A 576,716-nucleotide genomic window follows, 5' to 3' on the forward strand; every position below is an offset into this window, starting at 1 on the left:
AAGTGCCCTTATTGAGAGTCCAAGTTCTTTGCAGAACTTTTCCAGGACTGCACGATGGGTAGTAATATGATTTTCCTCATTAAAGGAATTGCATGATTCTAGAAAAGTCTGAAACAATACTGCCACACTCTGTGTTACAGAAGTTCACCTGCTTAAGGTTTAAGAAATGTATATAACATGTATAAGGGACAGTAAAGTGAAAATCAAACACCCGCTACAACGTGACCATGGAATGGTTTAATTCAAAAATAATTACCAAGAGCGTTAATACATTTATCCCATTGGGAGATGAAACAATGAATTCCAGTTTCACAAAAAGAGGTAAGTCACTGACAGACCCACAACCGCACCCATTCTTGCACTTCCTCATCCAAATGAAACCGACGTCCATGAAAGTCTTTCTTCAGGTTGCCAAATATGTAAAAATCACAAAGTGAAAGATCCAGGATATAAAGTGGATGTTGAAATGTTTCCCAACCAAATCACTGAAGCGTAGCCTTTACCAGATTGGAAGTATGGGGGCGGGCATTATCATGCAACAGGATGACTCCGTACATCAGTATTCCAGGGCATTTTGACTTTATGGTGCGTCATAGTTTCTGCAAAGTGTCTTCATATTGCTGTGCATTGATTGTGGTTCCACGCTCAAGGAAGTAGACAAACAGGGAGTCCCTGTGGTCAAAGAAGAAGATTTACCAGAACTATGTGTGAACAGCTTTGGATTTCTTTGGCGGGGCTGAATTGCGATGTTTTCATTGTTGCCTCAAAGTAGTGGCACCGCTTTTCATCCCCTGTGATGATGTGGGAGAGAAACGCATACTCTTCCTCGTGGTACCATTGCAGATGACTCAGACATGATGTCATTCTGTCAATCTTTTGCCCCTCAGTCAATAGATGCAGAACCCACTGCACACAAATATTGCAGAAATGCAAGTGATCTTTGATAATGGCATGCACGGAGCCATGGCTAATGCTGGCCTGAAGATGAATTTCTCCCTCTGTGATTTGTCGGTTTTCCAATCCACCCTATCACATCAGGAGTAATGGTTTGATGGACCTGTCCTGAGTGCGCATTGTCTTGCAGTGATGCGTGCCCTTCTCGGAATCTCCTATGCCACTCGTGCACACTCGTAATGGACATGCAGTCTTCTTCTTCTTCTTCTTCTTCTTCTTCTTCTTCTTCTTCTTCTTCTTCTTCTTCTTCTTCTTCTTCTTCTTCTTCTTCTTCTTCTTCTTCTTCTTCTTCTTCTTCTTCTTCATGGGGCCTCTAAATATTAGTTCCTAATTAGCATTGACCTCTAAGATCTTTTGCTACCATGTTTTTTCTTCATTCCTACCTAGATGTAACTGCTCCCTTCACAAAGCTGCAGGTTGTTCTTATTGGGTCTTCTTGGATTTTTGCTCTCTCTTCACCTGGTAGCCATAGAGTAGAGAGTCTGATTCTACCCAGCGCCTCACATTCGAAAAGTATGTGTTCATCTGATTCCTCTGCTTCATTGCATTTCCTATATATGTTGTCTCTTATTACTCCAATTCTATGTACGCGTTTTTTCAGATGGCAGTGTCATGTCAACAGTCCTACTACCCATCTTATATTTTCTCTGCTAAGTTTCAACAGTTCTTTAGTATGCTTCTTGTTTGGTCCTTTTATCAGTTCCTTTGCAAGCCTGCATCCTGGAGTATTTCTCCAATTTTCCATTTGTTTCTTTTGTACCCATTTTCCTACGAAGTGTCGGGCTTGTTCATAGGAAATCCCGCATACCAGTTCTGGGCCTAAAAAAATGTGTTTCTGCCCCTTTCATGACCAGTTTATCTGCCTTTTCATTTCCTTCTATACCTGCATGCCCTGGTACCCATATTATTTTGACAATGTTGTACTTTGAGAGCTTCAGGAGAAGTGAGTGGCAATACCAGACAATTCCGGATATTATCCGCACTGCCTCTAGTGCCTTAATGGCTGCCTGGCTCTCCGTATAAATGAAAATGTTCTTATTCCTTTAGTTCATTTTCAGATTTTCTTCAAGACATGTTGTGATAGCTATCACTTCCACTTGAAAGACTGTAGTGTGTTTGCCCAGGCTCATCTGGATTGATCTCTCAGGTTTTCCCCCCATTGATCCCTCCTCCTGTGCCATCCCCAGTCTTTGAGCTGTCAGTCCATCACACTGTATCTTCTTTTTCAGTATTCCATTTATTGATATCCCAGTCTTCTTTTTTATTATCTGGGCCTCAAACAGTTTTTCAAAGTTGTACTTTGGTATCATATGATCAGAAGGCATGTGTAGAACTTCCTCTGTTATTACTCTGTTAATTTTATGTGTCCTAGATTGGGTCTTTGTGCATTCCAGCACTCTGATTGTGCCAGTCTATATGAACTCATTCTAGCCTGTCCTTTTATGAAATTGCGTTGTGATGGGAGGTCTAGTAAAGTATTCAAGGTTTCTGTCGGCGTAGTTCTCATAGCCCCAGTTATAGCTATGCATGCCATTCTCTGTAGGCTATCCAATCTACTGCCGACTTTTCCTTGGCTTACTTTCTGCCACCAGATGATTGCAGCATAGGCCATCAACGGTCTAATGATCATTGTGTATATCCACATTACCATTGATGGTCTTAGGCCCCATGTCCAACGGCTCTTTTACATGCATACAGCAAGTTCTTGGCCCAGGTTATGTTCCTTTCTATATGTGGATTCCAGGTTAGATTTTTACCTAACACTACACCTAGGTGCATTGCCTGTTCTTCCATATATATATATATATATATATATCTTGCCCAAAAAGCTTCAGTGATCTCTGTCCCTCTAATTTTCTCCTTCTTGGAAAAAGGACTACAGTTATTTTGTTCAGGTTGACTGATAGTTGTTCTTCCCGACACCAGTTCTCCACAAGGCTGAGTGATCTTTGTGTGAGGTCCTGGATAACACTCATCACCTTATCTCTTACCACAATCAGTGTTCACCATACAATGCAGACATGAGATGATGGGTTTCCATTTACTCCAGCAGCCTCAGCCACCAAAAAATGAACCACACTTCTTTGTTCTTCTTTGCTTGCTTCGATTTCTACAGCTGGATGAACACACTAGACCAGTCCATGCACCAACAGAGATGTAACCCAACAAATGCGTGCACCGGTGAGTATCAATACATAACAACAGTGTTGCCACCTTTTGCATGGAATGTATGTTATGATGGATGTTCGGTTTTCATATGACTGCCTCTTATACATACCAGATACAACTTTTTTCTTTATACATCATCTACATTTCTGGTATGTTCCCTGACACTGTAGAAGCTCCATCAAAGCAGACTGCCAGCACATTTTCCAGTCAATATCTAATTCTGATAAACCGGAATTACACTTACCAAGTACTGGGCTGAGACAGTGCATTCGGCTAAGTGCTCGGCTAATGTGATAGGTACAGTCAGTACTCGGCCTAGTAGCGAGCGGGTGGTTAGGACAAGATGTTGGATAGAAATATGTCCCAACCACTCGGCTGAATAACTACCCCACCACCTGGCCACTCATGTAGGTGCTTCGCTTGCTCTTCTCTTGGTCAGTGAAATCAGTCAAGTCAATTGTATAGGAGTGTTCTTGTGTTGTCTGGCACATTTTGATTTGATTTCTTCAATAACTATGGCTAAATGTAGTAGTAAAACAACATTGAAATACATTCAAGAGTACAAAACACATGATTTTTAGGGGACTTCAAATCTCCTACGCACAAAGACAGAAAAATGTGTGATGCTGTTTATCACAAGTTGATAGAAGCTATGAATTTACCTGACTTTGGTGTACCAGATGTAAAAAATAAAATTGCCATTCCTCCTTTATCATCTCTTATTATTATCCAGGGTATTGTCTATTATCATTTTCTATTATTGCTAATTTCACCTTCACTCTATTATGGCAGGTGTGATCAAGTTGCAAGTGTTTTAAAACTCTCTTAATTTTTCTCATTTTCCTCCTTTGCAGAACCAAGTTACCATACCCTTTTAACATTTCAGTGCACTGACTCATCCACTGTCTCTTCCTCATGTGATCACATCTATTCTTCAATAAGTTATTCAGCCGAGTACCAAAGCAAGTGACTCTGCCCAGTACTTGATAGGTATAATTCCGGCTATAGTATCTGTTCCATTTTGTTGTAAACATATTGTGCATCAGTTGATAATAATCTATGGAGTGCTACACAATGCTCTGCTGGTGCTTTTGTATTATCATCAAAGACCCTTTTAACAAAAGACATTTGTTCGTGATGCCCACAGTCACTTGTAAAATCTGCAATAACTGATACAACTCTTCACTTAATTGCTCTTTCTATTTCTCAGAAGGTCACTGTTCATACCTCAGAATAACATCATTTTGGATGAAATGGCTTGTATAGGTTGAATTTTTTCCTCCACTGATTAGGTGCTTCTTTAAATGTGGTTCAATCAGTCATTACTGACCTGCATTTACGATAGTCACCCAGGTGGCAGATTCCCTACCTGTTGTTTTCCTAGGCATTCCTTAAATGATTGCAAAGAAATTGAAAATTTATTGAACATCTCCCTTGGTAAGTTATTCCAATCCCTAACTCTCCTTCCTATAAATGAGTATTTGTCCCAATTTGTCTTCTTGAATTCCAACTTTATCTTTATATCGTGATCTTTCCTACTTTTAAAGACACCACTCAAAATTATTTGTCTACTGATGTCATTCCACGCCATCTCTCCACTGACAGCTTGGAACATACCACTTAGTCAAGCAGCTCATCTCCTTTCTCCCAAGTCTTCCCAGCCCAAACTTTGCAACATTCCATAATGCTACTCTTTTTTTGGAAATCACCTAGAACAAATCGAGCTGCTTTTCTTAGGATATTTTCCAGTTCTTGAATCAAGTAATCCTGGTGAGGGTCCCATGCATTGGAACCATACTCTAGTTGGGGTCTTAGCAATGACTTATATGCCCTCTCCTTTACATCGTTACTGTCAGGTAAACAGTGATACTCAAAGCATATGTAAAACCACTATTATTACTCTTTCACTTTTAGACCTTACGCATTAATCCACCATTGTTGTGATTATCTATGTACTGTTCCTCTTGACAGAGCTCTTGCTCTCTGGAACCCTATTTATCAATAAAATAAAAAATAAAACATACCTTCAGTGATGTCACGTGGAAAGTATTTTTGAATTTACAGTTAAAAGAATTAACTATATCTGACAGTTTTGAAAGGACAAAATCCATTGTATTTAAAGTTCTGTAGTGCATTGTCGCCACCTTTGCTCCTAATAAATGCCCACATTTCCTTGGGATTGAAGCTTAATTTGTCCCTATGTAAGTAGTGTCAGATTTAGTATTGCTTCTTGCCATCGTATATTTTTCCCATCTGCTGTTGCTTGGGCTCTGTTTCCACATAATATATATATTTTTTTTATACATCGAGTTGAGCCTCTATGGACTGCGTGGTAACAACCAACTTCATTTCAGTGTCTAGGTCTTGTTCTTGTTCTGGCTTTGACTTCCTGCCAGTATCTTCTGAGCCCAGCGAAGAGTGCCTGTTTATGCTCATCAGACAAAGGTCCTTTCCGTCTTCTGGAAGTTGATGCCATTTGGAAACCTTGATAGTTGTTTACCAATCTTCTGAATGTGCTCCTGTCATGAATTTCTTGGTCTGAAATACCAATCTGCATCAGATCTTTTTCGCATTCCTGGAACCATCTCGGCCTTGTTGCCTTAGATTGAATAAAATGCCATATTCTTTTTGTTAGCCGACCATCAGTCATCCTCAAGAGATGACCGTAAAATAATAGCCGTCTCTTCTTAATTGACGCTGTGAGAGGTTCTGTCTTGCTGTACAAATCCTCATTTGGTCTCATTCGCCACTGTCCATCAACCCACCTATTACCTAGGATTTTTCTTAGTATCCTGCGCTCTCTTTTTTCCAGCCGATCAGCTTGACCTTTACAACTTAAGGTCAAAGTTTCAGATGCATATAATCCCTCAGGTTTTACAACTGTGTTATAGTGTCGGAACTTGGCCCCTATACTCATAGACTTTTTATTATAGATATTCTTTGTCATTTGGTATGCCTGGTCTAACTTCCTCATCCTGACATTGATTGCTTCCTCTTCTAATCCATTCTGCTGGATGACTTCACCAAGATATAAAAAATATAGAAAATACAGAATATAGAAAAATGCAATGAAGTCCGAAAATTAGCGGCACCTAGGGACGTTCCGATATACTAAAATATCAATATTTCATTTGATATCAATTTTCCAAAATACAAGTATTCGAAATTATATTGAATTAAGTTGAATTTGGGAACAAGACAGTTACCAGAGAACAAAATAATTAATAGAATACATTATTATTATTATTTAATCAGTTTAACGTCCAGGGTTGGTTTTCCCTCGGCCTCAGCCGGGAATCACACCTCTACCGTCTCAAGGGCAGTGTCCTGAAGCGTGAGACATTTTGTCAGGGGAATCAACTGGGATGGAGGACCAGTACCTCGCCCAGGCGACCTCACCTGCTGTGCTGAACAGGGGCCTTGTGGGGGATGGGAAGATTCTAAGGGATAGGCAACGAAGTGGCAGAGACCTCAAGTTAGGTACCATCCCGTCGCTTGCTTGGAGGAGAAGTGGGAAACCATGGAAAACCACTTCGAGGATGGCTGTGGTGGAAATCGAACCCCCTCTACTCAGTTGACCTTCCGTGGCTGAGTGTACCCCGTTCCAGCCCTCGTACCACTTTTCAAATTTCGTGGCAGAGCCGGGAATCGAACCCGGGGTGGCTGCTAATCACACTAACAACTACGCCACAGAGGCGGACCAGGAATCAAGTATAATGATCATATAATTGTGTGTAGAATTATGAACGGAAGTTTGTTATATTTCCATTGAACTTGACAAGTTTTGAACATTGTTTACACACTGTGACATTTCACTTTCTCTTTGTCAGGTACATCTACACTCTAGTCTACTATGCAGTTTCGCAACTGAAAGTAACTTTCACGGGAAAACACCAATTCAGAAACATTTATGGGATGGATAATTCAGAATTCCCCGCAAGGCAAAAATATCAACAACATCCTTCTTATCGTACACTACCCTCCTTCTTTATTAAAATACTTCGTGCCTTCATTTTGCGGTAATAGACTACTCATGAAGATTACTTTTAATTATAATCTTGTACGCATTGTTCTATAAATACCACTATTTCATCGTTTTTTTCTATCGATCTATTCGATATTGGTAATGCCATTACATAGTATCGATACAAAAAATACGAAATATGATACTGAAATGTCGAATATCGATAGAAAAGTATGAATATTTACTCATATCTATAACATCGCAACATGCGTAGCGGCATTCACTATAGCGTGATGCGTTCTTGCTAGTGGCTTTACGTCGCACCGACACAGACAGGTCTTATGGCGACGATGGGGTAGGAAAGGGCTAGGAGTGGAAATGAAGCTGCAGCGGCCTTATTTAAGGTACAGTCTCAGCATTTGCCTGGCGTAAAATTGGGAAACCACGGAAAACCATCTTCATGGCTGGCGACAGTGGGATTCGAACCCACTATTTCCCGGATGCTCGTGGTGCGTGATCAGCGCCATGAATCCTCTCGGCCGTTACTCTTTGCTTTGTAGACTGGAGGTGCCATCTCAGGGCCAGACAGCTCGTCAACTGTTCTTACGTAGGCTGGAAAGACCTCGAACAAGCCCTTAGATCCACGTAAAAATCCTTGATTCTGGCCGGGAATCGAACCCGGGATCTAAGGGTAAAAGGCAGGATCGTTATCCTTACACCGCGGGGTCACCTGCGACTCAACCCCCCCACCCCTCCCACCCCCAACCGAATAACAGGGACGACGACAACTCTTACGTTGGTCTTGTTTAGAAGGAAGTCTTTGACCTCTCGTAATGCGGGTTGCCCATCCGGCAGGTGCTTTCTCAGTCTTTCTCCCCCAATTTTGGAATCCACTTTTATGTTTCGGTCCACTTGCCTATCTCATCTCACCCACGACCTCTGATCATTTCGTTTTTCTCTTTCCTTAGTCGGATATCATCATCATCTTCTTCCTCTTTCGCCATGCCTTTTTAACCAATGACAGTACTTCGGATCGGTACTGTGTGTGGATTTTATTTTTCATTTATTAATTATTTTAATTATTCATAAAGTTAACGGTATTTATTTTGACTTTCCCCGACAGGAGATTGCCTCTCAGGTCAAAGGACACAGTAAATCAAGATAGATTTTAAAATTAATAGCGAGTTGACTATACGAGTACAAAGGTTGGTTAGCACGTTTGACATCTTATATTGTTGCATTAAGAAGTTTTAGAGATATGGTTCTTCAGGATTTGGATCGTATATTTCAAGGCAGTCGCTGCAACTTCTCTTATTAATGCTTGATCGAGGTTAAAAGATTTGCAGAACTTGACGAAAAAGTGAAGGAACGTTTCCTTTAGCGCCAACCATTAATCCGATGACTTCGATGCCATCCAGCTGGTATTCTTGTTGATGGAACAGGGTGGTTGGTTCATACATTGTTTTATTTTCCTCATGTACCTCATTGGGTTGTATTTCAGATGTTTTGAATCTGATTGTCGGGTCTATTATAAAGTCCTTTTGGTGGTCTTTGAAGGCTATCATGTCAATTCGACGGGTGTTACCTGTAACAGAGACCGCGAGCTTCCTCGAAGATTGTAAAGCCTGAGTCCCTTAACATTTGAGCAATGACAGATCGTATTTTATGAAGCCTTGTATTTCGTAGCGGAAGCCTTTCCTGACACCAATCATATTAGGAGGAATGTATTCACTATTAAGTGTTTCTATGGTGCGTGGAAGTGTGGTATGGTGTACTGTGTGCGAATGAATATGTGCATAAAGACGTATACAAACATCCTGTCCCCGAGCTAGAGGAATTAACGAGACACGGCTAAAATTCCCCGCCTGGGCGGGAATTGAACCCCAAACCTACTTCGCTGACCATTCAGCTGAGGAGCCGGACTTCCTCAATATGATAGCCATAAAATATTCGGTTGGCAGCACCTCGTTCGCTTCTGCTACTGAAAATGAATGAATGAAGCCCCTATCTAGCGGCGAGGATAGGAGTTTTACTGGCTGCAGAAGCCTGTCGCACTCCTCTGGGGCAGATAAAATGAAATGAATTTGGAGAGTGTCGCTGGAATGAAAGATGACAGGGAAAACTGGAGTACCTGGAGAAAAACCTGACCCGCCTCCGCTTTGTCCAGCACAAATCTCACATAGAGTGACAGGAATTTGAACCACGGAACCCAGTAGTGAGAGCCGATAGGCTGCCACCTGAGCCACGGAGGCTCTCTCACTTCTTCTTCTTCTTCTTCTTATTCTTCTTTTAGAAAAAAGAAAGAAACATATTATTCCGTATCCTGAAGGGACACGGTGGGCCTCCTAGAAGGTTACGCCCACTTTCAGGCCAAAGAGATTTGAAGCGATGATATGAGGTGCGGAGAAATTGAGAGTGTGGTGACCGTGTCCTATAAAAGGATCTGTCCTGGTATTTGATTTAGTGCCGGAGAATGCAAAACCGCGAAAAATCCATTCTCAGGACAAGCGACGGTGGAGGGGGTGGGGGTACCCCACACTTTGAAAAAACATGCATTTTTATTCCATTTTAGCCACCTAAAAGTAGGAATTAGAATATATATACACTTTGGGACAAAACATGACAACCTCGCCTCACACCACTACTCTCAGCGATAGCCTGGTGTCTGTTTGCGGCTTATAGGATTTACTAGTCTACTGTAGCGGGAGTTGCCAAATCGTCTACTGCACTCGACACGAAGACTGAAGAGAATGAGGAAGAAAGTGGTTTGACAACATCTCCACACCAAACAAGGATCACTTAAAACTCGTTAACTCAGCAGGGCGCAGAGTGTGATTGTCTGCTGGCTTCCAGCATGCTTCCAGGAAATGAGGCCGTCATGTTTTGTCCCCGGGAATAAAAACTCTGTTGTCTTATCACCTAATTCTTTCCTTTAATAACTTTCTTTAAGTATTAAAATGAAAGCGGAAATACGCATAAAATGCCATTGGACGCAGTTAACCGCCACAGCAAGTAGTGGAGACTCGCGCAGCAAACTTTAGTTGCGCACTAAATGAGTTTTGTATACGGACAAGTCTACGTGTTGCTGCATGACAGAGGGGAGGATCGTTCACTTCGCAGTTGCTACGGAGTGTTCACATCGGCTCCTGGCGACTACCTTAAGGTTTCATTTCGCTCCAAATAGCTCAGCACCGGGCGAGTTGGCCGTGCGGTTAGGAGCGCTCAGCTGTGAGCTCGCTTCCGGGAGATGGTGAGTTCGAACCCTACTGTCGGCAGCCCTGAAGATGGTTTTCCGTGGTTTCCCATTTTCACACCAGGCAAATGCTGGGACTTACCTTAATTAAGGCCACGGCCGCTTCCTTTCCATTTCTAGGCCTTTCCTGTCCCATCGTCGCCATAAGACCTATCTGTGTCGATGCGACGTAAAGCAAAATACCATAAAAAAGAAAAGCTCAGCATTAGTTAACTCCTCCACTACCTTCCTTCCCCTCCTTTCCCCTCGAAGCTCTGAGCTTCGCTCAGGTTTCTGCCATCAGATAGTAATCGCACTTCAAAGGGAAGAAAATAGGGGTATATTTTTGCCAAGGTCATGGACAATGAGATATGATTCAACCGATTGCCGCGCGCATTCGACAGTCCGGCGAGGTCGTCATGTTTTGCCTCCAGGGTTGTCTTTTCCCTCGGACTCAGCGAGGGATCCCACCTCTACCGCCTCAAGGGCAGTATCCTGGAGCTTCAGACTCTGGGTCGGGGGACACAACAGGGGAGAATGACCAGTACCTAGCCCAGGCGGCCTCACGTGCTATGCTGGGGGAAGGGATGGGAAGATTAGAAGGGATAGACAAGGAAGAGGGAAGGAAACGGCCGTGGCATTAAGTTAGGTACCATCCTGGCATTTTCCTGGAGGAGAAGTGGGAAAACACGTAAAATCACTTCCAGGATGGCTGAGGTGACCTCCCGAGACTGAGTGGACCCCGTTCCAGCCCTCGTACCACTTTTCAAATTTCGTGGCAGAGCCGGGAATCGAACCCGGATTTCCGGGGGTGGCAGCTAATCACATTAACCACTACACCACCCGACAGCCTCACTCAGTTAATATCTCTAAGTAGTTCTACCTAGTGTCTGTTACTTTCTTAGTGCGTAACGAAATACTAAAAGCTTTTTACTGTATAATCATGCCGTACTTCTGTTTAATTGTCATAAGTGTCTAAATATTCCTTTGGTGAAATTTATTGTACCGGGCGAGATGGCCGTGCGCGTAGAGGCGCGCGGCTGTGAGCTTGCATCCGGGAGATAGTAGGTTCGAATCCCACTATCGGCAGCCCTGAAGATGGTTTTCCGTGGTTTCCCATTTTCACACCAGGCAAATGCTGGGGCTGTACCTTAATTAAAGCCACGGCCGCTTCCTTCCAACTCCTAGGCCTTTCCTATCCCATCGTCGCCATAAAACCTATCTGTGTCGGTGCGACGTAAAGCCCCTAGCAAAAAAAAATATTGTACAGTATTGAATCAAAATCTCAAAAAACTATTATTACCGCAGTTAAGTTGGTAAACTTTTTGCTGTCTATAAATTCCCCCCCCCCCAATTCTAATTCCTAATCGCCGCTACTGCCTTTCGCTTTTAACTCCACTGTTATTTAGATACTTATATTCCATGTAGGGGCTGTCTGGCCGAGGCGGTAAAGGCGTGCTCGGTTCACACGGAAGGACGTGGGTTCGAATCCCCGTCAGGAAGTCGTAAAATTTAAGAAACGAGATTTCCACTTCCGGAGGTGCATATGGCCCTTAGGTTCACTCAGCCTACACCAAAAATGAGTACCAGGTTAATTTCTGGGGGCAAAGGCGGCCGGGCGTAGAGCTAACCACTCTACCCTATCACGTGCCGAGATTAACAATGGTGGAAGCCTTTACCTTCCAGTCCTCCAAGGGCCTTCGTGGCCTGTACGGAGGTAACTTTGCTTTGCTTTTTATATTCCATGTACGCAGGCCCCATGGTGTAGGGTAGCGTGCCTGCCTCTTACCGAAAGGCCCCTGGTTCGGTTCCCGGCCAGGTCAGGGATTTTTACCTGGATCTGAAGGCTGGTTCGAGGTCCACTCCGCCTACGTGATTAGAATTGAGGAGCTATCTGACGGTGATATAGCGGCCCCGGTGTAGAAAGCCAAGAATAACGGCCGAGAGGATTCGTCGTGCCCACCACACGACACCTCGTAATCTGCAGACCTTCGGGCTGAGCAGCGGTCGTTTGGTAGGCCAAGGCCCTTGAGGGCTGTAGTGCCATGGGGTTAGTTTTTAATATTCTATGCACTACTATTGATTAATAACCCTTTACGTCACGGAGATTCGAACTCCTGTCTAATAAACATCGCAGGCTCTGGCATTTTATCTGCTATACCACTGATCAATGCTGGCAGCAGGGTCTAACCATTTTGGCTACTATGTTTGACGTGCTGAATTTGTACAATTCAAACTAACTTAATACCTCGGTGTGCCGGGCTGAGTAGCTCACATGGTAGAGCACTCGTTTTCTTTTACTTCTCGACATCATTCGATATGCAGTGCGGAATGTCTTTTCTTCCGCTCTTTAAATATCCGACCACCTCTTTTGGGTTTGGACTCGGTATCTTGGGATTCGCAGGCAGACCCCACCACTGAAACAAAGAACGAGCTAACTATAAGTAGTTTTGCAAGTAATGAAAATATTTTATATTATTATAAGTAGTTTCCTTAGAAAAACTGTCGGGCTCCATGGCTAATTGGTTAGTATGGTGGCCTTTGGTCCAAGGGGTCTCGAGTTCGATTCCCGACCGGGTCGGGGATTTCTATGGCTCGGGAGCTGAGTATTTGTGCCGTTTTCATTCTTGGTATTCATCTTAGGTTGGCCCCATCCTCACAGATGCGCAGGTCACCTACAGGGTGTCAACTCGAAATATCTGCGCCAGACCTTTCCGGAGGCCATACGCCATTATTATTATTATTATTATTATTATTATTATTATTATTATTATTATTACGGGGATACCCGTGGGGAAGAAAGAAGTTAAAGAAGGTGCCGGGATGAATGGGTCTATCTACAATATCAAAATTAATTTAAAACTTGAACTGAATGTTATATTTTTTCAGAAAACAACAACTTAACAATTTTCACTTGGTGCACATAAAAACATATCAGGTACAATGCCAATCTTGAAACCAGATTAGGAAAATTCCAAGATTCAGAACCTTAACAATTTTGGGGTTCAAGCCCCTAGATTTACAATTTTCAAAATGGAAGTGGTATTACTTAGTTAAGGGCAGAAATCCCCTAATTCAAGAGCACTTGCTCCCTAAATCACAAACTCAAGCCTCCCAGAGGCATTCATTAATCTTACAAAAACTTTGAGAAAGAGCGAACAGGCTCTCACTATCTTCTAGCCTTTTCAAAGCAATATCAGAAAATTACAATCACTAGCCCCTCAAGGAGCAACTTACAAATTGAAAGATAATGTAATACAGGGGTATCTGGTACCCAACCTACAGGGCCTTTGTGAAAGGAAAAGGTTAAGTAAACAGCCCGAAACACAAACTGAATGGAGGCGAACACTGCGCTTCAAATAATGAAATACCTATAGGGCTCTCGGCCGATGAAGCGGGGGCTATTCCCAAACTACTGAGGTGGCTCGCATGGAAATCACTTTAATACATTACAGGAAGAAAACCATTACAAAAGGAAGTCACCTCAAACCAAGATGAAGGGGAGCTCGAGAGGGTACTTCACTCTCTACCACGGTTTATAATTAAAGATTTGATGAAGCCAAAAGAAAAGTTACATTTTAGAAAAGTAGGTTACATGGTTAAAGATTCGGACCTTCCCCTTGGAATAATTTGCGGCTACAGCAAGAAAGATGGAATTATGTGGCCATTACCTTATAGATGTTCTGCTGCCGACGAAAGAGGCCGCCCGCCTCCTGCTTAAGCACACACACTCAGATAGACGACGATCAGTTGGCCAAGAAACGTGAAAAGCCGCAGTTTATAAACCCTCAGGGAAGGTTCGAGATCATTCAAGACTAAACTAGCCACAACCTCTCAATTTTATTGGTTGAGTTCAAAAGTAACACTCCAAACCGAACAAGAAGCCTGTGATAGGTTGAAAATTAATTACAGAAATTTTTCATTGGCCAGATTCAAAACTGGCGGAAATAAAAAGGAAGTATTGCCAATCCAGAAATAAATGAACATCAATCAGTTACAAAAACCTGGAAATACAAAACTTCTTTAAATTATAAGTTCTTTCACTTTGCACCGGAGGGCATAACATTTTTTTAGTGGTGTCATCTGTAGACAAATGTCAAACTTCTTGATGAATGGCAAACAAAACAAGGAGAAAATTCACTCAGGTTAGGAAACTGCACAATAAAAAAATGACATAATATTTCGGTGGTGGCATCTTCTGATTAAAGTTCTAACTTCCTGTTGTAGTAGTTTCCACGTTAGTTTGATAGAGGAGTTCTTTTAGGCGCTAATTTTGAATGCGCGGCGTTGAGGTGTTCCTCCCGGTACAATTATTATTATTATTATTATTATTATTATTATTATTATTATTATTATTATTAGAAAAACTACTCGCCTACCAGGTACGACTTAGCCTAACGAACCGGATTTCATTGTCTCACTAGAAGTTTATAACTAGGGCTAGGATTTTGATGACATGTCATAGTTTAATTGGTTCACAATGGACATTGCTAACTTGTACAGAAATCCTGACCATAGTTCCCAAACTGTAGAAATGCTAATTCATTAGGCCATTTCTTTTAGTCATTTTTTGCTACTTTTGTATTTTAGGTCATTTTCGGAAATTTGGTGTTTTTACGGAATTTGTTAAGACTAATTTATACTTTTGAGTCATTTTCTTACATGTTTGAGGATTTTCAAGCATTTACGCGTGTGGTATTGGATATTATTGCAACTTTAAGTATCTTTTTGTTTTGTTCTTCAGATGTTCCCGACCTACCGGAACACAACAGAAAAGACATTCTTGCAAAAAAAAAAAAAAAAAAAAAAAAAAAAAACTAACTTTGTAGTATTAAACTATGGTGTGAAATGTTAACCAGTATTTATGTGCATCTTCATCGAAGTATGAAATTAGATGAGATATCCACTTCATTCATTTTAGCGTAGAAAGACGCAGTCTGTTTTATTTGTTTGTGTGTTAAAATGATGATGATGATGAGGATGATTATTATTATTATTATTAGAAAAACTACTCGCCTACCAGGTACGACTTAGCCTAACGAACCGGATTTCATTGTCTCACTAGAAGTTTATAAATATGGGCTGTACCAACTCGATTAGTAAATTGATTGTAACATTTTTTTGTCATTTTAAGAAGTTTTTGGATCATTTTACTGGAATTTTTATTGAAATCAGAAGATCTGAATTTAAAAAAAATTTAGTCATCAAAATCTTGGCCTTGTTTATATTTTTTTAAACTAATGTGAAAATGCACTCTATTCATGTGTTTAAAGAGATATTCCAACAGAGTTCGCTATTAGATTATCCTATTGTGAAGAAGACTTCGTCTCCTTTCAAAACGTTCCGCATGCCCTACTCACCCCGTCTTTACCCGCAAAGTCCTCGTGCTATTTTATACCCTAGATTAGAGACACAACCCCTGCTGTATTATAACCCTCCAAAGAGGGCCGATTTCCTCTTGATGTTTGTTTTATAAGTTGTCTCACATCGCGTGACAGCAATTCTTTCGCTAAAGTACATAATGCTGTATACTCAGGGATTTCCATATCTCTTATCACTGGAAATAATCATCCCCGTGTAATTTTCTGGGGCTCCCTTCAACCACGGGAAAGTACACCAACAAGCCTTCTTTGTGCTTTGTGAGGGTATTATTCTAGAGCAGCGATGCACAACTTGAAGCTCGGAGGTATCAGATATAATTTTCTTTTTGTAGTTTAACGCCGCGCCGCGCTGACTTATTTTAATATGTTTCTGGCCACAATGAGAAACGTAAGGGATACGAAAGAGAAGGTAGTGGGCATGGCCTTAAACAAGGTACAACCTAGATAATGCCTAGTATGAAAATGAGAAACTAAACCAAACCAAACCCCATGGCACTACAGCCCTTGAAGGGCCTTGGCCTACCAAGCGACCGCTGCTCAGCCCCAAGGCCTGCAGATTACGAGGTGTCGTGTGGTCAGCACGACGAATCCTCTCGGCCGTTATTCTTGGCTTTCTAGACCGGGGCCGCCATCTCACCGTCAGATGGCTCCTCAATTCTAATCACGTAGGCTGAGTGCACCTCGAACCAGCCCTCAGGTCTAGGTAAAAATCCCTGACCTGGCCGGGAATCGAACCCGGGGCCTCCGGGTAAGAGGCAGGGACGCTACCCCTACACCACGGGGCCGGCGAAAATGAGAAACTATGCAAGACCAACTTCAGGGCCGCGGACTGTGAGGTTCGAATCCATCGTTTCTCGATGACAGTCTTATGGCTACATCGTACAATGTCTCCAACTTTCTCGGTCATATTAAAAATACATTGGAATCAAAATATACTTAAAATATTTCTTGTTGTTGTTGTTTGAGTCATCAGTCCATAGACTGGTTGGATGCAGCCCTCCATGCCACCCTATCCTGTGCTAACCTTTTCATTTCTACGTTACTGCTGCATCCTACATCTGCTTGTCATATTCATAACCCTACCGTTCTTACCGCGTACACTTTCCTCAAAAACCAACTGCACAAGTCCTGGGTGGCTTAAAATGTGTCCTATCATTCTATCTCTTCTTCTAGTCATATTTAGTCAAATCGATCTCCTCTCCCCATTTCGATTCAGTATCTCTTCATTCGTGATTCCATCTATCCATCTCACCTTCAGCATTCTTCTGGAACACCACATTTCGAAAGCTTCTATTCTCTTCCTTTCTGAGCTAGTTATCGTCAATGTTTTACTTCCTCCAGACGAAAGTCTTCAAAAACATTTTTCTGATTCCTGAATCAATGTTCGAAGTGAGCAAATTTCTTTTCTTAAGAAAGGCCTTCTTTGCTTGTGCTAGTCTGCATTTTATGTCCTCCTTAACTAAAGTTGGCGTCAAGAAGAGCATCCGGCCGTAAAACATATGCCATGTAATTTCATCTCACCTCATGCCCGATTCCGTATCAGGAGACGGGATTAGTCTAAGGGGTAGTCATACAAGAAGACATTTTTCTATTGTTTATCTTCCTTTCTTTCTTAATCCGTTTACCCTCCATGGCTGGTTTTTCTCTCGGATTCAGCGAGGGATCCCACCTCTACCGCCTCAAGGGCAGTATCCTGGAGCGTACGACTTTGGTTTGGGAGGATACACCCGGGGAGGAGGACCAGTACCTCGCCCAGGCTGCCTCACCTGCTATACTGAACAGAGACCTTGTGGGAGAATGGGAAGATTTACATTCTTACTACAACCCCTAAATACCCTCATGACCATGTGCAGAAATCTGTACCCTTTATTTACAATCATATTTACTGTATGTGATCACCCCAATGAAGATCTTTCCTTACATTAACACCTAGGTACTTACAATGATCCCCGAAAGGAACTTTTACCCCATCAAGGCAGTTATTAAAACTGAGAGGACATTTCCTATTTGTGAAACTCACAACCTGACCTTTAACCCCGTTTATCATCATACCGTTGCCTACTGTCCATCTCACAACATTATCGAGGTCATTTTTCAGTTGCTCACAATCTTTTAACTTATTTATTACTCTGTACAGAATAACATCATCTGCAAAAAGCCTTAACTCTGAATCCACTTCTTTACTCATATCATTTACAGTAGACTATATAATAAAACAAAGGTCCAATAATACTGCCTTGAGGAATTCCCCTCTTAATTATTACAACGTCAGGTAAAGATTCGCCTACTCTAATTCTCTGAGTTCTGTTTTCTAGAAATATAGCAACCCATTCAGTCACTCTTTTGTCTAGTCCAATTGCACTCATTTTTACCAGTAGTCTCCCATGATCTACCCTATCAAATGACTTAGATAGTTCGATCGCGATACAGTCCATTTGACTTCCTGAATCCAAGATATCCGCTATATCTTGCTGGAGTCCTACAACTGAGCTTCAGTGGAATAAACTTTCCTAAACCCTAAGTGCCTTCTATTCAACGAGTTATTAATTTCGCAAACATGTTTAATACAATCTTATTAATATTCTGAATATTGTTAATAAAAGTGGCATCACTAAGAAAAATTAGTTTATCTTATGTGTAGTACATTTTCTGAGATTGTTTTAGATGTGGGCATTATTGTCCTGTAAATGAATTATTGGCAGTGAATTTTCACAGCTGCTTCTGTTAAAGATAACTGTTTTATCTTACTAGCTAAAATACACAAATGTTACTTGGTTTTTATTGGTCTACATAAGAAAATAATGCCCGGTCAATTTGGGACAAGGCAGTTTCATTCACGATCCAAAGCAAATACTTCATTCACTTTTTGAATTAACCTTTTCATTGCCGAATTCTTTGAGATATAGGTGTGACCCCATTGCTGGATTATTTCAGTCAACAACCTCATCAAATATTATCACCAATTTGAACATAAAATACAAGCACTAAGTACAGAATAATATTTTAACTCACCAGTTTGTTCATACAATGATGGAGACAGTTCATATTAGGGATCCAGGATTCGATTCCACACGAGGTGGAGAAAACTTCGTCCATTAGAAAGATGGTTAGAAACTTTCATTAGGATTATGAGCTGTGTCTATGCATAATACCAATCAATACACACGATTAAAAGCAGAAATATTAAATTAAACACACAATATTGATAAAAATAGAGTAGAACTTATCATGAACTTACGATCAACTGTCTGCTTATAATTTTATTTCGTTCGCTACCTTTGCTAATTCCTCTCCATTCACATATACCTCGTAAACAATCAATTTCAGGCCATTCATGGGTCAAATTATTATTTTACATACCGGTACCTAGGTTTGGCGCTAGAAATGCACGTGCGTTCGGCGCATACTGGTCGTCCGACCACACGAGCAGGCCTAGGTTAGTGTCATTTCGTCCTTCCTCTGGCAGCAAATCATCACCACTATCAACATCACTGTCACTTCACTAATATCCTCAATATCACTATCATCAATATCGAAATGAAATGAAATGGCGTATGGCTTTTAGTGCCGGAAGTGTCCGAAGACATGTTCGGCTCGCCAGGTGCAGGTCTTTCGAGTTGACTCCCGTAGGCGACCTGCGCGTCGTGATGAGGGTGAAATGATGATGAAGACAACACATACACCCAGCCCCCGTGCCATTGGAGTTAACCAATTAAGTTTAAAATCCCCGACCCGGCCGGGAATCGAACCCGGGACCCTCTGAACCGAAGGCCAGTACGCTGACCGTTCAGCCAACGAGTCGGACATCAATCCACATCGGACTCAATCTTCTCCAAAAGTGTAAGAATTCCTCCGGTTTATGGTCGTACGCGGTAGCCGTCATTCCAACACGATGTTTGTCTTGTCTTGTCTTGATCGTATAATTTAATGGGCTTCGCTTGGGAGCGGTATACCCAGCCACGCATCCTCTAAACAAACCCAAAAGATGGAGAAGATGAAAAGGAATATGTAGAATGAAAAAAAAAAAAAAAAAAAAAAAAAAAAAAAAAAAAAAAAAAAGGGGAATAAGGAATTCAACTACATATCTACCACACAGGAAAAGCACAAGGACACAAGGTACTAGACTTCACGCCAGAGTGACCGATACTTGGCGACTTCTACCAATCACAAACAAGACCAGGTCGACACATAAGGGGAAAAGGAAAAACAACAACACCGAACCTACAGTAAACAATTAGTGTCATGAAGGAAATTCGAGAGGGCAATTACCGTAGTAGGCGTGGGATCGAGTATCCAACACGTCAATTGAGTGGGTAACGCGAAGTGTGTACTAAAAAAAAGGTTGTAACCATTTACGCCTACTAATTTCGAGTAACGGACATTGAAAAAGTAGATGATTAATGGTAGCAATCGACGTTCGACACTGACAGAGGTTAGACGCGACCAACTTCATCCGAAATAATTGATCCGGCGTGCACATGTGGTTAAGCCGCAAACGGACAAGATTCGTAATATGACGTCGAGTATAAGGATGTTTTGTAAACCACGGAGAACGTGGGACATTCGGGAGAATTGTGAATAAGTTCCGTCCTTTTCGACACGCGGGGTTACTCCACTCAGTCTGCCAAATCTGTCGTAGGGTCTCGCAACAGCCGCTCCAAAATTCCATGTAGGGCAACATCAAATAAAACGCCACACCCTGACCATGCGCAGCAGCCTGGGCTAAGCGATCAGCCTGTTCATTACCATTGATATGGGAATGACCCGGAACCCAGAGAAATTTAATCTGTTTACCTCGTTGATGAAGATCGAAACAAATTTTTCTGAGATTCTGAATGTACCAATGAGAGCGGTGAGTGGGATTGTGTAAGGCCTGAAGTACACTCAAGGAATCAGAAGCAATAGTAGCAGTTTCGAGGCGGGAGTACTTAACGTATAAGAGGGCTTGACGGATGGCGAAAGCTTCAGCCGTAAAGATAGAAGTCTCCGACGGGAGGGAGAATTGTTTACCTAGGACAAGATAACACGATGTTTACAACTGTGTGACAAAAGCAAACCGTTTTCCTACAGAACTAAACGCGGAAATAATATAAACTAATTGGTTTAAAGTGTGGCTAATAGATGGCAGAAGCATATTACACAGTTATAAGATAAGGCAGATCGAGTATATTCGACCGCAGCAGTCAAAATGTTAAACGAAATCTAACCAAAACCATTGTTTAACCCTCCAAGCAGGACCCGATTTCAAGTAGTTAGCGCCCTGGGCAAACAATCTTTACCCGCCCCCACCCCTCCGCTCGTTTTTCTGTTGTTCTAAAAAATAATTGTTTACAAATTCAAGATTATAGTTTTCAAGATTATGAGTTTTTAAAGAATATCAAAGGGAACGCTATGTAACTAACACTACTTGAGTTAGAATCATGAAACTTAGCACACTGATTTAAAATACATTGTTCTTAGCTATAAACATTACTCAGTTAATTTACATAAAATGTTTTTGAAAAAAATTCCATACAGTATACTTTCCCAGTTGACTGTGAATACAATAACCAATCTCTTAAAACAACGTCTCCATTAGGAAGAGTAAACTAAAACATGTTTTGAGACAATGTTCTTTTACCATCATTGTAAGTTCGCAGAGATTTCGAAAAATCCACCATTACGTTTTTGTTTTGGACAATGTTTAATTATATTCGCAACTACTGAATTTAACTTGACATTCCAAATAGCAGGATCATCTATAGAAGATTAATTAGGTAAGGTAACCTCAGGTTGTGATTTTGAAATAATTCCAAACGGCTGCTGAACAACTTCAAGCTCATCGTTCAATTTAATACAAACACAGGGCTGATCAGTCTGTATATCTAGGCCTTGTAAGACTTCTTGTGTAAAGTTAAATGGGAACGATAACGAAGTCGAAGGTTTTGTTAAGCCATCTTGGCATTCCGATTCCGAAGTTGGAGTTCAACGAGTCAAAGTAAGGAACTTTCCCATTTTAGGCATTTTCTCAAGTAGTTCAAGTTCGTCACTCTGCTTTTTACCAGGACGTTTTTTGTTGTTTTTTGTTTGTTTTTGTATTCAGCACCACTTAACATTTTACTCTTACTTATATACTGAAAAACATGTAAGAATTACACGAGACAATGAGTTGGCTAGGTGAGGTTATAAGGTTGATGGTGAGTGGATGTAAACAACAATACGCACACGAACCGTTACGAGCCAATGACAGACAGGGGGCTGTCTAGGCTAACACGGTTGCCAAGCCACCAACTACAATTGCCCACCCAGCACCCGCACGAGTTAAATAATACCTTTCTTATTGTCTGCGGTTATTAAATTTTCTTCGTAAAATTTAAATATATATATTAAGTTCAGGTTTTGAAGTTAGAATAGTTTAAATTGTTTTGTATAGGCTAATAAAATAATTGGAATAATTTGTGGAAAGTAAAAGTAATTTGAATGTAATGAATTTAAGACGTAATTCACTCAGGCCATAATTATTCGATCCGTCGGTCGCCGCCCCTCAAAAACTGGCGCCCTGGGCAAATGCCCAGTCCGCCCATTTGTAAATCGGGGCCTGCCTCCAAGTGATACGTAAAAACCTCTTAAGTGATAAGCGACTGTAACGTCTTCGTACGAGTTTTTTTTAATTCATAAGAAATACAAAATGACAGTAAAATATATCATATTCCATACCTTTTTGTTCAGTATAAACTATTAAAAAAATACCGAGCTCGATAGCTGCAGTCGCTTAATTACGGCCAGTATCCAGTAATCGGGAGATAGTGGGTTCGAGCCCCATTGTCGGCAGCCCTGAAGATGGTTTTAAGTGGTTTCCCATTTTCACACCAGGCAAATGCCGGGGCTGTACCTTAATTAAGGCCAGGGCCGCTTTCTTCCAATTCCCAGGCCCTTCCTATCCGATCGTCGCCGTAAGACATATCTGTGTCGGTGCGACGTAAAGCAAATTGCAAAAAATAAACCCCAAAAATGTGATTTTGTAATAATATTGGGCACAGACCTTCATTCCATTTTATTGGGGGTGGTGAATTACAAATTTTCACTTTTGGAAACAATGTTTCAAATTTCACTGTACGTAGCTTCAAAACTATAAAGACCGAAAGAAAAGGCAAATGTATAAAATGTTCTCCATTTTGTTAGCAACAAGAAACTTAGAGTACATATTTACTGTAAAACTAAAGAGCAGATAGTTATGTACAAAAATCCGAAACTATGTACATCTCCTCTTCGGGCATAATTCTTTACTTCGAGTCACTTGCAAGAGTTTTTCTTTTCCTCCCCTTTACTAAGGGCCTGTAGAAGTGTTTCAACTTATAGTAGCAAGTAGGATGAATGCCACAATTACACTTAGAGCACCAGAAGTTGCTTCGCTGTCTTTATATGGCAGGATCTTTCTGACGAATCACCACTCAAAGAAACTGCTTCTGGTATTTCGTCACCTGGCAAGTCACTGTCATCACTGAAAACATAATCTTCATAATATTCTTCTAACATATCCCGAATATCGTCAAAACAACATGGATCGCACATTTTAGTTTATTGAAACACTAACCAATCAAGTAGAACAACAATAGAACACTGCCATAAGGTGTGGCGCTTCGAGCGACTGACGCTAAGATTTGTTTTAGACAGTACATAAGCAAAGAAACCTATTCGGTAATTCATCTAGATGAATCGAAATAGCCAATGAACTGAACTATCGATTAGTGCAAAGTTTGACTATATTCATTAAATGGTTGCCCAGCAACACGGCTCTAAAAATGAGGCGTTAATAACGACTTTATCATTTCACAGAGGCATAATGAAAATGAAAACCTACAACCTGTTTTCCAGTCATTGACCGGGTCAGGGATGTAATGAATGAAGCATATATAGGCTGTTAGTACGATGGGGTCGCCACTCCCAAAGTGATTTATTAATGAATGATAGATGCAATGAAATGAGAATGGAGAGTGTTGCTGGAATGAAAGATGACAGGGAAAACCGGAGTACCCGGAGAAAAACCTGTCCCGCCTCCGCTTTGTCCAGCACAAATCTCACATGGAGTGACCGGGATTTGAACCACGGTATCCAGCGTTGAGAGGCCGACGCGCTGCCGTCTGACCCACGGAGGCTCCCACAGAGGCATAAATGAGTCGTTAATAACGACTCATATCACTTGGAGGATTAAAAAGTTGTTTCCTATAAAGCAGAATGGGTTGACAACATTTGGTGAATCGGTAATTTTGTATTGTTTAAAAAAAAATTAAAAAAAATAAAATGCTTCCCCTGAGAACTTTAATTTTTTGACTCTTCTTTTTAAGTCTCTGGGATGAGTGATATATAGTTAGAATTAAAGAGTACGTTGGGACAAATGTTCGTTTATAGGAAGGGGAATTAGGGGTTGGAATAATTAATCAGCAGAGATTTTCGATAAATTTCCAACTTCTTTAAAATCATCTGAGAAAAGACTAGGTAAACAATTGATAGGGATTGTGCCACCTGCGGGGGGGGGGGGGGGAGGGGCAGCCCTAAATGTAAATCAGTGGTAAATAAAAAGATGCACACTAGAACGGAGCGACCTTGTCGCTCGTTGACACGTATTTACCCTGTTTGGCTACTGCACCCCTGTAACCCGCACAAACATTCAGCTCCGTTGAGCCGTAGGGGAGACTACGCTCTCGAGATATATCGACATCTCTTGAGTGCGACAGGTCATTGTGCTAGTGTCGGGAAATCTCGAGATTCCGTCTTGAACTGTCCATCACTACCACAGCCTCTCGTACAAGACAGCTCCACACAGTTTGTTTCATGATACTATCCCTCCGAAATCCCTCTGTGGCTGGGGGCGGTAGAATAATATCGACGGTATCCCCTGCCTGCCGTAATAGGCAACTAAAAGGGGCCCCAGTGGCTATCAACTTGGGAGCGTGGGTAGGTGACTATTGGGCCCTTAGCTGATTCCTGGCATTGCTTACACTTACTTCTGTCAGACTCCTCCCTTACATCTATCCTATCCGGCCTACCTTGGTCACTATTGTTCATTTCCAACCCTGATGGTATTAGAGCACTCGAAGCCTAGGGAGTATTTCATTTTCACGCCCTTCGTGGCCGTTGTCTTTCTTTGGCAGATACCTTCATTTTCGAAGTGTAGGATCCCTTCCAGTTTTTCTCTCTGGTTAGTGTTATATAGAGGATAGCTGCCTAGTTGAACTTCGTCTTAAAACAATAATCACCACCACTACCACCTCTCATCCCCCTGTTGCTGGAGGCGGTAGAATAACACCCAAGGTATCCCCTGCCTGTCATAAAAGGCGACTAATAGGGGCTCCAGGGGCTCTGAACTTTGGAGTGTGGATTGGCGACTACGGGGCCCATAGCTGAGACTTGGCATTGCTTACACTTACTTGTGCCAGGCTTCTCACTTTCATGTATCCTATCAGACCTTCCTTGCTCACATCTAGTTCTTTTCCGACCCCGATGGTATTAGAGCACTCTAAGCCTAGGGAGTATTTCATTTTCACGCCCTTCGTGGCCCTTGTCTCCCTTTGGCCGATACCTTCATTTTTCGAAGTGTCGGACCCTTCCATTTTTTCTCTCTGATTAGTGTTGTTGTAGAGGATGGTTGCCCAGTTGCACTTCCTCTTAAAACAATAGTCACCACCACCACTATTCCTCCGAACGTCATTTCACAGTTTAGAACTTAGAAATATTACTATAGTAATCTGAACAATTTTCTCCGCTCCTGTGGTGTAGTGGTAGTATGATCAGCTGCTACCCCCGGAGGCCCAGGTTCGATTCCCGGCTCTCCCAAAACATTGGAAACGTGATACGAGGACTGGAACCAGTCCACTCAGCCTTGAGAGCCCAATTGAGTAGAGCGGGTTTGATTCCCACCTCAGCCATTCTCGAAATGGTTTTCCGTGGTTTCCCACTTCTTCTCCGGGCAAATACCGCGATGGTACCTAATTTAAGGTGATGGGCGCTTCCTTCCAATCTTCCCATCCCCGCCCCCACACAAGGCCCCTTGTCCAGCATAGCAGGTGAGATCTCCTGGGCGAGGTACTGGTCCTTCTTTCCAGTTGTATCCCCGACCCATTGTTTCACGCTCAAGGATACTGCCCTTGAGTTAGTAGAGGTGGGATCCCTCGCCGAGTCCGAGGGAAAAGCTAACCCTGAACGGTAAACGGATTGAGAAAGAAAGAAAATGTAGACTTTTTCGTATATGTGTGATTCTTTTAGACATTGAGAGATAATTTTTGCTTGGTGACGAATTTTCATGAACTTGGTTGTTTGATTAACATACTTTCTAAAAACAGAATGTTTGACGAGTAATTGCACAATTTCTAGAGAGCTAGAAATCTACTGTTAAACTTCTTTTAAGTAAAAACATTCTATTTTTTTAAATGAAGGAATTATCTATATTCAGAAATAGTCCTAAAATGTATACATCTAATAGAAACATTTTATAACAATCTACTTCCGTTTGTACTTCACCTATGCCGTTCCTGAGGTCACACTTAATATGCTCTTGTTTCCCATGCAAGGCTTCGAAGTGACGTACAGTATATCGTTGTTGCGCCTGCTAAAACAGCTATGTATTCAAGATATACTGACCCGCAGCACATATCTCATAAACGAGAGTTCTTTGAGAATCGTCGCACAATATAGGACCTTACATGACAGAGCCTCACCAGTCAAACATCTAAGCAGAAATAAGTTCACATAGCAGTTTTCACATTCGCAACGACGATATACAGTAGTTACATAAAGCTAAAGTGTATACATTGAGGTTCTCATCCTTGACACAGTATGTGGACACTGGTAATATCAGCATTAGGGATGGTAGGTACAATACCAAGAAAATTAGAGCCGTGCTCGGGGATTAGGAATTTGGCAATTGGTGTCAACTACGAAGTATAGGGCTGGGAATTCACTCCTTGTAACCATTGGATAAGAAGGCATGAAGATCTCTGCGGAGCTTTACGCCATCCTAGAAGCTCCGCACTTTGGACTCGGTGACGAAAGAAACCATTTTCTCATGTGTACCGACTCGTTTTCTCTTCAGTCTGTTGAAACCTGTTTCTCGCAACACCCATTGGTGCAGCAGATTCACGACCTTCTAGCTAGGTTAAGTGATGTTGACAGCAGAATCACTTTGGCGTGGCTTCCAAGCCACGTTGGGAGTGCGGGAAATGAACTTGCGGATGAAGCTGCAAAGGAAGCGGTACTTTTATCTCAAAGTCCTATGAAGGTACCTGCTAAAGATATTTGTTCTCAGCTACGTCGAACCATCTTGGCATCCTGGGAATCGGAGTGGCTAGCTATCCGAACTCCCAACAAGCTGAGAGTAATTAAGAAGACAACTACCGTGTGGCGGTCCTCTTTCCGGCCTTCACGGAGAGAGGCCGTAGTATTGTGTAGGCTGAGGATATGTCTTATCTATTAAAGAGGGAAGACCCCTCAGTGTGGTCTTGTAGTGCCGACTTCACCGTGGCCCACATTCTCACAGAGTGCGCTGATCTCTCTGGCCTAAGACGGAGCCTTGGCTAGATTAATCAAGGTTATGTAAATTGCAGGTGTTCTATCCTTCTGATTCGTTAGTGATTTTTCGGCTTAATTCAATCTCTTTTGTTTTATTTTAAATTTGTTTTCCACTTAATTTATTCAGAGAGGAAGATTGCCTAGTTGTGCTTCCTCTTGAAACAAAAAGTCACCACAATCTCTAGTTCGGAGTGGAGGGATAGTCTGAAAACGACATGCAACGTGGTGCCCGTAAGAGCTATACCAGGAAGAACCCATCACGATACCTGCTACAGAAGATGTGGTGATATCGAAACATTAACTCACGTCTTGGGTTTCAGTTCTTTTGGTGAAACTCTTCGAAATACCCGCCACCACAGGTCATCTATTGCGCAGTCCCTCCGTGGCAAGGGCTTTTATTGTCTTGCAACAAATGACATCAAAAGGAGAAATGATATGATCGCCGTTAAAGAAAAAGCAAGCTATAATCTGGACCCCACGATAAGATACGAGTCGCATGTAACTCAACCAGCCGAAGGTGACGACGAAAAGAAACATAGGCATATATACGTAGGTGGATCAAAAGTTAGTTGCACTAACGCGCCGCAGCAGTGCGCTGTGAGTCGCAAATGTGGGCACAGCGGAGAAAGGGACAGACACTGCCCACACGTCTGTTAGGCAGGTCGCTGTGGTGTCTCGTCTAGTATTGTGGGAATAGCGGCCAAATGCAATGGCGCGTCAACTGAACGTTCACTCCAAATATGAAGTGCGTGCGACAATCCGATTCCTATGGGCCAAAAGGAAGAATTGCACGGACATTCGTCGTGAAATTAGTACTGTGTATGGGGAGCGGGCCATTTCCCGGCGAGGTATCGTAAAGTGGTGTCAGCAATTCGAAGCCGGACGCACGGATATCACGGAGAACCATCGCGAAGGCAGGCCCGCAACGTCCAGGACCCGTGCAAAGGTCAATAGTGTGAATGCGATCATTAGACAGAACCGGCGCATTAAACTGAGAGAAATTGCGACGCAGCTGAACATGTCATATGGCAGTGTGTTCGTCATTGTTCACGGGACCTTGGATATCGTAAGCTGTGTCAAAGATGGCTCCCACGTCTTCTCACCGATGAGCACAAGGGACAACGTTTCCAATCCTCCCTGGCATTTTTGCAACGCTATGCCGCAGACGGCAACGGGTTTCTGCGGCGAATCGTCACAGGCGACGAAACGTGGGTCCACCAATTCACCCCCGAAACGAAGCGAACATCAATGGAATGGGTGCACCCCTCATCACCACAACGAAAAAAGGCCAAGGTTCAACCTTCAGCCGGTAAGGTTGTGGCGACAGTGTTCTTTGAGATGGAGGGTTTTCTGCACGTGGAATTAATGCCGATAGGAACGACGATCAACGTGGCGTCGTATTGTCAAACGTTGCACCGGTTGCTTAAAGCGATTAAAGAGAAGCGCCGGGGGAAATTGAGCGCCGGTGTGATTTTGTTGCACGATAACGTAACACCTCACAAGGCCCGCCAAACGAGAGAACTGCTGCAGCGTTTCAAGTGGGAGGTCTGGCAACATCCATCCTACAGTCCCGACCTAGCGTCATATGACTTTCATCTGTTCGGTAAGCTCAAAACGGAGCTCGATGGTTGACGTTTCCAGACCGATGAGGAGGTGAAGTCCGCTGTCTCCGAGTGGTTGCAGAACGCTGGTGGAAATTTCTATGCATCCGGCATCGACAAGTTGGTTGTGCGTTCGCAGAAATGTTTGGAGTCTCTTGGAAACTATGCGGAAAAGTGACGTTACAGTGTATGTCGTTATAGTCGTGTTGCTGTTGTATAGGTGGTGTAATAAATGGCCATAACTGGGAAGTGCAACTTATTTTCTGTTCTGCCCTCGTATTTGCCTACAGTGCCACATTACACAGACAAATTCCAGCTAGAGGATATTCAGGTGATGGGTCTTATGATTGGTGCTAGGGTAACGATCCCCAAAAAGGTTAGGAAATCATGAGAAACCGCACTGAGGAACTGGTGGACTGGGGGGCTAAAAGCTCTCAGGGGGTCTATCCTCATTTTGAGACATCATCTGTATTCATCAGAATAAGATCAATCGTCTTCAAGTCCGAATCATACTTATATTGTAAGTTTTATATGAATTTTTGTAGGACAGTCTGGACTCTGAAAAAAGAGATCAGACGCCGTATTGAATTTTCCAGATCATCTTTCCAAAGGATGAGGTCATTCTTTTGTGATGATAATTTAAACCACAAACTCAGGTAAAAGCTGTTGAGATGTTACATTTGCTCAACACTGCTTTATGAGTAGAGACCTGGACTGTGAAAGCTTCATCCATGAACAGATTAGAGGCCTCTGAAATGTGTTTACATAGGAGGATGCTCAGAATAGTCTGGACAGATTTTGTAACCAATAATGAAGTGTTAAGGAGAGATAGAGATGAACGTGAGCTGGAAAACATCATCAAAGCCAGGAAAACAGCTCATTTAGGCCATGTTCTACGAGGTATAAAGTACGGGCTTCTACACCTCATATTGCAATGTAAGATAGTAGGCAAGCGAGGAGCTGGTAGAACACCGATATCATGGCTCTAAAACATCAAAGACTGGACTTGCATCAACGACACCGAGCAACTCAAGTTAGCTAAAGAAAAGGGGTACTTTCTGCAGGGTGATCGCCAACGTCTGGGGGGGCCAGATATGGAGAGGAAAGAATTATTTCTCATGTTGTTCTTGTAACTTATTCATTTTTTAAAATGTTTTTGTAGCCTTTAATTTCACTAATTGTTTTTAGAATTGTTTACATTTTTAGATCTAACTTCACAATTGTTTTTAATTTTTTGAGTTCTTTACAAACTAAGTTATTTCTTTTTTAATCAATATTCACTGTATTGCGCATTCTTTGCCTTCGGGCAGCCCCTTGAGGGATGAAGAATTTATAATAATACAAATAGCCTTGTTTTAGTTGCCTTGGTTGTCTGATAAACATACACCCCGGAAACCAAATATCAGACAAATATTTATAACATCTCTTGGAAGTAGAAATCTGTCGTTAAAATCCTTTAACATTCGAACATTTTAACCCTTTATTACTCGCGTCGGGTCACAGAGACCCCGGTGAATTTTCTTTTATACATTTCCTTTGGTATATGGTACTATTAAATATCGCCAGTGCACTGTAATTTCATATGCTGTTATTTGTCATATAGCAGTACGGGTCGTTCTTAACAATAATTTCTTCCTCATCTGCTATTGTTATGAGATTCGAACTGGCGTGAGTGTATGTGTTCCGTTTAAAGTATACGTAGAGATGACTAGAAAATTAGTGAGCGGCTAAACAAGCTTCTTATTTAATTATTTATTTAATAGCGCACAAATGTGCATTAAAAATATATTAATCTTTCGCATATTCTAGTAAAGATTTTGTTCTCTTGTTGCACTTGCTGAAATGATAGCGATCGCAATGTTTGTCACACAACATACACACACAATGTAGAGACGGTTCATGGAAACCTGATCGCCGGCATAGACGATGGTGAAACCCATGTACCGCCAGCCTATTCAAAGCACTTCTCATGCCATTATTTGGACCGGTCCAGCTGCGGTCAATCATAGCATCAGTTGAGTAAAAGTCCAGGCTGATTTCTGCTTGTTTCCTCTTTCTCTCTTGCAGAACTTCCTCTTCTTGTTGCGTATGTGGAAGCTGCATTCTCATTTTCAAATCTTCCAGTAAAAAAAAATTCTTTGGATATTTCATACGGAAGTCGTGATGGTGACATTTTGGACATGCCCAGTGTTCGCTTCAGAAATCTGGCCTTTACATTTTCAATAGTCCGAAGGTCGGACACCGTTAGTCTTTCCCAAATAAGTTCCATACCATATGTGAGAACTGGGAGGACCTTGGCGTAAAATAAGGCCATGGCTGTGTCTAGCGATAGTCTACTCGGGTTTGTAATGTCATATATGCTTCTGATGGCTGCTAAAGATCTTTCTCTTACGTGAATTCTAAATGAGGTGACCGTAGGTTGTAAAGTGACACCCAGATATGAGAACGAGTTCACTATATCTAGGTCCACCCCTCCACATTGTATTCTGTCACTAGATGCGATTCTCCCCCCTTTCCGGAAAACCATCTGAACTGTTTTGTTCTTATTTACCACAAGGCTGTTTTTGACTGCGTACTCTTCAAGTTTGTCCATTGATCTTTGTAGCTCTTCCCTGCTACTCGAACCCATAACAATATCGTCTGCGTATTGATGAAGTACAACTGAACTATTGTCAATGACCTGCATGATATCTGCTAAGGTTATGTTGAAGAGGAGGGGGTTTAAAGGGTCGCCCTGCAATACTCCGTTTCCCTGAGTTATGTTGTTCGATGATGATTTCCCATCTTGCACTGTGATGTGATTGAAGGCTAGGATATTGTTGACTGCTATGGTTAGTGGATTATCTTGTCCAATCATATTGGCCAGTTTTGTAATTATAATTTTTCTGTCAAGTAGATCCAAAGACTGCAAAGAATTTACCATTTTGATGTCTGATTGTGTCATGTATGCTATCGATGAGGTTTGCTACTGCATGTAGTGTTCCTCTTCCTTTCATAAAGCCGAACTGCTGTTCTGGAATATTTGTGTAGGTCTCTGCGACGAGCCTGTTCTCTAAAATTCTTGAATACACTTTGTAGATGTTATCTTATGTAATATGTAAGTGTTACGTTATGGCGCGGCTTCATTGTTTAACTGATTAGCATGCTGGCTTTAGGGTTTCTAGGTTCGGTTACCGGCTGGGTCGGGAATTTTGAGCTTCATTGGTTAATTCCGATGGCTCCAGGGATGGGTGTGCGTGACGTCTCCTCATTAGAATTCATTATGTATAGGGCCCCATCCTCATAGACGCGCAGGTCGCCTATACGGCGTCTACTCGAAATACCTGTACCAGACCTCTTCTTCTGCTTCTTTTACTACAGCTTTTTCCCACAACTGTGGGGTCGCGGGTGCGAACTGTATCGCACATGTGGATTTGGCCCTGTTTTACGGCCGGATACCCTTCCTGACACAAACACTATATGGAGGAATGTAATCACTATTGCGTGTTTCTGTGGAGGTTGGTAGTGTGGTATGTTGTCTGAAGATGATGAGGAGAGTGTTGGGACGGACAAAAAAACACCGTCCTCGAGCTAGAAGAATTAATCAGAAGCGATTAAAATCCCCGATTCGGCCGGGAAAAGAACCCGGGACCCTCTGAACCGAAGGCCAGTACGCTGACCATTCAGCGGAGTCGGACACCAAACGCCATTATTATTATTATTATTATTATTATTATTATTTGCAAATTTGTGTCAGAAAGATCCGAAGCGAGTGTTTATGTACCTTTCTTCTACGCGACTACTTAAGGGTTAATAAAGGAAATAAGTTTTAACTTGTAATTATTCAGAAATAACTATGGAAATTTGTACACTGTTTCCAATATATTTCTGTACGTCGGAGAAATAGACAGTTGACGATTATACGGTGTTAAATGAAGCCGGTCTTTGTTCATCTCCCTATTGTCTGCAAGAACGCTGCAGGCTGTATTAATGAACACTTAGCTAATAAGCGATACACCCTTGTTTTAGTTGTTCTCCCGGCTATAAGCACCTTGTTGTTAAAATTGGTGATGAGGGGGATGCATCCCCATGATAGTGCGTTTAGTTTCCTCTTCTCCCCTTCAGCCCGGCTGCATCTGGCAAACTTCCCAAGAGATTGGGTTGCCGAGTGGGTAGGTGAGTCATTCCATTGTTTGACCACCGCTTGACTGCCAAAATATCGACCTCTTTTCCTCCCTTCTCTTTACTGCCAATAACGTAACGCTTTTCAGCTTGGGCTTGGGATGGGGAGAGGCATCCTGCTGCACTGTTGAAGCAATATTGTTTCCTTCGATGCTAGCAGGGCAGACACATGCGTCGGTCGTTACTTTTTAATATACTCTTATCATTTATGAATACACGTGAATCATGCGGGAGAATAAAAGGATCCAGCTATTTTATTGTTGTTTTGTTCAGGGTTCAGGCTTATCCACACTCAAATTCACAGATGCTTTTCGGAATAACTTACCATTCAGCTTCAGGGGAGAATAACTAAAAACAAACACACAAACAGATCTATCCATGAGAGAGATAAAGGTCAGAGTATTATACAAAATAAAAATGATCTAATAATAATAATAATAATAATAATAATAATAATAATAATAATAATAATGTCCGCCTCTGTGGTGTAGTGGTTAGTGTGATTAGCTGCCACCCCCGGAGGCCCGGGTTCGATTCCCGGCTCTGCCACGAAATTTGAAAAGTGGTACGAGGGCTGGAACGGGGTCCACTCAGCCTCGGGAGGTCAACTGAGTAGAGGTGGGTTCGATTCTCACCTCAGCCATCCTGGAAGTGGTTTTCCGTGGTTTCCCACTTCTCCTCCAGGCGAATGCCGGGATGGTACCTAACTTAAGGCCACGGCCGCTTCCTTCCCTCTTCCTTGCCTATCCCTTCCAATCTTCCCATCCCTCCACAAGGCCCCTGTTCAGCATAGCAGGTGAGGCCGCCTGGGCGAGGTACTGGTCATACTCCCCAGTTGTATCCCCGACCAAGAGTCTGAAGCTCCAGGACACTGCCCTTGAGGCGGTAGAGGTGGGATCCCTCGCTCTGTCCGAGGGAAAAGCCAACCCTGGAGGGTAAACAGATGATGATGATGATGATAATAATAATAATAATAATAATAATAATAATAATAATAATAATAATAATAATAATAATAATAATAATAATAATAATTTGTTTGAGTCATCAGTCCACAGACTGGTTTGACGCAGCTCTCCATGTCACCCTATCCTGTGCGAACCTTTTAATTTGTAACTGCTGCATCCTACATCTGCTTGTACCGGGCGAGTTGGCCGTGCGTGTAGAGGCGCGCGGCTGTGAGCTTGCATCCGGGAGATAGTAGGTTCGAATCCCACTATCGGCAGCCCTGAAAATGGTTTTCCGTGGTTTCCCATTTTCACACCAGGCAAGTGCTGGGGCTGTACCTTAATTAAGGCCACGGCCGCTTCCTTCCAACTCCTAGGCCTTTCCTATCCCATCGTCGCCATAAGACCTCTCTGTGTCGGTGCGACGTAAAGCCCCTAGCAAAAAAAAAAACATCTGCTTGTCATATTCATATCTTGGTCTACCCCTACCGTTATTACCGCCTAATAATAATAATAATAATAATAATAATTGTTTCTTATCTATCGCGTACTAAACATGATCCAAGTATCCAATCAAATATAATCAAATATAAATTATCATTAACCTGAATATTGATTTTATCTTTGATGATATGATCCAATAAACTTACTGTATATAAAAGTAATGTTTTTATTAAAGTTAACTAGCATATGTACCCGTTCTTCGCACGGGAACTGTTAATCAATTTCACAATTCCTTCATGAATATATGCGAAGTTACATGCCTGTATTGAAACGTTTAATACGGCAACTTAAACTGATATTCTTCTATGAAAGCACGTGGCACTAACGTGAAGTACGATGAAGTTGAAGAAAGTGGAGACAGAATGAGGACGATCACAGAGTGCGAAGTTGTGCGTAGTTCTCCCTATTTCTCGGTTACATATTGTTGCTCATCTGAAACCGGGAGAGGCACTGTGCTGAAGAGTCATGAAACCAGTCGTTGACGATAACCTCTCTTATTATCTGTTCTATCGAAAGGAGTAAAATGGCTCTTTAGTTAAACCATTTAACCCGCCTTGAAATGACACGACAGCCTGTAAAACAGTCCATTAATTATAACTCTCATGTTATCCTCCTGTCGAAAAGGTGCACATGAGAAAAATGTTTTTAGAAATTGATTTCCTTTAAGGCTGGTAGTTTTCCATTAAGGTTAGTCATGTATATTTTATAGGGGCTGCCTGGCCGAGGCGGTAAAGGCGTACTCAGTTCCCCCGTAAGGACGTGGGTTCGAATCCCCGCCAGGAAGTCGTAAAATTTAAGAAACGAGATTTCCACTTCCGGAGGTGCATATGGCCCTGAGGTTCACTCAGCCTACACCAAAAATGAGTAGCAGGTTAATTCCTGGGGGCAAAGGCGGCCGGGCATAGAGCTAACCACTCTACCCCATCACGTGCCGAGGTTAACAATGGTGGAAGCGTTTACCTTCCACTCCTCCAAGGGCCTTCATGGCCTGTACGGAGATGACTTTGCTTTGCTATGTATATTTTGTGGGAGGGTAAAATCTCTGTTTCGACTTCGTATGAACCCCCAAACCAGTCCGGGATTTAGAAATAATATTGACTCCAATACCTACCCAAGGACAGATATAAAGTTTGGTAGAAATATATAGAGTAGTTTCCCAGTTATAAGAACTCAACATGCGTTTGCTGGCAGGACCTAGTGTTTACACTGCACTATGTCTTCTGGTATAGGCTAGAGCAATTTTTGTTACTTTCATTGATCTGTCGCTGTCTTATCCTTGGCTTTGACAATATGAAAGTGAATGAGGTATGAGCGATGCTAGTAATGCCATTCCTTCTGCAGCCAGTCCCTGCTATGAATGGTGTGAAAATGTTGCTCATAGGGCTGGTTGGTGCATGCATTTCAGTGGGCTTGGCAGACTGATATGTAATAGCAACTTCTGGCTCGGTGAGGAAAGTAACGGGAAACTACCTCACTCCTCATTTCCCTAGTACGCCTCTTCAGTGATGCCTAGGCCATCTATGACAGCTGATGGCGGAGCTGTTGAGGATCCAACCAGCCTTAGGGCTGAAGACTGAACATACATACAAGAACTCAACAAACGGACGAACAAGACAAATCGACAGAAAAGCTATAAAGAACTCCGCTCGAACTTGGAGAGAAAAACTTTAATGGTATCTCCCTTATTAATCTTCGTAACGAAATAATGCACATGAGAAAAAATAGAAATTGTTTTCCATTAAGTTTGGTTGTGTATATTTTGTAGGAGTGCGAAATCACGGTTTTGGTTTCGTATAAACCTCCAATCAATTCAGGGATTTAAAAACAATATTGGCCCTAAAATCTACCCAAGGATAGGTGGATTCCAAATATGAAGTTTGGTAGAAATATATCCAGTAGTTTTTAAGTTATACGAACTCAAACAAACAAACAAACAAACAAACAAACAAACAAACAAACAAACAAACAAACAAACAAACAAACAAACAAACAAACAAACAAACACCAAAACTTAAAAAAATAATGCAGATGGTCATTATTACAACTGAAACGGATAAATGAATGAAAATTTCGCCAAAATAGTCAATGTGCAGTCACACGGTCGTTTTTCTTTATATAGATTATCTTTACCGCGCCCGGCTCCATGGCTAAATGGTTAGCGTACTGGCCTTTGGTCACAGGGGTTCCGGATTCGATTGCAGACAGGGTCGGGAATTTTAACCACTATTAGTTAATTTCACTGGCATGGAGACTGGGTGTATGTGTCATCTTCATTATAGTTTCATCCTCATTACGACTCGCAGGTCGCCTACGGGCGTTAATTTAAAAGATCTGCACCTGGCGAACCGATTATGTCGTCGGGCACTTTTGACACTAAAAGCCATACTACATTGCATTGTTTTCTTTACCACGTGTCCGGAAAGTCACTTGACCAAGTATAATTTTTTTTTTTTTTTGCTAGTTGTTTTACGTCGCACCGACACAGATAGGTCTTACGGCGACGATGGGACAGGAAAGGGCTCGGAGTGGGAAGGAAGCGGCCGTGGCCTTAATTAAGGTACAGCCCCAGCATTTGCCTGGTGTGAAAATGGGAAACCACGGAAAACCATTTTCAGGGCTGCCGACAGTGGGGTTCGAACCTACTATCTCCCGAATACTGGAATTTGGCCGCACTTAAGCGACTGCAGCTATCGAGCTCGTTCCAAGTACAATTAGCATGTGCTGTAATATGATGCTAATGTTGCAGATGTTTGTGGGAATTGTTACCACCTGATTGCATTGTTGTTTGTCTTGAGCATTAGCCATTAATCGTAAAGTTACAAGGAAACAACACGTTTTTGCCTCACAATCACAATGTTGGTTGAAGACTAACAAGAATAGTGATACGGAATGTCTCGACATGCACTTTGATGATGAGTGGATCGGAAGACGAGGTATAACTATTACTGATCGGTTCACAGGTCATGTGATCTAGTATCATTACACTTTGCAGCGCCGGAATTTTTAACTTTCTCGCTTGAATTTGCTTTACGTCGCACCGACACAGACAGGTCTTATGACGACGATGGGATATGAAAGAGCTAGGTGTGAGAAGGAATCGACAGTGGCCTTAATTAATGCACAGCCCCATTTGCCTCGTGTGAAAATGGGAAACCACAGAAAACCATATTCAGGGTTGCCGACAGTGGGGTTCGAACCTACTATCTCCCGAATGCAAGCTGACAGCTACGTGACTCAAACTGCGTGGCCACTTGCTCGTTTTTTTCCTGCAAATGCCTACGTATAGCACCTCCGAAAATATACACAACTCAAAAATGATCGTTTCCGAGAAAACAAGCGTTGAATGTTTAGAAAATTATAAGAAATCAAGGATTATATTTCATCAGACTATTTCCACATGCCGGTATGCCTGCCGGCCCCGTGGTGTAGGGGTAGCGTGCCTGCCTCTTGCCCGGAGGCTCCGGGTACGATTCCCGGCCAGGTCAGGGATTTTTATCTGGACCTGAGGGCTGGTTTGAGGTCCACTTTGCCTACGTGATTACAATTGAGGAGCTATCTGACGGCGAGATGGCGCCCCCGGCCTAGAGAGCCAAGAATAACGGCCGAGAGGATTCGTCGTGCTGACCACACGACACCTCGTAATCTGCAGACCTTCGCGCTGAGCAGCGGTCGCTTGGTAGGCCAAGGCCCTTCGGGGCTGTTGCACCCTGGGGTTTGGTTTTTATTTCTACATGATAACATCATGATAACATCATCAATCATATCACATTTTCACAGAGTTTCAATGAAATAAATCACAACTAAGAAGTGTCAATATCCTTGACTGACGATGTTCACTGGGCTGGTCGGCCTGAGTGGTTCAAACGGTTGAAGCACTGGCCTTCTGACCCCAACTTGGCAGATTCGATCCTGGCTCCGATGGTATTGGAAACTGCCCAAATAACGTCAGCCTCGTGTCGGTAGATTTACTGGCACGTAAAAGAACTCCTGCGGGACCAAATTCCGGCACCTCGGCGTCTCCGGAAACCGTTAAAGTAGTTAGTGGGTCGTAAAGCAATTATTATTATTATTATTATTATTATTATTATTATTATTATTATTATTATTATCATTCAGTGTGCTGGAGCGGTAAAATGGAATTTGTGATATTCTGCGAGAAAGAAAGGATTATCACTTACGAGAGTTTTCTAGACCGAAAGAGTGATTAGTTTTGAATATGGTCCATATCGTAACTACAAAAATGACTGAGTTGTGCCATTATTCCTGCGGGGATGCGATATTTGGACCATCTGAGAGCAATCATCGAAGAAGAATGTAAAGCACTAAATATAACACAGATTTGTGTATATATTTGGTTAATAATGTAAAACTACATTGAAGAATGTATTGAAGTAAATGAGAATCATTTTGAGTAACCCTTGTAAGTTCAATTTAAATAATAGTGAAATTAATTTCAAAAGTGCTTTTTCCATTGTAGTGTGTCTTTTTCGATTTCTTACCCCTGTGGGTGACACCAGTAAAACAACACTCACGGTATCCTCTGCCTTTTGTAAGAGGTGACTAAAGGAGCTCTTAACTTGGGATCGTGGGTTGGCAACCACGGGACCCTTAACTGAGTCCTAGCATTGCTTCCACTTACTTGTGCCAGGCTTCTCACTTTCATCTATCCTATGCGACCTCCCTTGGTCAGTTCTTGTTCTTTCCCGACCCGGGCGGTATTAGATTTCCGAGGCCTACGGAGTGGATGTTATTCTACCGCCTGCACCCAACGGGAGAGCTAGAATGGATGAAGCTGTACGCATAAACCGGCTTCGGTGGTGGGTCATATGAGGTGAATGAGGGAGCATAGGTTACTTAAGGTAATAATAGACTCCGCCATGGAGGGTAAGAGAAGTAGAGGGAGATCACAGCGACGACGGTTATACTCAAGCCACAGAGCTAGTCGGAAATAGTGGATTCTGGAGGCACTTAGTTAATTCATAGAGGCTTGCAGACTGAACGGCGTTTATTATAATTGGATGTCCAACCCTTGTCCTATTTCTCTACAGGGTCGGTTATGGAGCGATATGAATCTTCGCAGCGAGTTTCTACGACCGGATGGCCTTCCTAACGTCAACCTCATCAGATGAGTTAATGAGATGATAGGTGTTGTAAACAAGGTTGGGTTTACAAAAAGCACAACTTCTTTATTTGCTTCACATGTAAAATTACAATATTTACACTAACAAAACTGAAAGTTATCTCGAAGCAAATTGAACTATGAATTTGGAGAAAGAGTCTGTCTTTGTACACTATATACAAGTTGGAGTATTCACGTTCCTACTATTTCGGAAAGATAGTCTTTGTGACATGAAAAGTTCTTGATAGTCGAAAACTATCAGAAGCACTGACGTAAATATCTCAGAGAGTCCTTCCTTGTTGAAGTGTCTGAGTTCATTAACGTAAGTTCAATGACTGAAGAGTTCCTACTTAGCGAAACTAAGTCGATAATGGGAGCTTGCATTAGCTAGGGAATGATAGTGGCATATAATGGTAAGACTGGGCATGGACAGCGGAATAGGCAAGAGGAGCGGTGACCCGAGGTGAGACCTCTTACTGCCAGAAATTCAGTCCACCTGGCCGAAGCACATTTTCAAGAGGAGTAGCCTCCGTGCTCGACGTAGGGTGTATTCTGGAGCTGGACACCGGGGTCAGTGGGCGTCTGGACAGGCTAGGAGCTCCTTTATATAGCACACACGACGTTCCAGGCACGCGCACTGAGGGCTGCGCGTCGAGGCTCGAAGAATAACACACTGGCACGCGTGTAGCTGGCTGGCGGATCGAGAAGGGAGCGACGGACATACAACAATAGGAAAGACGTGATATATGATAGTAGAAAGGGAGACGATGAAACACAGTGCCGGCACATAGCCTACTCCTGTCGAATAGCACCAATGGATCTACTCAAGGCTTAACGTTGCCACCCGACGGACGAATCACCATCAGCAGCGTCGTATGCCCTCACTCCATATGAACACTTCGGAGAGCTTCGGAATTTAATCCAGGCTTTTGACACGCAATTTACTAATACGAAATAGTTTACCACCACCTCTCCTATCCTGACGGCCAACATTATGTTGGTGTTTTTTTTTCGATCACTGGGACTCGAACCGGCTAAGCACGGTGTCACACCGTATAGACTTGACACTTAACGATCATGACCACCAGGCGGGCGAACGGCCTCAATAATAATAATAATAATAATAATAAAGCCAATATTATTATTATTATTATTATTATTATTAAGTCCCACTAACTACGTTTACGGTTTTTGGAGACGCCGAAGTGCCGGAATCTAGTTCCACAGAAGTTCTTTTACGTGCCGTAAATCTACCGACACGAGTCTGATGTATTTGAGCACCTTCAAATACCACCGGGCTGAGCCAGGATCGAATCTGCCCAGCTGCGGCCAGAAGGCCAGCGCTTCAACCGTCTGAGCCACTCAGCCCGGCCCTCGAAGGTATCTTGGACCGTGTGAGGAAGGAAACTGTTCACCAATGATTTAAGGTTTACTCCATTATTATTATTATTATTATTATTATGACAATTGTATCATTTCTTGCCGTGGTCCCTGTCTGTTGGTGAGTGCGGTTAGACTACCCCTGCACCCCGGGTGATTTGTTCCTGTCCAAGGCACGTGGCTTCACCACATCGAAGGGATAGGGGGCGAAAGGAACAATGGTCGTGACATGCGACAAGAAGCGGCAAGGGGGCCACATATGTCATCGACACCTCGTCTACTTCCACTGTATTGTACCATGTGGAACGGTGTTAATGGACTGCAGCGGAGTGGTGCAAGACCCACTGATCAGCTTCAGTATTCTAGTGGATGATTATACAATATTACTGTGAGGAAGTCTGCTTCAAACATAGCGTATTTTCTCCTGTATCATCACCAGCTGCATGTGATAGCTATATGTATATATTTGTGTCGGAAGCAACATTATACAATAGTAATATTTTTAAGAGGAACAAGAGGAGAAAAGCTGTTACATACTGGCACTTAATATAATGACGAACGCCTCTATAGTGTAGTGGTTAGTATGATTAGCTGCCACCCCCCAGGAGGCCCGTGTTCGATTCTCGGCTTGAAAATAGGTGCGAAGACTGAATCGAGATCCACTCAGCCTCGGGAGGTTAAGTGAGTAGAGGGGGGTTCGATTCGCATCTCACCCTGCCGGGAATCGAACCCGGGACCCCTGTGACCAAAGGCCAGCACGCTAACCATTTAGCCATGGAGCCGGACATAAATACTCAGTGAAGTATCAATATAATCCTGTAATACTTAACAATGTTTGAAAAAAAATATCGTTGTAGGTTAATTTCGCTCGCACGGGGGCTGGGTGTATGTGTCGTCTTCATCATCATTTCATCCTCATCACGACGCGCAGGTCACCTACGGGTGTCAAATCAAAAGACCTGCATCTAGCGAGCCGAACTGGTCCTCGAACACTCCCGGCACTAAAAGCCATACGCCATTTCATTTCATTTCACTGAGTATTTATAACATTTACACTTGTGTATATTGCTTATCACCCGAACAAAACAAGTTTTTAAACATTTTTGATAGAAAAATGTAAGTCACTCCAGAATTACTACTAAAATGTTTTCATTCGTCCCTTGAAAGGGAAGGCGGGCCTCTTAGACGGGCCGGAAGATTTGTTACGGTGAAGATGATGCTCGGAGAAGGTGAAGGGTTTGGCGGCCGGCATTTGCCATAGTGCAGGAGAATGGAAAACCACCGAAAACCATTCTCAGGACAGCCGACGGTTGGGGCAGCCGTGAGGTCCAGCCCTGTGCCATCCCCCCTCTGCTCGGTTGGCCGGCCAGAGAGCAGAGCTGTTGGACCATGGACCAACCGTGGCCAATTATGGGCAGAGACCCACTCTGCATCTACCGACTCACTCCAGAAGAAAAGTGTTGTAAGGCAAAGGAACGTGAATGCTGTCCATATTTGCTGGTTAATCCCTTATGGTAGTTACATTGTAGTTCATGAACAATAATAATAATAATAATAATAATAATAATAATAATAATAATAATAATAATAATAATAATAATAATAATAATAATAATAATAATAATAATAATAATAAGGACTTTAAAGGGAAGAAGACTTGCGTTGCAATGTGAATTCAAGTCCACTGTAGGCATGCCACACAGCTGCTTAACGAGCATTTCCGTAAGTGACCGATCGCCTAACAGCTACGCATGCCACCTTAGGTTTCAGCCCGTGTCACCGGAGTGTACTTACTTGTCAGCTCGGAGGTCCGTGTTCAAATCCCTGCACTGGCAAAGATTTTTCTTTCTCAACCAGTCTTGAGCAACGTGCAGATTTAGCAACACTGCCTCGCAAAGCTCATTTGAATTCGCCCATGAAGAGATCTGATCGCATATTTTCAACAGCTGATAAAATGACAACTCCTGACAAACTATAGAAACGAACGTAGAACGTTATTCTAGACAGCCATACAAACAGGAGCGTAGCCAATTGGGGTGAGTGTTACTGGGACCCCCCCCACCCCATGGAACTTTTATAAAATAAAATAAACAGAGACTGACAATAGACAAGTGAAAATCGTCTCAGTGTGTTGGCTCTTTTGAACCTTCACAGACACATAACTGTAACACCAACAGATCTGTTGAATGTATTTTCTAAGAAGCCTCAGAAGTTGGATTTTAGATCGTAATCTGAGCATAACATTCGCCGTAAAAACTATTCATTTTGATCACATTTTTCTTGTTTTGTATTTGAATGTAAGAATTTTTTTTGTATCGTACCGGTACTGCAAACTGAATATCAACATAATTTACTTGTATCAGTGTCTTTACAATGACACTCATGCATGTGCTCACCACATTATGTTGTATCATTTTGTAATTGTAACCCCCGATCCTGGCTACGCTACTGCATACAATGACAAGAACTAACAAAGGGTACACACCAGCTGGTAATAAAATAAAAGAATCAGTCTTATAAGTTTTAATGGTCCTCTGAAGAGAAGAATGTGGACAGTTTGTGTTACAAATTAAGTAACATTTTTGTGTTACTCTTAGATATGTTGGCAATTTATTTTTAAAACATTTTCCTGTTATTTGCCTAGTCCATGATGAGTTGCTTTGTGGGGGTTTCTTTGTTTTCTTCTATTCATCGTTGGAAGCCAGCAGCCGCCGTAACCGTTTCAGGTTGGCCATGGTCACCTTGTCTCCAGGAAGAAGTTCCAAAGCCCGCTGATAGTAAGCCTCAGCTTCACGAAATCTTCCTGTTATGTGATACAGTGCTCCGAGGTTTGCCACGCCTGCAGGTTCCTGGGGAAAGAAAATTTCTTAAATTAATAATAATAATAATAATGTTATTTGCTTTACGTCCCACTAACTACTTCTTAAGGTCTTCGGAGACGCCGAGGTGCCGGAATTTAGTCCCGCAGGAGTTCTTTTGCGTGCCAGTAAATCTACCGACACGGGGCTGTCGTATTTGAGCACCTTCAAATACCACCGGACTGAGCCAGGATCGAACCTGCCAAGTTGGGGTTAGAAGGCCAGCGCCTTAACCGTCTGAGCCACTCAGCCCGGCTCTTAAATTAATAAACAGAATGTTATAAAAACTAACTATGAACACCTACAACAAGATGATGATCTCGATCAATTCAAAACTCAGACATTACCAGACAGTGATCTGTCCGGAAGAGTTATATATGCAGCTAAATGTTTGAACCTGACAGAAAGAGGATTGGTCAAGAAGTTGGAACTGGTGAAGAGAAACATTCTGACGAAGATACTGAGACTCCGAAGTACAGAGGATGGATTATACAGAAAGGAAACCAATAATTGTACCCTAAGACTGAAAAGATCTTTGACACCATGTTCCTCGGACACATCTACAGATGATGCTGAAGACGACGATGCTCGTTGTTTAAATGGGTCTAACATCGATATCATCGGCCCCCAATGGCACGAGATGAAATGGACTACTACTACTAATAATAATAATTTAACTTTTACCGAGCTCGATAGCTGCAGTCGCTTAAGTGCGGCCAGTATCCAGTATTCGGGAGATAGTAGGTTCGAATCCCACTGTCGGCAGCCCTGAAAATGGTTTTCCGTGGTTTCCCATTTTCACACCAGCAAATGCTGGGGCTGTACCTTAATTAAGGCCACGACCGCTTCCTTCCCACTCCTAACCCTTTCCTGTCCCCATCGTCGCCATAAGACCTATCTGTGTCGGTGCGACGTAAAGCAACTAGCAAAAAAAAAAAAAAAAAAAAAAATTTTACCCACTGAATAAGATTTTAAAAAATGCTAAAGAAAATGATTATGAATTTAAAATAATCAGTGGATCTAATCCACATTCCTTTAGTTTCTTATAGCCGGCCCCGTGGTTTAGGGGTAGCGTGCCTGTCTCTTACCCGGAGGCCCCGGGTTCGATTCTCGGCCAGGTCAGGGATTTTTACCTGTACCTGAGGGCTGGTTCAAGGTCCATTCAGCTTTCAAGATCAGAATTGAGGAGCTATCTGACGGTGAGATAGCGGCCTCGGTCTAGAAAGCCAAGAATAACGGCCGAGAGGATTCGTCGTGCTGACCACACGACACCTCGTAATCTGCAGGCCTTCGGGCTGAGCAGCGGTCGCTTGGTAGGCCAAGGCCCTTCAAGGGCTGTAGTGCCATAGGGTTTGGTTTGGTTTTTATTTTCTTATAAAATTATTTTTAAATAGGTTAAATTGTACTAAAATGGAATAAGGCATTGTCTTAGAAATGAAATGATAATATTTCAATCAAATTGAAAGCAAAAGCAAAGAAAAACCAACAGACTAAAACAGCGTTATTAGAATAAAACTGAGTTAACAACAGAATAAAAATTAAAAACAAAAAAAGAAGAAGATTGTTTTTATACACGATCAAATAGATCACTATCCCTCATAAAACGGAGGACGAGGTCTGCTGACTGCTCGCCATCTCGTGGAATGAGGGAGATGGTACTCGGAAGTTTTAGATCACGACACAGATCGGCCAGGTCCACGGACTCTGTAAGCATGTGTACTACGGTCAGATGACAACCACAAGTACACACCGGGCTAGAGGGGGGGGGGATTCTTCCTTCTGTAAGTAGGAGTGCTTTGCTATACCACGGCCGATCCGAAGACGGCTTAATATCACTGCTTCTCTTTGACTACTCGAAGGGAAATCGTCCGTACCTTCGTAGTTCCTTTAATAGTTCTCAGCTTATTTGAAATAGGGGTGGCCTGCCACTCCTTCTCCCAACGTGATATTACCAAATATCTCAGGTGAGAACGAATATCACTGGCTGGAACCTTGCAAGGGAACGGGGACAATATGACCACCCTCTTGCCAGCTCTAGACATCTACAGAATAGATCCGGGAAGACTAACCAAGCAGATAGTACGGTTTTTTTGAGACCAAGAAAAGTACGGTTCACTAGGATCAAGGGATGTATAAGACCCGAAAGAAGTGGGAATACAAAGAACGAAAGTCAACAACAGGGAAGCTTATAAGTCGTGATTCAGGATGGTTTATTATAATATAGTCTGAGCATGTGCGAACCGTACTACTCCGTATCATTCCGTACCGTTCTGTGTGTGTGAGCTTATGCAAGTGGGATGTCCCATGCGGTTATCATCTGTGAAATTTAAGTCCATTTTATATTTTATATTCTTCTTACAACATTTTTCTGCAGGCCTTCGGGCTGACCAGTGGTCGCTTGGTAGGCCAAGGTCCTTCAGGGATGTAGTGCCACGGGGTTAGGTTAGTTACAACATTTTCATGCCGTCACAATGACAAGAGAACCATGCACATATTGGCTAGGCATGAGCATATACATTTTAGAAATAGAATAGTTGAATTAAAGAAAACGGTGATGATGATGACGATGCTTGTTTAAAGGGACCTAAAATCTAGGTCATCGGCCGCTTATGGCACGAAATGAGTCGAAATGCAAGAACAATTAAAAATCTATAATCCTCCACTGACCAGAATGAAAAATTTGAGGACGAAGAATGAATGGATGAATATGAATTTAAAACAATCAGTGGACCCGACCCGCAATGCCCCACATTCACAGAAACTAGCGTTAAACAATATCATTACTGACCAAGGGATTGCTTCTAAAGCACAGTCTTGAATTGATGATGCTTGTAGTCTAAAGGGGTCCAAAATCCAGGTCATCGGCCCCTCATAATAGTACTTATCGCTAGGAAAGTAGAACCATGGTATTTGTCATGTTGCGGTACTAATCAAAAATAGCGTAGACTCGTGGTATTCCACACATTATGGTACTACTCACAGGTAATGTAATTTTCACATGTAACACAGACCTATGGTGTTCTTCTCATAAGTGGACTAACCACAGGGCTCGCACTATACCCTGGTGTTCCTCACATCGTGGGTACTAATCAAAGGCAAGGCAGAACCATGGTGTCGCTGATATAGTGGTACGAATCACAGGTACTGTACAATGCATCCTAAATGCTACTAATCACAAACCTATTATGTACCTAACATAGTGGTACTACGCGCGAGTAAAAACGACCAATGATGTTTCCTGCGTGGTGGTACTAATTACAAGTAGTATCATGGGGATACCGTGGGTGAATTCTTCGTCTGCGTTCCCCACCCACAGGGGGTTGTGAGTTTGGTCCTCGAGAGTTATTTTCTTTCCCTCAAGTCCGCCGGTAAGCCGGTTAGGACCCCACTATCTGCCACCTGGGACGCGCCACGTGGGAGTATCACCTCTCCCCTGCTACGCCAGCGTAGTAAGTTCGTGGTAAAGGAAAAGATAATAATAATAATAATAATAATAATAATAATAATAATAATAATAATAATAATAATATTTGCTTTACGTCCCACTAACTACTTTTTAAGGTCTTCGGAGACGCCGAGGTGCCGGAATTTAGTCCCGCAGGAGTTCTTTTACGTGTCAGTAAATCTACCGACACGGGGCTGTCGTATTTGAGCACCTTCAAATACCACCGGACTGAGCCAGGATCGAATCTGCCAAGTTGGGGTTAGAAGGCCAGCGCCTTAACCGTCTGAGCCACTCAGCCCGGCTAAAGGAAAAGAAACAAGAAGTTTTAAGGTCTATGAGCGTAGTTGCTAAAAATGGAGACAGGCTTTTAGTGTAGGCCTACTAATTGCTATGGTAGTGATGAAGGTTTTGGGAAATTCGAATTGCTTAGTCTGCAAAACGTTTCGGGACGGTGCCTCTCGTTCCAGTCATCAAATCAGTCACTTATCTGTAAGGTGATATTTTTCTTTGACCTGTTCAGCAAACCTTATTGTAGGGTCTATTATGATCCTTGTGAAGAATTTGGGTTGCAGGCGATGAAACCTATTTGGCGATTACTGCTATTACAAGATACGGTGAATACCTTACCCTAGAAAATCAGCGATTGCTGAACTGGCAGCGTGACGATGTTGCAACGCCGAGACCTGCCGGCTATACTTCGTACAGCTGATTCATTCGCAGTCATATGGATACCCTGCACGATAAGAAAAGTTATGTTGGCACAGTTAAATCCCATTCGAATTTCTCTATCCAATTATATCAAACATGGCAGTGTTTGAAAACATTATTGAATTCGGTTCTTGAAATTTCTTACGCCATGCAACTCATGCCCTGATTAAGTCTAACGCTCTGGTACCGTTATGTCGGACGTAATATTCTCTATTAAGTGGGACAATTAAACAAACAAAACCGAATTTGACCCGAACTCAGTAGCCAACTCGCTCAGTTGATTCGGAATATTGCCTGCAGCAAGAGTTCGCATTAAGTGTGCGTAATGAGATCAGAAACTCCGTTTCCGAGATCATACACCTCTTAGACTTATGCAGCCTCATTATATTTGACCATGAGTCCTCAACAGTCCATATTTTTTTAACTTCTTGAGTGAACATGTACAGTCGTTAAGAAAAAAGAATGAGCGCATGGTGTATGTAAGTTGATCGCAGGTACACTTTTCTAATAATAATAATAATAATAATAATAATAATAATAATAATAATAATAATAATAATAATTGCTTTACGTCCCACTAACTACTTTTTCAGTCTTCGGAGAAGCCTAGGTGCCAGAATTTAGTCCCGCGGGAGTTCTTTTACGTGCCAGTAAATCTACCGGCACGAGGCCGACGTATTTGAGCACCTTCAAATACCACCGGACTGAGCCAGGATCGAACCTCCCACGTTGGGGTCAGAAGGCCAGTGCCTTAACCGTCTGAGCCAATCAGCCCGGCGGTACACTTTTCTCAGAAACAATTGAACCTATAGATATATTGCTTCTTATACAGTACTTCAGTCAACCCCCCCCCCCAGAGGTTTTCGTTAGATCAGTCCTAATTATTTCTTTTCAAAAAAAAAAAAAAACTAAACATAAGAAGACCCTGAGAATTTATCATGGTTTAAAATTAACTTTGAAATGAAAGAACACATTTTAAAAATTATAACAATATATTAATATGCTCGTAATCAGTATAATAGGGAAACAAAAATGTTTATTTACAGCTACACTGTAGCATAACGTAGTTCTACTACCGTAGTGTATAATTTAGTGAAAACAATTTTATTAAGCATTTTCAGTAAATAGTAAACACATTACAAAGCGGGGCGTTAGAAAGTGATCATCATTTAAGTAGCTTTCAGATCAGAAGTTTTAAAGAGATATTCATAGCCACATCAATAGTATTCGTAACTTTCCTAGTTTGGCAAGAATTCGATTCTAAAGTTTCCCCAAAACAATATAATCGAGTTCTTTTTATTGCACCTGTCACATATAAATATTTAAGGAAAAAAGTAATCCCATTTTCTGAATTGGAATTTTTTGATGAAGAAGTTGGAGACAAGTTGTGTATCTCATCAGCGACTGACTGCTGGTGATTTATGTGCACCAAAGAACACAGACTTTAAAGCTTGCATTTCTCCAAATCGGACATGCGAGTTCTCTTAAGGATCGATATATTCTAAAACGATCAGATATATGGTCTCCACCTTTCTTTAAGTTTTCAGGGTGAGGCAAAAGTTAACTTCTCTAATGTTTTGTAGGTGAACAGGTAAAGAGAGCTCAAGATAAAGAACAATGCTTCATTTAGACATCACTCATGTATCGTTCAAACATTTGTCGTAAGTCATAACGTAAAATGAGTCTCTTTTTCCTTGACGATAGGAAGTTCGTTGAACACCTCCAACTGATTCAAAGTTACACATCTTTTCTCCCGCACCATTTCATCGATGGCGGTAATGACAGTCTGATGATGTTCGATAGTCATTCCACTCGTCGTTATTCACAATTGACCCTCAAGAAAGCCACAGCACCACTTTCTTACCTGTTAGAAAGTCGCTTCTTTTTTCCGATATGCACGCGCAATCCTCCGGTGAACGTTGACAGGTTCTGTGTTTTTGCCTGCAGCTAATTGACCTCTGTGTGGAACTTCTTCCATACCACTCACTTATAACGTCGCTGTTTTTCAACTGTCAGCGTATCAAGGTTCTCGTATACGACCTCTGTGGGGATGGGGGCGGAAGAATAACACCCACGGTATCCCCTGCCTGTCGTAAGAGGAGACTAAAAGAGGTTGAAATATCTAATCTAATTTTGGGATTTGGATTTAGCAAGTTTCATAACAGAAAATAATTATTCGCACACACAATTCTATAGTTAAACGTTCGTGGACTGGCGGCTACAATTTAGACAACACACTATATACTTACGCACTGCAGTCAAGTTGGTGGACTAGCGCCTGCAGTGTAGGCAACACAGCGTACAATTGCGTACTACTGCCTATTAGTTCTTGGACAGGCGCCTACAGGACAAGCAACACCTAGTCCTTTGACGTGACTTTTCGCGACTCTTTCCCGCCGTGGCGATACTGCCGATTTTGCCTTCATCATCTCAAACGTTTCGCTAGTGGATTTGACTAATTTTGGTGGAACTTGAAAAATGCCCATTGCTCAAACTATGACATTCTCAAGTTCAGCCGCTCACACTGAACTACTCTTCATAACAGAGACCACAGTTCCGCTTAAACTGTGTGCATGAAAGTACCTCCTGCTGCGACTAGCGAAGAGTTCTCACGGCAGTATCTTTTAGTGCAACAAGTTCGCTGTAGTGCACCACAGGGACACGAGGTAGCCACTCCATGAATTTAATGACTATACTACGTATGTCGAACCGAACATAAATAATAAACGTGCACTAAATGCATGCAACCTTGGAAATTTGGTTTGAGGGACATTCTTGTAAACAATCAGCCAAATCCTTTATGGCCCGGTTTCATCAACACATGTTAGTACTTAACACGGTGTTAAATAATTTTAACATACGATTTAAGAAAATTTGCGTTTCATCAACAACTGTTAACATTTGTTAATGTTAAACTGCGTATTAAATTTAACATCAGCCATTTCCAATGTTAAATGGCTAACATTAGCATTTAGCAACCTGTTCCAAAATGGCTGCTGTGAATCTCGCTTTCGATGCGGAATTGCCTTATTTAGATCTTTTACAAAACAATCCTGATCGAAGAAGAGTTCAGCGACGTAATGACTTCGAAAATTTGACGGATGTGGAATTTCTTCATAGATACAGGTTATCGAAAATAGCCGTTGCTGAGGTTGTTGGCGAAATTCAAGTGAGGCTGGAATATCCTACGAAGAGAAACCTCTTTCTCCAATGATGCAGGTACTGATAATATTACGATTTTTGCTACTGGTTATTTTTCACATAATGGTCGGAGACAATGCTGGAATTTCTGAAGCCACTGTTAGTAGAGTTGTTTGTCGAGTGTCTGCAGCAATAGCATCCATGAGAAGGAGGTATATACCATTCCCTTCAGTAGAAGAGCGTCAGCAAATTATCCGCGACTTCTATGAAATAAGCCGTTTTCCTGATGTTTGTTCTAGGTGCAATAGATTGCACACATGTAAGAATCCAATCACCTGGAGGCAATTGGGCCGAAATATATCGTAATCGGAAGGGATATTTCTCTGTTAATGTTTATGTTCAGTGATTATTGAGCCTAACCTCCAAATCAGGGATATACTTGCTAGGTGGTCTGGTTCTGCACACGACAATACAATATTTAATAACTGCTATATCGGAGCACAGTTTGAAGTGGGACAATAACGAAGTGATTTTGTTAGGTGACAGCGGATACCCGCTAGAAAAGTATCTTTTAACCCCATTGAAACCCTCGCGGACTTTCTCCCACGCCTTGCCCTTTTCTTTTATCGTCAAGCCATCTGTGCGCTTGCACTCAATAACTTATATACTGTATATTTACTAACTAATTCAATTAACAACTCTTTTTCGAAGGAGGAAAAATTAGAACTACGATTCCGTTTCACTTCAAGCGCCATATTTTACAGCTGTACTCAAACAAAAGCGCATCGGAGCGCGCTGTAAAACAGCATGTTCGTACCACTGCCTCCTTGATTCGCACCAGTTCGCAATATTGGGAGAGTTAACAGTCGATTAGTTAACATTTCACAAGAAAAGTTTGATGAAACGCAAGAAACCTAACAAGATGTTAAATTTTTAACTCCGTATTAACTAACTACTTGTTAGTATATATTTAACATGTGTTGACGAAACCGGGCCTATGTGTTTATATGTCCTTCAACGTCACATTGTAAATTTAACAGTTCCATTTGGTACCTGCTAGGAACATTGTCGACATCCATTAAATACGGGTTGCAAAGAAAAGATATGAAACGTAGTAGATGTTTCTGCATTTTGAAACCTGGACTCAAACTTCGTTAGATCTAAAAGTGTTGCACATCGAAAATAAAAATAAATCTTTGAATATTAAAGCAGCAATCTAAATTCACATCGCAAGAAAAGGTAACGAATCCAACCTGAACGATCATGCATATTTAAAAAATTCTCCTATTCGCCCTACTTAATATCTGGACAAAATTTACACTTCATGAATCCCACTTAAATCTTCGTACAGTTTTGTTTCCGTATTCAACGAGCGAATTGTTCCAAATTGCGACATGTTTCTCTACTTCAGTGCCAACGGCCGTAGCCGTGTTGGAACACCGGATCCCGTGAGATCTCCGAAGTTAAGCAACATTGGGCGTGGTCACGAGTTGGATGGGTTGCCAGTTAAAGGTCTGGAATGTGTGATTTTTAAAATTCAGTATTGCGTGGTTGGCGGTGTTGTATGTAATTGAAGGTCATCTGTGGTTCAGTGGTAGAATGTTTGTCGACGTACTGCAAGATCACGACTTCAAACCTGGTGGAGGTATTCTGATTTTTGAAGGGTGGAGAGAAATCCACTCGACACTCCATGTTGTACGATGCCGGCATGTAAAATATATATGGTGATACTATTGGTGTCTAATCGACAGGGTTAATTGAAACTCATAGATCACACAAGAGATATCCGACTCACTCTCCCATCTAGTAGAGTAGAACTAGACGCACAGGCAGCCTGAAGGACATTTACTGTTGTGATAAGTGTAGGAGGAGAATCAAATGGTAAACAAGCCAGGAATAATAATAATAATAATAATAATAATAATAATAATAATAATAATAATAATAATAATAACACCTTAACGTTGCAATTGCTTTTGAGTTTAGGAGATGTTGGTGTGTCGGAATTTGCCCTAGGAAGGAGCTCTGTAACGGCTGACCGTGGCGACACAGTGTTTGCGGTATTTATTCACTTCTCCGGGCAGACAATCGATTGTGGTAAACAGTTGGCTCGTGTTAAAGCGGTCTAAGATAACATCCGTGTTCTAGGTACGCTAATTATTTAGACTACAGGGGTTTTGATTTTGCGGAAAGCAAAACAAGCCGATTTCAAACCTTCATTCACGTGTAAGACATTACTTAGGACTGCACATTGTACTCTGTTGATCTCGACAAGGAGCATTGGTTTGAACAAGGTGTCCAATTTAGGCTTCTATTTGGCTTGCGTGACACAAGTAATCTGATTAAGTCATGTGCTGGAACCAGGCATGTAATTCATTTATCACTTTCCCTATACAATATTCCCAGGGCACTCCTCATCTCTGCATAACTTATCAAAGAAAGACAAAAAGAACAGCGCTGTCGCTTATACATAAATGTATAAAAAACTTGACCTATCTCACCATATATCGATCAGTAAGCACGCAACCAACCAACAAATCGAACTCTAATTTGCTTAAGTAGAACACTACATTCAGTCAGGCCCGGATCTATGGACCATCGCGTTCCGGGGGAGGGACAGATGTACACGGTTTTCATAGGGGGTTAATATCGACGGATGTTTCGTTAGCTTCGAATTGTTTCTGTTTGCTCCGAACGAGTTGGCCGTGCGGAGCTGTGAGTTTGCATTCGGAAGATAGTGGGTTCGAAATCCCACTGTCGCCAACCCTGAAAATGGCTTTCCGTGGTTTCTCATTTCAACACCAGACAAATTCTGGGGCAGTACCTTAATAAAGGCCACGGCCAATTCCTTCCCACTCCTAGCCACAAGACCTACCTGCGTCACTGTTACGTAATAACAATAATTTTTTTTTAAGTTTCTGTTTGCTGACTTTTAGCAACTGTTTCTCCAGTCATTAGGTGGTAGGTTGGCCATTCAGTAGTTCATATCGATTGTTTTGCTATAGTTTCGATTTTTTATGGACAAAAGGCTAGTCTATATATGTTGACCATTCCGGTTGAAAAGTTGGGGTCAGAAGGCCAAAGCTCTACAGTAGGATCTACTTACTGCGGAGTAAAGAAGTCATCCAGCCGTAAAACTGGGCTGCATACAAAACGTGTCGAACCAAGGTAAATGAGAAAATGTCACGAAGAAGAACATTCAGTACTGGTACTGTTCTGGCCCACTGAATACACGAATTTATTGCTTTGTGCTGGCCATACGTCCCAGAGCCAACGGAATTAACTAAATAAGCCTTCTCGTCCATTGAAGCGGAAACATGTGAACTGCGAGTTCGGACGAATCTGTGCGAAGTCAGTTCGTCCAAAATCGTGCGTAAGCTATGGTTTTTTGGCAGGGTAATTAGAGTAATCCCCTATTACAGTTTATTTTTTTATCAATCGCCAGGCTCCTTCCAGCAGTTCTCACTACAGGAGGGGGCTATTGTCTTTATTATTACAAATTCTTATTATTATCATCGTGAGTAGCCTCGCGATTCTATGGCAATCGCCGAATACAACAGGCTCCACCGGGCAGTGATCACTGCGTGGAGGGCCCACTGTACCTATCATAGCTTGTTTATTACTTATAACTGTAGATTAGATTTATTCCCAGGGCTAACGGCTCACCGGAAGTGAGTTGACCGTGGGCCATTTGTTTCCAAATACTATATTGTTTTGTTTAATACAAATATTATTTTGTCATTGTTCTTAAGCAGGGGAGTTTATACATTCTGTATTTGCTTAGGCTATTATTTATTTGAACATTGTATTGGGCGAAGGCCTATAAGGTTCAATAAATCCTACTAATACTAGTTAGAGTATTCTACGTACCTTGGTTCTTTGGCTGCGTATTCGGCCGAGTTGTTAGCAGGTATGTGCGTGAATTAATGGCGCTTCCTGAAGATTTGTGTGATCTTTACGCACTAGGTACACCTTTGCTTGTGCGAAGAGCACATAAGAGGAGACGGGAGTAGTTAAGTCATATTTTTATCGAAAATACAAATGTTTGGTGAATTTTCACGTATGTGGGCTGACCGAGAAAAGGACCAGAGACAGTACTTCCTTTATTTTCGCATGAAATGTTAAACATTTCGATACATATTACAAAAAGTATGATATTAGTTAAAGAAGTACAGTAACTTTCGAGAAACTGTTTCACCTGAAAAAACGTCTAGCCGTAATTTTGAGGTAATCAATTTTCATGTTGAAATGGGAAGCTGGAGAATTTCCCCCACTTCTACTTAATTTTTTCCAATTTTAACATTAATTTCCTAATTCCCAACCGGGCAAAGGAAATCTTCTCTTATCCCAGAGTATGTTTTGTAACAGCGAGAGGTAATAGAAACAACGGAAATGATTCTCTCTCTCATAAGTGCGATAAAGCTATTTTCGAGCGGCCACAGCATTCGGGAGTATGTGTGGAGTTTCGTTGTCAAGTCACAGAATGATAACATTTATCTCAAATGAGAAATTTCATCTTTATTTTCTATAATTCGAACGCTGGAGACAATGACACTTTTAGAACATATTTTAAAAAATAATCAGGCGTAAGTAGGAAGTGATCGGATGGGAAAATATAAATATTGCTAAAGTTTTTAAAATGAAAATTACACTTCGAATTCGTGTTAGAAAAAATCTTCAGCTATGAAAATCAAGAGCAGTGGTATGAAATAAATAAACTCTATAAAATTAAAATTACCTGCCTGACCCATTTCTCTCGCCACCTCACTCCATAACACCTGCACATCCCGCGTGTGGTAATTAGACTCTCGCAGGTCCCACAAATACTTCCCATATTTTACCAGAAGTATCAGCTTTTCAGCATTGATGATAAAACCCAGCTCTTCGGCTGAAAAATCCAAACCAATCTGGGTAGTTCGTAGCTCGCATGTATTCGTACGTTCAGTGACTAAAAACGTCGGTTCCAATATACAAAGGGCACTAGGAAAGTTTTGCAATGTGAGTGAACGCTTTAGACTTCTTCAAAATAATTTCCACCACACTCAATACACTTCTCCATACGTCGAAACCAGTCACTGAACCAACTCTGCCACATTTCTTCGGTTACATTTTCACACTCTTGATCCCATGCTGCCAAAGGCTCCTCGTTGGATGCAAAACGTCGCCCTTTGAGCTTTATCTTCACATCTGGGAAGAGTGCGAAGTAACATGGGGCAAGATTAGGACTGCATGGAGGGTGATCAAGCACAGTCAATCCCGATCTGGCAAAAAAATCCATTGTTACATTAGCACGATGTGCTGGAGCATTGTCGTGATGCAAGAACCAAGTGTAGAGCCGTGACCTTAGACGGAGCTGCTTGAGAACCTGGATGACCTGAGGCAGACAAGTCTCACTGTACTACTTCGCAGTAACTGTCCTTTGTGTTTCTAGCACAACCCGAGTCAGGATGCCCCGTTTAATGAAGAATACTGCAATCATCCTTTTCTTCACTGACCTTGACTTTCGCACAGTCACAGGAGTACCTTCATCTTCTTCAAACAGCCACACCTTGTTCTGGGATTTTGTTGCGACATCGTAATAATAAAGCCGAGTTTCGTCACCTATTGACGTTACGCGAAGTCTCATTTTAAAACTGTTTTAGCAATTTTCGGCACCATTTCACTCGATGTGCCCTTTGTTCCTCTGAAAGTGAATGGGGCACCCAAAGGGAACAAACCTTTCTAACATGAAGATGGTCGTGTAGAACTGAATGAATGGCTAGTGCAGGGATGTGGAGGGTCTCTTCTACCTGCCGATATGTCAACTACCTCTCTTGCTGCAACATTTTCCTCACAGCTTCAATGTTATCCTCAGTCACTTATTCAGACGGTCGCCCAGAAAGAGGATCGTCTTCAACCCCAAAATTCCCCCTCTGGAACTCTTTGTACCAGCGCAAAATTGTTGTCCGATGTGGATAGTCTTTCCCCAGCACAGGAGTCATTTCCTCCAGGCACTGGTCAACAGTTAATCCACGAGCAAAATTGTAGCGGATTGCGCGATATTCACCTTTATACCATGCACGGTGTGTGTTTGATGCTGATTTCTCAGCATTGGGAGCTGCTATAGCTCATTCCACGTTAAGAAAGCAGTTTTGCTCTTATGGATCTATAAGGGATGAACACACTTCCTCTGAGACACCCATAATTCCTCGAGATTAATGGATATTATACTGTACTTTGTAATGTATTACAAAAGAGATAAAAAGGATGAGGCATTTTTACCCGTGAGTTATTAAAATAACTACATAACATTTTCTTTTTCATAAATACATTTGTAGGGAGGAAGAAAATTACGGTAAGAACCATCGCTTCGTTGCTCTTCATTTTCGTTCTTGTGTGTTGCTCTGGTACAAGCCTAGTGTAGTATTTATTTGTTGCGTGTGTGTTTTAGGCTTTAAATCAGTGCTTAATAGTCTTGTGTTGAGTACGAGTTATGCGATAAGTCTACGTGTGCAATTTCTTTCTTAACATTACTATTGTCATCTTTTGTAGAGTCGTTTATAGTATTTATTTGTTGCGTCGGTTTTTCTGGCCTTTATTGCCTGGAGAAATTTGTTCAACAGAGTGTTGCAAATTGGACAGACAGAAGACTACATCACTGACCTGCAATATGCGATCTCAATACAGTGTCGCAAATTAGACAGACATATGGCCTCTCATCACTGTGCGTTACAATATGTGTCTGAGGCAGAGATCAGCCTAAATGTCCTCTCACAGATGAACACCACTGAACGGACCTGCTTACAAACTGAAAGCTAGAATAGCCGCCTCCCAGTATGATCAGCAAACGCACTTACGCCATCTATCTATCTCGCGAGACATTGGAACAGCCTTAAATCATTATGAATATCAATATGTCCCTAAAAAAAAGACCGCTTAAACGCACTCCCACAAATAGAACAACCAATGGGCCTACCCCCGCTATGTGTAACGCTAAGCGACCCAAGAGAGGATTTAACCTAAAGGAGCTCCGAAGGAATTTTATAAGAGGCCCCACAAACGGAACGGAAGTCAATCCCCACTATGACTGCTAGTGAGTACCTGACAATGACTATCTGACTGTGTACATTGTTACCTATGGAATTTAATTTCCTATGTAACCTAATCATTGTGTATTATTTTGTGTATGGCTGCAATACATTATTATACATTAAATGCATCCCTCACCCCGCGAGCCTTTAACAGTTATATGTCTATTTTCTCCCTCAATTTGCCTTACACTTCAATGCTGAGGTTTTTTCATGTGCCGTAGTACCTCTGAGTCTGTACAAACCAAAATTAACCCCTGTAAACCCCCGTCCTCTTTAGTTCATAAACATAATTTGAGCTTAGTTTTTTCTGCTTTTCGTCTTCAAATTAAATACTGAATTTCACAAATGTATGTGCCACAGTTTTCCCGTGATGGTGTTGAGCAGAGCCGTTCGATATGGCAACCCTGTTGTCATAAGGGCAATACTGTTTTCTTAACATGGAATGAGCTAGGTTACACGCAGGGCGGGGATTCCCCGCTGTTAAAATTTTGAATTTCATTGAGATGCGTGAAGAGTTGTTCTCCAGACATCGTCCGCGCAGAGTGGAGTCATTGTTAGTCACTGCCGAGGCGTGTACACGAATAGACGTTTGTAATTCTTCTCCCGGGCGGAGAGTTCCCACCTATGCGTGTGACAGTGTGACTATTGTAAGTTATATTCTTGACTTTCGTTGCTGTTGCTCTTGTTATACCTTCACCTATTACAGTAGAAGTCCGATAGTCCGGCACGATCGGGACCGGCCCGGTGCCGGATTACTGAAAATGCCGGACTATCGGGCGGTACCTCTTACTTCGATGTAGGTTAAGGCGTACAGTGAAAACATCTCTAACACCGCGTTTTGCAGTAAAATGTTGATCAGCAGAATCATTAGTTTAATAATACACTCCTCTTTTCAATCGCGTTGTTTCTTATTGTCATTCCATAATAATGCCGAAGTTCATCGATATTTGTATCTGTAAGTCTCCCTTTACCATTTAGAGACTTTCCATTTACAACTTCTTTTTTCCTTCTTTCCGCTTCAATTTTTGAAGGCATGTTCCCATCCGTTTTTGAACGTGGCCCATACATTCAATTTTTTATCATATGGTTGGCTTTCCAGTACTCAGCGTAGCACACAGCCTTCCGGACTGAATATTTCCAGAAATAAAGATATTTAAGTAAGTCAATGCATAACAACTGGATTGTATCAGATACATTTGCACTATTTACTTTGAAATAATAAAAAAATACACCTCCAATGGTTTCGACAAATGCATCAAATTGTTCAGGAGAGATAATATTAAAAATCCTGGAATGGTGCCGGACCATCGGGCGTTCCGGACTATTGGATGCCGGACTTATGGAATTCTACTGTACTCATTGTTCTTTTTATATTCGTTTTTACGAATGGTACACTTTAGAGCATTTGATAGATTTTAGTGCTCTCAACGAATATGTGAATAAATTACAGTGTATATACTTTTAGTTCTTTTAACTTTGTGCATTTTACTTTTACTATTTTTTACTATTGTTACTATTTTACTTGTTCCTCATTGATGTGAATTTTACTGTAGTGTTCATTGTACATTAAAAAACTAGAAAAATACAAACATGTTGTAAAATGTACACTGTGGGGGAACCTCCACCTATGCGCGTTAGGACGTATACAAAATCAGGAATGAACGAGGGAATATTACTTCCCTTTTTCGTTTATTTTAATTCAGGTCATTAAAACAATTAACTTTAAGTAAACAACGGTACTGTGAAGAAGATTTTTAGGCCTTTTCTCCTTCAATAGAACAACAGAGATGAGTTATTCACTTATTTGTGCATGATGAGGGAATCCCCGCCCCGCGTGTAACCGCGATACAATTATTACAGAGTGTTAAGCAGGCATGTGACATACGCTTAGTGAACTTTGACTCAATTGCAGTGCAAGACTACTGTCTGCGTGTCGCGAGAAGTCACCCCCCTTCCCTACTTTATGCAAGGGGTTTTACGTCGCACCGACACAGATAGGTCTTATGGCAACGATGGGATAGGAATGGCCTAGGAGTTGGAAGGAAGCGGCCGTGGCCTTAATTAAGGTACAGCCCCAGCATTTGCCTGGTGTGAAAATGGCCTACTTTATGGAAAATTTTATTTTCATTTTATCCGGCTGAATCTAGGAATTATAAAAACAAGCAATTTTTACGAGCCCTTTTGTCTTATTAGCTAATTATTTTCTTTAATTATGAACAAAATTATTAGCGAAAATACGCAAGAAATGAAGCCTCCGTGGCTCAGGCGGCAGCACGTCGCCCTCTCACCGCTGAGTTCCGTGGTTCAAATCCTGGTCACTCCATGTGAGATTTGTACTGGACAAAGCGGAGGTGGGATAGGTTTTTCACCGGACACTCCGGTTTTCTCTGTCATCTTTCATTCCAGCAACACTCTCCACTATCATTTAATTTCATCTGTCAGCCATTAATCATTGCCCCACAGGAGTGCTACAGGCCTCGGTAGCAGGCACAATTCCTATCCTCGCCGCAAGCTGGGGACTTCATTCATTCCATCCCTGACCCGGTCAATGACTGGAAGACAGGTTGTAGGTTTTCATTTTCACGCAAAAAATGTCGTTCGTCGCGACTAACCGATTTGTGCAGCGCTACAGCAAGTAGTAAAGACTTTGCATGTGCTGTGAGGAAGGGTAGCAGGGGTATATATTTTTTTTTGCCAAGATTTGATTCACCCGCTTGCCGCGCGCATTCGTCTGTTTGGCAGTCTCTTTAGTTTCTGTTAGTTTGTAGTCAAATACTAAATGATTTTTTAAATTGTATAATCATGCTGTACTTCTATTTAATTGTAATAAATGTGTAATATTGTTCCTTTGATGAAAGTTTTATTGTATAGTATTGAATCAAAATCTCAAGAAACTATTATTACCTGTCAACCTTTACCTCTCTGTCGAAATTCGCTCCGGGGACATAAGACTTACTACTTTGTAGCATTTTTTCGGTTTTGATGTGTATACATCGCGGCTGTTATATTCTATAAACCGGGTAGCTTTTGTGTCCGTACATTTTATTTGTCCCTCCACTTCTAATTCCCAATCGCCGCTACTGGCTATCAATTTAAAACTTCACAGCAGCACCGTAGTTCACAAGAATCACCGCGGACGGAACCGATGTTTATTGTCAGGCCTTGAGACTTGGAGATTGGCGCATGCGCAGTAGCCATGCTCACCCTCCACACTCCTTGCAACGCATGCACACGACTTCTCGTCACACGACCATAGCAGTCAGTAGCGATGGGGATATCGAATGTTTTAAACTATCGTTAAGACTACCGATTGTGAAGCGTAGTTTTCACTCGGTTTGAAATTGGTTAGAAAGTAGTACAATACGTTTTGTACTGCAGTGCTCGACTGCTAGTAACTACAAAGATCAAATGTTGAAATGTGGATCGTTGTATTAAACTACCGTTTTTATAGCATGTTTGTTTTGTTGGTAGTGATATAAGCGGAAATATAGAGGCTAGTAGCAAATGTTACACAATGCTCGAGTGAAGTGATTGGAAACTGAAATACGTTGGTCTGTAAAATAAGATAAACATTTTCGATTAAAGTAATTGTGGTCATTATGATTTATTTTATTTTCTCTGTTCATAAAATAACAAATGTTAGGTAATCTCAGATGAAGGTTAGGTTTACACCTTATTATAATGACACCACACATTGAAGTAATGCGAATACTGTAAACTAACCTAAATGAAAAGACAACATATTTTCCTAGGATCAAGTAATACATCATATATTAATTTAAAAATCATTCCATTTAGTTAACGTTAATGTTCATCATTAGAAGTTCATGGTTAGTACATGGAAAGTATTTATAAAAACCAAAACATGATTATCTATTGATAAAGTGCACAATAATAAAATTTCAATGATAACTATACACATTTGAGTCAGCATCTGCGAGGGGGAAATAAATACGAACATATTAATCACTTTATGAGTTCATGTTTTACATCATAATTATCGCCAGTCAAAGAGTATATAGTCTACTATCAATGTGACTTTACGCCATGACGAAAGAGGAGGCCGATTTCAGCGCCGATAACTGGAAACAACAGGAATTTGAGATCCGAATGAAAAAAACCGAATGCCAATGGACACAATCGGTTGTAACGGTAGCTGATGACTATCGAATGATTCGGTAGTTTTCATTCGATAGTTCCATCACTAGTAGTCAGTGTAGACATCGCCGTCCAGAGTCGGCACCGATTCGTCGAATTGTACACCCACGGCGATCTTAAATCACGTGCAGATTTGGCAACACTGCCTTGCAAAGCTCATACGAATTCACCCGTAAAGCGATCTGATTGGCTATCTCCAGCAGCTGATTAAATGACAACGGCGCGAAATATCTAATTATTTTTAAAAATTATTTGTCAGTATGGCCAACCCTCTAACGCTCATATATCCGGTTCACGATGTTTCCGACCATCCAGTTTAATATGATTGTCAACCACCAGAGAGGACTAATGATAGAGAAGTTCATTTCAGGTTTCAATGCCATTACGTCATCTGTAAAGCATTAACCTGTATCTTCAGCTGGTAGAAAGGGAAGGCCAAAACATGCATAATGAAAAATTCCCAATTTCTGAAGACTGTGTGGAATATCCGTTACGTGTTATTTTGAACAGGTCCACCCACGTGGTGTAGTGGTTAGCATGATTATCTGCCGCCCCCGGAGGATCGCGTTTGATTCCCGGCTCTGCCACGAAATTTGAAAAGTCGTACGAGGGCTGGAACGGAGTCCACTTAGCCTCGGGAGGTCAACCGAGTATAAGAGCGTTCGATTCCCACCTCAGCCATCCTCGAAGTTGTCTTCCGTGGTTTCCCACTTCTTCACCAGGCAAATGCCGGGACAGTACCTAACTTAAGGCCACGGCCGCTTCCTTCCCTCTTTCTTGTCTATCCCTTCCAATCTTTCCATACCATCACAACGCTCCAGTTCAGCATAGCAGGTGAGGCTGCCTGGGCGAGGTATTTGTCCTCCGTCCAAGTTGTATCCCCAGACCCAATGTCTCACGCTCCAGGACACTGCCCTTCCGGTGGTAGAGAAGGGATCTCTCGCTGAGTCCGAGGGAAAAACCAACCCTGTGAAGTAAATGGATTAAGAAAGAAAGAAAGAAAGAAAGAAAGAAAGGAAGAAAGAAAGAGTAGGAACATCATGTGCTCATTATATTTTTCAGTGACTATACAACGGAAGCCAATGTGCAATATGTACGTACTTATTTCTGACTTTGCTGTTGTTTCTAACAGCAACGTTCTGTTGACTGCTCCTCATTTTAATATAAATATGTATTTAAAACTCCAAGAGTGTGTTTGTGAAAACAAAGATGTCAGCATGGCTGCGACAGAACGACTAATTTGAATCCCTGCAGTTGGAGGAGAACAAGAGTTGACCAAGGGAGCTCGGACTGGGAAGTTCCAAGTAAGTGGAAGGAGTGCCAGACTCAGCTAGTAGAACCGTGATCGCCAACCCTCGCTTCCAAGTTGAAAGTCCCTGGTCCCCACCTTTCAGTCACCTCATACGATAGGCAGAGGATACAGAGAGAGAGAGAGAGAGAGAGAGAGATTTTTTACAATTATTTGTTTTACGTCGCACCGGCACAGATAGGTCTTATGGCGACGATGGGATAGGAAAGGGCTAGGAATGGGAAGGAAGCAGCCGTGGCCTTAATTAACGCATAGCCTGAGCATTTGCGTGATGTGAAAATGGGGAACTACAGAAAACCATCTTCAGGGCTGCCGACAGTGGGGTTCGAACCCACTATCTCCCGAATGCGAGTTTACAGCTGCACGATCCAAACCGCACGGCCGACTCAACTCGGCTAGAGAGAGAGAGAGACAGAGAGAGAACACACATGGAGCCAGCTGATGACAGTCCTGTATAGACGGAAGATGCAGCCTATTTGACACTGCACTATCTTTAGCTCGGATTCCAGAACAAAGTATACAATAACGGCGAGCTTACAGCATCAGAATTAAAGCGCAACCAGCAAGAAAACCGCCCCGGTTAAGCCGGAAGATGGGACTAAAATGAGGAATTATATATCCAAGTCTTATAACTCCCTTCACTAAATTGACTCCCTTCTCTTCTGCTAAATTATTATTGGCTAAATAAATGAAAAGGATGCTCAATAGAATAGGTATGGCAGACGGCTGGGGTAAAGAGATTCAGAACAAAGACACAAAATTCAGTAAGAATGTAACGATTACAATGAAGGATGTTGAGACAAAATGATTATGACAGAATGTAATACTAAAAGAACATCATCGCAATTCTGTGAAGTTATCCAAAATATGTCCGTAAGGAAAGAAAGGCTTTCAAATAGAGAGGTAAGAGGTATGGTGTGTTGGCTAATGGGGATGTATAAAAATACTGGTCGAAAAGAGTAACAGAACAAAGATCATTTTTTTTTGGTGGAGAAATAATGGAAGAGGCACATCTATTGAGAGCATGTAGGGAAGTGACGCATTTAAAGTTAAATATTTGGGTGGTGAATACAAAACAAAAATAGAAAGCGAGAAAGAATTGCATACAATTGTTAAATTATTGAACAAAGACTGAATTACACTGGGAAGAATAGCACTCTTTAAAAAAAAGGATATGTGGCTAAAGGAAATGAAAAAGAAAAGGCAATAACTAAAAGAATGAAGGGTAAGATACCGTTCATATTTGTCCTAGAAAGAGGAAGGCATGCTCGTAAGAAGATGGGGTAGGACGGACCTACCCCAAAAAATGATGGAGATTAATGTGGGATGAGGAGTGAGAGAGGAGAGGAACAGAACGAGAGCGGTTTCAGCCCCAAGTGGCCGGCCGTAAATGGAATGGTGAGAGAACTGTACTGTCAACTGGTAGAGGTAGAGGGGGTCCTCTTTTGGGCCCCACGGGTAGGGCCGGTCGTGTCATCGCAGGGAGGGTGGCCTTTTTCTCACCAGGAGTGATGGCGCGGCCGGACAGTAGTAGTAAGTAGTTAGCTTGTATTATTGATATTATTATATTTTATTATTTTTTAAAATATTTTGTTTCTTAATATTAAATGGAGACGATGGACGTGGCATGAGGGACTGAGGATGACTGCCGTGGTGACCCTCCCTTGGGAGTGTCACGTTTCCTGAGTATCTGACGGGCCTCATGGCATGTCCAAGGAGTCTCGTGTTTCTTTTCTTTTGTTGTTAGTTGTCTGTGCATGGAAAGGGGCTGTGTAAACATGTACCGGAGCTAATCGTCTGTTATGTTTAAATAAATACTTTACTATACTATTTGTTCTAGAATATGTAGCATTTTACTACATCTAGGGCAAAAAGAAAGCTAAATGGAAAATGTAGGTGTAATACATTATGGAATGAATATAAGTATTACTGGCTTTAAGTAGGCCTATAATATTTAAGGTAGTAATACTCACATAATAGTAAGAAAGTTAATTTAATGCATGCATTAAATAAGTTAATTTCCATAAATTATTATTCTCTCCCCATTTACACTGACTGACAGAGCAAATGCAACACCAAGAAGGAGTGGTCAGAACTTTATGCCAATTGCAGGGTAGACTGACGTCACTGAGATATGCTCATGATGTGAAATGCGCCGCTGTGCTGCGCACGTAGCGAACGATAAATGGGACACGGCGTTGGCGAATGGCCCACTTCGTACCGTGATTTCTCAGCCGACAGTCATTGTAGAACGTGTTGTCGTGTGCCACAGGACACGTGTATAGCTAGGAATGCCAGGCCGCCGTCAACGGAGGCATTTCCAGCAGACAGACGACTTTACGAGGGGTATGGTGATCGGGCTGAGAAGGACAGGTTGGTCGCTTAGTCAAATCGCAGCCGATACCCATAGAGATGTGTCCACGGTGCAGCGCCTGTGGCGAAGATGGTTGGCGCAGGGACATGTGGCACGTGCGAGGGGTCCAGGCGCAGCCCGAGTGACGTCAGCACGCGAGGATCGGCGCATCCGCCGCCAAGCGGTGGCAGCCCCGCACGCCAAGTCAACCGCCATTCTTCAGCATGTGCAAGACACCTTGGCTGTTCCAATATCGACCAGAACAATTTCCCGTAGATTGGTTGAAGGAGGCCTGCACTCCCGGCGTCCGCTCAGAAGACTACCATTGACTCCACAGCATAGACGTGCACGCCTGGCATGGTGCCGGGCTAGAGCGACTTGGATGAGGGAATGGCGGAACGTCGTGTTCTCCGATGAGTCACGCTTCTGTTCTGTCAGTGATAGTCACCGCAGACGAGTGTGGCGTCGGCGTGGAGAAAGGTCAAATCCGGCAGTAACTGTGGAGCGCCCTACCGCTAGACAACGCGGCATCATGGTTTGGGGCGCTATTGCGTATGATTCCACGTCACCTCTAGTGCGTATTCAAGGCACGTTAAATGCCCACCGCTACGTGCAGCATGTGCTGCGGCCGGTGGCACTCCCGTACCTTCAGGGGCTGCCCAATGCTCTGTTTCAGCAGGATAATGCCCGCCCACACACTGCTCGCATCTCCCAACAGGCTCTACGAGGTGTACAGATGCTTCCGTGGCCAGCGTACTTTCCGGATCTCTCACTAATCGAACACGTGTGGGATCTCATTGGACGCCGTTTGCAAACTCTGCCCCAGCCTCGTACGGACGACCAACTGTGGCAAATGGTTGACAGAGAATGGAGAACCATCCCTCAGGACACCATCCGCACTCTTATTGACTCTGTACCTCGACGTGTTTCTGCGTGCATCGCCGCTCGCGGTGGTCCTACATCCTACTGAGTCGATGCCGTGCGCATTGTGTAACCTGCATATCGGTTTGAAATAAACATCAATTATTCGTCCGTGCCGTCTCTGTTTTTTCCCCAACTTTCATCCCTTTCGAACCACTCCTTCTTGGTGTTGCATTTGCTCTGTCAGTCAGTGTAATAAATACTACTACTACTACTACTACTACTACTAATAATAATAATAATAATGGTCACTCCATGTGAGATTTGTGCTGGACAAAGCGGAGGCGGGACAGTTTTCTCTCCGGGTACTCCGGTTTTCCCTGTCACCTTTCATTCCAGCAACACTCTTCACTATCATTTCATTTCATCTCTCATTCATTAATCATTGCCCCAGAGGAGTGCGACAGTCTTCGGCAGCCGGCACAATTCCTATCCTCGCCGCTAGATGGGGGCTTCATTCATTCCATTCCTGATCCAGTTGAATGACTTGAAACAGGCTGTGGATTTTCGATAATGATAATAATAATAATAATAATAATAATAATAATAATAATAATAATAATAATAATAATAATAATTTTGTGTCGCTATTACTAGCCTGGTATAGCCTTTGTAAGGCAGACCCTGCATCGAGGTTGTGTGGCATCTGTCGTGTATGGGGAAAAGTGCGTGTTGTTGCGGAGGAGGATTGAAGGGATGTTGAAGATAGCAAAAATGCTCAGTCCCTGAGTCAAGGAAATTAATAATTTATGAGTAAAATTCCTGAGCCAGCCGGGAATCGAACTCGGGGCCCTCTGTACCGCAGTCCAACAAGCTGATCATTCAACCAAGGAGATGAACTCCCTCCTGCTTGAGGCGGTAGAGGTGGGATTCCGCGCTGAGTCTGAGAGAAAAACCAGGAGCTGCTAGGGTAAACAGATTAAGAAAGAAAGAGAAAGAAGACTAGGGCCCGGTTTCTCCAACTTTATGTTACATTTTACTTAACACATGTTAACTAACCAATATTATTAATTTAACACTACGGTTACAAGTCCCCTGTTTCACGAACACATTTCCAACATTTCTTATGAAACAATGGTTAAAGACAAATTAACACATTTTCATGAGATTTCTGAACGCGTTTAACAGTGAGCGTCTTTTGTTTATTTACATAAAGTGCTCCTGGCGGTATGTTGGAATAGTATTTTTCACACATGGTTGACATTGTTATAGGTTATGGTTAGCAGAGACTGCTAAGACGTAAACATGTGTAGTAAGAGGCAACAAAAGCGTTACTATGATGAATACGGAACACATGTTGTTATAAAGTTTAATTTGAAAGTATGCGAGTGTGCTTGAAAAATGAAAGAGTGGGCTGTTACATCATAACATTCAATATTATTCTTATATGACTGCAATATTTTTTTTTTTTGCTACTTGTTTTACGTCGCTCCGACACAGATAGGTCTTATGGCGACGATGAGACAGGAAAGGCCTAGGAATGGGCAGGAAGCGGCCGTGGCCTTAATTAAGGTACAGCCACAGCATTTGCCTGGGGTGAAAATGGGAAACCACGGAAAACCATCTTCAGGGCTGCCAACAGTTGGACTGCAATCTAAGGCTCCTACATCACCGGGTAAATGTGATAACTGATATGTTTTGAATGATTTTCGGGCATTCCTTTACTGCGATGAAAATAATGTAGTCTCTTGTTAATGCTGCAATGGCAGCAGGAATTCTTTGCAGAATTCTACACTCTCTTATCTTGCATTCGTGAACATAGTCGCCTACAATAACATGAAACGAGTCTCAAACATAATATCTAACAATGAGAGGCCAGACACTGCGGTCAACCGATTTCTACGAGCTTCAATGTACCTTTGGGGGGACACTAACAGTAACTCGTGTATAAGGGTTTAGGTCAATACGCTTTCGTTTTCAAAAAATATGAGGTCATATGTCATGACACAGGATCCACTTCGGACAAAGTGGAGGTGATAGTACACATTTTACTTAAACATGTCAGGTAAGCAACCTAATAATTTCTGGACAATTGATGAATCCCCGATTTCAATGCAACGCATATATACTTGGAGTTACATCACAGTCAAACCGAGTGGTGGCCTAGTGGTCACTGCACTTGTCTGCGAATCAAGTAGACGTGAGTTCGAGTCTAGTCGCACCTATAATTATTGTAGAGAATAAATTAAAATTTGAGGGAACGTGAAGATAAAAATGGGAACGCAAATATTACGCAAATTGCAGTACACTTAATTTTCCACCTGTAATTAATGTAGGCCTAAACGTGCTCATAGTTACAGCTGTATCTCTCTCTCTCTCTCTCTCTCTCTCTCTCTCTCTCTCTTTGTATATATATATATATATATATATATATATATATATATATATATTAATTTGAGGTAGAAAATAAAGTTCACTGTAGTTTGCCTAATATTTTTATTCGCACTTTTATCTTCACGTTCCCTCAAATAATAATTTAATGACAGAGCTCGATAGCTGCAGTCGCTTAAGTGCGGCCAGTATCCAGTATTCGGGAGATAGTAGGTTCGAACCACACTGTCGGCAGCCCTGCAGATTGTTTTCCGTGGTTTCCCATTTTCACACCAGGCAAATGCTTGGGCTGTACCTTAATTAAGGCCACGACCGCTTCCTTCCCACTCCCAGCCCTTCCCTGTTCCATCGTCGCCATAAGACCTATCTGTGTCGGTGCGACGTAAAGCAACTAGCAAAAAATAATTTAATGAGTATAAAAAATACAACTATCGCAGGACTCGAACTCACATCGTCGCAGTTCGTAAACAAGTACGGTACCCACTCTGCCGCCACTCCGCTAGTCTTGCTGCAACTCTAAGCATATACGTGTTGCATTGGAATCTGTGGAGTCATCGATTTTTTGGAAGTTATTAGGTTGTGGACCTGACATGTTTAAGTAAAATGTGTCCGCCTTTTAGTGTTCGATCACCTCTGGTCCGAAGCGGATCCTGCCTCCATGACATTTGTCCTCAATATTTTTGAAAACGAAAGAGTATTGACCTAAACCCTTATACGCGTGTTACTGTTGAGTGCCCCCAACACGTACATTAATTAGCTCGTTGAAATCGATTGGACGCAGGGTCTGACCTCTCCTTATCATCATCATCATCATCATCATCTGTTTACCCTCCAGGTTCGGTTTTTCCCTCGGACTTAGCGAGGGATCCCACCTCTACCGCCTCAAGGGCAGTGTCCTGGAGCTTCAGACTCTTGGTCGGGGGATACAACTGGGGAGTATGACCAGTACCTCGCCCAGGCGGCCTCACCTGCAATGCTGAACAGGGGCCTTGTGGAGGGATGGAAAGATTGGCAAGGATAGGCAAGGAAGAGGGAAGGAAGCGGCCGTGGCCTTAAGTTAGGTACCATCCCGGCATTCGCCTGGAGGAGAAGTGGGAAACCACGGAAAACCACTTCCAGGATGGCTGAGGTGGGAATCGAACCCACCTCTACTCAGTTGATCTCCCGAGGCTGAGTGGACCCCGTTCCAGCCTTCGTACCACTTTTCAAATTTCGTGGCAGAGCCGGTAATCGAACCCGGGCCTCCGGGGGTGGCAGCTAATCACGCTAACCACTACACCACAGAGGCGGACGACCTCTCCTTATAAAAAGCATAAGCTACTGCTTCACTGGAGACACTGATAAGTTTCAATTCGTTGGGAACTCTAATCTATTTTCAATTTCTTCTAGTACCTTGTTCATTATGGCTTTGGTTATTAGATATCTATGTAGAAATCTCTCTTCTAACAACTCTAGAAGTAGCTTTTTCTCAGCGTGGGTCGTACTTTGCCTTCTTCAGTACATAAAGTAGTTTTCATAAAGCATTGAAGCTTCAAACTTACGTCTTCTACATATCTCCATTTTGAAAATTTAGCAGTTGTTAAGAGGCTTAACACAGGGCTGCTGCCATGTTAATTTAACACACGTATTAACAACTTCGAAACCGACTTTCAACCTATTAGGTCGTGTTACGTACATTTAGTACGTGTTGAAGAGATATTAAGTACAGGACAAAAATGGCCAACCGGGCACCAGTGGGATCCGAACCCACAACCTCCCGATTTCGCGTCGGTTGCTCTGTACTTAACATCTCTTCAACACGTACTAAATGTACGTAACACGGCCTAATAGGTTGAAAGTCGGTTTCGATTACAATGCGGCCGTGAAAATTCAATATTTATTAACAATTTGTTAGAGTTAACAAATCTTGATGAGACGACCATTTTGTTAAATTATGTGTTAAGTCTCCTTAACAGCAGTGTTAACACTTAACATTCGTTGAAAAAAACTGGGCCAAGCTATGTTTGAACTTCTTCTTCCTTCTTCTTCTTCTTCTTCTTCTTCTTCTTCGTTTACCCTCCATGGTTTTACCCTCGGACTCAGCGAGGGATCCCACCTCTACCGCCTCAAGGCCAGTGTCTTGGAGCTTCAGACTCTTGGTCAGGGATAAACTGGGGAGAATGACCAGTACCTCGCCCAGGTGGCCTCACCTGCTATGCTGAACAGGGGCCTTGCGGGGGGATGGAAGATTGGAAGGGATAGGCAAGGAATCGGGAAGGAAGCGGCCGTGGCCTTAAGTTGGGTACCGTCCCGGCATTTTCCTGGAGGAGAAGTGGGAAACCACGGAAAACCACTTCCAGGATGGTTGAGGTGGGAATCGAACCCACCTCTACTCATTTGACCTCCCGAGGCTCAGTGTACCCCGTTCCAGCCCTCGTACTACTTTTCAAATTTCGTGGCAGAGCCGGGCCTTCGGGGGTGGTAGCTAATCACACTAACCACTACACCACAGAGGCGGACATGTTTGAACTTACGTAAGTATATTGCAGTATTTTGAAGCGATTAGAAAACTGTTTTACTGGGCGAGTTGGCCGTGCGCGTAGAGGCGCGCGGCTGTGAGCTTGCATCCGGGAGATAGTAGGTTCGAATCCCACTATCGGCAGCCCTGAAGATGGTTTTCCGTGGTTTCCCATTTTCACACCAGGCAAATGCTGGGGCTGTACCTTAATTAAGGCCACGGCCGCTTCCTTCCAACTCCTAGGCCTTTCCATTCCCATCGTCGCCATAAGACCTATCTGTGTCGGTGCGACGTAAAGCCCCTAGCAAAAAAAAGAAAAAGAAAAAAAAGAAAACTGTTTTTGAGTCCGTCGGGTTCTGTCATGCGCGGATGACACATTATTGAGTCGGAACATAAATCCTTGGATTCAATTGGAATTATAGAGGTGGTGCTGGATAGTAGCGTAGCCAGAATGTGCCGATGGGGGGGGGGGGGGGGGAGGTCGGTTATAGTTACTGAGTGGTGAGAGAACGCAATGAAGGTGCTTGTGCATATGTGGTGCGCGCATGCATGAGTGTCATTGTAAGGACACTGATACATGTGAATTATGTTGGTATTCAGATTGCAGTACTTTACAAAATCTTACATTAAAATACAGAACAAGAACAATGCGATCAAGGTCAGCAGTTTTACAGCGAATGGTATGTTCAGTTTACAATCTAAAATCCAACTTTCAAAGCTTAGAAAATATATTCTTTTTTTTTTTCGCTAGGGGCTTTACGTCGCACCGACACAGATAGGTCTTATGGCGACGATGGGTTAGGAAAGGCCTAGGAGTTGGAAGGAAGCGGCCGTGGCCTTAAGGTACAGCCCCAGCATTTGCCTGGTGTGAAAATGGGAAACCACGGAAAGAAAATATATTCAACAGATCTGTTGGTCCTACAATTGTGTCTCTGAACGTTTATTTAGTTTATTGTTGGTTTATGTTTATTTTCGAAAAATGTCCATGAGGTGGGCGGGGGGTTCTAACCCTCAGTACTTCCCCCCTTGGCTACGCCCCTGGTGGTGGAGACGTTCAGAACGAATAAGATACGTGAAAAGGACGTGAAATATGCTGATGTTCTGGACTGAGTGTTCGAGAAGCGACAGCTTATGAATCTTCTCCCAGAAAAAGCGATTGACATGGTTTGGGCACAGAATTCACCATGGTAAACTTGTTGAGGGAAAGGATACTTGGAAAGCGTCCTCCTGGTAGGCCACTACTACACAGTTCAAGAAAGTAAGGGGAACATGTTTTGTAACGTCTGGTATATGAACGTTAATTTGGTAGTGGGGTTCCAATGGTCGTACAGACCTTAGCTACTCAGTGTATGTCAAATCGAAGTTATACTCCATCTGTAGGCGTAGCCATGCATTTAAACTGTCAGGTGACCCCCTCAAAGCAAAGTGAAAAGCGGTGTGTCCGTGTGTTGTTGCGAAGTATTAAGACTACTGCGGTCATTTCAGCACGTTGTACGTAAACCAGCACACCCTGCGAGGCATCTTAGCGAGGTTCAAGTCGCAAGGGCCGTCACTTTGATCCAGGAAGGGTGGACTTTTCGTCGTGTTCCTTTGGATCTCAATGTCTCTCCGTCAGTTACTCAACGCTTGTGGAATGAGACAGGCCAGTTCACAAGGAGGGTTGGACAAGGTCGTGCACGCATGACAACACCACACGATGACCGATATCTGACCATCTGTGCGTTGCGGCGTCGTTGAGCAACTGCCATAGAACTGTAACAAGACCTCAGGAGGGTCATTGGAGACACGGTGTCCGACCAGACAGTAAGGAACAGGTTAAGAGAAGTGTCCTTACGACCCAGACGTCCTGTTCGAGAGCCCCGTTTAACGCAGCAACATCGCGCAGCTCGCCTTCCGTTTGCCCGTACCCACGTCAACTGGCAACTTCGCCAATGGAGACCTGTGTTGTTAACACACGAGTCCAGATTTCCCTGACAAAGCGTGATGCACGTCAACGTGTATGGAGACGCCGTGGTGAGCAGTACATGCCAAATATTGTCCAGGAAGGCGACCGATTCGGACAAGGTTCGGTGATGCTGTAGGGTGGCATCAGTATTGATGGCCGTACGGATATTGTCGTCGTCCGTGGTAATCTTACCGCTGCGGTGTACATCTAGTAGATATTGCTACAGCATGTGTCAGTTGGTCCTAAATTCGTATTCATGCACGACACTGCCAGGACTCATGCAGCGCGCGTCACCAGAGTTGTCTTGCGAGAATTGGACATTCAAGAGATGGAATGGCTAGCAGTGAGTCCCGACCTTAATCCCATCGAGCATATGTGGGATAGGCTTGACAGAAGTGTTCGTGGGCGCCTGTTCCACCACAGACTCTCCAAGACCTCGAACAGGCTCTCATTGAAGAATGGGATCTGACACCGCAATGTGACCTCCGTCGACTTATACGGAGCATGCCACGTAGGTGCCAAGCTGTGATAAATGCCTGTGGAGGACATACACCATACTGAAGCTCTCCAACTGTGATAAAAATCCACCCTGAAGGACTTATCACTTCGTTTTCGCCCCCATTTGGACATTTCAGTTTGTGTTCTGAAAATGAACGCGAATCCTTCGATTTTCTTTTGTATACTTCACTGGTAAAGGATAAAGGTTTAGTTGGTAATATATCTGGGTGTGAGGTATTGTTTTGTGGAGCATGGCATTCGTTCAAAAACATATTCCCGAATTTTTTTCGAACTCTGTGTTTACAATGTTATCTAAATATATAAAATAAGTGTTTTGTCTGTACGTTGCACAGAGTTAATTAAAAGGGGGTATTTATGTATCTGTCGTGTCCATAGTGACAAGGAAATGCACTATTTTAATTTTCCGTCATGTCTATCTGTATGTATGTATCTATGTATGTATGTATGTATGTATGTACGCGAATCACGAAAAACTGTCTGAAGGGAATATAATGAAAATCGGTATAAAGTTGTAGTTTATCACACTGAGTGAAATAGTAGTTTAGGAAAGGCCTAAAACTCCATTCTCACAAATATATTGTTAGTGGTCCAATCGATAAATACTACATAACTAAAGTTATAAAACCTGTGACAAAGTTCGGTGAATAGTCCTGTGCTATCAACATAGATGAACAATGCACGACAGTGATCTTACTGTCCTTCGAAATAGTCCCCTCTCATAACTATCCACTGCTGAGATTGGCGATACATGTCCTGGAAACTTTGCAAGAAGGCTTCTTTTGGGATGGTGTTCAAAAGCCTCGTCACGTTTCGCTGGATGTCACGAACATCGTCAAATCTCTTTCCTTTAAAAGCGAGTTTGATGCGTGACTTTTCAGCTCTGACCTTTTTCCGACGAGGGGATCCCGGAGAACGCCATTCCATGCTTTGCCGTTTCGTTTCAGGGCCGTCCCTGAGACACCAGGTTTCATCCTCATTGACAATACAGTTCAGGAAATTTGGTGTCGCATCCGCCGTTTCGACAAAATCCTGTGAAGCCTCTAAACGTGCCTGCTTCTGATCGTCAGTCAAGTGATGTGGCACAAGACGACAGCACGTTTTCCTCTTCCCCAACTTCTGGGTAACGATTTGTCTCACGGGTTCACGGTTAATCTGCAGTTCATCCGCTATCATGCGCACTGTTAATCACCGATCGTTCGTGATTAATGTCCTCACCTTCTCAATGTTTTCGTCACTGACGGTGGACGCCGGTCTTCCGCTTGTCAGAAACACTTTCCCGACCTCCTCGAAAACGGGCGAACCACTCATACACACACCTCAAGGACAGTGCTTGATCTTCATAAACACGTACCAGCATCGCATGCGCTTCTTTCGGTGTCGTGCCAAGCTTAAAACAAAACTGTACATTGATCTTTTGGTCGTTCATGTTCCTGTTCGCAGTTCAGAACCAACGCACTAAACACGCACCATGTCAAACAGGTCTTACACGACACACACCCGATACTCAACTGAATAACGTTTGGGGCAGGTGGTCAAAACCTGTTGCTACGCAGGTGCAGCGTTGTGTGTCGCCATTGTTGCTGGATCGACTGTTCTGACTTCATTCACCGAACTTTATTGTCACAGGTTGTATATAATTAAATTTCCGATAATTTACATCTTACACATTTTTACCGTACCAGCTTTGATAACAGAGCTATTCATGCATTTCGGTACGGTACATGTTACGCGTAGTCCGTTACGTTGTGAATCACAGAGAGCATATTACGGTCGAAGAGAAGACATCTATTCATTTATGTGTGTGTTCTAATATTCTTGTACTGTACAGCAGTTGTTAGTGAAGATTTTGATGCTGTTGTCTGCAGAGATACATGACGGCATGACTTATACTGGTAGCATGACGAATAGAAGAACCAAGTGTGATGACTCATCGAGTTCAGGCGCGCCCCGCCAGGCAGCGCTAGAGTGTGGTAGGTCCACAATACCGATCAGCTGGTCTTAGGAATGGTGACACAGAAAATGTATTATTCCATAACTGATAAGTATATACACTGTCTTTTATAAAAAAATGAGAGATTACAATTAAAATACTACGGCAGAGAACAATGGAAAAATATCATACACGGAAATAAGAGCTACGACCTTCATCACATGTTGCGAAAAGCACAAGTTACACATAACTCCCAGCATATTAAAATAAACACCAACTCAATTTGTCGATTACTGGGCTTTCCAAAGCTTGCGTGAAGATTTGGCGGATGTTCGAGATTGTAAATCTCGCCGGATTTCTTTCATTCTGAAGAAAAATCGGCACTTCAGATAATGACAAACAAGTCTGGGGACTATATCCATAACATTTTGAGGACAACAGCCAGGTCCTAAAGGATCAACTGAAATTTTGTCTATAGAATCGATACAATCAAAAAATATTTCTCCACACATCGATTTTGAGTTCAGTTTTTCACGAATTACTTTATCGGCCTGAAAATGAATGCCACATATACTTTTCGAAGGGCGTGTTAAAAACACTTCATTATTGCTTGAACCGTAGTCTGTTATTTAGGAGAGAACTGAGAATGTACTTTAATTATTGTCACGTAGAGAATGGGCACAGAGCGAACACTTAATGAACTTAGAAGGAAGTAGGTGAATATTGTTACTTGGGTAGTAAAATAATAACTAATGATGGCAGAAGTAAGGACAAAATAACATGCGGACTAGCACGAGCAAGGAAGAGCTTTCTTCCGAAAAGAAATTTACTCACTTCGAATACCGATATAGGTATTAGAAAGAAGATGATTGTTGTTTAAAGGGGCCTAACACCTAGGTCGTCGGTCCCTAATGGCACGAGGTGCAAAGAAATGCAAATTAAAATTAAAACTTCAAAATGTATCGACTAGAATCAAAACGAATGGTGATTAAAAGGTATTTTCTGCATCAGAAAGCACACTAAAATAATAACCCAAGTTTTGATCAACATTAGACTGACCTTTTAGTTCTCCATTCGCTGATGTACTCCCGTCTTCAATCTTGTTTCTTATTTTCCTAGTGGTGTCTAGATTATTTTTCCTGTTTGGAGTTTCACGGGACTTAATCTCACTTGAAAGGTATTTCGACAAATTAGGAAAAATGTGAGACACTGCTCCTGGACATAATTTCCATCTCACACGAGACATAACCACTTTTTCACCATTCACTATAAAATTATCTGCATTTACTATTAAATCATCAGAGAAATGAACTTGACAAATTCTATTACTACGCCTTAACAAAGTATCCTTTCGTGAAATAGCTCTGGCCCATTTTCAAATTTATTTATTTCCTTCGGTGGTGAAAAGAATCTTAATACCATTAACTACTCTACCATAGCCTGACTTACAGCCAGGCACAAAACAGTACGGCATGTTGAACTATTAATTTAATCAAGCCACATAACATATGTGCTTTAAGTGCACAACACACAATGAACTGAGTTTAGGAACTGAAAGCAAAGGAAATTAAACTTATTGACTTGAAATATCTCGCACAATAACATCTCCCGCCGGTCTGCTGAAGCACGTGTTGGAGACCGTCGTTTGCAGTGCTCCCAGTGGCGGGTCCACAAATCACCACGCTATAACGGTTGAGTCATCACACTTGTTATTCTATTCGTCATGCTGGTAGAGAAACTCGCTATGATGTTTATCTGTGCTTGGTTTTGTTAATTAGCTTTCGTTTGTTAAGCACATTTTATTTTTGCCATATTTTTACCATTTTTTCACAAGCGCATTTAATTGTTACCATTCTTTTTGTGGAGCGATATGACGGCACATTACTAACCGGCGTTGCCTGGCCAAATCTATATATATAAAGTAGCTTGTCCTGACTGACTGACTGATTCATCATCGCCGAGCCAAAACTACTGGACGTAAAGAAATGAAATTTTGGGCATAGATTCATATTAAGATGTAGGTGCTCGCTAAGAGAGGATTTTTGGATATTCCGTCGCTAAGGGGGTGAAAATGGGGGTGAAATTTTAAAATGAGTGTGTCTATATCTCAAAACTTTAAAAGTTTACAGATGTGAAAATTGGTATTTAGAATCTTCTTTAAAAATAAGGAAACACGTATTTTTTTGTTTTGAGACAATCCCAATAGGAGGGGCGAAAAAGGGTGAAAAAGGGGTTGAATGCCTTTAATCGGGATACCGGTACTTATATCTCAGAAACTGAAGATATTACAGACCTCAAAATTGGTACTTTTGATCGCTGTGAAAAATAAAGAAACACATATTTTTTTGTTTTTGGAAAATCCAATTAATGCGAGGGTGAAAAGGGGGGTGAATTTTTAAAATGAGTTCATCTATATCTCAAAAGTTTTAAAGTTTAGAGATGTAAAAATTGGTATTTAGAATCTTCATTAAAAATAAAGGAACACGTATTTTTTTGTTTTCGGAAAATCCCAATAGGAGGGGTGAAAAGGGGTGAAAATGGGTTGAATGCCTTTAAAGAGAATACATATATCTCAGAAACTGAAGATATTACAGACCTGAAAATTGGTACCTTTGATCTCTTTTAAAAATAAAGAAACACGTATTGTTTTGTTTTTGGAAAATCCAACTAATGGGGGTGAAAAGGGGGGTGAATTTTTAAAATTAGTGTATCTCTATCTCAAAACGTTTAAAGTTTATAGATGTAAAATATGGTATTTAGAATCTCCTTTAAAAATAAAGAAACACGTTTTTTTGTTTTCGGAAAATCCCGATAGGAAGGGTGGAAAAGGGTGAAAAAGAGGTTGAATGCCTTTAACGAGGTTACTTATATTTCAGAACCTGAAGATATTACAGACCTGAAAATTGGTATTGGGGATCCACTTTAAAAATAAGGAAACACGTATATTTTCGTTTTTGAAAAATCCGGATAATGGGGGGTGAAAAGGGGGGTGAATTTTTAAAAAGAATGTGTCTATATCTTAAAACTTTAGAAGTTTACAGATGTAAAAATTGGTATTTAGAATCTCCTTTAAAAGTAAAGGAATAAGTATTTTTTCGTTTTCTGTAAATCCCAATAGGAGGGGTGTAAAAGGGCTAATAGTGGGTTGAATGCCTTTAATGTGGATACATATATCTCAGAAACTGAATATATTACAGAACTAAAAATTTGTATATGGGATCTCCTTTAAAAATAAAGAAACGCGTATTCTCGGAAAATCCAATGAAAGGGGGTGGGGGAAAAAATTCTAAAATTAATTGACTTAATTGTACGAGAATACATACATCTAATAAAAACTAAAGTTGTTACGGACGTGAAAATTGGTATTTTGATCTCCTTTAAAAACAAAGAAATACGCGTTTTATGGGGGAAACCATCTTGGGGGGCGGGAGTGGAAAGGAGTTGAATTCCTTTCATGAGGACACATAAATAAAAAACTGAAGAAGTTAGAGTCGTGATAATTGCTATTTAGAAGATCCTTTACTATTAAAGAAACAAGTATTTTTTGCCGGAAAATTCACTTAAGGGGGGGGGGGGAAGTGTGAAAGGAAGTAAAAAGAGCGAATTATTTTTATGGGGATACTTATATCTCAAAACTCAAGGTAATAGACGTGAACATTGGGGTTTGGAATCTCCTTTAAACATAAAGAAACACTCCTTCTTTTAATTTGTTTTTTGGGGGGGGGGGTAAATAAACTTAACGGCGGTGGGGTGTAAAAGGAGGTGAGACCAATTGATTTTGCTGTTCATAATGTACTTATAAGGAGCCTCCGTTGCTCAGGCGGCAGCGCGCCGGCCTCTCACAGCTGGGTCCCGTGGTTCAAATCCCGGTCACTCCATCTGACATTCGTGCTGGACAAAACGGAGGCGGGACAGGTTTTTCTCGGGATACTTCGCTTTTCCCTGTCATCATTCATTCCAGCAACACTGTCCAATATCATTTCATTTGTCATTCATCGATCATTGCCCCAGAGGAGTGCTTCGGCAGCCGGCACAATTCCTACTGTCGCCGCTAGATGGGGCTTTATTCATTCCATTCCTGACCCTGTCGAATGACTGGAAACAGGCTGTATATTTTCGATGTACTTATTCTGATCATAAACCGATCTTTTTAATCTTTCCTGGGTTCGTTTTCAACAGCCAACTTTTCCTTCGGAGAACGTTCTTATATTACAGTAGATTCTCCTGGCATATGAATAAAAATTTGAACACATTTGAAATAAACGATAGGAATGAGATTGACCGTCCAATTGTTCACCTCTATAATAAGGTCAATAATGCACGGAAGTATGTCATTCGTATCGCCAGAAATCCCGCACACTTGCCTACGCGCGACATTGGTGCTGGTCACATTCTCAACAATAACAATGGCAGCAGATGTAATTTACCGCCAAGTAGCGGTCTTGCATCTTGCTGTGGGGTCCAGAACATCTATAATAATAATAATAATAATAATAATAATAATAATAATAATAATAATAATAATAATAATAATAATAATAATAATAATAATGTTCTGGACCGTCGTCAAATGTGCGGACCGTGGTGGAAACGGGTCCTGGACGGGTAATGACTAAGAATGCAGTCGGGCCGCGGGTTCAGTACCGCCAAGGCACCCAAGACGACACCACGCCGGATCTCCTGAAGGATTTGTTCCATATTAAAAATGCTTATAAGAAAAGATGGCAAAGATTTAGGGACCCAACTGACAGGGTGGAATACCTGGACCTAGCCTGGGAAGTACGAAATCGATTGCTGGAAATAAAGATTGAAAAATGGGAGGAAACTTGCCATAATCTATTAGAAAACGAGTCAGATCGCGAATTTTGGCGGATTCTCGCAGAAAACGATTCAGATCGCGAATTTCGGCTGATTATATATCTAAAACAACATTCAATTATAAATTTCAGTATAATACCGTAGCGAAGCACGGGTATCTTGCTAGTTAAATACAATTAACTGCAATCCCCACCCCGAGCCTATAAAAATATCTGTTTTCTATTTTCTCCCAGTTTGCGTTGAACTTCGATACTGAGGTTTTGTATGTGCATGTTTATCCATGTTGCTGTAAACACCTAAATAAGCCCTCCTCCCGCTCTACAACTCCTGTACCTTATATTACAAAATAGTAATTTGCAGCTGACTTTCTTCCTTCTTTTGAATTTAAGTACTGAGTTTCACCAACTGTTTTCCCGTGATGCTGTTCAGCATAGCCGTTCGATATGGCAACCTCGTTGTCGTTTAGAGCAATACCGTTTTCTTAACATGAAATGAGCTATAGATGGTATACAGAGCAAGCCGAATCTCTCTATGGCTGAGTTTTAACGAATTTAGTTGGGTAAACACCAAATGTGTCACCAGAGATCTTTTACATGCCGACATCGTACGACATGGAGTGTAGAATGGACTTTTTTCCGCCCTTCAAGAATCAGATTACCTCTGCCGGGTTTGAACCCGCTATCTTGGGACGCGGAGGCCGACACTGTACCACTAATCAGTCGGCTATCATCAATTTGAAGTCGTATGACGCCACGTTAATAAGTAGTTGGGGTTTATGGCCTGACCCTGGGTTCCCGTTTTCACAACAGGCAAATGCCGGGGATTTATTATCGGCACACTTTTTCTGGATAGATTTACACCCTAGTGCTGAATCGGTCGACCTCGGCAATCTTCGAGATTCGTACTGGCAACCTTTGGAACACAAACTATGAATCACTTATGTATCGCTGTGCGACATCTGGCATACACCTTACGTACTAGTACTGTTGTTTACACAGCAAAGCCAAACTATAGAATTCATGCTAGGTACAACATTCGCATCGAGAAATGTTATATAATGTGTGTGTGACACAGTTGTTGGCTTAAAATAATAACGGTTCAGAAACTTCATATCCATCGATCATATTCTCGATTCAATTCAGATTTCAATTTCATTCAGTTGGCAGCACTACCGGAACCGGGAGAGCTCCCTCTTTACTCCTCACTCCCTTCCACAAATCTATCCAGAAAAAGTGTGCCGATAATACTGCAATTGAAAATAAATCCTTATATTAACACCTAGGTACTTACACTGTTCCCCATGAGGTACTGTCACTCCATCAATACAGTACTTAAAACTGGGAGAATGTTTCCTCTTGGTATAACTTACAACCTGACTTTTCACCCCATTTATTCTTTTTTTCTTCTATTTCTACCGCTTTTCCCACACATGTGGGGTCGCGGGTGCGAACTGTGTCGCACAAATGGATTTTACGGCCTTTCTGACTACAACCCTATATGGAGGGATGTGATCACTATTGCGTGTTTCTGTGGTGGTTGGTAGTGTATTGTTTGAATGTGAATATGAAAGTGTTGGGACAAACACAAACCCTCAGTCCCCGGGCCAGAAGAATCGGGGATCGAACCCGGAACCCTCTGAACCGAAGGCCTCAACACTGACCATTCAGCCAATGAGTCGGACGACTTTTCACCCCATTTACCGCTATACAGTTTTCTACTGTCCATCTCAACATTGACAAGGTCTTTTTGCATTCGCCCACAATCTTGTAACTTATTCAATACTCCATACAGTATAATATCATCTAGCCCACCTAGTGGCCACAACAGTTAAGGCGCCAAGTCTATATGGTTCGACACCTTGGTTAGTCGGTTCGAGTCCTTTTGTTCAAGAAGAATGTCACCATCACAATGTTGGCCGGCAAATTAGGATAGGTGGTGCTACACCATTTCTAATCATTAAATTGCGTCCCAAACGCCTCTTTTCAATTCCTAACCTCTCCGCAGTGTTCATGGTGTTGATGATGATTCGTCCATCGGATGGGGACTTTAGGCCTTGAGCAAAATCCTTGGTGCTATTTGAAAGAAGTTGACTATGTGCCGGCTTCTCCATCTCCCTTACACAACCTATGATAAAGTTTGGTGAATAGCCCTGTACTATCAACATATATGAACAATGCACGACAGTGACCTTACTGTCCTTCGAAATAGTCCCCTCTCATAACTATGCACTGCTGAGATTGGCGACATATGTCCTGGAAACTTTGCAAGAAGGCTTCCTTAGGGATGGTGTTCAAAACGTCGCGTCGTTCCCTCGGGTTGAAATTCCTTGTGGATAATGCCTTGACTATCGAAAAATGTGATGAACATCGTTTTGATGCGTGACTTTTCGGCTCTGACCTTTTTCCGACGGGGGGGATCCCGGAGAACGCCATTCCATGCTTTGCCGTTTCGTTTCAGGCTCGTACCTGAGACACAAGGTTTCATATCCTCAGTGATGATACAGTTCAAGAACTTTGGTGTCGCATCCGCCGTTTCGACAAAATCCTGTGAAGCCTCTAAACGTGCCTGCTTCTGATCGTCAGTCAAGTGATGTGGCACAAAGCGAGAACACGTTTTTCTCTTCTCTAACTTCTGGTTAACTATTTGTCTCACGGATTCACGGTTAATCTGCAGTTCATCCGCCATCATGCGCACAGTTAATCACCGATCGTTCGTGATTAATGTCCTCACCTTCTCAATGTTTTCGTCACTGACGGCGAAAGCCGGTCTTCCGCTACGGGGGTTGTCAGAAACACTTTCCTGGCCTCCTCGAAAACGGGCGATCCACTCGTACACAGACTTCAAGGACAGTGCTTGATCTTCATAAATACGCACCAGCATCGCATGTGTTTCTTTCGGTGTCTTGCCAATCTTAAAACAAAACTGTACATTGATCTTTTGGTCGTTCCTGTTCCTGTTCGCAGTTCAGAACCAACGCACTAAACACGCACTGTGTGAACAAGTTCTTACACGGCAGCCACATGATGCTCAACGGAACAACGTTGGAAGCAGGTGGTCGAAACCTGCTGCTACGCATGTGCAGCGTTGCGTGTTGCCAGTGTTGTCGGATGGACCGTTCAATCTTCATTCACCGAAGTTTGTCAGAGGTTGTATATCGCGCTATTCATTTCATGGTTGACGTCAGGAAGGGCATCCTGGTCATACAAACGACAATATTCATTTCACTTCATACCCGACCCGGTAGATAAACTGACTAAGGGTTGGCCATACATACAGAGCAGAACATTGTCCACAAAAAGCCTTATCTGTGATTGCAGTTATTTACTCAAATCATTTAAATACATGAGAAAATACTGCCTTCTGGCACCCCCCGTATTTCATCATTACTGGATCACACAATGCTTCATGTATTATAGTCTCAACCTGCTCCACTTTTTTCTTTTCTTTTACAATTTGCTCTACGCCGCACCGACACAGGCAAGGTCTTATGACGACGATGGGATAGGAAAGGGTTAGGTGTGGGAAGGAAGCAACCGTGGCCTTGATTAAGGTACAGCCCTTGATGTGAAAATGGGAAAACACGAAAAACCATGTTAAGGGGTGCTGACAGTGAGGTTTGAACCCATTACCTCCCGAATGCAAACTGACATCCTTTTTTCTCTCCACTGGCGTGGCATCACAGAGGATACCCTGCCTACATCCGCATCATGTCCAGGAACAGAGAAAAAAATACCCTACAATTGTAAGCAGTTCCGAATCGTGTTCCTCAGAAATACTATCATTGCATCAGTGATATCATACATACATACATACATTATCATTATAGACTGTTATGCCTTTCAGCGTTCAGTCTGCAAGCCTCTGAGAATTTACTAAACGTCGCCACAATCCTCGATTTGCAACTAGTGTTGTGGCCTCATTTAGTTCTATACCTCTTATCTTTAAATCGTTAGAAACCGAGTCTAACCATCGTCGTCTTGGTCTCCCTCTAGTTCTCTTACCCTCCATAACAGAGTCCATTATTCTCCTAGGTAACGTATCCTCCTCCATTCGCCTCACATGACCCCACCACCGAAGCCGGTTTATGCGTACAGCTTCATCCATCGAGTTCATTCCTAAATTAGCCTTTATCTCCTCATTCCGAGTACCCTCCTGCCATTGTTTCCACCTGTTTGTACCAACAATCATTCTTGCTACTTTCATGTCTGTTACTTCTAACTTATGAATAAGATATCCTGAGTCCACCCAGCATTCGCTCCCGTAAAGCAAAGTTGGTCTGAAAACAGACCGATGTAAAGATAGTTTCGTGTGGGAGCTGACTTCCTTCTAACAGAATACTGCTGATCGCAACTGCGAGCTCACTGCATTAGCTTTACTACACCTTGATTCAATCTCACTTACTATATTACCATCCTGGGAGAACACACAACCTAAATACTTAAAATTATTGACCTGTTCTAGCTTTGTATCACCAATCTGACATTCAATTCTGTTGAATTTCTTACCTACTAACATCAATTTAGTCTTCGAGAGGCTAATTTTCATATCATACTCATTGCACCTATTTTCAAGTTCCAAGATATTAGACTGCAGGTTTTCGGCACAGTCTGCCATTAAGACCAAGTCGTCAGCATAAGCCAAACTGCTTACTACATTTCCACCTAACTGAATCCCTCCCTGCCATTTTATACCTTTCAGCAGATGATCCATGTAAACTACGAACAACAAAGGTGAAATATTACAGCCTTGTCTAACTCCTGTAAGTACCCTGAACCAAGAACTCATTCTACCATCAATTCTCACTGAAGCCCAATTGTCAACATAAATGCCTTCGATTGATTTTAATAATCTACCTTTAATTCCATAGTCTCCCAGTATGGCGAACATCTTTTCCCTCGGTACCCTGTCATATGCTTTCTCTAGATCTACGAAACATAAACACAACTGCCTATTCCTCTCGTAGCATTTTTTAATTACCTGGCGCATACTGAAAATCTGATCCTGACAGCCTCTCTGTGGTCTGAAACCACACTGGTTTTCATCCAACTTCCTCTCAACGACTGATCGCACCCTCCCTTCCAAGATGCCAGTGAATACTTTGCCTGGTATACTAATCAATGAGATACCTCGATAGTTGTTGCAATCCTTCCTGTTCCCTTGCTTAGAGATAGGTGCAATTACTGCTTTTGTCCAATCTGAAGGTACCTTACCAACACTCCACGCTAATTTTACTACTCTATGAAGCCATTTCATCCCTGCCTTCCCACTATACTTCACCATTTCAGGTCTAATTTCATCTATTCCTGCTGCTTTATGGCAATGGAGTTTATTTACTATCCTTTCCACTTCCTCAAGCATAATTTCACCAACATCATTTTCCTCCTCCCCATGAGCTTGGCTGTTTGCAACACCACCATGATGATTTCCTTTTACATTGAGAAGATGTTCAAAATATTCCCTCCACCTCTCCAGTGATTCCCTGGGATCTATTATGAGTTCACCTGAATTACTCAAAACACTGTTCATTTCCTTTTTCCCTCCCTTCCTAAGTTTCTTTATTACTGTCTAGAAAGGTTTCCCCTGCTGCTTGACGTAGTCTTTCCAGGTTATTACCAAAATCTTCCCATGACTTCGTTTTGGATTCAACAACTATTTGTTTCGCCCTGTTTCTTTCATCTACATACAATTCCCTGTCAGCCTCGGCCCTTGTTTGGAGCCATTTCTGATAAGCCTTCTTTTTACGTTTACAGGCTGCTCTCACTTCATCATTCCACCAAGATGTTCGCCTTTTCCCATCTTTACACACAGTTGTTCCTAGGCATTCCCTTGCTGTTTCTACTACAGCATCCCTGTATGCCACCCATTCACTTTCTATATCCTGAACCTGCTTACTGTCTACTTTTCGAAACTTCTCACTAATCATATCCATGTACTTCTGTCAAATTTCCTCGTCCTGGAGATTTTCTACCCTTATTCGTTTGCAGACAGATTTCACTTTCTCTACCCTAGGCCTAGAGATACTTAGTTCACTACAGATCAGATAGTGGTCTGTATCATCGAAAAATCTGCGAAAAACTTGTACATTCCTAACAGATGTCCTGAATTCAAAGTCGGTTCTTGATATAGTCTATTATGGACCTGGTACCCCTAGCCTCCCATGTGTAGCAGTGAATAGCCTTATGCTTGAAGAATGTATTCGTAACTGCTAAACTCATACTAGCACACCTTTCACCCTTTCATATCCTTCAGTTCTATTCCCAACTCTCGCACTGAAATCGCCCATTAGCACTATTCTATCCTTGCTGTTGACCCTGACCACGATGTCACTCAATGCTTCATAAAACTTATCAACTTCATCCTCATCTGCACCCTCACGTGGTGAATACACGGACACAATTCTTGTCCTAATTCCTCCCACTGACAAATCTACCCACATCATTCGCTCATTTACATGCCTAACAGAAACTATGTTGCGTGCAATGGTATTCCTGATAAAGAGCCCTACCCCAGACTCTGCCCTTCCCTTTCTAACACCCGTCAAGTACACTTTATAATCTCCTATCTCTTCCTCATTATCTCCCCTTACCCGAATATCACTTACTCCTAGCACATCCAGATGCATCCTCTTTGCTGACTCAGCCAGTTCTACCTTCTTTCTTTCATAAGCCCCATTAATATTGATAGCTCCCCATTGAATTCCATTTCATTCGACAAGTTGTTTCCAAGGAGTCCCTCGCCTGTCAAATGGTAGAGGGACTCCATTACTCCCATAGGTCCGAGGCTTGCATAAAGTGTTCTGAGCTCGGTAAATTCATGAAGCAGGATGCTGCCCTACTTGCACGGGTTATGGACCACCGGTGAATTGTATAGTCCTAGCCGCCTGAGCAGAAGGAGGGCCACGACTCAGAATATGTCCGAGATGCCCACTCCCATTCCATAGCAACCGGTATCCCGACTATCAGGACCACTTACTAGGCCACTCAGCCGTTGCCCATGGTTCATGAACTAGGACGTGACTACAGTAACCCACAAACAGTGATATCAAATATAAAAAATTTACCTCCTTTTTCTTACAAGTTCTTTACGTCGCACTGACACAGATAGGCCTTATGGCGACGGGAGCGTGGTGAGTTGGAACGGGAGTGAGCGCGTGGTGAGATTTCCTCTCACCCATGATATGAATGAAGAAAATTATCTTATAGTACATATTTAGATTTAATTGTTGATTTAAAGCTTTATGTATTTATTTTCATAAGAATTATTGTATTTTACAATATTTAGCTAGAAATGTAGGATATTCTAGCTTGCTTAATCCGCGATCACTCGCGCTATTATGTTCAATCTAACATTTTTACAAATTTTGCTGCAATTCGTTTGTCCTTAGCTTTGAATCGATGTCCATTTGAAAACGCCACATTCGGTTCTTTGAGAACGCCATGATGTATTTGTGTTGTAGCTGTGATATTTTGGTGGGAGGAAAGAGTGGGGGAACGAGCGCGTCACGAGTTGTGTTAGTTGCTATATAACAGCGCGAGCAGTCATGTTCGTGTATGTGTAACCAGAGAGTAGCGTTAGGGGAGACCTAACAGCGCGAGTGATCACGCGTGTGTGATATTATACAAATTGATTGATTTTTATTATTATAACCGGCAATATGAGTGTAAGTCAAAGACAGCAAATTATTAACTGGTTGTTAGATGAAAATTACGTTGATCACATGAGTTTTCCTGGGTATAATTATGTCTTGCTTGTGTGAAGATGCTGAAAATAACATTAATACCATAGGATACAGTAACTTATCTTTTAGACCGTAAATCAATATAGTGTAGACTTAGTATTCCAAATTGTATTTGTGATTTAGTAAGTAAGCTGATAAGTTTATAGGCTACTTTTATCAGTTGGCGCTATTTAATTTGAAATAAATATAATGTTTAAGTTTAACTGTGTGTCATATTCAATAAAAATCATAAAACATGTTAAACTTATGCAATAAAAACTAAAAGAAACATACGGAATTAATGATTTTATTAGGAAATACAGATGTTAGGTTCCACTTAACAACGCGAGTGATCGCGTGACTTGCCGATGCGCGAGTGATCGCGGGTTAACAATGCCAGAAATACAAACGTAAAAAGGCGCAAGGTGAGGGAAAATCTCACTGAACTGTAAGGATTACAACAATGCACCGCAAACGAAAACAACGAACCTTCACCAAAAATCAACAGTTGCAGACTTACGCGCAAAACAATGAACTTGGAATACCTAGAAAACCATTGCGCAGTGGGACATGACGAAAACAAGGAGTGAGAGATTCCCTCACCAAGAGCCCGTTGCCGGGCTAGGCGTGGGAAAAAAGCGGCTGTGGCCTTAATTGAGGTACAGCCCCAGCATTTGCCTGATGTGAAAGTTTTAAAAGGAAGTACAACTAGGCAACCATCCTCTATATAAAACTAATCAGAGAGAAAAAATGGAAGGGACCCGACTCTTCGATAAATGAACACATCGGCAGAAGAAAGACAAATACCACAAAGGGCGTGAAAATAAAAGACACCCTAGTGGTTAATACCGTCGGTGAAACTGAGAAGCCTGACACAAGTAAATGGAAGCAATGTCAGGAGCCAGCTGAGGGCCCCGTGGTCATCAATTCACGCTCCCAAGTTAAGAGCCCCTCAGACCCAGTTTGGTCGCCTCTTTGTGAATGTGGTAAACCACGGAATACCATCTTCAGAAGTGTCGATAGTGGGGTTCGACCCCACTATCTGCTGACTGAAAACTGCGCGCCCCTAACCGCACGGCCAACTCGCTCGGTAAGGAATTTTCATTTGTAAGGCAAGGTCAGGTAGGAAAAATAAAAGTGTGCAACCGGACATAATCCAGAAATTTTATTTATTGTAGGTTTTCTTTTTGTCGGGAGTGTCCGAAGACATACAGTATTCGGCTCGAACACTACCAACCCACGCTCGCTAGCTGGGAGCCCCTTGTCCCCATCCCCTTTCAGTTGTTTCTTATGACAGGTAGGGGATACTCTGAATGTATTATACGCCCCCAGTCACTGGGGGATAACCATCAGAGTGAAGGGAACTATGCGTAAGAATAACACATTGCCTTTCAGAAATTTACAGAGCATACTCGTTTTAGCAAGCTTCGTATCTATGAAAGTGACGAATGCCATTTGACGGGCCAGATACGCTTTGAAAAATAACTTCCCGAGTCAAAACTAATTTGATGGGGCGCTATCAATATCAGTGAGGCTGAGAGAAGGAAGACAAATCTCTTAGTTAAAAAACAGCGTGCATGGATGTGGAGTGAAAAAACGAAAGATGATCTGGGAGACATTTTCTTTACAGGCCCCCCTAAAGACGTCGAAGAGATGCGAAATGGAATGGTTCATCGGGAAGATAATAGTTTGTTAGGCCCGTAAACAAAAGTGACGGCATATAGAAGTAATAATAATAATAATAATAATAATAATAATAATAATAATAATAATAATAATGCGCAGCTGTGAGCTTGCATCTGGAAGATAGCGGGTTCGAGCCCCACTGTCGGCAGCCCTGAAGATGGTTTTCCGTGGTTTCCGATTTTCAGGCCAGACAAATGGTGGGGCTGTAACATAAGGCCACGGCCGCTTTCTTGCCACTCGTAGGCCTTTCTTATCCCATCGTTGCGACGTAAAGCCAGTTATAAATAATAATAATAATAATAATAATAATAATAATAATAATAATAATAATAATAATACTAATGTCATCAGTTCATAGACTGGTTTGATGCATTCCTCCATACCACCCTATCCTTTTCATATGTACGCAACTGCTACCTCCTACATCTACTCTAATCTGTTATTATATTCATACCTTGCCCTAACCCTGCTGTTATTGCCGACTACCCTTCCCTCAGAAACCAATTGAACAAGTCCTGGATGGTTTAAGATGTATGCTATCTTTTTATCTTCTTCTGGTCAAATTTCACGAAATCGTACTCCTCTCACCAATTCGATTCGATATCTCTTCATTCGTGATTCGATCTACCCATTTCACCTTCAGCGCTATTCTGTAACACCACATTTCAAATACTTCTATTCTCTCCAGGGTGTTGGTGATTTTTCGTTTACTGATTACCATGAATAAAGCTTTTTTTATTTTATTTTTATTTTTACAATTTGCTTTACGTTACATCGACACAGGTCTTATAGCGACGATGGGATATGCGAAGGCTAGGAGTGGGAAGGAAGCAGCCTTAATTAAGGTACAGCCCCAGCATTTTCCTGGTGTGAAAATGGGAAGCCACGGAAATCCATCTTCAGGGTTGCCGACAGTGGGGTGCCCCTCTGGGTGGGGGCGGTAGAATAACACCCACGATATCCCCTGCCTGTCGTAAGAGGCGACTGAAAGGGGCCCCAGGGGCTCTAAACTTGGGAGTGTGGGTTGGCGATCACGGGGCCCTTAGCTGAGTCCTGGCATTGCTCCCACTTACTTGTGCCAGGCTCCTCAGTTTCATATATCCTATCCGACCTTCTTTGGTCAACTCTTATTCTTTTCCGACCCCGACGCTATTAAGTTTGCGAGGGCTAGGGAGTGTATCATTTTCACGCCCTTCGTGGCCCTTGTCTTTCTTTGACCGATATTTTTCGAAGTGTCGGATCCCTTCCATTTTTTCTCTCCGATTACAGTAGTGTTATATAGAGGATGGTTGCCTAGTTGTACTTCTTAAAACAATCACCACCTCCACCGACAGTGGGATTCAAACCCACCATCTCCCGGATGCAAGCTCACAGCTGGGTGCCCCTAACGGCACGGCGAACTCGCCCAGTGAATGTCGTTTTCTGAATGTTTATTTTAAAGTTGAATTCCTTGCTTACTTTGTTGACGTATGTCTTACCTCAGCTAAATTCATTGCTCCACTGACACTCCAGCATAAAACCTTGCTGTTAAACTTCTGTACGCGGATTGGGCACGTCCAATGTTCCAAGTATTTCAATTTAATTTTTTTCAAGATCCAGATAGCGTGCGTTATTAATGCAAATGTGATGATATCGCATTGCTCCCTCTAAGTGCACGTATACAAATGATAGCTTCACATGAAAGTGTTTCGGGGAGAGAAATGCATTCGTGTCAACCGCTCGGTTAATTGGTGTGGCAATTAGTCCGTACGCACGACACTGGTTCCGACTCTCATCAGATAGCAGGTTATGTTTCTACGATCATTATCTTCTTTCCGTTCAGGAACAATGGATTCCTAGAACTTATTTACTTCATTTAATTCCCCTGCACTAGCCTTTCCTCACTGCCATTCAAGTGTGTGAGTAACGTGAGGGGGTGGGGGGTGATATATAAAAATAATAGAAAATAGTGTTGAATCCATCGATTTCGGGGTCGCGGAGATGAATAATGACACTCTGGAATTTTTTAAAGTCCAACTTCAGCCTCCTTTGGGGTGGGAGTGAGGGGTGAGTGATATATAAAAATAATCGAAAGTAGTGTCGAATCCATACTTTTGGGGGTTGCTGAGATGAATAGTGACACTCCGGATATTTTTAAAGTACAAGTTCGGCCTCCTCTAGAGTGGGGCATACAAATATTACCTACTATCTGGAGAAAATACGCTGGGTGCAAGACGCCCCTAGAACCCCTAGGAAAGGGGGTGAAATATAATCAATATTCATAAATTGAAATCGGTTTGGAACGATCTATATACTGCACTGTATATATAAATTAAGGTATAAAAATGAAAATAGACGTGAATTAATGAGGCACTTCCAGGCATCTTAGGAACTTAAAACTTGGTATCAGAGAAGCCCATAACTTTAGGATCCGTGAAAAAAACGAAAATTCTCAAAATACCCTGAGGGGGCCTCGCTGGGAGTCTCAAATTTGTGGCTCATCATAAGAACGAAGTCGGCTATATTTATATGAATTTCATAGTTTTAAAGGTTTCCTGAAAGTCCTAATTTTAAGCCCCTCCCCAATCAAGATGGCGACACAATCTGCCAGACGAGCTAGAAAATTGAAATTTGGCAAAATTATACCTTTTAGCCTGTAACGGACGGAAAAATTACGGAATGTTAAATTTTTTCAATTTTACTCCCGAAAAATATCGAAATATGGAGGCAATTTTAATGACGGTTCAGACCTTCCTTTCGAGGTATTCGGTGGCTAAACGGTAAGTCGTTTCATAAAACGGATGGCACAATCTTAGTTCAATTTGGAGTGATCTACAACTTTGGTCCTATGACTGTATCGTGTCTCTATCCCTTATACGTTAAAGTTGGCTCTAATTCTTGATTGTACGCAAATTTTGCACTTTTTATACGTATAATTGATGGTTTGAATCACTTATAGGGAATTTAGGATCATAAAAATCTACACGAATATTGGCCCACCCATTAGCTATATATGATCCAAATTCAATATTTGTAGCTGTCACATAAGTATCCGAGAAGTAATGTACTGTGAAAAAACCTTACCCATATTTCACCCTATTCAACGTTTCTAACTCATTCTTACCCATAAATAGGTGAGATACGAGAAAATATCATAGTACCAGTAATTTAGACGCTAAATGTGGCGTCTTGTCGTACAATACGGTTGTCGATGTGATGTACCGTTTAGCAGCAGTTAAATTGTAAATGGAGGTAAACATGCATATACTTTCTTATGCCGATCTATATTTATTCAATGAAGCCCATTTGTAGCGATCTAGAAAGGGTGTTTGTGCCATTGCCATTAATACTTTACAAATACATAATGACTGTCAGCAGGAGGGCGTCTGCTATTGTAATCAGTATTCCCCACATCGACTTTGACTGGCAGTAGGAATGGGGTCCTTCTCCAACTCCTGTGTACCATTGTAACGAATAATTTCCTTCTCAATTTGACTGTCAGAAGGCTAGGGAGCATGGAAGTTTTTCAAAACTCCTTTACCCGATTGTCTTTGGCAGTAGTTAAAGGTGCCCGCCATTATAAACAAATTTACCCATCTAAAATGTAACCGACGTTAGGCATAGTGGCTTACTATTATAATGGAAACTCACCAACTCTGTGTGGCTGGCAGAAAGTTGACTGGCATTAGGAAAAGGAGCCTGTAATTATAATAACAACAAGTCAATTCTGACTGGTAGTAGGGCAGGTGTCTTCCATTATAATAATTCCTCACCGAGCTCGATAGCTGCAGTCGCTTAAGTGCGGCCAGTATCCAGTAATCGGGAGATAGTGGGTTCGAGCCCCACTGTCGGCAGCCCTGAAGATGGTTTTCCGTGGTTTCCCATTTTCACACCAGGTAAATGCTGGGGCTGTACCTTAATTAAGGCCACGGCCGTTTCCTTACAATTCCTAGGCCTTTCCTATCCCAACGGTGCGACTTAAAGCAAATAGCAAAAAAAAAAAAGAATTAAAAAAATTCTCAACTGTTATCTGTCTGGATGTAGGAAATGGGGCCTGTCATTGCAACTAAAACTCTCCAAATCGACTGTGACCGCGCAGTAGGCAATGGGGCCTGCCATTATAATGAAAATTCCCAACTCAATTGAGAATGGCAATAGGAAAGTGGACCTGCCGTTATCATCACAACTCGCACTTTACATTGAAAACAACGTATGTGGACCTCCCTATACTGTTTCTCGGATAACGCCAAGAGACATGGAGTTTACAAAAAAATATTCACTGAATGTACTGTAATTTACTTCGATATCCATATACAATGTAGAATACCGGTAGCGAAGCACAGATCCATTTGCTAGTATTTAATAAAACGAGTAGGCCTAATGCAGTAATGCAGTTCAATAATCTTTGACCCGTTGGGTCGTGCTAATAATTCCAGCATTTAAGACAGAGTGCGTCATTGCCGATAAATATGAGATTTCATAATCACCAAAATCATCAGTTTCTGACAATAACCGCAACAAATGCACATGTTCTATACAGAATAGAACTGTACAACTAGCCACTGATTAACTTAAAAAAAAAAAACTAACAACGAAAATAATGTTCAGAAAACGAACACGTAAATACATAAGAAGCACCAACTAACACTGTGAGACTCCGAATAATATGAAAAAAGCGACTGAGAGTAAGCCAACCCACGTGGCGATACCTTCTTTAAATGTGGCATTGCTGTTATCGTTTCCATAGCAACAGAACCTTTTCGATCAGCGTTAGTCAATTTTTTTCTCGCCGGTGGCGCTAAACTCCCATGCGCCTTAGTACACGTCCACTGTAGTTGGAGCTGCCAAATCGCCTACTGCTCTCGACACGAAGAAAGGGTAAAGACTGAAGGGAGTGTGGAAGAAAGTGAGTTGGCAACCTCGCCACACCATACAACGATCACTTAGAACTCGTTAACTCAGCAGGGTGTAGGGTGTGATCGACAGCTGGTTTCTAGACGCTTCCAAGAACTAAGACCGTCAAGTTTTGTCCCCAAGTATAAAGTAGTTTCTGATGCTCTTTGTTTGTTCTGAGCGTTTTGCCTGGTGTGAAAAAGGGAAACCACGGAAAACTATCCTGAGGGCTGCCGACAGTGGGGTTCGAACTCACTATCTCCCGGATGCAATCTCCCAGCTGCGCGCCCCTAACTGCACGGCCAACTCGCCCGGTGAAAAATACTCGGCCCGCTAAAAACGACAGAACTCTGGAAATCAAGAAGTAATGTGAAATATACCGGAACACAGAAAACATAACAGATACAATGCGGAAGAGGCGATTGATATAATATATATATTTTCGACATTTATACAGAATCTATGACAACAGGTTAACCAAACAGATCTTCAAATATCTTTGGAACAAGAAGTCAACAACCACCTGGATTCATGAAGTCAAGAAATGTTTGGAAAGAAACAATATAAGGGAAGAAAAAGTAGTAACAGAGAGAGATACATATATTTTTAAAAAAGTGTTAGGAATGGAAGGATTTCAAGATCTCGAGGGAAAGAAAACAGGCTCAAAATGGTCTGAGGGGAGGAAAAGGAGGCATAGTGAGCAGATTAAGGAGTATTTGAGGAGGAAGAAGGAACAACGAAGGATGAAGCATTGAAATTGTCTCGTGGTCCCTAGACCTAGGACGTAGGGGAGGGGCGGGACAACTAGGAGGTAACGCCTTCTCTCTGGTCAGGGTGATCCCTAGAAGTTGAGTTGACGCTGTATAGGGGATCTGCGCGACTATGAGGATGAAACTCTATCTATGATTAATTCTAATGATGAAGACGACACACACACCCGAGCCACTGAATTTTTTGATTGCTGTTTAAAGGCGTCCAACAGGTGCTCATCGGCCCCTTATGGTAGAGATGTAACGACATGCAAATTAAAAATGCTACACACAATGGCACCACTCGCAGTTAACACAAACCCATGGTGTTTCGCACATAGGTGTACATCTCACAAGCAACGCAGACCCATGGTGATCCTCATATAATGGGACTAATTACGGGCGCCGGCATTCCCATGGTATTCCTCACTTGGTGAAACTAAATCACAGGCCACGCATACTCATGGCGTCGCTCACATAGTGGTACTAATCATAGGCAATGCAGACCCACGGTGTATCGCACATTATGGTAACGCCCAGAGGAAACACAAGCCCGTGGTGTTCCTCACATAGTAGTACTAACTACAAGCAACGTAAACCCATGGTGTTTCTCGGATTACAGTAATGTGTTTTGCTGTGGAGAAACACAGGTATCTATAGAATATTTAAAATTGTAATAGAGAAACAGAATATGTATCCATTCTAAAACATCCTTCATTTTATAGCTCGCAACATAACCACAGAAAGTGGTAAAAAAACAAACATTTCTTGATCGAAACCGACTTTCAACCTATTAGGTCGTATTACGTACATTTAGTACGTGTTGAAGAGATGTTAAGTACAGAACAAAAATGGCCAACAGAACAAAGATGGCTTGGGCCACCATAGCTCAATTGGTAGAGCAACCGACGCGAAATCGGGAGGTTGTGGGTTCGGATCCCACTGGTGTCTGGTTGGCCATTTTTGTTCTGTACTTAACATCTCTTCAACACGTACTAAATGTACGTAACACGACCTAATAGGTTGAAAGTCGGTTTCGATTACAATGCGGTCGTGAAAATTCAATATTCATAAACATTCCTTGACCTTGGATGGACAGGAGACCTCTCAACCTACCGAGATCATTTGCGTGTTACATTGTAGCGGGATATCTATAGTACGACGTAACACAAAAACGATCTCTGTAGCTTCAGGGGCCTCCTGTCCAGCCAAGGTCAAGGAATGTTTATTCCTTTACAACTTTCTTTTTTCTATTGCGAGCTATTAAACGGGGGATATTTTTAAATGGAAACACATTCAGTTATTCTATTACAATTATAAATATTATTCAGGTATCTGTGTTTCTCCAGAACAAAGGTGATTAATGTAATCCCCATATTGCACTCTCCAGAGCTCCTCAAGTATTAAAAAATAGCTATTTTCTTTCCGACTATTAGTATATTTAAAAATAGTAACTTCGAAACAAAGGACGTTTTAATGAAAATTTCAGCAAATGTTCCTCTAAATATGTTCTAGTTCCCTGTAAACAATCGTATACCTTAGCCTAAAAGTTTAAGGACAGAAATCATGTTCATGAAATATGTAGGTGTCCTTAAACTTTTGGTAGGGCTGTACTGTAATCACCATTATTCTCATGTTATTTTCATCATCCCTTGGTCACCCCGTTTAGTCGCCTGTTACGACATGCAGGGGATGCCGTAGGTGTAGTCTTCGCCTGTGTCCCCCACCCGCAGGGGGTAGAGAGAGAGAGAGAGAGAGAGAGAGAGAGAGGAGTAATCTGACACTTCGAAAAATGAAGTACCGGACTAAGAAAGACAAGGGCTACGAAGGGCGTGAAAATGAAAGATTCCCTAGGCTTCGACTGCTCTAATACCGTCGGGGTCGGAAAAGAACAAGAATTGACCAAGGGAGGTCGGACAGAATAGATCAAAGTGAGGAGCCTGGCACAAGTATGTGAAAGCAATGCCAGGACTCAACTAAGGGTCCCGCTGTCGCCAACCCACGCTCTCAAGTTGAAATACCCTGGAGCTCCTTAAAGTCGCCTCTTACGTCAAACATGGGATACTATGGGTGTATTCTCCATCTGCGTCCCCACTCACAGGGGGTCGAGCCTTTGGAATTAACCAATGAAGGTTAAAATCCCCGACCCAGCCGGGAATCTAACCCGACACCCCCTGGACCAAAGGCCAGCACGCTAACCATTTAGCCATGGAGCCGGACGATGAAATGAATGATGAGAATGGAGGAGATGGGAGGAACTGGCTGTGGCCTGTGAATGGGGACTGTCTCGGAATTTGCCTGGAAGTGAAATCGGGGAACTATAGAACAGGACTGGGTTCCAACCCTCGTCTCCCGAATGTAGAGCTTGGCTCCATAGCTGTGGCGCATTAACACGCGTGGCCACTGCACTCTGTGATAATGCTAGTTCGGGAAACACTGATTTAGAAGGAATTTTAAACTGCAGCTGGTAACATGCTTTGGATGTAAAGGGAGACATTTTTCATATTTTCGTAATAATAAGTCCCACTGCTGTGAAACTTCGGACACAATAATAATGGCGTGTTCAGGTCTTTTTCTAGTGTTTTATTTTACTATTTGCTTTACGACGCATCGACACATATGTATTATGGCGACGATGGGATAGGAAAGGCCTAGGAGGGGGAAGGAAGCGGCCTTGGCCTTAAGGTACAGCCCCAGCATTTGCCTGGTGAGAAAATAGGAAAAAACAGAAAACCATCTTCAGGGCTGCCGACAGTGGGGTTCGAACCCACTATCTTCCGGATGCAAGGTCACAGCTGCGCGACCCTAACCGCACGGTCAACTCGCTCGGCTCTTTTTCTAATAGAATGCCTATATGCATGTCTTATTCTTCTTCTTCTTCTTATTATTATTATTATTATACTCGAGTTCGACTCCTTGGCTGAATGGTCAGCGTTGAGGCCTTTGGTTAAGAGGGTTCCGGGTTCGATTCACGACCGGACCGGGGATTTTAATCACGTCTGATTAATTCTTCTGGCTCGGGGACTAGGAGTTTGCGTTTGTCCTAACACTTTCCTCTTCATATTCAAACAACATATTACACTACCAACTACCACAGAAACACGCAATAGTAATTACATCCGTTCGTATGGGGTTGGCATCAGGAAGGGCATCCGGTCATAAAACAGGGCCAAATCCAATGTGTGACGCAGTTCGCACGCGCGACCCCACAAATGTGGGAAAAGTGGAAGCAGAAGAAGAATATTATTATACTCGAGTTGAAAACGTACAAATTTACAGTTAATGTACAAGTCAGTTTAACGCACACAAAACTCAACATATGAAATCATATTGCACATCCCAGTATTTTGCGACGTCGGAGTAGCTTGTTGGAGATCTGTGTAATATGTCGGGCGCAGAGGAGCACTGAAGCATGTGGCTCGTGGTTTGTTCTTGACCACATTCCCATCTTGTATCATTCGTTCTAAAATGAAATGTCGTATGGCGTTTAGTCCGAGGACTCCGGCTCGCCAGGTGCAGGTCTTTCGATTTGACTCCCGTAGGCGATCTGCGCGTCGTGATGAGGATGAAATGAGGATGAAGACGACACATACACCCAGTCCCCGTGCCAGGGGAATTAATCAATTATGGTTAAAATTCCCGACCCTGCCGGGAATCGAACCTGGGACCCCTGTGACCAAAGGCCAGCACGCTAACCATTTAGCCATGGAGCCGGACATACTGAACCCCCATTTCTTTAAGTTATCCCTGGATCTTCCTACTCCTGATCGTAGCCTGTTCAGGGACTTTCACACCAGCAACTGGCCAGGTGGCATCCATCCGCGGACGTTAGGGGCACTCTTCTTCCACAGCTCCAGCCTAGTCTTCTCCGGTGAGACAGTAACCACCTCAGATGTCCTCAGGAAGCTGTTCCGGGATCTGAGCCGTTGCTTAGGAGGACTATGTCCATGCAGAGGGTGGGCGCTGTTCCTTTCCACTTTAACTCTCTCCCTGTTTGCAGATACTTCTGTACCTAAGATAATTTCTAATCTTTAAGACCATCCAAACCCTGAGCAAGACGAATTAACCAATTAAGGTTAAAATCCCCGACCTGGTCGGGAATCGAACCCGGGACCATTTATCCATGAGTTGGCTTCAGGACACTTATTTCGCACTGGTTCCGTCAATTTTTCTTGTGGCCGATAGTCCAAGAATATCCTATATATTTCGTTCATATAATTACAATGAAGAATTTACCTTTGGTTTGAGCCTCACTGCCATCTTGTAGTATTCTTCAGCCCGACTGAAGTCTCCTAAGAGCCTGAGGCTCGTGGCGGCGTTCATGGCGTCCTCGTACTGACCTGCTGCCATCTGCATGATGCGCTCGAACTTGGCTATTGCCTCTCGAGGGCGGTTCTGGCTCAGTAGGAACTGACCTGGGGAGAAACAACAGAACACTGCATTTAATATATACTGCTGGAAGAAGACAATGCAACACGTTGACGTATGCTGTTAATTGACAATACGACTGTACTGGCCAAGGATACTGCTGAACTTCAGAACATGCTCCAGCTGATCACTACTGAAAGTGGTAATTTTGGACTGATGTTTGGATCATCAGTCCATAGACTGGTTTGATGCAGCCCTCCATGTCACCGTATTACTACTACATCCTACATCTCCTCTAATCTGTATTATTCATACATTGGTCTACCCCTGTCGTTTTTACAGCCTACACTTCCCTCAAGCCAACGGCCGTAACCGTGTTGAAGCACCGAATTCCGTGAGATCTCGGAAGTTAAGCAACATTGGGCGTGGTCAAGATTTGGATGGGTTGCCACGCGCTGTTAGTGAGGGTTAAGGGAATGGAGGAGCGAAAAGGAAATGGCCACCCTACCGTACGTAAACTCCGGCTTAGACATACCCCTGCGGAGGTTCGGACCTGCCTTCGGGCAGAATACACCCTTACCTTACCTTTACCTTCCCCCAAAAACTAATTGAACAAGATCTGGGTGTCCTAAGATGTGACCTATCATTCTATCTCTTCTTCTGGTCAACATTTTTTAAATCTTTCTTTTCACACAAATTCGATTCAGTATCTCTATTTGTGATTGGATTCACCAGTCTCACCTTCAGCACTCTTCTGTAACATCACATTTCAAAAGCTTCCATTCTCTTTCTTTCTGAGCTAGTTATCCATGTTTCACTTCCATATAATGCAACGCTCTAGACGAAAGTCTTCAAAAACGTCTTCTAATTCCTATATCAGTGTTCGAAGTGAGCAAATTTCTTTTCTTGAAAAGGCCTTTCTTGTTGCCATTAAAGCTTTCACGGCCCGTACTTCTAGATATGATACTGTATAGGCTTTTAGGCTTATGCCGTGTCAAGGAAATAAGGTGAAATTCTTTACGTTTCACAGAGAAGTGTGCTCTGCGTCATCAGAAGAAAATCTCGACTGTCCACGAGAAAGGCTTCTTAAACAATGACTTTTTTAAATTCAGACGTTATAATAGAAGTGGAAATGGTACATTCGTTCGGCACGTACGTAACGTGAACCTCTTAGACTGATTCTGATGGTTCGGTCAGCTTCCACTTCGAACGCTAGCGCTGTGCCACGTCCGGGAGCCATCTGGTGGCGAATGAACGTACCATTTCCACTTCTATTATAACGTCTAAATTTTAAAAAGCCATTGTTTAAGAAGCCTTTGTCGTGGACAGTCGAGATTTTCTTCTGATGACTCAGAGCACAGTTCTCTGCGAAAACGTAAAGAATTTCACCTTATTTTCTTGACACGGCATAAGACCAAAAGCCTATACGGTATCATGTCTAGAAAGCTCTTCCTTTCTTGTGATAATCTGCATTTTTTGTCCTCCTTACTTCTGCCATCATTAGTTATTTTTCTATGCAAGCAAAAATATTCATCTACTTCTTTTAAGACTTAATTTCCTAATCTAATATTTCCTGTATCACCAGACTTCATTCGACTGCACTCCGTTACCTTTGTTTTGGATTTATTGGATTTTGGAAATTCAGATGGAAAAAAAAACAAAACTAATACGCTCCATTCGCTACATTTGCCACCAAAAATTGAATTCATTTCTAGCCAGGGCAGCTGTATGGCATAGATAAAGTGGTGTATAGAAATTGCCCGAAACGCAATTGTCAGCCATGCGAAAATATAGACTGAAAAACAGATTACGAAGAAACACACACAACTTATGGAAACCCCTGGTGTTCAGCATTTTTCTGTGCGGTGTTGAATGATGGACAATGAAGACATCGGATATAAATTCGATAGATGCCTTTGAAATGTGGTGCTGACGGCGAATGCTCCGTCTTCTGTGGACCGCCAGATTGAACAACTAACATCTTCATTTTAAAGGAACTAGATATTCAGACGACTGCGATCAGATACCGAGAAAGAAGAATTATCTACAATCTGTACAAAAATCAGTCTACAGTGACAAGAAGGCTGCAGTTTGTTCCCCTCCTTTTCACTCTTTATATAGAACACGCGATAAAGGAAATGCAAAGAGGAATTTCGAAAAGGAATCGCAATCCAAGGAGAGAAAATCCAAACCCTGAGATTTGCCCGGTGATACTTTATCTGAGTCTGCAGAAGCGAAATTGCTGAATGGTATGGGCAGGGTCTTGGAGAAGGAATACAAGACGGAAATAAGTAAGTCCAAAATAAAAGTAATGGAGTGCAGTCGAACCAAGGCAGGTGATGCAGGAAATATTAGATTAGGACATGAAGTCTTAAAGGAAGCCGATAAATGGCAGAAGTAAGGAGAATATAAAAATGCAGACTAGCACAAGCATGGAAAGCATTTCTTAAGAAAAGACATTTGCTCACTTCGAAGATTGATATAGAAATTAGAAAGATGTCTTTGACGACTTTCGTCTGGAGCGTGGCATTGTATGGAAGTGAAACATGTACAATAACTAGTTCAGAAAGAAAGAATAGGAGCTCTTGAAATGTGGTGTTACAAAAGAATGCTAAAGGTGAGATGGGTAGATCAAATCACGGATGAAGAGGTAATGAATATAATTGGTAAGAAGAGATCGATTTGGCGACATATGACGAGAAGAAGTGATAGAATGATATGACACATCTTAAGATACTCAGGACTTGTTCAGTTGGTTTTTAGGGAAGTGTATGCGGTAAGAACGATAGAGGTAGACCAATGTATGAGTATGACAAGCACATTAGAACAGATGTAGGATGTAAGTTACGTGGATAGGATGGTATGCACAGCTGCATCGTACCAGTCTGTGGACTGAAGACTCAAACAACAAATTATATTCAGCAAGGCTATCCACAATTTGCCGATGTAGCATTTTACACTACTTTGGGCATGTGATTCGCCGTGATGGAACTAGTCTTGAGAAATTAATTATCCAAGCAAAAGTAGAAGAAAAGCAGACCAGAGGCAGAAAAGCAATTGGATTGTCGGACCAGATTAAATACCTCACCAGAATACCTTTACAGACCTCAATCAGAAAGCAGAAGATCGGCTGAAATAGAGAGGTATAGTCAGGAGATGTAATTACTGTAAGTACCAGAATCACGATCCCCCCGCTGTGGGGGTAACGAATCAGAAGAGAAGAGAAGAGAAGAGAAGAGAAGAGAAGAGAAGAGAAGAGAAGAGAAGAGAAGAGAAGAGAAGAGAAGAGAAGAGAAGACGTATTTGAAATAACTAGTTTTCTGGAAGATGTATTACTAGGAGTCTTGAAGGTAAGTGCAAATGCATTGTACCTTGGCTCAAATATAACCAGCAATGGAAATTGCAGCACGGAAATCAAGCGCAGAATCTCAGTGGCGAAGAAGCGCATGTCACAACTCAATCACATTTGGATAGACTCTTCCTTTTCTTAATTCAATGAAGTCACGGCTATTTAACACGCTCATCTTCCCTATCATCCTTTTTGGTGATGGGGCATGGATTGTAAACTCATCAAATAGAATTTTGAGATGTAGTGTTGGAAAATAAGAAACTGTGAAACTGTCCGCTTTCTGCTCTACCGAAAACTGCAGTTCTTTGGCCACACAGAACCTAGGGGAAGAGAATCTCTGGAGAAGTTGATGGTGATCATCGGACAGATATTTAGTAAGAAGACCACGACGGAGAGGCCACTACGATGGTCTCAAAGTTAAGCGTAGTGTAGGCAGGGCTGTAGTCGAGGGTATACGCGGGTATTCACCGTATGGTCTCTGTAACTCCACTCAGATTATACCTTCTACTTTGGCTTCTTTCTTTTTTTAATTTCTCCATTCTGTCAGTAGTTTTAACTCTCTAGCTACACTCGTTATCGTGAACATCGAAGGTTCAACATAATGAACAATATCAGCCATCACTTATTTAAGGCCATTACTGTTCGTTGCTTACGTCTCCATTCTTATGCTCATACACTGAAATGCCTCACCAATTGAATGATTTAAAGCCTGAGAAATATATAAAAATGTGGCTGCAAAACCACCGTACTGCAACATACACCAATTCAAGAATTTGTTCCAGTGAAAAGTGTGATCGGAAATTAAAAGAGGCACCTTGGATTGTTTTTTAAGTAATAGCTGGAATTAGGTCCAGTAGACAACTACTGTGTAAGCAAATTAAGATTTTCGAACTAGTGAATTTCTTCTTCGTCGTCATAAAATGTCTTCCGTATGCCTGATTTATGCCAAATTGAGGGGAGTGGGTGTAACTAGCTGTAACCCACTAATTTTAAACGTCAGTGTGCTTTTGCATCCGGGAACTGTCATGCCCTGTCTTGGCATTTTGAATTTTGGGACTACAACACTGAGTGTAGATCCTACATTTGTTACGGCATGCAGGAAAGCTTAGGAGAAAACAACGTGGAGAGCCCTAACTAAAATGTTTACAGGTAATCAGGATCCTCAGCAACGAGAGAGAGAGAGAGAGAGAGAGAGAGAGAGAGAGAGAGAGAGAGAGAGAGAGAGAGAGAGAGAGAGAGAGACACTCTCTGTATTACCAACGGGTAGCAGATATTCTGATTACTTTGAGACATTATATTTACAACTGATCTGCATTTAGGGCTTTCACCCAGGTGGCAGATTCCCTATCATTTGTTTTCCTAGTACAGTATTTTCTTAAATAATAAATTCGGAGAAGATGGAAATTTATCAAACATCTCCCTTGGTAAATTATTCCAATCCGTATATTCCTCGTCCTATGAACGAGTACTTGCCCCAATTAGTGCTCTTGAATTTGAACTTTATCTTCATATTATGATCTTTCCTACTTAAACTCCACTGAAACTTATTCGCTAACTGAAATGAAATGTATGGCTTTTAGTGCCGGGATATCCCAGGACGGGTTCGGCTCGCCAGGTGCAGGTCTTTCTATTTGACTACCGTAGGCGACCTGCGCGTCGTGATGAGGATGAAATGATGATGAATACAACACATAGTTGTGACATCGTGTGGTAACATCAGTGTCATTGCTGTGTAGCTAACACTATGACTGTTCGCCGGGAGATACGAGGGTTTAGGTTCAAGGCTCAGGCACTCTCCCATAAATAGCAAGAACATTTCGTTAGTGAACGCCAAGTGTCGTGTTTGGAAGTGTAACGAGCTCCGTCACTGGGCTATGGACGACCAGAGACGCTTGATTTGGGTGATGGATTACGCTGTACCATGTGAGAGTCAGATGGGAGAATTTGGGTGTGGGAAATACCAGGGGAACAATACATGCCAGTCTGTACAGTGCCCCCAGCGAAATTTGGTGCAGGTGGAGGGGTGGGGGTGTTTTTCATGGAAGGAACTTGGTCCTCTCGAAATACTACAGAGCACGTTAAATGTGGAAGGCCACGAACCTACTACGCTGGCGTAGCAGGGAGAGAGGTGATACTCCCATATGGTGGATAGGAGGGGGTCTTAACCGGCTTCCCGGCCGACTTGAGCGAAATAAAATAGCTCTCGCGGACCAAACACACAACCTCCTGTGGGTGGGGGACGCAGACGAAGAACACACCCACGATATTCCATGTCTGTCGTAAGAGGCGACTAAAAGGGGCGACCAAGGGATGATTGAATTAGAACCATGAGACTACTTGTAATTAGTACCATCACGCGAGGAACACTACGGGCAATCTTTACTTGCGAGTAGTACCACTATGTTAGGTACACAATAGGTTTGTGACTTGTAGCAACAGAGGGTGAATCTGTATGGGTTTTACAGTACCCGTGATCACTATATGCGGAACACCACGGGCTTACGTTGCTTATGATTAGTACCACTATATGAATGACACCGTGGGTCTGCGTTGCCTGTGAATAGTAGTGAGGAACACCACGGGATAGTCCGGGTCCCTGTGATTAGTACACCTATGTGAGGAACACCATGGGTTTGTGCTGCCTATACGTGGCGCCGTAATGTGAGAAACATCATAGGTCTCCATTACCTGTGAGTAGTACCACAATGTGTGGAACAAAGTAAGTCTACGTTACTCATGATCAGTACCGCTACATGAGAAATACCATGGTTCTTACTTTCCTAGTGATAAGTACCGTTATGAGTGGCCATTGACCTGGATTTTGGATCCCTTTCGAAAAAAAGCATCGTAAATTCAGGATTGTACTTTGGAAACTGCCCCTTGGTCAGTATATATACTCATATTCTTAAAAACCATAACACCTTGAAAGACTAGAGATAGGAAGTTCATACTCACAGGACATGTGCAATAGTGTGTTCTGAAGAAATTATTGGCATTTGAACCATGTCGGCCCTCAGGTCCAGTGTCCACATCGATGAAATTAAATGTCGTATGGCTTTTAGTGCCGGGGTATCCCAGAAAGTGTTCAGCTCCCCAGGTGCGGATCTTTCTATTTGACACCTGTAGGCGACCTGCGCGTCATGATGAGGATGAAATGATGAAGACAACACATACACCCAGCCCCCGTACCATTGGAATTAACCAATTAAGGTTAAAATCCCCGACCCGGCCGGGAATCGAACTCGGGACCCTCTGAACCGAAGGCCAGTACGCTGACCGTTCAGCCAACGAGTCGAACTCCACATCGACATATCGGCGCAACACCACCGACTGGTAAAATGTGTCTGCGGCTCTCGTCGCTATAAACCGAAGGTAATATAGTAGTGTGACTTGAGCAGATGTGCAGGACGCCTCGTAGACGTATGCGAGAACCGTGCCATCAAATGAGAGTTTGAAAGAGGGCGCTTTATTGGCGTGAGGGAACATGATGCATCCATCCAGGAAATTGCTGATCGTGTTGATGAAGTGCGTTGGCAAGTCAGCGGGTGTGTACAGAATGGTTCACAGAAGGCCGTAGAACACGACGAGATGGGCCTGGTCGCACTACCCAGACCACCCCCCGAGAAGATAGACTTCTCATCCGAATTGCATTGCAGGATATATCTGCGTCCTTCTCTGCTCTGGCGCAGCAGTGGGACAGTGTAACACATCGTACACTATCAGGAGTGACAGTGTCCGGCTCCATGGCTAAATGGTTAGCGTCCTGGCCTTTGGCAACAGGAGTCCCGGGTTTTATTCCCGGCAGGGTCGGGAATTTTAACAATAATTGGTTAATTTCGCCGACATGGGGACTGAGTGTATTTGTCGTCTTCATCATCATTTCATCCTCATCACGACAAGCAGGTCGCCTACGGGAGTCAAAATCAAAAAGACCTGCATCTGGCGAGCCGAACTTGTCCCCGGACACTCCCGGCACTAAAAGCCATACGCCATTTCATTTCATTTCATTTCAGGAGTGACAGTCCGTCGCCGTTTATTACGGTCTGGGTTACCGGCGCGTCGTCCACTTCTCCACCTACCTTTGATTAATATGCATAAACATGCTAAACTGCAGTGGTGTACGGAACGACGTCACTGGGGACAGGAATGTCAGCAGATAGTGTTTTCGGACGAATCCAGGTTCTGTTAGTTTGAAAACGATGGCCGCATTTTGTTCCGCCGCATACAGGGGGAGAGGCATCACATTGACTGCATTCGCACAAGACATACAGCGCCAACTCAACTCAACGCGTTATGGTGTGGGTGCTATTGGCTACAACCACAAATCACAGTTGGTGTGTGTGTCCAGGGCACTGTGACCAGTTTGATCTATGTGAATGACATTCTGCGACCTGTAGCCATACCCTTTCTGCACGACACCCCAGATGCCATATTTCAGCAGGACAATGCGCGACCACATGTTGCTGCACGAATAGGCGTCTTCTTGTTGTCACGGATGTCAGACTGTTGCCCTGGCTCGTCCGATCACCGGACTTCTCGCCAATCGAAAATGTGTGGGATATGGTGAAACGACGGGTGCGGCGCTGTGACCCAATGACAACCACCAAAGATGAACTGTGGAACCAGGTGAATGCAGCAAAAATGACTATACCCCAGGACGCCATTCGCGTCCTATATGCGTCGATGCCATCACGCATGGAACAGGTTATCAGTGCCCATGGAGGAGCCAGTGTCCACTAGGCAACAGGACACAGGCTGAACCTAGGAGACTGAAATGGTAATCGTTTCTGCAGAATATAATAATGCACATGTCCTGCGAATATGAACTTCCTATGTCTAGTCTTTCAAGGTGTTCTGTTTTTTATAAACATGGGTGTACTGTTGTTTTACGATGGTTTCTGGGAAGGTGGGGCATTGCGTGTCGAATCCACTGATTGTTTTATGTTCATAATCATTATTCATCGTCTCTTTTTAAAATTATAGTCAGTGGATTAATTTTGAAATCATTTTTAACTTTCAATATTGCGAGTTGGATCTTCTAATTATTTTAAATTCACATTCATCCATTCATTCTTCATCATCATGTTTTTAATTCTGGTCTGTGAATGAGTTTTGGACTTAAATTATCATTACGTTTCGTCTCATTTCGTACTATTAGGGGCCGATGATCTAGATGTTATGCCCCTTTAAACAATAAGCATCCTCATCAGCATCAAACTTGGAAGGATATACGGATATTTTTCCCACTTGCGAATTGTCTTCGGTACAAGACCACTTCTAATATGATAACTGTGTTTCAACACAATGATGCTCCCTGCTGTGAAGTGGAAGTCTGTTCGCGAGTAGTTCTGAACAATAAGTTTCCAAAAATGGATTGGGAAGCCCAGAGCTCCGAAATTAATCCTATAGAAAACGTATGGGGTGAACTAGAACAGAGACTTCCCTCCAGGCTCCAACGACTGACGTTGCTACACTTGCTATAGCAAGAATGGTCTGCTGTTCTGTAGCAGAATTTGAGCTGTAATAAAGGCCCCTAGTAATACGAGATCAGCTACTGGCCTCTATATCCGAGGAAAGCGTTCGAGGTGCAGTTTTGAGCAGGTGTTGATACACTTTTGAACAGATAAGAGTTTATTCGTTTCTTCCTCTCACATGAAGGTGCAGATTCTGCAGAATCCAATCATCTTCTTGCCCCTTCACAAGTGGGGATGGATTGTTTACCACCTGGGGTAGTTTTACCTTGAATTGTTTACTCCATATTGCCAGAGTTATGAAGAAGTTTAATATGGCTACCCGAAGATAACGTGTTGTTAACTATCAACGTTGTAAGCCTTCATCAAGCTGGAGAGAGTTTACCACCTCTAAGAACATGAACCTCAAACTGAGACACTACAGCACTGTAGTGAGACCATCAATAATACTGAACACCTCAGAATTACCGAACATGATCAGAAAGGGACAACTCTGAAAACTAGAACTGAAGGATCGCAAGATGCTGAGAAAAATTATGAGTTCCATTAGAGAGGAACGTAAATACAGAACCAGGCACAACAAGGAACTCTACCAACAACTAGAGAACATTACAACAGCCATGAGAAAGAGGAGATTAATCTTCTACGGTCATGCAGTCAGGATGGACAACCCGAGACTCATCTCAAGAGTCTTCAACATTTCTAGAGAGAAAGCAATTAACGCCAAGTGGACGGAATTAGTTATAAAGACCTAGAACAACTAGAAATTGACCCCAGCGAGATCTATAACAGACATGAGTACAGAATGCTGATCAGAACGTCAGACTCTCTCCCGTCAATAATAGCCAAAAAGCTGCGCCCTGCATTTGAGGTGAAATGGACGCAGGAACGAAAAGACATTCACAGCGCGATTATGAGAGAGGTAAGGGTTATTCTGCCCGAAGGCAGGTCCGAACCTCCGCAGAGGTGTTCCTGAGCCGGAGTTTACGTGCGGTAGGGTGGCCAGTTCCTTTCCGCTCCTCCATTCCCTTACCCCCCACAAACAGCGTGTGGCAACCCATCCAACTCCTGACCACGCCCAATGTTGCTTAACTTCGGAGATCTCACGGGATCCGGTGTTTCAACACGGCTACGTTGGCATTATGAGAGAGTACTGGGTTAAGAAGAGGTATGGAGTTAAGAAGAACCATACGGTCTACAGTAGACATAAAAAGACAGTTAATGAAATACACATCTAAAAATCACTTCTTGTCTTTCTTACGTACAATATAGCATGAGTAACAACATGTGTGTAACTGGGTTGGCAATCAGTATAGAGTCCTGTTGATTAGAGTTTGTGGATGTATACAAGTTAGAAACATTATGAGAATTTTTTCCTCCCTATAAAGAGTCCTAAAGGATCACTGACTTTTAATTCTGGATGCGTCCTTGCACCCTACAGTTCGACACTGAATGACTAGTCGGCTTATCACTTTATATCCAGTTACAGAGCTATGCATATAGATTGCGTTCTTGCGTGTCGCACGTCCACACATGCACCAACCCTATCCACATCCACAGTCTCCTCGGGGGATCTATATTAATTCGTGCAATAACTGCGCGGAACAAATAGACCCCAACTGTTCCCCTCTAAGCTAATAAAACGACATCCTTCCTTCCCCTAGCTGAGTCTTCTCCGCCCCCAGCAACCCAAACGGTACGTCCGTCACAGCGAAGCTAATATGTGACGTGTTGTTACAAGCTTACGGTCCCTCCGTGTCACCAACATCCCCAGCTTATTTCATCCTTCACTACATCAATTTTACAGGCTAAATTAATTTCTACCAAATAAAAATTGTTCTTCGTTTTTAACCCTTTATATCCTCTCAAGTCCATATTGAATTATTCAGTTCTTTAATTACATTTCCTTGTTTTGCAGAACAATCAGCCAATATTTCCATTTCATCACAATGATTCCACTGCGTTGGTGTAGAAGTAAATATAAATAATTCCCGGCTTGGCAATGAATCCGTATGTGCCCGAATATTTCTCTTTTGTGAGTTTTATTGGCAGTTTCAAGTACAATAAAACTGGAAAGAAAAGAATGTCCAATAACAGGGTTTGGAGATTTAATAAAGTCAAATGGGGAAAAAGTATTTTTTTCTTCTTTCCTTCACACCAGGCAAATTCTGGGGCTGTACCTTAATTAAGGCCACGGCTGCTTCCTTCCCACTCCTAGCCCTTTCCTGTACCATCGTCGCCATAAGACCTATCACTGTAGCTGCGACGTAAAGCAACTTTAAAAAAAGAAACAGCGTTGTATTCCCTCACTCCAGTTGGGCACTGCGAAGAGGTTTGAAACCGAAACCAGGCTCTTGGTACGCAATCTAGTGATTAGACACTGTACATCACCACCTCTCCTAAGAGCCAGTCAACATTCTAATGGTGAAAATTTTCACCGGAAAGCCTCGAGCTAGCTAACCACCTTATCAGACTACTAGCAAATGTACCCGTGCTTCGCTACGGTATTCTACATTGTATACGGATATCGACGTAAATACTGTGCGTGCAGCAAATGAGATTGTTTTAAAATTGCATGTCTCTTAGCCTTATCCGAGAAATAGCATGGGGAGGTCCCCATACGTTGTTTCCAATGTAAAGTGAGGGTTGCGGAGTTGTGATGATAACGCCAGGCTCACTTGCCTACTGCCATTCACAATCGAATTGGCAAGTTTACATTATAATTGCAGGCCCCAATGCCTACTGCGCGGTCACAATCGATTTGGGGAGTTTTAGTTACAATGGCAGACCCATTTCCTACTTTCAGACAGGTTACAGTTGAGGAGTTTTTATTATAATACCAGGCAACTTCCCTACCACCAGTCAAAATTGAGTTGTGCAGTTATCATTATAATGACAGTCCCTTTTTACTGCTGCTAGCCAGCTTACTGCCAGTCACACAGAATTAGTGAGTTTCCATGAAAATAGCAGGCCACTATGCCTAATGCTAGTCAAATTTTAGATTGGAACATTTGTTTATAATGGCGGGCACCCTGGCCTAGAGCCAAACACAATAGAGTAGGGGACTTTCGAACAAAACTGCATGATCCCTTGCCTTCTGCAAGACGAATCGAAAAGTGAATTATTCATTAAAATGGTAGGCCCTCCTTACTAATGCCAGTTACACAGGAGTTGGAGAAGGACCCCATTCCTACTGCCAGCAGTCAAAGTCGGTGTAGGGAGTACTGATTACAATAGCAGACACATCCTTTCTCGATCGCTACAAATCGACATCAATGAATATATATACAGATGGACATACGAAAGTATATGAATGTTTACAATATTGCAGACCTTCATTTACAGATTAACTGCTGCTAAACGGTACGTCATATCGACAAAGGATTGTACCGTAAGGCGCAGTATTTAGCGATCTAAATGGCTGGTCCTATGATATTTTCTCGCATCTAATCTATTCATGGGTCAGATTGAATCAAAAACGTTGAATAGGTTGAAATTTGTGTAAGAATATCTTACATTGCATTACTTTTCGGATAATTATGTGACATAGCATTTGGCTCACATATGGGTACTGGGTGGGCCAATGTTCGTGTAGAGTTTGATCATACTATCTTTCCTGTAAGTGATTGAAATGATGCACATGAGAAGAAAAGGTTTAGAAATTAATTTCCATTAAGGCAGGTAGATTTCCATAAAGTTTGGTTGTGTGTATTTTGAGGGAGTTCAAAATCACGGTTTCGGTTTCGTATAAACCCCCAATTAATTCAGGGATTTAGAAACAATATTTGCCCTAAAACCTCCCCAAAGGACAGGTGGATTCTAAATATGAAGTTTGGTGGAAATATATCCAGTAGTTTTCAAGTTAGAGAAAGACAAACAGACCAACAAACAAACAAACAAAGAAACAAACAAACAAACTAACTAACTAACTAACTAACTAACTGACACCAAGGAAACCTACCCCTGGACAGATGGATGCTATATATAAAATTTGGTTCAAATATCTTGTTAGTTTTCAAGTTGTAAGAAGTACGCTTTACACGCACCCGCTGGGATTTGTACCGAAAAACGGTCCATTAATGATATCTCCCTTACTAAATCCTGTTATCGAAATGATGCACATGAGAAAAAAAGGTTTAGAAATTAATTTTCATTAAGGCAGGTTGATTTCCATTAAGTTCGGTTGTGTATACTTTCAGGGAGTGCAAAATCACGGTTTCGGTTTCGTAAAAATCCCCACTCAGTTCAGGGATTTAGAAACGATATTTGCACTAAAACCTACCCAAGGAGAGGTGGATTCTAAATATGAAGTTTGGTGGAAATATATCCAGTAGTTTTCAAGTTATAGAAGGACAGACAAACAGACAAACAGACAAACAAACAGACAAACGGACACCAAAGCTAAAAATGATGCAGATGGTCATATTTACACCTGAAACGGATAACTGTACGGAAATTTCGCCAAAATAATCAATGTACAGACACACGGTCGTTACGATTTTATTTTTTGCGCTAAAACCTACCCAAGGACAGGTGGATTCTAAATATGAAGTTTGGTGGAAACATATCCAGTAGTTTTCAAGTTATAGAAGGACAGACAAACAGACAAACAAACAGACAAACAGACAAACAGACAAACAGACACCAAAGATAAAAATGATGCAGATGGTCATTATTACACCTGAAACGGATAACTGTACGGAAATTTCGCCAAAATAATCAATGTACAGACACACGGTCGTTACGATTTTATTTTTTGCGCTAAAACCTACCCAAGGACAGGTGGATTCTAAATATGAAGTTTGGTGGAAACATATCCAGTAGTTTTCAAGTTATAGAAGGACAGACAAACAGACAAACAGACAAACAAACAGACAAACGGACACCAAAGCTAAAAATTATGCAAATGGTCATAATTACAGGTGAAACGGATAACTGTACGGAAATTTCGCCAAAATAATCAACGTACAGACACACGGTCGTTACTATTTTATTTATATAGATGACGGATAAGCATGAGCACGTTGAAAAGTGCAGACGTCCACTTCGAGATTCATATCTCCTAAACGGTTTATGATATTAAGAATCGGTTTGCGCCATCAGACGCCTCATTTATCGCTCTACATGTTTGTTTCTAAACCATTTCCTCGTATCTCCCATCTTAAGGGGGTAAATTGAGATCAAATTTTGAATAGGGTGAAATTTGGGTGCATTTTTAACATTTTACATTACTTTTTGCCTACTTATGTATAAGCTAGAATCATGAAATTTGGTACACATATGTCCCATAATCGTGCCAATGTGCGCACACAACGTGATGATCCTATCATTCTTATAAGTGTGTCAAACAATGAAATATACTTGTAAAAATCATCAAATTTACGAACAATCCAGAAATACGGCCAAATTTAACGTATAAGGGAGAGAGATACGACAAAATGTCACAGGACCAAAGTTGTAGATCACTCCGAATTGAAGGGACATTGTGCCATCCGTTTTGTGATACGACTTACCGTTTAGCCAAAAAATAGCTCAAAAGGAATGTCTGCACAGTCATTAAAATTGCCTCCATATTTCGATATCTTTGGGGGGTAAAAAGTGAAAAATTTGAACATCTTGGAATTTTCCCGTCGGTTTGGGACCAAAAGCTATAATTTCACCAAATTTCAATTGTCTACTTCGTCTGGCAGGTTGTGCCGCCATTTTGATTTGGGGGGATAGGGGATAAAAATGAGGAAATTCTCGAAAATTTTTAAGCCCACGAAACCTTTAGGTTATCGTTTTGGATATACTATACGACTGTGTTCTTATGCTGAGCCCAAAATTTGAGCCCCCCCAGCCTGCCCCCTTCAGGGAATTTTGAGAATTTCCGATTTTTCTAGGGATCCTGGGGGCATCAGTTTCCTCCGTACCAAGTTTCAAATTTCTGAGATTTCTGGAAGTGCCTCATTAATTCACGTCTTTTTTCATTTTTAAATATTTATATATACATCGCTCCAGCCCGACTTGCTTTTATATATATAGATGACAGATAAGCATGAGCACGTTGAAAAGTGCAGACTTCCACTTCGAGATTCATATCTCCTAAACGGTTTATGATATTAAGAAACGGTTTGCGCCATCAGACGCCTCATTTATTGCTCTACATGTTTGTTTCTAAACCATTTCCTCGTATCTCCGATATTAAGGGGGTAAATTGAGATCAAATTTTGAATAGGGTGAAATTTGGGTGCATTTTTAACATTTTACATTACTTTTTGCCTACTTATGTATAAGCTAGAATCATGAAATTTGGTACACATATGTCCCTTAATCGTGCCAATGTGCGCACACAACGTGATGATCCTATCATTCTTATAAGTGTGTCAAACAATGAAATATACTTGTAAAAATCACCAAATTTACGAACAATCCAGAAATACGGCCAAATTTAACGTATAAGGGAGAGAGATACGACAAAATGTCACAGGACCAAAGTTGTAGATCACTCCGAATTGAAGGGACATTGTGCCATCCGTTTTGTGATACGACTTACCGTTTAGCCAAAAAATAGCTCAAAAGGAATGTCTGCACAGTCATTAAAATTGCCTCCATATTTCGATATCTTTGGGGGGTAAAAAGTGAAAAATTTGAACATCTTGGAATTTTCCCGTCGGTTAGGGACCAAAAGCTATAATTTCACTAAATTTCAATTGTCTACTTCGTCTGGCAGGTTGTGCCGCCATTTTGATTTGGGGGGATAGGGGATAAAAATGAGGAAATTCTCGAAAATTTTTAAGCCCACGAAACCTTTAGGTTATCGTTTTGGATATACTATACGACTGTGTTCTTATGCTGAGCCCAAAATTTGAGCCCCCCCAGCGTGCCCCCTTCAGGGAATTTTGAGAATTTCCGATTTTTCTAGGGATCCTGGGGGCATCAGTTTCCTCCGTACCAAGTTTCAAATTTCTGAGATTTCTGGAAGTGCCTCATTAATTCACGTCTTTTTTCATTTTTAAATATTTATATATACATCGCTCCAGCCCGACTTGCTTTTATATATATAGATGACAGATAAGCATGAGCACGTTGAAAAGTGCAGACTTCCACTTCGAGATTCATATCTCCTAAACGGTTTATGATATTAAGAAACGGTTTGCGCCATCAGACGCCTCATTTATTGCTCTACATGTTTGTTTCTAAACCATTTCCTCGTATCTCCGATATTAAGGGGGTAAATTGAGATCAAATTTTGAATAGGGTGAAATTTGGGTGCATTTTTAACATTTTACATTACTTTTTGCCTACTTATGTATAAGCTAGAATCATGAAATTTGGTACACATATGTCCCTTAATCGTGCCAATGTGCGCACACAACGTGATGATCCTATCATTCTTATAAGTGTGTCAAACAATGAAATATACTTGTAAAAATCACCAAATTTACGAACAATCCAGAAATACGGCCAAATTTAACGTATAAGGGAGAGAGATACGACAAAATGTCACAGGACCAAAGTTGTAGATCACTCCGAATTGAAGGGACATTGTGCCATCCGTTTTGTGATACGACTTACCGTTTAGCCAAAAAATAGCTCAAAAGGTATGTCTGCACAGTCATTAAAATTGCCTCCATATTTCGATATCTTTGGGGGGTAAAAAGTGAAAAATTTGAACATCTTGGAATTTTCCCGTCGGTTTGGGACCAAAAGCTATAATTTCACCAAATTTCAATTGTCTACTTCGTCTGGCAGGTTGTGCCGCCATTTTGATTTGGGGGGATAGGGGATAAAAATGAGGAAATTCTCGAAAATTTTTAAGCCCACGAAACCTTTAGGTTATCGTTTTGGATATACTATACGACTGTGTTCTTATGCTGAGCCCAAAATTTGAGCCCCCCCAGCGTGCCCCCTTCAGGGAATTTTGAGAATTTCCGATTTTTCTAGGGATCCTGGGGGCATCAGTTTCCTCCGTACCAAGTTTCAAATTTCTGAGATTTCTGGAAGTGCCTCATTAATTCACGTCTTTTTTCATTTTTAAATATTTATATATACATCGCTCCAGCCCGACTTGCTTTTATATGTATAGATGACAGATAAGCATGAGCACGTTGAAAAGTGCAGACTTCCACTTCGAGATTCATATCTCCTAAACGGTTTATGATATTAAGAAACGGTTTGCGCCATCAGACGCCTCATTTATTGCTCTACATGTTTGTTTCTAAACCATTTCCTCGTATCTCCCATATTAAGGGGGTAAATTGAGATCAAATTTTGAATAGGGTGAAATTTGGGTGCATTTTTAACATTTTACATTACTTTTTGCCTACTTATGTATAAGCTAGAATCATGAAATTTGGTACACATATGTCCCTTAATCGTGCCAATGTGCGCACACAACGTGATGATCCTATCATTCTTATAAGTGTGTCAAACAATGAAATATACTTGTAAAAATCATCAAATTTACGAACAATCCAGAAATACGGCCAAATTTAACGTATAAGGGAGAGAGATACGACAAAATGTCACAGGACCAAAGTTGTAGATCACTCCGAATTGAAGGGACATTGTGCCATCCGTTTTGTGATACGACTTACCGTTTAGCCAAAAAATAGCTCAAAAGGAATGTCTGCACAGTCATTAAAATTGCCTCCATATTTCGATATCTTTGGGGGGTAAAAAGTGAAAAATTTGAACATCTTGGAATTTTCCCGTCGGTTAGGGACCAAAAGCTATAATTTCACTAAATTTCAATTGTCTACTTCGTCTGGCAGGTTGTGCCGCCATTTTGATTTGGGGGGATAGGGGATAAAAATGAGGAAATTCTCGAAAATTTTTAAGCCCACGAAACCTTTAGGTTATCGTTTTGGATATACTATACGACTGTGTTCTTATGCTGAGCCCAAAATTTGAGCACCCCCAGCCTGCCCCCTTCAGGGAATTTTGAGAATTTCCGATTTTTCTAGGGATCCTGGGGGCACCAGTTTCCTCCGTACCAAGTTTCAAATTTCTGAGATTTCTGGAAGTGCCTCATTAATTCACGTCTTTTTTCATTTTTAAATATTTATATATACATCGCTCCAGCCCGACTTGCTTTTATATATATAGATGACAGATAAGCATGAGCACGTTGAAAAGTGCAGACTTCCACTTCGAGATTCATATCTCCTAAACGGTTTATGATATTAAGAAACGGTTTGCGCCATCAGACGCCTCATTTATTGCTCTACATGTTTGTTTCTAAACCATTTCCTCGTATCTCCCATATTAAGGGGGTAAATTGAGATCAAATTTTGAATAGGGTGAAATTTGGGTGCATTTTTAACATTTTACATTACTTTTTGCCTACTTATGTTAAGCTAGAATCATGAAATTTGGTACACATATGTCCCTTAATCGTGCCAATGTGCGCACACAACGTGATGATCCTATCATTCTTATAAGTGTGTCAAACAATGAAATATACTTGTAAAAATCACCAAATTTACGAACAATCCAGAAATACGGCCAAATTTAATGTATAAGGGAGAGAGATACGACAAAATGTCACAGGACCAAAGTTGTAGATCACTCCGAATTGAAGGGACATTGTGCCATCCGTTTTGTGATACGACTTACCGTTTAGCCAAAAAATAGCTCAAAAGGAATGTCTCCACAGTCATTAAAATTGCCTCCATATTTCGATATCTTTGGGGGGTAAAAAGTGAAAAATTTGAACATCTTGGAATTTTCCCGTCGGTTTGGGACCAAAAGATATAATTTCACCAAATTTCAATTGGCTACTTCGTCTGGCAGGTTGTGCCGCCATTTTGATTTGGGGGGATAGGGGATAAAAATGAGGAAATTCTCGAAAATTTTTAAGCCCACGAAACCTTTAGGTTATCGTTTTGGATATACTATACGACTGTGTTCTTATGCTGAGCCCAAAATTTGAGTCCCCCCAGCGTGCCCCCTTCAGGGAATTTTGAGAATTTCCGATTTTTCTAGGGATCCTGGGGGCATCAGTTTCCTCCGTACCAAGTTTCAAATTTCTGAGATTTCTGGAAGTGCCTCATTAATTCACGTCTTTTTTCATTTTTAAATATTTATATATACATCGCTCCAGCCCGACTTGCTTTTATATGTATAGATGACAGATAAGCATGAGCACGTTGAAAAGTGCAGACTTCCACTTCGAGATTCATATCTCCTAAACGGTTTATGATATTAAGAAACGGTTTGCGCCATCAGACGCCTCATTTATTGCTCTACATGTTTGTTTCTAAACCATTTCCTCGTATCTCCCATATTAAGGGGGTAAATTGAGATCAAATTTTGAATAGGGTGAAATTTGGGTGCATTTTTAACATTTTACATTACTTTTTGCCTACTTATGTATAAGCTAGAATCATGAAATTTGGTACACATATGTCCCTTAATCGTGCCAATGTGCGCACACAACGTGATGATCCTATCATTCTTATAAGTGTGTCAAACAATGAAATATACTTGTAAAAATCACCAAATTTACGAACAATCCAGAAATACGGCCAAATTTAACGTATAAGGGAGAGAGATACGACAAAATGTCACAGGACCAAAGTTGTAGATCACTCCGAATTGAAGGGACATTGTGCCATCCGTTTTGTGATACGACTTACCGTTTAGCCAAAAAATAGCTCAAAAGGAATGTCTGCACAGTCATTAAAATTGCCTCCATATTTCGATATCTTTGGGGGGTAAAAAGTGAAAAATTTGAACATCTTGGAATTTTCCCGTCGGTTAGGGACCAAAAGCTATAATTTCACTAAATTTCAATTGTCTACTTCGTCTGGCAGGTTGTGCCGCCATTTTGATTTGGGGGGATAGGGGATAAAAATGAGGAAATTCTCGAAAATTTTTAAGCCCACGAAACCTTTAGGTTATCGTTTTGGATATACTATACGACTGTGTTCTTATGCTGAGCCCAAAATTTGAGCCCCCCCAGCCTGCCCCCTTCAGGGAATTTTGAGAATTTCCGATTTTTCTAGGGATCCTGGGGGCATCAGTTTCCTCCGTACCAAGTTTCAAATTTCTGAGATTTCTGGAAGTGCCTCATTAATTCACGTCTTTTTTCATTTTTAAATATTTATATATACATCGCTCCAGCCCGACTTGCTTTTATATGTATAGATGACAGATAAGCATGAGCACGTTGAAAAGTGCAGACTTCCACTTCGAGATTCATATCTCCTAAACGGTTTATGATATTAAGAAACGGTTTGCGCCATCAGACGCCTCATTTATTGCTCTACATGTTTGTTTCTAAACCATTTCCTCGTATCTCCCATATTAAGGGGGTAAATTGAGATCAAATTTTGAATAGGGTGAAATTTGGGTGCATTTTTAACATTTTACATTACTTTTTGCCTACTTATGTATAAGCTAGAATCATGAAATTTGGTACACATATGTCCCTTAATCGTGCCAATGTGCGCACACAACGTGATGATCCTATCATTCTTATAAGTGTGTCAAACAATGAAATATACTTGTAAAAATCATCAAATTTACGAACAATCCAGAAATACGGCCAAATTTAACGTATAAGGGAGAGAGATACGACAAAATGTCACAGGACCAAAGTTGTAGATCACTCCGAATTGAAGGGACATTGTGCCATCCGTTTTGTGATACGACTTACCGTTTAGCCAAAAAATAGCTCAAAAGGAATGTCTGCACAGTCATTAAAATTGCCTCCATATTTCGATATCTTTGGGGGGTAAAAAGTGAAAAATTTGAACATCTTGGAATTTTCCCGTCGGTTAGGGACCAAAAGCTATAATTTCACTAAATTTCAATTGTCTACTTCGTCTGGCAGGTTGTGCCGCCATTTTGATTTGGGGGGATAGGGGATAAAAATGAGGAAATTCTCGAAAATTTTTAAGCCCACGAAACCTTTAGGTTATCGTTTTGGATATACTATACGACTGTGTTCTTATGCTGAGCCCAAAATTTGAGCCCCCCCAGCCTGCCCCCTTCAGGGAATTTTGAGAATTTCCGATTTTTCTAGGGATCCTGGGGGCATCAGTTTCCTCCGTACCAAGTTTCAAATTTCTGAGATTTCTGGAAGTGCCTCATTAATTCACGTCTTTTTTCATTTTTAAATATTTATATATACATCGCTCCAGCCCGACTTGCTTTTATATATATAGATGACAGATAAGCATGAGCACGTTGAAAAGTGCAGACTTCCACTTCGAGATTCATATCTCCTAAACGGTTTATGATATTAAGAAACGGTTTGCGCCATCAGACGCCTCATTTATTGCTCTACATGTTTGTTTCTAAACCATTTCCTCGTATCTCCCATATTAAGGGGGTAAATTGAGATCAAATTTTGAATAGGGTGAAATTTGGGTGCATTTTTAACATTTTACATTACTTTTTGCCTACTTATGTATAAGCTAGAATCATGAAATTTGGTACACATATGTCCCTTAATCGTGCCAATGTGCGCACACAACGTGATGATCCTATCATTCTTATAAGTGTGTCAAACAATGAAATATACTTGTAAAAATCACCAAATTTACGAACAATCCAGAAATACGGCCAAATTTAACGTATAAGGGAGAGAGATACGACAAAATGTCACAGGACCAAAGTTGTAGATCACTCCGAATTGAAGGGACATTGTGCCATCCGTTTTGTGATACGACTTACCGTTTAGCCAAAAAATAGCTCAAAAGGAATGTCTGCACAGTCATTAAAATTGCCTCCATATTTCGATATCTTTGGGGGGTAAAAAGTGAAAAATTTGAACATCTTGGAATTTTCCCGTCGGTTAGGGACCAAAAGCTATAATTTCACTAAATTTCAATTGTCTACTTCGTCTGGCAGGTTGTGCCGCCATTTTGATTTGGGGGGATAGGGGATAAAAATGAGGAAATTCTCGAAAATTTTTAAGCCCACGAAACCTTTAGGTTATCGTTTTGGATATACTATACGACTGTGTTCTTATGCTGAGCCCAAAATTTGAGCCCCCCCAGCCTGCCCCCTTCAGGGAATTTTGAGAATTTCCGATTTTTCTAGGGATCCTGGGGGCATCAGTTTCCTCCGTACCAAGTTTCAAATTTCTGAGATTTCTGGAAGTGCCTCATTAATTCACGTCTTTTTTCATTTTTAAATATTTATATATACATCGCTCCAGCCCGACTTGCTTTTATATGTATAGATGACAGATAAGCATGAGCACGTTGAAAAGTGCAGACTTCCACTTCGAGATTCATATCTCCTAAACGGTTTATGATATTAAGAAACGGTTTGCGCCATCAGACGCCTCATTTATTGCTCTACATGTTTGTTTCTAAACCATTTCCTCGTATCTCCGATATTAAGGGGGTAAATTGAGATCAAATTTTGAATAGGGTGAAATTTGGGTGCATTTTTAACATTTTACATTACTTTTTGCCTACTTATGTATAAGCTAGAATCATGAAATTTGGTACACATATGTCCCTTAATCGTGCCAATGTGCGCACACAACGTGATGATCCTATCATTCTTATAAGTGTGTCAAACAATGAAATATACTTGTAAAAATCACCAAATTTACGAACAATCCAGAAATACGGCCAAATTTAACGTATAAGGGAGAGAGATACGACAAAATGTCACAGGACCAAAGTTGTAGATCACTCCGAATTGAAGGGACATTGTGCCATCCGTTTTGTGATACGACTTACCGTTTAGCCAAAAAATAGCTCAAAAGGAATGTCTGCACAGTCATTAAAATTGCCTCCATATTTCGATATCTTTGGGGGGTAAAAAGTGAAAAATTTGAACATCTTGGAATTTTCCCGTCGGTTAGGGACCAAAAGCTATAATTTCACCAAATTTCAATTGTCTACTTCGTCTGGCAGGTTGTGCCGCCATTTTGATTTGGGGGGATAGGGGATAAAAATGAGGAAATTCTCGAAAATTTTTAAGCCCACGAAACCTTTAGGTTATCGTTTTGGATATACTATACGACTGTGTTCTTATGCTGAGCCCAAAATTTGAGCCCCCCCAGCGTGCCCCCTTCAGGGAATTTTGAGAATTTCCGATTTTTCTAGGGATCCTGGGGGCATCAGTTTCCTCCGTACCAAGTTTCAAATTTCTGAGATTTCTGGAAGTGCCTCATTAATTCACGTCTTTTTTCATTTTTAAATATTTATATATACATCGCTCCAGCCCGACTTGCTTTTATATGTATAGATGACAGATAAGCATGAGCACGTTGAAAAGTGCAGACTTCCACTTCGAGATTCATATCTCCTAAACGGTTTATGATATTAAGAAACGGTTTGCGCCATCAGACGCCTCATTTATTGCTCTACATGTTTGTTTCTAAACCATTTCCTCGTATCTCCCATATTAAGGGGGTAAATTGAGATCAAATTTTGAATAGGGTGAAATTTGGGTGCATTTTTAACATTTTACATTACTTTTTGCCTACTTATGTATAAGCTAGAATCATGAAATTTGGTACACATATGTCCCTTAATCGTGCCAATGTGCGCACACAACGTGATGATCCTATCATTCTTATAAGTGTGTCAAACAATGAAATATACTTGTAAAAATCACCAAATTTACGAACAATCCAGAAATACGGCCAAATTTAACGTATAAGGGAGAGAGATACGACAAAATGTCACAGGACCAAAGTTGTAGATCACTCCGAATTGAAGGGACATTGTGCCATCCGTTTTGTGATACGACTTACCGTTTAGCCAAAAAATAGCTCAAAAGGAATGTCTGCACAGTCATTAAAATTGCCTCCATATTTCGATATCTTTGGGGGGTAAAAAGTGAAAAATTTGAACATCTTGGAATTTTCCCGTCGGTTAGGGACCAAAAGCTATAATTTCACTAAATTTCAATTGTCTACTTCGTCTGGCAGGTTGTGCCGCCATTTTGATTTGGGGGGATAGGGGATAAAAATGAGGAAATTCTCGAAAATTTTTAAGCCCACGAAACCTTTAGGTTATCGTTTTGGATATACTATACGACTGTGTTCTTATGCTGAGCCCAAAATTTGAGCCCCCCCAGCCTGCCCCCTTCAGGGAATTTTGAGAATTTCCGATTTTTCTAGGGATCCTGGGGGCATCAGTTTCCTCCGTACCAAGTTTCAAATTTCTGAGATTTCTGGAAGTGCCTCATTAATTCACGTCTTTTTTCATTTTTAAATATTTATATATACATCGCTCCAGCCCGACTTGCTTTTATATGTATAGATGACAGATAAGCATGAGCACGTTGAAAAGTGCAGACTTCCACTTCGAGATTCATATCTCCTAAACGGTTTATGATATTAAGAAACGGTTTGCGCCATCAGACGCCTCATTTATTGCTCTACATGTTTGTTTCTAAACCATTTCCTCGTATCTCCCATATTAAGGGGGTAAATTGAGATCAAATTTTGAATAGGGTGAAATTTGGGTGCATTTTTAACATTTTACATTACTTTTTGCCTACTTATGTATAAGCTAGAATCATGAAATTTGGTACACATATGTCCCTTAATCGTGCCAATGTGCGCACACAACGTGATGATCCTATCATTCTTATAAGTGTGTCAAACAATGAAATATACTTGTAAAAATCACCAAATTTACGAACAATCCAGAAATACGGCCAAATTTAACGTATAAGGGAGAGAGATACGACAAAATGTCACAGGACCAAAGTTGTAGATCACTCCGAATTGAAGGGACATTGTGCCATCCGTTTTGTGATACGACTTACCGTTTAGCCAAAAAATAGCTCAAAAGGAATGTCTGCACAGTCATTAAAATTGCCTCCATATTTCGATATCTTTGGGGGGTAAAAAGTGAAAAATTTGAACATCTTGGAATTTTCCCGTCGGTTAGGGACCAAAAGCTATAATTTCACTAAATTTCAATTGTCTACTTCGTCTGGCAGGTTGTGCCGCCATTTTGATTTGGGGGGATAGGGGATAAAAATGAGGAAATTCTCGAAAATTTTTAAGCCCACGAAACCTTTAGGTTATCGTTTTGGATATACTATACGACTGTGTTCTTATGCTGAGCCCAAAATTTGAGCCCCCCCAGCCTGCCCCCTTCAGGGAATTTTGAGAATTTCCGATTTTTCTAGGGATCCTGGGGGCATCAGTTTCCTCCGTACCAAGTTTCAAATTTCTGAGATTTCTGGAAGTGCCTCATTAATTCACGTCTTTTTTCATTTTTAAATATTTATATATACATCGCTCCAGCCCGACTTGCTTTTATATGTATAGATGACAGATAAGCATGAGCACGTTGAAAAGTGCAGACTTCCACTTCGAGATTCATATCTCCTAAACGGTTTATGATATTAAGAAACGGTTTGCGCCATCAGACGCCTCATTTATTGCTCTACATGTTTGTTTCTAAACCATTTCCTCGTATCTCCCATATTAAGGGGGTAAATTGAGATCAAATTTTGAATAGGGTGAAATTTGGGTGCATTTTTAACATTTTACATTACTTTTTGCCTACTTATGTATAAGCTAGAATCATGAAATTTGGTACACATATGTCCCTTAATCGTGCCAATGTGCGCACACAACGTGATGATCCTATCATTCTTATAAGTGTGTCAAACAATGAAATATACTTGTAAAAATCACCAAATTTACGAACAATCCAGAAATACGGCCAAATTTAACGTATAAGGGAGAGAGATACGACAAAATGTCACAGGACCAAAGTTGTAGATCACTCCGAATTGAAGGGACATTGTGCCATCCGTTTTGTGATACGACTTACCGTTTAGCCAAAAAATAGCTCAAAAGGAATGTCTGCACAGTCATTAAAATTGCCTCCATATTTCGATATCTTTGGGGGGTAAAAAGTGAAAAATTTGAACATCTTGGAATTTTCCCGTCGGTTAGGGACCAAAAGCTATAATTTCACTAAATTTCAATTGTCTACTTCGTCTGGCAGGTTGTGCCGCCATTTTGATTTGGGGGGATAGGGGATAAAAATGAGGAAATTCTCGAAAATTTTTAAGCCCACGAAACCTTTAGGTTATCGTTTTGGATATACTATACGACTGTGTTCTTATGCTGAGCCCAAAATTTGAGCCCCCCCAGCCTGCCCCCTTCAGGGAATTTTGAGAATTTCCGATTTTTCTAGGGATCCTGGGGGCATCAGTTTCCTCCGTACCAAGTTTCAAATTTCTGAGATTTCTGGAAGTGCCTCATTAATTCACGTCTTTTTTCATTTTTAAATATTTATATATACATCGCTCCAGCCCGACTTGCTTTTATATATATAGATGACAGATAAGCATGAGCACGTTGAAAAGTGCAGACTTCCACTTCGAGATTCATATCTCCTAAACGGTTTATGATATTAAGAAACGGTTTGCGCCATCAGACGCCTCATTTATTGCTCTACATGTTTGTTGCTAAACCATTTCCTCGTATCTCCGATATTAAGGGGGTAAATTGAGATCAAATTTTGAATAGGGTGAAATTTGGGTGCATTTTTAACATTTTACATTACTTTTTGCCTACTTATGTATAAGCTAGAATCATGAAATTTGGTACACATATGTCCCTTAATCGTGCCAATGTGCGCACACAACGTGATGATCCTATCATTCTTATAAGTGTGTCAAACAATGAAATATACTTGTAAAAATCACCAAATTTACGAACAATCCAGAAATACGGCCAAATTTAACGTATAAGGGAGAGAGATACGACAAAATGTCACAGGACCAAAGTTGTAGATCACTCCGAATTGAAGGGACATTGTGCCATCCGTTTTGTGATACGACTTACCGTTTAGCCAAAAAATAGCTCAAAAGGAATGTCTGCACAGTCATTAAAATTGCCTCCATATTTCGATATCTTTGGGGGGTAAAAAGTGAAAAATTTGAACATCTTGGAATTTTCCCGTCGGTTTGGGACCAAAAGCTATAATTTCACCAAATTTCAATTGTCTACTTCGTCTGGCAGGTTGTGCCGCCATTTTGATTTGGGGGGATAGGGGATAAAAATGAGGAAATTCTCGAAAATTTTTAAGCCCACGAAACCTTTAGGTTATCGTTTTGGATATACTATACGACTGTGTTCTTATGCTGAGCCCAAAATTTGAGTCCCCCCAGCGTGCCCCCTTCAGGGAATTTTGAGAATTTCCGATTTTTCTAGGGATCCTGGGGGCATCAGTTTCCTCCGTACCAAGTTTCAAATTTCTGAGATTTCTGGAAGTGCCTCATTAATTCACGTCTTTTTTCATTTTTAAATATTTATATATACATCGCTCCAGCCCGACTTGCTTTTATATATATAGATGACAGATAAGCATGAGCACGTTGAAAAGTGCAGACTTCCACTTCGAGATTCATATCTCCTAAACGGTTTATGATATTAAGAAACGGTTTGCGCCATCAGACGCCTCATTTATTGCTCTACATGTTTGTTTCTAAACCATTTCCTCGTATCTCCCATATTAAGGGGGTAAATTGAGATCAAATTTTGAATAGGGTGAAATTTGGGTGCATTTTTAACATTTTACATTACTTTTTGCCTACTTATGTATAAGCTAGAATCATGAAATTTGGTACACATATGTCCCTTAATCGTGCCAATGTGCGCACACAACGTGATGATCCTATCATTCTTATAAGTGTGTCAAACAATGAAATATACTTGTAAAAATCACCAAATTTACGAACAATCCAGAAATACGGCCAAATTTAACGTATAAGGGAGAGAGATACGACAAAATGTCACAGGACCAAAGTTGTAGATCACTCCGAATTGAAGGGACATTGTGCCATCCGTTTTGTGATACGACTTACCGTTTAGCCAAAAAATAGCTCAAAAGGAATGTCTGCACAGTCATTAAAATTGCCTCCATATTTCGATATCTTTGGGGGGTAAAAAGTGAAAAATTTGAACATCTTGGAATTTTCCCGTCGGTTAGGGACCAAAAGCTATAATTTCACCAAATTTCAATTGTCTACTTCGTCTGGCAGGTTGTGCCGCCATTTTGATTTGGGGGGATAGGGGATAAAAATGAGGAAATTCTCGAAAATTTTTAAGCCCACGAAACCTTTAGGTTATCGTTTTGGATATACTATACGACTGTGTTCTTATGCTGAGCCCAAAATTTGAGCCCCCCCAGCGTGCCCCCTTCAGGGAATTTTGAGAATTTCCGATTTTTCTAGGGATCCTGGGGGCATCAGTTTCCTCCGTACCAAGTTTCAAATTTCTGAGATTTCTGGAAGTGCCTCATTAATTCACGTCTTTTTTCATTTTTAAATATTTATATATACATCGCTCCAGCCCGACTTGCTTTTATATGTATAGATGACAGATAAGCATGAGCACGTTGAAAAGTGCAGACTTCCACTTCGAGATTCATATCTCCTAAACGGTTTATGATATTAAGAAACGGTTTGCGCCATCAGACGCCTCATTTATTGCTCTACATGTTTGTTTCTAAACCATTTCCTCGTATCTCCCATATTAAGGGGGTAAATTGAGATCAAATTTTGAATAGGGTGAAATTTGGGTGCATTTTTAACATTTTACATTACTTTTTGCCTACTTATGTATAAGCTAGAATCATGAAATTTGGTACACATATGTCCCTTAATCGTGCCAATGTGCGCACACAACGTGATGATCCTATCATTCTTATAAGTGTGTCAAACAATGAAATATACTTGTAAAAATCATCAAATTTACGAACAATCCAGAAATACGGCCAAATTTAACGTATAAGGGAGAGAGATACGACAAAATGTCACAGGACCAAAGTTGTAGATCACTCCGAATTGAAGGGACATTGTGCCATCCGTTTTGTGATACGACTTACCGTTTAGCCAAAAAATAGCTCAAAAGGAATGTCTGCACAGTCATTAAAATTGCCTCCATATTTCGATATCTTTGGGGGGTAAAAAGTGAAAAATTTGAACATCTTGGAATTTTCCCGTCGGTTAGGGACCAAAAGCTATAATTTCACTAAATTTCAATTGTCTACTTCGTCTGGCAGGTTGTGCCGCCATTTTGATTTGGGGGGATAGGGGATAAAAATGAGGAAATTCTCGAAAATTTTTAAGCCCACGAAACCTTTAGGTTATCGTTTTGGATATACTATACGACTGTGTTCTTATGCTGAGCCCAAAATTTGAGCCCCCCCAGCCTGCCCCCTTCAGGGAATTTTGAGAATTTCCGATTTTTCTAGGGATCCTGGGGGCATCAGTTTCCTCCGTACCAAGTTTCAAATTTCTGAGATTTCTGGAAGTGCCTCATTAATTCACGTCTTTTTTCATTTTTAAATATTTATATATACATCGCTCCAGCCCGACTTGCTTTTATATGTATAGATGACAGATAAGCATGAGCACGTTGAAAAGTGCAGACTTCCACTTCGAGATTCATATCTCCTAAACGGTTTATGATATTAAGAAACGGTTTGCGCCATCAGACGCCTCATTTATTGCTCTACATGTTTGTTTCTAAACCATTTCCTCGTATCTCCCATATTAAGGGGGTAAATTGAGATCAAATTTTGAATAGGGTGAAATTTGGGTGCATTTTTAACATTTTACATTACTTTTTGCCTACTTATGTATAAGCTAGAATCATGAAATTTGGTACACATATGTCCCTTAATCGTGCCAATGTGCGCACACAACGTGATGATCCTATCATTCTTATAAGTGTGTCAAACAATGAAATATACTTGTAAAAATCACCAAATTTACGAACAATCCAGAAATACGGCCAAATTTAACGTATAAGGGAGAGAGATACGACAAAATGTCACAGGACCAAAGTTGTAGATCACTCCGAATTGAAGGGACATTGTGCCATCCGTTTTGTGATACGACTTACCGTTTAGCCAAAAAATAGCTCAAAAGGAATGTCTGCACAGTCATTAAAATTGCCTCCATATTTCGATATCTTTGGAGGGTAAAAAGTGAAAAATTTGAACATCTTGGAATTTTCCCGTCGGTTAGGGACCAAAAGCTATAACTTCACTAAATTTCAATTGTCTACTTCGTCTGGCAGGTTGTGCCGCCATTTTGATTTGGGGGGATAGGGGATAAAAATGAGGAAATTCTCGAAAATTTTTAAGCCCACGAAACCTTTAGGTTATCGTTTTGGATATACTATACGACTGTGTTCTTATGCTGAGCCCAAAATTTGAGCCCCCCCAGCGTGCCCCCTTCAGGGAATTTTGAGAATTTCCGATTTTTCTAGGGATCCTGGGGGCATCAGTTTCCTCCGTACCAAGTTTCAAATTTCTGAGATTTCTGGAAGTGCCTCATTAATTCACGTCTTTTTTCATTTTTAAATATTTATATATACATCGCTCCAGCCCGACTTGCTTTTATATGTATAGATGACAGATAAGCATGAGCACGTTGAAAAGTGCAGACTTCCACTTCGAGATTCATATCTCCTAAACGGTTTATGATATTAAGAAACGGTTTGCGCCATCAGACGCCTCATTTATTGCTCTACATGTTTGTTTCTAAACCATTTCCTCGTATCTCCCATATTAAGGGGGTAAATTGAGATCAAATTTTGAATAGGGTGAAATTTGGGTGCATTTTTAACATTTTACATTACTTTTTGCCTACTTATGTATAAGCTAGAATCATGAAATTTGGTACACATATGTCCCTTAATCGTGCCAATGTGCGCACACAACGTGATGATCCTATCATTCTTATAAGTGTGTCAAACAATGAAATATACTTGTAAAAATCATCAAATTTACGAACAATCCAGAAATACGGCCAAATTTAACGTATAAGGGAGAGAGATACGACAAAATGTCACAGGACCAAAGTTGTAGATCACTCCGAATTGAAGGGACATTGTGCCATCCGTTTTGTGATACGACTTACCGTTTAGCCAAAAAATAGCTCAAAAGGAATGTCTGCACAGTCATTAAAATTGCCTCCATATTTCGATATCTTTGGGGGGTAAAAAGTGAAAAATTTGAACATCTTGGAATTTTCCCGTCGGTTAGGGACCAAAAGCTATAATTTCACTAAATTTCAATTGTCTACTTCGTCTGGCAGGTTGTGCCGCCATTTTGATTTGGGGGGATAGGGGATAAAAATGAGGAAATTCTCGAAAATTTTTAAGCCCACGAAACCTTTAGGTTATCGTTTTGGATATACTATACGACTGTGTTCTTATGCTGAGCCCAAAATTTGAGCCCCCCCAGCCTGCCCCCTTCAGGGAATTTTGAGAATTTCCGATTTTTCTAGGGATCCTGGGGGCATCAGTTTCCTCCGTACCAAGTTTCAAATTTCTGAGATTTCTGGAAGTGCCTCATTAATTCACGTCTTTTTTCATTTTTAAATATTTATATATACATCGCTCCAGCCCGACTTGCTTTTATATGTATAGATGACAGATAAGCATGAGCACGTTGAAAAGTGCAGACTTCCACTTCGAGATTCATATCTCCTAAACGGTTTATGATATTAAGAAACGGTTTGCGCCATCAGACGCCTCATTTATTGCTCTACATGTTTGTTTCTAAACCATTTCCTCGTATCTCCCATATTAAGGGGGTAAATTGAGATCAAATTTTGAATAGGGTGAAATTTGGGTGCATTTTTAACATTTTACATTACTTTTTGCCTACTTATGTATAAGCTAGAATCATGAAATTTGGTACACATATGTCCCTTAATCGTGCCAATGTGCGCACACAACGTGATGATCCTATCATTCTTATAAGTGTGTCAAACAATGAAATATACTTGTAAAAATCACCAAATTTACGAACAATCCAGAAATACGGCCAAATTTAACGTATAAGGGAGAGAGATACGACAAAATGTCACAGGACCAAAGTTGTAGATCACTCCGAATTGAAGGGACATTGTGCCATCCGTTTTGTGATACGACTTACCGTTTAGCCAAAAAATAGCTCAAAAGGAATGTCTGCACAGTCATTAAAATTGCCTCCATATTTCGATATCTTTGGAGGGTAAAAAGTGAAAAATTTGAACATCTTGGAATTTTCCCGTCGGTTAGGGACCAAAAGCTATAACTTCACTAAATTTCAATTGTCTACTTCGTCTGGCAGGTTGTGCCGCCATTTTGATTTGGGGGGATAGGGGATAAAAATGAGGAAATTCTCGAAAATTTTTAAGCCCACGAAACCTTTAGGTTATCGTTTTGGATATACTATACGACTGTGTTCTTATGCTGAGCCCAAAATTTGAGCCCCCCCAGCGTGCCCCCTTCAGGGAATTTTGAGAATTTCCGATTTTTCTAGGGATCCTGGGGGCATCAGTTTCCTCCGTACCAAGTTTCAAATTTCTGAGATTTCTGGAAGTGCCTCATTAATTCACGTCTTTTTTCATTTTTAAATATTTATATATACATCGCTCCAGCCCGACTTGCTTTTATATATATAGATGACAGATAAGCATGAGCACGTTGAAAAGTGCAGACTTCCACTTCGAGATTCATATCTCCTAAACGGTTTATGATATTAAGAAACGGTTTGCGCCATCAGACGCCTCATTTATTGCTCTACATGTTTGTTTCTAAACCATTTCCTCGTATCTCCGATATTAAGGGGGTAAATTGAGATCAAATTTTGAATAGGGTGAAATTTGGGTGCATTTTTAACATTTTACATTACTTTTTGCCTACTTATGTATAAGCTAGAATCATGAAATTTGGTACACATATGTCCCTTAATCGTGCCAATGTGCGCACACAACGTGATGATCCTATCATTCTTATAAGTGTGTCAAACAATGAAATATACTTGTAAAAATCACCAAATTTACGAACAATCCAGAAATACGGCCAAATTTAACGTATAAGGGAGAGAGATACGACAAAATGTCACAGGACCAAAGTTGTAGATCACTCCGAATTGAAGGGACATTGTGCCATCCGTTTTGTGATACGACTTACCGTTTAGCCAAAAAATAGCTCAAAAGGAATGTCTGCACAGTCATTAAAATTGCCTCCATATTTCGATATCTTTGGGGGGTAAAAAGTGAAAAATTTGAACATCTTGGAATTTTCCCGTCGGTTAGGGACCAAAAGCTATAATTTCACTAAATTTCAATTGTCTACTTCGTCTGGCAGGTTGTGCCGCCATTTTGATTTGGGGGGATAGGGGATAAAAATGAGGAAATTCTCGAAAATTTTTAAGCCCACGAAACCTTTAGGTTATCGTTTTGGATATACTATACGACTGTGTTCTTATGCTGAGCCCAAAATTTGAGCCCCCCCAGCCTGCCCCCTTCAGGGAATTTTGAGAATTTCCGATTTTTCTAGGGATCCTGGGGGCATCAGTTTCCTCCGTACCAAGTTTCAAATTTCTGAGATTTCTGGAAGTGCCTCATTAATTCACGTCTTTTTTCATTTTTAAATATTTATATATACATCGCTCCAGCCCGACTTGCTTTTATATATATAGATGACAGATAAGCATGAGCACGTTGAAAAGTGCAGACTTCCACTTCGAGATTCATATCTCCTAAACGGTTTATGATATTAAGAAACGGTTTGCGCCATCAGACGCCTCATTTATTGCTCTACATGTTTGTTTCTAAACCATTTCCTCGTATCTCCGATATTAAGGGGGTAAATTGAGATCAAATTTTGAATAGGGTGAAATTTGGGTGCATTTTTAACATTTTACATTACTTTTTGCCTACTTATGTATAAGCTAGAATCATGAAATTTGGTACACATATGTCCCTTAATCGTGCCAATGTGCGCACACAACGTGATGATCCTATCATTCTTATAAGTGTGTCAAACAATGAAATATACTTGTAAAAATCACCAAATTTACGAACAATCCAGAAATACGGCCAAATTTAACGTATAAGGGAGAGAGATACGACAAAATGTCACAGGACCAAAGTTGTAGATCACTCCGAATTGAAGGGACATTGTGCCATCCGTTTTGTGATACGACTTACCGTTTAGCCAAAAAATAGCTCAAAAGGAATGTCTGCACAGTCATTAAAATTGCCTCCATATTTCGATATCTTTGGGGGGTAAAAAGTGAAAAATTTGAACATCTTGGAATTTTCCCGTCGGTTAGGGACCAAAAGCTATAATTTCACTAAATTTCAATTGTCTACTTCGTCTGGCAGGTTGTGCCGCCATTTTGATTTGGGGGGATAGGGGATAAAAATGAGGAAATTCTCGAAAATTTTTAAGCCCACGAAACCTTTAGGTTATCGTTTTGGATATACTATACGACTGTGTTCTTATGCTGAGCCCAAAATTTGAGCCCCCCCAGCGTGCCCCCTTCAGGGAATTTTGAGAATTTCCGATTTTTCTAGGGATCCTGGGGGCATCAGTTTCCTCCGTACCAAGTTTCAAATTTCTGAGATTTCTGGAAGTGCCTCATTAATTCACGTCTTTTTTCATTTTTAAATATTTATATATACATCGCTCCAGCCCGACTTGCTTTTATATATATAGATGACAGATAAGCATGAGCACGTTGAAAAGTGCAGACTTCCACTTCGAGATTCATATCTCCTAAACGGTTTATGATATTAAGAAACGGTTTGCGCCATCAGACGCCTCATTTATTGCTCTACATGTTTGTTTCTAAACCATTTCCTCGTATCTCCCATATTAAGGGGGTAAATTGAGATCAAATTTTGAATAGGGTGAAATTTGGGTGCATTTTTAACATTTTACATTACTTTTTGCCTACTTATGTATAAGCTAGAATCATGAAATTTGGTACACATATGTCCCTTAATCGTGCCAATGTGCGCACACAACGTGATGATCCTATCATTCTTATAAGTGTGTCAAACAATGAAATATACTTGTAAAAATCACCAAATTTACGAACAATCCAGAAATACGGCCAAATTTAACGTATAAGGGAGAGAGATACGACAAAATGTCACAGGACCAAAGTTGTAGATCACTCCGAATTGAAGGGACATTGTGCCATCCGTTTTGTGGTACGACTTACCGTTTAGCCAAAAAATAGCTCAAAAGGAATGTCTGCACAGTCATTAAAATTGCCTCCATATTTCGATATCTTTGGGGGGTAAAAAGTGAAAAATTTGAACATCTTGGAATTTTCCCGTCGGTTTGGGACCAAAAGCTATAATTTCACCAAATTTCAATTGTCTACTTCGTCTGGCAGGTTGTGCCGCCATTTTGATTTGGGGGGATAGGGGATAAAAATGAGGAAATTCTCGAAAATTTTTAAGCCCACGAAACCTTTAGGTTATCGTTTTGGATATACTATACGACTGTGTTCTTATGCTGAGCCCAAAATTTGAGCCCCCCCAGCGTGCCCCCTTCAGGGAATTTTGAGAATTTCCGATTTTTCTAGGGATCCTGGGGGCATCAGTTTCCTCCGTACCAAGTTTCAAATTTCTGAGATTTCTGGAAGTGCCTCATTAATTCACGTCTTTTTTCATTTTTAAATATTTATATATACATCGCTCCAGCCCGACTTGCTTTTATATGTATAGATGACAGATAAGCATGAGCACGTTGAAAAGTGCAGACTTCCACTTCGAGATTCATATCTCCTAAACGGTTTATGATATTAAGAAACGGTTTGCGCCATCAGACGCCTCATTTATTGCTCTACATGTTTGTTTCTAAACCATTTCCTCGTATCTCCCATATTAAGGGGGTAAATTGAGATCAAATTTTGAATAGGGTGAAATTTGGGTGCATTTTTAACATTTTACATTACTTTTTGCCTACTTATGTATAAGCTAGAATCATGAAATTTGGTACACATATGTCCCTTAATCGTGCCAATGTGCGCACACAACGTGATGATCCTATCATTCTTATAAGTGTGTCAAACAATGAAATATACTTGTAAAAATCATCAAATTTACGAACAATCCAGAAATACGGCCAAATTTAACGTATAAGGGAGAGAGATACGACAAAATGTCACAGGACCAAAGTTGTAGATCACTCCGAATTGAAGGGACATTGTGCCATCCGTTTTGTGATACGACTTACCGTTTAGCCAAAAAATAGCTCAAAAGGAATGTCTGCACAGTCATTAAAATTGCCTCCATATTTCGATATCTTTGGGGGGTAAAAAGTGAAAAATTTGAACATCTTGGAATTTTCCCGTCGGTTAGGGACCAAAAGCTATAATTTCACTAAATTTCAATTGTCTACTTCGTCTGGCAGGTTGTGCCGCCATTTTGATTTGGGGGGATAGGGGATAAAAATGAGGAAATTCTCGAAAATTTTTAAGCCCACGAAACCTTTAGGTTATCGTTTTGGATATACTATACGACTGTGTTCTTATGCTGAGCCCAAAATTTGAGCCCCCCCAGCCTGCCCCCTTCAGGGAATTTTGAGAATTTCCGATTTTTCTAGGGATCCTGGGGGCATCAGTTTCCTCCGTACCAAGTTTCAAATTTCTGAGATTTCTGGAAGTGCCTCATTAATTCACGTCTTTTTTCATTTTTAAATATTTATATATACATCGCTCCAGCCCGACTTGCTTTTATATATATAGATGACAGATAAGCATGAGCACGTTGAAAAGTGCAGACTTCCACTTCGAGATTCATATCTCCTAAACGGTTTATGATATTAAGAAACGGTTTGCGCCATCAGACGCCTCATTTATTGCTCTACATGTTTGTTTCTAAACCATTTCCTCGTATCTCCGATATTAAGGGGGTAAATTGAGATCAAATTTTGAATAGGGTGAAATTTGGGTGCATTTTTAACATTTTACATTACTTTTTGCCTACTTATGTATAAGCTAGAATCATGAAATTTGGTACACATATGTCCCTTAATCGTGCCAATGTGCGCACACAACGTGATGATCCTATCATTCTTATAAGTGTGTCAAACAATGAAATATACTTGTAAAAATCACCAAATTTACGAACAATCCAGAAATACGGCCAAATTTAACGTATAAGGGAGAGAGATACGACAAAATGTCACAGGACCAAAGTTGTAGATCACTCCGAATTGAAGGGACATTGTGCCATCCGTTTTGTGATACGACTTACCGTTTAGCCAAAAAATAGCTCAAAAGGAATGTCTGCACAGTCATTAAAATTGCCTCCATATTTCGATATCTTTGGAGGGTAAAAAGTGAAAAATATTAACATCTTGGAATTTTCCCGTCGGTTAGGGACCAAAAGCTATAATTTCACTAAATTTCAATTGTCTACTTCGTCTGGCAGGTTGTGCCGCCATTTTGATTTGGGGGGATAGGGGATAAAAATGAGGAAATTCTCGAAAATTTTTAAGCCCACGAAACCTTTAGGTTATCGTTTTGGATATACTATACGACTGTGTTCTTATGCTGAGCCCAAAATTTGAGCCCCCCCAGCGTGCCCCCTTCAGGGAATTTTGAGAATTTCCGATTTTTCTAGGGATCCTGGGGGCATCAGTTTCCTCCGTACCAAGTTTCAAATTTCTGAGATTTCTGGAAGTGCCTCATTAATTCACGTCTTTTTTCATTTTTAAATATTTATATATACATCGCTCCAGCCCGACTTGCTTTTATATATATAGATAGATGACAGATAAGCATGAGCACGTTGAAAAGTGCAGACTTCCACTTCGAGATTCATATCTCCTAAACGGTTTATGATATTAAGAAACGGTTTGCGCCATCAGACGCCTCATTTATTGCTCTACATGTTTGTTTCTAAACCATTTCCTCGTATCTCCCATATTAAGGGGGTAAATTGAGATCAAATTTTCAATAGGGTGAAATTTGGGTGCATTTTTAACATTTTACATTACTTTTTGCCTACTTATGTATAAGCTAGAATCATGAAATTTGGTACACATATGTCCCTTAATCGTGCCAATGTGCGCACACAACGTGATGATCCTATCATTCTTATAAGTGTGTCAAACAATGAAATATACTTGTAAAAATCACCAAATTTACGAACAATCCAGAAATACGGCCAAATTTAACGTATAAGGGAGAGAGATACGACAAAATGTCACAGGACCAAAGTTGTAGATCACTCCGAATTGAAGGGACATTGTGCCATCCGTTTTGTGATACGACTTACCGTTTAGCCAAAAAATAGCTCAAAAGGAATGTCTGCACAGTCATTAAAATTGCCTCCATATTTCGATATCTTTGGGGGGTAAAAAGTGAAAAATTTGAACATCTTGGAATTTTCCCGTCGGTTAGGGACCAAAAGCTATAATTTCACTAAATTTCAATTGTCTACTTCGTCTGGCAGGTTGTGCCGCCATTTTGATTTGGGGGGATAGGGGATAAAAATGAGGAAATTCTCGAAAATTTTTAAGCCCACGAAACCTTTAGGTTATCGTTTTGGATATACTATACGACTGTGTTCTTATGCTGAGCCCAAAATTTGAGCCCCCCCAGCGTGCCCCCTTCAGGGAATTTTGAGAATTTCCGATTTTTCTAGGGATCCTGGGGGCATCAGTTTCCTCCGTACCAAGTTTCAAATTTCTGAGATTTCTGGAAGTGCCTCATTAATTCACGTCTTTTTTCATTTTTAAATATTTATATATACATCGCTCCAGCCCGACTTGCTTTTATATATATAGATGACAGATAAGCATGAGCACGTTGAAAAGTGCAGACTTCCACTTCGAGATTCATATCTCCTAAACGGTTTATGATATTAAGAAACGGTTTGCGCCATCAGACGCCTCATTTATTGCTCTACATGTTTGTTTCTAAACCATTTCCTCGTATCTCCCATATTAAGGGGGTAAATTGAGATCAAATTTTGAATAGGGTGAAATTTGGGTGCATTTTTAACATTTTACATTACTTTTTGCCTACTTATGTATAAGCTAGAATCATGAAATTTGGTACACATATGTCCCTTAATCGTGCCAATGTGCGCACACAACGTGATGATCCTATCATTCTTATAAGTGTGTCAAACAATGAAATATACTTGTAAAAATCACCAAATTTACGAACAATCCAGAAATACGGCCAAATTTAACGTATAAGGGAGAGAGATACGACAAAATGTCACAGGACCAAAGTTGTAGATCACTCCGAATTGAAGGGACATTGTGCCATCCGTTTTGTGATACGACTTACCGTTTAGCCAAAAAATAGCTCAAAAGGAATGTCTGCACAGTCATTAAAATTGCCTCCATATTTCGATATCTTTGGGGGGTAAAAAGTGAAAAATTTGAACATCTTGGAATTTTCCCGTCGGTTAGGGACCAAAAGCTATAATTTCACTAAATTTCAATTGTCTACTTCGTCTGGCAGGTTGTGCCGCCATTTTGATTTGGGGGGATAGGGGATAAAAATGAGGAAATTCTCGAAAATTTTTAAGCCCACGAAACCTTTAGGTTATCGTTTTGGATATACTATACGACTGTGTTCTTATGCTGAGCCCAAAATTTGAGCCCCCCCAGCGTGCCCCCTTCAGGGAATTTTGAGAATTTCCGATTTTTCTAGGGATCCTGGGGGCATCAGTTTCCTCCGTACCAAGTTTCAAATTTCTGAGATTTCTGGAAGTGCCTCATTAATTCACGTCTTTTTTCATTTTTAAATATTTATATATACATCGCTCCAGCCCGACTTGCTTTTATATATATAGATGTAGAAATCCGGGCTCTAGTCATAGAAGAAGTATCCACGAAATCAAAAAAGGAATTACCTTAACAAACCATTCACAATTAAAATGAACTTAAAATGGGATAAACCTTTGTCTGGAGCTGAACGTTAGGGAAAGAGGACAAAAAGAAAATTAAAGCATAGGAGATATGGGATGGAGAATGATAACCCGAACAGGCTGGGCAAAGGGCTGTTAATGGGGACGGAGGAGAGCCAGGGCAGAATAATTTATATCCAGGGATATCGTCCACAATGCCTCTTTTGGCGTCAAAATAACGGGCAGTGTTTGGCTACATATAATACCACCATTACGCGACTGTTCCTACAACTTTATAACATAGGGACATTACAACCACAGGCATACCTCGCGGGGAGAATCAGGTATTGTATAAAGACGGAGAGGAATAGGACATCTTGAAGGAAATGGAATAACATCCATCAACGGCCACTCGTGCTGTTGTACGACAGCTGGTTGAAGTTAAATCACTGCATTCTGCGTACTTCATGACCAACTGTATCCACACCATGAACAGCCAGAGTAGCTTTTGACATCAGTGGACTTTACACAAAGACTAGTTTTTCCTAATGGTTTTTACAACAGGTAGAAATATGTCTGGTCGCCTGGTTGAACAGCCCTCACACCAACCTCATAAATACGCAGCTCACCAAGATGAGTGTCCGCCTCCCTAGTGTAACGGTTAGTGCTACTAGCTGCCGTCCTCGGGGGTCCGGGTTCGATTCCAGGGAGTTCAAGAAAGTAATGTCCATCTGAATCGTCTGAGGTATAGAAATACACCAGTAAAAAGTGCGATAGAATTGAAGAATACCATCTTCAATATAACTAAAGAAAGTTACTAGGCCTGAGCCAACTGTGCCCTAAACTGGTTCGTCGCTGCTACCTGGATTTGAGCTTCCTCGTAAAAGCTAGCCTACTCTTAACAGGATACGATCGGGCCATGGTAACTGCGCAGATCTGAAAAGAATTTCTAAACCTAACTGCGATTGTGCTGTCTCTAAGCAGACCATCCAACATATCAAGTATAGTGGTAACGTCAGTGATCTTACTCATGCATTTCGAGAGACAATTACTTACATACACAACCTGGACATAAAGATATACTTTGCTTTCCGAAATCCTGTACGTAGGTAATAAATAAATAAATAAATAAATAAATAAATAAATAAATAAATAAATAAATAAATAAATAAATAAATAAATAAATAAATAAATAAATAAATAAATAAATAAATAAATAAATAAATAAATAAATAAATAAATAAATAAATAAATAAATAAATAAATAAATAAATAAATAAATAAATAAATAAATAAATAAATAAATAAATAAATAAATAAATAAATAAATAAATAAATAAATAAATAAATAAATAAATAAATAAATAAATAAATAAATAAATAAATAAATAAATAAATAAATAAATAAATAAATAAATAAATAAATAAATAAATAAATAAATAAATAAATAAATAAATAAATAAATAAATAAATAAATAAATAAATAAATAAATAAATAAATAAATAAATAAATAAATAAATAAAGAAAGAAAGAAAGAAAGAAAGAAAGAAAGAAAGAAAGAAAGAAAGAAAGAAAGAAAGAAAGAAAGAAAGAAAGAAAGAAAGAAAGAAAGAAAGAAAGAAAGAAAGAAAGAAAGAAAGAAAGAAATAAATAAATAAATAAATAAATAAATAAATAAATAAATAAATAAATAAATAAATAAATAAATAAATAAATAAATAAATAAATAAATAAATAAATAAATAAATAAATAAATAAATAAATAAATAAAGAAAGAAAGAAAGAAAGAAAGAAAGAAAGAAAGAAAGAAAGAAAGAAAGAAAGAAAGAAAGAAATAAATAAATAAATAAATAAATAAATAAATAAATAAATAATAAAATAAATAAATAAATAAATAAATAAATAAATAATAAAATAAATAAATAAATAAATAATAAAATAAATAAATAAATAAATAATAAAATAAATAAAAAAATAAATAAATAAATAATAAAATAAATAATAAAATAAATAATAAAATAAATAAATAAATAAATAATAAAATAAATAAATAAATAAATAATAAAATAAATAAATAAATAAATAATAAAATAAATATAAAATAAATAAATATTAAAATAAATATAAAATAAATAAAAAATAAAATAAATAAATAAATAAATAAATATAAAATAAATAAATAAATAAATAAATAAATAAATGACAGGAAGGGAAGAAGTATTAGTTCACCAGTCGGATTTTGTTTACTGACGAAACTCATGAAGTCAAATGGTGTATTCAATGTATTAATCCTGTAAAATATGGATCTACCCGAGGATGCTCAGGATTTCATCGTTGCTCAACTTGAGAATCAAGAAGTACTCGGAAGGGCAAGTTCAAGTTGGGAACTCATGCGAACAATAAAACGCCGTAAGATTTATTACCTTTGTCACATCCTCATTAATGACCGTTACCTGATATTACAATGGATTGTACAAGGCAAAATACAGAGTCGAAGAAGCGTCGGGAGGATGCAAACATCCTGGCTTGGAAACATCAAAGAATGGACTTTTCCACCTAGCGGGAAATCGCACAACATTCGCCACAGTGATGGCCAAAGTCAGGGGGACCTGATATGGCACTTAGAAGAAGTATGAACAGGTGTGCGTGGAATATTACCCACATGCCACTCGCATTGGTAAGCATCAGGTTCGGTTTATCCTGAATGTGTGGTGTGGAATGGTTTCGATTTCTTGGTTGCTCCCACCATTCCGAAACAACGTTTTAACAAGACCTGTTTGCCATGACTTCATTTCGAACACTTTAACAGGTTTGTTGGAGGACGTTCGATAGTATACGTGGTTTCAGCAAGATGGTGCACTCTCGTACACAATCGTAGGGCACGGCAGCACTTTAATGCAATATTTGGAGACAGATAGGCAAATACGGTTCTGTACACTGGCTAGTCATATCACCGGACTCAATCCTCAAGTTATTTTCCGTTGAGGAGACTGTTCATTAGTTGGAAGATATTCCTAGGATGATTATAGGCTGTTATTGCGTATGCGATATACAAGGTGGCCCGCGATCGCCGTACGTTATACTCATAAATGTCCCGCATGCACAAATGATGAATAGGACGTCTACTAACTGATTTTCACAGAGGTACTACTACCAGCAGGCAGGTTACGTCAGGATATGAAGTGATAACAACCGGACGGTCGCTCGCAGCATGTTGCTGAGCGCTACCCGTCTAATTCAACCCCTTGCATTAGTAAACCTCGTTTTCGACCGCATAGTACTAGGCTGGTGTATGGTACAGCATCACTACATTTGCTGTCTACGGCAATAGCTGGTGTCCAACAACGAATACACAGACATAATTTTAATCTATAGAGAATCTGGTCGGAATGCAGCCGAAGCTCGTAGACGGTATTCACAGGAGTTTCCAAACAGACGTCTGCCTTCTATACATGTATTTCGCCGAACAGTATTAGTTTTTGTTTCATACAAACAGCTCTTTTAAAGAATGGAATGTCCACACGTGTATAAATGAATAAGTTCTTAAACTTTGTTTACAAATGCACCCTGTTACGGAATGTGTGCTGTTTGTTTCACAACATCCGGAATACAGCACGTTGAAGCGCTCCTTCGAAAACAAGTGACTAGGCATCCCATGCATCACTAGTGCATGCGGAACATTTGTAAGTAGAAAGCACGGCGCTCGCGGCCGCCTGGTATATTGCATTTATGAGAGGATATGGAGGTCAGTGCTACCTGAAAGGAGGTAGGTCAACACTTTGAATACTTCTCTTAAAAATAACAGTAGTCTCCAAGCACAATAAATCATACAATTGGTAGATTTCTGTCTGCATGTGTGTGCTATGTATTTCTGTGCTGTAATTGTATTATAATGTGACGTTAATTAACTGATCGATGTATTTAATTCTTACATGAATTATGGAACACTTAGTGCTACAAACAATGCATGACTGAATAAAATAACACAGTACGTAGACACGACTTCTGTACCACCTTATATTAGTTTTTCTAATCTCATATGTCTGGCACACATGCGGTCCGGGCGGTAGGTTTGTTTTGTTCTTATTCCTTTATAACCAAGTGGCTGACATAGAACAGCCACAATAAACGGACAATATCGCACAAGGACAACAAACACTACAGCGACGAAGTAAAAACAGAGGCATTGTATGGCGCAGAGTGTCTTGTATTGAATTGAATTGAATTGAATTGAATTGAATTGAATTGTATTGAATAAAGCAGACCTGAAAGAGCACGAGATCAATGAAAGGAAAATTCTGAAGAAAATTTTATGACCATAGAAGACTTCACGCGAGACATGGAAGAAAACAAAAAATGAAGATCTATACAAGTATACCGAAAAGATCCACGCCATCTCTCCACTGACAACTCGGAACATACCACTTAGTCCTACTCCATACTCCATAACACTACTCCTTTGTCGGAAATCATCGAGAACAAATATCCGACTCGTTTGCTGAATGGTCAGCGTACTGGCCTTCGGTTCAGAGGGTCCCGGGTTCGATTCCCGACCGGGTCGGGGATTTTAACCTTCACTGGTTAATTCCAGTGGCTCGGGGGCTGGGTGTTTGTGCTGTCCCCAACATCCCTGCAACTCACATACTACACATACAACTATCCTCCACCACAATAACACGCAGTCACCTGCACATGGCAGATGCCGCCTACCCTCATCGGAGGGTCTGCCATACAAGGGCTGCACCCGGCTAGAAATAGCCATACGAAATTATTATTATCGAGAACAAATCGTGCTACTTCCTTTGGATACATATTTATTGAACGAATCAACGACTTACCGCAATTACGGGTTGTCACAATGGACAAAGTAAAGCAAATCAGGATACAGAATGTTTTACCATATAAAAAGATAGCAGCAATAAAGATTTTTAAAAAGAATTATGGAGGTCCAAACAAATGAGATCTCAGGATGTGTACAGATCCACGTATGTTGGTATAACTATTCTTTCGATGCTGTTCATAAGCAGCTCGAACTTTTTCCAGAATTCTATGAATAAGGCAAAAATTATGCCACGCGCTCCAACCATTAGGCCGATAATCTCTACTTCATTCAGCTAGTATTTGTTTTTGTAGAACGGTATGGTGGACGCGTATGGAATGAAAATCCAAAGTCTGTTTCCAGTCATTTGACCGGGTCAGGAATGGATTGAATGAATGAATGAATGAATGAATGAATGAATGAATGAATGAAGCCCCCTTCTGGCGCCAAGGATGGCAATTGTACCGGCTGCCGAAGCCTGTCACACTCTTCTGCGGAAATTATTAATGCATGATTAATGAAATGAAATGATATTGGAGAGTGTTGTGGGAGAAAAACTTGTCCCGCCTCCGCTTTGTCCAACACAAACCTCACATGGAGTGGCCGTGATTTGAACTACGGAACCCAGCGGTGAGAGGCCGGCGCTCTGCCACCTGAGCCACGGAGACTCTATGATGGGCGCGTCTATGTTAATCTTTTCAAGGTGGACATGTAGGCTGGCTGTATCAAGTAATCCTGGTGAGGGTCCCATACACCGGAGCCATACTCTTAACTGCGGTCTTACCATACACCTATACGCCCTCTCCTTTACATCCTTACTGCAACCTCTAAATACCCTCATAACAATGTTACGAGATCTATAACCTTTCATTACAACCTCGTCAACGTGATTACCCAACGCAGATCTTTCCTTATATTAATGCCTAGGTACTTACAGCAATGCCCATGAAGTACTATCAGCCCATCAACACACTAATTAAAACCGAGAGGAATCTTCCTCTTTGTGAAATTTTGTCCTAGACGTTAACATTGTTATACAGTCTAGGTCTAGGACAACAAGTATCTTACCACTGTTAATTTGTATTAGTGCAAGTATTTGTGTCACGAGTCTGAATTCTAAAGTGATTTTTCCAAATAGCCTATGTGTGGGGAAAAGTTGTCTGCCAGAATATCAGGTAAGGTAAGGGTTGTTCTGCCCGAAGGCAGGTCCGAACCTCCGCAGAGGTGTTCCTGAGCCGGAGTTTACGTGCGGTAGGGTGGCCAGTTCCTTTCCGCTCCTCCATTCCCTTACCCCCACCAACAGCGCGTGGCAACCCATCCAACTCCTGACCACGCCCAATGTTGCTTAACTTTGGAGATCTCACGGGATCCGGTGTTTCAACACGGCTACGGCCGTTGGCAAAATATCAGGAACATTCGAAAATAGTTATTGTTCCGGGGTATCTGTGGAACGCAGAGAGGTGAAAGAGGTGAATGGGTCTAACTACAATATCAAGAATTGAATTAAAACTTTAAAAGGTTATATTTCTTTTAGAATATCAAAACAAATTTCCACCGAGTGCACATAACAACATGACAGGAACAATTAGAAATCTTGAAACAAGACTTGGAAAAATCCCAGATTAGTGAATTTTTACAGCTTTGGGGCTTCAAACCCTTAGTTTACAAATTCTTAGATACCGGATCCAGTTTACAAAATTTTACGAAAACTCTATGGTTAGACAGGGACGGAAATATCCCGATTTAAGAGCACTTTCTTCAGAAGTTACATTATTTAGCCTTCCAGAGGCACCCTCACTATTACAAAACTTTGAAAAGAGCTTACATGCTCTCTATTTCTTACAGCCCACTCAAGGCAACATTACATCAAAACTTTACACTCTATGGCCTCACAAGGCACGATTTACAAATAGAAATAGTTTTACACAGGGGTATCTAGTACCCAACCTACTGGGCCTTTGCGGAAAAGAACAGGTTAAATAAATGGCCCGAACACAACCTGAATGGAGGCGTACACTTGCACTCCAAGATAATGAAATATTAAAACCCTGGTCCCGATGAAACAGGGGCTAGGGCCAAGCTACTGAGGTGACTCGCACCGAAATAAATTTAATACATTACAGGAAGAAAACAGTTACGAAGTCGTAGTCACCTCAAACCAAGATGAAGGAGAGCTCGAGAGGGTATCTCACTCTCTATCCCCGATTTAAAGTTAAAGAATTTATGAAGTTTGACATTAGCCGAAAGAAAATTTACATTTTAGAAAAAGTTTTGTTACATAGTTAAAAATTCGGACCTTCCCCACGAATAAGTCTGAGAAGGTAGCTACAGAAAAGAGAATTTAGGTGGCCATTACCTGGATGATGTACTGTCTGCTGAAGAATGAGGCATCCCGCCTCCTGCCTTAACACACACTCTCAGAAAGACGACGATCAAGAGACAAGGAAACTTGAAAAGCCGCAACTTATATACCCTCAGGGAAGGTTCGAGAGGATTCTGGGCTAATCCGGACACACCCTCTCATTTTTATTGGCTGAATCCAAAAGTTACCCTCAAAAACGAACAAGAAGCCTGTGAGAGGCTGAAAATTAATCACAGAAAATTTTCATTGGCCAGTTTCAAAACTGGCGGAATGAGACAGAAGTGTTGCAAACCTAGATTTACATAAAGAAAACAAATTAAAGTTGAGAAAACCTATAAACACAAAATGTATTTCAATAACAACTTCCTTTACCTTGCACCACTAATAGCTTTTTGGTAGTGACATCTGTGGAAAAACGTCCAAACTTCTTGATGTACAGCAAAAGCAAAACCAATAGAAATCCAATCAGTTTAGGAAACTTCACAATAACACAATTACTTAATGTTTCAGTAGTGACATCTTCTGATTAAAGTCTCAACTTTATGTAGTAACAATTTCACATTTTGGTTTTCATTAAGGCGCTTAGTTTGAAAGTGAGGAGTTCAGGTGTACCTCCCGGTACAGTTATTGTCAGTGTTTGTTGGCAAGTACACATGGAATCAGAAGAAAAGCTTTTTATGAATGAATGAATGAATGAATGAATGAAAAGAGAATGAATGTAGTGAAGGTATATGTAACAGCTGTATAAAAATACTGACAAGTATTTCGAAGTCCTTATTAAGGCACATATGAATAGAACCAATAAAAATACAATAAATCAACAGAGAAAAGTCTTGCCAATAAAAATATCGAACTGAAAACAATATCCATGTGTGATTTGCTCTCGGAGATGGCCATAACATGGCGATCGAATCTTTTAATTTCATAATACATTTGTTTTATTCTTATCACTGGTTCTCTCAAATCAACATCCACATTCTTCCTTTCCTGTATCACGTTATAAGAACGACGCACACATCTTAAAGTCTGTATTTCGTCGGGCTTTCAAAGTCAAAATATATAGTGTTTTAATACGTCGTTGTGTTAGTGTTCTTCTCGGGCCGCTAGATGGCATCACTATGCGCTGTTCAGTGACACTAGCTTCAAAATTGCAGTTCATCGCATAATTATGAGTCACTTTTTAGGTTATTAACTTCTTGCTCAAAAATTCTTGAGAATAGAGTTTCGTCCCTTTCTCCCAGCAAGACTCTTAACTGCTTGTATACTTCCGCCTGTTTTCCGTGCCCTTTGATTTTACAGAGGTTTTTCCTCCATGCCCTATCGACATGCCATGTGCAAAACAACCAGAATTTAGCTGGCACCATTGTTCTTAACCAGGTAGTGTATAGAAAAGAATAGAATACTTTCATCCCCTAGGTTTGACGGTTTTCGGAGACGCCGAGGTGCAGGAATTCTGTTCCGCAGGAGTTCTTTTACATGCAGTAAATCTACCGATGGATTTGAGCACCTCCAAATACCACCGGATTGAGCCGGGTCTAACCCGGAAGCTTGAACTAAGAAATTTAGCGCTCTACCATCTCAGCCACTCAGTCCGATCCCCACCTAAGTGATTTATAATGCCACGGAAAAGCGGTATGCACAGTATTATAAGTACTTTACTACTATTACTCTCCGTGAAAACAGCATACTGATATCTGTAGTGGCTTAGAAGAGAGTCAAGGCGAAGTACTACTACTACTACTACTACTACTACTACTACTACTACTACTACTACTACTTGACTATTTCCCTGTTTCCTGGGCTCGGCAATTTCTATAAAAATAACCCAAGTTTTACGGCCGGATGCCCTTCCTGACGCCAATCCTATGTGAAGGGATGTATTCACTATCGAATGTTTTGTTAGTGGTTTGTAGTGCGGTGCTTGTATGGGTATGAAGATGTGTATCAAGACGAACACAAACACCCAGCTCCCGAGCTCCAGAGGGGAATCGAACCCGAGACCCTCTGAACCGAAGACCACAATGTTGATCACTCACCCAGGGATAGCGAACCTATACCACGACTTCTGTCGCACGCCGCACAATATACCAACATATTTTAATGTTTTTAACATGCAATAAATAGGTCGAAAATCTACCAAAATAGCATATTTTAACACTACGCTCTAGTAAAAAAGTACAGTATGTCACGATTAATTCTACTGCCAAATTTTTTACAAATGTTAGGTTCAAGCAAAGTTATATCTTATTCTTAAAATTTGCCTATGTTTTGTAATATAAGCCCACGGCCGTAGCCGTGTTGAAACACCGGATCCCGTGAGATCTCCGAAGTTAAGCAACATTGGGCGTGGTCAGGAGTTGGATGGGTTGCCACGCGCTGTTGGTGGGGGGTAAGGGAATGGAGGAGCGGAAAGGAACTGGCCATCCTACCGCACGTAAATTCCGGCTCAGGAACACCTCTGCGGAGGTTCGGACCTGCCTTCGGGCAGAATAACCCTTACCTTACCTTGTAATATAATTTTCAGTTATCTTTACAAAATAAAATAAAGGAACATTCATTCGAATGGATTTATACGTAATGCAATCTAATATCTAAATAAAGTCAACTGAGGGGGTTTCATGATGAAAATAACCGGTGGCACAATAAAATAATACAAAACCTTAACTGACATACTGACGCGAAAGGTTTGCCATCCCTGGTCTAAGAGAAATCTTCTTTTTTCTCTCTTTCTTAATCTGCTTACCCTCCAGGGTTGGCTTTTCCCTCGGACACAGCGAGGGATCCCACCTCTACTGCCTCAAGGGAAGTATCCTGGAGCGTGAGACATCGGGTTGGGGGATACAACTGGGGAGGATGACCAGTACCTCACCCAGGCGGCCTCACCTGCTAAGCTGAACAGGAGCCTTGGTGGGGGATGGGATGATTAGAAGGGATAGACAAGGAAGAGGCAAAGAAGCGGCCGTGGCCTTAAGTTAGGTACCATCGCGGCATTTGCCTGGAGGAGAAGTGGGAAACCAAGGAAAACCACTTCCAGGATGGCTGAGGTGGGAATCGAACCCACCTCTACTCAGTTGACCTCCCGAGGCTGAGTGGACCCCGTTCCAGCCCTCGTACCACTTTTCAAATTTCGTGGCAGAGCCGGAATCGAACCCGGTCCTCCGGGGGGTGGCAGCTAATCACAATAATCACTACACCACAGAGACGGACCTAAGAGAAATCACCCAATAAATTTCCAGCACAGACATGACAGCAACAGAATTGTTAGTTGAGACATTCTCAGAGTGGCTTTATTAGTCATGTGCTCGTCTTCAAACCCAAGTTTGCGGGTCAGATCTAGGCCAAAGATCCATTTCAATACATTTTAGAATGCAATGCCTCCATTCCTTTGTTGTTTAAAATCGGTACCAGTTGAAGGAACGTTGAGCATGTAACATTATTATGACGACTTAGTGCTGAGGCTTATATTCCTGGGTCTCGCGAGCAGTTTACAATAGCGTGAGCCTTTTATCCCTCAAACACGGTTGCATGACAGTTTTCCGTGTGCGGACATGGCAATTAGAGAAAAACGTGCTTAATCCTCGGTGTTGAAGGGATATCACTCTTCACTGTTCTTACGCAGTAGGCCTATAATATTTCTGAATATACAGGATGGTCAGAAATAACAGGCATTAAAGCGTTGGTCATACCGATATATAACTTGAAAATAAATAAATAGATATCTCGCGCCGTTGTTTTGTCAGCTTCTGAAGCTAGCCAATCAGATCGCTTCGCGGGCGATTTCAAATGGATTTTGCGAGGCGATATTGCTAAATCTGCACGTGGCTCAGACCGGCTCGAGAACCACACCGAGAAATCAGCATCAAACAGAAACACTCTGTGGGTTTCAGCCGATTTCGACGTAGCGTACTTGCTATGGCCCGATCGTGTTCCTTCCGTGGTGAATGTGTGTTCGCGGGACGAGAAACACAGCGTATCGGGCGAGTTGGCCGTGCGGTTAAGGGCGCGCAGCTGTGAGCTTATAGTGGGTTCGAATCCCACTGTCGGCAGCTCTAAAGATGGTTTTCCGTATTGTCCCAATTTTCAAACCAGGCAAATGCTGGGACTGTACCCTAATTAAGACAACGGGGCCGCTCCCTTTCCACTTCTATCCTTTCCTATTCCTTCGTCGCCACAAGACCTTGATGCAAGTGTAATGGATTAGTATAACTTGGAAACAATTCTCTAAACCATGGGTAAATAATGGAAATATAGAGCTCGATTATTATTATTATTATTATTATTATTATTATTATTATTATTATTATTATTATTATTATTATTACGTAGTTGTGTACGGACTTTATTTGGTATAAATCGTAGCCGTAACGAAACATGTCAGGTTATGTCACGACATGTCTGCTGTATGTTTATTTAATGTTTATTTAATTTATTTAATGTAAGAACACTTAATTAATAGTATATAATTTATTACTACCTGTAAATATAATGTATAAGTCTAGCGTAATGTTGCGCAACACACGGTTAACAGTCGAGAACAACGTATCTTTGGCACTAGAGAGTTACAGAAAATTCCATTCATTGTAAATAGGTTATTGAAGACTATTAATTACGAGAAATCATATTGTGTCATACTTTTCTAGAAACCTGGCCAGGCAATGTATATACGGAGACAGCCTCAGGAGTTGAAGTGAGAGTTGTTTTAGCGAGAGTTGTAAGCGTAAGTCGTTAGTCAAGTATGTGAACTTATGATGTGATTGTTGGGTTGGCCGATGGTTCACATGCAAGTGTTGCAGTCTTCTTCTTCTTCTACTTCTTCATAGGAGTGTTTTTTCAAGATGACAGTTTAGTTTGTGCGTGTATAATAATGCGTATATAATTTATAAATAAAAACTGCGTACAATTGACAACATTTCGTGTGTGCGTCTTTGTGGTTACAACAACCTATTTATGTCGTTGCGACGCAAAGCAAGTAAGAAAACAGTGTGAGAACCTCTGAGCTGAAGCAATTAAACTCGATTCTTTAATTGCCTTATAGTGTTCGACTCCTTGACTGAATGGCCAGCGCAATGGTTTTCCATCGTAAGACTCGATGTTCGATTCTCAGCCGGGCTAGGGATTTTAATCTTAAATGAGACTGGTTGTCTGTGCTCTTCCCAATATTACTGCAACTCCGGCACAATACAGAACAATATCATCCACACACTAACACGGTAGATGCCATCTAATCTTGTCGTAGGGTTTGCCTCACAAGGGCTGCACCATGCTAGCAATAGTAACACGAAATTTTAAATTATATACTGCCTAAGATTTACAAGGAAGACTTGAAAAAGTACTTTTTCTCCCTAAAATATAAGTAGTAATGCACTAACCACTTACAAATTTTCGAAGGGTTTTTTTGAGACCTCTTTTTAATAATTAATGATTTCGCAGTTAGAAAAAAATTACAAAGTTATTTTTTTTTGCAAGTTGCTTTACGTCGCACCGACACAGATAGGTCTTAAGGCGACAATTACAAAGTTAACAAATCCACATCAATAATTCTCAAAAAGTTCAACAAGTTGCCAAGCTGAAGAAACAAATGTAGTGCAACTTCTATTTGTGATGTATTTTTCAAGTATTTGTTGATATAATATTAGGCCTACATTACCACAATAATTTATGTGTATTATTTCATTACCTCGAAACTTTGCAAGTAAATATGTGGGTACATTAATGAACAACATGATACTTTGCGCGCGGAGCCCGCGGATAAATGCTAGTAGAATATTTAAATAATATCTTCCCTGAAAATTGTACCGACATTTGTGGCAGAAATTTGAATGTTTAAATGCGATTTGTTGCTGTTTGGATTCCTGTTAATGAACCAACGGAGATAGATATTTTCCATGCATTTCCCCTGGTTGGTGTTAAAAAATGAACAAACTTTGGTAAAACTTGGAACTTGGGTATCAATCTACAAAACTGGTCTTAAACCATGGTGTCATATTCTGTCGCCCTTAAACAAGACTCTGTAACATTACACAGCGACTGTATCTATTATAGCCGAGTGAAATGGCCGCGCGTATTACCGTGCTACGGCTATGGAGCCAAGCTTTGCATTCAGGAGACGTGTGCATTCGAATCCCACCCTCAGCTGTCCTGAGAATGGTTATCTGTGGTTTTCCATGCCGGTATGGTTTCTATTTTAATACCACAGCCGATTTCTTTCACTTCCTTACTCAGTTTTCCCCCTCTAGCCTGTGTGTGTGTGGTGGAGGCGGGGGCGTATGTGCTCTTTGATACTAGGGCCTCTGCCACCTCAGGGTTACCCATGATAGACTGACTTCAGATTAGAACCGGACTAATAAGGTGTCCCCCGAGTTGCCTGAGAGGTGTCCGGACATTTGCGACCACTGAGATGTATTTGTGCCCGGATTGTGCTGGCCGAGGTGAGAGAGAAATCTGATTCCGGAGAAGTGCGCTCATCGCTCTAGTCGACCAAAATGTTATGTATACTGGAGTTTGGAGGTTGTATATTAACAACCAATAGGATTTCATAAAATCCAATAACATAATTTTCCACGTTTCATTTCACATTAGATCACGTAGGTTTGGATTATGTAATTTGTATTTTAATATTCTTTTTTTAGGTGGAACGCAAAAAAGTGTCCGTCTTTAAACGTGTTCCAACCATGCGTCAACTTTTATTGTTTCTAAAAACCCCGTCATGTTTTTGACATCACAAAATTCTGCAATTTATAAACAAAGTATATTGTGTTAAAAGTTGGATTCGATCAGATGTGAAGTATTTCTTTGCCTCTTGTCCTCAACCATCCTTTACACTTTTTCTTCTCCTTCAGACACACCCAGGTGACGATGCCATAACGACTTCCCCTATACTTTCTGTACATATAACCATTGTAAAGCGCGCACAACGTTTTGCCTTATTAGTAAAGTGTTAATTCCATTACAGCACACAACAGTCACGAAGTTTTGATACACGTAGCCAAGTCATTAAGTATCTGCAATTTTGCTCTAATTGTCTTTAGGTTGGCTCTATGGCGTTGTGTGCTCACCAGCCGCTAGATGGCACCGTTGTTCACGTCTGTGGTACAGTAACGGTCAAAAGTTTAGGACCACATAAAGAAATCACGAAATGTCATCCAGAACCGAAAATTGTGCCACTAGACCTCTGTAATTTTCTTTCTGGGCTCTCATTTATAATAGGATATATGTCACTTGATTTCATTGAGTTAGTCCAAATACTGTAGAAGTTATGAATTTTTAACTCTTGGAATGTCACACCAAAAAATCTAAAATTTTGGTAATATTATGTACTGAATACTCTAATTGGTTGCAAGTATCTCCAACAAGATTGTTGTGTAGACTTAGCAATAGGTGGGGAACATTTTAGTATAAATATAAAAATTCCGAAAATATGCGGCACTGGTTTTTTCGCGTGTTTTATTTTTTTGAACCAGGGCCAAAATTGTTGATTTTTCTTTGCCTTTGACATGTATGGTCCAAGGTCACAGGACGAGCTATCGGCGTCAAACTTATCTGCCCTAATAGTTTCATTTTCACTTCGCGGATGGTATCCAAGAACACATCTCTGATGCCGATAGCTCACAATGAGACCTATGACAAGAACGAGGAAAAATTTACTATTTTAGCTCTGGCTTGAAAGAAAAAATAACCGCACAAAAATGGGTGCCGTATTTTTTTTGGAATTTTTATATTTTATACTAAAATGACCCATAACTATTGCTAAGTCTATAAAAGAATCTTGGTGGTGATACTTGAAACCAATTCGATATTATTTCCAAAAATGTTGACTTTCTGATGCGACCTTCCAACAGTTAAAATTAACTTATACAAAATTTGGCGTAAATCACTGAAATAAGGCGATGTATATCATATTAGATGCAAGAGCTCAGGGGGAAAAATACAGGAAGTCTAGTAGCACAATTGTAGGTTCTAGATGAACATGATTTTTTAATGTGGCCCTAAACTTTTGACCGGTACTGTAGGTTCAGCGTTATCAGATCAGTACAGCTTGCGCTGTTGCGACGTGAAAATGGCCGAGCCACTCTCTGTTTGCACCAAGGAAGAACAGTGTTCCGTAATCCGTTTTTTTTTTTTTGTGGTCTGAGGGTGTACAGGAGCGGAAATTCATAGAAAACTTTCAGTACAATACGGGGACAATGTTTTGACACAGCGAAGGGTTTACCAGTGGATTGAACAGTTCAAAAGGGGTCGCACGAGGGTGAAGGATGAGGATGAGGAAAGATCCGGGCGTCCATCTGCAGCCTTAACTAATGCCAATATTGAACAAGTGCCTGATATGACCCTGAACAACAGACGAGTGGCTGTTGATGACATGACAAACCATATGCACATTAGTCATGGTTCTGCATATGAAATCATGCATAACAGGCTTAACTTTCACAAAGTCTCTTCGAGGTGGGTTCCAAACGACTCAATGAAGAGCAGAAGCGCAATCGTGTGGGAATCTGTCAGCACCTACTGGACCGTCATGCTAATGAAGGTGAAACGGTTCATCATTGGGGACGAAACATGGGTTCACCACTTTGAACCAGAGAGCAAACGTCAGAGCATGGAATGGAAGCACCCCTGATCCCCAGTCAAAAAAACCCTTAAGAGTCAACCTTCTGCAGGAAAAGTGATGTTCACAGTGATTTGGGATTCCGAAGGGTCAATCCTGGAACATTACCAGGAAAAGGGGGAAACGGTAAACAGTGAACGTTACAGTGATATGCTGGTAAACAACGTGAAACCTGCAATTCGCAACAAACGCAGACGTCGATTGTCGGAACGAGTTCTTTTTTTGCATGACAATGCGCGTCCACATACCGCCACCCACACCGCTCAGATGCTGCGTTTCGAGGTGTATAGTCCCGATCTCGCCCCGTCCGACTCGTTGGCTGAATGGTCAGCATACTGGCCTTCGGTTCAGAGAGTCCCGGGTTCGATTCCCGGCCGGATAGGGGATTTTAATCGCTTCTGATTAATTCTTCTGACTCGGAGACTGGGTGTTTGTGTCCGTCCCAACACTCTCCTCTTCAAATTCAGACAACATACCACACTACAAACCACCACAGAAACACGCAATAGTGATTACATCCCTCCGTATAGGGTTGGCGTCAGGAAGGGCATCCGGCCGTAAAACAGGGCCAAATCCACATGTGCGACCCAGTTCGCACCCGCGACCCCGCAGGTGTGGGAAAAAGCGGTAGGAAAAGAAGAAGAAGAGTCCTGATCTCGCCCCGTCGCATTACCATCTGTTTATTATTATTATTATTTGCTTTACGTCGCACCGATACAGTTATGGCGACGATGGGATAGGAAAGGCCTAGGCCTAGGAGTGGGAAGGAAGCGGCCGTGGCCTTCATTGAGGTACAGCCCCAGCATTTGCTGGTATGAAAATGGGAAACCACGGAAACCATCTTCAGGGCTGCCGACAGTGGGGTTCGAACGCACTATATCCCGGATGCAATCTCACAGCTGCGCGCAACTAACCGCACGGCCAACTCGTCCGGATACCATCTGTTTGGTCCACTTAAAAATGCTCTAAGAGGCAGTTCCGATCAACAGGTGAAGGAAGCGGTGCATACGCGGCTTGCTGCTCAAACAAAAGGCTTTTATGCAGAGGGTATCAGAAAGCTTGTGAAACGGTGAAATATGTGCATTGGAAAGGAGGGCGATTATGTTGAAAAATATTAATAAAATGTGGATATTCTTTTTGCAATCAATTATAAACATTGATTGCAGATACTTATTGACTTGCCCTCGTAGAATGGTGTTTGTCGCTCAAGGCATCAGTCTCTAAATAATGAGGGTAAGAGAAGAATGTTATCGAAGTGAGCGAGTAGGAGCCCAGGCAGGTTAGCGTTAATACCCCGAGATTAACCTAATGAGGCCCACTCCATGCTAGAGTGACCGCAAATCTATGTCGGCTGAGGAATTTCTGTGAGTCACCACACGTTTATCTCAGTGATCGTTAATATCCACCAACCACCTGAGAGGCCTGTGTTCTCGTTTTCTTCATTCTTACTTCCACCTTTTCTAACCCTACCTCCTTCAATGTCTTATCTCCCTGTCTAGCCAGCCTCTCTGTCTCGGGTAGTAGTCCTCCCTGTGGGTGGGGGCGGTAGAATTGCATCCACGGTATCCCCACCTGTCGTAGGAGGCGACTGAAGGATTCCCAGGCTCTTAACTTGCGAGCGTTGGCGGCCACGGGGCCCTCAGTGGAGTCCTGGCATTGCTTTCACTTACTTGTGCCAGGGCCTCTATCCTAGCCGACATTTCGTAGCCAACTCCTGTTGTTTTCAAACCCCTTCGTATTAGGTTCATTTTCACGCCCTTCGTGACCCTTGTCTTTTGATCGATATCTTCATTTTTCGAAGTGTCGGACCCCTTCCATTTTTTCCCCTCTGATTAGTATTAATAGAGGATGGTTGCCCAGTTGTACTTCCTCTTTAAACAATAATAACAACCACCATCTACCCAATTTCACTCATTCATTTCATCCTCATTAACTCCTCAAATGAATCTGGCATCAGAAAGGCCATCCAGCTGCATAACCATGCTATATAATTTTATCCCACCTCATCCCCGAGTAACGGGGTAGACATTCACGGTGCTCTAACGTGGCGTGACACACTATTCTTGAGAGGCCATGTGCATGACAGAGCCATTATCCGGCTCATCGGTCCATCAACTCATGGAACAAGGAGACGTAATTGCCTTCTGCCGGAGCAGTGCCGCTGCTTCTGTGTCGTATGTAAGAGCGCTCTTAATGTAGCTACTTGACGTACACAGTAAGTGGCATTTGTGATTACAGTAAGAGATGACATTGAGCAGAAATTGTGTAACTTCACCAATTATCTCTAATTGATTGAGGTTTCCGTTTCAGGGAAAACGCCGGGTTCATCGGCTCAGATAGTAGAAACACTGAGGTCAAGTTGGCGGGTTGAATCATGTTTCAGCCCAGAGGTGTTTGAAGGTACTCAAATATGTCAACCTCCTGGCAGTAGATTTACCGGGCATTCGGCTCTGAAAATGTACCCGGGAGAAACTGCAGTCCGTCTTTTTAACAAAAACCAAACCAAAACTCCATGGCGCAACAGCCCTGAAGGGCCATAGTCTACCAAGCGTCCGCTACTCAACCCGAAGGCCTGCAGATCAGTACAACGAATCCTTTCGGCAGTTATTCTTGGCTTTCAAGACCGAGGCCGCCATCTCACCGTCAGATAGCTCCTCAATTGTAATCACGTAGGCTAAGTGGACATCGAACCAGCCCTCAGATCCAGGTAAACATTACTGACCTGGCCAGGAGTCGAACCCGTAGCCTCCGGGTAAGAGGCAGGCATGCTACCCTTACACTGTGGAGACCAGCTTTTTTTCTTTTGACATACGTACTTTTGAAAATATACTTTGGCCTATGAGCACTACAAATATACTCTTTTATAATAGAAATAATTTATATAGACAACCTGGGAGCGTGCTTTGGCGACCACGGGGACCTTAGCTGACTCCTGGAATTGCTTCCACTTAATTGTGCCGGGATCCTCACTTCCATCTATCTTATCTGACCTCTCTTGGTCAACTTGTTTTTTTCCGACCCCGACTATATTCGGTCTCGAGGTTTAGGGACACTTTCATCTTCACGCCCTTCGTAGCCCTTGACTTTCTTAGGCCGATACCTTCATTTTTCTAAGTGTCGGACGCCTTCAATTTTTTCTCTCTGACCGGGCGAGTTGGCCGTGCGGTTAGGGGCGCATAGCTGTGAGCTTGCATCCGGGAGATAGTGGGTTCGAACTCCACTGTGTACCTAACATAGTGGTACTACCCGAAAGTATAGGCGACCCATGGTGTTACCCGCGTAATGGTACTAATCGCAGTCTCATGGTTCTTAATCATTCCTTGGTCGCCCTTTGTAGTCACCTTTTACGACAGGCAGGGGATACCGTGGGTGTATTATTCTTCTGCTTCCCCCACCCGCGGGAGGGGATTGTGTGTTTGGTCCACGAGAGCTATTTGATTTCGCTCAAGTTTGCTGGCAAGCCGGTTAGGACCCCCTATCCGCCACCTGGGACGCGCCACACAAAGATATGTTAAGTAGTAGAAGTGAACATAAATATAGAATACATAAAGTGAAGTAAACACAAGTTCTATGAATTCGAGCTCGGAATACATTCAAACAAATACAAGATGGCCGATGGTTGGTTCAAATTTTTCTATTTACTTGTCAGATATGGTCAGCTGGTTTTTGCAGTACACGCATGCACATAAATGGTGTCCCGACATACACAATCAACAGTACCCCACTCCAGTACTGTAAAGGAGGGAGGGAGTGAAGGGGTGGTGTTGAAGGTCATTCCAGTACTAAAAACGAGGGGGGATGAGTGAACGAGTAGTGCTGAAGGCACAAGCGAGGAGGTAGGGGGGGGGGCGCCATGCTTTATTTATATCGGGACACCATTTCTGTGTATGCGTGGACCATTGATTCTCCAATATCTAGCTCGTCAAAACTTGTGGCCGCGACCATAACACATACCCGTTAGATGTTTGTTTTTATCAGTGGTTAAACGTCGCACTAACACGTCCAAGGTTTTAGGCGTCAGAAGAATGGGAAATAGTTAGGACCGGGAAGGTAGCGGTCGCTGATTTAATTTAACTCCAGCCCCGACATTTTCTTGGTGCGAAACTCGTAAACCATGGAATACCATGGCTGCCCATGCTGGGATTCGAACACACCATATCCCGAATGCAGCAAGCTCACTGCTGCGCGACCCGACCTCGCTTGGTCTTTGCGTTCTGGTTGTTGGAACTCTCCGGGTTCTTTCTCTCAGAGGAGTCTCTGTAGCACCGGCCGCGATTTGGGGGCGCCCCTAACAGAGAGCAGAATATTGATTCGTGTATTAAATTTTATAACTGCTTTTTCTTGAAGGATGCAGTACTTTAGCATCTGTCTCTTGGCACAGGCCAGAGAAAAATGTAGCTTCCACTAAAGTATCAGTCTCATCCAAGGCTGTGACAACATGGAAGCTGCTAGGGTGTGGGTGGTGCTCAGTAACGACATTTGTTATGAAGGGTGTTTGTTGCTCGTAGGGTCAGTCGTACTGCAATAGCATTTTCTGGTCCAGTGCGGAAAGCAATGGCAAACTACCTCACGCCTCATTTTGAAGACTGTATCTCATTTTGGCACTGGCATCGGTTCTTGCGTTTTCAATGTAACTGCACGTCCGGCTCCATGGCCAAATGGTTAGCGTGCTGGCCTTTGGTCGGAAATTTTAGCCATAATCGGTTAATTCCCCTGGCATGGGGACTAGGTGTATGTGTCGTCTTCATCATCATTTCATCCTCATCACGACGCGCAGGTCGCCTACGGGAGTCAAATCAAAAGACCTGCACTTAGCGATCCGAAGTTCTCGGACACATCCCGGCACTAAAAGACATACACCATTTCATTGTATTGCGTAACCTTTAGTGGTACTATTTGAGATTCAACCAGCCAATGGGCTGATGACTTGGCACAATGGTTCTCAACGTTTGTGGGCCTGCGCCTCCTTTGTATCCGTAAATTATTTCACGCCCCCCTAATGAATTATTGATTTACACAAGTTCTACTTTTCTGTTAGGGTTAATATCTCAAAATACATTTGTTGTTGTTGTTGTTGTGTCCTCCGCCGCCTGCAAGCCCCGCAGCCCGCCCAGCATGGACGCCTCAAGATACCAAGAGGTGGACTGCAGAGCACTGACGTAATCGTCTGTGACGTCAACCAGCGCTATATACTGGGCGACGATTTCTCCTCTCCAGGCACTCACACAGTGTCCAGCGATCAGACTACACCGAATGTCAGACACGGAGGTACCCTCTTAAATAAGTGTTCTGAACAGGTGGACTAACTCTGATCGGGAGGTGTCACCTCAGGACATCGCCTCAAGTATCCTTCTACTTCTACCTAGCATTCTGCTACTATAGACTTTACTACAAGTCCCACTTGTAATTCTACGTACTACAGATAGTCGTCAACTATCACGGACAATCATTCATTCGAGCAGCCTATCTGATCCAGATAGAACTCAGTGTACATACAGATATTAGTGTACATAATTGTAAATAATTCCTAGACCACCTGTCTACTAATTTATGTTATTAATTAACGTGTGCAGGACTACAAACATCAAGACCAATTTCGTTTCTTTTATGTACATACCGCATGAATATTTCTAAATAATAAACTTTTATGTTGTGCTGGGTATATCAAGTTCCTTGTATACAATTATTATTATTATTATTGTACCGGTTGGTACACCTATACGCCGCACATTTGAATTTTCCGCCTTAAAGTACTCCTCTACAGCTGAAACTCTGAACTTTGAAGCTGAATTAATTCAACCGTTTATCAGAAGATGTCACTGTGTTAATTTCGAATTGTTTTTGTTTACTAATTATCAAGAAGTGTGGACATTCTCTCACAGATGTCTCTACCAAAAACGGTGATCATGCACCCTGGTGCGAAGTGAAGGAACTTTTTCTGAAGATATTTTGTATTCATAAGTTTTCCTATAACTAAATTTCATTCTTTCATGTGTGGGTTGGCAATATAAAACTTTTCTTTCCGCCAGTTTTGAAGTTAGCCAATCAATAATTTCTGTCATTAATTTTCAGCCAATGGTATCTTTCTTCCCCAATTTTTGATGTGTAAATTTTAGTTAGCCAATAAACGACTGTGGGTGTGTCTTAAACATTCATGAAAGGTCTCGAATCTTCCCCGAGAGTATAAAAACTGCTGATTTTCCTGGCTCTCGGCCACTCGTACAACATCTAGCTTAGTGTATGGAAGTATAGCAGGAGGCGGGAAGCGCCTCTTTCATCCACCAGCAGCTCTTCTACAAGGTAATGGCCGTTTAACATCTTTATTTTGCTAACTCAGCAGTTTAACCATCGGGGAAGGTCCGAAACCTTTTCAATGTAACCTTCCTGTCTGAAAATGCAAATTAGTGCCGGCTCATGTAAAATTTTCATATTACTTTAACTGTAAATCGGAAATAGATAGTGCCTTACCTTCTCGAACTCCCCTTCCTTTTGTTTTGAGTTGACTACGTTTGTAATTGTTTTCCTTCTTTATGTAATGTCTTACATTTTTCTTGTACGAGTCAGCTCCATAGTATGGGAATATCCCCTGTGTAATTGGCCTAGCGCCACTTAGGTTTCAACAAGTTTCATGTAGGAGTGCAAGTTCTCGCCTCCATTCCTTTTGTATTTAGGGCCGTTTAAATTAATCTATTATTTTTATTTAAGGCCCAGTAGAATGGGTACAAGTTACCCCTGTTCATTTGTAAGTGTGCTTTGAGAGGCAGGCAATGCGAATGTTGTTGTGGCCTTTGAAAGGCGTGAGAAACTGAGAGCGGGTCAGCTCTTTCTAATGTGATAAAGTGCCTCTAGGAGGGCCGATATGGTTTTTGGAGCTTATGCTCCTGGTATGAAGGGGTTTTCTGCCCTTGGAACTATATTGTAACTTGGTATTGTTGAGCTAAAAGCTGAAAGATTGTGAAATTTGGGGCTCAAGCCCAGAACTTGTAAAGGTCCCGAAACTTGTGCTTTCGTTTGTAAAATTGTACTTGGTACCTGATTATTGGATTGTTGTTGATTGTTCTTGTTAAATTTTTTGAATTATATGCGAAACTTGTTAAGTTTTGAAAATATAACCTTTATTGAAACTTTAATTCATCTTTCGGCCTTGTAGTTAGATCCATTCCAACCCGCACCTTCTTTCACCTCTGCTGTTCCACAGATACCTCGGAACAATTATTATTACTATTATTATTATTATTATTATTATTATTATTATATCATTATTATATCATTATTAATTACGAGTGCTTAATACATAATATCACATGTTTCAAAGTAATATTTATAACGCAATCACTTTACAAAGAAAGTCATGAATAGCACAAATAATAATACAAGAGGGGGGAAAACCAGTAAATCTATTACGGAGGATTCTACACTCACTGTAAATACTGTAACATTTCAAAGTACATCATATGATTTGATTTTGTAAGAACACGATTAATGATTAATAAAAGGGCTGGCACTGTTTTTATTTCACAACATTTCAAATGTTTGGTTTCAACTGTGACAGTGCACACATCAGATCAGTTTCACGTGCTCAGTATTTTGATTTGATGTAAGCCAGCGTAGAAAACTCAGATTCAGCTAGATATGTTTACGGAAACTGCTATTTTTTTGCTATTTTGCTTTTACGTCGCAAAGACACAGATATGTCTTATGGCGACGATGGGATGGGAAAGGCCTAGGAATGGGAAGGAAGCGGCCGTGGCCTTAATTAAGGTACAGCCCCAGCATTTGTCTGGTGTGAAAATGGGAAACCACGGAAAACCATCTTCAGGGCTGCCGACAGTGCGGTTCGAACCCATTATCTCCCGATTACTGGATACTGGCCGCACTTAAGCGACTGCAGCTATCGAGCTCGGTACGGAAACTGCACCAACAACCTTGCAGCTTCCAAAACTTGTGTGAACTTCAACAGTCAAATGTACAAACTCAGCTTTTGATTCGGAATGACATTTTAGGTAGGTTGCCTGCTCCTGAAGGGAATCAGGAATCAAATCCAGTTCTATTTTGAACGAATTTCGTGTCAACTGAAATTGCCAGGTATCTGAAGAAATGTCTGGGAAGTAGCATCCAGCTTCGGTTTTTAAGGAGGACAAATGTTCTGAAATCAAGCTCTTCAATTCAATTTTCAAATTTAACGGAAGATATTGTATGTAATCAAGAAGCTCGTTAAGTATAATGATGTTAGTAAAAACTTTCTTCTACCTGTATGATTTAGCGGCGATTATGATAACTTTGTGTAGTAGATTCTTTTCTTTGTCACAACTTTTAACTGTTTACCAAATTCATGTGTTTTTCATGACCCATCACGCCTGCCCTGAAATTTTCCAACGCCTCGCCGAGGGGGGAGGGGCGCCCCCCATGTTGAGAACCGTTGACCTAACAGACAGACAGAAAATGAAGTATAGAATTTTATTTTCGTAATGCACCGGCCTGAGTGGTTCAGATGGTAGAGCGCTGGCTTTCTGAGCCCGAAGAGTCTGGTTCATATTTCTAGCTCAGTCCGCTGGTATTGGTCGGCTTAGTGTCGTAGATTTACCAGCATGTAAAAGAAAACCTGTGGAATAAAATTCCGGCACATCGACCACTACGAGTTTGTGAGACATACAATCCACCATTAATTAATTAATTAATTAATTAATTAATTCTGGCGCTGAACCTTCAGCCAACAAGCTAGTCCAAAAATAAACATTTATTATTATTATTATTATTATTATTATTATTATTATTATTATTATTATTATTATTATTATTACTATTATTATTAGGTTATATTACACTTGACTTTACGTCGCACCGACACAGATAGGTCTTACAGAGACGGTGGAATAGGAAAGGGCTAGGAGTGGGAAGGAAGCGGCCGTGGCCTTAATTAAGGTACAGCCCCAGCATTTGCCTGGTGTGAAAATGATAAACCACGGAAAACCATCTTCAGGGCTGCCGACAGTGGGGTTCGAGCCCACTACCTCCCGAATGAACGCTCACAGCAGCGCGCCCCTAACCGCACGGCAAACTAGCTCGGAAAGAATTATATTGCAACGGGAATTATATGATACACTAATTAATTGTAGTACTGAATTTCCTACTTTGAATTAGTCTTTTCTCACCTGAAAACAATTTTGTAGTTTTTAATTAAACATACATTTTTGGAATGTACAAGGTCTGGAAACAAGAAATAATACCCCAGAAATCTGTCTGCCCAAGACATTACCGTAATTAATTGTTTGGGGAGAAAATACCAAATAACAACAAATTATACCACTGATAATTCTTCATATATTTGGAGCATTTTATATGAAAATGATTCAGTCAGATGTGTTTCTCAATACTGCACACACGTGTGGACCATTTTATGACAGCCCTTTTCCCTAAAGAGGCGCGGGTAAACATTACAATTCACAGAGTGAGTTTTAATCCTACTTTTGCGTCGACAGATTCTAAGCCTGTCACTTGCTGACCAACCATAGTATAACCCTCTGGTTGGGGGCGGTAGAGTAACATTCATGGTATCCTCTGCCTGTGGTAAGTGGCAACTGAAAGGTGCCCCAAGGGCTCGTAAGTTGGGAGCGTGGCTTAGCGGCCACGGGGTCCTTAGCTGAGTCGTGGCATTACTTGTGCCAGATTCCTCACTTTGAGCTATCCTATCCGGCCTCCCTTGGTCAATAGAGGATGGTTGCCCAGTTGTATTTCCTCTTAAACAATAACCCCCATCATCATCACCACCACCACCACCCATATTGACAGAATAATAATAATAATAATAATAATAATAATAATAATAATAATAATACTGTTATTTGCTTTACGTTCCACTAACTACTTTTACGGTTTTCGGAGACGCCGAGGTGCCGAAATTTAGTCTCGCAGGAGTTCTTTTACGTGCCAGTAAATCTACCGACACGAGGGTGACGTATTTGAGCACCTTCAAATACCACCGGTCTGAGCTAGGATCGAACCTGCCAAGTTGGGGGTCAGAAGTCAAGCGCCTCAGCCGTCTGAGCCACTCAGCCCGGCTCCCCATATTGGCAGAAACAATAGGAAAACACACTGCGATTCTCGCACAACCATGGCAGTTCAGGGTAACGCAAGAAAAGCGACTTGCTATCGCACCAGACTTTTTAAACTAGTCCGCACGATGTTGTGGGTCAGATGGTAGAGGGACAAAGGGACTCAGCTACCGGAACTGAAAATAATTTTTGCTTTAAGAACATGGATTTTTATTAAATATGTACGAAGTTTGGAACATTAATAGTGGCAACACTGCTGTAGAGACTCCACGCAACGGAACCTAGTAATTTCGCTGATAGAACACGTTTTTTATTATTTATCTACAGTACCTTACCTCAGAGCATATGGACTCGACATTCCCACATCACGCGCGTGCGGACTGTCGAGAGAACAGAGCCTCGTGTTAGCTGGCGGTCTAACGCCGTGTTGTCACGATGTTTTCGAAACAAGAACAACAGAGTTGGATAAAGATTGAATGTGCCAGAGGTCGTACAGCATGGCAGTGTCATCAAGGTCTTAGGGGCTTGCGGGGAATCTGCATTGCCTTACAGAACAGTGGCACAGTGGGTAAAGGCCTTCAACGAGGGACGCCAAAATGTGGCGCCCAGGTCGTCCTAGTGTCAGTGACGAAGTGCATGCTCTTGCCGCGTTACTGGACCCTGATCGACGCCATACGTTTCGTGAGCTGGCCCGAGACACCGGATTGGAGCACATACGACTGTGCTTCACACTCTGAAGGAACGCCTGGGCATGAGAAAAATTGCATCACGATGGGTTCCACGTGATTTGACGGAAATGCAGTAATGGTTACGATACGACGCTGGATGAGACATGAACCAAATCGTACGAGCCACAACTGAAACGCAAATCGAATGAATGGCATCATTACGGGTCAGCACGAAGATCGGATGTTCGTCTGAGCCCCAGCAATGTGAAAATTATGGTTATTCGCGTGTACGACTGTGATGGTGTTATCCTAACGCATTACGTTCCTCCACAGCAGACCGTCAATGCGCAGTATTACTGTTCATATTTTGGAACACAACCTGCGACCAGCGGCGACACATTCTGCAGAACACACCCATCATTTTGCACGACAATGCTCGGCCGCATACAAGACAAGCTGTGGCTGATTTGTTCGGTCGATGGAGCTGGGAATTGCTGTACCATCTACCATACTACCCAGACTTAAGCCCTTGTGACTTTGAGTTGATTCTTAAAATGATGGAACCATTTCGTGGCATTCGCTTCAGAACTGTTCCAGAGATTCGTCAGGCAGTAGACCAGTCCATTTGAACTATCAACACAACACACACTGCTAAAGGGTTCTATACACTGTTGGTCACTACTTTGAAGATCAGTAAAACTTTGTAACACGTATCTCTTTTGTATCAGTTGTAAATAATTAGTTGCCACTATTCAAGTTCCAACCCCCGTAATGTTATTTTTTAAATTATTTTGGTGCTCCGAGCTGTGTGCACCAGTAGTCTCGGAATGGCTAATGTGTGTCATTCCTGCCACGAAATGACAGCGAGGCTGTACACATGGCAACTACGGCGCTGCTCTGTAATTACTCTTACATTCAATTGAGTGTCCCCTTACTTCCTGGAACGTAGACCGCATCAGCGCTCATAGCACTTGAGTCATTAACTTCGTGTGGGACTTCTCTGTGTGCGAACAGGCTCCGCAGAGTCCCTCTATTTCAAGCTACGTCGGCTATTCTAAGTGAATTAGTCCATGGTGTATGGTCTACAACTGAATTACACAAAGAACACTATTATGCCGCACTCCAAACAACATTCCTAGCAAACCATGGTTCACCTTAGCAGACAACATGTTATAAGCATAACTCGAATGAGGCTTATTATTTGTATTATTTACCATGATTGTTCAAAAATATGGAAGAAAAAGGGTGAACCCCCCATGTGCATATAAAATGTTCCCTACACCTATCTTAGGATGGGATATTATGTACAATATTTACACAGTTCACAGAATACTTAAATAGTACTGCGCAAGATATGAATATATGATACTTAATTTCTTGCTGCTCTTTCATTCTCTCCATCGATAGTTAACTAATCACTCATTCATTCAATTATTCCTGTGCTCGCATACTTCCTTTCACTCTACCAGTCTGCCGTTCTTACACTTCTTTCATTGACTCATTCACCCACACACTCACAGACACATGGGGCAGTTCCATTAAATTACATTTTTCTTTACATACATCTGAAATTTTGGAAGAGGCCTGAAAGCGAGTTCCATATGTTCCTTCTGAAAGGCAGAGGTACGGGCGAAAGGTGGACAAAGCGCTTCGCCCCTCTGAGCTGAGCGATAAACACGCGATAGATGTTGGAAGGGATTAATTTCTATAGAGGCAGAGAAGGATTTAGGGAGAAAGATCAGGTCAGTTAATTTGGCTTTTGTCTCAATGGTAGGTAAACCTTATTGGATGGGAGGGGGAGTGACGTTTAATTAGCCCAGGGCCTCTCAGGGTGCATGGGCGTGGTGCATGCACTGTGCACGGTGCAAAAGACGACTTGGCTTGGTTGACCAGAGTGCAGACCCCCACTCCTCGATTTGGAGCAATAGCGCTGTCTCTCTCTTTCCCCACGCCTGTCTCGCTCGCTCCGCCTATCTCCCTCTCCCTCACTTGCGCGGTAGCGCTACAAATCCTGGCTGAGTTGAGCCGAGTAGAGCCGAGTAGAGCCGAGCATAGCCGAGTAGCCCAGAGACGAAGCGTTGATCCGAGCCATACCGAGCGGCACCGATGCACAGTGCACGGAGCTCTTGCGCCTCGCTCTGCACGCGTGAGATTTTGGGCGTTTGAGAGGCCCTGAATTAGCCTTTCTGCGCGGCGCTATACTCTCTACAGCTTGCCCATGTTCCCCGTCGTTGTGGGATGCTAAGCAGGTAGACCAAACGTCAGGCTTGGACAAGGATGTCAGTCATCAATCTGTCATCAATGATCTGCATTTAGGGTTGTTGCTCCGGTGGCACATTGTCTATCCATTAGCTACCTGGTCTTTTCTTAAATGTTCTTTCAAATAACTTGGAATAATTTATCAGGGGAAATGTCGATAAATTTCCAATACTGTACCCTAGTCTTGTTTCTATAAATGAATATTTGTCCCAATTTGGCCCCTTAAATTCAAATTTTATCTTCATAATATAATCCCTAAAACTTATTCGTCTACTAATGTAATTCCATTCCATGTCTCTACTGACAGCTAGGAACATAATCACTTAGTCGCGCAGCGCTTCCCCTTACTCCCGAATCTTATCAGTCCAAAGTTTAAAATTTTTTTGACCGGGCGAGTTGGTCGTGCGCGTAGAGGCGCGCGGCTGTGAGCTTGCATCCGGGAGATAGGGGGTTCGAATCCCACTGTCGGCAGCCGTGAAGATGGTTTTCCGTGGTTTTCCATTTTCACACCAGGCAAATTCTGGGGCTGTACCTTAATTAAGGCCACGGTCGCTTCGTTCCAACTCCTAGGCCATTTCTATCCCATCGTCGCCATAAGACCTGTCTGTGTCGGTGGGACGTAAAGCCCCTAGCAAAAAAAAAAATTGGTAATACTACTCTTATCGGAAATCACCCAGAACAAATCGCTCTGCTTTCCTTTGGATCTTTTTCACTTCTCACGTCAAGTAAACCTCGTGAGGGTCCCACACACTGGAACCACACTCGAACCAACTGGGGTCTTACCAGAGACTTTTATACGCCCTCTTCTTTAAAGTCTTATTACAACCCCTAAATACATTGAAAAAAACCATGCGAAGACATCTATAACATTTCTTTATAACCTCAGCGTGCTTACTAATGTGAAGGTCATTCCTTATAATAACATCTAGATACTTATATGACTCCCATGACGTACTATCTTCCTAAAACGTAAGGGCGTTAAATTTCATTGGTCAGATCCTCAAAACCGGGCTTTCACAAAATTTAAATCTCTAGTTGTTCAGGCTTCTATCCTTCAGATACCAAATTTTTCCCTTCTGTTTCAAATACACACCGAGCTTCGAACATCGGTGACGAAGATGCTCTTCATCAGATTGTAAACCAGAAAATTACGCCTACTGCAAGTCACCCTTTGTCCTCATTTTGTTCTATCCTAGGAAATCTCGTGCGACTTCGGCCCAGCATTACGTTGAGGTTGATATTACTAAACTTTCCTCACGTTTTCCACTTTGCCCTGCTTCGACGGTCTGAGCAACGAATCCCTAGATCAGGGCCTCTCAGGGTGCATGCGCCAGTGCACTGCACGGCGCAAGGTGCAGGAGACGACTTCACTGGGTTGACCAGAGTGCAAACCCCCACTCCTCTTTCCTACATCTGTCTCACCCGTTCGGCCTGTCTTCACCTTCTTCACCTTTCCCGCTGATCCTTCCTTCACTGCGAAATGTTTATGTGGAGTGAGTGGAGACACTCTGTTGTATGGGACAATGTTACAGGTGTTAAAAACTCTTCTTTCAATTTGGTTTGAGCACACAATTTATCTTCTCTAGCTCTTTCTTTTTCTTTGCAATTATAGTAGTAATATCTGGAACAAGCAATCGGTTGACAGAAATTCTGAGAGCGTTCTTTAAATTACAATCAGAAATACTCGCACGCAATCTGGTTTTTGTACAAGTCAAAACAGAAAAAGAAAAGCTTTCACATATGCATGTGGAAACAAACAGATAATCTTACCTGCCTCTTGATGCAGCTTAGGTAAACCTTCGACAAATTCTCGTAGAATTCGAGCAAAGCCTTTGTATTGAAAAATAGTTTTTTTGATGATCACGTAATTATTGTCCCACAGATTAAGCATTTGGCTTTATCGTCACGACTGAGAAGAAATACGAAAGGTTCCAGTACGATTAAAATGGATTTTTGGAAGTATTTTCTTTCTTCGAAACAGGTTGCTCCATTATTATGTTGTTGTCTTGAGATTATCTATTTCACTGATAAACAAGCCGTCTATCACCGAACGTTTCGTCGCTCTCAGCGCCCTACAACATCCAAGTCAAGCCGAATCGGACCGATGCACATTGCACGGAGTCTCTGCGCCTCGGTTTGCACGCGAGAGATTTTGGGCGTTTGAGAGGCCCTGAGCTAGATAGTGTCTATTGACGCTTATGTTCTCAAATGATGTTCCTCATATCCTGTGGAATATATTGTATACTTAACCTTACAATATTGAAGGTAATCTAACCTTAACTCACACATGTCACATTATGAAGTATTGAAATTTGTTGCAATGTTTCGAGTTTTGGGCCAATTGACTCGCCTGGACACCACGTGAGTTTTCAGGTGAAATTTTCACCCTACGATCACAAGGATTCCGACCTCAGCTGTGAGAGTCGAAAGACAGCTGATCGTGTGTCCACTTCAAATATCGCATCTGTAATTTAATAATGAGCAAATTCTGTTAGCAGATTTAAGAGCCGCCGGAGTGCTGGAAGTTTACCCTCATCAGTACTTCAGCGTCTCAGTTTCTCTCGGACGTGAACAACCTTACATGACAACTCATCGAGGCGCTGTTTTATGTCGGAACTTATTATACAAGGTGAAGCCAAACTCCACTAACAAACTTCTGGAGGTTGTTCAGGGATTCCTTTTGAATGTATTGGTATAAGGGAACCGTAGCTCCTTTCAGAGTAATAATATAATTACGATTTATTCGGTTTGTTACCCCAATCATCCTTGTTTCTGTGAAAACACCTTCATATCAGTGATAAAAAGCCTGTAACATGCAATAACTGAAACGTACAACACAAAATACAGAGCAATGCAACAATCCTCAAACGAAACGCGTACACTTCTGTCACAGTGTGTTCAATCTGTTCTGTCATTATACTGTGCAGTACAGTACGTAATGAATTTTATTTTATTTTATTGAAAACATACAATAGAGAGCAAGTCTCCAATTACAGTATACTTAAAAAATTAAAATATAGCAGTACAGATTCTAAATACTTTTATTAATGATGATCATGTTAATGAGATTAGGTTAATGATAGAAATAAATACATGAAAATTACGATGGCAAGGATAGTAACAACGTCGTGTAATAATCATTACTAACTTAATAACTATGTTATCAAATCTGAAACATTTTTAGTGTCTAAATCATGAGCCTGAGGTGATGGAGACAATTTTGCTTGTTGGAGCCGAAATCTAGCTGCATATAGTTCACTGCTATTCTGTTATACATTTTTGCATATTCTGAGAAGTGGTGATAGATTGTGACTGACTGTTTCCACATTTTCACAGTAGAATGCAAATGAAACTCTTGTTTTAACCTGCGGGACAATGAATTTTAAACATTAAAGAAAATACGAATGATCAAATATTCTGTTGATAAATTTGTACATAAATATTGTATTGCATAATTCTCTACGTAATTTAAGAGATTTGAAGTGGGCATCTATGAGGAGACACTCGTTACTTACATTCAAAGGAAATTCATCATATTTTCTCATATATAGACATTTTATGAAACGTTTCTGGACTTTTTCTATTATTTCGATAAATTTATTGTTACGTGGGTTCCATAATAATAGTTGCGTATTCAAGTAGAGAGCATACTAATGTATCGTAGAGTGTAATAAATTGTTGTTATTCCATTACATGTTTTTTTTTATTACGCATGGCATATCCTAGCATTTTATAAGCGCTGTTAGCTGGTCTTTCAATATATTAACTTGGCATCGAATAATATACCAAGCTCATTGTACTCTATGACTTACTTAAAGTTATTCCCTAACACTGAGCGAGTGAAATTTACCGGCACTTTGGCTTTTGAGAAAGAAAGGATTCAACACTTAGAAATATTCAATTTTAGTTTGTTTTTAATGCTCCATTCACAGATATTTTCTATATCGCGCTGTAGAAGGTGGCAATCCTGTATTGTTGAAATACGGGTGTATAATTTCAGATCTGCATAAAGTAAGCATTTGGAATATCTTACACAATTTGGGAGATCATCAGTATAAAGTAAAAAAAGAATTGGTCCCAGATTCGAACCTTGTGGAATTTCTGAGAAGGAAGAAAATTCTTCAGATGTATTTCTTCTAAAGTGACTTCTTTTAAGTATGAACTGAAAAATTGAGGAAGTGGCTTAGAAAAACGTTTCGAATTTAATTTACTTACACGCTGGTCATGATCTACTCGTACTTTATCAAACGCATTTTTAAAATCTGTGTATATTACATCCGCCTAAATACCCTCATCCAAGATTTTAGAAATATCCTGTGAGATATTTTCCAAGCTGATAACTGTTTACTTTCGGGACATGAAGCCATGCCTGAAATTCTGACACACGTGATTTTACATGAAAAACGATGTTGCAGAACTGTTCCCTTACAGGTATTGTCCAAAATTTCGACCACCATGATCACGGTATCATTGGCTTCTGGCACGTTAAAGAACTCGTGCGGGACAAAATTCAGATATCCCGGCGTTTGTCAAGAACTACTATTTATTATTTTCAGTGCAATGCAGGTTCAGAGCTAAATACGGCAACAAACCAAACGAAATACTCTGTAATAAGCCACCGGACACCACGGGTCCCTTATGCCAGTACACTCAGAATGTATCCCTGAATAACCTCCGAAACTTTCTCGGTAGAGTTAGGCTTCACCATGTCTATGAGAGTTACGCCTTTGGTCAAAGCCATAAAAAAAAAAAAAAAAAAAAAAGATTGAGTTTTCTCTCTTGCTGCCCCCGATCTGCCACAGCAGCGTTACAGGTGTTTTATCGGAGATTTATTACTTAGAAACGCACAGCTCCTGTCCATAGGCAAACCGTGATGTGAAGGACGGGAACTCTCGTGTTACTGTAATTAAGCAAATTGCTATGTGCTACCACGCAACCTGCCTGATGGGGGAGTTACCTCATACGATAGGAGATAATGGAAAATGAAAACTGTTGGTGAAATAAATTACTTGTTCGTGTACGTGAACTAGCAGAGACTCGTATTGCTTCATGAATGTCGAGCTGTTACAGTTAGATATGGGAACAAAAAGAGAATAACTCACTCGATATTCTATACACAATATTAAACGGATAATATTACACATAGAAAATGGCTTTCATTATTTATCAAAAGTTCAGAACAAAGACCAAACAAGGAAGACATTTTAAGCCTTTAAATAGGAGATTACTGGCATGTTAAAGAATAATTTCCAGAACATTATTTTTGCTATTTATTTTACAACACACCGATTCAGAAAGGTGTTATGGTAACGGTGGGCTAGAATAGGGCTAGGACCGAGAAGAAACTGGCCGTGGCCTTATTTAAGGTACAGCTCCTAACATTTGCCTAGTGTAAAAATGGGAATCTATGGAAAACCATCCTCAGGGCTGCCGGCAGTGGGTTTCGAACCGAGAATCTTCCGAATTTAATATTATAGCTACGTGACCCAAGTGTCGTACAACCAGTTCCCTCGGTCTTGGTGCATATTTTACCCCATAGAAACCAAAGTGACGTGCAAACTATTAGTCTCATCAGAAAAGCAGAATAGGCTAAAAACAGGTTAGAGAATTATATTTCCTATAAAATATGTCCATATGCATTTCCACGGTTTTCTAGGAAAACAAACGCAAAGTAATTTTAAATAAAGGTAAGGAATTATTAGTAAACAAGTGACCTTAAACTTAAATCTGTATCTTATTCCTATTTGTCATTACAATTTTTCTTTACGTCGCACCGACACAGGTAGGTCTTATGGCGACGATGGGATAGGAAAGGGCTAGGAGTAGGAAGGAAGCGGCCGTGGACTTAAGTAAGGTACAGCCCCAGCATTTGCCTGGTGTGAAAATGGGAAACCACAGGGCTGCCGACAGTGAGGTACGAACCTACTATCTCCTGAAAGCAACCTCACAGCTGCGCGACCCTAACCGCACGGCCAACTCGCTTGGTTAGTTAGTTTCTTCTTTCTGGCGCTGTCTCCTCACAGAAGGGGGAGTTCATCATGGAGTAATTTTTCCAAGTTTACGTTTCTACAGTCGTAATATTGAAAGATGCGTTCTGATTCTTACAGGGAGGTCCGTTTACTGCCTGCCTGGATGGCGAGAAGTGAGTAAAGGGTATGGTTGCCATGGAAATATGGGCGGACCCACTGCGGTTGCCATGGAGATAAGCCTGTTGTCCGACTCGTGTTGCTTGGAGCTGCCAAACCTCTGTCTGCTGAGTTCCGTACAGCAGATAACAGCGGTCTGAACAAACGAACAAGTGAGACGGAAGCGAAGGGAAGGAGAAAGGAATGTGGCAGGCCGTTCAATGCTCCTCTCTCCAGCTCTATCTGTCAAAACGCTTCTTTTAATATTACGGGTATAGCAACAGAGATTGTATCGTAGACATGGAACCATGAGGAAGTTCCTCTCCCATAATCCCCTTCTCGGCCCACGTCCACGGTTGCCTGCTGTGATCAGTTGTATCAGGCTGTACTTGCCATTTTAGAAGATGTGGTCGAATGGGGCTGCTTTTGAGCGTTTTGCGATGGTCGCGACTTCGAATAATTCCCCAACACGACGGAGTACCTCCTCATTGGCGACGTGTTCTACCCACGGGATCTAGGAACATTGTGCGATACATCTACACTACAGTCACTTCACCGATGTTGATGTCCTTGCTTAGACATCGTAAAGAAGCTCCGGTGAGACACACCACTTCACGGCGCGCTATCGGAGGTGACGGTTGTACACAATCATCAAGAATATCAACACTTAACCGCCCCCAGTTGCTCGGGTGCGGTATACGATCGCTCGCCATCGTTGTCTGGCTATATATAGCTTCTCCTCAGTTATACTTCGAGCCATTCTATGCCTCTTCCAGCCAGGTTCTGTCTGCTCCACTTGTCTGACGCACCGTTTTGTTGGTCGGCCTCTAGGACGTCTGTCGTCCAGATCTCTTTCCAGTCACTCTTTAGTGGCTCGGTTTGGCTCCATTTTCTTAACATGTTATTATATTATAGAATTTACTTTACGTCGCTTTAATCCCTGATATGAAAATGAGGGCTAGGGAATACCATCTTCAGGCCTTCCGACAGCAGTGTTCCAACTCACTATCTCCCGGATGCGAGCTAACAACTACGTAATACAAACCGCGTAGCCCCTCGTTCGGTTCTCTAAACATGTTCAAATCATTCCAGTTTCGATTTTTTAAATTACGTTACAGAGTAGATATTTAACGTTGGTTTCAAGACGTATCATCTCATTACAGAGCTTATCCATTCGTGTATTCCGAATCAAAGTAATGAGAAATTTCATCTCTGTACCTTGGAGTTTGCTCCTATATCCTTCCTTCCTTCCTTCCTTCCTTCCTTCCTTCATCCGTTCAGTCGACTACGACTCTCTGTCATCCCATGGATTATGTGCCGCCATTTATCTCTCCTTATTGCAGCTTTCTTCATTTTGGCACGAGACATACTCGTGTCGCGTTTGATGTCATCTAGTCAACGTAATCTTGGCCGTCCAGATTTTCTGTTACCATCCATCATTCCTAGCGTGACATTTTTTCCAGGGAAGTGCTTCTCACTATTTGGCCAAAGTAGGATAGAATTCGCCTCCCTACAATGTTTTCAAGGGAGACTTTTGGCTTCAGGTGGTTTAAGATTTATTACTGATTATGGCTGGTATTTTGAGCATACGGCACCAACACGAAAGTTCAGAAGCATCGATCCTTCTCCAGTCAGCTTTCCTTACCGTGCCTGTTTCGCACCCGTAGCTGGCAATGAGAAAGACTATGGCGCTGACCAGTGTGCATTTAGCTGTTTTACTGATAACTCTGCTTTTCCAGAATATATTCATATTGATCATTGCGTTTCTTCCAAGTGTCAACCGCCGTTTGATCTCAAAGAAACAGTCACTTCCTCGATCAATTTTAGAGCCAAGGAAGATAAACTCGTCAACTACGTCAATTTCCTCGATGTTAATATTAATCTTAATATTGTACCCGTGCGGGATTGGTCATTATGATTTGTTATGATTCATAGGATATTGGAATACTGAAATACATGTTGGTAAGCTGGTGCTCGCTTGAGAAATGTTGCCACACCTGCAAGAATATTCAGACTGACCTGGCGTCAGGAAGATTATATAGACAATAGAAACGAACATTTCCGTAGGCGGAAAACATGGCTAGTTAAGCTGTTTGTCTCGGCAGAAAACACACCAAGTGCCCGATCCCTTAAATGCCAGAGTGGAAAGGGGAGAGAAGTAACTAAGTCGCTAATTGCTACCAGGAAAATAATACCGATATTCTGGCTCAATACAAAATGGCACAACGCGACATGTTCTTAAAAGTGAGGAAACAAAATTCCCCAGCCTATGGGCATGTATTCGTAAGGTTGGCTACGGGAATACTTTAAAAGGGCCACTTTAATTCCAGGCCAATGACAAAATTCTGGTGACTTGTCGACCATAGCCAGTTGTACCAGCCTTGAATCTGTAAATATGAAATCCGACTATCTTTCCAATGAATAATAAATAAAATATTTGAATCACAGAACTTCAACAGTGGGGATTTTAGAAGATCTTTATCATGATTACTTGCAATAACTTTAATATTTTAAGGTATACATTTCTAAGAATTGACCCCAGCTGGACTGCTATTGGCCAGAGCTATACCACGCCAGTAGCGACACTAGAAACCCACGAAACGTGGAAGACTGAAATCTATTGATATCTTACCAACCCACGATCGATTCTTGATAAAATTACGACGTGTGAGATTACATTATCAGACCGTTCTGTGGTGAAAATTTGAGCATCGAGGTGGGCCTCCAAATACCTATTTAAGAAACCACCCCCTCTCTCGCGGTTAACCTCTGATGAACCGGAATAAGAGGGCAGGAAAGTATAAATAAGACTGACCCGACAGACTCGACAGACAACACGTGAACCGAGCAAAGAGCGGAAGCCATGCCGCTCAGTGCAAAATTATCCGCGCCGCACTTAAGCTAGTTGCAGTACTTTCAGTCCACCTGGTCGTATTCCTCCCGGATCAACTTGAAGAGCTGTTTTTATGTAATATGTAAAATGAAAATCCAAGGTGAACTAAAGAAGGCTCTGAGAGGCAAACGATTTACCTCGGACGACGGCATCAAGCAGTGCGTTCGGAACTGGTTCACAAAGCAGCCCCAGGAATTTTACACGATGGCCATTACATGCCTTGTGTCGCAATGTAAAATAATTGGAACGCTATGTGCCCCCACAGTGCTGGGCAATACTTTTAAAATAACGGTGTTTAATTTGATTATTTAATGCTGTCAAAATTAGAGAACAGTAGACTATATCAATTATTTAAAGAACAATGATAACTGTCATAAAATATGGAGGTATTTAAAAGAATTTATTATCTCATAACCATAAGTCATAATAAGAGGAATATACGATCATTTTTGTAAATTTAATGCAGTAATATAATAATTTACATACACTACTTTGTTAATATTATATATTTCACTGATATTTACTCATTTTTATGTACATATTTCGCACTGTGCCATACTGATCAGCTGTGCTCGTATTCCCATTTCTTTCAAGCAGAACCATAGCTTGTCATGTCCAATTACATCGAAGACTTTTGATTCCACTAACGTTATTAAATGTTGGATAACTAATTATGCATTTCGGGACCCATGTTTCCATACCCTATTCTTCTCCTCTCGATATGAGAAATCCATTCCAAAAGTCTTGCCGTTGAGTTTTTGTACAGTGTAGAGTTTATTTTAATGCGGGCATCGCATACTTGTACATGCATGGAAAAAGAAGCTGGCATCTGGTCCTTCATCAGGCCTTCCACTGTTGAACTAATCACAGCCGGCGACGTAGAAAGCTAATGCCGTCTCTTTAAGAGGTCGTACTCTGATCTTGATTGATCTGTGGCCATGTGGCTTTCACCAGAGTCAATAACTCCACCCCGGACGCCTTTTGATTGATTGCGTATACGGGACTGTCAGACGTCCGGTGGGCTGGTGAAGTAATTGAAATCTATAGCGCACACACACACACAATCCCGCCCTCCCCAGCCTGTGTAAAGAAACACTCCCCCTGTTCCTTCCTTCCTGAGCGTCGCCCGTGGACCTATAATCTGCTGTACCGAGCGTTACCTCACCTATGTTATTACTTCATAGAAAATACTTGAGACAAGATGGTTAATAATAATAATAATAATAATAATAATAATAATAATAATAATAATAATAATAATAAAAATAAAAAATAACCTGCAACAGTCCAGATATAACTTTTGTAGATTAAAACAAGAATATTTGCTTCATAATTGACGTAATCCTCACAACCTTCAATCAACACATACACAGAATATATCCAAGTACACAAATGTGGTCATGGAAATAAAAACCACGTGGACACTAAACAATGTTATCATTCCAGTGGCGATTGGATGTAATGGTATTATACCGAAGACACTACACAGGAGCATTGAAGCCCTTAATCTTCACCCTCTCACTTACAGAGAATTTCAAAAAGCAGCAATCCTGTCTACTGGCCATATAGTAAGGAAGTTTATTGGCATAGGACATCCACCATATACAGAGGAATAATGTAAATAGCTTACTAATAATTTTGACTATTTATGTATTATAAATATCTGTCATATTTATTTTTCAACATCGCATGTAAGTATATCTATGTGAAGCACATGCGTGTATGTACTAAATAGTACTTCATCCACGTACACTGCCGGCCAAAAGTTTCCGGACAAGCATTGAATGTTAAAGAATGGATTGAGATTAAAATAAAATAACGTACCTATGCAAGAAAGTGACAAATATGCAATATGTACACATTTACTCCCACAGATCACCAGAACACATCAAACTTTTTTTTTTGCTAGTTGCTTTATGTCGCACCGACACAGATAGGTTTTATGGCGACGATGGGACAAGGAAGAGCTAGGAGTGGGAAGGAAGCGGCCGTGGCCTTGATTAAGGTACAGCCCCAGCATTTGCCTGGTGTGAAAATGGGAAACCACGGAAAACCATTTTCAGGGCTGCCGACAGTGGGGTTCGAACCTACTATCTCCCGAATACTGGATATTGGCCGCACTTAAGCGACTGCAGCTATCGAGCTCGGTCACATTAAACTCGCTTCCAGTCAAAGAAACCTCGCTTTGCTGCAAGTACACTTAACTGTTCTTGGTATTCTCAGAACAAGTTTTTCTAACACTGATGCAGGTATACTTTGCCAGGCTTTCTGCAAGAGACTCGCAGCTTTTCCCATGAAGGAGGACTCTTTTCGGACGTGCCGATCCAACTCCTCCCTCAATTGGATTTCAATCCGAGATTGACGGGGGGAGTGGAGGAGGGATTCCATTAAAAACAAATTCCCCAGAGTTTTGTTTGTTTTGCAGATAATTCATGCAATAGCGAGACGTGTGTGTGGGTCATTGTCTTCTCGGACGACAAACCCACGTTGATGTCCAGAGGGAAGAGCATAACGAGATGGAATGGAATGGTAGCTGTTTTTGTCCAGTGTTCCTTGAATTCGGTGCAGTATACCAACTCCACTGAATGTGAAACAACCCCAAACCATTACAGAGCCCCTTCATTTTTAACTGAAGGTGTTACACAGTAGGATGCATTTTCTCCGATGCTCAACGTTGAACATAAACTCGTCGTTGTTGTCCGATAAACTTTGAAACTTGGTTACATTAACATATTCTGTCATTAAACAATCATTAAACATATTCGTGCGGGTACATATGTTTTGTCCGGAAACTTTTGGCCGGCAGTGTACATTGTACCGAGTAAGCACATAAACCAAGTTGTAAAATTGTGAATTATATATAATAAAATAATATTGTTATTTAATTTACGTCCCACTAACTACTTTTACAGTTTTCGGAGAACGCCGAGGTGCCGGAATTCAGTCCCGCAGGAGTTCTTTTTACGTGCCAGTAAATCTACCGACACGAGACTAGCGTATTTAAGCACCTTCATATACCAACGGACTGAGCCATGATCGAACCTGTCAAGTTGGGGTCAGAAAGCCAGCGCCTCAAACGTCTGAGCCATTCAGCCCCGTAAGATGGTCAACAGTCCAGTGAGATTAGTGTTTTCAAAAGTTGCGACGATATGATATAGAGCAGATTTCCAATGCTGTGGCAATGTTAGGACACATGTCTGTAAAGACCATAGTAAAGCAGTGGAACATCCACTATTTTTGCCATCGTAATCTGGACAGAAATACTTATTCTAGGTGGACAAAAATGATCATGTACAATGAATGAACATTGTAGATTGTTATTAGCATATTATTTGCTGGTTATATACTTCATGGTTATTTTTTTATGACACTTCATTTCTTGCGATGAGTTTTAAGGCTGTAAATTCACTCCAAGTTGTCGGAAGGGTAAACACGAACTACTCATGTGACATGTTATTTTTACAGCTTCTACCCACAGCATGTAGGTACAATCGCGATCACAAGAATTCCGGTTGGAAAGAAACAGGCAACGTTTTGGCGAAGATTTTGGCCAACACTGAGGATGAAGGAGAAGTAACCAAGCCAACGTCACATGTGTTCATCCTTCCAGGAGGTGTGGCTTGCGACATTGCGGACTCAGAGGTCACTCCCAACTCCAGTTTGGGAACTGTTTAAGATGTTTCTATTGTTAAACATTCTGACTATACGAGATTTTCCTAATCAAGGAAAGAATTAACTGTAATTTAATTGCGATGAAGTGTGCACGATGTAATCCCACCCCAATATCTGGCATTTATTTGTTTGATCAGCGCCGACAATAACTTCATAGGGACGATTTTCCAAACGCCCTTGCGTCTCTGATAATCATAATTATTTAATGACAGGTTATTTTAACTTTGGTTTTTGAGGATAAGTATTATTATTATTATTATTATTATTATTATTATTATTATTATTATTATTATTATTATTATTATTATTATTATTATTATTTAACAGGGCCGTTATTGACGAAAACAACGGTCATTCTTTCTTACGGTGGTTGAGCGCGATGCCATTTGATAGTGAAGAAGAATTACAAAAGAAATACAAAGGAACTGAAGAATTTGACCCTCAATGAGTTGACATACACATTACGTCTGTTGCCTTGAAGGAACCGTGTCTTTCTCCCTTCATTCCCCTCTCCCTTCATTGTCGAACCAGTGGGAAGCGTGGGCAGGCGGGTAAGCAAGTATCTTCCCCTCCGCGTGCGTTTAGTTCATGCTAAATATCCTCGTACTTCGTTTTCTCCACCTCCCCTCACTCTTCACATGTGTGCATGTGTTAACGCGTCAAATAGATGTGATCAATGAGAGAGTGTGTGTAAGCAGGTAGTGGGTGGTTCTGAGGGCTCTACTGATTTCTTGCCTGAAATGAATATTTCTGGCCACGAGATACTAAAGATTTCGAGTATACAAAGTAGACCACAATCATGATAGTTCTTTTTGTAGGAAAATTTCAAATATTGCTATTCAGTTTTATCAAATTTTGTCGAATATTCTATGGCCTATTTTTCCTAAATAAAGAGCTACATTTATGATTGTAGTTCGCGATTAAGGCAGTTGCACACTGAAACAGACAAATAAAATTCGGCACACTGTTTTAGCGTGCAATTATCTTAAAAATGGACTAGAATCATGAATTTAGCTCTTTATTTATAGAAATAAGGGTGGCTTGGGTCACGTAGCTGACAGCTTTTATTCGGGAAATAGGGGGTTCGAACCTTACTGTCGGCAGCCTTGAAGGTGGTTTACCGTAGTTTCTCATTTTCACAGCAGGAAAATGCTGGGGCTATGCCTTAATTGAGGCCACGGTCGCTTCCTTCACACTCCTTGCCCCTTAGTATCCCATCGTCGCCATAAGACCTATCTGTATCGGTGCGACGTAAAGCAAATTGCTAATTAAAAACGTTTTAACATAGGTTCATCAATCCATCTAATTGTCTAATACCGTAGTACCTGTGTATTAAGGAGTATGATGGCTAAATCGCACAATACATTTAAATAACAAGTAGGTTGTGCATGATGACAATGAATCTTACCGTATTGACGAAACACTCCGGCATCGTGAGGGGCCAAGGATTCTGCGCGGGTAAACCACACTTCAGCCTCCTGCACTCGGGACGTCTGCAACACAAATATTAACAGTCTTCTTTAATACGATTAATATGTCGTATTTAATATTTATTTCCAGATAGAAGAAAGAGATGTTGATGTTAGAAACACTGTCATATATAAGTTATTCAAGAAATTCCTTTACGAGCTCTCTCAAATAGTGTACCAAGTTGAGAGTTTATTCGAAGCGGAATCTTGGTTATTAAACAATCTAAACTTTTATAGCCATACAGATACAGTTCAACGGACTTGCTTTGTTGAACGCATAGGGCCAAGAGGCTCCATTGCATTGTTGATTAATTTATTTAACTTAAATGTTACATTATAGGGTATTAATTGATTATATTAGTCAAGATATTCTATTCAGGTGTGAAGCAGGTTGTCACTAACATCTAATAAACATAATTTTGCAGTATGATTACGGGGCATGTTCATAAAGATTACATTTTTGTAGTTTAGTTCAAGTTGTAATCACAGAGCGGAGTGGCCGCTATGGGTCCAATCTCTGCATTCGGGAGACGTCTGTGTTCCAAACCCATCGCCGGCTGTCCCGAGAATGGAACAAACTTCTTGTAGCCCATACCGCAATGCACAATGCACTGTGATCTCTATATCCGATCCGAGATGGATCAGTCTTCTTCAGAGGATAGCTTACATTAAGGGGCTCGTCATGAGTGGCAACATTTAAAAAAAAATATGATCACCCTTGGGATTCAAAACTTGATGTGGTAACCCAAAGGTCATCAGCTCGTTGCTCTAGGGAACAGGCACTACTTGGCTCCGCTCGTAATGGCTGACTGTAGAGGGGAGAACGGAGCACCAGACTGTCTTCGTACGTATCGGTACATTACAGTGGTGGTGGTGGGATAATGTTCCCATAACATTCGTGTGTGCGTATTATTATTATTATTATTATTATTATTATTATTATTATTATTATTATTATTATTTTGATTCGTTGTGCCCAACTGTGGAGCGCGTATGAACTTATTTTGCACAATGTTTCTTCTTCTTTTCTTCCGAGTATCTCTTCATTTTTTCACTGTGTTCCTTTCTGCGTGTTTCTGTCCAGCCCATATTTTTTCTTGTTGGTTTCTCTACAAATTTATGTTTGTTTACTAAGCTGCTAAATTTCATTCTATCTTGAATGGTTTCGTCCTCAATACCCATTTCTTGTAGATCTTCATGAATTCCTGCTAACCAATTATTATTATTATTATTATTATTATTATTATTATTATTATTATTATTATTATTATTATTATTATTATTATTATTATTCGGAGTATGGTCCATGTGGAACGAAAAGGATGCATATTATGGAGCACACGCATATGGCAGGACGAGAAAATTATTCGTAGGCAAAGGAAAAAAATATAGCATTGTATATTTCCGGAATAAATGTATTGTCATTGTGTTCAAAAACCACAGTATCAGGACACTTACGTCAAGAAAATACCATTTATGTAATTTGTTTTCATATTTTTCTTAAAGGAACAAACATTTCAAGATATTTTTGGTATTGGTGACTACGAAAGCAAAGAAACAAATTACATCGTACATACATTATCATTGTAGATCATTATGCCTTTCAGCGTTCAGTCTGCAAGTCTCTAAATTTACTAAATGTTGCCACAATCCTCTATGTGCAACTAGTGCTGTGGCCTCACTTAATTCTATACCTCTTATCTTTAAATCGTTAGAAACTGAGTCTAACCATCGTCTAACCATCTTACCCTCCATAACAGAGTCCATTATTCTCCTAGGTAACCTGTCCTCCTCCATTCGCCTCACATGACCCCGCCACTGAAGCTGGGTTATGCGTACAGCTTCATCCATCGAGCTCATTCCTACTTTAGCATTTATATCCTCGTTCCCAGTACCCTCCTGCCATTGTTCCCACCTGTTTGTACCAGCAATCCTTCTCGCTACTTTCATGTCTGTCACTTCTAACTTATGAATAAGATATCCTGAGTCCACCCAGATTTCGTTCCCGTAAAGCAAAGTTGGTCTGAAAACAGACCGATGTAAAGATAGTATCGTCCGGGAGCTGACTTCCTACTTACAGAATACTGTTGATCGCAACTGCGACCTCACTGCATTAGCTTTACTGCGCCTTGATTCAATCTCACTTACTATATTACCATTCGGGGAGTACACATATCCTAAATACTTATCTACATGTTCCAGCTTTGTATCACCTTTCTGACGTGCAGTGCTTTTGGATTTCTTACATACTGACATCAATTTAGTCTTCGAAAGGCTAATTTTCATACTCTACTCATTGCGCCTATTTTCATGTTCCAAGATATTAGACTGCAGGCTTTCGGCGCAATCTGCCATTAAGACCAAGTCATCAGCATAGGCCAAACTGCTTACTACATATCCACCTACCACCTACCTGAATCCCTCCCTGCCACTTTATACCTTTCAGCAGATTATCCATGTAACCTACGAACAACAAAGGTGAAAGATTACAGCCTTGGCTAACCCCTGTAAGTACCCTGAACCAAGAACTCATTCTATCATCAATTCTCACTGCAGCCCAATTGTCAAAATAAATGCCTTTGATTGATTTTAATAATCTACACTTGATCCCGTAGTTCCATAGTATGGCGAACATCTTTTCCCTCGGTACCCTGTCATATGCTTTCTCTAGATCTAGGAAACATAAATATAACTGTCTATTCCTCTCGTAGCGTTTTTCAATTATCTGGCGCAAACTGAAAATCTGATCCTGACAGCCCTTCTGTGGTCTGAAACCACACTGGTTTCCATCCAACTTCCTCTCAAACACTGATCGCACCCTTCTTTCCAAGATGCCAGTGAATACTTTGCCTGGTATACTAATCAATGAGATACCTCGATAGTTGTAGCCATCCTTCCTGCTTTATGACAAAGGAGTTCATTTAACCATCCTTTCCACTTCCTCAAGCGTTATTTCCTCCCTTTGAGCTCCGTTGTTTGCAACACCACCATGAAGATTTTCTTTTACGTTGAAAAGTTTTTCAAAATATTTCCTCCACCTGTTCAGTGATTCCCTGGGATCTATTACGAGTTCACCTGATTTACCCAAAACAGTGTTAATTTCCTTTTCCCCTCCCTTTCTAAGGTTCTGTTTCACTGTCCAGAAAGCTTTCCCTGCTGCTTGACCTAGCCTTTACAGGTTATTACCAAAATCTTCGCACAACTTCGTTTTGGATTCAACATTTATTTGTTTCGCTCTGTTTCTTTCATCTACTGTATGTACAATTCCCTGTCTGCGTCAGCACTTGTTTGGAGCCATTTCTGATAAGCCTTCCTTTTACGTTTACAAGCTGCTCTCACTTCATCATTCCACCAAGATGTTAGCTTTTTCCCATCTTTACACACAGTTGTTCTTAGGCATTCCCTTGCTGTTGCTACTACAGCCTCCCTGTATGTCACCCATTCTCTAAGAAACAAATTAAATAAACAAATTAAAATATATCTTTGGTGTACATCTGCTCTTCAGGACCTTCGGGATTTTTCAGATTGTGTACTATTGTACTATTATTTCAGATTGTGTACTATTTATTATTTGGTACTATTGTTTGCATACTGACAAGTCGCAATGCACAGTTTAGCTCTAAGTCGATGAGCTTACTTTTGTGGCTAGATTTACACATCTTTATTAATAAGAACAGCTGTTTGCACAAATACGGGAATCCGCTCATGCTTAACGTATTTGAATTACGTTTGTGCAATCTAGGCATTCTCTTTTGTAGTATACCAGTGTGTTTATAATTATTTAACTATTGTACTGCTACTCAAACAGCTCTAGCTTGGGTACGCATGACTTGAACTTCCCCTCCGTTCCTCAACTCAGCTGCTCCCAACCCTCCCAAGCACTGAGCAGACTAGCACTGACGGCATTTCGCTCTGGGTTGACGATATCTGTAACCGATTCTGTCAGAATATTAGAAGATATCTTGAGATGTACTTTAAAGGATTCTAAAAAAATTAGTAAGCTTCTGATATGGATCGCAGAGTATACGTCTTGTGTATCATGTGGATTCATAGCAATTTAGTTGTCCTGAAGATCACACAATAAGGAACTACGTGGATGGCTCGTATATATCCAAAATATGTATTTTGGCAGTATAATACAAAACAGAGATAACTGTTCAGTTGCTGATGATACATAAGGTCCTGGTTAGATCTATCGCGACATATGCCTCAAACTTCGCCCATGCGTAGCATAGTGGAACGTAAACTGGAGTTGTTTGAAACAAAGTTCTTACAACCCCTGTGGACACCCACAGCAAACATTATGTCTTTAACGTATACAATAAAATGAGCTCATTCTTTTCTTTCCGAGCGACTGTACATAGCTATAGTTACTTCAAAAACTATAAAGTGAATCTTTTCAATCATTCTAATAGTATTATATACACTGACTGACATAGCAAATGCAACACCAAGGAGGAGTGGTTCGAAAAGGATGAAAGTTGGGGAAAAAACAGAGTCGGCACGGACGAATAATTGATGTTTATTTCAAACCGATATGCAGGTTACACAATGCGCACGGCATCGACTCAGTAGGATGTAGGACCACCGCGAGCGGCGATGCACGCAGAAACACGTCGAGGTACAGAGTCAATAAGAGTGCGGATGGTGTCCTGAGGGATGGTTCTCCATTCTCTGTCAACCATTTGCCACAGTTGGTCGTCCGTACGAGGCTGGGGCAGAGTTTGCAAACGGCGTCCAATGAGATCCCACACGTGTTCGATTGGTGAGAGATCCGGAGAGTACGCTGGCCACGGAAGCATCTGTACACCTCGTAGAGCCTGTTGGGAGATGCGAGCAGTGTGTGGGCGGGCATTATCCTGCTGAAACAGAGCATTGGGCAGCCCCTGAAGGTACGGGAGTGCCACCGGCCGCAGCACATGCTGCACGTAGCGGTGGGCATTTAACGTGCCTTGAATACGCACTAGAGGTGACGTGGAATCATACGCAATAGCGCCCCAAACCATGATGCCGCGTTGTCTAGCGGTAGGGCGCTCCACAGTTACTGCCGGATTTGACCTTTCTCCACGCCGACGCCACACTCGTCTGCGGTGACTATCACTGACAGAACAGAAGCGTGACTCATCGGATAACACGACGTTCCGCCATTCCCTTATCCAAGTCGCTCTAGCCCGGCACCATGCCAGGCGTGCACGTCTATGCTGTGGAGTCAATGGTAGTCTTCTGAGCGGACGCCGGGAGTGCAGGCCTCCTTCAATCAATCGACGGGAAATTGTTCTGGTCGATATTGGAACAGCCAGGGTGTCTTGCACATGCTGAAGAATGGCGGTTGACGTGGCGTGCGGGGCTGCCACCGCTTGGCGGCGGATGCGCCGATCCTCGCGTGCTGACGTCACTCGGGCTGCGCCTGGACCCCTCGCACGTGCCACATGTCCCTGCGCCAACCATCTTCGCCACAGGCGCTGCACCGTGGACACATCCCTATGGGTATCGGCTGCGATTTGACGAAGCGACCAACCTGCCCTTCTCAGCCCGATCACCATACCCCTCGTAAAGTCGTCTGTCTGCTGGAAATGCCTCCGTTGACGGCGGCCTGGCATTCTTAGCTATACACGTGTCCTGTGGCACACGACAACACGTTCTACAATGACTGTCGGCTGAGAAATCACGGTACGAAGTGGGCCATTCGCCAGCGCCGTGTCCCATTTATCGTTCGCTACGTGCGCAGCACAGCGGCGCATTTCACATCATGAGCATACCTCAGTGACGTCAGTCTACCCTGCAATTGGCATAAAGTTCTGACCACTCCTTCTTGGTGTTGCATTTGCTCTGTCAGTCAGTGTAATATAAATCTATACATTTCAGCTACATATGTTGGTAAGAACGGCGAATGGCATAAGCGACATAACTAAGAGAATGATATCAGCTGTACAGTGGCTTTAATGTTAAAACAATAGCGAAAACAGTCAAGCTGAGGGTGTCAGGAAATATCATGCGCTTGAATGACAGTGAACCCCCAAGGAAAGTTCTTGGTAAAATTAAATGGCGTATGGCTTTTAGTGCTGGGAGTGTTCGGCTCGCCAGGTGCAGGTCGTTTGATTTGACGCCCATAGGCGATCTGCACGTCGTGATGAGGATGAAGTGATGATGAAGACGACACATACACACCCAGCCCACGTGCCAGCGAAATTAAGCAATGATGGTTAAAATTCCCGAACCTGCCGGGAATCGAACCCGGGACCCCTGTGACCAAAGGCCAGCACGATAACCATTTAGCCATGGAGCCGTACTACTTCTTGGTGATACACAGAGGTTCAAAATTGATGTAAGAAGACAAAGTATGGGATGATAAATAAGAAGTGGGATGCAGAAACTAGAAGATGATAGCACGAAATCCTCGTGTGAAGGAATATTGTGAGGCGGTTAAGGTTCATATCAAATCAGATGAAAAAGAAATAAAGCATTAGTTAGTTTGAAATGATGCCGAGATCATATGAATGTAATGATGCAAACTTTCAATGGTTAATTCAATGAACTGTGCTGGTGTTAAAAGTACTGCGCAGATGAGAACAAATGTAGCCACAACAGAAATATCAGCACAGTCTTATATCAGAGAATGACATTGTAGATTAAATAGAGAGGCATTAAAACTGGTAATCTGTATAGAAAATATAAACAGAAGGCAGATTTTCAGAACTAAGGAAAGCAGATAAAAGCCTAAATTAATAATCATGTAAATAATATTAATTAAATAAAATATAAACCTTTTCCTTTGCGAAAAGCTAATGATCATGAATATATCTTTCAATAAAGGAAACTCAAATATTGATAACGAAGGATTTATTTGTATAATTTCACAGAGATGGGTACAGAGGTCCTTTTTTTAAAATACGGATCTACAGCCCGTGCACCTCTCAAGGTCACTTACTAGGTATAACATCAACAGCACCGGACGAGTTGGCAGTGTGGTTAGGGGCGCACAGCTGTGAGCTCGCATCCGGGAGATAGTAGGTTTGAACCCCACTGTCGGCAGCCCTGAAGATGGTTTTCCGTGGTTTCCCATTTTCACACCAGGCAAATGCTTGAGCTCTACCTTAAGGCCACGGCCGCTTCCTTCCCATTCCTGGGCCTTTCCTGTCTGATCGTCGCCATAAGACCTATCTGTGTCGGTGCGACGCAAAACAAATAGCAAAAGAAAAAATTCAACAGCTGCTAATTTCAGATGCCCACCAGCCATAAGAGGCTGTGAATTTACGAGTACATATTAGTTCTACAGTAGGGTTGCCACTTTTTTTATATAAGAAATAAGAGTATTTACCAAAAAAATACGTGATTTTTCACAAAAATATGGGATAGTTCATAAATACTTGAAAAATCAAACGTTAGATACCAATTTCAATTAGATTTTAATTAGTTTCATTAACAGAAAAAAATAATTATTGAAATTCATAAAAGAAACTAACTTACGCCCTCTTAACTGTACATACAGTACAATGCATTAGGGATGACAATACATGAGCCTCCGTGGTTCAGGAGGCAGCGCGCCTGCCTCCCACCGCTGGATTCCGTGGTTCAAATCCCGGTCACTCCATGTGAGATTTGTGCCGGGCAAAGCGGTGCCGGGACAGGTTTTTCTCCGAGTACTCCGGTTTTACCTGTCATATTTCATTCCAGCAACACTCTCCAATATCATTTCATTTCATCTGTCATTCATTAATCATTGCCCCAGAGGAGTGCGACAGGCTTCGGCAGCCGGCGCAATTCCTATTCTCGCCGCAAGATGCGGCTTCATTCATTCCATTCGTGACCCGGTTACATGAATGGAAACAGGATGTGGAATTTCATTTCATGGCAAAACATGCAGAAAAAAAAACATTATTGGAACTACCTTGTTTTCTCCATTTGTAATTCACATTTGACATAGCTGACTTTAAAATTTCGCTGTCTAACCGCATCATGCCATGGAACTGTCTACAAGACATATTTAAATCAGATCTACTGAACACCTGTGTCTACTGTCTGACCACTTGTTAGATATTCAGGAGAAAATGAGTTCAACAGCTGCATTTGACCCAGGAACACTCATTACAAAAGGTACAACCTTTTCTAATTCGATTAGTTTCTGTTGTTCTTTATGACTAGTAAACATTGACAACCACTTGTTTGAGGCATCTTCTGTACTCTCCACTGGCAAGAATGTTCTCAACAAGACAAAACTCTCCTCTATATCAATTATTTCAGTTAATTGGAGGGATTGATAACACGATTTACGTAGAGTTAGTCTCATACAGCATAGAGAATCACGTTAGAAAATGGAATGGAAAACCTACGGAAATACGCGGCGGAAGACGAGGTAAATAATCCAGCATGCTCAGCTTTACCAGGAAATGGCAAGACATCACGAGATCTCCTTCTCCTAAGATTCCAAAGGAGAAAAAAAAAATAATAGAGCTACTTTGAACTTTAAAGTCGCTCAAATCAAATACATATTTTAATTTTCTTTTCTATTTGCTTTACGTCGCACCGACAGAGATAGGTCTTATAGCGACGATGGAAGAGGAAAGGCCTAAGAATGGGAAGGAAGCGGCCGTGGCCTTAAGGTACAGCCCCAGCATTTGCCTGGCGTGAAAATGGGAAACCACGGAAATCCATCTTCAGGGCTGCCGACAGTGGGGTTCGAAACCACTATCTCCCGAATGCGAGCTCACAGCTGCGCGCCTCTAACCGCACGGCCAACTCGCCCGGTTTAAAAATATTTAGAGACAAAAAAAGACTAACGTTCTTTTTTATGGGACAACAGTTCATAACACGGGACGCAAAATTTTCACCTCAAATACGGGATGTCCCTTACAATACGGGACAGGTGGCAACCCTATTCTACAGTGTGTACCGTAACATGGAGACCATTGATCTGAATGTTAATAAATTCTACCATCCCAGCGTAGATCTAGTGGATTTTATTTCAACACGCGCTATTTATACAAATTTACAGCCCTCTCAAGAATACTGTTGCTTGGTAAAACATTTTGTGACGGCACTTCCGTTATACATTTTGTCGCGTCATGTCACGTCACTCAAATTTTCGGATGACCTGCAGCCCGAGCTCACATGAATGTACTGTAATGATGCAAACTTTCGATGATAAATTGGATGAACAGTGCCGATGTTAGAACTACTGCGCAGAGAACGAATGTAGCCGCAACAGAAATATCAGCACAGTCTAATACCAGAGAATCCAAAAAATCATTGGCCCAGCCCAAGCATTCTGCCTTTCATCTTCCTTACACAGCCCACCCGTATCTTATTCCACTCAAAAAGCATATAATTTGAAACATCCAGTCCCCCGCCTTTTCTCTCTGTGTTATGACGTCGTCCTGCTCCTCAAGACATAACCCCTCTCGTACAGACTGACATTTAATCCCATCTAATAGCTCCCCTACCTAATCAGTGCACATTCAGCCTTCCCCAACAACGTGTGCGGATCTCTTTGTTGAACTTAGCTTCACCGCAACCCCAAATATTTCAATACTGAATCTTTAGCCAAGCATTCAATTTCTGAATTCCTACTTTCCTCTTGCAAATACGGCCAGTGAATGGCAAATCCCTTGTCCTGGACGGTGCTGGTAAAATCAATGGGTGGAAAATTCTTCTTAATATTTCTCAAATTGTTATTTGTTCCGATGTTGAGCAAAAAGTTCCCTAACCTAACCAACGTACTGTGCCTTAAAATACACCAAGATGTTGGAATTTTGTTCCTCGGAATTTTTTAACGTACCAGATGTTAACAACACTAATTATGATGATGACGATTATTATTATTATTATTATTATTATTATTATTATTATTATTATTATTATTATTATTATTATTATTATTATTATTAAGAGTATGTTAACAAAATAGTTTTAAGAACTTATAATCTTATGTCTAAGTTAGATATATATTGTCCTACTTCCTGTCTATAATGGGTACCTTTTTGCAGTAGACTACTAATGCCATCTAGCGGAAATCAGTAGCAGCCGAAGAGACAGAGCGCACATCTCGACTGACAGAAACAGCCGGCCAGTGCAGTGTTTGTAATGGCAAATTTTAGCGACATGTCTTGGAAACAATACTGTTCTTTAGGCAAGCGTTATTCCTTTGTTTACACTTTGCTTTACGTCGCACCGACATTTACTTTACTCTTCACAGCACCCACGTCCAAAGCATATACAAGTGACTCCACTACAATTTGTGGACCGCACACTAACGCCGCGTGTAAATAGGACCTATATTTTATTTTAAATAAGTTTGATTGGCAAGGAACATGAATAAATAGATTAAACAAATGGCAAACTAAAAGCGGAAACACACTGTCAGCCATCATGGCGTGGAGGTTCACTGCAAGATACGCCACTATTTATTTATTTATTTATTTATTTATTTATTTATCTATCTTATGGCTGGTACATAACTCTACATACAAATATTCAAAAATATAACAAAACTATTATAATATATTAAAATAATATAACAGATAGTTTTACCTCTCGCTCAGTCAGAGCCTTCCTTATTTTTGTCATTCTCCAAGTTGTAATGAAATTTTTTAGTGATATGTAATGGAAACATACTCTTCTTTAGCGAACTATTTTACAGGAGATACATACGTAGGCCAATTATCCCGGTAATTTTCCGGTAATAAAACATTAATATTAATCATTAATGATTTTTCCTTTGAATTTATACTCACGCAGATATGTATTAAAATGCCACTTTATTACGTTAATATTGCTCATATTGTCTGCCATTATAATGAAAACTCTCCAACTCGATTGTGACTGGCAGCAGGCAACGCGGCCTGCTATTACAATGAAAACTCCATAACCCTGTCGTTACAAGAGAAACTACGTTTGGCGACCTTCCCATTGTGTTTCTAGGGTAACAACTAAGAGCTATGCAATTTAATAAAATCTTACCTACAATGTGTACACTATTTTAACGAGAATTCTGAATACAATTGTAATTCCGTAGCGAAGCTCGGGTGTATCAGCTAGTTATACGCATAAACTGAATTTCAATACGTCGTTGATATCCTATAGCAGCAAATCAGAGCGAAACAACTTCGGAGCCAGTTTGCTTCCTGGGGCTGAGGAACGAAACAGCTGAGCGAGCATGGAGGGGAAGTATATGACGTGATACGTAAGCCTACTGAAGGCCAGTGAGGGATACACGTTATTCTTACACCACACGAAGTTCAAGCCCACAATTTTCTCGCCTTGTTATACTCTATAATATGTTTCCTATTCTTTCCGCATGATTCATGCTCCGAATTATTATCGTTGTTGTTTATATGGTAACATTATCTCCGTGCGGTTACTACAAGTACCACCACGGTATGCAACTCGCCTGTCCGCTATTCTCTTCTCATCCGGCAGCGAGCCGTCTTGAGCGGAGCAAGAAGCGCCTGCTCCCTAGAACGACTACTTGCTTACGTCTGCTATGGGGATCCATCACCGCAACTTAATCGTCCATCAGGATAGTCGGGAGAATAACCGGAAAAGTCTTCAAACATCCCAGCAAGAGATATATACTGGAGAGTTTGGTTTACATAAGCGAACACGCAGTAATCTTCGTCGAGGAACATGACTTTGCTACATGTGACTCATTTCAGTCGGAAGAGCTCAGGTTCTATAACCCATTAAGTCAAAACATTTAGAAGAACGACAAGAACTTTATAGAGACGCAGAGTCCTAGGATGCATTAAGCCTTCATGTTAAACGAGCACCACTTCAAATCCTTGAAAGAAAAGGAATTTGGCAAAATATCTGCTCATTCTATCTTATTCTGTACCAGATTAATTATCTTTGAAACCTTTATCTTCCTATCCTCCAGTTTTTTTTTGGCCGATAACAGTGATTCCTGAACTTTCCAGTCATCTCCGCAGACCCCTTGAAAAGAATTAACATTTCACGTATCCCTTCTGAATTTTCGTAGAAAGAAACAGTAAATACATTACAAACGGGACTAAATAAGTTACAAAAATTTACATTTTAATTTCGAATGTATTAAACTTAAAGGAAAACATTATAATATCAATGACATCAAACACAGCATCGGCATCGTTAGCTATATATTTGTTTGGAGACATTGACTGAATAAGGAATAGCATTCGTAGTTTTACTAGGAAGCAAAAACAAAACATAAAACTGTAATTTTCTGGAATTTCAGTTGAAAATTCTGCCAAAGAATATTTTTTTATAGCGTAAGTGAGTGTTTGTCCACCTCTGTGGTGTAGTGGTTAGCGTGATTAGCTGCCACCCCCGGAGGCCCGGGTTCGATTCCCGGCTCTGCCACGAAATTTGAAAAGTGGTATGAGGGCTGGACCGGGGTCCACTCAGCCTCGGGAGGTCAACTGAGTAGAGGTGGGTTCGATTCCCACCTCAGCCATCCTGGAAGTGGTTTTCCGTGGTTTCCCACTTCTCCTCCAGGCGAATGCCGGGATGGTACCTAACTTAAGGCCACGGCCGCTTCCTTCCCTCTTCCTTGCCTATCCCTTCCAATCTTCCCCTCCCTCCACAAGGCCCCTGTTCAGCATAGCAGGTGAGGCCGCCTGGGCGAGGTACTGGTCATTCTCCCCAGTTGTATCCCCCGACCAAGAGTCTGAAGCTCCAGGACACTGCCCTCGAGGCGGTGGAGGTGGGATCCCTCGCTAAGAGTCCGAGGGAAAAAGCCGACCCTGGAGGGTAAACAGATGATGATGATGATCATGAAGTGAGTGTTTAATTGCTAGCCCATTAGCGAGTGGTTTCTCTATCAACAAGTCTCTTTCATTCATCACCGGGGAATACTTCCTTAGCTGCAAGAGCAGTTTCTACAAATCTGACTTGATAATGTCGAGGATCTCCATAGAAACAGTTTCTCCTGACAGTTACCGATAGTATTTTAGGGCTGATCGCAGACACCGCCACTATTTAGGCCATTCATGTTTTTTGATTTTAACATTTCGATTGTATGGTGAATGTTCAACCCGAAGGCTGGGTTGATCCTGAACAGCTCCACCATCAGCTGTCACAGATAGCGTCACCGAAGAAGCATACTAGAAAAATGAGAAATAAGGTGATTTCCCATTGCTTTTCTGAGAGTGCCAGAAGTTATTACATATCGGTCTGCCAAGCTCACTGAATTGCACGCACCAACCGACCCTATGAGCGATATTTTCACACCATTCATAAGAGACATTGACTGAATAAGGAATAGCATTAGTAGTTTTACTCATCCTAAGTCACTTTCATGTTGTCAAAGCCAAGGATGAGACTGAAACAGATCAGTGACAGTGACAAATTTGTTCTGGTCACACCAGAAGAATCAGTGCACTATAAACACACAAAACATAAAAGCAACGAGAAAATGACGGTATATTCCAGTTTCATTTTCTTTCAAGCATCTGCATACTCCAAGGAAACGTCGCCACGCATCCACTTTGAGAACCTCTCAATAGGGATACGATTTAACTTTGTTGGATTATCATCATCATCATCATCATCATCATCTGTTTACCCTCCAGGTTCGGCTTTTCCCTCGGACTCAGCGAGGGATCCCACCTCTACCGCCTCAAAGGCAGTGTCCTGGAGCTTCAGACTCTTCGTCGGGGGATACAACTGGGGAGGATGACCAGTACCTCGCCCAGGCGGCCTCACCTGCTATGCTGAACAGGGGCCTTGTGGAGGGATGGGAAGATTGGAAGGGATAGACAAGGAAGAGGGAAGGAAGCGGCCGTGGCCTTAAGTTAGGTACCATCCCGGCATTCGCCTGGAGGAGAAGTGGGAAACCACGGAAAACCACTTCCAGGATGGCTGAGGTGGGAATCGAACCCACCTCTACTCAGTTGACCTCCCGAGGCTGAGTGGACCCCGTTCCAGCCCTCGTACCACTTTTCAAATTTTCGTGGCAGAGCCGGGAATCGAACCCGGACCTCCGGCGGTGGCAGCTAATCACGCTAACCACTACACCACAGAGGCGGACTTGTTGGATTATTAAATATAAAATGTGGACTGATACTGTGATAACGCATAATATTTTAGCGTAATTTAAGTCTTAATTAACCGGAGATCTGTAATTAAATCCTCGAAAAGGTTGTATATTATAAACAGTTTTACCAGAAATACAATTCAATCATGCAATAATTCATTCATCCATTCATTTAATATACAGGGTGAAGCGAAATTCGCGCACTCGGGCGTCGCAGCGCGACTCCTCACATGCCAGCAATAAAAAATGTCTCTCACAAATTTTCGTCTTGCGAGTATATCCGGCAGAAAAACGACGTTGAAGAATAGCAATATGGCAACACTGTAACCACATGTAGGGTAACTACCTCTGTCACCACATACTAGTCGTGCTGTACAGTTGGTGCAGTGGATAGAGTTTTGGGTTGTCATGTAGGAGGTCGAGTGGTCGATCCTGGGTTGATGCGTATGTTTTTTATTTCGTAAATGTAGTCCAGACGGTATCTGGCATCTTAATCGTCAACAGCGATTGCAGCAGGTCCTCTAGAAACCATTTGCACTTACATACTACGATCCTAGAAATGGACGAACATTCGTTTTCATTGGTCAGCTTTGAAAGATGCCCTTTCCATGTCGTGGGCGTGAATTTATTCGCACCACTTCATCTACTAGATGCGTTACAACGTGTTCAGCGTTACTAAATTTTGTAAATGTAGGATACATGTGACCTAAGAAACGGTGTCTTACTGTATGACAATATGTAAAGTCCGATGGAAATTAGCAAATAAAAAAGCGCCTCAACGCAAGATCGAACCCTCGACCTCCTGCATGCTAACCCAAAATCTATCCACTACACCAACTGTACAGCACGCCTATTACGCGCTGACAGAGGTAGTTACCCTACATGTGTTTACAGTGTTGCCAGATTGCCACTCTTCAACGTCCTTTTTCTGCCAGATATACTCGCAGGACGATCTTTTGTGAGAGACATTTTTTTTTATTGCTGGCATGTGAGGAGTTGCGCTGCGACGCCCGAGTGCGCGAATTTCGCTTCACCCAGTATAGTCTGTTGTAAGCTAATATAAGCTATGGATAACTCTGTTCGCCCGCCTCTGTGGTGTAGTGGTTAGCGTGATTAGCTGCCACCCCGGAGGCCCGGGTTCAATTCCCGGCTCTGCCACGAAATTTGAAAAGTGGTACGAGGGCTGGAACGGGGTCCACTCAGCCTCGGGAGGTCAACTGAGTAGAGGTGGGTGCGATTCCCACCTCAGCCATCCTCCAGGCGAATGCCGGGATGGTACCTAACTTAAGGCCACGGCCGCTTCCTTCCCTCTTCCTTGCCTATCCCTTCCAATCTTCCCATCCCTCCACAAGGCCCCTGTTCAGCATAGCAGGTGAGGCCGCCTGGGTGAGGTACTGGTCATTCTCCCCAGTTGTATCCCGACCAAGAGTCTGAAGCTCCAGGACACTGCCCTTGAGGCGGTAGAGGTGGGATCCCTCGCTAAGTCCGAGGGAAAAACCGAACCTGGAGGGTAAACAGATGATGATGATAACTCTGTTCAGATACGTGACATAAATAAATACTTGCACTAATACAGATTACTATTTTTTTTTATTTCCAACTTGCTTTACGTCGCACCGACACAGATAGGTCTTATGGCGACGATGGGATAAGAAAGGCCTAGGAGTTGGAAGGAAGCGGCCGTGGCCTTAATTAAGGTACATCCCCAGCATTTTCCTGGTGTGAAAATGGGAAACTACGTAAAACCATCTTCAGGGCTGCCGACAGTGGGGTTCGAACCCACTATCTCCCGGATGCAAGCTACCAGCTGCACTCCCCTAACCCACAGCCAACTCGCCCGGTATTACAAATTAATAAGGGTATGATATATGTTGACCTGAACTTGTAACACTGTTAAGGTCTAGGACAAAAATATATACAAGTTAGAGATTGGGTGTAAATAGTGATTAGGCATAATTGTAATGTTTAATGTAGTAACAGATAAATTAATTGAGGTGCTGAGATAAACAACGGGACTAGTCATCATTTTTGTGGTATATGAATAATAATAATAATAATAATAATAATAATAATAATAATAATAATAATAATAGACTAATAATGTTATCGGCTTTACGTCCCACTAACTAACCCTTTTGTACTACCCCTTCCATGTTACAAACCAAGATGCTGACAGGTTATTGACTTGTCTTACCATGACAGCATCGATTTTGATATGTATTTTTGTTATATGACGCATGTTTATACACTTATTTGGAATGCGTATTAATATAATTTGCCGGCCCCGTGGTGTAGGGATAGCGTGCTTGCCTCTTACCCGGAGGCCCCGGGTTCGATTCCCGGCCAGGTCAGGGATTTTTACCTGGACCTGAGGGCTGGTTCGAGGTCAACTCAGCCTACGTGATTAGAATTGAGGAGCTATCTGACGGTGAGATAGCGTCCCCGGTCTAGAAAGCCAAGAATAACGACCGAGGGGATTCGTCGTGCTGACAACACGACACCTCGTTATCTGCAGGCCTTCGGGCAGAGCAGCGGTCGCTTGGTAGGCCAAGGCCCTTCAAGGGCTATAGTGCCATGGGTTTGGTTTGGGTATTAATATAATTAACTGATAAAAAACACATTTTGCTATGAATTTGTAGGAATGTTTGTGTTATACTTTATTTTTGGTAAACTGAGTTTTGTTTAAATAAAAAAAAAACAAAAACGGGAATTTGTCAGTCATTTTCTATATCAATTTTCTAGTATATGTCCTTATTATATGATTACATATTTTGGTATATGACTTTAATCTTCCTAATGAGCAAGTAGGGTTAGAAATATTTACAGAATTATATACAAAAAATCTTGTACCTCAAAACTACTATTCAGTGACGTCCCGTTTTTTTATATCTCAGCCCCTCATTTGTGTCGCCTCCGTAGTGTAACGGTTAGTGTTATTAGTCGCCACCCTCGGGGGCCCGGGTTCGATTCCCCGTACTGCCGGAAATTTAAGAATGGCAGGAGTGTTTGTATCTGGTTGAAATGGTACATGCAGCTCAACTTCGATGGTGGTGTCCCTGAAAAGAGCTGTACCACCTCAGGATGAGGATACGAGTTTACTTTTACTTCAAGTCAATTGTAACACGGAAAATCGTGTAGGTGTCAAAATATAATTTCCATTGCAATAAATGATGAATTTTTCCCCAGTTACAGGTGATCCAGAAGTAGATATGGGAATATTCTATTCTAGAAAATGTTTTAGGACATTCCCAAAATATTACTATCTCCATGTGAAGAAGAGTACTTACGTTTTTAGCGAGCAATTTGCCGTATGTGAGATGGGCTGGCACATGGTCTGGTTTGGAACGAAGTGCAGCAAGGAACCAGGTTTCAGCCTGCTTGTCCTGACCCAGACGATAGTAAGCCTCTCCCAGCATGTTGAACAGACTCTGAAACAGGAGACGTGACTTGGAGACATACAACAATGTCATTAAGTTTCAACATTGTTATACCGATAACCATACCGAAGAAAAGTTTTCCGTCGTAAAAAGCAACGTGATTCTCAGGTGAAAATTTCAACCTAACATCGACCGGAAGTCGAACCCCGGCCAGGAAGGGCATCCAGACTTAAACCCCGGCGAAAACTAAAAAAATGTATGGGTGGCTTCAGAGACCCCAGAAATAACTGTCATAAGCTGAAGAAATAAAGGTATGAGCCCGCCTTTGTGGTGTAGCGGATAGCGTGATTAGCTGTCACTCCCGGAGGCCCGGGTTCGATTCCTGGCTCTGCCACGAAATTTGAAAAGTGGTACGAGGGATGGAACGGTGTCCACTCAGCCTCAGGTAGTCAGCTGAGTAGAGGTGGGTTCGATTCCCACCTCAGCCATCCTGGAAGTGGTTTTCTGTGTTCCCACTTCTCCTCAGGCAAATGCCGGGATGGTACCTAACTTAAGGCCACGGCCACTTCCTTCCTTCTTCCTTGTCTATCACTTGCAATCCTCCCATCTCCCTCACAAGGCCCCTGTTCGGCACAACAGGTGCGGCCACCTGGATGAGGTACTGGTCCTCCTCCAGAGTTGTATCCCCGATCCAAAGTCTCACGCCCCAGGACACTGCCCCTTAGGTGGCAGAGGTGGGGACCCTCGCCGAGTCCGAGGGAAAAACAACCCTGGAGGATAAACAGATTAAAAAGAAGAAGAATAAAGATACAAAGGGCAACGACTAAGAAAAAACGCTGAAGGAATTTTTCAGAGATTCTAGAGTATATTGTTGATTTGTCTTTAAAACATTTCAGTAGGAAAGTAACGGAAATGTTAAATGAACTGGAATGGTTGTAGAGCAAACCTCATTAATTAACGTGCAATTTTGATAATATCTCTACAGATAAATGCTGGGGAAAAATCTAAACATTATTTCGTACATGATAATGGTGTGCTCAGATTCTTGACTGGATGTTATGAGTACGGATCTTCGGTTCAGAGGGCACTGGGTTTGATTCCCGGCAGAGTCGGGAATTTTAACTGTGTATTGTTAATTACTATGACTCGGGGACTGAGTGTTCGTTTTCATACACATTTACATAAAACACACACACTACCAATCATCACAGAAGCATGCAATAGTGAACACATTTCTCGACGTAAGTTTGGAGTCGGGAAGGGCAGCCAGCCGTAAAATTGAGCCAAATCAACATCAAACGCCGACTTCAATAAATTGGGGACAAGCCACGACGGAGAATAAATGTTAATCATGCAAAATTTTGTTTAGGTAGCTTTTGTAGTTCCTGTTTACTAAATTTAAACCACGGAAATTTGCACCTCTTCTGTTAAGTATTTACATGTCATATGTTACCTGCGGCTGATAATGAGGTGGTCTTGTGTTCACGGCCTGGTGGAACACTTGTATGGCCTCCGCTGGATCTCCCTGGTCCAATGATAGCCGTCCCAGCTGGAAGAGGCATGCGGTAGAGGCGAGCGCATGCCCTTTAGGGTCCTTCAATCCAGTTCCATCAAGAGAAGAGCCGGTACGAAGTACGGACATCGCCTCAGTAATGCGGCCGACCCTTGCAAGCACCATCCCGAGGTTCAGGTAAGCCACTGCAACGAGACGTCTGGAGTAGTAGAGTCACATTCTTGGAAGGAAGGACGGAGGTGAACGAGAAGCGAGAAAAAAGATAGAAGGAAAGGAGAGAGGGAAAAGGAAGGGACGGGAGGTGAAAGAGCGCGAGAGATTGGAAAGACAATGAGAGAGAAAGTCAGGACAGAAATTAGGAGCGAAACAGAGTGAGAGAAGATGGGGAAGAGAAGAACAGAAAGTCAGGACAAAAATAAGGAGGGAGATAAGAGGAGAAAAGAGGGAAAATTAGGGAGGAGCGAGAGAAATAGAAGGGAAATGTTAGGAGGGAAGAAAGAGAGAGGAAAGGTCGAAAGTGGGGTAGGCAGAGAATTGTGTGTGTGTGTGTGAGAGAGAGAGAGAGAGAGAGAGAGAGAGAGAGAGAGAGAGAGAGAGAGAGAGAGAGAAAAGTGGGTGTGGGGTGGGGGGAAGAAGAGTAAACGACAGGAAGAAGGAAGAAGGAAGGAGGGGATGGGATGGAATGGAATGGAATTTTCTGGAAACCGATCTGCATCTCGTGAACATAAAACGTATCCGAAGCTGAGATTCATGGCAAGGTGACAAGCATGCAGTTTATCTGAACTAGTGCTACTACTACTATCCTCCATCAACCTGTACATTGTCATAAGAGGCGACTAAGAGGGGCCCCAGGTTCTCTTAACTTGGGAGCGTGGGTTGGCGACGACGAGTCCCTTATCTGAGTCCTGGCACTTTCATCTATCCTGTCCGACCTCCCTTGGTCAAGTCTTGTTCATTCCCGACCGCGACGGTATTAGATTTACGAGGCGTCTTTCTTTTTCACGCCCTTCGTGGCACTTGTCTTGCTTTGGTCGATATCTTCATTTTTCAAAGTGTCTGGCCTCGGCCTCTTCCATTTTCCCCCTCTGAGTAGTGTTAACAGACGAGGGTTGCCAAGTTGTAATTCCTCTTAAAACAATGATCACCACTATCACCCTTGGCAGGCATTTCGATTTGACATCGTTTAGGCTGTTTGTGTCTTAGTTTCGACGCTAGCAGATGACAGAGCAGAAACCTGTTGGGCGACTCACTACTAATATTTTAATTAACTGTGTGGGGGAAACACAGAAGATGCCATAAGAGATCTTTTTACACTGAGTGTTGAATAAACTCCTTTCTACCCTTCAGAATACGACTACTTCTGCTGGGTTTGAACATATGATCTTCAAATATAGACACCATCTTCAGATACTAAAACTGCTATGCCTTGTGGCTAACAATAAAGTGTAGCTCTGGACGCCAGCGTGGTAACTCGTTGTGACAGGTGTCTTGATTTCTCTTAGTTGGTTCTACATGCATACGGAAAAAACAAAGTAAAAAAACAAATATCTGAGAAAATTATGATGTGAAGAAGTGCAGAATAGGCCTATTTATAATAATAATAATAATAATAATAATAATAATAATAATAATAATAATAATAATAATAATAATAATAGTTTTTCCGTTCCACTAACGGCATTTTCACGGAATTTGGAGACGTCGAGGTGGCGGAATTTTGTCCAGCAGGAGTTCTTTCACGTGCCAGTAAATCTACCGACACGAGGCTGACGTATTTGAGCACCTTCAAATACCACCGGCCTGAGCCACGGTTGAATCTGCCAAGTTGGGATCATAAGGCCAGCGCTCTACCACCCGAGCAGATCAATTCAATTTTGAAGAAGAACACTCAACAATGTCAATTAATTTGAATTAATATTTGACAAATGGAAAAAAATAACTTATGGCCAAACTGAAATTAATAATCTACTGTATTCAAAACAAAACTTTACAAAGGAGAATTTATTGGAAATACTGTTATCGATTAGTTGCATCTATTAATGAACGAAATGTCCACCTCCAGCCCCACGATATATTTATTTTGTAAAAAAACTATCACGACATTCGCACAATAAATGGCTTTCAAAATTATAGAGAGCACATTCCAGAGAATAGAGTAAAGAACATCCAGCATATCCCAGTTATATATGGGGTCGCTGGAGCCACCCACAAAAATTTTGGTTTTGCCGAGGTTTTAGGGCCGGATGCTCTTCCTGACGTCACGTGATTTTGGAGATGAAATTCTCGACCCAGGACTGACTGGGATTCAAAACTCAGCTGTCAGATTGGGAAGCCAGTAACTAAGCTACTGAGCTAATCACAACTCCCCATTGCAGAAAATAGAGTAAAAGCAATGTCATCTCCGTACAGGCTTCCACTATCCGTAACCTCGGTAGAGTGGTTAGCTCTACGCCCGGCCGCCTTTGCCCCCAGGAATTAACCAGGTACGCATTTTTTGTGTAGGCTGAGTGAACCTCAAGGCCATGTGCACCTCCGGAAGTGGAAATCTCGTTTCTTAAATTTCAAGACTTCCTGACGGGGATTCAAACCCACGTCCTTCCGGGCAAATGGAGAACGCCTTTACCGCCTCGGCCAGGCAGCCCCTAGAAAATAGAGTGGCTAGTCAAAAATTCCAAATTGTCCAAAATCACCAATATCGACCGTCAAACGCCTTGTCGGGAACGTCCTAAAGTTAAGACGGCCGCACGTCGTGAGGTAAGTTCAATGCTACAGGAGCCCACGTCGAGCACATATACTGCCCCAACGACGGGAACTCGTGGTCTTTGAAGATGACTAAATTTATTTAGAATTATTATTATTGCCGCCTCTGTGGTGTAGTGGTTAGCGTGATTAGCTGCCACCCCCGGAGGTCCGGGTTCGATTCCCGGCTCTGTCACGAAATTTGAAAAGTGGTACGAGGGCTGGAACGGGGTCCACTCAGTCTCGGGAGGTCAACTGAGTAGAGGTGGGTTCGATTCCCACCTCAGCCACCCTCGAAGTGGTTTTCCGTGGTTTCCCACTTCACCTCCAGGCGAATGCCGGGATGGTACCTAACTTAAGGCCACGGCCGCTTCCTTCCCTCATCCTTGCCTATACCTTCCAATCTTCCCATCCCCCTACAAGACCCCTGTTCAGCATAGCAGGTGAGGCCGCCTGGGCGAGGTACTGGTCATACTCCCCAGTTGTATCCCTCGACCAAGAGTCTGAAGCTCCAGGACACTGCCCTTGTGGCGGTAGAGGTGGGATCCCTCGCTGAGTCCGAGGGAAAAGCCGAACCTGGAGGGTAAACAGATTATTATTATTATTATCATCATCATTATTATTATTTTTATTTATTTCTTAATCTGTTTACCCTCCAGGGTTGGCTTTTCCCTCGGACTCAGCGAGGGATCCCACCTCTACCGCCTCAAGGGCAGTGTCCTGGAGCTTCAGACTCTTGGTCGGGTCATACAACTGGAGAAGATGACCAGTGCCTCACCCAGGCGGCGTCAACTGCTATGCTGAACAGGGGCCTAGGTGGGGGATGGGAAGATTGGAAGGGATAAACAAGGAAGAGGGAAGTAAGCGGTCGTGGCCTTAAGTTAGGTATCATCCCGGCATTTGCCTGGAGAAGTGAGAAACTACGGATAACCACTTCGAGGATGGCCGAGGTGGGAATCGAACCCTCCTCTACTCAGTTGACCTCCTGACGCTGAGTGGACCCCGTTCCAGTCCTCGTATCACTTTCCAAATTTTGTAACAAAACTGGACATCGAACCCGGGACTTCGGGGATTGCAGCTAATCACACTAACCACTACACCACAGCGGTGGACTTTAATAATTTAATTGCTTAAAAAAATATTTTACAAAGGCATAAAAGAGTGAATTCCGCCTCTGTGGTGTAGTGGTTAGCGTGATTAGCTGCCACCCCCGGAGGTCCGGGTTCGATTCCCGGCTCTGCCACGAAATTTGAAAAGTGGTACGAGGGCTGGAACGGGGTCCACTCAGCCTCGGGAGGTCAACTGAGTAGAGGTGGGTTCGATTCCCACCTCAGCCATCCTGGAAGTGGTTTTCCGTGGTTTCCCACTTCTCCTCCAGGCAAATGCCGGGATGGTACCTAACCTAAGGCCGCGGCCGCTTCCTTCCCTATTCCTTGCCTATCCCTTCCAATCTTCCCATCCCCCTACAAGGCCCCTGTTCACCATAGCAGGTGAGGCTTCCTGGGTGAGGTACTGGTCATTCTCCCCAGTTGTATCCCAGACTAAGAGTCTAAAGCTCCAGGACACTGCCCTTGAGGCGGTAGAGGTGAGATCCCTCGCTGAGTCCGAGGGAAAAGCCGAAGCTGGAGGGTAAACAGATGATGATGATGATGATAAAAGAGTGAAATTAAAAATAAACAAAAACTATTATAATCGAATTCGACTTTCAACCTAGGCCGTGTTACGTATATTTAGTACGTGTGATGATGCTTATTTAAAGGGCCCTAACATCTAAGGTCATCGGCCCTTTAGTACGTGTTGAAAAGATGTTAAGTACAGAACAAAAATGGCCAACCGGAAACCAGTGGGATCCGAAACCACAACCTCCCGATTTCGAGTCGGTTGCTCTACCAATTGAGCTATGGTGGCCTAGGTCACCTTTGTTCTGTTGGAAAGGATCTAAACTACAGATCTGGCACTACTGCTATCACACCGTAGAGTGCGTTTAAGTCGCCCGTTGAGGGCCAAGTCAATGAATATTGAATTTTCACGACCGCATTGTAATCGAAATCGACTTTCAACCTAGTAGGTCGTGTTACGTATATTTAGTAAGTGTTGAAGATATATTAAGTACAGAACAAAAATGGCCAACCGGACACCAGTGGGATCCTTTCCAACAGGACGAACATGACCTAGGCCACCATAGCTCAATTGGTAGAGCAACCGACGCGAAATCGGGAGGTTTGGGTTCGGATCCCACTGGTGTCCGGCTGGCCATTTTTGTTCTGTATTTAACATCTCTTCAACACGTACTATATGTACGTAACACGACCTAATAGGTTGAAAGTCGATTTCGATTACAATGCGGTTGTGAAAATTCAATATTCATCAAAAACTATTATACCCAGTGCAACTGAGATTTGAATAGGAACACTCAACAATGTCAGTTTACTTGAATTAATATTTGACAAATAGTAAAAAAGAGAAAAAAATCTTAAAGACAAACTGAAATTAATAATGTATTCCAAACAAAACTTCAGAAAGGAGAATTTATTGGCAGTACTATGGTTGATCAGTTAAATCTACCAATGAACGAATATCCATGTCCAGTTCTGCTGTTTCTAATCTCATACGGTAGAGCAAGGAATAATCTAAGTCGACTTGTGTACTGATTTTTAATGAATTTCATAGACAAAAAAAAAAAAAAAAAAAAAATCACTTCCTCATATGTATGTGTTCTCTAACATTGAAATCATTTTTGGTTAACTGTCTTAAGTTTGGATATTTTTCGGTGGATAGCAGTTTAAAAAAATGTTGTAACTTTTCTTGTCTGGTCCAAATTCGTAGATCTTCCTTGTGGAGAGAGCATTGGTATTCAGTAGCAAGAGCCTAAAATTCCAGCAATGTACTTCCAAGAGATTTCCCTGAAAATTTCTTTGCAAGTGCAGCACTGTGTACCAGCCAGTGCTACCAACAAGAGAAGAATGAAGAACTGAAACCGCCTCTTACAACAATGGAAAATACATGATTTTTTTGGTATTTATTGTATGCTTGGTTGCATAACATTTCCAACAGTTAGTTTAGCATGGAGTTCAATGTTTGGAATGGATCCTATAGCCATTTTTATAATCGTTTATTTGTAAAGCCTCGTTTCGCCCTCAAATTTTGGGTTTACATTTAAAAATCAATCAAATATACTCTATTTAGATCAAGTGAATCCTTAAAAACAGGAATCAATATTAAAGGATGAACTAGTTCCCACTCAGGCCTGCAACGGGTATGAAAATTAATAAATGTTTTGAACGAACTATGAAATATTTTTCGTAACTTTCTTAAAATGCTTTTTTCATAAAGCTTTCACGGGCCACAAAATTTGGCCTCTCGGGCCTCATGAGGTCCGCGTGCCACCAGTTGGAAACCCCTGGGCTAGATTATGAAGGGCATTGTCTGAACTCACCAGCCAGGCGTCTCCTTTACTATTCATAGCGGATACAGACACTTGACTATTACCTGTGCGTTTGCCATGGGACCAGGGTCTATGTTCACAAGTATTGTACATGGGAATGTACTTAGTTTAACGATGACCAGATGGACAGGTCCCAGACGCAGCGCGTGTGTTCTACCGTCTCAAGTCTCGTGATGCATGGCAGGATGTAGCAGAGCCATATCTGTAATTCAGACCAACAAATGAACCAGACCATTCCCCCTCTAGGGCTAGCCGGCAAGGGGAAGTTACATAAATAATGAAATATTATGAGCGCGCATCACACAGGACAATATTTTCTCTTCCTCAGAGTCTACAGTATTTCAATACGTACTCAGTTATACACCGTGCATCTAAATGTGACTGTAAACTTCGGTATCTCTAAAACATTTTTATTAAGGGAGACAGGAGCGTCGGTCACGTTGTTACCAGAAGCGGCGATTGGGAATTAGGAGAGGGCAAAAAATGTACAGACAAAAAAAGTACCCGGATTTGTTGGATATAGCGGGTGTCGGTGGTCCGGTGGTAAGTTTTTGATGCTCGCTGAGCGAATTCCGACACTGAGGTAAAGGTTGACAAATTACCTACTTAAATGCGGTAATAATAGTTTTTTGACATATTAATTCAATACTCTATAATAACAGTTTCACTAAAGGAACAATATTGCACACGTATTACATTTTTTTACAAGTTGCCTTACGTCGTACCGACACAGAAAGGTCTTATGGGACAGGAAAGGTCTAGGAATGGGCAGGAAGCGGCCGTGGCCTTAATTAAGGTGCAGCTCCAGCATTTGCCTCCTGATGTGAAAATGGGAAATCACGGAAAACCATCCCGAATACTGGATACTGGCCGTATTACAATTAAATAGAAGTACTGTGTGATTATACAATTTCATTAATTTCGTGTGGCTATTTCTAGCCGAGTGCAGCCCTTGTAAGGCAGACCCTCCGACGAGGGTGGGCGGCATCTGCCATGTGTAGGTAACTGCGTGTTATTGTGGTGGAGGATAGTGTTACGTGTGGTGTGTGAGTTGCAGGGATGTTGGGAACAGCACAAACACCCAGCCCCCGGGCCATTGGAATTAACCAATGCAGGTTAAAATCCCCGACCCGGCAGGGAATCGAACCCGGGACCCTCTGAACCGAAGACGAGTACGCTGACCATTCAGCCAACGAGTCGTACATTATACAATTAAAAATCATTTATTATTTAACTACACACTAACAGACACTAAAGTGACTGCCCAACAAACGAATGAGCGCGGCAATCGGGTGAATTATACCTCAGTGTCCATTGCCTTGGTAAGAAAAATGTACCCCTGCTACCCTTCCTCACAGCAAAGTCTTCACTTGCTGTGGCGCTGTACAAATCTGTTAGCAGCGACGAACAACATTTTGTGCGCATTTCCGCTAATAATTTCGTTAATAATTAAAGAATTAGCTGATAATAAGGCTTGTACAAATTACTTAAAAAAATAATTTCTATAATTCCTAGCTTCAGCCGGCTAAAAGTGGAATAAAATGTAATGTTTTCTCCAGAAATAGAAAGAGGGCGGGGCTGGTTGTTACGAGGTGTTCTGTGAATGAATGATAGGATGGTTGCCCAGTTGTACTTCCTTTTAAAACAATAATCACCACCACCACCACCTGCGAATGTACGACAGCGAGGCCCCCACCACGTAAGCTCTGGGGGCAAAGTATCTGTGTGGCTGGGAAGCCGTGTCTCTCCGTATGAAAAGAGGGGCTGGAGGGCACTCTGTTATAACTACAAGGTGGATTCTTATGCACCAAAAACGGCAAAATATGCATGCATATCTGCCATAAAAACAGGAATATATGCACTATTACATATTCTGAAAAATACCTGATTTTTCCTGTATGTATAACGTTGGTTCTCCATATTGTACCCGCTCAAAGCCTGAGTCCCAACCAGCATTTATCTCAGGGGGTGTTGCGGTCCGAATCTATCGCAACTAATAAACAATAAAAAACATTATGAAGATATAAGATCTCCAATTAAATGTATGGGCGCCATCCAATTAGTACTACGAGGTACAGGCTTGAACGGGACACTCTAATCATTAACTTTAAGGCTCATCATAAAAAAAAGAACACACAAAAATATATTAAATCAGATCAAAGGGAAAAATGTGAAGGCTCCGTCCTAGGAATGGGGACGGATATTTAAACGGTCAACAAGGGTTTACTATGCTACAAGAACAAGAACCTGGAACTGTTTCCTTGCAAATGCTAAAGGAGCATTTTATTTAATTTGAAAAATTTTACACACAACAAAATTCGTTGACCCTTAACTTGCCGGTTATTTGGCAAATCATTCCTCAAAATTTTACATAATATTTTACACTTTTGACCACCTATCCATTTTGGTGGTGGAACCGTTGATTTCTGAAGGTTCGACCCTTGTAAACACAATGACCATTAATGGTCATGGACCAATTACCTGTTGGCCAAGTGGGCGCGATCACATGAATCATGTCATCGCCTCCACTTTTATTGAGATGAGACCAACCTGGGATACTACAAAACTCTCCCCGGGTTCCTAACCAAGGTATGCTAATCGTAAACTGAAGGAAACGACAAAGAGACTAACTTAATGGTCCAGATGTAGGGATTTGCCACCACTTTACAAATAACAAACTTAACATATTATTTACAACAACTTGACATTAATACATTATTTCGCCAGCTGACTTCCCTAGTATCATTCAACATTATCATCCGAAATAATAAAAAATATTTTAATTTTATTATTATTATTATTATTATTATTATTATTATTATTATTATTATTATTATTTGTGGAGATCATCATCATCATCATCATCTGTTTACCCTCCAGGTTCGGTTTTTCCCTCGGACTTAGCGAGGGATCCCACCTCTACCGCCTCAAGGGCAGTGTCCTGGAGCTTCAGACTCTTGGTCAGGGGATACAACTGGGGAGTATGACCAGTACCTCGCCCAGGCGGCCTCACCTGCTATACTGAACAGGGGCCTTGTGGAGGGATGGGAAGATTGGAAAGGATAGGCAAGGAAGAGGGAAGGAAGCGGCCGTGGCCTTAAGTTAGGTACCATCCCGGCATTCGCCTGGAGGAGAAGTGGGAAACCACGGAAAACCACTTCCAGGATGGCTGAGGTGGGAATCGAACCCACCTCTACTCAGTTGACCTCCCGAGGCTGAGTGGACCCCGTTCCAGCCCTCGTACCACTTTTCAAATTTCGTGGCAGAGCCGGGAATCGAACCCGGACCTCCGGGGGTGGCAGCTAATCACGCTAACCACTACACCACAGAGGCGGCTGTGGAGATCATGATTATCGTAACCCAAAATCATCATAGATTTAATATTTTAATATCATTTTTCACCATTATTATTATTATTATTATTATTATTATTATTATTCTCAAAAATAATTTTATAAATTCTTCTTCTTATCCTTCTTCAAATTATTATAATAATTATTATTAGTTTGAAAATTCCATATTTAAATTTCAATTGTTACACGACTATTATTATTCTCAGAAATAATATAATGAATTATTGTTCTTATTCTTCTTCAAATAATAATAATAATAATAATAAGTTTGAAAATTCTATATTTTAATTTCAATGGTTACACGGCAGTTCATTATTATTAGGTGTAATGCATAACCCCTTTTACAATTCCGATCTAGTTTGGCACTTAATCAATTAAGACATGATTTACTTGGATTATTATTATTATTATTATTATTATTATTATTATTATTATTATTATTTCGAAATTTTATATTTTAATTTCACTTGTTACGTGGCAGTTAACTATTATTATGTTTAACGCATAACCCTTTACAATTCCGGTCTAGTTTGGCACAGATCAATCAATTAAAACATGATTTACCTGGATTCTTCTTCTTCTTATTATTTCGAAAATTTATATTTTAATTTCAATCTTTAGAACTTAGTCACATATGTTAATTCCCAAATATGAACCACCAAGATCCGATTTCATATCGGTTGGGACATAACGGTATACGCAGGCTTATTTTCATACTGTCGTTAATTTATGGGAACACCATGTCCTCCCAAGACAAATCTCAAATCCCATGGCACCTCGCAGTTGGGCAAATACATCCAATCTCTGCAAGTGCTAAATTATTCCTTCCATTTAATTTTGAAGTCCATTTATTCCACTGGAACTCTTCAAACATTTAATTCATTAATTAATCTTCGGTGCGTGGACTCCTGTCACTCATGACACCGAATCGGCATATTATATCGACGTAGGCCCCAAAATCCATCTATTTCTTCATCAACATCAGTACGATTCATTTTCATCTCATGCCGGATTTTGTCCCGCCCGACTTCCGACATCAAAATTTGGCTCAAACCACTCTGGGCTTTCAACATAGCGTGACCATCATATACAAGTGCCTCTATCGCTTTTAAACAAATATTTATTATTATAATGGAGTCCAAAAACGTTAAATCAACAATTAAGGTTAAAATCACAGTTACTGCCTGAATTAAAGTCTTCCATGCCATATGTTATCTCCACATTGAAATTACTTTAGCTTGCAATCATTCCCTCAACTTAGACCCGTGCCATTATTCACAAAGCATTATTATTAAACACGCATTTACACATTGCCCATGTTCATTTATTACTTCGATACTTCTACTGATTAATTGAGGGATATTGACTGGCGAAACTTCGCGGCACAAATAATCATGGATATTTACAAACAATTCAATGGACTTCATTCCGTCCCACAACAATTAAAATCACTTGGCTACCCTCTATCTCTGGATAATCTTACTACCTGCCTTAATATCTATAAAGTTTCCGATAACGGAAACCACTTTCGAGCACTTCTAAAAGGAATATTAATCTTATCGTTACGTGAAACGTGCTCCATGTATAATTACAAACAATTCAAGCACTTGAATACACAAATCAACCCTACTCTACTCTATTAAATAATCAAAATTATGATGAGTGCTTGATATAATTATGTACTTACCAGTTTGACCCTTTGTCTATCTATCTCTGAATTAATGCGAGCCGGAAACGGCTCGTTTCACAATCAAGTTACCATAATTAAAAAATATGATTTCTTCCCGCTAACGATAGCAATCTACAAATTTATATTAAGGGATACTCATCTCAGCCTTGTAGTTTGCTAAACCGGACGAGGAGCCTAGCCCCATCCAGTTTTAGCACTGCATCCTACTGGTATTCATGCCAGCTTGAAGAGGTAATCATTGACACTTTTTATTATTGCACATTTTAAATCTTATAAAAACAAAACAAATAACTTTTGCACTTGTAATAATTTGCACTCTAACTTTAACATATAAATTTAATATACATTATTCGTTCCTTCCCCGGACACTAGGAACATGTAATACCTCGGTATCACTTTCAACGGCCCGGCGCGCACTCGATTTTTCCCGTCTCACGTTCACGTATCTGACCAGGTATCAGTTATTAATTTGTTTACTTGGTGAAATTCCGTCGAACACCCACGACCGTTCTCACGTAACGTACTTCCTATTCTTGATGCAGAACCTCACTCTCCTGTCCGTAGGTTTTGATTTAATGAGTTCTGTATATATTCGAACTCCTGCTAGTGTACTCTTCAAGACTGTAATACGAACTAATGCACGTCCTGGATCACTGTGCTACCTAACTTAATAACATCTCAAACAATTCTCCACGAGTAAGTACGCACCCTGGCGTAGTAACGGCTCGAACAATTCTTCAGAAGTAAGTACGCACCCTAACGTAGTAATGGCTCGAACAATTCTTCACAAGTAAGTACTTCCGTCCCCACGACCCTGTATTTATATTCGTCTTACCTCCCCTCCGAGTTCACGAGAGGTCATCTTAGGGCATGCCGTTCCAATATCTTCGTAAGACTATTTGCGGCCCTGCCAGTGGCTTAAACTTAGGATCCACCGATGTAATTATATTATTTTAGCCTCTATGCCAATTCTCAAATAATATCGTTCGCTGGTAATTAATATAATCATGAATTTAGCTCCTGTATCCCAGGCGGGGATTTCGCGCCGTTCTGTAGTGCCTCTTGCCTACAGACAATCAACGGATAGCGTCCATGAATTCTCAGAATTACGCCAGTCAATATCCCTCAATTAATATCTTGTAATAACTTTTATTATATGGTGAGGCTTCTAAATTTCACCTTATCTCGAATTTATAAATCACTTCCTTCTATAAATTTAATCCGTGGAGTTAACGTTGATAGTGCTTCTTACAATACGAAGTTGTCGTGTCTCCTTCTGGCCTGCGAATTTTACGATTGGTCCCAGCTTACGCGAGACTGAGAAGTTTAATTTTTTTCTTTAAGTACAAACCGTGCGTTCAGCCCTCGCTAGTACATTGGAGATCCCTGACGTCATTTCTAGGAATTCTGCACTCGGCGCATCCGGTGTTTCGCACTGTAACTTCGCCCGCGGCTCTGAAACTTTTCCACTGACTTGGAAATAACTCTTGCCTTTCTCTTCCCCCTCGTCCCAATTTCTGAGAATTCTAATTCTGCTGGCCATTGTATTTCATAATCTTAGAGGCGATAACAGTCTGTGGAAGGTTTCACAATACCATCTCGGCCTGGCCTGTACTTATATAAAGTAAGATATTCTTGCTTCTGAAAATGAAATACAGTATATATTCCTCAAAAATTAATTACAATTGAATGACGCCTATCACACCCCCACCAGGGCACAATATATCTACTCTTGAAGCAGAATACTCTTATCTACTATTTCTTTTGGAATTATTTCTAGTGGTTACTGGTCTTCGTACAACGAAGAAATAAAAGTATAGGTTATAGATCCAAAATAGCGGGGGGCCCGACAAGTTCGCAATGCACTGAACAGGCTTGTCAACGTCGGCGCATTATCCACATATACAGAATAAACACGAAAGATGAACGGCGATGATGAACGGTAGGTCAGAGATACAAACTATTGGTCTCAATTTGTTAGATCCTGCTAGTGACAAGACCACAAGAACAAAGAAAATGGTGGCATTGTTTAGTTTCAGGCTGTATCCGTTTTAATCTTAGTATATATAAAAATGGATGTATGTGTGTGTGTAAATGACACATCTCCTCCTAAACCACTGGAGCAATTTCAATCAAATTTTGAAACTTATTATTTGCTATCCGGAGACGAGCACTATGGGGGTAAGCCATCCGTACCTCCCTTAACAGTGGGGGTCAGGGGGGGGGGGCAAGGTATAAAAAAAATTGAAAAAGGTGTCGAATCCACAGTTTTCGGGTGATATTCCCGATTTTTTAAAAGTCAAAGTTCAGCTCCCTTTTGGGTAGGGGCGAGGGGGAAGTGATATATAAAATTAAACGAAAATAGTGTCGAATACATAGTTTTCGTGGTCGCCGAGGTTGAATTGTACACTACGAATTTTTAGTATCTGGAGACAAACCACGTGGGGGTAAGACAACCCACGAACCCTTACGGGTGAGGGGGGCGAGGGGGTCATATATACAAATTAACGAAAATAGTGTCGAATCCATACTTTTCGGGGTCGCTGAGATGAATAGTGACACTCCGGATTTTTTAAAGTCCATGTTCAGCCCCCTCTGGGGTGGGGGGCGAGCGGGGAATGATATATAAAATTAAACGAAAATAGTGTCGAATACATAGTTTTCGGGGTCGCCGAGGTGAATTCTACACTCCGGATTTTTAGTATCACGAGACAAACAACGAGGGGGTAAGACAGCCCATGAACCCTTAGGGGCAGGGGGGCGAGGGGTGAGATATCAAATCATCGAAAGTAGTGTCGAATTCATACTTTTCGGGCTCGCTGAAATGAACAGTGACACTCCGAAATTTTTTAACGTCCAAGTCCAGCCCCTTCGGGGTCGGGGCGATGGGGGTTATATATAAAAATAATAGAAAATAGTGTCGAGTCCATAGTTTTCCGGGTCGCTGCGATGAATAGTGACAACAGATTTTTAGTATCAGGAGACAAACCACGTGGGGGTAATACACCCCAGGAACCCTTAGGGTCAGGCGGGGCGAGGAGGCTGAGATATAAAATTAATCGAAAGTAGTGTCGAATCCATACTTTTCGGGGTCGCTGAGATGAATAGTGACACTCTGGAATTTTTTAAAGTCTCAGATCAGCCCCTTCTTGGTGGGGGGGGGGTTGATGGGAGAGTGATACATAAAAATAATCTAAAATAATTTTGAATCCATAGTTGTCGGCGTCGCTGAGATGAATATTGAGAAACCGGATATTTTATAAGTCCAAGTTCATCCCCCTTTGTGGTGGAGGGCGAGGGGGGAGTGATATATAAAATTAATCGAAAATAGTGTCGAATACTTAGTTTTAGGAATCGCCGAGGTGAATTGTACACTTCGGATTTTTAGTATGAGGAGACAAACCACTTGGGGGTAGGACACCCCATGAACGCTTAAGGGCGCGGGTCTAGGGGATATACTGTAAAAATAATCGAAATTAGTGTCGAATGCATACTTTCCGGGGTCGCTGAGACGAATAGCGGCACTCCGGAAATGTTTAAAGTCCGAGTTCAGCCCTCTTCGTGGTGGGGGCGATGGGAGAGTGATATATATACAAATAATCGAAAATAGTGTCGAATCCATAGTTGTCGGGGCCGCTGAAATGAATCGTGAGACTCCGGATATTTTATAAGTCCAAGTTCATCCCCCTTTGGGGAAATAGTGTCGAAGACATAGTATTCGGGGTCGCCGGGGAGAATTGTACACTTCAAATTTTTAGTATCAGGAGACAAACCACGTGGGTGTAGGACACCCAAGGAACTCTTAGGGGCGGGGGATGAAGGGGATGAGATATAAAAATAATCGAAAGTAGTGTCGAATCCATACTTTTCGGGGTCGCTGAGATGAATAATGATACTCCGGAATTTTTTCAAGTTCAGTCCCCTCCGTGATGGGGGGACGATGGGAGAGTGGTATATAAAAATAATCAAAAATAGTGTTGACTCCATAGTTGTCGGAGTCGCAGAGATGAATAGTGAGACTCCGGATATTTTATAAGTCCAAGTTCATCCCCCTTTGTGGTGGGGGCGAGGGGATTGAACTTAAAAATAATCGAAAATAGTGTCGCTGAGATGAATACTAACACACCCGATTTTTTTAAAATCAATGCTTAGCCCCATTTAGGGTGGGAGAGGGGGGAGTGAGATATAAAAATAATCGAATATACTGCCGAGTCCATAGTTTTCCGGGTCGTTGAGATGAATAGTAACATTCCGGATTTTTAAAGTCCTACTGCAGCCTTCTTCGACATATGGGGTGAGAAGGTTAGAAAATAAATTGTCAAAAATGACCGAGATAGTGGACGTGTGTATGTTCCAGTGTGACTTTCAAGTATGACTTACTACCTGGAAAACATACTTTGGGAGTAAGACGCCCCTAGAACCACTAGGGAAGAGGGTGAAATATAATCTGTATTAATGAATAGAAGTCATTTTGGAGCGATCTATATATACTGTACTACATATATATATAAATTAAGGCATTGAAATGAAAACAGACGTGATTTAATGTGACCATTCTAGGCATCTTAGAAACTTAAAACTTGGTACCAGACAAGCTGATGACTTCGAAATCCCTAGAAAAATCTAAAATTCTCATAATTCTCTGAGGGGGACACGCCGGGAGTTTCAAATCTGCTTAAGAACACAGTCGGTGATATTTATCCAGAACGATAACTTATAGGTTTCATGGGCTTAAAAGTTTCCCGAAAGTCCTCATTTTAACCCCCTCCTCCATATGAAGATGGCGGCACAATCTCCCAGATAAGTTAGAAAATTGTAATTAGGCAAAATTATAGCTTTTTTGTACGTTAAATTTGGCTGTATTTCTGGATTTACCTAAATTTTCCACTTTGTACACGTGTAATTGATGGTTTGATTCACTTATAGGAAAGACGGGATCATCAACTTCTACACGAATATTGGCCCACCCAGTAGCCATATGTGAGCCAAATTCTATGTTTGAAGCTGTATGAAAAGTAATTCACTGTGTGAAAATCTTACACAAATTTCACCCTATTCAACGTTTCTGCTCAATCATACCTTCAAATAGATGAGATACGAGGAAATATGAGGCCAGAGGTGTCTTACCGTACAATCCGCTTTTCGATATCATGCACCGTTTAGCAGCAGATATTCTGTAAATGTAGGTGAACATGCATACACTTCCGTATGTCGATCTACGTTTATTCATTGAAGTCGATTTGTAGCGATCTAGAAGAGGGTGTGTCTGACATTGTAATTAATACTTTACAAATCAATAGTGAATGTCAGCTGGAGGGCGTCTGCTGTTGTAATCAGTACTCCCCACACCGACTTTAACTGGCAGTAGGAATGGGGACCTCCTCCAACGCCTGTGTACAATTGTAATGTATAATTCCCTTCTTGATTTGACTAGCAGACAGCAAGGGAGCGTGCATTTTTCAAAACTCTTTTAGCTGATTCTCTTTATCGTTAGGAGTAGGTGCCCCCTTGCAAGGGTGCCACCGATTATAAAAACATTTACCCATCAAAATGTGACTGATGATACGCATAGTGAATTGTGGTAGACAAGTGGACCTGTCATTATCATCACAACTCCTCAACTCGCACTTTACATTGGAAACAACGTCTGCGTACCTTCCTATGCTGTTTCTCGGATAACGTCAAGAGACATGCAGCTTAAATAATTTTATTCACTTCATGTAGAGTAATTTACTTCGATATCCGTATACAATGTAGAATACCGTAGCGAAGCACGGGTACATTTGCTAGTTCTTCTATATAAGTAAAACAATGCATTTTTGGGACGGGCAGGTTGGGCCCTGCCAAGCGTCGAGGAAGGATCTCTCCTCGCTACTACTTCAGATACTGTAAAACATTCTTTTTCTACGATTCCAACATCCAAACCTAATACCAAATCGCCAACGAAAAACAAGAAACAACCTATTGTCAAGCTGTTGTTAATACTGTGAACTATAAAAAACAATGCATTGCAAATTCTTCCGGTGGCGAATGGATTCTTTTACATATTCATTTCTTTGCATTGTTGTACTGATTTGAAATCAATATACATGTTGTTTTATACAAATTAATAATAAAAACTGCAATTATGCATTTATATGCCCGTATGTCAATAATTTGCGCGTATTCCGTATATGTGCACTTATATGCGCTACAAAACTTCGATTTCAAACAATATGAATCGCCTTAACTTCTTAATGGGCATATGATATCTAAAAACAAACTAAATATGCCTAAGTCCGCCCCTCTAGTTATAACGTCATAAGACACTGAGTTAAGGCTGCTTGAACTAAAATGTTGAAATAGTCAAGAACATTATCTACTTGGGGATTAATCTAAATTAACATTGGGACCAAGAGACGGAGATCAGAATAAGCACAGGAAAATAACATCCTCATTTACGAAAATGGTGCATTTGCTGTCATACATAACTATCACTTCGTATGAAACCAAGTGAGTTGGCGATCCTGTTAGTGGGAGCGAAGCTATGAGCTTGCGTTCGGGAGATAGTTGGTTCGAAACCCACTGTCGGCAGCTCTGAAGAAGATGGTTTTCCGTGGTTTCCCATTAGCACACCAGGCAAATGCCGGGGCTGTACCTTAATTAAGGCCACAGCCGCTTCCTTCTCACACCTAGCCCTTTCCTATCTCATCGTCACCATGAGACCTAGCTGTGTCGGTGCAATGTAAAGCAGATTGTAAAAACAAGAAAATAATAATACAAAAACCAATAGTTAAATGTTACACGTTCCTGGACAATCAAAGCTTCTGAGAAGAAAATCGAAGCCTTTGAAATATGACTAAAAATGTTTTGCGTCGAGTAAATACAAATAAATAGATACTTTTCCTGTTGCTATTTCCTTAACGGCGCACCGACACAGATAGGTCTTATGGCGGCGATGGGACAGGAAAGGCCTAGGAATGTGAAGGAAGCGGCCGTGGCCTAAATTAAGGTACAACCCCAGCATTTGCCTGGTGTGAAAATGGGAAACCACGGAAAACCATCTTCAAGGCTACCGACAGTGGGATTCGAACCCACTATCTCCCGGATGCGAGCTCACAGCTGCGCGCCCCTAACCGCACGGTTAACTGGCCCGGTAATAGATACTTTACCATTGGCTTTACGTCGCACCAGCTTAAATAGGTTTCATGGCGACTATAGGATAAGAAAGGGCTAGGAGTGGGGAAGAAGCGGCCGTGGTCTTAATTTGCCTGATGTGAAAATGGGAAAACACGAGGAAACCATATTCAGGGCAGTCGACAGTGGGGTTCGAGGCCACTATCTCCCGAATACAAGCTCACAGGTACGCGACCCTAACCGCACGGCCAACTCTCTCGGTCAGTATTTTGCTATTATTAATCTGGCAGTCCAACGAGGTCAACATTTTCCTTGGTTAATATACTTCCCTTCATATTTTCGTCCCACCAGGCGACCTGTTCATTAAGATTACTTTAATTTCAATGCAAACTCTGGGGAGACATTAGCAAGAACCCTCCGTCACGTCGTCATTAGCGCTCACGTACAGCTTAATCAAGTCATTAGGGCATCGTGTGATGGGATAAATGAGACAAACAATTTATATATTATAAGATAACATTTTGACTTCGATGACTGGAACCAAATATCAGAAGGTAAATACAAAATTAATAATAATAATAATAATAATAATAATAATAATAATAATAATAATAATAATCATCATCATCATCATCATCATCTGTTTACCCTCCAGGTTCGGTTTTTCCCTCGGACTTAGCGAGGGATCCCACCTCTACCGCCTCAAGGGCAGTGTCCTGGAGCTTCAGACTCTTGGTCGGGGGATACAACTGGGGAGTATGACCAGTACCTCGCCCAGGCGGCCTCACCTGCTATGCAGAACAGGGGCCTTGTGGAGGGATGGGAAGATTGGAAGGGATAGGCAAGGAAGAGGGAAGGAAGCGGCCGTGGCCTTAAGTTAGGTACCATCCCGGCATTCGCCTGGAGGAGAAGTGGGAAACCACGGAAAACCACTTCCAGGATGGCTGAGGTGGGAATCGAACCCACCTCTACTCAGTTGACCTCCCGAGGCTGAGTGGACCCCGTTCCAGCCCTCGTACCACTTTTCAAATTTCGTGGCAGAGCCGGGAATCGAACCCGGACCTCCGGGGGTGGCAGCTAATCACGCTAACCACTACACCACAGAGGCGGACAATAATAATAATAATAATAATATATCACTGGTTGCGAAGCACACGTTCACTGAAAAGGCTAAAAGAACCACAGGGAAACAATGGACGGAAGAACGCAAGAAACAGCATAGCGATTTTATGAAGAGATTTTGGGAGAAGAGGGAGAAGAAGAAGAAGAAGAAGAAATGAAAACCATCATCAAGCTAAAAAGTTCTAACGCGCTTTGTAAACGGGCATAACGAAGTAATAATAATAATAATAATAATAATAATAATAATAATAATAGATGACACTGGCTGAAAAGAAATCTGCTTGTTGCACTACAGTACTAAATTTTTTGCTAGTTGCTTTACGCAGCACCGACACAGATAGGTCTTATGGCGACGATGGGACAGGAAAGGGCTAGGAGTGGGAAGGAAGCGGCCGTGGCCTTAATTAAGGTACAGCCCCAGCATTTGCCTGGTGTGAAAATGGGAAACCACGGAAAACCATTTTCAGGGCTGCCGACAGTGGGGTTCGAACCTACTATCTCCCGAATACTGGATACTGGCCGCATTTAAGCGACTGCAGCTATCGAGCTCGGTACAGTACTAAATAATTAATTACACTACTATGACATTTATACACACACATTAACAAGCTAACAGCTACTGCAATCACGACTACTATGGCACTGAACTGTTTCACTGATCACAATCACAAATAACAATAAAGACATTCACGAAAACAAATGAACAGTGCACGCCCGAATTTCTCTCTTCTTGCCCAAATCTCAAAGCATAAAGACGTATTTAACAATTTGATACAAATAGTGCCGTCACCTAATTGTTACAATTGAATTCTTTATTTTAGCGTCTTTATATTTAAATGAGTTGTTTAAACTGTCAGTATAATGGAATTTATTGTTTAGGAATCAATCTCTAACAGCAGTTTATGTAAGACGTGGGGAGAAAATCCTAGGTACATTGTCAAGTGTTCAGCGATGTTGCTGCGGGCTCTGCCGGACAGACCATACACCCGCCACTCTTCCTTCCCCTGACAAGCCCACATCATCTTTCCAGACTCCTCCCGCACCCCGCACACTTGCTAAACTCTGGGAACCTACTACGGGCTCTGTCGAACAGACCATACACCCGTCTGCACTCTTCTTCCCCTGACAAGCCCAGACCGTCTTTCCAGGCTCCTCCCGAACCCCGCACACTTGCTAAACTCTAGGAACCTACTGAGGGCTCTCCTGTCAGAGCCCGACCACCTCAAGGCTAAAGAGAAGACATAGTGCTTGCTGAACGGCTGCCACGGTCTGACAGCCTTTGTCATATCTTTGAAAACAATACAGCCAAAATAATAAAGATAACATTGTATAATTTAATAGTACACCACCATAAGTTCGACTTCGTTACATTTGTCCATCTCTCAATCAGTTACAGAGTGAAATTATGTTAAGTGTTTTTGAAAAGGCTGGGGCCAAAATCCCTTCATGCACGAATCGCCACTAGTGTTAGTATAAGGGGGTAAAACAAACGGGATTGCACATAAAGTTTGCAGACATATGGTTACGAGGGTATCTAGGGACTGTAATAAGGATATAGTCCGCGTCTGTGGTGTCGTGGTTAGTATGATTGGCTGCCACCCACAGAGGCCCAGGTTCGATTCCGGCTCTGTCACAAAATTTGAAAAGTGGTACGAGGAATGGAACGGGGTCCATTCAGCCTCAGGCGGTCAACTGAGTACAGGGATGTTCGATTCCCATTCCAGTCATCCTCGAAGTGGTTTTCTGTGGTGAGGCACGCTACCTCTACTCGACTGAGCTGGTTCATAATAAAATATTTGCGAGCTCTAGAAATCTTTCATTTTCTCACAATTTATGACTATTCTTCTGTGGTTACGCTCATTTTTCTTTCGATTTATGGAAAATATTTACCTCCCCTGTGGGTGGAGTCAAATGATGCATTATTATGTGTACACCCTGCATGTCGTAAGAGGCTACTAAGAGGGGAACAACCAAATAATCTGTACTCGCTCTCTCGTCTTCGAAACCCCAAAATACTATCTGCGTCTGACGAGAAGTCACGGCAGCTTGTAGGTACGGCCCGAGTACGAGATACTACACTCTTTGCTACAAACATTAGTCGCGATAGTCAGTGCGAGCTCTCTGAAACAGATGCATGTTCATTATTAAACTGTTCATTATGCAGTAATTGTGAAACTAAAGCACAATTGTCCTACCACTTTGAAACATCACAACAGCACCACAATTCGAAAGTGTCACCGCGAACGGAATGGATGTTTATTGTCAGGCATTGGGACTTGAGACTGGCTCATGCGCAGCAGCCATGCTTACCCCTCGCACCCCTTATCCACGCGACTTCTCGCCAGACGGCCATAATACAGTCAAACCTCCCCTAACGGTCACCTTCATTAAGCGGACACCTCGAATTACGGACAGCGGACATAGCCATTAATCTCATCCACTTGTCTTAAGCGGACACTTTACACTTTATTTGCACAGGGCATTATCTTTAAATCATTCTGCAAACACATGGGAATTTCTTTTGAATGCTTATACTGTTTCGTGTCCAAGGCAAACGGAAAGAAAGGTACATAGGAATGCTGAAATAGCCGTGAAGTTAATTGTCCTGGACAAGGTTCTTTCCAAACCTTTCGTTAGGGTCGTCTTCTGTTCTAATTAGTGTACATTCTGAGATTTCTTGTTGCCCGGGAATGCTACCAGTCAGTGTTTACTCACGATTTATCCAAGGATTTTCCAGCATATTTCAGCAAATTGTCGCTGATAAGGTCGAGGTCACGTACTTCAGTTCAAGTTGAGAACGAAGGGACTTTCATGTGCTGATGGTTGAGGCGGAAATGCCATAGCATTTCAATCGCCCAATAATCATGAGGAGGGCGAGCGCGTTTAGATCTCGAGACAAGAAAAAATGTATTGTGAAGGGAGAGAAAAGCGCCCTGAAAAATTAAGCTAAGGAAAAACACAATTGTGAAGAATATAAATGATACTCCTACTATATCGTGTCCAAGGAAAACGGAAAGAAAGGTACATAGGAATGATGAAATAGCCGTGAAGTTAATTGTCCTGAACAGGGTTCTTTCCAAACCTTTCGTTAAGAAATGAAAACAAAGTGGGAGTCAGTTTCTGCGGAAGTGAACATTGCGGTATACGAATGATTCGAATGTGTTCGAACATGGAAACTGTGAGAAAATGGGACAATGTTATAAGAAAAAGCGCTAGAAATCGCAAATAACCTGAAAGTTGAGGTTAATTTAATACAGAATGTGTGTTTCACGCTGGGTCGTTATTTCCTTTTCGAGAATATCGCAGTAAAGAAAAATGTGCTAAATTTGTACACCCAGCTGAATGATCTCTTCCCGAAGCTGTAATGAATGTAAAGGCTGTAAAATCACTTGTAATATCTCCCAGTCAAATATTGAAGACTGATTCTGATGGTTCGGTCAGCTTCCGCTTCGAACGCTAGCGCTGTGCCACGTCTGAGAAGCCATCTGGTGACGAATGAACGTACCATTTCCACTTCTATTATAACGTTTACATTTCAAAGCTCATTGTTTAAGAAGCCTTTCTCGTGGACAGTCGAGATTTTCATCCCATTTTCTTGACACGGCATAAGCCTAAAAGCCTATACTACATACATACATACATACATACATACATACATACATACATATCTTTATTACCCACCCTAGTATACACCATCGATTTACAGGTAATAAAGGCAGACACAGAGCGAAACACAGAACGAACAAACAAACAAACAAACAAACAAACAAACAAACAAACAATAGGCACTACATCTCTCCTAAAACTACTTAACTAAATTATCTACCTCTACATCTACTCAGTGTCCTCCCATACGTACGCGGATAGCCAGCATACGTGCAGGAAGCACTGCACTACAAACTACCCTATTCCCCTACTCCTACCTACCACCTAAAAAGGAAAACTTTAGTAGACTGGTCGCTGCGTCAGCCATGGTATGGAATACCTGCCCACCAACCCGTTGACCGCAGCAACCAGCCTCGCCACGTGAGAACTAATTTCATATCTCACCTACACTTGCTGACAATGTATTCCTACCCTACCATGTGTGACAAGCCAGCTTGGCGGAAACCAGACCTAACACATGGCCTGCCACACACTTCCGCTATGTACGTCACATCTACTCTGTTCATTGTCAGCTCTCTATCTTCCCTCCCCTTTTTCTTCCCGTGCAGACATGCTCAAGCCTAACTTCTTTGGGTTGGGTCAAGGCCCAACCCCTCCCTCTTCTCTCGATACGTCACCTTCTCCTTCTCGCACTATTCTCGCCTATACAATGTCATGTCTATAAGTACGGGCCGTAAAAGCATCAATGGCAACATTAGTTATACATTTAGAATAATCAAAATAAAGATGTATGCTGATATTTAAGGTGGATGTTCTTTTGCCGTTATAATGTTTGATTAATTTTTATGCTCTCGTAACGGACATTTTACCACGGAACCGACGGTGTCCGTTGAAGAGAGGTTCGTCGGTATATCCATGATTCGATGCTTTTCCGTGTAGAAGAGAAAATGTACGAGTTTGGGGCCCTGGTAATAACACTAAATGCTAGTAACAATTCAATGATCTAAGTTATTCTGATCTCTTAACAGCAGTCTGTGAACTAACAAGGGGGCATTCCCTACTCGTCACCACCGATTTCGCTCAAATTTATAGAACATGCAGGGCTTGGCTAGAAATGAAGTAACCGGAAGTGGGAACTCCAGATGGCCAAGCGTATAGAAAATAAAAATAAAAATGTTGACGCGACCCTGGCACCGCATAAGCCACTTACGTTAACGCGCATGGCGAGCAGTTGTTGGCGTAGCGGTAAGAGCTCGGACTGGTAATTCGATGTTCGTGGGTTCAGCTCACCAACTCACCGTGTGGAGACTGTTTTTTCTGTCAACTTTTATATTATTCATTTTCCAATTAAGCAAAGAGTTGAATAATTCATATTATTTATTTATTTATTTATTTATAAGCAAAAGGCATAGAAAATGTAAAAAAACTGGGATTTAATTGTCAGACTTTTTTCTACCTGCGCCAAGAATCTATTGTTTGTGTAAAGCCGCCAGGAGCAACCTTCACTTGTCAGGTGAAAACGAATCTTACAGCGAAACGACTATTCACGTTTATGGCACATTCCCCAAGGAGGGGGGATAGCCAATAAAGGAGAAAAAAGACGAATTTCAGTTTGAACACTTCGGGAAAGTTCGCAACTACAAATTTTCTACAATTGTGCGCTCATAAAAAAAAAAAATGACGCTCTATATGCCTTTTGCATACAAATAAATAAAATAAATAAAAATAAATGAATAATATAAAAATTGAAAAAATATTATCCACACATGGAGTCGAACTCACGACCATCGAATTAATAGTCCAAGCTCTTACCGCTACACCAACTACTGCTCGGCGTGCGGACTAACGTAAGTGGCTTATACGGTGCGAGAGCCGCGTCAACATTATTATTTTTATTTTCTATACGCTTGGCCATCTGGAGTTCCAATTTGGGTACTTTCATTTCTTTTTTTTTCTTTTTTTTTTGCTAGTTGCTTTACGTCGCACCGACACAGATAGGTCGTATGGCGACGATGGGACAGGGAAGGGCTAGGTTTGGGAAGGAAGCGGCCGTGGCCTTAATTAAGGTACAGCCCTAGCATTTGCCTGGTGTGAAAATGGGAAACCACGGAAAACCATTTTCAGGGTTGCCGACAGTGGGGTTCGAACCTACTATCTCCCGAATACTGGATACTGGCCGCAATTAAGCGACTGCAGCTATCGAGCTCGGTACTTTCATTTCTAGCCAAGCCCTGCATGTTCTATAAATTTGAGCGAAATCGCTGGTGACGAGTAGGGAATGCCCCATTGTAAGATGTATTACACTGGTGGAAAAAAAGAAATTCAACACCAAGAAAGGGTTGTGCTAGATTAACGAACATTGGTAGGCGTGTTCATACATCTGAAAGATACCGTTGATTCAAATTTCCCGCAAAACCGCATTAGCGTGACGCTAGTAGCGTCCCCATGACGTTGCACATAAGGTTTGCTTTAAATACGGGCTGTACAGTGCGAACGCGTTAGTTAGCTGTGAGATTGGACGGAGAGAGACTGTGAATGGGTCAAGAATGCCTTTACGACGACGAAGAGGCCAGTATGAACAGCGCACTGCGGTTCAACGAGGCCGTATAATAGGGCTACGTGAAGGTGGATTTTCCTTCCGCGTTATTGCAGAACGACTTGGCAGGAATGTCTCCACTGTGCATGCATGCTGGCAGCAGTGGTCATGAGAAGGTACGCTCGCAAGAAGACCAGGCTCCGGACGTCCCCGTGGCACCACCGAGAGGGAGGACCGCCGTATTCAGCGTATAACTGCGTCTGCAGCAGCAATTCGAGCGGCAGTTGGCACCGCAGTGACAACGAACTGTTCGAAATAGGTTACTTGAAGGACAGCTTTGAGGCTGACGCCCTGCGGCGTGCATTTCACTTACCCCAAACCACCGCCGTCGCGACTTCAGTGGTGTCAAGCGAGAGCTCATTGACGGATAGAGTCGAAGTCCGTTGTGTTTTCCGATGAAAGCCGGTTCTGCCTTGATGCCAATGATGGCCGTGTGTTGGTTAGAAGGAGGCCAGGTGAGCGCCTGCATTCCACCTGTCTTCGGCGTCGACATACAGGCCCTACACCGGGAGTTCTGTCTGGGGAACAATTTCCTATGACAACAGGAGCACTCTCGTGGTTATCCCACGCACCCCGACTGCAGACTTGCACGTCCGTCTGCTGATTCGACCTGTTGTGCTGCTATTCATGAACAGCATTTCCGGAGGTGTTTTCCAATAGAATAATGCACGCCCCCATGACGCTGCTGTAACCCAACGTGCTGTAAAGAGTGTCGACATGATGTCTAGGCCTGCTCGATCCCCCGATCTGTCCCCAATCGAGCACGTATGGGACATCATTGGACGACAACTCCAGCGTCATCCACAACCGGCATTAACCGTCTCGGTATTGATCGACCAAGTGCAACAGGCATGGAACTATCTCACATCTGGCACCTGTACGACACAATGCATGCACGTTTGCATGCCTGCATTCAACGGACATGCGATTACATTGTTTGTTAATGGACTAGGATAGCACATTTGCGATGACTTTTCTCGCGCGGATATTAACCTGTAGTCTCGTACCTTTTAATCAATTAAATATATTACCTCGACAAATATATTGCAAAAATTTCCGTATCTACATTCCTTATTTCATGGTGTTTGTATATTTTTTCCACCAGGTAATTTGTAATTCCAAAACAAAAAATACACTTGCTCATATAAACGGAAACTGTGATTGACTGCTCCCATGTAGTCAGAACTATATGTTATCATGACAAGAGTCTATTGTGGCTTTTGCACATTGCTAAGTGTGAAGATCAAGAATGACTCTCTGTATAACAGCAGATGTCTATAAACTGTGTTCAAAATGAGTGGTTGGTGCCACTGCGGAAAAAGTAAAGCACCAATATCTACTGGGAACAAGGAAGTTCGATTGTTTCTTCACCCGTTACAATGGCAACAGCTATTCAGCCAAGCTGGTACGGGACAGAAGCGGTGAAAGAAGTCCAGTTTGGTCGACTTCTATGGTATTAGTTGCCGTCAACATGTGTATTGTTGTTGTTAAATTTAATTTCACCCACTCATGAATATGGGCTCCCAAATTCGTGTGTTGTGCAGTTAACTCGACCACGTTAAGTAAATGCCTTGGCCTTTTTAAGTTTCGAACCTACTGTCCAGTACTGACAAATTCTATTTTGACTATGGTATAGGATTATTTTAAAGATACAACTCACCTGCCAGCCGATGTCTGCAATTGATAGCCATCTGGTAACTAGCAATGGCTTCAGTCCATCTCTGTTGACCTTGAAGTAGCACACCTCTGTAAGAGAAGAAAGGATATCTATTATTTTTTCTCTCCAAGAAATGTGTGGTTGATGGCGGGTGCTTGGGCATTGCATCAAGTTCTCGTATCTTCCAGCGTACAGTCATGGTGTTAGCTACACACTTAGTGGTATGGTGGGATAATGGGTGACAGTATCACATAATGCCAGACTATTTTCCCGTACCACCTTCTTCAGTGGTCGACGCCCTCTATCGGTGAACACGCGCCGCCTAAGTAGCCGTGGGTTTCTTTAGTTGTGCCTTCCAGTTTGGATGTCACAATCACGTCCCTGACAGTAGAACTGGCCGAAAAGGCCTTCGAAAATTCGGCTATATCCTCTGAAACTCAAAAATTCCCCTGAGCTCCAAGAAGAAAGCAACATTTGCGTCCTACCTGTCGAAGCACATCGGCCCGAAACTGCTAGTACCCCGAAGAAAAGTGATAACAGACTCAGAATCTGCCAGCTACCAATGGGACGGGCAATGCTGGGGGTCAGCTTATGAGATCAAATCGGGAACGGGGAAAGGACAGGACTCACAAATGTAGTGGAGCGAGTGGCGAGGTTTAAGTGGTAATTGTTCAAAGTTATGGTACCATGGATACCCCCAAGAGTCATGAAGCAACGTCGGCTGACCATAGACAAGATGGCATGATTACATATAACGTCATGCCGGGAGGAACTGGATACAGATTGCCCAGCAGAGGACGGCGCGGAAGAACTGGGTGTTCAGCAGTGGATGTCCACTGGCTGAATAAGAAAATAAGAAGAATGTATTTCACACTGAAAGTTTCGATTTCCACCCTACGACATCACCGCAAATTCATCAGTTAGAAATTTCTCGCCAGTCTAATTACTAGGGTATATGTATTCATCTTTATATTAAATCATTAGCTGCATAGCCCCGCTTTCTCGGATTGAAGTGAGACGAAATTATATGGCTTGTTATTTCAGCTGGATGCCCTTCCAGACGCCAACCTCAGTTGAGGAGCTTATCAAGATGAAATCAATGATGGTGAATGAAGTTGGGTAAGCAGGGGAAGGAAACTTTCTGTTTTACAATTAGATTTACGTCACACCGACACTGATAGGTCTTAATGACGACGATGAGATAGGAAAGGGCTAGGAGTCTGAAGGAAGCGGCCGTGGATTTAATTACGGTACGGCTCCAGCATTTTCCTGGTAGTGAAAATGGGAAACCACAAAATTTCTCAGTACAGCCGACGGTGGGGTTCGAACCCACTTGTATCCCGAATGCTGAGCTTGGCTCCATAGCCGTAAAGCGTTAACACCCGTGGCCTCTCCGCTCGCATTAGCTGCATGTGCTCGTACCAGAAAAATATTACATTGTATTTCACTGTATTCGTTTTTAGCAGCCCTGTTAGAAAGGACTTGATTGATGTCCTTTGTCATTTTCGGTAAGTTCAAAAATTTGAAGAATCATCTTCTCTTTCCACCGTTGTTCCAACACACTGATGGTGTCGGGGGTGCAAATTTATTCTTACATGTGGAACTGACCTTTAAACAACATTTAACAAGCATCATTATCGAACCCGGGAACCTCTGAACCGAAGGCCTCAACGCTGACATTCAGCCAAGCAGTCTGATATCGGAAAGGCATTGTGGGTAACTAAAACAGCTATAGAATGCTAGATTTTACTTATCTCAGTAAAGGACTAATATCGTTGTTACGCCTCGAAATATCATCATGTCGATTTCTCAATCATCAATTATCTGCATTTAGGGCAGTTGCTCAGGTGGCCGATTCCTATCAGTTGTTTACCTAGTCTTCTTAAATTATTGCAAGACATTTGGAAAGTTATTGAACATCTCTCTTGGCAAATTATATTCCAACTTCATCTTCATATTGCGGTCTTTCCTATTTATAAAAACACCACTATATGGTGGTTAGTGTGATTAGCTGCCATCCCAGAGGCACGGGTTCGATTCCCGGCTCTGCCACGAAATTTGAAAAATGGTACGAGGGCTGGAACGGGGTCCACTCAGCCTCGGGAGGTCAACTGACTAGAGGGGGGGGGGGGGTCGATTCCCACCTCAGCCATCCTTTAAGTGGTTTTCCGTAGTTGCACACTTCTCCTTGTCTATCTCTTTCGATCTTCCCATCTTCACACAAGGCCCCTGTTCAGCATAGCAGGTGAGGCCACCTGGGCGAGGTACTGGTCCTTCTCCAGCTGTATTCCTCCGACCCAAAGTCTCATGCTCCAGGATACTGCCTTGAGGAGGTGGAGATGGGAATCGCTGAGTCCGAGAGAAAGGCCAACCGTGGAAGGTAAACGGCTTAAGAAAGAAAGAAAGAAAGAAAGAAAGAAAGAAAGAAAGAAAGAAAGAAAGACACAATTCAAACTTATTCGTCTACTAATGTCATTCCACTGACAGGTCAGAACACAGCTCTTAGTCGAGCACCTCCTCTCGTTTCTCCCAAGTCTTCCCAGTCTAAACTTTGCAATGTTTTCGTAACTCTACTCTTTCGTCGGAACTTACTCAGAATAAATTGAGCTGCTTTTCTTTGGATTTTTTCAAGTTTTCGTAATCCAGTAATCCTGGTGAGCGTCCCATACACTGGAACCATACTCTAGTTGGGGGTCTTACCAGAGACTTATATGCCCTCTACTTTGCATCCTTACTACAACCCCCTGAATACTTTCATGTGCAGAGATATGTACCCTTTATTTACAATCCCGTTTGTGTGATTATCCCAATGAAGATTCTTCTTTATATTACACTTAGGTACTTACAGTGATCCCCGTAAGGAACTTTCACCCTATCAATGCAGTAATTTAAACTGAGATAGCTTTTCCTATTAGTGAAACTCACAACCTGATTTTCAACCCTGGTTACTATCATACCATTGCTTGCTCACAACATTGTTGACGTCTGTTTGCAGTTGCTCACAATCTTTTAACTTATTTATTACACTATACAGTATAACATCATCAGCAAAAAGCCTTATCTCTGATTCCAGTTCTTTATTCATATCATTTATACATACAAGAAAATAAAGGTTCAATGATACAGCCTTGAGGAGTTCCCATCTTGATGATTACAGGGTCAGCTACTCTAATTCTCCGAGTTCTATTTTCTAGAAATATAGCCACCCATTCAATCACTAGTCTATTTTTTTCTAGTCCAATTGTACTCACTTTTGGCAGTAGCGTCTCAAGATATACTCTGTCCAACGCCTTCGATAGGTCAAAGGCGATACAGTCCATTTGACCTCCTGAAACTAAATATCTGCTATATCTCTAGTAACAATGTTAAGGGGAGAAATACTGAACCGCAGAACATGTATCACTTTCAAACGGAAATTCATTAATATAGTTCATGCAATACTGAACCTTATAGTAGATGACAGAATATTTTCGGTCAGAGTTGTAAGCTGAAATATTATCACATAGTAGAATTTCTAGGACCAAAGTAGTATTTTCCTTTTGCTTCTTTTCTTCTTTTTATTTTCTTCTTGTTCTTTTTATTTTTCTTTTCTTTTTCTGTTTATATTTCTTCTTCTTCTCCTCCTCCTCATTGGATGTCGGCTGTCATCAGGGCGATCTGGTTTTAGTTCTCAGCAACTCGGTAAAGATTGGGGATACTGAGCTCGTACCATTCTCGTAGGTTCCGTAGCAAAAATATTATCCTTCTTCCTCTGCTTCTCCTTCCTTCAATTTTAGCTTGCGCTGTGAGATAAGCTGAAGGAGTATATATTTATCATTTCGAATGATATGGCTAAAATACTCAAATTTCTTCCTTTTGATGTTGTGCATAGCCTATAACTCTTTCTAGGTGTTGGAGTACTTCAGTGTTACGTATTCTGTCAACCCATGATATTCTGAGCAGGCGTTAGTAGCACCACATCTCAAAGGCTCGGAGTTTTTTGGTGGTGTTCTCTGTTAGGGTCCAAGTCTCGGCACCATAAAGGCAGAAAATACATCACACCGAAGTAAACGGAGAAGGAGATTGACATAAAATCCCCGTTACAGAGAAGTTTGCTCTTTCTCTTGAATGCAGTCCTTGCCTGTTCAATCCGGTACCTAATTTCCACAACATTGTTCCAGCTGTGTTCAAGTACGCTGCCGAGATACTTAAAGCGTTGGACTTGCTCCAATGATGTGCAAGCTACTGTCAAGTTAACAGGTTGAATGACATGTTTGCTTATGTCCAACGACGATATGCTGTTTATAGTGAAGGTTGTAGTGGACAATAAGTGGTAGTTATTCCAGTTATTTTGACTGATCAATAGACTGTCGAATGTCGGCCAATAACAACAGCTGTCTCCCTCTCCCTACTTTATCCGGTCACAATTACAGCCCAGCCACCGAACTAATAATGTAGGAAATGGGGAGATTACTGCACGCTAGATACGTTCCTTGAGGGGATGGGGAATTAAGAAAACCAAGGGGATGAACAAAGACAAGTGTCTCATCTAATGACGCCTATGCCCTCCACCGTCGTACATAAGAAGGGTATTGTCTTCTTGGAGCAAAGCCAGCGAGATAAATCGGAAGGACAAACGAACATCGAAACCTGTATGAATGGCAGGATGAAGTGTCACAAAATCAGGAATCTTAATTCCCCTCTTTGTGGCTCCTTAAATAGCCTGTAAAGTCGATGAACTATACATTTTAAAACTGGAGTTTGTACGATTAAAGTTTAAAATATTCGTCATCGTTACTTCAAAAGAGTCTTGACGCTCTTTTACAAAGTTGAGAAAATGAATGATCTAAATATTCATGGGAAATCATAAGTAGTTGATTTCCCACAAGGTTAATGAATGCAAAACAAGTTTTATTTATCCGCGTAAAGAAACATCTAATTAAAACGAGTGTGGGTAAAACTCCGTAGGCTGGTGATGTGCCACATGACATTTCGTAGCCCGAAACACATTGGAAGGGCTGTGGGAATGGTCGACACATCTCACCATAGAGTGAGGGAGTAGAATCACAAAGAACCTTGTAAACATAATATTCTTCAAGTGGAATCTCAAAAAAGTCTCCTAATATAACATTCTAACAGTGGAATAACGAAGAACTCTTAAGAGGAGGTTAATAATCTAACAGTGGAATCTCAAGAATTTCTGCAAACTAAATATTCTAACAAAAGAATCTCAAATAAACCTCTCCAAACGTAACTTTCGAACAGCTACATAGAGTAATACTGTTCATTTTACAGCAATTTATGAATTGCGTAGTGAATATGTAGCCTTTCCGTAAATCTATGGTGAAAATCCAGAAGTGGAAATGTCCAAAATCTCTAATATTTTAGTTTTGCCACATGCTGTTAGTATTTCATGTACTCCAGATTCCACCAAACAATGATATGTCTACTCATTATAGTAACGGAATCAGTGGCAATGGCAAATAATGATACGTTTGAGCATTACAGTTTATGAATATTGAATTTTCACCGCATTTTTGTTCTGTACTTAACATCTCTTCAACACGTACTACATGTACGTAACACGACCTAATGCGTTGAAAGTCTGTTTATTGACATGATCCACAACGGGCGACTTAAACGCACTCTACAGTGTGCTAGCAGCAGTGCCAGATCTGTAGCTCAGATCCTTTCAAACAGAACAAAGATGGCCTACGCCACCATAGCTCAATAGGGATGTACTGAAACACTACCGATAGATGTCTCACGTGTAGTACCCGGTATGCGCTTGTCGATCGTCATTTGTTTGTATGTGTTTTTAATGGAAGTTACCTAGTTAAATGCTGAAATTAAAGATTTAATATATCGTTACGACAACAAAGATGACAAGAAAATTGTGATGTCTGACTATTGCTGTGTCCCAATGCCCCAAAATCAAGGTCGACCGTATTCATACCATCAGTTTCCTAAGCAAGATGCTATCCGTAAAAAGTGGTTGCATGCGATTCGTAGGCAGGACCTAGGAGTGACTCCTAATATCAAAGTCTGCACGAAACATTTTATAGTTGAAGATTATGTCATTACTGAAACTGGCAAGTAAGCTAATTAGTACTAATTAAGGAATAATTTTATAATAATATAGTACATTCTGAAAAGTTAATATGACCTATTTCAATAATTTTAGGCGAAAGACGAAGACTTAAGAAGAACGTTGTACCTTCGATATTGTCATGGTATGGCACCGGTACCTTGGAAATAACTCGCAGAGCAAGAAGATATAGAAGTAGAAAAACAGCTATAACACCGTGTGCGGTACGGAACCTAAATCACACAGTGACCTATAATTTGACACTGGAGCACCATCATTTTCAGACTTCCTGAACGTTACTTCCAAATTTGAAATTTATATACCGGTATTTGTCTTATGGTCCGAAACAATAATCCTGAAACTCGTGCGCTACACGGAAATGAAGTTCAGTTGTACTGGATGTAGCCCCAGGCACTGCTGTCATAGCAATGTCGTGCCTTATGTACGCCTATAACCGGCAAAGAAAAGAAAAAATACCATATTAGGAATGTTTTCAAAATGCTATTTGTACTTTAAGAATTCAATCTTAACAAAAACGCTAAAAGAAGGAGTTGCTGCATTTATTCCTTACTGGTACCTTTCAATCAACTCTTGCATTTTTCCGGATTTTTTTTTTCGCCCCTTTTCTTCAATTCTGCTTCCAAATCCGCAATCGTCATTGCACCTATACCATTTCCCGTCTTGTTGAAAACATTAGCAGAATATGGTAACTCCATTTTAATGCATTTAAAGCAAAAGTTTCGTTTCGATGATCGCAAATGTAGGAATACTCCATATAAGTCTCATGTAAAACAGTGGAGCAGCGGAAAGCGCATACCGGGTACTACCATTACGCTGCCTAGCGGACAAGTTTTGCGTGATACATCCCTATTGGTAGAGCAACCGACGCGAAATCGGGAGGTTGTGGGTTCGGATCCCACTGGTGTCCGGCTGGCCATTTTTTGTTCTGTACTTAACATCTCTTCAACACGTACTACATGTACGTAACACAACCTAATACGTTGAAAGTCTGTTTCGATTACAGTTTATGGTTTGCAAAAAACATGATATGTTTCACATATAAGTTCTGGCAGGATTATTTTGTTTTGACAATACATGATATGTTCCATTTATCTTATTGTAGGTTTCCATTGTTGTTCAAAATGTTTCGTGTGTTTCTCACAACTTATTCCGATACCTGCGGCACTCAAAATCGGAACATCAATATGGCAGTTATAATGAGTGTTGCAGTTGAAAGCCATCCCTCTCTGCAAATTATAGATCAAAAGCTTCTACTACATCATCATACCCATCTTGAGTGTGATGTTGATCATGTTCAGATGGAACGAGCAAAGAAGGACAGCCCATTTGAAATAATGCTACCCAGAGACTCGTATAAGTTTGTACGTTCTGTGAGAGGAAAGGTTCCAATGAGAATTACTGAGATGGGACAGAGTGATTTTTTACTCTTGTTCATATTTTCTGACACCGGGCGAGTTGGCCGTGCGGTTTAGGGGAGCGCAGCTGTGAGCTTGCATTCGGGAGATAGTGGGTTCGAACCCCATTGTCGGCAGCCCTGAAGATGGTATTCAGTGGATTCCCCATTTCCACACCAGGAAAATGCCGGGGCTGTGTTAAGGCCACGGCCGCTTCCTTCCCATTCCTAGGCATTTCCTATCCCATCGTCGCCATAAGACCTATCTGTGCCGGTGCGACGTAAAGAAAAAAAGAAAAAAAATTCTGACAAACTCATTAAACGGACAAAGGATACAGAGGGTAATACTGTGAAGTGGTTACAAATCAAATGGCAGCGATACAGAGAATTTTGATTGTAGAATTTAAATACATCCTTGATCCAGATGTATCATTTCCGGTTATGGAACTAAGATGGAATAAGAGAGGAAGGCCGTCAGTATCCACATTCCTCAAAATTATTTCGGGCCACCTCTAATCAGTCAAACGAAGAAAAAGGACCTTTCATCACTGTTACTTCTTATCAGTCCAGAATATCACAATTTCTATCACCGGGCGAGTTGGCCGTGCGGTTAGGGGTGCGCATCTGTGACCTCGCATCCGGGAGGTAGTGGGTTCGAACCCCACGGTCGGCAGCCCTGAATATGGTTTTCCGTGGTTTCTCATTTTCACACCAGGCAAATACTGGGGCTGTACTTTAATTAAGGCCGCGGCCGCTTCCTTCCTATTCCTAGGCCTTTCCTGTCCCATTGCTGCCGTAAGAGCTGTGTGTGTCGGTGCGACGTACAGAAAAAAGAAACAAAAAAAAAATTTCTATTAAAATGTAGCCACTAGTCATTCTGCATCGGATAATATTCTTCCATGTTCTGATTCATCATCATCATCATCATCATCATCATAAGAAGGAAGAAGTAGAAGAAGAAACTGAATCAGTATTTCCCCTTAACCTATGTCAAAACGAAAAGAAACTGAAGTTCAAATGTTACAATGTTTTCAGTGATGATAATTCCAAAATTGGAAGTTATGAAATGTATAGTAATAGAGAAAACATAAAATTTCAGTCAAGATTATTATGTGACGGTGACTGTTCATGTTCTCCACAGACCGCAACATAGCGCCGATGAATTTCTGCAGTGCTCACCAAGTCGTATAGCGCTGCCCCTGACGGTTGCTTTCCATGTTGTCTGCTCCTACGCTGACAGTGTTGTTATGAAATGGCCGGGACAAGTGCATTCATTGGCCCCTGTGCGTGTGCTGCTATCAAACGGTGGAACAAGACACTAGTTACACATCCCCACCTTCAAAAGTGAAATGTGAACCATACCCGGACGTACAAAAATTAAGTGAAAAACAATATAGCAGGCCCCTCGAAATAATAATAATAATAATAATAATAATAATAATAATAATAATAATAATAATAATAATAATAATAATGGCTCATGGCCTGGTATAGGTATTTATCTAGTAGACGGCCGACAGGCGACCTGCATGACTGTGATGATCGGACCTTACCTGAGATGATATATAATGTTTGAGACATCACATTGACCAAGCCCCCGGGCTAGGCGAATTAACCAATTAAGGTTAAAATCCCCGACTCGGCTGGGTATCGCGCCCGGGACCCCTTGGGCTAAATATCTGCCTGCTAACCATTTAGCCATAGAGTTGGTCCATCCACAGTACAATACAAGAGATGGCACGCCTCGACATCAGCGTGATTGGAATTAGCGAGATTAGATGGTCTTGCACTGGACAGCGCAAAATGTTGGAGCACGCCGTGCACTACGCGGGTAATGACGACCAACAGCACAGGAATGGAGTCAGTGATCCTGAACAAAGAGACCTTTAGTGCTGTGCTCGGCGTGCTGTCTTTCTCAACCAGGAACCAGAGTGATGTCGGTGAGGCTACACGGGCAGCTCTTTGACTTCGACATCATCCACGTGTAGGCAACAGGCGACAAGCCAGAAATAGAGGTCGAGGAATGTTACGATATAGTGCGGAAAGTCCTCCAACACATCAAAAGAAGCGAGATGACCATCATGGGGTTCAATACCAAAGTCGGAAAAATAATGGTATAACACATCGTTGGGGAGCATGGTCTTGTGGAGAGAAACGAACGGGGAGATCATCTTATTCAATTTTTCATCACGAAGAGGGTTTTCCTGGTTCAAACTACCACCTAGAAGACTTTGCAGGTAGAAGTCATCTGCTGACAATGATACGAATCTAATCAGAATCCAAATATATTTCATTTTGATCAAAAAAGGGTTCAGAAACAAAATTACCTCGATCAAAACTTACCCAAGAGCAAATGTACAGTTCTTGCCATTTCCTTGTTAACGATCGGCACCCTTTCGAAGCCTAGCTTGCCGGCTGTGTTTCCAATCCTTGTCCGCGGAGTGCCAGGATTTCCTCAACTCAAGTCACAGCGTTATCAACTCTTTACTTTTAACAATATAGCCACTGAGAACAAGATTGGGCAGGACTGCGTGCAGCTGTGCAACACTGGAGACCTGACAAACGGACCGGCCCCAGACCGGCATGCTATTGAAGTACTCCACGTGGACTGTCACTGAAGAAGCAAGCATGCTATTGATCAAGAGCCATCTGCTATTGGTTACTGCAGACAGTCTTAAATCTGGTTACTATCGGTGGGCGATACTGCTTAACATTCAAGTCGCCGGTCGTTAACAATCAAATTGAAAGAACTATGTCCTGTATTGCACCCGTCCACCTCCCGAGTCCCTGACTAGCGTTTATCTCAGGGGTGTCGGTTCATTATTTAAGTCATCAAATATAAATATAACGGCATAATAGAACACGGGGATGAACGGAGCAATTTAAAATTAAAATGGGGAAGGCTCGATTGTAAACTTGAATTTAAGGACTCCATGATAGGACTAGGAAGTGACTGTTACTTTAAAAAGGGCATCATCTAACTACAATAAAAATATTATGAGAGTGGTTTCCTTTGAAATAATTTGCCAGAAGGAGCGGTTTATTACGCCATCTGACGTATGAAACTTTGATACATTTGGCAACGACATTTAAATTTCCACACATGTTACATGCACAAATCACTTGCCATACCGCAAGTGGTATCAATATCTTGCTGGGTTGCTTCTGAAATAAAATGACCTTTTGGAGGTATAATTTACGGATCGATTCCATTTGAATCGAACCGTTGTTCAAAGATATAGCTTCCTTCTATCGGGAGCCCGAGCATAACCCATGTTACGGTCGGCTTCCCGATTTAACTAAGATGACGTACTCCGGCTATATACATTTTTCCGAGACCGGTGCTCGGACTGGGTAATGTTTCTCGTGAAATGCGAAAACTGGATTCCACGGACAGTTCCTATCTTACGATATCCAGCTGATGCCATACCACTGAATCAGCATTTATAATTTATTTACATGTGATTTGAAATGTTACAAAGTAGCCTCAGCAGACTACTGCCACAGATGAGATAACGAGAAGCGGTTGGGAAATACCGTGGCAATGGCCCCCCTCGCATCGCGAGCGAAGTAAACAAACACGCCAAGTATTACTGTAACATCGTCCCATGCGGAAACCGTACAATAACGAGGTACCAAATGACTCTAATATTATCATTCTTATTATTCAACATACGAATAGAGGGATGTTGTCACCAACTAATTAACTCCACCATCGTCACAATATTCATGAAATTATCATCCTTGAAATTATTATTATTATTATTATTATTATTATTATTATTATTATTATTATTATTATTATTATTATTATTATTATTATTATTATTATTATCAACGGTTCCTGGCACTGTCACGTTTGATTAATATCGTCATTATTATGCGGGATGCAAACACAAATGGTTATTAATGTTATTATTATTCTTATATCCCTCTCGTGGTTATTATTATTATTATTATTATTAATGAATAGGTGACTCAAGATATTATTATTATTATTATTATTCACGTCACTTAAGAGGTTATTATTATTCACGTCACTTAAGAGGTTATTATTATTAATGAACCGGTCACTTCCGCCAAAATATATACAGATATCGGTCGCAATTACAAATATTTCACTGATCAACCAACGACCTCATTACTGTTATTATTATGACAATTATTATTATTAATCTGACCGCGATGATTTAACATCGTCCTTACATTATTATTATTATTATCGGTTGCATATTATCATTTAGATTCCCGTTTAACATCTTTATCAACGCTCATTTAATTAAGGCGGTCCAATCCTTTATCTGCAATATTTATTATTATTATTATCACGACATCATGATTGTCCTCGCTCGTCATTACAATGAATACAATATACGACCATTTATGTGGAATCTGAACTCTCATTATCCTTAGATCCGTTGTATCTCAACGAATAGCTGTGCAGTCTATTTATTTCGTACATGCTGTCACGGGTTCGAATGCTACCCGCTGCGTAACTCAGTATTTCTCTGTGACACTGCCCGTACATTTTACACTCATTTCAATATCCTAAGTGTCTCTCGTACGGAATTTATTTTCCTTTCTATCTCAATATTCCTTTATTCATTTATTTCTCACAGAATTATCAACTGACTTATTTATTCACTTCTGACATCGTACGACCTTTTATTATCTGACTGCAGATTCTCTCACATTTTCGATCTCATTTTGATCTACGCCTTAGTTCATTCTCCACAAATAATCGTAACATCTTGAAATTATATTTACCAAAATTTGATAATCATGGTTTCGTAATATTAGTCCTACGTGTTCCGGCTAATGAATCGCAACTTTAAGACACGACATTTATACGTAAAAAAATATTGGACCGTAATTTAAACCACACGTTCATAACATGTACGGATTATTAGCACCGATCTACATTTCAATATTATTAATTGATCAAATTAAATTACCACGCACTTTAATTCCGAATTTAAAACGACCTCCCGTCATTAAATGATTCCCAATAAACTCAACACCTGATCACATAAATTTATTATTACGCACTGCTCACTAAATATTCGATATCACATGAATTATTATTATATCCAAATTATATTTAAAAAATATCTTCTTCAAAAAAAGTAGTTATATTATTTATTTATTATTATTAAAAATAAAAAATAATAATTTTCGCCTGTAATACGGTAGTTCACTCTTAATATGTTTAACGCATAACCCCTTTTACAAACTCGATTTATTCTGGCACTAATCAATCCCAGATATGATTTACTTGGAAATTATTATTATAATCGCTTCTCATAAATTTAACAACTTCACTTTGAAAATATGACCATATTAATTACAACAAAACACAACTGGTATGGCGAAGCTGGATTTTCCTTCCATGTCATTACATAGCTCGTTAAAATAACAAAACAGCAAACACATATCGGGTCTTATTTACCTATCGTAACCAAATTCAAACGTAAAGAAAATTATTGACTACAAAAAAATATGAATGCATGCATGACTTAACGTACTACACTATATATACAAATTTACATCTCCAACAAACTGAATACATAAAAGACCCGATTATTTACATTATTATTATTTACTACTGTCCGTGCTACAAATTTAGGATGGGGTCGTTAAGCGACCCATCTTGTTACAGAAGGTAACCAAGTATAATCAAATTATTCCCATTTTTCCCATCACGATAACATTTCCCAAATATTATTTACAATTTAGTACTCATCTTAGTTATCGGTATTCCATTACAGCTTTGCAGATGAGAGGCTCCTCCGGCCCCTCTCTGCGTTTTACTCCTCCATTCTTGATGGCGTAGTTCCACAAAAGATTTCCTGGCACATTACCATTTTACACTGATATCTTGATTACCACAAACCTTCACCATTTACAACGTTAACACTGAATACTTTAACTTGGATACAACAAATTACTATCCTAGACCCAAGAATTTAATATTTACACTATTTAATCTTCGTCCAACTACCGCACACTGGACCTGGACACGTACGACGAGGTGTCAACTTTTACGCCCGTCGCGATACGCCCGATTCATACGGCATTCTTGACGTGTTCATGATATCGGTTCGATATAGCAAAGTACAGGCTACTATTCCCTGAAAGTACTGTTCGTCACACAGTCTGTTATGTATGTACTTATGGTGATATACTTTATACTACTCTCTTGCAGTGTAATTACTTTACATCACTGATATTCATAAATGACAAACACTGTCCTACGTTAATTATTTCTAGTTCATGTTGCTTGAGCGCGATCACATTTTACAAACACTGGCGGATGCTCGCGCCATTAAAGACTGTACGTCCGTAGAATTCTAAGTTATCGGCGACCAACAGTTCAGCTCCCGATATTCAATTCAAGTGTACCGCGACCGTCAATTCAGCTCCCGAGATTCACTTCAAGTGTGTTGGCGAGGATCCCTTGCCCCATATATATGGATGAAGCCTTTTTCCCGCGGATTCGTTGACGTCATACCCCTGAGGGAGGGGGTGGATTTTTAATATCGGTACTTGCACTCCGAATTGGAAGTTAAAATTTACATCAAATTAATCCACTCCGCTAGCATATCTGCTGGATTAAATATGAACTCCTGGTGATCACAGATTTAGGAGATACGGGTGGATTTAGCTCCTCACATTTCGCGCCTTCGTAAGCGTCCCTTACAACGTGGTCTTCTTTCAGCCAATGACATTCAAGCTGTCTGGTTTCCAAGAAATCCAGCCTTCAATTTATTTAATTTGCCAATAATTATTGATTATTTTTCCATGCGTGACATCTAATAAATTCATTACATCCATCCGTGTACTCACAATAATTTATTACTGAATACTTTTGTAGTTACGAAAATATCTCATCCATCATTCCTTAAGATGGTATCCCTGAGCCTTCCATCAAATTTTTACGATTGGCCGGCAAGCGGTCACGTGATTTAACTCTCCACCTGCTCGAACTTAGGCCAGCGAATGTACACGCGGCCGCTGTAATTTTCCACGAGGTCACGGAATTTCCGTCCTGCCAAAAATATCCCAAGGTATTACTCATGTGGTGAGTTTCCTTTGTATGACTCTCCCCCTTCCTCTTTCTGACCAAGACTTATTTGTGGACTCTGTATTTCCTTGTTCGCCAACTAATGATATTCCCTGCTGTGAAGTAGCTAAAAGTTGTCGTGTCGAGCTAATCCGTCAGGCTCCAGTCTGTCGTCCTTCCTTCGCTCTGATTTCGACATTACATAAACGAAATATTTTCAACTACACTTCTGTATTTCAATAAATGTACCATATATTATTTTACCGATCAAATCATGACTGACTATGGGCCTAAGTCACTCGGGTTCAGTATGGTCATAATATTGAAAGGCGCATTTCGACAGTTCTTAGAGGGAGGTCCGTTTACTGCCTACCTGGGTGGGAAGAAGAGCGTAGGAGGTATGGCTGCTATGGAAACGTGCGCGTGCCCTCTGCGATTGCCATGGAGATAAGCCTGGTGGCCGGGTAGAGTGGCTTCGAGTTGCCAAACCTATCACTTCTGAGCGGTCTGAACGAACGAACAAGTGAGCCGTAAACGAGGGAAAGGAGAACGGAATGCAGGAATGTGGCAACACCGTGCAATGCTGCTCCTTCCAGCACTATCTGTCATAGTGCTTCTTTTAATATTACGTGTACAGTGGGCCAAAGGCTGCCTCTGTGGATCCGTGGTAGAGTGTCGGCCTCTGAATCCCAAGATAGCGGGTTGAAACCCGGCAGAGGTAGTCGGATTTTTGAAGGGCGCACAAAAGACCATTCGACACTCCATGTCGTACGATGTCGGCATGTAAAAGATCTTTGGTGATACATTTGGTATTTACCCGACAAAATTAATTAAATCTCAGCCATAGACGCCCACGTGAGATCCGGTTTACTCTGTCTGCCATCTAGCGGACCTAGAGTAAAACGGAACGTCGAAATTGACGAGCAGACAGCCAGATGGCGTCAAATCGAAATGTCTGTACACGGTAGCTGAGGCCATACGATTATTATTATTATTATTATTATTATTATTATTATTATTATTATTATTATTATTATTGGGCCAAATACGCATGAAACTAAGGACGCTTATTGAAAATGGAAGGAAATTCGGTTTTGTTCTAGAAGCTCTAAATGACATAACAGTAAGGGAGGAAGTACATGAAACAATGGTGGAGATCCTGTCACCACACGAACCGTTACATACATATATATATAAATTTTCTTTTACAATTGGCCAAACGTCGCACGGACACAGATAGGGCTTATGGCGACGATGGGATAGGAAAGGACTGGGAGTGGGAAGGAAGCGGCCGTGACCTCAATTTAAGTACAGGTATGAAATGGGAAACTACGAAAAACCATATTTAGGGCCGCCGACAGTGGGGTTAGAACCCACTATCTCACAGCTGCCGAGGCTCTAACCGCACGGCTAACTCGCCCAGTGTTATAAATATTCAGCAGAGATGGGACAACATTGAAAGTGCGGTCAAATTGGAGGGTATAAACAATCTGAAGAAGAATATTAAGAAGAAAGAATGGATGATGGACGACATTCTGCAATTTTTCTTTTTTTACAAGTTGCCTTACGTCGCAGCGACACAGAGAGTTCTCATGGCGACTATGGGGCAGGAAAGGGCTTGGTGTAGGAAGAAAGCAGCCGTGGCCTTAACTAAGACCCAACCCCAGCATTTGCCTGGATTGAAAATGGGAAACCACGGAAAACCATCTTCAGGTCTGCCGACGGTGGGGCTCGAACCCACTATCTCCCGAATACTGGATACTGGCCGCATTTAAGCGACTGCAGCTATCGAGCACGGTTATTCTTCAATTGATGGACCAGAGAAAATCATTCGAGAATAAAGGTAGAAGAAAGTACGAGCTGCATAAGAGGATCAGGAAAGAAGTAAGAGCTGCTAAGGAGTGGACGAATGGGAAATGTAAAGAAATTGAATAATTTCAGGACATTGTAAAATCATGGAAACAGCGGGGAAGTACAAACAGAAGCCTAATTAATTCCTCCTCAACAATTATAGAAATCTGGCAATGGAAACCGAAGAAAAACTTTTCTGGAAGGCGTATATTGAAGAACTATTCCGGGATGAACGAGGAGACAAACCAGATATGAGCGGAATACTATGACCTCCTATACTCGTGAGCGAAGTGAGAAAGGCACTTGAAATATATAAAAGTGGAAAGGTAACGAGCTCTGATGAGATCCTCGTAGAATTCTGAAGGTGATTGGTGAAGTGGCTATCGGACAACTAACAGACCTCTTCAACGCCATTTACGATTCAGGGACCATTCTAGACGGATGGCTAATATTGACTTCCGTGACGTTGCCAAAGGAAACATGATTTAAACTATTTCTGAAGATCATACTCTCTATATCATAATCTACAAGAAGTGTGAATACACCGGTGAAACGCAGTTTGGATTACGGAACTCCTTGGGCACCCGTGAAGCCCTCTGTGTTGCAAGTACTCGTTCAGAGATGCAGGGATATGAGGTGTGACATGTTTGTGTTTTTCATCGATTGCATTAAGGAATTTGACCGCTGTCAGCAGCAGATGATGATCCAGACCTTCGTATATTAGGAGTGGATGAAAAAGACATCCGACTTATTACCAATCTTAAATGGTAACCGTGCGCACAAGTCCGAATTGAAGACAAGATGACCCAATTAGTAGAAATATGAAAGGGAGTCGGGCAAGGTTGAGTACGTTTCCCTACTGCATTTAACATTTACCTGGTCTATACATGGCATCCGAATCAACGGGAATGTCTGAACAACCTACGATACGCAGACGACACTGTCCTGCTGGACTCCAACCTGAGGGATCTCCGAGGAATAGAGGACCGAGTGAGAACTGCGAGTGAAGCTTCCAGATTAGAACTAAATACTAAGATCAAGTTCATGGCAATAAGCCGCACAAGAAAGAGCAGGCACGCTGGTAGCAGGAATCAAAGAAATTGAGAGAGTTGACAAATTTATCTGCCTGGGAAGTAGTCTCAACACATAGTTGGATCCCAATGTGGCTTCGACTTTTAAGGCAAATAACAAAAATTGGCTTTGTAAAAAAAAAAAAAAGTGGTACATTAGTTTAGGAGTGACCATTGTGTCAGCTTTCTTTCTTTCTTTCTTTCTTTCCTTCTTTCTTTCTTTCTCGTTGCATATAATATCCAGCACTGTCAGTGAATGTTACAATAATTAATATGAGCTAAGGATAAGGTTCAAAATAAAAATGTACTTACAAATTATAGTGGACGTCTGCCATGTTCGGGCGATGGAGTAAAGCTTTCCTGTAGCAGTGCTCTGCCTCTTCATGTCGTCCTCTTTGACTCAAGATGTTCCCCAGATTGCCATAAGCTGGAACAGTGAAGTAAAAAATCGAAATGAATTGAGTCGTAAGTATCCAGTAACTCCTACAAAGTCTTTTCAGCATAAGTTCCTTCACAAACGCGCTAAGTCACAATTATAAAAATAAACGCAAGCTATTTTGTAGGTTTCATGTTATATGACTGTCGACATCGCGTTCATAGCTACTGGACCTAGCTTCGGTGAACCGCAGTTGGAAGAGGAGGTCTCAAAACTTATCATTTTCTTGTAAATAAACTGTTGAAAATTGGCCAAGTTTGAATTGAAAATAACATTTCTTAAGTATCATGTCAGGATGGGGAAGTAATACAGTAAAAAACGGCCTTAAATGGATTTTCTACTAAGTAGAAACTTGCCCTAAACGGATAATTATCACAGTCCATTTGGAAGTGAAAGGTAGTGCAAGTAACTTTGGATTAAGCGGAAGCTGTGAAATGCAGACAAGTGGCCAAAATTTGTCCTTAAAATGGAAAATTTTCTATTTTCCTAAGGAATTAGTTATAGCAATAATTTAACTATTCTATACATTCTAGATGGTCTGTGATGGAAGGACATGCACTCCATACGACACGGTTTGCAAAATGTGACTTTGATCGGTCAAGCAATTTTTACGGACTAACATTCAGATTTATACATGATGGTTGGACACAACGTGAATCGGGTACATGAAGTTAAAGGGTTGTCATAGTGATAAATAATTTGACAATAATGATTTGATATCTCGCGCCATTGTCATGTTATCAGCCGCTGAAGTTAGCCAATCATATCGCGGACGAATCAGATGGGCTTTGCGAAATTGTGTTATGCGCATGTCTAAGATAGGCTTGAGAACATCTATGGTTAGAAAAAAGCTTCGCTATGGGAGAAATTTAAACAAAGACCTCCAAGCTGATAGGATCGCAAGAACACTGCGGTTACAGTGGCTGAAATCTGCGGTTTTTGTTTGTTTGTTTGTTTGTTTGTTTGATGCTGATTTCTTGACATCGGTAGCTGCTAGGCGATCAGTCATTCACGGAAATGTTCTTTAAGCAGGCATCTGGCAGCGTATAGTGGACTTTAAGCCCCATTGCAACGCAAGCCTTCTTCGTTTGGTGCTCTCATGCATGTCTAATAATAATAATAATAATAATAATAATAATAATAATAATAATAATAATAATAATGCTATTTGCTTTACGTCCCACTAACTACTCTTACGGTTTTCGGAGACGCCGAGGTGCCGCAATTTGGTCCCGCAGGAGTTCTTTTACGTGCCAGTAAATCTACCGACACGAGGCTGACGTTTTTGAGCACCTTCAAATACCACCGGACGGAGCCAGGATCGAACCTGCCAAGTTGGGGTCAGAAGGCCAGCGCCTCAACCGTCTGAGCCACTCAGCCCGGCATGCATGTCTCAAACCACGTACAGATTTAGAAACACCGCCTTGCAAAGCCCATTTCAATTCGCCCGCGAAGCGATCTGATTTGCTAACTTCAGCAGCTGATAAAATGACAACGACGCGAGATATCATTTTTTTTTCAAATTACAGTCGAACCTCGATATATCGAACCTCCATTACTCGAATTATCAGTATCTCGAAGTAACTTAAATTTCGCAGCTGTTTGTCCTATTCTTCACGTGTATTTATTTCTCCATTATTCGAAATTCGGTAATACGAATTTCTAGATTTCACGACGCAAACATTTCCTCGCTTGAAGAAAAAAATTCTAACTTGAATTTTGTGCAACATTAACTGTGTAATACGCCATTTATGGTTTGGGAGGTACAGTTAAAGAAAGGTTTACAGTGATGCTGGGAGCTAGTATGACGGGAACCGAAAAACAAACTTCTAGTGATCGGAAAATCGGCGAAGCCTTGCTGTTCCTCGAGTGTGAATTAATTACCGGTCATGTACGAAAGCAACCCACCGAAGTCGCGGATAACAAGCTCCATTTACGAATTTCGGCTGCGTTGTATTGACGAGAAGTCTCAACGTGAAGGGAGGAAAGATGAACAGTAAAAAACAAAAGAGACTAACGGATTTTTTTCCAAAGGTGGTAACAGAGGTATGTTTCTTGTTTCACTGCTGTACGTAGGTGCTGTATCTTGTCTTCTAATAATAATAATAATAATAATAATAATAATATTAATAATAATAATAATAATAATAATAATAATAATCGTATGGCCTCGGCTACCGTGTGCAGACATTTCGATTTGACGCCATCTGCCTGTCTGCTCGTCAATTTCGACGTTCCGTTTTACTCTAGGCCCACTAGATGGCAGACAGAGTAAACCGCATCTCTCTTGGGCGTCTACGGCTGAGATTTAATTAATTTTGTCGGGTAAACACCAAATGTATCACCAGAGATCTTTTACATGCCGACATCGTACGACATGGAGTGTCGAGTGGATTTTTTTCCGCCCTTCAAAAATCCGACTACCTCTGCCGGGTTTGAACCCGCTATCTTGGGATCAGGAGGCCGACACTCTACCACGGATCCACAGAGGCAGCTTGTCTTCTAATAAGTTACTATAATAAGGGTTACAATGAAAGTGATGCCGTAAAATAGAGCTTGTCTGTATATTTTTAAATTAATACATTCAGTATAAGCCCGTAGATGAATATGATTCAATTATGTGCTATACATGCTCAAAAATGGTATTATCTATATCTCGAAATTTCGATAACTCGAAATAAAATTTAGCTCTCGATGTGATTCGATATATCGAGGTTCCACTGTATTTATTAGTATGATCAACCCTCTAACGCTCAAATAACCGGTTCACGTCATTTTCGATCACCCAACATATGAATGCATTAATTCTCTGGAAAGAAACTAACCTTTGGGAGGATTGATGCTGATCCCTGACTTGTAAAGCTGTTCCTCGTTGTTCCAATCTCTGTTCCGGATGACTGTCTTGGTTGCTAGCGCCACCAGGAGAATTGTTGCAGTTAGAGCGAGGACAACTCTGTATTTCTTCTTGGTCTCAAACAGGGTGGCGAACCCATGGGCCACTAACAAGCAGAACCCCAAAGATGGTATGTACAACAGTCGCTCAGCCAACACAAATCCAACATAGGCGATCAAGTTAGTGGCAGGCAGAAAGGGCACAACTAACATAACAATGCCCATCACTACCACTCGCGGTGAATCCCCGAGTTCACTACCAACAAGAGAGTTCTCACACGAACAGCGATACCAGCGCTGTCTATCTTGGACATTATTATTAAGGCACGGTAAGCTTGCAGTCCTTCGCCAAGACTTGGACGATAAGGTTTGGCGAGTTCTATGGCGAGACGGGGAATTGGAGGCACTGAAAGTAGGTTTCTCAAAATTCTGTTCTTGACACTTGTGGTTAGAATTTAGATCCACTAAGGCAGAAGAATTCGATGCACTTTGAAGTTCATTCTTCAATTCTTTTATCACATATATTAACACCCATGAAAAGGCACTGTAAAATAATATAGAAAACACATTCCTCTTGTCCAATACGGTTGAAACAAGAGGTATAGCATCCATGGACCAGTCGAAACTTAAGGTTGCAGGGCAGAGGAGAAGATAAAAGTTAAAAACAGGGAGGTAGAAAAATGTCAATGTTCTAGTCAAAAAACTAGGACTCTTCGCTGCTGGATTGTCAGCTGTAGCAAAATTTGGAAATCTTCCTCCACTCAGGTACGTACGAAAGGCAACCATAAGGCAGAAGCTTAGGAATGGCCATTGTATGCTGCATCTCAGCATTTCCGAAACCTATAACGAGAAAAAATTTCCAATCTTTATCAATACAAATACAAAAATAATCAAGCACTTCAAATTTGTACAAATCACATTTACAAAAACTTCGTGAGTACTCGTACAAAGGAAGATTATTAAATAACAGGAATCTTACTTTTAAGTTCATGAGATATGCAGAATGTACAAACAAATGTAGTCCAATGATCACACGCGATGGCAAAGGGGATCAGGGTACTGGCAATTAAAATGTTGGGAACCAACCCTTTTATCCATATTCAAGTGAGGCAAGGAACGTAGTGTTGTTTTTAGACGAGGCCTGCTGTCCGAATATACCTTACATTGAGCACTCCTGTGACGTTTTAAAGTCAATGTTACGTTGTGAAACCCACTTTTTTCGGTGTTTAGGGATAAAAACCGAATGTCCACATTTTGCACAAATACAATGATTCCTTCACTCTTATCGTCATTCGAAAGTAGAACTGGAACTTAGACAAAGCAGAACAACCGGAGAGTCTTCCACCTTAGTAGTGGCGATTGGGAAATAGAAGTGGGGGAGGGGAGGAGGGGCTCACAAATTTATAAACAGCAAAAAGTACTGGGAGTCTAGGGGATAATAGTGGGGGGTACCAACAACATTTTTAAAAAAGCTACAAATTTGGAAATTTTCGATGCTCCCTTTTTAAACTTCGACAGAGTAGTAAAGGTTGACAATTCACCAACTTAACTGCGGTAATAATAGTTTGAGATTTTGATTCAATACTACACAGTAAAACTTTCTTTCGACTCCCTGGCTGAATGGTCAGCGTTGAGGACTTCGGTTCGGAGGGTCCCGGGTTCGGTTCCTGGCCGTTTTGAGATTTTAATCGCGTCTGATTAATTATCCTGGCTCGGAGACTGAGTGTTTGTGTTTGTCCCAACACATTCTCTTTCATATTCAGACAAAACACTACCAACCACCACAGAAAACACGTATAGGATTGGCGTCAGGAAGGGCATCCGACCGTAACAAAGGGACAAATCTATACGTGGGACACAGTTCACACCCGCGACCCCACAAGTGTGGGAAAAGCAATGGTAGAAGGAGAATAATAATAATAGGAAGCATACAGAATAAAACTTTCATCAAAGGGACAATTGAATACGTAATACAACTAAACAGAAGTACCGCGTGATTATACAATAAACATTCCATTTAGTGTTGACCAAACACTGAGAAAGTAACAGACACTAAGTAGATAGAACTACACAAACACATTGACTGAGCGAGACTGCGTGGCTGACAAATACACGCAGCAAGCGGGTGAATCGTACCTCAGTGTCCTAGACCTTGTTAAAAATATACTCCTGTTTCCCTTCCTCACAGTTCATGCTAGAAGCGAGATTACTACCTGATGGCACATACCTGCGTGAAGTCCCGTGATCGGAGGGGAAAGTAGGGGAAGGAAGATAGTGGAGGGGGTAACTGCTGCTGAGCTATTGAGAGCGAAATTAAGCCTTGTCAGACTAACGTAGTAACCAGGAGCTAATGTGAACACTTCCGTAGCAACTTTCGAAGTGAACAATCCTCCTCTCTGTCATGCTCATGCTGCAGCATATGGACTTGTCCGCAGACAAAACTCACTTAGTGCGCATTTTTTATTTTTTTTACAAGCTGCTTTACGTCGCACCGACACAGACAGTCATATGGCGACGATAGGTTAGGAAAGGGCTAGGAGTGGGAAGGAAGCAGCCGTGGCCTTAAGGTACAGCCCCAGCATTTGCCTGGTGTGAAAATGGGAAACCACGGAAAACCATCCTCAGAGTTGCCAACAGTGGGGTTCCAACACACTGTTCCCGAATACTGAATACTGGCCACACTTAAGCGATTGCAGTTATCGAGCTCGGTTGGTGCGCATCTAAGATTTTGAGCCATCAGATACTCATTGTGCTTCTACGCGCTGCTGCGCAAGTCTCCACCACTTGTTGTGGCGCTATACGAATCTTTTAGCTGCGTCGAATGACATTTTATGCATATTTCCACTAATTGTAAGTCAGTTTGTTAATATTTAAATAAATTAAAGAAGGAATTACGCGATAACAACAGGGTTTGTATATAATTGTATTTTTTATAATTCCGAGCTTTATGCGACTGAAATAGAATAAAAATTATTTTTTCTACACAAATTGGGGAGTGGGGGACTGTAACGCCACCATTATTCCGCTTGATAAATAAAACTTGCAAACCTGCGTTATGTTTCTTTCCTCCAGTTGACTAGAGATGTAAACTGCGAGTTTGAGGATTGGTTCATTATCCTAATTTTAATTGCCCGTATGACCTTTTTCGCGATTTGTGATATTGGAAGGCATTTTGCCTACACTTCTGCCCACAACGAACAGTTATCTCGGGATATATAATGGCTCCTTAGAAACAGACATTAACTATAGGAATCATGTAAAATCTAAAGTACAGGTACATATAACAAGGATTCAGTACACAGGCAGCTGTACTCTAGCAGGGAAATTCGTGAAAAGGAAAACAGAAGACAACGGATCTGATGCACACCGAATTGAGAGTCCAGTTTGAGTGGCAACTGGGATAGTGCAAAAGCAGAACGAGCACCGAATTCCTAGCTACGATGAGTCTTTGTCCATGAAATTGCCAAAGAATGGAATGAATCAAAACTAGGCATACTGTATTATCCACGAAGACCTCGGGTACAGAAAAGAAAAGAGGGGTCCTAACACAGGTTACCAGTGATCTCAGATTTCTTAGAACTAGGACCGTCATTATCTTGAAGGAGTTATTCTCCACGGAACTATAACAGGAAAAGGGTTCTGGGTGCACCAATTATGAACCAGAGAGTAAGAGAGCACCGCTGAAGAGGAAGAAAAATATTCAAGGCACAGGCTTACACTGGAAAAGTCATACTGATGTCTTTCGGGATATCCCGTATTTGTGCAGTTCAAGGAAAATGGAATTTTAATTAACGCTTGATACAATGACTTACTGAAAAACAAGTGGAAGCCAGTGGAGCCGACCATATGATTGAACTGAATTGAAAATAGACCGAGTGAGTCAACTGTGCAATACGGATCTTGGAACTACAAGGTTGCATTTTGGGGATAGAGAGTTCGAAACCTACCTATGCCACACTTGAAGTAGCTTTCATATTTTCACAGCAGGAACTGCAATTACCTTCTGAATCCTAACCCTTATTTATCCCAGAGTATTGGAAACCCTATCAGTGTTAGAAGCGATGTTAAAAGAGTATTCAAGAAAAACATACGTTTAAATACGTTTAAAATAACTGACATACACATTTTCGTTACAAAGGCTTTTGTACTGTACGTCGACTGGACAAATGCAGAACATGACAGCAAGTGGGCAGTATTTTTTCTGCTAGGACAGTAAATGACCTTTCTTTTACAATAATGGCAGCAGAGCAAGTAGAACACTGCTTCGGTCGTACTGTAGGTGGAACTTGTCAATATGCCTTCCAGAAACATCAGTAGCTTATGAGTGAGATTTTTACCTAATAGCACCCTTCACCGCGATTCCAGAGACTGGGTCTTTGTGTTGCGGGTGAAAAGACATTAAACGCTGTCGCTTCCAAGGTCCTTGACACACAATTGGATGATTTGCATTTGCATTGCAGAAATATCTGCTCTTTTAGCACTGAATGTACAGAACACTCAGTTTCTCAAAGAATATTTTCACGGCAATAATACAGAATTTTAAGATTTTGTTGCTGCATAAATCGAGTTCTGACCAGTGACCTTCGTCTCCATATATCTTGGAGTGAACAAATTATTCCCTGTGGTCCGTGATAACACTTGTTTGTGCTGCTACGTTGACTCTGATCTATGCTCACAAATTGCACAGCCTACTATCATTGGTCTTAAAATGTGTCAGTGTTGAAGAATGACCGTACCACGTTGCCGCCCTGAACCAGGTCCAGGAGTGTAAAAAAAAAGAAGCAAAGTCATCTCCGTACAGGCCGCGAAGGCCTTGGGAGGGGTGGAAGGTAAAAGCTTCCGCTGTCTGTAAACTCGGTGAGGTAGAGTGGTTAGCTCTACGCCCGGCTGCCTTTGCCCGAGGAATTAACCTGGTAGTCATTTTTGGCGACGGCTGAGTGAAACTCAAGGTCATGTGCACATCCGAAATTGAAATGCTCGTTTCTTAAATTTTTTGATTTCCTGACGGGGAATCGAAGCCACGTCCTTCTGGGTGAACCAAGCACTCCTTTACCACCTAGTCCACGAGTGTGGAGATATTCAATTGACTACTATTGCCATCGTGGATGATCCAGAGCTCCGTTACGGCCAACATGACCAATCTCTCAAAATGCCAAAAATTAACTGTTGTTCGACGGGTGTGGTGGTGGTGGTAGTGGTGGTGGCGGCGATTGTTTTAAGATGAAGTACAACTGGGCAACTATTCTCTCTTAACAATACCCACAACGGTTTCAACCCTTCGAAGAAAAGAGGTATCGGCTAAAGAAAAGGAAGGACCATGGAGTGTGTGAAAATGAAAGGCACTCCCGGCCTCGCTAACTGAATTCCGAACAAGTCAAAAGAACATGAAATCACTAAGAGTGGTCAGTAGGAAGTATGGAAGTAAGGAGCCTAGCACAAGCAAGACGAAGCTATGTAAAACTGCGCTAGGGTCCCTCTGATCACCAACCCACGTTCTCAAGCTGAGACCTCCCTGGGTTTCCATTTTAATCCCCTCTCACAACAGGCGGGGGATCCGAGGGTGTAATGGTTGTGGTGATTATTGTTTTTAAAAGAAGTACAACTGCGGATGATGGCAAAAATTTTCGGATGTCTTGTCGACTAGGAAAAAGCATTTGAAAGAATTGACTGGTGTATGCTGATGAAGATTCTGAACGATACTGGTCTGTCTGTTAGCTCATCAGCCCAGAGGCTGGTTGGATCCTCAAATAGCACCACCAAAGGTTATGCGGTTATAAGGAAACCCCAAAAACCAATGGCAGCACCAAAATGAGGCGTACTAGGCAAGATGAGGAGTAAGGTAGTTTGCTATTGCTTTCCTCACTGGGTCAGGAAGTACTATTGCAGCACCTTTCATAACACTCAGATGCACTAGTCGTGCTCTGAATGTCATTACTCAGCACTACCTATACCCCAGCAACTTCCTTATTGTCACAGCCATGGACGTTGACTGGGACTTCGGTGGAAGCTACACTTTACTCTGGCCTGTGCCAAGAGATGGATGCAAAGGTACTGTATCCATCAAGAAATGACAGCAGGCAGACGATAGAAGAGCAATTGTATATGGGCCGGAAAGCCGTAGTTAAAGTAGAAGATGATCAAACTGAAGAGATAAGTATTGGAAGAGGTGTGAGACAGGGTTTTTGTTCGTCACCGACACTTTTCAATATACCGGGTGGTACAGCTGCCCCTATTCACACAGTTTTATGCAACCCGCAGATTATAGTCGAACCTAAAAATATTGACCTTGACTACTCACTACAATGTCTACTTTTACAACGCTTTCCATAATTCGTTTATTCGTGTCAAGCAAATCAGCATTAATGATAAAATACCGATTGATGGTAAAGAATCGTGAAAAGTATGTGTCGCAGAAACGTCCTGTACAGAGAATATTATTGGTGAATGACTAGAAGTAGCAGCAACACAACAGCGCTAAACAGCAACCCGTGATAGCCGAGCTTGCTAAAAGTTAGAGGAGAGTACCGGTGTTCGTTAGTAGGCGGTTCGAGTCCTGTGTACGACGAATATTTTTATTGCGTTGTTGATGTTCGTGAGAGTCGTGTTGTTGACGACAAATCTAAATCATGATCAGTTCTCATATTGCAGGTACTCAGCTATGTTTGTTTTTAAGGAGCTCTTAAAAGAGCTATTTGCAATAAAGTGAGATTGTACCGACAGCGGTGCGATGGTCTTATGCATGGCCATTCGATTAATGAAGCAAATGTTCAAAATGACCACCTGCTTCGTTAATGCACATCTGAGCACGGTGGAGGAGAGACATTCTTGCTTGCTGCAACATATGTGGTGGAATCTGCCTGCAGGCTTCCGTGATGAGCCGCCGTAAATGATTCGGGCTCTCAGGCTCCTGCTCATAGTCTCTTTCCTTTAAATAACCCCAGAGGAAAAAGTCGAGTGGAGTAAGGTCAGGTGATCTAGCCGGCCATGTGACCGGACCCCCTCGTCCAATCCATCGTCCAGGATATGTCCTATGCAAGTGGTTCCGTATTGCCAACGACCAGTGTGGGGGAGCTCCATCCTGCTGGAACCACATCCGTAACCGTGTCATAAGGGGCACATCCTCCAATAAGAGTGGGAGGTACTCACGAAGAAACTCTAGATAGCGTCGTCCCGTGAGGTTTCCTTCGAAGAAATATGGTCCAATTATCTTGTCACCTAGTATCCCGCACCACACGTTGACGCTCCATTGTACCTGAAATCGAGCTCCCCTGATCCAGTGAGGATTTTCAACGCTCCAGTACTGGAAGTTGTGACGATTAACAGTTCCGTTGTTGTGAAATCTGGATTCATCACTAAAGAGAATGTCCATTAAGAAATTCGCATCAGCTTCAACTCTTTGTAATAACCATTGCGAAAATTCTATCCGTTTTGGAAAGTCATCTCCGTGAAGTTCCTGGTGCAGCTGTTGATGGAAAGGGTGGAATTTATGGCGGTGCAATATTCGCAGTACAGATACATGACTGATGTTCAGTTCATTTCCTATGGCCCGTGAGCTTGTGTGCGGGTTGTATGCAATTGCATTTTGAACAGCTTCGTCGTTATTTCTAGACATCACTGGAGCATCCCGAACGTGGGGTAATGTATGAAATGACCCCGTTGCACGCAACCGTCTTTCAACACGTCGAAATGTATCTGCAGTTGGCAGCCTTCGTCCAGGAAATCGTTCTTGATACAAGCGTCTGGCTTCCCGTGCATTTTGCCTTGCTTCTCCATAAAGTAGTACCATATTCACATAATCATCCCGTGAATACATAATGTTTGCTTTCGTGCTAACCGTACAGTACGTGCTCACACGTTGCTGCTAGGATTACGATATGCTGTTTCATGTGCCCTACGTATGAAGTGTAGACCGCTGTTAGTTGGTCTTCGAGTCGAACGTGCGCAGTTGCTTGGTTGAATGGGTGGGTCAGAATGTTGACAACACGTGCACTGCGCTTCATTCCCTGTAGTCGTTTGCCATATGGAAGTCGCATGTTATTATTCCTTTCGTATGTATGCTTTCTTTGTAAAGGTGGCAAATTACTTTTGAGACTTAAGAACGTTAAATATTTATTACGAATGGCCTTACAAGTATAATATAAAAATAAAATTGAAAAGCTCGTAACTAGATTCGAACTCTAAATGCCTGCTAACATATCGTATGCTCGCTGCGATTGGTGCCATGTAGCCACTGCAGGCGACAAAGAATTGGTCTCGTAGCTCTGTACTAATGGAATTACCTAGGCTATCGCTTCGATACTGATCGTTGATGTTAAAAGTTCTGAACTCGAATGTGCAAACACCACAGTGAACTAAAGAATCGCGTCTCTCTTACGCCAGATAGTTGCAACCATTTTCTACGCGTTACTTGGTTGAATGAGTCCAGCGTTATGTTTCAGGTGGTATTCACAATCGGTGCGTATGTGGCGATATTTATGATACCTGTTTATTATAACTTCCGTAGAAGAATATCGGAGACTTCAGAAAGGTCTTCGTAAACGATGCCTAGGCGAATACGAAATGACATTAAAAAATGCATGACTCAAGAATGGTTGGAACCCTTCCTGCTTCAAGTAACCTATCGAGGTACGTCTTCCATACGTAGTTCCGCGCAGCTATTTGCAACGTACAAGCGCCATCCTTGTAACTCTGTATTCACGAGGAGAGCGGAAGTTCCCGCTTCGACAAGTTACTGATGAGTTACAGCCTTATGGTCCCGTTTTATGCCTTTTTTGATCGCTCTAACGGTAGTAATTACATGGCGTAAGCTATCACATCTGCTGTACAGCATTTGCGTGCCACAGATTATAAACTACAGTGCAAAACATGTTTCTATCAATTTCGATGTGATGAGACTGTACAAAATGGTGGTGCATTGACATGTCTGTAATTAGTCTTACCCTATCACGTTTTCTATGATACCACGACCGCCCTTTCTATCAAAAGAAAATGGCCTCTTGGACCAATCAGGTGCGCAATTCTCTACCGACAGCTATAGGCGTGTTTATGGTTTGTACAGTATAGTAACATTTCGTAAAAATTAGTAGAGTATTGGACACCGCTCTACATACAATGATACAGTATTTTTGAGATGGACCTCACTTACTGCCTCTTGTACCATTTTTCCATTGCGCGGAGAAGTCTACATCGGGTTAACTGCACATAACATTGCTGTAAGGTGTTGCGCAAGATGGGACTAAGAGGCATTTACGTCCTAGCTGGTTGCATATATTCGGGAAAAAATAGGGGTAGCTGTACCACCCGGTATAACCTATGCTGAAAAGCTAATCAATAAGGCCTTGGAAAAATAAAAAAATTAAAAAATCCAATCAAAAGGACTTGTAGTGGGAGGAGAAAGAATAAAAGCCATCAAATACGCTGATGACATGTCTGTGCTAGCAGAGCTCCAGGTAATGATGGAGAATATTGTAAATGTGGGTAAAGTATTTGGAATGAAACTGAACATTGGCAAGACCAAAGTGATGAAAATAAGTAAAGGAGACGACACAATTAATATATCAATAGATGGAATAGTATTAGAACCGGTTCAAACATTCCAGTATTTGGGAAGCTTGATAACTTCCAGCGGAAGTTGTACAGAGGAAGTGAGACGCAGAATATCCACGGAAAAAAGGGCTTTCGGGATGCTGAAAGGTTTGCTGACAGCTAGAAGCACACCAATCAAACTTGTCAAGAGGTTTGCCAAATGTTTTGTGTGGAGTGTGGTGTCTTATGGTTGTGAAACGAGGACAGTCAGACAGAAAGAACAAAAATATTTAGGAAGTTTTGAAATGTGGTTATGGAGAAGAATGGAGAAAGTGAAATGGACCGATAGAGTGAGAAATGGAGGTGGTGGTGAGCAGGGTAAGAGAGGAGAGGAACTTCGTGACGATACAGAAGAGGAAAACATCTTGGATTGGTCACATATTACGTAGAAATTGTCTACTACAGACAATCATGGAGGGAAACGTTGAAGGAAAAAGAAGGAGGCGACGAAGAAAGTTTGAAATACTGGCAGATACGAAGAGAGGAAGAAGTTACAAGCAAATGAAGGAAGATGACCAGGACAGAGAGAAATGAAGGACGTCCAGTTGATACCTGTCTAAGGATAGATTTACTGAAAGAAGGAGACTACTACGCAACATTGAAAAGGTCCGACACTTGGAAAAATGAAGGTATCGGCAAAAGAAGCACAAGTGCCATGAACGGCGTAAAAGTGAAAAACTCCCTAGGCTTCGTAAGCCAAATAGCGTCGGTGTACGAAAAGAACGAGAATTGACCAAGAGAAGCCAGATAGGAAATATGAAACAGAGGAGCCACCTGACAAGTGGAAGCAAGACCAGGATTCGGCTAAGATCAGTCACCACCATCTCAAATTTTCCTGGTTAGTGGCACACTGTTTCGCCCTGTGAAATATTGTGGCATATCCGGAGCAGTATCGATACATCACTAACCCTTGCGGAAGGTGTATAAACCACTGAGACGCTCGAGAATCATGTCGATCACTCATACCCATTTCTACTACTTCAGTTTTCAACAACGTACCTGTGTGAACAGCGATACTAGATTCTGACACCAACATAAGATATTGAAGAGATTTCTTTCTGTGGTTTCAGAATTATGCTTGTATTTGTTGCCGTTTGGAAAGACAGAATGGATTAAAAATGAAACTAGACTAGGACAGGAGAGTATGCTTTGTTTGTAATACGAGTAGTCATGGACGAAATTATAAAGGAGACAAAGGAAGCATAATTATGTGAATAGGGAGATGATGTTATTGCTATTTGCAGAAGATATTTTGGTGTAGGGAGCAAACAGAAAAGAAGTACAAGAATAACTTGATGCACTGAACAAGAATCAACGCAGAGAAAAGCAGGACCATGGTGATATTAAGAGGAGAAAGACAAGGGAAAGGTATTGTGAACATTGCTGGTCGAAGCCTCGAAACTGTTGACAGTTTCAAATACCTAGGGAGTGAATTAATGTAGAATACAAGGCTGGACATTGAGATTAGCAAGCTCGTGCAACAGGGCAATGCATTCTACCATTGTGTAAGAAACCTTGTCTGGAACAAGGAAGTACCAGGGAAGTGTAAAGAGATAATGTACAAAATGTATCATGCACCCATATTGACTTATGCGGCTGAGACCTGGGCAATGGCAAGTAGGGAGGAGAGCAGACTGGTTTGAATGATGATGATGATGATGATGATGATTGTTGTTTAAAGGGGCCTAACATCTAGGCCATCGGCCCCTAATGGCACGAAATGAGACGAAATGTAAGGATATTAAAAATACAAAATCCTCCACTGACCAGAATTCAAAACGTGAGGACGAAGAATGAATGGATATAAAGTTAAAACAATCAGTCCCCACATTCCCAGGAACTAGCATTAAACAATAGTATTACTCACCAAGCGACTGCTTCCAAAGCACAATACTGAATCGATGATGCTTGTAGTCGAAAGGGGTCCAAAATCCAGGCCATCGGCCCCTCATAAAGATACTTATCGCTAGGATAGTAGAATCATGGTATTTATCATCTTGCGGCACTAATCAAAAGTAACGTATACTCGCGGTATTCCACACATTATGGTACCACTCACAGATAAATTTTGCACATGTAATACAGACCTACGGTGTTTCGCACATTGTGGCGCCATTTAAAGGCAACTCAAACCTATGGTGTTCATCATATACGTGTACTAACCACAGGGACTCGCGCTACCCCGTGCTGTTCCTGATAAAGTGGGTACTAATCATAGGCAAGCCAGAACTATAGCGTCGCTCACTCGTGGTATCGCTCCTAAAGTGGTACTAATAAAGGTCGATTCACACATCTCCGGGACGTGACGGCGCTTTCCGTGACGTGACGGTATCTTCCGTGAAAATAAAATATCGTAGCCATGTAAACGAAGGGATGAGTTCCAACACTTCCGTTGACGTCATTCGCCGTGACCTTCAGTGCTTCTCCGTGATCCGTGACGGCAATACGTATTCGCTCGCCAACGATATTTTCTTGTTTTCACGGACGTGATTTCTCTTTTTCCGCCTTCCTGCTTCTCTGCTTTCTTCGAATACTGAGGTTATCTGTGTGCGTTTGAACTGTTCTTTACCTCCCGCAATGAAGGAAGAACTGCTGATTGAACACTCTTTTCTGTATAATTTAGCTGATTCGAAATACACTGACTGACAGTGACAATGCAACACCAAGGAGGAGTGGTTCGAAAGGGATGAAAGTTGGGGAAAAAACAGAGACGGCACGGACGAATAATTGATGTTTATTTCAAACCGATATGCAGGTTACACAATGCGCACGGCATCGACTCAGTAGGATGTAGGACCACCGCGAGCGGCGATGCACGCAGAAACACGTCGAGGTACAGAGTCAATAATAGTGCGGATGGTGTCCTGAGGGATGGTTCTCCATTCTCTGTCAACCATTTGCCACAGTTGGTCGTCCGTACGAGGCTGGGGCAGAGTTTGCAAACGGCGTCCAATGAGATCCCACACGTGTTCGATTGGTGAGAGATCCGGAGAGTACGCTGGCCACGGAAGCATCTGTACACCTCGTAGAACCTGTTGGGAGATGCGACCAGTGTGTGGGCGGGCATTATCCTGCTGAAACAGAGCATTGGGCAGCCCCTGAAGGTACGGGAGTGCCACCGGCCGCAGCACATGCTGCACGTAGCGGTGGGCATTTAACGTGCCTTGAATACGCACTAGAGGTGACGTGGAATCATACGCAATAGCGCCCCAAACTATGATGCCGCGTTGTCTAGCGGTAGGGTGCTCCACAGTTACTGCCGGATTTGACCTTTCTCCACGCCGACGCCACACTCGTCTGCGGTGACTATCACTGACAGAACAGAAGCGTGACTCATCGGAGAACACGACGTTCCGCCATTCCCTCATCCAAGTCGCTCTAGCCCGGCACCATGCCAGGCGTGCACGTCTATGCTGTGGAGTCAATGGTAGTCTTCTGAGCGGATGCCGGGAGTGCAGGCCTCCTTCAACCAATCGACGGGAAATTGTTCTGGTCGATATTGGAACAGCCAGGGTGTCTTGCACATGCTGAAGAATGGCGGTTGACGTGGCGTGCGGGGCTGCCACCGCTTGGCGGCGGATGCGCCGATCCTCGCGTGCTGACGTCACTCGGGCTGCGCCTGGACCCCTCGCACGTGCCACATATCCCTGCGCCAACCATCTTCGCCACAGGCGCTGCACCGTGGACACATCCCTATGGGTATCGGCTGCGATTTGACGAAGCGACCAACCTGCCCTTCTCAGCCCGATCACCATACCCCTCGTAAAGTCGTCTGTCTGCTGGAAATGCCTCCGTTGACGGCGGCCTGGCATTCTTAGCTATACACGTGTCCTGTGGCACACGACAACACGTTCTACAATGACTGTCGGCTGAGAAATCACGGTACGAAGTGGGCCATTCACCAACGCCGTGTCCCATTTATCGTTCGCTACGTGCGCAGCACAGCGGCGCATTTCACATCATGAGCATACCTCAGTGACGTCACTCTACCCTGCAATTGGCATAAAGTTCTGACCACTCCTTCTTGGTGTTGCATTTGCTCTGTCAGTCAGTGTATATGGATAGTGGTTTGAAGAAGCGTGTATGGGACGAAATTGGCGACAAAATGGAAGCTGAAGGTGGTTAACTAACATCTTTTGCTTTTAAGATTAAGAAAATCACTGTCTGTACCTAGGCACCGACTTTGGCGCGGCAAGGTACTTTCTGCCCCCAACCTACAAAGTCAAGGGTATTAGTCTAAAAATTAATCAACAATTTCATTTATTTAATTTTTCAAGTAATTATTATTTAATTTTTCAAGTAATTGAAAGCAAATGTAGTGTATCCGTGAAATTTTACTTCGTCCTTCAAGCACTTAACAGAGTAGAAAACTCTCCTCCCTTACCCCTGCGTTTCCATATAGCATGAACCCACTGTTTCTTCTCCCTTTCTCCTCTTCATCCAAGATTATAGCCATCATTAACAGTTCATCATCATTTAAAAAAAACTCATCATGGAACACTTGATTGCCGACTTATAACTGCACGGAACTGCACGGAACTGAAGTGTGAGAACAGGCGTGAAATATACATGTCGGAAAGGACGGATACGGACACAGAGAGCGCCGTTACGTCCCGGAGATGTGTGAATCGACCTTAACAGGTACTGTAGAAGCCGGCAACGCACTCTGTTGTAACTAATCACAAACCTATTTGGTACCTAACATAGTGGTACTACGCGCAAGTCAAAGCGACCCATAGTGTTCCCTGCGTGGTGGTACTAATCACAAGTACTTTCATGGTTCTAATACAATCATCCCTTGCTCGCCCCTTCTAGTCATCTCTTACGACAGGCAAGGGATACCGTGAGTGTATTCTTCCTCTGCGTCCCCCACCCACAGAGAGTTGTGTGTTTGGTCCGCGAGAGGTATTTTATTTACCTCAAGTCCGCCGGCAAGCCGGTTAGGACACCTCTATCCGCCACCTGGGACGCACCACGTGAGAGTATCACCTCTCCCCCTGCTACGCCAGCGTAGTAGGTTCGTGGTCAGTGAAATGAAATAGCTAACAAGTATGATAGGTAAGACAAGAAAAGACTGATTAAGAAACGAATATGTGAGAAAGGAAGTCGAAATGGAAGGCTTAAATGAGAGAACCGATAAGAGTACACCAAGATGGTTTGGACATGTAAAAGGGATGGAGGAGGAATTAATACCAAAACAGGTGATGGAGATGAAGTTCGAAGGAATGAAAGTGAAAGGGAGACTTAGAACAAGTTGGATCGATCAATAAATAGAGGTGCAAGAAGAAGAAGAAACCTGGACTGGGTCAAAATAGTGGAAGAGGAATGGTGGAAGGAGAGAAGAAAGTGGATAAGTGCTGTAAATGATGGAAGAGAAATGGTGGAAGGAGAGAGGAAAGTGGACAAGTGCTGTAAATGATGGAAAAGAAATGGTGGAAGGAGAGAGGAAGGTGGAGAAGTGCTGTAAATGATGGAAAAGAAATGGTGGAAGGAGAGAGGAAAGTGGAGAAGTGCTGTAAATGATGGAAGAGAAATGGTGGAAGGAGAGAGGAAAATGGAGAAGTGCTGTAAATGATGGAAGAGAAATGGTGGAAGGAGAGAGGAAGGTGGAGAAGTGCTGTAAATGATGGAAGAGAAATGGTGGAAGGAGAGAGGAAAGTGGAGAAGTGCTGTAAATGATGGAAGAGAAATGGTGGAAGGAGAGAGGAAAGAGGAGAAGTGCTGTAAATGATGGAAGAGAAATGGTGGAAGGAGAGAGGAAAGTGGAGAAGTGCTGTAAATGCCCCAACCTGGCAGGAGCTGGATAAGGGGAAAGGATGATGATGATGATGATGATGATGATGATGATGATGCTGATGATGATGATGATGGTTTGCGATTCTCCCAACAGTGAACTCGCTAAAAAATCACCGCCTGAAGACGTAACCGACTATAGACCTGTGAGCATATTATCGGTCCTTTCAAAAGCCCTAGAATTCATTGTACACCAACAAGTCTCCAACTACTTGCAAACACACGATATTCCTGACGAACACCAGTCTGGTTTTCGACGTTACCACAGCACTAGTACTGCACTACTTAAGGTTACCGACGACATTCGCAATGCGATGGACAAAAGACAAGTTACCATCCTAGCTCTTCTTGACTTCTCTAAAGCTTTCGACTCAGTTGACATAGACATACTACTTTCCAAATTATTTAAACTCCAGTTCTCGACAAACAGTCTTCAGTGGATGAATTCATACCTCCGCGGTCGTCGGCAGTGTGTAAGAAATAACAGTAATGAATATTCTTCCTGGCGATCCATAGAAGTTGGTGTTCCACAGGGGTCTGTCCTAGGACCGCTTCTATTTTGTGTCTATATCAATGATATTACGTCGTCGCTAAACAGCTGTAGACACCACATGTACGCTGACGATATACAATTATATTTACACTGTGAACCGGAAAGACTAACCGACGAAATTAAAAATTTCAATAGAGACAAGAAATCTGTAACTGTACTGACATGCATGGACTTAGATTAAATAACGTAAAATCTCAAGCTATATTAATTTCACATCCTCGGCTTTGTTCAAAAACCATAAGCAACTTCACTTTATCAAAACTCTACCTACAAAATTCACCCATTGATTTCAGTGAATCTGTCAAAGATCTCGGTGTTATTATAGACGAACATCTTTCCTGGAAGCAGCAGGTTACCAGCATCTCCAGGAAAGTATTTGCGACACTTAACTCACTTAGAAGATTCCGCAACATGTTTTCTAGAGTATTAAAAGAACGCCTCATTTGCACTCTGGTATTACCTCATTTCGACTACTGTGACGCCGTGTACAACGACCTGACTGCTACTCTTAACGACAAACTACAACGCGCGCAAAACGCCTGTGTTCGCTATATATGTGACCTACGTAACTTTGACCATGTTACACCTGCCTACGATGAACTCGGTTGGCTAAAACTCAAACAGCGCCGTAATCTTCATGCTTTATGCCTTCTTCATCGAATACTCTCCTCATGCTTACCTCCCTACTTGTACAGTAAATTTCACCACCTCTCATCCAATCACAGTTTCGGAACACGGTCAAAATCTGATACACTCTGATCTATTCCACCTCACCGCACCATACGATACCCAAACTCATTTGTTATTTCTTCGGCACGACATTGGAATACACTACCCGTCTCTGTTAGAGGAGCCTCACCTGATAGTTTTAGGCAACTTTGTCACCGGTACCTAGTAAGTAATAGATGAAGTCCTATATTGTTATTTGTATGTTATGGAAATTTTGTAGATTTAGCCTTCCTCAAACTATAGACTTTATATAATCTCACTGTTATTATCAAGGTTAATTGAAATTAGGTAATCATGTCATAATTGTGTAAATAATAATAATAATAATAATAATAATAATAATAATAATAATAATAATAATCATTTTCTTATTTTTCCTATTTTTAATTTTTTGCTTTTCATCATAATATTGCATTGTTTAGTAGTTGCAAGATATTTCAATTGTAGGCCTAAGTCTATTTATTTTAAATTGCACATGTCGATACTGTATTTTCTGGTTAGATGGAAGAGAGGGCCTAATGGCCTTAATCTCGCCAGACAAAATAAATCCATTGTATCGTATTGTATTGTAACTGTTGTTCAAAAATAAACGAACCCGTATTTTTCGAATTGTAATATTAATGGAATTACTGACTGGCCATTCTTACGCTGCTCGTCCACTGGTAGCGACTATGTGATCAAGCGACTACAGGCGACTTCGTACTCCATACAGGTCTGTATGAGTTTCTGTAGTAAGCGTTTTCAAGTTATTAAAATTATTACAGAAGGTGAACAACAAGCTGAGGCATTATTACATCGACAGTCACAATCAGAAACCGGTGGTGCACCCACGAGATTTGCTTCACTAGGCGAAAACAGAAGTGTTACTACTGCTTATGGCATCAGAGACAAATTTATAGCATACTTCTGTGAACACGAACCGAATAATTGAAATTTTTTAAGTACTGTTTCCACTTCAATGTGCTGTTTTTCATTTCATTTTCATTTTATATTATAACAGGAACTGCACACGTTATCGTATTGAAGTAATAATAATAATAATAATAATAATAATAATAATAATAATAATAATAATAATAATAATAATAATAATAAAGTTGTTTGTATTATGTCCCGCTAACTACCTTTTATGGTTTTTGGAGACGCTGAGGTACGGGAATTTTGTCCAGCATAAGCTCTTTTACGTACCAGTAAATCTACCGACACCAGGCTGACGTATTTGAGCACCTTCAAATACCACCGGACTGAGCCAGGATCGAACCTGCCAAGCTGGGGTTAGAAGGCCAGCGCCTTAACCGTCTGAGCCACTCAGCCCGGCGGCTGACGTATTTGAGCACCTTCAAATACCATAGGACCGAGCTAGGACCGAACCTATCATGATGGGCTCACAAGGCCAGCGCTCTACCATTTGAGCTACTCAGACCGCCATATTAAATAAATAATAATTTAATAAGTGTACTTATCATTATCAACACCCACTTCCCCTGCAACTTTCGACCAGAGTTTGCGTCGTATATCTCGAGGATGATAGCGTTTATGTTTCATATTTCACAGGGGTGTTCTTTCACAAAGCGTACTTATCAACTTTTCAATATCTACATCCATGACAAATGTTGATTGATACTGTAGTAATAATAAAAATAATGTTGCATATGACGACGACAGACAATCGGATGCTTGCAGGAACCGTGGAGTACAAGCGACTACAAGCGGCAAATCCCATTCGATGGCGATCTGTTGCTTGTCGCCTGTTGTCGGCTATAGTCGCGTGAAGTCGACTGCTCGAGGCCACTTGCAGTGGACGCGGTTCTGTTACAATCTTAGCTTTGGGATCAGTGTTGCCAACTTAGTTTTTCCCGCTAAATCTAGCTTATTTAATCCGACGTTTAGCGACAAAAGAACAATATTCCCGCTGTAGCTTTTCCCCGGCTAAATCTAACTTATTTCCTTCAACGTGCCTCATGTGATATGGCATTGTGGTCCTCCCAGTATGAACTTTCTCTCTCTCTCTCTCTCTCTCTCTCTCTCTTGCCATGTATGTGTTAAACAGCGAAACTAGCTATGATCATGGTAACTGACTCACCACTGGTCCAGCGGGAGCATGGAATGTGCCCTTATGATGTAATATTATCACACTTTGGGAGCCTCTGTGGCTCAAACGGCAGCGCGTCGGCCTCTCACCGCTGGATACCGTGGTTCAAATCCCGGTCATTCCATGTGAGATTTGTGCTTGACAAAGCGGAGGCGGGACAGGTTCTTCTCCGGGTACTCCGGTTTTCCCTGTCATCTTTCATTCCAGCAACACTCTCCATTCTCATTTCATAGCATCTATCACTCATTAATAAATCACCTTGGGCGTGGCGACCCCATTGTAATAACAGCCTATACATGTTTCATTCATTACATCCCTAACCCGGTCAATGACTGGAAAACAGGTTGTAGGTTTTAATTTTTTTTCATTATCACACTTACTATTATGCTTCAGTTTTACTATCGTCCTATCACCTCACAAAACTTCCTTACTTGTGCCAGGCTCCTCACTTTAATCTATCCTATCCGACATCCCTTGGTCAACTGTTTTTCTTTTCCGACCCCGACGGTATTATGTCACGAACCCTAGGGAGTCTTTCACTTTCACGCCCTTCGTGGTCCTTGTCTTTCTTTGGCCGATATCCTCATTTTTCAAAGTGTCGGACCTCTTCCACTTTTTCTCCCTGATTAGTGTTTCACAAAGGATGGTTGGCCAGTTGTACTTCCTCTTAAGTCAATAATCACTACTTCCATCCACCTGTCAGGACTAACTCAGTATACATAATTAAATATCCATGGTTTGCGGTTATAGTACTTTGCTAATTGAACAAAACAAAGAACAATTTCACTCTACATGGTGAGCAGTGCTATAAATTTTTTGGATTTTTTTTACTTTTTCTAGTTCCGATTTAGCTTTATCTAGCTTATATTTGTTGATGATCTAGCTTATTAAATTAAAATTGTGTTGGCAATAGTGTATTGGGATCAGTCGCGCTAGTGCGCACACGTAGTCGCCTGATCTCGTAATCGCGTGTAGTCGCTTCCAGCAGTGGACGAGTAGCCTTAATCTTTCAGTTTCTGTTAACTTCTCTATGGTTCTATAAGACTAATAAATATCATTATTAAAATTCTTAATACATATGTTTTTACGTGCTCATGTTTGCCCAATATATTATCATTTTTGCGGCTCATCCTTTGAAAATCGCTGGTATAGATTAAGTCAAAGTATTACTTACATCATGTTGTTTCAGGACAGAAGTTCTTGAGGACGGTCGTCTTGCAGCAGCACTCACTAATTTTAAAGGTGAGTATCTTGAGTAAAGCACTTCATACACTACACATATCACAAACACAGTTACCCCATGCTCCTTGGCGAGCATAGAGCAAAGGCCCAGTACAATATGGAGGGCTAGGTAGGCATGGCTCCTACCACTACTGGCCTTGTCACGGAACTTGATGTGGTTGGTGAACGCCATCAGGGAGACCAGGAAGAAGAGGGCTGCACCCACATCAGCTCTACCAACGAGTCCCGCCACAGCCTCGGTGTGCACGGGGTGCGCGGCGAAGAGCAAGCCAGCTGCCCAAGGGGTGACCGGTCGTCGGGTGAGGTGGCGTACCAGGCGTACGAACGTTCCAGTTGTCGCGCTGTGTAGGAGGCTGTTGACCAGGTGGAAGGTGCTGGGTGCGAGCTGAGCATTGAGACGAAACGACAAGACGGTGAGCGGCCGGTACGAGCCATGTGAACCACTGTGTGCCAGCGGGGTGCCCCAGAAGTCGTGAAGCAGCAATCCCGAGAGAGGTGAATCGGCTCGCACGTCGTCATTGTCCAAGATCGCACGGCTGCACAGGAGAGCACAAGCATTAGTTTATGAGCTGTTATAATAATAATAATAATAATAATAATAATAATAATAATAATAATAATAATAATAATAATAATAATAATAATAATAATAATTTTATTGGACTTTTATGTTTTCTTATATATAAATGATATGAGCAAAGACCTGGAATCAGAGGGAAGTTTTCTGCGGATAAAGTTATACTGTACAGAGTAATAAATAAGTTAAAAGATTGTGAGCAACTGCAAAAAGACCTGGACAATGTTGTGAGAAGGACAGCAGGCAGTGGTACGATGATAAACGGGGTTAAAAGTCAGGTTGTGAGTTTCATGTGATATGGCATTGTGGTCCCCCAGTATGAACACTCTCTCTCCCTCTCTCTCTCTCTCTCTCTCTCTCTCTCTCTCTCTCTCTCTCTCTCTCTCTCTCTCTCTCCCTCTCCCTCCATGTATGATGTGGTAAACAGCGAAACCAGCTATGATCATGGTAACTGATTCACCACTGGTCCAGCAGGAGCATGGAATGTGCCTCTATTGTGTAATATTATCACACTTATTATTATACTTCAGTTTTACTATCGTCCTATCACCTCACAAAACTTCCTTACTTGTGCCAGATTCCTCACTCCTCAGTTTTAATCACTGTGTTGATGCGGTGTAAGCTCCTTACGGGGATCATTGTAAGTACCTAGGTATAATATAAAGAAGGATCTTCATTAGGATAATCACATAAACGGGATTGTAAATAAAAGATACAGATCTGTGCACATGAGAGTATTTAGGGGATTGAAGTAAGGATGTCAAGGAGAGGCCATGGTTCCAGTGTATGGGATTACTTGATTCGAGAAATGGAAACAATCCAAAGAAAAGCAGCTCGATTTTTTCTAGGTGATTTCCAACAAAATTGTAGTGTTACGAAAATGTTGCAAAGTTTGGGCTGGGAAGACTTGGGAGAAAGGAGACGAGGTGGTCGACTAAGTGGTGTGATCCTAGTTGTCAGTGGAGAGGTGGCGTGGAATGTGATTAGTTGACGTATAAGTTTGAGTTGTGTTTTTAAAAGTAGGATAGATCACAATATAAAGATAAAGCTGGAATTCAAGAGAACAATTTGGGGGGGAATCTTCGTTTGTAGGAAGGGGAGTTAGGGGTTGGAATAATTTACCAAAGGAGATGTTCAATAAATTTCCAAATTCTTTGCAATAATTTAAGAAAAGGCTAGGTAAAAAAAACAGATGGGGATTCTGCCACCTGGGCGGTCCTAAATGCACATCAGCGGTGATTGATGAAGGCAGATGAAGGAGCTCCTTTGAAAAAACAAAGTACTTGACTAACATCCCTTCAGTTCCCCAACAACTAAAATAATAATAATAATAACTAACCAAAATTCGTCAAAATATGACTGTCAATGGGGTAAATAGTGAAGGATTTCCATATATAAGTATATATAAGATTTGTACAATTGCTTTTTGGCAGTATGGCAACTATAAGGACGTCAAGCCTTCGCACTCTTGACATTGCAACATATACCACGGCTGAAAACTGGCTGACAAATTGAAATCTGCACGTCCCAGTGGTTTGCCTTGAACTTTCTTGATCCTGATACAAAACGCCAAGCGAATTGTTAATCGGGTCAGCCGTTCTCTCAAACTCGCGGTAACAAAAATCAGCCCAGTGTTTTAAATATATATAAGAAGATATAGGGAGAGCTACAAAGAGACATTAACATTGCGCTGAATAGCTCCTCCACTAAGAGACTCTCTGCTACACGACACAATCTGGAACAGCTGACCAGGAACACGTCCAACTGCGCATGCGTACTTGCCCCCTTCCATCACCCCTCTCGCATCGGATGCCTTAGCGCTCTTACAGTCCAGGTGGCCTTGAAATACTGGCAAGCGTATTGGCTGATCAGAATGCTACATTTTTCTTTAATAATTTTAAAGTATACGGCAGGAAATTTTTATGCTTTCAAAGACACTCTGCAAATCTATACACCAAGAGCTTTCGTATGACCAATCTCCAACTAATGTCCACACCACACACTTTAAGAAACCACCTGGAAATCACGAATCAATGACCCTTTCCCCCCACTTCGCGCACTTTTCCTCTCCGAGAAATAGATGAGGGTTGGTTAGACACGATAGAAACTAGTCAAAAGCCATGTAGTTGATAATACCTATCTTTTTGTTCACGTTCGTATCACATCCAATTTTGTGTGTCGCTATGTTATTTCTCAACAATGACGAACTTCCTTCAGGTAGAAAGGAAAATTAGTACTATAGAAAGTTTAGAACTATGCATAATTTGAATGTAGAGTGTGTGTTACATTTATCACTGCCGTCATTCCCAACCTTTTCTTGTCGATACAAAGCCTCGTAGTACAACCGGATATTATTCCGCGGGTCAATATTGAATTAATGGGGGTGGCACATTCATTTACAGATTGCATGGAGTTCAGTCCTTCAACTAGAGTGATTTTCATTCCAGCTATATCTATAATTCTGCGGAACGTACAATTGAACGTCTGTGATAGTATATTAGTCAGGGACATTTATCTAGGAATTCCGGAAACTTTTGAATGGGGATCGAAGTTCTCCAGTGAAGATGAGGTAGATCTAGTTCTTTTAGACGGCTTGACTGATTATTAACCTAAATTAAATAATATACGATTGAGCTAGTAGAAAGGAAATATGGTTCACGTTTTAATGCTGGTATAGCGAAATTCTCCCCTTCTCTAAAACTGAAAGTAAATATTAAGCATTAACCATACATGCAATTCGAAGTGTTTGCAGGCGCGACTAACTGACCTCCTCGGAGGTCCGGGTTCGATTCCCGATTCTGCCACGAAATTTGAAAAGTGGTATGAGGGTTGAAACGGGGTTTACTCAGCCTAGGGATATCAACTGAGTAGAGAAAGGGGGGTTCGATTGCCACCTCAGCCATCCTCGAAGTTGTTTTCCGTGGTTTCCTACTACTCCTCTAGGCAAATGCCGGGCTGGTACCGAACTTAAGGCTCCCTTCTCTCTTCCTTGTCTATCCCATCCAATCTTCCCATCCTTTACAAGGCCCCTGTTCAGCATAGCAGGTAAGGCCGCTTGGGCGAGGTACTGGTCCTCCTTCCCAGCTGTATACCCCGTCACAAAGTCTCACGCTCCGGGACACTGCCCTTTAGGCGGTAGAGGTGTGATCCCTCCTTGAGTCCGAGGTAAAACCAACGCTGGAGGGTGAACGGATTAAGAAAGAAAGAAAGAAAGAAAGAAAGAAAGAAAGAAAGAAAGAAGTTTGCAGACCCGTTGCAATAAAAAGATAATAAGTGAATGAATGACATTTCTAGCGGGTAAATATTAAGTAAACAAATAATTGAAATGTTTAAACGTAATATATAATTAATGATGCCTTTGCTGGCGAGATGTAGTGTTTACAGTGCACTGTGTCTTCTGGTATGGGCTATATAAAATTTACTTTCATTGACCTGTCCCAGTCTCATCCTTGGCTTTGACAATATGAAAGTGACTGAGGTATGAGTAATGCTAGTAATACCATTGCTTATGCAGTCAGTCCCTGTTATGAATGGTGTGAAAATATCGCTCATAGGGTCGGTTGGTGCATGCATTTCAGTGGGCTTGGCAGACTGATATGCAACAGCAACGGCTGGCTCGTTGAGGAAAGCAACGGGAAACTACCTCACTCCTCATTTCCCAAGTACGCCTCTTCAGTGATGCCTAGGCTATTTATGACAGCTGTTGGCGGAGCTGCAGAGGGTCAAACCAGCCTTCAGGTTGAATACCCAACATACATAATTAATGACAGCAGGTCTTCCTTTACCTTATAAAGATAGATCTAAGAAAACGCTTATGTTAAGCATTTCAGATCTCTGCGTGCCGTAGATATGGCTGGGCATCGCACAGAAAAATCGGATATTACGGACTGCATATGGCTCCTAGTGTCGGGGACGGAAAATGGCTTCATACGCCATGGACTTAAAATGGCTCGTTGACTTGTATTATTTATCTTACGTTGTCCAACGACAGTGAATCTATGCATTTAATCCTGGTGACAGCACGATGGATTGCCATATCCCAACACACATTGTCCGCCGGTTTTTCGTTCATAACTCACCAATGAACGCGAATAATCCGGCATCGAGTTGCATTTGCACGCCTTTCCGTCTACCTATGATACAAATTTCAGATTTCTGCGTATCATAGATTAGGCTGGGCTTCGCGCACACACAGACTGACAACCACTTCCTTTTATTAGGCTATCATAGATTTATTTATTTATTTATTTATTTATTTATTTATAGTATGAATTTTAGTAATGGGAGGGTCCGAGGGCATATTCGGCTCGTCTAGTGCAGGTATTTATATTTGACTCCCATGGGCGACCTGCATGTTTGATGCGGGATTATAATGAGACCCGTTGTCGGCACATAGCCTACTCTTGTTGAATAACACCAAGGAATCTAATCACGGTTTAACTAGCTCCTACGTTCTCATCTGAATGATTTAGAGTTTACCCGCGACATCACACGCGTGGAATCCTTTACAGCTTTATATTAATTTTAACCAATAACAGCTCGCGCCAGTCTTCCCGTGACACAACACCATGGTCGAGGTGAGCTGCAGACTACAGGCCCACCGGGCGAGTTGGCCGTGCGGTTAGGGATGCGCAGCTGTGAGCTTGCATCCGGGAGATAGTGGGTTCGAGCCCCACTGTCGGCAGCCCTGAAGATGGTTTTCTGTGGTTTCCCATTTTAACACCAGGAAAATGCTGGGGCTGAACTTTAATTACGGCCACGGTCGCTTCCTTCCCACTCCTGGGCCTTTCCTATCCCATCGTCGCCATAAAACCTGTCTGTGTCGGTGCGATGTAAAGCAAATTGTAAGGAAACGCCTATAGGCCCTCTGTCTCATCTTCGAAATGCTCCCCTAGCACGTAAAAACAACCGTAATTTTCTGTCAAATTATTTCAGATTTACAAACGAAATGCGTAGGAACATTTATATAGGAAATTTAATTACAAATCCTGCAGGTGTGCTCTCCTTTCTTTTGTAAAACTAACAGTTTACCTGTTGCTTTTGGATTTTATCGCGCAATCCAGCCTCCAACACACAAAAATATTTTCACTGGAAAACTATTAGGCTTACAATTAAGAAGATGCATATAACATTTTGAGATATGGATTTTTTTCTTAGAATTTGTTTTCCGTCGCACCGACTCACATAGGTCTTATGGCGGCGACAGGAGAGGAAAGGGCTAGGGAGTGGGAAGGAATTGGCCGTGGCATTTGCCTTATATAAAAATGGGAAACTATGGAAAACTATCTTCAGGGCTGCCGACAGTGGGTTGAGATAAACATGTCTTATAACTGGGGGTCATCTGAAAATTTGCATCACGAAATTAGCGATACAAAATGTCTGACGCGATGTTACCTAGCAACCGTGTAGGCTGTGATGTGAAGTATTGATGGATGGCCATGACAGAGAGACATATAGAAGACTCTTTGATCATACTCTAGAAAAGTGATTGTTTCATTCGCGGTAGTTTCACAGATCCTGGGGTGAAAGTTTTTTTTGGGATCATTGTAGGTATCTGGGTGTTAATATACGGAAAGATCTTCATCGGGGTAATCACATAAATGGGATTGTAAATAAAGGGTACAGATCTCTGCACATGGTTATGAGGGTGTTTAGGGGTTGTAGTAAGGATGTAAAGGAGAGGGCATAGAAGTCTCTGGTAAGACCCCAACTAGAGTATGGTTCCAGTGTATGGGACCCTCACCAGGATTACCTGATTCAGGAACTGAAAAAAATCAAAAGAAAAGCAGCTCGATTTTTTTTGGGGTGATTTCCGACGAAAGAGTAGCGTTACAAAAATGTTGCAAAGTTTGGGCTGGGTAAAATTGGGAGAAAGAAGAAGAGCTGCTCGACTAAGTGGTATGTTCCGAGCTGTCAGCGGAGAGTTGGCGTGGAATGACATTAGTAGACGAATAAGTTTGAGTGGCGTTTATAAAAGTAGGAAAGATCACAATATGAAGATGAAGTTGGAATTCAAGAGGACAAATTGGGGCAAATATTCGTTAATAGGAAGGGGAGTTAGGGATTGGAATAACTTACCAAGGGAGATGTTCAACAAATTTTCAATTTCTTTGAAATCATTTAGGAAAAGGCTAGGAAAACAACAGATATGGAATATGCTACCTGCCCTAAATGCAGATCAGTATTGTTTGATTTTGATTGATTGATTTGGAAGTGACCGTTGCCATAATTATGGTACAGCTCTAGCTCATTTGCCAGTTATGAAAATGGGAAACCACGGAAAAACATCTTCAAGGCTGCCGACAGTGAGGTTCGCATCCACTATCTCCCGAACACAAGCTGATAACTACGATCCCCAAACTTCACAGCCACTTGCTAGGTAAATTCCATGCACATGGAAATAAGTTAATCGTTATCGATTTGAGTTTCATTTATTGAAATATTTATGATCATTTAATTTTTGCAAAGAAAAATATACCACATTTTTTCTAGGAAATTAAATATTTGTCCGCGTATTTGGTGTGGTGGTTAGTGTGGATTAGCTGCCATTCTTGGAGGCCCGGGTTCGATTCCCGGGTCTGCCATGAAATTTGAAAAGTGGAACGGGCTCCACTCAGCCTCGGCAAGTCAACTAAATAGAGGGGGTTCGATTCACACCTCAGCCATCCTGGAAGTGGTTTTCGGTGGTTTTTCCACTTCTCCTCCGGGCGAATGCCGGCAGGGTACCTAACTTAAGGCCACGGCCGGTTCCTTTCCTCTTCCTTGCCAACCACCTCCAATCTTTCCATCGCCCTTACAAGGCCCTTGTTCAGCATAGCAGGTGAGGCGAACTATTCCTCTTCCTATGAATGAATATCTGACAACAAATCTCTCAAAACGAGACTTGCTTCCAATACCACCGGACCGATCCCAGATAGAGCACACCAACACGGTCTTGCAAGGCCAGCGCTCTACTGTCTAAGCCAGTCAGTCCGGTAAAATATACGTATCCGTACCACCATTACGAGTGCCGATGGACTCCAGTAAGGCCGCATGTAGATACTGCAATGTCATCTTAAACGTCTTCCACTTCCGCCGCGGTACACTTCAGAAGACGTACAACCCGGTAACTGGGGACCATATTACTATTATTATTATTATTATTATTATTATTATTATTATTATTAACTGATAACACTAGTAATCTAGAATGAAAATATATGGAAAAGGTACTTCATCACATGAACGAACTGCTAGAAGACAAGACAAGAGAATACTTCCATCCCCCAGTTCCGGATCACCTGAAACTGGAGGGGGGGGGGGGGGCGGAGGAGTAATCATTTACTGCAATTCATTTATTACATACATGAATTACATTAATATTCTTACCATTATTTGACCATTATTACTTTAAATGTTGTACTTAAGCTATTAATGTTTATACTCATTCCACAAATTACCATCCTTTTTCATTTAGCTTTCATTTTGTCCCACATGTAGTACAGTTCTACCTATTCTAGGAGAAACATGTACCCTACCCTTCATTCTTTTAGTTCTTTTCTCTTTCATTTCGTTTAGCCACATTCTTCTTCGTCGCGAATGGGTCACTTACGACAGGGTGCATGCACCGGTGTATTGCGCGGTGCAAGGTGCAAAAGAGAGTTCACTAGGTTGACCAGAGTGCAGACCCCCACTCTTCGATTTTGAGCAATAGCTCTGTCTCTCTCTTTCCCTACGCCTGTCTCGCTCGCTCCGCCTGTCTGTCTGCCTTCCCTACTTGCTCTGCAGCGCTCTATCATCCGAGCAAAATTGAGCCTACCTTAGCCGAGTCGCCCCGAGACAAAACGCTGTCCCGAACCGAGCCGAGTCGGACCGTTGCACGGTGCACAGAACTCTTACGCCTCGGTTCGCACGCGTGAAATTTTGGGCGTTTGAGAGGCCCTGACTTAGGACCACGCGGAATCAACATTTGTTGGCTTTTTCTTTTAGCCCAGTATTCTTTCATACGTAGTGAATGGGTGTGTTTTCGTTGCAGGATTTTTCTCATTATTTTACGTTCATTCAGGTCTAATTGTCCTTTTAAGTGTTTTGTGTTGGAGATTGAGAGTTTCTGATGTGTAGAGAGATATTCGGTTTTGATTACTGAAGTATAGTACCTGATTTTGCATTTCCAGGAAATGCTATTTCTCGTTGTAAGCATTTTTTGTTAATTAACTGAAATGCAGTCTCAATTTTTGGAGTCGCGATTCAATATATTTCACCTAAATTGGGGCAATATTCGTCTGTAGGAAGTGGAGTTAGGGATTGAATAACTTACCAAGCGAAATGTTCTATACATTTCCAATTTCTTTGAAATCATTTAAGAAAAGGCTAGGAAAACAACAAATGGGGAATCTGTCACCTGGAAGACTGCCCTAAATGCAGATCAGTGGTGATCGATTGATACATTCAAAAAAAAAAAAAGATTATGCAATTCTTCCCAGTGTAACCCATTCTTTGTTCAATAAAGAATTCAACAATTGTATAGAATTATTTCTCACTTTCTACCTCTTTTTATATTCACCATCACTTAAGTGTGTCAGTTCCCCTACATACTCTCAATAGTTGCGCCTCGTTCATGATTTCTTCACAAAATAAACAATGATTTTCGTTATGTATCACTCTCAAACCCTTATTTGTACATACCCCATAAGCCACCACACCACCTCTTAGTTCTTTATTTGATAGCCGTTCTTTCGTTTTTGACATATTTCGGATAATTTCACAGAATTTCGATAATGTTCTTTTAGTCTCACATTCTGCCATAATTATCTGCTTGAAAAATAAAAATCAGAGTATGATTCACTCAGGTTTCCTTCCTACATACCAGATGAGGGCGAGGGTGTGATAACAAGGTTCATGAGGGATTATTTCCGCTGTGAATAAAGTAAGGCCTACAGCTGACGGGAAAGGGTGACTGTTAGTACAGCTGTCGCTTGGGAGACACGACCGATCTGTCGCTCACAAAAGACGAGGACCATCCCTCTGCCAGAAATAAAGGGTGCTCTCCAGAGATCCGTTGTTTTAATCCCAAAGGACGGGAAGGCCGAGAGTTCCAATTGCAAAGTTAACATCACGTCAGTTCCATGAGCTTGCTGAATTCTTGCTGAATTTCTCGTCTTTATTCTGAATCTCTTTACCCCAGTAGTCTGTCATTCCCATTCTGTCAAGCATCCTTTTTCCTTTTCATTAGCTAATAATCACCAAGGAAATCTGATCTCTTCTGACGGTAAATACACGAGAGAAGTAAACGCCCGAATTACACAGGCAAAGGAAGCTTTCTCAATAAAGGAAGTATTTACTAACATCTAAGACTATCAGCTTGGAGGTACGAAAGCACTTCGTGAAAAGTTTTGTAAGCTAGAAACATTGGACGTTGCGAAAAGCGGAAGTATTGAAACTTAAGGCATTTGCCATCGCCTCCTAAGAATACCTTGGACAGATGGAGGCAAAACAGCAAACGAGGCACGCACCTTAGCTGGAATCTTAAACTGGAGAAGAAATAGCTATGTTTGCCGTTTGCTTCGTCGTTCTGACTGGTGTACTACCTTATTTGAAGGGAAACTGGAAAGTATTAGGAGCAAAGGAAGACCCAGAGTACATTTTATAGAAAGCATTAAATGCAAGCACATTTGCTGTTTGAAGCTGTTGGGCAAAGAAGGAAAACACTTGAAAACATGCATGTTACCCGGAAGAAGCTGTTAAACTTACAATTTAATCCATCGACACCGTTCTCTCTTATTTAAGCTGTGTCTGATGACAACACCTCGATAGTATTCGCTCCCAAAAAGTTGAGTTCGGATGGCGATCGCTTAATAAACTGTTCCATTAAGTCACTAAAAATATAATTCTAACCCCATCCGGATGGGTATGTAGATGTCGCAGAATTTGAAAAAGAAAAATCAGAGTATGATTCACTCAGGTTTCCTTCCTACATACCAGATGAAGGCGAGTGTGTGATAACAAGGTTCATGAGGGATTATTTCCGCTGTGAATAAAGTAAGGCCTACAGCTGACGGGAAAGGGTGACTGTTAGTACAGCTGTCGCTTGGGAGACACGACCGATCTGTCGCTCACAAAAGACGAGGACCATCCCTCTGCCAGAAATAAAGGGTGCTCTCCAGAGATCCGTTGTTTTAATCCCAAAGGACGGGAAGGCCGAGAGTTCCAATTGCAAAGTTAACATCACGTCAGTTCCACGAGCTTCTGATGAGATGACAAGCTATGCTGAGAGGAAGATCTATTTCCTTTTAGACACATTATCTCAGAACACGTGTTGTACATATATGTGTGGTTCTTTCTCTTTATCAGTGGTAGCAAGCCCACGTTTAAGGTTTATGATGCCCTAGGTGGTCTTTGAAATGCCTCCCCCACCCCATCTCCTCACCCCCATACATAAACGATAATTTGCCAATTCCATTTTTGGTTCGGGAGGGGTTTCTTCCTTAACCCTCCAATGGAGAGCCGGAGGAAGCTGAAATAAACGGTGATACGCATCCACCCACATCGCAAGCGAAGGGAATTCACCATTCGAGATAAAAAAATCCCTTGACCCAGCCAGGAATCGAATCCAGGATTATTTGTGTCCGAAGGCCAGCTTGCTAACAACTGGGCCATCGACGAGGACCTTCCATTCCTCCAATATAGCCTATAAAGCGACCACTAAGTTGGGTTTATTTCGCGAAAGAAAGGATTTTTGAGTACGAATTTGTGTAGGAAGCGGCCGGGGTCAAAGACTGCAGCGTTCTGGCATTTGCCTGGAGGTCAAGTAGAAAACCACGGAAAAATCATTTCAAGAACGGCCGACGGAGGGATTTGAACTCACGGCAACTCGGGAGTCCAGATTAGTAACTCGTGGCCTTACTGTTGAACTAATCTGGTCGGTTTTGTATAATAATAATAATAATAATAATAATAATAATAATAATAATAATAATAATAATAATAATAATAATAATAATCACTTGTAAATGTCATCTTGGTTTGTTTATTAATTCCGTTAATTCTATAATATTTTAATTTTGTAAATGCGTGCTTTCTACTAATTTAGAAAAACGAGATTTCCACTTTCGGAGGTGCACATGGACCTGGGGCTCACTCAGCCTACACCAAAAATGAGTACCAGGTTAATTTCTGGGAGGGAAGGTGGCCGGGCGTAGAGCTAACCACTCTATCCCACAAGAGCCGAGGTTACGGATAGTGGAAGCCTTTACCTTCCACCCCTCCAGGGGCCTTCATGTCCTGTACGAAGATGACTGCTTTGTGCATTCTAATGTTTCAAGTGCCATGGAGAGTTAAAATAGCGAGGTAAATAGGCCTGTATTAGGCTTCATTCACACCGATGTTACAAAGAATCTGTATGACTATTTTATCGACTGATCATTAAAAAACCCGATTTTACTAAACTCGCAGTTGGGTTTTATTTAAATTGTCTCCCTTTTTTACACCTCCAAACCTCCTTGGGCATCTGGCCAGCCTGCCCAGTTATATTAAAGATACACTGATGCCGAGAAAATCTGTTAGCCGAAAATTTATTTTCTTTTAGACACTGTATCTCAAAAGACGTGACATAGGCCCTAGAATTGTTATGGTTCTTGTTTTTCATTTTAGTAGTTTCTCCTATGTATCAGTGGTAGAGTGTCAGTCCAGTTCTCAGAATCGTGGGTATAAAGCTACCGTGGGTAATTAGATCTTTGAAGGGCATAAATGACGTAAAAGGTGTCTGGTGACACATTCGGTGTTTACTCGACAAAATTAAAATTTAGTAACATGTTGACCGAGAGATTTCTAATTTCCCTACCCTCTGTTAGAGGTTGTATTTTTTCTTTTTTTGCTTATGGCGACGATGGGATAGGAAAGGGCTAGGAATGGGAAAGAAGTGGCCATGGTCTTAATTAAGGAACAGCTGCGGCATTTGCCTGGTATGAAAATGGGAAACCACGGGAAAACCATCTTCAGGGCTGCCGACAGTGGGGTTCGAACCCACTATCTCCCGTATGCAAGCTCACAGCTGCGTGCCCCTAACCGCACGGCCAACTCGCCCACTCTCTGCTGGAGTAAAACAGGACGAGCATGCAGAATAAATACCGTCAAATGAAAATGCCTGTACACAGCAACAGAGAGCATTTCATTATAATTTTTCTTCTTCGGTTCATTTGAGTCAAACTTGTTTCAGTATAGGTAATAGGATATACAATTCGTAGGTACATTTCTACACAGTATGTTTCACTGATTATTTTTATTCCTGGATTTAAAGAACCTAAACGTTTCTACTTGATTGACGAAACATATTATATCGTAGATATAATGTTTTCATTTGACATACAAAAATTTTAACTTATAAATTATGTTCAACAAACTATAATTTTTTAAATATTCTGCACATATTTTAAATCAAGTCGTGTTCATATCGAAGATAATCACTCAAGACTGGGGAAATATTTTTCGTTGTTATAGTGGCAGAAATGAGAGAGAAGGTCTTCCATGCAACGTTGACGCTGGGTGTGGTGGACCATTTGAGAACATCCTGCAATTGTCTAAGATGTAAGTGTGTCACGGTGTGCGACTATATCCGTCGTTATAGCAGGTCGTCTGTACGTCACACGTTAAACACGGACTTACCATAACACGGTCTTTTAACGCGGATGGGTTTACGGTGACGTTGATATTGGAAAGATCTAGGATTGGGAATCAGTGACCATTGCCTTACCTAATCTAAATCCAGCTCTGGCTTTTACATTGTGTGAGAACGGGAAACCAAGAGGAAACAAGTTTCAGGGATGCCGCTGGTGGGGTTTGAACCCATCATCCTCTGAATGCAAACTTACATCTACAAGACTCATTCTGCAACTCACACGGTACGTGAAAGTAGGTAAGGGTTATTCTGCCTGAAGGCAGGTCCGAACCTCCGCAGAGGTGTTCCTAAGCCGGAGTTTACGTGCGGTAGGGTGGCCAGTTCCTTTCCGCTCCTCCATTCCCTTACCCCCCACCAACAGCTCGTGGCAACCCATCCAACTCCTGACCACGCCCAATGTTGCTTAACTTCGGAGATCTTGGCAGCGTATAGTAGTGCGTTCCTCACTTTTGACTTGCAGAGCCTGATCTTCGCGTCAGTAGGAATGTTTCTTTTATTGTACATTTCTCCAGTCGCAAGGTAGGTCATCCTCACCTTTTTCACCCTCTTATTTATCCTCTCGCTGCTCCTGTTCCTTCCTGTTACATATTCTCCAAGGTACTTAGACTTGTCTGCTTTCTGCACGCTGTCCTCTGGTATTTTCCAATTCCCGGTGGTGTTGAGAGTCTCTCTTTTCGTAGGCAATCCGTAGTCCTGCCCCTCTGGGTATCTTGCTCATGTTGTCGAGTTGCTTTTTTGCATCTCCTTCCTTCTTTCATACAAATGGACATTGCAAATAAGAATTATTTGTCCAAACGGTCTAGTAAAATTGGTCCATGCAATGTGCATTTTTGGTCCTAACGAATTATATTAACTGGGAATTAGTTCAATCAACAAGTGTCCCTTTCAGAGTCAATGACAAAGGCGATCACTGAATTAGGATCTTGGGGTTGGCTGGTAATTGAACAATTTCTTGAATAAATCTACGAATCATCCATTATGCGGGCTGTACCCCTACGCTTTAATCACGTTCATTAGAGTTTCGAGGGGGCTGAAGTGAATCGTCGTATTTACATATTATATCGTCACTGCCGGGACAAAACCTCCCATGTGAAATATTTTAGCTTAGAACTTTGGCCGGTAAGGTTCTATTATCTAAGGTGCAATAGTGTGGGAATATTGTGAAGGCATTCTCGCTCTTCATAAAGTATGTGCTGCGGGTCAGTATATCTCAACAATATTATCACATAGGAGGTTTTGTCCCGGCAACGACGATATGTTTAGTAAGTAGCCTCAGTGGCTCAGATAGCAGCGCGTCGGCCTCTCACCGCTTGGTTCCGTCTTTCAAATCCCGGTCACTCAATGTGAGACTTGTGATGGACAAAGTGGAGGCGAGATAGGTTTTTCTCCGGGTACTCCTGTTTTCCTTGTCATCTTTCATTCCAGCGACACTCTCAACTATCATTTCATTTCATCTGTCAGCCATTAATCATTGCCCCAGAGGAGTGCGACAGGCTTCTGCAGCCGGTACAATTCCTATCTTCGCCACAAGATGGGGGCTTCATTCATTCCATCCCTGACTGGAAAACCGGTTGTAGGTTTTCATTCATTCAATCTATGTCTAGCAAGTTATACTTACAGCGAAAGGAAAGTCATGTCCGTACATGCCATGAGTGCCTCTGGAGGGATGGAAGGTAAAGGCTTCCACTATCCATAACATCGGCGCTTGATGAGGTAGAGTGGTTAGCTCTACGCCCGACCACCTTTGCTCTCAGGAACTAACCTGGTACTCATTTTTGGTGTATATTTACAGGTAAAATATTTTTAACGGAATCTGGCTATGTTGAATGCAAATTTTTGATCACGTATCTTAGCCAATACATCTCTAACTTGGATGTCTATAAGTTAGTTTATTTTCTTTCACTGCAAGACGCTAGGGGTCAATCATTGGCGCGTGTGGGCTCCGAAGAGGCCTGGTGCAGGTCTTTCGAGTTGACTCCGTATGGGCGACCTGCGCGTCTATGAGGATGGGGCTCTACTTAAGATGAAGTCTAATGCTGAAGACGGCATAAACACCCAGTCTCAGAGACATGGGAATTAACTAAAGAAAGTTAAAATCCCCAGCCCGACCGGGAATCAAACCCATGACTCCTTGGACCAAAGGGCAGCACGCTAACCATTTAGCCATTGAGCCGGACGACGTTAAGGGTAAAACAGTATCATTAAACACATGATTACCTGAATAATAATAATAATAATAATAATAATAATAATAATAATAATAATAATAATAATAATAATAATAATAATAATAATACATATACATCATTATAGACCGTTATGCCTTTCAGCGTTTAGTCTGCAAGCCTCTGTGAATTTGCTAAATGCCGCCACAATCCTCTATTTACAACTAGTGCTGTAGCCTCATTTACTTCTATACCTCTTATCTTTAGAAACTAAGCCTAACCATCGTCGTCTTGGTCTCCCTCTACTTCTCTTACCCTCCATAACAGTCCATTATTCTCCTAGGTAAGCTGTCCTCCTCCATTCGCCTCACATGACCCCACCACCGAAGCCGGCTTATGCGTATAGCTTCATCCATCGAGTTCATTTCTAACTTAGCCTTTATATCCTCATTCCGAGCACCCTCCTGCCATTGTTCCCACCTGTTTGTACCAGCAATCATTCTTGCTACTTTCATATTTGTTATTTGTAACTTACGAATAAGATATCTTGAGTTCGGGCAGCTTTCGTTCCCGAAAAACAAAGTTGGTCTAAAAACAGACCGATGTAAAGATAGTATCGTCCGGGAGTTGACTTCCTTCTTAATAATAATAATAATAATAATAATAATAATAATAATAATAATAATAATAATAATAATTCGAGAACTCGTGTAGCTCCGCAGCATTCGTTATAAATAGGCCAGACAACATGTCTTGATTGCTCCATGTGCTGCCTGGGGACTTTTTTGAACATTTAGTTCATGCGTGAAGTGAATTTTTGTAGATTTCTTTATTGTGAAGATGAATGATATTTTACGAACGGTTTTCTTTTTACAATTCGTTTTACGTCGCACCGACACAAATGGGTCTATGGCGACGATGGGATAGGAAACGGCTAGCAGTGGGAAGGAAGCGACTGTGGCCTTAATTGAGGTACAGCCCCCAGCATTTGCCTGGTGTGAAAATAGGACCACGTAAAACCACTTTTAGAGCTACTGACAGTGGGGTTCGAACCTACTCTCTCCCGAATGCAAGCCGACAGCTATGTGACCCAAATCTAGCAGCCGCTCGCTCGGTTTTTACGAAATATTTTCTAGCTTTAAAGTTTTGGTTGTGTGTTTAAATTAAAGTTCTAGTGTTAGATTTTTTGTTTCGCATGGCCTTTCTCCTTTTGGTAGTCCAGATTGTCTGGGAGGTAGCTGATCCTTTCAAATAAAAAGTGATAACTGTATGTATTTACACGTCACGCTATAGATATGATGTACACGATCCCAGCTAAGCGAATCCGAAAACTGTATATGAAATACTCTGGAAAAATCACGAGTCCACGATTGACCGCTCTGTTACGTCATCTACAGCGAGGAGACGTCATATCAGACGGCGCATGCGTGCGCGCCCTTTAGAAATCCCGTCACGCACATGGCCGGCAGTGGACCAACAGGTGGCCTTGAAGTACTCGCGAGCGCTTTGGCCAATCAGAATGCTACATTTTTCTTTCATAATAAAAAAATTATAAGTCAAGAAATGTTTATTCTTTTAAAGACGCTGTGCAGATCTAAAAGCCAAGAGCTTTCATCAGAATGCTTTACGATGTCAATCAGTTAATTCAAAATCGCTGTAACAAAAATTAGCCAAGTGTTTTAAATATAATAGAATATAGGCTAGACAACAACAACAACAACAACAACAACATTCATTCTTTTTTCTACCGCTTGTTCCCCACACTTGTGGGATCGCGGGTGCGAACTGTGACGAACATATAGATTTGGCCCTGTTTTACGGCCGGATGCTCTTCCTGACGCCAACCCTACGTGGAGGGATGTGATCACTATTGCGTGTTTCTGTGGTGGTTGGTCCTGTGGTGTGTTGTCTGAATATGAAGAAGAAAGTGTTGGGACAAACACAAACACCCAGTCCCCGGGCCAGAAGAATTAATCAGAGGTGATTAAAATCTCCGACCCGGCCGAGAATCGAACCCGGGAACCTCTGAACCGAAGGCCTCAACACTGACCATTGAATCAATGAGTCGGATAATAATAATAATAAAAATAAAAATAATAATAATAATAATAATAATAATAATAATAATAATAATAATAATAATAATTTTTACGTCCTACTTTTACTACGGCAGAATCAGAGTAAACCTACCGACACGAAGTTGATGCATTTGAGTACCTTCTAATATAATCAAACTGAGCTGGCCTTAAACCCGCCACTTTCGACTTGGAAATCCAGCGCTCTACCGTCTGAGTGATGGTGGTAGTGATTATGGTTTTTTAAGGAAGTACAACTAGGCATCAATCCTTTATATAACAAGTCAGAGATAAAAAATGAAGGGGCTCAACACTTCGAAAAATGAAGGTATCGACCAAAGAAAGACAAGGGCCAAAAAGGGCGTGAAAATGAAAAAGACTCCCCATGTCTCGCAACCTAATACCTTCGAGGTCGTAAAAAGAATAAAAGTTAACCAAGGGAAACAACGCCAGGACTAGATTAAGGTCCCCGTGGTCACCAAGCCACGCTCCCAAATTCAGAGCCCCTGGTCGCCTTTCAGTCGCCTCTTACGACAGACAGGGGATACCGTGAGTGTTATTCTACCACCACGACCCACAGGGTGATCTACCGTCTGAGCCACTCAGAACGACCTACAGCCTCATCTGCCGTATGACCTGAAGTACCGCGCAGGCGTTTTAATTTCATGCCGCCATCAAGGCTACCTGCTCATCAGTTTCGATATTCCGCTTCACTCCACCAGATAGCAGAGGCTCATGAGTCCCTCTTGTGAGACCTATGACAGTTTTATTTTTAACTTTTGTTGAGTGAACACCAAACATGTCACCGGAGATATTCTATATGCCGAATTCGTAAGACATGGGGTGTCGAATTGACTTCTTTGTGCCCTTCGAAATATCGATTACCTCTGCAGAGTTTGGACCCACGATCTTGGGATTTGGAGGACGACACTTTACCACTGATCCACAGAGGGAATTAAACATTACACTTGCTACCGTCTGAGCCACTCAGCCCAGAAAAGGAAATGCATGACTAACGACACTCAAACTTAGCCCATTTTTATATTTTCAAAGAAAAGAAAAGGAAAGATGAGACACAGATCAACGAAAATGGAGACAATCTTACTCCTACATTTTTTCCGCTGCACGGAAAAGCATAGAACCGTGGATATGCGTTTGGGCTTAGAAGACGAGAGAGCGGGTACAGATTCTTTTGTGGTTCCCCTTTTAGTAGCCTCTAACGACATGCAGGGCGATCCATATAATCCATACTTTGACTCCACTCACAGAGGATAAATTCGAAAGAAAAATGGTTATCCATAAAAGAATGGTAAGACTCATGAATTGTGAGAAAGTGAAAGACAATCTAGACATCGACAATTTATTATTATTATTATTATTATTATTATTATTATTATTATTATTATTATTATTATTACCCCGGCCTCGCGGTGTAGGGAACTTTCACCCCATCAACGCAGTAATTAAAACTGAGAGGACTTTTCCTATTTGTGAAACTCACAACCTGACTTTTATCCCCGTTTATCATCATACCATTGCCTACTGTCCATCTCACAACATTATCGAGGTCAATTTGCAGTTGCTCACAATCTTGTAATTTATTTATTACTCTGTACAGAATAATATCATCTGCGAAAAGCCTTATCTCTGATTCCACTTCTTTACACATGTCATTGATATATGTATAAGAAAGCAAAGGTCCAGTAATACTGCCTTGAGGAATTCCCCTCTTAATTATTACAGGGACCTACTCTAATTCTCTGAGTTCTGTTTTCTAGAAACAGAGCCCCCCCCCCCATTCAGTCACTCTTTTGTCAAGTCCAATTGCACTCATTTTTGCCAGTAGTCTCCCATGATCTACCCTATCAAATGCCTTAGACAGGTCAATTGCGATGGCCCATTCGTCAGTACCTTTCAGCGGAAGAGATATCTATTAATAGCGTCTTCGGGTTGTATATGCAGCATTTGGAGGTCTTCTTTGTTCGTAAACAAGGGCATTGTGGTTTTGGGTTTGGAGTAAAAAAAAAAAAAAAAAAGATTGTTTAGTCAGCCTGTTTCCGTCCATTCGTTTGAGATGACCGTGATATTGTGCCCGTCTGTAATTTTCTTTATGTTACTGTACACTTCTTTGTTGAATATTTTATAATGGGTGCCATTCTTGTAATTGGATCCCATGAGACTTGTGATGATTTTGCGTTCTTTTTTTTTCTCCAGTTCTTCGAGGAGTCCTTGTTTAGCATTTAGGGATAGGTTTCCGGCTACATACAAAACTTCTGGCTTCAGAACAGTTTCATAATGATTGAGTTTAGTATTTTGGGACAGGCATTTTTTGTTGCAGATTGAGCGCGACGTTTGATACGTTATTTCAGGGTTGTGTAGTCGTTCCTTAACTGCTGCTTTGTCCAGTCCATTTTTCATTATGATCTCACCCAGACACTTAAATTTTTCTACTTGGTTGTTCTTTCCGTACTTTGTCTGGAGTTTTGCTGGGGCATCTTTGATTTTGGTCATAACTTCGGCTTTTTCAAAAGATATCTGCAAGCCAGTTTGTTCAGCGATTTCTTTTAGGTCGATTTGCATCCTAGCAGTTTCTACATCGTTTGACAGAACGGCGATATCATCAGCAAACGCTAGACAGTAGATCATGACCCCCTTAGATTTTGTTCCCATTCTCAGAGGACAATAATCAGCTTCTAATAATTTTGTTCGCCAGGTCCTAATGATCTTTCCGAGCACGCAGTTGAAAAGCAACGGAGAGAGCCCATCACCTTGTCTGATCCTGTTTTGACCTCGAAGGAATCTGATAGGCATCTGAGGAACATTACTTTGGATTTTATGTCAGTAAGGGTGGCTCTAATTAACGCCAGCAGTTAGCTAGACCTGTGTTGCAGAGATCTCATTCCAAGGCCCTGGGTTTGTTTCCCGGCCAATTCAAGAATTGTAATTCTAAACTGAGGATTAGAACGGGGTTCACTTGATAAGATATTTTCTCCAGGTCTTTGTTACAGGAAGAAAGCGCACCGTGAGAAGATCTCACTGCTGACCTAGTGTACATGGTCACACACTGCTTGCCATGGCGTCCGGAAACTGATGACGCGATGACGCTAAATCCAGTTAGACCCCCAGCCCAAAAACATATTCGGTGCAACGAATCCTCTTGGCTGTTACTCTTGCCTTTCTAGACCGGGGCCGTTATCTCACAGTCAGATAGCTCCTCAATTGTAATAACGTAGCCCTCACCTCCAGGTAAGGATTTCTGACCTGGCCGGGAATCGAACCATGGGGCACCGGGTAAGACACAGGCATGTTACCCCTAGACCACGGTGCCAGTCAGCTGAAAATACACTGTGTCCAAACAAGAGATTCTATTATAAAGAAAAGCAAAGAAATAGTTTGATTTTACTCGCCTGTTAATATCGTGATCAAAAATTTAAATCAATTCCGAACTACAGGGACGTCACTATTGCACGCGAGTTGGCCGGGGCTCGTCTCAGTTAGAACCCGGTGACTATGTCACGCCCCAGGACGGGTGTTCGTGTGTTAATGACCTACATATCTTCACGGTAGCGGTTTGTGAACCTAGCCGTAGTGTAAAGTAATAAACTGTACATTACGAACTTCCGGGAATAGCTTTGTACCTTGTTTATGCAAAGTGCAATATGTATCACAGGAATGTGTAGCCCGAACAGAGAAGCGAACAGCATCAGCAGAGGTTCACTAATTATGCAACTATCTGTTGTTAGCTGCTGGGTCAGTATTTGTACAATCGTAGCAGAAGAGACAGCGCACAGCTCAACTATGAACAGTCAGTTAGGGCTTTGGACAAAAAAAAAAAAAAAAAAAAAAAAAAAAAAAAAAAAAAAAAAAAAAAAAAAAAAACCGTATGGCTTTTAGTGCCAGGAGTGTCCGAGGACAAATTCGGCTCGCCAGATGCAGGTCGTGTGATTTGACTCCCGTAGGCGACCTGCGCGTCGTAATGAAGATGAAATGGCGATGAAGAGGAGACAACGCCAGCCCCCGTGCCAGCGAAATTAACCAATTAACGTTAAAATTCCCGATCCTGTCGGGAATCGAACCCGGGACCCCTGTGACCAAAGGCCAGCACGCTAACCATTTAGCCATGGAGCCGGACAGGGCTTTGGACATTATATGGCATCACATTTTGCTTTCTTCCGGACCAGTTCTTTCTTTCTTTCTTTCTTTCCTTTCTTTCCTTTCTTTCTCTATCGCACGACTTTTCTTTTTATCCGGAGTGTCCGATGACATGTTCGGCTCGCTTGGTTCAGGTGCATCTATTTGACGATCATGGACGATCTTTGCTTTTGGATATCGATGATGAGGTAGGAAGAGGGTGAAACTCGGTCCGGCTCATATCCTACTCCAGTCGAATAACACCTGCTCGATACCTAACGATCCCGTCCGGCGGACGAACCACCATTAACAGCGTCAAATGACCTCATCCCATATCAACACTGCAGAGAAGTTTGGGAACTAATCCAAGATTTTGGCACACAATCTAGTGACTAAAATTGTATAGGCCTACTTTCCGTTTATTTACCAATATGTGAATCGAACTTCAGTCCGACTCGTTGGATGAATGGTCAGCGTACTAGCCTTCGGTTCAGAGGGTGACGGGTTCGATTCCCGGTCGGGTCGTGGATTTTAATCGCTTCTGATTAATTCTTCTGGCTTGGGGACTGGGTGTTTAATTCTTCTGGCTTGGGCACTGGGCGTTTGTGTCCGTCCCAACACTCTCCTCTTCATATACAGACAACATACCACACTACCAATTACCGCAGAAACACGCAATAGTGATTACATCCCTCCATATAGCGTTGGCGTCAGGAAGGGCATCCAGCCGTAAAACAGGGCCAAATCTACATGTGCTATGCAGTTCGCACCCGCGACCCTACAGGTGTTGGAAAAGCGGTAGAAAAAGAAGATGTATATCGAACTTCGACTTGGAACTTGAATATCAGGGTATCTCTCCTGAAAACTCTCTCTACAACACGAGCCGATTCTGTCCGCACGTACGGGTTGTAAATAAATACTCTTTGGGAATAGAATACCTGAACTGAGCCATATCAACATAATATACTGTCACATAATGATCACTTCATTAATACACAGGAACAAGCGCGAACGTTCCTAAAAATAAACTCCTAATGACTTCCTCCCGTCCGGCTCCTCGGCCGGCTGTCAAGTGTGGGAACGAGACGTGGAAGACGAGATTTGCAGAGCGTGTGGACCGGTTCCGCGAAGGATAAATCACTCTGCATATTTTCCTGGAAGTCCGCCTCTGTGATGCAGTGGTTAGTGTGATTAGTTGTCACAACCCGGAGGACCGGATTCGACTCCCGGCTCTGCCATTAAATTTGAAAAGTGGTACAAGGGCTGGAATGGGGTCCACACAGCCTCGGCAGTTCGAATGAGTAGAGGGGGTTCGATTCCCACCTCAGCCATTGTCGAAGTGGTTTCTCGGGGTTTTCCTCTTCTTCTCAAGGCAAATGCCATGGCCGCTTCCTTCCTCTTCCTTGTCTATCCCTTGCAATCTACCCATTCTCCACAAGGCCCCCGTTCAACATAGCAGAGGAGGCCGCCTAGGCGAGGTACTGGTCCTCCTTCCAAGTTGTACCCCCGACCCAAAGTCTCACGTTCAAGGACACTGCCCTTGAGGCGGTAGAGGTGGGATCCCTCGCTGAGTCCGGGGAAAATCCATCCTTGGAGGGTAAACGGATTAAACAAAGAAACAAACAAACAAACAAACAAACAAAAAACAAACAAACAAACAAACAAACAAACAAATAAATAAATAAATAAATAAATAAATAAATAAATAAATGAATAAATAAATCACATTTCTCTGGAAAACTAACTCTTAGGAGGAAAGTGCATGCCAATTTTTTCTATGAAGTTGACTGCTATGTACATCTGGTAGGATCCTCTTAACAGGACTAACCCCTTTTAGGTAGCGTATTAACTTTTAAGGATCCAAGGCATACATTTTCCTCTGACTTGCTTCACATTTTCTTTCGCTAAATGGTCCCCTCAACAGACAGCGTGACAGTAATGTAAGTAGCCTCTGTATATTAACCAAAGGTACCAGCAATAAGTTGAGTTCCATCAGTCACGTAGCTTCTGCGTGAAAGAAATACAGGCAGAAAAACCTTCAGATTTATACTAGGTCGTCAGGAAAAGAGGTTTGGTCATACTGATAAATACACTGCCTGATAAAACGTTAAGCACACAAAAGGAGTGGATGAAACTACATATGCTGAAATGCTATGTGCCAGGTTAGTAGGGTGTCGCCGCCGCCGCCACCACCCCCTTCCCCCCGCCGACCTAAATGCATGCCCTTATGCTCTTCAGAATGGTGTCAAACAGCATTTGGATCGTCTCCTGAGGCAAGTTCGTCCACACTTGTTGCAGCTATCCCTCCAGATCCCAAAGGTTGGTACTGGGACGGAGTCCCTTTCCACTGTCATCCCACACGTGTTCAGTGACGGAGAGGTACGGAGATCTTGCTGGCCACGGGAGGACCTCAACATGCTGTAGGAAGTGCACAGATATACGTGCTGTGTGTGGACGTGCATTATATTATTGAAACACTGTCCCAGGGTGCTGTGACATAAGGGGTAGGACGTGCGGACGCAGAATGTCTGTGCCGTATCGTTGTGCCGTCGAAGTCTGCCGAAGCACTATTATTTGCTATTTGCTTTACGTCATACCAACACGGATAGGTCTTACGGCGACGATGGGACAGGAAAGGTCTAGGAATGGGAAGGAAGCGGCGGTGGCCTTAAAGTACATCCCCAGCATTTGCCTGGTGTGAAAATGGAAAACCACGGCCGCCGACAGTGGGGTTCGAACCCACTATCTCCCGGATGCGAGCTCACAGCTGCACGCCCCTAACCGCACGGCCAACTCGCCCGGTCGAAGCACTATTAGAGGTGACCTGAACGCATATCCTATGGCCCCCCACACCATGATACCAGGGATTGCGCCTGTGTGTCTTTCTAAAATATGGGCAGCAACCGCACACGATGGTCATCGGAGGTTATGGAGAAGCGGGACTCATCACTGAACATAATGTGACGTCAGTCGTCCTCTGTCCATGCCTCTCGGGCAAGGCACCACTCCAAACTCAGGCGTTGATGTTCTGGTGTCGATGACAACCGGCGGATGGGGCGGTAGAATCCTAATCCTGCGGATGAGAGTTGTCGAGACACTGTCTGGGAACTCGCAGGATGTTGTAGAGTCTCCAGTACATGTTCTCGGATGGCAAGTGGCAAAGTTATGAGATCGCGAAATGCTTGGCGCACCATACGACGGTCCGCCTCGTGGTGGTGTTTCTTGGTCGACTCGAAACTGCATGACGTGATTGGATTCCCTCATGTACCCAATGAGTCCAACATCGGGCCAATGTGACAACCGAATAACCGAATGGCCCACATGCCTGGCAATTGCACGATTCGACCAAACAGCCTCATGCAGTCCCACAATACGGCCTCTGTCAATGCTGTCAATTGGTGGATGGGCTGTCTAGCGCGTCTGCGTGGCATCGCGGGTGCTTAGTACTGTACGTAGTCCTCTCTGCACGTCTTGCGTAACAGTTGACTGGTAACAACTTAATAGAACTGTGCTATCACGAATGCACGCTGGTGGGCGTTCTACACATTACAGATCCTTGTAAATCTAATCATTTACTCACGTGTCAATGGTATGCATGTACACCGAAATGGGATAATATTGGACCACTCCTTCTGGGTACTTTACTTTTTTGTCAGGCAGTATATAATACACTGACTGACAGAGCAAATGAAACACCAAGAAGGAGTGGTTCGAAAGGGATGAAAGTTGGGGAAAAAACAGAGACGGCACGGACGAATAATTGAGGTTTATTTCAAACCGATATGCAGGTTACACAATGCGCACGGCATCGACTCAGTAGGATGTAGGACCACCGCGAGCGGCGATGCACGCAGAAACACATCGAGGTACAGAGTCAATAAGAGTGCGGATGGTGTCCTGAGGGATGGTTCTCCATTCTCTGTCAACCATTTGCCACAGTTGGTCGTCCGTACAAGGCTGGGGCAGAGTTTGCAAACGGCGTCCAATGTGATCCCACACGTGTTCGATTGGTGAGAGATCCGGAGAGTACGCTGGCCACGGAAGCATCTGTACACCTCGTAGAGCCTGTTGGGAGATGCGAGCAGTGTGTGGGCGGGCATTATCCTGCTGAAACAGAGCATTGGGCAGCCCCTGAAGGTACGGGAGTGCCACCGGCCGCAGCACATGCTGCACGTAGCGGTGGGCATTTAACGTGCCTTGAATACGCACTAGAGGTGACGTGGAATCATACGCAATAGCGCCCCAAACCATGATGCCGCGTTGTCTAGCGGTAGGGCGCTCCACAGTTACTGCCGGATTTGACCTTTCTCCACGCCGACGCCACACTCGTCTGCGGTGACTATCACTGACAGAACAGAAGCGTGACTCATCGGAGAACACGACGTTCCGCCATTCCCTCATCCACGTCGCTCTAGCCCGGCACCATGCCAGGCGTGCACGTCTATGCTGTGGAGTCAATGGTAGTCTTCTGAGCGGACGCCGGGAGTGCAGGCCTCCTTCAACCAATCGACGGGAAATTGTTCTGGTCGATATTGGAACAGCCAGGGTGTCTTGCACATGCTGATGAATGGCGGTTGACGTGGCGTGCGGGGCTGCCACCGCTTGGCGGTGGATGCGCCGATCCTCGCGTGCTGACGTCACTCGGGCTGCGCCTGGACCCCTCGCGCGTGCCACATGTCCCTGCGCCAACCATCTTCGCCACAGGCGCTGCACCGTGGACACATCCCTATGGGTATCGGCTGCGATTTGACGAAGCGACCAACCTGCCCTTCTCAGCCCGATCACCATACCCCTCGTAAAGTCGTCTGTCTGCTGGAAATGCCTCCGTTGACGGCGGCCTGGCATTCTTAGCTATACACGTATCCTGTGGCACACGACAACACGTTCTACAATGACTGTCGGCTGAGAAATCACGGTACGAAGTGGGCCATTCGCCAACGCCGTGTCCCATTTATCGTTCGCTACGTGCGCAGCACAGCGGCGCATTTCACATCATGAGCATACCTCAGTGACGTCAGTACCCTGCAATTGGCATAAAGTTCTGACCACTCCTTCTTGGTGTTGCATTTGCTCTGTCAGTCAGTGTATATATATATGTATATGTATCTGTTGAGAACAAGTACATGAGTCCCAGGGCGAAAACTACGCCATTCTACTCATCTGTTTCCGCGAAATGCCTGTGAGTCTGAAAGTCTCCATCAGGTACACTGACGGGGGTAAAACGATCTGTCATGGAGGGAAAAATTACTCCCATGTTAGGAAAACCAGGCCCACTTGTGTAAAACTGTTAAAACCTAATTATTTGCAGTGCTGAGAAGAAGAAGAAGAATCTAGGGAAAAGGGGGGAAAATCTAGGGAAGGGGGGAAAATTCGCGTCATAAACGGACCTTTCCAGATGGATTTATTTTTGATTTTTAGTCACTTCGATATCTCGCGCTATTGTAATTTTATCTTTTGCTGTAGTTAGCCAATCAGGTTGCTTCGCGGGTGAATTCGAATGGGCTTTGCGAGGCGGTGTTGCCAAATCTTCACGTGACATTGGACCGACTTGAGAGCTCCAATTGAAGGAAAAACTTCGTCAGGGGAGGTATTTGATGTGCTATGGTGACACCGACTCACACACACGCTGTGTTTGTGTTTGGTGCGGATTTCTTGGTATCGGTAGCTGGTAAGGGATCGATCATTAATGGAAATGTTCGCTAACCAGCCGCGTGACATGCTTACAGTGTACTTAATTATTAATTAATAGAGAAATGTACACTCAAGTTTGAGCATTAAATAAATTTCACATTTCAGTCTTTGCTATAGTCTGTAATTGTCCTGGTTCTTTTCATGCATGTTATGATGTGATATCTACTACACTTCTGTCCACACAAAACGCACTTACAATCTTCGTCTGGTTCATGGAACTTCTGGTTTACGCATATCTGTGGTGAAACCCATGTATGGAGAGTCGTGTTATCACGTGGCGTTGTGTGTTGCACTCTCTAGTACATCTATCGTCCGTCATCGCTGGTGAGGCGTAGAAGTCGAGGTCGATTTCACTTTTCTTCCTCTCCCTGATGTTTACTAGTGCCCTGCTTGCTTCCGTTGATTGTAGGTAGAATTGTGATCGTATGTCTTCTATGAAATACGTCTCCCGCATCATTTCGTATACCATCCGGGATGGCGCTGTCTTTCCGACTCGGGTAATCCTCTCCATGAACATTGCTTTTATTCTTTCTATTCTCATCAGGTCTCCGATCTTCAGCTTTTCCCACACGATCTCAATTCCATATGTTATCACTGGCGCTACTGTCGTCTTGAAAAGTCTCATCGCCGTGCTGATTGATACACTTGAAATGTTTTGGATGCTGTATGAGGCTCTGATTGCTGCTGCCGTTCTTTCTTAAATATGTATACCGAAGGACGCCGCCGTTGTCTGTAGTGTTATTCCCAAATAGTTGTAATTTCGTACCTTTTGTAATGGCTTTTGGTGTAATGTTATGTCGTCTTTGGGCGTTGATTTCCCACCTTTTCTGAAGGTCATTTGTACTGTCTTTTCTTCATTTATCTGTAGGCTGTTTTCCTCCGCCCAGGTCTCTAGTCTGCGGACTGCCCTTTGCACATCCTCCTTTTCTTTCGCTCCGATCAGCATGTCATCTGAGTATAGGATCAGCTCTGCTTTTGATCCTTCCTCTTGAACACATATTGCAACGCAAGCTTTCTTTGATTGGTGGTCTTAAGCCACGTCAAGATATAGCAACAACGCCTTTCAAAGTCCATTTGAATTCGCCCGCGAAGCGATCTGATTGGCTAACTCCAATAGCTGATAAAATGACAATGGCGCCAGATATCGATTTTTTTCAAAAATATACCGTTTCACATCGTTTCAAACCACCTGCATATTAATAAGTAGTTTGAGGTGTTCGTTAACTTAAGCCAAAACAGTTGAATGTGCTGGCTACACTCGTGACTTGAAGCTAAGTGCTCTTGCCTTCAGGAAGGGCAGGTTTGTCGATACCGTTAGGAAGGCACACACTTCCTACTTGTTCCTTCAGGGTGAAGAGACTGTTCCCTGTACTTGAGTAATTGTTGGTCTAGGGGAGAATGGACGGGATCTCCTCCCTGCAGTAATTTTCTACTTAGCAACCCCCTCGCCCAGGAAGATTGTATAATATAAAACAGTAATTTTCTGATTACTGTGGGACTAAAAGAGATTTAGGTGTATTGTGTTATGAAGCGTCCCTCCTACTTCCGCTACATAATCTTTCATTCTGGACACTGCCTGTTCTTTGATTTGCTTATGTTTAATTGCCCAAGGACAGCATTGCCGTTCCCTCCAGCTCCTCTTCTAACTGTATGTACACCATCATCCGAAATACTACGCTGTCATCGTGTGTCGTCTAGTGTGTAAAATTGGTGGAACGTTTTGAAAACGTATTTTCTTAAGAAGAATTTTACGAGGCTGTCGATAACATAATAATAATAATAATAATAATAATAATAATAATAATAATAATAATAATGGCGTGTGGCGTCCGAAGAGGCCTGTAGCAGGTCTTGTGAGCTGACGCCTAATAGAGGATCTGCGCGTCTGGAAGAATGGAACCCGAGCCATCGGAATTGATGATGATGATGATGATGCTTGTTGTTTAAAGGACCTAACCTCTAGGTCATCGGCCCCTAATGGCACGAAATGAGACGAAATATAATGACAAATTAAAAGTTCAAAGTCCTCCACTAACCAGAATTCATAGCGTAAGGACGAAGAATGAATGGGTGGATATGAATTTACAACAATCAGTGGATCCGACCGGCAATGCCCCACATTCCCAGAAACTGACGTAAAACAATAGTTTTACTGACCAAGGGACTGCTTCTATAACACAATACTGAATCGATGATGCTTGTAGTCTAAAGGAGTCCAAAATCCAAGTCATCGGCCCCTCATATCGCCAGGAAAGTAGAACCATGGTATTCGTCATTTTGCGGTACTAATCAAAAGTAGCGTAGTCTGGCGGTATTCCACACAGTATGGTACTACTCACAGGTAATAAAATTCGCACATGCAACACAGACCTATGGTGTTTCGCACACTGCGGCGCCTTTTATAAGCAACGCAAACCTATGGTGTTCATCACATACGTGTACTAACCACAGGGACTCGTACTATCTCGTGGTGTTCCTCATATAGTGGGTACTAATCATAGGCAAGCCAGAACCATGGTGTCGCTCCTAAAAGGGCCGATGACCTTCGATGTTAGGCCCCTTAAAACAACAAGCAAGCATCGCTCCTAAAATGGTAATAATCACAGGTACTGTAAAAGCCGGCAACAAACTCTGTTGCTACTAATCACAAACCTATTTGGTACCTAACATAGTGGTACTACGCGCAAGTAAAAGCGACCCATAGTGTTCCCCGCGTGGTGGTAAGTAGTATAATGGGAGAGTTCGGGCGCCTCCTCCTCCTCCCGCCTCCTCCTCCGCCGCCGCCTCCGCCTCCGCCGCCCGCGGGAAATTTGAATTTTGGCGGAAAATTTGAATTTTGGCGCGAGATTTGAATTTGTAAACAAAGCCACGTGCTTTTTGACAGCTGTCATCGACAACAACGCAACGCTAACCTCACTGCTGCCATCTTGACGGACCTAAACCTCACTAGTACCAACCTAACCTAACTAGCGTGAGGTAAACAAACCCACGTGTTTTTTGACAGCCACGTGCTTTTTGACAGACAACAACGCATCGCTAACCTCAGTACTGCCATCTTGACGGGTCTAACCTTAGTGGTACCAACTTAACCTAACTAGCATGAGGTAAACAAAGCCATGTGCTTTTTGACAGCCACGTGCTTTTTGATAGATTTGTAAACAAAGCCACGTGCTTTTTGACAGACAACAACACATCGCTAACCTCAGTACTGCCATCTTGACGGGCCTAAACCTTAGTGGTACCAACTTAACCTAACTAGCATGAGGTAAACAAAGCCACGTGCTTTTTGACAGCCACGGGTTTTTTGACAGCCACGTGCTTTTTTGACAGCTGTCATCCGCCATCTTTGAGCACGGTGCTGCCCTCTTTCGTCACCTATCATCGGCAGTGCTGCCATCTTGACGGGTCTAAACCTTAGTGCTACCAACTTAACCTCACTAGCGTGAGATAAACAAAGCCACGTGCAGCTGTCATCCGCCATCTTTGAGCATCGTGCTGCCCTCTTTAGCTACTTACCTTTGAAATGTGGTACGTTATCCGCCATCTTGCATCCGAAACCTCAGTGCTGCGCTCTATGTAGTGGCGGCAAATTCCATGTGCTCTTGTTTGGAAACAAAGCCACGTGCAGCTGTCATCCACCATCTTTAATCACCGTGCTGCCCTCTTTAGCTACTTACCTTTGACAGTTGTCATCCGCCATCTTGCATCGCCAACCTCAGTGCCGCACTCTATGTAGTGGCGGCAAATTCCACGTGCTCTTGTTTGGAAACAAATTCACGTGCTATTTTTCTGACAGCTGTCATCCGCCATCTTTGAGCACCGTGCTGCCCTCTTTAGCTACTTACCTTTGAAATGTGGTACGTCACAGCTGTCATCCGCCATCTTTAATCCAGAGAGAACAGTGCTGCAATCTATGTGGTGGCGGCAAATTCCACGTGCTTTACAAATCAACATGCTTTTTTGACAGCTGTCAACCGCCATCTTTAATCACCGTGCTGCCATCTATGTGGTGGCGGTAAATTCCACATGCTTTACAAACCTATATGCTTTTCTGACAGCTGTCATCCGCCATCTTTAATCCAGAGAGAACAGTGCTGCCTTCTATGTGGTGGCGGCAAATTCCACGTGCTCTTGTTTGGAAACAAAGCCATGTGCAGCTGTCATCCGCCATCTTTGAGCACCGTGCTGCGAGCAATTTCGTCAGTTGTCATCCGCCATCTTTAATCTACAGAACACCGTGCTGCCCTCTTTATGGCTACTACCTTAAGCACGTAGTAGCGGGCAATTTGAAAAGTTCTGTTAGCTATCATCCGCCATCTTTAATCACCGTGCTGCCATCTTTAGCTAGATACCTTTGAAATGTGGCGGCGGATAATTTGAAAAATGCTTTTTGACAGCAGCTATCTTTGAGCACCGTGCTACCCTCTATGTGGTGGCGGCAAATTCTACATGCTTTACAAACCCACGCGCTTTTTTTTGACAGCCATCTTTAAGCAACAGAGTACAGTGCTGCCCTCTTTGTTGTGGCGGCAAATTCCACGTGCTCTTGTTTGGAAACAAAGCCACATGCTCTTTTGACAGCTGTCACCCGCCATCTTTAACCAACAGAGCACTATGCTGCGGACAATTTCGTTAGCTGTCATCCGACATCTTTAATCAACAGAGCACCGTGCTGCCCTCATGCGGGGTAATTTCGTTAGCTGCCATCCGCCATCGTTAAACACCGTGCTACCCTCTTTATGACTACTACCTTAAGCACGTAGTAGCGGGCAATTTCGTTAGCTGTCATCCGCTATCTTTGAGCACCGTGCTGCTCTCTGTAGTAGCGGGTAATTTGAAAAGTTCTGTTAGCTGTCATCCGCCATCTTTGAGCACCGTGCTGCCATCTATGTGGTGGCGGCAAATTCCACATGCTTTACAAACTCACGCGCAGCTGTCATCCACCATCTTACATCGCAAACCTCAGTGCTACACTCTATGTGGTAGCGGATAATTTTAAAAAGAAAAATTCTACAGCAGCCATCTCTCGACGCTAATTGCACAAGATGGTAGCTATACATGACTCCTTAAAGGTGCTCATGCAAGATGATCGCTATACATAGACGCCCTTGGGATGCTTGCGCAAGATGGCGGTTATACAAGGCTCCTTATGAGGGATGCTTGCGCGAGATGGTGGTTGCTCTTATGAGGCGGCTCAAGGATCCATGGCTAGAGACGCCCTAAGGATGCTTGCGCAAGATGGCGGATGCAAGATGGCGGCTATACATAGCTCCTTATGAGACAGCCAGTACAACATGTGATCAGAACATTGATTGATGTGTTCAGAACACTGTACTCGATACAACATGTGATTAAAACATTGTGTGGTGTGTTCAGAACACTAATCGAACGCTGTATTAGGGGATACCTTTGTTTAGATTGAAACATAACAAGACTAGAATTGAACACTGCACATTGATTGATGTGTTCAGAACACAAAATAAGTACAATCGAACACTGTACTCGCTGTCGTTAACTTTAACATGTGATTAAAACATTGGCTGGTGTGTTCAGAACACTACATAAGTAGAATCGAACGCTGTATTAGGGGATACCTTTGTTTAGATTGAAACATAACAAGACTAGAATTGAACACTGCACTCGATGTCGGAAGATCAGATTGAAACATAACAAGACTAGAATTGAACACTGTACATTGATTGATGTGTTCAGAACACAAAATAAGTAGAATCGAACACTGTACTCGATGTCGTTAACTTCAACATGTGATTAAAACATTGTCTGGTGTGTTCAGAACACTACATAAGTAGAATCGAACGCTGTATTAGGGGATACCTTTGTTCTAAGAAGATCAGATTGAAACATAACAAGACTAGAATTGAACACTGCACTCGATGTCGTTACATGTGATCAGAACAATGATTGATGTGTTCAGATCACTAAACAAGTAGAACCGAACACTGTACAACATGTTAGGGGGGGATACCTTTGTTTAGATTGAAACATAACAAGACTAGAATTGAACACTGCACTCGATGTCGTTACATGTGATCAGAACAATGATTGATGTGTTCAGATCACGAAACAAGTAGAACCGAACACTGTACAACGTGTTAGGGGATACCTTTGTTTAGATTGAAACTAACAAGACTAGAATCGAACACTGCACTCGATGTCGTTACATGTGACCCGATACAACATGTTAGGGGATACCTTTATCCTAAGAACCGAACACTGTACAACATGTTAGGGGATACCTTTGTTTAGATTGAAACTAACAAGACTAGAATCGAACACTGCACTCGATGTCGTTACATGTGATCCGATACAACATGTTAGGGGATACCTTTGTTTAGATTGAAACATAGCAAGCCTAGAATCGAACATTGTTTGATGTGTTCAGTACAACTTCAATGATTAACATACACACTGTGCACATATCGCATAGCTAAAAACACACTGTGCACATATCGCATACCTAACACTTCAAATGATTTGCTTAGTACGAAAATAAAAATAAAAAATCTATACCGCGTACCTAACTCGTTCATCACACTGCTAAGACGCTTAGTAATTGTGAATACACTCATACGAAAATCAAGAAAGCACACTGCGTAGCCAACTCGCTCGGCACGAAAAAATCTATACCGCGTAGCTAACTCGTTCATCACACTGCTAAGACGCTTAGTAATTGTGAATACACTCATACGAAAATCAAGAAAGCACACTGCGTAGCCAACTCGCTCGGCTCACTCGCTTAGTATTTGCAACACACACGGATAAGAATGTTCCGAGATACTTACATGTTTTTAAGGGAGGGTGAAAGATCATAAATTATATGTACACACATGTTGTCTCCTCCAAGTTGTAAGATGAAATAGACGCAGTACTGCGAGTTTCCGCTCTAGCTGGCGAACGGAAGTAGCATGATATCTCAGCAAAAAATAAAAATACGCGTGAGCTTGCAAGTCAGACACAATGATGGATACCGCGATTCAAATCCTGGTAACTTATGCCGTCGGGAAGGGCATCCGGCTAGATCATGTAATGATGATCGCACAGGTCCCACGCCTAGCATTTACAGCTTCCAGTTCGAACCCGCTATCATCCGAAGTAGCGAGAATGATTGAAGAGTGTTTTAGTGTGATTCATTTGTTGGATGGAGGCGTTAAGCTACCTTCTTCGGTAGGAGTAGGCTATGTCGGGATATCGATTTAAAATCCTAGTCAGGAAGGGCAGCCGGTCGTAAAACTGTGGTGTGAGGCGGGGTGTGCAAAAAAGCTAGCAATAAGTAAGGGCTGTTGATGGGGACGTTAAACCTTGTGCAGACTCCTTCGAAAATTATTTTTTGAGTACAAGTGTGTTGATGCTGATTCATTTGTCGGATGGAGGCAATAAGCCTTGTGCAGGCTTCTTCAGTGGAGTAGGCTATGTATCGGTACCGGGATATCTAGTTATAAAACCCGCTACAACAAATTTATCGCGTATACTGCGATTTAAAATCCTAGTCAGGAAGGGCAGCCGGTCGTATAAAACTATGGTGTGAGGCGGGGTGTGCAAAAAAGCCAGCATTAAGTAAGGGCTGTTGATAGGAGGCGTTAAACCATGTGCAAGCTCCTTCACCAGGAGAAGCCTACATGCCGGTACCGTGCAGGTTCTTTCGATAGGAGTAGGCACTGTGTGTGTTTTAACCTCTCCGTACAATCATGATAGTTTACGTTAGGAACTTACATAGGCTAAATGCTACACATTCCGTGGCAGAGCCGGGAATCGAACTCGGTCGAAAATTATTTTTTGAGTACAAGAGTGTTGATGCTGATTCATTTGTCGGATGGAGGCAATAAGCCTTGTGCAGGCTTCTTCAGTGGAGTAGGCTATGTATCGGTACCGGGATATCTAGTTATAAAACCCGCTACAACAAATTTATCGCGTATACTGCGATTTAAAATCCTAGTCAGGAAGGGCAGCCGGTCGTATAAAACTATGGTGTGAGGCGGGGTGTGCAAAAAAGCCAGCATTAAGTAAGGGCTGTTGATAGGAGGCGTTAAACCATGTGCAAGCTCCTTCACCAGGAGAAGCCTACATGCCGGTACCGTGCAGGTTCTTTCGATAGGAGTAGGCACTGTGTGTGTTTTAACCTCTCCGTACAATCATGATAGTTTACGTTAGGAACTTACATAGGCTAAATGCTACACATTCCGTGGCAGAGCCGGGAATCGAACTCGGACCTCCGAGGGTAGCAGCTAACTACTACACCACAGAGGAGGACTATTTCAGAATATTTTACAACCTTAATTGGTACTGTGTTTTAAGAGCTTGAATGGAACTCAGCTAAGAAGACGTTTGCGAGTTACAAGCCGCTTATCAGTGGCCTCGTTCAAGGCCGAGCCGGAAGATACGTGTACAATTTCAGCTAACACACGCATTCCGCTGCTCGCTCTGCGCTGATACGACTTCATGGACAGTAGAACAAACCTATAGCCTACAGTATGCATGCCTCTCACCCGGTAGTCTCGGGTTCGATTCTCTTGGGAATAAAAATGTGTTTAAATCGCAAGAATTTGTTGAGTTGTCCTTTGCACACTCTTGCCTTCGCGATGCGTGTTCGATAATTGTTTTCAACCGGTTGCCCTTCCTGACGTCAAAGAACTCGGATTAAGAATCTGTCGAGAATCGGGGGTTTTACAGCTAGATGCACTTCTTAGATTTTAAATCACGAACTATTGTTTTACTGCTGGATGCCCTTCCTGACTAAGATTTTAAATCGCAAGAATTTGTTTTAAGACTCAAGTCTTGTTATGTTTCTTTTCGTAATCTGCAAGTCTAAACAAGCATATCGCTGCACACTCTTGCCTTCGCGATGCGTGTTCGATAATTGGTTTCAACCGGTTGCCCTTCCTGACGTCAAAGAACTCGGATTAAGAATCTGTCGAGAATCGGGGGTTTTACTGCTAGATTTTAAATCGCAGTATCACGAACTATTGTTTTACTGCTGGATGCCCTTCCTGACTAAGATTTTAAATCGCAAGAATTTGTTTTAAGACTCAAGTCTTGTTATGTTTCTTTTCGTAATCTGCAAGTCTAAACAAGCATATCGCTGCACACTCTTGCCTTCGCGATGCGTGTTCGATAATTGTTTTCAACTAGTTGCCCTTCCTGACGTCAAAGAACTCGGATTAAGAATCTGTCGAGAATCGGGGGTTTTACTGCTAGATTTTAAATCGCAGTATCACGAACTATTGTTTTACTGCTGGATGCCCTTCCTGACTAAGATTTTAAATCGCAAGAATTTGTTTTAAGACTCAAGTCTTGTTATGTTTCTTTTCGTAATCTGCAAGTCTAAACAAGCATATCGCTGCACACTCTTGCCTTCGCGATGCGTGTTCGATAATTGTTTTCAACTAGTTGCCCTTCCTGACGTCAAAGAACTCGGATTAAGAATCTGTCGAGAATCGGGGGTTTTACTGCTAGATTTTAAATAGCAGTATCACGGACTATTGTTTTACTGCTGGATGCCCTTCCTGACTAAGATTTTAAATCGCAAGAATTTGTTTTAAGACTCAAGTCTTGTTATGTTTCTTTTCGTAATCTGCAAGTCTAAACAAGCATATCGCTGCACACTCTTGCCTTCGCGATGCGTGTTCGATAATTGTTTTCAACCGGTTGCCCTTCCTGACGTCAAAGAACTGGGATTAAGAATCTGTCGAGAATCGGGGATTTACAGCTAGATGCTCACCGGATACCCTTCCCGACGGCATAAGTTACCAGGATTTGAATCGCGGTATCCATCATTGTGTCTGACTTGCAAGCTCACGCGTAATTTTATTTTTTGCTGAGATATCATGCTACTTCCGTTCGCCAGCTAGAGCGGAAACTCGCAGTACTGCGTCTATTTCATCTTACAACTTGGAGGAGACAACATGTGTGTACATATAATTTATGATCTTTCACCCCCCCTTAAAAAACATGTAAGTATCTCGGAACATTCTTATCCGTGTGTGTTGCAATTACTAAGCGAGTGAGCCGAGCGAGTTGGCTACGCAGTGTGCTTTCTTGAGTGTATTCACAATTACTAAGCGTCTTAGCAGTGTGATGAACGAGTTAGCTACGCGGTATAGATTTTTTTCGTGCCGAGCGAGTTGGCTACGCAGTGTGCTTTCTTGATTTTCGTATGAGTGTATTCACAATTACTAAGCGTCTTAGCAGTGTGATGAACGAGTTAGGTACGCGGTATAGATTTTTTATTTTTATTTTCGTACTAAGCAAATCATTTGAAGTGTTAGGTATGCGATATGTGCACAGTGTGTTTTTAGCTATGCGATATGTGCACAGTGTGTATGTTAATCATTGAAGTTGTACTGAACACATCAAACAATGTTCGATTCTAGGCTTGCTATGTTTCAATCTAAACAAAGGTATCCCCTAACATGTTGTATCGGATCACATGTAACGACATCGAGTGCAGTGTTCGATTCTAGTCTTGTTAGTTTCAATCTAAACAAAGGTATCCCCTAACATGTTGTACAGTGTTCGGTTCTTAGGATAAAGGTATCCCCTAACATGTTGTATCGGGTCACATGTAACGACATCGAGTGCAGTGTTCGATTCTAGTCTTGTTATGTTTCAATCTAAACAAAGGTATCCCCTAACATGTTGTACAGTGTTCGGTTCTACTTGTTCAGTGATCTGAACACATCAATCATTGTTCTGATCACATGTAACGACATCGAGTGCAGTGTTCAATTCTAGTCTTGTTATGTTTCAATCTAAACAAAGGTATCCCCCCTAACATGTTGTACAGTGTTCGGTTCTACTTGTTTAGTGATCTGAACACATCAATCATTGTTCTGATCACATGTAACGACATCCAGTGCAGTGTTCAATTCTAGTCTTGTTATGTTTCAATCTGATCTTCTTAGAACAAAGGTATCCCCTAATACAGCGTTCGATTCTACTTATGTAGTGTTCTGAACACACCAGACAATGTTTTAATCACATGTTGAAGTTAACGACATCGAGTACAGTGTTCGATTCTACTTATTTTGTGTTCTGAACACATCAATCAATGTACAGTGTTCAATTCTAGTCTTGTTATGTTTCAATCTGATCTTCCGACATCGAGTGCAGTGTTCAATTCTAGTCTTGTTATGTTTCAATCTAAACAAAGGTATCCCCTAATACAGCGTTCGATTCTACTTATGTAGTGTTCTGAACACACCAGACAATGTTTTAATCACATGTTGAAGTTAACGACATCGAGTACAGTGTTCGATTGTACTTATTTTGTGTTCTGAACACATCAATCAATGTGCAGTGTTCAATTCTAGTCTTGTTATGTTTCAATCTAAACAAAGGTATCCCCTAATACAGCGTTCGATTAGTGTTCTGAACACACCACACAATGTTTTAATCACATGTTGTATCGAGTACAGTGTTCTGAACACATCAATCAATGTTCTGATCACATGTTGTACTGGCTGTCTCATAAGGAGCTATGTATAGCCGTCATCTTGCATCCGCCATCTTGCGCAAGCATCCTTAGGGCGTCTCTAGCCATGGATCCTTGAGCCACCTCATAAGAGCAACCACCATCTCGCGCAAGCATCCCTCATAAGGAGCCTTGTATAACCGCCATCTTGCGCAAGCATCCCAAGGGCGTCTATGTATAGCGATCATCTTGCATGAGCACCTTTAAGGAGTCATGTATAGCTACCATCTTGTGCAATTAGCGTCGAGGGATGGCTGCTGTAGAATTTTTCTTTTTAAAATTATCCGCTACCACATAGAGTGTAGCACTGAAGTTTGCGATGTAAGATGGTGGATGACAGCTGCGCGTAGCACGTAGAATTTGCCGCCACCACATAGATTGCAGCACGGTGCTCAAAGATGGCGGATGACAGCTAACAGAACTTTTCAAATTACCCGCTACTACAGAGAGCAGCACGGTGCTCAAAGATAGCGGATGACAGCTAACGAAATTGCCCGCTACTACGTGCTTAAGGTAGTAGTCATAAAGAGGGCAGCACGGTGTTTAAAGATGGCGGATGGCAGCTAACGAAATTACCCCGTATGAGGGCAGCACGGTGCTCTGTTGATTAAAGATGTCGGATGACAGCTAACGAAATTGCCCGCAGCATAGTGCTCTGTTGGTTAAAGATGGCGGGCGACAGCTGTCAAAAGAGCATGTGGCTTTGTTTCCAAACAAGAGCACGTGGAATTTGCCGCCACAACAAAGAGGGCAGCACTGTACTCTGTTGCTTAAAGATGGCTGTCAAAAAAAAGCGCGTGGGTTTGTAAAGCATGTAGAATTTGCCGCCACCACATAGAGGGTAGCACGGTGCTCAAAGATAGCTGCTGTCAAAAAGCATTTTTCAAATTATCCGCCGCCACATTTCAAAGGTATCTAGCTAAAGATGGCAGCACGGTGATTAAAGATGGCGGATGATAGCTAACAGAACTTTTCAAATTGCCCGCTACTACGTGCTTAAGGTAGTAGCCATAAAGAGGGCAGCACGGTGTTCTGTAGATTAAAGATGGCGGATGACAACTGACGAAATTGCTCGCAGCACGGTGCTCAAAGATGGCGGATGACAGCTGCACATGGCTTTGTTTCCAAACAAGAGCACGTGGAATTTGCCGCCACCACATAGAGGGCAGCACTGTTCTCTCTGGATTAAAGATGGCGGATGACAGCTGTCAGAAAAGCATATAGGTTTGTAAAGCATGTGGAATTTACCGCCACCACATAGATGGCAGCACGGTGATTAAAGATGGCGGTTGACAGCTGTCAAAAAAGCATGTTGATTTGTAAAGCACGTGGAATTTGCCGCCACCACATAGATTGCAGCACTGTTCTCTCTGGATTAAAGATGGCGGATGACAGCTGTGACGTACCACATTTCAAAGGTAAGTAGCTAAAGAGGGCAGCACGGTGCTCAAAGATGGCGGATGACAGCTGTCAGAAAAATAGCACGTGAATTTGTTTCCAAACAAGAGCACGTGGAATTTGCCGCCACTACATAGAGTGCGGCACTGAGGTTGGCGATGCAAGATGGCGGATGACAACTGTCAAAGGTAAGTAGCTAAAGAGGGCAGCACGGTCATTAAAGATGGTGGATGACAGCTGCACGTGGCTTTGTTTCCAAACAAGAGCACATGGAATTTGCCGCCACTACATAGAGCGCAGCACTGAGGTTTCGGATGCAAGATGGCGGATAACGTACCACATTTCAAAGGTAAGTAGCTAAAGAGGGCAGCACGATGCTCAAAGATGGCGGATGACAGCTGCACGTGGCTTTGTTTATCTCACGCTAGTGAGGTTAAGTTGGTAGCACTAAGGTTTAGACCCGTCAAGATGGCAGCACTGCCGATGATAGGTGACGAAAGAGGGCAGCACCGTGCTCAAAGATGGCGGATGACAGCTGTCAAAAAAGCACGTGGCTGTCAAAAAACACGTGGCTGTCAAAAAGCACGTGGCTTTGTTTACCTCGCGCTAGTTAGGTTAAGTTGGTACCACTAAGGTTTAGGCCCGTCAAGATGGCAGTACTGAGGTTAGCGATGCGTTGTTGTCTGTCAAAAAGCACGTAGCTTTGTTTACAAATCTGTCAAAAAGCACGTGGCTGTCAAAAAGCACATGGCTTTGTTTACCTCATGCTAGTGAGGTTAAGTTGGCACTACTGAGGTTTAGGTCCGTCAAGATGGCAGTACTGAGGTTAGCGATGCGTTGTTGTCTGTCAAAAAGCACGTGGCTGTCAAAAAACACGTGGGTTTGTTTACCTCACGCTAGTTAGGTTAGGTTGGTACTAGTGAGGTTTAGGTCCGTCAAGATGGCAGCAGTGAGGTTAGCGTTGCGTTGTTGTCGATGACAGCTGTCAAAAAGCACGTGGCTTTGTTTACAAATTCAAATCTCGCGCCAAAATTCAAATTTCCCGCCAAAATTCAAATTTCCCGCGGGCGGCGGCGGAGGAGGAGGCGGCGGGAGGAGGAGGAGGCGCCCGAACTCTCCCATTATACTACTGTGGTACTAATCACAAATAGTTTCATGGTTGTAATACAATCATTCCTTGGTCGCCCCTCTTAGTCGCCTCTTACGACAGCAGGGGATACCGTGGGTGTATTCTCCGCCTGCGCCCCCAACCAAAGGGGGTTGTGTGTTTAGCCCGCGGGAGGTATTTTGTTTCCCTCAAGTCCGCCTGCAAGCCGGTTAAGACCCCCTATCCGCCACCTGGGACGCGCCACGCGGGAGTGTCACCTCTCCCCGTGCTACGCCAGCGTAGTAGGTTCGTGGTCATCGGAATTAATCGGAGTTGGGAAGTAACTTAATTGAATAAAAATAAAATAAGTACTTGTAACGATTACATTCTTGGCAATTCTCACATGTAATTGATTCCTTGAAATAAAATTGTAAACAGAAACGGGAAAACGTCGCCATAAGACCTATCTGTATCGGTGCAACGTAAAGCATCTTAGGATTTTTGATGAGAAACACAAACAAATTCAAAAATATCAAAGCTATTGAACAGGTATACAATTCACTAGTTAGAACAGTAATAGAATATCCATCTATTAGCCTGGAATCTATCATGTAATAAACGTATAAAAGAAATAGAAAATATTAGAGCTAAATTTCTAAGATATCTGTATTTCTACATCTCTAAAACTAGTGCAAAATATGTGGCATATAGTGACTTAACAAATTTTGGGACAGATAAGTTGCATACTAGGAGAACATTAACGAGTGTAAAATACTCGTACCTACATAGAATTCTCAAAGGTAAAGCAGATGACCGAGAGTTATTCCACCAAATAAACCTCCATGCACCGTTTGGAAGTAAATGAAATAATTTAACTTTCTTTATTAAAAGGTCAAACACAAACCACCATATGAATTCACCATTAAACAGAATCAGTCAGTCAATTAATAAAATGTCAAACGTGGACATATTTCACGAGGAGTGTCTCTTCTTAAGGTCAGTCAGAGGGAAACTCACACAGAGAGAAGACAAATTAAATAGAGCAGCATACTTTGTATTATGAATCGTTTAGTTCTTAGATTAATTCAGATTAACAATGGATATTTTAGGAGAAATTAAAATATTGAGTTGTAACACACACTTACCACTGTCCATAGTTGGGCCGATGATTTTCGATGTTAGGCCCCTTAAAACAACAAGCATCATCTGTCCATAGTTCATAAGTATAGTATTAGGTTTCATTTTTAATTTTTTTGTAAATTATTTATAACATTAGAAATAAGAAAGGATATGTTCTGTAAGTGGGCAGAAATACCTCATGAAGAATGAAATAAAATAAAATAAAATAAAATAAAATGAAAGAAAACGAAAAAATAAAAAATAAAAAAATAAAATAAAAAATAAAATAAAATAAAATAAATAAATAAATAAATAAATAAATAAATAAATAAAAAGAAAAATGCAAAACAGAAACGAAAAAATGATAACTTTTTCATTTCTACTACAGCAGAGTCAGTAACGTCTTCAGTTTAGGGTGTGGTACTTTCTAACCTCTCTAGTACTTCCAAAGACATTCTTATACCAACGATGTTCTTAAAATTGAACACAGGTACTGGCTCCATGGCTAAATGGTTAGCGTGCTGGCCTTTGGTTCAGAGGGTCCCGGAATCCCTTCCCCGCCGGGTCTGGGATTTTAACCTTCATTGAAATGGCGTATGGCTTTTTGTGCTGGGAGTGTCCGAGAACATGTTCGGCTCGCCAGGTGCAGGTCTTTTAATTTGACTCCCGTAGGCGACCTGCGCGTTGCGATGAGGGTGAAATGATGAAGACGTCACATACACCCAGCCCCCGTGCCAGCAAAATTAACTAATAATGGTTAAAATTTCCGACATTGCCGGGAATCGAACCCGGGTCCCCTGTGACCAAAAGCGAGCATGGAGCCATTGACCCAGACTTAACCTTGATTGATGAATTTCGATGATTCAGGGGCTGGGTGTGTATGTGCCATCTTCATCAATAGAATTCATCACATGCAGGGCAATCAAAAGACCTGCACCAGGCCTCTCCGGAGGCCACACGCCATTATTATTAACACATGTGTAGGACGTCTTTTCAGTAAACTCAAATACGTATTTTTACACCTAAAGACGTCAAGGCTTAGCGATGAGAATCTTAAGAACCATTTTTTTTACGAAGTAAATGGCAAATTACCGCCTCTGTGTTGTAGTGGATAGTGTGATTAGCTGCTACCCCCGGAGGCCCGGATTCAATTTCCGGCTCTGCCACGAAATTTGAAAATTGGTACGAGGGCTGGAATGGGCTCCACTCAGCCTCGGGAAGTCAACTGAGTAGAGGAGGGTTCGATTCCCACCTCAGCCATCCTCGAATTTCCCTGATTTACCACTTCTCCTCCAGGTAAATGCCGGGATGGTACCTAACTTAAGGCCAAGCCCGACCCCGCGGTGTAGGGGCAACCTTTCCGTCTGTCACCCGATGGCCCCGGCTTCGATTCCCGGCCGGGTCAGGGGTTTTTAATTGTAAATGATTAATATCCCTGGCCTGGGGACTGGGTGCAAAGTAGGGGCAAACGATCGGTTTTTTGCTAATTGCTTTACGTCGCACCGACACAGATAGGCCTTATGGCGACGATGGAATAGGGAAGGTCTAGGAGTGCGAAGGAAGTGGCCGTGGCCTTAATTAAGGTACAGCCCCAGCATTTGCCTGGTGTGAAAATGCGAAACCACGAAAACCATCTTCAGGGCTGCCGGCAGTGGGGTTCGAACCCACTATCTCCCGAATACTGGCCGCACTTAAGCGACTGCAGCTATCGATCTCGGTCCGACTAATGTTAATGCAAGTGATTACTTATTGCAAAAGGTATACTCGTGTGCTTCGACACAAGTGGTTCATTCTGAATTCAAACTGTGTTAATGTACAACGGTACTTGCCAACTTTCATATTCGATTCAAACAGAACTACCTTATGTACTGTGTATTATTTCTCCTTCAAAGTGTTAATTATTTGTGCGTTACTGACGGCAATGTCTTTTGAGAAACTCTTGAACAGTTACATATTTTATTTTATGTCAAGTGCGCCCATCTTTCCGTGGAGAGTAACCACGAACTGTGCTTAATCATTTTCAATATTATTTCTTCATCAAAGTATGTATTATTAGTGCATGACTGATAGCAGATCTTTGATAAACTCTTTAAAAGTCAAGTGCGACCTTAGTTAGTGGAAAGCCACCACGAACTGTGCCTAATGCGTGAAGAATTTTCAGTTTCATTATTTCTATTCATGAACTGTGCTTTATTTCTTTCCAAACTCGATGCTATCCGCATCTTCATCTTTAATGAACTTATAAATTCTGTCTACAAGGGATTAAGAGAGTTCGACTGCATATCACGACATTATTAAATTAAACAGTGCTGTTAAATGTGTCGGGGGACTGTGCAATTGTGGACACTTGTGTGAGTTAAGTGACGAATGATTACCCTGCAACATCGTCGGAGAACGTCGGAGACCATCCAGAATGTCAAAGGTTCGAGCTCCATCCCATGTCAAGCCGACCTGGGTGTTCCAGCCTTATCTCATCGTAACGTGGACAGAATGCAGAACGAGTTCCAGTCCAATTCAGCATTGTGACCTGGTAGCACGGGTCATCCGATAGGCGATATTGAAGACAGCAAATATCTACAGAAGGTGATGTGCAATCAAACATGCATTTTTCTGAATAAAACTCTATTCTTCAGCATATTTTAAAGTTTCTTGCAGGTAGGACCCTTCCTCCTATACCAAGCCCTAGCTGTAAATTACCTGGTATTGCCATGAGAGATACTTAAAGTCGGGCTATAGTTACTGATACAGTATGTATGTATGTATGTATGTATGTATGTATGCATGTATGTATGTATGTATGTATGTATGTATAAAATATATGTTTAATGCCGGGAGTTTTCGAAGTCATGTTCGGCTCGCCTCGTACAGGTCTTTCTATTTGACGCCCATAGGCTACCTGTGGTCCGGATATGGGATGATGATGAAGTAGGGAGAGGGTGAAACCCAGTGTCGGCACGTAGCTTACTCCTGTCGAGTGACACCAAAGCTTTACGTCTCCATCGGACGGACGAATCACCATCAACAGCGTCATACGCCTTCAGTCCATATGAGCACTGCGGAGAGGTTTGGAGTTGAATCCAGGCCTTTGGCACGCAATCTAGTGATTAAAAATTGTATACCACCACCTCTCCTACCCTGTCGGCCAACATTCTGATGGTGAAAATATTTTCCCCCCAATGGGATTCGAACCGGCTAACCACGGTGTCAGACCATATAATTGAATCGTGAATGCTAAAAAGAGCGAAAGTCCACATTTTGGCGGTTTTCACTTATACATATGAATCTGTTTCTCTGGGTTATACCCCTCCTTTAGAGTAAAAAGGGCATTAAATACGGGACACTCCCAAGCTTATACGGGGTAGTCAGTTCTTTCATGGACTGTTAAAAGGTAGTAAGTCCTGGATGCGATATTGTTTCTCCCTACATTGGGAGGATGATGATGATGATGATGATGATGATGATGATGATGAAGACTGATTATACTATCCAGGGTTTTAATGGTCAGTTATATAAGAATAAAGAGGGTAGCACTACGGAACATTCTGTATTGATATTAAGGAGGATTGCAGTCGCGGTGGGCTCTCAGGAATACATGAGCACGTGAACACCCAGTTCAAATGCATGTTAACGCATTCATAGATAATTCAAAATTGTTTCCTTTGTTTCTACCTGATTTCGTCAATCGTTCGAAAGCATTCGACTTATATCGAAGCTCCGTTACATTGGCAGCTGTTCGTTTCGACTGACAATGCAGGGAGCACACTGGAGATTTTGCTACGAGCCTGAAGACTATACGCATGCGCATGGAGATGACGTCATGGTTTATCCACAGATATCTCCATAAGCGAGGAGCACGGAAAGGTATGTGCCTTTCAGTCTACAACTACCCTCAAACAAGTGATAGTATTACTGCTGACCACAAGGATCCGCCACCTCCCCTGTTACTGTTGGCCACAGCTTCCAGAAGATACTATTGCATTACATCGTCGGAAGATTTCGCTAGTAGGTAATTCTGAACAGGTGCAGGTCTATTTGACTCCCGTAGGCGACCTGCGCGTCATGGTGAGGATGAAATGATGATGAAGACAACACATACACCCAGCCCCCGTGCCGTAGGAATTAACCAATTAAGGTTAAAATCCCCGACCCGGCCGGGAATCGAACCCGGGACCCTCTGAACCGAAGGCCAGTACGCTGTCCGTTCAGCCAACGAGTCGGACATTTAATTATAGACTTGATGCCTTGCAGATCATGGGCACCATGCGGGCAAAATGCGTAATCTTATAAGTTGAAAACCTCCCCATGTGGGTGGAAGCTGTAAAATACATTCACTCTATCCCCTCCCTGTCGGAGGGGACAAAAAGAGGAATGGAAATCTCTCAGGAATTCTCATCTTGAGAGCGCGAGTTGACGATCACGAGCACCAACATGAAGTCTGGTATTGATTCCTAGTAAGCCTACTTGTAGCAGTCTCCTCATTTTTTTCCAATCTGACTTGTCTTGCTGAACTCGTTCTTTTCCGTTCTAGGTGTGAGAGACCTAGCTTGTCTCATTTTCAGCCCTTCATGGTTGCTCCCTTTCTATTGACGATACCTCCATAAAATCCTTCATTCTTCACAGCCCGTTTACTTCATATTTCAAATACCTCTCTTCTTTATCACAGTCTTAACACCAGATCTACTAATAATTCCATCCTTGCTTTACCTACCCATAGAACTGCCATCTACGATGAATCATTCACAGTAATTGCATGCCGTGAGCGGAACCTACTTCCCGAAAGTATCATAGGGTTAAGCGCTATTCGCACTTTCAAGGAAGCACTTTGGAGACATTTTATGCACCAGTAAGGTCCATCTGTAAACCAGATGCTGCTATTCACAACCATTCTCTTATCATGGATATCCTGGTAGAACTATAATCTATTAGTTTCATGGTCCGTATTGATAGTTCAAGTACAAGTATGAAGGATGTAAATCATTGACACTATGTAAAATAAAGTATTGATTAGGTGGAGAACTCATCCTTCATACTTGTACTATCCTGGTAGAAGATAAGTCTAAAATTCTTACCCGATTTGTTTTTTCAAATGTTATTACATTTTTTGTACTACCTCTTTTTTTGCATGTAGGATATTAGCTTTAAGAATTTATCATTTTATTACATGTAAAATCTAATTATTGTAAAGTAGTACAAAGTAATATATGTATATTTCAGTTATTCAGGGAGCAACCATTTTTCCTCTGATTATTGTTAAGAGAATGATTGCCCGGTTATACTTTCTCTTAAAACAATCACCACTACCAAGGTGATAGATTAATTTTACACAGCTAGTTTTCCTTAATTTGAGGCTGTCGTAGAAAATGCAATGTATGCTACACATTCGCAAAATAGAAAACCTAGTTTACGTACATGCAGCATTAAAAAAGAAAATTAATGGGGCTGCAAGTTTTAACGTAGAATAACGTACCTCATGATAGTACTGTAAACTGTCTAACGAGGGGAACCCGCAAAGTGCAACAACCCGATTTACCAGAAACTCAGCTCAGCGAAAGAGGGGTTGAATTAAGCGAACACATGTTTCGGCTTATCGGTAGACACTCGACCGTTACCGAGAAAAATAATATTTTCGACTTGCTTTACGTGTCTAATAGAGCAAGTCAACTGGGGCAGCGGCTATCGCCGCGGCTTCACTTCTTTGCGCCCCTTGTTCAAATCCCAATTATTTTTTGTCTTCATTTATCTATTATTCACGATTACTGCACGAATGTTTCTTATCAAATTACTGCATACAATGGCGTTATATTGATTGTAAAATTACAACTGGGTTTCACAATAACTCTTATGTATATTATGTAGTTTCATCGTCATCATCATCATCATCGTCATCATCATCATGCCCGGTTCCACGGCTAAATGGTTAGCGTACTGGCCTTTGGTCACAGGGGCCCCGGGTTCGATTTCTGGTAGGGTCAGGAATTTTAACCTTAATTGGTTAATTTCGCTGACACGGGGGCTGGGTGTATGTGTCGTCTTCATCATCATTTCATCCTCATCACGACGCGCAGGTCGCCTAGGGCCGTCAAATCAAAAGACGTGCATCTGGGGAGCCGAACTTGTCCTCGGACACTCCCGGCACTAAAAGCCATACGCCATTTCATTTTTTCATTTCATCATCATCATCATCATCATCATCATCATCATCATCATCATCATCATCATCATCATCATCATCATTACTGAGTATCGTGACCCCATTGTTTTGTTCTGGAGGCTTACATGCTTCACAAAGTGTCGCCATCCAACTCGATCTTCAGCTTTTCTTAGGACGTTCTGAAGAGCAAGGCTAGTCAACTTCCTAGCCTGATCTAGCCACCTGCTTGGTGTCCTTGCACGTGGTCTTCTGCATTCTATGATAGACTTCTCCAGGTTGTCTCCATTTCTCCTTAAGATTGTTTTTGTGCTCCGTGTTCAAATACCGATTATTTTCTTCCATTTATCTACTTTTCAGGATTACTGCAAGAATGTTTCTTATCAAGTTAGTGTATACAACGGTGTGTAATAATCATCAATGTCCAAGGAACTGAAGTATTCTCTCAGTGACAGATGTAGAGAGAAGTTTCACTATCTTCAGCTCTTTAATGATGGACTCACTCGTTCTCCTTTCGGTCTAAGATACACGTAGCATTCTATGCCTACACCACATCTCAAACGCATCGATCTGGTCTTTGTCTTTAACCTTAACGGTCCATGTCTCACAACCGTAAAATAACACAGAAATTACTAGTGCTTCAACGAATCCAATCTTCGTGATTTTGGATATTGCCCTGTACTGGCAGATCTTAGTTTACTCATAGCTGCACGTCCTAGGACAATACGTCTCTCTATCTCGCAATTTACTCTTGTCACTTCACATGACCCAAGGTATACAAGGTCATTAACCACTCCAGTACCTTTAATCGACCTGTGAGGTGCACTTGACTTCCACGATCAATGGTCGCTCCTCGTCTTGCCTAGTACGCCTCATTTTGGTACTGCCATTGGTTTTTGTGATTCCCTTATAACTCCATAGCCTTTGGTGGTGCTATTTGAGGATCCAACCATCCCCTGGGCTGATGACCTAACAGACAATGGTCATGAGTTTGGTATTCTTCAAATTTCTAATAATGTTATTTGCTTTACGTCCCACTAACTACTTTTACAGTTTTCGAGGACGCTGAAGTGCCGGAATTTAGTCCCGCAGGAGTTCTTTTACGTGCCAATAAATCTACCGACACGAGGCTGATATATTTGAGCACCTTCAAATACCACCGGACTGAGCCAGGATCGAACTGCCAAGCCACTCAGACCGGCAAATTGATTTCTAAACATGTAGAGTTTATATGTTTTTTTTTTTTTTCAGAGATTGCAAAGTTTCCTAAGTCCATTCTTATATTAATGCTTCAGGGAGATACGGTGAATTTCACTTGGATGATACCGACCGTAGAAACATTCGAAACATAGAAATTTCGCACACCACAAGCATCGCGCGAAGGCAGTTTTGCCACAGTTACATTTCTGGGTGGGAATGCCTCTCGGAAAGGAAACGTCGTTAACATTACTAAAGATATCACATGTTGGCAATACGTTTGCGACCAACCTCGCATAACGGACCATTTTTCCAAAAACTGGCGCTTGCAATTGGTTATGAATCAATGCGAGGATTTTTATTACATTGCGTCTAGTCGTGATATCCCTTCGGCTGTGCAATTAGTAGAGATCAAATGATGTTCTAAAATTCATTTCTTCTTCTTCTTCTTAATCTGCTTACTCTCCAGGGTTGGCTTTTCCCTCGGACTCTACCGCCTCAAAGGCAGTGCCTTGGAGCTTCAGACTCTAGGTAGGGGTATACAACTGGGGAGGATGACCAGTACCTCGCCCAGGCGGCCGCACCTGCTATGCTGAACAGGGGCCTTGGTGGGGGACGGGATGATTGGAAGGGAGAGACAGGGAAGAGGGAAGGAAGCGGCCGTGGCCTTAAGTTAGGTACCTTGCCTGGAGGAGAAGTGGGAAACCACGGAAAACCACTTCCAGGGTGGCTGAGGTGGGAATCGAACCCGCCTCTACTCAGTTGACCTCTCGAGGCTGAGTGGACCCCGTTTCAGCCCTCGTTCCACTTTTCAAATTTCGTGGCAGAGCCAGGAATCGAACCCGGGCCTCCGGGAGTTGAGGCTAATCACACTGACCACTACACCACAGAGGCGGACAAAAATTCATTTACTAGGCAGAAAATTAATATACGAAAAAGGATAATGATATTTCAAAATGCATTGAACAAAACCATTCGTGTAATAATCGTCGATGGACAAAAGTAAATATATGACCGGGCGGTTGACCGTGTGGTTAGGGCCGCGCAGCTGTTAGCTTGCATCCGGAAGATAGTGGGTTCGAACCCCACTGTTGGCAGCCCTGAAGATGGTTTTCCTAGGTTCACGTCAGGCAAATGCTGGGGCTGTACCTTAATTAAGGCCACGGCCGCTTCCTTCCCACTCCTAACCCTTTCCTATCCCATCGCCACCTTAAGAGCTATCGACGTCGGTACAACGTAAAGCAAGTTGAAGAAAAGTAAATAAATGAAACAGAACAAACAAATGGGGATTAGAACACGGGGCGCACAAGTGTGAGGCCACGGCGATAGCCACTGCGCCACCGCGTCATTTGAACTACGCGATAATAGGCACGTAAAGCGCGTCGGGAACTTCGGTCGTTTCTCAGAAACGGTCGAATGTCTACGGATAAACCGAAATATGTGTTCGCTTAATTAGGCCCCCTCTTTCGCTGAACTAAGTTTCTGGGAAATCGGATTGTTACACTTGACGGGTTCCCCTAGTAGGTCGCTATTCTTCCTTTCCTCAGTTTTTTCTATTCTTAGGTTTCACTGTTCCTAACTTTCCTCTTCCATACCTTCCTGTCTGGTGCGTCGTCCTTACAGAGTCCCTTCTGCTTCATGTCCTCTGCCACACAGTCCTACATTTTTCTCGTCCTCCCACCACCTGCAGGCTGCTTACCCTTCTTCCCACATAGTCATCCTCTCGTCTGCCAATGTGTCCAAACCACAGCATTATTTTCTCTTTGATACTTCGGGAACACCGCATATCTCTCGTGATGTCTCATTCCGCATCCTATCTATGCGTGTGTTTCCCCTCATCCACCTTAACATCCGCATTTTCGCTACATTTAGCTTCACCTTGTGGATTTTCTTCACTGGCCATGTTCCGCAACCGCGTACCTGTCATGCCTGCCCTCACAACCGACTTCAATACCTTTCCTTTCGTCCTTTCCCCAGTCCTCAGCTCTCCGTTGTTCTGAGATCTTCCCGTACATCATCCACTGTAGGATCCTATGCTTTTCATTCCACGTCACATGTCCGCAATATTCAAGTTTCCGCTTTTTGATGGAAGGGCGTTCACCGGCTTTCTTGTTTCTAGTTTTCCCATCACCTCCGTATAAGTCCACGATATACGTAACATCCGCCATTAAGCCCACATTTTGAAAGCTTCCAGCTTCTTGCATAGGGCCTATGTCGCCCGAGAAAAAACAAAAAATGATCTAAAGGCCGTGATTCCATTTGGCAAAGGTAGAGCGTAAGTAATAATATTTGCAGATCGGTGACTAATAAATTGTAACAAAGCACATTTGAAATGCTTAATAAATGTGATTTTTGTTTATTTTTCAGTAGCAACTTTCACTTTATCAATCTCTTGTAAGTCCGTCTCCTTGGCTGAATGGTCAGCGTTGAGGCCTTCGGTTCAGAGAGTCCCGGGATCGATTCCCAGCTGGGTCGGGGATTTTAATCGCGTTTGATTAATTCTTCTGGCTCGGGGACTGGGTGTTTGTCCTAACACCTCTTCATATTCAGACAACACATTATACTACCAACCACCACAGAAACACGTAATAGTGATTATATTCCTCCATATTGTGTTGGCGTCAGGAAGGACATCCGACCGTAAAACAAGGCCAAATCCATATGTGCGGCACAGTTCGCACCCGCGACCACACAGATGCAGAACAATAATAATAATAATTTACTGTCCATCAATTTGGTACTTTGTACTTTTCTACTAATAAGTATCCAACTGTCGTCGCAAGTGTTATCTAGAACGTATTTCAATGTTAATACTTTCATGTTTGTGGTTCGCTCACTAGAACTATTACAGCTCGGAAAGACTTACTTTACGTCATGAAACTTTCTACAACCGAACAAGTGGCCGCTCGGTTTGGAACACATAGTTGTGAGCTTTCATTCGGGAGATACTGGGATAGAACCCCACTGTCGGCTGCCCTGAAGATGATTTTTTATGGTTTCCTATTTTCAGCCCATGAGAATGCTGGGGCTGTACCTTGATTAACACCACGCCAACTTCCTTCCCATTTCTAGTCCTTTCCTATCCCATCGTCGCCATAAGACGTATCTGTGTCGGTGTGACGTTAAAACAAGTGTAAAAAACAAAAAAAAAAAAAAACAATAACTTCTTACTTTTCAAGCAACAGAAAATCTCTCTCTCTCGCTGTCTGGATTTGAATCCGTGCTCTTGAGATTCAAAAACCAGGAAACTGGCACTGATCCACAGACGGAACTAGCCCTCGAACAATTAATTAGATGTTCTGTTGTGACATACGACTTCCGTTTGACATAATAATCAATAGCTCTGTATACTATTTCTGCCTGATAACTTGTGACGCTATGACATTCAAATGTGTATTACCTGAGGCCACAGACAAGAGATTTGTGGTAGCGTTGATAAAAGATTCGCCCCGGGAACATTGCGTTCTTGTCGGTCTGCTGGTGTTAGCAGCTGTTTATTTAAAGGAGGAAACACCAATATTCACTAGAACAGTAGCGGCGCTTGGGAATTAGAAGTGGGGGGGGGGGGGAATATACAGACAACAGAAAATAGCCGGGTTGAGGGATATAGAGTACGGGAGGGGGGCCTATACACATCAAAACTGAACAAAAAGACTACAAAATGGTAAGATTTGATGCTCTTTCAGCAAATTTTGACAGAAAGGTAAAGGTTGATAGTTTACCAACTTCAGTGCGGCAAAAATAGTTTTTTGAGATTTTGATTCAATACTGTACTTTCACCAAAGAAACAATAGAAGTACGGCGTGATTATAAAATTAAAAACTCATTTAGTATTTGACTACACTCTAAGAAACTAACAGACAATATTAAAGAGACTGCCAGACTGACGAATGCACGCGGCAAGCAGGTGAATCATACCTGTGTCCACGACCTTGACAAAAAATATACCCCCGTTACTCTTCCTCATAGCATTTGCGAAGTCTCCACTACTGTATGCGCACTTTTTAGTGATAGATTTTTGTATTCCGTGAGGAGTAAGAAGGGAGCACTGCCGGTTCCGGTAAATACTGCCAACTGAGTGGAAATGAAATCTGAATTGAATCGATAATATAATAATTTCGTGTGGCTATTTCTAGCCGAGTGCAGCCCTTGTAAGGCAGACCCTCCGATGAGGGTGGGCGGCATCTGCCATGTGTAGGTAACTGCGTGTTATTGTGGTGGAGGATAGTGTTATGTGTGGTGTGCGAGTTGCAGGGATGTTGGGGACAGCACAAACACCCAGCCCCCGGGTCATTGGAATTAACCAATGAAGGTTAAAATCCCCGACCCGGCCGAGAATCGAACCCGGGACCCTCTGAACCGAAGGCCAGTACGCTGACCATTCAGCCAACGAGTCGGACATCGATAATATGATCGATCGATATGAATTTTCTAAACCTTTATTATCTTAACGCCAACAACTGTGTCACACACACAATATATAATACTATATACTATTTCCCGATGCGAAACGTGTTCCTAGCATGAATTCTATAGTTTGGCTTTGCTGTGTAAACAACAACAGTACGAGTACTTAAAGTGTACGCCAGATGTCGCACAGCGATGATAAGCGATTCTTAGTTTGTGTTTCATAGGTTGCCAATACGAATCTCGAAGATAACCGAAGTCGACTGATTCAGCACTAGAGTGTAAATCTATCGCTAAAAAGTGCGCAGATAGTACTTGCTGTGGCGCTATACAAAACGGTTAGCCATTACGAACGACATTTTGTGCGTATTTTCGACAATAAGTTTGTTAATAATTAAAAATTTGCACAAATTGTTTTTTAATAATAATCCTATAATTCCTAGTTTCAGCCGGCTAAAATGGAATAAAAATGTAATACCGCGCCCCTTTTGTCGTCGCTACTGCACTATAAGAGAGAACAACGGTTTCTCGAATAACAGGACCATTCAATGAAGAAAATGGTGTCAAATTTCTCTTTGGAAAATTCAGATTTTATTTTTAGAATTTTCAATTTGCTCTACGTCGCACCGACACAGATAGGTCTTTTGGCGGCGATGGGATAGGAAAGGACTAGGAGTGGGAAGGAAGCGGCCATGGCTTTAATTAAGGTACAGCCCCACCATTTGCCTGGTGTGAAAATGGGAAAGCACGGAAAACCATCTTCAGCGCTGCCGACAGTGGGGTTCGAACCCGCTATCTCCCGGATACAAGCCCACAACTGCGCGCCCCTAACCGCACGGCCGCCAACTTGCCCGGTTCGGGAAATTAAAATGATCATAAAATATGCTTTTCAATTAAAGAGAACCTTGATAACTCTCAGTTCAGTTGCATCTAACGAATCGTTTTCGAGAGATTTCTGTATACAATTTGGAGCCTAGAAGTGTAGGATTCAGGGCATCGAAAGGGGGAAAAACTTACTCAGGGCCTACAAAACTACCACGGATGATAAAATGAGGCCTTTTTGATGAAAGAGCCTCCTATGTGTCCCTCAGCCATACCCCTAATCACATCACAACCTCCAATATCACATCAACCATCTGTACATCAATAGCCCTCTTTGATAATAAAATGTCTCTCAAGTCATTACCATCCATCATTACTTCACATCACAGCCTTCAGGGTTGTTAGGTAACAACATCACGTCACACGTTTCGCATCGTTAATTTCGTGACGCAAATTAATAATGTTATTGGCTTTACGTCCCCACTAACTACATTTACGGTTTTCAGAGACGCCAGGGTGCCGGAATTTAGTCCCGCAGGAGTTCTTTTGCGTGGTACTAAATTTACTGACACGAGGCTGACTTATATGGGCACCTTGAAATACCACCGGACTGAGCCAGGATCGAATCTGCCAAGTAGGGGCCAGAAGGCTAGCGCCTCAACCATCTGAGCCCTTCACGCCGGCACGCAAATTTTTATACCACCCCTAACCCCTTTTTTCCTAATCCCACGGTATTAAGTTTGCGAAGCCTAAGGTGTCTCATTTTCACGGCCTTCGTAGCCATTCTTTCTCGATATTTTTAAAATCATCATTCAAAGGATCGAACCACTTAACTTTTGCGTTCTAACTAGTGTTACGTAGGGGCCATTGCCCAGTTGTGCTACCGGGTGGGCAAAATAAAACTGGCCCGGAAAATATTCACAATGCCTTGACTACGTGCCCTATAATGCCTTCGTTCCCATCAGGCAAACGCCGAGATCGAACCAAGTGCATTATAGGGCACAATATCAAAAGGAAGGCTCACGAAAGACAAGAAAGGGGAATATCTTTTATATCTGGCACCGTCAGGGTAGGAAAAAAGTGGAGTAGTTTACCAAGGGAGTTAGGGCAGGGGAATGAAATGTCAGACTTAAGACCGACGGTGTATATAGATTGACTATTCGCTTCTTTTTCTTGTTGATGCTTTTGCCAAATGTTTTGTGTGGAGTCTGGTGTCTTATGGTTCTGAAACGGGGACAGTCAAGCAGAACGAACAAAAATATTTAGAAGTTTTGAAATGTGGTTATGGAGAATAATGGAGAAAGTGAAATGGACCGATAGAATGAGAAATGGAGGTGGTGGTGAGCAGGGTATGAGAGGAGAGGAACTTGATGATGATGATGATGATGATGATGATGATGATGATGATGATGATGATGATGATGATGATGATGATGACAGATGTGAAGAGAGGAAGAAGTTACAAGCAAATGAAAGAAGATGTTCAGAACAGAGAGAAATGGTGGTCATCCAGGTGATACCCATCTAAGGACAGATTTCCTGAAAGAAGAAGAATGTTAAAATATGCAATGTTGCTAGATTTTCCATCTATTTATTACACGTTAAAACATCGAAATATGTTAGTATGTTGTGCGACGTGCAATAGGAGTGTTGTTTGCGTGCCACTAGGTTCACCATCCCTACGCCAGGGCGACCAGTACGAGGGTTAATCATTAACATTGCCTACTCTACTGTACCTCTAAAGATAGTATGATAAACTATAAGATAGGTGAGAGGCAAAGGAAACGTAGAAATGCGGTGAGTTTCCGTTCCTATTGGACTTCCCTCGAGGCGCTGCATGTTTGAGGCGTTAACGGCGTGCTCGGTTCACGCGGAAGGACGTGGGTTCGATTCTCCGTCAGGAAGTCGACAAATTTAAGAAACGAGATTTTCACTTATGGAGGTGCACATTGCACATAGCCCTAAGGTTCACTCAGCCTACATCAAGAGTACCAGGATAATTCCTGGGGGCAAAGGCGTCCGGGGGGGAGAGCTAACCACTCTGCCTCATCAAGTGCCGAGGTTATGGATAGTGGAAGGCTTTACCTTCCACCCTTCCAACGGCCTTTATGGTCTGTACGGAGATGACTTTGCTTTGCTTTACTTCTGCTTTTAGCCTTCCCTTGGTCAACTCTTGTTCTTTTCTAATCCCACGGTATTAAGTTTGCGAAGCCTAAGGTGTCTCATTTTCACGGCCTTCGTAGCCATTCTCTATCTTTTTTTTTTAAATCATCGTTCGAAGGATCGAACCACTTAACTTTTGCGTTCTAACTAGTGTTACGAAGGGGCCATTGCCCAGTTGTGCTACCGCGTGGGCAAAATAAAACTGGCCCGGAAAATATTCACAATAGGACTGACCCGGGATTGACTCTCGTTAATGAACACCACAGAAGATGCTGGAAATGAAGAACTGAGGATCCAAAAGTCCTGACTCCACTTCACTCAGAAACCACCGGCAAAACTCAACCCGCGAAGGTTCGTCTGGACGATTACAGCAGTTAATTTGTAAGGATACAGCTGCAGGTCCTTTTTTGACCTCTTATCTCCGACGGCGTTGAGATTTCGTCGGACTTTGTTCCAGGTTTTCCTTCACTCGAGCAATGTTTTCTGGTGTTCGAATTCTTTTTGGATAAATGACGGTTTTTATTCGCTATAGAGCCCCTTTCACGCAATTTTTCCACTAAGTTTTGCATTGCAGAGTTTGCTGGAGTTTACGTCAAAACACTTCCAGTCTTAAACTGTTGCGCAAAGAGTTCTGCACAGGTCTTTCATGAATCGTGCGTCGCATAAAACTCGACAATGAACACGTGCTGTTTTATCGGGAGCACCATTTTGTGTTGCATTCAACTGGTCACTAAACACGTCTGCTCCTCTTACTCACTCACACGTTATGACTCAGCGATGTACTTGGGAGATGCGCACGCGCAGACATGTGACAGCAACCAATTGGTGCATCAAAATCACGGCTTCCAGCATTTCCTGTGATGGGCAGTTCTCCTGTTCAGTTTTATTTTGCCCATCCTGTAGTTTTACTACTTCTTAAAATAATACTCACTTTCACTAACACCATATACTTTCAAACATTCAGTGTAATGTTATTACTATTCCTCATAGTATGCCTTTCTTTCTTTGAAAATGAAAATCCAGAGCCTGTTTCCAGTCACTGACCGGGTCAGGAATGGAATTAATGAAGCCTCATCTAGCGGCGAGGATAGGAATTGTGCCGGCTGCCGAAACCTGTCTCACTCCTCTGCGACAATGATTAATGACTGACAAATGAAATGAAATTATATTGGACAGTATTTATGGAATGAGATATGACGGAGAAAACCGGAGTACCCGGAGAAAAACCTGTCCGTTCTCCGCGTTGTCAGCACAAATCTCACACGGAGTGACCGGGATTCGAACCACGGAGAGGCCGACGGGCTGCCGCCTGAGCCACAGAAGCTATTTCTTTCTTTCTTTCTTTCTTTCTTTCTTTCTTGTTCTTTCTTGTTCTTTCTCTGCCACAACTTGGTGAAGATATGGTTGCTATGTCAAGCATGAGGATTTGGGCCAGTTTTACGGCCAGATGTCCTTCCTGACGCCAGACATAAACGTTTCTTCTTTCTTCTAGTGTTCGCACTCAGGTAGGTTTCCGGCGGCGATGGGATAAGAAAGGGCTATGGCTTTAATTAAGGTACAGTTCCAGAGTTTGCCTGGTGTGAAAATGGCAAACCACGGAAGACTACCTTAAGGGCTGCCGATGGTAGGGTTCGACCCTACCATCTCCCGAAAGCAAGCTAAGAGCTACATGGCCCGTACAGCTCGTTCGGTTCTATGTAGTTTGGTTTGATGATGATGCTTCTTTAAAGAGGCCTAACAGCTAGGTCATCGGCCAAAGGTTTTTTTTTGCTAGTTGCTTTACGTCGCACCGACACAGATAAGTCTTATGGCGACGATGGGACAGAGAGGAAGGGCTAGGTGTGGGAAGGAAGCGGCCGTGGCTTAATTAAGGTACAGCCCCAGCATTTTGCCTGCTGTGAAAATGGGAAACCACGGAAAACCATCTTCAAGGCTGCTGACAGTGGGGTTCGAACCTACTATCTCCCGAATACTGAAGGTTTGGTTTAATGTCACGTCAGGATAACAATGTTGTTCCTTAGAAGCTGTTAACGTACGACAATATGTATGGTGTTAAATCATACAGCTTATTATAGTATATTTATGGGCTCAAGATAGCGAATACTTAGCTGACTTTAAGTCAACAGCTAGCTCATGTTTCATACGTAGTGCGAATCGAACAAGACAGTCCCTGGCTGGCAAATGACGCACGTTTGAATACATACATTTTCTCAGGAAGTACTTGATCGATTTACAAAATAATCGCGGTGCTGAATTTGTAATGTTTGTAAATCTAGGTGTAGAAAACAGCGTAGTTCAATTTAAAGAAACAAAGTACCATTATCTCAGAGAACATGGACACCATGAAAAAGCACTGCACGTCCAGTTATGAGTCTCTTGGTAACATTACTGAAAGTAAAAACAGAAAGTCAATATCTTAAACGGTTCACGAGTTACTTCAGGTGGTCATCTTAGCTTAATAACCCTGTATTACAGTAATGACTAGACCTAAAGTTTTTAGGTACCTAAAATTGGCTTTCAAAGCTATTTCAATCTTATGTATTTTGATAAACATTTACCAATTAAAATACCATTTTTAATTTTGCTAAATTGATGATACCTCTTCAGGGGGAAATATAGAACAAATTTCAATCACCTCTTCGCTGCAAACGTCACAGAATATAATTTTACCATTCGATGTGAAATGGGGGAACTCCTGTAACCACTGTTTAATTAAAAGCGACTTGGAAGCCAACACATTCGGCGTAATGCATATACTGACTTTTTTTGCTAGTGGCTTTACGTCGCACCGACACTGATAGGTCGTATGGCGACGATGAGATAGGAAAGGACTAGGAGTTGGAAGGAAGCGGCCGTGGCATTAATTAAGGTATATACAGCCCCAGAATATTTACGGAAAACCATATTCAGGGTTGCCGACAGTGGGATTCGAACCCACCATTTTCCGGATGCAAGCTCACGGCTGCGGGTCCCTAACCGTACGGCCAACTCGCCCGGTATACTGAACAATTGGAAACACTGAAATGTTCTCATAAAATTAAATGAAGAATTTAGTTTCCAGCAGGTCAGTAGACACTACCTCCCACCTCGTGACACGCACACTACGAGCTCGTTTACTGTGGGAGATTCTTAGGGACTTCCGAGAAGTGCGGTTTACAACTTCCCGCTTTTAACATTTTCTTTGAAAACTACTTCAAGAATATATGGTTCAAGATACACAAAAAGGAGTCTGAAAATATATTAGTTCCTCGGAACAAATTAAAATCATTTTAATCGATTTAGGGGATAAAAATAGGAGTTATAGGAATATGGGTTCTATAGTCAATTGAGGACCACCTGTTTTAACCGAAGTCCAGTAATGAAGTGATGATAATAATAATAATTTCGTGTGGCTATTTCTAGCCGAGTGCAGCCCTTGTAAGGCAGACCCTCCGAAGAGGGTGGGGGCATCTGTCATGTGTAGGTAACTGCGTGTTATTGTGGTGGAGGATAGTGTTATGTGTGGTGTGTGAGTTGCAGGGATGTTGGGGACGGCACAAACACCCAGCCCCCGGGCCATTGGAATTAACCAATGTAGGTTAAAATCCCCGACCCGGCCGGAAATCGAACCCAGGACCCTCTGAACCGAAGGCCAGTACGCTGACCATTCAGCCAACGAGTCGGACAATGAAGTGGTGATGATGCTTTTTGTTTAAACGGGCGTAATATCTAAGGTCATCGAGCCCTAGTAAATGAATTAAACAGAGGTGATGGTGCTGATATTCTAGGACTAGCTGACGGATAGTGATAATCACAACACTGAAGGCACAGGATCTTCCCATACGGATACATTTAGAGAGTTTCACGCAGTAGGGTATTAGGAGACAAACTGCCGTTCAACGGAAGTCGTATACTGAATATAATGACAAGAAAAATAGGCTACTTCAACAATGGTACAGAAAAGAAGAATTGCTGTATATTTAAGCATTATTCCACTTGATAATACATTAATAAAACAGTTCATAATGTTAACTGAAATAATAATTAAAGCCCCGTACAATCCTTAAATGGTAGATGTCAACCAACGGCGATACTTAAATGTCCACACACCTAAATGAACTGTATCCCCCATTACCAAATGAATGGGTATTAATATACACACATCTGAACGAAGTCTAACCCCCTGAAAGAAGGTCAATAATTTGACACTCCACATGAATTCACTGTCATGGTTTTTATGACTGCGTTGCCCAGCATTAGATCATAACATTTAATCGGCATCCACCATCCGAGTGTTTGTTTTAATAATAATAATAATAATAATAATAATAATAATAATAATAATAATAATAATGTTTAATGTATGCTCCAGCTGCTAACTGGCTTTAACCGGACGAGGGCTGGAATTTAGTCGTGCACTTTATTCATTGGGCTTATGTACCATAAACGACCGCATAGGTCCAGAAATAATTTAACAATTGTACTGGTATAAATGCTTACTGCTGTGTGACTCATGCTGTGGAGTATCCACACAGAATCTTTAGATCTTCAACGAGCCAGAAGATGATGACGCAGAGTTGTCGCATTTAAACACTCCCTATAAATACACCATAACCTAGGCTAACTTGCTTACAGGCAGTCAGTGACAGTAATTCAAATGTTTCCTTTATTTTCATTCATGCTGTTTCTAATCTTCACGCTTTAATTTGCTTGTAAAATACTAACTACTTATGAAAAGTGAAGGAGGTAAACCTAATTAATTTAATTTCAACAATTGCGAATATACTGTAATACATCACGAACTGACAGCATTCAAGCTTTTAAGGCATCAGTCAATCTGTATTTAGGGCAGTGGCCCAGGTGGCAGATTGCCTATCTGTTGTTTACCTAGCCTTTTCTTAGATAACTGCAAAGAATTTGGAAATTTATTAAACATCTCAGTTCGTAAATTCCAATCCCTAAATGTTCTTCTTACAAACGAATATTTGCCCCAATTTATCCTCTTTATTCCAACTTGATCTTTCTATTATGATATCTACTATTTTTATAAACGCCACTGAAACATATTCGTCCCCTAATATCATTCCACGACATATCTCCACTGCCAGCTCGGAACACACCACTTAATCGAGGAGCTCATCTCCTTTCTCCCAAGTCTTCGGAGCCCAAACTTAGCAACATTTTCGTAACGCTACACTTTTGTCGGAAATCATACAGAACAAATCGAGCTGCTTTTCTTTGCAATTTTTCCTTTTCAATCGTGAAATTACCAGCGTTTCGCAATATATGAACCACACTGGGGCAAATCGTTAGCAATTTTACAATATAAAAAGTCTGAAAAGCTTGAATATTTTCATTTTTTTTCTTGTGTATATGAACTACGCGTTTCACTATGCTTGATTTTTTGTACATTTTTGTATTTCCAATCCTGCATAATGCGGGTATTTTACAATTGAGGTATAGTTTAGTAAGCCTAATTTACATTAAATAAAAATATACAGCATCCTGATCATGACATTTCTAACAGAAGAAGTAACCAAATAGCTGTTGGCTCCTTTCAAAGAGTGATAATGAAGTAATTAAATTTCTCTATACAGCAGAGGTGTCACTTACTGGTCATCGTAGACGAAGTCCGCATCCAGAGTGTTGACGTAGAGACAGAACGCCGTGAGCGACGACACTACACACGCCCAGTCCATAGCTCACCACATGACGTGCGGCGCTCTAGCCGGCCGACCACGTACTGACGGACTGTCTGTCTTCCCTCCCCTCCGACAAACCAACTATCACAATAGCGGTGGCAGCGCGATCGCACGCAACAGATTGCACGTCCTCACAGATATTTCACACCCCTTCTGAATGGTGTTCATTTGCGTGATTGTTATCTGCTATAAACGTGCATTGTTAAACAGTTGTCAAAGATTCGTCTGGAGAGGGGATAACGCTAAAACATTGCAAAATGTGTACCCAAATCAATTATGCATTTAAAGTATTCACATTCAACTTTTTTTCTACCACTTTTCTCACATCTGTGGGGTCGCGGGTGCAAACTGTGTCGCACATGTGGATTTGGCCCTGTTTTACGACCGGATGCTCTTCCTGACGCCAACCCTATATGGAGGGATGTAATCACTATTGCGTGTTTCTGTGGTGGTTGGTAGGGTATGTTGTCTGAATATGAAGAGGAAAGTGTTGGGACAAACACAAACACCCAGTCTCCGGGTCAGAAGAATTAATCAGACGTGATTAAAATCCCCGACCAAGCCGGGTATCGAATCCGGAACCCTCTGAACTGAAGGCCTCAACGCTGGCCAATGAGTCGGATAATTAAAATATTCACATTAACAAGGAAAAAATCCTCTGCCTCTTTCAAATCTTTCAAATGTTAGCCCGCAAGTAGGAGAGGTAATGCTATACAGTAAAATTTCTCATCAGTAGATTCGATTCCCGGTTCTGCCACGAAATTTGAAAAGTGGTACGAGGACTGGTACGGGAGGTCAACTGAGTAGAGGAGGCGGATTCCCACCTCAGCCATCTCTGAGGTGGTTTTCCGTGGTTTCTCGCTTCTCCTCCAGATAAATGCCGGGATGGTACATAACTTAAGGCCACGGTCGCCTCGTTCCCTCTTCTTTATATATCCCTTCCAGTCTTCCCATACTACCACAAGGCCCCTGTTCAAAATAGCCAGCATAGCCATAACCACTACACCACAGTGGCGGACTGGTACATAATCTATTGAACAGAAATTCTATACCATCACCTCTCCTACACTGCCGGCTATCCGGCCATCTCGCTCGGTAAATAATGTAAATTAACCAATATATTTGTTAACTGCAGATAACTTAAGAATCAAACATTATAACGGTTTTTATTGAATATCCACTAGAGCATATTTTGGCACTTAGCACTTTTAGGTTGTCCAGTCTACAGTTAAGACAAATGTTATATGGGTAAGAAATTTTGAAAAAGGTCAAATGTAGCCTATTTAAATATACGCTCGGGCTGTCTACGGTAAATGACCACTCGTGTCGCTTGGTGATCAGCCAGCTCAGTTAGTTCGCAATAAATAGCGTCAATAACACAACGGCAGGAAAGATACAAGCAGTTAATCGATTTTTATGTGTTTCATCTCTGCCTCTGTGGTGTAGTGGTTAGTGTGATTTGCTACATTCTCGGAGGCCTGGGATCGATTCCCGACTCTACCACGAAATTTGAAAAGTGGTACGAGGACTGGAACGGGGTCCACTCAGCCTCGGGAGGTTAACTGAGTAGAAGGGGCTTTCCGTAGTTTCCCATTTCTTCTCCAGGCGAATGCCGGGATGGTACCCAACTTAAGGCCACGACCGATTATTTTCCTCTTCCTTGTCTATCGCTACAAGACACGTGTTCAGCATAGCAGGTGAGGGCGTCTGGGTTAGGTATTGGTCCTCCTCTTCCTTAGTTGTATCCCTCTGAGCAAATGTCTCACGCTCCAGGACACTGTCCTTCAGGTGGTAGATGTGGGATCCCTCGCTGAGTCCGAGGGAAAATCAACTGTGGACGGTGAACGGATTAAATAAAAAAAAATTATAATCAATATAAATAAAATAGTAACGACCATGTGTCTGTACATTGACTATTTTGGCGAAATTTTGCATTCAGTTATCCGTTTCGGATGTAGTAATGACCATATGCATATCTTTTAGCTTTGGTGTCTGTTCGTTTGAGTTCTTATAACTTGAAAACTACTGGATATATTTCTAACAAACTTCATATTTAGAATCCACCTATCCTTTGGTAGGTTCTAGAGCCAATATCATTTCTAAATCCCTGAAATAACTGGGGGTTTATACGAAACTGAAACCGTGATTTTGCACTCCCACAAAATATACACAACCAAACTTCACGGAAATCAACCTGGCTTACCGGAAATCAATTTCTAAACCTTTCTTCTCATGCGCATCATTTCGATACGTGGATTAATAAGGGAGATATCATTAATGGACTTTTTTCCACTCTAAGTTCGAGCGGACTTACCCTAAAAGCGGGTGCGTGTAAAGCATATTTTTTTTTAACTGCAAAACTACTGGAGATAGTTTAACCACAATTCATACTTACCATCCCCCTGACCAAAGGTGGCTTTTAAGGTCTAATCATTTCAAATACAACAAGTGGACTGAGGGGTTTATAGGAAACCGAAACAGTGATTTTACTCTTCCACAAAATATACCAGAACAACCTAGATGGATATCCATTTCCAAACCATTTTACTCATGGGCACTTCTTCGATAGGATTATTGATAAAGGAGATATCATTAATGTGTTACCGTGGTTTGGTGGACTAGCAGAGATGAAAGAAGGTGCCGGGATGAATGGGTCTAACTACAAGGTCAAAGTTAATTTAAAATTTTAACAAAGGTTATATTTTCCAAAAAAAAACCCGACAAAATTTTAACAACTTTTCACTTAGAGAAATTACAATTACATATCAATTAGAAACAAGACTTAGAAAGATCCCAGATTTCAGAATTTTAATACTCTTGGGCTACAAGCCCTAGTATTATAATTTTGAGCTCCTAGCTCAACTTTTACAGGCGAGCACAAATTGTTCAAAGGGCAGAAAGCCCCTAATCCCTGGAGCACTTGCTCCCAACTTCAAATATCAAGCCTCTCAGAAGCACAGTCACCACACTAGAAAAGAGCTGACACGTTCTCAGTTTTTCAAGCCTATTTAAGGCAATACCAGAAACTTACAATTATTTGCCATCAAGGCACAATTTACAAAAAAAGAAACAGGGGTATCTTGTACCCAACCTACTGGGCCTTAGCAGAAAACAGATTAAGTAAATGGCCCGAAACACCCAATTGAATGGAGGCGTGTACTTGCACTCCTAAATATGCATTATTAAAACCTAAAAGGCACTAGGCCGATGAAACAGGGGCTATTCCCGAACTATGGGGATGACTCGAATAAGAATAATTTAGTACATTACGGAAAGGAAGAAAACCAGTTACAAAACGTTGTCACCTCAAACCAATATGAAGGGGAGCTCGAGAAGATAAATCACTCTCTATCCCCGAATTACAGTTACAGATTTTATGAAATTTTCACATTAGCCGGCAGAATTTACATTTTAGAGAAGTTGGTTACATATTAAAGTTTCGGACCTATCCCTCGGGTTAAACTGCGGAGTTAGCAAGAAATAAAGATGTTAAACGGCCATTACCTTGCTGAATAACTGCTGCCTGCTGAAAGAGGCACCTCCCGACTCCTGCTTCAAATACAATGATCAAATGGCCAAGAGACGTGAAAATCCGCAGTTTATAAACCCTCGGGGAAGGTTCGAGACCTTTCATGAATAATCAAGCCACACCCTCTCAATTTTATTGGACCATACAAAATTTACACTCAAAGTCGAAGAAGACATCCAGGATTGGTCGTAAAGTAATTACAAAACTTAGCGATTAGTTGGATTCAAAACTGGCGGAAAGAAAAGATAAATATTGCCACCCACAAATGAATGAACGAAATTTAGTAAAGAAAAAACTTATGAATACAAAATTTCTTCAAAAACGTTCTTTCACTTCGCACCAGGGTGCATGATCATAGTTTTTGTAGTGACATCTTCCGAGTAAAAGTTTAAGGAGGTCTAGTTTCAAGTTCACTGTTCCTCCAGTAGGGGAGGTTTTATTGGCGCAAGATTTAAATGTGCGGCGTAGAGGTGTACCTACCGTTACAAATGGAAGGTTTTACAGGTTGACATAGGGCAAAATGTGTTGTACGTGGAGCAGATCCCTTATCTACATAAATAAAATCGTAACGACCGTGTGTCTGTACATTGACTATTTTGGCGAAATTTTCATTCAGTTATCCGTTTCAGGTGTAATAATGACCGTCTGCACTTTTTTAAAGCATTGGTGTTGTTTCTTGTTTGTTTGTCTCTTTGTCTGAGTTCTTATAACTTGAAAACTATTGGATACTTCATATTTAGAATCCACCTGTTCTTGGGTAGGTTCTAGGACCAATATCCCTCGATTGACTGGGGGTTGATTCTTCCCTGTGAGTGTTACTAGTCATAGGTCAATAACGGTGAATAATCTGGGATATATCGCTACGATGTAAGTACTCATTTTATGAATTTCTTCTGTTAGTGTAATTTTATCTGAAGGTGTCGTTTTAATTTATTTGTGTACTTCTTGTGATCAGATTTCTGTCTTGGTATTCGTTTTGGTACAACGTTTCGCTTCAAGTGAGTGACACGTAAATGTGATGCTAAAATTGTATGCCGGCAACTTCGAAATTTTCCTTTGCCTTTCTAAATTTTATTTTCCTTCTTGGATATATTTATTTTCATGCGTGTTTTGCGTGTGTTTCATGGTATTATTTCCTTAAGGCGTGTGTTGTGGCTATTTAAAATTTATTGCGGGTCGTTGCTGTGTTTTTATTGTCGTAGCGGTGTTTATTTTTATTTTGTCGTTCTGATGTGATTTTTTTCATAATTCATTACATACGTTTCGACCCCTTTATACCCGTGTATTGACCTATGTGCTATGTAATCACTATTTATCACAGTTTTTAAAATTCTTCTTATTATTATTATCATCGGTATATTCAATTTGCATAAATATTAAATTCACTTTGTTTTGGTATATTAAGGGTTTGGTTTATATGTTTTGATTATCACTATGTATTATTAATTAAATTATACTTCACGTTAAGTTCGTCTTGAGGCGAGATCGTGTTTGACTCGCCTGCTGTGTTGACGCCTTGCGTGCTAGTACTGCTTCGTTCCATAACTGATTGAGTATAGTTTGTAAATTTGCTGATTTTCTTGACGTTGGCTTGCGTTTGTGATTTAAATTTAATTTATTAGAGTTTATATTTTTTCTAAATTTTCTGCGGGCTTGTGTTTAACATTTTCGTCAGGATGTGTTTATGTTTTAATTGCAAGTAATGAGTTGTGGGACTATGTTAATGTGGGTATTGCGGGTGGATGATCCTTTCACTAGGGACTGTCATAAGCCCCTCAAGGCTATTCAACCCATTTTTCACTCCTTATAAAATTGTAATATTTTATTTAACATAATGTATTCTAGTAACGTGTTATGACAACTTAAGTATTTTGCACCATTTTATTTATTAATAGAATAGTATTATTTAAAAGAAAACTATATTTATTTTAAATTTAATTTATCTATTAACTAAATTTTATTTATACTATTACTGCTCTGTTCGCCTTAAAATTTCCCTTATTTAACAAGGGTTTAAAGATTTTCCATTTTATTTAATGTAAACTTTATTTAATCTGATTATAGTTTTGTTTTTTGAAAATTGGTGTTATTTTTGGTGTATGCCTCAGCATTTCCCGTGGATCTAAGCCTCTTGTTTTTATATTGGATGGGTTTTCAGCGCAGTTCCTTGCTTCTACTTATGTATGGTAAGTTTTATATCTGAGTTGGTATATTGTATTATTGTTTGTTTTTCTCCCTTATTGTGCACGCTACCCTATGGCGTTATCTAGACTAACGTCATTCCCGATAATAGATTAGGGGGCATTGCAGTTGGTAGCAGAGCGTGGTTACTTTGTTGTATCTGCGCTATATGGCTAGTAGTGCAATAAGAGGCAAGCACCCAGAAATGGCACCAAACAAAATCAAGTAGTAACTAAAGTATTGTAAGCTGAGGTGTATTCTATTTTGTAATATTGTTGTTTCATGTTATCATCTCAACATGGCCGCGCGTTTCATCATCGACCCTCGTCTGCTGCGGTGTTATGAACTTGCCTATGAATTGGAGGTGCTTGGACGTGAAATCGGGGTGTGCCAATGCAGACAAGATTGAAAGGCTCTTGGAATCCGCCCATTTACCCATTACTCTATCTGACCTAGACTGGCAGTTAATTGGTGAGTCTATGAACCTTATTGTTGACGCTGTTGATGAATTAAGTGATATAATGACTTCTTTTCGGGACACTACGCCATCTAAAGCTCAGTTAAAAAGAGTTAAAGTTAGAACGGAACACTATTTGAATCGAATCAAGGATCTGTTAACGTTAAACCTTGATGCAAATCTTCGTCGAGAGATTTCTGGGTTGTTATATTTTATTATTGTTTGTTGTTCCTCCCTTATAGTGCACGTTACCCTATGGCGTTATCTAGTCTAATGTCATTCCCGATAATAGATTAGGGGGTGTTGCACCAGTAAATCTATCGACTCAGGGCTGACGTGTTTGAGCATCTAAAAAAACTCATCGGACTCAGCCGGCATTCAATTCGCCAACTTGATCTCGGGAGGCCAACGCTCTACGGTCTGAGCTACTCAGCTTGGCTTTATGTTTATTTATGTATTTATTGGGGGTGACAATTGCACACTACGAGGCTATTTGTCACCATGGCTAAATGGTTAGCGTGGTGGCCTTTGGTCACAGGGGTTCCGAGTTCGATTCCCGGCAGCGTCGGGAATTTTAACCATCATTGGTTAACTCCACTGGCACAGAGGCTGTGTCGTTTTCATCGTCATTTCATCCTTATCACGACGCGCAGGTCGCCTACAGGTGTCAACTCAAAAGACCTGGACTGGCTAGCCGAAGTATTTGGACACCTTCCGGTACTAAAAGCCGCACGCCATTTCATTTTTTCAACACTTAAAGTAGATATATAATTTTCTACTTATAAATATAATTTAATTGAATTAATTAATTGTTTATATTTCGTTTTGCATTTCACCCGAAGCGGCACAAAAACACAGCGGGGCAGTCGTTCTCCTGCCCCTACCCGTATTTATTTTCACTCGGTATAAACCCATAAAAATATAATAAAATAACTTTATTTTGTTATACATCAATTTACTTCGTTTTATATTACACTCGTATTCTTAAAGAAACGCAAAATAATCGTTTCAGTGATTGTCAACGATTAATTTAATTGGAAACTCATTGGGATTCTGAGGTTAAGGTATCATTTTACCAAGGTATTTTCCTTCTTACAGTTTCCAGCACCTAGTGAAGTGTCTATGTAAGAGTAGGCGTTTATAATACCATAAAAAGTAGTTGGCACTTAAAGTGTTCCATATCACATACCTGCTCCGCTGTACGTGACAAATCACACCTAATGCATTACAATAGAGTTCAAGTCGCACGTACACACTTATAAACATCCGGGGAATAATACGAGTTACACAGCACAAACTGTGTGTGATAAACACAACAATGGGCGTTGTTCTCAAACGTAGCAGTGAAAAATATTGTTGACGAATAGCTTTAGAAAAGTGATTGAATGGGAGGAATGTTAATTCAAATTTTAAAGCAGTTCTATTTAGAAATGATATCCCTAACACAAGCAATATTCTGAAATTATACCAAATAGCCTACAGATTATTTTATGTGCTCCAATAAAGATAGAGCTTCCGAATACGGTTATTTATTTCTCTTATAAATCTGGAGGTAGTAATGAATTCTGAGCAATCTTATCTTTTCACAGATTTGTAGAAAATTAGCGCAGACGAATGAGCTACTCAGTCCGGCGGCAAAGTAAATCTATTTGCCTTTAGGGCTTTTCAATCGTGAAATTATCAGCGTTTCGCTCCAGTGTAGCAGTGGGCTCATCACTTGGATTGCTCCAACTGCAGTGTCCTACATAGGAGGCTTGTAGTGGTGCACTAGCCGCCAGCATGGTCGCCCGCAAGGGGGGGGGGGCAAGGGGGGCGTTTGCCCCCCCTGGAATTCTAAAATGATTGATGTTCAATTGTTTAATATCATACCAGATTATTTCATAAACTGAACTTACTGACAGTCATCTAGGAACTGTTAAAAGCAGAAATTTCTGTAAACAACTTAATGTTGCTGACGTTATATTGGTTTTCATATTCAAGAAAATTGTTAATGTGCCCCCCCCCCGGAAAAGATCCTGCGGGCGCCCATGCCCGCCAGCCTCTCGGAAAGGTGTATCTATCAAAGTAAAACACTGAAGTGAAACGCTAGTAATTTCACTATTGAAAAGCCCTGAAGATGTTATATGTTTTCAACATTTTCAATGGATGAAATTCAATCATGATTTCCTTCTGGGAACTTCATTTCTGAAATAAATCTATTCCCTTCTGCTTTTTATACTCCTTTGCTATTTATAGAACAAATAGAACCAACCTTACTGCTTGATGTCGAACATATTTTTTCCAACCAGATCCCATACGTGTTGCGGCCATAGCGCTCTTTGAAGATGGTTGTCAAAGCTGTTATAGAGTGGCTGCGTTGTGAGAATGAGTTTGGGAAACACTGGTTTTTCAGGTACACATCGTGGAATGAAATTTTACTTTTGAGAAGTGCTTTTTTTTAGTTTTCATTTTTGCTGTTGGCATTTTGAAATCTGGCTGATAATTGGTAAGTGCAGTTCGCACTAGTTCACTTAAATGTTCATCAGTTCGTTCAGATCGATATGTAGATTTAATGAATTTAATTGTCGAGTACAGTGATTCACACACATACTGTAAGTAGTCCCAAAGATTGAGATTAGTCCTTTTGCACACTGTTTTGTTAGTGTGCATTTTTCTTTTGGAACATTCTTCCAAAATTCTATGGTAGAAATGCCACTTCGTTTGAGTCCTTTTAGTCCTTCGTCCTCTTGCAGTTCTTGTGGCTCCAACTCTACAGCTGCTGTATCCTTTGTTATTGGTGATGAAACAGGACAGCCATCGCCCACAACATCAACAGAAAAAGTATTTTCCTGGAATGAAAATGAAGGTTTAAGTGATCTCAAATTATTAAATCTGCCATTGATTTCTTCAGCAAGTCCAGACATTTTACTCATGTAATCTTCAGTTTCCACCTGAACGTCAGGAAGGCTTTCAGTAATTTTCTTCAAAGATTTGAACTGAGAAAATGTTTTTGTCTGAAGGTCTTTACCAAAAATCTTCAACTTACTATGAAAGCTAAATACATTCTGGGCCAATTCAGAAATATCCTTACAAGGAAGATAATGCTTTGAGCGGGATAGTGTGTCAGTGAGCCAGGGCGATACTGTACTGAAACAGCACACAGAAAAGTATCAACACTCGCTACTGCCTATACGTGAAAGCGACTGGCTTCACCTCACGACACTGGCTCACTGACACACTCTCCCGCTCAAAGCACTATCAAATGGAAGGCGCCGGAACTATCTTCACCTCCCATGTCTTACCACTGACCTACAACGCTAATAACGTTAAGCCACGCATCACTGCTACTGACTGCCGCCAACCGAGAGATGTCGTTAGGTTACATTAATTATATCATTTAATTTTACTCTAAGGTTGGTGTCAAGAGCCGCATGCGGCTCGCGAGCCTCGTTGTGGCCAGCCCTGTTCTATAGAGTAGAAGATGTCTCTCCACCAAGCATCCTAAGATCAGCCCATGGATACACTGAGAAATTGCAGCAGACATTTGATGAAATGCACGTTGCATATGGGGCGGAAGGTAACTTCGGCATAACATAAAGGTTGAAATAAAGAAAAATTTTCTTGTCAGAAGCAAGTATGGGGGCTCCAGTCTGGTATTCACTTCCAGAGGACGACGAATCAGCAGGCGTAAAGTTGGACTGGAGGAGGTGGACAACACTCACCCGCCTGCGAAGAGGAATGACACTAGTGAAGACCAATGTGGAAAGATGACTTCTTTTATAAGGATGAAGATGACATATTATGTTAATATGGTCACGTTCAAGATATGAACCACATTCTGAACTGTCCTGCCTGCCCGTTTTAGCGTACCCTTCAAGATTTGTGGACGGGAAACAATCCATCTTTTGAGGTAGCCCAACACTTCACTGAAATACTCTAAAATAAATGTCTGGATGTGAAGAAATAAAATAAAATTCCGGGATGTGTAATAATAAGATTCGCCCGGAAGGACGTGGGTTCGAATCCCAGTCAGGAAGTCGCAAAATTTAAGAAACGAGATTTCCACTTCCAGAGGTGCGTATGGCCCTGAGGTTCACTCTGCCTACACCAAAAGTGAGTACCAGGTTAATTCCTGGGGGCAAAGGCGGCCAGGCGTAGAGCTAACCACTCTACCCCATCACGTGCCGAGGTTAACAATGGTGGAAACCTTTACCTTCCACTCCTCCAATGGCCTTCATGGCCTGTATGGAGGTGACTTTACTTTGCTTTTTTTTTGTAATAATAAGAGTAAGAAGAAGAAAAAAAGGAAGTGCCGGGCTGAGTGGCTCAGACGGTTGAGGCGCTGGCCTTCTGACCCCAACGTGGCAGGTTCGATCCTGGCTCAGTCCGGTGGTATTTGAAGGTGCTCAAATATGTCAGTCTCGTGTCTGTAGATTTACTGGCACGTAAAAGAACTCCTGCAGGAAAAAATTCCGGCACCCCGGCGTCTCCGAAAACCGTAAAAGAGTAGTTAGTGGGACGTAAAGCAAATAACATTATTATTATTATTATTAGAAAGAAAGTAAGAAAAAATGGCGATACCAAAGACACGCGTGGGGAACAAGAAGGATAACAGAGCACAGGAGGACTGCCTAGCCTTTGTGTATGACATAGCCATAGTTTTTTGTTGTTGCTATTTTGCTTTACGTCGCACCAACACAGATAGGTCTTATGGCGACGATGGGACAGGAAAGGTCTAGGAATGGGAAGGAAGAGGCCGTGGCCTTAATTAAGGTACAGCCCCAGCATTTGCCTGGTGTGAAAATGGGAAACCACGGAAAACCACATTCAGGGCTGCCGACAGTGGAGTTCGAACACACTATCTCCCAAATACTGGACACTGGCCGCACTTAAGCGACTGCATCTATCGAGCTCGGTAGAAACGTTTAAGTACCTTGGAGAATATGTAACAGGAAGATACAGGAGAAGCGATGGAATAAACGGAAGGGTGAAAAATGTGTGGACTACTTACTTTGCGACCAGAGATGTGTACAATAAAAGAAATAAGCCCGGGCACTGTAATACAACAGTGAGGAACGTGGTACTGTACGCGGCCGAGACGATAGCACTAGGAAGGCATGGGGCAGAGCAACTGGAGAAAGAAGAAAGAGAAGATTCTGAGAAAGATACTGGGACCAAAAAAGAGGAGGTAAAACATGGTAACAAAGATCAAGAGATGAACTGTACGAACTGTACCGAAACATGAGAACGCGCTCCGAAGAAATGAGATTCGAAAGAGAGATGTGAACAGGATGGACAAGGAGAGAATGACTAAAAGAGCGTGGGGGACAACGTGTAGGATGAGAGGAAAGACGAGAACTAAGTGGGTTGTAGAACGCTGGAAGGACTGGACTGAGATGAGGATAAATGTGGAAGGGACAGAGAACTGAGGAAATAAATATACACCAACCAATATGCCAGAGCTCAATGACGGAGAGAGGTACAGGGACAGGAGAGAGAAGCACCAGGGGGAGATATGAGAAGAGGATACTGAAAATATCAGCTGAAAAACGGAAGAGAAGGAGAGAGAGGATGAACAAGAAGAAGAAGACACTACAAACCATGACAAAACTTCTCCTGTGGTGTAGTTCTTAGTGTGATTATGTCCCATCCACGTAGGCCCGGGATCGATTCCCAGTTCTGCCAAGAAATTTGAAAAATGGTAGACGTCCATTCAGCCTCGGGAGGTTAACTGAGTAGAAGGGGTTCGATTTCCACCTCCATCTTCCATCTTCGAAGTGATTTTCCGTGGTTTCCCACTTCTCTCCCAGGCAAATGCCGGAATGGTACCTAAATTAAAGCCAGGGCCGTTTCCTTCCCTCTTCCTTATCTATCCCTTCCAATCTGCCCCCCACCCACAAGGCCCCCTGTTCAGCATAGCAGGTGAGGCCGCCTGGGCGAGATATTGTTCCTTCTCCCCAGTTGTATCCTCTTACCCAAAGTCTCACTCTCTAGGACACTGTCCTTGAGGCGATAGAGATGGGATCCCTCGCTGAGTCCCAGGGAATAACCAACCCTGCAGGGTAAACGGATTTAGAAAGAAAGAAGAAAAAGCTTCAAGTGGTCGTACAGAGGCCGTAACGAAGTAATAATAATAATAATAATAATAATAATAATAATAATAATTCCAACGCTTTTCCCACATCTGTGGGGTCGCGGGTGCGAACTCTGTCGCACATGTGGATTTGGCCCTGTTTCACGGCCCGATGTCCTACCTGACTATAACCCTATATGGAGGGAAATAATTACGATTGTGTGTTTCTGTGGTGGTTGGTAGTGTGGTGTGGTGTGGTGTGTTGTCTGATAATGAAGAGGAAAGTGTTGGAACAAACACAAACACCCAATCCCCAGCCCAGATGAATTAATCAGACGCGATTAAAATCCCCGACCCGGCCGGGAATCGAACCCGGGACCCTCATAAGTAAAGGCCTCAACGCTGACCATTCAGACAATGAGTCAGAGTTAATAATAATAATAATAATAATAATAATAATAATAATAATAATAACAATAACAATAGTGTATTAATGTTCGTCCTTCGATTACTACATCTGTGGACAGGTTACCACTCACTTACAATGACTGTTGCAGATGTACAGCCAAGAAAGTTGCGGCAAGGGACATCCTATTTTTTTGTTTTATGTTTATCATCGCACTGATTCAAGGAAAAATTATCTATAGTACTTTTGACAGTAGGGTTCGAACCAATTTTCTCCGCAACGCAAACAGGATGAGGTCATTTCACCTTCTATCGAGAGGAACGTGCTGGTGTTGAAGACTAGTATTGATACAAACATGCTGGGCGATGGGACTGCTGTCAAAACAGCGGTGTTGACTATGTTTAGTCTCATGGAGACTAGTATCAATAAGCTGCCAAAATGATATATTGTACGGCTTCGAATGGCAAATAGCCTTGCTTGCTTGTATATTTCCTATCCTTACATAAATCACTACTGTTCTGATTTGGCCGAGCGAGTTGGACGTGCGGTTAAGGTCCCGCAGCTGTGAGCTTGCATTCGGGAGATAGTAGATTCGAACCCCACTGTCGGCAGCTTTCTTTACACTCCTAGCCATTTTCTATCCCATCGGCGCAGTAAGACCTATCTGCATCGGTGCGACTTAAAGCAAACTGAAAGAACTCACAGTCCAAAAAGAGGGAAGACCCAGAAAATGTCGAAATTTAACCCTCGTGAAAATGCAGTTTTAAGTGGTTTTGAATGAGCAATACTTGATGAAAAACATTATATTGTTTTACGAGGGGCTTTTTCAACAGTAATGAATGAGTACAAACAAATGCCCACAATAATCCACATGCAATTGACATTAAATCCACATAAAACGTAAATGTGTGTTTTAATCACGAAAAAAGTAAGAGATTTTACATTTTAAATATATGTGAAATTTAAGGGTGGAAGCTTAAAAAATAGAATTTGTCTCCAAAATCTTAAAGGTCTACTTTTCTCGCAGAATGATACCAAACTGAGTTTTAAAAGAATGCCTCAGATTTGGTAGAAAAGAAGAAACTGTAAGTATTAAGTAGTACAGCCTCTGTGGTGTCGTGGTTAGTATGACTAGTTGCCACTCCCGGAGGCCCGGGGTTCGATTCCCGGCTCTGCCATGAAATTTGAAACGTGATACGAGGGCAGGAACGGGGTCCACTTAGCTTCGGGAGGTCAACAGAGTAGAGGTGGATTCGATTCCCACCTCATCAATCCTCGAAGTGGTTTTCCGTGGTTTCCCACTTCTCCCGGGACGGAACTTAACTTAAGGCCACGGCCGTTTCCATCCCTCTTCCTTGTCTATCCCTTCTAATCTTCTAATTCCCCCGCAAGGCCTCTGTTCAGGATAGCAGGTGAGGCCGCCTGGGTGAGGTACTGGCCGTTCTTCGCAGTTGTATCCGCCGACCCAAGATCTCACGCTCCAGGACACTACTCTTGAGGTGGTAGAATGTGGAATCCTTCCCTGAGTTCGAGAGTAAAGCCAACCCTGGAGGGTAAACAGATTAAGAAAGAAAGAAACAAAGTCTTAAGTAGAAAATTTAAAATCTTGCAGAATTTCGTATTCTCACTCATAAAGAGATTGTTCCTTCGAACAATCGATCGTTTAAAGAAAAGCGGAAAGAGATCGTTCTGATGTAAATGTAAAAACGGGTATAATTAAAGCGATCTTTAGCAAACTTAACTATGTATGGAATCAATTACCCTTTATGAAGTTTTGGATGACTCAGATCTAATTAATAAAATTAAATGTCCATATGTCCGCCTCTGAGGTGTAGTGGTTAGTGTGGTTAGCTGCCACTCCCGGAGGCCCGGGTTCGATTCCCGGTTCTGCCACGAAATTTGAAAAGTGGTACGAGGGCTGGAATGGGGTCTATTCGGCCTCGGAAGGTCAACCTCGAAGTGATTTTCCGTGGCTTCCCACTTCTTCTCCAGACAAATGCCGAGATGGTACCTAACTTAAGCCACAGTCGCTTCCTTCTCTCTTCCTAGCCTATCCCTTCCGAGCTTCTCATCCCCCCATAAGGCTCCCGTTCAGTATAGCAGGTCAGACTGCCTGAGCGAGTTACTGGTCCTTCTCCCCAGCTGGCGTAGTTTTCGTCCTGGTATTCTCATGTACTCGCTCCCAACAGAAAAACAAAAACACACGCGGTACGCAACTGTATCCCCATCTCTCGGAGATCAGTGGCAGTAGTAGAGACAAAGCACATCACAAATGGAAAGTAATTGTTGATCAGTTTTATTGGCTTTCGATATTGAAGGCCTTCGCATTTAGTTTTCGTATGATCGCATTATATTAGGACACGTTTTTCCTCCTTTCATAACTCCCTCTTGTATCCTCAAGCGATCGTTCCTTCACGATTTTTTTTCTCAGTTAGCTAGCCATCTGCTAGTTCAAAGAATAGCAGCAAGATTGGACCATAGAAGCTATTATATTATTACGTGCATTCCATTCCCCCCACTCCACTTCACTAGTCTGTTGCGGCAGTGTCATGCTGCGTCACGCCATACTTCCGCCAACGACCATTGTTGATCACCGCCGTCTCAATCATCGTATACTGTCGCTCTATGCGAGGCTTGCTTGCGAATAGGCTGCGACAAAAACTCTCCCTAGATGGCAGGCATAGACGCACGAAGTTCTTAACGCATTATTATGACGACAGCCTACAAAACACTATTGCCGTATAGTCATATGTTCACTGGAGCTCGTAAATTACGTCATTAATAATAAATATCGATAATAATATTATAACTTACAAATTCAAAGTGTCATTGTTTAAGAAGCCTTTCTCGTGGACAGTCGAGATTTCTTATTTATTTATTTATTTGTTTATTTATTCGTGTCTTTATTAAGTGGCGAAGTTAGGGCTCTTGGCCCTCTCTTACACTTAACCACATACATTTATTTTTTATTTTTACAGTAATAATCTAAAGTATCATTGTAATCAATTACTGTTATTGAGATATGTAAGTCAGATAAGGAATTACAATAATACAATTAATTAAGGTTACTACTGATGAAAAATTATAGGATAAATAGAGACTGGATGATAACAAAAAAATATATATATTGCGCCGTTCCCGCGTCCAGGCATGGACACAAGAGATCCTGACTAGCTCTAACTTCACTAAATCTGGTAACTAAGTTCTACGGGTGTGAGTTCCGTAACAGAAAAACGTCCAGGTCGACCAACGGTAGTCTCTAACTAACGCAGAAAGACGTCTCTTACTCGTATCTAGTTAGGTACCATTCTCATTAATTCTTATGGAAATCGTCGTCGCTTGTTACTACTACGGTCTTACAACTAATCCTTATTCTAAGAACACAGAGAAAGAGTGTTTAGGTTTCACTATTCCATATTTATTCAAATATTAAATAAAATATTCAAGAAATTATCTCAAGTCTTTACTAATGAAGAAGCTCTTGTAATCAGTGACTCTTTGTCAATCTACTAATTCATGTCCTTCCACAACTTTTAAAGAAATCACATCTTTCGATTTCCACCTAAATGAATGCCTTCTCGGTTTAAATTGCTTCCTTTCTTAAAAGTCATTCATCTCCGAAATCCTCAATTGTCAGTATAAATTACATGTAACATCTGGGAAGATTCTTGAAAAAGCTACCTTTTCCTTCTCTTTCAATTCACCTACCGAGTTGGGTGATGACTAAATAAATTAAATTGAACACAGATAATGGTATTTACAAATGCCTTCTTGGCAAGAAAATAAACATTAAGATTAAGTACATTAAAAATATAGGATGCATCCTCAAAAAAAAATCCTATTAACTATTATTTACAGTCTTTCTAGTGGTATTCCTTTGAGAAATAAAGAATCGCACATGGAATTTCTGAGCTAATGTTCAGTCAAGAAATGGAGTTCCAGTCGTTTAAGTCAATTATTCTTGGAAATCGCATTAGATCCTGGTAATCAACACCTGATACCTACTCTAAAAACTGTTACATTCCTTAAATTTTCACTGACTGATTGTCTGATTGCAGTTTTAAGACTATCAATAAGGCTATTATAAAATTCTTCTTGCATTGTTTTGACAAGTACACACGTATATGTTTACATTTTAAACATTCATCTCTGCCTACATATTTGCTTCTTAGTTACTCATATTTCCTTGTGTTACACATCATGAGCTAAGCTACGTCCATTGTAAGCCGTAATCGCCCTATAAGTAACATTTTCGCAAGATTTAATTCATGAACTTAAGGTAATATGACCTTATCTTATTGACATTAGACTACGTGCGTACGAAGTAGCAAGAAACGTCACCACACTGGTCATACAGAGTTACAATAACACATACTACCAATGGAAAGTCTATTTAATCGTATGACACTATCTCCAGCTAAAAGAAAAATGATTCTTCTTTGAAAATCTAGGTCACCAGTGATCAGTCTATAGGTTGAAATTTATACAGAAATGTAATTATATTCAGTGAGAGTTTTCAAGATCATCCTAAGTAAATCAGTGAAGGCTCAAATCCTCTCCAGAGCACATATATGCTTCTCTAGGTAACCTAATATGGATAAAAGAAAACACTGCAGTACACGTCTTGAGATCATGTCCTGAACTAGGTAAAAGTGCGTAGGCTTCAGAATCATTGAGTGGAATTGGCGAGAAATCAGTGACCCCCTCAGTTACAACATTTGAAGTTACGAGACCTTACTTCATACAACTATGACTATCTCTCTCGAAGAAACAATAACTACAACCATCATACATCATTAACAACTCTATATCATATCCATGACTCGTCAATTATTACACATATTTCCTATAAAACCCCACTATCACTTCATCATGTAAATCATTACCTTTACTTGCACATCAACGTGCCGTGACATTCCTAAAATGCCTACTTTATTTACTACAGTCATAGTGCCAAATTTAACGTAAACTTGGAGTAGTCTACTGCCATTCCTTCATAAAACACATCCTATGCATGATCTCGAACAGATTAACGTTGCTTAAATTTATGACACGCAGGTATTAATGCTAACTTCACTCTTTACACATCACTGATAATAATAATAATTCTAGCTATCTCTCCTCACATATCTCTGGAAAACATTACGATCGGGACATCACTTGGTGACCACGCCTACAAATGGAATTGACGTTTCATACGGATGAGTACCTACTTCCAATCAATTCAGCTAGATGTTTATCTACGCACTGTGTTCGCATAAACAAATATTTACAAGCAATAAAAGAAATGATATATTCTTGCTTACGAAAACGACTTGGATAATGGACTTAGCTTTGCTCAAGATGGTCTCGGCGCTTCCTCCTCCGGTCATCTGAGACTAGGATCTCGTCATCTGGTTCCTCCACAAGTGGTCGGGTACATCGTAGCTTCTCAACATCGATCACTGGTCATCCGGGACAGCCAACATCGTCTCGCCTCGTCAGAATCCAAGCAGCATCGCCTTGCTTCCTTACAGACCCATGGTGAAGACTCGTGCGTATGGAACAGAACAATGATAGAATATTTGACTCATTGCTGACATCTTCCAATTACTATAGCTCTTGCGTTGCTCAAATTGCATAGGTTTTACTGGGGTACAGTTGATCCAATAAATAGTTCAAAATTCTCTAAGACAGATGTTCGGTATATTCTGATTTGAAAATAAAATTTCTTTCCGCCGTCTTTTATTAGCCTAAATGCATTCAATTACTGGTCCGTAGGTGTCTTGCAATGTTAAACGGTATCGGGAAAATTTCGCCAAGGGCTTGCGTCACTGCGTGACGTAGTTCCACTGTAGTATATCTTATCTCTTCTTGTTCACGTATTAAATCTCCCGCGTCGTTTAAATCTTGCTCTCCGCAAATTAGCGTGTAGTCGGGAATTAATCTTCGTTTCCAATCCCTTGTATACAGCTCCGCTGGATAATTCCTTATAAAATGAGTTTTACGTCTTCTTAACACCTCGAAGGTAGATTAGATAATATATGATGAGCATTTTTTTTCTTGAATAATGGTTTCAAATAATGTCCATCTGTCATTTTTTTCTGCGCCTTCTATACGCGGCCATTACCGTAACTGATCGACGAAAAGACTTGCAATTCGGCCCGTACTGACGTTAAATGTATTTTATTTGACATATTGATCGCAGAGACTCCATCTTTGTTGCTCTAGCTCTTATAAAGAACTGTGAAACGGCACATTAACTTCCCCTACGTTGAAAGAAATATATGGCTTGCCATATATTTATTATATTCGTCTTCCTTCTTATAATGGGACCTTTCACTGTTCTTTAGGAGTTCTCTTTTGCCTTATTACTCCTTTCTTCGGAACAATCTGTTTATTCATGATGTAAGTGGCTTCAATCTGTACTTCTTTGACTCGTCATCACCTGAGATGGTTTACCCCTTCTCTATTCCTTGAAATATAACTTGATGTTTGCACTGTTATGTACTCCTTTACTGTTTCCGTTTAAGTCGTGAATTTCGTATGCATTATTTCTGAATGAACGGTTAATCCTAAATGGTCCTTCGAATAGATGCAGGAATTTCGCAAAGATTTTGTTCGTTACACTGGAAATTGCGGGTTTCTTTATTAATACAAGATCGCCTTTCTTCAACTCAGGTTTGAAATTCTTATGCTGTACTCTCCTTAACCTTCTCTGTGCTTGTCTGTACAGTCTCTCTCGAACCAGTTTGTTAATTTCGTTGATATCTAAGTCAGGTTCAGCAGGTAGGTGAACAATTGTGTAATTTGGAATCCAATGCGTTCTTTATATCCTCAACCTCACCTTCTAATTCAAAATCGGCGTTTTTTTGCTTGTTATCTTTTCATTTTCTCTTCTACATTCGAATTCTCTCGCGTTTGGATCGAGGATCTGTTCTTCCTGTTTCCTCTTTTTGTATCTCTGCAACTCAAGACTCTCCGCTCCCTCTACATCAGCGTTGACGTCCTGTTCTCTAATTGCTTTTTCCCACTTGATCTTTTCGTTTCGGTCCTCATTTACATCGCGTGTAGGTCTCCGATTATAAGTTTCCCTTCCTTGGTCATCTCTCATATTTCTTCTTCCGTAACCATATCTTCCTCTAAAATTATTTCTTCCTCTGTTTTCTCTATACGGGTTCCTGTATCGCATGTTGGGTCTATATGCTCTATTTCCCCTATATGCTTCTTGGTTGTAGGACCCTTTCCTGCAATAGCATTTTTCTTCATCTCTCCTTCCATTCTCCTGGTTTCCCCATTGTCTCTTCCTGTTCATTTTTCCTCTTTCTTCAGGGGTATTTCCATCGATGTTTTCCTGTGTGAGCACATTAACCGTTTCTTCACCGTAAGCATTCCTAATCATTCTTTGAGGGTGTGGTGCTGTAGTCATATCGATCTGTCTAAGTGTCGTTTCCATTTGCACTGCCGTAGTTGGGTTAGCAGTAGCCAGCAGCCTTTGTATATCTGAGGGAAATTGTCGTTGTATCGTCTTGATCGCTTCAAGCTCACTGGGTGGCGAATCAAGGTCTTGAAAACGGTGAAACTGGTAGGCGAAGTAATCACTAAACCCTGTTTGACCGTTCGTAGCATACTTGCGAGAGTACAACTCTAAACGTAAATTCTGCTGCATTTCCGGACTCCAAAATTTCTGTAAGAACGCCGTTTTAAAGTCACTATACTCATGGAAAGTATATTTAAATGCTTGGAACCATAAGCTTGGATTAGCATCTAAATGTTTTTCCACTATTTTCAATTTCTTCTCCTCAGCGATGCCATGTTCCTTGAAGTAATCCTCCATTTCCCTAAGGAAACGTTTGGGCGAAATACTGGTGGAATTATTAAAGTGCTTCGGTCTATCATCGAAGGTTTTTATGACATTAATAATCGTAGGATAACCACTGTTTCCGTTATCCACATTTGTCTCCCCCATACTGTGGTTAGAACGTGTGGCTGGTATGGGTGTCACTTCTCTTTCATTTATTTGAAACTCAACTCCTCTGTTCCGCTCGCTACTAGACATCATCACAGTCTTTCCTGTTCCTTCCTCCCGAATTTCTTGTAACTGAGCTTGCATTTGTCTAAGCCCTTCTTCAGATTTCGTTATTCTTTGGCTTAATTCATCCTTGTGTTGTTCTATTTCGTCTCTTATCTCCGTTATTCTGCTTCCAATTTGGTTTGCAGCTTGGTCGTATTTCTTTTCCAGACTTGTACTCGTGGTTAGCACGTCCTCACCTAGTTTTCCTATGCTTTCCTCACATAATCTCCACTTTTCTTGGGAATCTAGGCTTAACTTTTCCATATTATCTGATAAATCCTTTATTACATTCTCCTTTAAAGATTGGAGATAGTTATTGTTTCCTATCATTTCTCTCCTAATTTCGTTTATTTCTTCACGTATCTCTCGGTTCTTCTCTTCCATACTTCCACTAATTTCGGCTTTCCATTCATCTATATTGTTCTTCATCTCCTCCATCATTATCTTATGTCTTTCTTCTTGTTCCCTAGTCACCTCTTCCATCTTCTCCTGATATTTATTCATTTCTTCCTTTTGTTCTTGATGACCTCTCCTTATTTCCTCCATCATTTCTTTATGTTTCTCTTCCATAAATCTTTGGTATCGTTCCTCTTGTTCCTGCTTCTCTCTCTTCCTCTCTTCTTCCTGCTTCTTCTCCTTCTCCTCACGTTCCTGTCTCTCTTTATTCTTCTCTTCTTCCTGCTTCTTAGCCATTTCTTCCATCATTTTCTTCAATGTCTCTTCCTGCTTTCTTATTTCTTCCTGCCTCTCCTTCTTAGCTTCCTCGTCGCGTCTTCTAGCTTCTTCATCGCGCTTTCTGTTCTCTTCCAACCTCTCCTTTCTAGCTTCTTCATCACGCTTTCTGTTCTCTTCCAACCTCTCCTTTCTAGCTTCTTCATCACGCTTTCTGTTCTCTTCCATCATTTCTTTTATGGCCTGCAACAATCCCTGATGCTCTTCTTTCTGTCTTCTTTCTTTCTCTTCCTGTTCTTTTTGATATTTCTCTTGTTTCTCTTCTTGGTCTTTCCGATTCTGTTCTTGTTCTTCTCGTTGTTCCCTTTGATACTCCTCAAATTGAGCTTTCAAATGGCTTAACGTCGTCATATCGATATTCAATTAGTATTCTAACTTCTAAAAATCCTAATAAACTCTATGGTTTCCCTAAATTCTCCACAACTTAATTTCTCCAACAATGTCTCTCCCACTACTCCAATCAACAATATATATATTCAGCAAATACACAGGCAGGCTTCACTACTTGGATCTGATTCAGCTCACGATGTTGACCCAATCACACTAGGAAATATGAGGTACTATGTACTTATGACTCCAATTCTTAACTGAAAATAACTCAAATAACCTCTTACAATCTATCTCTTATATCTAAGTTACATCTAAATAAATTGACATATTAGCAGTAATCTATCCTTCTTTCCTAGTTCTGACTGCTACCAGCTATTTTCTGTTATTCTCTTTCAGAGCAATCATCCATTTCTTCTTTCTCCTATTCCATTATCTATACTGGGCATCTACTCGTTCTCACAGTCTAATATCTTGCTGTGTCCACTTCGATCCCCTAAGATAATAACGCATAACAGTCCAGTAAGAAATTACCGTACGACATCTCCATCTCCATGCAATCATCTTGCTGTTTCCATCAATAATTCCTCATCCATTAATTTCTAAAATATCTCCTTCATCTTACCCACTTCTTTGAGTAAATTCTCCCATTTTACTCTAATATTGCACCAAAGATCCGTCATTCGACTATCATCTCTGTCATCTTCTTACCAGGTTTCTCAATGTTTTCCTCATTCTTATTGCTACATATGGGAATCGACCTCTTCACAGTTCTGTGTCGTATTCTTTCTCTTGAATTCCCACGACGACTTTCTCTTGAATTTCCACATACGTGAGTATCTCAAAAAAGAATTCTATTTGGTTTGCAACCAACAGTTCCTGTGGCGTTTCTCTCCATTCGCCCCACGTTGGGCGCCATTTTCTACTTGCGACGTTCCCGCGTCCAGGCATGGACACAAGAGATCCTGACTAGCTCTAACTTCACTAAATCTGGTAACTAAGTTCTACGGGTGTGAGTTCCGTAACAGAAAAACGTCCAGGTCGACCAACGGTAGTCTCTAACTAACGCAGAAAGACGTCTCTTACTCGTATCTAGTTAGGTACCATTCTCATTAATTCTTATGGAAATCGTCGTCGCTTGTTACTACTACGGTCTTACAACTAATCCTTATTCTAAGAACACAGAGAAAGAGTGTTTAGGTTTCACTATTCCATATTTATTCAAATATTAAATAAAATATTCAAGAAATTATCTCAAGTCTTTACTAATGAAGAAGCTCTTGTAATCAGTGACTCTTTGTCAATCTACTAATTCATGTCCTTCCACAACTTTTAAAGAAATCACATCTTTCGATTTCCACCTAAATGAATGCCTTCTCGGTTTAAATTGCTTCCTTTCTTAAAAGTCATTCATCTCCGAAATCCTCAATTGTCAGTATAAATTACATGTAACATCTGGGAAGATTCTTGAAAAAGCTACCTTTTCCTTCTCTTTCAATTCACCTACCGAGTTGGGTGATGACTAAATAAATTAAATTGAACACAGATAATGGTATTTACAAATGCCTTCTTGGCAAGAAAATAAACATTAAGATTAAGTACATTAAAAATATAGGATGCATCCTCAAAAAAAAAATCCTATTAACTATTATTTACAGTCTTTCTAGTGGTATTCCTTTGAGAAATAAAGAATCGCACATGGAATTTCTGAGCTAATGTTCAGTCAAGAAATGGAGTTCCAGTCGTTTAAGTCAATTATTCTTGGAAATCGCATTAGATCCTGGTAATCAACACCTGATACCTACTCTAAAAACTGTTACATTCCTTAAATTTTCACTGACTGATTGTCTGATTGCAGTTTTAAGACTATCAATAAGGCTATTATAAAATTCTTCTTGCATTGTTTTGACAAGTACACACGTATATGTTTACATTTTAAACATTCATCTCTGCCTACATATTTGCTTCTTAGTTACTCATATTTCCTTGTGTTACACATCATGAGCTAAGCTACGTCCATTGTAAGCCGTAATCGCCCTATAAGTAACATTTTCGCAAGATTTAATTCATGAACTTAAGGTAATATGACCTTATCTTATTGACATTAGACTACGTGCGTACGAAGTAGCAAGAAACGTCACCACACTGGTCATACAGAGTTATAATAACACATACTACCAATGGAAAGTCTATTTAATCGTATGACACTATCTCCAGCTAAAAGAAAAATGATTCTTCTTTGAAAATCTAGGTCACCAGTGATCAGTCTATAGGTTGAAATTTATACAGAAATGTAATTATATTCAGTGAGAGTTTTCAAGATCATCCTAAGTAAGTCAGTGAAGGCTCAAATCCTCTCCAGAGCACATATATGCTTCTCTAGGTAACCTAATATGGATAAAAGAAAACACTGCAGTACACGTCTTGAGATCATGTCCTGAACTAGGTAAAAGTGCGTAGGCTTCAGAATCATTGAGTGGAATTGGCGAGAAATCAGTGACCCCCTCAGTTACAACATTTGAAGTTACGAGACCTTACTTCATACAACTATGACTATCTCTCTCGAAGAAACAATAACTACAACCATCATACATCATTAACAACTCTATATCATATCCATGACTCGTCAATTATTACACATATTTCCTATAAAACCCCACTATCACTTCATCATGTAAATCATTACCTTTACTTGCACACCAACGTGCCGTGACATTCCTAAAATGCCTACTTTATTTACTACAGTCATAGTGCCAAATTTAACGTAAACTTGGAGTAGTCTACTGCCATTCCTTCATAAAACACATCCTATGCATGATCTCGAACAGATTAACGTTGCTTAAATTTATGACCCGCAGGTATTAATGCTAACTTCACTCTTTACACATCACTGATAATAATAATAATTCTAGCTATCTCTCCTCACATATCTCTGGAAAACATTACGATCGGGACATCACTTGGTGACCACGCCTACAAATGGAATTGACGTTTCATACGGATGAGTACCTACTTCCAATCAATTCAGCTAGATGTTTATCTACGCACTGTGTTCGCATAAACAAATATTTACAAGCAATAAAAGAAATGATATATTCTTGCTTACGAAAACGACTTGGATAATGGACTTAGCTTTGCTCAAGATGGTCTCGGCGCTTCCTCCTCCGGTCATCTGAGACTAGGATCTCGTCATCTGGTTCCTCCACAAGTGGTCGGGTACATCGTAGCTTCTCAACATCGATCACTGGTCATCCGGGACAGCCAACATCGTCTCGCCTCGTCAGAATCCAAGCAGCATCGCCTTGCTTCCTTACAGACCCATGGTGAAGACTCGTGCATATGGAACAGAACAATGATAGAATATTTGACTCATTGCTGACATCTTCCAATTACTATAGCTCTTGCGTTGCTCAAATTGCATAGGTTTTACTGGGGTACAGTTGATCCAATAAATAGTTCAAAATTCTCTAAGACAGATGTTCGGTATATTCTGATTTGAAAATAAAATTTCTTTCCGCCGTCTTTTATTAGCCTAAATGCATTCAATTACTGGTCCGTAGGTGTCTTGCAATGTTAAACGGTATCGGGAAAATTTCGCCAAGGGCTTGCGTCACTGCGTGACGTAGTTCCACTGTAGTATATCTTATCTCTTCTTGTTCACGTATTAAATCTCCCGCGTCGTTTAAATCTTGCTCTCCGCAAATTAGCGTGTAGTCGGGAATTAATCTTCGTTTCCAATCCCTTGTATACAGCTCCGCTGGATAATTCCTTATAAAATGAGTTTTACGTCTTCTTAACACCTCGAAGGTAGATTAGATAATATATGATGAGCATTTTTTTTCTTGAATAATGGTTTCAAATAATGTCCATCTGTCATTTTTTTCTGCGCCTTCTATACGCGGCCATTACCGTAACTGATCGACGAAAAGACTTGCAATTCGGCCCGTACTGACGTTAAATGTATTTTATTTGACATATTGATCGCAGAGACTCCATCTTTGTTGCTCTAGCTCTTATAAAGAACTGTGAAACGGCACAATATCAACTTATAAACTAAAGAATATATCTACAACTAGCTTAAAGAAAAAGTTATTCAAATATAAGGCTAAAATAAATTAACTAGTATGTTACGATCTGAGTGTACTAAAATCGATGTTACTATGTAGTCTATTTCTATAAACAGTCTATAGCCTTCTGAGGACGCAGACCACAGTTCTCTGCGAAACGTTAAGAATTTCACCTTATTTTCTTGACACGGCATAAGCCCAAAAGCCTATACAGTATCATGTCTATAAGTACGGGCCGTGAAATCTTTAATGGCAACATCGATAATATTACCAGTATGAAGTCGTAGTTGACTTTTTCATGTAAACCGAGCTCGATAGCTGCAGCCACTTAAGTGCGGCCAGTATCCAGTATTCGGGAGATAGTCGGTTCGAACCCCACTGTCGGCAGCCCTGAAGATGGTTTTCCGTGGTTTCCTGTTTTCACACCAGGCAAATGTTGTACCTTAATTAAGGCCACGGCCATTTCTTTCTCATTCCTAGCTCTTTCCTGTCCCATCGTAGCCATAAGACCTATCTGCGTCGGTGCGACGTAAAGCAAAATACAAAAAAACAAAACAACAACAAAAAAACGAAAAGAAGAAATCTTCATGTAACAATTTAAAGATTTTCCTGGACGAAGGCTTGGAGCGATTCACCGGGTGGCTAACATTTTGTGCTCTTGCCAACGCAGTATCAATACATAGAGGTCTTACGAACTTGGTTAGGATGATATCAGTAATAGTTGGCTGATATTCTTTGACCTCACACTGTATCGGAACACATTCTGAAAGGGAAGAAGTAGCAAGTCATCGTATTACGCTCGTAAATTTGAAGGACTCCAGATAGTGCAGCTCCAGCAAACTCCTGTAGACGCTTCATCAGAGCAACAAAACAAGGTTTTTGGATATCGAAGTCCGCCCAAATGTAACTTGCACAAATGAAAGAAAACAAGTACACGTTAAAATGACTTTTAAAATATCGATATGCGTAACATGATTAATTCATTTCACAGTCCTATACAAAATATCACTTGTACAAACGGAAGTGAACAGGCAAGTTTACTTCTTTTTTTTTTTTTTTTTTTTTTGCTATTTGCTTTACATCGCACTGACACAGATAGGTCTTATGGCGACGATGGGATAGGAGAGGCCTAGGAAGTGGAAGGAAGCGGCCGTGGCCTTAATTCAGGTGCAACATTTGCCTGGTGTGAAAACAGGAAACCACGGAAAACCATCTTCAGGGCTGCCGACAGTGGGGTTCGAACCGACTATCTCCCGAATACTGGATACTGGCCGCACTTAAGTGGCTGCAGCTATCGAGCTCGGTTTACATGAAAAAGTCAACTACGACTTCATACTGGTAATATTATCGATGTTGCCATTAAAGATTTCACGGCCCGTACTTATAGACATGATACTGTATAGGCTTTTGGGATTATGCCGTGTCAAGAAAATAAGGTGAAATTCTTAACGTTTCGCAGAGAACTGTGGTCTGCGTCCTCAGAAGGCTATAGACTGTTTATAGAAATAGACTTTGCCTGGGGTGAAAATGGGAAACCACGGAAAACCATCCTCAGGGCTGCCGAGAGTGGGGCTCGAACCCACTAACTCCCGATTACTGGATACTGGCCGCACTTAAGCGACTGCAGCTATCGAGCTCGGTGGCTAGTTTACTCATTGTACGAAATAACTAAGCTTGTCACACTCAAACATGCATCAATGAAATGAAATGGCGTATGGCTTTTAGTGCCGGGAGTGTCCGAGGACATGTTCGGCTCGCCAAGTGCGGGTCTTTTGATTTGACGCACGTTGGCAACCTGCGCGTCGTGATGAGGATGAAATGATGATGAAGGCGACACATACACCCTGCCCCCGTGCCAGCGAAATTAACCAATGGTGGTTAAAGTTCTCGAGCCTGCCGGGAATCGAACCCGGGACCCCGGTGACCAAAGGCCAGCACGCTAACCATTTAGCCATGGAGCTGGACCATGCATCTATAACACAATGCTATATCCACACTGACCGCGAAGATTGTGCGTCTACGACTGCACTCTTACGGCGACTTGAAGAAATATTAGTATTCGCGCCTTCCTGTGCTAAACTAGTGGCATAGAGCAGGTGTTATAAGAGGATAGAGACGGCGGTGTTGTTGATGTAGATGAGACCAGGCCTTTCCAACTCGAGCACTTGGGCGCTGCACTTAGCGGCACCTTCACTCTCCCTTCCCACCTCCCACAGGTACCAGTCGGTGCGACTGCATGTGCGTGTGTGCAGGGGTGCCAACTCCGGGGGAGTCACGGTGCTCGAGCACCCCTCAAAATTTCTGTGGAGGTATCCTGCAGCCCCCACATATAGGGAGAAGAAAGATTAAAAAAGAGATAACGGAAGAAAAGAAAGAAAAAAAGAAGGAATTTTTCATCATAGTTCTTAACACTAGCAGTACCAAGGTAGTCTTGTCCTTCCATTACCCACTTAAGAAATTTTTGTAATTTTTATTCCCAATCGAGTCTATTATTGGTTCGCGAACCACGCGAACGAGACCGTTACTTTGAGAGGCCAGGCCATTTGAGAGGACAACCACCTGCTAAACACCGTAAGTTTAAGCTTTCTTCACACCCATTCTACACTTTTTACTTATCACCCCACGTTTCTCACACAACCTCATTTTTCCATTACAGATTAGAGCTTCATTGACGGTTTCCGCTAGATCACTTACAGTTTACTACACATCTGTCTTCTGCCTAACACAGCTTCTCAACTTTATATCGCGGCCCTTCTGACCCTTTATAATAAGGTAAGACACCAGCCAACATTATGAAACAATAATCAAGAAAGGGACCGCTAGATTGAGAAGATTTTGAGAATGCTGTTGTTTCTAAAGCTTCAAATTTCATTGGTGTTTTTTCCTTGTCACAGGCTTTTCGCCTGCACGTCATATCAGACTTGGTTTCTCAAAAATGTCTGCTCCCGCTCCCCTCCTGACCAATTTAATGTGATGGGTTTCTACAAGGATGATTTTCGACAGTGATTTCAACCTGTTTGTTATTGTTACTAAACAACATTTTGTAAACTGAGGTCCACAACCTCACCATGTGCTACTATTGTTCATTTCCGTCTGCATCATTTGTTTTTTCATTCCTTTGTTTTCTTAGGTTAACACAGTTTTTAGTTTCAATTATTATTTTAAATTAACACCTTTTCACTGAATTTTGTCGCAGTGAGTTGTTTTTTGCTCCGCATATTGATGTAAATATTGTATATTTGTACTACTTTTGTTTCCGTCTTGGCTCTCTTTTGTTTTTTTTATCATTTGCTCCTTCATTATGTTTTTTTAAGCATTTTTTCAACTTATATTATGTAAATTATTTCAAAGCTCCCCTCATTTTTCACTGAAGATGGCTCAAACGAGCCGAAACATGTTTGAATGTGTTTACTCCGTCTAATGACGGAATATTTATTGTATTGAATTTGTAAAGTGAATACCAGGGCCTCTCAGGGTGCATGCACTTGGTGCATGCACTGTGCACGATGCAAAAGACGACTTCGCTTGGTTGACCAGTGTGTAGACCCACACTCCTCGATTTGGAGCAATAGCGCTGTCTCTCTCTTTCCCCACGCCTGTCTCCCTCTTCCTCACTTGCTCCGTAGCGCTCCAAATCCGAGCTGAGTTGAGCCGAGTTGAGCCAAGCTTAACCGAGTAGCCCAGAGACGAAGCGTTGGTCCGAGCGGAGCCGAGCGGGACCGATGCACTGTGCACAGGAACTCTGCACCGCTGTTTACGCGCGTGCGATTTTGGGTGTTCGAGAGGCAGTGTTATACAGTATAACACCATCCCAAAAAGCCTTATCTCGGATTACAGTTCTTCACTCATTTCAGTTATATACACAGGGTGTATCCGTGATGATTACAAACTTTCAGGGATGATGGAGGACGGCAAATGGATCAGTTTGATTGGTTTTTTACAATTTGCTTTACGTCGCACCAACACAGATAGGTGTTACGGCGACGATGAGACAGGGACGGGATAGGAGTGGAAGAAAGCGGCCGTAGCCTTAATTAAGGTACAGCCCCAGCATTTGCCTGGTGTGAAAATGGGAAACAACGGAAAACCATCTTCAGGGCTCTGACAGTGGGGTTCGAACCCACCATCTCCCGAATACTGGATACTGGCCGCACTTAAGCGACTGCAGCTATCGAGCTCGGTGATCAATTTGAGTTAAGGAAACCGTAGTCCGGAAACGTTCAAGTCAAAAGTTATTAATAATCCAAGTTGTTTAACGTTCGTCTGTTCTTAACACACGTCGGGGTGTCGGAATTTCGTCCTGTAGTAGTTCTTTAACGTGCCGGAAGCCAACGACATAGGGTTGTCACATTTAAACAACATTAAAAGGCCACCGACCTCCGTCGGTATTGAACCCGTTAACTTGGGATTAGTAGACCAACGTCTTAACCACAACACCACTGCAGTCGGCAGTCAAAAGTTTAAGCAAAATTCGGCCCGACTGTACTGTACACTACATATGCTAAGAGTATAATAGGGGAGACAATCCTGACGAGCAGAAGAGGCTAGGATAATAAGTCAACGACCCCAATACAGATGGCGTACTGTGTACTGACGTGATCGGTGTGCGTTTTCTGTACCGTAGGCTTCAGTCTGTGTTTACGGGTTGAAGTGGTACGTTGATCAGCGCTATCCAGATGGAGTTGTACCCGGTTACGGAACTTGTAGATATGGTGTTCGTGTATGGGCAAGCAAATGGAAGTAGCAGAGAAGCCGAACGGTTGTACAGGACCAAATAACCACGTACGAGCCATCCAGTTCACACCACATTTCCACGACTGCTCCAACGATTAAGTGAAACAGGGCAATTGGTACCACAGTGCAATGACCGAGGAAGACGACGAATTACATGGACTCCCGACTTAGAAGATGCAGTGCTTGCTCGCTTGGATGAGGCGCCTGCAATCAGCTCTCGAGCAGTTGCACGTGAAATGAAAGTTCGAAATGGCGTCCCCCTGCGTCAATGCAAGAATGGCATCGTTGCACAGAGTTCTGTCATACCCATTCGAATGTCCCCGGTGTCGTTTGAAGAGCGGCGAGTATTAAGTGAAATGCAGCTACACCCCTACCATTCACAGAAAGTGCAGGCTTTGAGTCTGCTGACATTGCACCTCGAGTCACGTTCTGCCGAAGGGTCTTGCAGCTCCTTGCAGTCGATCCTCACTTTCCTGTGTACAGTATGTGCTTTTCACAGATGAAGCCTGATTCACTAGAGACGGAATGCTAAATAGTCACAATAGTTATGTTTGTGCCGATGAGAATACACACGCTACAGTTGTGAAGAGCCATCAGCAAAAACTTTCAGTCAACGTGTGGGCAGGCATAGTCAATGATTACGTAGTAGGCTCGTTTTTTCTTACTCAGCATCTAAATGCAGCAGTGTACACAGTTGTGCTCAGATGGGTACTACCCACATTCCTGGAACACATCCCACTTGCCCTTCGTCAACGGATGTGGTTCCCACATGATGGAGCACCATTTCACTTTGGACTGAGGGTTCGTGAACACCTGGATCAGACCCTATTCCCTGCAAAGTGGATAGGAAGAGGAGGTCCTGTTTCATGGCCGGCTATTTCACCTGACCTCACCCCACTTCATTTCTTCTTGTGAAGCCATGTGAAAAGCCTTGTGTATGAGACAACTGTCGAGAATGAAGAGGATCTCTTGGCAAGAATTCTCGCTGCCTGCGACACTGTTCAAACGACACCGGGGACATTCGAATGGGTACGACAGAACATTGTGCAACGATCCCATTTTTGCATTGACGCAGGGGGACGCCATTTCGAACATTTGTTGTAATTGGAGCCGCCTGTGAAACTTGTGCAGGTAAACGGACTTAAATGAGTAGCATGTTGCTTAACTTTTGACTCGAATACTTCCGAAATAGGGTTCCTTACTCTGATTCTATGTATTCCTCTTCTCCTTTCCCCTTTCATACGGGATCGGCGTTTCTGACAAGTCATTTCCATTTTCCTCGGCAACAAATGGCATTTTCTCTTAACTTATTTACCCTGAGATCCTCTCGCTCACAATCCATCCACCTTCTTCTGGGTCTATCCCTCTCCTCCCTACCTTCCACCTGCATATCAAGCATTCTTCTTCCCACATCAGTTTCATCCCTGCGCCTAATGTGGCCATTCCAGAGCATTCGTCTTTCTTGAATCTTTCTAGATATTTCAGTCATTTTAATACTGCCTGGTATAAAGGTGTCCTTTATGTGGTCTTTCCTCGTAACCCCACACATCCATCTCAGCATCTTCACTTCATATAATTCCAGCCGCTTACACCGTGACTGGACTGTTGGCCAGATTTCTGCATCATAGAGCATTGCAGATAAGACATTTAGTCTACTGTCACAGAGGATAACAGACGACCTAGATCAGGCAGCCTGAATTTGGCGAGTAATTTCTAGATCTAGATTGCCATCACCAAACATAGTAGGTAGGTAAGGATTATTCTGCCCGAAGGCAGGTCCGAACCTCCGCAGAGGTGTTCCTGAGCCGGAGTTTACGTGCGGTAGGGTGGCCAGTTCCTTTCCACTCCTCAATTCCCTTACCCTCCACAACAGCTCGTGGCAACCCATCCAACTCCTGACCACGCCAAATGTTGCTTAACTTCGGAGATCTCACGGGATCCGGTGTTTCAACACGGCTACGGCCGTTGGCACTAGACATAGTGGATCCTAAGTATTCGAAACTGTTCCTTGCCCGGAGCTGGTTTCCATCCATCTAAACAGTTTCATTGCCATTCAAGCGCACTTCAGAATTGTCCAAATTTCTCCCACTGTAAGTGTTCAAGGGGGGTGATAAACTCGCTGTTTTCCCGTTACAAATAGTACACGAACACCACTACCACCACCCTATCCTTTGAACATCATCATTATACCATAAACAGGTCCAGTGGACCATGCGCTGTTGCAAGGAATCTCCTCGACTGTATCATACTTCTCGCTTTCTCCCGGCAGTTGTTCCCGGTACCAAACGTCTCACAAGCAAACATTCCCATGGGGCAGATACATTTTTTTAAAAATTTTATCATACTATGACATTCCTCCTTTCTTTTCTTTCCTTCTTAATCTGTGTATCCTGGGTTGGTTTTTCCCTCGGACTCAGCGAAGAATCCACCTCAAGGGCAGTGACCTGGATTGTCATTCTTTGGGTCGGGGATACAACTGGGGACGAGGACCAGTATCTTGCCCAAGCTGCCTCACCTGCTATGCTGAACAGGGGCCTTGTGGGGGATGGGAAGATTGGAAGAGGTAGACAGGAAGAGGGAAGGAATCGGCCGTGGCCTGAAGTTAGGTACCATCCCGGCATTTGGCTGGAGGAGAAGTGAGAAACCACTGTAAACCATTTCCAGGATGGCTGACGTGGGAATCGAACCCACCTCTACTCAGTTGACCTCCCGAGGCTGAGTGGATCCAGTTCCAGTCCTCGTACCACGTTTCGAATTTCGATGCAGAGCCGGGAATCGAACCCGTGCCTCCGGGGGGTGGTAGCTAATTACACTAACTACTATACCTCAGAGGCAGACTTGTGCTTTACTAAAAATACATATTCCAGTTTTTTACAACTTGACCACAATTACCTGTATATCATGAGAAAATAAGATGTGGAAACACAACTCTAGGGGCTTCCTACGTAGCGGACAATTATGTACCATTTTGAAAGAGGCGTTTATTCAACATTTACGTGCTCGAATATTGCTTTTAGCTATGGTGTCCACAACGAAACAGAAAATGTCAAACAAATGTTGAAGGAGCACGACGTGACCCTGGCAAAGTGTCGATAAGAATAACACCTCCCAACAACGGGATTCAACCTTTAGATCGACATTATTTCCGTTTACACAAATACATTATACGTGAGCTTTCACATAACGTTGAATTTGAACAATCAGTCGATACTTTGCAGCAGCGAAATAGAATTTTCAAACTACACTTCCTGACATACTAACAGTTCCTCTCACCGCTATTCCAGGACAAATATCAGCACGCATGGTTGTCAGCCGGATTAGCTGCAAGAAAGTAAGGCCATTTACAAAGCATCACTAACTACCGATCCAAGAATATGAAATGTTAAAATACGGCAGTTGTTAAAGTAATGCAGATCGTGTTCAACGAAGTTGTGCTTCACACCAAAGTTTTGTGGACTATCGCTACTGCATTGCGTATGTTTCTGATTAATTGCACTTGGAGATGTCTTATGAATACGACGAAATAAATTTAGGTGAAAAATTGGATAAATTCTCATTGAAGTAAATTGTTACTCTTGTCATTGCATTATTTAATTCCATTTATCTCTTAATATTACTGTGCTCAAGTTGCCAAAATTGATGAGTGCACATTTTGATATTCTAAATGGGATGAAATAGAAATAAGTATAAATCATTTTTTAGTTAGTTGTAGGGAGTAGAATTTTTATTTTTAGTGAAGGGTGGTGCAGCTTATGGTCCGGCTATCCGCCTCTGCAGCACCACCAAATTAGTTTAAGTATGGAATAAGTTGTTTTATAGAGTTAAGTAGTTTTAAGAGAAATATAGTAGATTTTGTTAGTTTAGGGTAGGGTGACGCAGCCCATGGTATGGGGATCCGCCTGGGCTGCGCCACCAAATTAGTTAGGGTATGTAGTTAGTAGTTTTAAGAGACATAGATTAGATATTGTTTGCTTAAAGTTTTGTTTTGTTTCTATGTGTTTTGTTGTCTTTATTGCCTGTAAGCCGATGGTGGATACTAGGTTGGGCAATAAAGATATGTTCATATTCAAATAATTAGAAATGTTATATGCCCCCATCATAATGTTTGCTTGTCACGTCTTCACGTATTCTCTCAGTCCATAGACTGGTCTGATACAGCTCTCCATACCACCCTAGCCTGTGCTAACCGATTCATTCCTACGTAACTACGACATCCTGCATCTACTCGAATCTGCTTGCCATATTCATACCTTGGTCTGTCCGGCTCCTCGGCTGAATGGTCAGTGCAATGGCCTTCAGTTCAGAGGGCCGCGGCAGGGTGTAGAATTTAATGATTAAGATTACATCCTTCTTCTTTATGCGCCATTAAAGACCGCGTATGAACTTCTTAGCTTGGTCTGGTGGCTTCACCTTCTTCTTATTCTTCTCCGCCTCCCAAAATCTCATAAATTCGCTGTGGAGTTTTCCGTTCTTCTTCTTCTTACTGTTAATATTATTATACCTCGATCTAACACTACTGTCTTACCTCTTACACTTCTCTCAAAACTAACTGCACAATTCCTCGGTATCCTAACATGTTTACTATCATTCTCTCTTCTTCTAGTCAAATTTCATAAAATCATTCTTCTCTCACCAACTCGATAAAGAGTTTATTTATTTACGTACCGGTATTTATTTATTTATTTTATTTATATATTTATTTATTGGAGATCCAATCTACTCATTCTACCTCTAAAATTCTTCTGGAACACTGCATTTCAAAATATATCTCTTTCTTTCTGCGCTAGTTATTATCCATGTTTCACTTCGATACAATGCCACGTTCCAAATGAAAGTCTTCATAAACATCCTGCTAATTTGTATATCAGTGTTGGAAACGAGTAAATGGACTTGTTTAAAAAAGGTAACGTTGCTTGTACTAGTCTGCATTTATGTCCTCCTTACTTCTGCCATCGTTAGTTATTCTGCTAACCTAATAAAATATCCATCTACTTCCTTTAAAACTTCATTCCCTAATCTAATATTTCCTTCACTATCTGACTTCGTTCGAATGAATTGTATTAATTCTGTTTTCGATTTACTTATTGCCACCCTGTGCTCCTTCTCCAGTACTGTATCCACAACATTCAGCAAGTTCCTCTGACCTTCTACAGACACAGATAACATAATATCATTGACAAATATCAGAGCTTTGATTTCCTCCCCTTGGGTTGAGATTCATTTTCTAAATTTCTCTTTCATTTTCTTCACCAGTTGTTCTATATAAATACCGAAAAGGAGAGGGAAATGCAGCCTTGTCTCATTCCTTTCTGGATTGCTGCTTCTTTTTTATAGTCCTCGATTCTTATCGCTGCATACTAAATTGTGTACATATTGAGGTCAGTCCTTCAGAATCGCAAATCAGAATTTAGATTTACATGGACTTGTCCTTCTTAATTCGATTCTCTAACTTCAGACGTAAGTCAGTCTTCTGAAGCCAAACTGATCTTCCCATGCATCATACATCTTACAAATAATAATTTATTAATTATTTATTTTACATTTTATGGCCTACTCTAGTAAATTATACAGAGGATGTTTTCTTTTCTAGCAGCTCAATATTTCTTCATTCTGAGAGATACTGTCTTCCTTTCTTCAACTGAAAACACCATCCCAATAGACCTTTTATTAATATTGGTCTGTAGCCTGGCGTGCGTCTTGAAGTAAATTTTGTCTGTTTTGTCCTTAAGAGCATCTATTGTTATTTGGAGTCCTTTAATATGATCCTTAACTTCCGTAATACATTTAATGTTGGTCTTGCTATTCCATAATTTTTCAATTATTCTTCTGCTAATTATGGTGTCAGGTGTTCTGATAAGCTGCCCAAAGTAGGATACACTTCTTTCTTAATCGTGCTCAATAGCGGTTCAGTTTCCTTATAAATTGCTTTATTTGATGCTATTCTCCATTGTCCATTGACTTGATATTGTTTACTTACGGATGATCTAATAATTATTCTTTCTGTCTTAAGTATTTTGCTTATTTAAGATGTATTAGTAGTTTAAAATAGTTTCACTACCACAGTAAGTTATATTAGGCTGTGCGACTGTTGCTGCTATCGATAAGCTTTTTTGTTTGTATATAGTCTTGACAATATCATTTGTTCTGTTCAATTTATTTATTTTATTATGCCAAGCTGGGTTCTCATTAAGATTATAAGTTATAATCTCCCCTAAATTCTTGTCTTTATCAACAATTTTTGTGCATCAATTATTTTATTTACCAGTTAATAATAATAATAATAATAAAAATGCACGTCATGACATACAAAAATTAGGCATTACAACACAGTCACATAGCCAACAGTATTTTACCCAAGTGGAACACTGGCAAACAACAGAAAACAAGAACTTGAAGAAACAACAACGAAGAGAGGAAGATAATTAGGAAAATCTTAGGAGCAAGATACACCCACGACGGTTACAGGTTAAAACCAATCAAAACAACAGCAACGTTCTCAAGCATCTACATTGACATTAGAAATTGGTTGAAAAATGGATAATATATTATGTAAACTCACTTAAGAACTCAACACTCTGGCTTAACGAACTCCGAAAGGACCTCAAAACCGCAAACATAAGTTCAACAGATATTCTAGAAAGAGACATTTAGGCACAAAGTAAACAAATGGGAAGCTACATCAGAGCAACCACAACAAAAACAGTACAGAACAAAGAAGTCGGAGGAACGTAAACAAGCCTTCTCGGAAAGAAAGAATGAAAGCCTATTGGAACATCAAGAACAACCCACAGAAGAAGTGATTGAGTTATTTGCTTAACGTCTTCAAATATTGGGAGAATTCGCTGATAATAATAATAATAATAATAATAATAATAATAATAATAATAATAATTCTGTGTGCCTATTACAGTCTGGTGCAGGCCCCGGATGATGATACAAATAGTGATTGTTGTTTCAAGGGTAAAACAAAATACACGATTCCTGCGATGGGAAATAACCCGTGCGGCTCTGTAGAGTGGTGAAGTATAGTATGTGGTATACGATTTGCTGGAATGTTAACGACAGAACATACATCCAAATCATGAGTCACAAGTAATTAAGGATAAGAGGTTAAAATTCCATAAAATCGGCCAGTAATTGAACCCAGAACTCTATATACGTGGACCATCATTATGTACAAATATGATACAAGTTATGCATGAAATTTTTTTCTTGAAAATTGGAAGCAAAGTACAATTTTGAAGACAGATAAATAACTTTATTTCACTAATATGTTAACAAGTTCCCACCAAAGGAGAATCTCAGAAAAAAAATTCTTGTTCAAGTCCTTAATGTACATGAATAGGTTTCTTATTTAGTAATATGAACTAAAATACAAAATATATATTTTATATCGTAATAAAGTAAAACATAAAATAAAACGAACACTAACGTAAGAAGTTATAATAATAATATTGGATAAAATGTTTAAATAAATAAATTTCTTAGAAATATTTTAACTTATTATCAAAGTAAAAGTGATATATAATTATACTAAAAGTTACAAAAAGTATAATTTTCGAAGAATTGTATAATCATTAAAGTATAAAGCAGGCGTTCTTGTAGCACTTCTCAGAAGCCAGGCCTGAAACAGAAAAAGGGAAAAACTACATCAGTAAACGACTATATCCTGTAGTTTTCTGTTAAATGAACAGTTGGTTAGATCCGCACGACGTACCAAGAAATGATATTTAGAAGAGGCATATAGATAATACTAGCGGTGGTGAATCCGTCGAATAGATTAGGTTTTTTATTTGCAACGTAACGCCATCTAGCTGAGATCAGTGGCAGCAGAAGAGACATAGCCCACTTCAGATAACAACAAAGTCAGCCAGTGTCTCTTATTGTTGATAAGTTTTAAAGGCTTAGCACACTTTAGGGAATTATTAATTTATTATTTATTTTCCAAAACATGATGCTACAATTTGTAGACGGCAGACGTAGAAAGAGCAAGCCTCACACACACAGAAATATCGCCATATCTGTCGATTAAATGTAAGTTGCTGCATAAGAAGAACTGCATATATTATACTGTATTGAACCCATAATTCTACGATGAAAAATAATTGCAGATATTTATTTCAGCTACAAATAACTTTTTTGAGAGTAGCCATGTTTTATTTCGAGAGTCTCACCCTCCGTGGGAACATAACTCACCGTGCCCAGCGAGACATCCTCTCGTGAAGTGCCGGGACACTTCGGTTGATATCGAGTACTGGCTAAATTAGCAATTTTGGAAAAACCTTCACAACGAGAGATTTTGGCGACATGGTTAATGCAGAAATAAAGGATCAAAATTATGAATAAACATTACATGAAGGTAGAATCCCCAGGGTGAATTTAAATGCAATTAAGCCTGGAGAAATGTTGGTATCCATACTCGCGGATTTGCGACACTTGTCGAGGTCACCTCTTAAGAAAGCTCGCGAATTTACATGTCAGAAATAAATTTATTACGCCCGTTGCAAGTATGGGGAAAATATAAAATTAACACCATAATGAATTATAATTCTGTTTGAATTTGTGGAATAAGTCTCACGAAAATTGGTCCAGCGGATGTGGAATTAGGATATTGCACCACCAACCTTCATGGTGAGGGTAGCGTCCTCTAGGAGGGTATAAAAGAAATCCCCTCCACCAACATTACAACATTCTATCTGAAGGTCTGGACGGTGGAACCCACGTCGCTCGTCTACAAGAAAGTGCGGGGTTTATTTCTCAAAATAACTTAAGTTATACATTCGTGTCGATGATTCAAGTAGAGTATTAAATTGAAGGTGATAGAAATTTAAAATACGTAGCTGATTTCCTCTTATTACATTGTGCGTGTTTGATATTGTCAAAGGAAGTTTGGAGGCTAGTCAGAGAGAGGTCTGATTTTTGTTATCTATTGAAACACCTGGCCGGTTATTAGGGTGAACTAAAGCAGAGTCCTGGGAAACAGTCGCAGTCGCCAGTAGAGAGGGAGGTTCGTCGCTTGCTAAAAAGCGATGGAAGTGCGTCATTTGCGTTGTTAATCGATAGCGAGTGTAAAATCTGTGTATTTTAAAGTTATGTATAAGAAGATGATGTATCCTGTAGCCATGAGGGGCTAAAATCCGAGGTCAGCTGGCTAAATGTAGCCGGAATCTCCAAGATGACTACTTTTACAGGTCTGTCTATATTTGTATTAATGTTGTAGAATATAATTTGTTTGTCCCAATAACATTTTTCAGTGTGTGTATCGAATTAGTATTTAATAATGATCAGGCGAAAGTGTTATATTTCTGGTCGTCGTGTGGAATTCTTCAGGGCAGTAAAATTTACGCTGAGAAACTGTAAAATACGAAGTTTAAATAATGTGTAAAATTCTTTGAGATATTGTTCAAACTGAGTAAATTTAGGAAGGTGATAACGATCATGTAGTCGCGGTGAATGCCATAATTTCGAATATCCTTGAGTTCAGAATTTTTTTAGTCGAAATAATAATAATAATAATAATAATAATAATAATAATAATAATAATAATAATAATAATAATAATAATAATAATAATAATAATAATAATATTTACAGCCGGATAAAATTTTTCGATGTTAAACATGTATTTAACAGTAATGTCGAATAGATTTTCGTTCGTATCGAAATCCAGTGAAGTCTGATAAAGTTATATTTATTTGTGGGAAGTTGATTTTTGCGTGTTATTTTGTTCTTGAGGTCCGAAAGTTGTAATAAAATGAATGAGAAGATTTTTATAAAAAGTTGTTCGTCACGGGAGTATCGAGGTTTGAAAGGTTTTGAAACAGGAAGAAATGGATTGTGTCGGAATGATATGTTGAGAGAATAGTTGTGTAGATGTTGAAGGCATAGGAAGCCTGTATTTTATGAGTAATGCCGCCGTGATGATAGGCGATGAAGATGAATTTTTAAGACAGGCTATATTTGTCGATAGCGAAGAATTTTTGAGACAAGCGATATATTAAATGTGATATTTCTGAGGGAGGCTGTATTGAGATTCCGTTAGCAATCCGGAACAGCTGACTGGCTGAATGGTGGCCAAAGTCGAAGTGAGTACCTTGTGATGCACACTATAATTCCAAGTCAAGCCTCGTGAAAAACAATTTCTGTAGAAGATTGTAGCTCTTGGCAGTTAAGTCCAATGACGATAGTCAAGGTTATAGTACGCGACCTCAAGAATAGAAGGGCATTCTGAAAATATGGTTGGTGTTATTTAACTGTTGATTTCCATTCAGTAAATTTCATTTATTACGAGACGAGATTATCATTAAATAGGAAACATTGTGGGATGAGATATTGGACGTTATTAAAGTGATCATTTGGCTGTGTAGATTCATTGAATTTCGCTTCACTGGATATTTCGTGAATTTGAATGTTTGGAACAGTTAGATGGTAGGCGATTTTGGTCCTCACCCTACAATTAAAGTGTTGATTTTTGCGATGGTGATGATTACTGTTTTGGCGATGTTCACGTAAAGTTAAACGTGTGCTGAAATTCATTGTTATTTTTCCAAACTTCACTGCGTATGTCGAGATCGTTTTTGAGTTGTGGATTGTGTAGCCGCGCGTTTTTTATTTTCAATTTTTGCGTTTTATTGACAAGATAGGGACTTAGTTGCATTTCCAGACTTGCGTTCATTCTGTGGCAATATTTGGTTCATTGTGTGCTATAGTTCCGACAAGGTTTTCAGCTAAATATCAGAGAGTGTGTTTGAAGTTACGATTTCGCCTGGCATTTTAGAGGATGAGTAGACATCCCAGTTTCCACTCGACAATAGATTTAGGACGTTACGCTTATTATAGGAGTATACTGATGAGTAGGCATCCCGATTTACGCTCAACGATAGGTTTAGGATGCGTGTGTGTGTATATAGATGTTATTGTTAGGGTGTGTAGACCTATGTAGCTTGACGATAGATTTAGGGTGTCGTCTGTATATATTTAAGTCTTAGGTTAGGTGCTTTTGCGAAGTGACTTGAAGCGATGGTAGTGTCTGTAGTAGTGTATGCAATGCGAAGAGTGTTAGCAAAGTAATATTAAAGCCATGTTTCGACACAGCCCTTGCCAGCTGGAAGGTGTTTACATAAGATTATGGAACCACTAGTGGCATGAACGTGAGGGTTGTCCAGCATTGGATACTGAGCTAACGGCGATTGATTATTTACTGTTGTTTGCCACGAACGTTTGAGTTCACTGAACTTTAGTATTTTAATTTTATTTCTGGACTGAATTATTTTGTCGTTCAGGCGTCCGATTGCTTTGATAGTGTGCGTGTTGACACTTAGCTTATTTGTGTGAGACTTGAGTTACGAATGCGGTTTCGATTCGTCAGCCGGGAATATATATTATTTTCAATTTTCATTCTTTCATTTTAAAATAGGTGAGACTGTGGTCTAGCAATAACTTGTAGTTAGTTTATTGGGACAAACATAAGTAGATGGATCTGTAATGGTGGTCATCAGTTGTAAATTGGAAAGACTTCCTTAGAATGTTTTGGTATTTTGGATTTTATTTTTATCATGTGGACTTGTATGTTTATTAAACTTAACGTAACCGTTTATAAACTGAAAGTTGGTTTTATAAAAATATTTTTCAAGTGATTTACCACTTTTTCTTTAACTTTAGTGTTTAGCATTTCTTCTAAATGCATGAGGAAAGAGTGTTTCCTGCATTTCGCAGTTTTGTTCCTTCAGAACGACGTAACGTAAGATCTTCTCGGATCGAGTTGTTGTTGGTTCTTTCTGAACAGCTGTTTGGGTGATGCATGTTTCAGCATCGGGATTATTCCATAACTTAAGGGTGTCACGAGATGACAATACATGGTGGAATTTTATTTTTAGTCATGACTGCTGCTGTTAACTTGTAGTGAACACCATGCTTTCCAGTAGTATTTCGCAACCTATCCAAAGCAACTGATAGTCAAATTGGTTCCATTAAGGGTCCATTCGGCGGATGTTCCCATATCCGACAAGGTATTTGACTGGTGGATAACCTTAATTAAATGTAAATCTGGAATTATACTTGTTGACGGTCAGATTTTTCACGGATCGTGTGTCTTAATTCTCAGTTATCGTTTGGATCTAAAGGTGCCCGATTTTCAGATGTTATTTTCGTTTTTCTAGTTTTCGCTGTCCACTAATCTGTGATATTTCTACTTTTCTCCGAAGAAAGTTCTTCGATGAATGTAACTGATAAAACTCACGCAATGAAATATGTCTGCGTTGAAACGTTAAAAGATTAAAATTTTTGTTGATGAATGATTTTATAACATAATTTTTGTTTTGCATTTTGATAATTCAATAAGCACATATTCACTTCTCATTTCAAGTAGTTAGGCTCTCTTTTGAACCCCATCGTTTGGTTAAGACCGTGACCGAAATATTACCGCTACGGCCACAAGATTTAAGAGTTCGATATTGCTCTACTGCAGCAGCTGTGGCCGACCAACGATGGAATGGTAAGTTCAAGGGTTCAGTACATATACAATTTTACTCCGTAGCAGTACTATATAAATTTACACATAACTCCTGTGAATGATTTCGTTACCGAGCTCGATAGCTGCAGTCGCTTAAGTGCGGCCAGTATCCAGTATTCGGGAGATAGTAGGTTCGAACCCCACTATCGGCAGCCCTGAAGATGGTTCTCCGTGGTTCCCCATTTTCACACCAGGCAAACGCTGGGGCTGCACCTTAATTAAGGCCACGGCCGCTTCCTTCCCAGTCCTAGTCCTTTCCTGCCCCATCGTCGCAATAAGACCTATCTGTGTCGGTGGGACGTAAAACCAATAACAAAAAACTAGATTCCATTAAGGCGACACTCCGGAGATAAAAATGTATCTTTACCTAATGCATAGATTTTCACGAAACTTTGTGGAAATGTCACTTACATGAAAGTTTTTAATTCCATTTTTTCATGAATTTTAATTAACATGTTAATGTAAATTCGTAATTAGATAGATAGTACTTCTTTTAAAAGCAAAACGTATCGATTTTTCTGTACATAATTTATATAAGGAGATATATCGTTCTACAGTTTGTGCAATATTTACGTTCTAAAATTTTGGACTTAATCCCTACTACTTGAAAGAATTCTGCAAACAAAAATTCCATATGCAGGTTTCTTAATATAGCTGTGATATATATACCATACAAATTTTGTTACATTTGGCAGAATATAATGGGAGAAAACTGGGATTTAAATGTAAAATTACAATTGGCAAACAATGCATTATTACCGTGATAAATTGTTTGAATTCAGAGGAATAACTTCGTGACAAGAAAAAAGAAACTCAATCCTTTCAATTTCAGACATTAACAAATTCATGAAAATGACCAGAATATCGATATTTAACTCCGGAGTGTCACCTTAACACATACAGTATTCTACATCTGTAAATCTAAAAAGTATGTTTGTTTGTTTGTTCGTTGTACAAATCTACACGCCCCCATTGATCAGTACCAAAATTTGCAACAGAACTCATGAAGCACTCGGGTGGATCGTAGAGGTAGTTATATCGTCAAAGATTTAATATCCACAGTCTGCACCAGTGCCAAGTTTTTGCTGCTGTCATGGAACTTCGCCACCTTCTAGACCCAATTGTGTAGTCGATCTGATTAATGTATTTACCATCAGGTGATGCCCAGGTGTACAGCCGACGGTTTGGTTGCCTGAAAGATGTGTTGGCAATGAAAAGGTTATTAGATTCTCGGAGTTAAGCCACTTTCCAGCTTCGTTTCAATTACCTAAGCCATAGAGACCCACAACATTTCGCTGTTTACCTTTCCCAACTTTGGCATTCACATCTCCAATTAGAAGTAACACATCTTGTCTGCATGTCTTATCCACAGCTACTTGCACTTGATCATAAAATATATAACCATCGCCATCGCCAGCCTCACTTGTTGGGACGTACGCCAGTATTATGGTCGCGGTTGCCCCTACAACCTTATGGACATCACTCGATCATTTATGACATCATTACTGAGAAGATTTCTAGCAGTTTGCAGGTTGATTACAAAAGGCATACCATCATCTCTCTTTTCCTCATGTCCTGAGTAATATATCATGTGTTGACATTATATAGGATTTTGGTGAAACTTTTTACGTTTTTCATAGACACTATGTCCGACTCGTTGGCTGAACGGTCAGCGTACTGGCCTTCGGTTCAGAGGGTCCCGGGTTCGATTCCCGGCTGGGTCGGGGATTTTAACCTTAATTGGTTAATTCCAATGGCTTGGGGGCTGGGTGTATGTGTTGTCTTCATCATCATTTCATCCTCATCACGACGCGCAGGTCGCCTACGGGAATCAAATAGAAACACCTGCACCTGGCGAGCCGAACCCGTCCTGGGATATCCCGGCACTAAAAGCCATACGACATTTAATTTCATTTTTTTCATAGACATTATTAAGCTCCAATTAAAATGTTCCATCACACCGTGTGTGCATGAGTGGAAGCAGGGAGGACATCAGACGATCAGGGGCAAAAGTGGTAAAATAAATCAATAGAAAATAAAATGCAACGAAAGAAGCCCAGGATAGAATAAAACAGAGCAGAAGAATGGAAAGAAAGTGCGCGGAGGAAACCAGAGATGGAAAATGGTGTCGTCATCTCCCACTTGGCATGCTAGCGCTGTGCCAGCATACAGTGACGAATAAGCGTACCAACGGTAATGCATTATTAAATTCGAACCCTCATTATTGTAGAAGTCTTCCTTCTGAACAGGCGGGAGTTACCTCTGAAGACGTGAAGCGAAGTTCTCTGGGAAACGTAAAAGAGTTTCACTTTGTTTTCTTGACATGGAATAAGCCAAAAGTCAACAAGTACGAGCCCTGAAAGCATCAATGTTATTATTGTGTGTTCTCCTGATCTGAAACGACCAATTCCATTTCATCGTTACTCGGTAATTCCTAAGATATCAATATTCAATCGAGAGATCTCATTTTTCACAATTTCTAATTTACCTTGATACATACTCCCCACATTCCATGTGCCCACAATTAAATCTGCCCTTAGAACTTCGGATTCTTTTTTCCTGAATAGCAGCATCAGCGGTATTAGCTACGTCATTAGCATCACCAGTACTCTGAAGGATTCGAGGCTCTTCTTCAGTAGCATATTGAGTGCCTTCCAACCTGAGGGTCTCGTCTTCATAACTCACTTCAGTCATATTCCATACCGTTTTCTTGGTAATACTGTAATCTACGTCAGTGGTTTACCATTTCCTTCTCTCGTTCGCGGTGGAGTTTTTGCCGTTGTCGTATCAGTGATCATCCGACGCAGACATTCTCCTAACCGCTGCTGCCCAGTATAGGAGCCGCAGCCGCCCCTATCCTGGGGTACAGATGCTGCTTTATGGATTCTGTGGGCACTTCAACCACCCAGGGGACCATCACTCCACCTCCGCCAGAAACCGTTGGTCCCTTTATAGAGCCCAGTTATTTACCACCGCTCAACACTCGGCGTGGAGTTGCTGGATGTACGGTCTACTCCATTACAGCAGCAGGAATCAGTCTTGCCAATTTAGCCATTTTATAGCTAGTTCTAGCTATTTTGTAAAGTCATTTGCTACAACATTTTGAGTTTAGCTATTAGCTATATTTTTAGCTATAAATTTTCGCTACGTGAGCTAATTTGGCTATCTCCATTTTCAATGCCCTTCTTTAGTAATTAATGGATATTTGTAAATATTCACGGCAAATGATGACACACGAGTCGTAGTGCATGTTCAACTTATAGGCGACTTTTGACGAAATGAAGCACGGTTATTAATGACATCACTCACTACACTCTGGTTTCAGGACCACATTGCATCATTACAGGCTATCAACTAGTACATCAATCCGTAAATTCCTCATTTCAACCGGTCAGCTTCCCGGTTGGCTGAGAGTCTCATATTCAGATTCAGACAACCTTTAAACAAGTGTGGTTGCTAAATTAGTTAATTATACGACTAAAAGTGATAGTAAGTAGTGTAGTTTTAATAAATAGTGAAAATGCCTCCTAAGTGTACGCAACAGTTTAGAAAAGAGTGGGTATCTTTAGCGGAATTTAAAGGGTGGTTTCAATCTGTTTCTAATAAAACTTTCTTTAAAAGTTGCTTTACGTCGCACTGACACAGATAGGTCTTACGCGACGATGGGTTAGGAAAGGGCTAGGAAAGGGAAAGAAGCAGCGTGGCCTTAATTGAGGTACATTTGCCTGGTGTGAAAATGGGAAACGACAGAAAACCATCTTCAGGGCTGCCGATAGTGAGGTTCGAACCCACTATCTCCCGAATACTGGACACTGGCCGCACTTAAGCGAGTGCAGCTATCGAGCTCGGTGGAAAATAATTGATCCTTTCAAATATAACTGTATGTACACGCGCTAGAGATATGATGCACATGATTCCAAATGTCATTGGGACTGTCACCAATCAGCCTAGCGAATACAGAAACTGGAGATTCAACACTAATCTCGATCATTTTGTAAATTTTCTTTTTCACCACTTCTCACACCCCGCCGCACTCCCCGCCCCCCTCCCGCTCCGCCCTTGCAGATGGTGGCTGAACTTGGACTTAAGTGTCATCCGGGGTGTCAATATTCATCTCAGTGATCCCGAAAACTATTTATTCCACCATAATGAAAATCCACAGCCTGTTTCCAGTCATTCGACCAGGTCAGGAATGGAATGAATAAAGCCCCCATCTAGCGCCGAGGATAGGAATTGTGCCGACTGCCGAAGTCTGTCGCTCTCATCTGGGGCAGTGATTAATGAATGATAGATGAAATTGTATTGGAGAGTGTTGCTGGAATGAAACATGACAGATAATATCTGAGTACCCGGAGAGAAACCTGTCCCGCCTCCAATTTTGTCCAGAACAAATCTCACATGAAGTGACCGGGACTTGAACCATGGAACCCAGCGGTGAGAGGCCAGCGCGCTGCCACCTGAGCCACGGAGGCTAGCAGTGATAGGTATGTCTTAAACCATAATATTTTTCGCTTCAGATAGTATTAAGTCATATGTGTACCAAGATTAGTTGAAATTGCAGGTTTGCTTATAGTCGCCATGATTTTAATCGTTTAGCTTCGTCGATATCTCTACGTAAAGATATTGGTCCTTAACTGTATGCAACCCGCTATGAACAGAATGTATTGCGGGCTAGAGTAAGCCTTCGCCTGCAATTATTGGAGTGCTCATTTAGTGATTTGGTTTTAGGATTACTCAAAATACACTGAACTTAGAGACCTATCAATTCCTGATGATCCCGCGGCAGGTAATTCCAGAGATAATAAAACAAAAAATGAAGCAAATAGATCGAGTAGAACAGTCGAACTGACTGAACAAATCTGTTAAGTTCACTTTTTTAATATATAGACTTTGTAAGTTGTCAATATACGCATGTTTCTAAGACGTCATGTAACGTAATTATCAATAAATCTACTGAGAGGTTGAAAGGAGAACCGTTTTTTACTTCGACTATGAAATCACTTAAATAGGGTATACGAGGTTTTCAGTCTTAAATGTCTGTAGGTAAAGCTGTTGGTTTATTTACACATGTCCTACAGGTTTTATGTGGCAACCAGAGTGCTCATCAAACGAGATTCATGATAAGCTACACGGTATATACAATATTTGTTATATGTTGCCATACTGACGAGTAGGTCCCCCTTCTACGGCGGTGAAGAGAACGCTCCCCTCCCGATGGGAGGTGCTGTATCGTGTGACACAGCATTCCACGCCATTGTGCGTGTAATGTGTGTTTTTGAGAGGACTGCGCTGAAGGGTGGCGCGAGAGTACCAATTACAACCCTGACATCTGCTGTGGGACGTCAGGAAAGTAACGTGCTTTTAAAGTGAAGGCTCGCTCGAAAAGAGACGCATTCGTTTACACAGGATTAGATTTTTATGACAATGAATTCCGTAGCGTAATTTAGGATTATTCTTGGAAATGCGGAGTTTGTAATGTAATATGAAGTAATGTTGATTAAAGCTATGGAATCTTGCATATCGGCTTTGCACCTGGAATAACCACTTTGTGATAATATTCCAGCTCAGAACTCTGACTAGAAAGGTTCTGTCATCTAAGGTCCATTAGTGAATGAACTATGAAAATGAAAACCTACAACCTGTTTTCCAGTCATTGACCGGGTCAGGAATGTAATGAATGAAACATATATAGGCTGTTATTACAATGGGGTCGCCACTCCCAAGGTGATTTATTAATGAGTGATAAATGTTATGAAATGATATTGGAGAGTGTTGCTGGAATGAAAGACGACAGGGAAAACCGGAGTACCCCGAGAAAAACCTGTCCCACCTCCGCTTTGTCCAGCATAAATCTCACATGGAGTAACCGGGATTTCAACCACGGTATCCAGCGGTGAGAGGCCGACGCGCTGCCGTCTGAGCCACGGAGGCTCTGAATGAACTATATCCACGAATTTTCATTCTGACACATGTGCTGCGGGTCAGTATTTATCCCCTCAACATTGTCACAAAACGGTATTTCGAGACGCAATGACGATATAGTATATTCACTTTTTCGATAAAAAAGTTTGTATGGCCCCGGTTACTAAGTGGAGGAATTTTTATAAGAAGCCATTTAGGCTGCCCGCGCGTCAATTTCTACATTCGGTTTTCTGATACCAGATGGTAGAGAAATGAGAACATATTTCGAGTGAGCTATGACTGTTGAATGTTGTGGGGAAAACACCAGACGTGTCACTAGAGATTCTTTACATACCGACATCGTGGTGGTGGTCATTGTTTTAAGAAGAAGTTCAAGTGGGCAACTATCCTCTACATACCACTAATCAGAAAGAAAATGACAGGGATCCGACACTTGGAAAAATGAAGGTATCGGCCAAAGAAAGACAAGGGCCACAAAGGGCGTGAAAATAAAAGACTCCCTAGGGCTCGAGTCCTCTAATACAGCCGGGGTCGGAAAAGAACGAGAGTTGACCAAGGGAGGTCGGATCGTACGACATTGGGTTGAATGGAATTCTTTTAACCCTTCAAAAACCAGACTACCTGTGTGGTGGTGGTGACTTTTGTTTTAAGATGAACTACAAGGAGGTAATCATCCTATCTGAAAAAATTAAATGGAGACAAAAATTAAAAATATAGTACATTTTAATTAGAGGAAGGAATTTGAAAATTAATTAACTAACAAAACAAAAATTATTTCATAAAGCCGAAAAGTCACTAACGCATAAAAAGGGAAAGTTCCCTGAGTAACAGAACACTTGAAAATTTATGGGACCTTGATTAATCCATTTTCGCCCATAAAGCGAATGACGAGATCAATCAATCAATCAATCAATCAATCAATCAATCAATCAATCAATCAATCAATCAATCAATCAATCAATCAATCAATCAATCAATCAATCAATCAATCAATCAATCAATCAATCAATCAATCAATCAATCAATCAATCAATCAATCAATCAATCAATCAATCAATCAATCAATCAATCAATCAATCAATCAATCAATCAATCAATCAATCAATCAATCAATCAATCAATCAATCAATCAATCAATCAATCAATCAATCAATCAATCAATCAATCAATCAATCAATCAATCAATCAATCAATCAATCAATCAATCAATCAATCAATCAATCAATCAATCAATCAATCAATCAATCAATCAATCAATCAATCAATCAATCAATCAATCAATCAATCAATCAATCAATCAATCAATCAATCAATCAATCAATCAATCAATCAATCAATCAATCAATCAATCAATCAATCAATCAATCAATCAATCAATCAATCAATCAATCAATCAATCAATCAATCAATCAATCAATCAATCAATCAATCAATCAATCAATCAATCAATCGCCACAGATCTGCATTTAGGGCAGTCACCCAGGTGGCAGATTCCCTATCTGTTGTTTACCTAGTCTTTTCTTAAATAACTGCAAAGAATTGGGATTTTTCTTGCTAGCTGCTTTACGTCGCACCGGCAAAATAGGTCTTATGGCGACGATGGGATAGGATAGGGTTAGGAGTTGGAAGGAAGCGGCCGTGACCTTAATTAAGGTACAGCCGCAGCATTTTCCTGGTGTGAAAATGGGAAAACACGGAAAACCATCTTCAGGGATCTGAATTCAACAGCATCACGGGAAAACGGCGGCACGTTTATTGGCAACTCTATCATTTAATTTCAAGAGAGGAAGAAACAATGCTGCAAATTATATTTAGGAATTCAAGGGGACTGCGATTTTAAAGGGGGGGGGGGTAATTTAAATTCTCACAGCATAACAAGAAAATGGCGGCACAAACATTTGTAAAACTCAATGTTTAATATCAAGATAAAAGAGGGAAAAAGCTAAGCTTGAAATTATTTTTATGAAATCTAGGGTACGTGGGGTTGCAGAGGGAGGAAGGCAACAAGAAGTCGATGGCTGTTTCCGCAATTGTGCTTCCTCCCTGCGAATGTATTTGTGAAATTGAAAATATGATGTACTTATTTTAATAACTCACTGGCAAAAAAAAAAAATTAAAAAAAATAAGCCTCAACCTTCTTCTTTCTTTCTTTCAATTAATTGCATTATAATATTTCTTAATCACGAGGAATTATGGATGTCTAAGAGGGGGCGACTTCACTCCGTGTATTTCCATAAGAGCAATACTGTTTTCGTAACATGGAAAGGTTAGCACGCCTTATTTTAGCGCCCCCCGTCGGTTTTATCGGTTTCCTGATAATATCTGGTGATGCCTTCTGAGGATTCAACCAACCTCCGGGATGATTACTGAACAAACAGACAGCCGTAGATCGATCAGTGGTTTTAGGAATACATGCTTGAACTAAAATAAAGCAAATCACTTTGGGTATGCTTGAAAAGTTACCGTATTTTCTAAATAATCTGCATTTAAATATGCTCATGAAGGTTTTTCTTTTACGGTAACCAAAATAATGAAATATCTCAAATTCTCCAATTTATTTTTCGCTAGACGTGTAACGTCACACTAACATTTCACATTTCCGGAGACGATGTGAGTGGAAAGGGCCAGAAAGCCCCTTCATTTTTCTGGTTTGAAAATGGGACAATGTGGAAGACTACAGACGGTGTGGTTCAAGTTACGCGTCGCAAACCGCGCAGCCTACCTGCTCGGTAATGGTCGTTTGAACGTATCATTTTTTTTCTTTTTCATTGAAACTATAAGATGCACTCGCGGATACTTCACCACTGTCAGACGTAGAGGTAGAAGATTATCGGGAACATGTCTAACCTTTGTGACGGGCCTGCAAAATGCGTAGGCAGTGAAAGCGCGTGAATTCATCCGGAAAAGAAGAAAAATATACTGAATTGAAATCGAAGAGAATTTTTCAGATCATCAATAATTGAAAAAAAATCATTCAGTTATACAGTAGGCTATATTCGGGACTAACAGTTCAATTAACAGTCCTGTACATGTGTGGACTATAATTCACTACGACTCGCATCCAACGATCTGTGGTCCTTTCTATAACAGAATGATGTGAAGTCACGCTTAGTACATCACATTATATTACAGCTTTATTACCCCATCATAGTTACAAACCATCGGTATAAGGAAATAAAGGTAGCACATGACTGGACTAACTATTTAACTACAACTAAATATATGACTCAGTATGTCTGGCCGCGACATCACCCCTTGGTGAGGAACTCCGACCACACTTCTCTGGGATGCCGCGACCAGACATGTCTCATGAGGCCGGAAACCGAGCCCTCGTAGACACCTTAAGATGACAACGCTAGCATCCCCACCCATCCTCTATGTAGCAGCTCACACGTGGGCGGATTGCCAGCTCCACACGTATAAGTCATGCTTAGTAGCGGGAGGTCATTTATACAGGGTGTATCAGAAATATACCGACAAAAAAAATCAGGGATGCTCTTCGTGTTTTGCTAAGAACGTGATTTTTTGGGTATTTTACCATGTTTTCATTCCTCCCCTGAGGGGAGAGGCGGGCCACCCTATAAGGTAACGCCTTCTCTGTGGCTAGGAGATTCAGTCGGGTTAAAGCTGAAGTGAGGGATTTAAGAGGCGGGTAAGGGATGTGTGGAAATAAGGAGATAGGAGGCGTTTGGCCTATGATATAATTGTAATAATACACCGTGTATAAGAAGCATCGAGGAGCATTTTCACACCAGGCAAATGTCGGGATGTACTTTAATTAATTAGCGGAGAAAATGTTTCTTTTCGACAAAATGGGGTTAATTTGTTACTTCCAGGTGCGTGATTCAAATTAACGAATTCGCCGTATTTGCTATGCCAGACCACAAGCCGCTGGAGAGGGAGAGGGAGGGGAAGTGGAGTGCATGATGAAGACAGAGATAATGTTCCGCGCGTATGCACAAGTGTCCTCATTCGACTCGCACAGGACTGTCCTTGTCTCTTACAGGCAATATCCACAGTTTGTTTATTAAACAGCTGTAACTGCTCACACAGTCCAAGAACACACTGTAATTAAGACACACTTGTCAGTCAAGGAATACACCAGATCATTTCTCCTCTCGTCTGTTAGTCTCAGTAACGTTCTTTATTATTTAACATGCTCGAAGATGCAACGCTGCAGCCCCACGATTGTGTATTCCTTGACTCACAACATTGCAAATGGAATGAATTACTAATAATAATAATAATAATAATCGTATGGCCTCAGCTACCGTTTGCAGACATTTCGATTTGACGCCATCTGGCTGTCTGCTCGTCAATTTGGACGTTCCGGTTTACTCCGTCTGCCATCTAGCGGACCTAGAGTAAACCGGATCTCTCTTGGGCGTCTATGGCTGAGATTTTAATTAATTTTGTCGGGTAAATACCAAATGTATCACCAGAGATCTTTTACATGCCGACATCGTACGACATGGAGTGTCGATTGGACTTTTTTCCGCCCTTTAAAAATCCGACTACCTCTGCCGGGTTTGAACCCGCTATCTTGGGATCCGGAGGCCGACACTCTACCACGGATCCACAGAGGCAGCTAATGAATTACTGAAAGAAGGAAACAATACGCCCAATGGTTTGATTGCAGTAGATGTTCAATATGCCCCCCTTCTCATTCGCAGCACAACAGTGTAGTAGTGACCTTTCTACTGTGTTCGGAATGTGTGGTGTGTCGCGCATTACCTCTGTCTCCCACTTCCCACTTCCCCTCCCTTCCCTTCTCTGACGCACAGCAACAGGCAGCAGCTGGCTCTCTGACATAGCAAATACGGCAAGTTCTTTAATTTGAATCACGCACTCGGAAGTAAGAAAGTAACCTATTTTCTGAAAAAGAAACATTTTCTCCGCCAATCCGATAGCACCATCTTTCTTAATATAACACTAAGAGCATCCGTGATTTTTTGGGTATTTTACCATGTTTTCATTCCTCCCCTGAGGGGAGAGGCGGGCCACCCTATAAGGTAACGCCTTCTCTGTGGCTAGGAGATTCAGTCGGGTTAAAGCTGAAGTGAGGGATTTAAGAAGCGGGTAAGGGATGTGTGGAAATAAGGAGATAGGAGGCGTTTGGCCTATGATATAATTGTAATAATACACCGTGTATAAGAAGCACCGAGGAGCATTTTCACACCAGGCAAATGTCGGGCTGTACTTTAATTAAGGCTGCGGTCGCCAACGTAAAGCGACTTGTAAAAAGAAAAGCACACAAGAAAAACCTAAACATAAGGAATCTACTCATCACCATATAGCGGTATGACAGGAAACCACTTCAAACGGACATGGTCTATTATTGTATTACCATGAAAAGTAAAGCAATGAGCTACTTGTCTGTGAACTTGAATTAAAATAAACCGAGAGTGGAGTTGGTCTAATTGTATTTTCACCGCTTCACCTGAGAAATGTGGACGTGATAGGAGGTCATTTCGGCACAAAGCTCCAGACAGTGATTCGAAATCTACTACAGCATGGCCCAGAATAAACTACACCGAAACTTGAGAATTCACGAACAGCATTATCTCGGTTTAAAATTTTACCGGAGAAAGGTTGGGAGGTAAAATAGGAAGTCTAAGATAGCAGCCTTTCAAGATGGCAACTCGTAGACGACTGGAATATTTAACTGAAAGAGAAAATCACAGCGACGAAAAATATGGCTAATATTATGCAATAAAGCATCCTAGGTGGATAACAAGAACGCGCTACACAGGCCTACTTTGAGGATTACGAGCATTGATTTTGGAACACATTTTAAATTCTCTAATCTTCGAAACTCTCTGTCTAATCCGTGATCGAACATAACCTCGAATCCCCAACACATAAGTAGGCCTAAGATGAATTCTCGATTATATCTTGTATGGTACACGATTGGGTATGATTGATTAATGAAGAACTAAGAAATATTACCTTATTTTTGAGTACAATATACAATTTTTAAGCTATAATTTGTTTTCTTATTCTCTATGATAATGTTTTCCCCCACCAATTGTAATATTTCCTTCTCCTGGAACGTCATTTGTCAATAGCGGACGTAATTTATGGTACATTAATTACTATCGCCGAACATAATTAAAACTTGTTTACATTTCGATAATGGCGGCAGTGCGTAGTAATTTGGTTTCGTGCGTCACTATTAAAAATTTAAAGTTCAAATGCAGATTGAAACGAAAAGTTAATTTTGGTAAACCGAGATAATAACTTCTGTGGTGAATACAGAAGTGACATTATCCAGGTTTTGGAAATCTAAGATAACAGCACACATAACTGACGTTGGTGAATACGAGTCTAAGTGTGCTAGAAAAAAGGCATATTTTGTTGTGAAGCATTATTTCCGATCATAGGAATATGGTCGATTAGCGGAACGGAGTGTACGGAGTGTGATACAATACTTTTAAGAGGAATTCAATAAACCGTCTCCTACGAAGTAAACAGTGCCACAGCTGGTGAAAAAATGAAATAAAAAATAGACGTACCTGATCCTATTTGAACAAACAAGAAGATCATTCCAGTAGAAAACGCGCATTCATATTTGCATAAACCGTATCACCTCCTTACGAACTGGTTGTTAACTATTTCCGCCAAATTCTCCTGACTTTACACCTCCAGATGCATATTTGTATGGTTGTTTTAAGTGGAGGTCTTTGCTATAAGAGAGACAGTAAGATGGTGCTTACAAAATAATTGTAGTTTTCAATTATCCAGAAGCTCCATAGTCAAAGACAAAATGGAAAAACCTCCTGTTTACGAAAATATATGTGACCTTCATTGACTTGGCTTTCGAGCGAGTCGACTGGAAACAGCTTTCCCTTACCAGGAAAAACAAGAGGAATTGATGGGAAGAATAGACACGTCATACTAAATTTATACAGAATTCAGAACACTGATTTTGAAATCAATGGGACAAAGATAAATGCCAATATAAGAAGAGGAGTTATGCAAGGATGTTCACTCTCTATTTATCTCTTCAATATGTCCATCAAAAAATCCAGTTATGAAAGAGGAAACAGCAGGGATAAAAATAATGGTAAACAAGTATATTCTATGATATTTGCTGAGGATATTGCCATACTAGCAAAAGTATGCAGAGAATGATCAACATACTAGTAAAAACTTCCGGCAAATGGAACCTCAAAATTAACGTAAGAGAAACAAAATCCATGACCACATGTAATTCCAAGAAAACAACTATAACACACATTAAAACTGGACCTGATAAAATTGAGCAAGTGAAACAGTTTTGCTACCTAGGAACCCTAATCAAGAATGATAATCGGAGCATATCAGAAGTCACGAAAAGGTTAGCAATTGCAAAGAGAGCCTTCCAAGATAAAAAAAAAAGCATCTGATGGCCAACAAACATATAAATATTCAAACTCGGAAGTACTTTGCAAAAATATTTATATAGAGTGTGCTTCTGTACGGTTGCGGAAGCTGGAAATTAGGAGAGCAGGAAATGAAAAGACTAGAGGCAATTGAAATGTGGATATGAAGTAGAATGTATAGGATAAGTTGGACTAAAATGAAGACCAATACGGAAATTGTTAGAGAGAGGGGAAAAACGGAATCTAGTAACTGAAATTGAAAAACGGAAAATAAAATTTATTGGTCATATTCGAGGCATGAAGTGTTCCCTTGTAACATCACTGAAGGAATAATTGACGACCCAGAGTGTCTTATTTCAAGAACCTGCTTCTGAGGATGAACAGCAAGACCTACACTGAGTTGAAAATTCTCGCTCAAGATGGACATCTATAGTTACGGCGGCAAGGCTTAGCACTTTAGAATATGATGATGATTGTTATTGTGGTAATGATATGATGATGATATTCAATTATTTAGTGATACTATATCTTCCATCACCGCCATAAAAGATAAACATAATCTACTCTCAACTGGCCTCAAACATTACGAATTTAATCTTAATCAGCAACTTCCATAGCTGCTTTAGTTGGGTAAAAGGTCATGCTGAAAGTGTTGAAAATGAGAGCGTGGACATGTTAGTAAGATCCTCAGCTAGATGGGAAACAGAGTTCAGCTTCTCCACGTATCCCGTATCTCATGTGAAGAAGATATTTAGAAGTGAAATGGAAGAGAGTTGGAACTTTATATGGATAAATAGCATGAACGGCATGTGACGCGAGAGTTGTTCTTTCCAACCGTTCATCTACATTTAACCTCAAATTCTTCGAACCCACTTTAATGCTTACACATTTTATGACTGGATATGGTAGATTCAAAAGTTCTTTTCAACGGTTTAAAATGTCATCACCAGATGGACACCTTTGTAAGTGCCAATCAGAAAAAAACAGTAGGTCATTTAATTTCATACTGGTAAATACACACTATCAAAAGCAACAATTTGTTAGGACACCTCAGTTACCGCAATGTCAAGTTTTCCGGCCAGTTTATGACATATTTCTGAAGAGATATACACTTTAGCTTTTACCCGCTTCTTAGACAATGTTTTTTTTTAACTCTTTGTAGTATTCTTCTGCAGTATTTTGTTCAACTAATATGTTAATAACCTTTAATATTGTATTGTTATAAAGGATAGCCACATACTTTTAGGTAAAATAGAGCTACCTTCCTTGGAGAATAAATAATAAACTAGCGGACGCCTGCGAAAAACCTCGCATGCTCATAAACCATAATTTCCAGAATAGGTTTATAATTAGAGACTTAAGGAGAAAGGTTGTTGTGTTTTTATTTCAAGCAAATGATTACAGAACACTATTTACAATTTTTTGTCTATATTTACAGTCCCTCCATAAATACAACATTGGAAGTGACAATGCAGTCTTCCAGTACAACTTGTCTGAACAAAGTCCTCGGTTATACAATATTATACAGCAATGCATGGTACATGGACCATACGGGACGTTCAGCACTAACAGTCCTTGTACGCAAGATGGTAAATGTACCAAAGTCTAAGCAAAAGACTTTCTCAATGAAAAAAATGTTAATATTCAAGGTTACCCCATGTATTGAAGGAGAGAAAATTGACTTTTAATTATTGTAGGCTCCCATGACGTAGATAATCGCGCTGGATTGTGCCTCATAATCCTTACTTATCCCTCAATTATAAACTTATTTGGGAAAGTGTGGCTTATGAACATGCGAGATTTCTCACGCGGGTCCATGCGAAATGACAGAAGAAAAACCAGTAAAAGAATTAACGTGTAATATTTTAAAGGAATAGACGACAACTGATAATTACAGCATGTCATAATGACATAAAACAGGCGTACCAGCGGCCAAAATGTGAAGTGAACAGCAATGATGACGCGTACTTTCCGACAGCAGCAGTATTTGCAAATCGCACACTTCGTACGAAATTATCGATATTTATGAAATTAGAGTGAAATTCGTCACTGGTAATGCCTATTCTCTTTCTTTTGAATACTCATTTGTCACGATCGGTTACTTGTGAGCGCCGCAAAAGGGAGACTACTGAAATATTATGTATGATGATAAATAATAATAATAAAAGAAAAATTGTACGGAGATCCAGTGCCTCGTGATATGGACAGCCGAAGACAGCATCAGACGCGTAATTCATTCCATTTCCAGAGGCTCAATACCAGAAATGATAGACAACCTGGAGCACAGGTGTGAAAGATGTCTTGAGTTGGCTGGTTCCTATTTAGATTTGTTGTGCTCTTGTGTTATGGTATTGTACTGTTATTGATAACTGCTGTGTAAAATCAAATACATGTATTTGGTATACTTTATTATAGGCCCTACCGTATAAGGCAACTGTGATATGGAAAACACAAAATAGGGAGGGGGGATACTCCAAGGTGGTCGCCAATTTTCTGAGAGGGGAGAACTCCGGTAGGATCAGAAGACGCAACATTTTGAAACATGTAAAGATGGACATGTACAGAAATTTACGGTATCTTAAAACGTATCCAGTGATGTACCGCGACTCACAGAGATTTGTCGACGCACAGGAAGCTATGACAGTCTGCTTATGGACAACGCAAACAGGACTCACCTTATCCGCTGAGAAATCAACTGCTCTTATTTTTAGTCGAAAAATGATTCGATATACTTCACACACGATACGCATCTGTCCAGTCTCTTTCCCACTAAAATCATCAGCCAAACTACTTCATCTAGACAGTAAGCTTACATGGAGAAGTCACGTAGATCGCCTAGTAACACAAGTTGATCGGGTTTTTAATGTCTTACGAGTTGTTTCTAGAATCTGGTGGGGTGGGGATATTACGACATTGTTAGTACTATATTGAGCATTAATACGTCCCATATCAGACTACGGCAGATTTTTTTAATGAAAATGCACCTCAATACGTTCTTCAGAAATTTAATATAGTACATTATCGTGCTATCCGAATATGCCTGGGGGCAATAAATTATACTCCTACGAACGCACTACTAGTGGAAGCCAAGGAGATGCCTCTCACGATAAGAAGACAATATCTGGCGAATACCTTCTTTATTCACCGGTCAACACTGGAGACCAATAAAATGAAGACAGATTAAGACTGCTACAAATGGCAAATTAAGGCTACTACAAATGACAATCGACAGAAGTAACATAGGTCCAAAACATCGGTCTACATTATTATACGAAAGCTTGAAGAATTTGCAACACATGATAACCCTCACACTCCAGTCTGAAAGACTCCCTGAATTTCAACAAAAGTACGAACTTTTTATATTCACACCTCCCATACTCTTCTTACCATGCTTCATTACTAACAGCGTTTCCATCCATGAAAGTTCATCAGCTTTTCTCAAAACCACATGGCCCAATTTTGTTCATATTTATAACTAGCAAGATACCCGTGCTTCGCTACGGCATTATACTGAAATTTAGAATTGAATGCTAATTTTTTTTATATATAATCAGCCGAAATTTGCGATCTGACTCGTTTTCTAATAGATTACGGCAAGTTTCCTCCCATTTTTCAACCTTTCTTTCCAGCAATCGATTTCGTACTTCCCGGGCTAGGTCCAGGTATTCCACCCGGTCAGTTGGGTCCCTAAATCTTTGCCATCTTTTCCTATAAGCATTTTTAATATGGAGCAAATCCTGAAGGAGATCCAGCGTGGTGTCGTCTTGGGTGCCTTGGCGATACTGAACCCGTGGCCGGACTGCATTCTTAGTCATTACCCGTCCAGGACCCGTTTCCAGTGCGTTCCGCACATTTGACGACGGTCCAGAACGTTATTATTATTATTATTATTATTATTATTATTATTATTATTATTATTATTATTATTATTATTATTATTATTATTATTATTATTATTATTATTATTATATGTTCTGGACCCCACAGCAAGATGCAAGACCACTACTTGGCGGTAAATTACATCTGCTGCCATTGTCATTGTTGAGAATGTGACCAGAACCATTGTGGCGCGTAGGCAAGTGTGCGGAATGACGCATCCAACACTTCAACAGGCGTGGGTTATGCATTCTTCTGTGCTGCATCTCATAAAGTAGCCCTTACCTCAAGAGATGTCCATCGTTACTGCAGAAATTTTAGCTATCTACTCAGTCATTAACTATGGAATCTGTCAGATTCTAGTACTTTCTGACTCACAATGTGCCCTTTAAACGCTACAAAATTCTCATTGGTGCCTTTCTACTCATCAATATGTATTAGAAATTTTGAACTTTCTCTATACCACCCAGAAAGCAAAAGCAGGCCACGCTGGTATACAGAAGGTCGTTCGGGATCGACAACGTAATTTCCATTGCAGCAGACTTTTTCGCAGAGCTAGCATGTCTGGCTTATCCCACTCTTCCTGACAGGCTTTCCAGAGGACATTGATAGTGCGTGGACGTCTATTACCTAAGGCCGTTTTTAGGAGTCCAAATGTACAGAAGTCTATGGGTAAACTATCGAGTTCCTACATCGGAATGCTGCGAAAGGAATTGCACGGATTCCAATTTCCATCTCCATTCTCTCTAAGAACAGATGAGTCGAACGAGAGGTGTGGCTGGATGCTTGATCTTGACGTGCCCATATCTGTTTTTTTACCCTCCCATACAGTTCTGGGATATCTGTGTTTTAAATGGGTGTTAAAACCTCTTGCTTATGGTATGTAGACTTCATCTTCACATTATTAGCGACACAGTGAATGGTTGAATTGCCACTGTAGCAGTGTCCGGCGATGATCATGAAACCACTTAGAAAACTTTCCTGACATTTTTATACAATGATTTTCTTGTCTCTAGGGCGGGTTTTGTTGCAGTTACTAGGTACACATATGCTTCGTCTAATGTCACCACATTTCTCCATCTGTCCCCTGCCAATAACCCTCATACAGCTTTCTTGCGTTAGTGCGACGTTCCGAAATGTGACGAGGCAACAGCTTTGTGAACTCGGAGCTTACGCCGCTCACTGGGTCAGAAAGTACCATTGCAGCACGATTGACCCTGTGAGCAGCACCTTTCGTAACACCCAGATGCACTAGTCATGCTCTGAATGTCATTACTCAGCACTACCCATACCCCAGCAACTTCCATATTGTCACAGCCATGGATGTTGACTGGGACTTCGGTGGAAGCTACACTTTACTCTGGCCTGTGCCAAGAGATGGATGCAAAAGTACTGTATCCATCAAGAAATGACAGCAGCCAGGTTTGACTGGTAGCTAGCATATAATGATATTCTGCATGCAGTGTTATGTTTAAACCTAATTTTATTGCCTCAAATATAAATTCAGCACAATCATTAATGCGCCAATTTCTTCAGAAAAGATTGGAGATTTTTAAAGCTAAAAAGCGAAAATTGACAGTTTTGAGTCTATCACACTTCCCGGTATCCTTAAGTTATAAGTCGCGACGCTTTTTCCGCCACAGATATCTGTAAATGTATGCTCTCTCACTGTGTAAATACTGGTCTTCTGAGGCTGAACGCCATTTGTATTTTCTTTTTAAATGACAGTCTACAAGGATCATGATAATGTCCTACCTGTAGTAGTGATAGTTCTCGTGAAGCCGAATGGAAAAGGGGACGTTGTACTCTGAGTTCCCGGTGTCGATCACAGTACGGCCTGCCCGTATAGACTTCACCAGCTCTTGGCGGTACCGAAGCCATTCACGCTGCTCCACGAACTTGTGGAACACGTCTTCTGGAGTGGGGATGTTTTTCTGCAGGAAGAGGCGCACTCTATTCCACAAGTCGGCAGGACTGTTCTGCATGAGCCAGTGAGTGGGCAGAAGGAGACATTCCACTGCGTTCACCGCCATTATTCGCCGCCCGTACATTTTCTCACCTGTGAAAATCCCGGAAAGAATTTAATTAGTTTACGGTAGCTCTGTAGAACTCCAATGATGTTTTATAGAAATACAGTAGTCTCTCGTTAACTCAAGACGAGTAAGAGGATGTAAGCGATAAATGAAAATCCTCAGCCTGTTTCCAGTCATTCCACCGGGTCAGGAATGGAATGAATGAAACCCCCATCTAGCGGCTTGGATAAGAATTGTGCTGGCTGCCAAAGCCTGTCGCACCACTGTACTCCCGAAGTTTTCCGACCGTAGCCGAATGTAGTCCCCAGTTGTATTTTCACTTAAAACAATAATCATCACCACCTTCATGCTGCAATGAAGATATAAACAAAAAATAGAGATAATAAAGAGGTTTGAGTTTAAAAGGAGATTAACTAAGTACACCATTTCTAGGGAGATAACTACCTGTTTATGAATAAAGTCTGTGTATATTGTCTTTGTACAATTTTATTATTTATTGAGAACTCCTATCTAAACGAATTTTCATTTTACTTTAATAATAAAATTACACTGAATTTTAAACTTATCGTTTCCTCTTATGAAAAAACCTTTTTGTGAGATTGAATAAATATTCTTTATTTACGTAGAGTTTTCCAAGGATTCTCATTAAAGACACATAACTAACATAACAATTCTGAAGAAAATTATTTGATGTTATACTCCTATGCCGCTGAAGTTCAGAATTATGCTTCTAAAGATATATTGGTATTTATATTTATACTCTAGCGTAAACATTATACCAGGTGGCTCACGGACGCCGTACTTTCTACTTATAAATGTCCCGCATGCATAAGTGATGTGTGGGGTGTCTACCAACTGATTTTAACAGGGGAACTACTGCCAGCGGGTAGGTTACGTCAGAATATGAAGAGATAAGAAACAGAGTCACACTCGCAGCATGTTACTCAGCGCTGGCGGTCGAATGCACCCCTTGCATTAATAAACATCGTTTTCGACCGCATAGTTCTAGGCTGGTGTATGGTACAGCCGCAATATGTTTACTGTCTGCATGTCGACAATGGCTAGTGTGTTCAGCAGCGAGGAATACACAGACATCATTTTGATCTACGGAGAATCTGGTCGGAATGCAGCCGAAGCTCGCAGACGGAATGCACAACAGTTTCCAAACAGACGTCTGCCTTCTATACATGTATTTCGCCGAACAGAGTTGCAGTTAAGAACTCATGGATCGTTCAAGGTACATAGGAGCAGCGACAGACCCGTCTGCGGTAATGCTGGCGTTGTGCAGAATGTACTACAATACTTTGAACGCAATCCTTCACACGGTAAGTTGAACTGCACCTTACTCTGGTGATATAATAATAATAATAATAATAATTGTACCGGGCGGTACACCTCTACACCGTTTATTTAAAAGTTGCGCCAGTTGAAACTCCTCTTCTGGAGGAAGGTTGAACTTTATCTACTCTATTAATTCTCTACTTTCTCAGAAGATGTCACCACGTGGAAAATTTTGAGTTTTTGAACTGTGTCACTTTTGATGTGTTTTTGTTTCGCTTGAAGTAAGAAGTGTGAACTTTCTCTTCTAGAGGACACTACTGAAGATCAACAATAGTGCACCCTAGTGCGGAGTCAAAAAACTATTTTGTTGGAGAAATTTTTATTTCAAAAGTTTGTTTCTTGTTAAATTTCTTTCTGTTATGGTTTAAGTTGGCTGTTTACCCCTCTTTTTCCCCTTGTTTTAGATTTATCCAATCCCGAATTTCTTTTAGTAATTTCTGACCAATCTGGTGTATTTTCCCCCAACTTGTATCTGTTGCGGGGTCCTATCCAATAAAAACATTGTGGGCGGGTGTTTTCTTCCCCCTTACGCCTAGAAACTTCCGCGAGAGTATTTAAACTGCTGATTTTTGGGTCTCTGGGCCACTTCTGTTCCATCTTTCAGTGTGTTAAGTACCTAGCAGGAGGCGGGAGGCGCCTCTTTCTTCGGCAGCGGTCAACAATAAGGTAATGGCCGATTAATAAATTCTTTCTTTTCTTGCTCAGCAGTTTAACTCTCGGGGCGGGTGCGAAGCGTTCCACCATGTAACCTTTTCCTAAAATGTAACTAGTCTTTTCTTCTATTCTCTTGAAAAGCTACATACTGGGATAGAGAGTGCTAACCCTCTCGAGCTCCCACTCATAATGTTTTGAGGTGAACTTATTGTTTCTCAACCTATTCTTCCGTAATGTAATGTAAATTGCTATTAAGTCACCTCTGTAGTATGGGATTAGCCCTTGTAATAACGGCCTAGTGCCAAGGTAGGTTTTAAAATCAAAGTGTATTAGGAGTGCAAGTTCGCCTCCTCTCAAATTGTTTTAGAGGTCATTTAATTAACCTGCTTTTCATTTAATAGACCTCAGTAGATTGGGTATTTTACCCCTGGGTTTGTGTCCGTTGTGGACAACTTGAAGGTGGAGTTTGGTGTGGCCTGGGAGAGGCTTAAATTAAAGAGCGGGTGGCTCTTTTGGAAACGGAGTGTTGTGTGCCTCGAGGAGGCTTAACTGTGTAATTTGGAGCAAGTGCTCCAGGGTTTGATTGGGGTCTTCTGCCCCTTTGTTAAAATTTGTATATCGGAAAGTTGGGCTAGTTGCTCAAGAATTGTGAACTCTGGGCTCGAAGCCCAAACTCTGTAACCCCTGTAATTGTACATTTCAAATTGTGTTTTGGCTACTAAGTACCTGTTCTTTGTTATTACTTAATATTGAAAAGAAAATATAACCTCGTTAAATTTTACATTAACTTTGATTCCGTAGTTTGAAAACCCATTCACGCCCGCACCTTCTTACACCTCTACCTACCGCTAAAACACGGTAACAAGTGGTAGCAGAGCGTGGTTGAATGGGTCTCAATTTAGCCCCTTTTGACGGCTAAACACTGTTTTGATCCGAACTCTAACCATTTTCTCAGTTGCTGGCAAATTTTTATTGAGGTTGTTCAAAATTTTTCCGTCATCATGCCCGGCCCTCGCGATGTTCTCCTCCTTAACTATTTGCGCAAAGAGGAGTTGATCTACGAATTAACTATTAGAAACGTGCAATCTGGAGGCACGGTTGCTATCGACACTAACAAGCTTAGAGAGTCTCTTGATTTGCCCATTTCCATCCCCAATTTGGGAGAGAAAGAAATTGACGACTCTCTTTCCACGATCACGGAGAATATTACTGGGCTAGCTTCTGTAGTTAGTTTTTTGATGAAAATGATCCGTCTCCTAATCAAATTAAGCGTGTGCAAGGCAGGCTATATCATTTTTCGAATAGGGTTAACGATCTGTTGTCTCTAAAACTGAATGACGTTCAGAGGAAGGAAGCTAGTACGCTCCTGGAAAATATTTCTGAATTATCTAGTAAGGTCACTCAATTGTTAACTGGGGAGGTTCCTCCCAAATCTGATCAACCCACCATAGTGAATGCAGGTAGTGAGGAAGCGCCTCCCAAGGGAGAAGTTAATAGGATAACCGTTGCTGCTCAAACTATCCCTGCCCCATTGGACAACGAATCTGAACGTCGTGCATCATTGAGTAACATCCGTTCTGAATTGACTTCCTTGCCATTGAAACCTTTACCTACTATGTCACCCGGATTTAGTAGCTTGCCTCATCCATTGGCAATGTTGCTCAGAGGTATATCCAAGTTTTCTGTTAATACCACCAGTGACGTAATTTCATTTTTAAGATTTCTAGTGGAATTTCAGGATCATGCCCTTGTTTTTTCTCTGTCTCCATGTCAAATCTTGCAAATTATCTATCCGTATGCTATTGGTATTCTCTCCGACAAAATAGTAAGAGCCATAGCTGAACAGTCATCCATCGAAGATTTTCATGCACATCTACTTGCTAATTTTATTCCTGCCCGCGCAAGGTCATCTCTGATTCAGAAATATTATTATCGAGTACAGAGGTTGGATGAAAACTTGGCTGATTTCATACAAGACATTAAGTTTTATACCAGGGTGTTTGCTCTTCACTTCCCTGAGGACCAAATTGTACAAGCTATTGTGGAAGGCATTTCACCATCTTATAGGTCATACTTGTGTTTTGCGGCGTGCCCGCAAACTTTTTCTGAACTTGAAGCGTTGGCCGTCTCAGCGGAAGGAGTTAGATACGCCGATTCTTTGCGTGTAGCGAAAGAACCCCCGCCTTCCTTTAGTAACACTCGGCCTCCACCTCGCCGACCAGTCACACCCCGTAAATGTTATGCTTGCGGGTCGCCTGACCATCTTCGCAATAAATGTCCATTGGTCAAAAGTAGTAGGGCAAATAATGGAGCTGGTTCAGCACAAGGCTGTTTTAAATGTGGGGCCTTCTCACATATCGCCAAGAATTGTCCGAACTCAAATAGCACCCCCTCCTGCTCAACTTCTGGTGCAAATTCCACCTATGCCAATAATAAAAAGTGACTAGTGGCTTCGGTTGAGTCGACTAATCCATCTTCCCGAGACTCAGCCCCTAGTAAACAGATTGTAAATGCAGAGAACGATCAGCCTTCAAATTCATCTTTTGAATGCCCTAAAGAATGTCTTAGGATTGCGGCGGATACCCCCGCACCTGTTCCTTTTCTTAAGATTGAGTTAAATAACGAGCCTATAACAGCTCTCTTAGATTCAGGTAGTGTTTGTTCGATTATTGCGGCTGAATGGTATTCTAAATTGAAATCGGTTTGTAAACTTCCTGACTATGTCTCTTCTCCTGTTCAATACGTTTCGGCTAATTCATCTCCATTAGAAATTCTAGGTTCCTTACTGGTCAAAATTCGTGTTTTTAAGTTTACATGGAAAATTAAATTGTTTGTGGCCAAGCAATTGTCTTGCCCCATTATATTGGGAGCTGACTTTATCTCTCACACTGGTCTTGTGCTCGATCTCAAGTCTAGGTCGTGCACATTCAAATTTGCTTCTAGTTGTAAAATACCACTATTAAAGTGTAATTCTGTGTCATGTTCTTCTATTTCGCCTACCCAGGATGAGATGTTGTTAGACCTTAGACATCTACCTGAGGAGCAGGCTGATAGTATTCGCAAACTGTGTCAGTCGTTTCCCCTTCTCTGATACTCTTGGTGTTACTGACCTTATTGAATACAAAATTGAGGTTACGGATTCGATTCCTGTCCGTTTTCCACCGTATAGGCTATCTCCACCTAAAATGAAGGCTCTGAAGGAAATCATCGATCAGATGTTGAAGGACGGTATTATTAGGCCCTCTAAGTCAGCGTATTCTTCGCCTATTTTTCTAGTACCGAAACCCCAAGGAGGCTTCAGGCCTGTCATTGATTACAGGGCTCTCAATCGGAAGGTGGTGTTACAATCTGTGCCCCTTCCCGACCTTCATTCTTGTTTTTCATGGTTTCGTAAGGCCAAGTTCTTCACCATCTTGGACTTAAATCAGGCCTATAATCAAATTCCCCTTGCCGAAGAGTCTAAACACCTTACAGCGTTCGCCACGGACTGGAATTTATATGAATACAACCGCGTGCCTTTCGGGCTCCCCACGGGAGCAGCTGTGCTCACTAGGCTGCTAGATAGGGTCTTCTCCGACATCAAATTCGAGTACTTATATCACTACTTAGATGATGTCGTAGTATTTTCAGAGACTTTTGAAGAACATCTAGATCATCTGCGAGAAGTTCTTGATCGCCTTAGTAAGGCTGGGTTAACTGTTAAGTTGTCCAAGGTTGCCTTTGCTAAGCCCTCTATGTCATTCCTAGGGCATATTGTGTCACCCGATGGTGTAGCAGTCGATCATTCTAGAACACAGGCCATCCGTGATTTTAAACCTCCCAAGGACATTAAAGGTATCGCCAGGTTCATTGGTATGGTGAATTTCTTCAGAAAGTTCATTCCTAACTTTGCTAATAGAGCGGCGCCCTTAAACCTTCTTCGTAGGAAAGGCATCAAATTCGAGTGGGGACCTTCTCAACAAGCCGCTTTTGAAGATCTGAAATTAGCTCTCTGTAATGCCCCTGTCCTTGCTATGCCTGATTTCTCGAAGAAATTCATTGTCCAAACCGATGCATCGTCGTCAGCAGTAGCGGCAGTCCTTCTTCAAGAGACTGAACTAGGGAGGCGACCCATCGCCTATGCGTCTAGGACATTGTCGGCTCAAGAAGCCAAGTATTCCATCTATGAGCTCGAAGGTTTGGCAGTCTTATTTGCCTTAGAAAAGTTCCGTCTCTATCTGGAACATGTCAAATTCGACCTGGAGACAGATAATCAAGCCTTAAGCTGGGTCTTAGGTAGGCCGCGTCGTACTGGTCGTATAGCCCGCTGGGCTATTCGTATTTCCGCCTTCCAGTTTGATGTTAGACATATCAGAGGTACCGAAAATGTTGTTGCTGATGGACTCAGCCGTATGTTTCATAACGACGTCGAGACCCACGAACCGGTCGACAGTTCATCACCTTCCGAGTCCATGCTATCTGAGGTTAATGCCATCCTAACAGATGCTCCCATGCTTTTTAGGGATATCGAGAAATACCAGTGTGAAGATCCGACGCTGGCTCCGATAATGGAAACCCTTTCTTCTGGGGAACATGTTGTCCCTTATGTTCTGAGGAATGGTGTTTTATGTTGCCCTTCGAGGCATGATAAGATGATGAAAGTTGTTGTTCCAGCAGTTCTTGTACCAATGATCTTCAAGTATTATCATGAGACCCCATTAGGAGGGCATCTGGGTATCTTTAAAACTCGTGAAAAGATTCGTGAAATGTTCATATGGAAAGGTATGGACGGTGAAATTCGGGAACTTGTAAAAGCTTGTAAATCTTGTTTGATCAGTAAACCCACCATGTCCACTAAAGTAGGCCTTTTGTCTTCTCATCAAGCGTCGCGCCCCATGGAACGCCTGTATATTGATTATGTAGGACCCTTCCCCCAGTCGAAGGGAAATGCCAACAAATTCATCTTTGTATGTGTAGATGGTTTTACCAGATTTTCTTGGTTATTTCCGACTAAGCTGGCTACCGCTCAGTCCACCATTACCTGTCTAAATTCTATTTTTGCTTCTTTTGGTCCGTGCCAATATATTGTATCTGATAATGCTAAGGCGTTCACATCAAATCTTTTTCGTAAATTCTGTTTTGACTTGTCCATCTCTCATGTAACCACTTCTGCTTATTACCCTCAACCATCTCTGGCTGAACGGGTTAACCGTAATCTCAGGTCCGCACTTATTGCCTATCATCATGAAGATCATTCTAGGTGGGACACGTCCCTGCATTGGTTAGCTTTTGCTTTGAATTCGGCGGTTCATGAATCACACAAGTTTACTCCAGCTTCCTTGATGTTTAAGTTTGTTCCCAACACGCCGCTCTCTAACCTCTGGTCTCTGAGTGACATTCTGCCCGAGACAATAGATCCGGATAATATTAAAGATCTTTGGAAGAAGGCTAAAGCCAATCTTAAGGTATCTCATGAAAAGGTTAGGGAAAGGTATGATCGTGGACGGAGACCCACCCCTTTAAAGGTAGGTGACCAAGTAATGGTCAAAAATTTTGTTCCCGCGGGCAAGCTTGCCCCCAGATTTCAGGGGCCTTGTATCATTCTCGATTTTCTTACGCCGGTTACCTTATTGTTAAGTAATCCAGCCACCGAGAGGATATTTAGAGTTCACCTGTCCCAGGTGAAGCCGGTGTAATTTCTGTGTTAACTTGCTTTATATTATTTTGAAAGGATATGAAGGTTATATTTTTTTGAGTTTCATTTTTAAGGCATTTTGCACTACCTATAATATTTTGTTTCAGATGTAAGCATTTTTGTAAAACCTGTCCCGACCCGTTAAACTGCCATTCTGTCCTTTCCACGGCCATTACCACGCTCCCGTCTCCTGCTCCACTACACTCAGTGGCTGGCTTAGATGAAATGCCATGGATATCTTCACGCCGCTGGCCCCTCAATCTCTTTACATGCCTGTGCCCTTAAAAGAAACATGATGGTCCAACACAATTCTGCCGCCTAGCTTTAATGTTTCAGTGCCCCCGCAGCCGCGCAGCGCCGTGCAGCAACTGGGGAGGGGGATGGGCCCCCTCCTCTCCAGCGAGGACGACATGTGTACGGCGAGCCGGAGCTCTCCTCCCGGCCAAGGCTGATGTGCGGCGCACGACCTGCTACTGGCCCGCAGCCTGTATATGTTCACCGCGGACGCGGCGTATTTCAACACCTCTGCTCCCCTCATAGTGCGGGCGAGTGGTATCTCAGGGTACTTAAGGGGTCCGAGCGGCCTCCTTTTGGACGCAAGCTGCAACGGCCGGTCCGGCCATCCAACTTCATCAACATCAACTACATGGACAGTTACTATAAGAGATAACTACACTTGGGAATTCAACAGCAATATTTGGTGGACATTGCAAATTTTTCCTTCACTTTTAAGTATTAAAAGCTTATCTTCAGAAATTCAACTTCTATAAACATAAAGACTTTACTTCACCTGCAACAACAAAATTTTGGAACCGACTTAAGAAATTTCTCAAATACTTCTGCAAGTTATCTTAATCTCAACATCAAAACTTGGAACTTATTTTCAAACAAAAGTTTATGTTCTTCTGTGTTACCCCTTGGAGGAACTTTTGGGGGGGGGAGGTCTGTACCGGGCGGTACACCTCTACACCGTTTATTTAAAAGTTGCGCCAGTTGAAACTCCTCTTCTGGATGAAGGTTGAACTTTATCTACTCTATTAATTCTCTACTTTCTCAGAAGATGTCACCACGTGGAAAATTTTGAGTTTTTGAACTGTGTCACTTTTGATGTGTTTTTGTTTCGCTTGAAGTAAGAAGTGTGAACTTTCTCTTCTAGAGGACACTACTGAAGATCAACAATAGTGCACCCTAGTGCGGAGTCAAAAAACTATTTTGTTGGAGAAATTTTTATTTCAAAAGTTTGTTTCTTGTTAAATTTCTTTCTGTTATGGTTTAAGTTGGCTGTTTACCCCTCTTTTTCCCCTTGTTTTAGATTTATCCAATCCCGAATTTCTTTTAGTAATTTCTGACCAATCTGGTGTATTTTCCCCCAACTTGTATCTGTTGCGGGGTCCTATCCAATAAAAACATTGTGGGCGGGTGTTTTCTTCCCCCTTACGCCTAGAAACTTCCGCGAGAGTATTTAAACTGCTGATTTTTGGGTCTCTGGGCCACTTCTGTTCCATCTTTCAGTGTGTTAAGTACCTAGCAGGAGGCGGGAGGCGCCTCTTTCTTCGGCAGCGGTCAACAATAAGGTAATGGCCGATTAATAAATTCTTTCTTTTCTTGCTCAGCAGTTTAACTCTCGGGGCGGGTGCGAAGCGTTCCACCATGTAACCTTTTCCTAAAATGTAACTAGTCTTTTCTTCTATTCTCTTGAAAAGCTACATACTGGGATAGAGAGTGCTAACCCTCTCGAGCTCCCACTCATAATGTTTTGAGGTGAACTTATTGTTTCTCAACCTATTCTTCCGTAATGTAATGTAAATTGCTATTAAGTCACCTCTGTAGTATAGGATTAGCCCTTGTAATAACGGCCTAGTGCCAAGGTAGGTTTTAAAATCAAAGTGTATTAGGAGTGCAAGTTCGCCTCCTCTCAAATTGTTTTAGAGGTCATTTAATTAACCTGCTTTTCATTTAATAGACCTCAGTAGATTGGGTATTTTACCCCTGGGTTTGTGTCCGTTGTGGACAACTTGAAGGTGGAGTTTGGTGTGGCCTGGGAGAGGCTTAAATTAAAGAGCGGGTGGCTCTTTTGGAAACGGAGTGTTGTGTGCCTCGAGGAGGCTTAACTGTGTAATTTGGAGCAAGTGCTCCAGGGTTTGATTGGGGTCTTCTGCCCCTTTGTTAAAATTTGTATATCGGAAAGTTGGGCTAGTTGCTCAAGAATTGTGAACTCTGGGCTCGAAGCCCAAACTCTGTAACCCCTGTAATTGTACATTTCAAATTGTGTTTTGGCTACTAAGTACCTGTTCTTTGTTATTACTTAATATTGAAAAGAAAATATAACCTCGTTAAATTTTACATTAACTTTGATTCCGTAGTTTGAAAACCCATTCACGCCCGCACCTTCTTACACCTCTACCTACCGCTAAAACACGGTAACAATAATAATAATAATAATAATAATAATAATAATAATAATAATAATAATAATAATAATAATAATAATAATAATACCGAGCTCGATAGCTGCAGTCGCTTAAGTGCGGCCAGTATCCAGTATTCGAGAGATAGTAGGTTCGAACCCCACTGTCGGCAGCCCTGAAAATGGTTTTCCGTGGTTTCCCATTTTCACACCAGTGGGGTTGTACCTTAATTAATGCCACGGCCGCTTCCTTCCAACTCCTAGCCCTTTCCCGTCCCATCTTCGCCATAAGACCTATCTGTGTCGGTGCGACGTAAAGCAACTAGCAAAAAAAAAGTGATACTACTACTACTACTAATAATAATAATAGTAATAATATACAAGCCATCATTGTTACAAACGTGCACATGTTTAATGTTACTTAGGACAAAGACGAGCTGCGGACGAGCTAGGAGTATCCCGAGCGTCAATACAAAGGATCCTGAAGGAGAGAAAATGGCACCCATACAAGGCGCACCTACATCAGCAACTATATGGAGATGATTTTGATCGCAGGGTAACATATTGCAGAAGAATGGCGGCGGCATCACAGCAAGATCCACATTTTATCAGGAATATCCTGTGGAGCGATGAATGTTACTTTTCGAATGATTCCATCGTCAACACTCACAATCTCCATTATTGGGCTCCAGCAAACCCCCACTGGGTTCGAGCACAGCATTTGCAACTCCAGTGGGGGGTTAATGTGTGGTGCGGTATTCTAGGAGACTACATCATTGGGCCTGTTTTTATAGCCCCGAGGCTCACTGGTAGGCGTTATTTGGAACTTCTAGAGACCGAATTGTCTCTAGAAAACCTTCTAGAAGATATTCCACTGCAGCTAGTACTACGACATTGGTTTCAGCATGATGGTGCACCACCTCACTACTATCGAGCCTTGAGGGAACATCTGGATGCACGATATCCTGAACGGTGGATAGGTCGTGGTGGACCCTGGCAGTGGCCACCACGATCGCCTGATCTCACCCCTCTGGATTTTTTTCTATGGGGATATATCAAATCGAAAGTATACGAAACTGAGCCATAAAATGCTGAACAATTAAAACAACGAATTCGTGACGTTTGTGCAGCAGTGACACCTGAAATGTTGAGACGTGTCCATACAGACACTGCGAGACGTGTTCATCACTGCCTGCACCGTCAGGGACATGTTTTTGAACATATCTATTATGCGTAGTTGTAGAAGGAAATGATTTGGTAGATACAAGTGTTACTTCTTAATTTTCTCACATTTGAAGCTATAATAATATGTATAGTTTTTGTTTCATACAAACATGTTTTTATAAGAAAGAGTGTCTGCACCTGTATACATTAATAAGTTATTAAATTATCTTTTCTGAATCTTTGGTGTGCCTACACAGAGTAGCGGCGATTATGCGATGGGGCGAGGAGGGTTTCGAATCCCACTGTGGGCAGCCCAGAAGATGGTTATCCGTGGTTTCCCATTTTCACACCAGGCAAGTGCTGGGGCTGTACCGTATTTAAGGCCATGGCCGCTTCCTTTCCACGCGTAGCCCTTCGCTGTCTCATCGTACCCATAATTCCTATCTGTGTCGGTGCGACGTAAAACCAATTGTAAAAAAATATTCTACTATTTTGCTTTACGTCGCACCGACACAGATAGGTCTTATGGCGAAGATGGGACGGGAAAGACCTAGGAATGAGATGGAAGCGGCCGTGGCCTTAATTAAGGTACAGCCCCAGCATTTGCCTGGTGTGAAAATGGGGAACTACGGAAAACCGTCTTCAGAGCTGCCGACAGTGGGATTCGACACCACTATCTCCCGGGTGCGAGCTCGCAGCTGCGCGGCCCTAACTCCACGGCTAGCTCAGCCGGTACAATTAAATAGAAGTACGGCATGATCATGCAATTAAAAGTTATTTAGTATTTTAATACACACTAAGGAACTAACAGACACTGAAGAGGCTGCCAGACTGACGAATGCGTGCGGCATACCGGTGAATTATAACTCAGTGTCCACGACCTTGGCAAAAACATTATACCCCTACTACCCTTCCCCACAGCACATGCAAAGTCTCCACTGCTTGCCGTAGCGCTATACAAATCGGTTAGCCGCGACGAACGGCATTTGGTGCTTTTTTCCGCCAAAAATTATGTTAATAATTAAGGAAAATAAAGGAAAGAATTAGCAGATAAGACACAAAGGCTTGTACAGATAACGTTTCTTTTACAAATAATTCGCTGTGAGCTTGCATCCGGGAGATCGTGGGTTCGAATCCCACTGTGGGCAGCCCTGAAGATGGTTTTCCGCGGTTTGCCATTTTTACACCACGCAAATGCTGTTGCTGTACCTTAATTAAGGACACGGCCGCTTCCTTCCAACTCCTAGGCCTTTCCTATCCTATCGTCGCCATAAGACCTATCTGTGTCGTTGCGACCTAAAGCAATTAGCAAAACAAATAATAATATTTCCTAGTTCCAGGTGGCTAAAGTGAATATGTAATGTTTACTCCACAAAGTGGCGAGGGGCGGGGGCGACTTTCCCTTCACGCCCCACTCCCTAATCGCCGCTACTGTTTGTTAACACGCCAAAGATGCAGAAAATGAAATTTAATCACTTGTTAATTTATACATGTGTAGACATTCCACGCGATAAAAGAGTTGCTTGTGTGAAACAAAAACGATACTGTTCGGTGAAATACTTGTGTAGAAGGCATACGTCTGTTTGGAGCTTCGGTTGCATTCCGACCAGATTGTCCAGATTAAAATAATGTCTATTTATTCACCGCTGCTGATCACACTAGCTACTGCCGATATGCAGACAGCAAATATAGTGCGGCTGTAGCATACACCAGCCTAGAACTATGCGGTCGAAAACGATGTTTACTAATGCACGGGGTGCATTCGACCAGCCGCGCTGAGTAACATGCTGCGAGTATGACTCTGTTTCTTATCTCTTCATATTCTGACGTAACCTGCCCGTTGGCAGTAGTTCCCCTGTTAAAATCAGTTTGTAGACACCCCACATATCACTTATGCATGCAGGACATTTATAGGTAGAAAGTACGGCGTCCGTGAGCCACCTGGTATATAATTATCTCTCGCTATAATCGATAATTGGTAGGATGGAGACGTCCATCAGTGTTTGCAGCGGATGACTTATCCGTAAGATAGAAAGCTTTCGCAATTTTCACGAATCAATGTTAAAAAGGAAACTTTGATAGGCAATTAACCCTGAGTACGCTAGTGTGGATTTCTTCGCGACCCGCCCTGGACGCAGGAAAGGCGCAATATATATTGAACGAATCAACGACTTCCCGCTATTACGGGTTGCCGCAATCGACGAGACTAAGTTCTGCGTATAAACCGACTTCGGTGGTGGGGTCATGTGAGGAGGGTGGAGGAGGTTAGGTTACCTAGGATAATGGAGGGTAAGAGAAGCATAGGGGATCAAGTTGACTATGGTTAGACTCCTTTTTCAATTTAAAAGGAGGAGTTGCAGCATTGAACGAGGCTACGGAGCCACTTACTATTAGAGTATTGAGGAGACCCATCGTTAATTCAAAAATATACCAAAAAATACCAAACTTATTCTGACAAAATGAATGATGAATTTCTTACCTAGGCCGAAACACTGCAGTGGGTTGAACAGGCAGACTTGCATGAAGTGAGTTTCAATGTGAGCGTCTCTTGAGATTGACTGCCTTTTCTCGTTCTCGCCAAGACGTCTGTAGATGATCTTACGTCCCACGCGAGTGGCCAGCACCTGATGACATCCCCTGTCAGCATTAATAATTTGTCAACATGATCACACTATCATACAATGGATGAAGGACATACTGAATTTGAAAATTAAATGAAATGGCGTATGGCGGGAGTGTCCGAGGACAAGTTTGGCTCAGCAGACACCTGTACACGACCCGCGCGTCGCGATGAGGATGAGATGATGATGAGACGACACATACACCCAGCCCCCATGCCAACGGAATTAACCAATTATGGTTAAAATTCCCGACCCTGCCGGAAATCGAACCCGGGAGCCATGTGACCAAAGGCCAGCAGGCTAACCTTTTAGCCAGGGAGCCGGAGAATTTTTAAAAGTGAAGAAAATCTTCTTGAATTAGACACTTAAACGTGTGAGAACGTAAAGTACAGAATCGTTGTGTAAATGTTTAAATGTTAGTATCAATGTCACTTTGGTCGAATAATAAAACTTCTGCTAAGGTAAAAGTATCATTTTTCGAAAATTTGGGCATCCTCCGAGATTTTCAATATCGGTAAGTCAACTTCATTAATCAAACGCGAAAAATTGAAATCGGGTGGTGTCAGATACGGTGAAAAAGGTTGGTGGGTGTAGATAGGCTTTGGCCTACAAGTGGCCACGGCTGGTCCGTGATCCGACAGCTCCGAATTACGTCCGACCAACCGAGGAGAGGTGCGGTGGCCACCTGCATTTGGGAGACGAAGAGGACTTGGTACCCACCATCGGCTGTTCTCAGAATGGTTTTCCAAAGTTTTAAATTCTCTTGCACTAAGGCGAATGCCGCTACAGGTCCTAGAATAGGCCACGGCCACCAACCCCCTCACCCCCGAGCATCTTTTTCACCGTAACAAATCTCCTGACCTGAGAGACGGCGTCACCGTGAAAGGGGCCTGCCGTCTCCTTCAGGGATGAAATTAAAACTTGTGTAGATGGATAGATAGACAGATAGATATAATAGATAGATAGATAGATAGATAGATACATAGATAGATAGATAGATAGATAGATAGATAGATAGATGCGGTGAAATTGGACTCACATAAGTGGCTCAACTCGACCATACAGGTCGTCGTCTTAAATGGTAATCTTATTTAGGCGAATGAGTTCTTATACATTTCTGCAGGTGGTGAAGTACAACTGGGCAATAATCCTTTCTTAACACTAAAGATAATTTCAAAATATGGAGGTATCGGCTAAAGAAAGGGAAGGGCCACAATGGACGTACAAATGAAAGACTCCCTAGTTCTCGAAAACCTGATACCGTCGGGGTCGGAGAAAACAAGAGAAGAAATGAAAGTGAGAAGCCCGATAGAATTAAGTTTAAACTATGCCAGACTCAGCTTAGGGGAACCATAATTACCAACCCATATAGCAGACTAGGGGCAGGGAAGTCATATCTATTGTAATTGTGCCACAAACGTGTCTTAGATATACTAGCTGTAGGTACCCGTATTAGTATTATGATATACAGTACAATAGAATGGACGTAACTGTGAACACTTACCTTAAGGGGACAGTGTGGAGATAAACTCCGGTCGACCCAGGGACTGAAGTTTTCGATGATGATGATGATGATGATGATGGTGATTGTTATTTAAAGGAGCCTAACATCTAGGCCGTCTGCCCTAATGGTACGAAATGTTATGACAGTTTAAAAGTCCAAATATTCATCCACTGATCAGAATTCAAGACGTGTTGATGAATAAATGGATGAATATGAATTTAAAATATAATCAGCGGACCCAACTCACAATACTGAAAGTTAAAAATAATTCCAAAATCGAACCACTGACTAGAATTCAAAAATATGGCGATGAACAATGATTATGAACATAAAACAATCAATGGATCCAACCCACAATGCCCCACCTCTCTAGAAACTATCTTCTAACAATAGTATTACTCTCCAAGCGACTGCTTCTAAAGCACAATTCTGAATCGATTATGCTTGTTGTCTAAAGGGGTCCAAAATCCAGGTCAACGGTTCCTCATAATGGTACTTATCGCTACTAAAGTAGAACCGTGGTATTTCTCATGTTGCGGTACACATCAAAAGTAGCGTAGACTCGCGGTGTTCCGCACATTATGGCACTACTCACAAGTATTGTACGTCGCACAGGTAACGCAGACCTATGGTGCTTCTCACATAATGGCGCCACTCAAAGGCAACGCAAACCCATGGTGTTCCTAATCTAGGTGTACTAATCACGGGCGCCGGTATTCCCGTGGTGTTCCTCACATAGTGGGTACTAATCACAGGCAACGCAGACCCACGGTGTCTCTCATATAGTGATATTAATCACAGGCAACGTAAGCCCATGGTGTTCCGCATATAGTGGTACTAATCACAAATTTAGAGTGTACCTAAGATACTGCTACTACTCGCAAGTAAAAGCAACCCATGGTGTTCGCCGCGTGACGGTACTAATCACAAGTAGTTTCATGTTTCTAATTTAAACACCCCTTGGTCGCCCCTTGTTGTCGCTTCTTACGACCGGCAGGGGATTCCGTGGGTGTAATCCTCGTCTAAGTCCCCCACCCACAGGGGGTGTTGAAGTTTTCACCTGAAATATCACTGAGACATGTCATTTTTCTCCCATTAAGTAAGATTACAGCATAGCCCGTCTGATGTCCGTGATCGTTAAGGCATCAAGTTTCTTTGGTCTGATATCATGGTTAGCTGGTTCGAGCCCCGTTGGTCGAACAAAATTTTCACCATCCCGGCAGGGTGGTGGTATACAATTTCTAATCACCAGATTGCGTGCCAAAAGCCGGGATTCAATTCCAAACTTTTCCGCAGCGTCCATGTAGTGAGAGGGCACATGACGCTGTTGATGCTGATTCATCCGTCGGATGGAGACGTTAAGCCTTGAACCGAACAGGAGTAGGCTATGTTCCGGCACTGGGTTTCACCCTATCCCTTCCTACTATCATATATCATGTCATTCAGTTCATCTCAGTAACTCGTCTGTGCGACTCAATGGCCAAATGGTCAGGGGATCGTGGGTTCGATTTCCAGCCGGGTCGGTGATTTTAAACTCCATTGGTTGATTCCAATGGCTTAGGGGTTAGGTATGTGTGCCGTCTTCATTTGGCGTAGGCCACCTTTACGGCGTCAACTCGAAAGACCTGCACCAGGTCTCTTCAGATGTCAGGAAGCGTATCCGGACGTAAAAACTAGCTATGCAGATTCATCTCACTTGATACTCGACCCCGCAGAGAGGAGGGGTAAGGGTAGGGCATACACAGTGTACGCCGTCAAATGCATGTATCATTCTCTTCCAGATAATTGCTATATTAATTTAGTCGTTACTCCGAGAATAGTTCAGAAGAAGCATTTTTATTTTTTATATTTAGAATTTGCTTTACGTCGCACCGACACAGAGAGGTCTTAAGGCGACGATGGGACAGAAAAGGGCTACGAGTGAGAAGGAAGCGGCCGTGCCTTTAATTAAGGTACAGCCTGGTGTGAAAATGCGAAACCAATGAAAAAACATTTTCAGGACTGTCGACAGTAGAATTCGAATCCCCTATCCCCCAGATGAAAACTCACAGTTGCGCACCCCTATCCGCACGGTCATCTCGGTCGGTAGAAGAAAAGTTTAGAGTCTGAGGAGGGTAAATAAATGCGTGTGAACAAGGAAGTGAATTCTTGATGTGTTTCTTAATACTTCGTCGATGGTCACACATATCAGCTGTGAGTGGACGCTTTTCATGACTATGGTCATTGCCCTTTAATATTTAAACGGTGTTCAATAGTTTCTTGTGATCATCATGTGTCCCAATTATGTTTAAGGCACCCTTCGCTTCTACGTCATGATTGAATGATCGCAGAACGACATCCAAGAGAGGAAATCCATGAGACCAAATCATTAACTCTTGCTCGTTAACAGATATTACAAGAAATGACAGTAAGTTTTTAATACAATAAGGAAATTACTTTCAAGGTTAAAACAAGGCTGTCCTGATTACAGTATTTCAATATTATTGTGTTATTTTATTACTTTTATTACTTTTTATTACTTTTATTACTTATTACTTTCAAGGTTAAAACAAGGCTGTCCTGATTGCAGTATTTCAATATTATTGTGTTATTTTATTTTAATACAAATATTAATAATATATACGAGGTGTGTTCAAAAAAAGACCGAACTTTGTAAATTGCGCGCAAACCGCAACATTGAGCGAGTTGTGACTGTGGCGGCGCCTAGCGGCAACTTATGACAACAGACCGCTGCTTTCCGCATTCAATTGCCTGCATTATCAGTTGAGTTAGAGCCTCTGAAGTGATTGCGTGTGTCACATGTTCGTCGAATTCTATAATGAAACAGCTTGAGGAACAACGCGTGTGCATGAAGTTCTGCTTCAAAGTTGGGAAAACGTTTGTAGAAACACTGCAGATGAGACGTGGGTGTACGGTTACGATGTCGAAACCAAAAGGCAATCATCACAGTGGGTGGGGAAAGGTTCTCCTCGACCGAAAAAAGCACGAATGAGTCGTTCAAACATCAAGGTGATGCTGATTGTGCTTTTTGATTGGAAAGGCATTGTCCATCACGAGTTTGTACCCCGAGGCCAGACAGTGAACAAAGAACTGTACCAGAATGTTTTAACGCATTTGAGAGATGCTGTGCGCAGGAAGAGGCCTGAACTGTGGGAAAACAAATCCTGGATGTTGCACCATGACAATGCGCCAGCACATGCCTCTCTCTCGGTCGACTTGGCTCCAGCAGACTTTTTCTTATTCCCCAAATTGAAAACCACCCTGAAAGGACATCGTTTCCAAGACATTGAAGAGATCAAGGAGAATGCGACGAGGCAACTTCGCGCCATCAAAGAAAGTGCATTCCAGGAAGCATTTCAAAAGTGGAAGAAACGTTGGCAACACGCTGTTGATAGTGCAGGGGACTATTTTGAAGGGGACAGTCTGTGAAATGATGTAAGCTACATAATCAAGTTTTCTAGCCACAGTTCGGTCTTTTTTTTGAACACACCTCGTATAATATAATATAATATAATATAATATAATATAATATAATATAATATAATATAATATAATATAATATAATCAACCAAACACTTACATTCTTTTATTGACGCCTGATTAAATGATCCTATCAATTTTTGATCGTTTTCAGTATAGGCTATATCACGTCAACATAATATCATATTTCTAACATTTAAATGCGACATGAGATAACAGTTCAATGTTCTTCTACTGCCATTATTACCAAAATTACTGTCATCATAATTATCAAAATTTGAGGGATCCTTTAGTGATTTCCGGTGCACTGTTAGGTGCATTTTCGGAAAATTATGGTTTTTTGTCATTCATATGAAGTGTATAAATTAGAATCAAGTAATTTCAATTGACACCCAACTGTGAGCCTAATAACTAGAGCCCGGACTTCCATGCACTATCCAATCTGAAAGTATGCATGCATTCATGTACTATCATATGGCAAAACATATACAATAAACTGGAAAATACCGGGCGAGTTGGCCATGCGGTTAGGGTCGCGCAGCTGTGAGCTTGTATCCGGAAGATAGTGGATTCGAACCCCACTGGCGGCAGCCCTGAAGATGGTTTTCCGTGGTTTCCAATTTTCACACCAGGCAAATGATGGGGCTGTACCTTAATTAAGGCCACGTCAGCTTCCTTCCCACTCCTAGCCCTTTCCTATCCCATCGCCGCCATAAGACCTATCTGTGTCGGTGCGACGCAAAGCAAAAAGAAAAAAAAAGGAAATATGCACTATCAAAATTCAGTTCAACATGGTTACATTTTCAGCCTTTTTTGAAACATTGCACAAGAACTAATTTCTCCAAATTGCTTTGATTCTTAGTCACATTTGGGACAAAGTGAGATCAAATTGTACGTCTTTTGCATTTTCACCACATAATACGTCCTTTTTATTCGCTTGAAGAATTCAAAATCATTATTTTAACGGATCACTTTGTTCAGCATATCTCTAGCTGCCACATCTACTTTCTGTGCGATAATTGCAGACATTTTAATGTCTTCAATAACTGCTAACGATTCAACAAGGGGTAGACCTGTAACTTCTAATTTTGGTATCACAGCAGGCAATTCAATTAAGTGATAAGGTGCACGCGAACAGATATCTGTACATCTAATTTTGTATATTTACTTAATGGCTGCAGCAGAAATCTGAAGGGTGGATGTGTATGAGAGCAGTGTATCGAATCACTGTATCAATTCAATAACGTGAACGGAATCAAATGAATCGATCCAGTATAACGATCGAATATACCATCACTATACCGTATGTACTAACTTTGGTTGTCAGGTAGGATGCCAGGAATACATTCTCTCTCCATCTCTCAATAATACTTATAACGTGGAAAAACGGTCCCAAATTCTGCAAACTAAAAGACACTATCATGCAACTATAACATTATATATCGGCAAAGTCAGAAGAGAAGTCATGTTATGCAATATTCCACATATTCTGTATTAAATCCAACATCATAAAAATATACATTATGCATGAATTTTCTTCTAAAAAGGCCAGAACATGCAAACATGCACGTAAAAGGAACGGTTATTTGGAATCGTTGAGTCATAAAACGAATATTTGCAAAGTTTGAGTAATGTAACCAGCTTATTTAAAAACATGCATTTGCGTAAAAATCCGGGCTCTATTAATAACTAATAAAATTAATAGAAGATATAAAATAAATATTACAAACTGGAGAATCACGTTCCACTGTGATTCGAATTTCACGGCAAATTAGGTCCTTGGCAGTGATCACAACATTAATAGTCATGAAAAACTATAAACTTGATTTTTTTTTAGAATCTAAACTATCAATGCTGTTATTAAGCTACCTTGGTAGATCAGTGGGGAGTGTTTGACTCACGATCACAAGTTTCAGGGTTCGATCCCAGCTGCGTCAGACGATTTTTGGCGGGCGGTTATGGTACTCCATACTGTTATCAGAATGTCGAAATTCGTAGGCAGGTCCCCTAGACCGTACAATCTTAGGAGGTTTGGAGTCGCTGTTTTCCCACCTTCGCTTATCCGACACACGTTCGTCAAATAATCGGCTAATATTACACACAAAAATAGGCACAAACTGTAGATTCCTTCCCAGCGCAACTCACATCTAGCTCAGAATGTACTGTTGGGCGCCTTTGCTGAAATTAATCCCAAGCAAATGTGACTAATAATAATGAAAATCCACAGCCTGTTTCTAGTCATTCGACTGGGACAGGAATAGAATGAATGGAGCCCTCATCTAGCGGTACAAGTCTCCCTCTCTCTGCTTTCAATAGAAAGATGGAACTTTAGCAACATCAAACGAAGGAAGACGCGAGGTCCTTGCCGAATACTTCGAGAAACTTCTAAATTGCGAAAAACCAGTTAAATCCATCAGAACCGACAAATCAACACCCCAAAATCTGCCGTATTCTCCCCCAGGATCGCGATGAGATCAAATGCCATGATAGTAGATGTCTTGCTTAAGACCAGCATTGGCATTTTGGAGAAGGTAGCTTTAATCCATCCTTTACATAAGAAAGGAAATATCAAAGATGTAAATATTTATCGTGGTATCTCGTTAATCTCAGTAGCATTCAAGATTCTACCATTATGTGTTGCTTCAAATAATTTCAGAAATTGGAGTCGACTAAAAACTACTAGCGGTAATACGAGCAATCCTCACTAATACGATCTCCAAAGTAAAATTCCAAGGATGCTACTCCACATCCTTTAAAACTAAAATGACCGGGCGAGTTGGCCGTGCGCGTAGAGGCGCGCGGCTGTGAGCTTGCATCCGGGAGATAGTAGGTTCGAATCCCACTATCGGCAGCCCTGAAAATGGTTTTCCGTGGTTTCCCATTTTCACACCAGGCAAATGCTGGGGCTGTACCTTAATTAAGGCCACGGCCGCTTCCTTCCAACTCCTAGGCCTTTCCTACCCCATCGTCGCCATAAGACCTATCTGTGTCGGTGCGACGTAAAGCCCCTAGCAAAAAAAAATTTAAAAAAATAAAAAAATAAAATGGGTGTTAGGCAGGGAGATGGACTCTCACCACTCTTGTTCAACTGCGTACTGGAGAAGGTAATACAGGAATGGCGTCAGATGCTACAACGTAGAAACTTGTTCAGACTATCATGGATTTGGGCAAAGAAGAATGGAGTAGAAATTGACTGATTAGATTTGCGGATGATATAGCAATAATGAGAGAAAATTTTGAAACTGCAACAGAAGAAATTAATGTGCTGAAAGAGGTAGCAAAACAAACAGGCTTGCAAATATCTTTTGAAAAGACGGAAGTGATGTCAAACAACAAAGACAACACTACCCAATTGAACCACCAAATATGGAATAATAAACCGTGTGCATAAGTTTAAGTAGATTCTGTCAAACGGACTAGATACAGAAGCCTTAGCAGCCAGAGCAGATCAAAAATAAAATAATATAATGGAGGTAGCTTTCCAAACCACCTGAAACACACATAACAAAAGGTGCTTTTCTATAAATATCAAAATTCACCATTATAACATTGTCGTTAAGCCGGTATCCCTGTATGCATCAGAATGCATGATCCTCTCTCAGAAATGTGAGATCTCTAAGTTAGAGCAAAATGAGAGAAATTTTCTCCACAACATTCTTGGCCCAAACTACAAAAACGGTATGTACATAAGAAAATCCAGACAAGAAATCTACTCTAAGATTGAGAAGAACACGCACACAATGCGTAAACGCAGTGCTCGCTTCTACGGTCACCTACGACGCATGGACGACTCTCGATTAACAAAACGCATTTTTAACAATTTAGACTAAAAAAGACCAGTTCCCTGGTACGTTAACGTCAAGGAAGACCTCAAGGAAATGGGTCTACGCCCAGAAGACGCGTACAAACGAGACCTTTTTCAGAATAATCATCGTGACTTTTGGGACTTTCCGGGATATGAACTGGACAACTGGTTCAAAGTCGTCGGATGAACGTCGTGCACGACATAGCGAACTCATGAAAACCTACTGGATCATTCAAAAACCGAGTAAACGCCAGAATGAAGAATGAAACTTATCGTGGTCGCTAGTTGGCCGATTAGCAAATAATAAATAAATAAATAAATAAATAAATAAATAAATAAATAAATAAATAAATAAATAAAATGAAATAAATAAATAAATAAATTAATTAAAAATATATAAATAAATAAATTGAAACACTACAAAACAGTCACCACGACAAAAATTGCATATAAATGTGAAACATTATTCAAAACAACAAGCACAGTTGCAATAGAGAATAGTGAGAACCTGTTTAAATAAAATAAAATATCAATTAAAAGGGGTCTGGAGACTAGCGTCCAATGAGATAGTTTATAAAGAAATAGAACCTGTGACTAGCACAATGAAAAAGAAACGAATATCATTCTTGGGGCATCTAATTCGGTCACCAGAAAATAGAATCAGTAGAAAAAAAATAGAAAAAATTATGGAAGATTAAGAGTAAGAATAATATTAGATGGTTCACAGAACTTAAACAAGACATGAGAGAGTTACATATTATAATAGATGATTTAAAATACAAAACAAATACACTCAAGATATTCAAAGATAAACACACTAGACTACAGACGAAAATCAACAAGCAAAGAATAGGAAGAGTGATTCCAGAAGCAGAGAGAAAATTACGTTCAGAAAGGATGAATCAGTATTGGGCTGACAAAAATAAGGAAACTTCCATAAACCTGACTAAAGTAGTCCTATGTTGGCTAAAAAATTAAAATAAATAAGTAAATAATAATAATAATAATAATAATAATAATAATAATAATAATAATAATAATAATAATAATAATAATAATAATAATAATAATGAACGTATGCCTCAGCTACCGTGCACAGGCATTTTGACTTGAAGCCATTTAGGCTGCCTGCGTTTCAATTTAGACGTTCTATTTTACTGTACCAAATGGCAGAGTAAACTATATCTCTCTTGAGCGAGCTATAACAGGACTTATGCAACTGATGAAGACCTCGATGAGTGTGGTTTTCCCTTGATGACCATTTTGAAAAGGCTGATGAAGACATTGTCGGCATTGTTAACAGCGGTGAAAACGAAACAGAAAAGGAAGGAGACGTGGTTGATGGTGGTCACGCCGAAATAACGCAACGAAGTATTCAAAATCCCAGAAATAGCATTGATATACCGCGGAACTACATGAAGAATGTCCAGCACTGAAGTGTGTAACGCACGACGTGGAGGCAAGACAAATACAGTGGGCAGGCAAGCAAAAGTCTACTACAATCTTTTTATAATAAATTTAAATCTGTATCAATACTTTTATGCTCAAAATTTTAATTGTATTGTACAGCAAATATAAGTATCAAGAAAACACCTGTAAAAAAAAATTACCATATTCTTTTTCTATTTCCGTATTAACCGACATTTCCCGCTAATCCGACGTCCTGCTGTTCCGTTTACGTCGAATAAGAGGAATTTTACTGAATTATTATTATTATTATTATTATTATTATTATTATTATTATTATTATTATTATTATTATTATTATTATTATTATTATTATTATTATTATTATTATGATGATGATTATGATTATGATTATTATTATTATTATTATTATTATTTCGTTTTGCCTATTCATAGATCCCGTTGGAACTTGTTCATTGAGTGGATGACTTTCGCCTTCCTATTCTTTCAAAATCTCTTCATGAAATCACTGTTTCTGTGTGGGACCGAATATTTTCCTAAGAATTTTACGTACTTGTTTTTCAGTATCTGCAACTTTAGACTGATCTCTTAAGTTAAAGTTTCCGGTAGGACAGGTGCTTTTTAATGTTTCAGTTTAGCATTACGTGACATAAGTCGTTTATTGTAGTGATCCCATTTTAAGCTAAATACCCCTATAATTTTGAGGCCATTTCTGTATTCGGAATACTATCTTCTTATTTTTATTCTTCTTAAATCTATCATTCTGCAAAGCGAGACTCGGGCTACGAAGCTTGTTGTTCTATCCGATCATCCATTCACCTACATTTGAAATATTGTTATTGTACTGCTGTTCTTTTTTTTACTATTTCAATGTATATGTAAATAATACTGTACTTTCACATTATTAAAATTGACTACATAATTATCCAATTAATACGAAAATTTGAAAAATCACTAGAACTCGGATGTTCAGATAGCTATAGGTTAGAATACAAACTCATTTAGCAAGTAGGAAGTTATATCTAGACCGCTCTTCCGAAATGCAGCGACATTTCTAGGGGTTCTAATTAGTGTCATGCAAAACACGCTCCATGCTCGGTTTTATACACTGACTGACAGAGCAAATGCAACACCAAGAAGGAGTGGTCAGAACTTTATGCCATTTGCAGGGTAGACTGACGTCACTGAGGTATGCTCATGATGTGAAATGCGCCGCTGTGCTGCGCACGTAGCGAACGATAAATGGGACACGGCGTTGGCGAATGGCCCACTTCGTACCGTGATTTCTCAGCCGAGTCATTGTAGAACGTGTTGTCGTGTGCCACAGGACACGTGTATAGCTAAGAATGCCAGGCCGCCGTCAACGGAGGCATTTCCAGCAGACAGACGACTTTACGAGGGGTATGGTGATCGGGCTGAGAAGGGCAGGTTGGTCGCTTCGTCAAATCGCAGCCGATACCCATAGGGATGTGTCCACGGTGCAGCGCCTGTGGCGAAGATGGTTGGCGCAGGGACATGTGGCACGTGCGAGGGGTCCAGGCGCAGCCCGAGTGACGTCAGCACGCGAGGATCGGCGCATCCGCCGCCAAGCGGTGGCAGCCCCGCACGCCACGTCAACCGCCATTCTTCAGCATGTGCAAGACACCCTGGCTGTTCCAATATCGACCAGAACAATTTCCCGTCGATTGGTTGAAGGAGGCCTGCACTCCCGGCGTCCGCTCAGAAGACTACCATTGATTAAACAGCATAGACGTACACGCCTGGCATGGTGCCGGGCTAGAGCGACTTGGATGAGGGAATGGCGGAACGTCGTGTTCTCCGATGAGTCACGCTTCTGTTCTGTCAGTGATAGTCACCGCAGACGAGTGTGGCGTCGGCGTGGAGAAAGGTCAAATCCGGCAGTAACTGTGGAGCGCCCTACCGCTAGACAACGCGGCATCATGGCTTGGGGCGCTATTGCGTATGATTCCACGTCACCTCTAGTGCGTATTCAAGGCATGTTAAATGCCCACCGCTACGTGCAGCATATGCTGCGGCCGGTGGCACTCCCGTACCTTCAGGGGCTGCCCAATGCTCTGTTTCAGCAGGATAATGCCCACCCACACACTGCTCGCATCTCCCAACAGGCTCTACGAGGTGTACAGATGCTTCCGTGGCCAGCGTACTCTCCGGATCTCTCACCAATCGAACACGTGTGGGATCTCATTGGACGCCGTTTGCAAACTCTGCCCCAGCCTCGGACGGACGACCAACTGTGGCAAATGGTTGACAGAGAATGGAGAACCATCTCTCAGGACACCATCCGCACTCTTATTGACTCTGTACCTCGACGTGTTTCTGCGTGCATCGCCGCTCGCGGTGGTCTTACATCCTACTGAGTCGATGCCGTGCGCATTGTGTAACCTGCATATCGGTTTGAAATAAACATCAATTATTCGTCCGTGCCGTCTGTGTTTTTTCCCCAACTTTCATCCCTTTCGAACCACTCCTTCTTGGTGTTGCATTTGCTCTGTCAGTCAGTGTATGTGTGGAGCATGGCAATGACCGAAGTTTGCTTCTCAAAGGCGAGGTGAGGCGAGCTATGTTCGTTCGACCTTGCCTCTTGATACTCGCTCCTTCACGCGCTATATCAGTCACAGGTAGAAGTGTTACCCTCTCTCTCTGTCCTTGTTTCTACTAATGGTGGAAGGATGTGGTAACACATCAACAATTGCCTAAATTAGTGTCGATATTAATCAGTTCGTGCCCTAATGAACATAGAAGTGTTTTTGGACTGGTGGTCTATCTAAAATTAACGTGGACAGGTTTTGCATCCATATTTTCCGACATCACGGTAACCATGGCAACCATTGTTCGCCATCTATGTATACAATGAAATAGGGCAGGAAATAAACAAACCATGTTTCTATGCTTCTCCATGAGGCGGAGGAACTTAGTTAAATTTTCCTTAAAGCCTTCTCCGGCAACAGTGTTGAATGGTCGGAGAAATTTGGCATGCATGAAAACACATGCGCTGGTTACGGTTGGGTTTGTATTGCCGGGCAATGCTTGGCGAGAAGTACTAACATTAAATCTGCAAACGTGCTTTTTTAAAAATATGAGTTGCACCGGATTTATACGTATATCAACTGTGCATGGCACGTTTCACAGGTAACACACCCTGTCTGCTGACTGTCTGCAGTGACCGCAAGCAGGAATTTCTTCCAAACATCAGAAATGAGCCCATCTCTCCTTATTAGTTTATATTCATTGTTCTGAATTGCCTAAATTAGTGTCGATATTAATCAGTTCGTGTCCTAATTAACATACAAGTGTTTTTGGACTGGTGGTCTATCTAAAATTAACGTGGACAGTTTTGCATCCACATTTTCCGACATCACGGTAACCATGGCAACCATTGTTCGCCATCTATGTATACAATGAAATAGGGCAGGAAATAAACAATCCATGTTTCTATGCTTCTCCATGCGGCTGAGGAACTTAGTTAAATTTTCCTTAAAGCCTTCTCCGGCAATACTGTCCGTCGATTCACGTGGTATGGTGAACTTCAGCTCATAACTAATGGTTAACTCAGTCATTCCACCATCCTTTTATACCTTCCAGTTCCCGGCCTTTGCTCTCCGTAAACAAGGGCTTACTCATCTCTGGATGAACCACGTCAGTAAAGCAAGCAAGGTCATCCCTCCTTAGTCAGCAAACTATGCTTCGAACATACGCTGTTGAACGAATTGGAGCAAACTCGGGCATTTTAGATTACACGCTCCACTCATGCATGATGGTGGTTGCATATGCAGCAAGGTCCACCTTTTTCCGTCTTGGTTACCCGTCTCAAGTACGAACAATGCACGCCACTAGTTCTGATAGGCGTTACCCCTAATGTTTATGCAAATTTCATAGAAGAACAGTTGAGCGGACTAGAGTATACTTCTTATTTGCTTCTGTACGTTTGCATTCTACCCTATGACTGCCTAAATATCCGGGGTCTACTTGTTACGTATAGATTGGCTGGAATTACACCGGAATTCATTTTTGTTGTAGGTTGGTGGAACCTCATGACCATGTGCCACTTCAGGAGTGGATTTCTAGAATGCCATGACTTCGTGACTCGAGCTGAGCCCACAAGTGATCCTTGCCATCTCGCTCTGGTTGTTCACTGTTAAATAACACTTGTTGCTACTGAGTGCTCACCCTAAGAGTCTCCACCAACCGGCACTGGCCCTGGAGCATGAAGTAAGTGAAGTTGCTTCTCTCTGTACCATCACCGTACACAGTGTCTTCCGGGGCAAACGTGACTATCTTGGAGTAAATACAAGCTTCCCGCAACTGCATGTTGTTCAGGATATCGAAGTAGGAGAACCTCGACAGAGCAGCCTTGTGTAGATCCCACTGCTTCTGAAGTGTCTGCTGGAGTACGTGGGCAAAATCTTCCTTCTTGAGCATCAGCATTTCACACACAGCTGGAAAGGGACACATTGTAATTTTAACGATAGAATATCTAGCAAATCCACAATTGATTATTCATTTTCGAAAGTGATACTGTAAATAATGTAGCAACATTTCTCACTGTGAAAATTTGCACAATGCCTACTTACAGGTACGGATTTGATATACTGAGTGAAATAAAAATGCCTTCCAAACAATGAAAAGCAGAGATAAAATGATTCACGATAATTACTGTAAAATTAGTGCTTCATTATGATGTCGGTGGCAGAAGAGGCAACTCAGAGCTCGGGTTATTTGAGTAAAAGGTATCTGTGTCCAAGTTGGTAGCAGATATGAGTCGCAGTGTCTGTTCCTCAGAGAGATGGCTACAACAGTGACTGTCTCCTATGCTAAGGACGGCTGATGAATAGCGTAAGTAGCATTGAGGAAGGCAACGGGAAACAACCTCAATTAATTTTTCCCAGAATATCATGATTGGATTACAGTCATGACTGGACCTGTCGAAAGGCAGAACAACCTATATTATTATTATTATTATTATTATTATTATTATTATTATTATTATTAATGAAAATGAAAACCTACAACCTGTTTTCCAGTCATTGACCGGGTCAGGGATGGAATGAATGATGCAGATATAGGCTATTAGTACGATGGGGTCGCCACTGCCAAAGTGATTTATTAATGACTGATAGACGCTATGAAATGAGAATGGAGAGTGTTGCTGGAATGAAAGATGACTGGGAAAACCGGAGTACCCGGAGAAAAACCTGTCCCGCCTCCGCTTTGTCCAGCACAAATCTCAAATGGAGTGACCTGGATTTGAACCACGGTATCCAGCGGTGAGAGGCCGACGCGCTGCCGTCTGAGCCACAGAGGCTTATTCTTATTCTTATTCTTATTCGTATTCTTATTCTTATTCTTATTATTAATTTACTTTAAATCCTACTAACTATTTTTACGGTGTTTGGAGACGCTGAGGTGCCGGAATTTAGACCCGCAGGAGATCTTTTAAGTGCAAGTAAATATACTGACACGAGGCAGACGTATTTGAGCACTTTCAAATATGCCCAGACTGAACCAGGATCGAACCTGCCAAGTTGGGTTCAGAAGGCCAGCGCCTCAACCACCTGAGCCACTCAGACCGGCATTATTATTATTATTATTATTATTATTATTATTATTATTATTATTATTATTATTACGATCTGCTAATGGCGACGATGGGATAGGAAAGGGCTAGGAGTGTGAAGGAAGTGGCCGTGGTCTTAATTAAGGCACAGTCCGAGCATTTCCCTGATGTGAAAATGGAAATCCACGAAAACCCTTTCAGGGATGCCGACAGCGGGGATCGAACTCACTATCACCCGAATGCAAGCTGATAGCTATGTGACCCAAACCGTGCAGCCAGTTGCTCGGTCTTTATTATTATTACAGTCATTATTAATGGCGAAGTTAGGGCTTCTATTTATTACAGTTAAACATAATAGAGTCCTGCTCCATGGCTAAATGGTTAGTGTGCTGGCCTTTGGTCGCAGGGGTTTCGGGTTCGATTCCCGGCAGGGTCGGGGATTTTTAACCATCATTGGTTAATTTCGCTGGTACAGGCGCTGAGTGTATTTGTCGTCTGCACCAACATTTGTTCCTCATCATGACGCGCAGGTCGCCTATGGGCGTCGAATCAAAAGACCTGCACCTGGCGAGCCGAACATGTCCTCGGCTCCCGGCACTAAAAGCAATACGCCATTTCATTTCATAATGGAAAAATGTGATCGTAATTTGTTACAAACAAATTTGTTAAGCTAACTACGATAAACTTACATTACATGTATGTATGTATGTATGTATGTATGTATGTATGTATGTATGTATGTATGTATGCATGCATGCATGCATGTATGTATGTATGTATGTATGTATGTATGTATGTATGTATGTATGTATGTATGTATGTATGTATGTATGTTTAGTCATCAGCCCTAAGGCTGGTTGAACCTCAACAGCTCCGCTATCAGCTCTCATAGATGGCCTAGGCATCACTGAAAAGGCGCACTGGGGAAATGAGGAGTGAGGTAGTCTCCCGTTCCTTTCCTCATTACATTACAAACACGACTTAATTATTTTAAATTAAGTATAACTATTAGCCTAGATTAAGAACAAATATAACAAATTTTTCACGAAACCGTACATCACTCATTCAGACAGTTTTATAGTTTAGGAAATAAAATTCTTTAAGATTATCTAAAGCTCTTCCTTATAACTTATTTAGAGGAGATTCCAAATACCAATTTTTATGTATGTAACATCTTCAGTTTTTGAAATATAAGTATCCTCATAAAAGTTATTCAACCCCCTTTTCACCATTTTCACCCCCCATTGAGGAAATTTTCGGAAAACGAAAAAAATACGTGTTCCTTTATTTTAAAAATAGATTCCAAATACTCATTTTTACGTCTGTAAACTGTTTTTCTGACATATAGATGTATTCATTTAAACAGTTCATCCCTCCTTTCACCCCGTTAGCGGCGGAATATCAAAAAATTCTCCCTTAGTGAACACCTACACTGTAATATGAATTTATTCCAAAAATTTCATTTCCTTATGTCGCATTGTTTTGGCTGTTTATATATAGAGATATATCAAATTACGACGTAAGGATAGGAAGAGCTAGGGATTGAAATGTAGCGGCAGTGGCATTAATTAAGATACAGCCCCCAGCATTTGCCTAGTGTGGAAATACAGAAACATGAAAAACCTTCTTCAGGGCCGCTGACTACGCAATTCGAATCCGCTATGTCCCGAATGCAAGTACACTGCTTCGCGCAACCAACTCGCTCCGTCCTCGGAAAACTATATTTAGGGCTACCAATTGCGGGATTCGAATCCTCATCTCCTGAATGTAAGTTTACAGTTATAGGACCCGTACTGCATAGGCAAATCTCTCTGTAGCAATATTCATCATGTCATTCCCAATGTTAATTACTGAAATGTGTTATTATTATTATTATTATTATTATTATTATTATTATTATTATTATTATTATTCTTAAAGCTCAAAATAGGTGTCTTGCATTTTGAACATCACTTCTGGAGACAAAAATATGATTTAAATTGCATACAACATGTTCAGTTAAAGGTAACGATCTGTTAAACATGACAGAGGAGATGAAAATAAACTGAATGAAAGATGTAAAAGGACACAAAAAAATTGTGAAAATAAAGAAACTACATGCACTATTAAAGAGATTTCAGAGCCGAATCAGCGATTTTCGGGTCCCATGTTTCCCAAACGAAGGGCATGGAACTTCAGATAACTTACCTAATATTGATGACAGACTTGCACTAACTAAATTACTGATTTGCACTGTATTTACACTGACTGACAGAGCAAATGCAACACCAAGGAGGAGTGGTTCGAAAGGGATGAAAGTTGGGGAAAAAACAGAGACGGCACGGACGAAAAATTGATGTTTATTTCAAACCGATATGCAGGTTACACAATGCGCACGGCATCGACTCAGTAGGATGTAGGACCACCGCGAGCGGCGATGCATGCAGAAACACGTCGAGGTACTGAGTCAATAAGAGTGCGGATGGTGTCCTGAGGGATGGTTCTCCATTTTATGTCAACCATTTGCCACAGTTGGTCGTCCGTACGAGGCTGGGGCAGAGTTTGCAAACGGCGTCCAATGAGATCCCACACGTGTTCGATTGGTGAGAGATCCGGAGAGTACGCTGGCCACGGAAGCATCTGTACACCTCGTAGAGCCTGTTGGGAGATGCGAGCAGTGTGTGGGCGGGCATTATCCTGCTGAAACAGAGCATTGGGCAGCCCCTGAAGGTACGGGAGTGCCACCGGCCGCAGCACATGCTGCACGTAGCGGTGGGGATTTAACGTGCCTTGAATACGCACTAGAGGTGACGTGGAATCATACGCAATAGCGCCCCAAACCATGATGCCGCGTTGTCTAGCGGTAGGGCGCTCCACAGTTACTGCCGGATTTGACCTTTCTCCACGCCGACGCCACACTCGTCTGCGGTGACTATCACTGACAGAACAGAAGCGTGACTCATCGGAGAACACGACGTTCCGCCATTCCCTCATCCAAGTCGCTCTAGCCCGGCACCATGCCAGGCGTGCACGTCTATGCTGTGGAGTCAATGGTAGTCTTCTGAGCGGACGCCGGGAGTGCAGGCCTCCTTCAACCAATTGACGGGAAATTGTTCTGGTCGATATTGGAACAGCCAGGGTGTCTTGCACATGCTGAAGAATGGCGGTTGACGTGGCGTGCGGGGCTGCCACCGCTTGGCGGCGGATGCGCCGATCCTCGCGTGCTGACGTCACTCGGGCTGCGCCTGGACCCCTCGCACGTGCCACATGTCCCTGCGCCAACCATCTTCGCCACAGGCGCTGCACCGTGGACACATCCCTATGGGTATCGGCTGCGATTTGACGAAGCGACCAACCTGCCCTTCTCAGCCCGATCACCATACCCCTCGTAAAGTCGTCTGTCTGCTGGAAATGCCTCCGTTGACGGCGGCCTGGCATTCTTAGCTATACACGTGTCCTGTGGCACACGACAACACGTTCTACAATGACTGTCGGCTGAGAAATCACGGTACGAAGTGGGCCATTCGCCAACGCCGTGTCCCATTTATCGTTCGCTACGTGCGCAGCACAGCGGCGCATTTCACATCATGAGCATACCTCAGTGACGTCAGTCTACCCTGCAGTTGGCATAAAGTTCTGACCACTCCTTCTTGGTGTTGCATTTGCTCTGTCAGTCAGTGTACATTATTTTGTTTTATGATTATCAACATTACTATTTTGTCTATCTACAAATAGAGTTGAAACCGGTTATAACTACTGAGAAGTTACCGCCAATTAACGACCGTTATAACTTATAATTGCACAAACTGGTCTATTTTTTTTGTGATAAAAAGGTGATCTGTAATTTTTAGACTGAACACTTGCATGGTTAATTTACAGAATAAAGCTAAATCTTCAAAAAATACATGTGAAATAAATACTTTATTTGCGATAGAGTACTTGTGGAGGGGGACTGAGAGCAATTTTTCTTCTAATGTTTACACAGTACGTACAGCAATACTATAGCATCAAAATGTGAAGTGGAGGAAAGAAGTAGGAACAACCAACATTGATCAATAATGTCGCTCACGGTCTTGGCTAATAAAGTTGAGATGTTGTTTGCGTCCTTCCAAATTTCAGAAAACGTTGTGTATAATGCGATGCTGACGATTGTGTCCCCAATGTTTTAATCGCGATAATTATGTGTGACTCTTCTTCAATATTAAATATTTTCTCTTTATTTCGCGACTCTCCACGGCGATGCTTGCCTTGACTATTTAACAGACTGATTTGAAATCTACAATGTACTGAAAACAAGAGTTTGAAAATACGCTTTACATTGTTATCAGCAATTCTAAAATGCGTAAAAAACAAAAATCAACTTTGAACGTTGTAGTCGATACATTTCTTCGATAATGTGATAAATTTACGCCATTTTATACGATATGCCGTACTAAGCGATATTTTTAAATGCAGTGTTTATATAATATTTAGACGGGACCGTCAGACTTCGCCGTTACATCCAACACGCCGTTAAAAGCGATGTCGCAATAAAAGATTTCAACTGTAGGCTTCAATTTTCGTGTATAATATGTAGGCTTTGGATAGTTACATTCTAAAAATGTTCATATATGCATGAAATGATGCAGTAAAATTCCCGTGAATGTGCACTTAAAATATGCAATTAAAAGAAAAACAATTTTATGACATCTTTTGATTGAAAATACAACATTTATAGAAAAGATGTAAATTTCACCCCTAAACTCATAAAATAATATTACGTTATGTACCGTATGCAGATATTATTATTAGTATTATGGCATGAAGGGTTGAGTTCCTTTCAACTTACCTAAAGAAAATTCCCACGCTTCGCCACAGTATAAAGCAAGATACAATGATTTGGAGACACATTTCAATATTCAAAAGTGATTGTTGAAGATGCAAAAGGGGCTAGGGGACTAAATGACGAGAATAATGATACCCTATAAACAAACTACATGATCAGTTTACCTTCTTTCAGAGTTCTTTTACTCCCACGTCTCCCCTCTTGATCCCGAGGCGAACTCTCCCCCGATTTTTCTTCAGATCCTTCATCCTGGAGGATAACTGTTACTTTTACCTCCTGATCTTCATCTTGAAGTACAGATTCAGCATCACGTTGAATGAGATCTTGCAACAGAATGTCATTGATGGTATGCACTCCTTCAACAGCATATTTGGTGCACAAAGCTCTTCTGCCGAACCGATGATAACGGCTGGATTTATTCATAACTGCAGCTCCTTCAAATGTCTGGCTTCTTACTTGTGAGTTCATTGTAGAAGTTCCACTACTTGTAGGCATGTGGTAGCCGGCCGTAGCTGAGGAGTGACTGTTTCCGTGTTTGATCAATACCTTCCTAACAACGGTAGCAGATCCTTGCAATTAACCTATGATTATGGCTTTATCTTATTAGGACGATTCTATCTATACCCAGTACTCTTCCCAAGTCTGTCATTTACCACTTAGTTACTCTTTCAGCCATAGATGCTACAAATTAGGAAGTTAGTGGGTGATAACGGAATGTCTTCAAATGGCACATGTAATGATGAGGAAAGACATATGACGTTTGAACTCTAAAAGTACAAGATCTATATTAAAATAATATGACTGAATGACTGACTGACTGACTGACCGACTGACTGATTCATCATCGTCGAACCAAAACTGCTAGACATAAAGAAATGAAATTCTAAAGATACATTTATATTTTAGTTAGATGCTCACCAAGGTAGGATTTTTGGATATCCCCATCACTAAGGGGATGAAAAGAGGGGGAGAATTTTTTAAATGTGTATATCTCATAAACTAAACAGTTTAAAGACATGAATATTAGTATTTGGAATCTTCCTTAGAAACAACGAATCACGTATTTTTTTTTTTTCGGAAATTTCACTCAAGAGGGGGAAAATAAGTGGAAAGGGGGTTGAATCCTTTCTATGAGGATGATTATCTCAAAGTCTGAAGATGTTACAGACGTAAAAAGTGGTGCATGGAATCTCCCTTTAAAATAAAGAAACACGTGCATTTTTGTTTTCGGGAAATCCACTTAAAATAAGTGAAAAAGGTGAATTTTTCAAATTAGTAGGATCTCATAAAATTAACATGGTACAGATTTAAAAATTGTTATTTGGAATTTCTTTTAAAAATAAAGAAACAAACATGTTTTGTTTTGGGAAAATCCACTTAAGCGGGTTAAAAGAAGTGAAAATGGGTTGAATTGTTTAAATCAGTATATCTCAAAAACTCACCATGTTACAGACGTAAAAATTGTTATTTGGAATCCTTTTAAAATAAAGAAACACGTATGTTTTGGTTTTCGAAAACTTCACTAAGGTGCTTGGGGGTGAAAAGAACTGAAAATGGGGTTAAATCCTTTCATTGTGATACATATCACAGAAACTGAATATCTTAGAGACGTGAATGTTGGTAATTGGAATATCCTTAAAAATAAAGAAGCAAATAGATTTTTGTTTTCAAAAATCCATTTAAGGGGTTGAAAAGGACCGAAAATGGGTTGAATTCTTTTATGAGGATACATATATTTCAAAACCGAAGATGCTACAGATGTGAAAATTTGTATTTGTGATCTCCTTTAAAAATAAAGAAACACGCATTTCTTGTTTCTGGAAAATCCATTTAAGGAGTGAAAAGAATTTAAAGGGTGGGTCATTGTTTAAAATGAATATATCTCAAAAACCTAACACGTTACAGACGTGAAAATTGGTATTTGGAATCTCCTTTAAAAATAAAAGGACACAAATTTTTGTTTTTGGAAAATCCACTTAAGGGGGGTGAAAATAAGTGAAGAATGAGTTGAATATTTTTATGGGGATACTTATATCTCAAAAAGTGAAAATGTTACAAACGAGGAAATAAGTATTTGGAATCTCCTTTATTAATAAAGAAACACGTATTTTTTTGTTTTCGACTTGAGAAAGGACTGTTTTTCATACGTAGAGTTCCGTGTCGCATGTTCCAAAGTTAGCTCTGCCAGAACCCTGGTCATCTTAGCCCAAAAATTCAATACCACAAACGTGGTTTACAAAGAGGTTCTGGGGGGTAGTGGTGGCGATTTGTTTTTTAAGAGGAAGTACAACTAGGTAATCATCCTCTCTGAACAAATTAGTGCAAAAGAAATTTAAAATAAAATAAAATTATTTATTCAACGAAGGAATTTGGAAGTGCAGTACAAAATAAAACAAACAAATATTGAATTAGGCCGAAAAATTACTAACAAATCAAAAAGGAACGTGTAAAAATGAAACGTGATTTTTCGGTGAGTTTTTATACTTTAGGGATTTTCAGATAATATCTTAGTGCAGTATCGATGAACGATTAATTTTATAAAATTACGATATCCTCGCGAGCGAAGCCGTGGGTAACAGCTAGCTATGTTATAAAATACGATAGATACATCTACATTACAATATCGGGTGCATTACTAGCCCCTTGCGATTTCGTTTTATGCAACCCATCGTGTTTAGGACAATTCTGAAATACATCGGTCCCTCTCCCTAAATCGAGGTAAAATAACGAAAAGTGTAGTTACGGGCTAAAAAACAGGAATGCATCAAACTAGTCTTTGGACTGATGGCTCAAATAACAACAACAACGACGATATCCGTGTTGAGAAATTAAAAGAACTTCACATAAACACTATTGAGAAATGGTTCGAAAGAACCAGTTTAGGCCAATTTTGCTAAGTGATTGAACAGTAATTGTAGTTTCGAAATTCAGGTCTTCAAACGTGAGCGCAGTAGAAAGAAAACGCAAGGTTGCTGTAGACTGGGGGACATGGGGTCTCTCATCACCATGGTTTTTTTTATCCGAATTAAACGGTGACCATATCTTATAATTCATCCAAGGAAGATGGACACTTACGTAAATATTTCTTATGGCCAAGCATCTCAGCAACTTGTAGTCCTTTCAGGAAATTTTCGTGGCTAAAATCAGCTCTCTTTCTTAACCAGTTCTTCATCAAGACCCCATGTCTCCTTCCCCGTTTACTAGTTTCTTTCCGACACAACACAAGCAATTGAGAAAGGTGCTTCGGCACATTCACATCGAGCAACTGATGTGTGAGAAGGTCTATTGCAACGTGTATGGCTGTCAGTGGCGGTACGTGACAACATTTTCAGGAGGTTCACAACATTTTTGTTTACGTCTCAAACGTACCAAAGCATAACGCAAGTCAATAAAAAGTAACTTAAATCATTTCACTAAAAGTTATTTGACCGAGCTCGATAGCTGTAGTCGCTTAAGTGCGGCCAATATCCAGTAATCGGGAGATCATGGGTTCGAACCCCACTGTCGGCAGCCCTGAAGATGGTTTTCCGTGGTTTCCCATTTTCACACCAGGCAAATGCTGGGGCTGTACTTTAATTAAGGTCACGGCCGCTTCCTTCCCATTCCTAGGCCTTTCCTATCCCATCGTCGCCATAAGACATATTTGTGCGACGAAAAGCAAATAGCAAAGAAAAAGTTCTTTTTACGGTTCCTTTTCCACTCATAATATGCTATCGTAGATGCCTTAAAACCGAGGATCCATTTTATCCGAGACAAATCTGTGAGTGTACAACAAAACTAAAATGTTTTCATTCCGTACGCTGGTGGGGTTAGGCGAGCTTCCTAGAGGGTGGAGTCTTCTGTCACGCCAGGAGATGTGTTGCGGTGAACGTGAGAGGAGAATGGCCGTGGCCTATAAAAAGGAACTGTTCCGACGTTCTTCTTATTGAGGAGAAAGGAGGACCACGGAAAACCATTCTCAAGACAGCCGATAGTGGAACCAGCCTACCGCATACCGAATACGGAGCTGAAAAGCCGTGGCCACTGTTAACCGAATCTGCCCATCCATAAAATCGGTATGATTTGTGCTATACAAATAAATAAATAAATAAATAAATAAATAAATAAATAAATAAATAAATAAATAAATAAATAAATAAATAAATAAACAAATAAATAAATAAATAAATAAAACTAATTTTGGTACAATGTTGTACTGTAGCGAATATTAAAGGATGCGAGCACCAATTTTTTAAAAATTGCTTTACGTCGCACCAACGATGGGGTAGGAAAATGCGCGGAGGGGACAGGAAGTGGCCATGGCCTTAATTAAGGTACATACCCAGCATTTGCCTGTTGTGAAAATGGGGAATCACAGAAAACCTTCTTCAGGGCTGCCGACAGTGCGGTTCGAACCCACTATCTTGCGAATGCAGGCTCACAGCAGCACGCCCCTAACCGCACGGCCAAATCGCTCGGTACTATTGGTTTTAACAAACTACTACTAGTAAATTGTTTTCATTCATCCCCTGAAGGAGGAAGCGGGCCTCTTAGACGGTGACGCCGTCTCTCAGGCCAGGAGATTTGTATCGGAGAAGGTGAGAGGGTTGGTGGCCCTTGCGTGTACTAGGAACTGTCCCGGCATTCGCTTTAGTGCAGGAGAATGGAAAACCACGGAAAATCAATCTCAGGACAGTCGACGGTGGGGACCAGCCCCTCTCCGTCTCCCGAATACAGAGGCGTAGAGCCACGGTAGAGCCGTATTCACCCCACCTCTGCTCGGTTGGCCGGTCGGAGTGCAGAGCCGTCGGACCATGGACCAGCCGTGACTACTTGTGGGCCGAGACCCACTTTCGAATTTCATCTAGGTATTGCAACAAGCATAAAACATTTCGTGTGCCGCATTTACCGGTACTGGAATTAATTTAACTTGAAACGATTCATCAACCACAGCGTAAAGCAAAGTTCTTCCTGTGATTACGATCACCTGCCCAGAATAAGAAGTGAAATCTTTCGGCATAGAAATGCAATAGTAACTTCTGGGAGGATGTGACTAACATGTAGAGGTGGCGGACCCTTGTGGTCAACTATGATACTATGTAGGCACATACCTTACCCTGCTCCTCGCTTATGAGGATATCCGTGAGTAGATAAAGTCACGGGTTCGGCCGCCACCACCGCCACCGATTCTCCGCAGAGGCCTCCTCCAGCACCTCCTCCACACGCTCTCGGGAGAGCCCTCCTCCGCCACCACATGACAAAGTAGAAGCGTTCTTGCTGATAACAATTGATGAGTGTGTTGCTGCTATTAAAAATGTACCCACTTCAGCTAACTCCTTCCGGGAGGAGGAGGGCGTGGTGAGGTGGTGGAGGAGCCCTTTGGCCCTTTAGCCCTTTAGCCTATAAGCTCTTTAGCCCTTTATCCCATTAGCCCATTAGCCCTTTACCCCGTTAGCCCTAGGAAGGGGAGGAGGAGGAGGACGCAATTAAGAGGAGGAGGTGGAGGAAGAGTCCTTTCATCCTTTTGCCCTTATGATAAGACGTAACCCCTGGGTTCCATTCCCTAACATGTGTGTAGCACGATTATTTTTTTCGGTTCAGCATTTTGCAATCATCTTGCATAGTAGTCCTCTCCTGCACAAGCTACATGCTTGTAACCCATGCCAAGAGATTGAAATAATATGTTTCCGAACCGATATTTCATGTCGCACGTTCATGCGATAACTTGTTAAATATAAGCAGCGTATTTCTTATAGCACTAGGCGTTCTGTTTAATTTTTCTTTCCGCATAAGTTACATGCTTGTAACCCATGCCAACAGATTGAAACAATATGTTTCCGACCCGATATTTCATGTTATATGTTTATGTGAAAATTTGTTCAACAGCTAGGGACTTAAATGTAAGCAGTGTATTTCTTATAGCACTAGCGTTCTGTTGAATTTTACTTTCCGCATGAGCTACATGCTTGTAACCCATGCCAACAGATTGACTGATATTTCATGTTACATGTTTATGCGATAACTTGTTCGACTGCTAGGGGCTTAAATGAACCAATGTATTTCTTATAGCACAAATAGTTCTGTTTAATTTCACTTTCCGTCTTTGCGATAACAGAACAGGGTTTGGATCTATGTTTCTTCTATTGTGACTAAATCAGATTATCGTTTACCGAGCGAGTTGGCTACGCAGTATAGTTTTTCTGTAGTTTTTTATTTTCGCAGAAGACAAATGATAGAAGGTAAATCATTTGAAGTTGTACTTTTGTTGTATTAATATTATCGTTTACCGAGCGAGTTGGCTACGCAGTATGTGCACTGCCTTATGCATAAGATCGCGTTGTATGTTCGATAAAGCTATGCCTTAACCGAGCGAGAAGAGGAGGAGGACGTTATAACAGCCGCAATCTTGCATAAGCTGTACAAAATTCTTATTAATTTTTTCTCTGTTCAAATACATCTTCTTAGAACAAAGGTATCCCCGTACATGTTATGAACACATCTTGTATCGAGTACAGTCTTTTTTGTTTTAATCACTTATTTAGTGTTCTGAACTCATCAATCAATGTTCTGATCACATGTTGAAGTTAACGACATCGAGTACAGTGTTCAATTCTAGTCTTAATCACTTCTTTTGTGATCTGATCTTCTTAGAACAAAGGTATCCCCTGACATGTTCTGAACACATATTGTATCGAGTACAGTGTTCGATTCTAGTCTTGATCACTTTTGTAGTGATCTGATAACATCAAACAATGTTCTGAACGCATGTTGAATTAACGACATCGAGTACAGTGTTTAATTCTAGTCTTGTTATGTTTCTTTTGTGATCTGGAAGTCTAAACATGCACAATGATGTTATCGCTGCACACTCTTGCCTTCGCGATGCAGGTTTAAACTTGTTCGATAGAGATATAAAGCTATGCCTTGACATAGAAGGCGGAGGAGGAGATGGAGGAGGAGGACACGGATGAAGCCTTAACAACCTATGTATAGCCGCCATTGTTTAAAGATGACAGCTGTCAAAAAAGCACGTGTAAATTTTTTAATTACCCGCCACCACATTTCAAAGAATGAGGTTTAGTGCTGTAAAGATAGCAGCACTATGCTCTCTTGATTAAAGATGGGAGCTGTCATAAAAGCACATGGAATTTAAATTACCTACCACCACATGTATAAGGATGAGGTTTAGTGTCGTAAAGATAGCAGCACGATGTGTTGTTGTTTAAAGATGGTGGTCGACAGCTATCAAAACCACATAGATAATTTTTCAAATTGCTGTCACCACATTACAAAGGTAGTTGCTAAAGATGGTAGCACGGTGCTCTGTTGATTAAAGATGGCGGATGACAGCTGTCACATGGACATTACCGCCATCACGTTTCAAAGGTAGTAGCTAAAGATGGCAGCACGGTGCTCTGTTGATTAAAGATGACCACTGTCAAACAGAACGTAGCTTTGAAGAGTACGTGGAATTTCAAATTGCCCTCTACCGCATGCATAACAGCAGCCGCCCATCTTGTGCAGTAGCCTCTAAGCTAGCTTTCTTCATAAGAGCCTGTGTATAACCGCCATCTTGTGGGAGCACCCCTAGGCCGTCTGATAAGGAGCTGTGTATAGTCACCATCTTGTTGCTATATTGCGCAAGCATCCCTAGGGAGTCTTATAAGAGCAGCAGTCATCTTGTGTAAGCACCCTTAAGCAGTCTCATAAGAAGCTATGTATAGCCGTCATTTTGTGTCCGCCATCTTGCGCAAGCATCCCTAGGGTGTCTCATAAAAGCAGCAGCCTTCTTGTGCAAGCACCCTTAAGCAGTCTCATAAGAAGCTATGTATAGCCGCCATCTTGTAGAATTAGACAGCTTTCAACGCCAAAGGGCCTAAGTAGGAACCGAACCGTTGATCTCATCATTCGACTACTTTTTCTTATGCTATCATGTTCATGATACTGCGAACCTCGGTATACGGCAGAAAAGGTTTGTCCGTTTTGCTCTACGACGCACTGTTTTCGAGATATTTCACATTTTGCATTTAAGCCCCAAATTTAATGAATCGAACTAGCACGGCACGTAAGCCTCTAAGCTAGCTTTATTGATAAGAGAAGCAGACATCTTGCACAAGCACCCTTAAGGCGTCTCATAAGGAACTGTGTAAAGCCGCCATCTTGTGTCCGCCATCTTGCGCAAGCATCCTTAGGGCGTCTCAAGCCATCTTGTGCAAACAGCCGTAAGCCGTCTCATAAGAGCAGCCACCATCTTGCGCAAGCGCCCTTAAGGCGTCTCATATGGGGCTGTGCATAGCCGACATCTTGTGTCCGCCATCTTGCGCAAGTATCCCTAGGGTGTCTCATAAGAACAGCAGCCATTTTGCAGCCCCATCTTGCGCAAGCGCCCTTAAGACCTCTCATAAGGAGCTATGTATAGCCGCAATCTTAGGCAATTAGTATCGAGAAGGGCATCCGGCCGTAAATCTGAGGTTAGGCCCTTCTATGAGGTTAGACTTGCTGTCTTGTGCGTTAAAAGTTAGGTTAAGCCCCTCGAAGATGGCGGAAGTATGGTTAGGCGGTGTCTCAAAAGGAGCCATGTATAGTCGCCATCTTGTGCAATTGGCGTCGGGAAGGGCATCCTGCCGTAAAACTGAGGTTAGGCCCTTCCATGAGGTTAGGCTTGCAGTCTTGTGCGTCAAAAGTTAGGTTAAGCCCCTCCAAGATAGCAGATGTAAGCTTAAGCTCACTCTCTTAGGCGTCGGGAAGAGCATCCGGCCGTAAAACTGAGGTTAGGCCCTTCCGTTTGGTTAGGCTACATCTCTTACGCATACAAGTTAGGTTAAGCCCCTCCAAGATAGTGCATATGAGGGTAGGGTCGCGCTCTTAGCCAGCGTGTGGAGGAGGCCTCTCCCGAGAGCGTGTGGCGGTGGAGGTGGAGGAGAGCTCTCCCGAGAGCGTGTGGCGGTGGTGGTGGAGGAGGCCTCTGCGGAGAGCCGGTGGTGGTGGTGGCGGCCGAACCCGTGACTTTATCTACTTCTGTGCATGAACCATGACGTCATCTACTTGCGCATGCGTAGTCTTCCGGTTCGTAGCACAAAATCCAGTGTGCTCCCTGCTTTGTCAGTCAAAACAAACAAAGTGTCAGTGTAATGGAACTTCGATATATGTAGAATGATTTCGATCGATTGCTGAAATCAGGTTGAAACAAAGGAAACAATTCTGAATACATGAATGCGTAAATGTGCATTAGAACTGGGTGTTCACATGCTAATGTGCTCTTGAGAACCCGCTGCCACTGATGGCCGTACATGTTGTATAGTCCTTGCCATAAGGCCACAACCTTACTCTTTCTCCCCTGTTAATATTGAAGGCACCGAGTGAGTTAGCCGTGCGATTAAGGGCGCGCAGCTGTGAGCTTGCATTCGGGAGATAAGGGGTTCGAGCCCCATTGTCGGAAGCCGTGAATTCCCATTTTTACACCAGGCAAATGCTGGTACCTTCCTTCCCACTCCTAGCCCTTTCCTGTCCCATCGTCAACATACGATTCATCTGTGTCGGTGCGAAGTAAAGCGAATAAAAAAAAAGAAGAGATGGTACTGATGGTCGTGATTTATAATTATTTTCAAACTGTTGTGTTCGATTCAGTCTCGCTAACCGTACGGATTAAGGACCCTACTTGCCGATACGAAGTATTACAGTTACAGGTTGGCAATATGTAGCTAGTCATGATGTTTTTCGTGACTTGCGAGATATTACGCCCTGCCACTGTCGTATTATGAAAATCACTAGTGTTAGATTTGCGATTAAAGTAAAGCATATTTTCTTTTTGTGTAGGATTGTAAATCTGTAAGTAGAACTCTGACATGTTCGAATGATGTATTTTGTTACCGTGTTTTTGTGGATCACAGAGAGGTGAAAAAAGGTGCGGGCTTGAATGGGTCTATCTACAATATCAAAATTCATATAAAACTTTAAAATAAAGGTGATATTTATTGTAAAATCTCAAAACTTAACAAAGTCTTCACTTAGTGAAGGAAAACCAATGTATCAGATACAATGACAATTCAGATACCAGAATAGAAGACCCCAGAATAGGGAATTTAAGACATTTGGGCTTCAAGTCCCTAATTGACAACTTTACAATGCATCCAATGCTGAACTGCCTGGCGAAGAATGAGGCACCTCGCCTCCTGTCTTAACACACACACTCAGTAAGACGACGATCAATAAGACCACGTAGCTGGAAAAACCGCAGCTTATATACCTGGGGGGATAATTCGAGAGAGTTCTGGACTAAATCCAGACCCACCCTCTCATTTTTATTGGCCGAATAAAAAGGTACAAGAAGCCTATTATTGGCTGAAAAATAAATATAGAACATTTGTGATTGGCCAGCTTCAAAAGCTGGCGGAATGAGAAGGAAGTGTTACAAACCTTGAAATATAGAAGTAAATGAAGGTTAGTTTAGTTGTGAAAACTTATACAAAACTGTCTTAAATCACTAATTCTTCTACCTTGCACTAGAGTGCATAACCTCAGTTTTTTTGTGATGACATCTGTGGAGGAAAGTTCAAACTTCTTGACATAAACCAAAACAAAACAATTAAATTCAGTCAGTTTAGGCAACTTCAAAATTACACATTACTCTATAATTCAATGGTGACATCTTCTGGTCAATGTCCCAACTTCATGCAGTAGCTGTTTCACGTTTAGTAGGAGAGAGAGCGTTCCTTAAGGCGCTTCTTTTAAATATGCGGGATCGAGGTGTATCTCCCGGTACATATTTAATAACGTAGTTGGTGTGAAATGACGAGCGCACCACCTTATTAACACGGTCTTATTTTGTTCAAATCGTATGTATAGGGTGTATAAGAAGCAAAAAAATAAAAAAATAAAGATAAAATATAATTTACTAAAACTCCTCCACCGGGCGAGTTGGCCGTGCGGTTAGGGGCGCGTGGCTGTGAGCTTGCATCCGGGAGATAGTGGGTTCGAATCCCACTGTCGGCAGCCGTGAAAATGGTTTTCCGTCGTTTCCGATTTTCACACCAGGCAAATGCTGGGGCTGTACCTTAATTAAGGCCACGGCCACTTCCTTCCCACTCCTAGCCCCTTCCTGTCCCGTCGTCGCCATTAGACCTATCTGTGTCCTGGGCGACATAAAGCAACTTGTAAAAAAAAAAAAAAAAAAAAAAAAAAAAATTACGACTGTAACATGTTAAGTTTACGAAATATACTGTAGATATACACAATTTAAAAGCTCCCCCTCTCCTTGGCTGAGTGGTTAGTATTGAGGTCTTCGGTTCACAGGGTTCGTCGGGGTTTTTAATCCCGTGTGATTAATTCTTCTGGCTCGGGGACAGGTTGTTTGTGTTTGTCCCAACACTCTCCTCTTCATATTCATTCAGCACACCACATTACCAACCACAAAAGGAACACGCAATAGTAATTACATCCCTACACATTGGGTTGTCGTCAGGAAGGGCATCCAGCCATAAAACAGGGTCAAATCCACATGTGCGACAAAGTTCGCACCCGCAACCCCACAGGTGTGGGAAAAGCGGTAGAAGAAGAAGAGACTCATTTTAAACATTCACTCGCTTTTTTATTCTTTTTATCCCCTTAAGCTGATTTTCCAAAAAAGTGTGTTGATTTATTTTTAAAGGAGATTCCAAGTACCAATTTTAACGTCTGTAACATCTTCAGTTTTTGAGATATGTGTATCCTCATATAAAGAATTCAACCACTCCCCTCCCCTTCACCCCTCATCACTTAAGCGGATTTTCTGAAAACAAAATTTTTGTTCTTTTATTTTTAAAGGAGATTCCAAATACCAATTTTCATGTCTGTAACATGTTAGTTTTTGGTGATATATTGTAGATAATCTCGCTGCTATAAGAATACTGGAGCTGACGTTGCCACGGTTACGGCAGCTCATTTCTTTATCCGATTCCTAGAGCAGGGGTAGTGTGGTGCCAATATCTCCGTAACGCTTGGTTTTAGGGCTTTAAAACACGGTTTTCGAGTCCGTAGGGCTTGCCGAGTTTTGTTCATTGCGTCAAGGGGCTTAAATTGAGCTTTATCTCGTCCTTGTACGACAAATTCGTTATTTTGCCTGTATTAGCCTATTACTTTTTTATCTCCCCATCCCGTGATCACCCCTGAAATTGTTTGCAAAATAAAATACAGCCCATGTCCCTCAGGGATAACGAATATTTACGTTAGTAAAATAATTTTTTGAAGCGGTCCAGTAGTTCCTGAGATTAGCCATTACATACAAACAAACTTTACCTCTTTATTTTATTAGGTGAGGTGAGGTGAGGGTGTGTTCTGCGCGAAGGTAGGTCCGAACCTCCGCAGAGGTTTGCCTGAGCCGGAGTTCACGTACGGTAGGGTGGCCAGTTCCTTTCCGCTCCTCCATTCCCTTACCCCCACCAACAGCGCGTGGCAACCCATCCACTTCTCGACCACGCCCAATGTTGCTTAACTTCGGAGATCTCACGGGATCCGGTGTTTCAACACGGCTACGGCCGTTGGCTCTTTATTAATATAGATTAAATTGAGTGAGGGTGAGAGAGAGAGAGAGAGAGAGAGAGAGAGAGAGAGAGAGAGAGAGAGAGAGAGAGAGAGAGTTTATCTCCTTAGTTTTTCACTGAGCTAGAAAACCTACTTAATTATGAATATCTTGATTGATCTTTTACTTGGGTAAAGGAACCCCCATTAAGGATACTTACACTGAGGTTAGTTTGTTGATGGTTATGTTTCGTGATTTCAATATGTAACTAGTCAAGTTGGTAGCAGTGTAGAGAAAAGATAATAGGGTGGCGATATTTGCTTTTTAGTGTATTGCCTTACGTGCCAAGTACTATACAACTCCGCGTTGGAAAACAACAGTTTGAACAAACTTATCGATGGTGTATGGGCCGCAGATAGGGTACTCCATGGATCTATTCTACGTCCCCACCCACAGGAGGCCGTGTTGTAACATTTATATCTCTACTTACAAATTGTTGTGACAGTAGCTGTACGAGGGATGTTGTAGAGAAGAGAAACCTCCCCAAACTTGTCCCCTGCACCCATGGTACCAACGTCTGACGTTAATGTCACTTTCGAGTAGGGGTCCACCACGGTCACCGAGATCTTCACTTCACCGCTGAGAAGAAAGTACATGCCACGTGCTTCGTGACCTTGGCGAACGATTACACGGTTAGGGCCGTAGAACTCGAAAGTCATGTGGCCAGCTAACTTCTGCTGAACGTCCTGTAATACGAAAGGACAGTTCAGATTAAATCACTAGACAAAGAAATACAGACCTTTCATTTTATAGTACAACTCAACAAACCACAACTACAAAAGTTTTCTTTCCGTACACTGAAGGTTAGGGCTGCCTGGTCGAGGCGATAAAGGCGTGCTCGGTTCAGCCAGAAGGACGTGGGTTCGATTCCCCGTCAACAAGTCGAAAATTTAAGAAACGAGATTTCCACTTCCAGAGGTGCACATGGCCCTGAGGTTCGCTCAGCCTGCACCAAAATTAAGTAACAGGTTAATTCCTGGGGGCAAAGGCGGTCGGGCGTAGAGCTAACCACTCTACCCAACCAAGTGCCGAGGTTACGGATAGTGCAAGCCTTTACTTGCCACCCCTCGAAGGGCCTTCATGGCCTGTACGGAGGTGACTTTGCTTTGCGTTGCTTTTTTCTTTTACCCTGAAAGGTAACGCCCTCTCTCATACCAGCAGATTCGTGGTGCGGAGAATGTGATGGGACGGTGGCCGTGATCTATAAAATGATCTGTCCCGGCATTTGCCTTAGTGCAGGAGAATGGAAAGCCATGCAAAACCATTCTCAGGAATCCTGAATGCAGGGCTGACAGGATAGTCAAATGTATAGTCCAAAATAATTTGTAAACGTCCTGCTCGGGAATCGGCCGCGCATGTGTGGAGCGGCAATCGAAGGGGGCTGCCTCGTCTCCCACACCTCTCGCCGCCAGGTCTTCGTCTACACATCGTGCTAAGCACTGTACGCATTGGCTGAACATTACGCGTCAACAAGTGTCAACAAGCGAACCGGGAAGCGAGAGGGAGAGCACGTGCTAAGACCTCCCACATTACCTACATGAACACGCCCCAAAGGTCATCCAGAAGAAGTTTTACTATACTAGACTTAATTAAAGTTGGCGTCTGACAGGTAAGGTTGGAGGGAGGAGCACTGCACGTGCCATTTCACGATGTTGCCACATTCCAGCAATCCTTTCTACATGCTCTTACCCCTCGCTTCCGGCTCACTTGTTCCCTTCTTCATTCTAACCGCTGTGATCTGTTGTACACTACCTGGCCAGGCGGTGTCTCCCATTTGCGATCATTCTTATACAAACAATCAAGTTCTTATCAGTGACAGTGACAGGTTTGACAACTCCCAGCAAGACGAGCTGCCCTGAAGTTTTATCTCCATGGCAACCGCAGTCGCCCCACCCCCGTTTCCATGGCAACCACACAGCCACTCCCTTTATCTCGCCCCGGCAGGCAGTAAACGGACCTCCCTCTAAGAAATGTCAGACAGCAACTCTTATTATTAGCAGTATAAGTATTTGGACTATAGTCGCTATTAAGCTGAAACTCGGTGCACAACCCAAGCCACTGCAAGCTGTCGCGATGACACTCATCCCTTGTCTGGTAAAGTGCGCACCGTATATTTGCGCTACTCAGCGTCGAACAAGTCACAGAAGACTATTTTTGTGGAACTAAGAGAGTAAATATTTACCTGGCAAAAGCGAAGTCCCTCGCCTCTCAAATACGTTCGACACCTTCTAAACAGGTTTGATGATAATGATGATGATGATGATGATAATGATGAACTTAAATGAAATGGCGTGTGGATTTTAGTGCCGGGAGTGTCCGAAGACATGTTCGGCTCGCCAGGTGCAGGTCTTTAGATTTGACTCCTGTAGGCGACCTGCTCGTCGTGATGAGGATGAAATGATGATGAAGATGACACATACACCCAGCCCAGTGCCAGCGAAATTAACCAATTATGGTTAAAATTCCCGAGCCTGCCGGGAATCGAACCCGGGACCCCTGTGACCAAAGGCCAGCACGCTAACCATTTAGCCATGGAGCCGGACATGATGATGACGATGATTGCTCTTTAAATAGGCCTAATATAAAGGTAATCGGCCCCCAATGGTACGAGATGAAATGTAATGATAATTAAAATTTTAACATTTATCTATCCGCCTCTGTGGTGTAGTGGTTAGTGTGATTAGCTTCCACCCCCGGAGGTCCGGGTTCGATTCCCGGCTCTGCCACGAAAATTTAAAAAGTGGTACGAGGGTTGGAACTGGGTCCACTCAGCGTCGGGAGGTGAAATGAGTAGAGGTGGGTTCGATTCCCACCTCAGCCATCCTGGAAGTGGATTTCTGTGGTTTCCCAATTCTCCTCCAGGCAACTGCCGGGATGGTACCTAACTTAAGGACACGGCCGCTTCCTTCCCTCTTCCTTGTCCATCCCTTCCAATCTCCCCATTCCCTCACAAGGCCCCTGTTTAGCATAGCAGGTGAGGCCGCCGGGGCGAGGTACTGGTCATTCTCCCCAGTCGTATCCCCCGATGCAATGTCTCATGCTCCAGGAGACTGCCCTTGAGGCGGTAGAGGTGGGATCCCTCGCTGAGTCCGAGGGAAAAACCAACTCCTACTGACTGAATTAAGAAAACAGTGATGAAAACCGAATGTGAATGTAGAATAATCAGTGCATCTCATTCGTATTGCCTTATTTACTTATGAAATCGATTTAAAATACTGTAGATTTAAATGTAATCAAATGAAATAGGCATCGCCGTTAAAGTGAAATCATATATTTCATGAAAATTAAAAGTTTAACATACATTAAAAATACAAAACAGACTAAAACAGATTCAATAGAATAAAAACGTAGTTAACAATAAATTAAAAATTACAAACAAATAGAAAGAAATACTCTTGAACACGACAAAACAGGCAACTATCCCTCATAAAACGGATGGCGTGGTCTGCTGACTGCTTGTCACCTGGTAGAATGAGGGAGATGGTACTCAGAAGTTTCAGACTACGGTGAATATCGGCCAAGATGTGTACAACGGTTATATGACCGCCACAAGTAGGCTACACACCGTGGGGGGCTGTAAACAGGTTTGCAGACACGGCAAGTCTCATCCTGTGAGATATAACTTGACGAATGTTCTTCTGTAAGTTCTCCTCTTGTGTTGGGTGTTGTTAGATTTTTCTTATCACCATACCCCTCGGGTAATAACCGCAGGGATTTAAATTGGGGTATCCAGCAGGCGACATCGGTTTGTAGTTTTTATTCACGAGACCTTCCATTTCATTAAGCTTTCCCTTTAACCCCGTTCGTCTCCTAATTTTCTCTTGGTTACAACCGACCTCAGTGCAAACTTTTGGTGCCGAATTTTGAGTTAACACAAGTTATGTCAGGCCATGGAAATTTCAAATCATATTTCGAACGTTTTAAATTGATTTTGACAGGTGACTGCTTTACTGCTTTTGTGGATCTACTTAAACAGTTGATCATTGAATATTTGACTGTCCTGTGTTTACAAGAGCAAGATTTGATTTGGACTCTGATTTGAACTGCTGTAATATTCAGCTTTCACCACCACTATACCATATTTACGTACAGAAATGCTGTTACAGACATTTCCTAATTTTCTTTCATCGCATCTTTCGTGAACTGGTTTTGTAAATCACCAGCAATATGTTTAACTTATAATTGTATGTTTCAACTATAACCTTAAAGTACTTTGTAAAATAGGGTTCATTTGTATTGGATAATAATAATAATAATAATAATAATAATAATAATAATAATAATAATAATAATAATAATAAGCACGTACTCGGTGGTGTGGAAATTCTTCGCTATATTACGTACCGTATTCCTATTTGGAAGACGGACGCTTGGAGAGCTGTGAACGAATTAAAACCGGCGCTCTTTGACAGACGAATATAGAATACTCCCATCCCCTAGTTCTTGATCGCTAGGAACTGAGGAGAGAGTAATCATGTATTGCAATCCAAATTATTTTGATACATGCATGATTTTGTTACAATCAATTTAATAAATATATCTATCACTACCTTAAATATTACAGTTACGCCTAGTCAATAATTATACCCGATCTCTAAATTGCACTTCCTAAGATTTTTTTTTTTGTTCTAGACGTTTGCATGGGTATAGTCTAGGACAACATGTATGTTTCCCCTATTCATTCGTAGTTAGTGAAAGTATTTATTTGTGTCACTAGTTTGAACAAGGTTATCCTTAGCTAATATATACATCAATTAACTGAATGAATGAATGAGTGATTGAATAATTGAATGTTTTGAATGCTATCCGCCGACATCTATGGAACTCCAGGAGATAGGGTGAGAAAATTCCACATGGACGAATGCGTGACTGATTGAATGAATTAATTATGAATGCATGAATAAATGAATGAATGGCTGTATGTATGATATAATGAATGAATGAATCAGTGATTGAATGATTGAATGATTTGAATGCTATCCGCCGACGTCTATGGAATTCCAGAAGTTAGGGTGGGAACATTCCACATGGACGAATGCATGACTGATTGAATGAATTTATTATTAATGTACTAATAATAGAATGAATGGCTGTATGAATGAATGAATGAATGAATGAATGAATGAATGAATGAATGAATGAATGAATGAATGAATGAATGAATGAATGCTATCCACCGACATCTAAGGAACTCCAGGAGATAGGGTGAGAACATTCCACATGGACATATGCATGACTGTTTGAATAAATTAATTATTAATGCATGAATGAACGAACGAATGAATGAATGAATGAATGAATGAATGAATGAATGAATGAATGAATACCCTGGATTCATGCATGCATGAAAATAGCCCTCTCTCCCAGTTACGGATAACCACCAACTCAGGAGAGAGCTTTCATTATTCAATCAGTGAATGAATGAATGAGTGGCTGGCTGAATGAATGAATTGCCCAATTGAATGACCGAATGAATTTAATGCTCTCAGCCTACATCTACGGCACTACAGCAGATACAGTGAGAACATTCCATAAGGGACAACATATGAATGAATAAACAAATCAGGCACTGGATTATTGAATGAGTTGAATGCTTTCAGCATACACCTACGGAACTCCAGCAGATAAGGTGAGATCATTCCATATGGATGAACTGAATTGATGCGTGCATGAAAAAAGTGCCTCTCCCCGTCACGGATAACCACTAACTGGGGAGGGAGCTTTTATTATTGGATTAGTAAATGAATTGAATGAATGAGTGAATGAATGAATGCTCTCAACCTACAGCTACGGAAATCCAGCAGCTGACGAAATAACATTTAATCGATTGTAACCTAAGCAATTTCACTTGCAATCGACACATAGGCCTAGTTACCTTAATGAAATGATATCAACAACACAACCATACGACTAAAAGTTACCTTTGTGCTTGGTTTCTTTGATTCCCTCTTGCCGCATATACTTTAGTATCTCGAAAAATTTTGCTGTCCTACCCGGCACGATCCATTCTTTGTTTAACAATTGCATAATTGTATAACGTTCTTTCTCTCTTTCTAGTTTTGCTTTACAATCACTACCCAGGTAGTTGATCCTAATTGATTCTGTTTCCCTACATACTCTCAACAACTGTGCCTCTTCCATTCATTCTCCACATAATAAACAGCAATTTTCTTCATTTTGCTCTCTTAGACCCTTATTCTTATATATAACCAACAGCCAACATAGTGTAGCTCTTATTTCTCTATTCGTAAGTCTTTCTTTACGCACAGTTTTTTTGCTAATTTCTGACAAATACTTCCTAACAAGTATTTAATTTCATTCCCAAATTTTAATAAAAGAGCTAACAAACCAAAAAATTACCAATTCATTAAGAATGTATTAACATTCCAGTTACTTCATAGGAAAACAATGTTACATAATATTAACATCGTTAAGCAAATTAATACAGAACTACAAAACAGAAATAAAAGAGGTTAAAATATAAATAAACTAACATCACTTTAATCATTCTATTTCCTTTCCTTTTCTGAAATGAAATCATTGAGATGTCCGGCTCCATGGCTAAATGGTTAGCGTGCTGGCCTTTGGTCACAGGGGTCCCGGATTCGATTCCCGGCAGGGTCGGAAATTTTAACCACCATTGGTTAATTTTCTGGCATGGGGGCTGGGGGTGTGTGTGTCGTCTTCATCATCATTTCATCCCCATCACGACGTGCAGGTCGCCTACGGGAGTCAAATCAAAAGAACTGCACCTGGCGAGCTGAACTTGTCCTCGGACACTCCTGGTACTAAAAGCCATACGCCATTTCATTTTTTCATTGAGATTATCTCGAAATTCTTTTTTTCTTCAATATGTCATGTTCAGCAGAAATGGTTAAAAGAGAATTTAGTCGTTCTTGTGGCACTGAAGTTCGATGAAAAAACTGAAGGGTAGTTTTAATTGAAAAATGACGTTCTTCAGAAGCATTTGTTATCATGAGACTCTTCAATGCTGTCATCTGGACAGTAAAACTGATCGCTAAGGACATCCTTATCAAACTATCATATCTACACTTCATGAACTGTGCGTAAGACAAGTGATATTCGCATGTCAATCATTACCTTAATCCTTAACTAGTACACCTAGAAATTGTAATACAAAAGATACGCCTGGGTCCTCAGGACTCAGTGGATTTTCAACATATTTTGGTAGAAGACTTTAAATACCTAATAAGGAGTTATTATTATTACTACTTTAAAAATACATTGATTACCGCTGTTTATCTGTTAAAAAAGTTATGTAAAAATATAGCAAAGTACGTAAAACATACTGTGTGAAAAATATATACTTAAAAATTCCTTTTCAGCACCTGTAAAATTAACTTTAGAATTGAATACATTTAAACACAAAATAGGTGGTCCTTTAGAGCTGAAAACCAAAACAGGAATTAAACTTCAGTATACACAATTCTGCAGAAATGTCCTATACGAGATTCTGTTGCAACATTTTCAGCCTAATAACGTAGGCCTACATCAATTATGAAAATAGTAAAAAAATAGCAGAAATTGGGACAAAACCTCAGTTTTCTATCTTTTAGTGTCTTTATCAGCCCAGTTGTGTATTTTTACTCATCCAAACCACCGAAACACTTTGGACACACAGCAAATACAAGGGTTCTCGACGTCTCGTGATGCTTTCCTGTCCTTACATGGGCACACTAAGCACCTTTTCCTCTTTGATTTTGTAGCGGAAGTATCCTTGTGAACTTAGGATGTTCCTGGAGTCTCAGGGATTCATTCCAAGAATATCACATACCGTATCGAAATTCTGATCCTGTTCATTGTTGTCACAGTCGTTGTCACTTCCGCATATACACGGGCAAGCCAATAAGCATCTGCAATCAACTTTCATAATTTATTAAAGAAAGAGTACACACACTTTTATTGATATAAATTTTCATTAGGGGCCGATGACTTAGCTGTTAGACCCCTTTAAACAACAAACATCATCATCATCATCATCATCATTTTTCAACATAGTCACCCACCTTTTCAATGCATATGGTCCACCGTTTCACAAGCGTTCTGATACCCTCTGCATAACAGGCTTTTGGTTGCGCAGAAAGCCATGTATGCACCGCTTCCTTCACCTGTTGATCGGAGCTGAATCGACGGCCTCTTAGAGCATTTTTAAGTGAATCAAACAGATGGTAATCCGACGGGGCGAGATCAGGACCGTACGCAGGATGCTCCAACACCCCGAAACGCAGCATCTGAAGAGTTTGAGCAGTGTGGGCTGCGGTATGTGGATGCGCATTTTCATGCAACAAAAGAACTCCTTCCAACAATCGACCTTTGCGTGTGTTGCGAATTGCAGGTTTCAGCATGTTTACCAGCATATCACTGTAAACGTTCACTGTTTAATGTTTCCCCATTTTCCTGGTAATGTTCCAGGATTGGCCCCTGAGAGTCCCAAAACACTGTGAGCAGCACTTTTCCTCCAGGAGGTTGACTCTTGAATTTCTTTTTGACTTGGGATCCGGGATGCTTCCATTCCATGCTCTGACGTTTGCTGTCTGGTTCGAAGAGGTGAACCCATGTTTCATCTCTAGTGATGATCCGTTTCAGAAACGTCTCACCTTCGTTAGCATGACGATCCAGTAGGTGCTGACAGATTCTCACACGATTACGCTTCTGCTCTTCATTGAGTTGTTTTGAAACCCATCTCTAACAGACCTTGTGAAAGTTAAGCCTATTATGCATGATTTCATATGAAGAACCATGGCTAATGTGCGTAAGAGTTTCCACGTCACTCGTCTGTTATTCAGGATCATATCACGCGCTTGTTCAAAATTTGCATCACTTCCGGTTGCAAAAGGACGCCCCGATCTTTCCTCTTCTTTCACGCTCGTGCAATCCCTTTTGAACTGTTCAGTCCACTGGTAAATACTTCGCTGTGGCAAAATATTGTCCACGTATTGTGCTGAAAGTCTTGAGTGAATTTCCACTCTTGGTACATCTCAAACCACAGGAAAAAAAAAAGATCATGGAACGTTGTTCTTCCTTGGTGCAAACAGAGAGCGGTGCGGCCATTTTTACGTCGCAACAGCGCAAGATGTACTGATCTGAAAACGCTGAAACCTGCCATAGACGTAGAGAACGGTGCCATCTAGGGGCTGGTATGCACACAACGCTATAGAGCCAACCTAAAGACAATTAGAGCAAAATTGCAGATACTTATTGACTTGCATACATACCATCGATATCACTGCCCATTGATTTATCTAGAGCAGGGACGGCAAACCTTTTCCGTCTAACATGCCAATTAAGGTCTTTTTTATTAACTTTTACTGTCTAGTGTGCCACCAGTTATTTTCCTTTAAAATCAACATGAAAGCCCTCAGTTGACTTCATTTAGATAGTAGATCGCATTACATATAAATCCATTCGGCTGGAAGTTTCATGATTTTGTTTTGCTCTAAAAACTTATATTCAATAACAGGTACATTTTAAGAATAAGAAATTATTCTGTTTTAACCTAATAAAATTTGTAAAAAATATGGCCATATAATTTAAGAGTGACATAATTATTTGTTGGAGTGTAAAGTTAAAATGTGCTATGTTGATAGATTTTCGGCCTATTTATTAAGATGTTAAAAAAATTAAAATATGTTAGTATATTTTGCGGCGTGCCATAGATTCAGAACGTCTATAATCTCCCCCTTTTTCATTTTTCTAGCGGAACAAATGTGAAATATTTATAGTGGTGTTAAGACAAAAATACTTTTACTAACGTTACTCCTGGATCCTTGGGAAATGATAGCCTCTGTACATTACAAAACTAACGAGAGACACTGTGGGATGATATCTAACTGATAGCTAGGATAGTACAGGGAGGTGCACCTTCCGGCACTGGAAATAAGAACTTTCCCTCGGGTCTCCAGGATCCAGGTGTATCGGTTACCGTTTGAAGAAACTCAGCTCTCCACTGTAATTCAGGAACTACTCATAAATTTGTTCGTAAACTTATCCGCAGTTCACACAACCACATAATCGATGTACTACAGTAAATGGAGCCCAAATTTAATCCGCTGTCTTAAGGACCCTAACAGCGCGGGGTCATGGGAGGCAGCCTACTCTGCCTATATGGTAATCCGGCGCTGCGAACAGGAACTTTGCTGTCAAATTAAACGTAGCAATACTTGAGCGATGGCAATGATGCTAAACTTTTGCCGAAGTAGTCAATAAGGCGAATATGAATCCTTGTAAACACAAACATTCCAAACCACGACGAAACATTTCTTCGAAAAACAACAAAACTTTCCTAGCACTGTAGAAAACGGTAATAAAACTATCATTATATAAAACCTAGGCCTTGTAAAGTGATTGCGAATGCGCACCCAAATTTGTATAGCCTAATCTACGGTACACTGCCATGGGATAGTCACCTAATAGCGTGTGGGGACTCCTCTAGCCCTTCGAACTGCAGTGAGACGCCGTGGAAGTGAGTCGACAAGTCCCTGGTAGTCCTCTGGACGCAGATGACACCAAATCGTTTCCAGAGCTGCCGCCAATGCTGGTGTGTTCGTGGGTGCAGGATCCATGGCACGGAGCCTGCGTTCCAGGACATCCCAGATATGCTCGATAGGGTTCATATCGGGGCTCCTGTGGGGGCCATGGCAGTCGTTGGACCTCCGCTGCATGTTCCTGGAACCATTCCTGGGCGACGTGGGAGCGATATGGCGGCGCGTTATCATCTTGAAACACCGCAGAACCGTCTGGGCGCTGGAAGGCCAAAAATGGGTGGAGATGGTTTCCGAGCAGCTGAACATACCGCGTACCATTCAAAGTCTCTTCCAGAACAACTAGGGGGCCCATTACATACCAGCAAAATGCACCCCAGACCATAACAGAGACACCAGCGCCCTGGACCACACCTTCGAGGCAGGCAGGATCCATCGCTTCATGTGGTCTGCGCCATACACAGTGCCTCCCATCGACATGGTGCAGTTGAAATCGTGATTCGTCCGACCATATCACGTTACGCCATTGTTCTAGTGTCCATTCCTGGTGACTGGCGACAAATGCGCGTCGTTGTGCCCGATGACGTTGGGTTAACAGTGGCACCCGTGTGTGGCGCCAGCTACCATACCTCATAGGACTCATGTTCCTACGGATTGTCCGTTGGGAGACGTGTCTAGCACGGCCTGTGTTGAATTGAGCCGTGATTTGTTGCACGGTTGCCCATCTGTCACTTGGCAATCCGTCTTAGATATCGCCGGTCACGGTCATCGAGGGTGGCTGGACGGCCGATCGTTCGTCTGTTGTGGGTGGTGACACCCGCATTCAACCACTCACGATACACCCTGGACACGGTTGATCGTGTGAAGCCAAATTCCCGCACCACTTCCGGAAACGCACTTCCCATCCGCCGGGCACCGACCACCATACCACGTTCGAACGGTGTCAGCTCACGACGACGTTCCATGTTACACCTGTCACATGCACAGCCACTGCTCACAAGGTCTCCTATACAAATGCCGCTGGCATAGGGGGCGTGTGGTGCGCAGACAACACACCTGCGCATCAGTGCTCCGCTATCCCATGACATTTGCTCAGTCAGTGTATATTATGAATACCCATTTTATCCTCACTCCAAAGAATTTGTTTACATTAGGTTGGTGGTAATTTCACAATTCAAATGGCCTAAAGACCTTGCATGTATTTAAAATTTGTAATCGATGAAATTAATTTTTGATAAGGGAAAAAATCCAAACACAAATATCTTGATTGTAGGAGTTTTTTTTTTTTTTGCTATTTGCTTTACGTCACACCGACACAGATAGGTCTTATGGAGACGATGGGATAGGAAAGGCCTAGGAGTGGGAAGGAAGCGGCAGTGGCCTTAATTAAGGTGCAGTCCCAGCATTTGCCTGGTGTGAAAATGGGAAACCACGGAAAACCATCTTCAGGGCTGCCGACAGTGGGGTTCGAACCCACTATCTCCCGGATGCAAGCTCATGGCTGCGCAACCCTAACTGCACGGCCAACTCGCCCGGTGATTGTAGGAGTTTACTAATTGTGTAAACTCTCGATTATGCATGTGTGGATTATCCGGTTTGCGGACCGATCTGGCCCGCATTTACTTTGGTGGAAGTTCACATAATTTAGGCTAAAATTGTGTATGGTTGAGATTATCCGTGCGACTTCGGGTCCCCATTAGCATAAACTAAAGAGAAACTTCCCGCCAAGAAACTCAATTCTTTTATTCACACGGGTTAATATGTGAATAACCTCATAGCTCCCCTTTCAACTACCGGCGGCTTTAGGCTGCAGATAGTTTAAAATATGCCCTCAGAACTACTTGCTGCCAGTCAATAATAACTACTGTATATTAAGTAAAATATGCCCTCAGAACTACTTTCTGCCAGTCAATAATAACTACTGTATATTAAGTAAAATATGCCCTCAGAACTACTTGCTGCCAGTCAATAATAACTACTGTATATTAAGTAAAATATGCCCTCAGAACTACTTGCTGCCAGTCAATAATAACTACTGTATATTAAGTAAAATATGCCCTCAGAACTACTTGCTGCCAGTCAATAATAACTACTGCATATTAAATAAATAAAAGAGTAGGTACCTCAGGGAACTGTTTAAAACACTTGATGTTTTTTATTATGCGAGTAATTTGGTTTTTCTCCTCAGCAGTACGATATATCGGTGGCGTCTTCAGCAAACATTTATCCTGAAACAAAATATAACACTCAGTAGAATTGAATAATAGAATACTCCCATCCTCTACTTCCAGATCGCCTGGAACTGGGGAGGGAGTAATTATTCATTCACTATAAACTTTCTTTTGATACATGCATGACTTTTGTTTTTTCAGCAACTTTGTCTAGTTCTACATTAAACATTATAATTAAGTTTACACCTATTCACCAAATTGTAATTTTTCAATTTATTTTTTTGTCCTGATATTAAACAATGTTATGTCCGGCTCCATGACTAAATTGTTAGCATGCTGGCTTTTGTTCACCGGGGTCCCGGGTTCGATTCCTGGCAGGGTCGGAAATTTGAACCGTAATTGGTTAACTCCGCTGGCACGGGGACTGGGTGTATGTGTCGTCTTCATCATCATTTCATCCTCATCACGACGCGCAGATCGCCTACGGGTGTCAACTCAAAAAGCCCTGCACCTGGCGAGCCGAAGTCCTCGGACACCTCCCGGCACTAAAAGCCATACGCCATTTCATTTCAACAATGTTATATAATCTAGGGAAACATGCATCCTACCTTTCATTAGTTAAATTAGAGCTTACTTTATTTTGCAACATATCTTTTAATATACAAAAGTATTTTGCTGCCCTACGTGCTGTAATCCACTCTTTGTTTAATAGTTGTGTAAAATTATTTCTCCTTTTCTAATTTTTGCTTTGGAATCACTACCCAGGTATTTAGCCCTAATCTCCCTATATACTCCAAGCAGATGTGCATCTTCCATTATTTCTCCACATAACAAACATCAATTCTCTTTATTTTTCTCTTTTTGACCCTTATTCTTGTAGATAGTCATCAGCTATACCTCTCACTTCTCTATTCGTAAGTCTTTCCTTCCTTCTTTCTTTCTTTCTTTCTTTCTTTCTTTGTGTATTTATGTACTGACAATTTTTATATTTATTTCATATTTATTTATTTATTTATTTATTTATTTATTTATTTACCGAACTTCCCTCAGTTGAAGATTGCCACAATGAACAAAGCATAACGAAACGAAGAAATGTATAATTTTGGCTTACAATGACAATGTTGTTGATTACATTATTCTTATAAAGTTCTTAAATTACGAGAGATATGGCACGTAGCAATGATTTCTGAGCAATGAAATGGAACCTCGTAAAGTTAATAAACAAATAGTTTGCAGTTCTGGAACTTTGAAATTAAACTGCTTCCAAACATTTACAATGAATAGAGGAATAGTCCCTCGAGCTCCTACCATTAATCCTATCATTTTAATGCCCTTCAATTCAAATGTAGCTCAGCGTCTGTTCCCTATCAACGTCTTCTAGCTGGTCTGTGGAGATTTTCAAAATGAACTGTGCGGTCTATTATTATATATCCCACACCCTCTGATTTATTGTAGGCTATGATGTCACTTCTCCTATTGCTACCGATATCGGCAAGTCCGGATAGCCTTTCGACGACCCTATACCATTCCTTTCTTAGGGAATTTGCTATCAAGGACCGAATCTTGTTATTCCTGGCCTTCCGCGAAAAAAAAAAAAAAGCGATAAATAACGTTTGGGAAGTTTAAGTGAAATGTTGCGGAAAAACGCATTATTCTGAAGTGCTTTTTCTTAGCGGTTTAACGTCGCACTGACACATCGAAGGTTTTCGGCGACGTAAGGATGGGAAAAGGCTAGGACTGAGAAGGCAGTGGCCGTAGCATTAATGAAGGTACAGACGCAGCATTTGACGGGTGTAAAATTAGGAAACCACGGAAAACCATCTTCAGGGTTGCCGGCGGTGAGATTCGAACCTAACACTTCGTGAATGCAAGCCCACACAGTACTGGGAGTATATTTTAAGAGTGCACAGCGGAGTACTGAGACATAGAGCGCAGAGGAGCGGTGACAGCGAGCACAGTGCTCGCAATAGCGAGCGGGCATAGTCGTCTCAAAGAAGCGGCATCATTACGCCTATAGAACTAAACGAAACTGAACTCATTTATATTTACATGCTCAGGACAAATAAATAAATAAATAAATAAATAAATAAATAAATAAATAAATAAATAAATAAATAAATAAATAAATAAATAAATAAATAAATAAATAAATAAATAAATAAATAAATAATGCATTATTAATGAATTAATTAATAATACAGGACGTCTGCCAAATATGGAAGAAGCCAAAGTTCATAAATGACGGTTACCTGTAAAGAAACAATGTTAAAATTGGACGGAATGACACGCGTCTTTTTGACATAAATATGTCTTATGCCTGAGGGTCAACCAAAAATTTATGTAACGTAACGCGACAAAATGTGTAACGGAAATGTAACCATAGCAACAGTGTAAGGTATAGATGTTACCTAGCAACCGTGCAGGCTATGTCTTATGGCTGGTTGCCATCTGAAATTAGCAGCCGTTGATGGATGGGCCTGACCGGGAGATGTATTTATGATCATTTGCTTTTCGCAAAGGGAGAAGTGGTTTCTTTTTTTACATTTAAAAAAATATATTTTCCTCCTCACGCCCGAGTTAAACCCGGGAAGTCAATACACGTCTTCCTCTGTCTCAACCACGAGTTAATCGAATTTCAAATACCGCGCTCTCTCTCAGTTCCGAGTTTAACCTGAGGTGGTGGTGGTGATTATTGTTTTAACAGGAAGTACAACCGGGCAACCATCCTCTATGTAACACTAATCAGAGAGAAATAATGGAGGGATCCGACACTTCGAAAAATGAAGATAGCCAAAGAAAGGCAACGCCCACGAAGGACGTGAAAATGAAAGACTCTCCAGGCCTCGATACCTAATACTGTGGGGGTCGGAAAAGAACAAGCGTTGATCAAGGGAGGTCGTATAGTATATATGAAAGTGAGGATCCTGGCACAAGTAAGTAGAAGCAATGCCAGGACTCAGCTAAAAGCCCCATAGTCACCAACCCACGCTCCCAAGTACAGAGTCCCTGGGGGCCCTATTAGTCACCTCTTAGAACAGGCAGGGGATACCGTGGGTGTTATTCTACCACCTCCAGCCACAGGAGGAATGTTTAGTCTGATACTGCAGTTTTGTAGTTCAACACAACGAAGTATCATTTGACAGTTCCTTGTGAAGACAGTAGATTCGATTCATTGCTTTCACCTATTTTACGGCAGTTCTCTGTCTTGTGCTTTGCACTGTCTTCCGTCATAGTTCCGTCCAGGTATAAGGAAAGCATAGCGGAAGATGATATATTAAATGCTTTTAAGGAATGATGATGACGCTGATTTTCAATGAGGATAGTTAAGATGTGTTTGCAGTGAATGAGTCAGTGGAAATTTATCACACCATTGTCCTGTAAAGGAGCAAGATAAAATGTCTTCTTCCGATGAATGTCCAATTACGTTATAAATATTTGTAAATATAAATAATTAATAATTAATTAATTAGCCTATTTCAGCCCTTTTATAATTCTAAAATTCTCTGTCATGTAGACTATTGACACCAGTATCATATAATAACCTAGAAAGGAAATGAGTCTGGTTCCACCATATTAAATTCCAATTAGATTCTTAAATTATTATTATTATTATTATTATTATTATTATTATTATTATTATTATTATTATTATTATTATTATTATATTATTATTATTATTATTATTATTATTATTATCCCAGTTTAAATCTTGCGCCAATTGGAACTCCTCTACTGGAGGAACACTGAACTTAAACGGGACCTACTTAAACCTTTCCTCTGAAGATGTCACTGTGTGAATTTCGACTTGTTTTTGTTTACTATTTATCAAGAAGTTTGGACATTCTCTCATAGATGTCACTGCCGAAAAACTATGATCATGCACTCTGGTGCGAAGTGAAAAAACTTTATTTGAAGAAATTTTGTATTCATAAGTTTGTTCTTTACTAAATGTAATTCATTCATTTGTGGGTTGGCAATATTTATCTTTTTTCCCACCAGTTTCGAATTTAGCCAATCCACAATTTCTGTAATTAATTTACAGCCAATCACCGGCTTCTTCTTCGATATGGTGTGTATCTGTAAGGTATCCAATAAAATTGAGAGGGTGTGGCTTAATTATTCATGAAAGGTCTCGAACCTTCCCCGAGGGTTTATAAACTCCTGATTTTCACATCTCTTGGCAACTTAATCTACGTCTAAGTGTGTGGTTGTAAAGCAGGTGGCGGGAGGCGCCTCTTTCATCAGGCAGCAGGTCTTCAGTAAGGTAATGGCCATTTAACATCCTTATTTTTTGCTAGCTAAGCAGTTTAACCCGCGGGAAAGGTCCGAAACTTTTGCCATGTAACCTACCTTTCTGTAATGTAAATTTCTGCCGGCTTATGTAAATATCTTCAATTGTAAATCGGGGATAGAGAGTGCTTTACCCTCTCGAGCTCCCCTTCATTTTGGTTTGAGGTGACTACGTTTTGGTAAATGATTTTTTTCTCTTCCTTAATGTCTTAAATACTTCTTATACGAGTCACCTCCATAGTTTGGGAATACCCCCTGTTTCATCAGCCTAGTGCCTTTTAGGTTTTAAGGAGCTACATAGAGGAGTGCAAGAATCCGCCTCCTTCCTTTTGTTTGGGCCATTTATATAACGGTTATTTCTTTTACTCGAAGGCCCTGTAGGTTGGGTACGAGATACCCCTGTTTCTATTTGTAAGCTAGGCCATGGAAGGCCAGAAAGTATAAGACATTTTTGGTGTTGACTTGAATAGGCGTGGAAAACTGAGAACGTGTCAGCTCTTTTCTTGTGTTGCAAAAGTGCCTCAGAGAGGCTTGATATTCTAATTGTGAGCAAGTGCTCCATGTATTAGGGGTTTTCTGCCCTTTCGAACAAATTGTTGCTTGGTTAAAGTTGAACTAGGAGCTCAGAATTGTAAAATTAGAGCTTGCTACCCCAAGAATGTTTAAAGGTTGAAATCTCGGATCCTTTTAAGTCTTGGTTCTAAATCGCCATACCGTTGTTATTGTTGTTAAAGTTTTGTTATTCTTGTTTGTTAAAACTTAGAAAATATAATCTTGTTAAAGTTTTATATTAACTTTGATTTGGTAGCTAGACCAATTCACCCCGGCACCTTCTTTCACCTCTGCTGTTCCACAGATACCCCGGAATAATAATAATAATAATAATAATAATAATAATAATAATAATAATAATAATAATAATCCCAAGATAGTGGGTTCAAACCCGGCAGAGGTAGTCGGATTTTTGAAGGGCGGAAAAAAGTCCATTCGACACTCCATGTCGTACGATGTCGGCATGTAAAAGATCTCTGGTGATACATTTGGTATTTACCCGACAAAATTAATTAAATCTCAGCCATAGACGCCCAAGAGAGATCCGGTTTACTGTAGGTCCGCTAGATGGCAGACAGAGTAAACCGGAACGTCGAAATTGACGAGCAGACAGCCAGATGGCGTCAAATCGAAATGTCTGCAAACGGTAGCTGAGGCCATACGATTATTATTATTATTATTATTATTATTATTATTATTATTATTATTATTATTATTAATTTAAAAATTTATTTTTTATAATTTATTATTATTATTATTATTATTATTATTATTATTATTATTATTATTATTATTATTATTATTATTATTAATATATTTCCGCCTCCGTAGCGTAACGGTTAGTGTAATTAGCTGCCGTCCTCGGGGGGCTGGGTTCGATTCCCAGTTCTGCCAGAAATTTAAGAATGGCAGGAGGGCTGGTATGTGGTTGAAATGGTACATGCAGCTCACCTCCAATGAGGGTGTGCCTGAAAAGAGCTGCACCAACTAGGGATGAGGACACGAATTTACTCTTACTTTTTAACCCATTATCAGCCATTGTCCCATTTATGGGACGCAAGTATTTTATTATTTTTTAAACACTGCTTACAAAGTTAGGGGGTATTTTTTCTGTCATATTGGTCAAACTGTATGCAGTTGCACTAGAAAACAAAAGAGCATTATGTTTAGTTTCATACTCTTCCACCGCGAGTCTTCTATCTACATGTGTTCTTGTTAGGTTCTGCAACTGATCATTGAAGCTGAGCATATTGTCTTAGAGTGAATTTCTGAAGCTCATTCTGGTATCTACGACATAGTTGTAAGTTTCCAGAGTGCAAATGGTGCATCAGCTACCCGTTATTATTATATAGGTAAGAACCACGTGTGTTTCTTTATGACGTCCCATTTTTGGGACATTGGTATAAAGCAGTAGCATTTACATTGGTTCATTGCTGACTGCTTCATCACCTACAATGCTGCATTTCTCTGACTCTAGTACATTATATTAGCATAGTTAGAGAATATATATTCAAGAAATGTATTCTTGCTTTTACAGTACAACTTGTGTACTTTTTGTGTTTTGGGCAAATACAATGTCATATACTACACGCCTCACAGTTCCACAGATAAGAAGCTATCTCGAAGAGCTGGAAAATGATTCTCAGGAAGTGGATGATGTCGAAGTAATAATATTACCGCCTGATCCTGACAAGGTAACTGATGAGGAGGGTGTGCTAGAGAATGAACTTTTGGACACTGAAATACGTGATGTAGCAGGGACATTAGAAATATTTCGTACCAATGCGAATACAAAGGAAACGGAAGTACAGTTAGATGATCCACCATCGTCTTCTGCAGCAATAAAGCAGCCTAAAAGGCAGAGAACATGCCGTTTATCAGAGATGACATCCAACTGTAAGCCCACAGATCAAACAGAACTTACTCAAAGTGTAACTACACCCAGGTGAGAAATATGTCAACCACAATAATCCATAGAAAGCTGATCACCAATAGAAGTTGGTCATATCGTTGACAATTTACGTGGAAAGTCTGTTGTTGATGTATTTGAAGAAATTTTCTCTGATGAAGTATTTGATGTAATCGCGTGAACTAAAGTATACTCTATGCTAATCAGAAAAACTGTCCTAACTTTTCTCTGACCAAGGAAGAGCTAAATTTTTATAGGCATCTTGCTGATTTCAGGTTATCACAGGCTACCGCAGGAGGATGTGGACAGGGAACAAGTCCTGATGGTGGTTTTCCATTGGTCTACAAAGCAATGCCCAAAAAGCGCTTCAAGGAAATAAAGAATTATCATCACCTAAATGACAATTCCAAAATTGATAAATCTGGTAAAATGTATAAACTGAGACTCTATTTCGACACATTGGAGAAACAGTTTCTGAAGTTCGGGTTCTTTGTCGCAGAATTGTTCTTAGATGAAATAATGGTGCGTTATTATGGTAAGCACTCCGCAAACATGTTTATGCGGGGAAAGCCGATCAAGTTTGGGTACAAAATATGGTGCCTTTGAAGTTCAAACGGCTATATGTATAATTTCTCGCCATACTGCGGTAAAACTGACAAAGAGGGGCCTCTAGGATTTAGTGTGGTTTCTTAACTGACTAATGCTATCCCAGTTTCAGAGGTATGTAAATTCAAGGTGTTCTTTGATAACTTCTTTACTGGCATAGGAGTAGGGGCCTACTCACAATGCTGAAGAAAAGAAACCTCAAAGCTACCGGCACTATGAGAGAAAATCGTACCAAACAGTGCCCACTCATGGACACAAAAGAAATCGATAAAAAGCAAGAAAGAGGATTTTGTGATTATCGTTTTGACAAAATCAAATGAGATTCTTATCGCAAAATGGAAAGACAATAAAGTGGTAACTGTCGGTACTCGGTACCAAGTTCAGCTCTATTGAACCTAAGTCAAACATTCGATGGTATTCTCAACAAAAGGATTAGAAGCACATTCAGACTTGTCCAGGAGTATAATTTACACACGGGTGGAGATGATCTCCTTGATGAACAAGTTTCATTGTATGAAACAAGAATTCGCTCCAAAAAGTGGTGGTGGCCAATTTTTACCCAGATGTTGGATGTTACAGTAGAAAATACACTGACTGACAGAGCAAATGCAACACCAAGAAGGAGTGGTCAGAACTTTATGCCAATTGCAGGGTAGACTGACGTCACTGAGGTATGCTCATGATGTGAAATGTGCCGCTCTGCTGCGCACGTAGCGAACGATAAATGGGACACGGCGTTGGCGAATGGCCCACTTCGTACCGTGATTTCTCAGCCGACAGTCATTGTAAAACGTGTTGTCGTGTGCCACAGGACACGTGTATAGCTAAGAATGCCAGGCCGCCGTCAACGGAGGCATTTCCAGCAGACAGACGACTTTACGAGGGGTATGGTGATCGGGCTGAGAAGGGCAGGTTGGTCGCTTCGTCAAATCGCAGCCGATACCCATAGGGATGTGTCCACGGTGCAGCGCCTGTGGCGAAGATGGTTGGCGCAGGGACATGTGGCACGTGCGAGGGGTCCAGGCGCAGCCCGAGTGACGTCAGCACGCGAGGATCGGCGCATCCGCCGCCAAGCGGTGGCAGCCCCGCACGCCACGTCAACCGCCATTCTTCAGCATGTGGCGGTTCCAATATCGACCAGAACAATTTCCCGTCGATTGGTTGAAGGAGGCCTGCACTCCCGGCGTCCGCTCAGAAGACTACCATTGACTCCACAGCATAGACGTGCACGCCTGGCATGGTGCCGGGCTAGAGCGACTTGGATGAGGGAATGGCGGAACGTCGTGTTCTCCGATGAGTCACGCTTCTGTTCTGTCAGTGATAGTCACCGTAGACGAGTGTGGCGTCGGCGTGGAGAAAGGTCAAATCCGGCAGTAACTGTGGAGCGCCGTGCCGCTAGACAACGCGGCATCATGGTTTGGGGCGCTATTGCGTATGATTCCACGTCACCTCTAGTGCGTATTCAAGGCACGTTAAATGCCCACCGCTACGTGCAGCATGTGCTGCGGCCGGTGGCACTCCCGTACCTTCAGGGGCTGCCCAATGCTCTGTTTCAGCAGGATAATGCCCGCCCACACACTGCTCGCATCTCCCAACAGGCTCTACGAGGTGTACAGATGCTTCCGTGGCCAGCGTACTCTCCGGATCTCTCACCAATTGAACACGTGTGGGATCTCATTGGACGCCGTTTGCAAACTCTGCCCCAGCCTCGTACGGACGACCAACTGTGGCAAATGGTTGACAGAGAATGGAGAACCATCTCTCAGGACACCATCCGCACTCTTATGGACTCTGTACCTCGACGTGTTTCTGCGTGCATCGCCGCTCGCGGTGGTCCTACATCCTACTGAGTCGATGCCGTGCGCATTGTGTAACCTGCATATCGGTTTGAAATAAACATCAATTATTCTTCCGTGCCGTCTCTGTTTTTTCCCCAACTTTCATCCCTTTCGAACCACTCCTCCTTGGTGTTGCATTTGCTCTGTCAGTCAGTGTATTTGGAGAGCACACTCGACTGCCAATGAAGATGATAATTTATCTCTGCTAGATGTACGAAGGAAGATAGCGCTAGCGTATCTTTCTAAAACTTCAGGTTCAAAATCCAAACTCAGAGGCCCTCAAAGCAGCAAACTCCTAGGACGCAGAGTAAGCACTGAAGTCAGGTTCGATTCAGGAAATCATTTCATTACACCGATTGCAACTCACAGATGATGCGGACATTGCAAAAAGACGGCAAGGGTTGGTATACGTTGCGATGTGCCACTGCACGTTAAATGCTTTGTTCCATTCCACACCCGATGAACGTTAGCTGCCATAAATTTGAGTGCCTAACACATGTTGCACATTTAATTGGATCCGAAGGTTTATTTCTTGTGGCATAATTCCGCTTTGTGACTAATTTTCTGCGATGGTGTGAAAAGCCTATCCAGCTTTTTGTACACCCTATGGTTATAAAATTCGTCAGTGAATGGATGTAAAGTCATCAAATTTGTACATATGTTTAGAAGCAATAAATGAGTGAATATGAATGCACAGTAACTGTTATTTTGCATACATGAAATAGTTTAAATTTCTGCTATCATAAGTTGCCAATGTCCCAAAATTGGGGCGCCCCTTAATTTTAGGATACTGCATCATTATATAATAAAATCCCATTTTGTCGCTTATTCTTGCCCCATACATTTAATTCAAGTCAATTACAGGGTAGAATACAATTCGAATTAATGTTGGTAGGTAATGGGTTAAAAGTATTATTAAGATGATTATTATTATTATTTTAACACCGAGCTCGATAGCTGCAGTCGCTTAAGTGCGGCCAGTATCCAGTATTCGGGAGATAGTAGGTTCGAACCCCACTGTCGGCAGCCCTGAAAATGGTTTTCCGTGGTTTTCCATTTTCACACCAGGCAAATGCTGGGGCTGTACCTTAATTAAGGCCACGGCCGCTTCCTTCCCACTCCTAGCCCTTCCCTGTTCCATCGTCGCCGTAAGACCTATCTGTGTCGGCGCGACGTAAAACCACTAGCAAAAAAAAAAAAAAAAAATTATTTTAACAATTGGTTTTACGTCGCACCGACACAGGTAGGTCTTTTTTGCGACGATAGGATAGGAAACTCCTAGGAGTGGGAAGGAAGTGGCCGTGGCCTTAATTAAGGTACAGCCCCAGCATTTGTCTGGTGTGAAAATGGGAAACCACGGAAAACTATCTTTAGGGCTGCCGACAGTGTGGTTCGAATCCACTATCTCCCGGATGCAAGCTCACAGATGCGTGCCCCTAACCGCACGGCCAACTCGCCCGGTGGTAGTAGTAGTAGTAGTAGTAACATGTAAATTTTGTACATGGCACTGGATTGCATTGAACATGGTGGACGTGCCTCAGTCGAGTTGAGACTACTTCTAGATTATCCTAAGTTTGTGTTTGAGTGGCGCTCGGAGTTGAATGTCCGTGTCTGTGATTCCATACTTCAAAAGGTCTTTATCGATATCCACCAACCAAGGAGGAATCGTCTTGAGTCTTCTGATGTAGAATAACAAGTGTATTGCATTCCGTTTGATTTCGAAATCTTCATTTTATATTATATTATATTATATTATATTATATTATATTATATTATATTATATTATATTATACTAGCGAATGTACCCGTGCTTCGCTACGGTATTCTACATTGTATTCGAATATCGAAGTAAATAGTGTACATGCAGTAAATAAGATAGTTTTAAAATTGCATGTCTCTTAGCGTTATCCGAGAAAGAGCATGGGGAGGTCCCCGTACGTTTCCAATGTAAAGTGTTTGTTACGGATTTGTGATATAACGGCAGGCTCACTTGCCTACTGGCATTCACAATCAGGTTGGGAAGTTTACATTATAATTGCAGGCCCCATTGCCTACTATGCGGACAGAATCGATTTGGGGAGTTTTCGTTAAAATGGCAGCCCCCCTTTCCTACCTCCAGACAGATTACAGTTTTTATTATAATGGCAGGCAATTACCCTACTATCACTCGAAATTGAGTTGTGCAGTTATCATTATAATGACAGGCCCCTTTTCCTACTGCCAGCCAGCGTACTGCCAGTCACACCAAGTTGGTGAGTTTCCATCAAAATAGCAGGCCACTATGCCTAATGCCAGTCACATTTTAGATGAGTACATTTCTTTATAATGGCGGGCACCCTTGCCTACTGCCAAACACAATCGGGTAGGGGAGTTTTAAACAAAACTGCATGCTCACTTACCTTCTGCAAGTCAAATCGAGAAGGGAACTATTCATTACAATTGTAGGCCTTCCTTACTAATGACAGTTACACAGGAGTTGGAGAAGGAACCCTTTCCTACTGCCAGTCAAAGTCGGTGTGGGGAGTACTGATTACAATAGCAGACCGACCCATTCTCGATCGCTAAATCGACATCAGTGAATATATATAGATCGACATACGAAAGTATATGCGTGTTTACAATATTGAAGACCTTCATTTACAGATTAACTGCTACTAAACGTACGTCATATCGACAAAGGATTATACCATAAGACACGCCGGATTTAGTGGCCTAAATGGCTGGTCCAATGATATGTCATCTATTCTTGGGTCAGATTTAGAAACGTGGAACAGGGTAAAGGTTTTGTAAAATCATCTCACATTACATTACTTTTCGGATAATAATGTGACAGCTACATACGTAGCATTTGGCTCACATATGGCTACTGAGTGGGCCAATTTTCGTGAAGAGTTTGATGATTCTGTATTTCATATAAGTAATTGAAAGTATGAATAATGCATGTGAAAATTCCAAATTGACTTAACATCGATTAATAGAGAAAAATCAAACGTAAAAGGGATACAGATACGGCATAAAGTCATAAGACCAAGGTTGTAGATCATTCCAAATTGAACGGAGATTGTGCAATCCGTTACGTGATAGGAATTTCCGAAGGTCTGCACCATCATTAAAATTGCCTGCATATTTCGATATTCTTCGGGGATAAAAAATGAAAAATTTAATGATATAGGATTTTTCATTCGTTACAGGCTAAAACGTATAATTTTGTCAAATTTCAATTATCTTCTTATTCTTCTGGCAGATTATGCCACAATGTGGATTTTGGGCGAGGCGGGTAAAAATTAGGACTTTCAGGAAATCAAAAATTATGGAGATTGTTATTATTACCCCTTAAACGGAAAGCTGTACGAAAATTTCGCCAAAATAGTCAGTGTAGAGGTACACAGTCGTTACGATTTGATTTATATAGATAAGGAATCTGCTCCATGTAAAACACCTTTTGGGCTATGTCCGCTGGACTTAACCTGCAAAAGTGACCATTCATGATATCTCCCTTATTAATCCTCCTGACGAAAAAATGCACATGAAAAAAAAGGTTTAGAGGTGGAATTCCATCAGGTTTGGTCGATTTCCAGTCAGGTTGGTCTTGTTCTGTATATATTGTGGAAGAGTAAAATCACCATTTCGGTTCCTTATAAACCGCCAGTCCATTCCGGAACATGAAATGTTATTTACGTTTAAAACCTACCTTTGGACAGGTGGATGCTAAATATAAATTTTGTTTCGAATGTCTTCAGTAGTTTTCAAGTTGTAAGGAATACGCTTTACACGCACCCGCTCGTGAGTTAAGTCCGATGGGACTTGTACAGAAAAACGGTCCTTTAATGATATCTCCCTTATTGATCCTCGTATCGAAATGATGCACATGAGAAAAAAAGGTTTAGACATTAATTTCTACCAAGGTAGGTAGACTTCCATAAACTTTTGTTGTGTATATTTTTTGGAAGTGCAAAATCACTGTTTCGGTTTCGTATAAACCCCCAGTTAGTTCAGGGATTTAGAAACAATATTTGCCCTGAAACCTATCAAGGACAGGTGTATTCTAAATACGAATCTTGGTGGAAATGCATCCAGTAGTTTCTAGCATTCACGTACATACGGCGTAATTAAGGAAGAAAATAATACAGTTAAGAATGTTGAAACTAATAGAAAATGGATTATAACTGAGGACAGCCGGATAACGACAAATAAATAAATGCCGTGAGTTATGGATATAATAAAGCGCTAACAGAGGAGAAATTTAGGTTCAGTGATTCTTAGGTAAACAAATATGAAGATGACTAATGGTGTTATTACTTAATCTATTCGAGGGCGGTTATAACCTCCAACGATATTCCGCCAATATCCCGCAGATGAGCCGATTGATGCCTCTCTTGCCATCTACCCAAGGAACAACCACGAATTTAAAAGCATGATGAGGAAAATGGCAATACGTTACTTCCCTACTGGCATGCAGTCAGAGACGTTGCCATGGTAACCTGTAGGTTCGTTGTCGGTCTGTCGGTCACTAAATGCAGAGCATGATACCAGCAGAAAATTGTAAATTTCTCCGTCATGTGAAGAGTAAGGTAAATTATGAACATAACGAAAGTTGTTTATAATGAAGAGACGTTTCACGTACGGTAAACGAAGTTTACAGAAAATCAATAGTATAAGAGAAAATAGAGGAAAACCACTGTGGTTTTCCTATAAACACCCCGTCTATTCAAAGATTTTAAAATTATATGCATATCGGAACCTTTCCTGGGATGAGTATACTCTAAATATGAAGTTTGGCTGAGATCTATCCAGCCGTTTCGACGTGATGGTGGGAAAACCACTCTGGTTTTCCTATAAACCCCCCGTCTATTCAAGGATTTTAAAATGATATGCATATATAAACCTTCCCCGGGATTAGTATACTCTAAATACAATGTTTGGTTGAGATCCATCCAGCCGTTTCGACGTGATGGTGGAAAAACCATTCTGATTTTCCTATAAACCCCCCATATATTCAAATATTTTAAAATGATATGCATATGGAAAACTTCCCCGCGATGAGTATCCTCTAAATATGAAGTTTGGTTGAGATCTATCCAGCCGTTTCGACGTGATGGTGGAAAAACCATTCTGGTTTTCCTATAAACCCCCTGTCTATTCAAGGATTTTAAAATGATATGCATATCAAAACCTTCTCCGGGATGAGTATACCCTAAATATGAAGTTTGGTTGAGATCTATCCAACCGTTTCGACGTGATGGTGGAACAGACAAACAGACAGACAAACAGAAACAATTTTATTTATATAGATTTTTACACTCGTTCTTCACCCCCTTTCCATCCCCGCCCAAAGGAGTCCTATGAGTGCCTTACACAACAGTATATTTTTTTCCCAGATATTAAGTCTTATTTGTACCTATTTTGGTTGACAGCTATGCCCAAACGTACATGCATAATCTCACTGCTCTAGAATCCTGGAGCTGACGTTGCCATGGTTACGGCAGTTCATTTCTTTATCCGATTCCTAGAGCAGGGGTAGTGTGGTGCCAATATCTCCGTAACGGTTGGTTTTAGGGCCTTAAAACATGGTTTTCGGGCCCGTAGGGCTTACCGAGTTTTGTTCTTTGCGTCAAGAGGATTAAATTGAGCTTTGTCTCGTCCTTATACGACAAATTCGATATTTTGCCTATAATAGTATAAGAGAAAATGGAGGAAAACCGTTTTTCCTATAAAACCCCCGTCTTTTCAAAGATTTTAAAATGATATGCATATCGAAACCTTCCCCGGGGTCAGTATACTCTAAATATGAAGTTTGGTTGAGATCTATCCAGCCGTTTCGACGTGATGGTGGAACAGACAAACAGACAGACAAACAGACAAACAGAAACAATTTTATTTATATAGATTATATTATATTATATTATATTATATTATATTATATTATATTATATTATATTATATTATATTATATTATATTATATTATACACTGACTGACAGAGCAAATGCAACACCAAGAAGGAGTGGTCAGAACTTTATGCCAATTGCAGGGTAGACTGACGTCACTGAGGTATGCTCATGATGTGAAATGCGCCGCTGTGCTGAGCACGTAGTGAACGATAAATGGGACACGGCGTTGGCGAATGGCCCACTTCGTACCGTGATTTCTCAGCCGACAGTCATTGTAGAACGTGTTGTCGTGTGCCACAGGACACGTGTATAGCTAAGAATGCCAGGCCGCCGTCAACGGAGGCATTTCCAGCAGACAGACGACTTTACGAGGGGTATGGTGATCGGGCTGAGAAGGGCAGGTTGGTCGCTTCGTCAAATCGCAGGCAGCCGATACCCATAGGGATGTGTCCACGGTGCAGCGCCTGTGGCGAAGATGGTTGGCGCAGGGACATGTGGCACGTGCGAGGGGTCCAGGCGCAGCCCGAGTGACGTCAGCACGCGAGGATCGGCGCATCCGCCGCCAAGCGGTGGCAGCCCCGCACGCCACGTCAACCGCCATTCTTCAGCATGTGGCGGTTCCAATATCGACCAGAACAATTTCCCGTCGATTGGTTGAAGGAGGCCTGCACTCCCGGCGTCCGCTCAGAAGACTACCATTGACACCACAGCATAGACGTGCACGCCTGGCATGGTGCCGGGCTAGAGCGACTTGGATGAGGGAATGGCGGAACGTCGTGTTCTCCGATGAGTCACGCTTCTGTTCTGTCAGTGATAGTCACCGCAGACGAGTGTGGCGTCGGCGTGGAGAAAGGTCAAATCCGGCAGTAACTGTGGAGCGCCCTACCGCTAGACAACGCGGCATCATGGTTTGGGGCGCTATTGCGTATGATTCCACGTCACCTCTAGTGCGTATTCAAGGCACGTTAAATGCCCACCGCTACGTGCAGCATGTGCTGCGGCCGGTGGCACTCCCGTACCTTCAGGGGCTGCCCAATGCTCTGTTTCAGCAGGATAATGCCCGCCCACACACTGCTCGCATCTCCCAACAGGCTCTACGAGGTGTACAGATGCTTCCGTGGCCAGCGTACTCTCCGGATCTCTCACCAATCGAACACGTGTGGGATCTCATTGGACGCCGTTTGCAAACTCTGCCCCAGCCTCGTACGGACGACCAACTGTGGCAAATGGTTGACAGAGAATGGGGAACCATCCCTCAGGACACCATCCGCACTCTTATTGACTCTGTACCTCGACGTGTTTCTGCGTGCATCGCCGCTCGCGGTGGTCCTACATCCTACTGAGTCGATGCCGTGCGCATTGTGTAACCTGCATATCGGTTTGAAATAAACATCAATTATTCGTCCGTGCCGTCCCTGTTTTTTCCCCAACTTTCATCCCTTTCGAACCACTCCTTCTTGGTGTTGCATTTGCTCTGTCAGTCAGTGTATTATATTAGACTCGGTTTCTAACGATTTTGAGGTATAGAACTAAATGAGGTCACAACACTAGTTGCAAATCGAGGATTGTGGCGACGTTTAGTAAATTCACAGAGGCTTTGCAGACTAAACGCTGAAAGGCATAACAGTCTATAATGATAATGTATGTATGTACATTGTATTGTATTGTATTGTATTGTATTGTATTTCTTCCTCTGTCAAACCATTCAGAGAGATCTGGGATGATAACAAGTACAGGGATGAACTAAACTTGGGAATAAAAGGGTTAAACTAGGTAGAAAATAAATGCAATTTAAGAATTTATTTTGGTGTGTAGATTTGTAATCCCATTTTCTGGATCTTTCTGGCAAGTTCACGTACCGATAACCCAAAATCCGAGTACCGAGACTGGTATGCGAACCCTAGTTTGGTTGGCTTAAGTTACATCGTCATCTTGGCTGTTAGCAGCCCGCAGAGTGTTTGCCATTCTATTCTTAACAAATAAAAGTAAAAGAGAGAGAGAGAGAGAGAGAGAAATCTCACCTGGAATGTCAAAGAAGTTTGTATCTTGCGACGTTGCCGTAAAACAAAGACATTGCGCTCCATGCTTTGTGATAATTGCTGATCCCCGCTGTCTGACAGCCATTGCAGATTGTTGATCACCATCCGTACCACGGCTCGGAACCTGTACTTCCCCCTCAGAACGGCGATATGAGACTGGAGAAGAGAATGAGCCCGAGTTAAATCTCCAAGGGATATTAACATTTAGGTCAATAACTGTTGTATTACTAAAAAAATATTAGTTAACTTTCACAGACTACTAATGCATAAGAGACAGACTTCCAAAACTCATTTTGGGGCAGTTTAACAAACATTCAGAAGGAAATTGGCATGTGAAGAGGACTTTGTTTCAATAGTTTTCTTTTTTTTAGTAGAGGTTTTGGATATTGCAGTTATTATCTCCATAAACTTACTAGACTATGCACCTGAATTCTAAAATATATCCAGTGTTTTGGGGTTTGCAAGTTTCTCTTTCCTTAGTGACTCTACACGCCGATTGCAGAGCACGTTGTTTAGCGCATTTTATGCAAATGCCGTGCTGAACACATTTAATTATGTATATTCTTATATGAAATATTATTATATTAATAGATGAGCTCTATAGGAAAACTGAAGTAATAGATGGTATTAGTGATCATGAAGCTGTTTTTGTGGTAGTTAAAAATAAATGTGATAGAAAGGAAAGTCTTAAAAGTAGGACTGTTAGGCAGTACCATATGGCTGATAAAGCAGGCATGAGGCAGTTTCTAAAAAGTAGCTATGATCGGTGGAAAACGGTAAATAAAAATGTAAACAGACTCTGGGATGGGTTTAGAGAAATTGTTGAGGAATGCGAAAACAGGTTTTGTACCATTAAGGGTGGTAAGGAATGGTAAAGACCCACCTTATTATAATAGAGAAATAAAGAGACTAAGAAGGAGGTGCAGACTGGAAAGAAATAGAGTTAGAAATGGCTGTGGAAGTAAGGAGAAATTGAAGGAACTTACTAGAAAATTGAATCTAGCAAAGAAGGCAGCTAAGGATAACATGATGGCAAGCATAATTGGCAGTCATACGAATTTTAGTGAAAAATGGAAGGGTATGTATAGGTATTTTAAGGCAGAAACAGGTTCCAAGAACGACATTCCAGGAATAATTAATGAACAAGGGGAGTGTGTATGTGATGATCTTCAAAAGGCAGAAGTATTCAGTCAGCAGTATGTAAAGATTGTTGGTTACAAGGATGATGTCGAGATAGAGGAGGAGACTAAGGCCAAAGAAGTAATAAAATTTACGTATGATAACAATAACATTTACAATAAGATACAAACGTTGAAAACTAGAAAAGCGGCTGGAATTGATCAGATTTCTGGGGATATACTAAAGGCAATGGGTTGGGATATAGTACCATATCTGAAGTACTTATTTGATTATTGTTTGGTCGGAGGAGCTATAGCAGATGAATGGAGAGTTGCTATAGTAGCCCCTATGTATAAAGGAAAGGGTGATAGACATAAAGCTGAAAATTACAGGCCAGTAAGTTTGACATGCATTGTATGTAAGCTTTGGGAAGGCATTCTTTCTGATTATCTTAGACATGTTTGTGAAATTAATAACTGGTTCGATAGAAGGCAATTCGGTTTTAGGAAAGGTTATTCCACTGAAGCTCAACTTGTAGGATTCCAGCAAGATATAGCAGATATATTGGATTCTGGAGGTCAAATGGACTGTATCGTGATTGACCTGTCTAAAGCATTTGATAGGGTGGATCATGGGAGACTACTGGCAAAAATGAGTGCAATTGGACTAGACAAAAGAGTGACTGAATGGGTTGCTATGTTTCTAGAAAATAGATCTCAGAGAATTAGAGTAGGCAAAGCTTTATCTGACCCTGTAATAATTAAGAGGGGAATTCCTCAAGGCAGTATTATTGGACCTTTATGTTTTCTTATATATATAAATGATATGAGTAAAGGAGTAGAATCGGAGGTAAGGCTTTTTGCGGATGATGTTATTCTCTATAGAGTGATAAATAAGTTACAAGATTGTGAGCAACTGCAACGTGATCTCGAAAATGTTGTGAGATGGACAGCAGGCAATGGTATGTTGATAAACGGGGTTAAAAGTCAGGTTGTGAGTTTCACAAATGGGAAAAGTCCTCTCAGTTTTAATTACTGCGTTGATGGGGTGAAAGTTCCTTTTGGGGATCATTGTAAGTATCTAGGTGTTAATATAAGGAAAGATCTTCATTGGGGTAATAAAGGGTACAGATCTCTGCACATGGTTATGAGGGTGTTTAGGGGTTGTAGTAAGGATGTAAAGGAGAGTGCATATAAGTCTCTGGTAAGACCCCAACTAGAGTATGGTTCCAGTGTATGGGGCCCTCACCAGGATTACCTGATTCAAGAACTGGAAAAAATCCAAAGAAAAGCAGCTCGATTTGTTCTGGGTGATTTCCGACAAAAGAGTAGCGTTACAAAAATGTTGCAATGTTTGGGTTGGGAAGAATTGAGAGAAAGAAGAAGAGCTGCTCGACTAAGTGGTATGTTCCGAGCTGTCAGCGGAGAGATGGCGTGGAATGACATTAGTAGACGAATAAGTTTGAATGGCGTTTATAAAAGTAGGAAAGATCACAATATGAAGATAAAGTTGGAATTCAAGAGGACAAACTGGGGTAAATATTCATTTATAGGAAGGGGAGTTAGGGATTGGAATAACTTACCAAGGGAGATGTTCAATAAATTTCCAATTTCTTTGAAATCATTTAGGAAAAGGCTAGGAAAGCAACAGATAGGGAATCTGCCACCTGGGCGACTGCCCTAAATGCAGATCAGTATTGATTGATTGATTGATTGATTGATTGATTGATTGATTGATTGATTGATTGATTGATTGATTGATTGATTGATTGATTGATTGATTGATTGATTGATATATACATGTATTGTAGGGAATATCCTAATTATGAACGTGTAATATTCACCCCTCCAGGCTAGCGCTGTCTGAGAACGTACTGGGGTTGTGTTCGGAACAACTATTTCTCATCCACGCAGAACTGGCAATCACCTCGTGACCTTGACATGCCTGTTAGAAGGGGAACTGAACTAGATAACCATCCTCTCTTAACTCTAAACAGCCAGCCTGAGTGGCATAGACAGCAGAGCCCAGGCTTTCTCAACTAAATTTGGTGGTGTAATCTTAACACGCGAAAGTCTACTGGGCAAAATTCTGGTATCCCGGTATCTTCGAAAACCGTAAGCATAGTTAGTGAGAGTTAGAACTATTAATATTATAATTAACATGATCAGAAGTGGAAAAAAAGAAGAGGTCCTATCATTTACAGAATTATGGCATTTTTTATAATGTTATTTGCTTTACGTCCCACTAACTACTTTTTAAGGTCTTCGGAGAAGCCGAGGTGCCGGAATTTAGTCCCGCAGGAGTTCTTTTACGTGCCAGTAAATCTACCGACACGGGGCTGTCGTATTTGAGCACCTTCAAATACCACCGGACTGAGCCAGGATCGAACCTGCCAAGTTGGGGTTAGAAGACCAGCGCCTTAACCGTCTGAGCCACTCAGCCCGGCAATTATGGCATTGACTCATTCAATTACTCGTCAATGATCTGTATTTAGGGCAGTCACCCAGGTGACAGATTCCCTATCAATTGTTTCTCTAGTCTTTTCTTAATTATTTTCAAAGAAATTGGGAATTTATAAAAGATTTCCCTTGATAAATTATTCCAATCCCGTACTCTTGGTGTTATAAACTAATATTTGCCCGAATTTGTCCCCTTGAATTCCAAATTTATCTTCATATTCTGATCTTTCCTACTTTCACAAGCTCCACTCAAAAAGATGAAGATCCATGAAGTGTGAAAATGAAGACTCCCCAGACCTCGCAAATCTGATATCATCCGGATAGTAAGGGAACAAGTGTTGGCGAAGGAAGTCAAATAGGAAAGATTAAAGTGAGGAACCTGGTGCAAATAAATGGAAGCAATGGAGATTTAATTTTCAGGACCGCATTGCACTCGAAATAGGGGCTACTTGGTCGAGGCGGTAAAGGCGTGCTCGGTTCGCGCGGAAGGACATGGGTTCGAATCATCGTCAGGATTAAGAAACGAGATTTCCATTTCCTGAGGTGCACATGGCCTTGAGATTCCCTCAACCTACACCAAAATGAGTGCCAGGTTAATTCCTGGGGGCAAAGGCGGCCGGGAGTAGAGCTAACCACTCTACCCCATCAAGTGCCGAGGTTACGAATAGTGGAAGCATTTACCTTCCACCCCTCCAAGGGCCTCCATGGCCTGTACGGAGATGACTTTGCTTTTATTGTACTCGAAATAAACGTTCAACGTATTAGGTCTGTTCAGTACATAAAGTGCATATTGAAGAGATGTTAAGTAGAGAACAAAAATGGCCAACTGGACACCAGTGGAATCCGAACCCATCTCTTCCATACGTATTATATGTACCGAACACGACCTAATACATTGAAAGTTTATCTCGACAAATGGAAGCAATACCGGACTCAGCCCAGTGGTCACCAAGCCAGGCTCTAAACTCGATAGGTCTATGCTTACCCCCACAAGGGGATCTCAGCACATTTAAATGGGAAAACCATGGAATGATTATTTCAACGATAGTCGAATGAGAAATAATAACCCTGAATCCACGTGTTCCCGTCACATTTACTAGCAGTTTACTGCAATGATCTACCGTAGTCGGTAGAAAGAAATGGCGTATGGCTTTTAGTGCCGGGAGTGTCCAAGGACAAGTTCGGCTCGCCAGATGCAGGTCTTTTGATTTGACTCCCGTAGGCGACCTGCGCGTCGTGATGAGGGTGAAAATAATGATGAAGACGACACATACACCCAGCCCCAGTGCCAGAGAAATTAACCAATTATGGTTAAAATTCCCGACCCTGTCAGGAATCGAACCCGGGACCCCTGTGACGAAAGGCCAGCACGCTAACCATTTAGCCATGGAGCCGGACACCCTAGTCGGTGCAAAAATTAAAGTGAATATTAGAGCCCAGTTCCATTTTACAGTAGAAGAAACTTTTCATAGATAAGTTTAGGAGGTTAAGAAAACTCGGAATGGAGATTGTGGTCACAAAATCATTTTTTTTTTTGAATCTCGGCCTTAAAATGGTACCTAAGTCACTTTTGTATGATACGTGGAAGTGTTTTTTTTTTAATACTGGAGGACCAGTGCTGCACCGCAACATTCGTTATAAATAGGTAGGTCAGATATGCCTGTCGTAGTCGTGCCTGCCCTTTTCAATGACATTTAATAAGAAGCCCATTATGGTATTGCGGAGTTCGTAGTCAGAATACATCCATTTTGACGTCATCATGCCGTCTGTTTGGTAACAATCTATGCATATATTCGCTTTTTCATTCTGCAGTTCTTGATGTAAAGCTCGGTATATTTAATCGCAGCTCTTCTATATTCAGTAGAACGGTTGTCTTGTGAGCTCATACGTTAGTCTCGAAGGAGAGTTTTTAGCCAGGCAGTGAACTTTTATAGGATACGTGGCCTTCATCTTTATAGTGTAGCTAGGTATCTATCGATAGATAATGTCTAAGGCGTATGCCATGTTGAGGCCTGTTTGTACGAAGACTTTTTTCTCTTAGCAGCATGTAACTTGTTAGGAACGCTCTGCCATCTGTAGCTGGGAAAGGTTAGAGAATCAAAGAGTAACTAGCAGAGAATAGTATTCTTCCGTGATCAGAGGAAGTGTATACTCTCTGGCTTGACAGATAGTAATCAAACATGGCTGCGTGCAATGACATTACTAAGGATAAAAATCATATACAGTATCAGAATATGAAAGTGTTAGTCGCTTAGCAACCTGCTAAGTACAGAATGCATTGCGGGTTATGGTAAGCCTTCGCCTTCAATTATTGAATTATTGATTTTATGATTACTCAAAATTGGCTGAATTTAGAGACCTATCAATGTCTCGTGATTCACCGGCAGGTAATTCCGGAGAGAGTAAAGCAATAATAAAGCAAATCGGTCCAGAAGAACGGACGGACGGATTTGCTAAAGCTGCTTTTTGTAAACTCTTTTATAGATTTAAAATTGCTTATGCATGAAAAGTAATCATGTAGTAGCTATCATTGCGGACGGAGTAATCTCTAAAGTTTCACTGTGAGTATTTCAAATGTAGCACTTCAGTAATGAACTAGGTGGGTTGAAAACTGGGAAAAATGTACAAGCATCCACACAGTATACTTGTTGATGTGATGGAAATAATAAAGCCAGTTCTTAGAGACTGAACACACCCTGACCTGCTGAAAAAAATGTTTGCACGGACGGACACAAAATCCAAACGAGAATGTAAACAATGTCAATCTGGAGTCCGATTCCCAGGACAGTGTTTGTGGGCGTTTATACCGTACACTTCGGAGTATTTGATGCAGTGGCAACATTCAATTAAGGAAATGTAACAAGGTGTAAGGTTTTGGAAAAGCTGGTATTGGGTGTAGGGTGTGGAACTGTTGAGACAATGCTACGATAAGACAAGGAAAGACTTCGAAATGGTGACCGAAAGTTCTATAATTTAACCAAGGGAGGCAAAAAAAAAAACGACATAGAACTGCCAAAAGAAAACTGCTGGATCAGTTTGAAGAGGAGGAGGATGAGCTAAGTAATGGGTCAGGTTTATTTCGACATTCTAACTTTGGAGACTGATTTCCCGTAAGTTTACTTTTTTAGTACTTAATGTAAATTTTCTCAGCTTCTACTAGACGTAGGAGCTTGAAAATTTCACAGTTTGTTTATTTAAGTGTATTTCGTATACTTTAAGGCCTCTTCTTGCCTATTTTCAAATATCTACTCACCTTAATGAAAATTGTGGTCTGTGAAGTGCATATTTTGACACTTTAAAAATATATGTAATAAATCTGAGCCACAATTTTAATTACACTATATACGTTTCAGAAGCTAGTCAAGGCACATATTCTAAACACAGAAAAATTTCGTACGTCTGTCATGGACAGTTGTTGAGAAAAGTTACATCAAACATTGATAATTGAGCATAGTAGGGATAGGGCATTCCGGATCCTCTTAAGATAACATAGACAAAGTCATTGTGTGTAGTGTGAAGGTGCAAATAAATTCTAGATGGCTGTCAAGGAGATTACAGTGCAGACAATAAGAAGTGGAACAGAATACTGTCTTGCCCTAGCTTGTATCTAGAGATACATCGTTTACTTATTTTACCAGAATTAATGTATTTAATATTGTTACGTGGCAGCTCTCTGTGTTCGTATCTGTCCGCCTGCAGCTGCTGTGCGAGGTGACTGGATTTGCGAGCGGAAATGGAAGTAAAGTGGGTTGTCAAACAGGATTACCGCCTTCCAGGTAATACCAGCAAGCCGTGAGAAGGATACAGACTTCGTAAATAGAATAATATTATTGGTTTTTACGTTCCACTAACTAATTTTACGGTTTTCGAGGACGCCTTAGTGCCGGAATTTAGTCCTACAGGAGTTCTTCCACGTGTCAGCAATTCTACCGACACGAGGCTGACGTATTTGAGCATATTCAGATACAACTGGACTGAGCCAGGATAGAACCTGCCAAGTTGGAGTGAGAAGGCCAGCGCCTCAACCGTGTGAGCCACTCAGCCCGGCTTTGTAAATAGACAACAGTTAGTGGAATGTAGTCATTTATGACTGACTGCAATTGTGTGTGTGCACTTACTGCGTCAGCCTAGAATAACATCAAATCAATGAAGCAGACAATGCTATATCTCTTTCTTACTTTCTTAATCCGTTTAGCCTCCAGGGTTGGCTTTTCCCTCGGACTCTACGAGGGATCCCATCTCTACCGCCTCAAGGGCAATATCCTGGAGCGTGAGACTTTGGGTCGGGGATACAGCTGGGCAGGAGGCCAGAACCTCGCCCAGGTGGCCTCACCTGCTATGTTGAACAGGGGTCTTGTGGGGCGATGAGAAGATTGGGAATGATGCACGAGGAAGAGGAAAGGAAGCGGTTGTGGCCTTAAGTTAGGTACCATCCCGGCATTTACCTTGGGGAGAAGTGGGAAACCACGGAAAACCACTTCGAGGATTGCTGAGGTGGAAATCGAATCCCCTTTATTCAGTTGACCTCCCGAGGCTGAGTGGACCCCGTTCCAGTCCTCATACTACGTTTCAAATTTTGTGACAGAGTTGGGAAATCGAACCCGAACCTCCAGGGGTGGCAGCTAAACACACTAATCACATCACAGAAGCGGACAATATTTTATTCGTAACAATATTCATTGTAACACGAATTTTAAGCTGAAGAAACATTATTGAAACCCGCAGTGACTGTATTGTCTTCCAAATTCATGAATCAGCTTTAAACAGGCTTGTTCATGGAATCTGTGCAATAAGGTCACGCATAACCTCATTCAGGGGAGGGAGGAGCCTGATTGCGCATGCTTAATTTACTCTCTCCCAGCCAGTCAGCGTCAACGTGATGCTGCCCCTCTATTTCGTATCTTTCGAGTTTATAACTCACCGGACCATTCAGCTATGGCATTCACAGAAGGATTGTTTTCTCATAGCCACTTCGCAGATTCCGTGAACTCTATAATGGAGTATTCACTGTTGTTTAAATCTCTCACAACAGCACCTTTTTATCTCTTTTGGCTTCGATTTCAAAATAAAGTTGATCTGCTTGTTTAGAAATGACGTATAGTCTTTGAGAAAAATTGCTATTTTTCTCAAAGTGTTTTTTTTGCTACTTGTTTAATGACGCAGTAACAAATCGAACGTTTTCGGCGACGGAAGGATTGTAGCCTAAAGGTAGTGGCCGTGGCCTTAATTGATGTACAGCCCCAGCATTGGCTTGGTGTGAAAATGGAAAACCACGGAAAACCATCTTCAGGGCTGCCGACGGTGGGATTCGAACCCACTATCTCCAGAATGCAAGCTCACAGCGGCGCACCTCCCAAAGTAAATCTGAGTTGATGAAAGTGAGAAAGTTTGAGGTAGGTAGCATAGAAGCTTCTAGCCCGGTGAGTCAGATTTCGATACTCAGATTTCCAGAAATTTTAGAATGATTTGAGATATTAGAACGTAGTACACCCAAGGATCATAAAAGTAAAAAAAAAAAAAAAAGTAGGATTTCAAGAGTAAGGTTCGGAGTCACTCAGAAGAATTGAGGATTTTATTGAGCGGAATGTTATTCCACAACTTCTCGCGTCAGTTGTGCTGCTAAAATTATAGTTCCTTCTAAAAGCATACGAGAGTGGAGGACCTCCATAAGTCCTTTCATAGGAGATGTAGCCTATCGTATTAATAAGTACAGTACATGAATGAAAAATTGTTGAATATTTACGTACTAATTGGAAAAAAATATCCTACTCAATTTCCTCATGTTTTCCTCCGAGTGACTCCTACTGCTAATATGTCCGGCTCCATGGCTATATGGTTAGCGTGCTGGCCTTTGGTCCAGAGGGACTCGGGTTCGATTCCCGGCCGGGTGGGGGATTTTAATCTCCATTAGTTAATTCCGATGGCTCGGGAGCTGGGTGTGTGTATCGTCTTCATCATTAGAATTCATCCTAGATAGCGCCCCATAGACGCGCAGGTCGCCTATATGGTGTCAACTCGAAAGACTTGCACCAGGCTTCTTCAGAGGCCACACGCCATTATTATTATTATTATTATTATTATTATTATTATTATTTTATAGCTAATATCTTTCGGGCAATGATGCTCAACTTCCTGTTCACTGATGACTGCTCAGGGTACGTGGAACCAAAGATAGGAAACGAATGGCATAGGGGTAAGCTAAGAAGAAGTGTTAAACCATATTTAAGAAGCTTCTGACTGAGACATCTAGAATAGACTAAATGTTTACCCTACTGGATGCCAGTCTCCTTAGTCTCCCGTAGGACAACGTAGAATCCGCGCGCTCCATTGTACCTTCTTTTAATTTTAAATATTCGTAAGAAAACTGATCTAAAAATACAACAAATGTTTCTAAATAGCTCGCATAAAAAGCGAGCTCATGATGTCAGTAAAATAAAATAGAGAAAACCATAGAAACTTTTCGACAATGGCCACTCATGACAACCCATATGACATAATCTTACAAGTCACTGTATGAAGGGGAGGAGCAGTGACAACACTAACAGGTCCGGACAGACTACTTTACAAACTCACAGTCAGTGAGTCGTCCCCTGCTTCTGTTCCCAAGGTAGTAGATTACATATCAGTTCAGATCAGCGGCGTTTAAATGTGACAGTCCGGTGTCGTTGGCTCCCAGTACATTAAAGAAGTCCTGCAGAACGAAATTCCTACATTCTAGGGGCTCTTAGAAACTATAACTGTCGAAGGGGCATTACATAAATATTATTTTATCCTACGACACAATTGCCTTTCCGAGCTGTCAGTGGAGATACGGCGTGGAACGACATTAATGGAGGAATACGCTTGAAAGGAGCTTTAAAAAGTAGGAACGATCATAAAATGAAGATAAAATTGTATTTCAAAAGGACAAATTGATGAAAATACTCGTTTATAGGGACAGTAGTTAGGGATTTAAATAATTTATCAAGGGAGATGCTTGATAAATGTACTGTGGCGTTGGACTTTCAAGAGCACATCAGCACGTCAGTACCCGGTTCTCATGCATATTCACGCATTCTTCTTCTTCTTCTTCTTGAAAGGTGTGGTTGGACTCATGTGTTATCGTCCAGTCACGAAAACATTAATTACTTAACACTGACACATGTATCACTCGTATTGTACTTTAAAAAGTAATTGATAGAAAAAAAAAAGGAAAAAAAAAACATTCTATAGGAGTCACACAAGAAAACGATGATAACATATAGACAGAGGGTAAAGAGATTTATATCCTACCAAAATTATGATAAACATTTTGCAATGGAAGAGAGAGCATAAAGAGACTGTCAGAGGATTATAATATAATATGTGCTTCATCAAGAAACTGATTTATGCTGTTCACCAGATTAGGAGTTAGAGAGGATAATAAACACGAAATACTTGTGGGGAAGGGGATGCCCATGTTAAGCAAAGAGGATAGGAAGCGCTGGCGGGGAACATCAAAAGCAGGACATTGTAACAGAAGATGATTACTGTCAGTATCAGACAAGCCACAAGCACAGGAAGTTGGGGGAGGAAGATGAAAACGATTTTTATATTGGGGAGTAAGGGCATGATTAAAACGTAGACGTATAATAGATGTGATATGGCGTCGAGAGTACGTACCATAATAAAACCACGGTTTAAGAGGAATAACAGGTTGTAATTGATGATAAAAACATCCCTTTTCTCGTGACGTTTCATTCCAATCGGACTGCCAATGTTGATATGCTATATCCCGCACTTCATGAATGAGATCAGAAGGGGGGATCGCAAGAAAAAGAGAGGGGGATTGTTGTGATGCTCGTTTAGCTGCCTGATCAGCAGTCTCATTCCCCATGATACCAGAGTGACTGGGAACCCAAACTAGAGTTATATAAACACCAGAACGAGTAAGGATATATAAGAGATACTTAACGCTATATAAGTACCAATTAGGGGAAGAGAGAGGCGAGCATAAGGCATGCAGAACATTTTGTGCATCCGTGAAAATCGTAACCTTATCATAAGCATGTGACCTGATGGTAATGAGGGCTTGTCGAATAGCAAACAATTCGGCGGTAAAAACAGAAAAGGCAGAAGGGAGGGAAAACTCAGAGAGAGTATATGGTTGGGGGATATAAAAGGCTGCTCCAACGCCGTGTGCTGATTTTGATCCGTCAGTAAAAATGCTTACTTCCCTTATGTAGAGGGAAAGTCGAATACGTTTAGTTGCAAGAGGGGAAAGAGGAGTAGAATGTGTTAGACAAGAAAATGATTCAGAAGAAGATATAATTACTTGAGGACAAAAGGACTGACTGTCATAAGGGATAGAGTATAAAGGCAATGTGGGTAAACGGAGGAGCTCATCTTCTCTTGGTATAAGAGAACGAAATGCGGTATATAAAGCAGGCACACGGTTTCCACGGGGAGATTTGGAAGAATAATAAGAATGTAAAAGTCGTAGCTTGGGGATAAGCTGAGACCGGGTGACAGTAAAATGTTTGAGGACATACTTAGCGGCTATAGTCTGTCGCCGAATCTTTAAAGGCTGTTCACCGGCTTCTATTAATAAGGCATTGGTTGGTGTAGTTTTAAGTGCTCCTAAACAGACACGTAGTGCGCGGTATTGTATTGTATTTAAACGTGCAAGGGTAGTAGCAGAAGCGGTGTCGATAAAAAGAGCACAATAATCTAGTAAGGATCGAATAGTTGCTCTGTAAAGGAGAATAGCTGTAACGGGGTCAGCGCCCCAACTTCGACGGGTGATCGTACGTAAAATAGAAATAAAACGATCAGTTTTACGTTGAAGAGAGACCACATAAGGAGACCATGATAATTTGTGGTCCAATATGACTCCAAGGTAGGGATGCTGATTAACAAAGGGGATAGTAAGACGATCAAGAAGGAGAGGAGAACGGTTAGGTGCGCGAGTATGGGTAAATAGGATTGCAGCACATTTGGAAGGCGAGAGAGAGAAACCATGTTCATGTAACCAGAGAGCAACCTCATGAAGGACACATTCTATTTTTCTCCTACACACATCAACACTATCATGTGATACGTATAAAACATAGTCGTCTGCGTAAGCTAAAACTCGTGCGTTCTTTGTAATTATACGTTCTAAATCTCGCATATAAAGCGCAAAGAGGATACCGCTTAGTATATCACCCTGTGGGACTCCATGCGAAACGTGTCTTTCTGGAAACGGGGGGAAGGGGGATTTGAGAATGAGAGTGCGAGAAGTATATAGGCGTTCTAATAGAGAAATAAAAGCAGAGGGAAAGCCAAGCGAATCAAGGCACGACCATAATAGATGTAAAGGAACGGAATCATAAGCTCCTTGAATATCAAGAAAAACAGTAATAGTGCTATGTTTACGATGTCTAGCTAGTAGGAGATCAGTCAACAAAATATTGAGTGGATCTTGTGTGCTACGTCCTTTAAAAAAGGCATACTGATATTTAGGAAGGATCTGATGTTTCTCCATAACCCAGAGAAGACGCCGTAGTAGAATTTTTTGAAAGAGTTTCCTAACACAGGAACTTAAAACAATGCCACGATAACTTAAAGGAGAAGAGGGATCTTTTCCAGGTTTAAGAATTGGGACTAAATGAAAGTTGTTCCACTGTGCCGGTACCTGTAAGGTGAGAAGGATATTATTAAAAAGAGAAAGTAAGACAAGAAGACCGGTATGGGGTAAAAGTCGGAGCATAGTGTAAGTGATACTATCAGGACCAGGAGATGAACTACGAACTACTTGTAAAACGGACTGTAATTCGGACAGTTGGATGGGTTGAAGTAAAACAGAAAATTGGGGGGATATGGGACGGAAAGAAGAAAAGGGAGGCGGAATTGTGAAGTCAGGTGTTATAGTATATAGAAAAGAAAGAAGGACATTAGGCAGAATAATCGAATGCGCAGGATGTACAGAAGTAACACGGGTAAGTGCGCGAATGGCGTTCCAAAGGGATGTTGCAGATACGCGATGATTAAGAGAGGAGATGAAGGCCTTCCAAGACTCGCGTCTCTTTGCATTAAATATGCGTTTGATACATGCATTATGACGTTTCAATGTTAAATAATTAGCTAGTGTCATATTCTTACGATACAATTTAAATAAAGCTGTTCGCCGCAGTATTAACTTGTGACATTCGTCGTCCCACCAATGTATTTTCTGATAAGGACGGGGGCAGAGGGAGGGGATAAATTTGAATGGATGGAAAGTCTCAACATATGAGGAGAGAATGCGTAGAAGGGTAGGATAGTCTAAGGTATTGGGCGTGTATTGAAGGAAATGGGTGTGAAGGAAACTACAATACGATTGTTTATCAAAATTTCGGAAAGACCGAATATTACTGAGCTGAGAGGGTGGGGATGAGGAAAAGGGTGGTTTACAAACACCAAAAGAAATAATAATAGGGAAATGATCACTCAGATGAGTGTCACTGAGTATATGCCACACGGTATTAGGAGTCATGTGGTCATGGCAGAGCGAAAGATCAACAGAACTAGGGGGTGAACCAGGAGGGGTGAGTCGAGTTGGGGACCCGTCATTTAAAAGGGTAAAGTGATGGGATTGAGTTGCCGTAAGAAAATTTGTCCCTTTAGATGTATCTTTAGAACTACCCCAGGCAGTATGGGAACAATTAAAATCACCAAAGAGAAAAACATTGTCTATGGAATCAAATTGGGTAAGGAAGCGGGACCAGTGAGAGGTAGAGATATAAACATCAGGAGGACAATACATATTGATGAAATATATATTTCGCACGATAATACCTAAAGCAAGAGTATTTGGAATGCAATGCGTCAGAAGAAAGGGGACATATGGAATAGACTTATGAATAAAAATGGCAAGGCCTTCACTTCCATTAGTATCAAGGCGTTCGACTCGAAAATCAGGAAGATGAAAAAGGGTGTTTGCATAAAACCACGTTTCTTGTATTATAATGATGTTAGCACATGTTTCCTGAATTAACAGTTGAAGTTCATGTTTTTTATGAAAAAGACTTCTAGCGTTCCACTGCAAAACGCGTATCATATAGGGTAAGGATATGAGCGATGCGATCTCGTAGTTGATAAATTACCGGTGAAATGGGAGACTCTCCTCCCACATTCTGAAGAAGCAAGAATAAGATTTGTTGGATTTCTTGATGTACTTGGTTTCTTTGTATTAACAGTTGAGAGTCGTGGGATCGGGGCGGGTAACTAGGACCCGAAGTAGAGGGAGGTGATGCTGTGGGAAGAGAAGATGGTGTTGTAGCAGGCGGAGGAGAAGAAAATGGAACCCGGCCCGTAGAACCAGGGTCAGGGCGTACCAAGGCAAGATAACCAGTTCTATCATAACCCGGAGTCAAAGGCGGAGGGGCAGATTTCTGGATTACTTGTGTAAATTTACGTTTTCTAGAAAAATCTTGAACAGGGGAAGAAGAGACTTGTTCTGGTACCAGGGGGGGAAAATCCTGGGGGTGTTGAGACGGATGATAATGAGGGAGGGAAGTCTTGTTCTTAGCATCTTGAAATGAGATATGTTCCGTGCTCATGACCTTCTTTATCTCTTGTTGGTATTTGTGTTCCGGACAAGTTATTGCTCCCGTTGGATGTGGGCCTTTGCAATACACACATTTTGCAATTTGAGATGTACAATGATCGGTGGCGTGCTCCATTGAGCACTTTCCGCAGCGTGCTACCTGTGCACGACATTGGGCCTGTGTATGACCATATCGGAGGCATTTTCTGCAAAGAACAGGGGAAAAAATGAAAGGCTCAACATGCAAGTAGACTTGGAAAAGAGACACTTGTGTAGGCAACTTTTGGGCTCGAAAAGTAATTTTAATTGACCCAGTGGGGACATAACCAACTCCATCATTGGAAACAATGCGACGATTGAGACGTTGTACTGCTTTAACCGGTACGGTTGAAGTAAGATAAAGTCGAATGTCGTCTTCAGAAAGGTTCTTATCCACATCTCGAATAATCCCCACACGAAAAATATTAGATGACGGGATGTATGCCTTAAGATGTAGAGATGTGAGCAGAGGGTGGCACAGAAAATCGTTGGCTTGGCCCGCATTATTAAAAATTATTTGTAGGCGATTACGACCTTTACGGGAGATAGACTGGACGGGAATATTACGTTCATAAAAATGTCTCCCAAGGGCCATAGGATGGAGTTGCCCTAAATTTTTGTTTTCCAGAGATTCAACGTACACAATATAAGGTCCAAGGTGTGAATGGGAATACTGTTCACGTTCCATAGGCGGCAGTACATTGGCACCATTAGAATTAGAATTTTGTGATAATTGTGAGTCTGTCAAAAATGATTGAGTTGCCAGGTTTCCAGAAGATTCGTCTTGCATCCGAACTTCTTCCTCCTGCGCAACAACTAACTTATCTCCTAACAAAAGGCTTTCACCTCCACTGGAGGCAGCCATAATAACACACGGCACTAGCACTTAAACAAGAAAAAAGAATCCTCACAACCAAATACTGAAAACACGTAGCACACGACTAAGCGTATCGTAATGTGTAAGTATTAGGTAGCGACTGGAGGCACAAAGTTCTTCAAAATATACCAGTAAATAAACTTCAAACTATTTGCTGAAGTTCAAACAACACCTCTCACGGTTGCCGATATTCACGCATTCATGGATAATTCAAAATTGTTTCCTTTGTTTCGACATGATTTCATCAATCGATCGAAAGCATTCGACTTATATCGAAGCTCTGTTACACTAGTCAAGATCGATCGCAATCTTCAGACGCTCAGATCAAGACCGACTACAATATCTCAGACCGTAAAATCAAAACCAAAATGGTGGACATTATGGGGGAAACAGCTGCGGACTGTTCAAGGTTAAGTGAGTCATTCGATCGAAAGCATTCGACTTACATCGAAGCAAAACCAACTACAATATCTCAGACCTTAACCGACCTATCGAAACTGTCCATAATGGCGGCAGCTGGAGTGTTAGCATGCGTTTATTTTAATTTGTGAAAGTCGTGTTGTTACCAAATATTTACGGAAATTTGAATATTATTAATCGTACATTATATTTATTTATAGTCTTAAGAAGGTAATAGATCCTCTTGCAGTGCCGTAAGAAGTTGTTTGTTCTCAAAGAGGTTATTTATTCCAACAATATCGGTAGTGATTAGGTTAATGTTCATTCTCGTGTTGTTCTCTGAAAGTATTTTCTTCATTTTTAGTTACCTATGCAATATGTGTATAGTTTAATGTGCTGTGTGCCTGGATGTAAGTATAAGAGTTTCAGTGTTCCCGTTTCCAAAAGACCTAGTATTAAGGCAAAGTTGGGTTAAGAGCATTCGTAAGGAAAAACTCGAACCGAATCATAGGCCTAATAATGTTCTGTGCATTAATCATTTTATCATTTTTGAAATCAAATGTATTGTAAGGGAAGACATTATATACCCATAGAAGGTGATGATCTAATTCGAGTGCCGCGCAAACTTCCGAAGTTTAAACTAATGATGACCGGGCGAGTTGGCCGTGCGCGTAGAGGCGCGCGGCTGTGAGCTTGCATCCGGGAGATAGTAGGTTCGAATCCCACTATCGGCAGCCCTGAAGATGGTTTTCCGTGGTTTCCCATTTTCACACCAGGCAAATGCTGGGGCTGTACCTTAATTAAGGCCACGGCCGCTTCCTTCCAACTCCTAGGCCTTTCCTATCCCATCGTCGCCAAAAGACCTATCTGTGTCGGTGCGACGTAAAGCCCCTAGCAAAAAAAAAAAAAAACTAATGATGCCCTATCAGCCAACGTACCTTACTACAAAGAAAATTAAATCAGTCCCAGAAAGATCCGGAAAATCATGATCAAGATTTATGACTTAGAGACGAAATTAATCTTAAACGGTGGTGCAAGAATGATGTAATTAATTTTCAACGTTTTACAATGAACGTGCGTAGGCTAAACTAAACCTAACCCCATTTCCCGTGAGTGAACATGACGATTATATTCTTTTTCATATAATATACAATTATGCCATCAATTCTGGTGAGTTTTAAGGTGACGAGTGCTTTAGATGGACAAGTCTATCATACAAACATCGCTTGTACCTACTCAACAATACAGGTGGATTTTGGAGGGTTGAAATATCGTTGGAGAAATTTGTTTGCGTGTTTTACATAATGGGCTGTGGTTAATGGTGGTGTCATAGTATTTCATGTAAGGATAATAATGCTTTGTTGACATCTATATACCGTATTTGCTGACCGGAGATTCATATGTGAAATATTTTTATACAGTGCTCTGTGTCTGTTTCAACCTGACGTTGATACAATAATTCTCCCTTTGTTATTTTCCCCTCTGAAATTACATTTAGACTTACAATACGCGATAACGCTACTTTTGGTTTTTAATTATTCATATTTCGAGTTAATGAGTTGCATTTTATGACGTTCGACTTGTGATCTTTTCTTTAGGTGACTCGTAATAAACATGCATAACCTTACCCTCAACCTCGCATATCGCCCACCGATGTCCGCCATGTTTTTTCTGGATTACGGTCTGATGTAATTGTAGTTGGTCTTGATCGAAGCTCTGTTACACTGGTCAAAATCGACTCCAATCCTGAGACGCTCAGACCAAGACCGACTACAATATCTCAGACCGTAATATCAAAACCAAAATGGTGGACATCGTGGGGGAAACAGCTGCCGACTGTTCAAGGTTCTTGAGTCATTTAAATAACTTTATTTCGACGCGAAAGATCCCCATATTAAATTACTTTCCTCCAAGAACTCCAAGATTAATGTCAAAAACATGTACGTAGTAGACAATAATTGAAATGATGCACAATAAAGGAGAAAAGGATTACGAACGAATGCATTAGTTAGGTTAATGCATTAACTTAGCATAGTTAAAAATATAAATAAGCTAACATAACACTGATGTAACGAAACATGTAAGTAAATAAATAAATATGACATGCAATAGATAAATTTTATCTAACAACCAGTTGGTTTCACTTAACGTAAATAGTAATAAAGGATGGCAGCGTTCCTTTTATCAAGGTACACGATGGTGGTAAATCTGACGATATCCATTAATGCAATCCAAACTGAGCAGTTGCAGAAATATTAAGACAGAATTGGTACAGTAGAAAATTCAAAGTAAGTTAATTTGAGCGTATAGGCTTGGCACATCTCTGTTGTTCCACTAATTAGATACCGTATTACATTCACAAATTGGATAGTGCTCTTAGAAATAACAGTACCGGGACACTCATTAAAAATCCGCATGATACTAGCAGCATTGGGAAAGAAGAGAGAGAAATCCGATTTGGAAGGAGTTCCGCCTTTATCAGATTCTAATTAGGTACCGTAAATAACGTTTTTAGTCCGCCTCTGTGGTATAGTGGTTAGCGTGATTAGCTGCCACCCCCGGAGGTCCGGGTTCGATTCCCGGCTCTGCCACAAAATTTGAAAAGTGGTACGAGGGCTGGAACGGGGTCCACTCAGCCTCGGGAGGTCAACTGAGTAGAGGTGGGTTCGATTCCCACCTCAGCCATCCTCGAAGTGGTTTTCCGTGGTTTCCCACTTCTCCTCCAGGCGAATGCCGGGATGGTACCTACCTTAAGGCCACGGCCGCTTCCTTCCTTCTTCCTTGCCTATCCCTTCCAATCTTCCCATCCCTCCACAAGGCCCCTGTTCAGCATAGCAGGTGAGGCCGCCTGGGCTAGGTTCTGGTCATACTCCCCAGTTGTATTCCCCGACCAAGAGTCTGAAGCTCCAGGACACTGCCCTTGAGGCGGTAGAGGTGTGATCCCTCGCTAAGTCCGAGGGAAAAACCGAACCTGGAGGGTAAACAGATGATGATGATGATGATGATGATGATGAAATAACTTTTTTTCTTTAATACTGATTTTTCAAAACTACACTTCCCCATTTCCCTTCTAGAATTTAATTTTATTGAAATACTAAAAGTGTGAATTTTTCCTTATATGTGCTGCTGTGAATGATTTATTACGTCAATCTTCCGGCACCTAATTTATTTCTTTTCTGAGATGTTAAATATCTAGGTGTGATATGTCATTTGCTTCTTGTTTATTTTGTTTATTCCTTGCGGTCAGTAAAAATAATTTGCTTCGTAATCCACAACATCATTGCATTGCAGTTCATCCTCATCCGTGGTATCCGGCAACAGTCTGCTGTATTCGCGGTAATCAAGCAAGATAATGAGTAATGAAACTTCCTAGACAACCACTCGTGGCTCTTGCCATGTGCTGGGAAGTAGCCGGACCATTCTTCAATCAACGTGACCGTGAATGGATACAATCATGATTTTCTTTGTTTACATCAGTTTCGGTTCTTTCAGTGACCGCAGAATACAGTACAACATTGTTCCAAAGTTGCTGTGAATCTTACTTTCTCCAAGCATAGCAGCTTCAGCTAACAGTGGCCACGGCTTTTCAGTTTTGTATTCGGGAGGCGATGGGCTGGTTCCACCGTGGACTGTTCTGATAATGGTTTTCCGTGGTTTTCCATTCTCTTCACGGGACAGTACCTTTTGTACGCCACGACCGCTCCCCTCTCTCCTTCACTGCAACATATCCTCTAGCCTGACAGAAGACGTCACCCTTTAAGAGGATCGCCTTAACCCCCCACCCCTACCCCCTCTCAAGGCACGGAATTAAAACATTTTAGTAGTAGTAGTTTTGTTGTACTACACTAACAGATTAGTCTCGGATAAAATGGATCCTCGGTTTTTAAGGGTTCTACCATATTATGAGTGGAAAAGGAACCTGCAAAGAACTTTTAGTGAAATGATTTAAGTATGTAACTTTTTACTGATTTGCGTTGTACCTTGGTTCATTTGAGGCATGAACAAAAATGTTGTGAACATCCTGAAAATTTTGTCACGAGCCGCCACTGTAAATGTAACTTACAACTTCCTTGACATTGCCGTATTTAAGAAAAGGCTAGGCAAATAACTGATAGGGAATCTGCTACCTGGGCGACTGCCCTAACCACACATCAATGGTGATGGTTGGCTGTCAATGAAAATGGTGATCTTCGACGAGGACGTACTCCCCATGACAGTATCAGTCACACACAGATTGATTTGTGTTGTTTCAAGGGAAAAAAAATCTTTATTATCAGCCAAAATCACACAATTAAAACAGAGACGAGGCAGGCAAGTATTTAAAAATACCGTGGTTAGCCGGTTCGAGTCCCGTTGAAAAAAAATCCTTCACCATAAGAATGCTGGCCGGCAGAGTAGGCGAGGTGGTGGTATACACTAGATAGTGTGCTGAAAGCCTGAGTTCAATTCCAAACTCTCCGCAGTGCTCATATGGAGTAAGGGCAGATGACGCTATTGATGGAAATTCGTCCGTCAGATGGACACATTAAGGCTTGAGTACACCCCTTTGTTTTATTCAACAGGAGTAGGCTATGTGCCAGCATCAGGTTTCACCTTCTACCTACATCATCATCCCGCATCCAAACGCACAGGTCACCCTTGGACGTCAAACAGAAAGACCTGTATAAGTGAGTCGAATATGTCCTCGGACAGTCCCGGCACTGAAAATGAAATTAAATAGCGTATGGCTTTTTTTTTTTTTTTTTGCTATTTTGCTTTACGTCGCACCGACACAGATAGGTCGTATGGCGACGATGGGATAGGAGAGGCCTAGGAATGGGAAGGAAGCGGCCGTGGCCTTAATTAAGGTACAGCCCCAGCATTTGCCTGGTGTGAAAATGGGAAAACACGGAAAACGATCTTCAGGGCTGCCGACAGTGGGATTCGAACCCACTATCTCCCGGATGCAGGCTCACGGCTGCGCGCCCCTAACCGCACGGCCAACTCGCCCGGTCGTATGGCTTTTAGTGCCGGGAGTGTCCGAGGACAAGTTCGGCTCGCTAGATGTAGGTCTTTTGATTTGACGTGCGTAGGTGACTTGCGCGTCCTGATGAGGATGAAATGTTGATGGAGACGTCACACACACCCAGCCTCCGAGCCAGTGAAATTAACCAATTATGGTTACAATTCCCTACCCCGCCGGGAATCGAACCCGGGACTCCTGTGACCAAAGGCCAGCACGCTAACCATTTAGCCATGGAGCCCGACAGTCCTGCACTAAAGGCCATAATATAAACCCGCGTTGCCATGATTGTCGAGGCGTTAAGTATATATGGTCTGACACCGTGATTAGCAGATTCGAGTCCCGTTGGTCGAAAAATAAATGTTTAGTTTTACAAGTTGCTTTACGTTGCACAGACACAGATAGGTCTTATGGCGAGAATGGGATAGGGAAGAGCTAGGAGTGGGAAGGAAGCGGCCGTGGCCATAACTAAGGTATTTACAGCCCCAACGAAAAAAATCATCACCATCAGAATGAAATCATCACTATCAGAATATTGGCAGGCAGGGTAGGAGAGGTGGCAATAAACTATTTCTAAACCCTAAGTTGCGTGCCAAATGCCTGGTTTCAATCCCAAACCTCTCCGCGTTGTTCATATGGACTGAAGGCATTTGACCTGTTAACAGCGATTCGTCTCTTCGATGGCGATGTTAAGCTTTGAGCAGACCCCTTAGTGTTATTCGGCTGGAGTACGCTTTATTCCAGCACAGGGTTTCACCCTCTCTCTTTCTGCTATCATATATCACGTCATTCATTTCATTTCATGAACTCTTCTGATGAGGTTGAGGTTGGTGAGGGCATCTGGTGGTAAAAGCTCGCTACGAAGATTCCTCTTACTTCATATGCGACCCCGTAGAGAAACGGGGCAAATATTGGGCATACAGTACATGCAAACAACAGTATTTAAAGGTATCACTGAGAGAAATAATAATAATAATAATAATAATAATAATAATAATAATAATAATAATAATAATGGGTGGCATGATAAGCAGTAGGGAGGTAAGAACTCGCATTGTCATCGCTAAATAAGCCTTCAACAGAAAGAAGAGACTCCTATGTGGACTCTTGGACTTGAGGCTAAGGAAGAGGCCGGAGAAATACTTTGTTTGGAGTGTGGCACTATATGGAGCAGGGATCTGGAACCTAAAGAAGTTAGATGAAAGTAGACTGGAAGCATATGAGATGTGGTTATGGAAAGGATATCCTAGGTCGGAAGGGTATGGAACGACCACGTATTGGAGAGGAGAGGAAAATATAAAATAGGAAAATAGAAAATACAAGAGGACTGAAGACCTTCTGGACATAGAGAGCAGCATTTGCTTCATAATTTTGTCATCTGTGAATCCTGCAGAATTGACATCACAAAAGATCCCATTGGTGTTAATGTCCCACGATAGTCCAAGCAATGGTACAGTCTCACTTCCAGTTAAACATGCATCTATTGGTAGTTTTGTACTGGTCCATCCATCTTGCGGTAGACGTAAGCTTGTTTGCTTCTTTCATGAAGTTTCTTAACTCAGCCTTAAACTCGGCACTTATCACTCAGTTGTCTACAAAAAATGATTTCTTCTGCTTCTGAGCTGTATCTCTCATTTCCTCTGGTTCCTGGTCAATAATGATGGTGCAAAGTAACACTTAATAAGAATGGACTAGGAGCTACCCTGAAAACTACCCTACCATGACTTGTCGTGAATCAGAAATTTTCCACCAGAGAAATTTTAAAATTTCTTGGTTCTTCTATGCTACACTGATCTATAGAAATGCTTTGGCTGTGTCAGATTTCATGTCATTTGGACTCCTTCTGAAATGAAACAGCAAATTTGGAATGAGTTCAGTTAAATTCAGCCCTCTTTCTTGGCAAGAATTCAGCAAATATCCTCAGGCACATTATTCTGCATCTTCTGCCCTTTTCACAATGCTGACCTTTAGCCAGTTGTCAAATACTCCAAGGTATTCTTCAAATTAATTCTCAAAAGATGCCTTGTCATGAATTGTAGTCTCCTCTTAGCAGTGGCCTGATTTTCAATATGCTCTGGATGTCCTTCCTTCTATGACAAGTGCATTTAATACCTCTTCTCTTGATTAATAAATAACTGTAGCAACAGCTCTGGTCATTCATTCTCGCATCGATCTCGCCATTGGGCATATCCAATCGCTGTTTCGCCTACTATTTTTGCTCGGCCGGGTTGTTCGTCAACTGTAATCAGCTACACCACCGACCTCAAGAAGCAAGTGGCCGTACTCCGCACTGGATGTGTGCCATGTCCACCACAACCACTGCAATGACTACCACAACCTCCGCCTTCACCCTTCAATGCCTCCCTCTCACAACTTTAACTTACTCCTATCCTTCCCTAGTAATGTCTTCATCTGTTCCTATGCAACTCACTTCAGAACGCCCTAGCCTTCTATGTATCCCATCTTGCTACTTCCATCACCAGCGTATCACCGAAACGCCAGCATCTGCTACCGCAACCGTCGCACCGTCAACTTCGTCACTACAACCACCACCACCGTCTCAACTCGCCATGTTTAGTTGCGTCCTTTGCGGCGTTGCTATAACCATCACAGAACAAGAAGTCTTCCAGGAACTTCAAGCAACAGGAATCCCAGCACGGCGGGCGTTCCGCATACTGAACTGGACCAACCACCTTAGTATGTCTCCATCTAAAAGCACAGAAGAAGCAGTCCATTGCCTCATCGCAAGTGGAGCGCGCATCTACCGACGTTATCATCCAGTGGAACTCTCTCGCTCTCCTCCTCGACCTTTCCCCAGACGTCCTTCCGTCGCTACATATCATCGCACCCGGCCAGCTCATAATCCCTATCGACCTGGTCACTACGTACGCCCACAACTTCCCGCAACTCCTCTTTTCTTCCACCCTCCTCCACATACAGATCTCTATCAACTCCTCACAACTTCCCTAATTCACATCGCTGCAGCCTTACAACACTTCAACCCATTCTTCCACCCTGGCACTCCCGTTTAACACTTCACTCCTTCTGCACACCCACTCTATCTCGCATCTCCCTAGCCAAGTCCTCCATGACTTTGTAACATCGTTTTCCCATCTTTCTCCTTCATCACACCTCACTCTCACTGCACATCTCCCGGCCCGAGCGAGAGCGTCACTCTCTAGGTGGCCTGCCCCGCCCTTTGGGTGGGGAATGAAAACAAAACACAAAAAACTGTAGCAGCTGGGAGACTTCCAGTTCCTTTACACCTTGAATTTAGATTCTGTCAGATCTAAATTTCTCTTTTCTTTTTCCTTGTGCTATTCCCACACGATCACAGGACCCATCTATTTGCAATGTCATCACCATTTGTTTTGGTCGAATGCATCTTCAGGTGTGACATTAGCTTTTTCATATTTTTCAAAATCTTGTCTAACCAGCGCTTCATGATTCTTTCTGGTTCTTCCTGGTTCTTCAAAGAGGGTCAATCTCAAAGCCTTTTTAATTAATTAATTAATTTATTTGATTTATTGTTCAACAGGCATTTCTGCCCACTTACAGAATATTTCCATTTCTTATTTCTAATTTTATAAATAAATTACAATAAAAATTAAAATATGAAACCTAATACTATACTTATGAACTATGGACAGTGGTAAGTGTGTGTTTCAAATTATTATTTTAATTTCTCTTAAAATATACATTGTTAATCTAAATTAAGCTAAGGGCTAAGTTATTCATGGTACATAAGTATGGTACTCTATTTAATTTGTGTCTTCTCTCTGTATGAGTTCCCCTCTGACTGACAAGATACGCTCCTCATGAAATATGTCCACGTTTGGCATTTTATTAACTGACTGACATATTCTTTTTAATGGTGAATTCATGTGGTGATTTGTGTTTGACCTCTTAACAAAGAAAGTTAAATTATTTCTATTACTTCCAAACGGTGCATACAGGTTTATTTGGTGGAGTAACTCTCTGTTATCTGCTTTACCTTTGAGAATTATATGTAGGTATTTTACACACGTTAATGTTCTCCTAGTATGTAGCATATCTCTCCCAAAATTTGTAATTAAGTTTACACATATTTTGCACTAGCTTTAGAGATACAGAAATGCAGATATCTTAGATTTTTAGCTTGAAAATTTTCTATTTCTTTTATATGTTTAATACATGATGGATTCCAGACTATAGAGGCATATTCTATTACTGTTCTACCTAGTGAATTGTTTACCTGTATTATGGCTTTGATATTTTTGAATTTGTTTGTGTTTCTCATTAGAAATCCTAGGTTCCTATAGGCCTTATTTACAGCATTATTTATGTGTAAATTATATTGAACTGAAGTTTACTATCAAATATCACTCCTAAATCCTTCTTTTCTTCAATTCGTTTTAGGCTGATACTATTCATTTCATAAGAATGGATTTTTGGTTGTCTTTTTCTAGTAAAGATCATTGATTCACATTTCTTAACATTGAATTGAGAGGAATTTATTGTGTTTTCCCCATTCAACCAGTGCTGTGAGGACTTGTTGTAATTTTTCATTATCTTTGTTTGAACTAATCTTCCTGTAAATTTTCATGTCATCGACATATAACTGAAATTTAGAATTTTTCAATATCATTAACAAACAGAATGAACAACAGTGGACCTAATTTTGAACCTTGGTTTATGCCTGAAGTTACCCTGTACATGGATGAAGCTACCCCTTTGAAACTAACAAATTGAAATCTATTCCTGAAGTAGGAGTTAAAGAATTTGACCAGTTCTAGGCTAAAACCAAAACTATGAAGCTTGTTTTAAAGTTTATCATGATCAATCCTATCAAATGCTTTTGTCATGTCCATGTATATGACATCCACTTGCCCTCTTTGATCTAAAATAGATGACACATAGTTTGTAAAGTTTACTAAATTTGAACTGGTTGATCTCCTTTGCATAAAGCCATGTTGTTGTTCTATGATGACTTTCTGAAAATGTTGATAGATATTGCTGTAAAGTATATACTCCAACATAGCATCCATATCTCCATCACATGAGGGCTTGTTCATACTTAAGTGTACCCAGCCAGCACTCAGTTCCATAGAGGGTGACAGGACAAACGACAGTCTTGTATATTTTTGTCTTGAGCCTTGGGCATCCACTACTTTATTTATTTACGTTTGGCTTTCAGTGCTGGGAGTGTCTGAGGACATGTTCGGCCCACCTGGTGCAGGTCTTTATATTTGATGCCCGTAAGTGACCTGTGCATTTAGATGTGGGATGATGAAGATACTGATTAGAGAGAGGGTGAAACCCAGTGTCGGCATGTAGTCTACTCCTGTCGAATAACATTAAGGGATCTGCTCAAAGCTTTATGTCCCCATTTCATAGACAAATTACCGTCAAAGATATCACATTTCCTCACTCCATATGAGCACTGTGGAGAGGTTTTTGAATTTAATCCAGGCTTTTGGCACTCAATCCAGTGATTAGAAATTATATACCACCACCTCCCCTACCCTGCTGGCCAACATTCTGATAGTGAAACTTCTCTGGCAACAGGACTTGAACTGGCTAACTATGGTGTCAGACCATCTAGACTTCAATGCTTTAATGACACTATGTGCTATTAAGCCCAGCTTTATGGCCAGATGCCTTTTCCGACACCACCCCTGTATGGAAAAATGTATTCCTGATTAGGCAGAGATTCAGAAACCAGGTGTTGGATTGCAAAACTTTCCCATGAGCAGAAGTGGACTCTGACCACAACTTGTTGGTCATGAAATGCCATCTGAAGTTGAAGAAATTGAAGAAAGGAAAGAATGCAAAAAGATGGGATCTAGACAAGTTTAAAGAAAAGAGTGTGAGGGATTGTTTCAAGGAACATGTTGCAAAAGGACTAAATGAAAAGGCTGAAGGAAACACTATAGAGGAAGAGTGGAGAGTCATGAAAAATGAAGTCAGTAGGGCTGCTGAAGAAATGTTAGGAAGGAAGAAAAGATCAACTAAGAATGAGTGGATAACTCAGGAGATACTAGACCTGATTGATGAACGACGAAAATACAAGAATGCTAGAAATGAAGAGGGCAGAAAAGAATACAGGCGATTAAAGAATGAAGTGGATAGAAAGTGCAAGGTAGCTAAGGAAGAATGGCTGAAGGAGAAGTGCAAGGATGTCGACGGCTGTATGGTCCTGGGAAAGGTAGATGCGGCATACAGGAAAATCAAGGAAACCTTTGGAGAAAGGAAATCTAGGTGTATGAATATTAAGAGCTCAGATGGAAAGCCACTTCTAGGGAAAGAAGACAAAGCAGAAAGATGGCAGGAGCATATCCAACAGTTGTATCAAGGTAAAGATGTAGATAATTTGGTTCTGGAACATGAAGAGGTTGTTGATGCTGATGAAATGGGAGACCCAATTTTGAGGTCAGAGTTTGACAGAGCTGTGAGTGACCTAAATAGGAATAAGGCACCTGGAATTGATGACATTTCCTCTGAATTACTGACTGCCTTAGGAGAAACCAGCATGGCAAGGTTATTTCATTTAGTGTGCAAGATGTATGAGACAGGAGACGTCCCATCTGATTTTCGGCAGAATGTTGTTATACCTATTCCCAAGAAAGCCGGTGCTGACAGGTGTGAAAACTACCGCACCATTAGTTTAGTAACTCATGCCTGCAAAATTTTAACACGTATTATTTATAGAAGAATGGAAAAACAAGTTGATGCTGAGTTGGGAGAAGATCAGTTTGGCTTCAGAAGAAATGTAGGAACACGTGAAGCAATCCTGACTTTACGTCTGATCTTAGAGGATCGAATCAAAAAGGACAAGCCCACGTACATGGCATTCGTAGATCTAGAAAAGGCATTCGATAATGTTGATTGGACCAAGCTATTTATGATTCTCAAGATGATAGGGATCAGATACCGAGAACAAAGAATTATCTACAATCTGTATAAAAATCAGTCTGCAGTGATAAGAATCGAGGGCTTTGAAAAAGAAGCAGCAATCCAGAAAGGAGTGAGGCAAGGCTGCAGTTTGTCCCCTCTCCTTTTCAATGTTTACATAGAACAGGCAGTAAAGGAAATCAAAGAAAAATTTGGAAAGGGAATCACAGTCCAAGGAGAGGAAATCAAAACCTTGAAATTTGCCGATGATATTGTTATTTTATCTGAGACTGCAGAAGATCTCGAGAAGTTGCTGAATGGTATGGATGAAGTCTTGGGTAAGGAGTACAAGATGAAAATAAATAAGTCCAAAACAAAAGTAATGGAGTGCAGTCGAACGAAGGCAGGTGATGTAGGAAATATTAGATTAGGAAATGAAGTCTTAAAGGAAGTAGATGAATATTGTTACTTGGGTAGTAAAATAACTAACGATGGCAGAAGTAAGGAGGACATAAAATGCAGACTAGCACAAGCAAGGAAGAGCTTTCTTAAGAAAAGAAATTTGCTCACTTCAAACATTGATATCAGAATTAGAAAGATGTTTTTGAAGACTTTCGTGTGGAGCGTGGCATTGTATGGAAGTGAAACATGGACGATAACTAGCTCAGAAAGAAAGAGAATAGAAGCTTTCGAAATGTGGTGTTACAGAAGAATGCTGAAGGTGAGGTGGATAGATCGAATCACGAATGAAGAGATACTGAATCGAACTGGTGAGAGGAGATCGATTTGGCTAAATTTGACAAGAAGAAGAGATAGAATGATAGGACACATCTTAAGACACCCAGGACTTGTTCAGTTGGTTTTTGAAGGAAGTGTAGGTGGTAAGAACAGTAGGGATAGACCAAGGTATGAATATGACAAGCAGATTAGAGCAGATGTAGGATGCAATAGTTATGTAGAAATGAAAAGGTTAGCACAGGATAGGGTGGCATGGAGAGCTGCATCAAACCAGTCTATGGACTGATGACTCAAACAACAACATACTGCATGTTTATGTGATGGTTGGTACACCGGTGTGATGTGTGTGAATGAAGATATGCAATAGGATGAATAAAGACATCCAGTCGCTGATCACAAAGGACTCCAGTAATTTCTCGCCATTGCATCCAGGTTGCACTATCTCTACCGCAGACATTGGGAAGTGATATCACCATCACAGCTAATGACTTTTTCTCTTACAACTGGCTTTTATGTTGCACCAACACAGGTGGTCTTATGCCAATGATGGGAAAGGAAAGGGCTAGGAGTGGGAAGGAAGTGGCCGTGACCTTGATTAAGGTACAGCCCCAGCATTTGACTGGTGTGGAAATGGGAAACCACGGAAACCATCTTCAGAGTTGCCGACAGTGGGGTTCGAAGCCACTATCTCCCGAATGCAAGTTCACAGCTGCATGCCCCTAAACACATGACCAACTTGCTCGGTTGCTAATGACTGAACAAAGATTCTTGAACTTTGTGGTCATCATCAGTTCTTCATCACCAATACTGAGGATGTCATTAGTCTGCGGTCCACTTTCCGTATATTCCATCTTCTGAGTATTAAGCCCCATTTTGTTGCTCTCAAGATGGGTCTTCTGTTGTTGTACCTGCTGCTGCAATGTCATGCGATTTTCTGATGCTAGAAGAACAACATTAGCATAGAGAAGAGCCCATGGGTGGGGTGTTTGAAGGTTAGCAGTTATTGTGTCCATGCAGAGAATAAATAGTTCTGGTGAGAGAGCTGAGCCTTGGTGGATTCCTAGAATGTCTATTTCCTATAGGTCCTTCAAACAGAAATTCACATTAACGAGCCCATCAACTTGAACACCCTTTGTTTTCTTCCTGCATCCCATGACGGTCCAACCTAAACGCATCTCAATAGCCATAAATTATAATTTTAATAGCGGTCCGTATTGAAGATAATTAGAATTCAAATGAAGAAAGAGTTCCACCTACTCAGTACACATTTATTATAGTAACTATATGTTTCGACTTTTCTTGGAAGTCATCTTCAGCCATAAATCTAAAAAACTAATGACAATGACACAATGAAGAACAATAAAATCTTTGAACAACAATTCCAGTTCAACTTTATCTATGATATTATCATACAACTTCTCGTTAAGCTGGCTGGTATCATGTGTAAACAAGCGTCTCACTTGAGTTCTTTCTTTCTTCATCTCTTTCTAGTCCTGTCATGGCTGCCATATTGTTTAATATTGCAGTAGGGAGAAAGAAGATTAATTAATTACATAACAACTCAAACAATTTATCAAAACCTTTACATGCTCACTACTCTACATAACTATGAAAATCGTTAACACTCGCTTGTTACACAATGAGTACTACAAGTCCCAAAGATTACTTGGCAGTCACTGTTTCTTAGAAGTAAACACTACACAGGAGGCATGGAACAAGATTTCCCAGCTCCAGGAATAAACAAGTAAGGCAGGCCTATGGATCTCCTTTGAGAAGACAAAATACATGACCAGCATTGAAAGAGCACCCAGATGGATTGATGGTAGAGTGAAAAATTTTCAGAAAGTGGAGAAATTTAAATATCCAGGAGAGTGGATAGACAACAACCTGTCTGAAAAACAGGCACTGGTATTGAGAATGAACAAGTTGAACTTGGAGTACAAACCAACTATGAACATCTACAATAAGAATAAGATCTCAATCCAAAACTTAGGCACTACCAGAGGATAGATCACAAGAAATATAGGAAACCAAGAATTGTACCTCAGAACGGAAAAGATCTGAGATGTCATCTGGAAGAGGGAAGCCATTTTCTTTGGACACATTTTCTGTATGGAAATATTCTTCACCAAGTTCCTTAATTAAGCCCCATAACTTGACATTGGTAGGACACTTCTCCTTTGGTACGATGAAATCTATAATGAGCTACAGTTGTCCTACAACAGCTGTTGTCTGAGAATAAGTAGTGATTCATCCACTGACAAAGGGTAACTGGTTTCATGGCACACACTGTAGGGAATTTAGGCACTTACTGGACTGGAAACCCAAAGAACAGCGAGTTATATATGAAAATTTCCACATTTCCTTTAGAACCAAACTCTGAGAAGTATTACTAGGCCTATATGATTAACAGTAAACTTTCAATAGTTTCTAAAAGTAAAGGAGGTGATGATAAAAGGAGTTCTTACTGCAAAAAGAATAAGAAAAATAAGTTACTTGGTGAAAGAATTAATTACCTCCCTGCTGGTATGTGACCTTCACTCTACAGCCTTTTGCATCCCATTAACTGACAGTTTTCTGAACAAGTTGTTCACACGGTTAGGGTCATACAGCTGTGAGCTTGCATTCGGGAAATAGTGGATTCAAACCCCACTGCTGGCAGCCCTGAGATGGTTTTCCATGATTTCCTACTTTCACACCAGGCAAATGCTTGTGCTGTACCTTAATTATGGCTCTGGCCACTGCCTTTCCACTTTCCTTTCCTATCCCATCGTCGCCACAAGACCTATCTCTGTCAGTACAACATAAAGTAAATTGAAAAAACAAAACTGACAGTTTCTGGAAATATGTACGTTCTGGTGAGCTGTGGATATGGTATAACAGTATCTCCCAAATGCTAGGCACAAGTGTTGTTCACTATGCTAAGAAACCTCCATCATATTTTAAGACCGTATGCCTGCAGAGTGATGGTGCGGACAGCCCTTTACAACTTTGTGATAACATCCCTTCAACGAGCGTTGAGACGATGACTGACCATGTGAAACTAACAAGATAATAACACTTCAAAGATATGTTTACCAAATATCACATCCCTAGATAAAGGTTATTTTAGTGACAATCTCATGATGGCCAAGTGAGCTATGCCATTTGGATCATATAGCTGTGAGCTTGCATTAGGGAGAATGTGGGTTTGAATCCCACTGCCGACAGTCATGAAGATAATTTCCACTGTTTTCCATTTTAACTCCAGGCAGATGCTAGGGATGTACATTAATTAAGACCAAGGTGAGTTCCTTCCTAATCTTAGTCCTGTCCCATAATCCCCACAAGACCTGTCTGTGTTGGTGCCATGTAAAACCCATAGCAAGAAACAAAGAAGACTTATCATTGAGTTAGGTCTTTATTAGATATGTGGAACATAGCACAAAAAGAATGAGATAGAGAGAAATCCAAGCCACAGCAGGTAATGGATGAGGGGAAGATCAGAGACCTCGAGCAGGTTTACCGATCCAGAGTTCACTTAATATTTTTCTTTTTCATATGCATTGTTTTACATGTTTTTACGGCTGACGATGACCTGGACTAGGGTCGAAACCGGTCCCATTTATAGTTACTATTAAATAAGAATGTAATCACTACATTTCTTTCTCTTATGTATTGAATAGGTTGAACCTCTTTTTCAATTATTTAATTTTTAACAAGTTTACCGAGACAAGAAACTGAGAGTTAAAAGAGTAGTATAAGGGGAGAAGATAAAGTGCTGGGAAAACATGGCTAAAAACCTGGAGGAAGACAGCAGAGGCAATATGAAACTTTTGTTCAGAGACAAGAGGAATGCAGTCAAAACCACCAAAGCAATTGAGGATCCCAATGGAAACCTGGCCAGGCAAGAAGAGGACATCAGAGAGGTTCCAAGGAATCATTTTGATCACCTACTGAACAGGACAGAAGCAGATCCAAGAACAAAAGAACCAGCTCTTGAAACCTGCATGGAGAAACTTCCCATTACACAGGCAGAAACAGAAGCAGCCATTAAGAAGATACCGCAAAGGAAATCCGCATGAATCGATGAAGTTAGCACAGACATGATTAAAGCAGCAGAGTCCAATGGTTTACAGTGGTTACCCAGGGTGCCCAATGCAGTTTGGAAGGATGACAAAATACTTGCTGATTGAAACCAGGGTTTCATTATCCCCTATTTAAGAAAGGAAATCACCGAGAATGCTCCAGCTACCAGGGAATTATGCTCCTTTCTCAAGAGTTTAAGATTCTCGAGAAGGTATTAGAGAGCAGATTGTAAGTCATTTTAGAGCCACAGTTACAAGAGGAACAGTATGGATTCAGGCCTAATAGCTCCACAACAGACCTAATCTTTAATGTCTGTATGTTAATAAAGAAATATTGTGAGAAAGATAAAGAACTGTTCATGGTTTTCCTGGATTTTGATAAGGCATATGACAGCATTGAAAGAGAGAAGATATGGGAATGCCTGAGAAAGAGGAATGTGCCAGAGGGACTGGTGAGGAAAGTTCAGATGCTGTGTGAGCACCGTACCAGCTGTGTGTGATCGGGTGATGGACATTGATCCTGGTTCCAGACCAAAAGTGGAGTTCAGCAAAGCAATGCACTACCCCTTTATTGTTTATCACCATAATGGACGAGATAATGAAGAACATGAAGGAAACCTCCGGTGAACTAAATGCAATGGCTTTCACTGAAGTTGTTATGATCTGAGGAGAAACTGAGGAACAATAACAATTGAGACTCAATGAATGGAAGGTTAAGTTGCAGGAATTCCATCTCAAGATAAGCAAAGCAAAGTAATGGCAACAAACAGAGAGGGACGACCAATGAACATCCACTGAAAGTGTGAAAAACTTTACATACCTTGGCAGTGGTATATTACAATGTGGTGTATTACAATGATTCTTTTCTGTCATGTTCTTGGTGACAGAGACACACTAGCCACAAAAGAGGTGGAAAATAGAGTGCAGAAGAGCTCTCACTTTTACCAGCAAGTATGAACTCTCCTCTGGGATCCAAAATATCAACAAAATCAAAGCTGGTGATGTTTTAATCAGCACTTCATACAAATCTTAACCTATAGTATCAAAATCTGCACTCTCACTAAGAAGGACTCATCAAGGTTACAGTCATCTGAAATCAAGTTCTTGAAGCCCAAAATTCAATAAATAAAACTCGACATGTTAAAAATGACATGGTTTGAAAGGAAGTTGGAATTAAGACATCATTGTTAGACTGGGTCAGCATGTCCAGATTGAGGTGGTTTGGGCATGTAATGAGGATGGAGCCAACAAGGACAGCTTATGTTAACTTGGAGAGACATGTGGCAGGAAAACAGATGATGGGAAGACCTACTGGATGGATGGACATTGCAGATCAATGTAGGACACTGGAGGACATCGGTAACAACAGAATGTACCTCATTAAGACAGAGTGGAAGAGCCTCGTCAACAGTACCCGCGAAACTGGAACTGTAAAATGATGGTGGTGATGATGATGATATGTGGACCTCTCCCTTACAACCAAGAAGTGTGAAATATTCACAGTGATTTTAATATAAAGTGGCATTATCAAGAAAACAAAGAATATAAATTAAAAATAAAGCAGCAGTGACTACATTATCCTAAAATTGTAAATAGCTGCTACCGTCAGCCATGTTGATTTTCTGGCAATTCAAATGACCTAAATTATTTCACACAAAAAAACAGGTGATCCGGCTCATCTAGACCAAAACATACAAGGACATGAACAATCATATTCTCATGGCATGCAAAGTTTGCTATCGAAGGAAGGCAGTATTAATTATAGACGAGAAAAACATACAGGAGGAAAACAATGGATGGTCTGTGTTGGAGGTACTCCCAGAAATTTTATGATGTAGGAAACATCTTTCTGATAGAAATGATGTAGATTGAATTAGATGTAACAACAAAATGTATTGAATATTATTTTAACACAACTGTAACCAACTCATTGTCTATAAACACTGCACCAAAGTGATTAGTATAGTGGTGGCTTGTCAAATCCTGTAGAACTCGGCCACTCAACACACCTCTTCTATTGGGCCTGGTCATCCTCCACAAGCTGCTGGTGGTCAGAGATGATCTGCAAGAAGTCTCCACAGACTGCTTCATCGTCTAAAGCCTACTTCCAGTCCAGGTGTGGTAGAAGGGCTGGGCTGTATGTCATGCTGTGCGGACACCTCTACTTTCTTGCACTGCCAGTACTTTCTGGCACTATTTGATGCAGTCTTCTTGGGCTTACTTGATTTCTCCAACTTTCCTCTATCCTCCTCAATGTGTTTATGTTAGTTTCTGATCCATTCATGTAATTAGATGTTTTAAAAATTTAGCACAATTCTCAACATTTCAATGTTTCTCCTGATCTGGTCATGTAAGTATAGAAGTTAGTTGTGATTGGTGGTAAGTAGAATGATGAGAGTTGTATGAGGCAAATATAATATCACATGCAACATTGTAGCAAGACGGAGTTGCAAGATGCACTCATTTAACTGCGTCACAATAATAATCTTGATTTCAACACAAAATGGCGGATACCCTTACTGCTCAGTATGACGTCACTGATTCTTACTTTTTTATTTCTTTCCTAGCCTTTTCTCAATTATCTGGATCAGCACTATTGTAAATTAAGCCCATTTTGATGGCCAGATGCCCTTTCTGATATCAATGTTATGTGGAGGAATGTAATCTATATTGCATGTTTTTGTGGTGGTTGGTAGTATGTAGATGGAGATGTATATTAAGGAGATTGATACACCATAACACATTCAAAAATTTCATTTTTCAAAATATTTAAAAAATTTACAACCCCATTCTTCTAGTTCATTTTGGTGAAAGAAATCTCCACTAGTTTAGAAGTTATGATTTAAAAAGCTAGACATCATATATGCTAATTAAAGAGCTCCTTTTTTTGTAACAACTTGCTTTATGTTGCACCAACACAGATAGGTCTTATGGTGATGATGGGATAGGAAAAGGGTAGGAGTGGAAAGAAGCGACTGTGGCAATAATTGAGGTACAGCCCCAGCATTTTCCTGATGTCAAAATGAGAAATCACAGAAAACCACCTTTAGAGCTGCTGACAGTGGGGTTTGAACCCACTATCTCCTGAATGCAAGCTCACAGTTGTGACATGCATGGCTCATTTTCTCAAAACTATATTTTTCAAATCTGTTTCCCCTTCTAAGTCCTAAATTAAGTGGTGTATTACAATGAATCTTTTCTGTCATGTTCTTAGTGACAGAGTCTACAAAATGGACCAAAATCATATGCTTAGGGTTGATAATTGGTTCAAAAAATAATATCTACATGTAAAAAATTGACGAAAATCAATATTTAAGTAACACAAAATTAAAAATATTTTGTAATTTTGCAAATATAATTCTGAACATGGTCAATTTTGTAGCTGCAACTTTAGACAGTAAATTAACAAAAACGCACAACACTAATATATTGATAATGTGCTCAGCTATGAAGAAAATGGTGAGAGTTGCCATTTTGAATAATTAATTAGCAAGTTTGGTAATGCCAAAATTAATTCTGAAATATGTGCTTGCATAATAAATATGTAGTACGTTTCATTTCGAAAGTTTCATTGCTGTACACGTAGTAGGAGCAGAGATAAAAAATATTTAAAATGCCCAAATTTTGAAGGTTGTTTAATGTACCAATCCCCAAACACCCAGTCCCCAAAGCCAGAGGAATTAACTATATGCAGTTAAAATCCTCCACCCGGCCAAGAATCAAACCTGGGGCCCTCTGAACTGAAGGCCAGTACACTGATCATTCAGTCAAGGAGCTGGACAATGATATTACTAATTATTGAAACTAATTTCAATTAATATTTTCATCCTTCACCTCTTTAGCCATATATTAACCATTTAGAAACAATTTATAGTTGCAAAGTTACAAATCCAAACTTCCTATATGTTCTCATGTAATACTCAAACTCCTCCAAGGAACATAATACACAAACAAAAGGCATATTCTACATCAAAAAATGTAATAAAGTACTGGAAAAAGTTGTTCAGGTACATAATAGATTATTGTAACCCTTACAGTGGCTACAAATGATCTTCCATTCAGGGAAATGCTTGATGATCATGTTGCAGTGTTGTAATAAATATGATTTAAAAGGATCGTAGTCTTATCAAATATGTCGAGGGAAGTGTGCGAAAGAAAGTCAGAGGACCATGGTAGGTACAAAACAATGGAGAATATTTGTCATGTTTTAAATAAGTGAATATATTATAGCATTGCCAAGTTGCTTTTATAAAGAAGTAAGAACAAAGAAAAGAAAGATTTGGAAAAAAGAAAAAAAGAAAGAAGAAAAAAGGTCAATACACAACGAATTAGTCTTTCTTTTGTTTCTGAGCCACCAAATTTGTTTTGAGCATTGATTTACAGAGGATGAATACAAAATCAAATAGACATGACACCAAAGTAGAAAATTAATCCCAAAAACATGCGAACCTAAATGGGAAAAGGATAGGGATGAGGAAAACCAGAAAGGGGATGTGCAACCCAACTGGCAAGGGAAAGGAAAAGAGAACAAAAGTATGGGAGAAAACACTAAGAATGGATAGAACATTCCACAGAGTCAGTCACTGCATTTTCAGCCATTTATAATCTTCATAATTGAACACTGTTGCCATGGCACTAGTGAAAGATTACAAAGTTTTAAAATGACCAGGCGAAAATTTGAAGAGAGCCTGAGGGCCGGCAAAAGGATATTAAAACTTGGGTGACATTTTTAGCTCACCATCTGCCATGTAGAAAAAGTTCCAGTTAAGATCAGCGTGACCAGCAAGCTGCAAAGAAAGCAAGGGCGAGCCTCCACCCATCAGCACAGACGAATCCCAGACTGATGAGTCGGGGAAAAATGCGAGCTTATATTGGAGGTGTGGAAGGTACTGGAAATATCATGACATGTAGATTGGCAGGTTTGACGTGGTGATGTGACATAACCGGCAGCCCAGAGCAAGTTTAACCTTACCAGTACACCAGCTGATGCTGAGAAGAGAAGGCCAGGAGAACCTGTGAACCAGGTATGTCCAAAATAAGTGTGTGGTAGACAGTGGTAGCATGGGAGAGGACATTACAATCATGATGATGAAAAGTGTGGTTATTCACCTCTTAGCTTGATGTGATTACATATTGGTGAAACTGATAAAATGCTACAAAGGGTCCAATGATTTAAAACAAAATAATTTCTTAACTTTGGACAGGTGGCACTGGTTGATGCAACGTGACAGGTGGCATGTAGCGCTTTCTGACCACTATGATTGAACTTGCTCTACTAACACAATTACTAATTTTTATGTATCATATACTGTTATTTATGTACTAGGTTTATTAACTCAATAGCACAATATTCTATCTAAAATGTATGTACAATATATATCCATATAGCTTCACAGCATACTGTATGTATGTTATAAAAGTAAAAACTTGTCCTGTACAGGAATATTTATTAAACACCTTATCTTGCTGGCTGGCCCCGTGGTGTAGGGTTAGCATGCCTGCCTCTTACCTGGAGACCCCGGGTTCAATTCCCGGCCAGGTCAGGAATTTTTACCTGGACCTGAGGGCTGGTTCAAGGTCCACTCAGCCTACGTGATTAGAATTGAGGAGCTATCTGACGGTGAGATAGCGGCCCCAGTCTAGAAAGCCAAGAATAACGGCCGAGAGGATTCGTCATACTGACCACATGACACCTCGTAATCTGCAGGCCTTCGGGCTGAGCAGCGGTCGCTTGATAGGCCACGGCCCTTCAAGGGCTGTAGTGCCATGGGGTCTGGTTTTGGTTTATCTTGCTGAATTCATCTTACAGGCTTAGAGTCTGCTAACTACATAATGCTATTCATGTGTCTATCTCTGGGTTGTGGGGAGGGGTCCTCTCAAAATAATTTTGTTACTGGAAATTATTATCCTCTTCATGACAATCCCTATCATGATAGGTAATTCATTTGCAAGTATAATTTCCTCTGACTCTTTCACTTTTCAGGTTCATACAGTTTACAATGAGCTGCAGCATATTTTCATTCGTGAAAAGAATGCTCCAAGCCTTTTCAGGTCATGCCAGTGCCATGTGCCAATGGGGATAGATACTGTGACTCCTGACACACTTCCTGTTCAATGTCCAGAGAGACTACAAGGGCCTCCTAAACATCTCTCTGATTATGTAACATGTTGCTGTTAAAAATTTAAAGAGGACAAGTGTTATAGGGATTAGTACACTACATGAAATTGCACTTAGACTTTACCCATGTCACTTTCTCTATTATTGGACATTGATATGGGGTGGCATCTACCTTTTACTTTTACGCAGGCTTTAGCTCAGCTCTGCTGGGGACTCTTTCGAAGAGGTGTCTGAATGTCTGTAAAAGAATGGCAGCCCGTTCTTCCTCGAGAGCCAGAACCAGAGAAGGTAGTGCTATTGGATGCTGGGGTCTGGAGCGGAGCCAACAATCTAACTCATCCCATAGGTCCTCCATTGGATTCAGGTTGGAACTTCGAGCAGGTCAGTCCATTTCAGGAATGTTGTTGTCCACAAACCATTGCCTCACAGATGCAGCTTTATAACAGAGTGCATAGGCATGCTGATACAAACAATCATCATCTCCGAACTGGTCCTCTGCTGTACACTGTACACAATGGTTTAAAATGTATTCATATCCTTGCCCATTTAGAATTTTTGTTCATTTTGTAACATCATCCTTTCCTGTTGTGGACCAAAGCCATTGAGAAAGATGACAGTGAGTTACTATGAGTGACTGTCAGATGATCACTGTAACATTTCCTTTTCACTCACCTCATACGTATCTCAGCAATTTTATAGTTACCACTTGTTTTTAATAGACGCAATATAGTCTTATTGACCAGTTTTAAATTGTTAAAATTAGTTTTTATCAATGTAATATTAGACCTTATGGAACATTTTATATTATATGAACCAGGTACAGGGCCCTGACCTATCTTTGGTTTAAGTCCTTTTCTAGCTGATGATGCTTGCTAAGTATACCTAAATGAAACACGTCCTAGTTCTAACATCTGTATAATGGTTATACCCTAAATATAAGGAATGTTATGTATTTGAAAGGTGGTTTAATTAATGTTGTAACTTCTATTTTCTGAAATCCAATACGGTTTATAATGAGATTCATAACTTGCAAAATACCCACTGTGACAGATGACAGATTAGTAACAATACAGAATCACACACTCTAGTGACTAGTGATGAAATTGTCTTCCCTGCTAGGTATGGCTGAACTGTAAACTCTGTTGTTTTTATGACTGTCAAGCATGGCGAACAATGTACGTAAGATATTGTCCATATGTACATGATTTCTGTAGTATGAACGTTGTGATTTACATTGCAGAAAGAAAACAATAAATGCAAATTAATTTGAAAATGATTGTTGGGCGTGATATTTTATTTTCACCTGGATTTATATCACATATGCATGTTACAGCTATGTTACATTGGGCATTATGTTATGTTGGTTCTAGAAATTTGTTGTGGTTTCACTTTACTCTGCTTTCTGTGTTTTCTATCTATTTTTTCTTGTTTCAGTTGTTTGTGGAGGTTATTTTAGAGGCTCTGAATAATCCAGTTGACAGTGAATTATCTGACCTGTCCAATATAGATGACAAAGGTGATGAAACTTCAATGTTACTGTATGTAATGTTATTGCTGAAGAAGAAGTAGCCACATCAAATGAAATTACCGAAGGTGCAGTCGAAGAACTCCTTGAAGAATTCCCATGATTGCAGTGGAAGGATGGTGTGTTCAGTCTTCAAGTTGTCATTCATTGAAATAGCGAGGGATAGACCAGGTTCTCTGCCAACCCCATTAGAATATTTCAAACATTTTATGACAGATGATATGTTGGATATGTTAGCAGAGGAGACTAATCTATACAGCTCTCAGAAAACAGAACATTCCATAAATGCAAACAGACAAAATCTTGAGCAGGTTATTGACATGTATTTTAGAGTGGGACTTTGTCAAATGCCAAGAGTCTGCTCCTACTAGGAGGTAAACATGGCATATTCTTGAAGTTATGTCCCAGAATAAGTTTGAGAAATTACCAAGTTCTTTTCATTTCAAGAACAATTTCCTTGTTACAGATGAAGAAAAGACTGATAAATTTTGTAAAAATTTCAAACATGCTGTTTGTTAGAAATGCCTGAAGAAAATCAAAGCATTGATGAGACGATGATTGCATCGAAGGGAAGAAGCCACCTTCGCCAATTCACCCCGAATAAATCTTCTCGCTGGAGATTCAAAATGGGGGGTAGAGCAGGATCAAGTGGGTTTCTTCATGACTGTGATATTTACCAGGGAAAAGTGGCTGGTAAGGAAGGTGACAAGTGGGAAGTTAGGAAAGGACTGGGATACCAAGAGGTGATGAAACTTAAAAATACCTTACTAGAAGGTCACAAATTCTGAGTCTTTGCAGACAACTATTTTACTACAGACATTCTTGTGCAAGCATTTTTGAAACAAGGTATTTGTTTTATTGGAACAGTATGGGTGAGCATACTAAAAGGTTCCCCACTGCCACATGATAAAGCCATGAAAATACTGTTGGCATAGTTCAAAATATGTAATTGTACAGTCTATGGAAGCTAAATAAATGAATGAATGAATGAATGAATGAATGAATGAATGAATGAATGAATGAATGAATGAGTAGCTAGTTTGGTTGATACAACCGAGAGATTTATCGTGGTCAAGTGGTATGACAGCAAGTCAGTCACACTTTTAACATGTTTGTAGGATTGGAACCTAAGGATTGAGTGCGACGATGGGATAAGACCAAGAAACAACATGTCCCAGTTGTAAGACCAGCAATTATTCCTACCTATAACAAAATCAGGGGAGGGCTACACCTACTAGAGATATTGTCATCTCTTTACAATTATTCTCTGAAGTCTTGTCATTGGTACCTCTATATATTCTGGCATCTGATCACAAATGCTGTTTTAAACAGCTGAATCCAGTATAGGATGGTTTGTAAAGGTTTTGATGAACACTCTATGCTCCTAAGGAAGTTCCGGGCAGACATTGCTGCTGGCCTTGTGCTTGCAGGGAAGCGTAAGCGGAAACAAACTTGGCTAACTGCTGAAGACATGTCTGAGGTGGAAAGGAGAACAGCCACAACTGTCATCCCTATGTTGGACTGCCAAAAGGGCAAAGTTGAGCACTAGCCTCTATGGAAGGAAACACCTGGAAGATGCAAACAAGTTGATATCATTTGTGTTTCATGAAAGATGTGTCTATCTGTGTTTTAATAAGGACAGGAATTGTTTTGAAAGATTCCATACATAAAAAGTCATATAGGTTTATTCTGTACTATTGCTTGCAATGTATTTCAGCAGCAATCATAAAAACCATTGCTTCTGGTTGTACCACTAAATGCCCAATGTTACATATATGAAACATTCTGTGAAAAAGGGCATAAAGTTGTGAAGTTTTCAATTATGCATAGAATCTTTATAGAACAATCATATAAATAAAATTCTGAATGAAAATTTTTATCCCTCTGGAGACCTATCCTGGGAACTAGAGGGTAAGACATTTTTATGAATAAGATATAGATTTCCAATGTTGATTTCTGGGCTATTTAATTGTATTTTAAGTATATTCATGTTCAACACAAATCAACAGTTTGAAACAATTTTTAAAAAAAATTATCAGGGTGCTGTGACAGAACCTTAAAATAAAGGGCAATCCCATAAAAGTACAGTATGTTCACAAACCTTATGTTAATAGTAAAAACCATAAAAATTGATAATCTCTCACACAATATGAAGAGAAAGAAAGTAAAGTCTGTTCCAAATATCATTATAAGCACAGGGCATAGACAGTGATTGGGAATTAGAAGTGAGTTTCCACTACTTGAAATGGCCCTGTACGAATCAATTAGCTGAGACAAACAGTATTTTGTGTGTATTTTCGCTAAGTATTTTTGTTAATAATTAAAGGAAAGAATTAGCTGAAAAGACAACAGAGTTTGTATAAATTAATTTTTTATAAAATAATTCTTAGCTTCAACAGCCGTCACCATCGGGCATAGATCCACAGCTGATGCAGCTTTTTACCCTTTGTAATGAATGGTTATTTCATCATTGATGTAGTCTTCTCAATATACAGGGTTATTCATCGAAGATGTTACATGAAAATAACATCTAAACCATTAAATATATTGGTATTCTGTTTTCATATTCATAAATGATAACCAGGGGCTTGTAAAATAATGTGCTGTGTATTCTCATGGGGTGATTAATATCTGAGATATGATAGCAACTCCATATTTTTAAATGAAACAGCACAAATTCACACAACTGGCTTAAAAGGTCAACTGCGTACAAGTTCAAATAAGTAAGTATTTTCAAAATCAGGCATTTACTTTTTGAGATATCAATAAGAACAGCATGCGCAGTTTTGCATGTCGCATCAGACTGTGTGCAGTCGGGCAAGGACATATTGGGAGATGCAAGCAGTTTCCTGGGTGTGATTCCAGCCACAGAACGGATACCAGGCATGTAAGCATATCGTACACGTATGATGGGTTTGCAAAGTGTGTATGACAGGCAAACTCATGACAGAACAGGGAGGGTTGATGCTTTTAAAAGGAATAAAATAATAACTTTGTAATGAAGAGCTCCTTCTAGAAAAGCAAATGAACAGTGTACGGTAGTAGCGTGCATTTGGGTTCGAATCCTGCCTCGCCCGACCTGAAAGTGATTTTCATGGTGTTCCATGTTCAACACCAGGCAAATACCGGAGAGATAGGCCACGGCTGATATCCTTTCCAAATCCTCCTCATTCCCATCCGTGGGGAAAGACGCCAAAGTGAGCGCAACTTCTTACAAATGAATTACAAAACAAAACAAAGAAATTTGAATCTCCCTTTTTTTTGCCAGTCAAACAATAACATTGCACACCCAGGGTATGTTATGGTACATCACATTATGTGTACGATAGTTTACAGTACATGCCTGGTATCCATTCTGGGGCTGGAATCCATGCCAGGAAACAGCTTGCGTGTCAATACGTCCTTGGCCGACCGCACGCTGTCTGATGGGGCATGTAAAAGCCTAAATGCAGTTTTTATTGATATCCCAAAACGTAACTGTCTGATTTTGAAAATACTTACATATTTGAACTTGAATGCAGTTGAGCTTTTAGACAAGCTGTATGTATTTGTACCATTCCATAAAAGCATGGAGTTAGTATCAATATCTCAGTTATTAATCACCCCATAGGAATTAGTAGCGCATTATTTCACAAGCCCCTGGGTATCATTTATGAATATGAAAACAGAATACCAATATCTTTAATGGTTTAGACGTTATTTCCGTGTAGCATCTTAGGTGAATAACCTTGTATAAGTTAAAATGTTCTATAAAAGTCAGATCACACTCAGAGTTTACCTTGTGTTCCCATTTCACAGAAGTGGCTAACAGTCTCTCTACTCTCCTCAGAGCTCGTAGGAAGAAGACTGATGAGAAGCGAGACATAGTATGAGATTTGGTCTCAGTCACTGGATGTAATGAAGTTACTCTTGACTGCAAAGAGAAAGTGAATACAATTTTTAGAACAAGTAACACTTTATAAAGCAAACCATTCAAATAGGGAGTTACAAAAAAATCCTAAAGAGCTGTCATTATTCAACAAAAGCTTCAATATACCAAGTTCTAGAGCAAAAGGTGTTGTCAAGAATAAAATATCAGTTTTGTTACTCTAATGTCTTTCAGGATGACCCAATAAATGCACACACATATACAGGACAAAAAGATCAGTGATGTTATTTGTATTATGTTAAGAATGATGATGCAATTGGATTAGTGAAAACAGTTTTTCTTTTCCAGAAAATGAGGTTACTTTGTTACTCTTGGGCACATGATTCAAATTGACAGACTTGTAGTATTTGCTATTCCAGAGAGCCAGGCGCTGCCTGTTGCTGTGCATCAGAGGAGGGAAGGGAAGAGAGGGGAAGTGGGAAGTGGGAAGCAGAGGTAATACATGATACACCACACAACCTGAACGGAGTCCAGAGGTCACTACTAAACCATTGTGAATTATGCATTGAAGTAGGAGGGGGTATACTGAACATCTACTGTAATCAAACCATTGGGCATGTTGTTTCCTTCATTCAGTATTTCATTCCATTTACAATGTTGTGAGTGAAGCAATACACAATCCTGGGGTGGCTGCATTGCATCTTCGAGCATGTTAAATAATAGAAATTTACTGCGGCCAGCAGACGAGATAAGAAATGATCTGGTGCATTCCTTGACTGACAAGCATGTCTTAATTACAGTGTGTTCTTGTACTGTGCGTGCAATTATAACTGTTTAATAAATGAACTGTGGATATTGCCTGTAAGGACAACCTTGTGAGAGTTGAATGAAGAAAGTTGTGTATATGCACGGAGCATTTCCTCTGCCTCCATTATACACCCCACTTCCCTCCCTCCCTCCCCTTCTCCTCTCTTCCGTGAAGCACGACAATGGCTTGTGCTCTGGCATAGCAAATATGGTGAGTTCATCAGTTTGTATTGAGTTTTTATGACCAGATTCCTTTCCTGATGTCAACCTCATCAGAGGAGTTAACGAAATGAGATGAAATGAATTATATGATAGTAGGAAGGGAGAGGGTGAAACCTGGTGCCAGCACATCCGACGAATCACCATCAACAGTGTCATATACTCAAACTCCATATAAGTACTGCGGAGAGGTTTGGAATTTAATTCAGGCTTCTGGCATGTAATCAAGTGATTATAAATTGTATACCACCACCCCCCCTACCCTGGTGGTCAACATTCTGATGTGAAATATTTTCGACCAATGGGACTCGAACCAACTAACCAGGATGACAGACCTATAGACTTCAGTGCCTTAATGATCATGGCTACCAGGCGGATGTGATACACCCTGCACATACACACAAAATTCTATTCAACCATGAATGACTAATTGCTACATATTTACAAGTATTTGCTGTGGCAGCTGGTGATTATTCTATATGTAGCGCCAGCAAATTCAAAATTTGTAAAAAAATTTTTCAAAATTGCAAGTAGAGACAGTGCATTTTTATCTATACTAGAAGTTGCCTGAGATCACATTATTTAACTGTGCTATTATACATCATCCTTTTACTGAAGTATCAACTGAAACAAATTTACAAATCGAGAGAGAAACTAATATAAATATTTACTTTAATCCACGTGTATTTTTCTTAAAATTCCAGTTTTAAGAAATTTATTAAACAAATTAAAATTTTCTTTAGGGAAAAATATGAAGAAAACATACGTAGGGTCTACTCACCAAAGTGTTTGTTCCAAAACCTCAAACAACACCTTCAAATAAACTAATAAGAAGGGTACTGAAAGTAACATGTTCTTGCTTCACATACTGTAGGCATAAATAAACATAGCTATTGCTAACATACGCATGAGTACAAGCAACTGATCACAATGTCAATAGCCATTAAACTGAAATTTTAAAAATGCCTTACTCTCAACTTCAAGGCTACTTTACACATACATATCAAAATTTGAAAGGGTTATCCAGTGCATCCTATGATTATGCACAAAAATAATTAATAGGCGCTATTCGTAAACACATGAAATAGACACCAGAACAGTTAGCAATTTTGATATTTTATACTTGCGTTCTTGTTGGTAATGGTATGATGAATATAAGAACAAGTGTAAGCACTCCTCGAGTTCAAGCATGCCCCACCAGGCAGCACTGGAGTGGGCAAGCACCACAGTCCCGATCAGCTGGTCTTAGGAATGATGCCAGAGGAAACGTATTACTCCGTAACTGATAAGTACATACAATGTCTTTTAAAAACATGAGAGATTACAATTAAAATACCATGGCAGTGTACAATGGAAAAATTCATACATGGAAAGTTGTGAAAAGCACGGGTTACTGGAGTGTACATATTCAGATAAATAGCACGTAACTCCCAGGAATCAGAAAGTATATTAGAATGACCCAAATTTTGATCAGCATTAGACTGACCTTTTAATTCCCCACTTGTTGTTGCACTCATGTCTTCAGTCTTCTTTTCCTGATGGTGTCTAGTCATTTTCCTGATGGGAGTTTCATGGGACTTAATCTCACTTCAGAGGTATTTTGGCAAATTAGGGAAAATGTGAGGCACTGCTCCTGGATGTAATTTCCATCTCACATGAGAGAGATCCACTTTTTTGCCATTCACTATAAAAGATCTGATTTTACTATCAAATCATCAAAGAAATGAACATGACAAGTTCTGCTATTATGCATTAACTCAGTATCCTTCCGTAGAATAGCTCTGGCCCATTTTTCAAATTGATTTCTATCATCCAGTGGTGAAAAAAGTAGTATATCATCAACTACTCTACCATAGCCTGACTTACAGCCAGGCACAAAAACAGTACGGCACACTGAACTATTAAATTAATCAAGCCACATAAGGTACATGCTAAAGTACACAACACACAATAAGCTAAGTTTAGGAACTGAAAGCAAAGAAAATTCAACTTATTCACTGAAATATCTCACACAGTAATGTATCCCGCACTTTTCTATACCCGGCAGCTGGAACTACTGGAGCACATGTTGGATATAATCGCTTGCAGTGCTTGCAGTGGCAGGGCTACAAACTACGATGCTATAATGGCTGAGTCCTCACACTTGGTCTTATTTTCATCATGGCAATGGTAACTGTGTTGTCAACTTACATTAATGAAGTAGAGCAACAGTCATTGCAAGAATCCCAGATTGTTACAATACACATTGATAAAGATATGTTTCTGATGAGTTTAAAAAAAAAATGATGTAGATGTTGATTCCCATAGGGAACCAAAAATATTTGTCCTGAATGAGTAAATTTATAATACCAATATAATGGTCCGTTATTGGACATTATAAATTTTCCAGCTAACTCATTCTTGGTTGCCTGCGTTTCGCCCTCGTGTGCTAAGTTAGGCTCGTCAGTTGGGACTTAGCACACCACCCAAGACGCAAGGCTAGTGCATACCGTGGAGGCCACTGCATAGGGTATTTGAAGCCACCAGCAGTGCCAATCAACATCTACATCATCTGATGACCAGGCAGGCATCAATTTTTGGAAATGAGACATAGCTCTCATAGTGCATTGGCACTGCTGGTGGCTTCAAGTAGCCTACGCAGTGGCCTCCACGGTATGCACTAGCCTTGCGTCTTGGGTCATGTGCTAAGTCCCAACTGACGAGCCTAACTTAGCACACGAGGGCGAAACGCAGGCAACCAAGAATGAGATAGCTGGAAAATTTATAATGTCCAATAATGGACCATTATATTGGTATTTAAAAAAAAAAAAGTTGTTAGGTGTCTATTTTAACAAGAGAGAATGAAGAATATATTGTTAAAAGCTATAATATTGTCAGATATACTGACAAAGTTGCTATACCAATATAAATGGTCCATTATTGGACATTATACATATTCCAGCTAACTCACTCCTGGTTGCCAGCGTTTCGCCCCAGTGTGCTAAGTTGGGCTATCAGTTGGTAAATAGGACATTCAGCAAGACGCATGGCTAGTGCATACCGTGCAGGCCACCGCGTAGGCTACTTCAAGCCACTAGCAGTGCCAATGCACAATGAGAGACTTTGTCTCATTACCAAAAGTTGATGCCTGCCTGGCCATCAGATGATATACTGTCCTGAATGAGTAAATTTATAATACCAATATAAATGGTCTGTTATTGGACATTATAAATTTTCCATCTAATTCATTCCTGGTTGCTATATTCAAAACAATAGATGTTGAGCTTGTAATTTTTTGTACTGTGGTGTTCCTAATGGCTGAAATATAAAGCAGTTTTGGGTTGTGCTTATACATGCTGGACGCTAGCAGATGAAATTGAAGTGTTGTGCCATGTGGCCACTAGTGCATTATCAGCTCTTAACAACACTCACAAATACCAAGCCAAACTGAGCCAAACAGTGTTTTGTACAGAGTCTTATGTTGGGTACCAGTGCCTGTGAAGTCTGCGCACTCATTTAAATGAAGGCAAAATAAGATATGCATGCACTCTTGAAATTTAATATAAACTCTTCTAGAGAGGACAAGACTGTCACATTCTTTATTACACTGGTAGTGCCGCAGCACACCGGTACTACCTCATGAGCCACCCCTGAGTCATTGTCCTCTTCACACAGCAGGTAGTCCGGCTCGCTAGTATTACCTGAGACAGCTATAATACTTATTGACAGTTTTGCCTTACTTTCACTTCGTCTTGCAAGTCTAGTCACCCCGTACAGCAGCTGCATACAGACGGATATGTTTGAACAGAGTGCTGCTAACCCCCCATAACACATGATGACTGTTCCTTGGTTCGACTTCAGGGAAAGTCCAGTAATTCACACAGCCAAACACAGTGAACAACTTGACACTAACAACTAAACAGCAACAGCTCAACAGTGCTAACAAGCAGGACAATACTCCTCAGAACAATGTTTGAACCATTCTACTCACATTAAAAGCTTTACATACAGACTCCAAGACAATAAAACCATACCCTCTAGCATCGTGAACTACATCTGACAGACAAAAATGATAAAATTTCACCAAAGTATGAAGACTTTCACGGCCGGTGTCAATATAATAAAAAAATCTTCTGGGCTACTATGCCATGGTCCATTCCTCTCATTCCTTTCAGACGTTTTGACTACTGCTACAGCAGTCATCTTCTGTGGCATCGTTTAGGTACTCTCTCCTGTATTCTGCTGCGACTGCGGTAGTTATTTGGGAGGCAGCTGCATTTATATCTGAGTGTGCAGCCTCCGATTGGTTCACGCCATGCAGTCTGACTCTGATTGAATATCTGAAAGCACAACCTCCGATTGGGTCGCGCCGAGCAGTCTGCAGCTGTGGAGCTGTTTATATTGGCATGACTGGCAGAAGTGTCAAGACTCGCCTGACGGAGCACAAAAGGAACTCTCAGTAGTGGAGCATGCACTGCTTGACGGAAAGCACGAGATCCGTTAAGAGGATACTGATATACTGACCACAACATCCCAGTTCCACGCCCGCCTCTACAAGGAATCTATCAAAATACACAAACATCCGGATAGCTTTAACAGAAAGGAGGAAGGACTGAAGCTCAGCAAGGCCTGGTACACCTCCTTACATAACTTACAGCCGAAAGCAAACTAAGATCAGAGACATCACAATCATCCAACCAGAGGACAGATTGCTTGGCGCGACCCAATCAGAGGTCATGCACTCATATATTCAACCAGATGACAGACTGCACGGCATGAACCAGTCAGAGGTCATGTGCTCAGAGATCCAACCAAATGTCAGACTGCTTGGCACGACCCAATCGGAGGTTGTGGTTTCAGATATTCAATCAGACATGAGACTGCATGGCGCAAACCAATCGGAGGCCACACACTCAAATATAAATGCGCCTGCCTCCCAAACAACTACTGCAGTCACCAGTGGGATACAGAAGAGAGTACCTAGATGACACCACAGAAGATGATTACCGCAGCAGTAGTTGAAACGTCCTAAAGGAATGAGAGGAGTGGACCACGGCATAATAGCTCGGAAGATTTTTGTTGTAATCAAATTTCACTTCTTTGGTCTCTATGTGTGTTCAATAGGACTGTAAATTTGACAAAAAGAATAATTTTATCCCTTAACAAAGTCACAATCACATGGACTGGGATGGGTTGAGCACAATCTCCCTGTTCTGTGTCATTACATCCAAATTCAAGATCACCAAGCTGATCAACCTTCATTAGAAGATGGCACTTTAAGAAGAATTCTCTGAGTTTTATTTTATTGAATTATAGCCACTCTTCAGTCACTCCTTTGTCTAGTCCAATTGCAGAGGTAGCCATACCTTATGTGCTGAAATGCTGCAGCACATTGTCTATTTGAAAAATGAATTACTTTAGGGTCTAATAATATTACCTAAAAAAAAAAACCAAAGAATAGGAAATCATTCAACTCCCCTCACAATCAGGTAACTAGTCATGCTCTCCATGCCGGGTGCTGTGCGGATCACAGTTCAGCAAGAATGTCTAAGCTTTTTCCAGAAAGCAGGAACTCTGCCTTTTGCGCATGTGTGCCCAACTTTTCTGATGTGCTGTGGAAACAACAGCCAAGACATCACTTCACAGCAATTCTTCATTCGGCCACAGACAGACAGCACTTGTCACAGTTGCATTTCAACTGAAATGGGAACATGGCAGGTGGCACTCTCTTGATTCAGCAGTAGTATTTAAGAGGGGATCGCTCAAAGGAAGCGGGAAAACAAAATACTGTAGAGGAAGCCATCAGCTGTTCCTGTCAGGTCTTTTAATACTGCCAACTTGTCTATTCCATAGCCACATTTCTAAATCGATGAACTATAAAAATTGACTTTTTATGTTGTCAAAATAAGGACATGATGTGATTTTCTTTAATTACAAAATGTCTAGTTTATAAATTTCACTATAACAACATAATATATAATTTTGCATTATGACGTTGCTGGTTATGTTTCAATGATTTTGGTAACATTGAGAAGTTCTGTTTTTGTGCATTCACAACAAGTGTTTCTGAGTTCCTGAATGTTTTGTCATCACAGCTGTTATTGTGTGTTTAATTATTTTTGTATGAAGAATGTGTTGGGGTTGTTTGCGTGTTTTTTCAGTATGGAAAGCTCAGTGGAAGGCTTCTTGAAAATCAAATATGTTTCTAAATATATTTATTTTTTGGAGGGGGAGGGGGAGGGGGGATGTGTTACAGCACACAACTGATTTTCTGCATCAGCTGCCACTGGATGTGACCATACCAGAACAGGTACTTTTCAGGCATTTTCTTTGTTATTTTGATCACTTTGACACTGTCCAATTGCACTTATTTTTGTTGGCAGTCTTCCATGATCTACCCTATCAAGCAGGGGCATAAAGTTAGGGTCTGTTGGGCCTGCAATGTAGGCGGGTCTGGGTCTTTAAGGGGCCTTGCAGACTCCTCGCAAAAATAATGTCCCCTAGCCTAAGGTCACTCTGCAAGGAAATGGTCTGGGCGGTTTTGTAGAATCGGTCGTAATACTTTGTTTTTCACAATTTGTTCGTAGAGGGATTGCCACTTGGTTGCATCTAGCAGCACTTTATTGTGTTGAGTGTTGTACAGCTGTAAAATATACTTCCCCTTACTGTCTCTTGTAACATCGCAAAACATTCCTGCACCAAAATATATAACTACATCTATGAAAATCAATACCAAAATGTCATATTTTAATGAATATTGAATTTTCACGACCACATTATAATGGAAATTGACTTTCAACTTATTAGGTCGTTTTACGTACATTTAGTACGATTTCGCATCGCTTGTGAATTCAGATCCCATTTTTGTTCTGTATTTAACATCTCTTCAACACGTACTAAGTGTATGTAACACGACTTAATAAGTTGAAAGTTTCTTTCGATTATCATATTTTATTCAGGAAATGATACTTTTCTTGATTTGTAGTGCACATGAGATCATATTATGCACAGATTTTACAGAAAAAATTATTCAACTGCAGTGAATAATGACAATAAGAAGTTGTAGTAACAATCAATCAATGAGATCTCTCTGTGCAAAATTAATAATAGGCTTATCAGTTGTGAGATATGATAATTTTCAAACTTTATTTGAACAGTTTTTGATTTAATTTTGTTCATATATTTTTCTGTGTTTTAATCAAATACATGATTATATCTGAGACCAGCATCGGTTACAGAGTATAATTCTGTAGTTACTAAAAAGATGAAACTAATTGAAGTTAAGTATGGATATCTAAGTGGTTCATGACTGGCAGTTCAACAGCTTAGCTGTTAAACCATGGAGGCAGTCGAATAAAATCGATTAAACATTATTTTTAAATAATCTTACAACAAAGAATAATACCTTTGTTCTTATAACTCGACAGTATATTGTATTACTTAATCCTGTTGTAATTACTGTAAATTTATATTACATTATTCATAGGCTTTACATTGTTCTTGAGGGGGCCCGAAGTTTTATTTCAACTGGCGAGCCTGTATCACATTCAATACGCCCCTGCTATCAAAAGTCTTAGATAAGGCAATTACGATACAGACCATTTGACCTCTTGAATCTAAAATATCTGCTATTAACGCTGGAATGTCCTTCTTGAAATCTGTTTCTGACTTAAAGTGTCTATACACATGCTCCTTTTTTCACTAAAATGTGCGTGACTGCTAGTTATGCTTGCCATCATGTTATCCTTAATTGACTTCTTTGTTAGATTCAATTTTCCTAGTAAGTTACTTCCACAACCATTTCTTTTCAACTTACACCTCCTTCTTAGTCTCTTTACTTTCCTGTTATAATATAGCGAGTTTTTACCATTCCTTGTCACCTTTAAAGGTACATACCTGTTTTCACATCGCACAGACTATTTAAATTTTTATTTACCATTTTTCACCAACCATAATTTCTTTTAAAAACTCCCCCATTCCTGTCTTATCAACCATACGGTGTCCGACTCATTGGCTGAATTGTCAGCGTACTGGCCTCCGGTTTAGAAGGTCCTGCGTTCAATTCCTGGCTAGGTCGGGGATTTGAACCTTCATTGGTTAATTCTATTGGCTTGGGGGCTGGGTGTTTGTGCTGTCCCCAACATCCCTGCAGCTTACACACCACACATAACACTATCCTACACCACAATTACACGCAGTTACCTACACATGGCAGATGCTGCCCACCCTCATCGGAAGGTCTGCCTTACAAGGGCTGCACTCGGCTAGGAATAACCACACGTAATTAAATTATTAACCATATGGTACTGCCTAACAGGCCTACTTTTACAACCTTCCTTTCTATCGCATTTATTTTTAACAGAATTTTTAATCTTGACCATTTTTATCAGCCAACTGGTCCGCATTGACAAAATGCAATAATCTATGCTATGTGTGCCTAGTCAATACTTACAAATTGTTATCTTCATTTTATTTAGTTCAGTACATGTTTCAGGATATTGTTCTAATCCCTTCATCAGCCTTCTTAAAAAATACTCTTAGCATATTTAAAACTTTCATTCTATTGCTATTACATGTTTCCTAAAATAATTTAAATACATGACCTTTAAAATATTGCTTAGCAGTTCACTGTTAAAATATTATATTACATATTACAATTGTCATGATATAAGATAAAAGTTCACTACCGGAACCTTACTTATTCACTATTTTAAAATTGTCAGCCTATCACTCTTCTTCTTCTTCTTCTTCTTCTTCTTCTTCTTCTTCTTCTTCTTCTTCTATGACCACATAGGATCACTTTAGTCAGTCCGCCGTTTAGGTCTCTTTGAAGGGATTGTTCAGGCTTTACGGTCCTCCCAGTACTTCTTCAGATGCTCCGATCTTCGTGCCCTTTCCTCAGTTGAAAATGTGCGTGTTGTTGGTTTGTTTTGTGTAAGGGTAAAGCGGAGGATTGTATTCTTGAGTTTTGTATTCAATTTTATTTTATTTGTGGTGTCTTCTGTTGTAAGGCCTATTTCCTTCATATCCTCTCTTACTTCTCTGATCCATTTACATCCTGTTGTGGTATTTTTTGAGACGAGATCGTGTTGTACTAGTAGTTTCCGAAGTTCCGAATCCTGCATCCTCATGATATGTCCAAAGAATCCCAGTCTCCTCTTACGCATAGTATCTGTAATGGGTTCTAGCTCTTTGTACACGACTTTGTTATGTATTGACTGCCACCGTCCATCTTTCTGGTATTTTTTTTTGATGCAGGTTCTTCCAATCCTCCTTTCAATTTTCTGAAGTCTGTCAGTCTTTGATTGTTTGTTCACTTCTCTATTGCACAGTCCCTTGTTTTGTTCTTGTATCAATCCATTGAAATATTCTTCTGTTGCTGTACTAATGTCTAAGGTGAATCCATATTATTTACATTTCCCATTGTTAGTCAGCCAGGCTTCCCACCGATCTGTTGTTCAGTCTATGATCATGGATGCCCGCCATTATGCGCACACTGCTGTCGAGTCAACACAGCTCTGACACGATTTGAAAGGAAGAATATGATGTGCAGAGCTGTAGTTTACTGCCATCTGTATTTTTTTTCGAGAATGATATGAACAATATGAACCAAATCTTATACTGCAATGCAGATTAATGCACAATGTATGTTAGTTTCGTAGTAACAACGATGAAAACCAGAGAACATACGCTGTGCGGGCTTCGTTCTCTGCAATAAATGACATGGCCCATATGGTGTACAGCCTTCGAATTCAATGTGTTATGGAAATTCTAAGTTCCCAAGGAGGGAATTAGATATTTTTCCACCAATAGAGCATGTCAAAAATAGATCAGATGTAAGGTTTTTCAGGCGTTTGCTCTATTAACCAGCGTTTCGTCTTAGGTCTGACACTAGACTCATCAGAGTGGGATGTATCAGACCCTACCCACTGACGCTGGGGTGTATGCAGGTGAACTTATCAGAAGCCCTATATAAGAGGCACAGTCTGATAACTGCATACGGGAGATAAAACTCCACAATAGAATTATTGCTCGCCTAGCAATTCCGAATGGAAATTCTAAGTTCCCAAGGAGGGAATTAGATATTTTTTCACAAATGTGTTAACCTAATTACTGGGTAACACACTACCCTGGTTCTATTTCCTGAACACATTTTCCTCATATGCCTAACAATGCAGTCCCCCATGACCATAATCTCAACTGCACCCATCTTATTAGATCCCCTTACCTCCTGGTCTTGCTTATCTTTCCTGACAGCTTCAGAACCTACTTCTTCCTCCCTTTTCTCCCCAGGTGGCAGATTCCCTGTCAAGTGTTTACCTAGCATTTCGTAAACAATTTCAAAGAACTCAGACATTTATCAAACATTTCCCTTGATAAATTCTATGGAGGGCAGTATAAAGGACATAGGTCAACCAGATACCATTTTCAGTTCCAAATTTGTCTCAATACTATTTAATATTTATGACCTTGTGCAGACTTATGCTTATTGTATATACAGTGGTATAACTTATGCCCTGTTGACATGTGGGATACAGGAGATTGTTCATGCAAATACTCAAAGATTTTGGCATCCTGAAGGCCATGTGTATGGTTAATAATGATTGTTGTTAGAAGTGATGGTGTTACAATAATACACTGCTTGACAGTATGTCAGAGATAAAAACCAAGGCATCTTGAAACTACAGAGCATTATTCAAAAGTAGTAATAAATATTTTATGTAATAACACAGCGACAAGAGGTATAAAAAAAAAAAAAAAAAAGAGAAGCAGTCACTTATTTTCTTCATCTTCATCTGCATCAGTGTCTTGTATGCCAGTGTGAATGTCATGTTTATTTACTGGCTTCAGCTTCAAGTAAAAATCATGAAAGGTAGTCAGAATAAGGCTAAGTAAGTTAATTAATTTTTTTTTCTCTCGTCAGCTAAAATAGGAACTATGTCTGTGTATTTTCTGGGTACAGATGCATTGCAGAGTTGTGCTTTCCCTTTCACAAGAAACAAGCTGATTGAAATGTCCTTTTTCAAGAGAGAAGTTCTGTAGATAGCAACACCTTGTTGGCTAGTGTAACATAACCACTGCATGTCTTTCCACATCACCTTGTGTGTTACATTTTCTATTCAATAAGGGCTTCTTGAACAATGCAAGAAAAAAATTAAGAAGTCATCTGATGTCATTTCTTTGAATACAATTTTTCTTTTCTTAACTGTTCCTCTCATCAACTGGTACCAGTCATGAGGATTATAGGTGGGAACATCAATTTCCTTTTCCTGTTTCTAAATTTGAGTATAAGCTTTGTTGCATTCTGTATGGGTGTGACCTAGGACAAGAGATTTGTGATGAATGGCACAAAGTGAGAAAACTCCAAAATTGCTTTCATAAACATCCCTGACACCTGGGTGTTTTTTATTCTGCCCACCACATGTGTCAGAACAAAATATCAATAACTTACACCTTTTGATCATAACATAAAATACATAAAAGTACTGCGGAAGGGGGTATAAGTAGACTTGAGCCCTTTATGCTGACCAGCATTGTGGAAAACTGATTTAACAATAATGTACAATGGATGATTGTTTAGTCTGCTCTGTCAATATATTATTAATATTTGAATTATTTATACGTACATGTTATGGGAGCCATAACTCCCTTCATCAGCATATTCACATCAAAATCAACCTTATCCAAATCTCAAGATACAACATCATATCACATTAACATTAAGCATTGTCCTGTATAACATCAACTCTAGACCAACATATGTACACTTTGCCTTTTTCATAATAATTTCTGTTGTAACCCAACACGTAAGACATGAAACATATTTAAAAACACTCTTGAACAGTTCACTCATTCCTTGCACCCTTTACACTCTTCAACATGTATCATCACCCTGGATGGATCCATTAGCTGAGTCAGACACTGATAAAATGATACTTGTCACTGTTGCTGCCACTAGGAATCTACCATCTTGGTTAAGCAGCTCATCTCCTTATTCCTAAGTCTTCCCAGCACAAAGTTTGTAGCAGTTGAGTAACACTACTCTTTTGTCAGAAATCACCCAGAACAAATCATGCTGCTTTCCTTTTCATCTTTTCCAGTTCTTGTATCAATAATCCTGGCGAGGGTCCCATACACTGAAACCTTACCCTAACTGGGGTCTTACGAGTGACTTATATGTCCTCTCCTTTACATCTTACTACAACCCCTAAATACTCTCATACCATATGAAAAAATCTGTAACTTTTCTTTACATCCTCGTTAATGAGATTACTCCAATGAAGATTTTTCTTTTTACAGTACCGTATTAACACCTACAGTAGATACTTACAGTGAAGCCCTTGAGACTGTCATCCCATCAACACAGTAATTTAAACTGAGGGGACTTTTCCTCTTGGTGAAAGTTACAACGTTACTTTCTACTACTGGCTACTGTCCACCTCAGAATATTGTTGAGGTCCTTTTGTAGTCTCTCACTTTATAGAGTACAACATTATCTACAAAAGGCCTTATCTGTGATTTAAGTTTCTTATTCATATCATTCATATACAGAGCCTCCGTGGCTCAGACAGATATCGTGGTTCAAATCCCGGTCATTCCATGTGAGATTTGTGCTGGACAAAGCAGAGGCAGGACAGGTTTTTCTCCGAGTATTCCGGTTTTCCCTGTCATCTTTCATTCCAGCAACACTCTCCATTATCATTTCATATCATTTATTAGTCATTAATAAATCACCTTGGGAGTGGCGACCCCATTGTAATACCAGCCTATATATCTTTCATTCATTACATCCCTGACCCGGTCAAAGACTGGAAAACAGGTTGTAGGTTTTCATTTTCATCATTCATATACACACAGAACATAAAGATACAATAATACTCCTTGCAGGACCTCTTCTTTAATTGTTACAGGATCAGATAACACTTCACCTACTCTAATTCTCTGAGTTCCATTTTCTAGAAATTTAGCCTTCATTTTCATTAGCAGTCTCCCATGATCTACCCTGTCAAAAGCCTTGAATAGGTAAATAGTGATACAGTCCATTTAAACTCCTGAATCTAAAATATCTTCTACGAGGGTAATCCCAAAAATATGGTCTCCTAATTTTTTTATAAATATAGAACTCTGTTCATGTGGCTGTTGGTCACAATATTGTGAAGAATGTTTCCCGCGCACGCATATAAACATGCGCACGCCGCGCTGAGGCACTCAGTTTTGGCTTGGCAGCCGTTGAGAATGGAGCTCCCGTTGTATGTTACCGCCAAGTGCAAAGTGCGCACAGTTATTCGGTTTTTGAATGCAAAATGCACTGAACCGATTGAAATCCATCCCCAATTGACGAACAAAGGAGCGGGACACTATCAATTTCCGTCGAGACAGTCGTGAGACACATGAAATTCTAGGTGTAAGGCTCATTTCTAAAGATAATAGGAAACTTGATATATTTGGAGTGTACAGATCGGGAAAGGGTAGCACTGACGCGGATTCAGAATTATTTGATAGGATAGTCAGCTATGTGGGAAACGACATATAAAGAAATGTGATTGTGCGGGAGATCTGAATTTGCCAGATGTCAATTGGGAAGGAAATGCGAATGACAGGAAGCATGACCAACAAATGGCAAATAAGTTAATATGGGAAGGACAGCTGATTCAGAAAGTGATGGAACCAACCAGGGGGAAAAATATCCTGGATGTCATGCTGATAAAACCAGATGAGCTCTGTAGGGAAACTGAAGTAATAGATGGTATTAGTGATCATGAAGCTGTTTTTGTGGTAGTTAAAAATAAATGTGATAGAAAGGAAGGTCTTAAAAGTAGGACTATTAGGCAATACCATTTGGCTGATAAAGCAGGCATGAGGCAGTTTCCAAAAAGTAACTATGATCGGTGGAAAACGGTAAATAAAAATGTAAACAGACTCTGGAATGGGTTTAAAGGAATTGTTGAGGAATGCGAAAACAGGTTTGTATCATTAAGGGTGGTAAGGAATGGTAAAGACCCACCTTATTATAATAGAGAAATAAAGAGACTAAGAAGGAGGTGCAGACTGGAAAGAAATAGAGTTAGAAATGGGTGCAAAAGTAAGGAGAAATTGAAGGAACTTACTAGAAAATTGAATCTAGCAAAGAAGGCAGCTAAGGATAACATGAGGGCAAGCATCATTGGCAGTCATACAAATTTTAGTGAAAAATGGAAGGGTATGTATAGGTATTTTAAGGCAGAAACAGGTTCCAAGAAGGACATTCCAGGAATAATTAATGAACAAGGGGAGTGTGTATGTGAGGATCTTCAAAAGGCAGAAGTATTCAGTCAGCAGTATGTAAAGGTTGTTGGTTACAAGGATAATGTTGAGATAGAGGAGGAGACTAAGGCCAAAGAAGTAATAAAATTTACATATGATAACAATGACATTTACAATAAGATACAAAAGTTGAAAACTAGAAAAGCAGCTGGAATTGATCAGATTTCTGGGGATATACTAAAGACAATGGGTTGGGATATAGTACCATATCTGAAGTACTTATTTGATTATTGTTTGGTCGGAGGAGCTATAGCAGATGAATGGAGAGTTGCTATAGTAGCCCCTGTGTATAAAGGAAAGGGTGATAGACATAAAGCTGAAAACTACTGGCCAGTAAGTTTGACATGCATTGTATGTAAGCTTTGGGAAGGCATTCTTTCTGATTATATTAGACATGTTTGTGAAATTAATAACTAGTTCGATAGAAGGCAATTCGGTTTTAGGAAAGGTTATTCCACTGAAACTCAACTTGTAGGATTCCAGCAAGATATAGCAGATATCTTGGATTCTGGAGGTCAAATGGACTGTATCGCGATTGACCTGTCTAAAGCATTTGATAGGGTGGATCATGGGAGACTACTGGCAAAAATGATTGCAATTGGACTAGACAAAAGAGTGACTGAATAGGTTGCTATATTTCTAGAAAATAGATCTCAGAGAATTAGGGTAGGTAAAGCTTTATCTGACCCTGTAATAATTAAGAGGGGAATTCCTCAAGGCAGTATTATTGGACCTTTATGTTTTCTTATATGTATAAATGATATGAGTAAAGGAGTGGAATCAGAGGTAAGGCTTTTTGCGGATGATGTTATTCTCTATAGAGTGATAAATAAGTTACAAGATTGTGAGCAACTGCAACGTGACCTCGAAAATGTTGTGAGATGGACAGCAGGCAATAGTATGTTGATAAACGGGGTTAAAAGTCAGGTTGTGAGTTTCACAAATAGGAAAAGTCCTCTGAGTTTTAATTACTGCGTTGATGGGGTGAAAGTTCCCTTTGGGGATCATTGTAAATATCTAGGTGTTAATATAAGGAAAGATCTTCATTGGGGTAATCACATAAATGGGATTGTAAATAAAGGGTACAGATCTCTGCACATGGTTATGAGGGTGTTCAGGGGTTGTAGTAAGGATGTAAAGGAGAGTGCATGTAAGTCTCTGGTAAGACCCCAACTAGAGTATGGTTCCAGTGTATGGGACCCTCACCAGGATTACCTGATTCAAGAACTGGAAAAAATCCAAAGAAAAGCAGCTCGATTTGTTCTGGGTGATTTCCGACAAAAGAGTAGCGTTACAAAAAAGTTGCAATGTTTGGGTTGGGGAGAATTGAGAGAAGGAAGAAGAGCTGCTCGACTAAGTGGTATGTTCCGAGCTGTCAGCGGAGAGATGGCGTGGAATGACATTATTAGACGAATAAGTTTGAATGGCATTTATAAAAGTAGGAAAGATGAAGATAAAGTTGGAATTCAAGAGGACAAACTGGGGCAAATATTCATTTATAGGAAGGGGAGTTAGGGATTGGAATAACTTACCAAGGGAGATGTTCAATAAATTTCCAATTTCTTTGAAATCATTTAGGAAAAGACTAGGAAAGCAACAGATAGGGAATCTGCCACCTGGGCAACTGCCCTAAATGCAGATCAGTATTGATTGATTGATTGATTGATTGATTGATTGATTGATTGTGAAGGTTGAGCAAATCATGCGTGAAGATCGGCGGATCACCCTGGATGATCTCTGCACGTTGGTTCCTGACGATTTTCGAAGCGCCATTCTCAGAATTTTAACGGAAAAATTGAAATCACGGAAGGCATGTGCAAGACGAGTGCGAGGTGAAAGATGAAGTTCACAACTTTCTGAACAGCATGGCGGCCTGCTGGTATGACATGGACATACAAAAACTGTCACAGCGTCTACAAAACTGCATCGACCGAAATGGTGATTATGTAGAAAAATAGCTAAATGTTCAAGCTATAAAATGATGCACGAGACCGGACGGAAGAACTAGCTGGAAGGTGAAGAGTCTTGCAGGGATGTCACTTCCTTCTCTGTTTATTTTTCCAAAACAAACTCCATGGCGTAACAGCCCCGATGGGCCATCACCTACCAAGTGACCGCTGTTCAGTCTGAAGGCCTGCAGATTACGAGGTGTCGTGTGGTCAGCGCGACGAATCCTCTCCGTCGTCATTCTTGGCTTTCTTGACCGGAGCCGCCATCTCACTGTCAGGTAGCTCCTCAATTATAATCACGTGGGCTGAGTGTATCTCGAACCAGCCCTAAGATCCAGGTAAAAATCCCTGACCTGGCCGGGAATCGAACACGGGTCCTCCGGTAAGAGGCAAGCACGCTACTCCTGCCACACCGCGACGACGGGTGTTTACTTTTAGGTCTCCTCATTTTAGAATTTGACTTAAGGCATCCCGCATTCGATTCCCGGCAGTGTCAGAGTTAAGAAATGCATGGAATGGGGAAGATACAGCCTTGTTTGTTGGTGCAATAGAGTTGGCCTTGAGTATCCCGTAATCGAAATATCTACGACCTCGAATGTAGTCACCTTCACGGGGCGTAGTACCAAAGTGGTTCCTTTTTTTAAGAAGACGAATTCAATGAAGATTATACTTCCTCACAAACGAAGAACGATATTATCAATTTTACGAACGGTTTCAATAATGCAGCTGGTTTATATTAAGAGTACAGAAGCTATGATTTCGACTGTTTGATATAATTACATGGTAACAATGAAAACCATCAAGATCTACTGAAGATCCGTCACCGCACCAGGGGCGACTGGTGTAGAAAATCAGTTGTGTGCTGTAACCCATCTCCACTCAAAAAAAAAAAAAAAAAAAAAAAAAAAAAAAAAAAAAAATTAGAAACATACTGGTATGTGGTTTTCAAGAAGCTCTCCACTGAGTTTTCCACACTGAACAAACACGCAAACAACCCCAACACATATCTCATAAAAAACTATAAAACTATATAACTAAACACACAATAACACCTGCAATGGCAAAATATTCACGAACTCAAACACTTGGTGTGAGCGCGCAAAAACAGAACTTCCCAATGTTACCAACATCATTGAAATAAAACCAGCAACGTCGTAATGAAAAATTACATGTTATGTTTTTATAGTGACATTTATAAACTAGACATTTTAAAATAATGAAAATCACAATATCATGTCCTTAATTTGACAACATAAAAAGTACAATTTTTATAGTTAATCGATTTACAAATGTGGCTTTGGAATAGGCAAGTTGGTAGTATTCTATCCTCTTTGGTATTAAAAGACCTGGCGGGAACAGCTCTACAGTATTTTGTTTTCCCGTTTGCTTTGAGCGATCCCCTCTTAAATACTACCGCTGAGTCAAGAGGGTGCCATCTGCCACCTTCTCATGTCGTTCGCATTGCAAGTGTGACTAGTGCTAGTGCGCCTCTGCGTGATCGAACGAAGAATCGCTGTGAAGTGATGTCTTGGCTGTTGTTTCCGCAGCCTATCGGAACACATTCTCTTTGTATCGGAAAAGTTGGGCACGCGTGCGCAAAAGGCAGAGCTCCTGGTTTCTGGCTAAAAGCTCGCTGAGCTGTGATCTCACAGCACCCGGCGTGGAGCGCACCAGTAGTTACCTGGTTGTGAGGGAAGTTGAATAATTTTCTATTCTTTGGCTGACGTCTTTTTCAATGTACTGTATTTGATTGTAGATAATATTTTTAAACTAATTTATTTTTGCAACAGGCAGTGTGCTGCAGCACTTCAGCACATAAGGTACGGCCGCCCCTGCACCGCACTCGGTAGGGCCGGCTTTCTTTTCATATCCACCGGGCGAGTTGGCCGTGCAGTTAGGAGCGCACAGGTGTGAGATTGCATCCGGAAGATAGTGGGTTCGAACCCCACTGTCGGCAGCCCTAAAGATGGTTTTCCATAGTTTCCCATTTTCACACCAGGCAAAAGCTGGGGCTATACCTTAATTAAAGCCACGGCCGCTTCCTTCCCACTCCTAGCCCTTTCCTTTCCCATCGTCGCCGTAAGACATACGGTGCGACGTAAAGCAAATTCTAAATAAGAAATAAAAAAATATTTTCATAATCTCTTCCAAGGTAAAGTCATATCCACGCTACTGGCCTGGACTTATACCCCACCCACTGAAATTATTTTGTGGGTACGCCACTGCATCCACTAACCATTTGAGATGCAAGGTAAGCCCGAAATACGGTTGGATACTCAAAATACACCACTATAAATGATGCGGTTATGGTTCAAAAGTACCAAAGAAAGGTAAGGGACAGGATCTCTTGTTTTAAGTAGAATCCGAATCAATAGAAGGTGACTTCCCATTTGAAAAATGTTTCATGCGTCGACTGCGATTCAAGCCTTGGCCGTCTTGATGAGAAGATAAAACCATTGGAACTGAGTTATCACGCCCGCTAATTATAAAATAGTTACCTGCACTTTTGATGGTACCATTTGAGGTTCCAATCAGTCCCCGGACATTTGAAAAAATATATAGGCCTACCTATAGAACTTAGGCACGCATCCACGATCTGTCTTGCTACTGTTAGAATAAAAAATAATTTCACAACTTACCAAGGATGAACATAGTTTTGGTTTCTTTATTACAAAACGGTCCATCTTCAATAAAAAGTTACTTAATGACACAAAATGAGGATCTAACGTACAGCTCACAATCCTGTAACAATCTTTCCAACGTTGCAACTTAAACACAGCACATCTCTCAAGCACGGTCCAACCCCAGGAATCATAGTAGGCTACATTGTTGTTTACTGGAACCGGTGTACAAAAGCTGACACGATGTTGTAAGCTTGCAACTGTTTCTGGACGTGGCCCCTCTACTGAGTAATCTCTTGCTAATTACCATTTTCCTCATCTCTTGACATTAGTCAACACAAGGTTTTATTCCCAATACTGAGGCTTCTACAGGGAAATATCCCCACGCATCACAATCCTAAGTGTTTCCCTTCATTTCAAGCAGTACAAATATGGATAATTATGTATGGCCCTCCTGAGCCTTGCTAGTAGATTCTTTGTCGCTACGTTAATTTAACATTTCGGCGTAAGATTTTAAGTTGTTCGTACCGCACGTAAAACAACGGCTGATCCTCGCTCTAGTTTCAGGAAACATTTTGGGGGGTGGGGACCCGGGCCCCCTGCCCCCCATTGGTTACACCAGTGAGGTAAATGAAAAACGGATATAGACCTTGAGCTACAGCGGACATCATGGCCCTGTGAGCATGATCTTAGTACACAACTTAAACGATATTTTGTCACAGATACTTGCGTACCTGATATATAGGTGACAAAGTAACAGGCTGTAATTTATCGAACATCTCTACTTGGAGGGGACGGAACGTAACCCTACGATTTAAAAAAAGGAAGTCCAAGCGGCGAGTAAATATGTGTTCTTCTTGTTGATAGGCACTATGATTTCGCGAGTATTATGTAGCTGATGTGTTATGCATTGTATTTGTATGCTGCTTGATACATAGGCCTATGGTCATTGTTTAGATATTTATATTTGACTAGCTGTACTACCCGGCGTAGCCCGGTTGGTTTAGGATGTATCACCAGTTAGTTATGATAAAGTGAATTTTTATAGAATTCCTTTCTGGGATATGGATTTTTACGATCTATTATATAGTTTTAGAGTTATTTAGATGTGTTTGATTTCAAGTTTTAAATGATTTCATTTTTGAGTAAAATTTTGTCCTTGTGGGAGCTCGAATTGATTGGGAAGTATTTGATTCTTTCAAAAAGATAATAAGTGATAACTTCATGTATTTATCAGTCACGGTATAGATATGATCTACACGATTTCAACTGTCGTTGAGACTCTCACCAATCAGCCTTGAGACCCCAAACGCAGTGGATTCAACACTAATCTCGGTCATTTTATACTATTCACTACAAAACCCCTTTCAGTGTACCGTCCCAATGGAGGCTGAACGTCGACTTAAACGATATTTAGGGAGTCACAACAGTGAATTCGACATTAATATCGGTTATTTTCTATTATTTTTAAATAACGGAAAATGTCATGCCCTCCCATTCCCCACCCCCAGCGGGGATTCGTGTTTTATCTCCATAGCATTCTTTTTTCCACATGGTAAGTCATGTATGTACCAAGTTTTGTTGAGAGCTATTTGGGAATATACCCACATACATCCATATATGACGGTTATTTTAACATTTATTTTCACCCCTTCTCAACCTCCATACCAATTGCGGTGAAGTATGACTTATCCATCCAGAGTGTCACAGTTCAACTCAGCGAACTCGTAAATATTTCCCTTTATTTTTCTATTTCACCACCTCCACGAAGAGTGCTACTGGTGTTTTACCCAATAGTAATTTTTCAGATAGTAAGTCATATGTGTACCTATTTTGTATGAGGGCTATGTTGGAAGAAACATACACACAACGACGCCCGGAGTATCAATATTCGTCTCACTTTTCCACACTATTTTCGATTATTTTTACACCCCAGCCCTTCCCACCCCACCCCTATGCGTGCTAGGTCTACCACACCTCCTCGCAGTTTGTCCCACGATAGTAAGTCGTAAGTGTACCAAGTTTGGCTGAAATCTCTCCCATAGTCCAGAAAACCATGGGTTCACCACCAATATCGGTCGTTTTAATTATATTTCGCCCCCTTCCCTAGAGCTTCTAGGGGTGTCTTGTCCCCGCAGTATCTTTTATTTCAGTAACTTTCATATTGTCAAAGCCAAGGATGAGACTGAGACAGGTCAATGAAAGTAACAAATTTGATATAGCCCATACCAGAAGACATAGTGCACTGTAAACACTACATCTCGCCAGAGAAGGCATATCTTTTACATATAGTAGATAATATTTGTACTAAGTTTTTAACACCCATGGTGGAACATACATTCAAACACCCAAAATCTCGGTCATTTCCACATTTACTTTGCTTCACCCCTTCTCACAATCCTCCTTACTGGGGCTCACCTTGGACTTAAACGACATCCGGAGTGTCACTATTCATTTCAGCGATCCCGAAAACTATGGATTCGACACTATTTTCGATTATTTTTATATATCATTCCCCTCTAGTCCCCACCACCCGAAAGGGTGATGAACTTGGACTTCAACAAATTCCGGAGTTTCACCATTCATCTCAGCCACCCTGAAAATGATGAATTCGGCTCTATTTTCTATTATTATTATTATTATTATTATTATTATTATTATTATTATTATTATTATTATTATTATTATTATTTCTCACTCCCCCTCGCTCTCGTCCCAAAGGGGGCTGAAATTGGACTTTAAAATCCGGAGTGTCACTATTTCTCAGCGACCCCGAAAACTATGAATTCAAAACTATTTTCGATTATTTTTCTAAATTGGCCCCAAGCCCCCCTCCCCCGCTTTAAGGGTACTTGTGGTGTCTTTCCCCTACGAGGTTTGTTTCCTGATATTGTCATAAGTGTACCAAGTTTGGTTGAAATCGCTCGAGTGGTTTAGGAGGAGATGCAATACATATATGCCTACCTATAGACCTATAGATTACATAGACTCGCCTTTGCTCGTTGGGAACCTCTTCTTCGTTAGGAGGAGGGGTGATAACTCTTGTCATTCCATTGTTGATATTCTATATTTTTAACAGTTTCTTAAATATTTTACACGTCTAATACACAGCTACATTCTTCAAAATGGGCAGTCCTATCAAAGTTGGTACCATGACATGAAAGTACATCTCGATCACGGTTATGTTGGATTGCTATTTCAAAATAATAGGCATAAGAATGCACATCCTATCAAGAAAGGTAAGTCAATGCGGCGTGTTTTCATCCTCCTATATACGGCAAATATTATCCTCATCACGACGCGCAGGTCGCCAAAGGGAGTCTATTCACAAGACCTCCACGTAGCGAGCCGAACATGTCCTCGGGCACTCCCGGCACTAAAAGCCATACGCCATTTCATTTAGCGGACTATCATGGTATAGCGTAAGCTGCTGTTGCCTAGCGACAATCTGTCCATCAAGTCGATCCAGTCTTGGTGCGGCTTTGCAATTTAATAAAATTACATAAAATTACTCATAATAATAAAACTACCTTACCGATTTCGTTCAAACCACTTCATAATCCCTTTCAGATGTAATAAGAACAAATTGTGAGAATTTCAGCGAAATCGGTCCAGTAGTTTTTGAGTCTATTAACGTGAAATATACCAACATCCAATTTTATATATATAGATAACGAGTTCTCTGAATATCACAATTTGTTTTAAATCAGAGTAGTTTTAGAAGTGGGCTAATATCTGTGATTATTGCCGTCATTCCGTGCATAAGTCTATAGGGTATGTGTTATTGGTTGTCATACCAATGCTCGTGTTTGTTGTATGTATTGTGTATTGCAGGAATGTTATAACTTCGTTATATTGCCTGTACTGAGGGTCTGTTTCCGTTATGTATTGTATCAGACAGAGTTTTTCAGCTAATATTACACGCTCTCCTGTATAGTATTTAGATTGTATGGTAGGTAACATCATTACAGCACGGACACTTATATCTACGAATGCATGTTGTCGGTTGGTCGAATCTGTGAGTTTTCTACCTAAGGGAATATAAGAGGCGAAAACACGTTTCATTACGAAATACGAAGCAATTCCATTTGAAGATTCAGTGTCAAATCAGCTGGGTATCTCGCAACGCAGCAGTAGTTCTCGTTACGGCCGCACTTGTCAAATATTTGTCTCTGGTTAGACCCCAACTAGAGTATGGTTCCAGTGTATGGGACCCTCACCAGGATTACTTGATTCAGGAACTGGAAACAATCCAAAGAAAAGCAGCTCGATTTGTTCTGGGTGTTCTGGGCGATTTCCGACAAAAGAGTAGCGTTACAAAAATGTTGCAAAGTTTGGGCTGGGAAGACTTGGGAGAAAGGAGACGAGTTGCTCCACTAAGTGGTATGTTCCGAGCTGTCAGTGGAGAGATGGCGTGGGAGGAAATCAGTAGACGAATAAGTTTGAGTGGTGTCTTTAAAGTAGGAAAGATCACAATATAAAGGTAAAGTTGGAATTCAAGAGGAAAAATTGGGGCAAATATTCGTTTATAGGAAGGGGAGTTAGGGATTGGAATAACTTACCAAGGGAGATGTTCAATAAATTTCCAATTTCCTTGCAACCATTTAACAAAAGGTTAGGAAATCAACAGACTGCCCTACATGCAGATCAGTAGTGATTGATTGATTGATTGATTGAACCTTTCTCTTATTGGACAAATTTCACATAGAGCAAGTAATCTACCGAACACCAACGGAACTACTCGATGTAAAATTTAAATAAACACCGCTATCACTCATCTTGGTGGTGGTGGTGATTGTTGTTTTAAGAGGAAGTGCAACTAGGCAACCATCCTCTATTTAACATTAATCAGAGAGAAAACATGGAAGGGGTCCGACAATTCGAAAAACGAAGGTATCAGCCAAAGGAAGTCAAGGGCTGCGAAAGGGTGTGAAAATGAAAGACTCCCTAGCCCTCCCAAACCTAATAGCGTCGGGGTCGGAAAAGAACAAGAGTTGACCAAGGGAGGTCGGATAGTCACTCATCTTGGTAACTACCAACAAATACAAACCACTAATATGATCACTCACTCACTCACTCACTCACTCACTCACTCACAAGTTAATATCTCCACAGCACAATTTCTAATGACTAAAGTTCATAACAAAATAAAATGGTGTCAAATTTCCCTATCGAAAAATATCAAATAATTATAAATATGTCTTACTAGCAAATGTACCCGTGCTTCGCTACGGTATTCTACATTGCATACGGATATCGACGTAAAGACTGTGCGTGCAATAAATTAGATTGTTTTAAAATTGCATGTCTCTTAGCCTTATCCGAGAAATAGCATGGGGAGGTCTCCATACATTGTTTCCAAGGTAAAGTGAGGCTTGCGGAGTTGTGATGATAATGGCAGGCTCACTTGCCTACTGCCATTCACAATCGAGTTGGCAAGTTTACATTATAATTGCAGACCCCATTGCCTACTGCGTGATCACAATCGATTTGGGGAGTTTTAGTTACAATGGCAGACCCATTTCCTACTTTCAGACAGGTCTCAGTTGAGGCGTTTTTATTATAATAGCAGACAACTTCCCTACCACCAGTCAAAATTGAGTTGTGCAGTTATCATTATAATGACATGCCCTTTTTACTGCTGCCAGTCAGCTTACTGCCAGTCACACAGAATTAGTGAGTTTCCATGAAAATAGCAGGCCACTATGCCTAATGCTAGTCAAATTTTAGATTGGAACATTTGTTTATGATGGCGGGCACCCTGGCCTAGAGCCAAACACAATAGGGTAGGGGACTTTCGAACAAAACTGCATGATCCCTTGCCTTCTGTAAGACAAATTCATTAAAATGGTAGGCCCTCCTTACTAATGCCAGTTACACAGGAGTTGGAGAACGACCCCATTCCTACTGCCAGCAGTCAAAGTCGGTGTAGTGAGTATATGCATGTTTACAATATTGCAGACCTTCATTTACAGATTAACTGCTGCTAAATGGTACGTCATATTGACAAAGGATTGTACCGTAAGGCGCAGTATTTAGCGATCTAAATGGCTGGTCCTATGATATTTTCTCGTATCTCATCTATTCATGGGTCAGATTGAGTCAGAAACGTTGAATAGGTTGAAATTTGTGTAAGATTATCTTACATTGCGTTACTTTTCGGATAATTATGTGACATAGCATTTGGCTCACATATGGGTACTGGGTGGGCCAATGTTCATGTAGAGTTTGATCATACTATCTTTCCTGTAAGTGACTGAAAGTATGAATTATATAGGTAAAGAGTCCAAAATTTACTTAAAATCGAGAAATAGAGACGAATCTAACGTATAAGCGATACAGATACGACAAAAGTCATAAAACCAAGGTTGAAGATCATTCCTAATTCAACGAAGATTGTGCCATCCGTTATGTGATAGGACTTCCCGTTTATCCCACGAAATACCTCGAAAGAAGGTCTGCACCATCATTAAAATTGCTTCCATATTTCGATATTCTTCGGGGATAAAAAATGAAAAAATTAAAGATCTGTGAAGTTTTCCGTTCGTTACAGGCTGAAACGTATAATTTTGCAAAATTTCTATTTTCTTGCTTGTCTGGCAGATTATGCTGCAATCTGGATTTTGGGTGAGGGGGTAAAAATTATGACATTCAGGAAATTAAACCAAAAAATATGCATACGATAATTATTACCCCTCAAACGGGTATCTGTACGAAAATTTCACCAAAATAGTCAATGTACAGGCACACACAGTGGTTACGATTTTATTTATATAGATAGATAAGGAATCTGCTCCACGTACAACACATTTTGGCTACGTCCGCTGGACTTAACCTGCAAAACCAACCGTTCATGATATCTCACTTATTAATCTTCCTGTCGAAAAATTCACATGAGAACAAAAGTTTTAGAAATGGATTTCCATTAAGGATTGTAGATTTCGATTAATTTCGGATGTGCATATTTTGAGGAAGTGCAAAATCATGGTTCCGGTTTCGGATAAACCCCCAGTAAATTTAGGTATTCAGAAATAATATTGGCCCTAAAACCTACACAAGGACAGGTGGATTCTAAATATCAAGTTTGGTAGAAATATATTCAGTAGTTTTCAAGTTATAAAAACTTATACAATCAAACCGACAAACACACCAAAGTTAAGAAATATGCAGAAGGTCATTATTACAATTGAAACGGATACATGTACGGAAATTACGCCAAAATAGCCAATGTATAGACAGATGGTCGTTGCAATTATATTTATATAGATGACAGATAAGCATGGGCACGTTTGAAAGTGCAAACCTTCATTTCGAGATTTACTGCTCCTAAACGGTACATCATACCAACAAGCGGTTTGCACCCTCAGACGTCCCTTTTATCGCTCTACATGTTTGGTGTTAAAACATTTTCTCGTATCTCACATATTTATGGGTTCGATTGAGTTACGATATTTTAATGGGGTGAAATTTGGGTACATTTTCATCATTTTGCATTATTTTTCATATACTTATGTGGAAGCTAGAATCATGAAATTGGGTTCGCATATAGCCATTGGTCGTGTCAATGTGCGTGCCAGATTCAATGACTCTACCTTTCCTATAAGTGTGTCAAACTAATACACGTGTAAAAAGCACAAAATTTACGAACCATCGAAATATACAGCCAAATCTACCGTATAAGGGGGAGAGAGAGAGAGAGACGACAAAATATCACAGGATTAAAGTTGTAGATCACTCGAAATTGAACGGAGATCGTGCCATCCGTTTTGTGATAGGACTTACTGTTTAGCCGCGAAATACCTCGAAACGAAGGTCTGCACCGCCATTAAATTGCCTATATTTCGATATTATTCGGCATAAAAGTGAAATATTTAAAGATCTTGGAAGTTTTCCGTAGGTTACCGGCTAAAACGTATAAATTTGCTTAATTTCAATTACTGAGCTCGCGTGGCAGATTGTGAGGCAATCTTGATTTTGAGCGAAGGGGGGGAGTAAAATTTAGTACTTCCAGGAAACTATAGCTACAAAATATGCAAGTGGTCATTATTACCCCTTAAACGGAAAGCTGTACGAAAATTTCGCCAAAATAGTCAATGCACAGACACACGGTCGTTACGATATGATTTATCTAGATAAATAAGGAATCTGTTCCACGTATAACACCTTTTGGGCTTATGTCCGCTAGACGTAGCCTGAAAACCGACCTTTCATGTTATCTCCTTTATTAATCCTCCCGTTAAAAATGCACATGAGAAAAAGAAATTAGAATTGGATTTCCAAACAGTTTGATCGATTTTCAGCCAGGTTGGTCTTGTACTTTATATAAAATCACCATTTCGGTCCCCTATAAAACCTCAGTCCATTCCGGGAATTTGAAATGGTATAAACCTTAAAACCTACCCTTGGAGGGGTGGATGCTAAATATAAAGTTTGGATCAAATATCTCAGTAGTTTTTAAGTTGTAAGAAATACGCTTTACGCGCACCCGCTCTTGCGTTGAGTCCGGTGGGACTTGTACCGAAAAACGGTCCGTTAATGATATCTCCGTTATTAATCCTGGTATCGAAATGTGCACATGAGAAAAAAAGGTTTAGAAATTAATTTCCATTAAGGCAGGTAGATTTCCATTAAGTTTGGTTGTATATATTTTGAGGGAGTGCAAAATCACGATTTCGGTTTCGTATAAACCCCCAATTAGTTCAGGGATTTAGAAACAATATTTGCCCTAAAACCTACCCAAGGACAGGTGGATTCTAAATATGAAGTTTGGTGGAAACATATCCAGTAGTTTTCAAGTTATAGAAAGACAAACAGAGAAACGAACTAACTGACTAACTAACCAACCGACACCAAGGAAACCTACCCTTGGACAGATGGATGCTATATATAAAGTTTGGTTCAAATATCTTCAGTAGTTTTCAAGTTGTAAGAAATACGCTTTACACGCACCCGCTCTTGCGTTAAGTCCGCTGGGATTTGTACCGGAAAACGGTCCGTTAATGATATCTCCCTTATTAAATCCTGTTATCGAAATGATGCACATGAGAAAAAAAGGTTTAGAAATTAATTTTCATTAAGACAGGGAGATTTCTATTAAGTTCGATTGTGTAAACTTTGATGGAGTGCAAAATCACGGTTTCGGTTTCGTAAAAATCCCCACTCAGTTCAGGGATTTATAAACGATATTTGCCCTAAAACCTACCCAAGGAGAGGTGGATTCTAAATATGAAGTTTGGTGGAAATATATCCAGTAGTTTTCAAGTTATAGAAGGACAGACAAACAGACAAACAGACACACAAACAAACAAACAGACACCAAAGCTAAAAATTATGCAGATGGTCATTATTACACCTGAAACGGATAACTGTACGGATATTTCGCCAAAATAATCAATGTACAGACACACGGTCGTTACGATTTTATTTATATAGATTCGGGTGATAGTGGGTTCGAATACCACTGTCGGCAGCCCTGAAGATGGTTTTCCGTGGTTTCTCATGTCCATACCAGAAAAATGCTGGGGCTGTACTGCAATTAAGGCCACGGTCGCATCTTTCTCATTCTTAGCCCTGTCCTATCCCGTCGCAGCCATAAGACCTGTATCTGTGTCGGTGCGACGGAACACAAATAGCAGAATTGTCCACTCAAATAACGCCGTAGATAAGATAAACATGTCGAACAAGTCTAAGAACGGTTTCTGGACATGACATCATGTAAGTAGCATAAGGCTTTTTGCAAAGAGGTTATACCGTAGAGAGTAATCCATCTTAAACAGAAAACGGCATTACAAAAAGGGGGTCTTAATTGACTCAGTAGCCTCCGTGGCTCAGACGGCAGCCCGTCGGCCTCTCACCGCTGGGTACGTGGTTCAAATCCCGGTCTCTCCATGTGAGATTTGTGCTGGACAAAGCGGAGGCGGGACAGGTTTTTCTCCGGGTACTCCGGTTTTCCCTGTCATCTTTCATTTCAGTAACACTCTCCATTCTCATTTCAGAGCATCTATCAGTCATTAATAATTCACTTTGGGAGTGGTGACCCCGTCGTACTAATAGCCTATATATGACCCATTCATCACATCCCTGACCCGGTCAATGACTGGAAAACAGGGCGTAGGTTTTCATTTTCAATTGAGTCAGTATGTGTGGCTTATGCTTGTGGGGAAATATGAAGCAGGAACTCTATCGGGACAATCCGCGTATATTGAGGCATTGCGATTAACACAGAATTTTTTTCGGAGATGCCGTGTCTACATAAACGAAAATGGAAGTAATTTTTAGCAGCTGGTATGACATTAAGGTAAGAAAATCATCGCCTGCTCTTCATTTACTTAATTTTTTAAGACAATGAGGCTCTTTTGCTTTCTTATTGAAGAGAACAGCGGCTGTTTCCAGCGGGCAGGATCGGCACGGTTCTGAGAAAATACACCTGGTCCTTCCCGTCACCTGGCTGTGTGCGCCTCACGTGCTCCGTAAACACATGTTTGATAACCACGATCGAGTCTGTAAACCTGAGCCTAGAAAGCCAGTCTTTTTCGTCTGAGCTACTCAGCCCGGCTTGACGATTAGCCCTGTGTTTCAATCTGTTGTTGTTGCTGTTGGTTTTATGTCGGGCCGACTCAGACAGGTCTTATGGTGACGAAAGGACTAGGTCTGAGCAACCGTGGCCTCAATTGAGGTACCGCCTGGTGTGATAACAAGAAAATATGGAAAATCATACTCAGGGCTGCCGACATTGGTTTTCGAACCCGGTATCTCCCTTACGCAAGTTCACGGGGGGGCCCGATCACCGTAACCAACTCGCTCGATGCTCTGTCTTTCAATAGCCACGGCATTCGTACACAGCTGAAGAGGTAACCGTGTTAAATGAATGGTCTCTTCTCAACTCACAGTTCACCTGAGACTGAGTTCACCCCTGTTTCGGCCCCTCAAACCAGTCCTAATTTTGCGGCAAACGGGGAATAGAATCCGAGACTGCCAGGCGGGTAGTCACAGCCAGCGGACTCCTTGAGGGAAGATAATTTAGAGGACTGTGAGAAATACCATAATGGTATCAGGCGGTTACACAAATAGACTTGTACAGTATTGCTTCAGCGTAGAGCACAAAGAAGATATGTAGGCCTTTGTAGCTCATTTCATTCCATTTGTGCGAAATTCCATTTCGGATGACGATATCTGAACGTGCAAATATCGCCCGCGGGGGCATTATCTGGTCGAGAGCGCCTTGTAATCACCTCCTTTGCGGCAAGATGAAGCAATTCAATGCCAGCCTTAAGAGTGAAATACATGGACTGTCACTATACAGTATGCTTAAAGGTAAGCTTTGGTTTCCAAAGTACTCCACCAGCTACAGAACATAATTTTTCCGCCTTCCTATATTATATATTGTTTTTCCACCTTTTTCTTCTTACTTCTACACGTGACAAGAATATATAAAAGTGACAATGGTGAACTTTTTTCTTCAGTCTTAATTATTGGCTCTGACGTTATGTCTCGTAACATATATTTTTTGTAACGAAACTGGTATCATGGAGTCTGTACGATCCCAGATATTCACTATTAACATGTTTTCTTAATTTCTTGTGGTTTATTGAACTTGCCTTAAAAATATGTTTCCAAACATGTCGCGCGAAGAGTTAAAAGAAAAATGACAAAATGACGGACCATCCTCTTTATCAAACATCAACAATGCTCCACCTGAACTTACCATTGATATGAATAAATTTACAAGAATAAAGGAATTTAAGTACTTCAATAATTCAGAAAATGGAAATTGCTTTTCAACACACAATGAATGTTCATAACCAAAAAATGCTTATCCTGCAACAGCAAAATTCATAATTACTTAACAATGATCAAACCTGAAGCTCTTTATACTTCAGAAACGTTCAATTTACATCATAAAAACTTACAGGAACAATTACAGAGATTAAAGAAAGGAAAAGCAAGAGAAAAATCTTAGGGCCCAGAATTAAAAATGATGGTTCAGGTTTGTGGATTACTGTAGTCACGTCCTAGTTCGTGAACCATGGGCAACGGCTGAGTGGCCTAGTAAGTGGTCCTGAGAGTCGGGATACCAGTTGCTATGGAATGGGAGTGGGCATCTCGGACATATTCTGAGTCGTGGCCCTCCTTGTGCTCAGGCGGCTAGGACTATACAATTCATCGGTGGTCCATAACCCTTTAGAGGAGAGATCCTCACTTGGACTATGTTCAAGTAGGGCAGCATCCTGCTTCATGAATTTACCGAGCTCAGAACACTTTAAGCAAGCCTCGGACCTATGGGAGTAATGGAGTCCCACTTCCCATTTGACAGGCGAGGGACTCCTTGGAAACAACTTGGCGAACGAAATGGAATTCGATGGGGAGCTATCAATATTAATGGGGCTTATGGAAGAAAGAAGGTAGAACTGGCTGAGTCAGCAAAGAGGATGCATCTGGATGTGCTAGGAGTAAGTGATATTCGGGTAAGGGGAGATAATGAGGAAGCGATAGGAGATTATAAGGTGTACTTGACGGGTGTTAGAAAGGGAAGGGCAGAGTCTGGAGTAGGGCTCTTTAACAGGAATACCATTGCACGCAACATAGTTTCTGTTAGGCACGTAAATGAGCGAATGATGTGGGTAGATTTGTCAGTGGGAGGAATTAGGACAAGAATTGTGTCCGTGTATTCACCATGTGAGGGTGCAGATGAAGATGAAGTTGACAAGTTTTATGAAGCATTGAGTGACATCGCGGTCAGGGTCAACAGCAAGGATAGAATAGTGCTAATGGGCGATTTCAATGCGAGAGTTGGGAATAGAACATGAAGGATACGAAAGGGTGATTGGTAAATGTGGGGAAGATATGGAAGCTAATGGGAATGGGAAGCGTTTGCTGGACTTCTGTGATAGTATGGGTTTAGCTGTTACGAATACATTCTTCAAGTATAAGGCTATTCACCGCTACACATGGGAGGCTAGGGGTACCAGATCCATAATAGACTATATCTTAACAGACTTTGAATTCACGAAATCTGTTAGGAATGTAAGAGTTTTTCGGGGATTTTTCGACGATACAGACCACTATCTGATCTGTAGTGAACTAAGTATCTCTAGGCCTAAGGTAGAGAAAGTGAAATCTGTCTGCAAACGAATAAGGGTAGAAAATCTCCAGGACGAGGAAATTAGACAGAAGCACATGGATATGATTAGTGAGAAGTTTCGAACAGTAGACTGTAAGCAGGTTCAGGATATAGAAAGTGAATGGGTGGCATACAGGGATGCTGTAGTAGAAACAGCAAGGGAATGCCTAGGAACAACTGTGTGTAAAAATGGGAAAAGGCGAACATCTTGGTGGAATGATGAAGTGAGAGCAGCCTGTAAACGTAAAAAGAAGGCTTATCAGAAATGGCTCCAAACAAGGGCCGAGGCAGACAGGGATTGGTAGGTAGATGAAAGAAACAGAGCGAAACAAATAGTTGTTGAATCCAAAAGGAAGTCATGGGAAGATTTTGGTAATAACCTGGAAAGGCTAGGTCAAGCAGCAGGGAAACCTTTCTGGACAGTAATAAAAAATCTTAGGAAGGGAGGGAAAAAGGAAATGAACAGTGTTTTGAGTAATTCAGGTGAACTAATAATAGCCCCCAGGGAATCACTGGAGAGGTGGAAGGAATATTTTGAACATCTTCTCAATGTAAAAGGAAATCATCATGGTGGTGTTGCAAACAGCCAAGCTCATGGGGAGGAGGAAAATGATGTTGGTGAAATTATGCTTGAGGAAGTGGAAAGGATAGTAAATAAACCCCATTGTCATAAGGCAGCAGAATAGATGAAATTAGACCTGAAATGGTGAGTATAGTGGGAAGGCAGGGATGAAATGGCTTCATAGAGTAGTAAAATTAGCGTGGAATGTTGGTAAGGTACCTTCAGATTGGACAAAAGCAGTAATTGCACCTATCTATAAGCAAGGAAACAGGAAGGATTGCAACAACTATCGAGGTATCTCATTGATTAGTATACCAGGCAAAGTATTCACTGGCATCTTGGAAGGGAGGGTGCGATCAGTCGTTGAGAGGAAGTTGGATGAAAACCAGTGTGGTTTCAGACCACAGAGAGGCTGTCAGGATCAGATTTTCAGTATGCGCCAGGTAATTGAAAAATGCTACGAGAGGAACAGGCAGTTGTGTTTATGTTTCTTAGATCTAGAGAAAGCATATGACAGGGTACCGAGGGAAAAGATGTTCGCCATACTGGGGGACTACGGAATTAAAGGTAGATTATTAAAAGCAATCAAAGACATTTATGTTGACAATTGGTCTTCAGTGAGAATTGACGGTAGAATGAGTTCTTGGTTCAGGGTACTTACAGGAGTTAGACAAGGCTGTCATATTTCACCTTTGCTGTTCGTAGTTTACATGGATCATCTGCTGGAAGGTATAAAATGGCAGGGAGGAATTCAGTTAGGTGGAAATGTAGTAAGCAGTTAGGCCTATGCTGACGACTTGGTCTTAATGGCAGACTGTGCCGAAAGCCTGCAGTCTAATATCTTGGAACTTGAAAATAGGTGCAATGAGTATGGTATGAAAATTAGCCTCTCGAAGACTAAATTGATGTCAGTAGGTAAGAAATTCAGCGGAACTGAATGTCAGATTGGTGACACAAAGCTAGAACAGGTTGATAATTTCAAGTATTTAGGTTGTGTGTTCTCCCAGGATGGTAATATAGTAAGTGAGATTGAATCAAGGTGTAGTAAAGCTAATGCAGTGAGCTCGCAGTTGCGATCAGCAGTATTCTGTAAGAAGGAAGTCAGCTCCCGGACGAAACTATCTTTACATCGGTCTGTTTTCAGACCAACTTTGCTTTACGGGAGCGAAAGCTGGGTGGACTCAGGATATCTTATTCATAAGTTAGAAGTAACAGACATGAAAGTAGCAAGAATGATTGCTGGTACAAACAGGTGGGAACAATGGCAGGAAGGTACTCGGAATGAGGAGATAAAGGCTAATTTAGGAATGAACTCGATGGATGAAGCTGTACGCATAAACCGGCTTCGGTGGTGGGGTCATGTGAGGCGAATGGAGGAGGATAGGTTACCTAGGAGAATATTGGACTCTGTTATGGAGGGTAAGAGAAGTAGAGGGAGACCAAGGCGATGGTTAGACTCGCTTTCTAACGATTTAAAGATAAGAGGTATAGAACTAAATGAGGTAACAACACTAGTTGGAAATCGAGGATTGTGGTGACGTTTAGTAAATTCTCAGAGGCTTGCAGACTGCACGCTGAAAGGCATAACAGTCTATAATGATAATGTATGTATGTATGTATGTATGTATGTATGTATGTATGTATGTATGTATGTATGTAATAATAATAATTACCCCAAACCCCAATCGGAATATTTTTAAAAACATCTAAACTTACTGATACAATGAGATACGACGATTTAAATTTTTAAGCCATTTGGAAAGAATGAATATTACCAGATTTACTTATCGAATACACAAATTTCTTCAAATCAAACATACGAGATGAAAATAATATAAGCAAGTAGAGACCACACCGAATTAGCATCACCAAATATGCAGGATAGAAATATTATCGGGAAAATTGTTCACACAAGGGGATTTGAAGATGATGAGAAGAAACTAACCCGACGCATCTGGTCGGAGGAACAAAATTACAACTCGATGAAAATGAAGAATTATTGGGCAAGGAGGAAAGGTCAACAAATATTGATCCCACTTGATCCTAAATGGCCCATCGCGCAGAAAAGGAAGAAGAAGGTCATCGGTAAAAAAAATTGCTGGTAAATGTAACATTTCGAGAGAAATCTTCTTTTTACAACATACCCTCTCATTAAAGATATTGTGTACTGGTTTCGTTACGTTGATGATATAAATGTATATAAATGCTTATACAAAGTTACCAACCGACATCTTGAGAAACTATTTCATTGACTAAATTCCTTTCACTCTTTGCAGTTTACTCTTGAAACAGAAAGCAATTTTAAATTAAATCTTCTTGACTTAACTATTAACCACACTCAAAATTTCCACACCTCTGGCATCTACAGGAAGACAAATTCTACATATTTAATGTAGCCTATATATACCCCTTAAATGGAACTTAAAAGTCAGTCGAACACACAAGTTCAGTATAAATATTACACTATAACACACCTGTAAAAAACAAAAACCCACACCATTAAACACAATTAATAATAATAATAATAATAATAATAATAATAATAATAATAATAAAATTACCGGTATAACATGCAAACCATTACATGCTCATTAAGAACCCATGCGAGTTTAAAAAATAATTGTAATACGATAATAATAATAATAATAATAATAATAATAATAATAATAATAATACAATTACCTGTATAATACGCAGCCCATTACATGCTCACTAACAATTAACGATAATAATAATAATAATAACGATGATAATACTAAGGTAACACTAGGGGTTAAGCTCCTGAAGGGGGACAGCAGCATGTCATTGACCGGACCAGGGTGGGGTGTGACGTAATAGAGGTTCAACAGACTGGCAGCCGGTTGGATTCGAGCCAACGAAAGAGCAACGGGTTTTCAAACGCTCCGTATTGTATTCTGGAGTGCAGACAAAGCAGGAATTCATTAAGATATGTTCCAAATTTCAAATTCTTAGGTGTTTGGACAGAAGTAAATATAAATATTTCCAAATATTGAGTGTACCTTGATAGAATCAGATGACGTTCTTTTAAGAACGAAACATGTCATTCCTTGCTTAATAGTGAGCTTTCTTTTTACAGGAAATTTATAGTGTAATATTTATATTGAACTTGTGTGTTCGACAGGCTGAATAGCTTTTAAGTTACATTTAATTGAGTCGACACTGGAAAGTATGGCTTTCTTCTTAAATTTAAATTTATGTCATGGAAATTAAATAAATTTAAATTTAAATATAATTATTATATTTCAAAATGATCGAAAACTAAGGATACTGAGGTTATCATCAGTGAAGGAAACAGGTGGTATATATACTGTACATTACAGCGCACTGATTGCAACTCCAGTTACGTCGGTCAGAGAGGACGAAATTTTAAAATCATGACGAAAGATCACATTATATCATGGAAATTACATAAGCTCACATGGTTACAGTTCACCAAATTCCGTACAACATTTCTTCAGAACGGATCAGCATCTCAAAATACTTCAGTGTGATTTATGATGCACAAAATATGGTGTCAAATTTCCCTATGGAAAAATCAAGTGACCATAAATATGTCTAACTAACAAATGTACCCGTGTTTCGCTACGGTATTCTACATTATATACGGATATCAAAGTAAATGACTGTACATGCAGTGAATACGATTTTTTTAAAATTGCATGTCTCTTAGCGTTATACAAAAACAGGAGGGAGAGGGTCTCATGCGTTGCTTCCCATATAACGTGCGAGTTCCGCAGTTGTGATGATGACGGCAGGTTCACCTGCCTGCTGCTATTCAAATCGAGTAGGGAAGATTTCATTATAATGGCAGGCCCCATTACCTACTGCGCGGTCACAATCTATTTGAGAAGTTTTCGTTACAATGGCAGGCCCCTTTCCTACTTCCAGACAGATTACAGTTGTATTATAATGACAGACACCTTCCCTACCGCCAGTGAAAATTGAGTTGTGCTGTTATCATTGAAATGACAGGCCCTTTTCTTAATGTTAGTCACACCGAGTTGTTGAGTTTCCATTATAATATCAGGCCACTATGCCTAATGCCAGTCACATTTTAGACGGCAAATTTGTTTATAGTGGCGGGCACACTTGCCTACTCACAAACTCAATCCGTTAGGGGAGTTTTGAACAAAATTGTACGCTCCTTTGACTTCTGCCAGTCAAATCGAGAAGGGAATTATTCATTACAATGGTAATTCCTCCTTACTAATGCCATTTACAAGGAGTTGGAGAAGGATCCCATTCCTACTGCCAGTCAAAGTTGATGTGGAGAGTAATGATTACAATAGGAGACGCCCTCCTGTTGAGAGTTACTATCGATTTGTAAAATATTAATTATAATGGCAGACATACTCTTTCTATATCGCTACAAATCGACTACAGTGAATATATATAGATTGACATACGAAGCACATGCATGTTAAAAATATTGCAAACCTTCATTTATAGATATCAATATCAATCAATACAGATCTGCATTTAGGGCAGTCGCCCAGGTGGCAGATTCCCTATATGTTGTTTTTCTAGCCTTTTCCTAAATGATTTCAAAGAAATTGGAAATTTATTGAACATCTCCCTTGGTAAGTTATTCCAAACCCTAATTCCCCCTCCTATAAATGAATATTTGACCCAGTTTGTTCTCTTGAATTCCAACTTTATCTTCATATTGTGATCTTTCCTACTTCTATAAACGCCACTCAAACTTATTCGTCTTCTAATGTCATTCCACGCCATCTCTCCACTGACAGCTCGGAACATACCACTTAGTCGAGCAGCTCTTCTTCTTTCTACCAATTCTTCCCAGCCCAAACTTTGCAACATTTTTGTAACGCTACCCTTTTGTCGGAAATCACCCAGAACAAATCGAGCTGCTTTTCTTTGGATTTTTTTCCAGTTCTTGAATCAGGTAATCCTGGTGAGGGTCCCATACACTGGAACCATACTCTAGTTGGGGTCTTATCAGCGATTTATATGCCCTCTCCTTTATATCCTTACTAAAACCCCTAGACACCCTCATAACCATGTGCAGAGATCTGTACCCTTTATTTACAATCCCATTTATGTGATTACCCCAATGAAGATCTTTCCTTATGTTAACACCTAGATACTTACAATGATCCCCAAAAGGAACTTTCACCCCATCAACGCAGTAATTAAAACTGAGAGGACTTTTCCTATTTGTGAAACTCACAACCTGACTTTTAACCCCGTTTATCAACATACCATGGCCTGCTGTCCATCTCACAACATTATCGAGGTCACGTTGCAGTTGCTCACAATCTTATAACTTATTTATTACTTTATAGAGAATAACATCACCCGCAAAAAGCCTTACCTCTGATTCCACTTCTTTACTCATATCATTTATATATATATATAAGAAAACATAAAGGTCCGATAATAATGTCTTGAGGAATTCCCCTCTTAATTATTACAGGGTCAGATATAGCTTCACCCACTCTAATTCTCTGAGATCTATTTTCTAGAAATATAGCAACCCATTCAGTCACTCTTTTGTCTAGTCCAATTGCACTCATTTTTGCCAGTAGTCTCCTATGATCCACCCTATCAAATGCTTTAGGCAGGTCAATCGCGATACAGTCCATTTGACCTCCTAATCCAAGATATCTGCTATATCTTGCTGGAATCCTACAAGTTGAGCTTCAGTGGAATAACCTTTCCTAAAACCGAATTGCCTTCTATCGAACCAGTTATTAATTTCACAAACACGTCTCATATAATCAGAAAGAATGCCTTCCCAAAGCTTGCATACAATGCATGTCAAACTTACTGGCCTGTAATTTTCAGCTTTATGTCTATCACCCTTTCCTTAACTGCTGCTAAACGATACGCCATATCGATACACGGATTGTCCCATAAGACGCCTCATTTAGCGCTGTAAAAGGCTGGTCTTATGATATTGTTTCCTATATCATCTATTTATGGGTAAGATTGAGTTATAAACGTTGAATAGGGTAAGTTTGGGTAAGGTTTTCTTAAAGTACATTACTTTTGGATACGGCTACAAACATAGAATTTGGCTCACATATGGATACTGGGTGTTTTAATGTTCTGTAGAATTAGATGATTCTATCTTTCGTTTAAGTGATTCAAACTATGAATTATACGTGTACAAAGTTAAAAATGTACGTACAATCGGGAAATAGAGACAAATCGAACGTGTAAGGAATATAAATCCGATAAAAAGTCATAGGACCAAAGTTGTAGACCATTCCTAATTGAACGGAGATTTTGCCGTCCGTTTTGTGATACGACTTACCGTTTAGCCACGAAATACCTTGAAACGAAGGTCTGCACCATCATTAAACTTCCCTCAATACTTCGATATTTTTCCCGGATTAAAAGTGAAATATTTAAAGATCTTGGAAACTTTCCGTCGGTTACAAGCTAAGACATATAATTTTGTCAAATTTCAATATTCTAGCTCGTCTAGCAGATTGTGCCGCAATTTTGCTTTGGATGGAGGGGGAGAGTGTTAAAATGAGGACTTTAAGGAAATTAAAGCTAACAAATATGCAGATGGTGATTATTCCACCTGAAAGGATAACTGTATGAAAATTTCGAAAAAATTCGATGTACAGACACACGGACATTACGATTTTATTTATTTCGTAGATAAGGAATCTGCTCCACGTATAACACCTTTTGGGCTACGTGCGCTGGACTTAGCCTGAGAAACCTGAGTAACCTTAGTAATCCTCCTATCGAAAAAATGCAAATAAGAAAAATGTTTTAGAAGATTTCCATCAGGCTGTTCGATATATATCTTGTATATATTGTGGGAGAGTAAAATCACTCTTTCGGTTCCCTATAAACCCCCATTCCTTTCCGGGAATTTGACGTGGTAAGGACCTAAAACTCTACCTTTAGACAGGTGGATGCGAAATATGAAGTTTAGTTGAGTAGTTTTCATGTTCTAGGAAATACGCTTTACACGCACCCGCTCTTCAGTTAAGTCCAGTGGGACGTGTACCGTAAAACGTTACGAGAATGATGTCCTCATATCGAAATGATTCACATGAGGAAAAGGTTTAGAAATTGATTTCCATCAAGGCAGGTAGATTTCCATTAAGTAATGTCATGTATATTTTGTGGTAGTGCAAAATTACGGTTTCGGTTTCGTATAAACCCTCCTGTGAATTCAGGGATTTAGAAACAATATTGACCTTGAAACCTACCGAAGGACAGGTGGATTCTAAATATGAAGATTGATAGAAATACACTGACTGACAGAGCAAATGCAACACCAAGAAGGAGTGGTCAGAACTTTATGCCAATTGCAGGGTAGACTGACGTCACTGTGGTATGCTCATGATGTGAAATGCGCCGCTGTGCTGCGCACGTAGCGAACGATAAATGGGACACGGCGTTGGCGAATGGCCCACTTCGTACCGTGATTTCTCAGCCGACAGTCATTGTAGAACGTGTTGTCGTGTGGCACAGGACACGTGTATAGCTAAGAATGCCAGGCTGCCGTCAACGGAGGCATTTCCAGCAGACAGACGACTTTACGAGGGGTATGATGATCGGGCTGAGAAGGACAGGTTGGTCGCTTCGTCAAATCGCAACCGATACCCATAGGGATGTGTCCACGGTGCAGCGCCTGTGGCGAAGATGGTTGGCGCAGGGACATGTGGCACGTGCGAGGGGTCCAGGCGCAGCCCGAGTGACGTCAGCACGCGAGGATCGGCGCATCCGCCGCCAAGCGGTGGCAGCCCCGCACGCCACGTCAACCGCCATTCTTCAGCATGTGCAAGACACCATGGCTGTTCCAATATCGACCAGAACAATTTCCCGTCGATTGGTTGAAGGAGGCCTGCACTCCCGGCGTCCGCTCAGAAGACTACCATTGACTCCACAGCATAGACGTGCACGCCTGACATGGTGCCGGGCTAGAGCGACTTGGATGAGGGAATGACGGAACGTCGTGTTCTCCGATGAGTCACGCTTCTGTTCTGTCAGTGATAGTCACCGCAGACGAGTGTGGCGTCGGCGTGGAGAAAGGTCAAATCCGGCAGTAACTGTGGAGCGCCCTACCGCTAGACAACGCGGTATCATGGTTTGGGGCGCTATTGCGTATGATTCCACGTCACCTCTAGTGCGTATTCAAGGTACGTTAAATGCCCACCGCTACGTGCAGCATGTGCTGCGGTCGGTGGCACTCCCGTACCTTCAGGGGCTGCCCAATGCTCTGTTTCAGCAGGATAATGCCCGCCCACACACTGCTCGCATCTCCCAACAGGCTCTACGAGGTGTACAGATGCTTCCGTGGCCAGCGTACTCTCCGGATCTCTCACCAATCGAACACGTGTGGGATCTCATTGGACGCCGTTTGCAAACTCTGCCCCAGCCTCGTACGGACGACCAACTGTGGCAAATGGTTGACAGAGAATGGAGAACCATCCCTCAGGACACCATCCGCACTCTTATTGACTCTGTACCTCGACGTGTTTCTGCGTGCATCGCCGCTCGCGGTGGTCCTACATCCTACTGAGTCGATGCCGTGCGCATTGTGTAACCTGCATATCGGTTTGAAATAAACATCTCTGTTTTTTCCCCAACTTTCATCCCTTTCGAACCACTCCTTCTTGGTGTTGCATTTGCTCTGTCAGTCAGTGTATATCCAGTAGTTCTCAAGTTATAAGAACTCAGACAAACAAACACCAAAGATAAAAAGTATGCAGATGGTCATTATTACACCTAAAACGGATAAGTGAATAAATATTTTGCCAAAATAGTCAATGTACATACATTACGATTTTATTTATGTCTTATATCTCTCGGTCATGGCCATCCATCAACGATTACTCATTTCACATGACCGCCAGCCGTGCGCTGTTGCTAGTTACACTTTAGTCACACGTTATGTTACATACTCTATTTAGTTACACAGATCTTCGGATAACCCCCAGCTCTAAGACATATTGACGTCACAATAACATTGTACAAGAATATATCTTTAAAATCGGTAAGTTTGATCAAAGTGTTTTGTTTGCTTGTGGAGGAATACAAGTTTAAACATAATTGAAATTTCGAATGGAAATTCTAAGTTCCCATGGAGGGACTTAGATATTAGATATTCTCCTGCATACACCCCCAGCGTCAGTGGGTAAGGTCTGACACATCCCACTCTGATGAGTCTAGTGTCAGACCTAAGACGAAACCCTGGTTGATAGAGCAAACGTCTGAAAAGCCTTATATCTGATCTGTTTTTTTTTTTAAATAATGGAAATTGTCTGGTTTTTATAGAATAGGTACACAGTCAGTGGTATGGTACTGAGAATGTTAGAGTATTGCGCATTAGAATTATCTTTTAAGAGTTTTGAACACTTACATATTCAAAGAGATGACAGAATCGAATATGAAATAATTTCTGCAAAAGATACAAGAACATGCGTCAGACGAGACGTCTAGACACCTTCGGAGAAAATCTGATTATGCTGCGCTGTTCCTCGTACTCGTTCTTTCTGCATGCTGCTTCCTCATATACAGCCTTGATCCTTTCAGTGTGAATCATCTTTGTAGTTTCTACGCTGTATTCCATGTCCTTATCCACCGATCACTTTCTTTCCTCTTACGAAAACACAATAGTTTAGAAGTTCACCTGATCAATTCTCCAATATCACAATCAATAGCTGCTGCTACTGCCAATAATAATAATAATAATAATAATAATAATAATAATAATAATAATAATAATAATAATAATAATAATAATAATAATAATAATAATAATAATAATAATAATAATACCTTATTACCATTTGTTATACGTCACACCGACACAGATAGATCTTATGGTGTCAATGGATGGAAAAGTCCTAGGAATGGGAAGGAAGCGCCCGCGGCCTTCATTACGATACAGCCCCAGAATTGCCTGGTGTGAAAATGGGAAACCACGGAAATCCATCTTCAGGGCTGCCGACAGTGGGGTTCGAACCCACTATCTCCCGGATGCAAGCTCACAGCTGCGCACCCCTAACCGAACGGCCAACTCGCCCGGTAATAATAATAATAATAATAATAATAATAATAATAATAATAATAATAATAATAATAATAATAATAATAATAATGTTGTATGGTCTATGGAGAGACTAGTGGAGGTCTCTCGAGTTGACGCTAATAAGTTACCTACGTGTATGTGAGGATTGGGTCCTATCCATAGCCGAATGCAAACACCCAGTTCCCGAGTCAGAGGATTTTTTTTGACAACCTGCTTTACGTCGCACCGACGCAGATAAGTGTTATGGCGACGATTGGATGGGGGAGGGCTAGGAATGGGAAGGTAGCCATTGTGGTCTTAATTAAGGAACAGCCCCAGTGTTTTCCTGGTGTGAAAATGGAGAACTATATTTGTATTCATTGATGCCGACTGTGGGATTCGAACCCACTATCTCCCGAATGCAAGAGGATAGCTACGTGACCCAAACCGCGCGGCCATTTGCTTGGTAGTCGGAGAAATTAATGAATGAAGGTTAAAATCCCCCGCTCCGTCTGGGAATCGAACACAGAAACCTTTGTACCAAAGGACAGCATGCTAAACAGTTAGTCATGAAGCTGGACATGTTCTCCTATGATTAGAGGGGAGAGTTATTAAAATGGAAATCTAGTTTGCGAAAGAACATTGTCTTTAATTTGTGTACACCAAAATCTCCCGTTGATTTCACAGCTACAATAAGTGCTGTGAAAACAGTATAGAAAGTGAGACTTGTTCAACTATATTTACCAAAGCCGTCGTCTTCGTAGAATAACAATTATACTAATATCTGGAGGAATTTCTTCTTATGTAGCTTAAGATCAACTCTGGATTATATGTTGTAAGGGAGAACGTTTCGTGAAGTTCTAAAGCATAAAGCACTCTATTTATAGCTTTCTACTTTGTTGAATACATGAACTCCCTTTATATCCGCCAAGCCGCAATAAATATTACTCCAAAAGCCATACTTCTATTGGTATGTGACTGGTGGTCGTTTTTTTTTGTTTTTCCTCTCAAATAAACTAGAACGCGTGGCTTTTGGAAACCAGCTAACTTCTTGTTCAAAGGAGTCTGACCAACATTGATGTATTTGAGAGATTTCTTTTATCAATAATTTCTTTTATGTTAATGGTTTCCAACATTTTGCGTTTTCATATTCAGTTAAGTGGAAATAATTCCTTGCAAAGCCATATGAAGGATTTTGTTTTTGACGTGGGAACTATAAACATGGAAAAACCAGTATAGTTGAACAGTAAACTATTGAACAGGATTATAGGCCTTACCTCAATTTCTTCCAACATATTTTCTTTTCACACCGGGCAAATAGTGTGGCTGTACCTTAATTAAGGCCACGGCCACTTCCTTCCCACTCCTAAACCTTTCCTATCTCATCATCGTCATATCACCTGTCTGTGTCGATGCGACGAAAAACAACTCGTAAATAATGATAATCAAAAAATAAGGTTCCTAGAAGGAAACCATAATTTAATTTCATGGATTGCAAATGTTAAAAGCAATCAAGCTCTTTTAAGTCTTCAGGCTTTTTTAATCATGAAATTACCAGCGTTTTCAACATTTGCAATCGACGAAATTAAATTATAGTTTCCTTCTACGAACCTTATTTTTTGATATAGGCCAAAGCAGGCATTTATACAAGTGGAGCTACATGATTCCCCTAATGCACCGTCACTGCATTGTCCTAGATAAGAGGCTTGCAGTGGTGTCTCAGCGGCGCATTAGCCGCCAGCGTCTTGGAAAGGTGTAGCATTCCAACTGATGAGCCCACTGCTACACTGGGGTGGAACGCTGGTAATTTCACAATTGAAAAAGCATAAAGACCTAAAGAGCTTAAATAATAATAATAATAATAATAATAATAATAATAATAATAATAATAATAATAATAATAATAATAATAATATATAATATATAATAATAATTAATAATAATAATAATAACAATAATAATAAGCTCGTTAGAAGAAATAAAGCAGGACTTAGAAGAAAATGAATATCACAGAATATATCATCAGGGATCGCAAGGCTTTTGGGAATCTGGTTGCAAAGCACACGTTCACGGAAAAGGCTAAAAGAACCACAGGGAAACAATGGACGGAAGAACGCAAGAAACAGCATAGCAAGTTCATGAAGAGAGTTTGGGAGGAGAAGAAGAAGAAAGGAAAACCATCACCAAGTTAACAAGTTCCAACGCGCTCTGTAAACGGGCATAACGAAGAAAGAAAAACAAATAATAATAATAATATAAACATGTACAGAAACTCTAGAGAGAATACTCTTTCAGGAGTCTATTTTTAAAACGCATTTCTTACAAGCAAAATAACTGAGCATCTATATGCCGTCGTTGTTTGGATATTAGCAGTCCACGCAATCCATTGATATTCTGGACATCACGTGTTTTTCGTGACTCACGTGTTGCTGACTGGTAAACTTTTATCTGATGCTCCTTTCAGTTTACATATTTCTCAGGAATGTATTTGAACATCTGTAGAACTCGCCGAATTGTGAAATAATTTTCCTTCGGTGGAGAGCTTAAGCTTTATGTTTGGCATTGTAACACTTGAAGTGAATCGCACACCAATAAATAAAACTCGCACTGTGGGAAATTAAATTAACAAGCACTTTTATGCATGTTAGTACTCGGGCACTTCAACAACCTGACTGAAATGTAAATTTGTAACTACTATAGTCATAATACCTCCCACTGTCATTGAAAGCCCATCCAAATTGGAAGCAATGCCTCGCCGCCCTCTAGAAATGTGGATTTTCAAAGAATTTGATTAAGGATTGTAGAAGCTCGCTTTATTTCACAGTTTTCGAAGCGAGTACTGATGTTTGACTATTCTAGTTTATTTAAAGCTCGGATGATTATCGGCTATGATTGATTGATTAATTATTTATTTATCCTGGCAAGATTAAAACCAGATGGCCTTCTCTTACATCTAACAAGTTTGATGATATTGCTTGTTATTTAAAGGGGCCTAACATCTAGGTCATCGGCCCCTAATGGTACGAAATGAGAAGAAATGTAATGAAAATTTAAAACTCCAAAACCACCCACTGACAAGAATTCAAAATGTGGTGATGAAAAATTAATATATGAATATTAATATAAAACAATCAGTGGATCCGACCAGCAATGCCCCATCTTCTCAGAAACTATCTCAAAACAATAATATTACTGACCAAGGGACTGATTCTAAGGCACAATCCTGAATCGATGATGCTTGTCTGAAGGGAGTCCAAAATCCAGGTCAACGGTCCTTCATAATGGTACTCATCTCTAGTAAAGTAGAACCATGTCCGCCTCTGTGGTGTAGTGGTTAGCGTGATTAGCTGCCACGCGCGGAGGTCTGGGTTCGATTCCCGGCCCTGCTACGAAATTTGAAAAGTGGTACGAAGGGTGAAACGGGGTCCACTCAGCCTCGGGAAGTCAACTGAGTAGAGGTGGGTTCGATTCCCACCTCAGCCATCCTGGAAGTGGTTTTCCGTGGTTTCCCCACTTCTCCTCCAGGCAAATACTGGGATGGTACCTAACTTAAGGCCACGGCCGGTTCCTTCCCTCTTTCTTGCCTGTCCCATCCAATCTTCCCATCCCTCCACAAGGCCCCTGTTCAGCATAGCAGGTGAGGCCGCCTGGGCGAGGTACTGGTAATTCTCCCCAGTTTTATCCCCCGACCCAATGTTTCATGCTCCAGGACACTGCCCTTGAGGCGGTAGAGGTGGGATCCCTCGCTGAGTCCGAGGGAAAAACAGATTAATAAGAAGAATAAGAAGTAGTAGAACTATGGTATTTGTCATGTTGCGGTACTAATTAAAAGAAGCGTAGACCCACGGTGTTCCACACATTATGGATACTACTCACAAGTATTCTACGTCGTACAGGTAACACAGACCTATGGTGTTTCTCACATTACGGCGTCACTCATAGGCAAAGCAAACCCATGGTGTTCCTCACAAAGGTGTAATAATCACAGGGACTCGTACTATCCCGTGGTGTTCCTCACCTAGTGTGTACTAATTACAGGCAACGCAGATCCAAGGTATCGTTCATATAGTGCTACTGAATACAGGCAACGCCCAGACCCGTGGCGTTCCTCATATAGTGGTACTATATGAATCGCTCTCTGCTGCTACTAATCACAAACCTACTGTGTACCTAACATAGCGGTACTACTCGCAAGTAAAGGCGACCCATGATGTTCCCCGTGTGGTGGTACTAATCACAAGTCGTTTCATGGTTCTTTTAGTCGCCTCTTACGACAGGCAGGGGATACCGTGGGTGTATTTCGTCACCTGCGTCCCCCATCCACAGGAGTGGTTGATCTAACAAGTTTAATGCACTATTTACAAAGTTGTTTAAGACTATATGTATACATACATACATTAAAATTATATATTGAAGAAATTATTAAAATAAGTTTATGTAAACTATAAATCGACGTGGATAGTATGTCTTACCTACTAAACAAATTTTAATTATAATATTAATTAATAATATAAAATAATTAATGAGTAAGCAATTAATAACTAAATTATTTATAACTAAACTGAGAAGTTACAAAAATAATGTTATTTGAGTTATGATTAAATGTGAATTTAACAGATATGATATAAATATGTATATATACACAAGTGTAAAATAGAAATTATGATAATGTATATATATAATAAGAGTTTTGTCTGTACATTGCTCAGAATTTAAAAAGGATGGTATTTCTGTATCAGTCGTGTCCACAGTAACAAGGAAATGCATTTTTAAATTTTGCGTAATGTCTGTCTGTCTGTATGTATATATGTACACGCATCACGAGGAAACGGCTGAAGAGAATTTAATGAAAATCTGTATGCAAAGTTGGGGTATAAGCCGCTACAATCTAGGCTATAAATAATTTTATTCCCGCTGAATGAAATGGTAGTTTATGGGATGGCCTAAAATTTAATGATTAAATATTTATGTCATTAATGGTCGTATCTTGATGAAAATCGGTACGCAAAATTAAAAAATAAGTCGCTATAATCTAATATGTAAATAATTTTATTCACGCTGAGTGAAATGGTAGTTTAGGGTAAGGCCTCGAGTTTAATTCTCAAATATTTATGTATTTAGTGGTCGTATCGATAAATACTACATAAATAAGGTAATATAATAATACATTTCCGATCATTTATGTCTTATACATTGTTACCGTATACCGGCTATGATCACAGAGATATTCATAATTTGGATTTTTGTTACTAAGTCAGTATCAGCACCGGGTCACAAGAAGATTTCGGTATGTAAAGTTGGAGAATAATGTGAAGGCCGACAATATAGAAAGCTCATAAAATTGATCAATAATAACATTGCATTGACTGTTGTTTTTTGTGATGTGCTTTGTGTTTTCTGTTGACACTCATCTCCTATAGATACGATTACTGCTGCGTACTGTATATTATTTTAAAATTTGCTTTACGTCGCACCGAAACAGATAGGTGTTATGGCGACGATGGGATATGAAAGGTTTATGAGTGTGAAGGAAGCAGCCTTGGCCTTATTTAAGGTACAGCCCCTCCACTTGCCAGGTGTGAAAAAGGGAAACGACGGAATGCCATCTTCAGGGCTGCCGACAGTGGGGTTCGAATCCACTATTTCCCGGATGCAAGCTCACAGCTGAGTGCCCCTTAGCACACGCCAGCTCACCCGGTCGTACCGAGTGTAACATCCTGCCTGAATATTGGCGGGAAGTAGCTGGGGAGTTAGATAACTTTCTTCTTTAGCATGTCATTCCACTGGTTCATAAATTTTCTGATACTACTGGTACGTAACACACTGGTTCATTCATCATAGCATTCGAGCTATTCAGTCCCTATTCTGAGGCACTGATTGTAATGATCATTGTGTATATTTAACTGAATAATAGCAGAGGAGTGTTTACAGCTGCCTGCGGGCTGGTCATTCAAGCTCTAAAACTTTAGACTGTTAGATCGGCACTGTAGTACTGTTCGTTAAAAGTGAGAAAATGTGCGTTTTTTAATTTGATCGAGTATTTTATATGATAACATTGCTTTTAATCGCTACATTCCTACTGACGTTTTTGTAATGACCTATGTTGACTTCAGTTAGGAAAACCACAAAAACAGTCTTTCTGAGAATCCCGTAGCGAAGCACGGATACATCAGCTAGTAAGCTATATAACATGAGCAATTAAGTAATTAACTAAATTGTTTACAACTAATTAAATTAAAATATAACAAAAAGGAACACACTTATTTGAATCATGGTTATACGTGAATGTAAAAAGATTCAGAGCGTTACATAAGGAGGATATAAAAGAGAAATACTTTACTTAGTACGGTTAGTAACTAGAAATTCATTTACACAAGAATCCCCAAACAGCTGCTTTGAATGTACTTCCACTTTTACAGCCCTGATATTCTCAGGAATGTTTTTCCATTCACGAGATGCGGAGACTGTGAAAGAGTACTGTGGATCAGCAGTGCAAGGAGGGTGGTATTACGTGCATGAAAATGATTAAATAATAACATAGGAAAAAGAAAAACCTAAATGCAAGAAATTAATGTAGCGAATTGCTGAAAATGATACAATAATCATATAAAATAGTAAAACATTACCTAATGGCAAAAATGACTTAATATAAATTCGCTTTTCTGAAATCAGGGGGCCATGATCAGGATTTGTTTATAAGTTAGCGATGTGTACGATGCACCATATACAAGATTACACGTCATAAAATATCCGGAACAACACTAAGTAGGGACTCCTATAACAACAAGGCGTTCAAAGGTTCAAAGCAGCTGTCTGAGAGTTCCTATGTAAATTAATTTCTATTTTTCATGATTTGCTTTACGTCGCAGTGACACAGAGAAGTCTTATGGCGACGATAGGACAGAAAAGGGCTAGGAGTGGGAAAGAATCGGCCGTGGCGTTAATTAATTTATAGAATCAACATTTACCTGACGTGAAAATGGGAAACCACGGAAAACCATCTTCAGTGCTGCCGTCAGCGGGGTTCTAGACCACTATCTCCCGAATGCAAGTTCATAGCTGCGGGGCCCTAACCACACGGCCAACCCACTCGGTAAATTAATTTCTAATTACCAACCGTACTAATCAAAGTTTTTATCTTTTATATCCTCCTAATGTAATCGGCTGATTCATGTTATGTTTATATATAATGCTGATTCAGATAGGTGTAGGCCCTATTTCTTTTAGTTTAATTAGTTATAAGCAATTTAGTTATTAATTACTTAGTTGCTTATTTTACACTGACTGACAGAGCAAATGCAACACCAAGAAGGAGTGGTCAGAACTTTATGCCAATTGCAGGGTAGACTGACGTCACTGAGGTATGCTCATGATGTGAAATGCGCCGCTGTGCTGCGCACGTAGCGAACGATAAATGGGACACGGCGTTGGCGAATGGCCCACTTCGTACCGTGATTTCTCAGCCGACAGTCATTGTAGAACGTGTTGTCGTGTGCTACAGGACACGTGTATAGCTAAGAATGCCAGGCCGCCGTCAACGGAGGCATTTCCAGCAGACAGACGACTTTACGAGGGGTATGGTGATCGGGCTGAGAAGGGCAGGTTGGTCGCTTCGTCAAATCGCAGCCGATACCCATAGGGATGTGTCCACGGTGCAGCGCCTGTGGCGAAGATGGTTGGCGCAGGGACATGTGGCACGTGCAAGGGGTCCAGGCGCAGCCCGAGTGACGTCATCACGCAAGGATCGGCGCATCCGCCGCCAAGCGGTGGCAGCCCCCCACGCCACGTCAACCGCCATTCTTCAGCATGTGCAAGACACCCTGGCTGTTCCAATATCGACCAGAACAATTTCCCGTCGATTGGTTGAAGGAGGCCTGCACTCCCGGCGTCCGCTCAGAAGACTACCATTGACTCCACAGCATAGACGTGCACGCCTGGCATGGTGCCGGGCTAGAGCGACTTGGATGAGGGAATGGCGGAAAGTCGTGTTCTCCGATGAGTCACGCTTCTGTTCTGTCAGTGATAGTCACCGCAGACGAGTGTGGCGTCGGCGTGGAGAAAGGTCAAATCCGGCAGTAACTGTGGAGCGCCCTACCGCTAGACAACGCGGCATCATGGTTTGGGGCGCTATTGCGTATGATTCCACGTCAATTCTAGTACGTATTCAAGGCACGTTAAATGCCCACCGCTATGTGCAGCATGTGCTGCGGCCGGTGGCACTCCCGTACCTGCAGGGGCTGCCCAATGCTCTGTTTCAGCAGGATAATGCCCGCCCACACACTGCTCGCATCTCCCAACAGGCTCTACGAGGTGTACGGATGCTTCCGTGGCCAGCGTACTCTCCGGATCTCTCACCAATCGAACACGTGTGGGATCTCATTGGACGCCGTTTGCAAACTCTGCCCCAGCCTCGTACAGACGACCAACTGTGGCAAATGGTTGATAGAGAATGGAGAACCATCCCTCAGGGCACCATCCGCACTCTTATTGACTCTGTACCTCGACTTGTTTCTGCGTGCATCGCCGCTCGCGGTGGTCCTACATCCTACTGAGTCGATGCCGTGCGCATTGTGTAACCTGCATATCGGTTTGAAATAAACATCAATTATTCGTCCGTGCCGTCTCTGTTTTTTCCCCAACTTTCATCCCTTTCGAACCACTCCTTCTTGGTGTTGCATTTGCTCTGTCAGTCAGTGTATATAGCTTATTAATTATCATCATTAATTAACATTAATTATCATCATCATTATCATCATTTCTATTTTACACTCGTGTATGTATGTATATTTGTATAATTACTGGTAAATTAAAATTTAATCATAACTCAAATAACTTTGTTTTTTGCAACTTTTTTAGTTTGCAAGTTGCTTTACGTCGCACCAACACAGACAGATCTTACGGCGACGACGGACAGGAAAGGGCTAGGAGTGGGAAGGAAGTGGCCGTGGCCTTAATTAAGGTACAGACCCAGCATTTTCCTGGTGTGAAAATGGGAAACCACAGAAAACAATCTTCAGGGCTGCCGACAGTTTAGTTGTGTATGTATTGCATGTTCAGTCCTCAGCCCTAACGTGGGTTAAATCCTCAACTGGTCCACCATCAACTGTCATAGATTGCCTAGGCCGAGGAGGTGTACTAGGAAAATGAGGAGTAAATTAGTTTCCCGTTGCTTTCCCCACTGATCCAGAAGTTATCACACATGAATCTGCCAAGCCCAGAGAAATGCTTGCACCAAACGACCCTATGAGGAGTATTTTTACACCATTCAATGGTAGGGAGTGGCAGCATGAGGTAGTGTATTACTATCATCGCTCATACCTCAGTCACTTTCATATTGTCAAAGCCAAGTATAGGACTGAGACAGATCAGAAAGTATGAAAATTGCTCTAGGTTAGGTATACCGGTAAATTCTTTGGTTATTAATTGCTCAATAATTATGTTATATTGTTAATTAATATTACAACGTAAATTCATGTTTATTAATAATCTGTATAGACGTTCTTTTAATAATTTCAGTCAATATGTAATTTTAATGTAGGTGTGTACGTATACATATACAGGGTGGTAGGGAACAGCGTGCACCAGGTATATGAGCGTTAGAGGGTTGGTCATACTGATAAATAATTAGATACCTCACGTTGTTGTCATTTAGCCTATCAGATCGCTTCGAAGGCGACTTCAGATAGGCTTTGCGAGGCGGTCTTCCTAAATCTCCACATGACTTATGTCGGACTTGAGAGTGCCAATAGAAGAAATAAACTTCTCCATGGGAGGGACTTGAACGGTGATACTGGCTGAAACCCATGATGTGTTAGTGTTTGATGCTCATTTCTAGGCATGGCTCTCAAGCCCGACCAAGCCGCGTGGAGATTTAGCAACACTGCCTCGCAAAGCCCATTTGAATTTGCCCGCGAAGCGATCTGATTGGCTAAATTCAGCAGCTGGTAACACGATAACGGCGTGAGATATCGACGTAATTTTTTCAAATTACTTATGAATATGAACAACGCTGTAATGCTCACTTAATCGGTTTTCGTTGTTTCCTACCACGTTGTATAGTCGAGAACAAGTTTGTAAATAGTGCATTAAACTGTTCAGATATAAGAGAAGGTCACCTGGCCTTAATCTAGCTCAAATCAAATCAAATCAAATCAAATCAAATCAAATCAAATCAAATCAAATCAAATCAAATCAAATCAAATCAAATCAAATCAAATCAAATCAAATCAAATCAAATCAAATCAAATCAAATCAAATCAAATCAAATCAAATCAAATCAAATCAAATCAAATCAAATCAAATCAAATCAAATCAAATCAAATCAAATCAAATCAAATCAAATCAAATCAAATCAAATCAAATCAAATCAAATCAAATCAAATCAAATCAAATCAAATCAAATCAAATCAAATCAAATCAAATCAAATCAAATCAAATCAAATCAAATCAAATCAAATCAAATCAAATCAAATCAAATCAAATCAAATCAAATCAAATCAAATCAAATCAAATCAAATCAAATCAAATCAAATCAAATCAAATCAAATCAAATCAAATCAAATCAAATCAAATCAAATCAAATCAAATCAAATCAAATCAAATCAAATCAAATCAAATCAAATCAAATCAAATCAAATCAAATCAAATCAAATCAAATCAAATCAAATCAAATCAAATCAAATCAAATCAAATCAAATCAAATCAAATCAAATCAAATCAAATCAAATCAAATCAAATCAAATCAAATCAAATCAAATCAAATCAAATCAAATCAAATCAAATCAAATCAAATCAAATCAAATCAAATCAAATCAAATCAAATCAAATCAAATCAAATCAAATCAAATCAAATCAAATCAAATCAAATCAAATCAAATCAAATCAAATCAAATCAAATCAAATCAAATCAAATCAAATCAAATCAAATCAAATCAAATCAAATCAAATCAAATCAAATCAAATCAAATCAAATCAAATCAAATCAAATCAAATCAAATCAAATCAAATCAAATCAAATCAAATCAAATCAAATCAAATCAAATCAAATCAAATCAATGCGAATAGTACGCTGAGATTTCTAGGTGTAACATGTTCGGTATAGCTGGTGAAGGACGACGACGAGTTGCTTAATTTTGAGTTTCATTAACAAAATTTAACTTGCCTTTAAAATCACTTTAACTTACCTTCATTTTCTTCTTCTTTCATGTTCGATGGCTTAGTAGTTGGGAATTACCATTATCTTTGTTAATTAGTTGTCAAGAGCAATTACATCGGTTAATCTGTGTATACGTTGCGTCGCAGTGCGTAATGAGTTCCAGAACACAGTCGTGTTATGCGACTTGACGGGTTAATCACTGTCTGATACACAGTGGATGGTGGCTAAGCTACGCAGGACCTTCACAAACGAACGTGGCTTGCTGGCATGTCCTAGTGGGGACCAGTGTAGTCCGTGACATGACGTGGGACTTATAGAGAAATTCTCTGCCTATGCCATGGTTAATTAAATTGAGTACCACCAGAAGACGTTCAGAGATGCATTCGGCTCCATTATGGATATTATGGCTATATTAAGCTAATCACTTCAATGTCAATAATTCTGATATTGGCTATAGGAAAACATCAGTTTATGTTAACTCTTAAGGGGAGCCATGACTTAAATTTTGAACTCCTACAATGTACCACTGTCCGTCTTCGTAGTGTAACTGTTAGTGTTATTAGCTGCCGTCCTCGGGGGCCCGGGTTCGATTCCTGGTAATGCCAGACATTTAAAAATGGTAGGAGGGTTGGTATGTGGTTGAAATAGTATGTGCAGCTCACCTCCATTGGCGGTGTGTCTAAAAAGAGCTGCACCACCTCGGGATGAGGACACAAGTTTACTTTATGTAGCACTTATCAAGACCAAATTTAAAAGAAGCACAAATTAATAAGATATAGCCACAAACAAAATTTGGGGTTGATTATTTAACTGGCTTCAAAGTTATTGATAAATAATTTCTACGTTGATATGTAGCATGCTCCTTGCTGCATAGTTTTCATTTTTTTGGCTATAATTTGGCAGACTTGTTAAAAATACTCATATGTTTAAGAACAACTCCGGGTTTTGCATTAAGTTATAAACTAGGCCTATTGGGGATTTTCCTTCAATTTTTCAGTGGTAATAAAATGCAGAACTACTTTTAATTCCTGTTCACATTCAAACATTCCCTGAAAATTTCAGTTGAATCCGAGGAGAACTCTCTCGCAAGGAGCATTTTATGCATGAAAAAGAGTTGAAAATGTTTTAAGGTAGATAGAAGAAATTGAAAGTTTTAAGAAACATAGTTGCTTTAAAACTGCCCTCGACTATATATTACTCCCTAAGATGTATTTCCCCTCTTATTTCTTTCTTTCTTTCTTTCTTTCTTTCTTTCTTTCTTTCTTTCTTTTTTAATCTTCTCACCCTCCGGGGTCGGTTTTTCCATCGGACTCAGTGAGGGATCCCAGCTCTACCGCCTCAAGGGCAGTGTCCGACATCGGGTCGGAGATACAACTGGGGAGAATGACCAGTGCCTCGCCCAGGCGGCCTCACCTGCTCTGCTGAACAGGGGCCGTGCGGGGGGGATGGGAAGATTGGAAGGGATAGACAAGGAAGAGGGAAGGAGGCGACTGTGGCCTTATGTTAGGTACCATCCCGGCATTTAACTGGAGGAGAAGTGGGAAACCACGGAAAGCCACTTCCAGGATGGCTAAGGTAGGAATAGAACCCACCTCTACTCAGTTGACCTTACGAGGCTGAGTTGACCCCGTTCCAGCCCCTGTACCACTTTTCAAATTTCGTGGCAGAGCCGGAAATCGAACCCTGGCCTCCGGGGCTGGCAGCTAATCGCACTAACCACTACACCACAGAGGCGGACATATTTCCCCTCTTAAGCAAATAAATAAATAAATAAATAAATAAATAAATAAATAAATAAGTAAATAAATAAATAAATAAATAAATAAATAAATAAATAAATAAATAAATAAATAAATAAATAAATAAATAAATACACATAGGCCAACTACAAGGTAAATACATTTTAGCGGTATGAAATAGAGGCATGGACTTGCTCTATATACGCCGAACCGCTACCCTTTAATTGGGGCATTTTGAGCATTAAAACGGGAAAATCTGATCACGGGATTTGAAAGAGGAAGAATTGGATGATTTTTTAAGGTTAAAATTACAAAAATCAATTTTGTGTGTGTGTGTGTGTCACAAATTGCAACATTTCACTCAAGACTTTCCTAAAATGCATAGCATTGCATAAGTCGTGTGCAAAGGAAAATTTATTTGCTTGTTATATCTGCTTTACGGGTTTACAGATATGCTTTTACCTCTACCTTGCAGACGAACTCGCTAGGTGTCACTGGTGTAGGATAAATAAACAATCTTTTATTTCATGATTTTTCTTGCTAATCACCTGGAGTGGTGTAACCTGTAAACAGCTATGGTAGTTTTCCTCAGATAATTCGTGACCAAGGACTTCCCTAAGGCAAATGTTGCAGTAGCTACAGTATTCGTTAGAGGCATCTGTTTGTGGTGTAACGGACTCGTCACTTCACCGGCATCTACTGCAACGAAATTCACCATGCACATCTAATATGGACTCACCTTCATTTGATAACATGTCGTAATTCATTCTGCAATGGGAACTCAAATGTTTCAGTGAATATATTTATTTGGACATCACATACTTTGCACGGACTTGAGTTCTGTCCATCTTCACTATCTGATATTAACTGACTACCTCTTGCCTGCTGACGTCATACGATACGGTTTGGTTTATTGCGCATGCTCCCGTAACATCTGGAATCTTCCAGACGTATTTCTCCTCAATTATTCCCCTCTATTCTAGTGTATAAAAACCCGACCTTTCTCCGGATTATTTGAGATGGACTTTAGTCTGTGTGGAGGGTGGAACACCAAACGTCGTCTCCGTCCTTAGGGACTTGTGCACATGAGTATCTTTTTCGGCGCCAGTACTACGAATATCAAGATGAGGTATGACAAACTATTCATATATTTTCTGTAAAATTACGAACTTCACCAGGAACAATTTTCCATTGAAATTTTAATAGGGAGCATGGCATTTCCAGACCAAGATTCCACCCACTTTCAAACTATTTAATGTTTCCATTGAAGAACTTGGTTGATACTCTCTTTTGAGCTGTGCGTGTGCGGCATCTGGAACTCCGCGAGTCCTACACACGCTCATGCGTAAACAGTGTTTCGCCATTCATGTTTGCAACTGTTTAGCTTTGAATGTGACTGTCTTGGAACAGCTTAATCGAATAATATTGTTATTTCGGCCTGCATAATATTCGTGCTGTGAGTGACTGGTAACTGATGGTAACTGATGCAGTTCAGATTTATTTATATTTGTACTTTACTTCGAAGATTTTTGCTGTTGTATTCTGACCTTGTAATCGTGTAAATATTTCTTGTTACTCTTGGCTTCTCCACAGATGGGCGTATTTTTCCTTTTTCTTGCTCTTTCCTTTCCGTTCCTGCTTTATTCTTCCTCATTTGCTCTCTTTTTGGTAGCTTTTATTTTGTATAAAATTCCGAATTTTAAAATTACTGGTTGGGAAAGTACCACTTTGTATATTCTTCTTCTTCTTTCTGTGAAAATTTGTAAGAGGTTTGGTTTGTTTGTTTCAATATATCTGTCTACAAAGTTCATTATGCTTTCTTTTATTTTCTATTCTTCACCCGTCATGTTCCTAATTTCACTTGACACCCCCGGTTTTTTTTCTAACGCTCATATGCTCATATGCATGGTCTCCACTGCGCTATTTGTTAGTTCGTCGTGAATGCAATTATCTTGGTTCTAGGAAATCACCATTATTACCACGGCCTCTATTTTCAATCCGGTATATTGGATGGCGTGAATACTATAAATACTATAACCTACTGATGCGGAGACTTCTCTGTGTTGTCGATATATGGGGACCTTGTCTTAGCTCTATAATAATAATAATAATAATAATAATAATAATAATAATAATAATAATAATAATAATAATAATAATAATAATAATAATAATAATTTGTATGTATGCGGGTTACAGTGGTGATTTCTCTTTGCCTAATTTCGTCATTTATAAAAGTTATCTTGGTATCTTTTTTCGATATTTTCTTTTATTTTCGTCAATAATTTCGCAATTTGATGTCCATATTTCAGTAATAAAACTTAAACCAAAAGGTAGTAATAGCATATTTTTAACAAAACATCATATTCTTGTGCTGAAAACACATACTGCACATATCAAAGCAAGAATGTTCGAAATAATCCTCTCACTTTAACAAGACGTACGTACAGAATTTACTCGTCAGTCTGAAAAAGACAGAGATAGGGCTGTTCTCTTTTCAGACACCATAGTACATTATATTGCGAATGACATCTCACATTACTGACTGGGATTCATAAAGCCTTCACTGCAGCTTCCACAAAATGTCCATTTATTCTTATTTCAAGGAAAGAAGAATTGCTATCATACCTGTTCTACATGAACGACCAACTAGATCTCTAAACACTGTGTATGGTTGAAGATATTCTGATGCTGAAGGTTCTTGAAGGATGGGAATTTGCGTAATATATGAGGGACTTCATCATTTTATAAATCACCATTCATTATGCTTCTTGGACCAAAGAGCGATTGCACATAATGTCGTCAGTTATTTCGCGATTTTGCTTAAAGGTAAATTTGTAAAATTTAGCTAACATTTCGTGCTTTTGCGAAAAACAGGCACCTGTAGTAATCGTACAGCTGTGCATGTTTCGGTACGTAAAACATTCAAAACTGTTAATATTTTTAATGATCCAAATAAGTAAATTATTTACACTTTTGTAATGAAAAACCATAATATTTGAAAAATTAAACATTTTCGCATTGAAGGGTTAAGACTAGCTGCTGTAGTGCCCGTCGTTGACAGGACAATCATTTAGAACGTAAATGATTACATTTTTGTCGACTATTCAGGTTGTTATTGAGATTTTGAGGCACATACGCGGACAAAGCGGAGAAAGGAAATTTAGGTGTATGAATATTAAGAGCTCAGACGGAAAGCCACTTCTAGGGAAAGAAGACAAAGCAGAAAGATGGCAGGAATATATCCAACAGTTGTATCAAGGTAAAGATGTAGATAATTTGGTTCTGGAACAAGAAGAGGCTGTTGATGCTGATGAAATGGGAGACCCAATTTTGAGGTCAGAGTTTGACAGAGCTGTGAATGACCTAAATAGGAACACGGAACCTGGAATTGATGACATTCCCTCTGAATTACTGACTGCCTTAGTAGAAACCAACATGGCAAGGTTATTCCATTTAGTGTGTAAGATGTGTGAGACTGGAGATGTCCCATCCGATTTTCGGCAGAATGTTGTTATACCTATTCCCAAGAAAGCCGGCGCTGACAGGTGTGAAAAGTACCGCACCATTAGTTTAGTATATCATGCCTGCAAAATTTTAACACGTATTGTTTACAGAAGAATAGAAAAACAATTTGAAGCTGAGTTGGGAAAAGATCAATTTGGCTTCAGAAGAAATGTAGGAACACGTGAAACAATCCTGACCTTACGTCTGATCTTAGAAGATCGAATCAAGAAGGCCAAGCCCATGTGCATGGAATTCGTAGATCTAGATAGGCATTCGATAATGTTGATTGGACCAAGCTATTTAAGATTCTGAAGGTGATTGGGATCAGATACCGAGAACGAAGAATTATCTACAATCTATATAAAAATCAGTCTACAGTGATAAGAATCGAGGGCTTTGAAAAACAAGCAGCAATCTAGGAAGGAGTGAGGCAAGGCTGCAGCTTGTCCCCCCTCCTTTTCAACGTTTACATAGAACAGGCAGTAAAGGAAATCCAAGAGGAATTTAGAAAGGGAATCTCAATCCAAGGAGAGAAAATCAAAACCTTCAGTTTTGCCGATGATATTG

At 41.2% G+C, this 576,716-nt stretch overlaps 1 protein-coding gene across 1 annotated transcript; it reads right to left on the minus strand.

Annotated features, from left to right (window-relative positions):
• Positions 1-43,473: 43,473 nt before the first annotated feature.
• Positions 43,474-332,570, minus strand: LOC136867421 (protein O-mannosyl-transferase TMTC2). Its single transcript, XM_067144624.2, has 10 exons — positions 332,428-332,570; positions 269,648-270,251; positions 249,655-250,561; positions 246,706-246,820; positions 228,932-229,017; positions 201,545-201,789; positions 200,002-200,142; positions 182,646-182,730; positions 100,220-100,398; positions 43,474-43,805 (listed from the first exon to the last, which is right to left on the minus strand). The coding sequence occupies exons 1-10, from the start codon at positions 332,511-332,513 to the stop codon at positions 43,641-43,643; spliced, it is 2,613 nt and encodes an 870-aa protein (XP_067000725.2). The 5' UTR covers positions 332,514-332,570; the 3' UTR covers positions 43,474-43,640.
• Between the last annotated feature and the right edge of the window lie 244,146 nt (positions 332,571-576,716).

The sequence above is a fragment of the Anabrus simplex genome, chromosome 3 (assembly GCF_040414725.1).
Source record: "Anabrus simplex isolate iqAnaSimp1 chromosome 3, ASM4041472v1, whole genome shotgun sequence".
In the NCBI taxonomy this organism is placed as follows: Eukaryota; Metazoa; Arthropoda; class Insecta; order Orthoptera; family Tettigoniidae; genus Anabrus; species Anabrus simplex.

What these genes read in the sequence shown, in the direction of transcription:
- LOC136867421 (XM_067144624.2), bottom strand. Translation starts at nt 332,513, where the DNA reads ATGGACTGGGCGTGTGTAGTGTCGTCGCTCACGGCGTTCTGTCTCTAC. An exon ending in CACCTCATTATCAGCCGCAG is followed by an intron (nt 200,143 to 201,544) that starts GTAACATATGAC and finishes CTCCTGTTTCAG; the next exon opens with AGTCTGTTCAACATGCTGGG. An exon ending in CAGTGAGGCTCAAACCAAAG is followed by an intron (nt 43,806 to 100,219) that starts GTAAATTCTTCA and finishes TTCTTTCCCCAG; the next exon opens with GAACCTGCAGGCGTGGCAAA.